Source organism: Sturnus vulgaris, chromosome 11 (genome assembly GCF_052056855.1).
Source record: "Sturnus vulgaris isolate bStuVul1 chromosome 11, bStuVul1.hap1, whole genome shotgun sequence".
Taxonomy (NCBI): Eukaryota; Metazoa; Chordata; class Aves; order Passeriformes; family Sturnidae; genus Sturnus; species Sturnus vulgaris.
This window is the reverse complement of record NC_142253.1, coordinates 7,305,665-7,725,016: the sequence shown is the minus strand read 5'-3', so window position 1 is coordinate 7,725,016 and position 419,352 is coordinate 7,305,665. Positions and strand designations below refer to the sequence as shown.

Below are 419,352 nucleotides of genomic sequence, written 5' to 3'. Positions count from 1 at the left end.
AACAATTTCCCTGGTTTACCAAGAGCACTAGTTCTAATTGTAGTGCTCTAGTATTTCCAGTTCCTTCCAAAATGTTGTTGTTTGTAAATGCTTCAATATTTTATTTATTTATTCCATTTATAACCTGCTTAAAGTTAGGCTGAGAAATACATGGTTTCTTGAGAGTTCCTTTTTCCATTTTCTTGAAAGCAGGTACTATATCTGTCCTCCTCTGGTTTTCTGGGACTTGACCTATCCTCCATAGGTTCTGAGAGATGATAACTAATAATTATGAAATTGCACTGGTTAATTACTTAACCACTTTAAGGGAACAGGTCTTGCTGTCTACAATACATATAACTAAATCTTCTCTAATTCTTTTTCTATTCTAGTTCACACTCCATTGCCCTGTTAAAACAAAATTATTAAGTTACAATTAACCTTTTTTGAAGAAAGACCCAAAGATAGCATTCCATGAGTGAGCAAAATTGCCACTGCACCCTCTTGGCTCCCTTCCCCCTCCAAAGAAAATCCCACAAGCTTTTGAGAGGGAGAATTAGCAAAAAGTAAAGTGGGAAAATAGCAAAAGCTGTTATGGCAATGTGAACTCTTCCCTGTTTATCTCTTTGTGTTGTTTGCTAGACTTCCCTCTTTGTTCTAATTAATTGGCAAACTCCTGCTAGAGTCATTCATTTCTCAAAACTTATTTATTTTGCCTCACAACATTTATTTGCACAGCACTACTGTTGTGTACAAAGATTACTCTTTAATGGAGTTCAGAACACCCTTGCACAGCAGGCAATTCTGTTCAGTCCAAAGAATACAATACACCATATACTGAGTCTGTAACTTAAATTAATCTTATTTGGTTTTACTCTGCTTGATTACTCTTTATGTGCTTTCTTAAAGTCATGTGATTTTTACTTTTTATTTTGACTATTTTAATTACTTGCTTCCACAAGTATATTTACAAGGATATTCCGCAGCTCTTTTCAAAGCAGTTTGCATTAACTAACTGGAATGGATTTGCTTTTGCAATAACAAAATTAAAAGAATACAATCTCTTTAGTATCTCAAGTATGTATTCAAATAAAAATGAGTCAAAACCTGTAACTCCGTATTTTAAAATTTGGGACATCAGATAAAATGTTGGCATTGTTTCAGCATGTCTGGATGTGAACATACCCCATGTGAAGGTCTGTTTTAGAGACTATCTGGGCTGCAGCCACACAAAGCACAGCAGGAAGGTACATCTGTATATTCCTGGAGAACAAATACAGATGACTATTGGCAATGCTGATCCGAACCTCCACCCAGGTTTGATCTTCAGAGCTGGCTTACAGACAATAACAGGAAATAAACCTACAGGACTTTCAGGGGAGTAAGCATCACCTGCAGTAAGACTGAAATGTGTAACCTTGGCAGAGGCAGAGGACATCAGTACTGAGCGTTCAGCCTGTGCAGCCAGCCCAGGGCTCTGCTGGAGCAGCCCCAGCCCAGCCTGTCTGGGGCAGGGGCAAATCATGGAGCTGGCCCCTGGCTGGCTGAAGCAGCTTGCAGAGCCTCCAGCAGCTCCTGCCATTCAGTCCAGCACTCAAGTCAGCTGCTGTCAATGGCCAGAGCAGCCAGGATAAGCTTTGGTAACGTGTGTGCTCCCAGGGCAGGCTCAGCCCAAGGCAAAGCTCCAGAGCACAGCCCAGTGCCAGTGCTGCCCTGGGAGCTGCCCCAGGGCTCCTCCAGCTGACACAGAGCCAGCACCAAGGGCTCTGCAGGGAGTGCAGCTGCTGGCAGTGCCATTCAGACTCTGGCTGGCCAAAGGAATGCACCCCCTGTACTCTGACCGTGCTGGTTATTTCCCTGAGGACAGCGAGTGTCTGCAGAGTCACAAGGGGAAAAGAGATGAAGCTGTGTTTTGGATCTTATCGTTGTTATTTAAGTGACCGGTTAAGCCCGAGTGTGTCAGTGATAGATAGAAATAACACCTGCCTGATCTGGAAACAGGAGCCTCAGTCACTTCACCATGCACTGCAGATAAGCAATATCTTGCCTGGTCACAGATGCCCATGTTAACACTGCCAGTGTCTGAGAGGGCAGCTGCCTCCATCTGCACATCCAGCAGATGCACAGATGCCACTGGTACCTCTGCTTGCTAGATAAAGCCAGCCAGCAATATCAGCAGACCCCAAGCTAGCTTTATTTAACCAGCACTGGTGCCCACATGGGCACTGGTGACACGTGAGAGCTGCTCTCACACATACTGACACTGACACTGTCAAGTGCTCTGTTAAGGGTGGGGATGGCAGCTGCCAAATATTTCACATGCAGAAAGAAAGCCAAGTTATTTATCTCATTTTATTTACAGTAATAGGGGACTGTTGAACGGCATGTAAGTGCACTACAATAAAATCGATAGAGAATATTAAAAACAGAAATAAAGATCAGCCAATATAAGGAAACTACTCATTTGAATGAAAGGATCTAAGAAGAGGGAACACTGGATAGCTCAGGAAAAGCAACCCACCAAAACAAAAGAGGACGATTCCCAGGTTTGATTAGATAAATCCTCAGCCCTTCACTAAAACAACAAAATACCATTGACACGATGGTTTCTCTGAAGTCTCCAAAGAGAATTTTTCTCATCATACTTGAAAAATTTTCAAAATCAAGGACGTGAAAAAGCATAATCGTTACTTGGTCTGATCTCAGGTGACTAATTCCAGAATCTGATTTATCTGCACTGACACTGCAGGACTGTAACCAAAAGAGAGCATTTAACAATTCAGAAGTCAGTCTGTCCCTTCTAAGGCCAACATGAGTTTTGCCATTGGTCTTAAAATAGTGGCAGAAATTCTTAGCCCATGTAGAGGGATGCTGGATTACTTTCCTTTCAGATATAAGCAATAGATGACTTGTACTCTAAGCATGACTAAAAGGTTTCTCTTTGGTAAATATATTCAGATTTTGAGACAAAGTTTAATGGGCAAAGCTCAAGTCTGACAGGAAAAGCTGTTTTCTGGATCACTGACCCAAGTAAGTCCAGTTTCTGAATGATCTGTGTGATAATGTACCAAAAAATTGTTTTAAAAAAACAAAGTTGTGTTCGCTGTCAAGCTGATTTTTGCTGCTTTAAATGGACTTCGAATGAGCTATCAAAGACAAATATCAAAGACAGCCACCCATTAGTGGAGGTTACAGCAAAAGGCACCACTGTCCTTTGCTGAAAGCCCCAGCAGCAATTGCCTGAGCCCTCAGGTTGTTTGTAAGGGCTGCATTAAAGCAGCTCCCTCAGCTCTTCCTGCTGTCACTGCAGCACTGCATCAGAGAAACACCTGGCTTCTTTCTAACCAAAGACTTTATAAAATGGGGAGAGCAATATAAAGAAGAAAATTAGTAAGCAAGTTGAAATCTTTTACCTGAAAGTGTATATAATCCAAACCAATCCTTTTGTTTGAAGATATGACCCCCTTAAAAGTTTCTGAGCTTTTCTCAAAGGTAGAAATTTTGAACTATGATTGTTTGATAGTGGCTGGTTTTTAACTGTTCTTTCCTTCATTCTTTTCTGCCACAGAATGTCTTAAAATGAATAATTTCATGGTACCATTCTTTACTTTTCAATTTTTCTATTTCACGATTATTAATTTGTCTTGTTCTGCTGCTTTTCAATTCCGCCCCCCCCGGGTAAAGGACAGAATGAAACATTAAAAAGAACTATGTCAACCTCTTGGCTGGTAACCAAAGGGTTACAAATATTTTCAGTTGCACATTCCAGCTCCACAGATCCCAAATTATTATCCAGGTAATTTTATTGTAAGCAGTTCACATTCCTATTCATAACTGCTAGGCCCCAAAAAACCCAGAGAGTAATGAAAAATACTGTGGTCATTTCTCATACTGAGAGTGGCCTCTGCAGTAGGGAATGAGAGGTAGGAGGGGGAAAGGTCCAATGAGGAAATAATAAAAATCAGCTTCAAGAAGTTTTTATCAAATCTGTAAATTAATATTTGCATAGAAGAGAGAAGGTTCTAAAATATGAACACACAAACACACTTGTGCATTTGACGGAATGCTTTGATTCCATATTGTTGTTCAGCTAAAAATTCTATGCCACACAAAGCAGTAATTATTTCAGCTTTGCATATTGTAAACGTGGTCACTGTCATTCTTTCTTTGCCTCCACATGCCTCAATGCCACATTTTCTACAATCGTGGGGAGATTGCCTTGGCTCTCGCTCAGCTGGCTCAGCTAATGCAATTCACAGGCCTTCAAATGTAAGCTTGTAAACTATTTAGTTCTTTTTCTCTCTAACAGCTTGTCTATTAACAGCTCATTGAATGGAGGAGGGAGAAGAAGCTAGTGAGACCTCTCTTGGTATTGTTCAGCAGTGACCCCGGCTCCCTCGGATTGGTGGCCAGTGCTCACTAAACTGCGTTTGTCACTCCGTGTTGTTTTGCTGGATAATGGTGTATTGTGCGAGCAGCCGTCTGGATTAGCAGGTAACAATAAGCTGGGAAAGTAAATCTCCTGTGTGATATGGTAAGGTCATAAGAACGATGTATAAAAATCCAAGGGAATGCTCGTTAGGATGGCCTGAGTCCTGCAAGGAAACCTGTGCCATGTTGAGAGACCTTTGTCCAGAACTTCCCTCTGTGCATTGTTCAGGACCCTCATCGCTGCTGTGTCGTCCGGCTTGGATGGGTTTGGGCAATGAGGATGGCTCCCTGCTGCAGGATGTTCAGGCTCCGTGTCCGCTGCTCATGGCCTGTACTTACTGAAGGGGAGTTTTGCCAGGACAGCAGGATCTTCAAACCCTGGGACAGGAGCACCAGAGCCTGCCCACACCGTGTTCCCCCATCATTCCCGCAGTCCATGGTGGAAGGCTGTGCATCCATCGCAATGAGAAATGTGATGATGGGCAGGGCTGGCTCCTGCTCCTGCTCCTGCTCCGCCGTCACTGTGCCCCGCAATGAGCCTGCCACACCCTCTGCTTTCCCAGCGGATTACACAAAATCCCTGGAATTTTATTACTGATGGCTCAGGTTTCTTTAACTTTTCTTAGTGTTCTACATGGCATTACCAGGCAAGCTGGTGGCTGAGCCTTCAATACAGAGAATCATGCTTGGCACAGATTTCCTCCCCTCCAAAAAACCCCGACCCGCAGCACTCACAGGCCGTTCTGTTCCAGAAACACCGCGTTTCCAGCTTTGTTTTTTGCTGCGGTAAGTGTTGCAGATCTCGTGTTATCTCCCAGACAGACTGACAAGGCGGCAGCAGGGAGAAATCAGGTTTCCGAGGAGTGATTTAGGAGAGCCGAGCTTGGCCGTGCGCGCATTGCGACTCCCCCGTGTGGCTCGAAGCCGCCTCCGGCTCAGCCCGGCGGGCCGGGGCTCACAGCGACAACAAACGCGGCCCGGGGAACGCTCCCGAGTGCCCATCGCTTCCCAATTAATATTGACCCACAGGGGAAAATGTCATTCTGTTGTGTTTCTGCTACAGGAAAAAAAAAAAAAAAAAAAAAAAAAAAAAAAAAAAAAAAAAAAAAAAAAAAAAAAAAAGTAATATTTTACTAACTGTGATGCTATGGGAGGAATTATGAGGTCTCATATTCCTTTGCTATGAATTAGTCTTAAGAATTTAATTCTCAGTTTCCTTTTTTACCATCAATGTGTCTTAAGATGCCTTTAATACATGCTAAAATCTACTTGGACGTCATTAGTTATTTTAAAACAGACAATATAAATTTGTGTGGACTAACACAACAGTTCAAGGTTCTAAACACATTAGTTGTATTCCTCTTCAGGTCACTTATGATAAACATTTCCCCTTTTGGGCTTGAGTATGACAGCCTAGTTTCCAGTCCAGAATTGAAGATTTTTACCCAAAACCACAAAAAACCTGCAAGCAAACAAACAAACAAACAAACAAACCCTTACAGTTTATCCTACTATCTTTTCTGTGTCTTATCTATGTTTTCTTGGGCATGCGCCAAAGGAAGCAATTGTCTTCTTCCAAATAAAGGGTTTGACTCTGTCCCATGTTACACTGTCTCAAATCACCTGTTAGCTGCATGAAGAGAAGTTAGACTTACACCAGCATAGAAAAAGGTAGAATTGGGCCCAAGTGTTAATTGTGTTCAGGAACTTGTCATCCTCTTCTCCTATTCATCTGAAATCGACAAAAAGAGACACCGAAATTCTGAAATGTTTTAAACCCTCCAACACTGTAGCTGTGAGAAGGGTGCACAGTAACTACCAGACCTTGATGGCACAAAGATCTGCATCATGAACATGAGATCTGGAAAGAATAGATAAGGGCACAGCCTTGCCACACTCCCACAGTAGCAAAACACTGTAGAAAGTAACAACTACATTTTTGTGGTGTTTGGTCACATCCCTCCTTGCACTGGCTAAACTTTGACTTGGACCCGAGTAGGTGCAGTTCCAGGAAAGTGAATGCCCAGTGGAGCTGTGCCCAGCTGCAGTGGATCTGTATTTGATGACAATTGAAAAGATGAATGAAAATCATTTCGGTTGCATTAGCCATGTAAGCTGTCAGGGATTTGGATTACCGCTTATTCAACTGTTTGGACGGCATCTTTACGCTTCCAAGAAATCCCTTTTAGTCCAGGCATCAAGAGACAGGATGAACTCCAAGCAAGAAACTGGAGTTTGCAGACAAGCAGCTCATGCCCCTGACACTGGAGAATAAGGGAATGGAAAGCAAAAGTAGAGAAAATAAAGGAGACTTTGTGGGTGTGCTGTACTGCCAAACCTCAGTGGCCTGGATGCATTGTTATTGTTTATCCATCTCCATCCGTGCTTATGGGTATGTATTGATCTGAATAACTCGTGTCTGAGGGGTCACTGGGGCATCTGATTTTATCCCTTTCTTTGGGAGGTTTATTAATATTGACACTTCTTCATTTGATTGGGGCACTGACTATGGAATCTCTTTTTAATGGAATCATATTAGCTAATGTACTGCCTGTCCATACTCAAATCCAAAGTGCTTTACACAAGCCTATATTTGAGTAATTGCTAATGTTTTAAGAAAAAATATACTCAAACACCAAAAACACAGATATCTGAAACCAGAGAGGAATAGTGAAGACAGAACTATGCTGTAATCTGCAATCTGCATTTCTCTGTTGCAACACAGTGACCCAAAATAAAGTAAGAGTTACTTTTCCTGTACCTCACAAGTGTTATTTCTTTCCTTGTTCTGTCAAGGCCATTCATCCCTGCACCCTCCCACCAAGGGCTGCACTAGTTTCTGGAATGTAATTATTCATATCTGTACAAGCTCTTGTAAGACATTACCAACTAAAAAAGATAGCCAGAACATACAAGTTTGCACATCACCTTATTCCTGCAGTCGAAGGCAGTGTATCTCTGAGTGAATATGTGTATGGCAAATACTGCTCTTAACTTTCTCTTCTTTCCTTAAACAGATTGGGACTCTGCTTCTACCATTTATAGAACAGATTTTTGTCTCTTAAAAGTGCTCTCCTGGGATTGACTAGGAAAGTGTTTTTTGCAGTCTGCCTGATTGGTCTTCATTGGGGAGCAATTTCAGGGGCCTGGCTTTGGACACCATTTGCAATGGGTTTACAGCAGAAGGTCATGTGTTGTTAGAGAGTCATCATTGCCTCTCCCCTTGGGACCACAGCACACCTGTGTCTTTACCCTTCATCCTGAAGGTTCTGACACATCTTTTTGACATCTGTGCAGGAGCAGGGACATATAGCACTAACTCCTTGGGCAGAAACCAGCAGTGGACTGAAAGAGGGGAAAGGAAGAGTAGAAATTCAACGTTCAATGAATTTATTCATTCTCACCAATTTTGTCAATGTTTTTAATGATGTTTTGGTTGTAATGCATGAGGCCTTTAAAAGAGTAGGTATCTCATTAGGATCCTGGCTGTGTGGAGTCCAGGAAGACAAGGAGGCTGGAAGGTGAGTGTACCAGAGACAGTGAGATTGCTCACGGTAACTGTGTCTGTAACATGTCTAGATCCAGCACACCACACCCCTGCTGCTCCTTACAGCAGCTTATATTCAGCCTGAATTCACACTGCCTGCAAACCCTGCCTGTCCTTGAGTCAACTTCACTGTGTAGAAAAACCTAACAGTTGCAGTTATCTCCCTGGCAAGCTTGACGATAGTGGAAAAACATCGAGCATGGATAGAGCCTTCTCACTCAAAGCATTTCTGCTTTTCTGCAGCTGAGGATCCCAAGAGTTTCATTGAATCCAAATATTATTGAAACCTATAACCAATATTTGCATCAATAATGGAAGACCCTAAGTCTGTTGTCTCAGCTTCCACCTTAAATTCTGCCAAGACAGAAATTCCCACTGAGTCACAGACATGGTCAGACAAGCAGGACAGAAAACTGGGTCTTTCATCTCATCCCTCAGCTCTAGTCATGAACATGCTTGCTCTGCTCACTGCCACACTGATGATAGATTTTTATATTCTTCTTCGAACAGGAGAGGATTTGTGAATTAAACACTCACAGCCCTAGCAAGGTCGTACCACAGGACTCTGAACTACAGCTGCTTTTGAAAGAGAAACTCGCTGATCAGTCCAACCCTACACACACACTTTTACAAACACAGCCATTTTGAGGCCATTTCGGGAGACAAAAGAGCTGTTTGACTTCAAGGTTAATTCGAAGTTTTCAAGTAGACATCTCAGCATGTGACCAAGTGTCTGTTCTGAATGATTTAGCCTAAGGCTACCCTAAGGTGGTGGCTCCTTTTTTAGAACACAAGAAAATAAATGTACTGGTCTTCCAAAAAAGCCTTGTGCAAGCCCTGTGGGACACTTCCCAGCCAGGACATCTCGGAGTATCTCAAGTCAGTGCTCATTCCTGTCATGCTGGATGAGCTGTAGATGTGCAGCCTGTAATACTTGCAGCAATCTCTGACCCACAGCCTACATCTTAGCCAGAGTTCACATCACCCATTAACATCTTTCATACCTTTCACTTTACCTGCATCTCTGAGTTCATTTATTCTTATGTCTTCATAAACCAAACAACACAGCTTATTGCTATGATTATATTGAAATAAAGCCCTCTTTTATCACAGCACTTTGCTTGCCCTCCACCTCTGGTTCTCAGCAGGTTCTCAGATGCCTTGTTAAGACCTTCAAAGCCTCACAGCACACTCTGAGAAGAATGCATCTATCCTGAGGCTGAGAGAAACTAATTCTGCAATAGTATAATTTATGAAACTACAAGTTCAGCATCCTTTTTTCCTTTCCATGCAAAGCTGAACAGGAACTAGGACTGCTGAATTAATCTGGAAGTTTATACGTCACATTAGTTATAATCTGAACTGTAGCTGCTTCTTTGTACTTCATGTTGAATTATCCTTTCAGGGCTAGATCCTCACCTGGTCTTTTCCCCACAGGTTAACCATTCCAGCGAGGCTGGCTATAAATCAAGGAAAATTCATCCCTTTCTTTCTAGACACAAAAAGAAGTGTAACTTTGTGTATCTGACTTTTTTCTTTGATTTTTATTTCTCCAATCCTTTACATAGTCATTATAGATGTTAAGAAGCCTGTTTTGGAAATGATTAATGCTATTAATAATTTTCTAATTCAATAAAACCTCTCATCTTTGAACTCCTTGCAATATTTTTCTGCTTTCTTCAGCTTTTCACTAATTCAAACATATGACAAATACAACTCTTCGTTTCAGTTTTCTATTATTTCTCATGTCTGATCAAATAAATTAACAGACTTTCATTTCTTTCCCAGGAGTCATGCCCGTATGTTGATGAAGGCAGCATAAAAATATTACTTGTTCAAACAGGAAGCGGGGGAAAGAAGGATAGAAGTTATCTTTTATTCACTCTTCCAAGCAAACCAGGGCTGCTGGTCCCATTCCTCTCACCTTGACATCACCTCCTTTGCTAACCATATATATTGCAAGATTTGCAGAGCACCCACTGGTCTGGTTTAGCTTCACTGGGGTATAATGTCCCCTTTCAACCCCTTCAATACAGTAGCAGTTATTTTAATCACGCCACAGTAGTGCAGTCACTGGGAAGAATCAGCTGTCCTATCTAATGGGGATGCTCCACAGTCAGGCGGCCCCAGCCCAGCAGAGCAGCATCCTGCTAATGCAGTTTGCTGTGTTTGGGTAGTTAAAGATCCGTCTGCAGGCCAATTTGTACCTGTGTATTGTTGATAGACAGCGTGCCTCGGGCACAGAGATACTGCATGCAGGAAATGGATTCTCATTTAACCGTGTTTAATTTTGTTCCCTGCATCTCCATCATCCATCTTTCCATTTCTCTGCCCACCCAAATTGCTAATGTGAAACAAAGCTACTTGTGCCACCACAGCTCCTAAACTGATGTGTGACGATGCAATGATTGATTTCCCACTCCAGGAAAAGTGGGTCATTGTACATGTTGTACCACAGCAGGCTGAACCAAGCTGGTCGTGCTGACATTGGGCTTTTACAGATTTGTTTTGAGAAGTTCAGACCTGAGGCGACTACTGTGAATATCCAGCCCGAACACTTCTGGTTTTTGATGGCAGCACTGCCATTCTAAAATCTTCCTTAGCAGCTTAGAGAGATCTGAAGTCATCTGTGCTCCTCAGGACACAGTACTCTGATTATGCATTTTATATCTTACTTTCATGTTTGCACCAAGAATGGGAAATGCAAAATTCCTCCAATTCCAAGAGAGGGATCCAGTTTCAGGTTTGTCGTTTTCCAGGAGAGAAAACCCTAAACTAATTTAAGAATATGGTGCAATTAACAGCTTTTGCAAAGGATTTTGAATTACCGAGAAAAATACTAATTCAAACTGCTCTTTGAAAAAATATCCACTGCTTTTACTCTTCTTTTGTGATATTGCAATAGTGTGTAATAACTTTTCTCATGTAATGAGACCTGTTGAAATCCACTTTTAGATTGAAACACTTTAAGATTGCCTCTTATGATACCAAGGAGACATCGTTTGAAGAGGCAAGCCTCAGTATTGGTGTAGAACCTGCCTCCCCATCTGCTGAAATAGAACAGCAAAGTTGGAGTCAATTGCTGAAAGGGGAATATTTTGCAGGTTTTTCTGAACAGCCCAATAAGCAACTGAGCCCAGATGTCACAGCAGATTCCAAAAGGTCAAGGCAGGTGGGGATTTGGTTTTGATTTTCATAGGAACAAAAAGCATCAGGAAAATTTAGCTGTTAAAATTGCATCTTTGTTTTTATGAGAGTTGAAACCATGTTCTGTGAAATGATTTAGTGAATAGGTTGGATGAGACCTTTCTCCTGGGGCCTATGAATTTTTGCTTTGCTTTAAACAAATCTTTACACAAGTAACTTCCCTAATTTTTGCAGACCCCAATGGGTGGTGTCCTCAAGGGCAGAGAATATCTAATCAAGTCCTTAAATACTTAGACTTGAAAAATCCCTACAGAGATGAACAGTTTTGGCCAATAGGGACTGCACTTTTAACTTCCAACTGTGATTTTTGGCAGTCATGACCTGATATGTGGAGAGAAAGTCAAAGGAAAGCCTACAAATGCCTCCTGATGAGGATGAGGAGCCCTTTGGATGCAGCATAATCCACTGCCTTGGCCTCTTGTGCTGAGTGGGGTAAACCTGGATGGACACAAAACCACTTGCAGACAGTGCTAAGTACCTGAGGGCACTGCTCCAGTGACCCCTCAGCTGAGGAAGGGACAGAGAAAATCACTGCCATTCCACAAATGACTTCTGAATTTTCCTACTCTGTTCCTCCTCCTGCCGACCATCTCCTCTCCTCTGGAAACACCACAAATGTGGAAGGTTTGCAGGTAAGTAAAGAGAGGCATAGCAAATGACACAGCCAGGGCTGAGCACACTGCTCACTGGTAAACCTGGCCAAACCCTTTCATTTCTGAAACAGAATCCCTGGAATGGACGTAATTTACAAAGAAACAGACAAAAACTACCTCTGAATGAAATTTAAGCATCAGCAGACCACAGCACAGCTAGGAAATACCAAGTACAAACAACCATCTCTTCATCCTGAATTCACACCATTTTCTGCTTCTGTTTCCTGTGCAAAATTATCGCTCATTCAGAAACTGCTGCCGGGGAGGGGTGTGTGTGTGTGTGTGTGTATGGATGCAGAGTGGCTTGGGACAGCCTTCATCTGACTTTGCAGAAACACCAATTATCTCATTTTGAGGTGGCTCTCTGGAAATATGTAGAATAATGCACAATATAGGGGGAAAAATAGCAATTTTGTGGGATGCTTCCAGCAATACCCAGAATGATGACTATTACTGGGGGAGGAAAATCTATGTGATTCTAGGGATAGTGGGGGTGGAGGTGTCTCTTGCAGTACCCCAAAAGACACATACCACTGGAGGAGAAAAAAAAAATCTGTATGATTTCCATGAGTATTTCTGGAAATACCCAGCACAGCACTGAGCTGTGCGATTCTCTGGGGGACCAGAGAGTCATACAGGGTAACGAAGGGGATTGAAAATTGCGCGTTTATGGAGCGGGGAAGGGGGATCGGACCCCTCTGACAGTACCCCGAGCGATGCACACAAGTGGGGAGGGGGTACCACGAAGGACAGGGCCACCCATCCCCAATGCGCGGCCCCCCCCGCAGCACGCACCGGGGGGCGGCGTAATGAGACAAGGAACTTCAACCAGACACGGCCGGGGCGAGAGCGCGGAACCCCAAATTGCAAAGGGCGAATTTCCGCGGCTCGGTCCCACACCGTCCCCCACAAATACACGCACACAGGCGGCGGGGCGGGAGCGTGCGCGGGAACGGGAGCGTGCACACGAGCGCGCCCCCGCCCCGCCGCCGCGGCCGCTTTAAGGGCGGCGGGGGCGCGCCGCCGGGGCGCCCGGCGCGCCGCCGCCTCTCCTCTCCTCGCCTCGCCGCCGCGCCGCGCCGCGCTCTCTCTCCCTCTCCCTCCCTCCCTCTCTCTCTCTCTCTCCCTCGCCCCGCTTTAAAGTCTCCGCCAGGATCCGGGCTCGCCCGCCACTTCCTGTACGGCAGGATGGAGCGCGCCGGGGCCCCGGCTGACCGCCGCCCGCCCGGCCGTGCGCGGAGGCGGCTGTGAGCGCCCCGTCCGCGGCATGCGCGCCCCGCCGCTGCTGCCCGCCTGAGCCGCGCCGCCCCGCGCCCGCCGAGCCGCGCGGGGGGGTCCCCGCGCCCCGCCGGCGCTCCTCTCTGTCCTCCCCCTGCCCCGCGCTTGGAGGGATTTTTTGGGTTTTTTTCCCCCGTAGAGGAGGCGAGCAGGAGCCCCCCGCTTTCTCCCGCAGGAACAGGGGTGCGGGGAGAAACTTATTTTCAACAAGTTTTTGTTTTTTTTTTTTTTTTTTTTTCCTCCCCCCTCCCCCTTTTTTTTTTTTTTTCCCTCCCCCTGTGTGTTAATTATTTTAGCCCCTTTCCCCTTTCGATGTGCGGCTTTGGACATGCGGAGGCTACTGCAACCGTGTTGGTGGATCTTTTTCTTGAAAATCACCAGCTCCGTGCTCCATGATGTGGTGTGCTTCCCCGGTGAGTGAGCGCGGCGGCTGTGGGGGGCTCCCGGTGCCTCCTCCACACGTGTCCGCGACCGCCGTGGGGAGCCGGCGGGGCACCCCCGGAGCGCGGAGGATGCGCCAGGGCTGGCGGGGGCCCCTTCGCTTCGCCGGGGCTCCTCCCGCTCCACAGCACTCTCCCGGCTGCGGGCAGCGCTGCCCGCGAGTGGGGCCGGCAGCGGAGCACGGGCTCGGCTCCGCGCTCCCGGCGCGGTGTCCCCAGTCTCCGGTGCATTGCAGCGCGGGGCGGGCGCAGGGGGGTCCTTGCGCGCTGCTTTTCTTTCGTGGGGCTGCCTGGAGCTCTCTTTGTGCTGCGGGACCGCCGCTCGCCGCCCCGAAAGGCAGCGTGACTCCGCGCTCCCAGCCCGCGCCGCAGCCCCCGGCAGAAAGTTGTCGGTGCGCGGGTCCCTGTCCTCCCCACGCCACGCGTGTCCTCCGGGGGGGTCTCGCCGTGCCGCCTGCTGACCTTGGCGGGGCGGGGGGGGGGGGGTCCCGCGGGGCTGCGCGCCCTCTCCGCACCGGGGCTGGAGCCGTGCAGCCGCCACCGCGCACCCGCCGGAGAAGAGAGGGGCTCCGTGGCCGCGGGGCACTCGGCGACCACCGTGCAGTTCCCCCCTCCCCACTTCGAACCCCGCGGCCGGTGCCCGTGTATCGCTTCCCGCCCCGCATCGGGCCGCGGGGCTGGCGTGTACCGGGGCCGGGCGGGCGCTCGCCCTCGCCGCGCCCCGCGCTGGGACCCGCGGCCCCGCCGCTCGCCCCGGCCCGGGGGAACTCGCGGGGCTCGCTCGGGCTCCCGCCGCCTCCGCAGTGCCCGGGCCGCCCGCCAGGGGCGCTGTGGGGCCGCCGGCGCCCCCGCGGGGCGCGCGCCCCTCCGCCGGCGCGCAGCGCGGGCCCCGCCCGGCGCGCTCCCGGGCCGCGCGCGTGCCCGCCGGGCTCCGCGGCCGCTCCGAGCGCCCCGGGCACGGCCGGGAGCCCCCAGGGATCGATGGCCGCCTTTGTTCCGCCCGGGGCTTCCTCGCTCCCTCCCGGGGGGAACGCGAGCCCCTCTTCCCACGGAACGTCCCCTCCCCACCGCGGCTTCTCCCGTCCTTGCCCTGGGCTCCTGGCTGCTCGCCGCGGCCAGGTGTGCAAGAGTCTAATGAAATAATTGAATTCTAGAGGTTTAATAGGAACTTCCACTTATGTTTCGCTTTTTTTTTCCTTTTAAAAATTTTTCTTCCTGGAATACCCTTTTTTCTAACACCAAATGCAGAGCTAAGCAGATAGACCCATCCCATCTCATTCCTTCCAGCAGCTTCTCACATGGTAAAATGATTTGAAGCAAAAAGAAACTAAGTTGGGGAGAAGGTTAATACCTCTGCAGCTTTTGACGAAACATTTATCTTCTTTGTATTGATTTTTTCTTAATTTCAGTCCTCGGAATGATGCCTTTCTCTCTGGTTCTGATATATATTGTATAGTAATTACAGCTAGAAGGCAGGCTCCAGGAATGCTGCAGGAAAACAAGCCCTGATGTTGGTTTAATATGACAGTATTGTATGACTCGCTGATTTAGATCAGCGATGTTTGAACCAGATAATATTTGTATTATGGTTCGAACGTGAAGATGGATGCAAGCAGAGGGTAGTAGGACGCTTGCAGAGTGTTGGTAAACTCTGTAATGCCAGAAACCATAAAACAGCTGTGTAATACTCAAGAATGTTTCAGGGCTGTTCGTTGCTAAAGCTTTGCCTGGAAAGCAAACTATTTTCCAGAAAGGCTTTAATGCCTTTAGTTTTTGTACAGAGCTGCCGTGTTAGAGCTCAGTACCTCGCTTGCTGCCGTGAGCTTTGCTCTGAAGAGCAGCGGTACCTGGTGTGTGTGAGCCGAGGGGTGGGGAGTGAAACCTCCTGATAAACGGGGACCCTCCGACTCTGATCCCGCACTTCAGAGATGCCCGAGGCAGGGAAGCTGCAGGGAGGATCTCTGTGGGCTATAACAGGACGCTGGTGCTGACAGCATCCAATGGCAAATCATCGGAATTTGTGTTGGCAGGGAATCCCGGCCACATATTAACCATTTAGTACCTACCACGAATGCTTCTGTACCTTTTCATAGCATTTTGTAGAGAGGATTAAAGACGTAAGGTATTTGTCAGCTTGGTTTTAATTTGTAAGCATCTTTCTTCCCTCTGCTTCATATCTCGCTCCCTTTAAATGGAAGAGAGGTCACCACTTGTTTTCTCCCCTGCAAATCACTTTACTTTGTGAGGAAACATAAAGGCTATTCTTTTCTTTGTTCAGTAACAATAAATGAACCGTGTAGAAAATAAGTCTTTTCAGTATTTCTGTGTTAGTTGTGTTGTAATAGGGTTTCGCTGTTTAAGTAGGTGTTTTTTGTTGTTGTTCCTTTGCCAGTGACTCCTTTCTCTTACTGCAGCCAAAAAAATATGTGGGTAAGGTTTTCCTCCTTCTGAACTGTTTAGTGCATTTCTCTGTGGGCTTGTCACTGGTAATTGCTTTGGTTAATAGATCAAACCAAGACAAGGTAAGGGAGGTTGTTTCCATGGGGTCTGTTTGCTCATTAATCTAAATTCACAGTACCAAAACTCAGTAAGATATAAATATTAGCATTACAGTGATATCCTTACTATCTGATTTCTTGGTGCTTTGCCAAAAGAGAGTAAATATTTTTTTTGTAAAGGAAAAAGTACACATTTGTGCAGTTCTTAGCTTTTGCTTTGACAATCCTGTCGTCTAAGGAATGACAATTGCTGCCATTTTCTTAGGCTAGATGCATAAATGAAAGTAATTTTCTTAAGTCTAGATTAGCTCTGTGGTAATGAATCAAATTGTTGCTAACCTGGCAACTACCTAAATGGGTTTTGGATTTTGAGTCTTCATAGATCGGAGCTGAGAGTTAATTTTGCATGTAACTGTCTTCTGCTTGGAGGAAAAATTATACTGGGAGCTGTGCCTTATGAACTAAGTAAATAGTACTTCAGATATTTTTAAAGGTGCAGAGGAGGCTGGCTTTGTCTAGTAAAGATTTTACAGAGGAAGGTGCATTGTGCACGTAGAGAAATACGGAATGTACAGGAGAGGGCCCTCCAAGACTATTTAGTCCTGTGGCTTTTATGAAGATGACACTTTGTACATTTTAATTATCCCTTATTTTCAGTGCCGTTTCAAAATACGCTCTATGTTACGGGAAGTTGCTAATGGAGTCCTTGCAGATAAAGAAGCCAAGCGAGCCCTCCCAGGCTGCCAGAGCTGTGATTTGCTTCTTGGGGGGAACTCCAGGGACAGCTTTGCTATCCCTTAGCAGCCTTGTGGTTAACGGGGCCTGGACCGGCTAACAAAAGTCTTCAAGTGGCCACAGGAGCTGTCTGTGCTGGCAGCCAGAGGAATAGGCTCCCTAAGGGTGGGAGGGAGGAAGAGGCATCACAGAAATCAAGGATTTCACTGTATTCGAATAAAGAAAGGAACACAATTTGAGGGTAACTGGGATTCCCTCAGCCCTATTGCAATTTCTACGAAGTCTGGATCCAGGCTGGGGATGTTGCTCTGCTTGGAAGAACAAGGAGGAATTTTTGCCTGTGTGTATAAGTTGGATTTCTTTTATTGCTCTCTTATCCCTGATACCCTCTCTTTTTTGTCTAGGAATGGAGGATGTAAGGGTTTCTGATCCTGTTCAGAAAAGGGATGTATGTCTTAGAGCAGTGAAGAGCTGCTGTGAGCCAAGCAGAGATGTCGTGTCCTTCACCCATCCCATCTGCATCCACACTGGAAATCTCTGTGGAACAAATAGATCCTGCTTGGCACCATAAAAAAAATCACTGGAAATCACCTGTTGATTTCAGTAGGGTGGTGGTTGCACTCCTGGTTTCTGTGTCTTTGTAGGGACAAGTGTTGGCTGTACTCTTATCAAGTTCTGTAAATTTAATAGTTGGAATTTGTTTCCAGTTACAGAAAAGACAGCTAACAGCTCCATCCATCTTATAATCAGTGCTCAAGGACTAACATACTTACAGTTTTCTGAAATAAATGTTATTAAAGTTGACTCTAATTTAAATGTTCAAGTTTCATGGTTAAATTAAGGAATGACTTAAAACTATTAATCTCAACTGTCCTTGGAAAAAAGTGCTAATAATTTGGTTGCTGCTTTTTAGCAGACAAATGAACATGTGGCATGATGTGCTCTGCAGCCTAAGGGTCTAGTAATAACACTGTACTTTAGCTAATATATAACTTTAATCGAAGAAATTATGAAAAAATGAGCCTAATTTCTGTTTGCCCAAGTAATTGTGCTTCCATTTTGAAAGAGTTACTCCTGTGTGTGGATGAAATTGTAACTATTTATGTTTATGTGCCATGTCACTTTAAGTTTAATTCTAAACAACAATTCTTGAGTATTTTAGGAAGTGGAGTTTTGCCGGACAGATGTTTTTAAAAGTATTGAGTCATCTGAGGGTTTAGATATGCACCATATGGGTTAATTTATGGTTTATATATTCCTTCTGGGGACTGCTTGCTGCTTTAGGTGTCTAAATATCTTTATCAAGTTTTCCCTTTTCATGAGGTAAACTCATGTCAGTGTTTCCTCCAAGTGAAAATTGTGGATCTACATCTTCTTGCACAGGCTGATGGGAAGATAACTTCACAGATTTCCAGATCCAGCCCAGTCCCACCAGGGAGTATCAGTTTTGTGAACACCTGCATGGGTTGGAAGCAAAGCAGAGAAGGAAGATGAACATTAATGCATCCTTTCATCCTAAGCAGAAGTACCTGGGCTGTGGCCAATTGGAGGTGCCCAACTAGAGAATAACTTTTGATGAAAGCAACTAGTTTTCACATTTGTGTGTCCATAAACCTTTAGAGAAAAAAAGAAGCATGGAAAAGTTATCCTTGAGTGCTGTTAATTTTCCCATTACTCAGTATCTTGTGCTGATGATCATGTTGTCTGTGTTGCAGGGTACAGATTACTTGCCCCAGGGCAAATCAAATTGGTTTCTTTCTTTCAGTGGTGCTAACAGAGCCTCCAATTCTCCCAAATGATCTCAGCCCACTTCAGCGAGGACAAGAGTCCTCTTGAATCAATCTGGGCTGCACTGGTAATGTCTCCAAATGCTTGCTTTTCAATGTACACTCATCTTCTTGAGGCACAGCTGCCAGGACACAGCAGATTCCAGTTTTATGCCTTGAGCTGTCACATATTTGTGGCCTAAGCAAAATCTCTTCCCACCTTGAAAGTGAGCAGATGAACTGGGGAGCAGATTGCAAGCACAGCAATGATGCTGCAGAGATACTCCATGGACACTGCTGCTCTTGTCTCATTTTTCCTTTCCCCTGACATTACTACTGGGAAGCTGGAAGAAACAGTGGTGGGAATAAACTCCCCACTTTGGAGGAGGAGGAGTGAAGGCACAGGGTAATAATAAGGAAGCTCAGAAATTCATGCAGTCACGGCAAGATCTGTTTTGCTACACTGAATGGCTCACTTTACAGCAAATTGAATTAGTATTCAGGTGAACTATGGTTAAAGTAAAATCAGTTAGTGTATGGCCTTTTTTTTTTTTTTAATGTGGTTTTATTATGCATCTCCAAGTTTGCTTGGGAGTTGACGTACTGGTGCTCTTAATTATCAAGTCATTTGAATAATGATGAACCATTTTCTAGAACTTAAAACATGACTGCATCATGCACCTGCCAGCAGTACTGGCACATAAAATCTCAATTGGCGTGGGTGGTGCAGTTTTCCTATGCATAAATGCTGCATGACGCCTGATAGATATTTATCCTGTCCAGTGTCTGCTTTGAGGAACTTGGTTTTCATAGTGTGGGGGCACTTCTGAAGAAAATCTAGCTGTTTTGAGACTTGGATGTTTAGCTTAGGAAAGCTCCTTTGAAAAATCCTTTTCTCTGCTTGCAGCAATGTAATGAATGAAACTCTGAGCCCTGAAGAGCTGCAGTGGTATTTAGGAGCAAAATGCAGGATGTTATTTGGTCTTGTGGCAGCTGCTTTGTTCTCTTTTTTGGAATAAAGTGTGGCTGTCTCCCTGACAGAGTGCTGTTAAAAGTTCTGTTGGGAGTCAGTTTATTCTGCTGACAGGAAAGGAAAGCTATCTGATAACTTCTCACAGGCAAAGTGAAGAGTTGTTCAGTTTTCCCACACCTCACTCTTTCCATCTTCTGTCCTTGCAGGAGGCTTGTAAGAGACGTAGGAAATGCTATAATACTTGTTTTAACCAAAGCACTTCCTTGCCCTTTTCTCACTCCCATAAAAGTATCTGCTATTGGATTATTGCTTTTTAACAGTCTGAAGTCTTAGACCTGGAGTTCCTTGGAGAGGTTGTCAGGCTGGTTGGTGACCAGTGTTGGTTGTCCCAGAGTGGAAGAGCACTTCAGTGTAAGAAGTGTTGAACACTGAATAAGCAGGATATGATGGTGATGTTGTGCCAATGCACTGCAAAAGTCATTTTTCTACTGCAGAGGTGAAGAGAAACAGTTCTTTCCTGACCCATGTTGATGGTCCTCAGCTGAAAGCAGATTACTTTCTTTTAGTCTCTACATTTCTTTGAAACAAGAATGTCCCTGAAGCAACTTCACTGAGGACCATTCTGTGTCTTTGTGTCAATTTGGTGTGTTCAGAAATGCTTCCCTGAATAATCTTTTTTCCCTTTTCCTCTCTCCCCTTCTGGATTTTATAAGAATTTGGTTTGTATCTTAGGAGGTAGTAAAGTTTGTGATACATATCTCAAAATAAATAGGTTTTGACAAAGAGCTTTTTAGGGCAAGTTTAGTGATTTTTTTTTTTTTTTTTTTTTTTTTTGTAGGCATATGTTTAATATAAACCTCTGTTTAGTGACCTCAGTGTGAGGCTTCTGTCCAGCCATCCCTCCCCATTGCCAACCCCCTGGAAAAAATAAAGATACCTGGTAGCTTTCAAATAAGTACAGATCTACATTGCTGTCAAAATTGAGTTTAAAGATTAAATTTTCTATAGACTTTCATTGGCATTTAGATTACTAAGGTGCTCTTAGACTTCTGGAGATTATGGTATAGATTTAGTGCAGTCGAAGTAGAAATGAGGGATTGTGCAGCACGTCTGCCTCTTAAACATTGCATCCATTCACTGGGTAGGCAGAGAGAACCAGTTCAATGTCTCTTCTTGTTGGCCTCCATTCTACTTGTAGGTGGTTGACTTATTGTGTTACAGTGCACTAGCTTGTGTATTTTGTATTTAAATCCATGCTTAAAATGCAACTAAAATTTGCCTGTTGACAGCAGTTGCATCATATTCTAATTGGTGAGAAGTGCTAATGGAGTGTTCAGGTTCTAAAATTAGTTGTTTATTTTACCTTCTTTGCCCAAGGGTTTTGCATCAGATTATAGAGTTTCTGTATAACTGTTTGTGTTCTGAAGTGACACCTTTGCACAGTTTTAGCTATTTAAGTAAGTGTTAAAAGTTTGTGCTCAGTGACAGCAGTTTCAGAAACTGTGACTTTTAAAATTGTTTCTTACTACATTGTTTATGCACTGCAAAGCGCTTCCCTCCTGTTTACTGTGAATTAATGCATTGTTATATTTGCAAACCGGGGGTGCAAACTGTGCAAGTTCTATAATTTCTTCTCGTGGTGCAGTGGCAGATCCTCAGCTGCTGCACGCTGTCACGGCACGACTCAGCTGCTGTGGCAGCTTCCACCAGGTGAGGGTCTGTCCCATAACCCTCATCGTGACATTATTCTGAAACACAACCATGCTTGTTATTGTCACTGTTCCCCTTGGGTAGCCTTGTGTCAAGCTGGTGCTGTTTTAATACTGTCTTTATACTTTCCTGCAAGTTTTTCTTTACTGTGTGTTGAAATGCAAAACCACCTCCTAGTATGAGTCTGCCTGTAGTGAAGCAGACATGTCCAGTCTGTCCATTAAAATTTTGGCTTTCTGGAGGATGCTTTATCATATGTATCAGTCCTTGGAACTGTTGTCAGTTGTCTCTTTTAAATCAATAATTTGTTTGGTGCCCATTTGAAATTATACTAGACTTCTTTCTATGAACAAACTAGTTATAAAAATAAATAAGCCACCAAAAAAAGTGGTGCTTGAGTTACTGTAGATAAAATTACAAATATACAACTACTTTAACAACCGTCTCTTGTCGGTTTCACTTTTCTCTACTAGTTTAAAGAGCCCTCTGGTATTTTTTTACCATGAGAGTATTTGCACATTAGGATAAAACCATGTTACAATGTCTTGATTAACCCAGTGACCTGAACCACAAGCCCTTTGCCATGAGATTTTATTCAGTCCTTGAATGTTTTGTTTTTTTGTTTTTTTTTTTTCTTTTCTGCAGGCTTTTTTTTTTTTTTTTTTTTTTTTTTAAGAAAGGTGCACACGAGAACTGAGCACTGGTCTTGTTCATATTATGTATGTACAATGCTATTGCCCTTTCTGTTTGTCCAGGGATTTTCAGTGGCCTATTTTTCTGCCACAGCAAGAAAACTCATGCTGATTGTTTGCCTAGTATGACTTCTAGATCATTATTGGAGTCAGTGCTGAACAAAATACTCTGCTGTTCAGTGGATGTGGCCTGGATCACTGATTCTTAGGACTTCTAACTTTATTTTCGTAAACTGTTTGAATTCATCTTTTCCTTTTTTTAATTTTTTTTTTAATGTGGCTTGAATGTAATGGCTGTAATGGCAATTTTAGAAATAGAAAGAAAGGCTTAAGTCCTCTGCATTCTTAGTGTCTCAGGTAACTTCTTCTTGTTTTGCTTCCTTTTTAAGCCCAACAGTTTTTAAGGGCGTAGCAATCCATGCATCCTCTAACAGCCCAGGTGATGTGGAGTTTTCTAAAGGGGGTAACTCAGGCTTTGGCTCCTGTCTGCCATGGTTCACTGGAGGTTTCACACAGCTCCAGAACCACCCTGTGTGATGTGTGATGCCCCGGGTGTGGGTAAGGGATGAGCCCCCTGCGACACTTGGAGTGGGAGTGACAGTGTGGGTACAATCCCAAGCCGGCTGTAGGCTTCCTAGGAATGTGGGCAAGGGTTTGCTGTCCCTACCCTCACCCTGGTACTGTTAATCGTGCTGCTGGTTTTGGTAGAAAGTGTTTCTTTTCCTTCTCTGCTGGAAGTGGGTGGGGGATTGGATACTGAGCTGTTTGCAAGAATTTAGATCTGCTCTGTTACTGTGACCTGTTTCCATTAGGGTGGCCTCCCTTGGATGCTTTTAGCTTTTTACCTTGATTGTATCTGATTAGCAGCATGTATCAAATGAGGGAAAAACAGTCCTTTCTCTCTTAGCTGATACTGCCTGGGAAGAGCCTGGGGTATGCAAAGGAATGTGAGAAAGAGGGAGACCTGCCTTCCATGTGGGAATATGGTTTGTAAGGATAGTGCAGAATTTGCCAATGAATTACAGCTGTACTGATTACTGAGGAGTGGAAACAGCCTTGCCTGCCCAGTGAGGATGGGTGGTATAAAAATGTGGGGCAGCTGGCTATGAGTTAGAGTTTGGGATGGAGGCTGCTGCAGTTTGCGATGGGGGCTGCTGGCTGTGCTGTGAGGAGGAAGGGACGGTGGTCCTGCAAGGGACAGACAAGGTAAGAAGATGCTGTGTGAGTGACAGGTGGGGTTAGGTGGCCGGGTAAGGGACAGGTTGGCGTTTAGTTGGTCATGCAGAAGGAAGAAGGAAACTTGCAGAGAGGGGAGAAAGAGTCAGTGCTGTGTGGAGCTGCCTGTGAGGAAAGGAGTCCACTGGGAGAAGGCATGTAAGGTTTGTAATAAAAGACTGGTGTTGGTGCCTGTTGTGTCCAACTTGACATAATTGCAACATTTCCAAATATACGAGCCTTCACAAAAACCATTGAGAAGACCTGATCTGTACCGAGCAGGTACTCTCAAGTTCTGGTGTGGTGAAAGGATGATAAATCATGCTTGATCGATCCTGATATTCTGGAGTGCTTCAGGCAGGCCCTGGCAGTGTGTGCTGTCTGGGGAGCAGAGCACAGTGACCAGGCAGTTTGCCAGGAAGGTTTTAATTATCCTTTAACGTGGTGGGCTGGATGGCCATCACCAAAAGTCCCTTCCAGTGTTGTTCTGTGCTGCACACGCTGTTCCTGAGCCCCTGCTGTGTCCCTGCAGGCTCTGGAGGCTGCAGCCCAGTGGCTCAGAGCTGCTGTACCTGGGAGCTGGAGGTGCAGGCATGGGCAGCATCCTGGGCTGCTGGTCCAGGGACTTGCTGGAGCCTGCGAGTAATGGTAATGGGAACGTATTTCAATTTGTAACCCATTCTCCTGTATCAAGATTGGACTACTTCTATTCTGTTCCACATGTGCATCACTTGGGGAAACATGCTGATAGTACTAAACATTTAATTGCTTCTCTTGATTTTATTTGTAAATTAGAATCTAGAGGATCTGTAAGGAAAAAAAAAAAGAGCTTAATTGGACAACATTTTAGAGTCGCTAAAGAAAAGAGAATGTAGCTTTCCAGCTTTTGGAGCTGAAACAAATGCAAACTTACTTATTGATCCATCCATATGATATCATATTTTAACTACTGTCTAAACTGGAGGTCATCTCTATACTAGATTGCTTAAGAATCTGTCTATCTTATCACATCTTGTACTCATTTATAGTTGTTTCCATTTCTGGCTTTGTTGGAGAGACAGCTAGTGTTTCAACCTAAATTAAAATCAATAAGAAGCAATTTCGTTTGTTTTTTAACTACTAGAGAAGACTTTTTTTTTTTTAGTGTGTCTCTGTATGTTCAACTAAGTCACTTGGTTCTTTCCATCAAGATAATTGCCAGGCTTCATTAATTCCTAATTTTTGCATATGTAGGAATTGGTTTATTTTCCAGTGTACCTAACAAAACGTCAAATATGATTTAAAAATAAGCACTTACTCTAAGTCATCACTGAGGAAAAAAATGCAGTAAAAAAATACTTGGCAGTTAGAAGTAGTTTAAAAATATCTCGGGGGCTGTAGTGAATACTAAGACCCTGGAGTCCTGCACTGGCAAAGTAGCTCAGGCTTTCCCTGGCACATTTGGGCAGTGATCTACAGGGATGACTTGCAGTGGAAAAAGCAGAGTCTGGGTCTCTGTGCTTTCAGTCTCTGGCCAGGATATTTCTGCATTATGCCAATTCATGTAAGAAGCTGTTGTGTTGTCAGCTGGCTTTTACCCCACAGCCAGCAGGTTGCCAGCAATAACAATTACCCTGAGTCAAATTCAACATGGAATTCACACTGCAGCAGTGCTGGGGCTTCCCAGGTAAGGCAATGGTGAGCCATAATGGAATATTGGAGAGAATATCTGAAGGCAGTGCTCTGATGAAATGTCCAAAAGAGGAAGTGTTACTGCTCTCCTGAGTTGATCACAGGGTGCAGGAAATCATCCTTGGTGGTTTGCTGGAGAAATAAATGCCCTTATTTATGTCAGGTGGTTCTCTGGGTTGCTGTGATCTCACTCAATGCTTCTTGTAATTTAAAATATGTTGAAGAATTCCTGGAAGGCTTAATTCTGAATACAAGAACTTGTTGCTTGGTGTAAATCTCATTTCCTATTTGACCTTCCTTTGATGTGCCTAAGTGTTGTGAGATACCTGCTACTTTAATTTCTTGGGTTCATTTTTCCCTCACCTTTTCTTTTCCTTCTGCTTGCTTTGATTCAGATATGTTTATGAGTTAAGAAAGAGGGCAAACCAAGGGCAAAAAAAGGCAGATCTGGCTACCCTGGTAATCAAAGCAAGAGACTGTTCTCTGAAGTTAACAGCTAAAGTAGTGTTTTGTAGGAACAAAACCTAATTAGTGACTAGATGACATGATGAAGAGCACATTCCCTTCACCCTTGGAAGCAGCATAGGAGCTGTGTGTGAATTTCTTGAATTTGGTAACAAAACAGCAACCCATTTTTTTTTTTAACTGATAACTTAAGACCACGCAGCAGTTCATGTTTATGTGCCAAGAGACCAGCTGTGTTTGAAAATATATAAGCATACCTGGGATACAGTGACCCAGGGATGTCCACACACTAGTGACACCTATCTTAAGTGAATCCCAAGCCCTGGTTCAGTGTAAGGAGTGATACATCACAGCACTAACAGATGCTCTGCCAAAAAGGTAATTAATACTCCATGTCAAGTGTTATCTGCATGTACTGTTTTCTCTATTCCATGCTATTAAGCAGTGTGACCTTTTCTCTTTCACCAATTAGTTTCCAAGGTGAAAACCAACTTAGGAAGAAAATTAACTTTTTTCATTGGCTCTGAGGAGTCTTACAGTTTCACAGTAGTCTTTATTACACTTTCACACTGTACATTTTTGACTTCTGTCTTGACCAATGACCCTTCATTCCTGTAGATTGAGATTGCATTCCCCTGTTCACTCCTGTGTTTGGGAGACGTGATCAGGCATTTTGGGTGCAGAGACAGATGGGGTTTGTAAGAAGCACACTGTCAATGAGTAACAACTTCAACTTGTCTCATTTGCACCCCATTAGTAACAAGTTCTCTTGCTAAAAAGCTGAAGATCAGGACAGAATTATTAATGTGCCTGACAGTTGTGCTTTCAGTTGGACTGAGGCAATGAGCACTTTATTTATGCAATGAAGCTGTGCTCTGTCTTTGCAAAACCAACTGTTTCTAAACCATGTATGCTGAGTATGAGACATAGACTTTACAGTTTGATTTTTACAGTCTCTTTGCTTTGCCTTTTTGCTTCAATTTGTGTAGTAAAGGCCATCCTCGAGTTTGCTGCTTTCAGTTATATTCATTGGAAATGATGCTGAAGCATGTGGACCTTACTGAAATGCTCTTTCTTGGTGAGGTGGATGTGAAATACGTGGCTTTGGTGAAAGCCATTTCCAGTGGCTGGCTGGGGCATGCAATGCTGAGTGAAATAAAGGATCAAAGCCAAGGGTAGTGTCCTGTCTGCTCTGGAAAGCTGATGAACTCTCCAGTGCTCCCCTTGGCGCCTTTCACTGACTTTTGCTGTGATTGATACAAGCAGCATCAGCAAAAGCTGGACCTTTCTGCCTGCCCTTGGTGTCTGCAGACATGTGCTGTGTGAGCCTGCTCACCTGTTTGTGTTTTATGATGTGACTCTGCTGTCCTGTCTTCCAGCATGACACTGCAGTGGTGCCAAGGTGGCTCTGAAGGGGCTGGTGCTGTGGGTTTGGATATATAACAAAAAAGAGCTCCAGAAAGCTTCTGGACTTCTAAGGATAATGCAGTGTTAGTGTCTTTAGCATTTGCAGCATCTCATAGAAATACCTTAGACTGAAGAATTGTGTATTATTCAGAACTATCAATAATTTCAGAGAGCTCCTCTTGCTATTGCTTTGTCCTTTCATTCTTTGTCTTTCACTAATGACTTGTTCTGATGGTCACTGCTCTGTGGTTCTTCTCATTGTCTTTGCCATGGGGGTTCCTGGGTTGTTCTCCTTGGCTGCCAAACCAGAACCCAGCACGAGGTGCAGTGCTGCCTTGCTGAGCACTGTGCTGTCCTTGCTGCAGGCATCTGCAGGAATGCTCCCACTGGGACTGGGGGCTCCTTTCTTTGCCCTGTCCCTCTCTGCTGTAGCTGGACCTTTACACTCAGGCAGTGTTTGCTGTCCAGACCCTAGGTGGGCTGCAGGGAGGGGTTGGGGTTCCTGGATGCAATCCTGTGGGCAGCTGTGTCATCCATCCCCCTGGAGCTGAGCAGTTTTCCAGACACCTGGACCTGATTTCTCAGATATTTATCATCTCTGGTAAGGAGGATGCTCTTGGATCACTGTCTGGTCTGTTGAGCACTCCTAGGGTCCTAAGTTGCAATGTGTTGCTATATATATATTTATTTATGATATCAACTGCTTTTAAATACTGCCATAATAATAACTAAGCTTAGCAATGATATCCTGGAATAGGTTTCTTTCATTAGTAAAGCAGTAGGTGGAATAGAACAAATATTCAGCAGATATTGTAGTAGTAGAATAGAACTGACTTTTCGTAATGTGTCTGAATCCATGATTAGAGACACCATCACAAAATCAGTTTGGCTTTTTTTTTAAAGAATAGTTCTATCCAACCAAGTCATGAGGCTGTTTTATAGGGCAGGAAACCTCTTTGGTGGGTGACAGCTTGTGATTCCTTTGGCTGAAGTGTCTATTGCTATTGCTTTTCTGTTGACTTTGAAGCCAGAATTAAAGTGTCCAAATCAACTCTGGTGCAAAATTAACCAGTATTACACGAGTTTTTAAGTGGTAGAGAAGCTACATTAGACAAACAGGTAGTTGATTGCACAGGACTATTGGTTTTTGGTCCTGAAAAGAGTCCCCCTTCAGGCAGTGGAGATTTCTACCTTGAGTGTGATGGTGCAACATAAGATGAAATCTGACTGGTGAATGATTTATTGCCATGTTGACAAGAAAAAACTTATCTACCACAGGCTATGTTGATAGAGGACAATGATATTTCTTTGCAGTTTCTTCCCTGGAAAGCTGCAGTGGCATTGATGTTTTATAGTTTACATGTTGCTTCATCAGTTTGGGCAGCTCGTGTCATGGAAGGGAAATGTGTGGAGATTGCCTGCTTCCAAACACTAATGCCTATGGACACATTTTTTGCAATGAGGAAAAGCAGTGAAAGAAACAAGCTATTTGGACAATCATGTTCACAGCCAGATTTCTCTCTTTTTCTGTCTAGGCTCTATTTTGCCAAATATATATTTTCTTGAGTGTTTCAAGCAAAAGCAGTAGAAACAGTGGCAACAGAGTCTATGTAAAATACACATTGGTGTTCTAAAAATCATTTTAACATATATTTTAAGCTAAACCAGCTGTATTTTTCTTTGCTGCTCCTTCCCTAGTTCCTCTGGTGCCATCCCAGGAGTGTTTGTGAGGCCCAGAATTCTCACTGTGGAACATGGGAGAATTCTGCAAGAGACAATTATAAGGAAATTGCATGGCATAATATACCAGATCATGGGTGATTTGCTCAAGCATAAACAAGTTGAAAGGACCTGATGATAATTTTGAGGAAAAAAAGACTGAACCCTATCATGATTATGGGAGGCTTTGTATAGGAGGATCTTAAACAGGATAGTTTCTGGTGTCCTGGTTTGAACCTTACTGTGTAGAAAGGCAGACCTTGATGGGTTGTGCTGGCCCTGAAGAGCTCAGTGTCTCCTGATGTTCCCATATCCCTGAGAAGGGCACCAATGGACTGGGCTGTAGCTGTTGTTGAGATGATGATGCTGAACAAACGTGCTAAAAATACCTTCTTCAGTTGGCATGTACGTAACTAGCATTTCTCAGAGGACAGTCTGCATTTCCATCACTTCCAGGATGTTGAACCTGGTTGAATTGCTCTAGCTTTTATTTCTGGGGTTGGATCTGACAGCTACAGAACAGCTGAATGTGACACCCCATCCTTGCAGTGAAGGCCAGAGATGAACACATCCCACCTGTGACTCCTCTGCTCTCCATTGACCAAAGTCACTCCTGTTGAGCAGCATTTAAATGTAATTAGACTTGAACTATTTGAACCATGTTCTTCACAGTATACTCATAAAACACAGTGTGTTCTGGCTCTCTATGTTCCTGTGTCGTGTGTTTGGATGAGAAGCTCTGAGTAGGTGGCTGTGCTTTCTCCCTCCCAGGCTGGCTCAGCAGGGTGCTGGCAAAGTCTTTGGTGGAGCTTTCAAGACTTGCTGCATGAGGATGAGCAGGTGTACGAGTTTATGCCCAGGTAAAAGCAGCCCAGGCTGACTGACCCAGGATTTGTGATCTCCTCACTGCTGTGGCAAGGGAGGAGGTCAACTTGTGTGCTACAGCTTGTTGTGCTTAGCTCAGTTTAGGTATCAAATGGCCAGGCTTTCTCCTGCTTTAATCTGTATAAAGACACAGAGAGAGAGCAGCCAGGCCTTCTTGACCTGGGAGTTGTACAGGGACGTGTCAGCCCACCTGATTTGTCTGCTTGAGAAGCAGGACAAGGAGAAGTTTGTGCTGCACAGCAACAGATGGAACTGAGTGGATGCTTGGGACTTTGGTGTCCCTGTGGGCAATGATTATTGTGCCAGCAGATGTCCTTAGGGGTCCCAATGTCTTGCAGTGCTGAGTATGAGTACATTGATGTGAAGAATAGAAGGTGTGCATTCTCCAGGGAACCTTTTTTCTTTCTTTTAATGGCTTGAATTCCTTTTGGATACACTTGTCTTATCAGACCATGTTACACTTCAGAATAAAGGAGCCTTTCCTCTGTTATCTGAGGTTCTCTGACCTAGGGGATGCTACAGCTACACCTTCACCCTTTCAACTTCTTTAAGGTTGGCTGCAGGATAAATCTGGTTTGCTCTGGAGTTTTATAATCATGAAATCAGCATTGATACTGAGCTGGTTGAATTTTTCAAAGAGGACAAATAGCAGTAGTCTTTCCATTTCTTTAATCAGATAACCTCTTCTGAGACAGGCTGTGAGCTGGTAAACTGATATGCAGTGCTGAGACAGATCAAAAATGATACAGCTGTGAATTAGTGATTAGTTTCTGAAAAAAACCCAGTTATTTGTGGTGTGTAAAATAAATTGTCTCTGTGTGATGGTATTGGGATGCTGTTGATCATGCAATAACCATGTTCACAGGCCTGAGTTTTCATTTTAAAAGGCATCATTGTCTCTTAAATAGTTGGGCATTCATATTCCCCCGGGTTGATCAACAATTTGAAATGCATTATCTCACAGTTCTGCCACAATTAAAGAATGGCATGCTCAGGTGAAAGGGTTTGTCTGTTTCATAGATTGGAGAGATATGCACAGTGAAAATGAACATCCTCCCAAGGTTAAATTAGCTATTTAAAGCTCCTCCAATTACAATCTTGGATAGTTGTTTTTTTTTAACATGGATAAGAGTTAGCAAAGGACAAATGACATAATTGGAGGGGGAGACAGAGACTTCATACGTGCTTTCTTCTAGAAGATTGAGAAGGAGAAGACAATGCCAGGGAACTGCCTTCAGGTCTTAGTCCTTTTTGGTTGCTTTTATCTCAAGCAGTCTTTGCAGGTTGGGAAAGAAAGAAAAAAGAGTAAGTATTTGTGTTTAAATGTCCTGTGACTTCTCCCAGGTGTGCTATGTGGAGCTTGATGCTATCTGGCCTTTTTTGTAAAAAAGTGATTTTCATATTGGGATATATAAATAAGTCTACTTTTGCTTGCATGTAGCTCAGGAGAATGTATTAGATGGTGAGCTGAACTGACATATTCCTTTGTGCACAAGTTATAACAACTTAAATGAAAATTACACTCATAGCAAGAGAATGCACTCTGTTTAAATTAGATAAGGAGATTATGACATAAAAAGATCATTGAGTAAAGGGGGTTTTAAACTAGCCACTGAAATAAATGCATGACTTCAAACTTTGTCTGCCAGAATTTATTAATAAAACACAATGAGGCTTTTGGAATACAATGAAGACCTCTTCCTTTGAAGGTTACAGTGTAATTTGTGTAATTGTGTTTGTATAATTTGACTTCAAGATCTGTCCTTGTAATTTGGTAAACTGCAGATCTTGCTGCAATCTCCTGCATTTTTCTTGTGCCTCACATTGACACATCTAATTGCCTCATAAGTATATACTCTGTTTAAAGCCATTGCACTGCCCTCTGGACCTTGAAAAATTCATCTTCTGGTCTGTAATGATAATCTGTGTGTGGATCTTATCTGTGCAGCATCTGGCCACCTTTGCCTGCTCCCTTACTGAGCACACCCAGCTAATTGCCATTCTGAATGACCTCGCTTTAGACCACACAGCTGAAGAGAGCTCACTGTGTGATGCCTTAATTTCTCCCAGCTGCAGAATGCCTTCTCTTGGCAGGGGAGCCAGAACACAGTCACAGGCATCTTCTTGGGGCTGGCTGAGAAATCCCCCATCCCTGAGTGTGTGGCTCAGTTTTGCTGCTCTTGAGCTCGGTGTGCTTCCTGCTGGAGCTGGGTGTGAGCAGCTTTGGGCAAGGTAGTGATCAGTGCTGGTAATTCTGAATATATGTTAATGATGCTCTTAGTAAATGGGTTTTCAACTCTTGGGTTTTCTCAATACCAAGTGCGTGCTGACTTTGAAAAAAGTTACCATTTTGGTGGTGCTTTGTTGCTGTATTCCTTTGAATTCAACAGACACTGCAGGCAAACAATTCGGGTTCTAAGGCATTAATGCTTTGTGTTGGGTTTGTTCACTTGGAGGGTCTGAGTTTGCTCTTGGCTGATGAAGCAGGGAGAAATTTAAAATCTGGGGTAAAAGTTCAAAACACTGCTGAGGGAGATAAAACCAAATTGGATAAGAGATGCCTATGGGAGAGTTGAGGGCAGAGAGTCGTGTTGAGGAGTGGAGTCACTGAACTGAGTGCAGGCAAAGCTAATTTAGAAATGGGGTTTTGTTGTCTTACAGTCATTTTTCCAATGGCTTTACACAGCAGGGCCTGAAGAAATGGCTGTTGTCAAAACTATTGGAAGCTTAACATGTCTTTGAATCTTAAAATTACAGGGTGTTTTTTTTTTTCCTAATTATTTAGGAAAGACACCTCTTCATATATGTATTGATTCTTAAATGAATAATATGAGACTTGAAAAGAAATTGTGTAATTTACAACTTATTTCTGCGTCCTTGGATTGAAATATGTGTAGAGTTCAGAGCAGAAGACGTTGAGTGAAGTTATACAAGCTTAATAAAAATAAACCTATACATGACTTTGCATAAATGGAGGAAAAATCAAAGGACTAACAAATTTGCATAGATAACATTTGAATTGTTAATTCATATTGCACTTCATTGCAAGGATGTAATTTTTAATTAAGAATAAAATGTGGTAGATATTTTAAATGGGAAATGATTATAATTGCAGATGGAAATTGAGGTAATGAGAACTGGTTTAATTAATTGTTAACATTTTTCTATTTTGTTTTTTTTTTTTAAGGCTTGTGGTCTGTGGACATGGCATTTGTTTTGTAGATGTGTACATTTAAACATACAATGATTAAGGCATGAAGTGCTGGCAACAAACACAGTTTTGCTCTTAAGTTGTGTGTGTTTACTTGAAAGGCTCTGTGGATGGACATTGGGGAATCTTGTTCGGCCGATTTTGATGTTTGTAGGGTTGGTTTGAAACTGTGAGGTATAAAGCATTTCCAAAAGGTCCTTTTTAAGCCATAATTATCTTTCACTGTGGATTTCACAGATGATACAAATACTTCACTGGAGGAATTGAGGTCGTGTTTGTCTGCAGTAACCTTTGCCTTTAAAGTTCCCCATTGATGAAAATGACAGCATCGACCTGAGCTGAACTCCCCAAGGTTTTGCTGCTGTTGTGCTCAGTCTGTGATTACCTGGTGTGCCCTTCAGGGAGCTGTGGGCAGCTCTTGGTGGAGCTGAGCAGATGCCGGGTGCCAGGGAGGGAAGGAGAACCTGAGTGAGCAGCTCCTGACATCCAGAACCCCCCATGTGTGGGGGAGGCTCCTGCAGCTCCCCAGAGCAGCTGCAGGCAGGGAAAGGAGGAGGAAGATGCTGGTGCCTGCAGATGCTGCTGGAGGCACAGAAGCTCCAGGTGTGTGCTGGAGCAGCCCTGCTGCTGTGCTGGGTCCCAAGGGTGTTTCACACCCAGCCTGGTGTGGGCAGCACTGGGTGCTCCTTTGGCCCCTGTGCAGCACCAGACTATGGCACTTCATCATTTCTTCTTGTCGGGGTCTCTGAAGATTTACAGCCTTCTGTTTGGGGAAATGCAGCGTGAAAAACCTACAGAACAACCACTTCCTATTCAGATAGCTGTGACACTCAGGTAAAAAAAGAAACCTGAGTAGATTCCTTAGAAGAGAGGTACTTCTGCCATTTGAAAACTTGGTAAACTTATTTATCAAGCTTAGAGCTCTGCATTCAAAAAGGATTTTGAAGTGAACGAAATTAGTGTTGCCACTTATGTGAAGAAGCACGTATGAAGTCTCTGTCATCTTTGGTTGCAGAGGGACTTGGAGAAAACTACAATTAGCACTAATTGGCGTTGTGTCTGAATCTTCTGTCTGTCGGTGTGAGAATGGACCCTTGAAATGATTGGCAGGCACTACCTGCCTGCTCTAATTCCCTCAAGAGCTGTTCTGTTGCATTGCAGCACATCACAAATGAAATGAGTGTTTACCAGCAGCGGCCAGCTAACACGTGCCTGAATTATCCATGCAGCACAGATGCTGAAATTCAGTGCCAGTTACTTAATGTGCTGGGTACTGGTAGCTGTAATAATGATGGAGCACTTTTTTTTTTTTTTCTGAGAAGTCTAGAGTTTTGACTCCTGCAGACTTCATTGCTCTGTGATGCTTCACAGAATGGGTGGAAGAGATTTGGCACACCAAGCAGTTGTCTAACCTTTTCAGCATGTGAGGGGGATCATTTAAATTTTGGATTTTTTTGCCTTGTCACTTGGAAAGCATCATTGCACCTTAAATCTAGCTTGTTATCTGTGTTGGTCATGGGGAAAAAATTTGCCAAATTAGATAAAAACTACATATGTAGAAAGACACATCCCTGCTTGGTTTTGGGTAAATATTATAGAAACCTAAAGAGTAAACTAATATTAAGTAAAATGATAAAAGAATTTACTTGAATGGCAATGTAGTGGGTTTTTTTTCCCCATCTGAAGTGTGCAACCAGAGATATGAAGTATGTTAGTGTCACTAGGGTAATACACAGCTGATAGCAGTGCAGTCATTTGCATTTCTTCCCCTTACCTTGGGTTTCTTTTTTTCCCCTGAAGCACATGTGTTGGGAATTGAAAATGCAGTTTGCCTATTTTACACTGGCAGTAATCTTTCCATTTTTTTAATGTAAAAAATGAGTCCACAAACATGAACAGCCACTGATGTATGGGGCTATTGATGGAAATTGAATTTGCAAAGGGAAAATGGGATTTGGTTGTAGTCTGAAATGATAATGATGTAGCCCAAATGGATTTGTAATGGTCATTCATTCATTTTTTTCTGCAATTTTGTGGTTTGACAAAACATTTATGCAGGTGACTATGAAAGCAGTCCAGGTTCACTCTGTGTGGGAGTAACTAGCTAATGGCATATAAAAGTATGCAAAGTCTGAGCTTGAGCCTGTGCCCACAGACTTCAATAGGGGAAGGGTGGGATGCTGTGATTTATTTTACTAGGAGGGGAAAAGTGGTTGGGGTAGTGATTCTTTGAGATCTTAAGAAATAATGAAAGCAAAACCTACCTTGACATAATTCTTAAAAATGTATGGATTTGTAGTATCAACCTAGTGAGTGCTTTATGTAGCACAAGAAAAGGATGAGACTTTGCACTGTGTCTGGATAAACACAGAGCTGGCCCTGAAGAATTTCCAGTGCAGCTATGATTTAACTTGTGTGCATTGCCTTGAGCTGCTGGGTGAGCTGCTGTGCTCCTGTGAGCTGTGCCTGTGACAATCCCCACCAGCTATGGTCTCAATCTGGGACTGTCAGTGGACTGCAGGATTTTTTTTTTAATATCCTGGGTGTAGTTTTATGTGCCTTAAGATAACATCTGTATTGTTCTGATTTCAGTGGAGCTCTGTCTTCCCTCCTGTGAAAGCAAAAGAATGACATGTCAGTGTTCATATGGTCAGAATAAACTGGTGGTGACGGGAAAATGATAATTTAATGGTGTGGATGGGTTTTTGGCTTTGTTTTCATCTTGTTTCTATTTTTTCCTTCTTTTTATAGACCAGTGAACGTCACACTTGTAAACTGCCTTCCATTTTAACCAGAGTATAGTCCTTGTTAAATGTTGTATAATTTAAAAGTATGAATAGAAGTAATTATGGAGTTTGGGAAAAAGTGCTTCTGGCTTTATAAATATATCCCTTTTTATAATTTTTTTTTCCATTTAAAACCATTACAGTCAGTGGTTGAGATGCAAAGGTCCATGTGTAGATGGCCATGTAATGGACTCTGATGGTCCATGTGGGTCCCTTCCAGTGCAGAACATTCTGTGGATCTGCTCTCCAGCTGCAGAAGACAAAAAGGGAGCATGTGGGGAAAACAGGGCACTGATTTACCTGGAGCTAACATTTTCATCGTGCCACTGATTAAAGCTAGAGCTTCCTGAACAAGAGCTTGGCTTTAATGCTCTGGAGCCCTTGTGGGGCTGTCCTGGGGGAGAGCAGGGCTGGCTGGAGCCACAGGAAACCACCCATTGTGACCAGGATCCCTCAAGTATTTCCTGCAATGTAACTTCAGATGTTTTGGCTACAGGCCTCCCTGCCTCTGTACTTCTTGATTTTTTTTTTTTTTTTTTTTTTTTTTTTTTTTTTAAGCACTCCATGAATGGCCCCGATGTAGCCAAGGCTGTGAGCATCATAAATCTGTTTATTTTAATTGGCTTTGCTATCCTGAGAAGCTCAGGGCAGAAAGGAGACAGGTGGTTCAGAGGGCTGTGGGTGGGGTTTGGTTTGTTTAAATATCAGTTTTTGGAAGCTGCTGGTTTGTTATAGAGCCAAGTGAGCTGGGTTGGTTGGCCATCCCATTTGGGTGAACACATTGGGGCAGAGACTGCTCCTCTGTCAGCATCTGCAGCCCTTTCCAGAGCCTGGAGTACTGCAGCACTATAAATAGCATTAAGGGACTGCACTTCTCCCTATCTCCTTCCTTTGTGGATGACAGCAGCTTCTTTTTGTGTTGTTGTTTTTAGGATTTTAGGATTGCCTGCTAAACAGGCTCATTTCTTCCCATTATATAATAATTCATGTTTCTGAAGCAGAGGTCTGAAACTACCCAGACTGTGATATCATAGAATGGGTGAGTTTCCAAGATTTGCACCAGTTTGTACCTTTGACAAAATTAATCCCAGAGGAACGTGACCTCCTAAAAAGTCATTTTGCAGCTGTGGAGTGTAGCTGACACAGGGTTTGTGGGGTCCCTTCAGAGCAGAGTTGCAGGCACTGATGGTGCCATGAGAACTCGCAGGTTAAACCAGCCTGTGACATTTTGATTTTGTGCTCAAGACAAATAAATGTGGATAGAACCATTGTGTTGTTGACTTTGGAGCAGGAGCTCTTAGCTGATGTAGGAGAGACTCCTCTTTCACACTGTTAAGTTTCATACTCTGTACCCAGCTGGGTGTGTGAGGTTGCAGCCATCACTACTTTTGGTTTAATGCTGTGTTCTTTTTGTATTGATTCAACAGCCCATTTTTATTTCTTGGCTTTAACTCAGCAACATGCTTAAACATGAACTTAACTCTTGAATTCTTTAAATGTGTCATTGAATTGGAGCCAAAATAGTGAAAGTAAGAAGTTTCTCACTAAACAACTAAATTACTGAGTTTTTATTCTTGTTGTTTTGGGTTTTTTTTAATAAAAACTCTAAGTAAATTTTTAATTAAGCCAAGCAGGTGATTTATTGCTTGGTGTTTCCCTTTTAATTTGCAAAATACTTATCTGTATTTTGCTGCATGTACAGCTCAAATGTCCTTTCAAACACTGCAAAGGCAAGGAGATTGATGCATTAGTGCATCCAAATTTCCTTTTGTCCAAATCCTGTCAAGTCTCTGGTTGGCTCTGAGTGAGGTTGGTTTCTCTCCTGCAATTCTGTAAAGGTCCATGCTGCTGCAGCTCCATTATGAAATGTTTTGCTGATACTGTATCAATAAGATGGAATTGCCAAATATAGCCCAGTAATGTTTTGGTTGATCAATGGGAGTATTTTAAATAGTGTATCTATGTATGTACAGATGTTTGCTTCGAGTACTTTTATTCAGTGACCCAGAGTTTCAGTTGTTTTACTGGAAGTTCCAAGTATTTTTTGTCTTTTCCTTACTTAGCACCCACATAAGACACTATGTTCATGAAACATTTATGGTAGCAGTCCATTAAGAGGAAGACTAAGGTTTTCCTCTGAAGAGAATCTGCAGAATGTCTTGCTGAAATGAGCCCTGTTTGCCAGCTCTTCTGTATGCATTACTGCTGCCTGCGACTGCAGGTTTTGAAAGGTCCCTGTGATGTAATGCAATGATAGCTCTGTGTGCAAAGCTGCTTCTGAGTCAACAGCAAAGCAGCATCTTCTGAAAGCTTGTGACATTATTAGTTTTGTGATCTGGGGTATGAGGGCCATAGAAAGGGCAAGGGTTTACTGTAGATTCTCTTGAAGGCATGTAGAGTTCTTGAAGGAGTAATAAATGGCAGATTGAAATTGATCTCAGTGAGACTTCCAGTGTTAACCAGTGTTACAGAAGTAAATGACTTGAGGATTGTGGCCACTTCATCAAGTGGATCATGTTGTATCATAGTGTCAAGAAACAGCTTTACCTGAAAGTTTCAGCTATTTCTGGGCCTTTCTGGAGTGCCTCTAGAACAGTCAGCTAAACTGTAATGGGTGATTGAATGGCTATTTGTGCATATACACACACACACATCATCCTAATAGAAGAGATAATGTTCTTGAAGACAAGATTAAGGATTCAGAGGAGCATTAAAAGCAGAAATATTTTTTTCTAAGTGAAGAGGAGATGAATATTTATTATTAAAATGTTAAAATAATAATTAATACTGCTGGGAAGTGGTAGAAGAAAAACTGTCTGGTTCAGCTGGTACAGATGAGCAGCTTTAAAACCACAATATGCCGTGAATCACTTCCCTAAAGTGACAGAATTGCCTGGTGTGTTACCAGTGGTGATCCTGCTGGCTTGGGTACTTTTCAGAGAACAAAGGGATAAATGTGTTTCTATATGCTCTTCTGCAGAGGAGGGCAGCTGACTTTGTGGCTGCTAGATGGACATGGTGATAGGCTGAGATAAGCAGGTCTGTGAATACAGAGCCTTGATCAGATTTACCATCAGCCTGAACAGGAACCTTCCTGCTGAAATCAGGGTGGCTGTGCCTGGTGTCACTGCTTCAGTCACTGGCAGGTGTTTGCTCTGGGTGTGCAGGTATTGGCTGTGCTGAGTGGGACATTCTTGGTGTGCTCTGATGCTGGAATACTGAATTGCACCGTGGGTTTCTGTGAACCCTGAAAGTTAAATGGAGAAGAGAAGTTTGTAAGGAATAAACATGGGGGATTTTTATAAACAGTGTTCTCAGTTTGTTTTGTTTTGAATTTCTTATGGATGTGTGGTCCATAGGAGATAATCTAATTGTCATGCCCAGCACTAGTATAACCCCAAAATATCTTTCCTGCACTTCTGTTTTTCACAGAAAGGCTCAGAGGCTTAATCTACTCGTCCTAGCAATTGCTCAGAAATCTCTAATGAAAGTTTTTTTTAAAAAGTAGGATGTACTAAATAGGTTATGTGTTTTGCTAGGCTCTATGGTTTCCAGAGGAAAGAATTTAAATTTTGCGAGTTCCCAAGTGCTTAAAATGTCCAAAATCTGATAGGGATGTGCTCGATTTTCTAGGGAAGCATAGAAACTTTAGTGTATTATCTTCCATGGATGAATAAAGCTATTCTATTTTTGTTCTGCTGCACTGGTGTTAAATTCATGAAATGCAAATCTGAAGTGTATGTACTGTGCATATTTGCCTTAACCCTGGAAAAGAATAGCAGTTTATTACTAAGCACAGGACAATTTTTCAAGGTGTCGGTTTACATTCCTTTTGCTTACTAATGAACTATGGAAATTGGTTACTAATGAGCTATAGAAATGGAGATTCTGCCTTCTCCCGAGAATGAAAGTGTTCTCCACACAGTAGGTAAAATGACTTGTTACAGGTTGTGGAGAATACAAGCTGTTCAATATATTGCTTTTATGTTCTAGAGGGTCAAAATGCCACCAGCTCCCAACTTTGCTGTCACTGCCTGGAGATTTTGTCTAATAACTCTCAAAAGTTTTTGTCATCAGTGCATAAAGCACTTTAGTAAGCAGATTCTTGCAAACAGAAGTAATAAGCCAAGAGATGCTGAATCAAAATGGAACCTGGGCAATTTAGGTTTCCTTGGAAGTGCTGCATTTCTAAACACGGACTGCTGTACATCAGTCCTTGTGTGCTGTGTGACATTTGAGAACACAGGTACTCCAGGGTCTGATTTCTTTTAGTGCTTGAGCACAAAAACTAGGGAGACAAGATCTATGAAGTCTGTAGGAAGGGGCAGAATGCAGATTTTTTCCAGCCACTTGCAAATCTGCTAGAGATGAAACCATCAGCTTTGAAAAGAGATTGGGCAAGAGCTCCTCCACTTGTGTACATGAATTTCAAGTCTTGTGAGCTTGAAGCCAGTAAGTTTATGTACAAATAAAATGTTAAGCCACCATAGAGATGTTGTGTGTGTATACACACATGAATACAGTAACACACAAAGGCTTTGGAAGGATTGTTATTTTTGTACTCAAAGAGCCATGAAGTATTTGGTGGTTGGGAAGAAACAAATGCAACCAGAAATAGATAGGAAACCATTTCAAGTGCCTTGTTGTACACCCTTCAAAACCTAGCATTTCTTCCAGAGGAACATGAATGTATGTTTTTTCAAAAGAAAAATCCTGGTTAGAGGGATTAGAAAGCATACATAAAAAGGGGAAACTTACAGGAAAAAAATACAAACAAGGCAGCAGCAGTAAAACTACTCATAAGGGAAAGTAATTGTCAGTTAGGAAATACTGGACAACTGATTTACACTTAATGAGAAGAAATATTTTGAATTCATTCAGACAGACCAAATATGAGGTGTTAGAAGCGAGAATGGTAAATTTGCCAATATTCATTCATCTATATGGTCCTAAATGAATGTGCTTTGTAGTAAGAGGGGAACCAGCTGCTGTGTTTCCACATTGCTAAAATAATGACATGACTTTTCTCCAGTGCATTTTGAGACACTGAGAAACAGGAGGTGATTAGAGAACAATCCTTGCTTTCAGGTGACTGAAATATGGATGATAGTGATGGCCTGAGATCCATTCCAGGCAAAATAAGGAAAAGTGGATGTGGTAAGCAATAAATAGTGAGAATAGAAGGCAGTAATGGAATTCCTGCAGACCACTGCTGTTCTATGGGACCCAGTCAGGTTTCCTGCTATGGAGCAGCACATTTGACTGAAACACAGTGATGTGATACTCTCTGATTTCTGTAAGCATTTGATTAATTTCCGTGTGCCAATTTGGAAAAGAAGGCAGGGTAGGAGGGGAGCAATAGCTAAAAATGAGGCAACATCCATCAGCTTGAAATAAAGCAAGAACACTTGGTCCATGTATCCCTGCTGGGCTGTAACATTTGGGTGCTGGCTCTTGTGATGCTCCTGGGGCAGCAGGATGAGATTCTTTCCCTAGAAATGGGAATTACCAGGTGCCTTTTGCCCTGTCCATAAGTAGAAGGAGTCAGTACAAGAGGAAGCCCTGGCCCGTGTGAGCACCATGGGTTTGTTTGTTTTGCCAGTGTAATACTGTCAAAGCTTTATTGAATGAGCTGACTTCAGGCTGTTGATATAGTTCAGACCTTGGCAGCTCTCTAATCTCCTTGAAGCTTTGGTGTTTGATTGCATTCGTTTGCCCTGCAAATAGTCAACTGTGTAAGTTATCTCCAAGTGAGAATATATTTTGAGCCTGTATTTATAATGGACAAGGTTCACAGGAGTGCAGAGACCTTGTAAAGCACACGAGCTTGTTTTTGAATATGCAGTGAAATATCGAGTCCTGCTTCCTGAAACCTATGAAACCATGTGGCTACAAGAATCCTTTGGACATTTAGGTTTAATTATTTAATGGTTTGTGAAATGACTGTCTGCCTCTTGTTGTCAGGTCACTGCTTTGTTTGATGTTGGTATTACATGGTGGTACTCAATCTGCTTTACGTAAAACAACATTTTTTGTCGTTGTTGGAGGAGAGATGAGATACAGGAAGTGTGGGAGGTTTATGTTTTGTTCTTTTTTCAATTAACTGATTGAATTTTGTTGCATTCTTTCACAGGCAGGGTAATGAGTTCAAGGAAACAAATGCATGTAGTCTGTTCCTCATTGATAAAATATTTGCTTTCAACTGCATGATAGCTGAGGTACAATGGGACTTCTGCAGTTGAGGCTCTGTAAATAGTTTCATTTTAAATGTCCCCTTCTAGGGCATTTTATCTTCTTTTGGGTACCAAGTTGACAAACCTGTGCTTAGTGTAGAATAGCATTTCTGAAAATATAGGTAAAAATATATTTGCTTCTTTTTGACACTATAAAAAATTGTATATTTTAAGAAATGCAACTTTTTTTTCCAGACGTTTCTGTTCCAGTCTGGTGTGGGGCACTGTTGTTCAAATTGCTGTGCTTAAAAGAGTGGGGGGATTAATAAACAGAAAGGTGTGGGAGGATGTCTACTTCCAAAAGTCTAAATGTAGCATGCAGTTAAATTTCGGTGGTTGTTTCTCACTCTGCTCTAAGAGGTCATAAAAGCTGCTGATCAATAGTACAAGCAGGTGATTAGCAGTTTTACCTCTCTACACTTCCTTTAATTTGGTTGATGCAGTGTGCTGAAAATAGAAGGATGCAGAACCAGGGTGGTGGGGGAATGAATGAGGGAAGGGGAAAGCAAGGTTTGGAGTCTTTTTGTGAACTGAAAGTAACACCAAAGGCATGTAAATTGTCAGATTGGAACTTGTTGCATTTTTATAACCAAAGTGCAATCACTTGATTGCTGAGGATCATTGGGTTTGCCAAGATCAGTTGATGTACCATTAAAAGAAATATTCACTGTTTGAAGAAAACGATTCATTGCACCAGATTGTATAAAGGAATCATTATCCCATTGATGACATTTTCATCAAACACCAAGGATTTAAGTTCCTGTTTCATGCCCCCTGATAGTGCTGTTAGAAATTTCTTCTTTTCAAGCAGTGTGTATGTCAGAATTCAACTGAAAAGGTCATAAAAATTAATTGAAAAGAAGCAGCAATGTAAGGTTTGTCAAGAACAAGCTTTCTAAATTGCACCACAACTTGAGACAGCATTGGATTGCCCTGCTAGAACATTCTTCTACAGGTGTGAAACTCATAGGTAGTTCATGTTGTGGTGGTGCATTCTTCAGTGCTCCTGTTCCACTTTTACACTGATTTTGGCATGAATCTTTTAAATATGTATAGGCTTCATCTGAATACTGTGGTGCCATGCAGATACAGCTGGCTAAAAAGCCCCTTTTGTCCAGATTGCTTTAATGTTGCCTCTTGAACGTTTCAGTTTGCAGCCTTAAAATAGCTTTCAAATATAGCTTTCTGAATGGAGTACATAAATAAATGCACTCTTCCTTTCCCAGAGAGGCAGGAAGGGTGTGTGTGAGTTTAACTATTTCATAATTCTTTCTCAGATGAGTTACTGACACAAAACCGTACTTCCCCCTGCCCTGCACAGGAGTTGAAAGAAACACTCCTTGGTGGAACACAGTGGTTGTATCCTGAAGTGATTAAAGACTTAAGTTCAAAACTCCTGTTTTCCCCCCAAGGAAGTAGAGGTTCAAATTAACACTGAAAGTTTGGCAAGTATAGAAATGCAGAAAGCCCTCAGGAAAGTTCTTATATATTATTAACCTGTTTCAGAATTGCAGTCCTGTCCTCACCTCTGAGACCATTCCTTCGGCAGCCTGGGAGGCAAATGTGCCAACCCTCCTGCTGTGGATGGCTTTTCTCTCATTGCATTTCCAATACTTAAATCCCTGGAAGTTAAATGGTTTTCAGAACATGTGAATTTCTGCTGCTTAAAAATAAACTAAGCAAACATAAAACGTTTATTTCAGTTTTGCAACCCTGATTTATCTGGTAACTTTCTCCTTTTTTCCTTTCTATCTTCTTTCTGAACGTTCCAGGTTTGTTACTACAGACAATTTAAATTCCTTTCCCTCTTAATAATCTCTCGCTTGCACATACAAGATAACAGCCACATATATGGTTTTGCTGGATAGCTAAATTGACAAAGCACCAGAATAAACAGCAGTGTGTTATGAGAAGAATTAGCTGGTGTTTAACCTTTTTAATTTATTCAGGTTCTTTTGCTCTGCCTGGCTCCAGTGACAGCAGCCCAGTTGCTTCAGATCCTTTGGTGCCATGCAAACCGATTACACCAACACAGCAAGATGAATGCTGGGTGCAACCCAGAGAGCCTAGAGCCAGAACATTTGCAGGAATTTTTCGGCAGCCATCCAGGAGGAACCTGTTCAGTAATCTGTAAATGTGTAATCCTTTTAATGCGTCAACTTTGTTAGAACACATTAGTGTCAAATGTTAAGTGTAATATCTTAGTCTGTGAAGCATATTGCTGAAACAAAATTAAACTGGAAATATAATGTGATGATGGTGGGAGGAAAAAAACCTTGTGAAATTGTTTGGAGATGAGTCTGGATGAGCTTTGTTAGCTGTTCTCCATCACCCTCCAAATGGAAGTGGCATTACATTTCCATGGGAGTGTTTGACCTTTAACCTGTGGGTGGCTGCAGGAGACCTTGTCTGGTGTGAACTCACTTTGTGTTGCCATCCAAGTTACTCTATTGGGGTTTTCTTCTTCGTGTGTTAATTCATATTTGTAGTGTATTCTGATATATTGCCAATAGAAATTCGACTACTTTATGGAGGCATTTCGTTGTTAAATGCTTCAGTTCAAGGAATGTCCTTTTCCAGCTGTTACACCTCTTTTGAACTGTGTGCTTTCAGCTTTGTGTGGTTTTTGGAAGTGAAAAAGAAATGTTTCTCTTGGTCTGCAGACCTTTCCTTCCTCTGTAATTTTAAACCCATTTCCTCCCCTGTTCTCCATGAACAATCCAAAGCACAGAACTTTTTTTTTTTTTTTTTTTTTTTTTCCCCTTGGCTGCAGGGTGGGGATGGGAAAGCGGGTGATAAGCGTCAGCACAAGAGGTGCAGCCAGGGGCCAGAGCCAGCTGCGTCACCATGTCCTGTGCTGCTCTTGGACTCGGTTCTTTCTGCCCTGTTCTTGATTTACTGGGTGCTGGGTACCCAACCTGTGTCTGGGCTGAGTCACTGACAGTTTTGTACAGGTTGAGGATGGCTGTCCCCACCATGGCATCCTCCAAGCTGCTTGTGTCTCCCGGGTGAACCAGGCAGGCAGTGAACTGGGGAGGTGTTAGATGGACACAGAATCCTTAAAACCAGAGGGAATTAATATAAATCAAAGCTTGCTTGGATTTAAGTAGCACATTGGATTGAGCCTCTTTAATGCTGCATCCCTCAGCTCTGGGTAGACACTGTAAATCTCTAACTTGCTTCGACTGCTTTATGCAGCTCCTGAAGCATCCCAGGGTTTTCTCTTAAACTTAGCAGTGCTTTGACATTAAGTACTTCAAGTGGGTTTTGTTGAACAGAGTGTGGCTTTTTTTGCGTGTTCTTCTTAAAGGTTACTTCTTGTTGGAATGAAATCGAAGGTTGGGAGTTCTTGGCAGATGTTATGATTAAATCTGACTGGTTGTAGGCTCCTTCCTCCCCCAGCTCCCAAATGTAACATTTGGGATGATGAATAGCAGAATTCATAAGTGATTTTGGTAGCTCTAATTGTTCAGTGTTTGTGTGTGTGTGTGTGCACGAATAAACTAATTTCCTGTGAGCAAAAGCTGCAAAAGTGATGCTTTTCTCTGGCTTCTAACTGCATTTAACATGTCCATAAGTTCCCTTCACGTGGGAGTGTCCTGGTAATTGTGAATGAGGAGTTTAACACATGACTGAAGTAGGCTCAGCTGGAGACAAATCACAGAAAGGACTTGATGTGTGAGAGTTTCACTATTTCATAATTCTTTCTCAGGTGAGTTACTGACACAACAGTACTTCCCCCTGCCCTACACAGGAGTTGAAAGAAACACTCCTTGGTGGAACACAGTGGTTGTGTGTGAGTTTAACTACAAGAATTATGGACATGTTAAGTCTTATCTTTTCTATATATCTGGTGGATGAGTTTTATGCACTTAGACATTTCAGCTAGATTTTGTTCTTTTTAAGTGCAGGGACAAGATATTACTAGATCTCACCTTTGGAACAGTTCCCCTTATTTCAATTAATTCTCACAGTGAAATGGCCTGCTATCAGGCTAATGTTGACCTAGATGTCTAATATGTGCCTGTTTTGCCTCTGGCTCTTCAGCCTTCAATCTGTACAAACATTATTAAAATGAGTTCTATTGAAAGCCTGAGTAGTCCACCAACTGCTAATACATCTGATCATCTTTCTTGTATTTGTATGCATCTAAAGTGTGCAGGATATTGTGGAAAAATATATTTTTCTTCTCTAGTCTTTAATTTAATTTTAGGTTTTAGTAGCAGTGCTGTGTAATGAAAATTAAATCAATGACCTTATGTCTGAGCCCTAGAAATAAACCTTATTAATATACTTAAAAACAAGACTTCATGAAGTTTTGCATATGTGTATAAGGCTTGCACATTCAGATCAGGTGAAAACTGGGTTCTTCTTCCAAGTCTGGGACTTTTAGATTCTCAAAATTGAGTCAGACTTTGCATTAATAATATTTAAGCCTACAATAAACTTAAAGGCCTCAAATACATTGTGTTTTGGTTTTTTTTAGTTCTTGGGCTTTTAAGACATATTTTCAACGATAATTGCACTTCTTTCATGTGAATGTAGTGTTTGAGTGGTGCAAGGTCACCACAGAAAATAGCAATGTTTTTTTTCCTTCATAAAGTCCCTGACCTCCTCCTTGTGCCACACACTGGGAGGTGAGCAGCTGCCTCATCACATTTTTCATTGGTTTGGTTTCATGTAGAACCAGCAAAGCTGTTTGCAGCCACTGCAGGCAATTCCCAATGCCAGCAGAGATTTCTTGGGTGAGCTCTGTGGAGAAGAAACCTTTAGCTATGTTCTATTAACAATACTACACTCTTGCAGTAAAAGGAATTATTTGGGGCAGAAGTCCATTATTTCTGGACCAGTTTCATTTAAAGTTACTTGTTCACCTTTGAACTGCTGTTCATTGCCCAGTGGCTTTACAAAGGAGCAGCTAAGGCTTACTGCAACTTAAAAATCAATTAAAAAAAAATCCTGCATCTCCATTTGTGACCTCGAAGTGGAGAAGGCAGGCAGATGCCAGATTGATTCAATTTTCTTCTTGGATAAATATTGATACTGAAATATGTTTTACAATGATCTGCTGAAATTCCTAGAAATAATGTCTACCTGCAATAAATTGTTAGTGCACTGACCTAGCAGAAGATAAAGTGTTATTAACATATTATTTACATAGAAAAAATTAGCTGGCTGGGTATAGCAGATTCCAGTGTTGTCTCTTTGCCTGGAGCTCTGCAAAGGCTGCTAATGTGACTGAAATACTGCTGCTGCCACAGCTCTGGGTCTGACAGTCCCCTGAACTGAGCAGGATGTTTGCAGTTGTCACAATGACAGTAGACTCAACATTGCTTTGTCTTTTTTTTATACAGCTACAGTCTATATTTAGTGGTCTTGAATCCTAGTTAGCAAGGAATACTGTTGAAATAAAATAAAAAAAAAAAAAAAGACAGAAAAAGCTTTGTTCATCAACTAGGATACAGTTGTGCTTTCCTGAGCTCTAGAGTGAGGCAGGTACAGCCGAGCAGGGTCAGGGCTGGTAATCCTTGTTTCAGTATTTGAAATAACAAACACAAGCCCCTGAGTGATGCACAGGATTCCCAGCTGGGGTTGATCATACTGTCCCTTTCCCTTCTCACTCATGTATTTGTTTAGTTCCTAATTTCAATGGCTCTAGGAAAGTAGTATATTACTTTTAGTCATTAAGTATGAGGTGGAAACTGCAACATAAAGAAGAGACTTTATTATTACCTTTGAACACAGAATTTGCTTTGTTTTTTCATGCTGTGTTAAAATCTGTAAAGAAGAGAATAGTCTCTGCTGATAGACACAAATCTCTCCCATGTTGCTGCATGTGAAGCCTCCAAGGAAGCTGCCATTTTAGTGAGCCAAACCCATCTGATTCTTGTTGGAAATATGGCCAGAACCTTCCTATGTTAATGCTTCAGTGGGTGCTGCTTGCAATGGCTCTGTTCTGCAGGATGCAAGGGATGTGCTTCTGGGAACATCTGGCTGACTGTTTGGAAGATGCCAGTGATCCAAGAGCTTGAATGAGATGTCCTTTTGGGTAAATCTGTGCTCATTATTACTTTAATATTAATAGAATGAGACAATGCATGAAATCCTGGCTCCAGCATCCTGGATGGCAGAATGCCCACTTGCTTTCTGTATGCCTGGGCTTTTTTCCTTCCATGTCTTGGTTGCCATGACTTCTTTTTATTCTGTCGATGCTGCAATGAGCTGTTCAAGGAAAGGAGAAAGCAAGCAAGCAAACTCTACATAATTTAGGCTGTCACCCAGCAGTCATCCTGCATGGCAGCTGGGGGAATGTGACACTCGAGTGTTCACGAACCTTGACGGTGAACTGGGGCCCAGAGACCTCTCCAGGAGTGTGTCAGTCACTGTTCATCCCCAGAGTTCTGTCATCCTCACTTCCCTCCTGCCTCCCCCACTGTACATCCGAAATTACTCTGCTGAAGTTAAAGTAACTAAATCAGTCTTAAGTGAGAAGAGGTTTGAAATTGTGCCTCTTGATTTTAAACTAATAAAAATAACAAAACCTAAATGTGCTTTGGGATTTTTTTAAAACTCAGTTCTTTGGAAAATAACAGTTCTGGCATTTGCAACTGAGAATAGAAATTTTCCTGTTAAACCTAACAACAGGCTTAACGTCACCCCCCTCAGATATCAAATACTGTCAAAACTGAAGGTCAGAGATCAGTGACATTTACAATAGACAGTACATAGAGCCTGTATTAATGACAAAATAGGCTCCATCCTTTTTTGTTGTTGTGGGCACTTGTGAGAAGTATTTGGCCACAGTGAGAATTGCTGCAGTGCAAAGCTAAATAGTCTGAAGTCTTTGCTTTCATCTCTTGTGCCATTGGGTTAAAACACTTGTGGCTAGGCTGGCTGGGCTTTCTGCTATTGTGTGATTTTTGAAAGTACTTATTGCTGCAAGTAAACGTAAGCTGTCTCAAAACAAAAATATATAACTTTTTGTTAACTTCTAACCATTGAAAATAATGCAAGGTGCCAAGGTAATTTGACCTCCGATTTCCCTTAGAGCATAAATTTTGGAACCTGTACCTCTTGCTGCTTTGCTCTCTGTTATTTGCTCTTTGCTTTTTATTCGTGTGGCAAGTTTGCACATCTAAGCTCCTACTCTTTGCTGTAAACTGTATTGAAATACCAGAACCAGCATTTTAAAAGTTCACAGGGATTCAGCAGTCGAAAGTGTGTGGAGCATGGTGGCAGTCACTCGATGGTAACATTTACTCTAATGATGCAGACAAATTGGGCTTGCTCTTCTCTCTGTATATACATTTATATTTCTTCCCTGCTGTGCACAGTTTTAGCGCCTGATTTATCAGCCTCAATTACAGTGGTAGAGCTTGATCCCTTTTCCTGCATCACTTCTGTATGCAGCCAGATGGGTGCATTGGCTGCCATGTTTTTTAAAAACCAAAAACACTCAGCAGCCCATCTGGAATCTCGGTTGGCGTTGGCCAAAGCCAGCACCAAGCAGAGATTCCAGAGAAGTGCCAGCAGCAACACATTTCTCACTTAAAAAAAAAAAAAAAAAGCGTCATTTTCTTTCAGTTCTTGAGCTGCTGCTTAAGCTGGAATCAAAAGCTGTGTTAGGTCCAAAAATACAAAAGCATTGCAGTGTTAATAGAGGTGCTTTCTGAAAAATTCAGGAATTTGCTCTACAAATGTGTTGTGAATGCTGCAGCTTTTTGAAGAGGCTGTGGTTTTGCTGCACTGAAATCTGGATTGCAGAATGTGCAGGGATTTGCACTGAGCTGTGGTATAGAGAGTGCTTGTACCACGGAGAATGAACTTGGGTAGTTCCCAATATTCCACATGGAATGTATTAGCACAGCTGGGAATCTGCTTACAACTTTGGGTGGCTTCCCCAAAGTGAAAATGATTAAAAGTGAGGGGGAGTATGCTTGAAAAGTCTGGCCATTTAGCTAGAGAAGCTGTTGTTCAGTATGGAGCTGGAAATATCTTTCTGCTTCCCAAGTTGCTGACAGCATATGCACAGCTTTTTAAGGTGACATAATAAGCATGGGAAGTAAGAATGCTGCAGAAAACCAAACAAAAAAATCCCGCCCAGTATCTTGCACGTGGAGCAGATATCATGTTTACCTTGGACTCGGCTTGTGTGATAGAACAAAAAGCATGCCTTGACTTTTAAATTACTTGTTTTTAATAAATACTGTTTGATTGTAGTTAATTTCTGCAAAAGACATGTAACAAGAGTGGGAAGCACTCCAGGACCTAGTTTTTAATTTCTTTCCGCATGTTTTGCTCTTATTTTTAATGTGCAGTAAAATGGGAAACTATTTTGCAGATCAGTGGAGAAAAACTGACTCGCCTGAGAAGGAACTCTGCCTGGCAAGAGAGGGAAAGCAAGGAAATCCTGTCCCATCCAGAGTGCAATTATTGTAGTTGTGCTTTTGCATCTCAACAGACTACTTCAACATGATTTTGGAGGGAAAGAGATGATAGAGAAGTTTAGATCAGTAAATAGCTGCATTAAGAATTCAGATTCCTGAGTGCAGTTCTATCTTTAAACAAACAGAAAAGCTAAACCCAAAAGCCAAATAAGAATGAGGATTTTGTTTCCTTCTTAAAACTTGAGCCTTAATTCTAAGTTGTTCCAGCTTTGTATCCAGTTTTTCAACAAGGAGTGTAAATCTGTGAATATGTATTCTTTGGGTACATTGCAAGGCCTTATTATCATGTGCATGGGATTTTTAAATTGTTTCCATTTTCATCCATGATGAAGTATTCAGAGACTGGGTGCTAACACAAGAGCCATAATAAAGTTAGATTTATTTACATGCAAGTGCCAGGGTATAAGATTCAAGTTAATTCATAGTGTTTTGCTGCATTAACTTCTTTCTATCCTGTTTATGAAGTAAGAGTATTTTTGTTTCTTTAGACTGGAAATTTGCTTCAGTCTTTCAGATGTAGAGAATAGATGGAACTAGAGACAGGCACTGCTTCATCTGTGCAGATGGAGCACTGCTGAAACACTGCTGTACACCTCTCTGGTTATGTTAATGATTTTGATTTTTGGAGCAATGGCTTTTGCTATATCCACTCTGAATTTTCCCTTGGCTATCCTCTTACACACTTCTCAGTGGAAATGCTTGTATCTAATTGAAATGCAGTGGTAAATACTTAACAAATGCTGTGTAAGCTGGTGCTGTAGGTGACACTGCTGTATTTGGTGGGGAAGCCCTGCTCTGCCATGGGACTCAGTGGCCTCATTGTGGCCAGCACTGGGTGTCCCTGGCAGGTCAAGGAACAGCCTCCCATGAGTGCTTTCTTGCCTTTCATTTTGCCTCTCGTATCCCCATGCAAGGAGGGCACAACACTGACCAAAGTGATGCTCCCACTTAAGGGAGGCACTGGTTAAAGGTGGAGTGCTCGATTTTGGTGTGGAAAGGAGGCTTTGATGCAGGGCAAGTTTAGGTGCTATGGACAGAGCTGGGTCTGGCTGTTCTCATTCCCTGCTTTAGGAAGTGCTGGTGTGAGATGTGACAACTGAGAGTTCTGGTGTCCTGTGATCTGTGAAATAGGCTGGGCTCATGGGTCAGTTTGTAGCACAAGTGGTTGCTGCCTGGTTATTGCAAACAGAGCTAAGCTTGGAAGATTTGGGCTGAACTTTTGAAACCTGTCTGGCTTGCTACCAAAGGATGCCACTGACATTAGATGGTTCCTTAGCCACAAAATCTTTTATTGTTATTGTCAGTGCTGCAGTTTAAAACAGTACTACAAAATGTTGTTATATTTATGTGTAACAGTCCAATACTTATTTACAGTCGAGGTGCTGTTTTATTTAATGTTCTTTATAGTCTGTCCATTTAGAGTGGTATTTATAGAATACCATACATTTGTAGAATGTATTTATAGAAACTTTTTTTATTGTCTATTATGGCATAGCAGTATCCTGATTAAGTTCTTTGGCCCTTCTAATTTTCTCCCTGCATAACCTCCTGATATCCTTGCATACATCCTGAGTTGCCTGCCCCAACTTCCAAAGGTCAAAAGCTTTCCTTTTTACCCTGGATTCCAGCCAGAGCTCTCTTCAGCCAGGTCGGTGGTCTTCCCTGCTGATTTGTCTTTTGGCATTTGAGAACTGGCTGGGGCTGCAGGAGCACAGATAGGGCCAGAATCTTCCAACTTGTGTTTTGAATTTTCCAGATTGTGTTTCTTTAGAACTTGAATTAATGTGAGCAGTGAGAAAATGCAAAAGCATAATGATGTGTGGGTGTGGTGCCAGGAACTGTTATTTCCCTTGAGAATATTTGTCATTCTTTGAATAGGATCAGAAATAGATTTGAGTGCTTACTACTATGAGGTTTTTTTTCTTGGTACTTATCTTATTCTTTTGTTAGGTGCTGTTCACCTTAACGTTTCCTCCTCCTCCCAATGCCTCTTACCCCTTCTGCATGTTTAGTCTCCAGCTTGTCCTGTCTTCCTTGTGGGTTATGACATGTCTTGGCCAAGAACCAGTGAATTCGTGGAAGGGAAGTGGTGTCTCTTGCTGTTCCTCCTGCACCTTGCAGGGCTTGGGAGTGCACTTGGAGGCATTGCTCTAATGCAGTGGTAAAGATTCCTGACAGCTCTTCTCGAGTGTTTCTCATCTTCTCAAGATTATTCTAACTCAAAACCAAACAAAAAAGCCCTCGGAAGCAGCTCCATACACTAAAAATAGGATATAGCCCCTGCCCCCCACATCCTTGCTGGACACAGACTGAGCTGGTCCAGTTGAGAAATTTCCTGAAGAATGATGCCATAGTTAACTCTGGCTTCAGCATCCCCAGAGCTGTGGAGGGGCAGGCTCAGCTGGGAGTCTTTGTTGTAACCTCTAAAACCTTCTCATCACCTGGGCTTCCTTAGGTGCTGTTACCAGAAGGGGAATTTGACTCCCAATTTATTTTGGTTGGAAGGAAAAAGAAAAGTGGCTGCTCTCAAATTTATTTTAATCTGCTCTAGAAATTTAAACTCAACCCATGTGTACATGGCTTAATCAGTATTCTGGGCAGAATTCTGCTGCATGAGCACAGATATGCACATGGTGCCTCCTGAAACCTTGTAGGGTATTTGAGACAACCCCTGAGGGTGAGCAGACCTGACACAGGACCTGTGGGTTACCCAGGTCCTTCTGCTGCAGCCCCTAAAGCCCTGCTGGATTACCCTGGAGCAGCTCGATGGTGTATGCAGGATAAACAACATAGTACATGTGTTTTTTGCCCACGTTGGACATGCAGTTTCTGGATTGTGTGCTGGTGGATTCAGGAAATGTCTTCATCTGTACATTAGAATGAACCTGGCACAGCTTGGGTACCACATAAGCAAAATTGAATCTCATCATCCATAGCTCACTTTTATTAACTTTGGTACTGATAGTAGCATATCATAAATGAGAACAGCATCTCATATCAAGCCAGCTTTCTTTTCTGCTGCTCAGTTGATGGGATCTGGGTGGCAGCAGGCCACTAACTCAAGGCATAATTTTTCCTAATTCAGGAAGTACTGTCAATATACACGTTTTTACTGCCCTTTTCTGTTTACATGAGCACTTGTTTCTTGCCTGTGGCAGGCTGCTCGAAGAATTTTCTTCAGTATCTGTGCTTTCAGTGTTTCTTTCAACTTTGTTTGCTTGAGTTTTTTTATTATGAGGAAGGAATATTCTGTGTACTTTATTTCTGGCAGGATTGTTAAAATGTGAGCTTAATTTTTTGCTGGTAGGGAGTTTATTGCTCTCTGCCATGGTAGAGTTCCTTGTTCTTGTATATATCTCATTGGTTTATTTCAGTGTCCCAAAGGAATTTAGAATATGCAGCAGTTAATCATGTCCTATTTTTCTATGCAATTATAATTTTGCAGCTTGTCAGTTTTCTTTTTTTGTGCATGTAGATTCCCAATACACTTTTTTTTGGTCGGTATTTTGAGAGAGGGAATGTGTGCATGTCTATTTCCATTTGGCTGTAGGAATTTACAAGACCTGGAAGAGGCTGGTTTGCATGTCTGGAATTGGAATGATTCCTTGCATTAGTACAGTTTGTTATCTGTGGAAAACCTGGAGTGGTGGTGACAACTGCCATCCTGTGTGGACAGGATAATGTGCCTTTGTTCAGCATAGTTCTCTGTCTGTCCCCAGTAATTAGTAGATGGAGGAACACTTCTACACCATGTTTATTTAAATGTAAAAGCTTGCAGGGATCGATAGACAGGCTTCAGCACAGAGGTCAGACCTGCAGTACCCAGCAGATGTAGTAGCATGAGGATACCAGTAAATAAGCACAAATCCCTGAGAAAATGATGCTGTGTTTGAGGGGATGTGTGTTATCTCCTTTTATCAGCCTCTGAGCTGCTGTTGTTGTGCACTCTACATGGGATTAGTAATAGTGGGATTAGTAATAACGTCCTATAACTAGGCAAAGGGAGGGGAGATGGCACACTGTGAAGCTGCAGGGTGCCTCCAGGAGATGCTCTGATGGGGAAGAGCTCAGCTGTTTTGGCTATGTTTGGTGTGGGGATTTTATTGAGGACAGAAAGGGCAGCTGTTGCCATTGACAATTGTAATAAAAATCATAATAGGCTCATTTAAAATGGCCAAGTGTCTGGTCCTTCACCCTTCTCTTCTGTGAGATGCTGTATTTTCAATTTCTGCTTTCCCCAGTGATTTGGGGAGGGAAGAGTTTGTTTCTTAAGGCTTTGTTCTTGTCCCCTTTGCTCATCACCTTGACCTTCAGGCAATTTCTTCAATTCACAGCTAAATCAATGGTAGCTGAGGCTGTCATCTCTGTGCAGATGATTTGTAAAAGTGTCTCTGTTTACTGCTAAACTTCTGCTTTTCGATCTTGCATATTGGCTTGCTCTGCAAAATGCCTTGCAAATGTCTCCTCAGAGCAAGTAGAGTGTTACAGAAACGTTGGCATCTCATTTGGCTCAGGACCACACCAGACAGGTTATTCTGAATTTTCTCCGTTTCTCCAGGGTGTTTTCTTGTTCAGGCATTTTTCTGCTAACCTGTTCTGATTAACATATACCAAGTAAATCTGTCTTCTCAGTCCTAGTCATTACTCCCGTTGGTCCAGCCAAAACACTTGCTCTAACCCACTTGTTCATGAAATTCCTGCCTGGAAATCCCCTGTAAACTTCACATCCAGTTACTGTATCTGATAGATATTTTTTGTCAGTCTTGATAGCTTTACACGGCTGTGACCCTCTCCGTTTAGCATCACTTGCTGGGCTTGCCGAGGTCCCTTGTCACTTGTGCTGTGCTCCTTGCTTGTCAGATGTTTCACGATGCATCTTTGTGCAGCCTTCTCTGCGACTCGGTGTGTGTTAATTCCTGACCTCCTCCCCGCTCTCCTCTGCCGGGGTGTCTGTGCTGTGTGCTCGGTCCCTCCTGGGGACCCACGTGTGCTGCTCAGTGAGCTGAGCTGACAGACACACACATTGCTGGCTGCTGCTCCCCGAATCAAGGTTCAGCTAAGTGTTTGGAAAATGTTTGGCTTCTATATTTGCTGGCAGCACCCACAAAGCAATAATAGTTGAAGTGGAAATCGGTCTGACTTCTTGGTACAACCTCTTCACTTGTAACTCCTGGCATGGATGGCTGAATCATCTTCGTCTAAATAGACAGTACTGTGAACAGATGGTAAATAATTTACGAAAAGTGAAGCTATGAGCAGGCCTAAGATTGAACTTTGTGTCATATCGTTCTTACTGTCATAGATGTAGGCTTGCAGCTCTGAATCACAGCAGACTATACTCCATTTATAAGATGAATTTTAAATCATTCAAGAGTAAATGAGACAAAGCTGAATTTCTTGATTTAGACTAATAACAGGCAATGATCCCCCAGAACAAAGGACTGTGAAGGCACTGAAAAGCATTGCCAGAAATTCATCTTCTGCCTCTACCCACAAGCACTGGTCTAAAGTAATGCCAAAGCCACTTGTCATTTTCACTTCAGCTGCTCCACTGACATGTTCAAACCCAGCACTGGATGCTGTGTCACAAAGTTTCTTCATCTTTGAAAAAACAGCATTGACTGTGAATTCGGGAGGATATTGCAGGAGGAATAAATTCAGAATTTCAGAAGTAAGGGGCTGAGTTGGTAAGTGTGTGTTGACTTTGATAATAGCCCCCAAAGTCCAGGATCACAGCATCTGTGAGATGAGTGCAGGGGTCTGCAGTCTCTGTAAATTACAAACCTCTTCCTGCTTCTAATAAGGGACTGAAAGTACTAAATGATGTTATCCCACAGTTTATTACAGGTAAACTTGTAGTCATGTGCTTTTGGTTGGTGTGTGGTTGTACAACCCCCTCATCTCCCCTAGTTTACATAACACTGATTCTCTCTAAACTGTTTTAGGGGAAACACAGGGTATTAGGACTCTTTTGATATCATATATTTGATATCATACATCAGTATGCAGAGCACAAACTATCTTCCAGTCCTCATGTGATTGTTTTGAAAGCAGAACCAAGATAAAAATGAAGGGCTGTCCTGGCAGTCAGCAGTGCATGTTTGTGGATAACCCATGGAAAGTTGCATTGTCTCAGTGCCACATTCCCAATGTGCAGAACTGGTGCCAGCTCTTGCAGGGAGAAGGTGTTCTGAGCCAGCACAACAGATCTGGGATTAAAATAAAGGAAAGCAAAGTGGTATTCCTGTCTTTTTGATCAGTCAAGCCTGTCCAGATGTTTTGTGTCTCCCACAGCAGGTCAGGTATTGGCTGGGAATAGCTGCCCAGTTGTTCCCTGCAGCAAGTGTCTGTCAGAGGGTGTGTTGGCTCATCTCCTCTATCTAAAAATGAGTGTATCACTGCTGAAGTCAGCCAGCTGAATATTGACTTTTATGGCTTGAAGTAGTCACTGCTGCCTTGAATAATTCGCTGTTCTAGAAGAGACCATGATTGACCTTTGGAAGATTCTGTCACTGCTTTTCTCCTGATGTAGACCCTTTATCCAGCAAAGATCTGATTTTTGGCAATGTCTGTGGATTTGTTGACAAGGCTTAGTGGAACCATTGCTTAATCAGTGGCTTGTAGCACAGCCTGCCAAGCCTGGCCATGCTCTGTACCAATACCTGCAGCTGCCCTGAGTGATTTGCCAATTTTGGGACATATGTAAGATAGGGGGTGTGTAACCCCCTGAACAAGTGCTTTCTTATTTACACAACCACAGCTCTCCAGAGAAAAAATAGCTGGTAATGTTTGCTAGGAGCAAACGTAGTCCAAATGGTATCTGACATACTGCAGTCAGTGTTTAGCTCTGAGATGTCATCACAGAAGGGAGTTTTATGGTGATTGATATGTGAAAACTCTGAGATTCTGTAGTGGTGTATATACTTTTTTTTTTTAGGTTGTTTCATAAATATTCTTTGAACTTGAACTTTTTATTTAAAACAGCAACAGTTCTACACTAGAAACAACAGTTCACTAGTTGTGAAGACAGACCTAGATTTCAGTAAACTGATGAGTAGAAATTTTGTTTAAAAGTGATAATTTTGTTAAAGTAGTGATGATGTACAAGTTTCATCACAAGAATGGGTGATTTTTATTATTTTTTTTCTCTTTGGTACAACTTGGATGCTTGTTCCTGCACAAATAGAAAAAGAGTGTAGTTCTGCCAAATAAGTAGTTACATGACTCATTACAAGGATCCTTAATTCTCCTTATTAATTTTTTAGGAATAATTTGTGAAATCTACTAAGCATGGTAGCCCCAATGAAAACAGTGTGATCTGAAAATTACAAAAATTCTCAGAATTATTTTTGAGATGAGTGCTATCCTGTGCTAAAAATACATTGCTACTGCAATCATTTTGTAGCTGGATTCACTCCATCACACAAGCTCTTTATCTGAAATTGCTATAAGCCATAACATAAAGCTTTTTACTTGCTCTCATCTAATTGAGGGAATATTTATTTGGTGCATATTAAATTCAAACTGGCCTACTTCTGAAGGAATATTTATTACTTTAAATCTCAGTGCTTTGAAGAGAGAAGTTTTGGAACAACTCTTATGACAAAGTTAATTAGAATCTTGTATTTTAGTTCCTGTAATATTTGAAAGGGAGTAGTGTATTGTTTGACAGATAGGTGTAGTAAATCATGATTTGTTGATAAAATTAAACTTTAAATGAAAATTTTAACTTTTATTGTGCATATTTTGAAGCAGTTTTCAGGATGTGCATGGAACTCCACAGACAAATCTGGTGTGTTATAGCTCAGAGCTTATAACACAGCCACGTCTATTCTGGCTTTTACAGCTTTTCATGCATTATGGATACATTGGAAAATGGGGACATGTTCCCTGCTGTTGGCTTGAGGAAGCAGCGTGGCTAGAAATCCCAGTTTCTTTTTATAAACTCTTGGGTTTTGTGCATATGGAACCATGTCAGGAACCAAAGCTGTGTCTCAAATATTTATTAAACACAAGCCAACCTGTTAGCTCTCTCTTTGGCCATAAAGTTATGCTTGTGATCCTCGAGCAGATCCTGTAGCACACGGCCTGGCTTCTTCCATGGGGGATTTCCTGCTCTCTGCCATCACAGCCATGTCTCCTCCTCTGCAGGAGCTGTATTGGGAGTGTGTTTGGAGAGAAAAACATCTTCCAGTCAACTCTGCTCCCTTGCTGATGGTAAGGATCTGACTTCCATGCTAGAAATCAGCAGTAAATAACAGCAATTACTGGGCAGAGTCACTTGGAGTTATGTGCAGCACGTGTTTAAAAATAGGTGAGAGAAAGTAATTTTGTGGATAAGTTCCATAAGGTGGCAGAACTTTGATGTTGCACATCTTTACACAGCCCTGTTGTACTGAGCTACTCGTGCCCTGGTCAGGGCTGTGCTCAGCACTCAGAGCTCTTTGCTCTCTGATTGCAGCTCCCTTCCACCCAAGCAGGAGCTTTTAGCCCAAAGTGTGTAAACCCCAAACACTCTGCTTGGGATGCTCCTCATTCATGGTGGAATGGGCTTGGAGGGAGGTTTGGTGCAGCTTATGTGAGGAGTTGTGTTTGAGATACATCACTTGTTAATATTTCCCCTTATTTATTCATTTATTTGCTTGTGGTGTTTTTAAAAATGGCTGAAGTCTGAAACAGGCTCTTTGCTACTGTTGAAGTTCTGAAAACAGAATTGTTTTTCAGCAATCTGGACAGAGCTCAGGCATCAATGTGAAACTTGCAAGGGTTCTGTTTTATCTAGGCATGTCATATGTGTGCAGCTCTATGTATTTTTTTAATGAAGATTTGTGCTTCTCATTTCTGTGATGTGCACTTAATGTCTGAGGTGTTGTGGGGTCCAAGCAAGGTACAGATACCATCTTGGAATGGGATGCTGTGTCTTTGAACCTGCCCAGGTGCTGCTGAGATAATACCAATATTCTCAGCTCCTTTTGTTCAAAATTAAATGAAAGCTCTTTCAGGGTATTTAAAAGTACAAAAATCAAAGACCACTCTTGACCCACTTAGGAACTAACACAGGCCAAGGTAAAGAAGATGCTGACATATAGTACCTGCTTAGACCATCCAAAGTCTTGACCTTCTGTCAAAGAGCTCTGGAGTATCTGGTAGAGGCTCACCTTATGCTCTGAATGTCCCCTAAATTATTTAGAGGTCATTAATATGTGTTGGACATAGTTGAGACTGATTTTAAATATAAATGTAACAATTTAAAATGCAGTGGGAAATAGGATATGGAACCCAAGTGAAGATTATAATACATGAAGGACATTTAGACCAGGAAAACTGGGCACATGTGAGAGTCTGAAGCAGTTTTTGTGCCAGCCTGTTTAAACACTTTGTTCCTGGGGTTTCCTCTATATTTTTCTTCTTCTGGTTTGGTATTCTTGAATTTCACACTGCAGTGGTTCAGCTTACATGCTACTAAAGCAGTGCCTCGCATCTTGCAATGAACCATCAAGAAGATTTTTCTGAAATGCTGAAAACCATATGCTTACAGAAGTAGCCTATCACAAGTAACTGGAAGGTGAAAGCCGTACAATATGTTCTGCATCTTTAACTATGTAATCATAGCAGAAATGGGTCTGCTGCTAAAACAGATATCCCAGCGACAAATTCAAGGAGCTGTTGTTTTTTTTCTATTTATTTTCAAGTCATAGTTGAATTCAGCCTCAGACTATTATGGAAAAGGGAGCAGTAATATGGCTCAGTGATCTCTGCAGGTGGGGAGAATAACTGGAAGTAGCCAGAGAAATGCTAGTGAATCAGCCTAAGCTGCTGAATAAGGGAAGGAAGAATCACACTCTGAATGTTGCTCATATCAGTATCAGTTTTTTGGTACAGGTTTTTATTTAAGTTCTCAGACTGGGATGGATAGCTCTTCTCTGAGTAAACATTGGCTATAACTAAATGGGAAGCAAACATGGGAAGAGCAGACCTACCATGGAAGTACAGAAAGTAATCTTTGGTTGACAGGCTTAAGTGAAAAAACCCCACTGATAGTCCTGAAAAAGTGACAGACTTCAGATGCTGAATGCATGGAGTTCACTGACCTTGTGCTTTAACTACTGACTATCTTTAGCCCTATCGGTGGTTACAGACAACTGCCCTCAGGGTGGTTATTTTTCAAATAGGAAGTTGTTCTCAGCTCTTGTTACATCCTACTTGTTAAGGAGCCTTGTTTTCACTTTGTTGGAACATGTGATGCTTGTTATATGTCTGAGTCCTTAAAGGTAACTGTGAAATCAAAAGTTTCATAAATAAAAATAATAAAAACTTATCTTGGTTCCAAATAAACTTCAGTCACTGCTAGAGACAGTATGGGACTTAGAAATGTGGGTTTGTTCCTGGAGCAGTGTGAAGCAGAATGTGATTGGGGATTGAAGTCATGCGAGTGGAAACTCGAATATTCTGCCAACAGTAGCTTGGATTTTTTAACATAATGTCACTTGCACAGAAGTTGCTTCTCCAAGTTACAGAAGGTATTTGAGGGGAAGGGAATGAGGGAATGTTAGACTGGATGTCACACCAGTGCTACAGCACACTGATTTTAACTTAAAAAAAAAAACAAAAAACACTGGAAGATCTGCTCAGGGCATGGTTCAGACATTCCTTAGAGAAAACTGTGAGATCAGAAAGACCCTCAGTCCAGTGGCTGTTTCTCATGGAACAGCTCTGTTTTTCCAAGATGGATGGTTTTTTGCAGATGGATGTGAGCTCAGGCTCTGCCTCCAGCCGCCGTGGCTGTGCTCTGACAGGTAGCTGTGGCCGTGAGTTAACACAGTGGATTATTGGCTCAAGTGAGGAAATCCAGTTTGGCTGCACAGGCTCTGGTCCAGGCAAGCTTGGATCTGCCTGCAGAAGGCTGTGAACAGCCCGTGGGGAAGAGCAGACTTCCCTGCTGCTTCCTCATCTCCTTTTCTGACAACTGCTGCCTGTGCCGAGCGCTGCGTGACAAAACTCAGCAACAACACAGCGGCTCCTGCCAGGACAGCACACGGGCTGGTACCGAGAGAAAAAGCTCCAAGAGCCGCATCCCTGGCTCCTCTTAAGATTCAGAGTCCGTCTGCACAAGGAACGGGCAGGTTGTGAGATCTTGACCCTCCTAGGAGTATGTGGAGCTCCAGAAATCTCGCTGTCTTCAGTGGGATTATTTGTGATGTAGGGTAGTGTGTAACACAAGTAAGGGATATCACAATCTGTCGCCTTAAATTAGCAATCTGTTACAAAGTTGAAATTAAAATTAAGGTCAAATTTCCTTTCTCCCATGCGTGTATTTGGCTGATGCACAAGTCACCAAGAGTTCTGTGTGCGACTCAAGATACAATTTGGCCCTAAATTAATTTCATTAGTAAAGCTGAAACTCAAACATGGTGTGAATGAGACATCTGTTAGTCTGCTGATTCATGTCTAAAGAGAAATGTCATAAAGGATTTTTAGAATGCAATGCTTCATATGAGGCAGCTGCACTCACGCTGCAGATCAATCTGTTTCAAATGGAGTCTTAAACAATAAACCCTTCTGCGAACCTTTTTGCTGTGAATGTGTCTTCAAAAATGCAGAGAAATTCATTGTGTAACAGTGAAAATAAGGAATGCAAAGAAAAAAAACAAGGAAGCTTCTCATTAATGTTGAGCCATCAAGTAAATTGTCCCTGTCCCTGTAACCTACCTCTCCTTAAATCCTCTCAGTGATTTCCACTTTCCCCTCTTTGAAGAGGAGGACTTTGGTTAGGTGTGGCAGCACACAGTCGTAAAAAGTCATGTACTTGAGAAAGATTAGCTTAAAATTGCAGTCTCTTGTTTTAGCTGACTAATCACAGAATGATTTGGGGTTGGAGGGGACCTCTGGAGATGATCTAGCCCAAATCCTGTGCTAAAGCAGGTCCACCTAGAGCAGCTTGCAGAGGATCTCATCCAGCATTTTACATATCCAGAGAAGAAGACTACACAATGTCTCTGGGCAGCCTGTTCCAGTGCTCTGATCTGCTTTTTCCATTCAATTTTGTCGTATCTATTTTGTATTGGTACTTTTTTCTTGTTGGAATTGTATTTGCTCCTATTGAATACTCACATAATCACAAACCTTCACTAATGGTGACAAAATGTTATTTATTTATGTTTATTTGTTTTTTATTGGCTTTTATAGCATCTGTTTCCTTTGGCATGCAAGCTTCCCTGCTACTAAAACAGGGATTTCAAGAACGTGAGCTGAAACTTCAGTGAGGTTGCATTTAAAACGCCCTTTTAATTTTTTTAAATTTTTTTTTTATGGGAGCCTGGGTGTGCAGGGATGGCAGGGTAGGTAACACGCCTCTTCCAGTGAGAATAAACAGTAGGAACACAAGAATGTCAGAGCAATAACAATCCTGTTTTCATGCAAATTTCCCAGGAGTAAGAGAGGCATATTGTAGATGACACATTAACAGGCTTGTCTTTAAATAGAATTTTTTTTCAAAGTCTTCCTGGGGGCACCAATGACTGTTCAATGCAACATTAATGGATGCATTTTCCTGATAGAATAACAAGGATTTGGAGACTGAAAGAGACACTAAACTTACCTCCTGCCAGATTTTGTACAACTCTGTTTTTCCTCTAAATACATACCCGGATTATTGCTGTCTCATAGCAAGGGGAAATCCACCCTTGCATCTGCAGTGCCAGTGACCTTCCAGCAGGACTTCTCCTGTGTACATTTGGGGAAATGTGAGTAACTGGGGCAGGAAAAGCAGCTGCTCTCACTGATTGGAATCAGGAGATGTCCTTTGCAGAAGCTGGGGATGGGAAGTGTGTCCTGAACATGGCTCTGGTGATGGAAAGATGCTAAAGATTAATGGTGTACATTAATGCAGTTCTAGAACCCACGGGTACTGTCCCCTGGATCAGTTCTGCTCCATCCTGCAGCAGCCTCAGTTCCCAGGAGTTTATGCAGTCATGGAAGTGAAAAGAAAATACAACTTTGGCCTTATTTTGAAGAGTGATGTATGTTTCCTCTGCTTCTTCCCAAATGAAGTTTCTCTCTTGCCCCATATGATCAGTCAAATAATTTAGCTTTCTCTTCCAAAATATTTCACCATTTATCTAGTCATCTTTTTTTTGTTGTCTTTATCCTTGCTCTCTTTTTATACCTTTCAAAATTGGGAAATTTTAAGGGTGTCTCTTCACTTATTGAAGAGGGCATTGCAAATCAATTTGGGCACTAAAATTCACCCTTTTCACTCATCTCTTATTTCCTCAGTGTTGTCATTGCAAAACCCCATTAAGGAGTGTGCTCTGATCTGACTGTGGGAAGACTGCTTGGAATAGCATTTTAGCATCAGCAGGGTTTCTCTGGTTGTGATGATTTGGCACAATTTCCATCTGTGAAATGCATGATTTCCAGGTCTCTTTATGTCAGAGGGACAAGATGTGTTTTGTATTTTGACAGCTGTCTGTTGTTAGTGTTTTAATTTACTTACTGGGATGAAGTCATCAGCTTGTCTGGATGAAGGTGGCAATAGTCAGCATATCCACAGATTGCTACAGTAGTGTTCCAGGGACAGGAAATATTTCAAGCCTATCAAATGTGTTTTCTGCCTTTCCAGGTTAGGTCTTTTGTTAGTTACTTTCCACTGAAGCTCTTCTATTCTGCTCGGTTTAAATACTCATTTTAGCAGAACCTGGAAATTGACTTCTTTTCGCAGTTTTTTGCCCGTGGCAAATTATCCAAGCACCAGACAATTGAGCCTTTTTCTGATCCAATGAATATTTAAATATTTTATGCAAATATTTGCTACATATTATTTGAGAACAAGTGAGCAAACAAGAATATCTCCATATGCTGATGCCTACTATAGTTTACTGGTAGTGGGGGAACAGGAGCTCCAGCACATGCTTTTGCAAGGTAGTTGTTAAGGCAGAATGAGTAGCTTTGATGTGGGGCTGCCCGTAGAATATCCTGTAGCTCTGTAGTGATGACATTTGGTGAGTAGGAGATCCAGATCTGCCAGAAAGGAGGTTTCAACCTGCTTATCTGCAGGTGAATATTGTAATTACTTACCTAAATTTAAGTTCATGCACAATTTTTTTTTATTTAAAATTATATTTTGGGGGGTTTTTTTTGTTTCTTGGAGGGAGGAGTGATTTTTTTTTTTTTTATACTGAAAAGGACCATTTTGGATCTCAGCTTATGCTGTAACAGTCACCTATAAACAATTCTGAGGTCTGTCCTTACTTCTGCAGAAACCTGGAAGAGCAAGGAAATGCTAACACAAATCCCCATAAGATTTAAATGCTCCAATACACTCCAAGTACTCATTTTTAAGAGCAAGAAAATTACAATGGACCCTATATGATAATTTAAATTATATTGCTTATTTTGGCATCTCTGAAATGCTAGAGAGTCATATGTCATTTCAGCCATTGATTTCTTTGTCATAACCCCCTTCTCTCTGAAGTAAAAGTGGCAAGAGGAAATTAAAGCAACTAAATGAAAAAGGAGCGGCTAATCTTTTTCCTGTTGTTTTATATTCCTAGCTAATGTGAAAGTAATAATAACTGTTAACTTAGAGTGAACAAAAAGGATTCTGAGGAAAAGGTAAGAGAGCAAAGTTCTTGTGTGTGTGTGATTTTTTGTGAGAGAGGCAGAGCACACTGCCAAGGGCTCTGTGTCTTGGGGAATATCTTGGTTATGTCAGGTTGCCAATCACAGTTACTCTTCACTCAATGATAGGGTAGAGCTTTGTGATATTTTTCACTCTGGTCTTGGACTTGCAGGATTGAAACCCATTATTTTATTGTCTACTAATTCTTGCTGTTAAGGGTAAGCCATACAGACTTTTTTCAGCAATTATGCACATATCTCCATGAACACACAAGTCTGGCGATCACCTTGCTAGCAATGCAGCAGGAAATAATAAAACATAGCAGTGGAATATTACTCTTAGTGCAAACCATGGAATTCAACTCAGTGGCTCAGACTCACTGAAGGAAGGTGCTGATATAATTTGGGTAACTCCTGTTGTATAAAAAAGACCTGAAGAAAACTTGTTCTCCTGCAGACTTGGCTGAACCTAACAGCAATTCTGATTTGTTCTGCCAAGATGGGGGTGGGAAAAAAAGGACACAACAAAACCTCTTCCCAAAACAAGTGTTTAATTTAGTAGATTTGTTTAAGCTGAAAGAGACATCAGAGCTGGCAAGTTTTGAAACACTGTCTTTTCTGGCTTAATGAAGCGTTTTCTTTTAAAGCTAATTATTCTCCAATCACAAGTTAAACCTCACCTTCAGTTAAAACCAGAATTCCGGTAACACACTTGTACTGGGCTGGAGCAGCTGCCATGGTCGAGGACTGGGGATTTTTTCCTTTATTTTCTCTTCTGACCATCCTCCAGAAGGGTAACCCAGAACATTCAAACCCATTAAGAAGCAAGACTCTCCAATAAGTTGTCAGTTATATCTGGATAAACCATGTCAGTTCTTCAGAGGATGATCAGGAGGGCTTCTCTGTGGAAGTGGGAAGTATTGGATTTCTGTTTTCAGCTCTTTTTCTGTATCTCTAGTGCAGTTATTTGATATTAATGAATTAATTAAAAGGAGAACTTTTAATAACCTGACAAAAATCAATAACTTCTGAGCATCTCTGAAGGTGGACCAACTTAGAATCAGGTGATAGAGCTGCTTCATTTAAATTTAAATTTTTTTTGGACTAACAAAAGTCTGAACAATTTTTAGGTCACTGCTTTTAGGAAAACTTGTTTTGCACAGTTTTACTAGTAAGTTTTAAGAACAGTTCACTGAGACTGCTTTAGAATGCCTTTAGCACTCTTATACAACAGTATTATAGAAACAGTTTTGAGATCTATTAAAATTCAACAGTATATGATATAATCTCACCAAGTAATTGATCAAATGGCTCTGCAAATAAGAAAGCTTAATTTTCCCATCTCTGCTAAAAGCCTCGAAGCTGTTGTTGCCTGAAATCCCTGTCAGTGTGGGAACTGGGCTATGAAAGATCTGGTGACACAGAAGCAAGAACAGGGTATTTCACACTGCAGCTTTGAGTCACCATTTGATAATCTGGTGCATCAGGAACCCCTTTCTGGAGCAGCAGTGACTTCTGAAGCTCCCAGGTTTGCTGCTTTGCCTTTTTTAATTCGTGCCTTACTATTTTGAGAGACCTCCATCATCCTACGGCAGAAGCGCCTGTGCTTTGGTGTGCTCCAAGGAGGCTGAGCAGCCTGGGGCACCTGTCAGGTGGAGATGGAGCTTGTGCACCAGGCAGGATGGGGTCACTGAGCTGCAGAGAGAGAGAAAGGACAGCAACACACACGGAGCTCTTTTGGTGAAAAAAGGCCAATTTATTGTATGGACAACCTGTATTTAAAGTGTGTTACGTGCAGCTAGGACAGGACACTAGTTCATTGGACAATTGGGAAAAACATCCCTGGGACCACGGGAAAGACACCAGGTGTTAATCTTTATTATGAATTCCATTCTGTTTTTCACCATTTTATCACTCTGGGAGACTGCCTCCCTAACTGAAGCTGCAGTCAGCTTGTCAGCCTGGGAATGGAGCTGAGAGTCAGGAGAAATCCAGGCCTGAAAAGGATTTCCAAGCTGTAATTCCCCAGCTCTGGGAATGTGTGTGTCCACAGCAGGATCCTGATGTCCAGACAGAAAGCTTTGCCCACCCTGCAGCACAGCCAGCTCCGAGGGCAAGGCTGCTTCCACAAATCCCAATTTCCCCCTGAGCCAGCAGCTCGGGAGGTCTGTGCCCCTGATGGCAGCGCTCTGTGCTGCTGGTTAAATTAGCTCAGGAAGGCATGGCACCGGGGGGAGGATTTTGAAGGGAGTTTCAGCATAAATGTAACATGAAACATGAGCCGGCGTTGGGGCAAGGCAAGTGTTTGCTGGAGCGGTCACACAGGGTGTGCTCAGCAGCCGGGGCACAGTCCTGGCTCATCCCCTCCCCGCTGGGGATGGAGCAGTGCTGCCTTTGTGGGACAGCATCGTTTATTGCCCACTAGGTGCAATTTTAAAAGATCTGAGGGAGAGATGGCAGATGTATGGAGAGCTTATGTCCAAGTGAGGTCAGATCTATTGAGATGCCCTGGTATGTTTGTGTTTTGAAATGTCTTTTTGAGAAGTAGCAGTCTTAAAAGGAAGAGCAAAGCTCTGCCAGACAACATGCTGTTTGATTTTACATCAAACCTTTAAGACAGGATAATATTCACTCCAGGGAGAAAGAGCAGCTAAATAAATATGTAGAAACTTAAAAGGTGCTGAGGTTTGGAGTAATCAGTGTGCAGTGTCCAGTGGTGTCTACTGAAATGTACTAAAACAGCTCTGTGAATTTAGTCAGTGGAATTTAACCTACACTGTAATTACAAGGTTTTGCAGAGGTAGTTGCCTCTGACAGGTTTCTATCAAAGTTTGTTGAGCCTGTGTTGTTGGATTTTTTTCAGTGATCCCTGACTGCCCTTTCTAAGTCACCAGTCTTAATCCCCAGCCAATATTGCCAAACATTTTCAGCAAGTCCCTCAAGTCTTTACCTTCTCCACTGCTTTGGTGACCTAAACTGAGCACTTTTATAATTGCATGATGTGGTGTTCTGTGCCTTCTCCCTCTGGCATCCTCACCTATTACCTTTGCTTCTGAAGTACAGCAGCAGCTCCTTGAGAGGGCACCTGAATATCTCTGTGGCTGTGCAAGACTGAGCCTGGTGGATTTCTGCTCATGGTCAGGGCCTGTGAGCTGTGATTGGTTTTTTTTTATTATTATTTTTTTTAAATGTGCTTAATTCACTAACGAAATAACTAACAGTAAAAAAAGAAACAACCCTGATGGAATTAAAACAAGTGGCAAAGAATTAGAAAAATACTATCAGGAGATCAACAGATGATCCTTCTGTGGTTTTCCTTGCCAATTTAATATTTCATGGTAGACAGTTTAGGGGTTTTTCCCCATAATGCAAAATTCTTGGCAGCCGTATCATGAAGTGTTAATTTTTAATGGTGTTTTTTGGCTTTTTTTAAGATGTTAATGTAGGGTTAGGCTGTTTGGCTTGTACCAAGGATGTACCTTGTTAGGTCTCTGGCTGAGTAAAAGCCAGAGTTGGTTTTGCTTCTGTGCTGTTGTCCATCAGCTCAGTGCTCCTGTGTCAGTGTGAAGGAAGGTCTGGAGTGCCAGCAGCAGCTGTGAGCAGTGGGGAACAAAGCTTTCCATCATCCCTGGTGTCAGCCACCAGCAGGGATCCCACACACTTCCCTTCTCCCTGCACCCCCTACACACAGCTAATTTTCTGCTGGTTGTGTGTTCAGTTTTATTTACCACGTGGTGCTGCTGCTTCTTTCTAGTGATGGAGACAAGTTTGGGCCACCCTTGGTGCTGGAGTTGTTGCCCATCCTCCTGGGGTGGTGTTTAAGATTCCTCACCACGGTTTTCCCTGCGGTAGAGCAGAGCCCTGCATAGGAGATGAACAGGACAGAGGGAAGGGTAGGAAGGAGTCTGGTTCAGGGCTTAGCGACCTGCTGGGGTTTGACTCCTTTGGACTGGTTATTCCAATTTCTGTGATATTTAATCAGAAACCTACAGTCCTGCTTCCCTGAAAGCCCTGGTTCCCGGAGACACAGGATTATACGAGAAGCCTGTCTGAGTTTTTTCTGTTCATGTGCAAGTTGTTTGTCTTTTAGTGGAGACAGAATCCTTGGTCCTTAGAGAAAAACTTCAGAAATGTCACCCAATAAGGTTCTAAACCCGAAGGGAAGATTAAAAAACTAATGTAGTATTTCTGTACAAAACACACAACAAGGAAAGAAATCCCTCTGGAACTGTTAAGCTGTTTGTGAACAGTCTGGGCTATGGTGCACGCTGGGAGGTGAGTGTGGAGGAAACCTCACAGATTTGTATCTCGTGTTGCCTTACCCCTTTTCTGAAAAGAAACAGGATGAGGGAAAGATAACAAAGAAGTCTTCGAGGAGGAATTGTTCTTGAGGAGGGTATTGTGGATATCTTAAAAAGAACAATCCTCTGCAAACAGCTGCTGCTCCTCTTTTAATTTTTAAGTAGCTTTAAAATCAGGAGCTTGATAGTGGAGAGGGCAGCATCTTTGCCTACTTCTAGCTCAGAAATGATTATTTAGTCGTGTAGGAAAGGGTTTATGAAAGCAGATTCCCTTTGCAAAGATGATTGTCACAGTAGCTTAAATTGTCTGCCAAGCATCATAATGGAGTTTTACTACTGTAGGAAAACAAAAGCAAAAGATAAGCTTAACTCAGTGAAACAAAAGAGAACAAAGGAGGGAGAACAGCAAAGAGCCTCGCTGATGACAGGAGAACACCGTGATTTCCCTGCAAGTAACAACTCAAAAGGGGCTCCTAAAATTAGGTTAATACACTGAACAGCTGCAGAGGCTGTAAGATAGTGCAGTAACAAGTGTGGGCAAACAGGTTTGTGGGCTCCGGAGCAAAGCCACCCTCCTGTTCTCCAGGGAGGGGCTCTGAAGGAGCATCACCATATGCCCATCCAAAAGTCTTGTTGGGCAGAGAAGGGTAGAAATTCCCAAGTGGGAGGAATCATGAAGTGATGAGGATGTGGCCCAAGACAATTGCTGACAATTTCTTGCCATCTTTGTTCCTCTGGTGGAACACTTGCATAATCTTGCCCTTCTCCTGTTACCAGCTGTAGTAAAGGCATGACTTAGGCCAAAAGATGATTTGGATAAGGCAATGGGGAAATATTTTCCTTTGAGTTAAGTATGAGGCAGTGGCACTGTCAGGAGGCCAGAGCTCACTCAGTCTTAAAATGTCACATATAGTTTCTGCCTTGCCCTTGCAGTCTCTATGGCTTAATATTTTGCTTGCATTCCTAAAATTGTTTATAAATATTCATTATTGAATGTGAAATGAAGGAGTGAATATCAACCAGGGGAATAGTTCCTAGCCTGTAAGACATACTGTCTATTGGGATGAGGCAAGCAATCTCGGTTCCCAGAAATCCAGCTCTAATCCTGCATGTGCTAAGACATCTCAGCTTCCTGTAATGAGTATTTGTGTGTCTAGACTTAAACATAGGACGTGAATCTGTGTATTGCACTGTTATGCTGAAATATGGAGAGACTTGCCAGGACTGTACTGCAGTTCTTCATGAAACACCCTGAGACCTTCACTTTTCTCTATGAAAATGGAAAAAAAGAAAAATATATATATGTATATGCAAGGCCTTAAAAGCCTAATCACAGCTTGACCATGCTACTTCTCCTTTTTAAGTGTTGTGTTTGTGGTGGGGGTTTTTTTGTTGCTTTATTTTTACATTTGCAAGCCATGTATTGAAAGTAATTACTAGCAGAATGGTGAGTGTGTGACATGTTAACCCTGAGCTCTCCCAGCCCATGGAGTCAGTGATGCTGCAGGTAGGGGGATTGGATGATTGGACCTCGTGTTTAGATTTGTATAATTAATTTATCTCTTTCCTTGGAAACAGATCCCTAACCTGCACTCCAGAGCAGTCATGGCTAGCCTGCTGATTCTGCCCTTTGCCCTTGCCTGTGTGAAGAACAGAGATAGAAGGGTTGGTCAGGTGGCTCCTCGATGCAGAAAGGCAGCAGGAAGAGCTGCAGGGCCTGAGTGGCCCAGGCTGCTTTTGGGGGACTTGTGTGAGCAGCTTTACTTTGGCCATTTGCCATTCATGTGCATTTTCAGTGTAGTTTAATTAACCAGCTGATAAGACTACTGCAGGTACCATGCTTTTCTAGTAATTTGACAGGTATAAGTCAAATTTGCTCTACAGTAGGCTAATATCCTTTGGAGATAAAGGAGAGGAAGTTTTTACAGATACTGACATCAGTGTCTTGCTGTGGATCTGTCTTGCTTGGGTGTTGGATGCAAACCTGGCTAGATAATGGTCATGAGAGTGATGAGACTCTCATCACTTATTGGTGATTTACTGGAAACTTACTGATGGTTTATATTTCAGAAATGTATGGGATAATGTACTGAGCATGGCTTGGAAAACGTCAGTCCTAGCACCAGTTCAGTCCAGTACTTCTGTTTTCATAATAACTTGGATGATGCAGGAGGGAGTGTCCTTTTTAAGCTTGCAGATGATGTGAAGCTGGGCTGGGCTGCAAAGACATCACAATCTTTGAAAAAAAATGGATGTGATTCATTGAAGAGAAATGTAGAACAATGGCTTGGATTTGTGCAGAAGGCTTGCAGAAAAAGATCTGGAGCTGTGGTGTGTCACAAGCTGAACATGAGTCAGCAATGCCATTGCTGCAAGAGCACTTTCCACAGAAATCACAGCTCCTTATTGAGAGAAACAGCATTCACATCACTGCAGGTCACCTGGGGTCATCCTGCTGCTTCCTGCTGTTCCTCAGACCATGGAGTTCTGTCTGTCTGCTTTGGGGCACTGAGCTTCAAGGGAAAAGGTGCAGTGACTGAGTGGACTTGACTTGAGGCTGGTTACCCTGAAGAAGGTTGCCAGGAGGTGTGATAATAGGCTTCAGGAGAAAAATCTGTTCTTTCTGTTCCTGGTGCAAGAAACTTAAATTTAATCAAGTGGAAAAGCTGAACAATAAGTCTGAGAGGATTTGGGAAGATGGTTTGAGAGGCCATGGGGTCTGTTTGACAGCCTTTAGCAACAGGCAGGTGGGGTTTATGGAGAGCTTTGGTGCCTTGTTTCCTGAGGATTAGAGTGGCTGTTCCAGCTGTGCTGAGTCCTGGCCTTTCTGTGAAAGAAGGGCACCATCAGCAGCTGTGGCTGTGCTGTGAACCCCAGCCAAGTGTTCACTGAGCCTTGGGAGCTCAGGGAGGATGAGGCAAACTGAGATGAGGGGGAATGTTTATCCATCTTTCTGTACAGCCCCAATCCAAGCACTTGTGTGGAAAGGCTTTACAAAGTCTCCATGTCTGTTTGCTGCCACTGTGCACATATCCAGGGATGTTCCTGTGGGCTGGGGGTTGTATTTCCATCTGTGGTTTCTGTGAGGGTCAGCTTTTGTCTGGAGAACTTGTCATGGCTGGGATTGGTGCTGTGAAGCTGTAGGGGACTTTTCTCTGTGCAGGAAATGCAGACAGGAGTCAATCACACACCTGCTCAGAGCATGGCTCAGCCTTTCTGGTATGGAGCAGTGCCTGATCCTTCTGCTGCTGCCTCCCCTTCCCTTGTGCACGATGTTTGCAGGCCCCCAGTCAGTGAAATGAGCTGAGCTGAACACAGCCATTAATGAAAACTGTTATTTTGCTGAAGGCTTTTTTTGGCTTAAATGTGGTTCCCCACTTGAACCCACAGACAGCTGCACCAGCCCAAGTGGGTTTTTTTGAGCAAGGAGAGGAATGAATGGAATGGGAGAGCTTGGAGAATGCCTGAACTTTTACTTGTGCCAGGAAAGCATGCCTTGCTACAGCCCAAAGACTCCCACACCCAGAGCAAATGGCTCAAATCCAACTGCTTTGGAATCTGTGGACTTGAGGTGTGCCCCAGAGGCTGTGTGTACCATGCAGGTGTAGTGGCTGTCAAGTAGCAAGCATGTAATTTGAATTCTGTCGCCTATGTAAGCATTAAATTACATGCTGTTAGAGTTTTGAAGGAAGGTATTTAAAGCCATCTAAACTTTAATAGAAACAAGATTTCAATTATTCTTGTAATGAGAAGGATGAAAGTTTTCTAGTTTATCTAGAAAAAGCCCTGTTCTTTAATGAACCTCCGTAATTAGAAATGCACTAGTCTATAACTGAATTTCTAATGAATAATCTATAGATTTAGCAGCTTCTTTTTTTTCCCCTTGTCCTTTATAAAAAGTTCCCAGTAAGCTACATATTTCTCACTGTGCAACTCATAGAGCATGCTACTGTCTTGCCATATGGTTGCTTTCCTCTAGCAATTAATAGGACTGCAAAGGCCCCTGAATCTTTGGGGACTGTATATTTGCTTGTGGTCTTGTCAGAACATGCAGCATTTCGAAAGGCAATTTCTCAAATTTATGTCCACTGAATAACAAGTTGCCCAAAAAACAGCGTAGTAGAACTTAAACAGAGCAATTTGGTTTATACAACCAAAAAAAAAAGCCAAAAAGACAAACCAGAGTCACTGTATCATTTCAAGTTTCTCAGGTCACATTCAAGAACTAGTTTTTATGGCTGGATGCATGTTGCATGGATGCATGTAATCAGTTTCTTGGCAAGTGTATTTACAAGGACATCGTTTACAGTCATTTTTTCCCCTGCATTATTTAAAAATTAATATTACCCCAAACAAGTAAACTTGAAGAAATCAACTAACATTTGTAGCGATGTAGTAAGGGATGGAGTAGAAAGATTATAGAAACAATAGTCAAAAATTCCCTATTTAAAAAAGGGAAGAAGAGATTGCATACCATTGTATTGAAGTTGCACCTTTAACCCAGCTACATGAGCACTGAAGCGTTTGAAGAATATTTTAGATCCTTTCCACACAGGATTTTCTTCAGAGATGAAAAATACAGGCACCTTTTAAGAACAATCTTTGTCTGAATTATCTCGTCCTTGTGCTTCTGGAGCCTGCTTACATGACATTTGAAAGTGGCTATGCATGATTTCCCCTTCCTCATGGCTCTCCTTGTGCATCACAGCAGGAGCAGCTCTGCTCTGAGAGCCCCAGGCCTCCAGGGCTTGGGCTGCTCTGTGCTGGAGCATCACCAGTGCTGCAATACCCAGCTCACTGGGATTTTGATCTGTAGGGATATCCAGGGACTGTGTCACAGGTGGATGTGACCAAGGCTCAGTGAGAGAAGTCTTGTGTTCTTGTGCAGTATGTGCTGCTCTTGAGGGAGAAGGTGTCTCAAGGGTGAAAATGTGGCTCAATTGCTTTAATGGAAATCTAAGAACTGGGTTTGTTCTTGGCTTTTGGGAACTCTGAATAAGCCTCTTGCTTTAGAACTATTTAGACTGTAATCTTGTGCAAGGTGGAACATGTCCCCTTCTGCATCTATTACTGTGCCTAGTGAAAATGAACCTTGTTCTGCATGGCTCTAAGATAATATTAAGGATATCTTTTTGGGTGGAGTTTAGTTCTGCCAGGGGAAGTGGGAAAGATGTAATGCATTTTCTGCACAGGAATCTGCCCAGCGCTGGAGACACTGTGGGTTAACAAAGCTGACACTCCACAGGAGTCAGGAGACGTTTTAGTGATATTATGGTGATTTGGGGGCTTGCTCACCTGCCCAGCCTTCAGGAGATTGTTCAAAACTTCATTTTTTTCAGTTTATCAGGAAAGGGAGGCAGAGAGAGGATGATGGCAACTAATCCTCCTGTGGTGCTGGAGATGATGACTTTATTAAACCTGTTAGGTTGCAGTGGGTCTGCCTGGGAACTGGCTTAGGACAAGGGATTACAGAGCTTGAACTGACTATCAGATGTGGAGCTGCAGTGCTCAGCCAGTGGGTCTGGCCTCAACTCCTGCTTAAGGTCAAGGCAGCACATCTGCTTTGTGTGCAAACCTTGATTCCAGGATAGCTCCTAAGCACCTTGGGGAAAAGTTCTCCTCACACCTCCAGCTTATCTCTGAAAGGTCAGCATCTGTGTTTTTTCCTTTCTTCCTCTGCCGCCCCCGTGCCCTGGAATGGAAACAATCGTGTGTCACATTCAGCTGTGCCCTGTGCACATCAGGTAGTTTTGAGCAGATGCAAAGGACGCCAGGTAAATTTCTGTCTGCAAACCTGTTGAATCTCCATCAGAAAATTTGGCTGTAATATATTACAGCAAATATAGCCGTTGCTCTGTTGTTGCTGTTAAAGATGCTTACATGATCTGACAATGTTAATGAGGGGTAACATCAGCTGAGTCTAAAAAGATATTGCACAGGAAGAATCTATTCAATGTCATGGTTATGGACACATTTTGCCTTTTTAGCTACCCTGATGAGGAAAGAAAGTGGAGTAACCCAATGAATTTGGAGCAATTGATCAGTTGATCCTTTCCCATTAAATATCTTCAGGTAATACCTGGGCTGGAAGTAACTGGAATGCTGTGGGTGCTTCTAGAAAAGTTGATGTATTTATAATTATATCTGGTGCAAGAATATCAAGCAGCAAATGAGCGAATAGGAACTGTACTTTTATTTTGGGCTTTTTGGCATGTGAGTGGTGGGGAGGTGTCAGCCCCCTTCTATGGTGGCTAATTACATTTCCCACATGACATTTCTCTCTCCTTGACATATCCCATCATTCGCATCAGTGATGATTGTCACCAGCCCCCCCGGCATCTCCTGTACTTGCTTGAAATATGAAGCCATTTGTTTAGGGGGAAAAAAAAATCCCAGGGTTTTTTTTTCTGCTGTCCTAATTTTCTCACCAACTTAGTTGAGATATTCTGTGAAGGCTGTATTCTCGTAAATAAGCTTATTCTCCAGATGGGCTTTTTACAATGTCCCAGCCCACTTAGGTACTTTGGTTTCCATGTGTTTGTTACCTGGAAGAGGAGTGTGTTTGCCATGGTATTTTTGTAAATAGAAAAACATATTTATATTCCATACTTAATAGAATACAGCTGTTCTGTGTATTGAATTTGAGCTGGGGAAGCTTTGTTTAAGAAGGCATTCTCTGCATGTCTGAGCGTCCAAACAGAAATATTCTGTGTACATAATGTATTAAAAAATGACACCAGCTTCTTGTCTTCTGGAGGACAAGAAGGTTTTTATCATTTTAAAGGCCAGTCAAGGAAATGAAACAATACAGTTGTAGTGATTTATTTATGTTGCTGCTGTTGTACCCATATCCCATTTAAATGGTCTTATTCCAGAACAAGAATCCACACTGGAGTTTGCTATTCCAGGAGCTGTTGTAACAGAAATGAATGCAGTGCAGCTTCTTGGGAAGATGCTGAGATTTTGGTCTGGTACTTCTGCCCAGTCTTCTTCAAGTAAAGTCTCATAGAAATGGGATCAACACTATGACTTGGAAGAGAGTGCTGCCTACTTTCTGTGACTTCAGCATGAACATTGCTAAAAGCTGCTCAGAATCTCTGACTTTGTTTTTATTAATGAAAATAATTTCCCTATGATGTTGCCAAACTATGTTGAAAAGTTGTTTCCCCTTTAGTTAGGCACTGCTGTGCCAGCAGATGTCCAGTTTCTGCCTCTCTAATTGCCTTTTAAACTCTTCTTCATTAACTAACTCCCACCTTCTTAAATATTCCAGGATATGTGGATCTTTATGGGGTTTTTTTACCTCAGAAGTCAGGACTGAAACCTGGCCAAGCAATGGAACATTAGATTTAGATCTGGGAAAGAGTTCCCTGTGCTTACAAAAATGCATTTAATGTTTACATGGGAGCTGAAAAAGGACAGGGAGCATTGCAGATTTATTTAGGCTGAGTTTGAGGAGCAGTGGAAGGGGGGTCAGGGATACCTGGGAGGGAGGGCAGACAGGTGGTGGGTGCAGTACAGGGTACTCAGTACAGGAGGAATTAGACCTGAACCTCGCTGACTCCTGATTTAGCAGGAGTCTGATGGTTAAGGTGAGGCTTCTCAGTCCAATGTGGCAATGAATTCTTGATGACAATTATTGATTCAGGTCTCAGAAACTGGCATATATATTGGATTTTAGAGGTGGTATGATGGGCCATCAGAGAGGAGCAGTTCTGGCTCTCCCCCTGACAAGTGGATTCAGTTATAACACTGAATTGCAATTGCAAGACATTAAGCTTGAATGAATTTAACTGGCTGGGGCAATTAGGGGGTGGTGCTCTTCTGGAAGGTGTGTTTGTCTGAGAAGGCAAAAACTCTTTGGAGGTTAGAAAAGCAAAAAAAAAAAAGGCCGAACTTAAAACTATTCAAGTCTTTGTCCTTTGTCAAAGGCACTGCTGAAAAATACAGTAAAGGAAGATGAAGGAATGTCTCATTTATGTGTGTATGCATGTATATGTGTATAAAATACATATAGATATTTTTATTTAGGGGACAGCAGAGGGAGTTTGAAAGGTTGTTACTCTTGGAAGCACATAACACATCTCATCTCTTGAATTGATAAATTGATACCAGGTGAGCTCCCAGAGATCTGTGAAGATCTTGCTCCTGAAAGTGTCAGCCTTCTTCTCCTGTACTGAAGTGTAAGATATGTGACATGCTGCATATCCATCTTAATCTTTTTTATTCCTAGTTAAACAGAAATGTGCTTTTAGTCTGTCTGACCTTGGGCTCATGTTCCCAAAGGGTCTGTGCAGCTAATCAAAACTATGCTGGACCTACATGGCGGTAAGTGCCTGATGCTGTATCAGGGCAGTGTTCTTTGAGCACATTCTACAAGTGAGTTACAGTTAACCTGCAATGTTGCAAGCAAGTACCAGGATAGCAGAGCTGCCCTGGCTGTGATAAATTGGTGGCCTCAGAGACTCAACATTTAGATAATGAAAAACTCTGTTGTTGCCTTCTGCTGTTTCCTCAACTGGCATTGAATGCAAAATCCTTCAAGACTTTGAAGAGGAGCCTGGGAAGTCTGGTAGGTGGAAAGGGAGAAGGGCTGGAGGTGTGGAGGGAACCCCCAGCTGCACTTCCAGTCTGTGACATTTTACATAATAAGGCATAGCACTGAAATACTATACAACTGTAATGCAGTAAACTTCGAGGTATAACAATGGTTCTGAGAATTCTGCTCCTATTGGTCTAAATCTGTAGATTCAGTTGGGGTTAATCTGTTTCAAAATTGTGCAGTTTAGAAAAAGCTATGGTCTGCTTTTCTATTTCTTTAGAGCTTTGCCAATCAGAGCACTCAGAATAAACCATGTCCTTGCTGAAGTCAGTGGTAAAGCTCATGCTTCTTTTGATGGTGTCAGGTTTTATCCATCACAAATTGCTGAACATTTTAGAATTTAGTCAGATGTAATCAAAACATAAATGCAAATTGGTATAATCTCCTAATGCAGCAAATACAGGGGGAGTATCTTTCTAGTGGTGGTGTGAAAGACACATCTGTGCATATTTTTAATGCACCTATGCTGTGATGAACAGATTTAGATACTATGTCATTATGATCACAGGGGAGAGGTATTTGCATTGTCATTGACTGATTGCTTCTGCTCAGTTCTCATTCTTTCATTGCAAGGAGTCTGTGGATTATGATGGACAAGGCAGAAAAAAAATTATGTAGCTGTTTGCTGTGGTTTCAGATGCTGGTGACCTTCTCTTCACCACTGAGATGTCAGATGCACAGTGAATGGTGAGAGGCAATGGGATTTCATTCCTTGAGAGAAGGGAGAAGTACCTGTGCATTATCTGGGAGTTAACTGTGATGATAAAATTACTGAGTGCTGATTTCAGGCCTGTGTGGATCTCCCTAAATCACTGTTATACTGGATAGAGTTTTGAGATAGTTTCTCAAAATATTTGAGGTAATTTCTTAAAATATAAGAAATATTTTCAGAAGCTTAATCTGATTTTTCACAATGCTTTCCAAAGAAAAACTTCTCAGAACTTGATGTGGTGATGGTGGGGTTTAGGTTCTTTACTTGGTACAATCAGTCAATTCACTAATTAAACTCTTCTTGAACCTTTAGGAAAATCATAAGTTAAACAGAACTGCTATTTTAAAACTCAGCCTTTAAAAACATTGAGGGGGAAGACTACCTCTTCCAAGTTATCTGAGTCAGCGTGGGAACCTTTGTTATCCAACGTGATTTATTTTAGGGAATGCAGCTTGTGAATCAGAAATGGGGCTAGGGTGTTAAAGGAGGGGGGAAGTATCCTATTTTATCTCCCAAGCGAGAATTTTAACTTGAAAGTTAGTTCTTTTCTCAGCTTCCCTGCTAATATAATGGGACATAGCAGTGGAGGAGAAGTATGAAAAAGCTAGTTGGCAGAGTTGTAGGCAAGTTGGACAGTGATGAGATAGTTTTGGAAATGGTTGTGTGAAGTTGCATAAGAAAATGGGATCAGCCTGTTCCCTCAGCATGGACCAGTGTGCCTGGATGGGTTGTGAGGAGGAGTGCAGGTGGGGTGTGCAGGCACTTTTGGATAAAATGAGCTATATATTTGTGGCCTGTTATTTAGGAAGCTTTGATTAACAGCTCTCCATGAGGTTTCACAGTCTGCTCAGCATTTCTGTCACCAAGTATTGTGGGAATGAGGAGAATGTTCCTGCTGTTAAGGCAGTCATAGAAGAATGTGTAAAGTAAGTATTTCTGGTAACATGGTGAGTCTCCTCACCTGGGGTTTTGAATTAAAATTTGTCCATGAACATGTATGGTGGTCAAAGCAGAGACATTTGTAAGGCTTTTGAGAAAGAGCTGACATCATGCTGACACCTGTTACAGTGTGACATGAGATTCCTTTTATGCTGTACCACCATGACTAGAGGTGTTCCCTTCCTTTGTAGTGGCATTTGGAAGCTAACCAGGAGATAGAAGCTTATGTCTCATTTCTGTTATGTAAATTCCCAGTGCTGCTGGGGGGCTTTTAATACTTAACTGCTTCCATGCCAACTTACTAAGCTGCAGGGTGTCCCTTAGGTAAATGCGAATTATCCTAATAATAAATTTAAAAAATATTTCATACAAGCGTACCTACACCAGCGGGATGGAGAATGAGGAGGAGGAGAAAAAGGAAGACAGTGGGGTTTTGGCTGGGCTTCTAATAAAACTTGGATAATTGAATATGTGCTAAATGAGAGCAGCATCTAATGAGAGGAGATGAGCAGAATGACAATTGAGGCTATGTACTTCAACCTTAAAACCAGCAACAAGGGCAGTAAACATACCTGGTATTAGGTATGTTTATATATGGTATTAGGTAGCCAGATAACAGAAAGTTTAAGACTTAATAAAAATGAGCAATGTTCTTTCTTCAGGAACACAAAAAAGATTCCTGTAGCATTGTATCATGTCCTTTCTTTGTCCTTAATCAGCTGCAGCAGAGGCTTGGAGTTCAATACATATTGACTTAAAGCATATGCTGAAGTCTGAACTACTTGGGTTTCAAAACTTCAATTGTCGGGAGCAGCATACTAATCTTGGTTAAGTTATCTGTTCTTTTAAAGTTAATTCTGCAGTGTAGTCACACTTCTAATTCTAACATATTAAACTTTGAGCTGTTTAAAAATCCATGCATCCCTACCACTGAGCAGCTTGTTGGAAGAGCAAGCATGTAACTTATTACAGAACTCTGATTGCCTTGGGAGCAGCATTGCCTGTGTCCATTAATCTCAGTAACATTATATACACATAATATATTGATAAAATGTTAATGACCTAACTTAATGCCAATAAGAGCTGGAAATGAGGGTGTAGGAGTTCAAAGTGTAGCACTCTTTAGCCTTCAGTCATTCTGGTTGGTTTATTTGTTTGCTTACTGATTAGTTTTTTAGAATCTCTCCCTTCCTCTGCGCGTTGCCACCAGACCGTCCACAAAAGCACAGGTTGTGCCCGGATTCTAAAGCAGCTATTCACACATCAGAGGATGAGAAATGTCCTCAGACTGGGCACTGCACAAACGTTTTGATATTCTGCTCTCCTTTGCCAGCGTGTGGAGTTCTTCAGGCACCTTCTGTGCTGGTTGCAGCAGTGGCTCAGCCAAGAGCTGCTGCCTGCCCAGCCCGGGCTGGCACCTGGGACTGAGCTGTCTGCTGGCATGCCAACCACTTAGTCCTGACTTAGAAGGCAGCTGGTAGAGTACCAGGCTGCCTGTGAGGAGGAGCACACCAGGTGGAAGGGCTGCTTTGGAGCCTCTCAGAATATCGGTGCTGATCAGTAAAGGCAGCAGCAAACGCTTCTCAGTGGCTGCTGAGCCAAGCTTTGCTGCTGGTGCTGCCACAGCACTGGGAAACCTGATGGATTTCTGGAGCTGGAACGCTGGGGAAAATGCAGCCTGGGTAAGGCATTAAGGCTTCCAAGTATTTCAATTAAAACTTAAATCTGAACTGTGCCACGCATTGAATGGACAGAGGAGAAACAGAGCAACAGAAATCAATATAAAAAATAGCTCATGCTAATGACATTTAACAGCCCTGCCCTGCAGTGTGTGATTATCTGGGGAGGAGGTTAGTGTGCTGGCTGTTTAAGTCTTATATAAAGTGTGCAGTGGAGAATGTGTGCTGGAGGGCATCAATATAAATCTCATAATATATTTTGAATTTCCCCCCTCTTAATTAAACCAAATGAAGCTTATGGTGATCCTCATAGGAGATTTCTTGAGAAGAGGGAAAAATAAACTGAATCTAGTCTGTATGTTGAAGGTTAATTCTAATAAATCAGAAAGCAAAGATCTTGTAATAGGAAAGTATTTTCTGCACTCACCCAATTAAATGTTAGAAACTGGATAATGGAATAATTGTAGTTAGTCAATTGCTACAAAGTCATAATAGCTTCAGTACAACTAAGACTCTAAGGCAGTAAAATGCCAGTGGTAAAATAATAAAACCATTATTTCAATAATAATCTCAAGTTAATTAGAATAAGGCAGTGCAACGTATTTTTAATATTAGACAAAAACAATTAGCATAGTACTTAGTAACAACAATATCCTTATTATCTGAAAGACAAAATAGGATTAATACAGCAGTAAAGCATTGAAATCGTGTGTCAACAAAAGAACACGGGGAAAAATGACTTTTTAAATAGCCCAAGCCCCAGCACAAGTAATGGAAACTTCCACATCCAAGGAAAGGAAAATTTGATTGTAGCAGATGTATGGATGAGTTTCTTAATACAAATATGGTCTTTTCCCTGTGCCAAATGTTTATCTGTGTGGCTTCTTCACAAAAAGTCTTGAGTATGTTCTGATTATTCCTCCCTCTTCTTATTCCTGACAAGACTGAGACATGATATATTCCCACATGCCTGCCTGAGTACAAAATAACTAACAGCTAAGGCTAGAGGGATTATTTAAATTATGATTTGACCTCCTGCAAAGCACAGAGCAGAGAATTGTGCCCTGTTACTCCCATATTATCAGGCTGACATTTGAAGCAGTTGTGTGTTGTAGGTGTCCCCAATTTCAGGACTATTTTACAGCTTGTGTCAGTCAGTACTGTGACCCCGTCACTTCCTAATAGGGTGAAAAACTGCAGTAGATTTTGTTGCAGTTGCCCTGGTGGAGATCTGGAAGGCTGAGAAAACATTAAGCATTCAAACCAAGCCTCATCCTACGGCTGTAGCCAGCCTTCCATGGGGACGTGTGAACACAGGCTTTCTACTTGCAGGGAACAGTCAAGAACAAAATGCTGGGTTTTGTTCTTAAAAATCTTTCTAGTTGCTTTCAAGATGATCTACTGAATGTTAAGGCAGTTTCACTTTGGTGCTTTTGGGTTGTCATTACATGTTCAGGTTTTGAGGTGGAGCAGCCACTCCTGCTCAGCCTTACCTGCACTGTCACTCCTGAGGAAAATTTGAAACTCCTTCTCCAAGGGGAAAAAGCTAATTCAAGTCCTCTAAGCTTCACTGTCTTGCTGCCTCTGGGCTGGGGTGGATATGGTGACCTAAATGGGAAAAGCCTTGCAGAGTGGTGGTGTAGAGAAGGGATGGGGAAGGGAGGACATGCAGCTCCTGGAGCCTCCTCCTGTGCAATGGATCGGGAGTGGTGAATGCCAGTGAGCTACACACAGTTCTCTGAAAACCTTGAGCATTTTGCTTTCTGTGTGTGTTTTGCTCAGAAATACATATGCTTGTGTTCTGGCAGACTCCTCATTAGTACCTGTAGAAGAAACACTCCTATTTTGGAGAAACTTGGCTGTTCAGAGAAATACCGAGAACTCCTGCACAGCTACCAATATCTGCATTATAATATCTGCCACGTTGCAATAATATTTTGTAATTTAGGCCCAAGGACATAAATTCAGGAACTGCAGTATAGTCAATAAACTAAAAAATTGCTTGGTGTGGATAATTATGGCACTGATCTTGCATTACATTTTAACCCACATGAGACCCTGCTGACTTGACAATGTTAGTTACTTCCTTTTCTTGTAATGTATGTTACACTGCTTTGGTCTAGACAGTGGCCAAAGAGAAGGCCATGGATCTATTCCACTGTGTCATGTCCTATTTTACAGTGCAGCTCCTTGAGCAGCACTGTTTTACAATACAGCTATTTAATAACCACTAACTAGTTTGTATTCCTGGAAAAATCCAGGAGATGCACTCTAGGAGGGAATGCTTTCAAAGCTTAACTCCAGTTTGGTAGAATTGGCTGCTAGCATTTTCTTCCTTTTTGTTATCAGTTAAATTTTTGCTGTGAATTGTGTATTCCCCTTGGGTTTTATAATGCCTGACATTTTATTGGGGAGCACAGGGTGGTGGAGAAGGTTAGGAAACTTCCTTGTTTTCAGTTGTGGCAGTTTCTGGTTTAATCTAGATAAACTAAGAATCCTAATGAGATGTGTCCTATGATTAATTTGTAGCATTTTGCCTCCTGTTAATTATAACCTGCTGTCTGGGGAATAGGTAAGAGAGGGCAAAGTCTTGCATAGAATCAAGCATTTGAAAGAATCAAAATATATAAGCTAATTTCCAGCAACCTATCTCAAAGAAAGAGGCATCTCCCAAAGGCCCTTTACACAATGGGAAAGCTCTTATTTTCTGCAACATCCTAATGTCTGTGTGTTGTTTGAGATGCTGTCAGCTGCTGCAGACATATGGCTCCAATTGATTTGTCCTGACAATAACAGTTACCAGCACTCATTTCTCCACACCAAGAATGAGGCACATCTGTTATAAATTTGTTGACTGTCAAGGACCAGTAAATACCTATCTGAAAAACATCCTTTTTTTGTCTTGTACTTCTCCCACCCTCCCCACCCCTCTGAAGCGTGGTTGTGGCCTGCTGTCCAAGACTGGCTATTTAAAGGTCATTTCCATGGAATGGTGTATATCACCAGCATTGATTTTTATCAAGAATATGTTGCTGTGAATAAATAATTTCTAAGTACACTTTCTCATTTTATTCTGGGAATTCTTAGTTGTTCAGAAAGGGTTTTGGAGTCTGGTTGGTTTTCTACTTGGATGGTGATTTTGCCCCTTAGTCCCATTTCAGGCTATAGGTGATTATTTTAGTGTGTACTTTTGTCTTTGAATGCCTAAAATAATTAGTTTTATTTTGAGTCTGGGCTAGAAGATTCCTGCAAACTATAGTGGGAGCTAATAGAAGTGAAAAAAGGCATAATGTTTTGCAATATGGCAAATAAACATAGAAATGCTTCTCCAGGATAAAGTTACTCCTCTGCCACCCAAATCCCTTTGTTTTGTTCACATCTTCTATGGGTCTGTTTTGTGCTTGAAAGCCTGGGTGCACCTTCTGACTAGTGCAGTCTGTGAAATTCTTTTATCACCTTGGGTTTAACTTTGAAGGACAAATTGATGCAACTGCCTGGATGGAATATTCCACTGGCACTCAGGTCTGATCCTGCATTTTAATTCTGGTTTGACTGATGGCCATCAGATGATACCAGGTAATGATTTGTCTTCTCCTCACCTCTGTTTTTCCAGTGCTGACTCTCTTTGCAAAATGCTGTGGTATCTCACATTGTGCAGGACTGTGTCAGAGCACTTTTAGCCAGCTGTGAGAAATCCATGACGTGGTGGGAGCAAGGGAATGAAACTTTCCATTGTAGGCTCTGATGTGTTGTTCCTGTTGCTCTAATTCCCCAGAATCAGAAAATACAAACATCTATAGGAGGTTTATTTCTGTTGGTGCTGCAAGCAAGAGATTCCTGCCTTCCAGGTGGAAGGGTGAGAAGGATGGACAGGCACTGCAGATGTTTTGCTTCTTCTCTCACTGGCACAACTCATTGGAGGATGATTTCTGCTCCTTTGCTCTGCCCTGGCTCTAATAACACAGAGCAGTAGCATCTACTTGTTACCCTCCTCTTCAGCAGGAGGGGTGTGCACCTTGGCTTAGGACCTTTGCCCTTGCACTATGCAAAGATGCAAGTTTTGGCTTGGCAGGTGTATTTGAGGCTTAATGAAGTTTAGTTTTGACTTTTCCTTGAGTTTGCATAAAAATGATAAAGTTTCCTTTCCTGCTTCTCATTCGGTAGCACAAGCTGGCATTCATAATATTGCAAGGGAAATATTAATTTAAAAGAAAAATCCTTTTCCTCCATTTTAATTAAATTTAAAATGAAGAAAGACATCTCTATTCCTCCTCTGGTAATCTTTCTTTTGTTTTTAATACAACGTGTTGTAACGTCATAAATAGAAATGTAATCTTATTAAAAGGCGTGCAACAAGTGCTACTTTATTAAAAACTTTACCAGGTTGAAATATTAAGGTAACTGGCTAGAAATTGCAGATTCTTTACTAGGGCATAGTCATTCTTTTAAAAAGCAAATTAAAGTAGATATATTTTCAAGAAGTGAAATTTCTGATAGTGACAGCTTTTTATGAGCATATTCTGGCACCGCTATATATTTTAATTTTTTTTTCTTAAAGTGCTAATATTTATTCAAATGTAAAGGTAAAAAAATTAAAAATATTTTTCTACCCCCTCTTCCACCTGTATGCTGCATTGTCTGTAAGTGGAGTACAAACAAAATTATCTTAAATCTCAATTTGAGTCTCACCTGGCTTTTGTATAGTACAAATAAACTTACATCAAGCCAGGGCCCTTGCCTGTGAATGATATAGTGTGTGTAACTCCTTCTCACTTACTTAATTCTACGGGGCAGAAATGCAGAGTCTGCTGAATATCTCAGCTGCCTCAGACTTCAGTGGCAATTAAGAACTTGCAGCTCTTTCAAGGATTTTTTTCTTTCCTGACTTGATATATTCCTTACTGTGACCTGAGAAGCACCTTTTTCCTTTTTCCTTTCCTTACCTATACTGAAAATAATGAATAGTTATTGATTACATGTTGCTTAATGGGCTCTAATAAATTTACACTTAAAATAAAATTCTGTAGTGGAATGTTTCCAGCTAAATCAGGGTCTAATTCCTTTGCATTAACACCACTCTGCTGCAGCAGAGTGGCTAAAAATTGCAAAAGCAGCCTCCTGCTCCTTGGTTTTTTTTTGTTTTTGTAGTGTTTAGACTTAAAGAGTGGGTTCCTGGTAAGAAAATGTGCAGTGCCACTGCAAGTCCTGACTGGTCCCTGGCCCCATGTGCACCTGTCCATGTTTCTGTTGCTGCCTGGCCTGCTCTGTGTTTGGGTGCTCTGTTCCCTGCCCTGTCCCCAGGGTGCCCTGGCAGAGCTGCTCTGCAGTCCTGGCTCCTGTCCCTGCCCTTCTGCTCCACCTGCCTGGAGCCAGGGGAGGCTGCTCTGTTCTTGTCCCAAAACATTTTGTTTTTGTGAGCAGTGCTGTGGTCCTGCTGACCTGCCAGACCTGCCACCTGAATGTGCTCTGCAAGCCAGACCAGACTGTGGCTGAGAGTTTTGTGTTCTTTCTGTGCAGCATCCCTCAGGAATGGTCCTGCTGCTCCACTCCCCTGCCCACAGCTCCCAGGCTTCTGTCCCTTAGCAGGCTCTCTGCTGCTCTTGTATCTCTTTAGAAAGCTGGTGGGATGACTCGTTTCCAGGCCTGTCTCTTTGAGTCTGGGACTGGTTTTCTCTATTCACCAACCTCCTTCGCTTTCCCTGTGGCTCAGTCTTGTCCCTGATTCCCTCTCCCTGAGGCTGGCTCTGCCCCTTGCTGCTGTTCAGTTTGGAAGCCTCAGCTGCTGTGTCTCTCTTCTGTGTATGCTGTATTTTTTGTTTGGTTGGGGGTTTTTTGTTTGTTTTTTTTTTTTTTCGATGGGGGTGGTATTCAGTGATTGTTTTGGGCTTCCAAAATCCTGGCAACTCCTACTATCCATCTTAATAGGATAATGACTTGAGCCATCTCAGTTGGAAGCTAAGCTTCTTGCAGTTTCTTGGTATTTCAGCAGATCTGCTTTAACTTCTTATCTCGTGTTTGTATCTCCTCTTTCCCATCAGAGCAGGGCAGTAAACAGAGATACAGTCCATGTGAGCAAAGATGATCTTTGTATATGCTGTGTTAAGATGGATCAGATCAGTTGCCAATTGTGCTCTGCATCAGTCTTTAGATTCCTGCACCTTTAAATCTAATCATATCCAGTAGATGATATTTTCTAATCATTGTTACCTTTTTTTTGTAGCTGTTTCAAGTCCTGTGTTCAAATTGGATTTGGTTGTCAGTTGGCAAGTAGCTTGGGTATGTGGATGCCTTTGTGATACATCAGTTTGTTCATCAGAGAAAATTACAATGTCAGGAGTCCTCTTCCTCCCCCTCCCTGAAATTCTGATACATGTTTTGCAGAAGTCATGAAAGGATTTAAATCCAAAGCTGAAAAGCCTGACTGGAACTGATTGCTTTGAGCTTCTTGTTTACAAAATATGAATTGGGGGTTAAAAAAAGAAAGACAACAAGAGGTTTTCTTATGAATAGACTTACTTCTGATTTCTCTAGCAAAGACTGTGGTGTGTATGGAGAATGTAAAAGAGAATAGCAATAAAAGCATACTTAATGGTGAGCAGCCTTTTTTGAGGAAAACTCATTTTTGATAGACTATGCAGTATTGATAGAAGTTCTTTGTAGTTGTAAGATGCAGCTTTGCTGATCCCTGTCATGGAGAGAAGGAGGAATGTTGTCACAGAGCAAACACTGTATGTTTTCAATATTAAATGCATTTGTTATTTAAAAAGTAATTTCCTAATTTTAATATATTTTAAAATTGCTTAGAGTAAGAGAAGATATCTGTTTTGATATGAATATCTCTGTTGACAAACTAGAACACAGAATATCACCATGAAGAAATCATTTTAAGTGTTGCATAAAAGGGTGAATCTGTTTTTCAACACTGGCACTGGCTATCTGGGAGATGGAATATTCTTACAGTTCATAGTGAAAGCATAAAAGCAGCATCAAATACAGAAATAACAACTGTGGAACACATGTGCACTCTTTGGAATTAACTCGCCTGGGGGGAGTTATTTTCTAGACTAATTAGACTTTCTGTGGGTATTGAGGACCATTCTGGGGCTTTCTGAGTCAAGTGGGGACTAAGTACAGAGCTGTATTGTAATTAAATAGCCAAGCAATCTGCTTGGGAAGTGAGAAACCTGCAGCAGCCAACAACCTTGTTTCCTGCAGGTGGGCTGAAGCCTTCATGAGGATTCTTATAATCCTTACTAAAACAATTGTATTTGTCAGGCTGCAGGCTGTACACCGGATTTCTCCAGCCTTTCAAGGCACAGCGCTTTTGTTGTGTTTTTCAGTAATTTCAGTGCTTATAATAACTCTAGGATTAGTAGCACTGCAGATGGGAGTGGGCAGGGAGCAGCACTCCTGGGCAGAGGTGCTCTGGGGAAGCCAGGGCTTGGATATGGAGTGTGCAGCTCTTGGCTGCTTTCCACCCATGCCACAACTGAGGTGGCTCCTGAGGCTGCTCAGGAATTCTGGGTGCATCTCCTGCTGGCCTGGCACTGGGGGACCTGCTGAGATGGATCAGGAATTTTCTGTGCCTCTGTCCCCTGGCACTGGGGGACCTGCTGAGATGGATCAGGAATTTTCTGTGCCTCTGTCCCCTGGCACTGGGGGACCTGCTGAGTTTCCTCAGGAATTCTCTGTGTCTCTCCTGCTGATCCCATGTGCTCTGCTCCCAGCCAGAGCTGATGTGCAGTGACACTCCAGTAAAGCTTGTGTTGTTTCCAGCACTTGTGTGCACTGAGCTCCTCTTCTCAAAGCCGCCACTTGCTTAAATCGTGGTGTTCATTTCAGCTCCCCCGGGCCCGGCAAAAGGTGAAAGCATCCCTTTGTTCCTTACAGAGCTCTTCATCTCCTCCTCTTTCACTCTTGTGCTGTAAGAGCCCTTCTTGCCTGAAGATCACCATTTCTGAGTACTCTAAAATGTATCTCTTCATGAGGCTTGTTATGAAAATTGATGTCTGAAACAAGGAGCTAGAGGGTGGAGTGAGGCACTGGAGGCTGGAGATGCTGAGGATGAGCACACCCAGGCAGGGCTGAGCAGCCTGGCTTCAGGCTGCCCCAGCCAGCACAGCATAGGAGGGCACAGGGTTGGTGTTAAAGGTGCTTTGAGTCATCTCATGTGTCGTGTATCATCCCCTGTTGTCTCTCCCTCCCCAGCCCCAGGTCTTAGATTTTTTGCTAAAAATGAATTTTTTTTTTTTTTTTTTGAGTAATAGGCCTCAAACAGCATGTGGCACTGCAGTGGCAGGCTTGCCAAAAACTGTCTAAAACTGAGTTATTGCTTCCAGTATCTCTGTGCATGTGGCCCAGGATAGCAATTGTCTTTTTCTGCAGTGGTATTGCAGCATGAACTTTCATCTAATTCATTATCCACCCTAATACTCAAGTCTTTCTGCATTACTGCTTTCTAAACAGCACTCTCTCACTTCATTCCTGCACTGATTATTATTTCTCCCCCACTGCATAGCCTTACATTTATCTTCAGTGGAATGTCTCACTTACATCAGCCCATTTCACTGAGCTTGCCAGGCAGCTGAATATTTCTGAGACATTCTTGTTTGCTTCTCCTCCCCTTGGTTTAGCATCATTTACATTTATGGAGCGTGGGGTTGGCTTTGTCCTGCAGATGTTCATTGGTTGGACAGGAAAGAACAATGACCCTGTGCCCCCTCAGCCTGTGCTGCATACCACCACTGTGTCATTAAAGTGAGCACCACTGCCGGTAATTTTGGTCTATTTACTTCATCTGAGCTCTGTTACTGCTTTTTGTTTGGTTGGTTTTGTGTTTTGGGGGTTTTTTTGTGTGTTTTTTTATTTGTGGTTTTTGTTTGTTTGTTTTTGTTTGGTTTGGTTTATTTTTTTGTTCATATTCTTGCTGCCAAAGGCCTTAATGCTCTTGCTCTTGGTAGTATGAGGTTCTGTGTCAAGATCTTTATTGAATTCTCTGGAGACAAATGACCGACAAACCAAGTATTAGCTTGGGATTCTAAACAGCACCAGACCTTCCTGCTGGGAAATTTCCAGAAAAAAAAGTCTTGCCTGGGTGAAAAAACCAATGAGAAACTGAAAAGCCAAGATGGAAGTTTGATTCAGTTTACAGATCAGCTCTTTATTATTTAGTGTCTTCTCCCTTTGAACAGTGCCACTTATTTGGAAGGAGAGAGTTCTCAGAGTGGTGGGTCATGTTTTTGGGGCATGTATCCCAGACTAACAACTTGTTCAGTCAGCACCAAAAAAAATCTCTATTTATGTCAGTTTCCACTTTAGATTTATATTTTGGGAAATAAGTGTGGATGAAACCCTTTGCTACAAAATCTGTATGTAATGCAAGCTGTCAGCATAAAAAAAAGATGATAAAAACCTTGTTTTGTAGATCATAAGCCAAATTAAAAACATTTCTACACAAATAAAAATGAGTGTTGGCTTGCTTGGTTCTACTCAGCTTTTAAGTTTGATCCCAAAATAATTGTGGATCTGGCTGGAATTGCTGTCACATGCTGGAGGCACTAAATCTGGCTACCTGGGCACTACTGATCTGTTTCAGCACAGAATGGTGCAAATCTCAAGTTATTTCTGCTCAGTCCAGGGGAGCATGCACATTTATGCTCTTCCATCTTTCCTCCAGGAGATTGTGCAGCTGGAGGTGGCGAGACCTGACTGCAAACTGAGAGGAAGACATCTCACAATGGGACTAGAGCATTTCTCCTTTCTTTTCTTAAATAGTTCTTTATTGAGCTTTCCACCTTCAGCATTAATTTGAGAGCCAGAACCAAATAACCAGCAAGAGATTGATGTGGCCTCACTTTATTTCCCACAGTCGATAAATTGTTAAATGGGCCAAAGGACACAGGTTAAAAAAATCATTTTGTATAAAGAATGAGGGATTTTTATTAGATGATGAGCCCCTGTCTGTGAAAACTTGATAATGGGGCATGTTTGATGTCATGTCATGCAGTGGAGCAGCTCTGTTGGCTTCATAAAGAGCCTCAGTGTTCTCCATGGGACGGAAATCAGCTGGATCCAGCTTTCTGCTGGATGAATGCTGGGTGTGCTGCTCCTTCAGAGTTAGAGGAGGGTGAGTTTGGAGGGATGCCTTGGAGTGAGGACTCTGAGCCCTCGGAGCAGGGAGTGCAGAGGGGAAGCTCTTGCACAACACAATTGTCCTCTGAGGACTCTGCATAAGTTTAGCAAAGACCCTGGTTTGTAGGTAGATGTTTGTCTCTACTGGTGGAATGCAAAGGGAGTTTTAATGGGATGAAAAATGAAATTATAGGCTGCTTACAGGGAGGCAGGAATATGTCTGGAACGATGGCAGTGGGTGGACAGAAGTCATGCACAAAGCAGGTCTGTGTCATATGGTCCTTGCTATGGTACTTTGGATGAGTCTCTTTTTTTTTTTTTACCAAGATACTTCATGTACTTAGGGGAATCCATTTTGAAAATGTAATAAGGCTATACTGCCACAAATGCTGGCAGTGGATACAAGCAAATTATTTCTAGAGCAGAGAGCTGGAACTGCTGATTTCGCATAAGTTTGTGTGTTTTTGTGAGTACTGCTGGATTTAGTGAAATGATAATGGGTATGATTCTGCATTAAGCAAGGCACTGGAAGTACAAAATACTCCATTAAGGTCACATTTATTTGCTGTTCAGAGGGTTCTCCTTTAACACCATGCGTGCTGCAGCACCTGATTATGTGAGAATAAGAGTGAGATGGGTGGTTCCAGCCATGGCATTTTCTGTTGGCAAAATCATTAAAGTTTTGGTACTTGCAATAAGGCAAGAAGTGAAATAAAGCTCCCTTTTGCCATCGTTAATCCATTGTACAAACTCCATTACACATGTGTGGGTTATACATGTCCCAGATAAACCATGCCATGAATGAAGAGAGCAAAGCAGCCCCTTCTCAGAGTGCCTGGGCTGATGGATTCAAGTCTCTCCTGCACAAATATACTGGGCTGCCTCTGGATTCCAGCTTGTTCCAAGCCTGTCCTTGGGGAAACAGTGCAGAGGGGTTGGAGCTGGTGTGTGAGCAGTGACTGTACCCCATATCTGGGTTTTCATTGCCTCTGCTCACTCTGACCAGGTTGCCTGAGATACTGGAGAATTGAGTTTATCTGTTTTCTCCCAAGTACCTGCTGTGTTTCTGTCAGTACTGGCTGAGAGAGCATCAGCTTCCCTGTGGAGGTCAGCCTTGCACATGAACTTCTGCTCTGAAGTTTTATTTCTATGTTTGCATCACTCATTGCTGCAAATAAAATCCAGAGGTGACAGGACCCTTGTGAAGTGCAGTGGGGAGAGAGGATGAACAAGGATGAGGATTCTTCCTTTTAAGAAATGCAGATAATGATGGTTAAGAGGAGTCTGAGGGACTGTGAAGGATGCACTCACCAAGAGTTTTCAAGGTCACAGAGTTTTCAGGTGCTCCCAATTATTTTTCTGTCTGACTACCAAAATCAGAAGTGTCTAAAAGGACTCCAGTTTTCAGAATATAATGTGCTTCTTTAAGGTATCTTAGCTTAGATGCCTAGAATGCTAGTCTGTCTGAAAACTTTGTCTTAAAGGTAAATGTCTATTTCTGCATTCTGTATTCTCTGGGAAGTGTCAGAGAAGAGTTTGGTGAAATAAGGGCTTTACAAACAGCTGGTTTTGATGTGTCTGCAGTTCCCAGAGTTGGGGGATGAGTGTTCATTCATCTCTTCAGCTGTTGCAGTGTGATGGGAACAGCTTCCTGAAGGAGCACTGCAGTTATCTGGGCTATTTTCTCTGCCCTTTCTTCAGGGGGACAAATACCAGACTGGTTTGTTTAGTTCTTTTTTCATTATATGTAGCTCACACATGGGTAGATGGGAGCTCATGTTCCACAGACTGAGAACCCTTAGTCTCAGGGTATTCTGCAAGTTGTCTGGCAGAAGCTTTGCTGCAGGGCATCGCCCTCCTGGAAGGGGCAACATTGCAGTTGGATTATTTTGTGTGGTTTTATCTTGAGGTGGAGGTTGTTGGCACCGTTATCTGGCTGACTGCTTATTCTGAGCACAAGTGCTGCAGGTGATGCTGGTTGACATCAGTGGTCCAAATTTACCAGCTATGTCACATCTTGCACAGCTGATGCCAGCAAAGTGTAAGCCATGAAAATGCAAAATCAAGCCCTTTCTAATCATTGAACAGCATCTGTCTCTTCCTGGCCTCCCAAGCTTCTTTTTCTGAGTCCTCTTAATGGAGCATCATTAATGCAACTTGAAGTTGCCTCACTGTCTTGTTAATGAGCTTTGCTCATCTGGCTTATGAAGGCAGGCAGGCTGAGAGCAGGAGCTGTGGGAACTCGTGGCTGGTTTGCTTCTCCTTGGAAGGGCATCTGCTCTGGGGACAGTGGCTGATGGCACTGGCACCACTGCACAGTGCATGCCCAAGGTCTGCTTTGGCATCAGTCTGGCTCTGATGGAGGAGACTTTCTTGTCACCCTTAAACTCCATCCCTTCTAATACGAGGAAAAGACTGTGCTGCAAATCTCTTCTCCATTGCTTGTCCACACCAGCTCTGCAGCTTTGGGATTTGCATTATGTTTATATATTGGAGTATTACAAAATTGCACTGCATTTAACTTATGGCATTGAACACAACAGGTTAGCAAGGGTCACACCTAGGGACTGCTGTATTCATGTTTGGGATAAGAGCTTTTAATTCTGCTAGTTAATTTAATCCCCACAGTTTGACAGCATGTTCCTTAGAATATTTTTCATCTTCAAATTGCATTCTGCTGGTTAGTTCCTGTAGAGGCCTGCTGTGCTCTGCATTTATGTTCTTGTTCTTAGGATTTGTGCTATTACCACATCATCTATCAGACACGTGAACACCAGAGAATGAATGGTGTGAAAAGTCTCCATGTCAGTTTTAGGAATAGACCTGTGGATTCCACTCACACAGGAATGAAGGGGCTGTTTGGGTGACTGTCATGTGGGAAAGGGACATATGTCTCTTGGCAGATGTAGCATCTGGGTATCTGTTATTTCACTTAAGTTGTGAGAAACTCATCATCTTTCACTCTTATATTTCATTAATGGAAGGCTGTGAAAATTGCCTGTGTGTTCATGGGGGAACAGATTCTGGCTTTTATCTGATAATCGGAAGAAATCTCTGCAGCATTATCAAGGAATGAAGTCTCATTCAGAATATAATTTGTTAATGCTGTCTGACTACTATATGTTGTTGTAATTTCCATTCCTCTTTGGCAAGATATAAAATAATCTGCAAAATATGGAGATCCATGTCTGAAAAGTCTGTTTAAAAGTAATGCACTATCAAAATGGATTAGCTGTGCCTGAAATATTTCTAGATTTATTTGCTGTCAAAGGGTGGTAAAATATTTAAGGCAAATAGCCTAGTTGTGTTTAGGAATTTGACCATGAAAGAGCCTAGGGAGATGAATTTAAATGTTATTTATACTAATTGTGCAAAATATCTTAATTGTCCAATATTATAAATTTATTATCTATCAGTTTCCTTCCCCTTCCTTTTTTCTTTCCTTCTGGCTCATTTGGCAACATTTATTCTAAGAAATTGCCCAGAAGCCTGAACTCGTTTCAGCAGAGCGTGTGTGTGTTACAGTGCATAGCATTGCAATGTCTGCAGCTTACCTGCTTCTCTTTAGCACAATCCAATTAAAATACAGTGAAGGCACCTAGATAAAGGTGCTGCTTTTTTCTGGGTGAGGCTTGCATGAAGCTTTAGGCTTGCAGATGGGTGTCTTGGATCACTCTTCTCTTTATCTCCATTTAAGAGATGGTATAAAAGCCCTTCAAGTAATGTCTCTGTGCTTTCATGCCTTTTTAAAATGCAGTGCTGTGCAGTCTTCAAGAAAAGAATGTTTTTCTTCATTTTGAAAAGTTGCTTTTCTGCAGCCATTGATTTGATACAGAACTAATTGCTAGAATTCCTTATGATTTAGTGGTTTTTTTGTTACACACTAACAAGATCTTTTCTTTAACTCCTCTGTTTTAAGTGTTCTCATAGCGTGACACTACTCCAGACTCCAATAGTCAAGGCTCTGTCTCCAAAGGCTGGCTTGTAGCTCCACGTTGAACTACTCAGTTAAGAAGTTCATGCACATTAAGGACTAGGAATAAAACCGTGATTCAGCTGCTACTATAGTCCACGGTAGCAAGTCAGAGTGATTATGAGGTGGGCAATGTGTGTACCTTTGAATTTGTCCCATTTTAATTGCAACGGCTGAAAGCAGATTTTTGTGCAGCCCTTGCCTTAAAGAAAGCTTAAAAGAATGTGAGTGTGGCACACAATCTAGTAAATCTACCATTATAACTGATGACTTCACCATTCAGACATAACATATCGATCTTAAAGGATTTTTCTTTCATAGCTGATGGCTTGATACCTTTTAAACACTAATGCCGAGGGTATAATCTCTCTGAATAGTGTAATAGCTTTACATTTAAGGTAGATTGGGGATAAAATTTTGTGTTTCCATGTGAGCTATGAATACCAGTAAGGTACTCAGGCAGGAATTACCTTATCGTACCTTTGAGGGCACTTATCAAATAATTTTTATTGGAAAGTTAATATGTTGAGACAGAGTGAATGGAAAGCTGCTCAGGATGCTGAGTGCAGCCAGCATTGCATCGCTTTTGCCGTCTGCAGATCTGTGGCCGGGCTGATTCATTTAGCACATCATCAAAAATCATGTAGCGTTCAGCGCTGCTTAAAATGATATGAAATTGTGTGTAAGGGATTTCTCCATGCTGGCTTTGAAGGATGCTGTCCTCCTTTCAGGGCCCAGCACGGCTCCATGGGCTGTGTTACACCCAGCAGACACCGATGCTGCACCGGCAGCCAGGGGAGCTGCTCAGGATTTAATTCCACACTTGTGTATCTGAGTGTGCAATCACTCCCTTTCTCTTTTCATCGTGTATCTGCAAGCCTCGGACCGTATTTGTGGTGTTCATCTCTCCTCTGCCACCAGCAGTGGCATGATGGATCAAAGGAAACCTTGCAAGGCAAGGGCTTCTGCTGTGCCTTCTCTTCATCCCTCCCTCCTGCTCTCTGTGCCTCTATTCCACCCCTCTAATTCTGCTGCTCCATGTTGAGCCTTCTTGGAGCGTGTTCCTGCCCCTCCTATTGTCCCGATTTCCACTTCCCCAACTTTTGCAGGGTTCCCAGAAGAGAGGAGCCTCTCCTGGCTGTAGGACCAGCCTAATTGCTGGCTTTTCTCCAGCATCCAGCTCTGCAGGAGTGGAGCAGGAAACCACTTGGCTGCTCCCTGTTCTGGAGCTGTTAACTGTCTCCCAGCTGAAAAAAAGACTTGTGGAATCCTACAGTGATTGGTGCTAATATAACCTAAATTTTTTTCTCAGAAACTTAAACTTTTATTGGTGTTGTCAGGTTGTTTTGGTCAGAAGGTGCATCCCCACCTCCACCCCCAAATCTGGAACAAGTAGTGATTCTACCTGAAACATAAAGTTGTTTTTATTCCTTTTTTGAAAGAACTTGATTTGAATGCTTCAGCTCCTCCAGACTTTTATCTGAAAAGCCACTGTATGCTCTGCTCTGTACCTTGCACCTCCTCAGGATGAGAGAGTCCACTGGCCCCAGTTAACACCAAAGAACAGAAGCACCCCAAGATTGAGTCTGGTTTTCTGATGGCTTTGCCAGTGTGAGATATGGTCAGCAACATCTGTTTGTTCACTAACACAACAATCCTTGTGTTTTCTTGGAGTGTTTCTGTGGCCTCATGAAGAAATGCCAGGCTGTACTGTAATGGGCTGAGGGAGGAAGGTGGTGGTGTGGCAATGATTTTGGGGCAAAATGATTTTTGCAAGAGCCAGACCATGCCCTTCCCAGTTGACAGCATGGCCAGAGATCCTGAGCTATCAACTTTTCCTCAGTTTTTGCAGCTTCCCCAATAAGTGTATGGCTTCTCTAAATTGCTGATGACTACTGAATTACTGCATATTTATAAGGGGATTATTGACATTAATGTTGGGCTATCTAGCAGTGAGTGGTGCAGGATTTTATTTAGAACAGGATGTGCCAATTTGTTTCTTTTTCAGTCCTACAGAAGCTATTTAGCAAGTAGCAAGTCTCTTCCCATAGTTTTGTACTTGAGCTCTCTCCTGGTTTGTAACATCTTTTATGGTGGAAATTAATTTATGTACAGCATGTCTCTTTACCTTTTATAAAGTACAGATAAGTACACAAATCTATTAAGTATCTATGCAGAAAACTAAAACTGTGTATTTTCATAAGAGTGTCAGGTTTATAATTGCATGAATAAGGTGCTGACTGAAGCAAATGTTCAATTTCACATTAAAGTTAGGCATTCATAAAGTCTTGGATTTGCATAATTTAATTTTCTGCACAGAAGACACTGAAGATCAGTGGTATGATTAATGTCCATCCCATGGTTACCATGAGGCTTTTTGATGGTTTCAGCTAGAAGGGCAGAGGTATTTACAACCTGAGAGCTTTTGCACTGACTCGGAGCCCCTATACCTTCAACAAATACAGATTATTTAGACTCCTTGCCTTTCTCTGGATGTAAAGGCACACAGGAGGGCTCACTGAGCACTTGCAGGAGCATGAGTTTGTTCTTTGAAGGAGGCAGTGTCCAATCTTCCTCCTGCCTGAAAGGTTCAGACTTTTTCAGCAACAAAAATCCCACAATTACTTGCCTACTCTGTAGAGAGAAAGCTGCTTTTATTGTGCAACAAGGAGAGCTTTAGGTATGTTTGTCAGCACATGTGATTTTTAAGTGAATAAGTGGGCCATTTTTTTCTGATAGCCTCTCCAGCCATCTGCCTAGGCTATTTCAATTTTCTCTTTCTCAGGATTTTCATGGTCTCTTATCTTTGTTCAGTTTTGCGTTTTTGTTTTTTTTTTTGCCAAGAATGTTTGGATCTCCACATCCCACACCCGTTCTTTCCTGTTGAAATGACTGCCTGTTGCCTCCCAACCACGTAGACATATAAAAGTATGAAAAGAAAAAAAAATACTAAAGTAAGATGTTTAATTTAGTATTTTAGAGAGGAAAACAAGGTATGTGAGGTCACGTTGCCTACAAATCCTGGTAGCATGATGTGTTCCAGTGTTTGTAGTTCACAGCCTAGGGTGAATTAACATTTAGAAAGTTGCCAAGGAATCTGGAGAACTCATTCCAATAGCACAATTAGTACCTTTGCTCACACAAGAGATGATTTGGCAGGGGCAAACCTGCACTGCCTTTTCTGAAATTGCACTTTTCCTAGCACTTCAGGATTCCAAAACGTGCAGAAATCCACCTTGCACAGCGAAGGGTGTCCACAGAGCTGTGTAGCACTCAGGGATAACCTTGGGCACAGCAGGCTCTCTGCTGCTGTGGTGCAAGTGTGGAGCCTCCCAGAAGCTTCTCCAAAGGGAAAGAAAGGCAAATTCTGAGTTACTGGTGCATGATGTTCAATAAAGTCCTGTTCCAGGCTTCTCTCCAGCCCAGCTGTAATTGGCCTGGGAATTGAAGGGAATGCAGCACTTGGTGACTGCATACGGGTAGCAGTGCTTTATGGGGTTTTCTGAAGCTTTAATTTGAATTATTCAGCTAGTTCCTTACTGATCAAATAAGTGGTTTGGGAGAAGTTGGGCTGAAATTTCCATAAAGCCATTTGGTGCATACTTGTTTCTCACATTCAATGTCTATGGATCTAAGGTGGTTTTTGTTTGTGTGCATTTATTATGGTGCTCTGAGAAATGTAGTTGAATTTATTACAGACTTTCTACTGACATTTGTGAATTTACACACCTCCACTTTGGTTCAATCAGATGCATAGAAACAATAAGCCAAATATGCACATGAAAAGCCCAAATACCCCACATCCTCATGGAAGCAATTCATTCCTTTACAGAAGAAAAAATAAAAATTATTGGGGGTAGAAAAGAAAAAAAATCCTGGGTTGGAATGTAGGATGTGAGTTTTATTCTTGTTTACTTGAATTTACACCTTCTAGCTTGTGGGGTTTTACAAAGATTTCTCCATTCCTGTCCTCTTCCTTTCATGCTGTAAGTCATTGCTGTGGCACATTGGGTGTTCTGGCAGGCATACCTTGGTAGTCACTGGCAAAGTAAACTTCTGGTTCTAAACAAAGAAAGTTTGGTTGTTTGTCAAGGCTCATATTGTTTGTTTGTGTACATCAGAATTTCCTTATGGAAATTACTGGAATTGCACAGGCATCCAGAACCAGAATAATGGCATCAGTGAGTCCTGGCTTCACCTTTGGATGGGGGAGGTTTTGGGAACACGCCTGTTAAATTCTTTTAAGCAACACCCAATTTTTAGTGTGTGCTCAACAAAGATTTAAGCTTCACTCTGTAACTCCAGGGAGCCAGTACCACTTTCTCAACGATTCCTGCTTCTTTTGTTCCCAGCTCTGACCGAAGGTTACGTGGGCTCTCTGCACGAGAGCAGACATGGGAGTTCTGTGCAGATCCGGAGGAGAAAGGCATCAGGGGATCCTTACTGGGCATACTCGGGTGAGTGGCTTGTCTTCAGAGCACTAAAACATGAAATGTCTCCAGAATCAAATTGTTTACTTGCTTTTTATTACTACTCTGCTCGGTTTAAATTAGTTTTACAGTGTATTTTCTTCTTCTGCCTTCCTTGCAAATTCCCCCTGTGCACATGCCTTCCTTTCTTGCATTTCTGCCATTTACCTGCAGGATTTGCCTTATTGTTCTCCTCCTCCTTTCAGTCTTGTTTTAGTTTCTTGACATACCTTTGGTCAGGCATGCTCCCATACTTTTCTTTGCTCTTCTGGTCCAATCAGTACACTCCCAAGCTCACCATCTGCTTACCATTTTGGACCTTCTAGGAAGACTGTAAGCATCCATATATATCTGTATCTATATCTATCTATCTCCAGACTTTAAAAAAAGAACAACAACAAAAAAACAACACCCCAGAAGTCTTACAATTATTTGTTTCTGTGTGTTATTTTTGTGGTGCTGTATAGTGACAACAATGAGATTTGTCAGTGCATCAAGCCAGGATGTGTGGTGCTGACAAGACAGCACACTGGAAGGGTGTTTTATTGTCTGTCCCACTGCTTTCATAAAGTCTTATGGAAGAGCTCATGTACCTGCACAATTTTGAAATGCCACAAATAAAAATACACTTCAGAATGATGTCTTTGATTTGCTGGTTGCTGTGTTCTAGAGATGGTGTTAATAGCTATGTTGATTCTGTAGAAGAGATTCAGTATCTAAAAAGTTTCTATGAAGATTTCAATCATTCTATTGAACTTATGTGTGCATTTCTGGAAGATCTCAGATATGTTTCAGACATTTCTTGCTTGTCCAAGAGGGCTAGTTTTAGCTGAAGGAAAAATATTATTTTTTAAGAATGCTGATACCAGATAAATATGCAACTGTTACTTTTTGACTGCCAACACCCCTCTTTTATATAGACCATTTATTTCATTTGGAATGAATGATTATAGGTAAGTGTAGAGGTTTTTTCCATCAATGTACACAAGTTATCTCTGTTAGATCTCAAAATACAATCTATCTCATTTGCAAATGGGGTCATACAAGTAAAATAAATGTAAACATTTTAGTAATGAAGGACAAATGCCTACTTTTGATTTTCAGCCAGTTCAGCCTGTCTTATCTGATGCCGTTTTGTCCATATTTGCTCACTGAGGGGACCAGAGGTAATGAAAATGCTGAGCTTCTGTGTTTAGGTTGAAATTGGGAATAAATGGTGGGTGGCAGAGCCCAGATACCAAACAGATGTTTGTTTCTAGCTGAGCATAATGAGGAGGATGATCATGTTATCTGTTTTTCTCCTTGCTTCCCCATTCCCCAGAATATTTCCCAGGAACCCTGAGCAGGGCTTGGCTAAGCACTTTATGTCCTAACGTTTGTCCTGTGGGTAGGGTTTTGGACATGCCTAGGAAGTTTACATCAAATGAGCCTGCAGAGAGGGGAAACTTCACTCTGCAGTAAGCAATTAGCCTGTGTCAGTGGTTTCCAAGCTCTTTTACAGACATTATCTGGTAGGCTGCCTCCCTCCCCTATCCTCACATGGTCGGGCCAGCTCCCCTCCAGTTATTTGTACAACAGCTGCTGGCCCAGCCCCAGCAATTATGGGCAGGGAAGGAGGCTCTGCTGGGCTGGGGGCTGGTGGATCTGGACTTTCTTCTAAGGGATTTTGTCAACAGGAGGAAACAAGACCAGGATAGCTCCTGACAGCCATCAGTGGAGAGCTTCTGCTGAGCCCAGGATAGACCATGTGTGTTAGGCTGAGCTATGGCTTTATATTGATTTCAGTTGAGCAGAACTGATTTACAGCAGCACAGGTTTCTCTCTTTTTATGGCTGTGCCTGCCTGCTCGCAGAGCTTTTGTATTTTTGGGCTTAAGTTTTCTGTAATAAATCCTGTGGTGGGGATGGAGAGGTCCAAAAGCAGGGGGCCAGTTGTGGTTTTCCTGCTTGGGGGTGGAAAAAGGGCACAGCCATGCAGAGAGCCCTCAAATATCCATCTTTCACAGGATGTATCTGTCCTGTATTGTGCTTTTAGATTAATTCCTCTGTAGGCTGTAGGAAACCCTTCTGCTGCTCTCAGCTCTTGTGGAGGGAGAATGATCCAGGAGTTGGTTTAAACTCTGGAGATCAGGAATTTTCCTGGTTTTATGAATGAGCTATAGCATTACCCAGTGCTGCCTGGTCATATTGATCCTCTCAGGCACAAGAGTTCAGAGAAGAGAAACTTCAGTCGTCGATCAGGTGTTGAACAACCCTGGGACCTGTAGCATTTGTATAATGCTACACCCCTAAAGGTGCCTGTGACAGGAACCTGTGAATTCCAGTTGTGCACAAAACTGCACCACACTTCTCTTTTCACGGGCTGGAAAGGAAAGGATTTTAAGCCTTGTAAAATAACCCTGTTGTCTACAGACACAATTCTGACTATAACATTTATTCTAGTTCAGAAATAAAACTTGCAAAAGTAAAGACTAGATAATTAAATGAAGAAGGCCCGTTTTGAATTGGTTCTGTCAAAAAGACAGCAGGAAACACAATCAGCCCTTTAGAAGAAACTTCATTAAGTCTCTGCTAGCAGCTCTTTAAACCAAATTCAGAAGTGAGCAAACGCTGAAAACAGAAGTCTAACTTGTCTTTAAATAGAAACAGCAAGACTGAACAGAGACTGAGATCTCCTAGATGTTCTTTTTAGGATTTTTAAGAAGCTCAAACAACATTTCTAGGGAGAATTCTCTGTGCATGTGTATTCATGTATGCTTTGGCCAAGTATTTATTCCATTATTGTGTCTTATAGTTTGCCAAAAACTTCCTAAACTGAGACTGGCCACATTACTTGTAGTGCATCAGAAATGTGGAATAGGCACAGTCACAAAAAGTAGGTGTGGATCCTGAATGTGCTTCACTTCAGTCTTTGCTCTTCCAAGTAATTTTTCTGTTAGGCTGATCACTGAATGCACAGGTTTGAAATTATTTTTAGCACATCTTTGTTTGCCACAGAACTCAGTATGTTTCTAGTACCCATCACAGTGACAGATAGTAGCAGTTCAGGTGTTTTTTCATCAGTGTGGACATATTTTTGCAAATAGTAAACTGGTTTTTAAACAAAAAAACAAAACAATACTTGAAACAGAAGCCTACAGAAATATGCAACTGAAACATTACTAGATCCAGGGCTTTCTGACTGACCCTGCCTTGTGTAATGTATGCTCCTTCACAGAGCATCACATGCCAGCCATTTAAAGATGCCTCTCAGTGTCAAGTGTTGCGTCTGTCAGTGCTCAGAACACCTTGCAGGGAATCTGAGCAGACCCTAGTTTGCCTTGCAGTGGCCCAAAAAATGAGCAGCTTCAGGGTCAGGGCCTTAGATGGAGATTACAGTGTGAGATGCTGATGCAGATGCTTTTACCTCTGGAGGACCTGTATCTACTCATCCCTGTTCTTTTGAAAAGCTGTTGTGTAAAATTAATGTGACGATCATTGCATGAGATTGTGGAAAACCAGAAGTAGCAAGGGGGCTTACCCAAATCAGGAAATTACCTTTTGGGTCTTCAGGTAAAAGATGTGATGTCTAATTATTCCCAGTGTTAATTTTTGTAGTTAGTGGCATGGAATGGGTCTGCACTGTTCTGGGGCAGGATGTTGTAGGTGTTGGTGCTTTAATCACTGGAGTTTCCCAGCTGAGCTGGGCTGCTGGCACTGGCAGGGCTGGTGTGCCCTCCTCCCCTGGTGAATGTTCTGCTGATCAGCTTCAGTGTTGTGAGCTGACTCATTCAAGAAATACTCTTTTGAGTAATCAAAACCATTTGGGCTTCTCAGAGAACAAAAAATCCTTGGCTGAGGATGTAGATGTGTTCTTTTTAGATGTTTATCTAACTGTGGCTTTGCAAAGAGAATCCTGTGTAAAAAAACTCATACAGTTGTTTTTTTTCCCTTTAATCTTATGGTGTATTCAAGGCATCTCTTTCCTCTTTGTACCTTTAGTCTCTCATATTCTATGTGAAATTATTGGCACTGCTTATAATGCTTCTGTTATTTGTGCATGTCCTTACTGATGTTTTTTTCTGTCTAAAATGTTGAATCCTTTCTCTTCAAGATTCTGTGCAACTGCCGTGAGCATTAGAAGTTAATAGAAGAAAAATAGGCTTTACAAGAGTAGAGATGACCCTGTGAGTGGGGAAAGGTGTCCATTAAGAACAGGAACTTTGGCCATGCTGTCAAGCTAGTGGACACTGTCAGTGTGTGAATGCTTTGTCCTACAACACTTAGGCAGTTATTGCTGTCCTTTAAGATGCTATTATTTAAAATATAACCGGTGGTGAATGTAAGAATCGAGTGTTATTCTCAAAAGCAATTGCTGGCATTAAAACAGGAATGATGGGTAATGGTTATTTCCTGAAAGAACAGCAAATGGTGTTAACTGTGATGGAATGTAACTTGGAATATCCTTTGTAAATGTGTGAATTTCTCTCTTTGCTTAGATTGTTCTCATTTAATAAGCTGCTAATGTGAATTGGACAGGAAATAATCAGCACATAGTAAGGAAAGCATCAAGACTTATTGAACTGAGAAGTAACTAATGGGCTATTTGCCGTGGTCAGTATTTCACTCCTTCAGTCCCTCAGAATAATAAATCTCGATATTGACCAAAACTCTGGCACACCATGTGTTCAGTTATCATTCCTCTGTAAAAGTACTCATAAAAAAATGCAGGATAGTCAAAATGAGGCGGTTCTGGCTCTCTAGCTTTCTCACTCTTTTGAGCTGACTTTCTAAAGAGGAGCTAAGCTGAGAGAAGTAGGAAAAACATTGCCATTAATATCTGATCTGATCAGTAAACTGAGCTTTGAATATTTTTATCTGCATTCATCAGAGATGAATAGTAGTCTTCAGTGAACCCTGCTGGAACCAGCTGCAAGGCATTCGTTTCCATATGCATCTTATTAGTGGAACAGTTGTTCCAGAAATCAATGCTACACTCTTTCATAAGGGGAACACAGGAAACCATGGCTTGAGAGTTTGCTGCTACTGTCTGAGCATGAACCCTGACTTTGAGTGTGCACAGCTAAAGCAACTGCTGTGTGTTTTCTCAAACAAACAGGAATTACCATCTGTATATTTTGATTGTTTGTATTCTGACGTTTCTGGTTCATGAGTCTTCATGTCCACGACACTGTACAGATGTGCAGGAGACACATCTGTGCCTGCAGAATCTGCATCTCAACTGAGCACTACTGGGAGGATGTCAAGGAGAATGCCTTTCATCTTTCCTTAGCTATTCTGCCCCTGTGCAGGAACCTGTACAAAATACTATCTTTTGTTAATGTTCTGAGAATGAAGCAATGAGCTGTCACATTCCTATCCCAGAGAACAGGATACATCTTCCTAACCATAGCATGAATAAGGAATTCACAATCACGCTTGTGTTGAGTATTTACCATTAGCAGTTCCCTGAGGAGAGCCAGCCTTGCCAGGAGCAGCCTAAGTAGTCTGTATCATTTTTACTAAGCCATATTGCTGGGGAACACAGCTCTGATTGAGAGTCTTGTCACTTACTTTGTTTGTCTATTGGCAAGTTTCTAAATAATCTGCTAAGGAAACCTCAGATAGTAATTTAGTTTCTACTTAGACACAGACACGATTTCATTATTGAATGCCATTAATACTGTTTACTCTCTCTCTTGCCACCTTTTCTTGTGTGCAAGAAAACTGTTTTTCCAGTTTTTATTCCAAGTACTGTCATAGTCAATCCTGGTATATCCAGTCTATATTGAAATGCTTGACTGGATTTTTAAAAGTAAGATGCAGATATGGTGAAATTCCCTTTTTTCTTTTCTTTTGGCAAGGTTCTCACTAGAATTTGATTGGTTTTCATGCTTAAGTGCATTAAAGCAAATCTCTGATTTTTGAGTATTCTGAATTTTTACTTTACTGTTTCTTACCCGATAGGCCATTGGCAGATGAACAGCTTTGAGAGGCTGAAATATAAGATGTGCAAGGAACCAATCCCCTCAACTTTCACTCTTTCATGAATTTTTTTCCCCAGCACAGAAGTATAAAATAACAGCAACAGATGTGAGATGAAATCTTCAGAGTTTCAGAGACAGTTGTTCCAATAGCGCATCACAAGTATTTTACTTTGCACTGCTGCAATGCTAGCTGTGGCAATCTCCCCTCACACGAGGGAGCACAAAGAGCTGCTTTAGCTGGGGAGGGGAGACCTCTCACTTCTTTAAATGTACTGTGCTTTTTGTTGCATTTTCTTTCAATGTGAACACTGGGACATTTGTGGAAAACCTCTGGAATTACAACAACCAGTGCACTGTTTCAAAGGACTGAGATTGTGCTGAAGTGCAGCAAAAAGTTGTCCGTTTAGTTGATCTCTAGGCACTGAAATAAGCAACAGGATAAAATATTTGAAGTTCTTTAGACATAAGAACACGTGAAATGCATATATTTTAAGCATGCAAAAGGAAGATGGAGTATTTGGGTAGCAGCTGTGATACAAGCTCAGCAAATGGACTGGAGAATACTCAGAAAGTTGGAACCTGCTGTTTTTGAGGTTCTAGAATGATTGCAGTGATACATTGGAGTTCCAATCTTGATTTCATATGTAACTGAACACATGTAGGAGAAAAAAGTATGTGAACAGCAAGGATACTTCAGTGAGAAACAAAGCAAGCACGGAAGCTCTGAATAGTCTGGTAGTGTGTGGATTAAAAAGAAAAAACAAGTAGCTTGGCACAAACATTATTGCAATAGTCCAAGCATGAAATAATCAAGGAATGAATCAGAATTCTAGTTGCAGGATATAAGCAGAGTCTTTGTATGAAATGGCTGAGCCAGGCCAGTACTGCAGTTGATGCAGTAGATGTAGAATTATCTCCATTATTTTTGCTATGTCAGATGGCTTCTCTGTAGCTTTCTAGTCACTGCTCAGAAGATATGTTTTTTTTTCAGTATCTGTGCCCCAGGAATTGCTCTATCTCTCCACTTTCCCAAAAGCCTCCATCTTGCAGAATGTGGTATTGCAGATTTACGGTTTTTCATCATTATGATCCCTGAAAAGCAGCCCCTGCCTGCACAAGGAGCAGGTCTGGCACACTGGGCTGCCTTGCAGGGCTGGGCATTCCACCAGCCTGGGCAGCTGCTGGCAGGTCTGCCATGGCATACAGGTGTTTATTGTGGCTTTATTCTGTGTCAAATGTCACATGTCTGCTGGAGAAAGGAAGAATCAAAGAGAGTCTCATCTAGATCCTTTGGTCTGCAGAACGAGTGCTTAGCAGCTGAAGGAATTGAATTCTCACAGTGTCTCTGAGGTGGATGTGGGGCCTGAGGGGCAGGGCAGTGTAACTTTGGGATGCACAACAGAGTGAGAAATTCCCTGCAGGTCCCAGTGCTGTGCTGTGTCTCTGAGGCCACACATCCCACCTTGTCAGATGCTAATTGAGGAGAGCTTGTTGCCTTGGAGACTGCCTCCTTTGGGGGACACCGAGTTGGTAGCACAGCTGCTGTGAGCTCCTGAGCTAGCAGAAGGTCTTCTGGAGGTGATCAGGCTATGGAGCTTAATTCTTCCTTCACCAGCAAACTCCATTTCTCCTGTGCTGGTTCTTTGTTGAAGCTCTTAGTCTGTTTGATGATTTCAGTGTTTTCCAGTGAGTTTGAGGAAGATCACATTCTTTTCCTATTCAATATACAGAACATTTGGCTTTAAGTTACAAAGTTTTTTTAAAGACTGCATGTGCCTGAAAAGTTGGATGGGCACACTTTTAACTTGTCAAATTAAATAAATATGAACTCCTGCAATGGAGTGCAGAGCTGTGCATATAAATTACATCCTTAAACAGCACTTGAGTGATTTTCTGGAAATGTTTTCAACTCTCCTGAAATTTTAAGGGTCATCTCTGTAGCCTTTCTATCTGAGGGAGGCTATTGGCACTGGAATGATTTATTGAAGAGGTATGTTGCTCTGCAGTGTAAAAATAATGTCAAGCCTTACTGAGAACCTGAGTATCAAGCTTCTGTTTTTGTAAAGCTGGGAAAGCAAGTGGATTTAATTCAACTGAACCCTGAATGAATGTTTCCTAAGTGTGTGTTCCCATCCATTTCCATCTCTTTACATTGTCCAGTTGTGAGATGAATGGGACTGTGGGTTGATAATGTTTTCAGGATAATTAGGGAGATGAGTGGTTTCATTTGTGAAGAATTAGGAACCCTTTGTTCCTGTTGCAGAGATGTAAAGGTTGGCACTTGACCTGCCATAGTAAGGGCTGGTGGGTATTGCTTACTCATGGAGCCCTTGTGGCTGAACCCTCAGTAGAATGAAATACTTTTGAAACACGTAACTCCTTTAAAAATATCTAAGACTCGACCAGCGAGTAACTCTTCCACTGATGGAGTCTTTGCTGCCTTGAGCATTGAGCAGCATCTTCCTCCATCTCCATCCTGCCTGCTTCCTTCCCAACAGAACTTGCTGGGTTTAACCTGAGCCAGTCTGTTCTGGCCATGGCTGAAGTAAAGCTCTCCCTGACACTCCTGTTTGAATGCAGTCTCACTCCATGCACGTTTTCTCCAGGCTGCTGTGGGATTGCAGCCTTGCAGGCAGGTTCACAGACACATCTCTCCTTAGCACAGCTGCTGTGGCTGAGCTCATGCTGTGAGCACAGCTGTAAAGGGCACAGGGAGGCTGGGTGCCATGTCTCACATCACCACCCCAGTGTGGCTGAACTGAGGTCTCTGATGCTGGCCCAAGCTGCCTTTTTTAGCTTGATATAAATTAAAGCATTCAGGCCAACATCTAAGTTGTGCAGCTGACAGAAAATTCAGGAGAAGCTGTTCCACATGGGTTTCTTGATTTCTGACTCTCTTGTGAGGTTTTCTGAACTGTCTTGGTGTATAAATTTCCTCAGAAATGAACAAAAGAGAAGTCCCTGCAGCTGAATGCCTGAAAGTGATGAGTATTGGCATGTGACTGCAGTTTCTGTTGCTTTCCTTCTGTGGAATAGTGAAACAAATGCTTCCTGTGTGTCCCAACTCCCCATAATGCACTCACAGCTAGAGCTGGGGTGACAAAAGTCCTTTAAATGTTGATCATTTGCTTTTGCACTGTGGTGGGTTGGGACCTCCCAGGGCCCCTCTGCTGCATTTTACATCATCTGGTCCTGGAGCACTGGGGCCCATCCCGTGTGTCAAGCTCCTGGATGAACAAATCACTAAGTGGACACGCTCAGAATGAAGAAGTGGAAGTTATGGGATTTGCTTTGTGTTTGTGTGAACGTATTTCCCAAGTACAGAAATAAGATTTATCCAGAGGTAGCATGCAGTGAAATCATGGAGAGTTTAGATCACTTCATGTTCAGTTTTTCATGCTGTCTTTTGCTCCTGAGATGTGTCTCAGGCTGCTGCTGGAGCTTCTGGCCCCTTGGGCTATGAAAAGCCATTTTACATGCCAGATGCTAGTCTGCTCCTACCCAGAGGTGACGTGAACTTTTCAGAGAGATTCCAACTTGGAAGCTTCTGTGGTACTTCAGATCGTGTTTTAAATTTATATTTCTTTTGCTGGAGACATGAAATTGAGACACTTATCTTCATGATACACTATTAGCATATGCTGATCTCTGAGGAAGGGGATTTGCTCTGTGAAAGTGTGTGCAGAGAATTGGATGTGACTTTTGTAAAGGGCTCAGTGCATGTAGTTCAGTTACTGCTTATTTTGGACAAGGGCTCCCCAGATGCCTGCAGGACATAATTGCTCTCAGTGCAAACAGAAAAGTTAGCTCTAGCTTAAATTTGTGCAAGTCATCTGAGAGGTGGCTTGGTGTTAAATGCATCAGAGTGTAATGAGGTGAAGACTATGAGCTAGAGAAGGTACTAAGAGCCTCCTTTTCTCTGCTGTTAAAACACCAGAGCTGTGCAGCTCTAGGAATTGTTAAGTGCTTCATATTCCTGTGAAAAGTCTCCAGTGCCTAAGAAGCTCTGAGCTGATTTCATGGCCTCCAGTTGTGCTCTGTGCCACTGTTCCCTGTGCTTGTGCATCACTAAAGCAGTGGCTGTGCTGTACCTGTAAGGTCACTCCTTTCTCTCAGAGGGGGTCAGAGTTACCCAGCAAGTTTGGAAGTTGTGGTGGGAGGGCAGGGGAGTTGGTAGCCCAGATGCAGTAGAAGGCTCAAATAACTAAGCCTGTTTCTTTAGGAAATTAGGCTAATCCATGATGGGCCCCCATTCAAAATGGCAAGTGCTCACAAGTAGCTTTTCAGAACATGTGCCAGTGAAGTTCTGCTTCTGCAAGGAAACCCCTGCAAGTTCTGCAAATGGGTTCTGAAGGCTGAAAAATGTCTGGGTGGTTAAAGTGATCAAAATATTAGTCATAATTGTATCCTGTTGTGCTAAGTGAAGTATAACTGTTCAGAGGAAATAGTCCAAGTCCAGCCTTTCCATTTGATGCCCTGATCATGCGTGCCAATGGAGGAGGTCTGCACAGGAGCCCTTGGAAGGGGGATTTGTAGGCAACCATCTGTTTGGAATTAGCAGAAGACCTTAAATGAGGGAAGGTGGTGTGGTGTGGCACCTGAACACATCATTCAACATTGCATCTTTTGATTTCAGTATGAACAGGAGTGCAGACTATGGTAAACATTTTCAGCTTTTTTCCCCCTAAAGTACTATTGGAAACTGTAATAAAAAGTAACAGCTGGGAAAGTAGTTTTGCTGAGTTATGCTATTTCTGAAAATGCATAATGCTCCATAGGCTTTTAAGTGATACTGGGCATATTTAACATTCTTTGATGTTAATTTCCTGGCATATGGACATCTCTACTTATTAAAATAAATAAGTACTTTCAAATTTAATGAAATGATGGAGGAAATGGCCTTTTTTCACATTCACGTCCGCTTCACTGGATAATTTAATGTTTTAAAATGTAAGTTCATATTAAAGTTTAAAATTCAAGTATTGGTTTTTGAAATTCTGTAATAAAAAGGTTTTGCTGTGGGAGAGCTGTATGAATTACTGAGCATGATAACACGATTAGCAAAGCCTAGCTGGTGATTTCTTTGGTACAAAATGCCAGCTGTAAATCTTCCCACTAGGACTGGACAAGAGCACTGGTGAGAAATTCTGGTACTGATGACTGTTCCATTCCTGGGGCATTACTCTGCAGCCTGGCAGACCTGCCCATTGCCTGTATTCCAGAATGAAGGTACAGCTGTGGAAAAGGGCTCCTACATCACTGACCTTTACCCCCCCACACACATTTTAGTCTCTCTTGGAGTTAAGCATTAAGCTTCTTGGGGCAGAGATGAGCATTTATTAATATTGGCTCCAAAAAGCTATTTCTATTTTCTTTTATACTAAACATGTATATTTGCTTCCAAGGTCTTTGCATCTAATGGAGATTATTTTCTTCATAGGTGTTACTGTGTTATTATTAAGTACAGGAAATGCACTTTGGTCCTCTCTTCTGTGCTGAGGGAGAGCAAGAATTCCCTGGAGAATAAGTAATGTTCAATGTAATTGACTGGATATAAATATTTGAGTCCTAAATATTTAATGGAAATCATTGTTTGAATGTAGCTATGTGCAGATGATGGAAGTTTGCTCTGTGTCTTGCATGTCTTGAGAGACTACTCACGTGCTGTGTTGAAGCCACGGGTGGCTTTATTTCATTTCAAGGCAGACTAGAAACTGAAGAACTTATTTTCAGGGAGAAAAATGGCAAGAGACCCGAATGAAAAACCTACTCAGCTGAAGCAGAGGTGACAAAGTTCACTGTGATTATATTGATTTTAAATTACTGTGTAGAGCTGGGACTAGCCTGTGTCTAGTCCTGCTCATGATGAGAAGAAGAAAAGAAAAAGGCATGAATACTCTCCCCTCTGCTTCCAAATATTTTGTTACCAGTATGAAAATCCGAGAGCAGCCTTGTCCTCCTGACGTTCCCAACAGGCAAAACAAAGGTGTTCCAGCATCCTCAGTGGAGCTGCAAGGGGATGAGAGGCACAGTGAGATGGAAACCTGTTTTTTCTCCCTGAGCAGCCTACCCCTGTGCCCTGCTCCGTGTGTAACAGATGCCTCCAGTCTGTGTGTGCCCCCAGCTCTGCCAGAGATGACGTTAATGGGAAACAGAGCATGTCTCCAGTTTGATGCACTTTTGGTGAAAAGTACTGCAACTGCCTATACCACAAATTAAAACTGAGCTGGAATTAATAGCAATTACCAGCATCTATATTAATCTACTAGAACTTTTGCAGAACAGTCATTACTGTTTAACTTTATGTAGTTTGCATCTGTTTCACTGTCAAAGAGAAAATTATCCAGTCATTTAGATTTAACCATTTTGTTTAGACCTGTCATGTGTTTGAGGATCTAATGTGTCTTTGGGGAACAAGAATTTAGAGCAAATAAAGCTAATTGTGGTAAAAATTTGATGTATTATTTTCAATGGTATATATGTTATTGTATATATCAATGGTATATATGTTATAATGAAACTCGTAGTTGCCACATGACTGAAAGAGCACAGGTCTTGTACCTGCAGTAAATCCAGAGAAATTCTGATGGGAGATGCTGAACCTCCTTGTTTGGTGTGATGGAGAGAATGCCTGAGGCACTTGGGTAGGGAAGATGACTATTTCTGTTCCTTCCCCATGGTTTTTCAGCAGTCTGACATAGTGTGCATTCCTGGGCCCATGCCAAGCAGAGATGTGGCCTCCAAGTGAGACTTTATTACTTCAGTTGTAGATGATTAATTTTGTACCAAACCGTATGGGCCTGATTAACCCAGAACACTGCAATAATGCTGTTTTAAAGATCTTTAGTGCATCCATTACTTCTATTTCCAGTCTGCTATTTCATTAGAAAAAACGCCTTGTTTCTTACCAGTGAATTTTGAAGTAGGGTCTGGGCCATAAAAGTCACACTGAGCTGACAGTGGCTTGTTATGTTTAATGTTGTCTTCATCGAGGGAATGTCCAAGATGTCCTATTTGCAGCAGCTTTGTAAGGCCAGAGGTTATTGTTCCCTCCACCACTGTAAGGGGGAAAAGAATGCCATTGTCTGTCCTGAGCCATCCAGGAGATTTAGGAAGCAGAGACTGGGGTCCAAACCAGGGTTTGTAGATGTGCTTCATCCCTTTCAAGGCACAGGCACTCTGTGTGGTGGCACAGCTGTCTGAGCCATGCAGGGGTGTTATTCTCTGGCTGGGGAGGCTCCAGCTCTCTGGAGCAGGTTATTCTTGCAGAGCAGGAGGATGCTACCTGCCTGTGAGTGTTGGGTCTGTGCAAGTGGAAGACTTGGGGTGATTCTGCAGGCAAGGCAGGATGCTTTTGCATTCACAACTCTCTCAGCTTTTTTAATAAGATGTTTCAATATCTTTGGGGTATGTTTGTTGGTTTTATATGTTTTCAGTTTTAAGCTCAAAAAATACTTTGTAGCTCTACTGTAGAAGTTCAGTTTAAATAATCTATCTGTATTTTGCAAATCACTGAACTTTAATACCTTTATCTAAAAGCATTTTTGGGCCACTGCTTGGCTCTTAGAAACCTGCTGTTTGTTAAGTCGCTCTTTAGGTTTTGTATAGTTCAGACCTTTAAAAAATAAAAACTACAATCTTCTATTGTCCCTGAAAAAGCCTTGTCCCCTTATCAACATCCTCTGGCTTGGCTGGGGAAAGCAAATACACCCCCTCATGCCAATGGCCATGTACAGACAAACCCTGTGTTATTTCTGTGGGATTGTGACTTCTGTGACCTCCTGCTCGTGGAATATTTGCCTGAATAAATCCTATGGTAATGTGCTGCTGGCAGAACGTGCCCATACTGGGGGAGCAGCAATGGTGGAGCAGGGAGCATCCATTCAGACTCTTGCACTTGGTAAAAGAAGCCTTTTTTTTGACAAATCTGGAAGAAGAAGAAGAACAGTGTTTGTGGGAATCACTTGTGTTTCCCAGTATTGTGGCAGTTCTGCTTTCTGCTTCTCTTCAGCCCAGGTTGGTCCAGCTGAAGCTGGAGCTGATAGACTTTGGTCTCATTATCTCATCAATCCTCAATTTTCTTACCTTCACACATATTTCTTCCTTGAACATCCCTAGCAAGACAAGACCTCCAGCTACTTATGCTGTCCAGTCTCTCCCACAAACTTTTTGAATAATTGTGCCATCTCCACAGGACTTGCTTTCACAAAAGGATCTGTTGCTGACTTTTTTAGACTCTAGATCACATTATCTTGATGTATACACATTGTTCCCGGAAATGAAAGGGAAATTATTCTTAATCAATGAAAATATAAATGACATTCCTGTATGGTTTTAAACCCAAAGTGCTGGAAACAATCCTGCCAGCCAGTGCCTCTGAGAGATGTTCCTCAAGCAAGCTGCATGCCCAGGGGCTGACAGGAAAAGCTTGCTTCTTAAAATAAACCAGTTCCAAAAAGTCGGGTTTTGGCTCCCTGGAAGCCTCTATTTTTGCAGCCACCTGTCCTGGCTGCTTCCTGGTGTGATTTAAACCTGTGCAATCTGCCACTGTATGCTGACAGAGATTGCTTTACAGCAGGCTGGGCTGCAGGACCGTGTCGAGATGTGCTCTAGGAGTATTTCACTGCCTCCTCTACATGGAGGTGGGCAAAACCACAACCCCCTGAGCTGAAAAACTCCACGTGGTTTGTATGAAGCTGTTAAGGCTGTAGACTTCAATGGCAGAGATTGAACTGCCAGAAACTGGGTCCATCTTTTCTTACAAAAAGGAGAGATAAAGGAAAAAGCACCTCCCACAGGCAACTTCCATAAGTGGGATTTTATTGCATGCAGACCTCCAGGACAATCAGACAAAGACTTTGATTCATGAGATAATGGTTACCTTTAGAAGAGTGAAGGTTGGATTCAGGAGAAGGTTGCTGTTGGATTAATTAGTGTTGATGGAATTGACACAGGTAAAATGTGGATGGAAGTCACCAGGGTGAGAGCCAGTGGAAGCACATTGGGTTGGTTGTGTGCTCACATTATCTCCTGGGGTACAGGTGACAGGTACCTGTGAGATGAGCTTTTCTGTGTTTAATGCTCTGATTAAGAACTAAATACCTATTTTTTAATATATCTAGGAGATGCATTATCAGCTAATTTAAATGAAGTTCTTCCTTTGATAGTCAGTTTCTCTCCTCGCATTCAGTCATTCCTGCTGGTTTTTGTTTTGTTTTGTTTTTTTACTGAATATATATCTTAATATATCTTAAAGCAAAGCCAACTGATGGAAAGGAGGAATATATATTCCACAGTAGTAAAATAGATTGAGAGTTTTGTCCTCAATGGCTTAAGAAGGCACTTTCAAGACCTTGCAGTATAAATAAATTCTGCAGACTTAAAACTTTTTTTTTTTTTTTGCTTGTTCAATTTAAAATGATACCAGTATCTCCTACAGAAATTGATAATACAGAGAAAATGGACTTCATTTTCAGAGAGATGAATTAGGATGAAAAAATGCTACTGGAAGGGGGAGTTTGGGAGAAATCTTAATAGAAATCTCCAATTAGTTGAATGGCTGGTTATCTGTGACAAGACATAATATTTACTAGACACTGTGAGCTGCACATATACTTACAAAGAAAAATGTAAAATAATATTCAAGTTTGTGTACTGTGTGCTGCAAAATGTGGGTGATCTTTGCAAGGCTTTATGGCTTAAATAAGTTTTTGAGAAAATATTGGGAGAAATGCATTAGTGGAGTATAAGATTATGAAAATGACTGTGATAGGGTACCTTGTTAAAATCTTTGTCAAACAGCCATTTTATTATACTTGGCTCTAATCTGATAAGCAAGGCCAGCAGAATGGGGATCTTATATTTTTGTCAGTAAAGGCAGTTCTATAAAATAAGGAGGAAGAAAACCTGTCCCTTTCAGCACATAAATAAAAAGTGGAACTAACTTCAAGTTAGATGGTAAATGGTATGAAGTGTGAACCCCTAAACTCCTTTCATCAAATACTTCAAGTTTAAAAAAAACAATGTTGAAATCCCACTGGAAGTAATTTTATGAAAATTAGAAATCCTATTCTTAGTCCTGGAGATGGATTCAATCTTGCATTGATTAGTCATAGGTGTGAGGATCAGGTGAAGTGTTATTAGCTGGTTTTTAATTGCAGAGGAAATTTTATAACACAGAATGTCTATATGAGACTGAAACGTAGAAGAGAAAAACAAGATACTCTTGAGACTGAGTGCTACATGTGAAGTTTGCTGCTTTGTCCATCTCTGACAGTTTTCTAGGTAATCTGCAAAGCATGTGTTGGTTTTCAGCAACATTTCCTCCTGTCCATATTGCAGTGCAATATTAATTTGGGGTTTTCACGTGTCTACATGTCAGGTTTTGTTTTCAGTAGAGGTGGAGCCTGTCTTCCATCCTACTATCTTGATGATAATGTTTTCACCTGGTGAAAATGAAGGGCATCCAGGCCTTTGAACTGATGTGGAGTAAAACTGGGGGTTGGAAATAAACCCAAGCTGCATCTTTTACCATCTGAGGTTTATTTCTCTGCTGAGTTTTGAATGTGCCTACTTCCCGCAGCAGGTGGGAGGTGAATGTCCTGGGAGGAGCTCCTGCAAAAACCTCAGGTCACTGCCTAAATCATTGCATCATGTGTACAAACCCAGAAATGGAGGGGAAAGGGGTGAGAATTATTTTTATGGCTTTTTTTTTTTCCAGTCAGAGAAGACAATATAAGAGTCCATTGGCACGATGGCCAATGACTAATTATCACCTGTGGCTCTCACAGGAGCTGAGCAGGGGATTAGCATTCCCTGTGCTCCCCCTGCTACTCCTGCCCTCAACTGGAATTTTTTTCAAGCCGTGTTTCAGATGAAAATGCAACAGTCTGGCATGAATGAACACCGATATAGATCTGTCTAAGCTCCTTTCTCACTTCAAACTCAGTGATAGTTAAGACAGGATTATAAAGAAGCAAGAAAATTCAGCTCAGAAGTCTTGAAATCAAAGCAGTTCAGTAAAACGAAGGTATTCTCAAACCTTTGTGCCAATTAACATTGGGCTGTGACAGCAGAGTCTCTTTTACCTCATAAAAATTCTAACTTGTGCTTATTTGGGTGGGTGGATTTAAGCAGGGGGAACCTATGAAGCTTATTTTGATTAGCTTTCCCCAGGCACTGGGTCAGATCAAGCAATGCTTGACAGCTGGATTTTTATCACTTCAAAGAAGAAAATATTTAGCATGATATAGAGATTAGATGCCCATGCTGATGCTGTTAAGTGTGCTGAGGACACTTTTTTTCAGCCAAATACCTGCCCCAGAGGAAATGTTTCTTGCTACCCATCAGAAGCATTTAAATTTGGAAAAATTTCTACAGATTTTGGTTCAAATCCTACTTACAGGGAATAAATTCCAGAGCTCATTTTTTGCAGTCACTGAAACAATCATGAAATTTGATTCATATCAGTAATTCTGTAAAACTATACCTGGTGATTGTGAATTACACTGCATATATGCTCTTAATAATGTCAGGGCACTGATGTCCAACTGTGCATGAAATAAATAAGTATAAATACTGTTGTAATCTTCTTCAAGCTTGTTTAAATATTATTGATTCTGCCCAAGTAACATCATTACTGATACAATAGGTGTTTTTGTAGTGGACCTTTTCCATTTTAAAATTCAATTAATCATGGTATGGTGTAATTATTTTTTTTATTGTATTCATTCCAGGGAGAGAAATAATTGGCTGCTTTTGCAAGATGTAGCTGCTTTAAAAAAAAAAAAATCCAAAATCAAATTAGAACATTTTCCAACTACCTAGGATCCCCTGAGAGTAATTACGTTACAATATACAGAGTTCACTCCATGCACAGCTGAAATGTGGTCAGCCAATTCCACAGTGAAATGAAAGAACCATTTAACAATGCTTAAGAACAGCACAGAACAGATCACTACATGGAGTGAAGAATATTAAACTTCACTGAAAGTTTCAGGTGTTTAGAACGTCATTACTAAAATTGAAATAGTCGAGCTCCTGGGATTAATACCTCTGTACTTACAAAAATTGCTGTAATGTCAATGACCACAAGTAGTCATGACCTTGATTCTATTTGGAGGGCTTTTAAAGGTCTCCTATTGACCTTAAAAACCTAATTTCCAGCATTTTAGGTAAGCCCATTATTGCAAAGATAGGAACACAGAAGGATCCATGCTGGAGCAACAATTAGGTGCCTGAGTTCAGTGTTACTGTCCAGCTGTGGCCAGTGGTTTGTGCTTGTGAATTTTTTATGAAATTGGAGCAGTTGCTACCTGGCTGCAAATCCCCTCTGTGTGCTGCTGCTTTGTGCAGTGCTGGGGCTGCCAGTGGAGTTTGCAGAGAGAAGGAGCTGTTGCCATGGGAATTTTGAAAGCTGTCATTGTTTCCCCCTTTGCCAGCAATTGTGGAGGAACAGGACTCGCTGGAGCAAATTCTTCCTGGGGTGGAAGTGCTGAGCCGTGCCGAGATGCCTGGCAGATGTGGAGGCTGGGACAGCTGCAGAGGTGGACAGGAAAGGGGGAGCTTCCTTCTCCCTGCCCAAACCACGAGCACAGCTCACAAGTAACAGGGCAGATTTGGAAATTAATGACTGCTGGGGTTATTGGGCAATCTTGTTCTTTTCCCAGGGCTTGTGCTTCTCCAGCAGTCTCCAGGAGGAGGTTTTCAAAGGAGTTCTCTATTGCTATAGAAGTAGGAAAATGTGAAAATGAAAAACTCTTTTGTAAAGGTCAGCCTGAGCAGGGTGCTGGGTTGACATTTATGTCTTTCAGAAGTTCCTCTGAGTTGTTGCTTTGTTATACACGATGAAGAAACTTACTTAGAGGGCACTAGGCAATTTTGGTTTATTGTTTTGTTTACTTGTCATTTTTTTTGGTTCTAGCACCTGTTCAATACCTCTCTGGGCTATACTATTATAGCCAGCTGCTCTTGTGGTGCAAACCCAGACTTTCCTGGCAAAATTCTCTTTCATTCTAACACTTCACAAGCTTTTCCCAAGCCAGAGATGAATGAATACTCTTGGAAAGTCTGCTAAGTTTCTTTAGCCTGCTATTTTCTGTGCTGTCTAAGAATTTAATCCAATAACCATTTCTAGTGGCTGTGTCAGGCTTTTGGATCAGACCCAAAGCATGCCAAAAAAAAAAGGTTGAGATGTGTATGAGAAACATTCTTCTGTGGCAACAGGGTATTGGAGCATATCCTCCTAATTTCTTGTGTTTCTTATGTGTGCTCAGGTAAGTTTGGTAATTTCAGGTAATTTCTTGTGTGCCCCTTAGCTCAAAAGAGATGGAAAGAGAACACTACCTTTTCTCCCTTGCCTCTCACCTTTGGTCTCCTAAGAAAGTGATGGTTTGACTTCTTCCTTCGTGCTCCCACTTTTCACTTTTTTTCCTTTCACTTTTTTTCCAGTTAGCTCACTGGCACTAGATAGATAGTGTAAAGGGACATGGAGGTGATTCCCCAATATTTTTATTTAAAGCCTGAAAAATTCTTGCAGGTCTTTATGGAACCTATTTATCAGGCTGCAAATGGATGTTATCACCAAGCTGTTTGCTAGATGGTTGATACCTGGCTCTTGTCCCATTTTCTGTGACTTTGTGGCTGGTTGGAAATTTTGGGCTTGCTATCAACACATCCTACATGTGAACTCAGAAATCAAAAAGAAATCTGAACCTGATGCTGCTGCCTTCTTTCTTATCTACCAAGGATCTGTGGCAATGAAATTAAGCAGATGAAGAGCCTTATCTTCCATTAATCCATGAGGAAAGGCAGAGCTCTGCTTATGAAAACTTTTGCTCCAGTCCACATGTGCCTTGGTGAGGAAGTCAGTGTGTGAGCTTCTAATTTTATTCATGTACTTATTTGCCCATTTACTTTCCCCCAAGCGACTCAATGACTTCTTCATTGAGGGTTGTTTTTCCTCAGTTATCAGAGCACAAAATAAAGCAGCTGTTTACATTGATTTCTTTTACACTGTAAGGATCATTTAGTATGCAGGAGACCAAAAAACTTCACATGCACCACGAGAAATCATGTGAGTCTAATGATGCCATTTAACAGACAGTGTTTTTCTTGGCATAAATTAAGACCTCTCAGAAAAAGTTTATAAAAATTGAAAGTATCTGTGTTGTCTGAGGATGATGAAACAAAGGAGTGGACAGTTTTTTGGCTTTAAGAGCTGATAAATCTTCAGATGAGTAAGATACTTATGTTGCCATACACTGAAGTTCAAGAATTTTTGTTTTCTCAGTTGAGATTAAGTTCCTCTGTTTTTGGAGAAGCATTAAGGAGAAGAGGATTTTTTAGTCTAGATTCCTGTAGTTCTAGGGCATTGACTTTTGACTCTTGAGAGAAGACATTGCAGAGGAGGTAGAGTCTCAATTCAAAGAGCTTTTCAGAAAGCAGGTAGGAAGAATTTATATTTCTAATACAGACACGCAAAATTTATGCTAAAAAGGTTGATTAAAGTGGCTGCCCACATAAACGTGACAGCTAGAGCTCTGTAGTGCCTACAGCCTGAATTTTTAAAGGGAAATCCCTTTCTTGAGTTCAAGTTCTCTATTATTGTAGGTATAATTGACTGATGTTTCCATTGGTTTTGGTTCCCCACTTCTCTGGGCTGTCTAGGATTTCAGGAGGTTTCCCACTGCTGTCATATGCAGCACCTTCTTTACAAGACAATCCTCAAAATCTCTTTTCTTATGCTGTCATTCTGAGCAAAGTTAGACTGATTGAGTGATTTATTTTTAATAATAACATCCCAGAATCCCATCCCCTACCCTTCTGGCATCACTCAGCTCTCTGTTAACTAGGGGGTGCTGTTAGTTTCAGCATGTCCTCAGAACTGGTAAAAAGATAATTGTTAACCTAAATGCCAATAGGACTTTAGCAAAGCCTTGTTTAGAGCTCAAAGGTTTCAGCAGTAATCGATTTGATAAAATAATGGCTTTTGTTCCCATGTGGAGATATTTCAGTCTTTTCAGGCACTGTTTGCTGAATGGAGGGAAATGGTCATCAGATCTATGGTCAGTAGAAGATGCTGAAAGCAATTGAGGCTTGTTCCCTGTAGTTTGCATCTTTGAATCCTTTTCATTCTGGAAGTGAAACAGAAGCGAAAATTTTGTGTAAATCTCTCAGTACTGTTCAGGTACTCATCAGAGCATTCTGTGTCACATGTTTCAATTCAGTCCAAGAGCATACAATTTTATTTTTTTTTTTTTTACTGAGGTTAACCTCTTTAAACTCTTGACAGATGTAGGTGCTGGCTGTATTCAGCATGTCTTAAAACCTGGCAAGAAGTGTCTCTAATTGACATCTAAATGTTCGTGCACACCTCCTGCATAGCCTGTTAGGGATGTCTCCACCCTGCCGTGACAGCCTGCTGTTATTATACAATTATCTGCAGTGGCCTGCACAGGTAGGAGGGCTTGGGAAGCCAAGGGGGTGTGTATCTGTATTTAAGTGCTCTATTGTCACATCCACTGTATTAAGTGGTGATGCTGCTGCTCCTTTCCCCTTTAACCCTCTTGTTACAGGCAGTGGAGCTGAACACTTCCCTGCTGCTCTTTGCAAGTGGTTGGTATTGCTCCAGGGGGGCTCTGACGTTGGCTTGGCTTTTTCATTTTAAATTCATGTATTGTAGTTGGAAAGATAAAATATCCAGTTCTAGCTAACTGCCAAAAGAGTGTATCACTTTCTGTAAGAAATCACTTGTCTAGCTTTTAATTTGCCCTAGGTGAGAAGTGAGAATGTTGAGATTTGTTACCAGGCTGGGACTTGCTGGAAGATTTGAGGGAAGCAAAGTGAAGGAGAAGGCTTTTCTCAGCTCCCTGCTCTTCCCTCACCTTGCCAGTAACGTGTTGGGGAAAAGTTTCATTTAACCTTTCCCTTTTGTGCTCTTAATCGAGTTTGTTCTTTGTTTGGGTCTGGAATCCACACATTGGAGGTTTTTCAGTGAGGAGCAGTGAAATGGTAATGGAGCCCATATTTCTGTGTTTGGCAGCACAGCTGAGCTTTCTGACCCACGGTCAGGGATCAAAAGGAGGAAGGAGGTACAGGAACCCATCACTCACCTGACACCTCTCTGCTTGACTACCCAGGGTCAAGCTGTGACCATAGCCTACACAGTCCTTCCAGATTTTTAACAGCACAAACACGTTTTTGTGAATTCTACTAATACATCATGGTTGGTTTTGACTAAAACATCGTCAGGAAAATTTACCATCATAGTGTCTATTTCTGTGATGTGACAGAGAAGAGTTTAATAGTTTGAAAATGAATGAATTTAAAATTGGATAGTTGAAGGTCAGAACTTACAGTGATAACTCAGCTAATGTAATATTCATACCTTGGTCTAAAATAGTGCTGTATATCAATATGTTGTCCCTGTCTGCCATGATTATCTAGGGTAGAAAGATATTTGTGTACTGACAAATATCTAAGGGAGAAAGAGACAGGGTGTTATGCTAACAGTGTGCAGGGAAATTCAGGAGTGAGCAAGGCACCTGGAAGAATTCCTAGGCCACAAACCATTTGTCTCTTCGGACTAAAGCAAACTGTATTTTGTAAGCATTAACCACTGTCAATGCTTGCCACAGTAGAATTACCTGGACCATCCTTCAGCTGTTTCTATTCTCCAGATTAATGACTTTGTTTTTTTAAAAGCACTAAACTGGGAAGGGGGAAAATACCTGAAGTGTTTCTACCCGGCTTAGTTGTCAAATCAACAATGTGGCCTAAGAACTGAAAATTATTCCTGCCTCTCCAGTATGAATGGGCAAAATCAAACAGGATGCATGAGATATGGATACACCAAACACCAGCATTCAATCTGTCCCAGGTCTGAGAAACAAAAGTTCATGCAGGGATGTCTTTTTTAATTTTTGACATTATCAAGTTTTACAAGGTTTGTGCTGGCAAGGATTTCCTGGACACTGCTTCCTTGGCTGCTCTTTCGTGCTGTTATCTCAGAGCTGTATTACCTGGCTAGGGAATTTTTCAATGTGTTAAAAATCTTGGTTATCCTTTGTCATCCTAAAGGAAAAGATGTGATATACTTCATGAATTGTTACCCACTGCTTAAATGAGAGAGATCTGCCCCCTTGGTTTTAAGAAAAGGAGCATGCCTTGCCCTAAAGAGAGATGAGACTGCAGGACAGGGTCAGTTTGGATCCCATGATTTCCAGACAAAGAATGAGGAGGGACTGCATTTACTCAGAAAAGAATATCGAAAAATCAGCATTTATCTACAAACTCCAGTGAATTGCTGACCGAGTAGACTTAGCCCCTGAATTAATTATAAACACTCAGCCTGGCCAAATGAACCTTCTGTGTGCATTTTTAATGTCCTGCTCCAAAAAGAGTATATGGTCCTTCACTTGGTATCACAAGCAAAGGTGTGATCTGCAGTTCTTTTGGGAGAGCAGTGCAGTGTTTTGCTGAGCTGGATATGGTGGGATCAGGATTTGATATCCCTGTCTTGGTGTGCTTCTGAATATTCAGGGAAAAAGTTGAACTTGTGCTAAAGGTTTTCTTTGTTGGGTGTTGGATGTTTGGGTTTCTGCTTGTTTTTAGTGAACTTGAGATGACTTGAGGTTCCTTTAAAATCTCATGTCTCTATGTACCATTCCTACAGGTATATTGCCAACCACATTAGTGAGGCCATTCCCAAGGTAGAAACCTGACACCTCTCTGCTCTCTTGACAAAAAGAGGTAGTCTGTAAGAGCTAACCCACTGCCTGAATAGGAGATGATTTCTTTTTCCTGGCTTTCAAAAGAACACTCTTTACATCAATATGTGACAGAGGGTCTTCTGCAAAGGAAGAGAAGCAGTTATATGCAAAATGAGAACTGAAAAATATATAAAAATTTTCAAACATGTTAGACAAACCAATTTATAAATACAAGTGTTCTTCCTTTGTTCCTGTTACCAGATTTCTCAAGAGTCAAGAAAATTAATCAAAAGTAAGTGTGCTTAAGAGGGTATTTAAATAGATATAGATTTTTTTTTTAATGCACTTTGTATTTTGCAGAGTTTTCCAGTTTATAAGCCCCTTTAACTCATGAAATGGGAGAAAACTCCTTGTGATACTTGACAGGTGGTTGCAATGATGTTCAAATGCCTGTCACTTGTGATTGTGCAGCAGTACAGGGAGGGTGGGTGTGCTTTCGTGCCATTACTGAGACTACTGTGGATTACTTGTATGAATAATTCCGAAAAAATTATTTTAATGTCCTGTATTTTAGGTACAACTAGAGTAAGATGGTCCTTTCTTTTTGAAAAGGTTGTAGTCAGCTGCTTTAAAAACAACATTTGAATTTATAATAATCTCCGCGGGTTTATCTTCTGGATTTGTAAACAGACCTCTCTGTCTTAAAAGCTTGCTTCTTATACAACAAGGATGGAATTAAAATAAAAACAACAAATTTATTAAAGTGTACTTTGCAAATTCTGGTGGCCAACAGAGAAGGAAGAAATCAGACACTTTCCCCCAGGTTCTCTGGTTTGCTAGGGTATCCTGTCCACCTTTTTACTCCAAGCCAGAGGAAAGCTGTGTTTGTGATTTTGGGTGGCTTGATGTTCTGCTTGCCGTGGTTGGAAGCTCAGACTGAAGCTGTTGTCATCTCCCTGTTTGCTCACTTGGTCTTGAATGGTTCACAGATGTCCATCCAGGGTTGGGAAGTTGTACAAATAATGAAAATGTGAGGTTTATGGTACTCAAGGCAAGGAAAGATGGGTCCCACAGAGAGCAGCTGTCTGCCCTGTGTCAGCAGGAGATGCTGATTCCTGCCCAACAGGGAAAAGTTCACTGGAAGAAAGAAACCCTTAGAATAAGGACATTTATTTTCCCACTTGCTGTGAGGAGTGAGAGTTCAAGGTCCATCTTCCAGTGGGATCTGTGTGATGTGGCCGTGTTGGAAGGAGTTCAGCAGTGTCCTGTCTGTGTCCCCAGCCTGGGGATGCTCTCCCAGAGCCTTTCTGGTGGTCCAGAGGGGATCCCCACAGCGCTGGACACTCATTGTCCCACTGGCAGAGACCACATCCCACCCAGCACGGCATTCTTGCCATCCCAAATGCCATCCCCTTCCTGCAGTGCAGGCTGAGTGTCCTGGCCTGGAACTGGGCTGCAGTGCCTGGGGGGCAGCTGTGAACTCGCCCAGGCTGACACTGTGTGTGACATACCCAAAACATCCCGTGTGGCTGATGCTTTTCTTCTCTACCACCAACACAGGAAAGTATAAATAAATAACTAAATAAGCAACTCGAAAACAATCCTGTGAATTTATTGTTGGCAGTTGCATTAGAGAGAGTGTAACAAAGTGGTAGATAGTACTTTTAAGTTCCTAATGGATTTTTAGAAAAGTTCTTTCTGGTTTTTTAACTGCAGGCTGGAAAGTCACTGCTGCAAAATGTATTTGAGAGCCATGAGATAGAACAGATAATTTTCTTTCACATAAAGCTTTAATGTTTTCTTTTTCCTAAAGTAAATAACACCTTGCTGAGCCATCTTTAAGTATGCCAATTTCTCTCTGGAAAGGAGATTGCAAAGGTGTTAATTACAGTGAGCAAACTAGTTATTAATGGTATTTTTACATTCTTGTCATCTATTGGTGGCTGAAGGAGGATGGGGAGAAGAGGTGCTACATTTTAATACAGGTTCCTTTCTCCCAGCAGGAAAAGGGTAGTGAGAACAGAGAGGGGTTTAAATGATTCTGTAAGGGTTAAAGGAGCTGACATTTGGGCACGGATGGCTGACTAACAGAAGTTCTGAAGAGTTTGCCATTACTGCCTTTCACTTTAGTGATCCGTGAACTAAAGTGTCCCCAAGTAGGATATGACACAACAACCTGTGACTTGCTCATTAAGGGCTCCTATTAAAGCCTGTCTGGGAACTCTCTAATGCCAGATCACAGACCATGGACTGGAACAGCACCTCTGGAGCTCCTGCCATCAGTAATGGAAATGCCTCCATGCCTGGCTCAGGGGCACAGACTGCAGCACTGCTGTCCTGTGGGGCTGCTAAACACTGCTCAGAGCCCCTTTAAGATGAACATGATTGATAGAATGGCCTGAAGTTGGTTAATGATCTTTTTACCAGAAATAATCATCAGATGGCAATAGAGTCGTGAGCTGATAGGTGTTATTGTAGCAGAGTAATGCTGTATATGTAATTATAATCTCCTGACAGTGAACGATGGCCAAACCAGGAGTTCTCTGAAGGGCTTACCTGTATGTTCACTTTATATTGCTGCTACACAGAACCTTGGTTTTCCTGAATCTTGAATGGTCTGTGTGGTTCTAGTATTGGCACCTCAAGAAAAACTTGGCACTTACTAAAAGAACCCACCTGTGAACAAGTGTTAAAGGGAGGGCACCTTATTTATAACATTCCTCACTCACTTTTGTGCACTTCCTAAACAGCTCCTCCAGCTGCTGCTGCAGCAGAGAACAGTAGGCTGGCTGGGCATCTCCCTGACCCACCAGGACACCCCTCTGTCCCTACAGCCCATTAAACAGTGTTATGCTGGAACCTGGTCACAGTAAAATTTGACCAAAGCCAAATGAGACCAAACAGCAGGGAGCAACTTATTAGGCTGCTTTGATTATCTATGTCATCTCAGTATTTTTGAAGATGTAGTTGTATGGTCAGCAAACATGACTAGCTGTGCATAGAATACAGGCTGATTCTACTGAGAGGCCTTTTTTTGTGAAGAGGTGTGACAGAACATGGGTACAATCAGTTATTCAGCTCACAACAACTATATATGGCACTGTCTCTAACAGAAAATGATTCTTGGGGAGATATGCTGTAAGGAATTCTATTATATTACAGAGAGATTGAATGCAAATACAGATATGTTTTGAGGGGTGTTGTTTGGGGTTATTTTGGGGTTTTTTTATGTGTGTGAGGCTATTTTCCTGGATAGCAGCATGGATTGTAGCATTTATGTGTTAGCAGGAACAAGGAGAATCACTTACATGCAAATGTAAAGCTTCAATTGCTTTATATCTATGCTGTAGGTGTATGTAAACTGGCCTGTGCATGTATAAGGAAGTCTCTCCAAATTCCTGCATATTCAACAACTCCCCGGGCCACAGTTAGTGGCTGGCAGTGAAGCAACAGCAAAGCTCAAAGCTGTTGTTGCAGGATGAGTACTGGAGGTGTTGAGCCTGCCTGGGACAAGTCCTGAGTGTTGGCAGGACTGGGTGAGCCCCTGGAGCCATGGGCTGTGTGGGGCACACAGCTACTGATACACAGGGCTGCTACTCTTACTGGCAGAAGGTTTGATGGTCATTTGGGGACTTAAAATATGTATAGAAGGGGATTTTGAAGACTGTGGTCCTTAGTGTTGATTTCCTGGTTTGAACGAGAAATATAATGAAGATGAATGTTGTGCTTCAGTATTTGATGAAATTGTGTTGGTTCAGGATCAGGGTTAGCCATTTACTTATTCTTACTGTTTTTTTCTTGCCTCCCCTAATCCCTCAGAGTTTTGATGTTTTCTCAGTATCTTGTATTTTCTTCCCAGCTGGAGATATTCTGGTTTGGCCCTTGTAGCATGTGTGCCTTATAGCATGTGTATTGTTTATTCCCATGCTGCTGTTATTGAATGGTCATTGGTTTTGATCCCTCTTATTTTCTTAAAGATAGTTATTGCTTTGATAGGTATTGTTTGGTGTTAGTTAGTTAGAGGTTGTTTAGCTTTAGGTCTTCCTCAGAGACTGTGGGTCAAACCCTGAGCTGGGTAAAATCAATGTAATCAATAGAGAACTGCTGATGCACATCAGCACAGATGAGCCCTCGTGTAACATCAGCTCAGCAGAATCCTACTCAGACCTTTCCTTTATTCCCTAGTTCAGCTTTTGGAAGGCATTTATGGTCACAAAACACTTGTTTTCTTTCTGCAAATCCTGGTTTTCAAAGCACACAGCAAACAGAACACAATTAAGAATGATAGCTTTCCATTAGGCACGTCAGAAATGTACCCTTTTTTCTGTACAAATAACTTGAAGCTTGGAATATTTAAGAGGAAGAATTGTAATATTTTCCTCAATGACTGAATGTTTTAGTTCACAATTTCCATATTTCAGGCATTAGCCATTTGCCATATCATGACACTTTCAAGCAGCAGTGCATCTCTTTATACAGAGGATAATTAAGAAAATACCTGATGCCTTTTTGCCTTTGCCTTGGCAGTAAATCCCACATACATGTGTGGGAACGAGGAGAGCCAGCAGTACTTGGCCAGCCAATTTCTCAGGACATCAACCAGCAAATGTTCCTTCTACAATTGGTGTTCCACCACCCTGAATTTAAAACCACAGGTTTAAATGCGTGACCCAGCCACCACTAAAGAGGCAGCAGAAAGCTGCCAGTGGAGCCCAGCAGTGGTGACTTTGTCTCCTTCTCTAACCTTTATATATGCTGCCTCTGTGTGTCAAGAGACAGTAATACATCTTCCTAAAATAGATGGCAGCAGGATGTGCTGGTAAATTGGTTGACTGGCAACGTGAGCAAAGTCATCAAGAGGTAGATGGTTGTAACCATTGTCCCTCACCCTGTCCCAGAGCATCTTCATGGACAGTTAAGACTCCAGCAAACTTCAGTGAATTTCAGAGATGTAGCTTCTTTTTTAAAATATCCATTGTCTGCAAAGGAAGCTGTTAGGGTGGAAAGGGAGGATCTTTCAAAATATGACAGTAATTATGATCGGTTCTTGATGAAAAGCCTCTCCACTGCTGGGTGGGTACCCTGCATGGTTCCTATGCATAGCACACCCACTACCTGTCCCTGTTTCAAAATAGGAAAGGCTTAAAACAAAGAAGGGAAGAGCACTGATTGCCAGGAAATTGCAGCACAAAATGAAGGAACAGCAGAAGAAAATTCTGTTACAAACAGGCCTCCCTTCCTGACCTGAGCTGCAGAGAGTTACAGGTCACAGCCCAGAACCCAGTCCTTGCTCTGGATGCTGCTGGGGCAGGCTGCAGGGAGTTTAGCAGGTTTCTTCTGCTGAAGGTCAAATGCCAGCTGAGGTGAGCTTGGCACGAAAGAAGCGAAAAAGCGAAGTTTGAGATGTGAAAGATAGAGACAACATCATATTAAATATTTGTTTTGCCTCAGTAAACTCCGAGTTTCCACCTTTGCAATATCCTCCAAAGTCTTTGTGAGAAGCAGGGCCATTATTTTCCCAAAGCACTTTTGTGCTTTTGAGCACGTTTTCATACACCTTTCACATGCAGATGGAAATCTGGGCAGAAAAGTTGCTTCTCCTTTACACGACCTCGCCTTCTGCCTCAACCTGGCCTGCTGTCAAGTTTCCACAACACTTTTTAGAAATCCTGCATTTTCTCGTTTTTTTTTTTTCATGGCCAAGGCTGTGTTGTCACCAGTGAAAGAACACCATGACACCATTTACTGGATAGCTTGAGAAATGAGAGTAGGCTCATCATTTATAGAAAGAGGCCCAATAGTTGTACAGAACTCAAGGCAACATTTTCTTGAATGTTTAAGAAAATATTGTATTCGTTGGAGGCAGCTGGTAGCTCCTTCCCAGGCTCTGAAATCTAAGTCCATTTTGTATATGAACAACTAATACGTAAATAAGAATTAAATGTTTAAATACCTTCATGAACATAACTGTTTTTTTTCCTGTTTTGGAACCTTTGCCTTTTCCTTGGTTCAACTCTGAGCTTTGGTTTTAAGTGGTGGCACATTAAAGAAGTTTTTCAGCTTTAGAGAAATGACATCTTCCAATCTGAAAAACAGTATCCTAGCTTATATTTCAGATCTATCTTTGAAGATACCCTTGATGTAATTCATCAATACCTTTAAGGAAATAGAAAGGAGACTGCTCTCAGTTAATTACAGAAAAAAAATATCATTACCTAATCATATACACATAGGAAAATTTCAGAGCTTTCACTGTGATTAATCATATGATGTGTAATACTTGGCAATTAGTCTAGACTGACTTTAAGGAGTTCTATGTCACAAATTTTAGGCACAAAATCCCACCACTTTGTTGTATTTTAGATGTCTAATATTTTAAAAAATAGATTTGTTTACTTCTTTTAAAATACTCTTTAGAGCTCTTTTGAGTGCCTGAGTGTGTGTTACAGACCTGCCAAGGTTCTTCCTGCCGTTACACATGCACTTGTTAATGACTTTGTCTTAATCAATACTTTCTCAAATGGAGATGCTCAGATATTTCAAGAGTCACCTTAAAAGACCTCTGGCAGATAAATAATTAAACGACCTGCTGGCTGCCTTCCTGCATGCAGAGAACTTCTGGTAGAAACCTAATTGTTTGATTTCGAAAATCAAAACCAGCCAACCCCTTGAAAAAAGGCATTTTTAGCTGTTTGAAGGATCTCACTGCTTTTAACAGGTCATTGTAGTGATGAGCTGCAGAGTGAAAGAAGAGATACTTTTGTTCGTTATATTTTGTAGCTTGCAGAAGAGAAGTAGAACGAAGGGGGAAGTGTTGAAAACTAGTACAAAAAATCTCTTCTTGTCAGGTTGCTAACTAAGAGCTTGATCGTGGAGTTGCTCGAGTGTCTGTACAACTTGCTGGTGTCAGTTGTGCTGAGAGCATTACCCACGTGCACACGTGTTTGGAAAATGAGACAAAGGAAATCTGAATCCCTTTCCTTCATTGCCCTGGCATTACCTTCATTAAGTTCAGTGGTAAGAGGGGAGTCTGAGTGCTGGGGCTGGTTGTCTCTCTCCTTTATGTCCTTCTGACCAGTGGAGCCTCTGCTCTGACTATTTTTGAGCTTGACAGAAATAGCTTTGACATGGTGACAGGACGTGTGCTAAGCTGCACAAATGTGCATATTAATTTGGTAATAAAACAAGTTAGTATTTGTCATTGCTGCTTATTAGATTGATGTATTATCTATCTGGACAGTACCCTGCATCTTTTGGAGGCAGTGCTCAAGGATGGCAGCTGCCAGCACAGAGAAGGGGTGGAAACTGGGGTCTCAACCTCCTTATCTTCAGGAAGAAACACTTGCCAGAACGACTCTGTTAGTAGCCTTTCTGCATTCAGTATGTCCTGTTTGTAAATCATTGCAGGCTTCAGTAGATGAGCTTAGACACCCCAGAGGGTAGATTGGGAATTTAATTATGTTATGCATGTTGGACTGAATATTAAAGTGGACTGTTGGATTGTTTGGAAAATGTGGTGGCTGGTTCCTTGAGGAAGGAAGATGTGCAAATCCAGATTATTCGTTTTTAGGCAACATCTGATGTACTTTTGACTTGAGGGTTATGTGAATAAGGTTTCCTGCTGTTTTGAGACTGTTCTGAATGCCAAAGGGCTGTGCTGACACAGTCAGGGACATGGTAAACTGGGGGCATCTCTGGCCTCTGTGTCCCTCATGCAGGTGACAGATCTTTAGTGGCAGAACCCTTCCATGGGTGGGGCTTGTAGGAAGTCAGGGAATTGGCCTTGCTGGGGTGCAAATAAGCCATGTTTGGGTTTCATTGGTGAGCTGTGGCAAAGGCGTGCTGTGAAATAAGGAGTTTGGCAATCTCTTAAAGGGAAAAAAAGTAATATAGAGGATTATATCATGCTGAGTTTTCAGGGTCATTGTAGGTCATGTATAAAGTTTTTTTAAGATCATCAAGATCTTAAAATTAGGAAGAATTCAACTTTTTTGTATTTTTGGATCATGATTCATGTATCATAATATATACAGTGTGTGGTCCTCCTCCCTCTGATCTATCCCCTTTCCTGTCTACCTCAAAAATGGTGTGAAGGTGCTTTTTCTGTTCAGCTCCCAACTACTAAGTTCTCAGATAAACTGTATTTTTATTTAACTAGTCTAGAGCTTGATGTGTTTAGCTCCCTGCAGTTACCGAGAGAGCCTCTTGGTTATAGCACCTCAATATGTATCTTGTTATTTAGAAACTTGAGAAGGTTGGAAAACCTGAAGTCCAGCCATGCTCAGCATCTTTACAGCTCTTTTTTCATATATTTTTGCCATTAGCAAGAAAGCAGCTGACATCAGGCCTTTCCTTCTTCCCTGGTCAAGATAATTCTACTTCAAACAGAGCTGAAACTTGAACGGGAAAAGCTTTTGAAGTCTCCTGTCCACTTTTCTGCTGCATTCTGTGGAAAAGCTCCCATATCCTTCAGTGATGAGATGCAATAGCAAAGCTCATGACAGAGATAGGTTAATAAATGTTACTTTATTCTGCCTCTTTTGACAGAGAGGAATGGCTCTTAATGTTTAAATCACAAAGGTTCACTTTGTATGAGCTTGATTTTGAATCCTGCCTTCTGTGTTATGCAGAAATGTAGCTGCTGTTCGGTGAGAACAGTTTTGTATGTACAAGTTGCATTCTATGCACCCTCTAAAGCTTCCCCAAAGCATTTTGTTTGTTCAAAATTCAGCAAATAATGCTTACAAGATCACCCCCCGAACATGCCTTAGGGAGCTTCATACTTAAAGCTGATGTCAGGGTTGTTTCACACCCTTTCAATCTGACATTTGATGCTCATGACATATTTGTCACTTGACAACTGCTTGTCATTGCTTGTAGGAGGAAATGTTTTCTGTCAGGACGTGGCTGAAGTACCGAGGTTTGTCCCATTCCCCCTGTGATGGTCCTGCAGATGAGTATTTTTCCCTAAACCTTGGAATTGAGAGATGCTCATTAGAGGCTGTGGTGTCATCTTCTGGAGGAGCAGCCAAAGCAGAGGCACAATGAGCCCTCACTGTGCTTCCTGAGTGACCTTCACTGCTGCTTGGCATGGAGTCTCCTGTGTTTCCTCTTCTGAGACAATTTAGGTAGCCCTGGGGTCTCCTGCTGTGCCCTTAGCTTTTCTGTTCCCTTAGGTGCTCATGGAAATAGAGATCTTTGCAGACCTGATAGTCCCATAATGAAGGTGAAAGATGCCTGAAAACTTTCCCTCCTCCTTCTGGTATCTCACTTATCTCTCAATGAGGCTGGAAGTCTTCAGATTCAGGCAGTTCCCTCAGCCCTAATCTTTGAAAAGCCCAGTCAGGAGATTGGTATTAAAACCCCTACTATTGAGAGGAAGAAAAATAATCCTCTGCTTTTTTTTCTTTTGAGTTGTTCTCTAATTCTTTTTGGGTGGCATTTATTTAGCTTTTCTGTGAAACCTGGAAGGACTGACTTTTATTTCCACTGCCTGGAAGTTGATAAGATCCTTCTGTAACCATCCCAGATGCAGGCACATACATGGCAACTGAATTTCCAAAATGTGGGAGGCATTAGCTTTTGAAGTTTCATTTGAGTGTCACAAGCTTGAAGAGGAGTTACCAGGAGTGCACATCTCTTCTCGAGCTGTCAGTGCATGGCCATGGCTGCTGTCTTGCATTTGGGCACAGAGTGCCCTCAGACCAAATCTGGTGGGAAACTCCACTGTGCAATACTCTTGGTGAGCTCCTCCATGGATTCAGCCCCAGGAGGAAGAGGGTCAGTGTTGTGTGAATTGAGGGCTGGGGTGAGCTGTCAATCTGCTCCATTTCTGCCTCCCTGCTGCAGGAGTCTGGCTGGACCTCCCATCACTCTGCAGGTGAACATGGCCAGTGATGCCCCAGTGAAAATAGTCAGATCTAGCAGGCTCTGCCTGTTTGGTTTTCTGCTAGATGCCCCACTCAGGGGTAGACATTCAGACTATTTTGCCTCTTTCTAAGCAGATTTTTGTCTTTCTTTGGAAGCCTTCCAGGAGAAAATGCAAATAGAGTAGTGATGGAGTGCATGTAACACTGATTAGTTTTATTCTGGAAATGCCATACACATGATCTCAGCTAATCATGCTATATATATATTTATAAAAAAATTATACTGTTTGTCAGTAAGGAGAAGGGGCTCTTCCTTTAGAAAAATCAATTTTTCATTCCTTATTCTTACTGAAAAGGTGGCATACAGTCACAGATTTAATTAAAAGTATAGCAGGCTTTGTCAATCAAGGGAAGCAGAATTATACTTTGGGTATTTTCCAAAATGGCAGAGGCTTAAAAGCAAAACTAAAAAGCCTTCCCCACAAGGTGTTAACACATTTTGACCATTATTACAGCTCACATTTGTTGTTGTTTTGCTTGTGCTGATAAGAGAATATCATTATACAGAAAATCAGATCGAACAGTTTCTAGTCATTGCTGGCTTGGAGCTTTAGATCTTTCTCTGCTTCTCTGTGTAACTTTAATTAAGCATTAGGTCAATCTTGGAGAGGGCAAAGCCTTTCAGAAAGTAATATGAAGGGAATGGCATAATAGTATTTCTTGTATTTCAGCAGAGGTTTCATTTGTTGTCAGGGCAAGAGATGCATAAAACTAATCGTGAGACTGCCAGGAAGAACATCTCTTCTTGTTATGATAATGGAACTTTGTTTACCTGACCTTCCAATTAGTCAAATGTGCATTCTTGTTTGTATCCTGACTGCCTTCTCTCTCTGGGTTCAGCTGGTTCAGGTACAGATGCACTTAAAAAAAAACCAGAAGAGCAACCCCCTCAAAGTTGATTTCCTTCATCTCCCACCCCAGCTTGTAGAAACAAATAAGATTTCAGCGTGATATTAATGAATAGTAACAGAGTCAGAATAATTGGTACCCTTCTGGTTGTGATTAGAATTCAGGGGAGTTACTTAACAACCACTGTTTCTTAAATATGAATTCTGATTAATAACAGAGGTCTTTTTCTCTCATCTACTGTGCCTGTAACTAACACACTTTGCAGCTGCAGTACTTCAAAATTATGTATTTCTTTTTATGCACTATTATGTCTTGAATTGTAATAATCTCAGTAGGAAGCTTTGAGCAGCATATGTCTATGTGACCCATGATTTTTATTTTTTATAAAATTTTTCATTTATTTATTTACTTTTGCCTTTAAGATTGAGGATCACGCTGGTACTGTTTAAATCTTGCCTCTTGTAAGAGATACTGAAATAAAGGTTCTTGGTTACCTCTGGCAATAAACATTCTTTGAGAGTGGCTGTTATGTAAACACATGGATGCTGTAAGTGATTTCATTGTACTCACTGAGTAATTAGACATGAACTGTTAATGTCACAAAAGTATCTTAGGAAATAAACTTTATTGTGGGAGGGGGTTCGTGTTTGTTTGTTTTAGTTTTATGGAGGCCTTACAGCTCAGGAAGAGCTTTGGAGCTTTGGCAGCAGCCCTGGCCATGTGTGCTGCATTAATCCCAAGCTGGCTGCCACATCCACTGCTCCCCTTGCTGTCACAGTTTGGTGCACGTCAGTCTTCATTAACTGGCTATTTTAGGAATCTCCAGCCATTCCCAGGCTGCAGCTCATTAAGAGTATTCGAGTGCAAGGAGTGCAGGAGGTCAGATGCTGTTTTATGAAGTGCAGTTACGTGTCCAGCAACCCTCCAGCTGCTGCTCCAATGTGCTGTGCTGCTCTGGAAACTGTGTGAAGCGAGGGGAATGAAAGATGCTGTCAGTGCTTTTCATCTGCCCCTTTATTCCTGGGACATCACAGGGTGCTGGACAGAGCAAGGAGCCACGACACATTTGGTGCTCATCAGACTCATCACTGGTCTGCAGGGCCAGAGCTCTTCCTGTGCCTTGGCTTTTTAGAATTATGTTTGAAAGTGTTTGAGAGAAAGTGCAGCATGGAAAATGGATGTTTCAGGAGTTTGCACCAGTATAGGAAAATTTGCTGTAAAAGGAGCAAAGTGGTGGATTTTCCATGCCTTTTGAACTTGCTAACAGGTTTTCATATAAATTTAAAAATTTCCTCACTGATGTCAGCAGCAGATATTTCAGAACTTACTAGGTCAGTTACAAGCAAGAAGCACTTAATAATAAAGTATTAATATTTATGGGGATTGCATATTTATTCAGGGATCTCAAATTGTATTACAGATTAAATGAATTACTGCATACACCACAGGTTGAGGTACAGAGAAGTTAAATCAAATACAGATCATCCAGGCTTGGAGCTGGTGAGGTTCTTCAGGGAGTGCAATAATTTTTTATCCACAGGGCTGAGCATTTGCAAGTGCTTTGTAGAATGAGGTTTAGTGAGTCCTTGGCAAGGCTGGGAATTGAGTGTTGCAGTCCTGTCTCCCAGCCCGTGCTCTAACCAGTAGACCATACTCCTGTACCTTACTTCATCAAACAGCAAATTCCACTCCAGATTCAACCATGTTCTGTTAGGTAGTTTTCATTTCTAAAAAGGACTGGAAATGAAAGGCTCACTCACCCAAATCATGTAGAGATGACTCAGATAGCAAACTTTTTAAATCCTCAGGCCTCTTTTTTTTAAAAAAAAGGAAAGAAATCTGAACAAACTCCAAAGGAGTATCAAGAGACTTGGGCTGAAAGGAAAGTGTGTGAGCCATTCAGACTACCATTAAAAGCTGGTGTTATGCCAACTTGTGGTCCAGCACTGTTCTTCAGTGTAATTTATTTTACTCCTAAAACAAACCAGCCCCACTAATGGCAAACAAAAAAGCTTCTTTCTTCCAGGATTTGATTGTTGAATGAAAGGACTTCGGAAAAAGCAAACCTAACCCACTTAAATTTCATGGCATGCACCTTCACCCAGGATTTTTTTGTGTGTCTCTGTTAACTTCTCCACTCTGTGCTTGTGTTGCTGTGACTGTGTCATTGAGATCAGAGTAATAGCCCAGAACCTAATCCCAGTGTATTATCTGTGCCTCACCTGGGCATTCTGGCCATGGCTTGTCAAGTACATGAATTGGCTCACCCTCAATGGTGTGAATAAAAGGGTATTTATGGTGATTGTAAATCCCATTGAACTAAGGGGGTTGCTAAGTCAAAGCCCATATTTGGAAGGATTTCTCTGCATTGGGGCACGAAGGAATCAGTCCTCTCAGCTTTGCCTATGTTGAGAACTAAAATCTGACTTAAATGAATAAATGTAATTCAATTAGGATTCGTGTTTAACAGTTTATTTTAAAGCAGAATGTGACCAAGATGTTCAAGCTCTTGAAAACACGGATTTGTAAAAAAAGTGTGAAAACTCAGAAACTTTGCAAGACTCTCAGTGTGTAGAAATTGGGTATTAAAATTAGTAATTTGGAGTCTATAAACATCCTCTGGCTGTGCTGCCCAGCAATATCCTGAAAGATGATTGAACTGAAGTTTTCTAGAACACTGTTCTTTTGATCCATGATTTTGAAAAATCATCAAAATTGGCATGGGTGTTTCAACTTCCCTCTTTTAGCAAAGATCTGAAAACCAAGTAAATACACTCATTAAAAAGGGCTTTTGCAGGAGTATGTCTGCAGTTACTTTAGGGGGAGAAAAAGAGGCCTGTTCAGAGGAATTTTAAGCAAGGTACAGGTTAAAGTAATTTCAAATTCTGTATAAGTGTGCTGCTTTCTATGCATGCTGTTGGCATTGTTTGGTCTTTTGTACCCATGTAATTTACTCCCACACAGAAGCCATTTACGCTGCTCTTTGCCCTTTGGGAATGATTTAAAATTATCTTAATGTAAATGAGAGCCCTACCCTGAGGTCCAGGCTGCACCCTGCATCTCACTGCCTGAGGTTACTGCAGTTACTGCAATCAATGTGATTGCAGAGTGTGGATCAGGGCTGCAGCTCTGACCCAAAACTGCACCTCTGAGAGCTTTCCAAAAAGAAACTCTCAGAACAGTCTCTCATTACTTCTGCAAATAATTTTTTAAGCGAGTGAAAGGCAGATCCTCTGTAGCCTCCAAGGAATCTTTCCAGGGTCCAATCAGACAGGGAATATAAATCAGGCATTTACAAGAAAGGACACAGTTCAGGTGAGAGACCCTGAAAGCTGCTCTGCATTGTCTGAGTGCCATTAGGGGGAAGATTTGTTTCTCTTAAATGAGAGGAGTTTTTCACACTTAAGAAGTTTTTTGGTTTTGTTTAACTTGTCTGTAGCTTTCAGATGTCAAGAAGATTTGATGATCTTTTTTTTTTTTTTTTTTTTTTTTTTTTGAGTCTTCAAATCTCCTGACAGGTAAAACCTTTTCTGGCTGACCAGTCACATCAAAAATAATTTAGCCCCTGTGCTTGGTGCTTTTTCCCCTGATGTTTGTACAGCTTGATTTAAGAAAGGCAGGAGGGGAGAAGGATTTCTAGAACAAGAAGTAATTTGTGCTCTTACTTGCAGTAATATGTATGTCCTAGAAATTGCCATATTTTGACTTTTCATACCAGTGGATGCAGAACGAGGTTTCTCAGGACCTGAACTGGAGTGAGCAACATCTTGCTGATAGTACCTGGACTGGGCAGGCAGATCCTGTGGGAAAACAGAGGTTCCTGAAATTTAGTTCTCGTTGAAGGAATCAGAGTTTCAATTGGAGAATTTTCAATGTACCTCCCTATAACCTACTCAGGGTCTACTGGTTTGGGGGTTTGATTTGGGGTAGAAAGTAATGAGTTTGTCACTGTGATAAATTCATTCTCACAAAGAAATAGATATATTCAAAGAAATGTGCTGGGGGAAAGGTGTCAGGTGAGAGGTCCCAGCCCAGTGTGGAACTGGATGGGTTTTGTGGTTTGATTCTGCTGTCAGCATCGCAGGCAGGAGCTGGGGGAGTGTTGACAGCATCTGTGCTGTTGCCTGGCCTGGGAAGCTGCCACAGAAGCTGTTCTCAATGCAGCCATCCCTTTGTGCAGGACTGGATCACACTGGATATAGACTCTCAGACTCCTGAAAGTCTGGTGCTTTAAAGTTGGATCTTGCAATCACTTCATTCTTGGCAGTAAGGTCCAGCTTTCAGGGCTGAAAATGGAGCTGGAAGCCTCCATATCTTGGGCAAATGTTCCTGTTCCTTTGAACCTCATGTTACAGCACCATTTTCAGAGAAGTGCAGAAGGGAACCTGGGAGAAAAAATATAATTTAAAGTCTTTCTACAGTTACACATCAAAAAAGATGGGCTTTGCTTAAAAGAAACCCCAAAACATATTTATGAGACTCAACCAGTTTTGTACACTCGTGTACATACACACACACATGCAGAGTTGCTGTAGCAGTATATCTAATATGTATGTTCTGTATATAAACAGAAAATTATATAGCTACCAGAAGGTTTTGGAGTTGTATGTTGTTTTTCAAATTTCTGTATCATTTCCACATAGAAATAGAAAAATATAAACCTATCAGAAAGTAAGCAGCTCCAGTTTTCTTTGTGTTAGGAATTATTTTACAGATCTTGCTTTGCCTTTAGCTGCAAAGCCTGAAATTTAAATTGCTGCAGGCTTCCTTGATTTCCATGGTTGAAATAAATGCTCTGTATCATTTTGCTATTCATGTCATTACTCCCCGTAATCACCACACTCATCCCAGCACACTGTGTAGTGTGCTCAGTTGAATATCTCTGACTTTCAGGAGGCTTCCTGGCTGGCTGTTGTTTGTTTCTGAGGCTGCACAATGACATACTCTATTGGGCTAATTTGATAGTTTGCATTCCAGTTGCTGTGAGTTACGACTTGTGTTTTCTGTTTGCCATGTAAATGAAGAATTGAAATTTACAGGCAATCATTTGCTGCTGTGGTCTCTTCACCTGAATTTACAGATTGTGATTAATGGTCCAAATTTGGTGAAAGTTCAGAACTTTCATCCTTTTCCCCTCCCTCCCCACCTCTATAAAAGTTAATTGCTGCTGCTGCTGCATATTCAGCAGGGAGCTGGGATGGAAATGCAAGAGAGTTAATTTCCTGCTGAATATGGGAGCACATCACTGCTTGGACTCTCTTCCTGAGATCAGATTCATGCACTCAAGCGTTCATGTCCTTGCATTCATGGGGTGCCCGGTTAATTTCCCGTGTGTGTGGCTGGAGCTGCTCCTCCTGAGCAGGGGGGGCAAACAGCAGAGCAGGGCTGGGAGCCAGCACAGGCTGAGCAGCGGGCTCAGTGCTGCCTAAAGTACACTCAGGATTGTGAAACTGGACACCAGGTGTACTGGTGAGAGAAAACAATCTGACCCCAAACACTTCTGAACATCCGCCAGGTTTGTACTGTGGTTTGAAAAAAGTTCCAGCCCACCAACCCCTTGACTCCTGCATTGCCACGACAGCCTCAGACTGTGGCACAGGTAGCAGAAGCTCAGCAAGGTGAGGTGTTCAGAGGTCCGTAGATCTGCAAATTAAATTGATATAAGGACAGGGGAGTGTCCCTCTGTGCTCCTGCAAGAGACAGAAGGCAGAAGGCACTGCAGATGCTTCCCTGTGCTCCATGCTGGACAAAGGTTGATAAGGAGAGAATGTATTTTTTAGTATATTAACTTTCTGTGGCTGTGACTTACTTCACAAACAAGGTCTCAAAAGTCCCTTTATTTCGATAGGAACCCTTGGGAAGTAGAATGTTTCTCAGTGTGATGAGAAGTCTTGTGTGGCTTTTGCAGTTGTTCATATTGTGAGAGTTTGGACAATCAGTCTGTTCCCCATGTCAGAAGAATTCAGCACCTGCAAACTAGGTTTGAACTAATAGTAAAGCCTTTCATACCCAACAGAAATTATATTTTATTTCAAAACTGTACTGGTATGACCTGCCCTTCTGGAAGGGATGGGAGGGAAAGAAAACCTTATGTGGATGTTGTTTGCTTGTTTGAAATGATTTTTACAGTAATCACTGAGAACTGACATCTTAGGAATGTCCTGACCAGAGGCTGGCTGACTAATTACTGTTTCTATTGCAATCCTGAGATCCACATTGTGAGCGATGAGAGAAGTAAAAACAAAAGCAAATATGACACTTGGATCCTGTTTGTTTTCTAGTAGATGAGACAAATGACTTTGTGCTCTGCTTGCCATAATCAAACAAATGGATTTAAAAAGACATATGTGGGTAGATACACACACACACACACACACACACATACATATCCATACTTGGGTTTATAGGTTTAACCCAGAGAGGTAGGGGGGTCTTTATCACAGAAGCCAATTTTAAATAATTATATTTAAAGAGTAACACAGGGGAAGTCATGCACAGCCACGGAGCAGAAAGGCTCAGTGTGTATTGTAGCTCTGTAATAGCTATTATTTATCACAAATGTGCCGTCTGTTTGTTCACACAGAGTAATGAATGACCTTTCTGTTTCCACAGCTAGACCTGTGTAGACTTCAGCTGGTGGGGGTGTAGTGCAGGAGCTATTTATCATGCTTCACTTATACTGATCACTGGTTTAAGCTGTAACACCAGGGAAACGTGTTGGACTAAAGTTATGGTTCAAAAAAGTAGCTTTTATGGGGTTAACAGCTAAGAAAAGCAGCTACTTTGTGTCTCTGACTGCTATAATTCAAAATTGACTTTGCTGGAATTTGAATCAAATTACTGCCAATATTGTCATAAGCAAATTTATCAGCCAAGGACTTGTTTACTGTGTCTTAGCAATGCAGGGCCTGATTTTATATTTTTTTGTGTGTGATTCCTTTGTAAAGCTTTAGTTTCTTACATTGATAAATGGGATAGAATACATGAATGAGAAGAAGGTAACTCAGGAGAGGTAATGCCTATACATTTTAGCACAGAAAAGGTATATGAGGAAGTTACATTTTTAGCTCCTCATACTGTTCAGAAATTAATAATGTAAAGAACAGAAAAGACTGTGTTTGGGAGGGCAGGAGAGGGGCTAAGATGGGCTGGGTGAGTGAAGTGACTGAACCTTCTTAGGAACAATCAAGGTCTCCTGTTTTCTTCTTGCAGATTGTCCCAATTAGTTATATTTTACTGGTGCAATCCTTGGATGTCAGAAGTTAGTCTTTTCCCATGTGGCATGTTAAAAAGCAAAATGCATTATTAATGCTTGAGGTGGGATCTCTGCAGCTGTGGTATAAAGCGTTAAATGACATTAATTTAGACAATAATACTATCATCACACTGCTTTACAAGCCAATAACCCAGCTCTTGTTCCCCCTTGTAGTTTGTCTCAAGGAGGGAAGTGGATTATTGCCTTATAAAACAGGTACAATGGTGTTCTGCTGCTATTACTGCAAATGTTTCAGGAATGCTGAACAAAAGTGGAGAGAGATGGAACATGCAGCACTCACCCTGTGATGTGAGCTGAAGAATGCAGAATACATTCACATGTGTAAAGCCATGGTTGGGAATATCTTCCCCAGGGTGGGACCACGGCCCAGGAGTCACTCACACTCTTTGAACACAGACCTTTGGATGGCAGAGAGACACAGAGAATTTTGGCCTCGAGGCCAGGCTTGAAGGAGCAGTATCATGCTTGGTCTGGGCAGAATCTCTGCATGGTTGGAGCAGATACTAACTTTATACTACTTGCCTATTAGCAAAGCTCTATCACCCAGCTTGTTCCTGATCAGCTTTTGTTATTCTAAATAACATTTACAGCCATGATCCAGCAAATTCCAGACTCTGCAGGGTGTTTCTGAAGGACATTATGAGGCTGAAACCAGCAAATTCAGCTCTGGAGGTGACGCAGGGAGCCTTGGTTTTGGAGATGCCAAGGAAAGCTGGGTGGGCTCTTACCCCTGGACCTTGCTCTGGGGTTTGGAGAGCTGGGTAGGGGCTGCTGTAGCTCCTGCTGCTGGAGGGAGGACGTGCATGGTAAATTCTCCAGAGGAAGGAATTCACTTTTCAAGGTACAAACCACTTCTCTGTTGTCTGGCAGATGAGCACTATGTGGTTTGGCACAAAATGCCTTGCAGCAGTGCTTTTCACATGTGAAATTAATGGTCTCTCTTCCCATTTGATCTTGAACTCCTTTTCAGTAAAAAGGTTTTCAATAAAAACCTTTACAGTATTCAGTAAGATAAGTGGTAAGGCAGCAGCATTCGATTATTTAACCTTCCCTGTTATTTGGAACATGGTCATGTCCCCTGACATTGGTTAATTACTCTGAAAATTACCTCGGTTATCCAAAACCTCAACTCTCCACACATCCTGTGTCTCTGTGACATTCACATACCCAAGGTTGTTCTGTATTAGCATAAATATCTGACCAGATCCCAAAAACTAAACAGAGAGATTTTGGCTCTCATCACATTTATGTGTATTTCTGCCAATCTCAACATGTCTGCTGCTTTATATTCATCCATTTAAAATGGTGATTTTTGTACTATGCTTAGAGCTACCCTGTGCTACATATTGCAGAAAATCATACTATTACAATGTCGCCAGCTGAATTTTGGTCCCGTCTACCAGTTGAACCCTCTTTAATTCATTTGTCAAAAAAAAACCCTGATTATTTTCCATTTCCAATATTTAGCATTAAATTGTATTACTTCTAATACTGCAGAAATGTCCAGGAAAGCTAGATAAGAAAGAGAAACTTTAAAGTATTTGTTTTTTGGGGTGTATTTTAAATGTTCATCTTATTTTTCCTTTGAGTAACTGTTACTTGAAAGTAATTTTTGTCTTGTTTTTCGGTAAAAGCATTGGGCAATGTTACTAGTCTCTATTTTCAACATTGCATTGCTGTGTTTGTGTTTTCAAAACCACTGCAAAGCAGTTCAATGACATTTTGAACTGATGTCTAGGAAGTGTTTCTCATATTACACCACTCCATTTAATTGTGAGTCAAAAGAAACAGGGAATTAAGAAGAAACAGGAATATATTGGTATTACTAGGTTTTGTCTCGGAAATGTTCTGCATATTGCAGTTTTTCCAAAACATTACTCAGGGTATGTGATGTGGTTTGCATGAAGCAAAATATTCTACATGTTTTTAGATCCCATCAGAAATTACTCAGGAGAATGTAACATGCAAGATTTGTGGGAGAACATAAAGCATTATATTGATGGATTTGAGGGTGTGGGAGGATGGAGAGGTAATTTGGAGGGATAAAGATGAAAAATTTATTTTCAAACCTCAGTATGATTGGAATAAGTGCTTTATTTCTTTCCCCATAAGTAATTGTAACAGGAAAAATACTTATTTTCCAGGAGGGAGCCATGCTGCTGGTGGTTTGGCTTATTGGAATGTTTGGGGTTTAGTGATTCTGCTGCCTGTTCACACCCAAACCACTTAGTGCTAAAGGTGCCTCTTATTGTGAAGGTCACACCCTACGTGTGCAATTATACTTTGAATAATGTATCTTGATTGTTAAATACATCTTGATTGTTATTTTTCTCCTACTGGCATAAATAATGAACTGGTAATATATAAATTTGTTGACTTAACAGCAGTTAATAAGTGTTTTATGTGGATGAATTGGGTTGTCCTACAAGTAATGTTTAAATATGTAAGTGGGTTTGTTTCAAAGGAATTAAAGAACATGGGGCTGCCACATTACTGCTTGGTTTTGTTGGGTTTTTTTCCTCTTTGTAATATCTTAGTAAATACACTGAATTCTTTGGAAAGACATGTACATTACAAGCAGGGCAAGCACCTCAGTAGATTTAGAACTGTATTTTCACATTCTTGATCATAGTTATTTTTAAAATAGTTTGAAATCAAGGGAACTTTTAAATAAGGAAATGAAGTTATATTCATGTTGTATAATTTAGGAGGCAGGGTGGTGTTACCACCCTTGTCAGAATACAGAGAATACATGTACCACTGGCTCTTGTCCTCAGAATGTTGTCCCCTGCTCCCTGCCACATCCTTCTCTCACAGCCGGGTGGTGGAGTGGAAGTTTTGGAGGGATTGCAGAGGGTGGAAAGCACAGCTCCCTCTGCTCTGGCTTGTGGACTATTGCCCAGATATTCCCTAGAAGTGGAGATGGCAGCTGAAGGCATGGCAGCCCCTCCTGCTCTCTTGGAGGCTGCAGAGCTGTCCCAGGGCTGGTCCTTCCTTGGCTGCTCCGTGCTGTGCAGGCTCCGGCTGGCAGCAGCAGCTCATGTTTGTGCTCACAAGCCAAGGCACGAACAGAGCACTGGGCTTCTGGCCCAGCTGGCCATTTCCTCCTGCATCAAGCTGAGGGACAGTGCAGTAACATCCCAAGCCTTGCAGAAGGACAGCCCAGCTCTGAACGTGGTACTCTGGTGGTTGGGAGTGAGGATGTTCATCCTCTGCCTGCAGATCAAAGAGCTTCCTCTTCCTCCTCCTCCTCGCTCCTCCCTGAGCTGAGCTCCAGTTCAGTTATTCCTTACTGAACAATAGGCAGTGAACATTAAACATGCCGTGTTTTTGCTGCTCCCACTTGGTCTATACAGTGAAATGAGAGAAGGTGGTGGGGATGGTTAGTTATTTCACAGAGCCAGGAGAACAGATGAGGAACAAAGTCAATTCCTGCTGTGGTTCTCTGTGGGAAATATCAGTTATAAGCAGCTTAGTCTTGTCCTAAGCACCATTGAATGGGATCTGTTACCACAGCAGAACCAGAAAGGATTCCATTACTGAAAGCAAAGGGAAAAAAAAAAGTACCTTTGTTGTATCTGACAGCAATGCAATGAAGTCTCTGTGTAAGAAATCAAATAACAAAAAATCATAGTTTCTACCACCTAGTAAAAACACCATGGAAAAAGGTAGTCTCCTAAGATAAGTCATATATTATGTTTTGGTTTTCTACTTTTCTCTAAATCAATTACAATTTAAAAAATTCTTTCTCTTTCTGAGTAGGTGGTATCTATTAATATTTTAATTGGGGTGAGGTTTTAACTCTAATCAACAATATTGTTACTAGCTAAAAATGCCTGAGTGAATACATAAGGTCCAGGAAGACGAGGTTTATTCCCTCAGCCTCTGTGCTTTTCTTTACATGGACTTCAGGACGCCCACACACAGCTTTCAGATGAGAAGACATTAGATGGGCTAATGGGGCATTGAACTAACCTGAGGCAATGTATGTAGGGAACTGCTTTTCTCTTAACATCTTATTAGAACTCCCTCAAGTATAACAGGAGGGTAGAGGTAATTAAGCTAAAAATGCAAATAAACATGATGTGACCATTTTTATGCCAAGTGACCAGCTAAAAATAAATATCTGCTTGGCATAAGTTGTTTCCATGGAGCAGGGTAAATACCAGTTCACTGCTTGTGGCAGGGTCATGATCTCCTGCTGTGGCCCAGATTGAAAGGTGAAGATTCACAATATTTATCCTTTCAGAAAGTGTCTGGGGTCCTGTTAGAGGAAAGAGAAAAAGATGGACAATTTGGTAGGTTGTTCAAGTCATCTTCCCACATTGGGCCAACTGCAGCAGAAGGGGGACAGCCATTATCAGTGCTGGCCCTGTGAGGACAGTAAAAATGAATTGATGGCTCTACTCCAGTTCTTAATAGAGCAACTTGTTCTAATTGTGCCTCTTTGTAGACTCTACAGAGGAGAAATGTTTGGCAGAACATAGAGGATTAGCTACTATTATGCCACTAGAAATCCCTGACTGAGGAGAGCATGAGGAGCACGTTTGAGGCAAGGCTGTCATGCAATGCTTGTCTTCCAAGCTCAGCATCAGTTGAGAGAGAAACCAGTCCATCAGTGTCCACAGCATTCTCCTCAAACCTGGTCCTCCTTACTCCAGTGGAAGTTTTGCCACTGGCATCCATGGTTCTGGAGTTAAGAGTTTTCATTTTAATCATCACACAGCTGCTGATATTGGTGAATGAAATCAATCTGTGAGCCCTCATGAAAATGACTTTACATATTTCCCTTGTTTGTGAGATCCTGTCTTCTCCTTGGGTCTCTAAGGATGACAGTGCTGATGGTGAGCTGGTTTCTTACTGGTTTTGAAGAGGAACAGTCTTCCTCATAGCTCAGCCCTTTCCTGAGCAATTGAAAGATCTGTGCATTTTCTCCTGCACTCACGCTTTCTCTCAAGCATGCCAACTTGTGATTTGGGCAAGTTGTGTTTACATTAAATTTCATTCTCTCAGGAGGTTTTTCCTTCAGCAACTGTCTAGCACAAGTTCACAGTAGAAATTTGCTTGATGCCGAGTGCCCTTTCCTCCTGTTGGCTTTAAAATGACTTATGGGTACTAAGCTTCTTGCAGGATCATGTGCCATCATTTATTTTACACAACAGTCTGTTTTACATAATAAGATTTACAACATCAAAGACAGCAAGAATGTTCTTTTTAAGAAAGAGTGTGAACCCCTTACATGCTTAGGAAAAACATTCATATCCTGTATGTAGTTTTCACATACTGGAATGCCTGCCATTTAACAGTGTCGAGGGATATAAATGAAAGTTGGCACCAGAAATATCCCAGATATACCTCTTTTTTAAATACCTTTAACTTCTTTTAGCTGCCTGTCTTCTGGATTTGCTTTGTCACAACAAAAGCCAAAATCTTCGAACTAGTTTGTTTACAGGATTTCCAGGGTACTCCAAATAATTTCTGTGCCCGGTGCAAACTCAATAAAGATGTACAAGAGCTCTGTCAAATATGTACCAAGGAGAAGAGATCTGGCATTGTGGATTTTTTCTCTCAGAGAAGCAGTTGCACTGCCATTGACTTGAGATCAGGCAGAACCTGGCCCTTTCCTTTACAGCTTTTGCCCAAGGAAGGAGCCATGGAGTACAGGCTGTGTTTCACTGACCTTATGGGAAGTGCTCAAAGGATGTTTTTGAGCAGGATTGTCTCAGAGGTCTTGCCCAGGGATGTTTTTGGAGGGCAAGGTGGGGAGACCTGCCCTGCATCACCCTTGTGAGCAGAGACCTTGTTCAGTCCATTTGTTCAGATCAGGCTTTCTTGCACAGCAGTGCAGAGGAGGTTGAAACAAATCAAGGAGCATGAGTAAGATGCTTGCTGGTGAAGTGATTAAATACACCAGGTGTTAGACCCTTCTCTCATTCCCAAAAAGAAGACAGTGACATACAAAGGGTGGAAGAGGTGGACTTGTAACCTGTAACTTGTAACCTGTGTCTGTGGGCCAGGGGGTCAGGAAGAACCACTACACAATGCAGGGATTTTTATAGGTTTTTTTAAGAGCTCTTTTGGTGAGTAGTAGGAGTAAGAGGTTAAAGTTAAGTGCAGAAGTCAGACCAGTTGATTAAACCAAATCATTATCAATATATTGCTCTCTAAAAATTTTAGACTTCCCATTCACTGGAGTCCTTTAAAGTCCTTTGCTGTTTCAGTGTCCTCTGTCATGCTTCTCATAACCTTGTGAAATGGGCTGGCTCTGCAACCTGAACAGACTTTCTGGCAGCTGCAGTACCCCAGAACTGTGCATTTTGGGATTTTATAGCAAAAAGAGATCCATGGCAAGAAAGATCTTAATTTTTTTCTTTCGTCCTTAATTTTTAGACCATTTCAGTGCAAGAAACCACTTATTCTTGCTCCATCGCACATAGTTGTAGGGTTAACCAATTTTGTTGGAATGTGCTTTTAAATATACTCTGGAGAAAAATTTTGCCATGGCAGGCAATGAAGATGATGAACTAATCAGTTGTCTTTGTCACCGGTTTTATGATTCATTTTTTATGATGCTCTGTCTTTATGAAATCATATGAAATGTATGAAATCGTCCTTGTTTGCAGGACTCTCTTAAAATGTTTTGGAATTCTTATTTGCAAGCCGTGTTTCAGCTCTAAATACATTGGCAGATTAGAATTTCATTGCTGCACAATCTCCATGCAAATGGAATAATCCCTTTGCTTTGCAGTCCCCAGGTCAGAACTGGAAGGATGCTTGCAGGGACCTGACTGCCTCCTTTAGCTGGCTCCTGGAGAAGAGCAGACAGACAATCACTGGAACAGCTCGTGACATGTGTTTGGCAGCAAAAGCACCCCTGATTCCACATTCCAGATTATACTTCTCAGCTATGGCTGGCCCTCTTCCTGGGCACTCATTAGCTTTTGTTTTAGTCATTTTACACCCAGCAGAGGTAGTCTCCTTCTGCTAAGATTTTCCTGTTATATATATTTTTTTCCCTGGTGCAGAAGGTATGATCTCTCCTGTGTAGTGGTGGGAATGTGTTGGGGTTCCCTTTGGCTGAAAGGGTGGCTGGCAGGAAACAAGTACATTTATTCTTAGCAAAGAGGGATGTGTGAGCTGAGGGGAAGAGCTCAGGAGAAATCTGATGTGTGTCAGGAGTCTTTGCACTCCGTGCTGCCTCAGCTCTGCCTGCTGCTCTGGAAGTCGGGACCGTGTCACCCACCCTCTGTCTCAGACACCCATGCAGACACACCCAGCCTTTTGTTGAGCACATTTCTCTAGGACCCATCTGGGTGCTGGCCCCTTTCCCAGCTTGGGGTCATCTTCCATTCCTGGCTGCAGCATCCTCTGTTTCTGAAGAGTAGAACCAGGATGATGAAAACCACCCAGGGCATTTAAAACCAGAGAACAAATAGCAACAAGAGAAACCTCAGAATGCAGAGAGGTGACTGGCTGAGGTAATTTAAAATAAAAAATGGCTCTTGTCTAGCAGCTCCTTTATAACACATAGTTACTGTCTAGAATATCTCAGGAAACCATTTTGTATTCTGCTAGTGTAAACCTAGATAGCAGATTTATCTATAAAGATTAGGAGTTATTTGGGAAAGTTTCATTTCATTGTTGTATTAAAACCAGAACATTCCTGTCTCTTTGTCATCTAACTGTTTTATATATTAAACTAATTACTTTAGTGAGGCTAAGTTAAACAATTATTAGTCAGACTGCGTATTTGAGTCTCCTTATGGCATCAAGATAAAAATCCAGTCATCCCACATTATAAGCTTTTCCCTTCTCGTCCCTCAACTCCCCCAGAAAAGGTTTAGGTTGTTTGGTTGTTTGTATTCTTTGAAGAATACGAAGGTTTTGCACTTCAGACAAGCCCATTTCCTTTTTTAATGGGAAAAGCTCCAAGTACTGCTTTTCAAATAGAAGGAGAAAGATTATTTTTGCAGACTTCTGTTGAGCAGTTTTGGACAACACCCCTTTTAACAGGAAAGCATGGATTGTCCTAAATTTCTTCAAGGTGGAGACAGATAACCTTCCTGTTTTAAATTACTTACCACAATTAATGGTTCGAGGTGATGATAGTAATGTATAAGTTATTTTATCCTTTTCCCTTTTTTATATGAATGAGTTCAGTGCGTTGTGCCACTTGAAGTTTGCTATTGAATTTATGGTATTTGAACTAGAAAGTTTCTGTGTAACAAAGAAGAGCAAAGGCACCAACTCCTCATGTAAAAATATTTAAAGGAGTGGGCCTGAGAGTAGACCCAGTGTTAAGTCAGTGTTGAGAAAAATGGATTTAAGCATAGGTTAAAAGAAGGCCAGATCTTCAGTTAGAGATGATTGTCTGGGCCCTTAAGGAAAGAAGTGATGGAATTGAAGGGACAAATATTTAGTTGTGCTGCACAAAAATGTTTTGAACTTTCTCACGAATCTTTTCATTTTGTATCTGCTGATGAGTGTAGGTCATAAAACTATTTCAGGAATGCAAACTGAACATAACCACAACTTTACAAACCAAATATGACCACAGATTTACAAAATATCAAGGCGTTTTTGCATGTGGAATCATGCAGTGTGGTCTGGGAAAGGATATAAATGCCTACCTAATTTGTAAACCCTTTAGTTTGAGGAGCAGTAAGTACTAAGTACATGTAGGGCACACTGACACATGGGGACATCCACACAGTACTGCAAGGCTAGAGGATCTTGTATTTATTCTTGCTGTTCTGGGTCTTCAGAACTGTGGATGACTAGACAGGAATAGAGGCTAAAACTTCCATCTTTGCCCCAATAGCATGATAAATAATTTTGTGACACCTTTTTCATAGTCCTATAGTAGAATAATGTGATTCAGCACTTGACCAAATTCTCAGTATCTGCCAGTTTGGCAATTTTAATCACAGTGATGAAGCATGAGGTCAAGATTGCAAGGCATGCTGAGGATTATTTGAAGATAAAAGTGCTGTTATTGAAAATTTTCAGGATTTTGGATTTAGAAGAAATTGTTTTGTTTTATTAAACTGTGACTGTTAGCTGTATGGGCCTAAGGCATCCAGAAAGTTCTTACTAAGAACCAGTTCTGGGGGAAGTGAGCTTTGCCTCCAGCATGTTCTTGGTTCATTGTATTCCATGGGTGATTCATCGAGGACAGTTCCTGCTTTCTGTTAGTTTAAAAAAGAAAATTAAATATGCCAGCACCACCACCATTAAAACGTGTTATATGATGCTCAGATATGCATGTTTTTAAAAAGAGCATATCAATTTTTTTCAGATTTCTGGATTTTCAGAACCTAATGCTAACCTCCTTTTCCTTTCCATTCCTTCTCTTGTTTATTTGAACGATGAGTGCAAAGCAGAAAATAGCTTTCTGGCAGTAAATGCTCTCTGGCATTGGAAAGTATTTGATGGTTAAGTTAAGAACGAAAAATATGGAGTTGGAATATGTGTTGGTTGAGCTGCTCTGCTGGCTGGGCACCTTCCTGGATGGCCAGACGTGTCTTACTGCCATAGATTTATAATGTGGCATTTCTGCAGAAGGGGGAAGAAAACACTCTCTGTAAATGGGGAAGGGAGAGCCTTTGAAAAAGAGAAGCTGTTTTTGCTTTGGGTTTTAGATGCTTTCTGAAGTCATGATTCATTTCTTGCCTTCTAAAAGGCAGCAGCACTGAGTACAGGAGTGATGCCTTGCATCCCTTCTGCAGAGCTCACTGCTGGGCCAGAGCTTTCCCCTCGTGTGCCTGGGGAGAGCCTGGCCCAAGGAAGCCCAGTGCTAATGGAGCCATATAGGCCACAGTACATTAATAATATTAATGCCAAGCTACCACATCTGCGTTATGTTTCCTGTGCTGTGGAATTAGCCTCTTAGCCAGATAAGTGCCTGCTTTCCACTTTCCATTCCCTGCAAGAGTGAGATTCGTTTCACTGCTCACTAGCTCAGAGAGAGGCTTTGAACATGAATTTCTCCTGCAATTGCCACAGTGGGACAGCCCTCGCATACCAGTGTAATTTGCATTGCTGTCTGAGGACACTTCCACGCTTTAAGCACTTCAGGAGCCACCAAAGCAATTTATGCACTGGGCAGCCAAGTGTGCTCTTTCCTGTACCCTGCTGTGCAGATCTCCCTGCAAAGCAGAAACCCTGTGTGCTGCCCCACCTTTCTCCTCCAGCCTCCTCCCCAGCCACACTTGCTGTCTCTGGAAACAGCTGCAAACCCTGCTCTGTCTGCAGAGTGCCCTTTGTTCCTGGAACAGGCTCCCTGTCCTTGGGGCAGCAGCTGGAGCGTGGGGATGTGGGGAGCAGGGACAGTGTTTGGTCCATCCCTGTCATGATTACTTTAGTGCACACTGGGAGCTGTGAAATGCTGCTGGTGATGACCTTGCACTCCCACACAGGCAGCCTGACCCAGAACGTTTCCCATGGAAGAAACTTGCACTTAATTTCAAGTGTCAATGTAGAAACCGCCATCTCTTTGTTACTAAATACACAGCTAATGCCACTGTAAACTTGTTCTGTGTTTTGGGACTGAACTGCAGCTTATTTTTAAACTGACTTTGGTGAAGAACATTCTTCCTACATCAGCCTGTTTGCAGAGCTATGGCTGAGCAACCAGAGAAAAAAGAATGTGATGTTCCCTATGGGTAACTGCAGTGCCAACAGGAGCACTGCTAGGGACCAAGATACAATGGGGCAAATGATAGTGTGTGATTTGTCTGATAGGAGAAAAGTAGATTTAGCAGAAGGAAAAGAAATGTAACATTGGTTTACATGGAAATAGTGTCTTCTTATTGCATGATACTTGCTATGTTATAGCAATAGATGCCAAGCTAGTACTTAAAACTTGGACAACATGATTTATATTCAGGGGCTTAGCAACTGGTGCTGTTTTAGGAAGGAAAGGCATATGCTTTTAATATGTTAAAATGTGTCTTCGGCAGCAAAATGGTTTTAAAATACTATTGCTCTTCACTTTCTGTGTGCTTCTACCATATCTTGTTTCCCAAATTCCACAAGATCCAGCCATCTGGCCTTCTCATTATCTGGCCCATTGTATAGTGTTAGTCTTCTTTTATCTAAAGAAGGGGAGACAAATTCTTTATTAAATTTAGTGTAGTTATTCATTCCCTATTTGGAGTTAGATTTTAGTTTAGTTTATATTTCTTTACGTGTTTCTCGTGTGCCTGGTTGTACTGTGTTAGTGCCTGGGAATGGTTGCTGGCTAAATGTAGAGGAAAGTCTGCTGTGTTGGTTTTTGCTTGCTGGCTAAACTGAGGCATTTTTAACCCTTTGTGCAGTAGGGACACATGCCTTGTGCTCAGGTTCAGCAGCTGCAGACAGGCCAGCCTTGGGGCAGGTCTCTGTGTGCAGCCACTGGTTCATTTTCAGGAGCTGTGAAGGGAGTGCCCAAAACTTTCCTTGTGACTCCCCTCTGCAGGGACAAACAGTGACAGCCAGTGCCTGAGCTGTAGGCTGTGTGACCCCCTTTGGTGAGGGGAGGGGGAGCAATGGCTGTGATTTAAACCCTCAGAGCAGGTGGGATGGGGCCTGGACTGAGCCCTCTGCACTGATCCAGGTGATGAGGGATTATCAAGAAATCCAGCAGTCTACTCTGCTTTATTATACCTGAATGCCTTGGAAATTCAGGTGCTATTTAGAAGCTGCTTGTGGGCTGGGTTGGATGAGAGCATCAGAGCATGGAGTGAGGCAGAAGCATTCCTATCTCTGAACATCCCAGCTCTGTTCCACATCAATTGGAAAGGCTCCTGTGTCCTCAAGGAAGCACAGGAGTCAAGGACTGGGAGAAGTTGGCAAAATCCATTGATATTAATCCAAATTAACCTTTGAACACCTCACATTTTCTGAATGCAGTTTTTTAAATGGCAGCAGACAGCAGTAAATGATCTTGTTTAATATCTCTAGCTTCAGTGAATGTGAAACATTAGTATGAAATCTCTTATTGTTATAATAAATATCTGGTTTAGCCTGATAAGAGGTGAGATGGTTCATAAAATGCTGGATGAGTAAGCCTAAAGAATCTGTTTAATTGAATCTTCTTTCTTACAATGTCAGAGTAGTTGAAAATAGAGGTCTGGGGAATTGTGGTAAAACGCTGCTTTGGCATTTCCTCATTGGTGAGCTGGGCTGATGATGACCCTGTTTCATGTCCCCATGAAACCAACTGAAGACAAGTCACTCCTAACAGCAAATGAGGCATTTTTATATAAACCTTTACTGTATGAAAACGTGTGTGTATGAGTTGGGAGGCACATAGCTTAATTTCATAGGTCAAATAAGGAAGTGAGGTTGAATTTAACCATACTGTCTGAAGTAGCAGGAAATGTATTTCTTAATGTCACCATTTTTCCTTTTCTTTTAGCATTGCAGAGGGAACATTTAGCAGTTGTGTCTCTGAATCCCTGTTGTTTACTGATGTGACCTTTTACAGCATTCAAATGTGGTGGGGTTTTTTTCCCCCCACGTAAAATGAAGCTTAAATTTAAATTTCCTTTACCATTCACATTGGCATGGCTTTGTCTTACACAAGCTGAACAAGTATCCCTGCCTCGAATGAGTAATCTGCTGGAGCTAGTAATATGAGAAAATGCTCTGGAAAAGGTTAGTACATGCTAGGTTCAAATATCCATATTGCATATACAAGGTTTAGGTGACAAAGCAAGAAGATAGAAGTACAAAAAGAGTGATTAGCTATCAGGAGTTTATAAACCCTAAGCCTTCAAAGCAGGTTAACAGATAGTTAAGGGGATCATAAATCTGATGCCTAGGTAGTCAATACCCACATTATACTCACCAAAGACAAAGAAATATTTGTTTCTTCATGTGTAGGTCTGAGCTCTGACCTATAGACTTCTGAGAGTTCTTGGAAATTACTCTTATTTTATGTCATGATGTTACTATTTCCTGCCATGCTGCAGCTTTCTCATCATCTGGGAAGAATCATGTCAAGTTGTCAAACAGACTAATTGGTTTAATATTTTGCAATTCTTTCACTTGAAAACTGATTCTTAGCTGGTGATAAAATCACTTTTGTTTTAAATGTTAGTGCCTTTGACAGATAGAAGTATTAGATACTTTGATAGGATTTTCAGAATTGCCTGTGGGTTTTGGACATTTAATTCCCATTAATTTCAGAGAGGTTCTTTGCTTCCCTCGGGACACTTTCAAAATCTCAGCCTTTGTAAACCTTCTGGAAATGGCTGGTTTTAAAATCTTTTCAGTTTCAACTTAGTGGCAAATCTGTTTCTCACCCAGTTTCTACAGCTATAAATGGAAGGTGGGGCTTTTTCTTGGAGCACTGGGCAAGGGAGGCAGCCAAAACAAGCAGAAATAGGATCACAGTGACAAACCTCAGTGAGATCCTGACGCCTCTTTGGGAGGGAGCTCTGTTTGCTTTTGCAGCCCTTTGGGCAGAGTGCACATCCTCTCTCTCCTCAACATGAGCAGCTTCCCACCAGGACTCAGGGGAGGAGGGAGAGGTTTTGGAGGCACAGGAGTCACCCAGCAAGGACTGCTGTGCTGCACATCCCCATCTCCCCATGCAGGGTGGCAGGCAGAAATTCTGGCTAAAGCGTGGTGGTGGAAGAACAGGGGTAGATCTCAGTTCCCTTGACTTGTTTTGTATGTTGGAGCACAAGCCCCTAATAGAAGGACACTCAGCTGGCAGGCTGCAGCTCTCAGGAAAAAAAATGGTATTTGCTGCAAAACCTTCCCTACAGTTCTGTCTGGAATGTAAAGCTCGAGGAGCTTAGTAAATCCTGGGTTAAAACTGGTGAGTGGATTCAGAGGCAGACAGAATGGCCTGTGAAATCCGGGCTGGTAAGTGTGAGGAAGCAGAGCTGTAAAACAATGGGGCTGGGAGCAGGGAGCCAGCTGCGCAGCCTTGGGCGAGCCTGCGAGTGGAGATACTCGTGATGAAAGCAGCCTGGTCCAGCAGGGACATTCTGCCTGAAAACTTCACTCCTGCCCCGAAATCATCAGCCTTCATCTCTGGATTGCTGACATTTCTTGGCTTAACTGTTTGACTCGTCAGTAGCAAAAGACAATGTGAGAAAAAAACATCTTGCAATCCATGTTGTTCCTTTGCGCTCGTTGGAAATGGCTGCTGGGCAAGGCAGGGAAAGTCTTTTCCCAGGTTTAAGATGGGGAGGAACAGCAGAGTGGCCCTGGGTCATGCTGTGTAGTCTGGCTGAGCTCAGCCTTAGCAGTGATCCTCCAGGAGTTGCTCTGGAATGCCTAAAGCTCCTGAATGTTTTCCTAAATGGGCCTTTTCCTCATCCCAAGGAAGGGTGTGGAGACAAAAGTGACCTTAGAAGTGGTATAGGGGTTGCAAAAAATACATTGCTGTTGATAGAGACACCACTGTAAAAATACAGAGCTTCCAGGGTGCTGTCTTCATTTTTCTGACTTGCATTTGTCTGCTGGTAATAAAGTCCTGTCCTTTGTCTTCAAAAGCACCAGAGAGATGTACAGTATGAAAGGAATGATCCTGAGGCCACCAAAGAGTCCCATTTTTTGTTGTTGTTTATACCAAAGTATTATGTTATACTATTGGCAAAGTAATTTTCAGCTCCAAGTGAGACAAGATCAGTCACAGTGGTTTTCACAAGATTGATGTGAAGAGCTAGAGTGGTGCTAATTAATCAGAGATGGGGAGAGCGTGTGCCTGCATACTCAATTAGTGTAACATTTCCTAAATTGGAACGGAGCTCTGCCATACAGTAATTCTACAGCAAGGCCTGAAGGGTGCAGGGATGCAATTCATAATGAACCACCTTGACTCATGATTTGAACACCACGGAGTGCTGAGCCCAGGGTGATTTTCTGTGGCGGGTGCTGCAGTGCTGGGAATCGCCAAAAATGCTGGGAAGGCAGCATTTCCTTTTATTTACATGATGTTATATAACTAGGCTCCTTAATTATATTTTTGCTTAAACACAAAGAGGACTTGGTGTTTGTTACAGTAAATCATCTTTGACATAAACAATACTTAGTTACGGCTGCTTTTCACTGTTCTCTGAAATCCAGTCTCTTTTAAGAAAAACTGCAGGATGTGTGAGCTGCTACAATGCTATAAATAACAATAAAGTGGTAGTTCCAGATTTGTTTCAATACTGCACATGGAAGCTTAAAAATGAAAACTGATCTCTAATGTAAAAAAAGTATAGATCATAAGACAGAATACTTTCTATGCTTAATGTCTAAATTAATTTCACTCTTAACCTCTAGTATTTGTATTTGTTTGCTCTTATGTTTACAGCAAAGCTACTTTTTTTCCCTATAGGTAGAAAAACCTGTAAGCCATTGTGACCTGAAGCAGAAGACTTTTGTTAAGTCTTTAAAAATAAACTGATTTAGTGGCATAGCAGCTTTAATTTTATCCAGATTTGTAGTTTACATCAGGCCCAGCTGTTAAGTAAACCTGCAGAATGAATTAGAAATGGATTAATGAAGCTTTAAGACAAATACATCAGAATATTTTTAACAGCTCTCAAGGAAACAGTTTTATTTAATTTTAGTCATGTAATAGCTTTATACTCTGAGCAAAATAAAGTAAAACAATAGACCCAAATTCTAAATTGACAGCCAACGTATAATTTTTCCACAGGCTTTTGAAGTATGCAAAACCATATAATTATTTTCTGACTGGTGAAATTGGTTCGCAGGGTTTATGAAGAAAAGGAGCCGTCCCTAACAAGTATGGTCTGTGGCAGCTGGCCTGGTACCTGCCACACCATTCCTCTGTCTGTGGAACCAGAGGCAGCAGCCCCATTCCATTTGTAGTTATGCTGCTGCAAATCTGGAGAAAGCTCATGAGTTTGCTGCAGCAGTGGAAGCCTAAGTTACTTTTCCTCTCCCAGACTCTCATTTCAGGCCATGTTCAATGCAATGTAGTGTGGATGAATTGTCTGATATCTTTGATCTCTACACCCATGAGCAGGTCACTGCTGTTTGATTCTTGAAGGGAAAGTAGTTCAGCAGCCCGAGAGGGGGAGAGGAGGGGTGATGTCTGCTGATAGACTTATTCCTCTCAAGAAATCCTTGAGCTGATCGTGTGCCTTCTTGAAATTTCTGCCTTGTTTCTGCTGAAACGCTCCTTGGAAACAGGGATTTCTCCCAGGTTTGCTGGTGGAACCTGGGAACTAGTTTCTCTCTTAGTCTTTGGGTTGCTGTGATCATGTGTCACTCCTGTAGCACGGCTGACACAACAGGAGCTGCCAAGCAAATTGAAGAAAATGCCAGCAGGTTTATTGGTCTTAATCATCCTGCTGTAGTTAAACTGCTGCAAATCTCTTATAATTCAGAATATCCTCCTTTTTTGCAGCTTGGCTGAAGTGTTACTACTCAAGAATTTAATTTGGCAGGAGGAAGATTGTACCTGTGTGGAAGGAGTGTTGGCATCCCACTGACAGACAATTTTGCAGTTGCTCTGGAGGATGACTGTTGAAGCTAGAGATGGATTTATTCTTTGTTCTGCTTATTTGTGGCTTGGTTTTGTGTGCTTGCTCTACAGTTGAACCTGTTCGTGTAAGAAGTTGAGAAGGGATCAGGAATGATTAACAAAAGAGCAGGTACTTGGGAATATGGTTAGAACAGTGTTTGTAAGAAATAATTATCCTTGCCTTTCATCGAGGCAAACAAGGTACATTCTTCACCTTACCAAACATGGGTCAAACTGAGCTTAGCTCACTCTTGAGAGATGAGAAAGGCCTGTGCATGTATTTTAAATCTAATGCTGTGGAACAAATCCTCTGGTTGATGTTCCAGAGTAGTTTGTTATTCTAAAAATATTACTGAAATTAGAGAGTAGATATAGGAGTCTGTCTTGGCCCACCCTCTCTTCAAAATTGCTTAAATTCTGAATTGCTCAGAATTTCATTACCTTTGGCTATTGAGCATGGCTTGTCTGGCTCAGAGTGGCCAGCTCCATGCCCTGCAGAATCACCTAGAGCAGCATATCCTTTTATTTTCTCATTGCAGTGATTTGGCTGTGCTTAAAGTCAGTGTGAGTAAAGAGAAATAAAATTCAAGTCAATAAAATGTAATAAATAGCATCCCTGATAGAGGTACAAAATGATACTGCTGCACCTCAGTCATGCAGTTGTACAACAGAAAATGCTTCTTAAACAAAATCCTGATTTTTGACAATTTGGAATATGTTTTTCCCATTTCTGTGTGACTTGACGGTTTAGTGTAAAAAAGCTCCCATTCTGTCTCTTAGACTATAATTTGCCAGTCTTTGTTCCTACTGCTTTGAGTCCTGTAATCAATCCCAATTATCTCCATGTCTCTGCAACTGATTTCAAAGGATGCTCTCATGCCATACCTAAAGCCACCAGGGTTACCAATTAGATAAAATATTGCTGAGTGGGTAAATGGATTAGCAACCTTTGTTCAGAATATTTTTGTGAAGATAATATGAGTTATTAAATTGCTGAACAGGGACACAACTTCTGTTATTTAATGCAGCTGACTGAAAATTGAGATAGGTCTTCTAATTGTATGGACAAACATCCCTGGAAGCTGTTTCTGTTGAAGCCATTGTTATTTGATCAAAAGGAATTTGTGGCAGAGATTGTTGTTCTTTATGAGATGGGAAATGTGAGTTGTATAAAATGTGTTACCTTAATGTAATTTTTTATGTATTGATGTTTTCAAACTTTCAGAATGAAACATGATCCCACAGTAGGCTATAATGATAGGGTTGCTTGGGTTTGTTTTTTTTCTATGTCTGGGAGTCACATATTTCTTGTCTTTTTTTCACTGGTTTAATTTTAGCTTTGGCATTAGCTCTGCTGTTCAGATGTTTTCACTGACTTGTGTGAAACAGGGTGGTGTTTTAGCCCCCTTTCCAAAGGAGCAGGCAATAACTTCTCATGAGCACAACTCTTGAGGCAGGAAACACCTCAGGCCTCCTGATTCATGAGAGGAGGAAGGAAAACCAACATGCTAAAGTCTCCCAAACAAAAAATATGCAAAATTTGGACGATTGGCCTGAGCATTTCTCATGTTGCCAAGTTCTGATGTCTCTCCAGGAGCAGCAGTGTCAGGGCTCTGGATTCTCCTTTTGCTGCTGGATGCACTAGAGGATGGCTGTTTGCAAAGTGACCTTGCATGTACAATGTGAGCTATTTCATGAGCAGCAGAGCTGAGAGTCCCTTCCCAGCACCTTTCAGGCTTAGGGAGTGAGTTGCTGTTCAGGATCATTTGTGCATCCCCTGAGATAATGAGCCTCCTTATGAACCAACCTGGACACCTGAGCTGTCTGCCTGATGGGAATGAATGTTAGGTCCTGACACAATAGTAGCATCTGGAATTTTCATTCTCTGCTTACCAGCTGGTCAGAAGCTTGACTGAAAGGAACAAATTAAAATCTAAAGAGAGCCTTAAAGGAAGGCCAAGCAGATGGAGATCAGTGTGGAGACTGGTGAAGGGGATAGAAAGACATAAGACACAACTTGTACTGTTACCCTCAGGCTGCATCTGTTATTGGAAATAAAACGGGGTTATCATTATTGTCACTTGTCAAAATGTATGAGCTGACAAAAAGCAGTGCTCATGTCTCTAAACATTTTCATGATAATGTATCTGCTCTTTCTGCATTAGGACACATCTCTGTGGCTGCAACTTCAGCTGTACCACAGGCACTGAACACGTGAGGAGTGGTGTGTAGTCACACCCCTGCTCAACATCATGCACTTGCTGTTACTCATAGGTGAATTGTATGCCAGGACAGCTGTACAGGTTAATTTCTGCCCTCTGTCCGTTTGCAAATAGCATGACTGTGCATATTGAGTCATATTATGGATATTTTATTGACAGTAGCTTTCTTATAACCTTATACCCAGGGCTATGTTTGAGTGGCTTATCACTGGCCATATATCTACAAAACAAATTAAACACAGATATTTATAGCAAAATTACTTTTTAAGCAAAGCAGTGAAGTGATTATGGTACTTCTAATAAGCAAAAAGCTACTATGGTTTCCTTTTATTTTGCAAGTGAATTAGTATAATTATATGTTTTAATTAGTAAAGTAAAAAGACAAATTGCAAAGAATGTTTTTTTCCTATTAACAAACTGCTAAAATGCTGAGTCTTTGAATGCATTCTACTAAGCAGGAAAGGATGAGGTTAAAATTAAGAGAGTAGGCAAGACATGGGATGTGGTTAAAAAGAGGTTGAATTGGAAGCTAAGACACAACAGTCCTTGGATAGGAGTTCTGTACAGCAGAGTGTGTGTGCATGTATACTGACAATCTAATTAGGAATGTGTTAAAAAAATGGCTTTTTATGTGAACTGCTGTTTACAAAATGTTTATTACATAAATTCTCTTCTGCTTTTGATTAGCGTGTGGATGTAAAGACCTTATTTTATATGTCCTTTTATAATTTTGTATAGAAACAACCAAAACCTAAAAGAGTTCTGCAGTGTTTGTATAATAAAATAGTCCTGATGGTCTTAATTTGATCGGTAATTAAAAACAAAGTAAACTTGGTACTTGACTGAGATGTAAAGACGTTAGTAATTCAATGTTTCCCTTTGCAGAACAGTAAAGTTTTGGAGGTTTGGTTTATGTTGGCATTTCACAGTCATTCCAAGAGGTTGACTTATGTTTGTGGGGGCTTTTTCTTTTCTATTTTTGCAGATAGGTGACACGATCCACATAGATCTGAGTGTGTTTATTGTGAAATATGCAGCAAGCTGTGTCACTTTTTAAAGCTTCTGGGGGGGAGTCTTGGCATTCTGGACTAGATGGTTGTGAGTGGTTGTGTAGTAAATTCTACAGAACTGGGTTGTTGTGTAAGGGACCGGATGCCAAAATCTTCCAATTCATATAAATTCCAGAGATACTGCAAGTGTTGCATAGTCTGAGTCCCTGTGCAGGACAGGCATAGTCATCTCTCCAGTATTTGAATGCCAAGAAGTCCTTGCTAATGTTTGTCCTTGGCAGGAGCTCAGGCTGACCTGACAGGAGGTTGGGAGCTCCCCTGGCTGCCAGGTGAAGATTTCTGCCCAGCCACTCTGGGCTGGCACATCCTGGATGTGTTCCAGGAGCTCTCAGCCTCCTGGGCAGCTACTGAGCAAGGAGCCTGTGTGGCTGACAAATTGACTTCTGCCCTATTGAAATTAGAAACAAATAAATAATTGCCTCAGGGTGAGTGTGTATTGTAATATTAGTAATAAATCCATGGTAAATTATATTTATACGGAAGCAGGGAGGCGCCATGTATCTTTGGTAATTTATATACACAAACTGCCAAGTTACTGAGCTAATGGTAATTTGTGGGAGGTTATCAACCTTGGTCTGCAAGATAATTTAGATTAGACCTTGTATGATTCCAGTGCATTCACATGGAGCTGGGGAAACAATAAAAATATTAATAAAGGAATTAAAAATGGAAATGCTTAAGGGAAAGAAAAGGCTCCATACATCCCTGAATAAATCTTGTCCCTTACAGGCTGATTTATTTCTCAGTTCTCATTCTATTCTAGGATAATTTCTATAGTTTTCTAGCCTGTGCTCATCACTATGGTTTTTGAACACTTTCAGGTAGTCCATTAAGTAGAATGTTCATCAGATCATTATATCCTGTCACTGAGGAGAGGATTAAATAGTGATACTGGATCTATTAATCTGAGAAACTGTGCTTCAGTTGCAGCAGACTGGAGAATAAATGGAGATGAGTTTTATTGGCGTATGGCCTTGATAGAACATTGGTTCTTCCCCTAAATTTGGGGGCTTTTTTTCCCTAATGTATTTGACTTTTTAAAAAATAAAATTTGACAGTCCACGTACTTATAAGGAGAATTACCTGTCTCTTGCTAGGAATTATCAAATTACATGTAATAGTTAAATAAAAAATGTTAGAACCTGTCTCTCCTGTCAAGGAGAAAAAAATAAAACATCATTATCTAAAAAACACTGTGCAAGTAAGCAGTCAATCTCCAAGGAAGAGGTAAGGAATAGAAAAATTACTGAAATATATTGAGATATGAATACATCTGCTGTAGGGGAAAACAAACCAGAAAATTCCATCTCCTGCTATTTAAAAAGGAAAAAACTCCATCTGCCAGCACCTGAGATTGGAGGGAACACAAATGAACATCGACTAAAGTTATGATAAAATATTAAAGAAATATTTTAAGCAATTCCCATGTAGCATTCACACTTCACTGCCAGTATGTGCACAGGGACACAGAAGACTCTGTTGCTAGATTATGTCAGCTTGCTGGAGCAAGATGGAAAAATTCAGAAGTTGCATAAGGGTTTTCAAACACAGATGCTGCATCCTGGTAGGAAAAACAACTGTTGGGACTGGTGACATGTAAAGAGTGAGATACATTTTTAATTCACTAAATTCATTACTTTTTTGAAGGCTTTTTACTACATAATTGAAAGTTTTCCAGAGTGGTGGTGTTATGCAATCTTTGCCTTTTCTAAAATATAACAAAAATTTTGGGAAACCGACCTGTTGAGATACTTCTTGTCTTCATCAAGTTCCGCATTTTTCATTTATTTTAAAAGCAATTGTTTAAAACCTTAGTGGGGAGAAATTAGCAAAACCTGTATATTCAGCTGAGAGAGATTTGTGGCCAGAGTTTTCCTGGTGATATTGATAAGATCAGGTTTGTAAGAGGAGCCAAGGGGTCTGAAATGCACAGGGCTGCTGGAGCAGGAGGGGCACCTGCAAAGGCTTTGCACCTGCTTGGATGTGGCTGTTCCAGAATGTAAAAGGTACAAGTTTAAAACAGGAGATTGTCCCATATTTTAATAGGCTGAATGCTGGTTCTGGAATTAGTGATGCTCTTGTAGCAGAGCCAGCCTGGAAGGGGAGGCAGGACCACACTTGGGGTTGTGCTGCCTGGGGCTGGCTGTCCCTGCTCTGTTCCCAGCACCTGGCGTGATCAGAAATGCAGGAGGTGGTTGATGGAAAGCAGAAGTTAATGTGAAATGTTAGAATAGCACCATGGGGGAATGCAGAGACTGCTTCGGGAATGCTGCTGAGCGTGGCTGTATCTCACAAATGGGATGACATTCAGTGGCAGCGTTGTGTGTGCCTGCTTTGCAGCAGAAACAAAAATACAGAAAGAACAGAGCAAAGTGCAAGTTTAGGAAGGGATTCCTTCTGTGCATTGCTCTGCTACCCCTTTCTTCTGTTTGTTTAAAGAAACTTATAATTCGTTTATCTTCTGGTTTTACTGCTACTATTAGCTCAGCCCCTCTATTCTCTCCAAAGATGCTTGTGATGAGCAGTTAATTAGGAAATCACTTTATCACAGATTCTTAAATGCAGTTTGTTGATTGACCAATGGCAACATACAGATGATTACCTGTAATTCTTTCTGATTTATCTTGTTTTACGGTGAGCTACATTTAATAATACCGAGCATGCTTTGCCTCCTTTCCTCTAGAGACTTGTTTCAGTAATCATTACTTGCAGATACAGCTCATTCCTGCCCTGATTCACACCCATCAGCCCCAGAGAGGTCAGACCTTCCACATTTTCCATTTCAAGCAAAACAATATGTTGACAGAGAATATGAAAATTAAATAATGCAGAATTTGTGTGTGAAGGCTGCCCATGGGAACAAGGGCTTTGCCTCACAGCTTCTGGAGAGTTTTCCTCAAGGTGATAAAGATTACTTTCCTTCTGCTAGGTGATCCAGTTTGGCTGAAAACTTCAAAAGCTGCTTTTGGCCAATTTACAACCTGAAGCAGGATCAGGTTGCTTAATTGCTCAGGCTGATGATTCTCTCCACCTGTCTATCCTCACAAAATTCTGCACCTGCTGGAATGGCTCCTGAACGTCTTGGGATGGGAAAAGCAGGGTTAGGAGTGTTCAGTACATTGCAGTTTGACAAATTTCATGAGAAGCAAAGGCAGGGTAGAGAAGCTCAGCTCTGTTGATGCCTCTGCCTCAGAAGGGTGGTGCTGCAGGGGCTGTGCTTTCATTAGACACCAGCAAATCCCTGGGGAAGGAACTGCTGTGAGTGCCTGGACTGTGGAATGGAGGAACCTTAAATCACATTACACACACTGATAGATGCTGGTAGGGATAACCACAAGATGCAAAATCCATTGCAAATCCAAGTTTCATTACTTTGCTACCCAGCTTCCTATCATGTGTGCAAGAGGGTGCTCCTGTGAGATGTTGAACACATTTTGCTGCAGAAGAGTCTGATCACTTGTCTTTGCTCTCCCCGGGCCCTTCTGGGGATTTAGAGGGTTTTTATGTTGCATGATCAAACCTCTTCCAAATAGACATTAGTGGAGAAGCAGTGCTCCTGCCTGCATCTGCCAAGTAAGGAAAACTCCCTCTATTTACAAGGATTGTCTTTGGGTAGCAGTGACAGACATAACTGACCATTGGGTTTTCTGGGGAAGAAAAGGGCACTATCAGGGAAGATGCTGGAAAAATTAATTAGAATACTAAATGAGCAAATATTTTACTGTCATTTCTTCAGGGTTCCTAGGGAAAGAGATAACATTAATTGCCTATCAGAGAAATGGTGGAGGATTATGACAAATGGATATATGGGAGACAGGATGAACATTCAGATATGGGAAAAATAAGGCAAAACAAATAATAATAATTTGTGAATGTGTGTCAGAAATAGTTGAAAAATGTTTTAAAAATTTAATTAATCTTGTATGTGTGAGCATGCACATGCATTTTTTTATTGGATTAGCAGGGACATCTTTCAGAATTATGAAATACAAGCTGTATTCTCCAATACTGAGAGCTCTTATAATTGCCAGAAGTACAGTAAATGTCCCTATCATTCTCTGGGTTTAATCTCAGCATAATTAGCTCCTTGCACAATAGAGTGTTTAATTTGAATGGCTGCCAAGGCTCATTAAGTGAGAGAAGTAGTTCCTGAGATCTCTGTTGTTAAAATTGGGATTCTCATATGAGAGAATTTTCACTGGAGGTGTCACAGGGTTCTTTTTGATATTCCAGTAATAATTTTAGAAAGGAAACTAAATATTTAAAGAGATAGTGCTGTATCTTTCTACCCGATGCCACAAGTTGGACTTCATACCTTGCTCAGAAATGGATCTATATTCTAGCTTATTTTTCAGAACAAACTGGGACAAAACCAACGTGCAATCAGCACTGTCTTCAACAGGGAGAGTATTTTTCTAAGGAGGAGTATATATATCCAGTTTTGCTTGTGTTAACTGCAAAATAAAGATTCTTTTTAATTTGGAGAATAGGAACCCTTACAGTGAATATGACTGCGATTTATTTCTAAGAATGAAATCCTTTCATTAAGTACTTTCAATTGTATTTTCCTTGATGCTGATTATTCTCCTTCCCTGAGTTGTTTTCCTACTGCAAAAAAACTATTTCCAATGCCTGCAGTGGGACTCTGGTGCTGACTGAAGGCAGTTGTGTTCCTCCTGTTACCTGACAATTACCTGTGACTCATTCATACTGTCACCCAAATTATGGCACTGCTAGACTGCATTATTGTGCTGGCTCTCATAGATTAGAATACTAACAGTGCTACTTCGTGTCACCTCTAGACTCTAGACTGTTTGGAACTGGATGTCAAAGGCTGTACTGAAACTTGGTGGAAAATATCAGAAGCCAGCTGTTGTGTTTGTGGAGTTAGAGGCAATTCTGTGCACTCACCTGCTGGTTTACACCTTTGGGGCCTTGGCTGTGTTGCCTGTTGCTTAAGGAGTAAGATAGCTATGTAAATACAAGCTGATGTGAAGAAAAAAAGCCTTTCAAAAACCAACTGACATGTCTGTGGACCCTGTTATTTTTCTGTGAGTTTGGATATTTTGTTCTTTCAGAAGTCTGATTTTTTTTTTTTTTTCAGTAACAGAGCAGGCAGTGTTTCTTTATCATGTGCTTTGTGATAGACTTGGGACAGAAATGGGGTAGAAATTCTATGATAAAAAAAAAACAGTGAAGAATCAGAGCCCTCAAGAAAAGGTTTCTTTAACTGTGTTCATTACTGACAGTGCCAAAGTCTGGAATTTGAGAAAGATGTACCAGATGTCTTTATGTACCTCTCTTGTATTTCTTGGTAGTGACTTGTGCTTCCTATCCCTTGAGATTTCACAGCACTAGCCCAAGACTACTGGACATGGTTTCCATTTAAATTACCTAAAGATACAGAAAGGTTACCCTTGGGGTCTCTCAAGGTTTATGTGTATGTGAAATAATTAAAAATGTTTAGTGGATCGTGTTTCTTCACCCGTGGCACAATATCTGCATGAGATTCTCAAATGCTTTTTCACAGTACTTGGTTTGCCCATATGGAAAGATCCACTCTTGTCTCTTTTTGAGACAGTCAGGGAGAAGTGCACAGACATTAACTTAAAAAAATTGAATTCTGTTCTTGAGGCTCTGGTTTGGAGCTGCCTCACCTCTGTTTCTAGTTTTCTGTGATCCCTGTGTTATGTTTTTTTAATATTGCTTGCTCTGTGAGACAAGAACCTTCTCTTCCTCTGTTTGCAGAGGACAGGATGGGACTCTGTGCTCAGCTGGGCTCTAAATTCTAGCAGGGTAGCACCATAATCAGTACAAGCTTCAGACTGCAGAGGATGTGGAGGATGAATTATTTGTTTATTTAAGAAAAGCCTAAAGAGCTTACATGGCAAAATTTGCATGAATTATACATTGCCTCAGAGTGGCTCTTTAAATTTTCTGCTTATTCGTGTGCAGGTGATAGTGCTTTGGATATCATTATTTTTAGTGTGTGATCCCACTGCACCACAATTAAATGTGTCTCAGCTTCATGGCTTTTCATAGGAAAATACTGAAATGGCCGTAGAGGTCTGTTTAGCCCAATATTTTGTGAGTTTTGGTAGCTCAGTGAGCTGGGCTGCTGATGAGGGCAAGAGGGGAAGGCAAAATGTTTGGGACCTGCCCTGCCAGGCAGTGATGCTCTGGGCTGAGAGGCCTCTTCAGCTGAGCTTGTATCTGTGTAATTGCTTTTAATAGCCCTTGACTGGATTTTCTCCAATGCCCTTTCCTAATTGATTTCTCACACTATTTAAATATTTTTGGCCTCTAGCAATGTCCTGTGGCAGCACATGCATTAGCCAAAGGAATTAGCATCCACCTGATGCTCTGGTGCTCTTGTGTTGGCACCAAGTGTGGATGCTGGTTCTGTGCTCATCTCCTTCATGACACTTCTGATTTTTAAATACTGCTGGTAGACTCCTCTCTGTATACCCTGAGTCATCTTTATTTCAGGCTTGGATTTTCTGTTTTCCCTTTTTGAAACAAAAGCCATTGCACACCCATGCTCATCCTTCATGCCTTTCCTGATCACTTTTCCATCATTTTGGAGAGGAGCAAGCAGAAATGCTCTCAGTGTTCAGAAGGAGAGTTCATAAGAGGGCAGTGAGGGTGTTTCACTCTTCTCTAATTCTTTAATAGTAATTCCTTGGGTTCTGTTTGCCTTCAGACCCTCATGGCATGGAGGTGACACAGAGAGAACTGCCAGCCTAAGTGATTACTCTGAAGTCTTCCCTGAATATTAACAGCTAATTTCAAGTCCATCGTTGTATATATAATTAGCTTTGATTCTGCATTGATTGTCATTGAATTTCATCTGCTATTTATTGAGCAGTGCTGTGAGATCCTTATACACCTCTTTGAAGTCATTTTTGGTGCATGACAGGAGTCAAGAGCTGCTGATTAACAGAATTTTTTATTTTTAACTTAATCACAGATATATTTTAAATGTTTTTCCTAGATAAATTAAGATTTGAGTATCTGTCTGGAGTGGGAATCCCTTCAGTGTCAATTTCCTTCTACAGAAAACCTGTCCAATTATTGTCACTCTTTCTTTCCTTTTTTAAAACAGGGTTTAATCAACTTAACATGCTATGTGAACATGGTTTTATTTTGATATGTTAGCGCTGTCCCACCTCTTTCATGTAAAAGTACGTTGTAGTCTTGCAAAATTAAGTAAAGTGGGAACAGGTTTAAGTTCACTCTTGTTTATAACCTATCCTGTAGGTTATAAACCTATATATAACCTGTAGGTTATATAACCTAAACTGTATGTACCAGTTCAATGTGAATGGATTACAATTTAAGTTGATACTGTAGTACGTGAGAAATCTTGGCAGAAATGAGCTTATGTGGAGTTGACAGTAACATTTAAATTCAAAATGTTCAAAAAAAGTCGTTAAAATGTGTTTTAAAATAATTTGGGGCCTTAAGGCTGCTGTTTAATCTATGAAATTACCACTCTGAATTTTTCTGAGACACTGAATTCAGTTAAATATTTCAACATTTAATAAAGCTCCACCATATATCAAAAGCTGTCATTTAGGGATCTCTTTCTCTTCAACAAATAATTAAAATCAATGAACTAAAGCAGCCAATTTTAATGGTCAGGAGAATGATCGTCATTCTATATTGTTATTTTAAAAACAAAATTAAATTAAAATAGCCAATGATACAGAGATGCTTAAAATCTTCAGCTCCTCCTGCTTACAGGCTCTGACTAAGAGCTGACTGTAAATTGAAACCTGACTGGATCTAAAAATGTTGGGGAGGGAAATGAAAGGTCCTCAGAGAAATTGCAGAAGAAAATTGCAAAGTCTGAAGTCTTTGTAAGTTGGGTGTGAAGAAAATACAGCTTTCATCCTTCCAACTATCATCCTGCAGTCTGCAGAAGTGTAAAAGTGAGTTTCCTAAATTGAGTCCTGTTCAGTGCGTGTGGCAGTCTCTAGAAGTGATGCCCAGGGGTGGGGACAGAGAGCGATGCCAGAACTGACTGTCCCCTGTCCCCACCTCCAGTGGGATCCTGAAAAGGGAGACTCATTTAAACAGGGAAGGAAATGCTTTCCTAGCAGCTTGGATTTAGACATACTTTTAATTGCCACCACAGAGTGGTTGGAAAACACGAGGAGGCAAATGCAGCTCCAGGAGGAAATCAGAGAGGTTGGATTTGCAGACCTTTTGCTCCACAGCTCCTCGTGGGAAACACTTCTGGCTGCCTACAGGCAAATAAAAAACGGCAGGATCATGTGATAAATTGTACTTGTGCCATAAAGGTTGGTGTGTTATATTGCAGTAGGGCTTATTTTGGGTTATAAGTATTTTATATTTGAGGTTTTTCATGTTTAGTTAGGGGAAGCTGCCTGCAGCATTGCAGAGGTATGAAAACCCCAAGGTGTAGGCAGAGCTGCTCTTGCCAGCACAGTTTTTTAAAATCATATTGTATGTTCCTTTTGCATCTTTGTAGAAAGTAAACAGAGCTTCATGGGACCAGGGTATTCTAGCAGAAAAACAGAAGTGGGACTACTGATAGTCTGTGAGGAGAATTTTGTCTTTTGCTAGAAGTGTTCTTCAAACCAGTGCTGTGACCATTCCTCCATTAGCCCAGCGAGACAACACGAAATATAATATTGATTGGACATAAAAGAGAAAGCACAGCCATAGTCCTGCAGTTCTGGGCAGACAAATTCTGCTGTTCCTGGTGCTAATGGCTAAATTATGACCTCAGCCCTGTCAGCCCGAATGTGGCCCTGCAGGAATTAATAATGCAGTTGGAACAGAGCTATATTTTGCCTTTCATCTCCATTAGGTCTGGGGGTTGACAGTGGAGTAGGAATTGGCAGTTTGCCTCAGACTACAGAGATGGCCAAAAGTATGAAAATAAGATCTTGTTGTTCACTCAAACAAATGTCAGCCACAGGCTACTGAATCTTATCATACTTGTTTTGCTTGTGAAATATTGTTGAAACTGCAGTGATTACTCATCCACTCCTTTATTTCCATTCATATTTTATCTATATCCTTCCCAAAGGAGGAGGGGAGTTAGTTTATGCTTAATTAAGTGTAAATAAGTGATTGCCTGTTTCTTTTTTTTTTTTTTTCCCTGAGATATATGGGCTTTTATTTCTTTATTTATTTACATGTCTGCCTTTGGTCTGTGCTAGAAGACTGATCTACAGAAGGTCTGGCCCCTTTTAAATAAGTAAAAGCTTGATCAAAGAACTGATCCATCCACACATGCAGTTCCTGGGTGCTAAGTAAACTAATGAGGTGCTGTGTGTGCCCTGCCAATAAAAGGTGAAATATGGTTTGCATTTTCCTAATATTACTCTTGGAGCTTTGCAGCTGGAACTAAACTGCCACTTTTCTTGTAAATTGAGTTGTAAAGTGCTTGTGCCAAAATGACAAGGAGTTGCTTGAGAAGTTGGATGAATGGAAGGCTGCCTTTGGCCAAATCACTGGGCGCCCAAGTTGAAGTGCATTGTGAGGGTGAAGAATGGATCTGTTGTGTTCTCTGGGTAATGTGGGCTGTGCTGGCCAAGAGCCACTGAACTCCACAAGGGATTGTGTAGGGTTGAGATTTATAGAGGAATTGGAGTCTGAAAAGAGGTTGACAGAGAAGGTACAGCAGAAATTGGAGACCTCTTCACTGCTCTTTTCTGACACGTTTTAATCATTTTGTTTCCGGCAAAGAAATTGTGAATTCTTAAGGTTGCAGTCTTGGAGAAATATGGGAAACAACCACAGGCTGCTTGGCTATAGATGTGCCCTGTAAGAATTAATGTGGTATTAAATACAAATACTTTTTATCTTCTTACTGATTATCCCAAATAGGGATATTAAAATAAGGAAAAAAATACCATTTAAAAATTCCTTTAACTTTCTATTCTCTGCCTAATTATGTCCTAATTCTTCACAGTAATTTTTTGTGAGGTTTTGGATTTTCTTTTGCTTCGTTTGTTTGTTTTGTTCTGTATCTGGAAGTCCAGCACCTGACTCCTGCCCCTTGTCTAGATTTACTGGATAAGAATTTTCATCTCTTTCACTAGAAGCTGTGCCCTTATGCGAAGATCTTGATCCCTGTGTTTTGCAACCTCTCACTTCTGAATAGCCAAGTGACTGTACAGGAATGTAGCTTTCCTTTTTAATACAAAAGTAGTTTCCTGGACTTTGGCTTGGAAGTATAAATGCAGTGTAATTTTAAATTATGTCTTTTGATAGTCTCACAATAATATTCTTTTTTGTTTTAGCTTTGATGGAAAGTCTGTATAGTTCTACAGGCATTACACTGTTGCTGCATATAGCTGGAGAAATTTAAAATTTAACACTGATGCTCCAGCATTTAAAAATGGTAATTTCTTTTGTTGAGGGTTTTTGGAAGTAAAGGCTAACACAAATGGCTAATGGTTTTTTGTTGGTTTTTTTTCCTGCAAACAAGTACCCATATATTTATATATGTTCAAGATATTTCCTGCTTGTCATGCTGCAGGTTTTCTTGCTGCACAGGTTGTGGCAGATCCTTTGGGTTGTTGTGGTCTCTGAGCTCCCTGCAGTGTCACCATCCTTCCAGAGCAGCTTTTGCACAGGACAAATCCTTTGTGCATTCCCTGGATGGCACATGGTAATGGTGACATGGGGCAGCTTTTCTCTTGTGGAACCACTGGAGATTTGGGTGCTTGGAGTAAGTTTGGAAATTGCCATGTACTGTGTTTTGTGTCGAGCAGCAAAGAGCTGCCAGTGGATAGAACTGAGCTGATTAATGCCATTGTCAATGACATAAATTTTTATTTCTATTCTTCTTACGTGTCTATGGCTTAGGGCAGATCAAGGTTAAATTCCTTCCATGCAATGTCTTGGACATATCAGAGTTTGAAATTATTACTACAGAGCCAACTACAGTAACTGCAGCTGACTGCATTTTGGTTGAGTGTTAGCATAAAAAAAGAAAATTCTACAAGCATCTCTTTTTCTAACGTATAGATTTAGATGCTCTCTGTAGGTTCTTGTTTCAATCCCTTGGTTTTGGAAGAAGCCTTGATGACTGACAGAGCTGTGTTTTGGGTACCTTGGGTGAGGCTGGAGCAATTTCCTGCATGGGAAATGAGGCTGAGGCAGTGTGACCACAGCTGGCTGTGAGCATCCTCCCTGCCTGGGCAAGACAGGTGGAGGTTGGGTCCCAGTGAGCACTTTGAGCAGTTTTCCACTCAACAGCAAGGAGTGACTGCTGCCTAATTACTGCAGCACTAACAAGACTGGAAATAGCTGGCACTTCAACATGGAAAATACTGTATTTGTGTGATGTATTTGTTGTTGAAAGTTTTTTTGGTTTTTTTTTTTTGTTTGTTTGTTTGTTTGTTTTCGGGTTTGGTTTGGGTTTCTTTTATTTGTTTGGTTTTTTTAACATTTTTATTCCTTAATTCTAAACATTATTGTGCCTCTGTGGTGCAAACAGGTAGTTTTGTGTCCACTTATGTGTTTGTTCCAAAAAGACTGTTGCATATGGTGATGAGGTGGAAAAGTGTTATGCTGTGACAGTCGTGAGTCTTTGGAAAAGTCATATTGTTTGGGACATGAGTGGTTCTGTCCTGGCAGGCATGTGAAATAAATGGCAAAGGAAATAATTTTTCCTGTACTGAGACCTCATGTTGTTGTAATATGCATTTTTGGTTTTGAATTTATTTTTTAAGGCGTTGCACTTTCCTGACCTTTCTGTAAAACATTACTCTGTGCAAGCAGGTGCTGGAAAAAGAAGTGTTTTGTGTGGTTATCTGTCTGTTATCACTGTAATTATGAGCAGAGAACTCAGCCCAATTAAAGAGAAAGGGAATAACCTGGGCCATGATTATAGCACACAACACTTCCTAATTTGTGTACGTAGTGGTTTAGTTTCCTGCTTGCTGAATATGATTCTAAATGGTTTCATTATTGTAAAAGAAAACTATGACAAATTATCCTGTGCTGTTTAAGTTACTGGGCTGTGCTGCTGCTTAACCTATGTCAATTAAAGTTTATTACAATGTCTGTGTCCAATGTTCTTAGCTGTTTTGTCTAAGGTAGTGCAATTTACTTTTCTCCAACCTAAAGACAGAATTCATAACTTGATTCAAAAACTAGAAAAATAGATGACATTCATTCTATGTTAAAATTTCTCTGATTTGTTCATACAGAAACATTATAGGACTTAGTTTTATAGTTCATAATGTGTTAAATGGATTTATGGGTTAATGCTGGTTAATAGCTGAACAGAAGGTGTAAGAGGGTAATTAAAAGTCAAATTTTATGTGTTCAAAAACTATGTTGCCAGTTTCCCAACAAAGGAGTGTGACAGATGTTTTCCCATTCAGACTTTAATCTTGATAGGTGACAAATCATTATCAACAACTGTTGATTAAGAGCATTTAATACTATAGGGACGTGATGATGTAGAGGTGAAGAAGTCTTCACTGGAACACACTTCTGTGTCTGCTGAAAATTTAAAAGCTATCATCTGAGTTATTAGGACAGTTTTCTTCCTTTTTCCCCCCCCATCCTTCTTTTCTTCCTCCCTCTCCCCCCTCTCCCCCCTTTTTTATTTTTCTTCCCAGAAAAAGCATGAGTGTTCATTTGGATGAATTACCAGCACTGGAAAATGTTACATAGTCAGCTGATCTTGGCACGTTTGGTAAAATGAAATGTTCCATTCAACTTCCCACATCATCCCCAAGTCTTTTATATTTGCAAGTTATTGTGTGGACTTGGAAAAGAATGAAAATTCTGTTGCATGTTTTGTTTCTTTTTGTAGATGTTAACTTTAAAGTATTTTAAATGGCTTTTTCTTGATTTCCGATGCAGGGATGTGACTCATCACCTATTTTCTTAATTTTGACGCAGTGCAAATAAATAATGATCAGTGACTAATTTGTAAATTGAACCACAGTGCACAACCTTGCATTTTCTCAATGAAAGCCTTTGGCCTACAAAACCTAGACTGTATTTCAGGAGCTGACTTGGCTTTGGTAGAGTGTTAACATGTTGCTTTGTTGATAGAAAATCACACACAGCACTTTGCTACAATTTCAGTTTTGGACTCTGACATTTACAGTTCTTGCTAATGTCAGATCTGTAATGCATGTTGGGATATAAAATAAAGGGAGTAGCCGAGGAGTGCTCCATGAGAAATGCTATAGCTCAGGGAATTCATCAGGTTAGTTTTGATCATCCTCAGTTATTGAAGAAAAAAGCGTATTTTATTTCTAAAACTTCTTTTTAAAAGGAGCTTTATAAAAATATTGCAATTTAGAAGCATTGGTTTGCTATTATGCTGAACTCCTCATGTCTTAGTTATGTGGTTTTGCTTGGATAAGGCATTTAAGAGAGCAATATATGACTGGGTTGATGCCTATAAATTCAAATAAATCCTCAACCGAACTATTTAGGGGCAATAGACACAGCCTGTTGGGGGAAGTGGGACTTCATTACATTTCTGAATGCATTTAGATACATTCAAACAATGTTTAAAGTTTTGTTTAAACTGATAGATGCTGGAATATCTCTGAGTCAAAGCAGCAATTAGGGCAAATAGACTGTGTGGAAAGAGATGTGAATCCCTGCAGATTCAGATAAAATCCAATTTTATGACCCCATATACTGGTGTACAACTTTCTGACCTCGTGCAGATGAAAAATGACGCCAGGAGATGAATTCTGCTGCTCTGGCTTGGGTTCCACACCCACTGGATAACTGTGCAAAGGCAGGCAGGTGCTGGGCTGAGCCTGGCTGGGCTGAGCCCTGTGAGCCTGGCTGGGCTGAGCCTGGCTGGGCTGAGCCCTGTGACCCTGGCTAGGCTGAGCCTGGCTGGGCTGAGCCCTGTGAGCCTGGCTGAGCCTCTTGGCTCTGGCTGCAGGGGGGCTCCCCCAGGCAGGGAACTCGGAGGGGTGGGAATGCTTTTATGCCATGGATCCAAGTTCTTCAGCTGGGTGTCTTTGTTGGGATAAGTAATGGAAGGTGACAGTGAGGAGAATGGTGATTTGGGCAGTTCCTTCCATTTCCCTAAGGCTTTTGTCTCCTTTTCTTTTGATTCTGAAGTCCAGGGTGCCTTCCATGTTTTTGTGCCTAAGAAATCAGAGGAGGGGGGTGTAATCTCACTAATAACAGTACTGAATTTTTGTGGGTGTGATTTGAGAACCTGGCAGGAAATACTTTCTTGAAGGACAAGAGCAGATGAGCAATGAAGACAGGAGGAGTCATACTTTTTTTTTCACTTTTCTAACACCTACAATTTCTAACCCTTTGTAACCTTTGAGGTTGCCTTTCAAAACCCACAGAGGCATTATTCTGATGAAACACTGCTCTTCTCAGGCTGCAAATTTTCGAGTGGAACAGTAAAATCCCAGTTTCAGTTGTTAAGGGCGAAGTGTACGTGCAGATGTGTAGCACATTCCTGCAGAGTTCATGCAGCTGTCTGAGGCTGCAGGACGTGAACGTGTGTGTGTGTTCTTGGCCTCTCTCACATGTGAGAGTAATTCAGTGTCCAGACTGAAGTGAGCCCTCAGCCCTGCAGCCCCAGTGCCCTGTAGCAGCTAGGAGTGCCTCAACAGAAGGGCACTGTGGATGGCTGCTTCTCATTCATAAAGAGCCAGTGTGCTATTAAAGCAAATATTGAATTAATATTTGTCTTCTTCTGCTGTCTAGTCATTAACCTGATGTTGACATCCTGCTAGAGTAATACTAGCTTCCCAATTTAGGAGAGTGAACCCTGCCCAGGTCTTCCAAAGAGCAAGGTTTGTGGCTAATTCCCTGCCCATAACCACTGTGAAATGTAGTGAGGGTTTGCTGGGGAAGCATGCAGATGTTGTGGTTGCAGTGAATTGGCTGGAGACTCTGCCCAGGCTGCTCCTTGAAGAGCTGTTGGCCAGCTGTGCTCACTTATTTGTGCCTTAGTTGCTAAATGTTATTCCACTGAGGTTGACTGGGTGATTGGCATGTCAGATTCACACAGGAAAAAAACAGATCTTTCATCATGACCTAAGGGGCTGTCAGAGTCCTTAATGAAAGGAAATTGCTTCTGCCTTAGTGGAGAGGAAAGTAAAAGCTTTTGGGTCTAGCATCATCTCACAGCAAGAATTCAGAAATCCTGCTTCAGCATCTCTTAATTGAGCCTTTAGAGTTTCCTCCTGAAGTGCTTACCTGGAAGAGTTAAATTAATCACCAAGTCCTTGTGCTGTAGCTGCTCTCCTGTTGTTTTTCTTGTGCTGGGAGATGATTAGTTGCCTGGACAAGCTTGGCATCTTGAAATCTGAAACTGTCTCTTGGCATTTTTTAATGCTTCAAAATCTTGGTTAACATTTAGTGTGTAGTATTAAATATTACTATACCCTGGTGTTCTAAAAATTGATAAACTCGTTAAGAGAAATGCAGGGCCAGTGAGCTTTTGAATAATGGTTTCTCAGGAACATGAAATATAATTTTATATATAGTGGAGACTGTTTTTCACATAGCAAAACTGACTGTGGATGATTTGGTTGACATACCTGTTTAACTGTAACTCTCTGCTAGTAATTCATCTTCATGGGAGCTGGGGTTAAAAATTGTTTAAGATTTTAATTAAGTGGCTTTTAACTGGCCCAAAGGGCAAAGCTACACTCTGAATGTTTGCTTAAAGAATATACATCCTCCTCGCTTTCATAATTAAGAAGTTCTGGAAAGCAACAGTTAGAAATACACTGGTGAATTTTTCCTTTTATATATCTGTTATTTGTTCCTATGCATCATACTAAAACTCAATGCAACAAGTAGTAAATTAGCTGTTTCTGACCAAGGTTATTTCTTCCTCCAAATATTGAATAAGCTTCTTCTATAGTTAAATTTGAATGTTAAGAAGTTGGCTATGAAATATTTGCCCACTATTACCAGCACTGCACCAATATCTTTGGGGTTTGCGGTTTTTAAAGTTAGTTTTTGTCTCAAACTTGCTTTCCTTTTTTAGAGAGGTGAGCTGAATATCCAGTTAGGTCCAGTGATGTTAAGCTAATATTTAATTTCTTAGAGTTGAAATTTTCGGAAAGTTCTATTTTCATCAGATCACATTAATATATATTACAATTATCCTATTTGCTAGTAGTTACAGAAGTGATGAATTCTATGCATGGTTCTGAGTAATTGAGGTATCAAGGCATGTGCTATTGTTATTTTCCTTCAGTAAAAGCACATAAATTTTATACATTTCCATATATCTTGTTATGACAGATCAAAGTGAGACTGTGATCCCAGAAATGCAAATAATGTCTTTCAGCCTTGCCTGAATCAGAGCAGTTTCAGATCTAACAGCTCCTACATTGCTCATGTTGTGGCACTGAGTTGATTTCCCAGAATGTAACTATCTGTCAGAAATACCCGAGCATGGAAGGAAGGATTTCATTAATCAGCCTGTGTGGGTCTCATCCCACAGTTTGTCCACTCATGGGATCCTCCAGGTGTGGGTCTGTGCTCTGAAAAACAGCAGTGCTCACTATTCTTTGATTCATAAATTAAATTTGGAGCTTTCCAGTTGCTGAGAACACAGCAGGCTGTAGCAAGGGGCACGGCACAGACACAGCTCCCTTCCTTTCCCTTTCCCTCCTTGCATTTTGTGACATTCTAGAGTCCACAAGGTCACAACTACTTTTAGACCAATCTTCCAAAGCACCGGGGAAAGTGGGAGCTAAAAATGGGAGCTTTTAAAGCTGCATGTTGTACCAATATTCCTTTTATTTATGTAACCTAGGAGGTCTAGTTCTTCTAGTGCATATGCCTGGAAAGACAAACTAGTAAATACTACAGATTTCTAAATTATGGTTTCTCAGATGTGATTTTTTAGTTAGTCAAGCATCAGTATTAATTTCTGTGTTCTCCATAAGTGCATAGACATATATTTATGCAGACAAAGCTATATGGGATATCAACATTGCTATTTATCCTACAGAGAGATGGCCCTTCCCTGAGTTCTCCTTTACTAACACAGCTCAGCACTGAGTGCTAAGCATCGATCACATAGAGCAAATAGGAATCAATTATGTTTTATGAGGTTAAATGGACCGTAATGAAAAGTCTGTTGATATAGCATATATTTATTATAATTAATCTACCTAAAAATGAATGATACTGATATAAAAATAATTGTAGCAATGTCAGTGTGACTGGAATACTAAACTCCTTTTGAGGTCATCTCGGGCAGGGATGAAATAGTTGTGTGGGTATTCACGAGGTCTGATAAGGATTTTTGTATTTGTGGGGTCATTCATTAGGGATCTCAGCAGGAACTGCCTAAAATTTTTGTAGTGAGATTTCTGTGATTTCTGCAACATTTCAATCCCCAAGTGATGTGTAGAGAAAGCTCACAAGGAAATGTGCCTGATAATTTAATTGCTCTGGTAAGTAACAGTCACTCGTTCTGTAAGGTTCAGATGCTTTGAATACATTTTATTTTTCATCCAGCATCTCCAAGTAACTTCATGGTTCCAAGTTTCTTAGGTAGCAGTATCTTAATTTTAAAATATGCTCTGCTATTCTCCCTTGCACTCTTTTCAGTAGGATTTATAGGTGATAGGATCCTCTGGAAGGAAGAGACGTGTTTGCCAAATTCCAGATTCCTCCTGACCTGAGAGTCACACTAATGGCCACCAGGAGCCGTGCACTTAGCAGAAGAGCAAACTAATTTGATTTTGTGTGCTGTAAAAATGCAAACCAAGCATAATGATAATAATGCAAAATGTAACAGAAATATTGTATTACACTAACCCTTTGACCCAGGGGCATTTAACTCTCCAATATTTATGTATTAGTGTTCTTCGAGAGGTTTCCTTCAGTGTCAGAAAGCAATGTGTTCAGGGGATGAATTTATGGATGTTTTCATCTTTAGTGAGAATAAACCTTTACTGCAGAATTTCGTGCTGCTTCTGACTACCTACCAGCTAGTGATTATATTTGTTGGTGCTATTGTGCAACTAGCAAAATAAATGTTTAAATTTGGTTTTTTGTTTGTTTGGGTTTTTTGAAATTATTTGTCTGTAAAGCAAATTGATACTTTACAGATGTCTTTTTCTTGCTTCCATTTTTTAATTAAAATGTAATTACCAATTCACATTTAGGAGTCTCTCATCTTTTAGCATTGTTTTTTCTTTATTAGACTGTAACCACAAATGTCACATAAGAACAAAACAATTGCCCTGTAATTTCAGATTATGGATTTTTGTCATTATCATTGACTTGAAGATGCAATATTTGAATATATATGAGATATGAAGACACTAGAATGTTTGTATTTTCTTTTAAAACAGTGCATGAAACAGTAAAGATAATTTTAATTGTTTTGTTCATACCCTTAACATTAAACCAAGACTGGAAGCTTTAAAGACAAATAAACATTCTTTTTTTTCTGCTTAACAAATCATCTTGGATCTGTGAAGTTCTGAATCATTACAGAAGCTGGTAGAGCATAACAGAGATTCTTAAACAAAATGCATAAAGATGTGGGATTCACACGTTGATCTGATTTTTCTTGGAGTTCTGTTTAGCTAAGCTCTCAGTCACTTTATCATTTATTCAATAAACATTGTTTATTAGCATTGGTTTTTCAGTTACTCTATCTCTGTATACTGTCACAGTTTCTCTGGATGTTAAACTGTTCTTAGTTTGTGCATAGTCATCTTCATAAAAGATACCCTTAGCACATTTGATCCCCACCAATGTATTACAGAAGGGGTTCTTCAGAACCCAGGGTGTGAGTGCACAAGGACATGCCCAGGTAAAGTCATCTCTGGCTTTATTTCCTGTCCTTAGAGGAACCATGGGGTGTGCTTGGGAAGCAGCTAAGGAGAGACTCTTTGCTTCTCACTTGGCCTCTGAAGAGACTGCAAGACTGGCAGCTGATGTTTTCATCACTGACTCACTTTGTGTTTTCATAGAATCAAACCATCAAATGGCCTGGATTGGAAGGGACCTTAAAGTTCATCTCCTTCCAGCCTCCTGCCATGGGCAGGGACACCTTTTACTTAGACCAGAGTGCTCCATGTCCTGTCCAGCCTGGTTGGGACACTTCTAGGGATGGGGCAGCCACACCTTCTTCATTTTGTGTGTCCCTGCCCAAGATGTACTCTGGGTGAGCTGCTGTCTGACCTGTTGCTGCCTCCTGCAAGCCCTTGGTTCTGCCATGGCTAATTCAGGCACATATTGTGGAGTAATTGCCCACTTGAAGCACTGCTCCCCCTTTGCTGAATGTTTTTTGCTGTTACCTGGGGAATACACTTTCTTTTGGAGACCTAATAATTGAGTAAACAAATAAAGCCCCTTTGTAGCATACAGGGAAGAGTAGCACATTGAAAGGCACAGGGCAGGTTCTACCCAACAGCTTTGTGTTATTACCTGCTGAATGTACTTTTGGAATGGAATATGTTGCATGCAAAAAACTGACTGTCCTCTAATGGTCTGATAATAAGCAGAGTCCTAGCAGTAGCTTATTCATATAGTTAATCTTGTTAGTGTGAGTTTTATCTAGCTTCATAATCACTGAATTTGATCATTTCCTCTTGGATGCTCTTCTTCTTCCTGTTCTGTGCATGGTCTGCAATACCCTGCCCTGTGCTTAAGCTGAACTAGAGGGTTCTGAACAGCAGTCGCCCCTTTCTGCACAATTCAGGGCTGCAAAATTCTACAGGAGGAATTCAGGATTCCTGAAATGGGCTCTGCCATGTCACCTTCTAATGACATGCAGGATAAGAAATTAGTTTTTTCACAGCATAGAGGAGTCTAGTCCTTATGGCCAGATTCAAGGTGGTGCCTTGTGCCTGTCCCAGGATCCTGTGTGCAGAGAGCAGCTCCAGAGCCTGACACAGGGCAGGGAACTTGGTGCCTTCCCTTCTGCTCAGGCTGTAGCCACCTTCAAACCCCACTGTCAGACCTTTTTTTTAAGTAAAGAGAAGCAATGAAAAGTTATTGAAAATGTTTGGGTTTTTTGCATTACCGCAGTGGAAAATAGCTACCATGAAGATCAGACCAGGCAGCCAGGCCATGAATCTTAATTGCAATGCTTGGCTTTTCATCTTCATTTTAAAAAGGTAGATTGATCCATTAAAATGTACATTTTAATTTTACCAAGAGTGCTAGTTGCAATTAAAGAGCCACTGAAGGTCAGTGGTAAAAGGCTTGGGAGGTTGGGAGCCGGCACCTGAGAAAGTTGGGATTACAGCTTCCTGCAGTAGAGCTGTGGACATCCAAAACGAGCGTAAATAAAAATGTATTCTTGGCAGATCTCTTTCAAGCTGGGATGTTGGATTCCTCCCTGGGGAACTCATTATCTCTTGAGTGTGCTCATCTTTCCATGGGCTGCTTTTTGACACTGGGGATGGAGCTGGGGCTGCTGCTTCGTGGTGCTCAGCCAGCGTGTGAAGGGCTGCATGGACTGCACACACTTCTGGCAGCATCTTTTCTTACTTCTGCTAATCTTACAGGAACCTGTGCCTGTGACAGTCTGCAGATAGCACTGAGGAGTGAGCTCCCAGCTGGGAGCTGTAATAACTGTTGTCAGGAGCATCCCATCAGAGGGGAGATGGATTCTGGTTGTTTGTATCTTTATTTCTGTGGGGAGGGGCAAGCAGTGAAAGCCTTTTTTTTTTTTAATATCATCATTTCCTCCTTTAATTTTCCCCCAGCATTTAAAACGAGCAAACAGAAATAAGTAAAAGATGGCTGGCTGCCCCCAGGGGTGTTGTGTTAATGTTCCTCATTGGACTGCTACAGCTACAGAGGAGCTCTGTTTGGGAAGATAATTAGTATTTTCAGTTGTGGTTACATCTACAGCAGTGAGGACCTATAATCCCTGTGCTGTCCCATGCAGCTTGCTCCTTGGAGGAGAGGCTTTTGTGTGATAAACAGCAATAATATCAATCTGTAGATAATCTAGCCCCCTTTGCTCTGTTCCCCCTGAGGAAAAAAAAATCAGCAGTAGCTGCATGTCATCTGCATTTCTTTTAAAAGAGGAAACAATGATCTTGAACAAACACAGCAGAAAAGAAAAGGCTGCCTCTCCTTATTTTTCTGTTGCCCTCAGCGTTTCCAAAGAGCAAGAGAATTTCTTGATGATTGGTTTGAGAACCTGGAGAATTGTGCTGAAATCCTGATTAATGCACAAGTTTTTCAAGCCTCTCTAGTGCTTTCAGTGTGAAAGGAAATGGCATTTGCAAGAGAAAGAATCATTGTTTAAATAGCAATGTCAAATTTCGTACTTATCTTATTTTCACTGCCTTCATGATTCAGGTGAATGCTTGAAGCTTGCAGTCCTCAATTTGCAGTGTACTCTGAGCTTTATGAGAAAAATGAGCAGCTGAGGCATACTTTCCTTTTTATATTTTGGTGAAGGAAGAAGTGGTCTTAATTCTGTAATTCTATGATTGTTTTCAGGTAAGGGGAAATTAATTTTCAGCAAGAAAACTGAACCCACCAGGAACCCATTAGAAAGTGCATGGAATGACACTGTCACTATTTTAATTTAGCATTCTATACCCTAACATCTGCATCTAAGGGAACAATAGAGGAAATCTTATGCAATGACATTGAACTGCAGCCAATTCTGTTTGCATTTACTGCCCCTAGCTGAATAGCAAAAAATAATTGCAGCCAATTCCTGAATTAATGTTCCTGTGCCTCTCTGGATTAGAAAATATGTGGGAAAATAAAATACAGTAAACTGCTCATCTACTGGAGTTAATTCTAATAAATCCAGAAGCCAAATAGCAAAGTCAAGTTAAGGCAGAAGTTTTTAATAAATACTTCTGTTCAGTAAATCAGATGATGTATTCATATGAGATGTTGGTGATTTAACTATGTACCGTCACACTGACAAGTAGGCATGATATTGGACAGAAGGCATTAAAATCCATCATTTTTATATCAGCCAGGGCAGATAACTTGGATACAAGCGTTCTTGCAGAGCTGAGGAGTTGATCTTCACTAAGGATGAATGCTGCTAAACTGTTTTGAAGGAAATGCAGACCCAGCTGAGAGCCAAGACATAAGACGCTTGTCTGCTATGCTGAGGCTTTTCTCTCTCCAGCTCTGTGGGACTGGAGGTCCAATGTTTCAGAAACAGTTTGGTGACCAGAACTAAGGTGTAAAATTTCTTACCTTGTAAGTGTGTCGTGGTTTGACACCAGGAACCCATGACAGTCACTCACTCACCTTCCTGTCACAGCTGGGCAGAGGAGAGAAAAATTTAATGAAGGCTTCATGAATGGAGATAAGGACCAGGAGAAAACACTCCAAGGGCAAAACAGGCTCATCTTAGAGGTACAAAGTGAATTTATTACTAACAGAATCAGAGGAGGATAATGAAAAGTAAAATAAGCCCTTAAAACACCTTTTCTTCCCCCAGCCCCTCCCTCCTTCCCACTGACAGCACAGGGAGACAGAGCTTGGGGGTTTTGGTCAGTTCATCACTGAGATTTTCTTCCACTGCTCAGGGAGAGGAGCCCTGTGAGCCCATGGGGTCCCTCCCACGGGAGACAATTCTCCATGAACTTCTCCAGCGTGGGTCCAGTCTCAGGGGCAGACAGTCCGACCACACCTGCTGCAATGTGAGCCCCTCCCACGGGCACACAGTCCTCCCAAAACTGCTGTGCTGGGGGTCAGTGTTCCACGGGGTGCAGCCCTCCAAGGACAGGCTGCTCCAGCCTGGGAGCAGAGCCCCTCTCTCCACTGGGTCCTCACTGGATCACAGCCTGGATCTCTGCACCCCTGTGGATCCCCAGGGGCTGGGGGTGGATCTCTGCACCCCTGTGGATCCCCAGGGGCTGCAGGGTCACAGCTGCCTCACCAGGGTCTCACCACAGCCTGCAGGGGAATCTCAGCTCTGGCCCCTGGATCATCTCCTGCCCCTCCTTCTCCACTGACCCTGGTGTCTCCGGGTTGTTTCCCTCACATGTTCTCACCTCCTCCTCTTCTCTGGCTAGGAGAAAACTGTGTCCCACTTTGTTGTGATTTTCTTCTTAAATCTGCTATCACAGAGGCATTACCAACCTCTGTAATTGGCCCAGTTTTGGCCAGCAGCATCTCCATCTTCAAAGCCATCAGGGACTGGCTCTTCTGGACATGATGGACTTTTCCAGCAGCTTCTCATAGAAGCCACCTCTGTGTCATCCCCACTACCAAAATCTAAGCTGTGCAAAACCGATACAAAGTGCCACAACAGGCACTGCTGTTTGATTCTAGACTTTAATTGCAAATAACCTCGAGTCCTCTAAAACTCTCTAGTCTTATGAGAATTCTGGATAGCCTCTTCTGGTGACAGCAGGAGAATAATAATGTTATATTAAAAGTTATGAACATGAGTTGTGGATTACTCTTTCTTTCTTTCTTTCTTTCTTTCTTTCTTTCTTTCTTTCTTTCTTTCTTTCTTTCTTTCTTTCTTTCTTTCTTTCTTTCTTTCTTTCTTTCTTTCTTTCTTTCTTTCTTTCTTTCTTTCTTTCTTTCTTTCTTTCTTTCTTTCTTTCTTTCCATTTTGCAAATTTTTGGTGTAATATGAGACTTAAATTCAGAAGAGAACCCTATGCTTTACTTTCTTTACTTGCTAATACAATAATATAATTTTAATACATTTTATGGTGAAATGTATGTAGAAAACCACTTTATTCATAATTACTAAAAATAATTGTCTTTTGAACTGTGCGCTCTCTACAGGACTAAGTGTTAACACAGGAGTCCTTCATTTGCATTTGTAATTCATGCTACTGTAGTTGCACCAGAATAAAGTCTAAAGCTTTAAATGTCTGTCTCTTCCTGTCCCTTAAATCTTTGTGAATAGATGTGACATTCTTACCCTGATGACAAAAGTACAGACTCAAGTTGGTTAAATATTTTAAAGCTTGTGGTTAGATCAATATTTCACAGCACTGCAGTGTACGTAGGATGTCATCTGTACTTAGTCTCTTTGAAAGGCAGCAATTAGAGTGATACGGACTTTAAAGGCGTGTTCAGAAAAATCATCATCTAATCAGGTGTGCTGGCTGGCAGTGGTTGCTTCTGGGTCAGAGCATTAGTTAATGCTCAGTGGGCACACTGCAGCTGTTGAAACAATGTGAATTTGGTTGGTGGAGACATGCCAAGCAAGACTTGTGTCTCCTTATTATGCTTCAGGAACTGTAGCTTTCAAGAAGCCTTCTGCCCTGCAGTGGCTCAGATCATTGCATTGCTATGTCATGCTGAATAATTTGCAGCATTTAGCACTTAAATTGGCTCATTGCAGACAATCCAATTAGAATAAAGTCTATTATCATTTTGGAACCTTGGGATGAAATAGTGTTTAAGCGATGAGCCGCCTGCGCTTCCTGTAGTTCTCAGCCTCGCAGGCGTGTGTGCTGTGCTGAGCTGGTGCCTGGCACTGATGGAGGGATGCTGCTGCTCAGCCTTTGCTTGCAAGCTGAGCTTTCATCTCAAGATGTATGGGAAACCTGCAGTCTCAAAAAGGATTTGAGATGCTTCATCTTTTTGTCTGCTAGTATGTAAAACTTTCTAAGCATTTTTCTTCTTGTCAAGGCAGACAAGTTAAAATGCTGATGCTGTGATACGAGCCTGTGTGGCTGGTGAAATTTGGCGTGGCTGCTGGCCTGGGCTAAGTTTCCCATCCCATTCACATATTCTGCTGTGAATTTTGCTGTTGATCTTTTGCTCAGACTCTGGACGTCAGCAGAGGCCAAGTTTGAAAGAGATGCAGTAAGGTGTGCATGGAAATTCAAAAAAGCACCCAAAACGATTTAAATCCCATGGACTAGTTGGAAACAGCACCTGAGCTGCAGAGGTGCTCTTTATGTCCCAACTAGAGATGTTTATACTTTCTGATTGTGTACTGGGCCTTTAGTGTCTCTCTGCTTTAGGACATAAGGCTTTAGTTGTATTTATTGGTGACAAATTGGGTGCTAATGTTTTTTTCCCTTCCTCCTCCCCAGCTTGTACCCAGCCACATACATTTCTCTTGTGCCAGATTTTGAGCTAGGCAATGAGCTGATCTGGGAGCTGTCCCAGATTAAAAATAACTCTTTTCTTCATTAAACTTCAGCAGAAGCTGATGCAGCTAATGCATTCAGATGTTTTTGCTTGTATTCAGTATAAAAACTGTAATAAGGTAGATGGAAAGCCGAATATGAGCAAGTGTCTATGCTGAAGTGTTGTATATAAGCTAAAAGACTGACAAGAGAATAATACATGGATATTGCATTTTAATACTAATATTGGTTCCTAATGCTTAGATAAGTCTCTCAGCACTCAGGATGCTTTAGCAAGGGGAGATAAGGGCCAAATCCATTAGCTGTGGTGAGATTTGGATCTGCTTACCTTTGGATTTCATGAAATCGGGTGCTTACATCCCGAGCAGCCGTTGTGCTGGCTGAGTACAGCTGTGCAGGGCCCCGAGCACACGGAGAAGCAGAGCAGGGAAATCAGCACGGAGAACATTTTTCAAGCTGGGAGATCAGATGTGTGTTCTGTGTATCGTTCATCTTGTTGAAAGGTTTTTATTTATGTACCTTAGATCTGACTGCGTATGTAAACATACATGCATATAACATTTTCTCAGCCCTGAAAGATGTAGACTAGGATAGATTTTTGTGGTGCTTTGTATTTAGGTCTTTGCCTTATTCCTCAGTGACATTAATTTGTCCACAGAATAACAGTAAGCACATTAATCTTCTATCCAAGAAGGTATTTCATGCATCGTGTTTGGCATGCAGTAGTTGCATATTACCAAAACCACTTCGATAATAAAATGCTTCTATTGAAAAGAAAAAAAAAGAAAAGCGTAGTGTATTTATGCAAGATACTTATATACTGTGACATATTGAAAAGGAGTGTTTTAATATACTAATTAAAAAGACGCCAACTGAACATGTTAGAGTACCCCTGAATCTTGTAATTTAAGCAGCTCAAGATTTGTGGCCAGAGTTGGCTGGTTGATATGGACAAACTAATTATGCTGCAGAAGTTGGACTTGTTTCCTTGCTCAGTTTCATGGTATATGTGGTACCTGAGATGAAATGTGTAAGCTTTCAAACCTTAAATGCTTAAGTGTAGCTGCAACGTGCCTCCTATTCTCTGTTGGTCCATCAGTTGCAGAGGAGTGATCCATTACATGCAAAAGCTTTTTTGTTCAGTGGGAAGATTTTAAAATATAATTACTTAAGAGTCAGAGTTTTGTGGTGCAGCTGAGCCAGCTCAAGATTGCATTACCCCTGGAAAGCACAGTTCTGTCCTTGGTCACTGCCACGTGCTGCTGCCTCTCCTGGGGCTCTGCTCATCTCACCCATTTGTAGTCTCTAGGAATTCACCCCAGGAAGAAAAGGAGCAGCTTCAAGCCCCTGTGGGATCAGCCCAGCAGCCTGAGCACATGAGGAGGGGTAGGTGCACAAGGGAGAAAGGTCCTGTCCTTGGAGCTGCAGTCCCTGCTTAGGATGGCTCCAGCACAGGGCAGGGCTGTGTCACCCTCAGCACTGCTCCCCCATCTCTGGGTACTTTGTCATGGCTGATGTTTCACCGCTGGGAACTCCATGGAGTTGGAAGTTTGTGCTCACAGTGTGGATATTTGTTTTGTGTTTCAGTCAGAGCAATGCTTTGGGAGGAGCAGGCAGGAGCAAGGAGCAGCGTTTCTGTAGCACAGAAATAAATTCCCCTTTCTGCTCTCCTGACTAGCACAGCTCCAGCAGAGGCAGGGAAAGCTTTGCTGGATGAACAGTAGTTTCAAAATAAATTTCGCCTGCTTCTCTCTTCCCTGCTCACCAAGCAGAGTGTGTTTGGTCAGTATTGGTTCCATCCTGTCTGTACTGGGGTGCAGGAGGCTTCTGCTGAGGTGGTGCTTTGTGGTTGCTTTTAATACACCTGGTGGTGAGAAAACACTACATGTCTTCTGGGTACTCATTGCTGTAAAACACAGGAAAGAAGTGAAGTTTGGGTTGATTAAAGAGGCTCTTTGTTTATTCAACGTTGATTAGCTTCAGAGCAGTGGTTGGGTTTTGTTTTTAATTTGTACGTGCAGAGTTTCTCATAGAATAGTCAATTAAAGAAAACATACAAAATTGTATTGTAATTGAACACTTATTTTTAACTGTCCTAAAAATAGAGGTTTAGATTGGAAGTGTTATCTCTACTTTAACTAAATAGTAGTGTAAGCCATAATAATGTGGTAGTAGTTGAAGTTGACGCAGCAGGTAGTGAATCTTCAATTGGATATGAACTTTATTATCCAATGTATGACTTCAGCTTGAGTCTGTCTCTTGTTGTCACAAGAGTAGCATTTGCATAATTAAATAAATGATCTTAAAACCGTCTGCCCCTGTGTGGCTGTGAAATACAACGCTTCTTTCTGTCAGTGCTCTAGCTCATACTCATGGATTATTGGAAAATGCATCACAGAAAATTAACATCAAACGTTTGGTCTTTTATGAAAGGACGTCCTGAACCAACAGCCTCAGTTTTGTTTCTCATCTCAGTTAATTGATCTTCGAGCAACTCTTCATTAAAGAGAAGAATTGAAAGGGATATTTTGAGGGCCTTTTTGCACTGGCTAAAAATTTTAAAAATAACATGTCACGGTAAGGAAGACTGAAGGCATTAGGTAGTTTTGTAAGGTGGAGAGGTTGATAGGCTTGTGTTCATTTTTTAAATTTACTTTCAGTTTTTTATGAAGCAGATTACACTAAGACACATTGCATTAACATCAAAAGGCATTTCAAGGGTGTAGCTTCCTCTGTCTTCCTGTGTGGGCTTTCTTTTATTATTTATTTTTATCCTGTTGTTGCTAGGGACTACATTTTCCTTTTTTAATTAAAAAATTCAGTGCAACCCATGCACTGGCATGTTCCCATTGCCATGCCCCTGGAGATTGTGGGCCATAGCCATGCTCCAGAAGTGTTGTGGCTTTGGGTCAGGATACAAATCTGTCATTTTAGCCCTGCAAGTCACCAGTTTGGTCCCTTGTTTTGTCCAAAGCAGTGTGAGAAGCAGAATAGGATCATCCTGCCATTTTTAAAATCTGGTTTCTTTTTGTTGTAGTGGTGACTGTGATCAGCTGTAATAAGGTGTAAGCTCAGGGCTGTCACTGTCAGAGTGTCCTCCTCACCTGGGAGGTGCTTGGGTCTGCCTCCTACAGCTGGTGGAGAGAGCTCTGGAGGTTTAATTGCTAATGAGGCTGGCAAAACACAGGCATGGTGACTCAGAGCAGGTGTGTGACCCAGCACACCTTTGCAATATAGTGGAAGATGTTCCCACTTTAGAATGCTTCTAAGATTGGGAAGGAGATGAGGATTAAATCTGATGCCTCTCTTTGGGGTACATAGTGTATAAACAAATTCATGCTGTGATTTTTCTTAATGGCTGGAGACAGCCACTCGGGCCACTCAGCAAAGGAACTGACTGGGGAAGGAATGTCAGTGGCATTGATACTCTCCTTCTGTCTCATCCAGCACACACTAAATCTCATGGAAGACGTTCAGAAGGACATGCAGCTTGTGACACTTGTGAATTGTTACACAGGCATTGGCACTTCTCAGGAAGGAAAAAAAAAAAAGAGAAAGAAACATTGCTTAAATGCTATATATATATATATATATATATATATATATATATATATATATGTTTCCAGGCTTTGTGTTTCTGTAAAGGTGTCAACTGCACCATGGTATTTTCCAGACATAATAGAATGTCATAGTTATATCAAAAACCTGTGATTGATTGCCACTATAATGAAAGCCAGTGTACATCCATGTACACATTTTAAATTATTTTTGCCTTTATGCTTTTCTTGTTTAACCTGACATTTCCGATTACTTTATCTAGGTGCCTATATATGTCAGATGTTTATAGGGCATAAAGAGATTCCCCCCACCCTTTCTTTTAATAGCACTAATTCTGTGTGAACCTGCAGTTTCTTGAAGGTTTTTCTCCATTGTAAGAGAATGCTCTGTTAAAAAAGAAAAAAAAAATGAAATACTGTTATGTGGCTTGTGAAAGGAGGACAACTGATTTATAACAACAGTCCATTCCTTTTTTTTAATCCATTCATTGAATTCAGCTTGTTCATCCTGAATTTATTTCCCAAGACATAGAGCAAACATTTAGTTGAAAAGTGAGTAGCTTATTCCATTTCCATATGTTTTTAATTGTCCAGTTCCTCTGAGAAAAGGCCATTAACTGAACTAAATTACAGTTTGGATGTGAATTTTTCAGCATGGATCTCTGCCCAAAAGGTGATAAATTAGATGCTAAGCTGTCTTTGATAGTGACCTGAGAGATTAACACAAAACTGTTTTGAAAACAGAAGGAAAGATTTGTTAGCCAGTCAGTGACTGTCAGGTTCAGGCATCATAAATTCCTGCAGTACTTGCTTTTTTTTGAAGTGAATGACGATAAATAGGAAAATTTCAAGCAAACTTAACCCTTTGGCATCCCCATAAATTTTGGAATTAATCTTGAGCAGCGGTAATGTTGGAGCTGCAGGCAAACAAAAGCCCTGCAGTGAACTACTGCTTGCTGTTTAGAATTTTGGTACCTTTGGCTGGTGCTGGAGCACGTAAAGGGCTGGTGGGAACCTATAAAGAACACAAGAGCTCTAGTCCTGGGGGGAGCTTCAAGTTACAAATAAAGCAATAGCAGCAGACAACTGAACAATTAAATCTCAGGGCCTCTGTGGCTTTACTTCTTGTGTTTTGATTTTATGCAACAACACGAGTAATAGAGAGGTGTGTTTTTCCTCCACCACTTTTAACAGCCCTCGAGATAAACGAAAAGTGCTTAAAGTGTTTTGTGCAGCTGTGTTTGGTACATTAAATGCACAGACATGCTGGCTGTATTGACCTGAAAAAGGAGAAGATATGCATTCCTGTAATTTTAGCTGCTTTGTGGTCATTAGGAAAATGTCATCGTTTTTATGCCTACAGCTGCTATTTGGAGATGACCTTTGGTGAATGCTCCCAGTCCCCCTCATCCCATTAATTTGTGTTGCTGGGTAAGGCAGGGCTTTACTGCAACCTGGCCCAGACACAGTTTATCTTCCAGGTGTTGGGAGAGAGTCTGCATGTGGCCACTTTAGGACCCTAATTCCTGCTTTTCTTAACTAACTCTGCTTTAAGGGATGCTTGCTTAAAGGGTATCTGTAGGTGGATCTTTCTTGCAGGATATAACTGAGAAGAAACTCAGTTCTGAAAGACGCTTGTTCTCCTCTGTTAAACATTTTCCCTCTTAAAATGTCTCCTCCTTCAAGGGATTTAAAGAGAGCCTGGGCATGACACAGGAGTGGATAATCTCTGCAGCTGCCTTTTTCAGCAAACCTCTGGGGAGAAGGGGGTGAAGCAAACGTCTGGGAAGCCAGAAGACAGGATATTTCTTCAGACAAGTTGAGAAATAATCAGGGGCTATGGGAGGTTCTCGGGATGAGAATGAGAAGGAACAGATGGATTCTGGAGATTACCCAGTGGGATTTAGTGGCCATGTCAACATGTCGGGTAGGGGGAGGATATTTAGTTTTAAGAAGTTTTCTGATTGCTTTTATTTTAAGGCAGCCCTAAAACTAGTGATGAGGCTGATGCTGTGTGATACTTCATGCTGCCAGTCACTGACAAGGTTTTGACTTGGTCTCAAAAAAATATGGAAGTAATAAAAAGAGTTCTTACTTTTAAAAAGACATTGGACTTGCTGGGACAACTGGGAACTCACGTTTGTATCTTTTGTTTCCATTGGGAAATGGTTGGCATTCAAGGCTTGCACCTTTCTTCCAAGTTTTTTTTTTTTTTTTCTGGGCCTACATTGTTAAAATCTCTGGATTTGTTCTTCAGTGTCTTGGTCAGATGTGAGAGCAGCAGGTCTGGAGCAGTGTCCCTCTCAACAGTCAGATTAATTCAACTCAAATGCCACCTTATCTGCTGAAATGAAGGAAAGAGCTCACACTTTTCTGATACTTGATCAGGACAGTTAAAATACTTTGTGAGGCACTTTTTGTGATGACATGTTCTTTTATTCTTAAAAGAAATAGCGAAATTTGCTTCTGCAACAGAAAGATGATAAAAAGCACCAACTAGCTAGATTATTTCTGGTCTCCTCAGAAGAACTGAAAATGCTGTATTTTAAGACAGATTTTTTTAAAATAAGTTTAAGCTATAATATGGAGACCTAACTATCAAACATTAAGCAGCACTATTTTTGGGCTGTCAGTAAAGACGTGAAGGACATGAGGGCATACTTTTATCCTTTCCTCTTCCTGATGACCCTATTTGATACAGTTGTGGGATTCCTACATTTTTTTCCTACTTATTTTTAGACGTGGTTATTCTTTTGTTTCTTGTTGCTTGGCAAAGCCACTTGAATGAAGCAAATCTCTGCAGAAAAATGATTGTAATTATATAGAGGCAAGTGCCTACGGGGTGATGCTAAGAAATGACTTGAAATGCTTGCAAAATAGTTTGAATTGATTGGCTGGATTGGTAAGTTACTCTAAAAGCATAATGAAGAGCAAATGTAAATAAAATAGGAAACTATTCTCCAAGGGCAGGTAGCACTGATGTCCATTCTGCTCAAAATGGACTGTAAAAGGCTTGTAGCTTTTTGTATAAATCATGCTCCCTTCAGCTCTGTGAAAGCTTTCAGTGGAGCTTTTGAATCTTAAACAGGCAAAGCAGTCAGAGCAGATGTAGCCTTTTTTCTTCCCTCCTCCTTCCATGGGGCTCATAACAGTAACCAGATGTAGTAGCAGAGGCTGGGCAGGGAGCTGTAATCCCCACTGCCTCTGTCACCACTGCTGAGCCATTTTGTTATGTAGCTCATTCTTGTACTTTTCACAGTTCTAATGACCCATCTTCCGTGTTGCTGAATGTAATTTTTAATCTGCAAGGGCTGCCTTTTGGGTTTTCTGTATTTATTTGCATTGAGAACATTCACATAATAGATGCAACTCATTGTGAATTACAGCTCCCCACAAGACAACAGCTGGATTTAGTGCTGAATGTGTTTATCAGGTTAGCTTTTGTAGCAGCATTTGCCAAAATTTTGCTTAGGAACAATGAAATATTTAGATTTGAGACTTAAATCTCACCTTGGTACTCTACACTTTCACCTTGCAAGTCTGCATCTGTAGCTTGATTTTTATTTTTGTTTTAAATTTTGAACGGATAGCATTTTATGTTTAATAACTGATTTGAAACAAATTTGCTCATATGGCTGACAACTGTGTGTGGAATTGACTTTTGTGGCACTAGTGGCTTTGAATGAGTGAGTGCTCCCCCTTCGAGCCTCCTTGTATATTTATTAGCAGTTCCTAAACCCATTGCAATTACTGATTAAACACATTTTTCATCTTTACAAACTGCTGGTGCTCCTAAGAAGCTTTCAGGCAGTGTAATGAAAGAAAAAAAAGAATCCTTTATTGCAGTTTGAGGAAGAGCAGATTCTTTGCAGTAAGTACTTAATGATAACCCGGAGGACACCAGCATTTTGTCCTGCTCACTATCCCATGTTGGTTTCCTTTTTAAATCAAGATTAATTTTGATGCAATGTCTATTACAGTGTTCTGTTTCCTTCTCTGGACAGTTAAGTTTATATGAACTACTTATCCATGTCCTTACAGGTACTGTTAGGCTCTTATATTTTAGATTTGGCTTGATTTTTATGGTGGATTTGGAAACAACTATAAATTCCACTGGGAGTGTCATCATCATTCTTATTTAACAAATATTAAGGAGAAGAATGAGCACCACTCTAGTGCACAGATTGTGAAATCTTTGATTTGGAGCTGCAATGTTTGGAACAAACTTCTGACCTCGGTTTTGCATCGTGGTTTTCTTTTGCTTTTGTAATGAATACATAATTTTGATCTGAAGGGTTGCAATGCTTTGATTCAAAATGTTAAAATCAATTGATTCTACTGCAGAGAGAGAGAGAAGTTTTATTCCTCTCCAGCCTCCCTTTGAATGCTTCCAGTGAAGACATCTGCCAAATTCATCTCAGCTGGTGAACACTTAGCCCCCAGACGTGATGTCTGGGCAGATGTGCAGAGCCAGATGTTTGCAGCTGTGCAGAGCCTGTCCTGGCAGTGGGGTGGAGATCAGCCCTGCTTTCCCTTCATCTCCAGGGACAAGGCATGGTACTGATATTGATATGTGATGGTCTTTGTAGTTTGAGACCTGGCTAATGGGACTGTTTTGGGGTCCAAGAGCTGCCAGGATGGAGGAGATGGGTGAGGCCTGGTTGTTGTATGTTAGGAGAGGGATCTCTTCCCTCAGGCAGCCTTAGCTTGGATTTACCTTCCCCTGCTGCCTTGTTACCTTGTGTCTGCTGGCATCTGGGAGACCATGGTAGGCTAATCTATCACCTGTGCTGTGGCTCACTGGGCTGATTGCAGAGATTGTGATCAACTTAATCTAGGGTGGGAAGTCTATTTTCCCTGACATTGCTCAATAAACTGTATATAATCTTGTACACAGGCCTGCAGACCACATGGGAAAATGCATTTACAAACCCCTAAATAGATGGCCTTAAACTTCACGAGCACTTTTTATACACATGGGGAATGTAGTCAGTTTCTGCTGCTCTTTCTGTAAAACCCACATGATTCACTTCTCACGTCTGCTCTTGGATGGTACAGTCAGAAGTAAGGTAGCCCAAAAATACATTGACTCATAAGTGTGCCTCAGTTCTGCTTTATTGCCTCCCCCTTGGATTCCCAGAGTTGTGTGGGCTGACTGGCAGATCCCTGTATGGGTGGATGGTGGCTCCATCACAGGGATCTCTGCCAGCAGCCCAGGAGCCACCGTGTCACCAGCTGAGGTGTGAGAGGAGCCTCCCCTGTGGTCACATCTGCTGGCATTGCCCCTCTTGGGATGCAGTCAGGCAGCAGGGCTGGAGGGAGGGTGCACAGGTTTCCTACATCTTATCTTGTTGGGGACAATTTAGGGTGTTGAATTCCTGTCTCTGTAGAAACTACAGTGGCAGTGGAGGTGATGGTTTTGGGGGAAGAGACAGAACAGGCTCACGACAGCCCATGGGGACAGAGAATGCCAGGGAGAAAGGATGAGTTACCATGATATATTTGTATACTGAGGAAGTGTCTTACTATATCATCTCTGCCATGTTGTGTGACTTTGTTTCAGAAGCTTCTCCTTTTTCTAGTTGCTTTCTAAATGCATAAAACAGGAATGTTTGCAAACCAAGTGCTTGCAGTTTGCGCAGATCCATCTCACACATTAAGCATTCGCCAGGACCGCTGACACATGGCTCTCCAAGCAGCCAGCTGGCCACTGCCATATATAAAAGTTTTGGCAAAATTGTACAAACAGATTTTGCTTGGGAGAGAAAGATGTGCTGGCTTGAATATGTCTGATGAACAAGGTGGAGTCACCGTCACAAACCCCAGCACTCCTGTCCCCATCTAGACCCCATTCCTTGCATCTTGAGCCTTTTTGGGAGGTGCTATAGTTGTTTTAGTAACTCCTCCAAGCATACAAATGTTTACATGTACAAGCTTGGGGTGTGTTTGATTTCCAGCACTAAGGCTATGAGGTTTCCTGAAGATCTAAGGTTGAATACTACATGACAGTGCACCCTTTGGCCTTGCAGGACAACGAAAGTCAGAAATTATCTTCAACAAGAAAAAAAAACCCAAAACCTAGCTATCAAAGGGACTGCTATTGTGAATTTATGGGCCTATTTTATGTGAGCCCCTGAACCTACAAAAAGCCATTCTGAAACATTGGACTGTGTACTTTTCTTCTGCTATGAACCTGCTGGTGGTGGAGGCAGCAGTTGTTCATACCAGGATGTTCTGGGGGTGTGGGTATGAGCAGTTATTGTTTGGGAAAGTGTAGACTAAAAATAGATATCACTTGTGTCCAGGTGAGGATTTCTTTTTTCCTACCAACATGTGCAAGCATGAGCTGGATTGTTTTCAGGTAACCTTTTTTTTTTCCCCCTTTGGAACACAGCACATTCATCTCAGAAGCTTCTTGGGGGAGAATTCCTCATGACATATATATTGTGAAAAAGGGCCTTACTGCCCATCTTCAAAGTCAGTATTGTGCTACCTCTGTGAGACTGAAAAATATAAACTCTAGTACGATGATTCAGTCATCACTGAAGAATAAGCAGGAAGATTGGAACACTGAGATGAACATGCAGCTCCCAAAGGAATGACAAAACTTCCTTGGCTCCTTGTCTGGGGCAGATGTGTTTTGGGGGTACAGCAGGGAGGTAAAAGCAGGACTTGGGGATGTGGTGCTTTACCATGTGTAGCTCAAAAGAACAGAGAAGAATCCCCACAGGGTCACAGACTCATTCCTCCTGAACTTCAGCATCTCCCCCATTCTTGATGGTGCCTCTTTCCCCACCAAAGCAGACTCCATCCCCTCAGACCTGTATTCTGGAATTACCATCCTCTTCTGCATTCCTGTGTCACATTTCCAGGTGTTCCTTCCCAGCTTTGAAAGACTCCCTTTCTGCCACAGTGTTCTGGCTCTGTTCCTAGCTGTCTACCAGCTGTGCCCTCTGTCCTGCACCCCAGACATTTTCCTTCTTTTTCCTTTAAAGAGAAGGACATCATTGCTGCCCTAAGAGCAGTACTGCTCCTGCAGCTTCTCCCTGGGTGGGGAAGTCTTGAGCCCAGCTGGAGACCTTGGCTGACCGCTGGCAGGGAGCTCTAGTGGGGCTCTCCTGGCTCTGCTCTGATGGCAGACTGCCACTTGAATTACCTGGGCTCAAAATATTCAGGAAATTTATTCAGTTTCAATTAATCTGCAAAAATACCTTAGGAGCTTATGTGAGAATCAGAATCTGATGTTGTAAAAGGATTTCACATGCAATAAGATGTCAGAAATCCTCCCTTTTACTGAGGAATGTTGATGCCTGTATGAAATTGGAAGGGCAGGAGATGCTGACAGTGTCATTGATATCCAGGACTGCAGGGAGGGAGAAATGGGGCCACCTTCTTTGACTGTACCCAGCCATCAAATCAACTCCTCTGGGTTTCTTTACTACCCTCTGAGTATATTTCTGAGAATTCAGAACCCAGACTTGTGTGTAATAGAGTTTAGGATTGTTTAAGGACAGGAAGTTTGAGTGGGTGTGGGATCAGTTTCATCCCCAACAATGTGTTAGTATTTTCTTCTAGTTAATATTTAAGTAGCCTGGTGATTATTTCTAAGGAAATGAGATCAAACAATTGGTAATGTTAGTGAGGAACAGAAAGACACTGTGCCAGAATAATTTGTTTCAGGTTGGTTTTTATTGGAAATCATGATTATATATGTTTCACTGTAAAGCATGCAGGGAACTTTGCAGCTAGTGATAATTTTGCACTTGTTACTTACTTTAGATCTTGTCATTTGTGTGTTTCTTGGATGCCCTTATTGATACTGAGTTATCACAGTAGAAACCTGTGCATTTTTGGTGCTGGGACTCATGTTTTGGGATGAGGGGAAGGGCTCTGGCTGTTTTGTAGCTGGTTGGAGAAGTCTGTGGTCAGGTCAATGGGAACATGCAGTGTCCTCAGAGTGCAGCACTTGTGGTCTCCTACTCAGCTTTCCTTCCATAAGCCCTGACTTTATTGGATATTTTCCGTGGGATTTTTGTTTCCTTCTTTTTTTCAACATTAAGGCTGTTTTAAATGAATCCTTTGTAATCCATGTAGCAAAGCTGTGCAAGTTCCTCCTAATGCCTGTTGGGTTGTGTTTTTTGAATGAAAATCCCTAATCTGTTATCTGTCTCTGTCTTTAGAATAAATTTTTGTAGCTGGGATTATCTCCTCCCTGGGTAGTTCTGTCATAGTTCATTTTTGAGACAGTGGCCAAGTACCAAAATAAGGAAGAGGAGGTTGGAGATGGGAAAAGCATTGGATCAGCCCCAGAAGAATAATAACATTTATTCATGCTAAAATGTAAACAGGCCAAAAATTTTTCAGCTAAACAAAACATTTTTTTGAAGCATGTTCTTAATTATTTTTCAAAATATAACTCTACTGCAAAATTAAGATTTTCTTGAGAACAGAAAAATAAAATACTTGTTTCAAGGCTGATCAAACTGAACATGTGAACTTCTCAAATTTTTTTTTTAGCTGAAAATACTCTCCATATTAGACTAGATTGAATCAGATTCAGACTGGCCTTTTTAAACAAACCCCACTTACTCACTTGTGTGTATCTATGGCAAATCCTGCTACCTTTATCTCCTCGTGAAAATAAAGTAACATTTAAAAGGGAAGAAAGAAGTTCAAAGTGAATGGTACAGTGTGGGATAGAGGGATTCAGCAATCCCATGTTTCTAATTGCAGATCAGGAGGAGGTGGTTGTGGTAGCAGGGTGGAAATATTACAGTCAAAGGGAGCCATCTGTTCCTCTTTTAGCAGGAGGGTTGCAAGAAATGCCTGAAATAAGGCATCAGTCACTGTCTGCCAGTGGGTGATGGAGGCTGTGGTGGGTGATGAGAACCAGCCCTGGCAGAGCAGCTCTGCAGAATTTGTTGGCATTTCTTCCACCTCTGAACCTGCCTCTTGGCACTGAGGTCAGGGAGTAACAGCACCGTGTTTAGGAAAGGCTCGTGTACAGAGGAAACTGTTCTATTAATTGCCATTGAGCTTTTAAACACGTGTACCACCTGGATCCAGGTGGTATTCAGGAATCAGACTGCCCTGGAGAGGTGTCTCCAAGAACAGAAGCCAGGAATAATTAGATTTATAGATAACTATTTTCCTCTTTCTTTTTAGTTATGCTATAAGCACAGTAAAAGTTTTATAGCCTTCATAAACCTGACTGGCACATACCTTTCCCCCAGCCTGAAGGATCACTGTATATTACAGGGCTGGGCAGTGATCAATAGTACAGTAACAGCACTCACAAAAGGCTGAAGACCCTAAAGATGAAGTAATGAGAGAGCACATTTTGCATCTTGAATATGAATTATTCTCCTGCAGCCTGAGTGCTGGAGAAGGGGAACTTTTCTGTTCAATTATTCTTGCATCATGTCAGACACAAGAACTGAGGACTGAGGTAAGACTTTCACTGAAAAACTTCCTTTGAGGATGTTAGTGGGTGAACTGGGGTCAGGCTTTGTTCAGTCCCCAGTCTGAATCTTTTGGAAGCTGTCTTTCCAAAAAATCCCTTCCCTGTGGATGCTTGAAGGTAGGAGCCATCATCTGTGATCTTTGAGCAGTGCTAGATGGGGCTAGATCCCAACTCTCTGAGTACCAACAGCAAAAACCTTTTGACAGGACAGGCCCCTCTTCTGAAGAACAACAGGTATGTGGGATGGCACTGGTGGAATTTTGGGAAATTTCTTCCAAGATGTCAAGTTGTGTGCCAGGGATAATCCAACCACTTCTGTGGCACAGTAACTGTTGGAGTAGTCAGGTTTTGAATGCTGTCTTGTGCTGAAATATTTATTTGCAACTTTAATAGAAGATTCTTACCAGAAGAGAGTTATTTTAAAATGCTATGGAAATGTTTAAGTAGTTGTCAAGATAAGAATTTGCTTTTTACAAGCAAATGATTTTGTGAAACATTTTTGAAAAGGATATTGAGCACCTTAGCTAGCAGTTTGTTTCAACTTTATCATATCCCATACTAGGAGGGCCAGTTTCACAGACATCTTGTGGGTGTTATTTTGTTTTGATTTGTTTGTTTTAATTGAAGTGCTACATACTGCCTCTTTTTTTTGTTGTTTTTCTTGCCGAAAAATATTAAACTGAATGTTAAGAATAACACACAAGCTGCTCGTTTCACAAAACTCTGTGGCTGAAAAAGATTCTCAAAAGTGAGCTTATTTCTATTTGTGGAAAATACCAATTTTCCTTTGGTATTTGAATATCAAATATGAAGGGAGCTTAAGGCTTGCTTTCAGCATGATGCTGTCTTCTGGGCAGCAAGCTGTTATCAGCATAGGTATTTCCTCTTCAGATCCTGTGGCCTTGCATGTACTGTGCAGTCCTTGGAGAGCAAAATGAGGAGTTAGCAGAGTTATTTGATGCCTCTGCCATCTGCTCTAACTTTCACTTTTCTGGTTTTCTCTTTTCTTTTCTTTTCTTTTCTTTTCTTTTCTTTTCTTTTCTTTTCTTTTCTTTTCTTTTCTTTTCTTTTCTTTTCTTTTCTTTTCTTTTCTTTTCTTTTCTTTTCTTTTCTTTTCTCTTCTCTTCTCTTCTCTTCTCTTCATGTCAACCATGAGAAAAAGATATTTTAATGAGTAGTTACAAATATCCCAAGGGTTCTCTTTGCTGTTGTTCACTCTGGAGTGTGTTTGGGACTGACCTCCATGTATCAGCTCTTTCTGGTTTTGTCCCTCATGGATTTCCCCATTTAACTGTACATTTTTTTCACTTTGCTGGTGAACTATTTCTCCTAAAGACTTCCAGCCCATGGTGGTGGTCGCAGGAGATATTTTGCAGGTTTTATGGTGTTGAATATAGTTTGTCTGCTAAAGGGTAGATGCAGAGTAAATGGCTTTCTGTATATTTTTTTACTTTTCGTTTATTTCCAGCAGCTTTGCTAATATGGACAGCCTGCAAAAATATGTATGTGGCTATGAACAGGCTTGGTGGATATCTAAAATTTAAACAATTTTCTAAACATGTGCCAGGAATGAATGTGAAAACACTAAATTTGCCTGGATCCTTCAGAGAGCTGTTAAGAAAACACTTTGTCTCCAAAACTAGGAATTAATTTGTTTTGCAGTCTTCTTTACCCCCATTTGGCTTATGTGATAAATGGATGTATATAGATGTAAAAGAGGCCTATATAATGCATGCATACATGCACAATAGCAATACATGCACATAAACATTTACAGTGTGCATAAAACTTCTGATTGATTTTTGGCTTCAGAGAGAAGCCCAGGCTATGGATTTTTCAATGCTTCTCACAGTAGTATTTCTCCTTCTGTGTGGGAAGAAATAGCCACTGTAAAAGCAGGAGTCCACTGGAATAATTAAAAGCAATTAGGTCAGTATGTTTATAAGTAGTCTAACAAAGTGCCTACTGAGAAAGAATCAGTGAAATTCTGGTAGTTGTGCAGGGGAACCTGTGAGGAGAATGAATACACAGGAGAGCCCCAGTCAGCGAGATGTGCAGTCCTCTAGCACTTAGCAAATCAGCTGACAAAGGGAGCTTTGAAAAGAAAATCAATTTAGGTAAAAGAATGCATTTATCAGAGCTTGATTAATGATGCAGATCTATCACTGGGAAAACAAAGGTTTCCACCCAGCTGTTTCAGAGGGCTGCTGTGAGTGCTGGCTCTGTCCTGCAGCACAGGACATGCACAGAGCACACCTCAGTCACCTGCCCAGGATTGGGGCTGGGCACCCCTGGGGATCCAGGGCTTTGCATGAGGAGTCCGTGAATGGGATCTGGGAAAAGAAAACCAATTTTCTATCGGTTTAAATCTGCAATTACTGGGCTGTGCACCCACCCTGGGAGGTGTTTGCAGTGTACAGCTCAAAAAGACTGCAATGGCCCAGCCTTACAGCCTTTGCAGCAGAGGGAAAATCAGAAGCTGCAGGATTAGGCACACAGCCCATATAGGAGATCCTGTGTTTGTTAAGAACCTTGCTTCAGTTTCTCATTAGTGTTCAAACTGTGGTGGATTTTGTTTGTTTTGGGTTTTTTTTAAACCTGGTTCTCAAGAGTTTTGTGACCCCCAAGAGTTTGCTATTGTTGCAAGAAAATGATGCTCTTTTTTTTTTTTTTTATGAGCAGTAAATGTTAAATAAATTGAATTTTAATGTTTACTATGGTCCCAAAGGTAGGTAAAGCCATTACCTAATGACCATAATGATGAACAGATTTTATTTAAATTTGGAATAATATTTGATCTGCTATGCTATTAATGTTAATCCTCTTTAAAAAAACCCTCTATAAATATAAAGGAATAAGTGTGATTAATGCAAGCAATATGAAGTTGAAAGTGATATAATCTGTCTGGACTTCAGTTTACTTCTGTGCAAGTTTAGATGCTGAATCTAGCTAGAAAAGCTTCCTAGTTTGTAAAAGCAGAATAGCACATTACCCTACATTTATCTCTTCCTTTGGAATATTCTTCCCTTAAGTTTATCTGGATGATAGAAAAGGATTAGTAATTATCACAGAATGATCTTCCAGGATTTAAAATTCATGGTTTTATACATCAGAGGTTTGGGGTTTTTTTCATTGAAAGGATTTCAAAATCTACATCAAAAATATTTTAATGAAGTTTAAGGTTTTCATATATCATCACAGACGAAATCTCCAACATTTTATTTCTCTTGAAAATTGTTTTTAATTTATAAAAATAAATGTGAGGTTTATAAAGCAGAAAAGCCAACTACTTGCGTGGTGTCAGTTCCCAAAAACTGCTCAGAGGGATCTTGTTCACACGAGTTTCAGAGTTCCAAAAAACACATTTATGTACTTGCATGTCGGACAGAGCCTGTGAGGTTACTCTGCTTACAGATGCTGCAGAAAAATAAGAGTGCTGCAGATCTGAGCTTGGTGCTCTGGCACTTAACAACCCTCCCAGATCCCTTGGGCTCCGAATGCCAAACGGTGCCAATCTCACCTGCTCACCCAGAGCGAGGATTTGCAAAAGGCCCCCTGTGCTGAAATCTCATTTGATTTTTTTGTGTGGTGCTTGGGGCTGGATGCAGCTCTCTCTGCTGTTGGAGGCTTCCCTGGTGCTGCTGAGGGAGCAAGAACAAGAAACCTGGGTCGTAGGGGCCTTCCAGGGTCCCTGTTAACATCTGGAATTGCACATGGAAGGAAATTGCAAGCCCATAGAGGCTCTGGAGAACAGCTGGAGCATGTTTCCCATAGTTAAAGGGATATCATTATCTTGAAATACAATCAAAGTCAATAAAAAACTGGCCTAAAAGTCTTTTATTGTTTCTAACCTTGGCTGTTCTGCCATTATTTGTTTTACACACATTATTTATGAGAGAACGAGGTGATACCACCAAATTCATGTGGATACTGCAGATCCCAGCCAGATGCTGATGATAAATCCAAAGAAATTTTCCTTTTATCTTTTCTAGCATTAGTGAACCTGGGTGCTGTTTGGGACAGGAGTGGTTGGGTGCTCTGTTAAAGCTTTGTGTCCTCATGATGTTGGTGAAGGAAGCTCTTGGCTCTGAGGTGAGGCTGCAGTGATTCCCCACATCCTTGCAAGTCTGGGACTGACTTGTGCCTTGCAGACTCCAAAGCATGAGGATATTTGCCACTTGGAGATGTGTTGTGCCATGTGAATCTGGCAAAAAAGCCCTGTTAGCATGGGAACATGGACCCCTTCATCCTGAACTTTGGCAGAGCTTCTCATGAGAGCATTTCGGGGTGAAGCCTTTCTTAGCTCAGGGCTTTCATTCAGATTTTATTTGTGTATCAATTAAAAAGCTACCTTTTCATAGACTTTAAATACCCCTGTGAAAAAGTACCGATTGCTTATGAGGGTTGAAAATGTTGCAGTCTCTGGTAATTCTCTCCAATGTCACCAAAATGTCCTGGAACTGCTACAGGCACTGGAATCCCTGTGGGGTCTGTGTCAGACAGCCATAGGAGCAGAGATCCTGCTTCCCTGTAAATGTTTGCATGTGTTAACCTGGCAAAGACAGCTCAGGACACTCAGCTGTAAGGACTCCTGTGTTAAAAACTGAATTAATATATTGTCATGTAGATTAGAATGGAAAAACACACAGCCAGATCTCTAGTGTCTTTTCTTTACTGTGCACATTCAATAGCAATTATTTTATGAAGATAGTACATGGTAAATATTTATAAACAAAACAAGCAAACAATGAGACCAGAGTGAATAAATAACTATAGCATCGAAGTCCTGTTTCAGAATAACATACAATTGCATTCCTCACTATAATAAATAGTTCCTCTTTCCTTTCACAGAGGGTTATACAGTTGTCAGTGTTCAGTTCCAGTGGGATGACACTGGATATGGTCTGGCTACATTTTTGTTTAATATCGAGGTAGTATTCTTGTTCCATGCATAAAAGCAAGTAATCTCGAAATATAGATCTTTTTTGGGTATAGTAATTACTGCTTCTTCACCAACTGTAAGAGCAATTAAGGCCCAACTAATGAGCAGTTTTCTACACTATAGTTATTATGCTCTATCTTAATAATACTTATCTCATCAAATAGCTTTTTTCCTTTGGAAAGGAAGTGTCTAAATTCATTACACGTTTTACAGCTACTGGTCAAAAGCTTAATCCTTTTATCTTTTAAGGCAATTTTAGTTTCTTTCTTTTCTCAGGTGTATCTGGTTCTGTTTACAGTTTTTACTCTCTTTAATTTATCTTCTCTGACCACCTTAGAACATAAACTTGCTTTATCTGCAAGGCTGGAGCTGGGACTTTCATCTGAAATAATGACTTAATGCCAGGCAAGGGAGATGTCCTGCTCTGAGGGCAGATGCCTGTAAAGTGTGAATTTCATTCTTTCCTTTTAATCTAACAAATTTTGAGAACTGGCTTTTGGTAGGTTGGTGGGTTTTGGCATTCCTTTTTCCAATAATTTTAACTACCATATTTTGAAATATCCAAGCAGTAGCTACCAAAGTAGAAAGGAGCCCTGCACTCTGTGGTTCAGTGGGGAGCAGCTTGGAATAGAAATGGCACAGAGACATGAGGCAGCACTGCCAGGTCTGGGAGTTTCATTGTTGGTCTCACAGTATTTGAGGTTTTTCTTTAAGCCACAGCTGCTGGAGTCTTCTAATGAGAGGAAAATTCATCAGCTTCCATGTAAAAAGGCAGCAATGGTTATGGGAGAGGAGCTTGAATGTCTGTTCCAGGTATTGCTGTCTGGGAGGAAAAAAAAGTCACGTAAAAAGACCCCCCCAGGACACTTTGGTCATATTTTTGTAATTAAATATCATCTTTTGGTGGTGAAATGCACAGTAGGAATGGGAATGCTGTAAACAGAGAGACAAGTTCTCCATCCAAGGTGATCCCTTCCCAATGTGTTGCTGCAGCCCCTGTGCAGGACCATGGCTGTGAGTGACATATGAGAGGACAAGCCCCTGCAGGCATAGTTTTAACACACCTTTTTTTAAAAAAGGTTTCTTTGTTTGTTTGTTTTAGAAGCAAACACATCTTCTCATATGGGTTAATAAAAATTAATTCTAATACTTCGTTGAACCAAGTTGTAAGGGCTAAATCAAGGTAGAGATATGAGAGAAATTGAAGTAAATCCTATGGTTACTTAGTTTTCATTTTAAAAATTCTTAACAGTTTAGAACTGAATTTGTAGAAGCATTATGAAATAAACTGTGGCTGTGGCATGTTTGCTCTAGGACCTTGTTTAGCAAAGCACTTTAGTAAATACATAATGTGAAGGCCATGAATGATATTATATCTGTGCAATGGATAGAGCACACAAGTGAGTGCTCAGTGTCCACGATATGGGGAGGCCTTGAACTGGAACTATTCACACAATTAAAGTTAAATATTTGCTGAAAAGACATTGGGTTATTCAGCTATTTAAAGTAAAGCATGTGCTTAAGTACTTTGCTGAATCAGAGCCTATAAAAAGAGATGTTCACAAAAACATGTGAATGCTGAAAATGGAAACTGATGTCTAGTTAGCTGATATTGTGTGGCTACAGAGTGAGCTAAAGCTGGGTGTGAGACCACTTGGCTGGGTTAGCTCTGTGCATCCCACATCCAAGCTCCAGGCTGTGAGCTTCACTCAGGAGTGTTTGTGCAGGCTGCCTGGGGTGAGTAAAACTGGAGTCTATTCCAGGACAATAAATCCACTGCTTAGTTTGCAAGTCATCATAGCAGGAACATTATGCTACATGATATGCGTGCTATAAAATGCAAGGCTTCTCTGAACCTCTTAATCAAGGCATAAACTGGAGCTGTGAGGTAAACTCTGGAGGCTGAGTATGAGTAAAGATCAATAAGATGTGTCTCAATAACTCTTAAATTAATAAACTTCTACTACTGATTTACTAGCTTCTCTGTTTAGTGGAGTTATAAGTGGTTACATCCAGAATTTAGTTCAGAATAAGCCGTGTTTGCTTTTTTGCTACTGTGAAAACGTGAAAATACCTGAGAGACCAGAAGTAAAACTCACCTAGTATCAGTCACTGATGGTTAAAGAGACATAAAAGCATCGGTGCAATCACTCTCACACAGTTTAACTATTTGCATGAGCTTCTGTCCCTTACAAAATAATCTCCTCCCGAGGTGTGCACCAGGCTGTGTTTCTGAGAGCAGGGGTATGTACAGGACATCACAACTGAGGAAGAAACAAAGTGCTGTATGTGTTTTTAAACCCTATTTTACCAGAAAAAAACACCTCCTACCACCTTCTTATTGTTGGATAGTATGAAGTTTATAGGCGTCATCTAGAGTGTAGGTGTAACCCCCCCTTCTGAGATAAATAGCAATCCATGGATTTTAATTTTCTTATAAAGACAATGGCAAAACATATCAGGAGAGATTGAAAAGAGATAGTCATTTTAAGGTTCTCATTTACCTTCTGGGTCCTGGACCTTTTGTGTTTTCCTCTGAAAACAAAGAGCCTGGAAAATTTCTAGTTAAATATGCTGGACATAATTCTTTCTCATGAGACCAAGACTTCAGTCTCTTGAGTCCACCAACTATGGCCTTAATAAAGACATGCTCTGTAATCAGAAAGGTTGTGTTTAATTACGTATTTTGGTCCTTGTTCCCAAATACTGCTTCTGCCATTGCCTTAAAAAACTTGGAATACTCCTAACTTATTCCTATATGTTTGTACTGGAAAGAAATTCCAGTCATGGATTGAAATCTCTTTTGTATTTTACTTTGAGCAAAAAAAACCCAGAAAGTCAGTCTGCTCCTCAAAAGGCTCCTCCTGGATTCAGATACCACAGGAATACAAAGAGGTGAAACAATGCATTGCTCAGCATAGTAGGAATTGATCTTGTCCCCACAGTGATCCAATCAGCATCTGGATTTTTGTAGATGAAACTAATAAGGGTTGACCTGAAGGAAAAGAACTTTTTTGAATATTTGTGTGTGGCAGTTAGGCTGGATCTGTCCATCTGTTTCCCCCCCTCCATTGCTTTTTGGATGCTGCAAGTCCATTGACAAATTCCATCAGAGCTGAAAGAAGGAGTCTAGGTTTTGGAGGATATCTGTGATTTAGGAGAGACAGGATTCCTTTATACATCTCTGATCCAAGAAATACCCTCTAATTAAGGCACTGGAGGGCTCTTTTTGGTCTATTCAGTGTTCTCATTGGATCTCCAGCCTGGCTGACTCCTCTCAATGGTAGTTCTGGGCAGTGGGTGACCTTCCCTCTGGAGAAAAGTTCTCCAGCACGACTGCCTTTACTGATGGCAACCCTCTGCAGGTGTCTGGACTGAGAAGCCTGCATCTCCATCAGGGGAAGATGCTGTGTCCTGGAGGTCACCTGCAGTCTGCCACTGGAAGGCAGATAAGGACCAGGCTGGACATTTGGTGAGCTGGTGTGAGAAGTAAGCTGCAGATTGAAACTCGGAGAGCAATTAAACATGGGAACAGCCTTTAAAAAACAAAACCAAAAAGCCAGACACAATGAGTACTCAAGATTTGAGTTCTTCAGTACTCAATACCTTTGTGAACAAGGTGAAAACTGTTTTTAAGGCTCTGAGAGGTGGCTTTATGGAGTGTGGTGACTCATGCTTGTCATGTCAGTATATGTTATCCAGCTGTTTCTTCTGGCATGAAAACATGTTTGTAAGAGTGGAAAACCAAACAAAACCTGAGATTCCTTTCCTCTGGAATAGAGCAAGCTTCAGCATTCTTTTGGAAATATAACAAGGGTTTCCTTGATTAAGTGAACTGTTTACAGACCTGAGTAACTATCAAGGATGCCAGGGGTTAAGTGAGATAATTTATTTTTGATGAAAATCAGAAAAAGCATAATCTAGTTTCTATTCCGTGCATTAATATGCCAGTTAAGCAAGTGGAAATACTGTTCAAGGAACTACTAGTTTGTAAATGAATAAGGATTTCAGGCCCAGAAAATCTGTACAAACTGCAGCAAAGGCTGCTCTGTTGGAGTGTGTGGTTTTGCATAACAGGTGAACTGAAAATGATGGGTATGACAGGAGCTATATTTAAATGAGCCGAGTTGAAAGCAGTGCAAGAATAGAGGAAAATGATATACACAAATCACAGTGAATTCTGTCCTCCGCAGATCTATTTCTTTTGTCCCAAGCAAAAATTGCTGTGATGGAACATGAGGAACTAACTTTTGTGAACTCAGTCGAAACAAGTCTGAGTTTGGAAAAGGTACATGCCTTGTGGCATGTGAAGGAGAAAGAAACAAATGTCTTCTGGAAAAAAAAAACAACTGAGGAAAAGAACAGTTTCATTTTCCAGGACTTCAGAAGGATTTTTAAGGATTTTTTTCTTATGTAGAAGGAAACTTCAGGCTCACGATTTCCAGTGTTTTAGGTCAATACAGTCATTGAATTTCACAAAGGTCAAAGTTGGAATGAAAAATACTGTGAATGGGCCTTTATAAAAGCAAGTTTCTGGGTTCTTGTCAAGCATTTCTGCATATATTTTGGAGTTTCAGCTACTGTTGGCTTAAAGGAAGGACCAGGAGAGTATAGAGCAAGTGATGTTTTTGTACAGCAGTGGCTGGACTGCAGCAGTGTGGTGTGAGGATCTCATGCTTCCCAGCCTCTGGTACTAGAAAAGTATTGTGGTGATTAAAATCATAGTTCAGGGTATGTTCCAATCAGAGGACAATCCCACAAGGCTGCAGTATCTCTGTATTCTCAAGGGAAAGTCCTGGTGTTATCAAACTCAGTGCCAATGTTGTCACATCAGTGACACCAGTCTGCACTGGGGTCAGCCCAGCATCCCCACTCTGCTTCCATCCTAAGTCACCATCTCTTTGTGCCTTAACCTTAAATACAGCAGTAACTTTACTCCAGTTTTACTTCTTGACATTACTGAGATGACTTAAATATTTCAAGTCATGTTTCTCGGTGGACTCATTAGGTGAGGCATACAATAAATTTCATTTTTTTATTTAGGGAGTTTTCACTGCCATTTCTCTAGGCTTAAAAGCACTCGTGCTTTAAATAGCAATTTATCTTTTTTAAAATTTGCTGTAAAAGTCAAAATGCACTGTTTTTCCATGCTTCCAAAAACCTATAATCTCAGCTATGCTGCATTGAATTGAATCTCCTATTTGCATTGTTTAGTTTTTTCCCCCATTTTCTTTTATACCATGTGAATCCTGTGTCTGTCCTTGTTACATCAGGCTTTCACAAGGGATAGTCAGGCTGATCTCCAAGCTTGTCCTTTCACTGAGCATCTACAGTTTACCAGGTTTTCCCCCTGAAGAAATTTCCTACATGTTGAGCAAAAATGGTAAAAATTATACACTTTTTGTTACCTTCCAAGAAGCTCCTGCTGGGATGGGCAGTGTGCTGTCTGTTAGCATTGCATCAGAAAGAGCTGCATTTTTCCTAAGTAGAGCTTTGTTATGAAGTTCATTTGACTGAAAATATTTTGCATGCTTAACTACCTGCTGGTGAATTTTTCTATGCCAAGTAATGTGTCAGGAGCTAGCAGAGCATAGTAAGTTAATTACTTGTGTGCATACTGTGAAGGAAAAGCAAACAGCAAGGCACCGGTGATACGAAGAATGAGACTTCATTTCAGTCACCAGAGATTGTGTTGTTAATGAATCCACTCAATCAGCAGGGAATTGGTAATGTAGATAAGCCCAGGTATGGTTGTGTACTGATAGGAAGATTAGTCCCTCAACCAAAACATTGTTTTTAGGGAGAGTTTGCTAATATTGAATAGTTTTTCAAAAGCACCGGTGAGATGAAGTAACAACCTGAATAATTATGGCTGTCTCGAAAAGACATGATGATGCTGATGATCTTCTGATGTGCTCTGCAGCCACCATATAAACCTGATATCTTACAGGTTTCACCGTGATTTCACATTTTTTCACTGCAGATTCCATTCTATGGTATGTGTCACCACGGGCTGCCCAAACGCTGCTGTGACCACAGAGCTCAGGGAGGTGTGCTCAGAGCTGGCTGCTGCCTTCCCCACCCCGGGCAGGCAGGGCTGTGGGAACACCTGCCTTGCTTCCAAGCATCCTTGGTGGCAGCAGGTGAAGATGCTCCCGTGGGAGGCAGCAGGAGCTGTGGGAGCTGCAGGCAGTGAGGTAGAGAACAGGTGATGCCCTTACATTGCCCTGGGAACAGCTGCATCCCAAAGCCTGCAATGGGGTGACCATCCCTAAATGAATGGTTCATGTGGCTCAATGGTTCATGAGGAAAGAACTTTTATCCCAGCTAGGGTATCTTTTGGGGTTTTTTATTTAACTTGGTGTTTGAATGTGCACCACAGATATTGTGGGAGTGAATCTCCTGCATCTCTCACCCTGACTCCATCCATCACAGCAGTTCTTCACTGCCAGCTCTCTGCAGCAGCTGGTTGTTCCCCAGAGCAGCTGCTCAGGTGTTTGTGTGCATTTCCCTGCCAAAGGGTAGTGCTGGCAGAAGGGAAGGGGTCTGGGGCAGGAGAGGGGCTGCTGCCAATGCCCTCCTCCAGCACTGACGGGTTACTACCTAAAGCTTATCTGGAGAGAAGGGGTACAAGCAAATAAGATCCACGTTAGGAACATTAGGTCCCTTTCATGAGTTGATTTGTTGAGTTTTTTGGCTTTGTTTGGTTTTTCGTGGTTTTTTTTGGTGGGTTTATTCATTTTTTCCTAACTCTGGACTTTCCTATTGGAAAACAAAAGCTGGTTTGGAACAGTTTAAGCCATGTAGTGTAACATACTGGAAATGACAGATATAGAACAAAAATGAGAAAACCGATTGTAAATGTTCTCTTGTCAGCCACAGCAGCAGTGCCTGATGGAATACCTCAGGCTGGACACTATGGCTGCTTATTGTCTTCCTATTCATTCCTCTTAAATTAATGGTAGAAACATAGACTGAATGTTAATAGAAGTTGAGGGCAGGGTTCACAATGTGTCATTAAGTAAAAGCTAGCAATCTCCCAGCAACTCTCCTGGGAGCTATTTTACTGGTGCATATTAGTGAAAGGGACAGCTGGATTGAGAAGGCTGCTGGAACAGAGATGCCATTAAGAACTTAGCAGGGCAAAAGTTGATTTTCACCTAAAAAGGCAATATCGTGGCAAAGCCAGTATTTGTTGAGATTTGATGAGTGATTTTGGGGACTGTAGTGTTTTCTGTGATGTGATTAAACTATGAGGTCCTAATCTGGTGGCTATCTCTGGGCAGGTTAGGATCAACAAGGGGTTTTGAAAAGCTGAGGGTGACGTGTTTCAACAACAGATAATTTTATCTCCCTGGCTTTATTTTTTTAAATCCACCCTCTGCTTAGGACACTTCTGTTTTTTGTAAACCTGAGCCAAAGCAACAAGTGAAAATCAGTTTTGTAGTAGGTTTCTTTTGAAATGATGAGTACTTTCAGCAGTGCCTCTGGATAGGTTTTATTGATATCAGCCCTCCCTCCCTTTATTCCCTTTCTATATTGCTCTGTGCTCTCTGTGGGTGTTTTATTAACTTGCATCCTGCAAAAATTCAATAAAAATATACAGTTTTTTCCTGTCTTTCCTCCTCTTTTTCTTTTTTTTTCATGCTGGCTTTCAGAGACAGAGCTCTGGGGAGGGCTTCTTTGGTTAGTTACAAGGAACAGATGGGAATCAAGAAGAGGTACTTTCTGTTCCTGTACCCACCCAAATTGGAGGTAATTAAGTTACAGTGATGCATCATTTACGTTAGCAGTTTCTTTGGTGAGATCAAGCCTATTAAGGGTACATGAGAGAAGTAATAGGAGTCAAGTCTGTGGTGCTTTGAGAAATAACTGGAACTGGTTTTTTTTCTAAATGTGTTTGCAGGTACCCTGGCACCAAGATCTGTAGTGGGACAGTTGAGTCTTGCACAGCTTTTTATCTCCATAGCTCTCTTCAAGTTCTGATCAATCCTTGTAGCTGCTCTCATGAGACAGGTGAACTTCGCCCTATATAAAGGAAAGGAGTGAAATGGAGCATGTAGCTCCTGGTGGTAGGAAGGAGGCAGAGAAGCAAGATGGGAATTTTAGATTTCCTGACGTAAATGTCATGGCTTGTTACTGTCACTGTCGTTCAGTGTTCATGTCTGAGCCCCTGGGCAGGTTCAGCAGCATGGGAGCATTGATGCTTCAGCAGGGTCTCAGTCAAGCCCTCAAACAACCCATGAGCTCTGGTTCAAAAACCCAAAAGGGTTCCTGAGCCTATCATGTCTGTTCTTGCACATTTTCTTCTTGCCTCACTACTCCTGCAGCCTGAGGTCTGTCTCCCACAGTTTCAGCTCAGCAAATGTTCCCAGGCCTCTCCCCAGTTCCATCTCCAGATCTTGCAGGGATTTTCACCTGCAGTGCCATTGTAAGATCACAGGCACAGAGTGGCAAGCTGGCTGCTTGTCTTCCTGGCTTTTGCCTGTTCTGGGTGTTGGCAATGGTGGCTGTAATTAACACTGAGCCAATTTCAGGTCCTCTTGCTTCCTTTACTTCCAGCAAAGTCTTGCTGAAGCCCCCGAAGCCTCCATCTGCATCCAGCAGCTCTTGGGTGGGAAAGTTTCTCGCCCAGTTTCTTCCTCTTGTTTGCTCAGATTTATTTTCTCAGAGCTGTGTTCACACTGTGCTTTCTCCTTGGAGTAGCACAGATGGAACCATGGTTTACATCAACATTATATGAGCTTGTGCTTTTTCATATGTTTAATTCTATGAAACACCAGACTAATTTCTTCTTTTATTTTTACTCTCTGGAAGAAATGGCGTTTCTTTTCTTTCTCATGGGAAGGTTGATCACCTTTCTGGTGTGTTAGTGCCAGCTCTGGAAGATGGCCTTGGAGAAGAAAGCATGAAGCAAGGTGTTACAGAGAAGGGGAGGTTAGCCCAGGGGAATGCATCTGTTCAAGTTTGAGATGTTTTATACTGCGTTTGTCTTACATTGTTCAGTTTAAGCTTTTTGAGGCAGCAGCTGTTTGCTAGTGAGGTTTGGAAGAATGGAGCCCCTCTTCCTTCTGCTGTACTGGGGCACTACAGCAATGTAAATATCCCTCCTGTCAAGGTCCATCATTACACAGCTATTGCCTGTAAATGAAGAAAAGGACAGTTGGAAAGGGAGACCCTTCTCCAGAGGAACTTGGCCTGGATGTGACCTGTCCAATGCACCCATTACTGAAATCTGTGTCTTCCTCCCAACAGTGCTCTTGCTGAGCTACTGCATTGATTCATAATACATCTTCATTCTGTAATTTCCATTAGGATTTATACTTTTTAAAATTATATTTAGGAAAAAATCTATTTTTATGTCTGTCCTTAGTCTTCATAGGGCTTTACTGAACTAGTATAGGAATAGAAGAAAAGTAATTTACGATGCCTTCATATAAATTAATCTCCTGTTTTTTCCTTATATTGTAAGTTATCACCTCGTTTATTATATGCAGCTCAGGGTGAGCAGTTTTTAAAAGGCCTCTGACAGTTATGAAATGAATGGTGTGACATGTCAGATACATTTATTAAAAATGTAGAAAATTATAAAAAACAGAGGATGTGGATATACATTGTCTCAGTCACTTGCCACCAGCAGGCACTTTTAATACCACAATTTATCCTCCTACTCAGTGAGTTCTGCATAATAATTTCATTGATATTGTTGTGCTCTGTGCTCAATATAAATAAGTTTGAAATATTAGTTGTAAAATTCAACAGGTCATTAGGCAAGTCTATCTAGAGTTTATTGTGTGAGACACCCCTGAAAAAGCCCCAAAGTATTTTGCCAGCACAGCTAAACTTAGTACCATTTTCACTTTTGTGTGGTGGTAAATTATTCAGCTCACAAATGCTAAAACTTGAAATGTTTATGGAAAAATCTTGTTTTAGTAATTACACTGACTCCACTTTTTTGTGAGCTTCCTGCAATGTTCGTCCTAAGGTCCTGGTGTTTCCTAATGTTGGATATTTATCATACATTTGTGCCACTGGCAGGTTGATAGGTACAGTGGGAGCTTCATACAAGATTCATGGCAGCTTCATACTTTCTTGAGGAACAAAATTGGGATGCAGGAAGTCTGTATATGAGTGGGGGGATGTAGAATAAAAATCACTGCATTTGTGACTGCGTAATAGAGAAGAGTTCACTAAGGAATACAAAGGTTGAAAACATACATTAGCAACTTCACCAAAGGAAATTGAAGGTTAGGAAGTTTAATTAAAAATCCAGCAATAACTGTAGCATCTGTGTATATGAAAATTTAAGGAGAACATGCACATCACTCTCTCTTTCAGTTTAAAAGCTGCAGACATTATAGATAGTTTCTATTTAGGAGCGTGATTTGAAGCCTTTCTTTGCAATTGGCACATTCTGGCAGTGTGACAGTATCACTGACAGGATCAGTTTTGAAGATCAGCTTTCCTGGCACAGCCCCATGGCTGGGCAGTGCTGTAGTGTAGCTGTGGGGGCATTGGTGCTTTTGTGCTGCTGCTGGCTCAAAGGTTACCTCGATCCAGCCCCTTTTTGTTCCATCTTCTGTATTCTGTGTTCTCTCCCAAAAGTGCTGGTTAAAATATGCCTTAATGGAGATTGTTCTTGGGGAAAGTTTCTTTCAGATTTTTTGACTTCTCAGAAAGCTGTCCCTGGTTGTTTACACCTCTCCCATGCTTTGCACACCTTCCCTGTACTGAGCCTGCAGATTCCTTAGACCTGTTTGTGTCTCAGCAAGCTCTTCAGGATCTTGCTCTTGGTATTCGGTCTCATTTTTCAAGCAGTAATTGGAATTTTCTGCAAGCACAAGTGTCTCATGTTAAACAGAGTGATGACAGAGAATAATAAAATGAAAAGCCCTTTTCCCCCAGGGCAGGAAATCTTTGTTCAAAGCAGCACTGTGAACTCTTAACTACAGGCTCTCCTTCTCCATCCCTTTGATTTTGGTATGCCATCACTTTAGAGCAAGACAGAATAATTTCAGCAACTTTTCCCCCTAATATAATGATTTAACAACCTGGTTGCTTTCTCTGCAATGGGAAGACCTCTAAAAGATGCTACTGATTTTTATCAAGGCTTTCAGGGATTTTTATACCTTTACCTCTGCAGCCTCATGCTAAATCAATCAGCAAGAGATATGTCATTCAAATCATTCTTTTAGGCCTTGTATCTAAATGCAGTCTTTAGGCTTCATCCTACAGATTTCACTTTTTTTCTGCTTCCCAGGAGGAGACTGGAGGTGAGAGGAGAGGGTAAAGGGAAGCTGATTTTTCAGCCAGCATGGATCTGCAGTACGTGCCTTGCCTCCTGTCATTATTTATGTGGCTTAAGCTCCTTCTCTGGTGCCTTCCTGGACTTACTGATACAGCTCCTTTTAAATGGCAAACAGTGATGATGAGATCTCCTGGCACCAAGTAACAGCTTCAGGTTTTTTTGGTCCCAGAGAGGAGCCCTGGGACTGAGATTTCTGAAGGATCTTACCATGCTTCACTTCTGTAGTGAATTTCACTGATACTTGTTTGTTTAAAACAATTTTTTCCTGTTTGAAAATCCAGCCTGCTATTGAAGTTCATTACTTTGTAGCTGAGGAAGGGCACCTCTTCCTTGTTCTTTCTCTGTGTTGAAGAAAAGAACTGATTTTGTTTACTGATGGTGACATTTCAGTGTTTCTTGAGATTTGGCTCGTGATGGAGCAGTTCAAATAGGACAGAGACTTGGAGGCAGAGATTCAGATCTGTAGAGTTTCTCAGCTAAAAGCTGGAATGGTTGGGCAGGTCACAGCTGCCAGTCCATGAAAAGGGAAGCATCTCCATTTATCCAGAGCCTGTCAAACTTACAGAGGTTTTCTTACCTGCTGTGGTCCTTGAAGTCTGTAGGCTGCCCCTCCAGAGCTGTGCAAGCAAAGGCTGGGACCTCTGTTTTTATTTGAAGAGGAAATACCAGTTCATTCCTTCAGTCCCTAATAACTGTTTGGATTTTGCCCTGAGAGAAACATGGAATTTTCTCCCATATTAAAATGATAGGATAGGATGTCTCCATGAAGTGACCAAGCTAACTGCAGAAATGAGGGGATTTGATTGCTTTGCAATCATTATTACCATTTTCATTCAAAAATAAAAAGCATTGAGTAAAAAATAAAAGGCATTGAGTACAGACAAAGATTTGTCTGAGGTAATTCTGTTAAAAAAAGAACAAAGAAGAACAAATAATACAAAACCTCTAAAATGAAAACCCCTAAACTAATTCTTTCCATGTCAGGCCTGAGATTTAAAATCACATTTTTGTAAAAAATGTTTAGAAAACAAATGAAATTTTAAAAAAAAGTTGATATTTCTAACACTTTACAAATGAATGATGCAAATCATGTTACTCAAAAATTGCTAATTTCTGTTAAACTCCGTCTGTGTAAAGGTATATGTGTTGCACACCAGTAACCAGATCAGAGTAGCTGATCCATTAATTCAAAAATTCTTCAAAATCAAGGAAATGCCAATGTTTTTAATAACAGATGTTTTAAACAAAACCTGTGGGAGAAAAACAAATATATTTGGGGTTTTTTTAAGTGAAAGTTTTTATACAAGCTTTAATTAGATTTTGGCAGAATACATTACTTTAATGGTTTTTCATTAATGAAGACTGCTCATTGCTTTGTACAGTAAAAAGAAGAAAAAAGTAATCTTGGATTATATTTAAGGAGCAGAATGTATTAAAAAGCTATTAAAGTTACTGCAGTCATTGACAAATGTTTTGCATGAGAAGAGAATCTAGGGAGTGTCAGGTAGTTTCAGACAGGGATGGGTGATGACACCTCTGGCCTGAAGTGTGGGTTGAAATGAGAGACCCCAGGATTGCTGAGCTCCCTGACCCCAGCTCTCCTTCCATCCTCAGGAGCCAGTGGCCCCTTTGTCCCTGATTTCAGCAGAGCAGAGTTCAATTGCACAGGGACCCCAGCACCCCCTGTTCTCCCTGCCCTGCATTTGGCTGACCTGGGCTGGGTCCAGCCCTCCTGCCCCAGTGGTACCTTCAGCTGCTGGACCCAAGCCCATGGTTGGTTTCCTGCAGGCAAGATTGACTTCAGTTCCTGAAGATGCCAAACATCATCAGTTATCATTCTTTCTGTGATCAAATATTCCAGCTTTAGGATGGGGCTGACTGATGTTCACTTTTGCCTGCAGGTTGTCCCAGCATCTCAGTGGAAATGTGTATTATTTATTAATACAGGTGTGGGCTCTTAACTTGGTTTCTGAAAACCGAATTATTTATCAGCCTTAAAAGGCCAACTCAAATTCATTTGAAATTTTATTTGATTTAAGTCATCGTGTTTACTGTTGGAAAAATGAAATACAAATAGCCATAAGTTCCTGTGTTTCAGATGGGTAAATGTCACACACACAGAATTACAGGATTTCTTTTTTTAACTAGGTTTAAGTGAAACAGAGTCTTTATTTAGTGTCATGTTTTTATTTAAAAGCATTTATTTAAAGTTCTAAAAAACAAAGAATTCAATAAAGCAAGACAGGTGTAACTGCAAATGATTAATGATATAATTCTCAGTACTTTATAAAGTGTCTAACGCTGAAGAGATTTATACAGTGCAGAATGGCAATTGTGCTTTGATGGAAGGAATAGGTAATCAATATCTGCAAGCTTGGAAAAAGTGTTCTATTTCCTCCTCTAATGATATAGGGCTTTTTTGCAAAGCAAGGATGTCTGGAGCATGAGACACTTGGAAGAAGAATTAATTTGAAATCTGTAGTGGAAGATCAGTTTTAATTGAAACTGCACTTGAATGTCCATGGAAAAAAACAGGCAGTTGAGCCTGAGCCCTTCTGATGGCCACCTGGGAATTCATGAATCCCACTGCACTATTCTTGATTACATTTTATATGTTGTTGAGCACTTTTTTCTTTTCCTGGGTAGGAGCTATAATTTATTTAGTTTGGTTTCAAACTCAAAAGTTTTCCTCTCCCCTCCCTTGCCTGCCTTCCCCTTTCTGTGGCCATTGTTAAAGCTGGGGCAGCCCCAGTTCTGCAGTGTTGGGGTCGTGGCCTCTATATCTGTCTCAATCTGCAGCCATAATGGTGCAGGTCACATTGCATGTAGTCATTTACATATCAAAAACTTTGCAAGAAATGAATGGCAAGCATGGCCATTTATAAAATCCTGGGCTGATTTTAACTACCAGGTCTTGAACCTCTAAATTGGAGCTTACATGACTGTAATTTGTGATATCAGGACTTGGAATCACAGCACCAGCACTAAGTTGAGGTTTTGAATTGCTGAGAGTTTCATTGCATTTGATTTTTTTTTTTTCTTTAATAATTCAGCACGAGTATGGAAACATTTTATGCATGGTAACTTATACTGTCACATGAAGAAAGCAGATACTGCTAGACTTTATTTTGTTAGATTGTAGATTTACAAGCAAGTGAAGCTACTGTGTTTATTGAAAGAGATTTATTGCTATTAAATTAATTCAAGCAAGTCAAATTAATTAAAGGAAAAAAAGGCAAACTTGTTTTTTAAAATGAAACAAAGCCTTCAAAGGTCTATGAAATGCTCCATTTCAGCAAGAGTCAGTTCAGATACCTAAGTCATTTGAGGTTGTAATTCAACATGGTGGTTTGTTTGTTTACCCTTATGGCTTATTTTATTCATTTTGACAAGGCAGTTTTCACTGCAAATAGGTTGAGAGTTGGCTATACTTTAAATAAATAAATAAATAACTGTGACAAGATGTCTGGAAGAAACCCTACAGTCCCTGTTAAAATAAATCTGCCTACTTAAAAAAAAAAGGGGGAAAAATTCCTCATTGACACTAAAATACTTAAAAAAGAAAAATTGGAGTGCACAGCTCCTTTTGAATGCACAGCTGAAACCACTGCGATAGCCTCTGTGGGCAGAGTGCTTTTGAAAAGCTCACCCCTTGTTTATGATAAAGCCAAAAAATGAGAGCTGGCGGGTTTGATTGTGTGTAGTGCTAAATATGTAAAGCAAATTCCCAAATTTCATGGGGTAGATGCAAGGTTATATATAAAGTAAATTTGAATTTCCAATTAACTCACTACAAACCAATTACTAAGAGCATCCTGATTGGGGAAAAAATAGCTGTGTTTGAGTGGAAGACATTTGTTTTCCCCCATGTAGGTTTTAATAATTCTCTTCTGCTTGGTTGTGGTACACTGGGAAATAACTGAAAACAGCTCTTGCTGACAATATAAGTTGAACCCCAAGATAAACAAAACTGATTTTTAACCTGGGCAGATGATGTAAATGATTTTTAAACTACATTGCAATTGTGCCTAATTGTACTTGAAATAAAATTTTCTTACTGTAGTTTGGGTACCAGACAGCATTTGTGTGTGGTGAGTGTAGCAAAATCTTGCTATTGATTAAGTGTCCTGCATCAGCTCACGAGAAGAGAGCACAAATGCACTTTGCAACTAGACAGATTAAAACCCAGGGGCCAAAGAAACTGGCCTTCCCTGCTGCTGGGTTTGGGTGGTGCTAATTGAATACACATATGCTTCTCAATGCAAGGGCAATAAATGCATGTTGGTGCATCATTTCCTGCTGGCTGCCTCCCGAACAGACCTGCTGACTGTGTGCTTCAGAGGTGTGACACAAGTGTGACATCAGGACTCTCAGCAGAGCAGAGTTCAGCTCTGGGTTGTAACTTGGTTTTGGTAGTTGAGCTTGGGCAAATTGCTTCCCTTCTCAGCCATCAATTTCCTTGTCCTTACATGAGAATAATGTAGCTGATTCCTGCTGTAAAGCGCTTCAAGAGCTGTGAGCAGCAAGTGCTTTACCGGAAATCTGTGCTGTTATTTCAGGAGCTTAAACCACTGTTTGCACTCATAGGAAGATAAGCTCTCTGTTAATACAACTTAAGGGTTGAAGAGGGAGGTCATAAGAAAAATTTGAAATTCATTTCAGATCCTCCTAAGTGTGGTGCTGAGAGTCCCTGGTGTTCTAGTACTTGGGCTGGTATGTGGTGTGGATGACAAGGTCTTTGCCTCTTACTTTTTCGTATTATTTTAATTGTTCATCAAAAACAGAAACCCATGTAAGAATAGCAATTAAAGAAATTTACTGTGTATTCCTGACAGGTCATTGTCTTGTTTATTTCTTCCAGAGTAATTTTTTTCCATTGTTGTTTTCTCAGATTTACTAACATACATTTAGTTTCATTCTTTCTTTTAATCTTTTCTGGCTTCAAAACTTCCAAAAGAAATAAGATCATTAATAAAGATCATATCTAAGCATAGTATTGCAAGAACACAAGTTAATGTGTGTCTGTTACATTATTTGTCCATAATGAAAGGATAAACTCTACAGTAATATATTAATGCTGGAGCTTTAGGGAAGTTCCTGGAGCAACATGGTAATTGATAACATATGCACGAGGGGAGCTTGGGAACTGCAGAAAGTTTAATAGAACAGTTGTTTTTTAAAAGGCCATTGTTCATTACTGCCAGAGGCAAAGTTGGAACACAGCTCAAAGCCAAAGGGTTTCAGTCTCCTCCTAAGTTTACAAGTCTTAACCTCTTTCAAACATGGGAGTTGTAACTGTGGTGGAGTTACCTGGGGAGCTTAAGTGCTTCATCCTCACACTTAAGAGTTCTCCAGCACTGTAGAGCCACTGGGATGTTGATGTTGGTGTTTTTTAACAGGTACCTATGGTCCCGAGCACTGGGTGACTTCCAGTGAGAAGTGTGGGGGGTCTCACCAGTCGCCCATAGACATCCTGGACCACCTGGCCCACGTCGGAGATGAGTATCAAGAGCTGCAGCTGGATGGTTTTGACAATGAATCTTCAAACAAGACTTGGATGAAAAATACAGGAAAAACAGGTATGCTTTCTTTTGCTTGTCTCCATAGCCTGACTGCAGTCAATTGAAAATTCAAGCCATGTTCTACCCTCCTCCTTTTTCATTGTTCTGTTGTTTGGGGTTTTTGTCATTTTTTTTTTAAACGTAATTTTTCAGTAGAAGACACCTGCCTCTGCATTCTATGCAGAGCTAGTTCTGCAGATTGATTTTAAGGGGATTTTTTTTAAGGGCTGCTTTTTTTGGTGTGTTTTTTTTTTTTGGTTTTTTTTTTGTTCTCAGTCTAAACTAATTCTCTTGGTAGTCAGTTACTCCTCAGAATAAAAGGCAGTGTAAGAGTTTCAAGGTGTAACCTTGAATTATCAGCTTTGGGAGGCTGTAACATCTAATCCAAAAGAATGTGGAGATGCAGGGCTCAGGGGGAAGGAGAGGGGAAGTCTTAGAAATTGGAAGATTTTATAGAAGAAAGAGCAATAACTGCTTAGAGTAGTGGGGGCTTATTAATGTGTTTCTGATATGATTATAGCACAGTGTTCTTCACTGAACTGAATCCTTTTCTGCTCTGTCTGTTCTGGCTTTTAGAGAAAAAAGAGCAAGCACACATAAGAGTACTGCTTATTTTTACCAAAACAGTTCAACGAAAGGTCAAGGTTGATTTATATGCAAAGCCGCACGCATTTGATTGCTGTTTAATTCTAAAAAAGTAAAAAGCAGAAATTATAAGGCCACCCTCTTCGTTTGACAAGGTCAAGTATTTTTAGGGAATTGGATTAAACCACTAATTAATTCAATTTTATTTATTGGAAGTATATTTTTATCTTTATTAACATCTGACATGCATCTCTATAGTGCTCCCTGTACCATGTCTCCTGTCACACAGGTTAGCTAGGCAGACTCAGGGCATGTACCTGCTCTGGGGTTGGTGGCTCAGCTGTGCACACAGGTGACCTCAGATACACCCATCAACTCCAGGGCACTTTGCATCTGAGCCATGAGTTTCAGAGTTACACACTAAGCAGCAGAGATTCTGAAAAATATAAAGCTAAAACCCAAGGCCTGGAGTCCAGCAAGCACCTCAGATCCAACTCCAGCAGTTCAGGATCTTAGCAGGAGTTATTGCCCCTCAGATGAAATGGAGTGGCAGACTGTGAGCCTGTTTTCCTTCACTGCAAAGCAAATCCAGTTTACATAAGCCACCACCAAGCATACCTGGGGGTTTTTGCTGCATTACTCTGGTTTTTTCCCAGCTTCACTGACAAGTGCTCCTGTTTGCTTTGAAATCCTGACTTTGTTGCCCTTGGTAGCAGCATGAGGTTCAGGCAAAGTTGAATGCTATGGAAATTTGGTGCTTAATTAATCTACTCATGTTATGCACCCTGCCCTTTATGGTCAGAGAGGCTGTTTGTGGTAATCAGCAATAAATGTAATCAAAAAGATCATGAAAAAGTGATGGTGCTATTCTTCTAAGAAGGATGTTAATGCTATCCCGTACCTGTAACAGTAACTTTGCTGCACATATAATAGGAAACCATGTTAGAATCATAGAATCATTTAAGTTAGAAAAGACCTTTAAGAACATTGATTCCAACCATTAACTCAGCTCTGCCAAGGATACCACTGAACCATGTCCCCAAGTGCCAAATCTATACATCTCTTAAATACCTACAGGAATGACTCTTCCAGCCTCTTCCACTGTTTGGCAACCCTTTTGAAATTGTTTCTAATATTCAGTCTAAACCTCCCCTGGCAAGACTGGAGGCCATTTCTTCTTGTCCTATCACTTGTTACCTGGGAGAAGAGACTAACCCCCCCCAGCTCCACCCTCCTTTCAGGGAGTTGTAGAGTGAGAAGGTCCCCCGAGTCTCCTTTTGTCCAGGCTGAGTCCCTTTCCCAGCTCCCTCAGCAGTTCCTCATCAAACTTGTGCTCCAGACCCATCCCTGGCTCTGTTGCCTTCTCTGGGCACACTCCAGCCCCACAAAGTCCTTGCAGTGAGAGGCCCAAACCTGAGCCCAGTGCTCAGTACAAGGTGACGGTCACTGCCCAGGTCCTGCTGGCCACACTGTTGCTGGCACAAGCTAGAACCTTGTTCTGTCGAACTGAAAAGTGTCAGCAGATTTTCTGGTCTTGGCACAGTTGGCAATGAAAGCTGAAGCTTCATTCTGCTGGGTGATTTTAGCAGTGCTGCTATATTTGATTTCCTCACCCATTGGGGTATGGATTTTTGCTGACAAGTTATTGCTTCTCAGAGCAACAGTAACTGTCACTTTTCCTGGTAACTTACGGCCTTTTACTGGTAACGTGAAGACTCTTTTTGCCTTGCTGTCAGCTCTGATTTCTTCTGCTGAGCTCCTAACTCCTCCCTTGTTTTATCAAGTCCCATTCCTTTTCTTGGTTTTCTGACCTTTTGAAGAAACTTGCCTGGCATTAATTTTTAAGGTGGTAAGTGGTAGAGCAGCAAACCAAGTAGGATGTTTTGGCTTGTGGGTAGAAGATAGAGGCCGACTGTGCCATAAATCGCGATGTATTTTGGCAGCAGAGTCGTGGAGCAGATGGCCACACAAGACCTTCATATTGCAGACTGACAGAGACAGTAAACTAAATAACTGTTTAAGAAATGGTGATGGATGTAGAGGGCATTTCTCAGCAATTAATGACTGGTTTAAAGAGACAGGGGTCCCTGGGAAAGCTAAAGGCCCTTAACCTTAATGCTCATTAACTAGCAGGAAATATGTTGCTTGGGTTATTGTTATTGCTGTAGGACCTAGTAATTTTTTTTTTTATGATAGAACAATGAGTTATTTTTAGGCTCTGAAAGGTAATTCTGTTTAGATTTGTTCTGCTCTGTCTTGTTTGTGTCCCCCTCTCTATCAGGAAAAGGGCAGACAATGTACAGAAAACAGTGTTTCATTCAGAAAATGTCAATGGATTTTTTAGGTCTGACTTGACTAGAAGTGCTTTTGTGCCCAATTACATTGGCAAAGGCACTAATGTGGGTTCAATTTCATCACTAGAGTAGCTGGCCATAGTATTAAGTGCTAGAGATTACTTGGAGGGTATACACATTTCATAGCTATATTTACATTGTGTTCATACCAAAACCTTCTCAAATCAGGAGAATTCTGCTTAGAGAAACTTACCAAAATTTCTATCAGAAATGTGATTTTGTTCAATATCTTTCCTATGTGATGTGCATCACTCTGGCTAGAGCAGGACAAAAGCTGCTTTGAGTCCAGGTTTATTCCTGGTCTCACGGGGATGATGGCATCCAATGCCAGCCCTGAACATGAAAATGACATCACACAATTGTGGTCTGGGTGGCTGCACACCACTTTCTTTGGGTTTGTAATCTCAATTATATAGTATTTTAAATCAGTGGGCTTTGGGGGTTGATTACTTGCACTCTACAGAAATCCTGGGATAAAAGCAGTGGCTCCCAAAGCCCAGTAAAGTGATGTTTGATTATTTCAGTACTGAATACCTGGGGTCACAGAAGAAGGAGGAAAGCTCCTGGCAGTAAAGGGATGCTGCTTAGCTGGGAAGGTGATGGGAACATGTGTCATACAGCTCAGCAGTGTAAGAAATACTGTAAAATGAACAATTAGATGAACATTCCAGATTGTACATCCTCCTAATTATCCTTTTAATTATTCATCTAAAACAAGTAAAATGACCCCTGACAGAGACATAAATTATTTGGGAACTATCAAATATTTATTAGATGCAACTGAATCTCCATAGAGGTTTTTAACAGATGCACGTGAATCTTCTTTGCTGTATTCCTCATCTCCTACAATTTCATCTATGGAATTCGTAACTAATTGAATGAGATTTTTCACCATTTAAAATACTGCTGAGCTCATTGAGAGTTTTTTAAGGGAGGTAGAGAGCAGTGGTGCTTTCAGTCACTTAGGTTTCATAGATTTGCTGTAAGCAGACAGTGACTACCAGCAGTACCCTGGCTGACACAGGCTTATCCTATAGCCAGTTCTGCACCACCCATCCTCCTACACAAAGCACTTGGATGCAAAGGGAGGGAGTGCCAAAAGAAGCAGAAATCATGGAAGAAAATAGCCCCGTGATTTTGCTGGCACAGTTTAGAAACATCTGAACATCTCATTCAATTTAGCATGTAGATGGTTTTGACACAAACCATTTAAAGTTGAGCTGTGTGGAGAAAATGCACCTGAGCTGATGCTGCTGTAGCTCACTGTCAGGGGAGGACACAAAGCCTGGCCTGCAGCAGAGCCTGCACCGAGTCACCCACAGAGAAGTAACTTTTATTTCACAAGTAGCTTTTTTTGTTGTTTTTTTCAGCTGTGAATAAAATCCTCCTTCTTACATAATAAAATTGGATTTATATTAATGTTCCTGTTGTGATGACACAGTTGGCTTAAGAACACAGAGAAATCCTTGTGGGTTTTGCTATTTCCATTTAAAAAGAAAAAAATCTCCAAAACCAACCCCACAACTTAAATCACAGGATTCTAGGCACAGCAAGCACTGGTCTGCAATGACTTTTACAGGAACAAAATTCAAATTTTAGTTCTGTTTTTAAGCAATGGTTTTGTGAGGGATGAGAAGGAATAATTTTGTGGGGAGTAATTTTTAGGAATGGTGTGTATTAAAACCAGGAGATGCTGGAAAGGAAGGAGATCTTGTAGTGAGAGTAGCAGAATGGAATTTTTTGAAAGCTGGAATCAGTTCTTGCTTGGACCATAGGCCTCCCCTGTAATATGTACCAGCTTCCACCATACAATTCTGCCCTGTGTTTGGAGCTACGGCTTTTATTGTTACATAAAATACAAAGACTTTTGGAAGTGAAAAGGAAATACAAACAGCATCTTTCTGACCCTCATTGAATCACATAATAATTATATCAAAGTTACTGTAATAAAACCCAGTTCTTATGGAGGATGTCTCATGAGTTGGTCTCAAAAATGTTACTGTGACTCTCCCCACTTTACAGAGAGGAAGAACAGAGAGGTTAAGGAAAGCACCCAGCATGTCGAGCAGTAGAGGTGGGACAGGGCACGGGGGTCCTCACCAGCAAAAAAGAGGAAATCCATAAAACAGGAGACACATTATTTTCTTAACTTGTGATCTACAGACCTTGAGGGGTTTATAAGGGCAGGGACCATGATCAGCCATTACTCTCTGGAACCACATTAAACAGGTTTTGATGTAGTTTCCATTTAAATTTTAATCAAAGTCCAATGAGGAGGGCAAAATGTCCTTGAGAAATTTGGACTTTGGGATTTTCTGTAATCTGTGTAACTTCATAATCACTTCCAGAATTAGCCAACATTACTTGCAGATCTGTTTTTTAACCAACCCTTGTAAAGAGGAAAATGATGACCCAACATTTTACTTGCATTAGGAGAAGTATTCTGATATAATGAGCAAAAACTGTAACTGTTTCAGAAGAACTATGCTAAGTTTCTTTCTCATTGTTCTGTGTGCAGTTGCTATCCTGTTGAAGGACGATTATTTTGTCAGTGGTGCCGGGTTGCCGGGCAGATTCAAGGCAGAGAAAGTGGAGTTTCACTGGGGTCAAAGCAACGGATCCGCTGGCTCTGAGCACAGCATCAACGGCAAGAGATTCCCCGTTGAGGTGAGTGGAAAAACACGTGCTTGTATTCTCAGAGAAAACAAATTCAGAATGTATTGCTGTAGTCTGAGGCAACTGTGAAATAGGGTGATGTTTCTTTCAGTGAACATATCACTTTGCAGGCCCTTCCGGCCCTCGCAGCACTCTATCCATCATCTCTCATGTGCTTCTGCAATGTCAGCTCCAAGCTCTGCTTTGCTGGCCTTGCCAGCTCTCATGTCCCATGGGTTAAGTTGCAAACAGCCACTTTTCTCGTTTCTCCCATAAGCTTCCCATGTGTGGGAGGATCTGCTTACAAATATCCGCCGAGTGACCTCGTTGTCCTCCAAGCCTTTCCTTTCCCATGACGCTTACAAACAAATCGCAGCAGTTTGGGAGCCATCGTGCTGGGCCCGCTGTCTGTCAGCGGAATTGCTTCTGCACACACACATTGCCTGGCCTCTACCTGGATTCAGCCATTATCCCTTGCCTGCACTACCAGGATTTCTCCATAGATCCATGCAAACAGCTCTAGGTTTGCTCTGCCTGTGCTGGGGCCAGCTGGGCCCATGCCAGCCCCGGCCAAGAGCGGTCCAGCAATCCCAGGAGCGGGGTACGGCCTCGGGCACAGTGCCCTGGGAACACAGCTGTGTTCAGAGACAGGGCCAGACCTGTGTGCAGGGACATCCTTCAGATGGGCCAGGTGACAGCACAGGGCCAGACCTGTGTGCAGCTCACTGCAGGGATGTGCCTTTGGAGGGCCCTGAGTGCAGCTCTCTCAGGGAGCTGGGTGCAGTTGAGCCTTGGCTTGTGACTAATAGTCCCAGGTCATTCTGTCCTGACTGCAGTGTTTTCTGTGTCAACAGAGTTTGTTGATAGTTTTCACTCTATAGTCAAGGTTTTGCATGGTGAGATAAATAAGGGGTTATCTGGGATTAACTCTGCCTGTGGGTAAGCAGCTATGCAGCTCCCAAGTGTGGCATGTGGTTCCTGAGCAGGTAGCAGGGAGCTCTGCTTGCTTTCCCAGAAAGTTCGTGGGTGAGCAGAAGTGGAGGTCTTGGGACTTGATTCACTCCCCAACTTGCCGTAATTCCTCACATGTGGCTTTAGCCAAGTCATATTTATCAGGAGGTGGGAAGAGGCTTGCAAAGCTCAAAGGGAGGTTGTAATACATTCTGGTGCATTTTCAAACCTCCAATTTTCATCTGCCTGTTCAAACTGCCCCATCACACAAAAATTAGAAGCTGGGTTTTGTCTCCCAATTGTTGTGTACCTGTATATTGGATTTTCTGAGAGGCAGAGCTTTTATTTTCGTCTTCTTTTTAATGAGCTTTTCCATTATCATCTCCTTGATGTAGCTGTGATTTCTCACAAGGGGCCACCCCTGAGCAGATGGAGTAAAGGCTCAAACATTGTCATGCTGCCCTCTCTGTCTCAGTTGGCAAGACTGGTATTTGTAAACCTCGGGAAGATGCAATCAGGGAATCTACAGAGCCAGCCAACTCCTCCACTGAAATTTGGGGCAGTGAAGGGGCTGAAAAAGCCCAGGCCTTCTTGTTTGTGTCAAAAATAATATTTCTACTTCAGAAACCCTTCTTATGATTTCAAGGCTCTTTGATGGTGGCTTGATGAATGGAAGCTCTTGTACTTTGGAAATAAGCAACTTCCTAAGAAATAATTTTTGTATGGTTAAAATATTCTTCATTTCAGTTGTTTAGAATATTAACTTGAAAATTGAGGGGAGACTGCCTTGACTGCCTTTAGGAATTTATGTTGCTTGTTTATGAATGCTGAGCAAAATAAATTGCTGGATCACATAGGTTTAGTGTTAATCCTTATAGTTTCCAAGTGATTTGTGTTTGTTGCAATGGCATGGACCTCTGGCCTCTGGCCTTCCTTGGTATGATGACATTAGCAGAATTCCCACAGTAAAATTCCTTTTTTTTTTTTTTTTTTTTTTTTGTAAAGGAAGAACTATTTCCAAATCAAGCCTTTCCCTATTGGGATGCTATCTACCTCCTACACAAAACTCTGACTTTCAATTGTGTGCTGCAATGGATTTCCATGGGTGGATTTTGGAGGGTCCAATAGGTTTAAGGTGATAAAATTGAGTCTTTATTGCTGATAGATGCAAAACCAGTCTAAATAGTTGGGATTAGACTTCTCAAACAGTAACTGTACATGTATTCTCAGTGGGGCTTTTAATTTGTAATGCTAATTGTAGTGCAGCTTGCAACTGTCTGATGCAACCCCAACTGCCTGATGCTGGGAGGTCTGTGCCAAAAACACTCTACTTCATTCGAGAAGTAGCATTTCTAGGGAGGCTGTAGAAAGGATAATCCAAAATTCTATCCAACAGAAAGCCTAAATCACTCTGATTATTCTGAGCCCATGGACACAGGCAAAGCTTACAGGAGTGTGTAGGTATTGGCATTCCAGGTCTGGAGCAGTTACAGTGGCAATGCAGCTAAAAGGAAATGTTTTCTAAGTCTTTATTTTGCAACCAGATGTGGACTATGCAAAACCCATTAGTTCCAAAGCACATCCCAAGGGAACACAGATAGATCAGCTTCATCCATAGAATGAGGTCTGTGCACATTAAGTTTAGAAGTTTTTTCCTCTGGGAAACAAAGTGTTTGTTGGTAGTCTTTTTTTTCTTGAAGAGGATACAGAAACTAATTAGAAATGTCAGATATAATACAAAGCATTATTGTTTGACCATGTTGTTTGGTTTTTATTATTACAACTAATGTGTCAGATGGTAAGGCTGTCTACGTTAATTGGTTTCCTTCATTGAAGCCCATCTGGATCATATTTTTTTATGATTTATACTTTAAATTAGTTAGTAAGATATATGAGAACATCCTTTTGTTTCCTGCTTTAAAGGCATGTTGGATCAAAGGCGCATTATCTCGCAGTACTTTAATGTAGCATATTGTGACTTCTTTTTAAACGATGGCGCATGTAATGGTATTCTTTCATTATGTGGTCTTGATTGCTTATTTATTGATTAGATTTTCCTTAGTGATACTTGATCTTTATGAAGCCATTATGAGTTTGGCTGTCTCTGAAGCAGTATTCATGAAGAGCAATGTCCATGTGCTTCAAACTTCCACTAGATCCAGATTGATACAAGGCCTTGTCAGCATTCACTAGAAACTTCTTTTTTTCCCTCTTTCTTGCCACTTTACAAGCAATATCTGGGTGAGGCCAGGAAGCAGTGCTGTGATGCTGAAGATTAAAGTGATACCATTAGTGTATTGCTGTGTAAGTGGAGTGTGAATCCTAATGAGGACATGGGCTCTGTGCCAGTTTAGAAAAAGGCTCTCTTTTTTTCTTTTTAGAGTTAAGAAAAGTTTTTAATGTTGCATTTTCTAAATTTTAATGAATTGCTGACTCCTTTGTATTTTTCTATTGTTCTTCTCCACTATAATTCCTCAGGTTATTTTTTTCTTCCTGAAGCCGCAGCAATATAAGTGGACATGCAAACGCTAAAAACCACTTAAGTGGAAAAGTGACAAAATTAAAATAAAGAAGATGAGCTTCCCTCAGGCCAGGAGAGAACCTTGGTTCCCCTCATTAGAGCCAAGAGGAGTAATTGCAACACTTTAATCTCCCGTGCCACCAAACTGGTTCCCAGCAGCAGGCAGAGCTGTGCTGACTGGCTGCTCCGAGGGAAACCCAGTGCTTAATATTTCATAGCAAGTGAGGAGCTGACGTGGCAGTGCTCTGGATGCTGCTGAAGTGAGGTACCACCATCCCACCATAACCATGGGGTTATTTTTTAAATTTTTTCTTAGCTGCCTCCTAGTAATTTTTATGCAAAATGCTGCTTATTTCTGTGAAGAGCAGAAATCAGAAGAGTGATTTTAATCATGGCTGTGTTAATTTGATGTGAGCTTTGGCTGTTTATGAGCGTTCTCTTTAATGGTGCTAATTGTCAGTTATAATGTGAACACCATTATACAGTACTATACAGTAATTTATTTAGTAAATGAGAATCTTATTCCAAGGACCATACTGCAATATGCCATAGAGACCTCATCCTTTTACTCTTACGTGAAGAAACTTGCACTGTTTAGGCTAAATTGTTTCTGAAAAAGCAATGTGATTTCATACCCACAAGTACCAACATGCACGTTTTTGGAAATCTCAAGTTCTTCGCCATTAAAACAACAGCAACAACAACAACCCATCCTCACAAACCATCCCAACAGAAAATGAAGAGCTGACACCCTCTTATGTCAATTAACAAGCTTTTACATTATGTTTATGTATTCACTTTATTAAATTATTATTACAAAACAATCATTTGCATTAACAATTCTTGCTGCTCTTTAAGTGTGTTTCTTAGAAGACTTTCCAGGTTCTAATGGTGTCTTTGTTCTTGCTATTTCTTTGATTTTCTTCCTTTTCTCTTTGAATCTGCATACTGACATCTGTGTGGTCTAGATCTACAATCAGTTGCTCTAATTTGAATGCTCAGATAACCTTGCCAAAGTTTATCATTGTGTGCTGTTTTACCTCTCATTATATTACTTAAATTCTGATGGTTTGTATTATCACACACAGATGACAATCAGCGTCATAAATGTAGAAGAAATGAGTGGTATTCAGTGCACAGGAACCTTTACTACAGGGAATAAACTGAGACTAGTTACTCAGTTTACTAGGGTTTGTTTGTTTGTTTTATTCTGAATATTAAAACTTTCTATCATACCTGGAATCGCCTATAGTATACATCCAGCCTTCTGTCCACCTGTGGATGGCAGGGAATATTTACTTCATAATGTTAGAAATGGGACCATTTCTGTTTTGTAATTTTGCTCTTGGTGCAGCTGTGAGTCTGTTTAGATTTGCACACACTTTATGACATCAAATGATGAACAGACCACAGCATGTTCTCTTGGTATACAGGAGAGAGCTAACACCCTGTATTGCAGCTGGGTTTATTATTTCTGGCATCCAGCATATCTGATAATTGTAATTTTGCAAAGATCTCTGGTGCTGATTTCAAGCACAAGTAAAGATTAATTGTGAAACAGGGAGCCGGTGTTTGGTTTATTTCCTTATATTTTGTTTACTTGTTGCTCTTCAAATTTCCTTACCTCCATCTGGCAGGATGTAGCAAAGTAGAAATCAAAAAATTATAGAGGGACCTAAAGAGGACCACTGGGAATATATCACAGTGAGAGACTATGACTGTCTGAAGTAATTTTAGTGTAATATTCTCTCCAAGGACCAAATCCATACTGATAAAGGGATACTTAGAGCTCCCAGTGACTTTGATAGGAGATGTGCTGGTGAAACTCTGAGTGAGGATTTGGCTCCATACCCATACTGTCTGTGCTGTAGAGTGTCCAGGGAATTTAGCATGCTCTGCTTATTCCATCTGCACTTCTTACAGCACCTCTGACTTAATTATTCAGACAAGGAAATGGCTTGGGGATTTTCACATTTAATTTCTTTTTCTTCAAAATGACACTTGGTATGGGGTTTTTTTGTTGTTTTCTTACAGTCTTCTGTCTCCCCTTTCCCCACTGTCTTCAAGGGACCAAATAGTTATAAAATACTCTAAACATACAATGTGCTAAAAAGCTGCATCTGTGTCTCTGTCTTATCTAAAAAGCCCAATCTACATCTCCATCTTATCTCCAGTAAAGTAAGATTTTATTCCTGGAGTCTCTAGCTTTACTTCTTTTTGCTCCTCACTGCTTGTTAATCTTGTTCAAGTTTCTCCTTGTCAGGAAAGCAGTGTGTCATCATTTTAAAAACATAAAATGGATGGATATATTGAACACATGGCTGAGTTTCCGTCTTGTTTCACTGTGAGTAGTGCAAATTAAACATCATCTTATCACTGTCTGGTTTACTGTTTTATTTTCCTTAGTGTAGCTGGTGCACTGCCTCCTCTCAGTTGTCTTTAGTGTCTCCCATATACTGACAGGAGAGTCAGTTGAGACTTTAATTAATGACTTTATTCTAATCAAGGTTCCATTTTAGTGCAGAATGTTCCATCTTGTAGTAGTGAAATATTTAGTCTCCATCTGGCTGATCTTTTCTGTGAATGTCCCATGATAATTAAGAAGAAACAGGAGATGATGGTCTGAAATTAAATATGTTTGGTGGAGGGGTTAGTGTATCCTGGGACTCTTCGTGTAGAGACTCAGACAAAATTTAGGAATGGAGCAGCAGTTTGGTTTTATGGCTGCATCTTCCTGATGTCTGCCAGGCCCCAGTAATTTCTAGACTGAATTACAAATGTTACAATCCATCCAGAGTTTTATTTTGAAATAACTATCCAGTAGCATGGATCAGATATAACCCTCTTCATTGTGGCTGGGAATGTCCTGCTTTCCCCAAAGGATTCCGACTGACTTGTTGAAAAGGTCAGAGGCAGTGGCACTACACTGCAATTACAGTATGTTAATGATGAGCTAAGAGTTGTACATTCTTCTTAACATAAGTCCCTGATTTTCTACATGATTAATTGGAATCTGGAAAGACTGACAAGGAGAAGGAGGATCATATGGGGTGAAAATAAGAGATAAGAGGCTGACAGGCAGCTCCTGTTGTAAAGGAGAGTTATTTTGAATAGGAGAAAAAATCAATACAAAGGTTGGAGAATTTTACAGAGTTGTAAGAGCTACTTTAATGAAAGGTAGCAGATTCAATAGGATTGTTACTTGAAATGTAGGATTGTCCGAGTTAGAAAAATGGGACTGTCTCTCCCCAGCTGGAAAGGTGAGCTCTGCATGCTGAGCTTCCTGTGTACTTAGTCTGCTGGATTTACTGGCATTTGCTCTGGGCACTCAGAGTGACCAAAAAAAGGGGGGTAAATTTGTAGGGGAGCTTACTAAATCCTGTTCTCTGGAAAAGTTACTTGATTATGGGAGGAGAAGTAAGAGAACAGGAGGTGATAGCTATTTCTGCTGCTTCAGCATGTTGGGTAGATGCCGTGGGAGAGTGTCTAGCAGCCTTCTGCAGAAAAAAGTGGTTCATTATGAGGAGGTGGCTTCATTTAGCCCTGACTAATGAACAGGCCAGGACTTTGGTGAACTTGAAAGGATGTTTAGCCTGGGCTGTTCTCTTGACATGCATGTCAGCTTCCTTTTCCCAGCAGGGATGGTGAGAGGTGAGTGCAGGCTGTGCACTGAGACTTTCTAACCTGGGTTAGAGTTGGGGTGAGGTGAGGAGCCACCTGAACCTCAGCATCAAACACATCTTGGACAGAAGCACTTAGTGTAGATAGAAAAGGGGCCTTCAGCAATGCTGCAAAAGAAACTTCCTCCTGCACCTATTAAAGGAACTGTCAGTAGAAATGGACACTTCAGTCTAAAACAGGGAGTCAAGTTTTTCAAGAATTGCTCATAGCTTTTAAAGTTTGGGAACTTCAATGCCAGAAGGCAATTTTTTTCTGGTTCCAGTGCACAGCCATGAAGCATGTGAGGCTTACAGGGAGGGGAGCTGCAGGTGTGTGTCTGGACTGTGGGCTCTGAGCACCAGGACAGGAGCACACTCCACGCTGTGCCAGGCTGGCTGCTCATCAGGATCCTGGCATGGTGGTCAGAAACATGTGAGGCTTGATAAGTGCTCAGCACAGCCCCTTTCTAATGGGCAAGTCCAACAGGCTTTGGGATATCTTCCCCTGGAGATGTGGGACCCTTCATGATTATCCCAGGTTCCAGGCTCTCTGGAAATAACAAAGAAGAATAATATTTAGGGTGTGAGGGATAAAAGAAACGTTGCACAAATATGTTAAGAAGCGATAATGTTTCCTTGGCACACAAAAAGATCAAAACAAAACCTTAACGTGGTTAATGGGCTGGTTGGTAGCTGTCAGCCTGTGGAAGCCATTTCACTGGGACTCAAACAATCAGAATAGATTTCACTAATGTTAATCAAGATTTAAGGGAGCAAGCAGGAAATTATTTAAATTATCTATTGTACTGGTGCTTTACTGATTGCATTTTACTTCTTTTGGGTTTTGTTTGGGGTTTTTTCCTGAGGAATTCTAAAGAGTTGCTGTAATTTTGTGCCAAGAGAATAAATTACGTCAGACATGTTTTTTGCTGTGAGAAAATTCAGTACATTTATTCAGACACTTTTTTTGTCATTTTATCACGTGCTAAAAACTGCATTGTAAGGGATGACTACTGAAAGCTTGTGTAAACCAGAAAGGAAGATGCATCTTCTTGTCTGGTTATTTGTGCATCCAAAAAAAGCTTTTCATTAGAACTGATTTTCCAATGCAGGTGGCCAAAAGGCTTTTTAATTCTAAGGGGGAACAGGCTGTGAAATATATTCATTGTGGACTGTGCTGATCAGTAGTATTATATTTACCTTCTTGCCCTTCCACCTGAATCCCTTTGCAGTTTCTTATATTGAATCTAAAAGCTCTTTGGGATAAAGAATATCTCTTTGCTGGTTTTGTGCAGCACCTGCCCCAGAGGAATTCCTGCTCTGGGATGCAGCAATATGAGCATAATCCTTGTTATTTTCCCAGTTCAAAGGCATTGTATTTCCAGACAGGATGGGAAGGTTAACTAAAGTTGAAAAAGGATCTAAAACACAGCTAAAGTTTACTGTCTGGTGGAAATGAAATAAAAATCAAGTAGCTGGAAACAAGAAAAAAATGTGTTTGTTCATGCTTTGAGACTCTTGTCTTTCCATAAAGAAAAAACAGTTTGGTGAAAATAGTTGTATCCCTGAATATGTGTTCTCTTGCTTCCTGTTTCTCTACATGACTTAGTAAGAAAAATAGTTTTTTCCTGAAATAGTTGTGGTTTTTAGCACATTCCATGAAAGGCCAATAATGCCCTTTACTATCACTGTCCCATCTAGGCTGGCTATCTGCAGAAGGGGCTTTCCTTTATCCCCTGGCTTCAGAGAGGAGGAAAAGTGGGCTGGTATTTTCAGGAAATTCCTCCAGTGTTCAGCACCTTTCTTAGCATATCCCACAAAGACACTAGGCTATTGTTGGCCATTGACCATTCAGAAGGTTTTTTTATTAAAACATTGCTCTGACCTACACATGTGTAAGAAATGCAAAGGTAGGCTTCCCACCAGAGTTAGAAATGCCATTACCAGGTGGGAAAGAGCTTTTTTCCCTACAGTAGGCTAACAGTTTGTTAATGGTTTCTTCAAGCACAGAAAATGGCACCTGGTCTGCCAAAAGAGCATTAGTTTCTCCAGAGGGGATTGTTAATTGTCCAGGAAAAGAAGATTGAGAGTGTTTCCCTAATAAATTAGGGATGAATCATTCTTCTCTGGGACTGGGAGCAGATTTGACTTTTTTTACAGACTCCTAGGGACCAAATGCAGGGTGGAGAAGCAAACTTGCTCACCCCAAGTGGGGAATGTAATTTGAGAAATAAAAACATGCATTAGTAGAACATCTATCACACTTTTGTTATGAAAGGGAGAGAGAGATCTTAGGGATTCAATCAAGTCATAAATGGATGAAATTTCTTTAATTATATCATTTTTGGCCTTATATATGCTTTTACTACATTCTGTGTTTTGAAATTCAGAGCTGCAGTAGTGGTTGTGTTTGCTCTTTACCTTAACCAGATCACTGTAAGGGTGATTTTAGTTGATTTTTATACCTACATAAAGCCCTTCCATTCCTTCAGGGGAGTAGTGCCCACAGTAAGATAAATTCAATACTCAATGCCTGCATGCAGTGCTCAAGGGGTGTTCAAAGAGTAGAAGGTTTAGCCTTTTAAAATGCAAAACTACCCTCAGATGAGTAGTCAAAGTTACAAAATTCATTTGAAAAGAAAAGGAAAGCCTCTTTTGCTTCATTTCTCATCAACTTTGGTTGAGTGGTGAATTCTCTGCTCTTTTCTCTGAGGTCTGTGTCCACCTAGGGCAGGGTAGTGCTCTTGAGGGAGAGGCTGGCATGCAGGGAGTTGAGTGACACATTTCATTGTGAGGTGGCATGTTCCAGACAGGATGATAATATCTCTTGAGAAAAAGAATTGTCATTACATCCAGTTCAAAATAGGAGATAGGCAATAACAGGACAATTTTGAAAAAGATTCATTTCAAATTCTTTGCTTGAGAGCTCTCATTCTGTTTGGGAGGCAGGAATGTGAGCACTCACTTAATGAGCTACATTCAAAAGATGAAATTTCAAGAGAGTAAAAGTAAAACCCAGTATTTCCTGAACATAAATTGAGTCACCCATCCTCAAATCCATAGTTATGTCCTTTTATTCAACCTCATCTAATATTCCCCTTGCTCCCTGTTTAACTAGGAAAAATGCAAATACCTGAAGTAGAGACCTTCGTACATACCAGTCACTGATGTTAAAGCATGAGTGATGCTGGATCCAGTGATTCAGCTACAGGCTGGTGTTGCTGGAATACCATTTCTGAAAGCCTAGGAGCTCTCCCACTGAACCATATGGTGATTTATCAGACAGTTTAGCAGTAGCAAGACCAAGACCCAAGTTGGTCAAGTCTGAAAATTCATATTCCTTATGTTGCTTCTGATACTATGTTCCTGTTCTGTTCCTTTTGTAGCATTGTGAATGTGTGCATTGATCTGTGTGTCCCCTGGAAGGGAATTGCTGTATTTCCAGGGTATGGGATTACGGTGCTACAAGTTAGTCTTTCAAGAAACTGAAAGCATCAGTTTCTGGATTCTTACAGCTCAAATGGCTGTTGTGTTGGTCCATTTTAAAGAAAAGAAATATGAAATATATGCAAGCTCAGATGCAGCTTTCAACACTGAGGAACTTGAATGTGAGACTGTGTCAAAGGAAATTAATGTTTTCTGTAGAAAAAGAGAAAGCTTGTATTTCAAAGAAAGCTTCCTAGCAAACCATTTAGGTTTGCTTAACACTTCCCACACATGATTTCTGACATAATATCTGCATTATTAGCAGAGCTAGTTCAGATGTTTTCTCATCATACTTAAGTGAGATAGCACTGGAAAGCATTCTGGTAACACTACAAGGAGTAATTTGGCAACAGTCAGAAGCTGGAACTGAAAAAGGGCAGTAGGAGAGAAATAATTAGTAAGGATAATTGTCAGGCCTTGACAACCTGGTATGTCTTTCTAACAGTGAATGAATTCACCTGAAACCCAGAGATAGCCATCTGATAATGCACTCATAAGATCAATACATCAATACTTTATCCTTGAAATAGTATTTAAAGTCTGTTTTTAGATTAATTTCTTTACTTCTGTAAAGTTATAGCAAGCTGGGATTTGAGATAATGCATTCATTACAGCCTTATTGGACCTTCTTCATTTGCTGTATTTTAATGCATCTGTGGTGATTGCTGAAGAAAGATGCCTAGTGAGCTTAATCTGCTTATGCTTTGAAAAGAAGGGATGCTGAGAAGATTAAAATGAGGCCTCATACTGAACAGGTTCAAGAGTTTGCAGTGGTCACAATGGCAGGGAGTTTTCTGCAAGAGTTATCTTGCATTTAGAGCTTCCCTGATGCTGGTTCTGCTGACCACATGGAGAGGGGAGGAGCAGGAGCTGGGCACAGCTGAGATTTTGCTTTTGTAGATTGAGATTGTGCCCAGGGTCTAATAATGCTAAATTATTGCTGGGTTAAACCTGATGCTTCTTCTTTCTGTTAATGTTTCCTGCTAGTCCACATCTCTTCTCATTGAGAACTGTTTGTGGGATTGTGATGCACATCTCAGGACCCAGAAATAGTGTGTGCATGGTCGAAATCATGTCCATGCAAATAAGCAACCTGTAGATAAGCATGGCAAGAGATTTAGGTCTGCTCCTCTGAGTGTACTCACCAGATTTCCCCAACTACATGTGTGTTGGATGAATTGAAATGGACTGGAAATTTTATTTTTTATCACATCTGCTGTGAAGGACAGGAGACATTCAGCAGGACAATATTGCTTCCCTGACTGCATTACATATATGTGCCATCTCTAGAAAGGGAGATGCTGATGTTGAAAGCAACGTATTTATCTAACAACGTTAGGAAAAATCATTTTTATGATAAAGACAGTAAAGATCAGTGGCTGTCCTCTGAGTGCCTGAGAGGAATTATTTGTACCTCTGCCTCTTATTATTGGCAGGCTATGTCCTGGTTTAGGACACAGGCGCTTCATTGCAGGGCTGTTGCTGTCCCTGCTGTGCCACCATCAGCTTCACTAGCAGGTGGAAAATTCAGCACTTTCATAACCATTGGGTTTTGTTCATTTTAAGAAGATTATGGCATGAAAGATGGAAGAAGAGATCAGAACTGGCAGGAAGCTGTGATTTGAATAGGACCTTCAATTTGACACGTGTTATGTCCTTAAGAGAGGAGTCGGTGCCTGGTTTTGTTGACAGGTGTGGCGACAGCTTTGAGGGATGACAGGCACTTCACTGAATCACTAAATTGATTTGATAATCAGTAAGTGAATTTGCTAAGAGCAGGTACTACGTGCCTTCTTTGGGGCTTGGTTAACTTAGTGACAGCTTGTTTTAAATGTACTAGGACGCCCTAGTTTATTTTTCCTTTCTTTTCTGGGAAGAACTCCACATAGAGCCAAATAAAAGAAGCCATTTCTCCTGTTTGGCATAAAACCAACCTGAAGATGACCAGACCTCACTTACAAAGAAACTGCTGTCCTAGGTTAAGCTATCTCCATTTTCTCCAGGTAGCATTAAGCACCATCAGCCACAAGTGTTTGTCCTCTCAATGTTGCTGCAACATTTCACCTCCATTGCCTTCCCCAGACACTGGGCATCAGCTTTGCAGCAGCCTTTGACTCACTCACAGCCTTGGTAACACCCTTGTTCCCATCTCCAGCTGCTCATTCCCAGCTAGCCTGGTAACCCATGGATTTCTCTCCTTTGGAGCACAAAGAGGAGGTTATTCCTTTGCTTGGTGACATGGTGGCCCTGTCCCATGCCAGAGGTGCCATACCCTGGGATGCAGACAGCCATGGCTGGAGGGGATCTCCCTCAGGTGTAACCTTTGGGCTCTTTGTGAGCTCATGGCTGGATTTGCAGTTGCCTCCCCATTAGTTCTGCTATTTACTGTGGAAACTTGACACAGGACAGATTTGTCAAATTAAAATGTTCTGCCTCCAGCATCAGTCATATGGATTAGAGTTTATGTTACTTTGTACTGGAGCTATTCAGAAGGGGAGTTTTGCTTCAGGCATTTTCAAAAGGCGATAGAATTTGTGAAAGTTCAATAGGGATTTATTTTATGATTCCCCAGCAATGTCTGTATAGTTTGCTTGGGTTCAGATAAAAAACACTTGTGGTCTAGGTAACTATGACAAATCAGAGATTTTTTTTCTTATGTGCATTCACAGTTGTCCTCTCTTCTTAAGACATAAATTGAATTTGTGTTCTTCATACCATGATGCTCAAAGGATTTCCTCTTCAACAGAGTATGTAACAAAGGTTAAAAATTATTTTTGCAATCCAAGCATTTAAGTATACATTACTATCTGTTTTAAGGATAGATAATCAATGTAAAAAATGATACTTCCGTGTATTCCTAATAGGTCACTGTGTAAATATCCATAATGGAATCGATCCCCTAGGTTATGGCAACCATTAGTACAGAAGGGGTTTCACAATTAATGCATCAGACATTTGTCTTTCCTACTTATATGCAAAATGATTATTTATTGATTATTTTCAATCCAGGTTAATGATGTTGAAGAGGTTTCAGTATCTCAATTTAAAGTACTTAAAGTGTGCTTCAACAGAAATATCATATCCCTTTCAAGAAGTTGTGACTAATATCTGATAAGTGATTTTCCTCTGCATTCTCTCTCATTTATGTATACATATATATATATATATATATAATTCATAAAATAAGGATGTTTGCACACCTAGAAAGTGTCAATGCCATGTGAATGAATGGTCATGTAAAATAATTGTATTTTCCAAGGTACCTGAAAAGCATGTCTAAAACCAAACTATATGCTGAAAGACTTGCTTGCAGAAAACACTTTGGCAGTAATAATGAGCAGCAGGAAATATATTAAAAATGTGTATTAAGTGACTGAGGATCCTGGGTCCCATTTGGAAGGGGACCTGGCAAATGGCTCTGGATAGTTTCAGGTCAATACATGGTGGCTTCCTCAGTTCCCAAAAGTCAAGCCCACAAGCATCAAGGTAATTGTTAGTCCAGAAAGAGCTTGATTTCTGCTCCTGGCCCCATTGGTATCGTGTTTGTGTAATACTCTGCTGTCTTGTAGAAGGAGGTCTCTAAAAAGAGAAAGATGACTGCCAGGCTGCCTGTCCCACCACAGTCAGGAGGGACAAAGGACTGGCCAGTTGAGGCAAGGACAGTCTGTTTTTTTCTATTAAAAATGGTGGACATTTTCTTCCTCTGATACACGATTCCAAAGAAGCCAAGATTCAGAAAGTCCATTTCAATTCAAGAGGGTGCTGAGCTGACGTGTTTGCCTCCACTTGTCCATGCACACAGGCAGGAGGTGGAGGCTCCATGGCAGCTCGGGGAGGTGGTGGCCTCACTGCAGAGCCTGGATGTGGTGGGAATTCCCTGCTCCATCCTCAGGCATGGCTGGTGATTGCTGCTTTAAGTGCTGTGTGTGAGCTCTGAGCCTCTAGGGCTGACATCTGCTTTGCAGTGAAATTCTGCACTGGAAGCTGACATCAACGCTCTGTGCTGCTTTAAATTCATATTCTCCTTGGGAAAAAAAATCTAGTATTTCAGTGAAGGTTTGATTTTTTAATTATTGTTATTATTTTTTATTTGTGAGTCTCCTAGTCATTTTCCTGATGAAGTGTCAACCCTTTTTCAATGAGTTTAGGCCTACTGACAGTAGACTGACTTTTCTTAATTATCTTTTCCAGACCCCTTTGAATTAGTCCCCCAGGGGTCTGTGAACCTCATATTGAAAATGACAGCTTTAATATTTCCTTACTAAATACATACAAAGAGTTGTCCAGGGATGCTGACTCACATAAGATTTTTAATTCCTCCTGGAAAACAAAAGAATCTGATTTTAAGTGGCAATACATCTGAGGGACTGGGGCACAGTATGGAAGAAGAGGAGAGTGGCCGTCAGATGTGACCATGGCTTTGTCCATGCTGGAAAGAGGAGAGTGTAGGAGGGGAAAGACTATATGAAGCCATTGAACTCGTGCATAAATGTGTAGCTTTCAAATAGCTAATTTTTTATGTCATAAAAGAAAACTGGCTAGGACTGGTTCCTTTTTTATAGCCCTGTCATAAACTCTGAAAAATTAGGTTTATAATTTATGGTCTGAAACCACCTTAACTATTGCAATACAAACAGCATCACTGTACTGCAGTTTATTTCTAAAATGCCTACGGTGAAAATATTGCAGTGCCATAATTAACTAATACCAAGATCCTGTTTGTGTCGCTTTCTCTGCTTTCCCCAGAATTATGCAGTTAGTATAAATCCTCAAGGCTTAGAAGATGGCTTCAGAATAATCTTACATCACCATGTCAGTTAAGACAATCACTAATAGTATTTCTGTGGCTCATAGAGTCTGTCCCAGCACTGGTTGGATTTATAGGAGCAAGTTATATAGTTTTTATCTATGTCTATACATGCATGTGTCTGTGTATACAAAAAAAAAGAAGTACAGAGGAGAACAGCGTGCCTGCTGTCTCCTAATTACTTTGTTTTTTGATATCTCAGCAACATTGATCTTTCAAAATGATCTCTTGCTGGTGGCATCAGTTTTATGTTGGAAAATATTCCTGCAATTCTGGCAATGATAAACTAATTACAGCCTATACATTTTTAATGATTTAATCTCCTGTCATATTCCTAGAGAGAAGTGATCCCGATTCCAAACAAATCTCCCATGCATGACCAAACACTCATCATGAAATGTATGGTTTTCATTAAACCCTGTAGTTAATAAAGGCTTAGGATTGTTTTGTTAAAATGGGGAGAGGTTGGGGAGTAAAAGCATGCTGAAAGATTACCATAATAATGCTTCAGGAAGCGTTTTGAATCACACAGAGTTCCCAGCAACATTCCACTGACATGTGCCTCCCATTACAGATGGCTCCTGACGAGCCATGTGTAATGCCAGAGCCACACGTGTCAGAGGGGTTTCCATGGGTGCTGTTTAGAAAGATGCATTCGTGTTCCTTGGTCTGTGCCAGGAATCCAGGTTTGTGTCACTCGCCCCATCTATGTTAGTGTCTAGGTTTAGGAATGATGATTAGTCGAGCAGCAGGTAAAAAAAACAGCTTCAAGAGATGCCCTTTTTTAAGATGCTGAGGTCTCTGCTCCGTGACCTGCTGTTACATAAGTGCACTTTATACCCCTGTGTCTCTTTGGCTCAGTGCTGTGTGCCTTAGTGGGGATCTGCTTTTTACCTTTGCATAAACACTAAAGCAATGCGCCTTGGCCTCTGGCTGGGGTCAAGGGTGGTGCTGCAGTGGGGGAACATAAAGCAGTCATCTCCTTTGCATCTGCTGGAAGGACTGGATCTGTAATGCCCTTCAGCAGCACCTCCTGTAATTGGGCATCAGATCCAGAAGTGAAAGAGGGTCGTGGTTCTCTTGAGAGCACAGATGTAAGAGGTGTTGGAAAGATGACAGAGAAAAACAATTGTTAGAAATTTCTTTTACCTATGGGAGAAATGTCAAGTAATTTCAGTGAGCTGTAAACATCCCTGCCATTTTTGCTTGCTTTCAGGTGCTTTTGCCCCTTTCCCAGAGAGCTGTTTTGTTGATTTTAATGACTCCAATCTTCAGGAAGTCTGAAGATAAGAACAGCGTTTAGAGAAGGCATTTAAAGCAAATTTTGGTGTACCTGCACTGACTGTGTGCGCGCTGGTGCACTGCTAACAATCTGAGTCAGATGCACACACGTTCACACAGCTAATAAAAAATAGGGCCTGGAATTACTCAACCTAGAGAAGTGAGCGTGGGCAGGGTGAATTAAGGTTCGTGTGAACTTTTTGTGGTTTTCCTGGCATAGTGACGATGAAACTATTATTATGAACTAGAACTCCCATTTTATTAATGTTCTGAAGTATGGAAGGAAGCAACAAATCTGATTTAAGAGAAGACATTTGTCTTGGCAGTGTGATTTACTCCAGGGTTGTAAATTTGACATGATGGAGACTAAAATGTACTGAAACTTAAATTTCTCCCATATCTCACTCAAAGTCAAATGATTTAAATAGCAGAATATGAGAAATGACATGTATCCTTGGATGCAAATATATTTTTGGTGCTGAAGATTTTAATTTCACGTCAAAGGAAATTTATCAATTTGAGGATGAAACTTTTAGGAAAACAAAGGTCAGAATTTCCAGACATGGTGTGGGGATGCCATGAAAAGTGCATCACTGTCTCCTGCAGTGAAGGTTTCCTGCCTGGTAACCTCCTGTAATGGGTCCAGTAATGATAAAACAGGTATTAAGGAAGGTGAAATCTGCTTTGCTGACACAGATCCTGCTAATGCTCCTGTCCTGCCATGCTCACCACACTCCTCTCTGGCACTGTGCCTGCCCTGTCTCCTGTGCTGTACAAATGTGTCCAGGACAAAATAACATTTTAAAGTACAAAGTGTTAACAAACCCAAACATAGCTGGGGTGGGGGACTGAGTGTTGCAGGCAAAAGGCCCCCAGCACAATCCAGCATTGAGTATCCTGCCTGCTCTCGATCTGGGGGAAATTCATTGGTGGGATTTTGTCCTCTTAGGACCAGCTTGGGTAGATGGACCGAACCTTAGTCCCTGCTTTGGACTCTTCACCGTGGTTTTACACTTTGTTCAGTAATGGTTTGTGCTGTCCCAAGGGTCACCAAACCCTTGGGATCATTTGCCCTCTGAAGGCACCCTGTGCTTCCACTCAGGATGAAGGGAATTAATGGTGTTACTCGACTCCCTGCTTTCATACATGTCAGAGGTGCCTGAAGTTTATTTTCAGGCTTTGACCTTTTGGTAATCAGCAGAGAGATGCTTATTCCCTGATGAACATAAACCAATGGCTATATGATCAATCTGGTAGAGCTCTAATTCTCCTATTCATTTCCTGAGTAATGCCTTTTAAAAATCCCCATATTCTGGAAGTAAAACCAGAGCTTAATTTTTTTTTTTTACTATTTTTTAAGATAAACCAGTAGCTTTTATGGCCTTGCTCTGTGATTCCATGAAATGGGATTAATTTCTTAGCAGCAGTGGACCTGCTCTGTCAGTTCAATAAAAGTAATGTGGACAATTTCAGTCTATTACTTTTAAATTAACTCAGCCCATATGACTCTTCCTAATACACTGCCACCTTGTGAAAAACAGGGTTGCGTTTTATTGATTCATGTGATAGATGAGAATATTAAGTGTTCCCTGGCAAACAGCACCCCAAACAACACGAGGCTCTTAGGCATGCCAGGACTGGGGAACTAATTATGCTGAGACAGAAGAGATTATTTTACTCATATGCTGTAAAATGGAAAAAATATTAAAGTAACTTTATACCTTAAAAAAAACCCCAAACCCAGCACTTTTCCTTCATTCCCCCCACAGCCTGGTTGTTACGTGTTTTCTTGCCATATTTTCAGTTTCTGAAAATGCAGAATTGAAGAAGGTCATTGGGGAGGGAACAAGAAAGAAACAAAAGCAGGGAAAAGCTCAAATCAGTAAAGGTGCAAGGAAATGAAAAGAGGCCCTTGTAACATAGCACACTTGATATGGCAGTGTGTGGAGTAGCCTTGTTTCCACAAAGTAAGAGAGATGAACAGGTATTGCCCCTTCAGAAAGCCAAACTTCAAAAAGATTGCTTGTTAAATTTTTACTTGGTGAAAAATGAAGTCTGAAAAAGCTGGTGTGGTGATCCTTTGAGGACATTCTAGAATAATTGTAATAATGCATTAAAATGTCACTAGGGGAAATGATTAATTGGAATTGCCTTCATTTTTCTCCTCCATTTGCTGACATCCCTGTCCTTAGATCCTCATATAAAAAAACAAAAATAGTAACATCCCGTGCCAGCATTATATGTGAAGTCTTTTATTACTACACAGTGACATACATGAAGCCTTGCTGCTGACACTTGTGGAGTTACATGCCTACTACTCCAATTGCTTTATTAATGTTTTGGCTTTCGGCATAAAAGCTAAAACACCAAAACCCACTGTAAAATTCTGATCATGGCAATGACATTTATCATTCTGTGACAAAAAAACGTGGTGGGTTGTTTGCTGGCTATGTTGGTTTGTTCTTCCAAAGCAGAGAACCCAATTTTCAGTATTTTTTCCCTCTTGTCCTCATTTCACAAGGACTAACCCAAGCCAGCACACTGTGCAAAGCAAAGATCAGTGGTAGAGGTGACTTTTGTTCTTGAGGCTCTAAAACACAAGCAAAGTGGGAGTAAATGACAGACATGTAACAGAACCAAGAGAAACTGTGAGCAGGAAGTTTATTTTCATGAACTCTTGCCTGTGCCTGATGGTTCACTCCTGCAAATGATGAGCTTTAAAATAGGCTGCTGGGCCAGCATCCGAAACTTGACCTTGTGTGGGTGCATCTTCCCTCTGTATGTTTTCCTGCATAAAAACTATGTGGTATTCAGGACAGGAAACTCATCCAGTATTTTTTTTTAAGTGATTTTTTTTTTTTTATGTCATCAAAAGAACTCAAGGAGAAGAAGAAAACAGCATTACAAATAAGTAAAATAAGTAATCTGATTGTTGCTTCAGGTATGTTTCTGCTCATTTTAGTTTGTTGTCATTCAGTTTGATTCACTGAACTGATTCAATTTTAATGGTTCACTTATGCATGCAACTACCTGGAAAAAAAGATTAAAAAATGCCCCTAAAGCAAGTCTTACTGAGGTTCTGGTCAAAAAAGGATCATAAATAAGCAGAAGTAAGAGCAAAATCTAAAACAATATGGAACGCATCAAGTAAAAGGAAAGTACAATATGTGAAGTGCAGAAAATAAACATGAGCTACAAAATAGAAGTTAAAAAATAGTACCTAAGGTAAAAAAATCAAATTCAATATGTTTTACAATTACACAGGAGAATGAGTTTCTTCAACCTTTAGATTCTTTCTTTATTCAGTTAATTTAAAGACAACAAGACTGGAAGGGTATCTCTTCCAAAGCACCAGCAGTTTCTTAGAGCCCTTGCTGAATGCTGGAAAATTTAGCAAGGAGGAAAATTGCATATACTAAGAATATAACATGATGAATATGTTGTGTCACATACATACCATCTGTGAGTTATTCTGATAGACAGAACAGCTTGTCTGCCAAACCCTAAAGCATGGCTTTGATTATTGCATACGTTGTAAAATAATAATCTTGGGGACTTTGGGTGAATGAAAGTATGACCTTGAGCTTGTACTTTAAAGGTCATGCCATCGAGGTCTATAAGGATAGCTCTCTACTGCTGTAATTAGGTCTTTTGGTAATGGGTGCTGTAGAACAGAATTTTCACAAATGAGGCTGCCAGCAGTTACCAAGGAGAGGAGAAAAACATCAGGACATAACTCCTAGAGAACAGGGACGGTGGGGTGTTTTTTCCTGCAGTGCTTGTAAAAGATGTGTTGTATCCAGCTCTTGATGCTGAGGGAGAGTAATGCAAAGGGGAGTTTTGAACTTTCAGGGGTTGCAGCCACTCAAGGAGAGGTGGCCTGTGCACGGTACTTTGTTATTTACCTGCACAGCTCTGTAAATCATCTCCCTTTGACGTGGCCACAGTGTTCCCCACTTCTTGGCCCCATTGCAGGCGCTTACACGGTGGGAGAATGATCAATAACTCACAGATTTGGTCCTTGCTATTCGTTTTTTTACTACTGTTGAAAGTTAATTTCATATGCTATCATTTACTTAAAGTTGTTAAATGCTAGCCTGAGTTTTAAAAAAGCCCTCATTTTTGTGCAATAACATGATTCAGCTGCGATGGCTGCTGCAGTAAATGTCTTATAAAAGAGGTCCCTTCCTGAGCTATAGTGCCCATAAATATTAGCTTTATTTTTATAAGTAGTTGCTTTTTCAGCAGCAAAGTAGCTGTAACCATAAAAATGCTTAATAAGAAATGCTTTCTCAGTCACTGTTTATATGTTTAAACATTTAAAAGAACCATTTTCTATTTCCTGAATAGCCCTCAATATTAAATGTAAGTTCTAAGCAATTGTTTTTCTGTGGTTTGGGGACTTTCTGCAAAATTACTCTGAGCATAAGGCTTCCTATTTTTCCCCCTTTTCTTCTTTCTTATATTTCGAAACTGTTGAGCTGCTCTGAGTGTTAAAGATCAAGCTTTTGAGAATGAAGAAACCTAAAGGAGGCTTTGTGCACATCCTCTGTGAGCAAGCTGCTCTAACGCAGATGTCACCAAGTGGAATCAAGGCGGTTTCAAAACATTTACTCCCTGTTCCTAATTGCTACCTGTTCTGAGTCACCCTGACTCGCTGTTGTGGCTTGAAAATCACATTTTTTCCCTGTGTTTCTCCCTTTCCCATGCTGCATGAAAATAACAGAGAAAACCAGTTAATTCAAGTTGCTAATTACATGGAGTGACATATGAAAGGTTCAACCCTTTTAGGTGCTTTTCTCTAGCAAGAGGGAACAACAAAAATCCTGGCATGTAAAATCCTTGTTTCCTTTCTTAGTTGCTCCATGAGTGGAAAATCTCGGCACCTTTCTGATGCTCTTTGATAGGTATAAAAAGCTGCATGCATTGCTCGTGCCTCTCTGGAAGCAGAGCAGAATCCTGTTAAATGATTTGTGACTCATCCAGTAGCACTTCTCCATATTTAAGAGCTACCCAAGCCAGGAGAAACCTTTTAAGCGTAGCAGACTTCAGAGTGAGTCGAGGCAGCCTTAGTAAGCTCTGTCATTTGAGTCCAGTCCCAGGGTGTCCTGTACTTTGCTGGAAAAAAAAGGAAATGCTCTGACTGAATCCTCTGAAAAATTATATCCAACCCTGTTCTGTGAGAACCTCTGTAAGCTTTTGCAGAGAGAGAAGGAAATTACTCCTAAAAGTTTCATTCTGTGTGTTGGAATTGTTTATTTTGGAGTCTGCATTGAAAGGGAATAAAAATGGTCAACAGCTAGGAACTTATCACTTGATAACCAGAAGGCATAGTGAAACTGCAAAACTCATTTCCATTGTCTGTTTGATTTGATCCTATAAAAATCGTGACAATGAACATAAGCAAGCATAATATATTCTTTCATTATGCTTCTATATTTATTTTGTGTAATAGGCAGAAAAATAAGTATGTCACTAGCAGTTGCCCTTTTTAAGAATATTATTGTTGATTGAAACATTTTGAACAACATTTTGAATCAACATTATTGTTGATTGAAACCTTTTAAAAGCTAGGTATAGATAGTACATTTTCACTTCAGAGGCTTTTGTTTTACGTATTCATGTTTTAAACCAACATTATTTTCATCAAAGCTTCTGATATTTTCTGAATAATACAATTGAAAAAAAACTTTACTTTTCTGAATTTCTTTCAGGTACCCAGGGAAAGTGGAAGCTGTGCTGAACAAGAGATATGATTAGAAAAAAATAATTTGTGATGTGCTATTAGGTTTCATTTGCACAACATCCAAAAGACCAGCGTATAAAAGCTATGGTTGCTTACGTTTTCCATGGTGAATTTTATAGGATCACATCAAATAGCGTAAATGTAGGTTCTGTGGTTTCACGGATTCCATATTCTCCCCCTGATTTTTGTGCAGGGTGCAGTAATTGCCATAAATTCTGCAGAGAATTTGTAATCAGCTCTATTTTCTGTTATAACAAGGGGACCCACCTTGAGTGCGTTTGCCAGCAGTAAGTGTTGGTAGGAAGTCCTTAGGGGAAAAGTTGTTCCTGAACAGGAAACCTACTCTTAAAATAAATAAGCAGAATAAATAAGTATAGAAAAGGAACATTAGGGTCATATAGCATAAACCACTATGAAATATGCTACAGCTGTTTCTCCAAATATCTTTTAGATGCTGCCTTGGCCACAGTATGGTGGAAATGAAAATAGTGGAGAAGGTTTTGTATATTCCTGTGAATTTCCACAGATCCACTTAAAGTTAGATCCGGTTACAGCGGACACCAGTTCTGTGGAAGACCATGTGTTGGGAGAAAATGTTCTAGTCCAGAATCAAAAATCTTTCTGAAACCATGTCTTAAAATATGCACACAGCTCCGGAATAGCAGATGCTCCACGCTCCAGATGCAGTGTATGGAAAGAAGTCTGCATTTTTTTGGTTGCTGCTAAAATAATGTGTATTGCATTTCAGATTGGAGACACTTCGCAGTTCAGGAAGAAGTTCCCCAGATGGAAGGATGTGAATTATTTATGCAATGTTTATCTCAGGGTTTACTTCCCATCACAACCAATTAAGGCTATTTCATTGCATTAAAACTAACGTTTTCACATTGGGGAAATCATTTATCTAAGGAAAGCTTATATATAGTATCCACTACTTAAAAGCTTGAAAGCTTCCATCAATCATGTAGTCTCAAATTAATTTAAAAATGTACAAGATGGGAAAGTAAAGATATTTCCCTATGTTAGGCCTTGCCAAATTGAATTATAATTAATTGAAATTTAAGAAATTAAGATATTATATTCATGTTTTTCTTCCTACTCAGTAGGAAACAATGGCATATAGTAGTCCCCTGTCACCTCAGTGTTGCAGTCTCTGGACAAGCCTCAGCCCATTTTAATCTGTAAATCTAGAGCAAAGATTTGCTCCCACACAATTGTCTTAAGACTTTTCTTGAATAAGCAAAGATTGAGATCAAGTCTTACAGAAACAGAATATATTATGAAATAAAATTGTCTGCTTGGTCTGTAACTCTGCATTTAAAATGGCTGTATTTGGGTGGCAGTGAAGAATTTGCTGTAATTCTTCTCTTTGTTCCTATCCTGCTGCCAGAGTCTGTGTGAGACTTGGGCAAAGTGCACCAATAGATAGCTGTGATAGCCAAGGCATTAAACTGGAAGGTCAGCTTATTATTAATTTTAGAACTCTTTTCCAGTTGAGATACAGCCAGGTCTCACCAAGGTTTCTACAGATCAGATTAGAAGGGCTTGTGTATAGACCTGCTCCAAATGAATAGCATCAGTCTTGGGGAAGGGAGAAAGAGAACCCATTACTGTCACTTGACAACTTCATTTCAGTCCTTGCCCCCAATAATTATAACTGCTAGAAAAGCCAGATTGTGGAATCTTGGGGGTTAAGGTCTGGTCAAACAAATCACTGCTTTTTTTAAAAGCCTAGACAGACAAGGAGGCAAATCTGTGAAATATGCTAGGAAAATACAGACAAAAATAACCAAAATATCAGGTATAGAGCTTTATCTGGGCGTGTGATGAGTTTAAAACTACAGAAAATGCTGTGGCTAACTTTCTTGGTAGCTCTTTGTGAGGTCTGGATCAATAGTATCACAGTAAGAATGTTAAAATACTGATTCTTTTCTTGTGGTGGGTGGGATTCCTGCGTAATCTCCATTCTCTCTGGGGACAGGCATTAACAAAGGTCTTTGGAAGTCATTCAAGACTAGTTTGTGAATAGCTAGAATTTCTTAGAGTTTTGTAAGTAGAGTGTGTATTGCTCTGACAATCAGTGCAATTTTATGCATTTTAGGGGAAATAAACTTTGGTTTCAGCATCCTGCTGAAAATTAATCTCTTGCTTCCCTAAGTTTGTGAGTGTATGTGTGTGTTTATTTATGTGGAAGCCCTGAATCTTTTAAAAACATGTGCATATAACTATTTCTTGGTGAAATGTGATATGCATGTGATAAAGGGCATCTAACAATGAGGGAAATTTCTTTATATCATGGATTTAGTAAAATGCCTGACATTATTGCCATGGAGGCAAGTTCATCCTTATTTATGCCTTGCTGCTGCTAACATGGAAAAGAGCAAGATAATAGTGATTACAAACTCAGATTTGTATGTGACTGTAATCAGGTTGTGATATGGAAGGAGGAGGAAATCTCCCCTAAGTTGGCTCCAGTAGTTTATGTTATGCTATATGTTAGATCTTTAAACCATCTTCTCCCAGAAATGTTTGCATGCCTAGATAGGCCAGAGACAATCTAAGGAACCCTTGCCTCTTTGTTAAGGTTCTTTGAGCTCAAAATACTGTGCAGAAGTCCTGTGGTTTGCTGGCTTCTGTGATTGCAGCATCTTTTGAACCAGGCTTCACGTTTGTCGGGTTGGATCCTGTACAAACACCAAGCAAGGAGGCTGCTCCAGGTCTGAGCAGTGTACACACGGGTGGCTTCAAAGAGAGCCCCCTGCAGTGAGCACTTCCTCTCACTGACCTTTGATTTTACTCTCAGCATCCCACTTCTGAGATTTTTCCCTGCCTAGCACAGGACTGTTTTAACTTGTTTTGTCTCTGTGTGTGGGTAAAAAAATGAGTGACTAGCTGATACAATTAAGAACGTGTACCTAAACCTATTGATTGGGCTGTGTTGCTCTGCTTGTAACTCATCTGACATGTGTCAGGTTGCACTGGTCAAATGCTTTATTTTCTGAAAAGGTAATTTAATAGGGACAGAATTCAGTATATGTGTCCATGAATACTCCTAAATTTTTCTAGAAGATTAAATTTGGTATCACATACTTAGAGATAGCCTGATTTTTTTGGTCTGGAAATCTTTAGTGTTATCTAGTTTTCAACATCTACAGATGGGAGCGTGGCCTCCTGAGGAATGATGTGTAGATACAGAAATCCTGGATCTGAAATTTCACAGGAGATCCTGAATTCATAATAATAACATCACTATATTTATTAAGGGCATGGACTTCCCTCATATCCTCTCTCACTGAATCATCACTAACTGAATCCAAAGATAGCATCAAAGGAGGGCTTCCTCTGTATAAACTCACAGCAGAATACACCAGAGCTCTGTCCCAGCAGGTCTAGATCCCTCTTGCATGTAAGATTCTGAAAATTATTTTATGCATTTATTAAATCTCAGTTCGTTTTGAGATGAGACGACAGAAGAAGTTGCTGCTTCTGTTTCTCTTTACGACTTATTGACCCACAGAAACTGAAGCAAGGTGTAATACAGCTGTTCAGAGGTAGACCTGTCACAGGTCGAGGTGATGGCCACTATCAGGTCCAGGACACGATTCCATCATGTGGTGACTGTGTGCTCTGGAGTGACCACATCCCTCTTGATTCTCTCCCTGTAGTGGCCACAGAAGTGTTTGTGATGGGACCTCACACATGTTTTTTTCCTTCAGGTTTTCAGACCTTCCTTCTTTTCCACGAAAGGGTTTAGCAGAACAGCCACGTGGCTTTATTTAGTATTCAGCTGTGCTTCAATTGTCAGTGAGATACTAATGGAAATTTATCAGATACTGAGCCCAAAGTGACATATATATGTATGTTTGTATATATACGTGTATATATATATATATGTATATATATGTATACGTGTTAAAATACTGTGGGTTATTGCACACCTAAAGATATTTTGCTGTCCTTATTTTAGGAGCTTTTTTTTATGTAAAACCCCCAGTCATGGCTTAAAACTTGCGACTTCCATGTTAGTCTTTCTCTTTTTATAATGGTAACTTTTTCTAATGAGGAGGAAAGTACAATGCAAATTTTTGGCCAGCAAGTTATCAAATCCATGTTGTTTTCAGTCATCATTCAAAGTGGAATTAAGAAAAGGAGCATTTAATGATGCACTGATAAATGGTGATTAAACTACTTGATAGTTGGTGGCTACAAATTTGCTTTATTGTGGTAATTTGAACTTTTACTTTCTGTGTTTAAGGAGATGGCCTCTATTGTTGATGGCTGCTTTTGAAATTAAATCAAGATGTTGTGCACTAGCACGAAGGTAAACACAATCTGAGATGGTTTGCTTTGGAGAGCTCATAATCTCTAAAGGCTTTGGAACCCCCCTGAGACATGAAAGGATGTCAGAATGAGGAGACAAGTATTTTTATGCATTTTTCTTCCATGTTTTTACTCTTGACCATGAAAAGACAACCTTTTCTATGGAGAAGCATGCTGAATCACTCTATTCATAGACCTCTGGTGACCAGAGAATGCAAATTTCTTTCCTCAGGCTCTTTTATTAGTGCTAAGTAATATGCAAGTGGGAGGAGTTTTAGGACAAGCATCTTAAGGGAGCATGAATGAAGGCCAATGTTTTATATGAACAAGAGGTCTGCATTTTCCTGATATTCTAGAGCTTTGTGTGTTATATAAAAGCAGGTTCATCTGAAAACTGTCTCTGTAGTCATGCCTTGATTCACTGAAGTTTGGACTGAATACTCTTTCTGTTAGCTCTATTTTTTTACTCAGCAATTTTTCCCTGGAATGACAGAGGGATGTTCTGGGGGGACAGAACAATTGTTCCTTGCCAGCTAATCTGTAAGGATTTTGGCATTCTCAGGAGTTTCCACTCAGCTATCCCATCCAGTTATTCTTCCTCTGTTATGTTTTGCTAAGACAGCTTTCCTTGTGAGTCTGGGTGCTAATTGTGCTCATAAGGAGTCTTTGCTGATGTCTAGAACAAATTTGCATACCCTGCTTTATTAGAGCAAGCAGGAGGGGCTACCTCCCAGTTTTCTAAGGAATTCTCTTTGAAGTCCATCAAACAGGTGAGGAAAAATGTCCTATTCCTCATGAAGACTGTGGAGTGTCAGATATTTATCACCAACTTTGTTACGTTTCTGAGAGGTTTAATGGTGCCCAGAATAATAGCTACGTGCTATTTAAACTGAGGCATTATTTAGCAATTGGTGCTGTCTCAAGAGGATAATTACTCAGAAGTATCTATTTGAAAATTCATCTACTGCTAGTTGTATGAATGTCTACAGTGCCTGAAGTATTTAAATACTGAGAGGCTTTATGATTAAAGTTACCATATTACAATATTTAACAGAGTAGTAGATTTCTATTAATATTATGTGTGCTTAGATTCAAATGCTGGTATTCTCTCTGTGACTCAGGGGAATCTGCACCTACTGATAGCATTCCCACTGAGCAAAAGAAAGTGGGTACATTGTGTGACCTAAAACATCCCCAGGTGCAGAAATGAGTGCTCTCAAGCTGAAAAAGCCCCAGGTTATCTGTGTGCAGCATTGCTGAGTTTGGAGGGGACATGACAGCCACTGAAGTGTCTGCTGCCCATGCTGGGCATGATGATGAAGTGCTTTGTGAAGGAGGACAGGGAGTGTCTTCAATATTTGATCCATACTTGTGAAGCTAATTGGATCTCTCTTTAACTTTGCTACTTAACTGCAAAGGCACTTGAATGTGTGTCTTTGAGTCTTCGAGAACCCAAGTGAGCAGTTGGGTTTTGATCAAATTGGTCAATGCACTCTCAAATTATTATAAAGGTCTGACATCATATGCAGACACACACACAAAGCAGGATCATATAAATCTCATTTTCTGGTTTAACTAGGTTAGAAGACTCTGACTTTGCACATAGAGTAATGAACATTAAATTATTGCCACTCAAGGAAGTGTTCCTGGAGTCCTTACAAAGAGCTCCCTGAACATGTGAGCTCAGTGCTCAGCAGTAGCAAAAAGGCAAAGAGGAAGATTTGAAATTATTAGGAAATTAATGGAAAAATCTTTACTCCATGGTGCATATGAATTGAGTGATTCTGACTGCCCATCCTAAAAAATGCTGGGTATGTCCAAAAAAATAGAGGGCCTTCAGTGACACGAAGAAAAGATAAATAGTTGTTTTGACATCTTGGCTTGGGAAAGGTGACTCTGGGTGCATGATTACACAGGGCTGTGAAATTTCAACAAAGTTAAATAAATGTTACTTGTTATGCTTCCCTGTTCAGGTAAGATTCTGAGTCCAGAGAGACAGAAGGTGCACATTCCACGGAAAGGAACACTTTTCCAGCAGTGTATCAAAGTGCATGAATTTTGGAACCCCTTGGGAAATTGATTTCTAGCAGTCAGCAGTAAATGCAGGTTGGAAGGAGGATTCAACAGAGCTCTGGACACACCAGTCAAGGATGGTCCTTGTGCAGCTTCCAGGTCACAAAGGCCTCTGAGGCTTGCTGGAAGCTGCAGGGGCATAGTGAAGGGAACAGTTGCTCTTTATACATGTCTTGATTTACTTTCCATTAGTCCCTGGTGCCTGAGACAGGATATAGAGCCTGATGCACCTGTAGCTGTAAGCAAGTGTTTTATGAGGGCTCTCCAGAGTTATATTGCTGCAGCCTGGAATATTGGACAATATCCATGGCCACACTGCTCTACACAAAGTCTGTGTGGAGCATTGTTAAGAAACTGAACAGAAAGAGGGCAGCTTGAAATAATCTAAAACCAATCAAAATACTTTTTGACCTTTGTGCTTAAATGAGAAGGGAATGGAGCTGGAAATTAGAAGATCAGGCTGGTGTTCTGTAAAAGATTGGTGAATGTAATTGCTGGATACACTGGTGCCACCCCTAACCCTTGGCTGTGTGATGAGAGATCTTGGGAATGAAAAGGCCAGATGATAATTAGTGAAGGAAGGAGATAAACTGAAATAGTTGGATTTTACAATCTCTTGAGATGTCAGAACCCTGTAATGCCAATCCAGCAACCACTGGGTGTTCAAGGAAGCCACTCATGATCCTGAATGTGTTTTGAACTGCTCAGAGTAGCAGGGCTACCAGAATCTACCAGAGCTGCCACCGATTTCAACAAATTTGGTGTGAGGGATGGGGATGCTGTTTTTTCTTTCTTTGTCCTTTTCTTTCCCCCACTTCTGTTGTTCTCCTTCCTATCTCTTTCCTCCGTCTGTGCAGTACAAGCCTGGCACAGTGAGCCCAGACACTCCCTTTCACAGCGCTGCTGTGACCCCATGCCTGGCAAGGCAGGGAGAAGCTGTGTCTTGTGCCACCTGGCAGGAGTTACCAGGTGTTGAAGTGGCTGATAACAGCCATTTTCATTGCCTGCTTTCCACAGTAATGAAGTTGCAAGTATCAGTTGCAGAAGCTGTTATCTGGCTGTGTACTTCTCTTCTTTTTGCTGTTACATGGGGGTTTTTCTGCAGAAATTAAGGCTGGACTCCAGAACTAGATGTAGCCTATCTCACCTCTTTTTCTAAAGGAGAATGTTTTCACCACATTTAATACCATCCATAGATTGTTTTTGTAAGAAAAACCCATTTGCTAACTGAGATAGGGATAAGGCACAGGTGACACTAGAAGACTGTTTATATTTGAAATTCTCTTTTTTTTGTACTGTTCTCAACTTTTCTCCTATATCTTCCATTAGAAGTTATAAAGATGTTTAAATCATTAGTGTTGCCATGGAGCTGAGCAGCCTGGGTCTATGCTCTCAACTCAAACCAAGTTTGACTGTTCAGCCTTACAGACAGGGTCACGTTAACACCTTAACCTACAGCTCTTCATACTCTGTTTTATTGACATGAGTGAACCAAAATGTTGGATCCTTTTTCCCCAGGAGTCACAGGCCTGCTGCTGGAGGGCAGGCTGAGGCTCTGGGTCACTGGTGAATACTGGTTTATGAACAAGGTAGTTCAGCTCTCTCAAGATCAAGTGAGTGACATTACATCTGTTGGATTCAGGTCACATTCACCACCTTTTCTCTACAGCTAGAGAGGAGATGCATGCATCTGTTAAGTGAATGTGGAGATTATTGAGCAAACACAGGCTTTCTTATCTAGGGCTCTAATTACAAACCTGCAATATTTCTGTCATAAATTGACCCAGCAGACTTCTCTTAGTGAAGTGTTAGCATTAGCTGCTGACAGCCTTTGGAGAGTGTGTGTGTTTGATAGGGAATGCTGTGGAAGGAAACTAGAATGTTGGATTAAAAATTGAAGCTAGCCAAGGTGGAGGAGGAAAGCTGAGCAAAAGCTAAAGTGGGACATGAACCCTCTTTCAGGGACATCAGACCCTCACCTGTGCAACAATCACTGCTGCTCCTGAGATGTTGACATGGGAGTCAGGAGGTGTGCCTGGACCCGGTTTAAGAGAAGAAATACTGCAATGGGAGTATGACCCTTGAAACCTGTTGGGGCAGGATGTTTTGTGCATCTGGTGAAAAGGACCATGTGGTTCTTTTCCTGAAGTGCCCCCAGTAACAAACACACATATTAGTGATGTTTGCTTGTTGAGTGAGGAAATTGTTATTTTTCTTAAAACTGAACATTTTGGAATAATTCTCTGGCTGTGCACTCTTAGGTGACTGATTATGATCAAGGCTATATGGTTAGAGCACATTTGCACCATTTCTTGTTACTATGTATTGTTAACTTCAAAATTCTCTTTGAGATACCTTTCTGGGCTTAATCTCCTTTCAATATTTGAGTGCAGCATGTGCTCGCCTTTTTCTTCACTGAATAATAGGAAAGTTTAAAATTTAAATTAGGATTTTAACTTTAATTCTGTTTCTTGAGCCATGATGCATGTTTAATAGATGGTGGTATATTTGAAAGATCTGTTTGGCAAAATCTTGCTCACCAATACTAAGATTTATGCAAATAGTTTTATCTCAGATTTGTGACTCATAATACATCTTGTTATAAAAAAGTTAAATTAAATAAATATTACAGAACATAGGCTATAAACAGACTCTTGAATGAAACAGTGATTTCTAGGTTAATATTTGAATTTTTAACTTCAGTGCCACACTTTTAATATATTTCAGGTTCTTTGATCCAAAGCTTACTTTATATTCTGAAGGCGTGAGATTGCTGTAATCTCAAGAGAAGATAAGCATGACATCTGGTTCATACCTGTGGTTTTAAGGATAAGAGCATAGCTGCTTTATGTATTATTCAGGGCACTCTGTTGAAACTGCAAGGAATTTGACTCTTTGAGGCCTTTTGTCCAAAGGTTTTTGTACTTGTCTAAAGTAAACATGAAATATAGAAGTTTTCTCTCAGTAGGTGTTGAATAGACTATTTATTCTGACCTGCCTGCTGCCAGGAGGGAAATCAGTTATGGAGGTTAATTATCAGATTTATGATAAAGACTTTATTTGTGCAACTCCCATATTTCAAAAGTTCCACTGAGGCATTTTGTGCTGTGACAGAACAACACCAGGAGAGGTGAATTCACCAGTAGCACATACTGGTGTGGATTTTTGTGGCAGGTTGTATCTGCCCAGCCCTGGCCTTGGGCAACTTGGGGCAGCTCTCCCTGCTGTGTGATGGGAGAGGCTGCACCAGTTTGGAGTGTTCCCAGTTCCTATTTGTGTTTTGCCAGCACAATCCAAATATCTGGGGCTGGTGGTGAGAGGAGTGGCATGAGCAAGAATTAAATTGGTTGGGCACCTCTAGAGCCAGAGGCACCGAGAGTCTGGAGAGAAGCCAGCAGCTGTCACACCAAAAACCAGAACTTCTCTGGTGTCCATTACACAGGTGAATTGTTTGAGTGTGAGGTGCTGAGGCAGAAGAGATGCTTTCAGAAATACACAGGTGTGAGCCAGACTGGAAATGTGACTCTTGGGCATGCACATCATTTCTATGATTAAAATACAGTCAAGGGAAGGGATGAAACTGGCGCCTGCTGAGCAGGGACACAATTGGGCATGCCTCCATCCAAGAGTGTGCTCTGAAAGCTGTACTGAACCAAAGCCTGTGAAATTTGGACTCAAATGCCAGTCTGGTGATGCTGTTGTGTTCTTCAGGACTCCAAAGAAGTTAAACGTTCTTTTCTTTCAACATCAGTGGGCCTGTAAGAAATTGGAAGTGTTAAAGCTGAGAGGTTGTTTTAGTCACATTTTGTAAGGTGATGCCACAAGTGAGCAGCAGACTCAGATGTACCAGGGGAGTCTCAATATGTCATCTGCAGACAGGTATGAGCAAGGGAGAGGTGAGAATCAGAGTTGTGTTTCTGTTTCATAGGCATGGAAAAATAACTTTGACATTTAGCAAAGGACCATTACAGAATGTGTTGGCAAATGGGTTTGCAGCTGTGACAGTGGACAAGGGTTTAACTTTAAAGCAGTACACAATTTCAAGCACTTTACTTTTCCATCAGTTTTGCTGCTTGCCTGAGTATTTTGCTTCTTGCTGTGCTGAAGTCTAGTTCTTTTTGATTTGTTTGTGTAAATCCAGAATCATGTCCTTAACACGCTGACGCCGTTAAGATGGTGTACTCAGCTACTCTGTGTGTGTGTCTGTACACTTAAGACAAGAAGTTTACAAATTTCTAAACACTGCACTCCAGATGTGTGCAGACTTCACTTTCTGCTTGGTAAAGCAATCAGAGGGTACAGGTAGAGAAATCTAGAAAATTGGAGACAGAGTATAGAGATATCACATGTAAGATTTTCCAACGCTGGGGAATTTGGTGAGGCAGCCTATGGTGGGGAAGGATTTCAATTTAAGGTATTTTCAGGAATCCCGAGTTTTAGAAAGGATATAGTGTACTTGCTCCTTGCATATTAAACCCTTTTGAGAATCTTGAAATAAAACACCCACATTAAGCAGCTGCATTGGAAAAATCCCTCATGTTTCAATGGGACAGCTGTGACAGAACTAGTGCTGTCCCTGCAGCACAGACTGTCACACTCCCCTCCAGTAATCTGCAAGTAGCTACTGAGAATGGTTTGAGCACTCTGTTTGCTGTGACTTTGGCATTGTGATGAGGGTCTAGATAGAGGTGTATTCTGCAAAATATGCAAAAACCCATTATTATTTTTACCCTCCAAGTAAGCTCTTGTCCTGGCCTGGTTCTGCTATAACTGTCCATCTACTTCACAGTTCATAAATAAAAATAATTCTGCAAGTGTACAGCCTGGAGGATTTCACATCCCCTCAGAGATAGGAATGGCCTTTCGCCCAGCAAAATGCTGCTGAAAACGTGTCCCATCTGCTGCATAGCTTTGAATCCAGAGTGAAACTATAAATACCTCAAAATTTGTTCTGAGGCATTTGGAAGTTCATTAAACCTCTTGGAAGACCTTGCTTTCTCCCACTGAAAAAAGAAAAAAAAAACAAAAAAAGAAGAAAAAACCATCATCAACAAGAAAAAAGACCACACGCAGGACATTTTGAATTCTGCGGTGCAAAAAGGAAATTTTGCTAAGGTATGAGCTCTCAGAGGAATGAATACTTCTGCTGGTGCATCTTTAAAGTGAATGGGATATGAAATTGTATTAATCACACATGCTAGGAAAAGTTTCCAACCAACCAACATGATTTTCAACTGTGTCATTCTTCCCATTAATTTCAAAATTTTCAAATATTTTTTCATAAAACTTCTGCTTAAAGAAGAGCTAGGCAATGACCACATGAGGAACTGAGGCCCAGAAATGGGCTGTGATCAATGCAAGATAGCAGAAACTCTCTAGTAGCCTTTGCAGTCCAAGGCCTAATACCTAATAGGTTGCCACTTCTCAAGTTACCAAAAGACTTGATATTTAAGAAATATTCCTACTTTTACACAAAAGAACCCAGAATACTGAACTCTCCTTTATTTTCATGGTCTTCTTAATCTCTTCAGGAAGGAAAGAGCTTTGCATTTTCAAGGTTTTTCTTCCAGGCATGAAGGCAACAGCCACAGTGATTTTAAAATTGCAGTGAAGATTCTCCTGGAATCACATCATTCCAGTTCCTTGTACTTGAAGTGAAATACTGTTTGTAAGGAATCCTCTGATGGAAGGGTACAAATGAGCAATACTGTGTGGGGCAATCTTTTAGCCTTTTTTTATTTTTACCTCCTCTCCTTGGATCTCTTCCATCCTTTGGACATGTGGTTCACATCCCTTTCACAAGCTGACTGAGCATCCTATTGCAGCAGTTACCACCCACGTTTCCACAAAAAGAGCCTCCTAATTTGTGTGTCTAACAAGATGCTGTGATGTATCTGGATACACAGGTAAAATTACCACAGAATGAAGATATTTTAAACATTTTTAGGAGATAAGAAGGAAAGGTTCAAAAAAGCCCCCTGCTCGTTAGGCTTCAGTTCTTGCTTATGTTTTAGTATTAAAGTGTTAGTATTATAATGCCCTGTGTTTGGAAGGAGGTCAAATATGAAACAACACTTGTAACAAGGGAAGGAGGATCAGAAACAAGAGGTGTTGCATTGGGAGTTATAACCACAGCTCTATAATTCAAGGGTCTTGTGCATTGTGAAAGAGAAGACTTACTGCTGATTTTTTGTTGGTTTTGAATGATTTATAACATTTCACTTGTGGTGGAGTGTTGCAATCTATGTTGTCATGGAAATTCTATTGAATTTATAGTTCCATTTATCCAAAACGATTTTCCAGACTTCATTTCATGGTGAATCATATGGCTGTTACTCAGAGTACAAAGCAATTGCAAAAAAGTTTCACGTTACAGAAAGCATAAACACTGACACCGTTATTTTCATATTAGGGTAATACAAATGAATGCAACATGCAGCTTTTAGCATCAAATGGGCCTTCCTCGTGTAATGGCTCACTGTGCACACACGAGATGGATTTTCGTGTTAGGGATGGGAGCAGCCTAAGGGGCATTTATTTCTGGCAGTAGAAATCAGGGAAGTTTCTGGCTTGGCAAGGTCCTTCTCTCTTAACATTCAGGAGTTAATGCTCAAGATAAGATACTGAGTGATGTGATTGATGCAACAATGCATGGGAGCCCAGGGTGACCCCGTGAGCTCTGGGTTTCCTCCCTGTTCTACTGAACTGTCCCTGGACCACTCACAGGTTTGAATGCTGTGCAGACTTAGGGGCAGAAGTGTAACAACTACCACCCTTCAGCTTGAAAAAGACTCTGAAATTGCTTAGTCTTAATTTATAGCATAGGTACACCTACTGCGTTGTTTGGAGACAACAAAGCAAGAATTCATGCTTACTGTTAAAGAAGATGAAAGGGAAATTTACCATACTTCTGAGGGATATGAACGTCTAAATTGAGTGAAATTCTGATATTTCACTTGCATGATCTTGCTCTTCCTGTTGTTTCAGCTCCTTTCGTTTTTTTCAACCTAGCATTGAATTCATTATCAAGTTGCAATTACATTAGGACAAAGTCCCTGTCTGACTCTTTGTTTTGCAGTTTTACCCAGCACACTTTTAGGCACTGTAGAATACCAAGTTATGACATTCAAAATACATCTCTCTACCTGCCTAACTATAGTTAAAAATTCACTGATGAATAATAGACTAGGCAGGAAAAACATGCCATTATCTGCTCCTGTTCAACTTTATCTTTTCAAAAGAATGCAATATACTCTGTGTTATTACATCAAGCTCTGGTAGGAGAACTGGAAAACATCACGATTCGCTCTTCCCCCTGCCTTTCCTAAGCAGATTTTGAATATGTTATAAATGATAAGTTTCATGGATTTTTTAAAGAGAATATAATGAGAAGTCAAACATTAGACTTTATTGCCCCAGTGTACATCTCACACTCCAGCAAACACACAGACTGCAGGACAGTTATTCTGAATTTTTAGTGCTGCAGTGAAGATTACATTATGTCTGTAGAAAATTTTTATTCCAGCCAAATGGATCATATCATCCAGTTCACTGGAAATCTATGCACATATTTAAAGCAAAAGTAAGTTACATGTGAGCTTTCAATTAAGAAAAATCATGTATGATTCATAATCTTAGCAGAGAATTTATTTTTGTGCAAAAGGTTTTAAATCCAGTTGTAAAATGGCTGAGAAAAATTTATTCTTACAATATAAGCAGCAAAGACACTAATTAAGAATTAGTATATTCAGTGCTTAACTCCATCATTTAAAGCAAACATTTCAAAATTTTTGTTTCACCACTGCAAAGAGTTGCAATCTACCTGTGCTGCCTGGGTGTTGTGCTCTTCTGAAAATACTCTCAGTCTCTAAAGCAGTACATAATAATCCACACCGCTGCTTCCTCTGCATCCTGCTGCCTAATTCATCAAAAACTTGGCTGGTCTATTAAACTTTTTATTTTTTTATGCTTTTTTTACTGTGCTTTAAATTGCATGGTAGTCCTTGGATTGCTGGAAGGAAATGAGCAGAAAGATAATTCCGATGATCCTTTCCCTTGCACCAGAATTCCTGATTCTATTGAATATTCTGTACTCCACATCTGTGACAGCACAATGAGCCTTTGTTCATTTTTTAATCTAAAGAGAAATCTGCTGTAGGAGGTTGCACAGGGTGATAGCAACCCAATTTAAAAGTCTCAATTATTTATTTTTAAAATACTTGGCATCTGTCTATGGAAAATGTACTTGCTTGGTTTCCAGTCTCTTAGAATTGCTTTGAACTCACTCACATCTTCTGGGATCTATCAAACGCTCATTGTGGCTTTTCTCTCATAAGTGCTGAATGAGTTTGGCCATGACAGTCTGTATTGGATGTAAACTTTCTGTCTTTGTAGTGGGGTAATGACAGCGAGGAGATGTTGTGCATGGGAATGGTGATTTCTGTCTGGATGCCTGTCATGCCAAGCACAGAGACAGAGCCTTTTATTTGTGGATGGGTGGCGAGGAGAAGCCATTCATTGGAAGCAGGCTCAGTCCTTGCAAGCCAGTGACATTTCATAATGAGGGTTTAGTCATTCAGAGGCAATTGCACTTAATAAAATCAGAACTGGTCTCTGGTGGGCAGTATTTCTCAGTAACACACATATTTTGGACAGCCTGTCCTTACAACATCAGCATGGTGGCAGCCCAGTTTGGCATCAAAATCTAAGCTCAGAGCAGGGCCTGACATTTTGCCAGGTCTGGGTAACACCAGATTTCTGTAGAGTTGGAAGAACACAGTTGAAGAAAGATGTTTCTGCAGGGAGTGGGTTGTCCTGAGGAAGAGGCAATTTCCTGCCCCCAGGGCATGGTGGAGGAGTAGGAGCTTGGAGGCAAAGGCTCTCCAGGCTGGAGCATCACCCACATGTTGGATGTACGTGGTGCTTTCACTTGTGTAAGTGTTGTAGGCTGGGAATAGACGGATCTGGAGTGCTTAGAAGCTGTAATAGTTGGCCACTGGATCTTCCTGGACAGCAGAGACTAGAAAACATGACGTGTTTTTTCAGGATGACTGGTGATTATCTCCTGGGTTATGGCAGAGTGAAGGCTTTCTCCCTAATCCTCTGTTTTAAGGCACTTGTAACAGTCTGAAGATTTTGCCCTCCGTGATATTTTTTCAGGCTTAAATCTGTGCTGTACAGCAAATCTCTCTCAAGTTTGAAAACAATTCTTTTATAGCGTGCAGAGTGTCAAAGCATGAAGTTTTCCCATTAAAGGCAAACTCTTGCCCTCACCCTGTCTTGGTAAAGCTCTGTAGCTGCAGTAGTATTAGTGGTAGCATTTTAGGATGGAGAGTGTTTTCCTGCAGGAGAAGTACTTTTGTTTCACTAGGGATGGTTTGTCTCAGCTTGGCTTTACCAAAACACTGAAAATTTCAAGTTGCTTGGACACACTTGGTTTTTATGATATCTCTTTACAAGGTAAATGAAAGTACACTGCTGTGTTGCACATCTGAGATTAAGGAAAGCCATGTAAGCCTTTCCCAGCCTGGTTAGTTGTAATGGGGCTAGATGTGAAAGCCTTGTAAATCTCAGATATTGTGCCATAGAGAACAGGACACTCGTGCCCTCCTGGACCTGTGGCATGGGGAAGGCTCTTTGGAGCACAGTGAGCAGGGATGTGTGGAGCAGAGCATTCTGACTGCACACAGGTAGTGCCACACTACAAAGGGCATTTCAGGCTTTACTGCCTTAAATTTTTTAATTTTGGAAAATAGAAGCTGTTGTGGAATCACATGCAAAAATGTACAAAAATGCTGTTCTATGGGGCTGCAATCAGTCAGTGCCACAATTAAGGTTGGATGTGCAAGCTTGGGTGATTCTCCATTCTGCATTTCATAAATAGCATATTATAATACCATCCAAATTTTCTTTAGCTTAAAAGCCTCTTTGTTGCATTCTGTGCTGCTTCTTTTTACATCCCAGGCAGAGACAGTAGAAGTCATTTATATGCAAAGCATCCCATATATTGTATATACTAATTATATAATAAGGAGTAATAATGAAAATTTTCTAGCATGTTTAGGCCACTTAAGTATGCGGTGAAATTAATTTTACAGTTAACTGTCTTATTCCCACTTTGTACATAAAGAACCTTATCCCACCCATAGAAAATATTAAATTAACTATCTACTGATAAATGCATTCAATATTATGTATATTATGGATAAAAGAACAAAAATACATTGGATACATTTGCATTTTATTGTAAATTGGGGAAAACTGATGAGGCTGTATTATGGAAGAGAACAATATGTGATCACATAATTAGAAAATTGCCATAATACTAATGCTCAGCGGTGTCCAGGTGTGGTTTTATGAGCAGCTTGAACCATGAGGCTTTGAGGGTGTAACTTCACTGTCTTTTTAACATTGTTTTTGCAGGGTATGTGTGTGTAAAGTATATAATAACAATTCTTCAGCTATTGTATTCCTAAAATGTTCCTTCTAGCTGTATGAGCACATAAAGAAGCTACTGTATGACAGATGACAATAATTTTTCATACAGAACAGTTCCCCTTGACGTGATGGATGCAGAGAGCAACCACACTCTCTGGAAAAACACCAGGGAGCAGTGGTAAAATGCTCCAATGTGTATGGTAATCAAGGCAGAGTGTGATTCTCGATTAGGCTATGAGATTGCACTGCTAAGATGAGAGATCTGAATGAAAAACTCTTTTACCAAAGTCCTTTGCACTGGTATGCAAGAGTGCATTGTAAAAATTAATTTCCTTAAAATGCCGTGAGCAAAATTGATCCAAAATGATTCTGGCATATGCTGAACTCACTCAGTGATGCTTTTCTTCATAAACTCCTGTGAGGAATATATTGTGAGATGTTTTATGTAAGGTATAGATAATTTTTGACTTTATTTTAAAGAGGAGCAAAATGTAATTTAATTGTTTTGCCAGGTTTGTCTGTGCTGGATAAACTGAAGTTTAAGCAATTCTACCTGAAACAAACTGTTTCTAATTTCTACATCAATGAATGTTGGTACCTTGCTCTGCATTTGTTCAATGCACGAGTTGTCAGAATCTGAAGGCACTGCTACCTTTGTGAGATATTGTCAGCATCTGTGTGTGTGCTGTGAGTATGCTGGGAATAGGAAGGCCAAAGAAGGGGAAGAAAACTGCTTTCAAATTTTATAAAGCTAGTGTGAGTGCCAAATTTTTTCATTTCTTTGTGGGCTATTTGGTCGTTTTCCTGCTGAAAATAGTACCTCTGCCTCTGAATGCTCTTATCTTCCTGTTGGCCTTTTCCCCATATGGTGAAATTTTTTTAACTGTATAATACTGGCAAAGCACCTATCCACTACAGCCAGGATATACAGTCAGAAGCCTGGGAATCAGTGAATGTGAGTAGGAATGTATCTGTGCAAGATAAAAGGGTCTAATCTCTCTTGGCATATACAAAATATGGGGAAAATAGTGCATTTGTGCATAGTAGGATGTGTCATGCAGCACTGTTTTGGAAAAGCCCAAGCAGGTGTTTGGGTCCTGCAGACAGACTTGCTGGAGGGAGCCATGGTCAGACCAGCAGCGTGCTGGGAGGCAAGGGCAGTCTCAGCTAGACCTTACTTCTCCCTCAAACTATGAGCTGTGTGCCAATCTCTTACATCATTGTAATGCTGTGAAAAGGACAGGAACTGGTGATGGGCAGCAGAGTGAGTGCACAGGTTCAGCAAGAGGCTACTGGCAGAGATGCCAAGGGGTCCATTCCCATTTCAGAGCCAGGAAGAGATTTTTTTTTTTCCCTGGCATTAATTAGCACAAGTGAGCATAGATGTCATCCAGGCAGTGCTGGTTTGTGTTGTGAAACCCATCTGGAATGTTCCCTGAATGACCACAGGAGCAATCAGTGTGAAGTCCAGTCCTTGTGCTCGGCTGTCACTATTGGGCATGTGGTTTTAATTTGTATTGTGTAGGGTACACATGCAACAAATGTTACCAACACTGAATTTATTCTGTGACCATGTACACACCTACATGGTGTAATGTTGAGAAGGGAGCACACTTTAAACAAGATGCTTTGGAGCAAATCATGGCTGATAGAGATGGACTAACACAAGGGGCTTCTTTTGGAATGGAGGAGTTGAACAACTACTGGAGAAGCAGCAGTGTGTTCAGACAGCTGGCAGGAGTAGGAGCTCAACTACTGTGGGAAGTGGAACAAGAACCATACAGGAAATTAAGAGCACAAGCACCCACAGGTTTTTGTAGGCTGCCCCTGTTCATGGCATGTGTGTAGTGAAGCAAAGTTGTTTGCCAGCAGAGTGTATAGGGAAAGCTGTTCTTGGTCCTCTTCTATTTGTGTAACTCCAACACTTGGTAGTTTGGGGTGATCATTGTTCTCACCTGCTCTTACTTGGGGTTTGTGCAATTACTAATATTTAGTATTAATTTAAAAATTACACTAATATATCTGGTTTTGTTTTACACTTTTTGCAGAGTACTAACGCTTTGGAAATAAAAGTCATGAAATTTAACTGACGACAGGGAGAAGTGTGACCTTAACTGATAGACCTGAATATCAGTGGCTCATAAAAATGCATTGCTATGGAGACAGACTTTTATCTTACAAATTACTTTAGGAGTAAAGGAATAACTCTAAACATTGAAATCCTTTTCAAAATTCTCTATGGATTTTGAGATAAATATGTTTAGCACATTTAACAGAGCAGGAGATGAGCCTTCAATGTGCAAAGAAATGAAGAGATGCTGGCAGAAAGCACAAAGTTTAACATCTGAACAGACTGGCCATACTGTTTACCCTTGGATTTGGTATTAAAATGCATTGCATCAACTCTGTTCCCTGCTTACTGTCCCAGCAGGGCAGTCATGCTATTAATCAAGATGCTGGTTAAACAATATTGTTCAGCAGAATTCCTTTATCTCAGGTTCATAACAATGGGTTTACATACAATGTGTATGCATTACATCATGTGAAAGCTGTATGAATCAACACTAATGTGATTCTGTTGTTGGTTTTAATTTTTGCAGATGCAGATTTACTTCTACAATCCTGATGACTTTGACAGTTTTGGAACAGCAGTTCTAGAAAACAGGGTGGTAGGAGCCATGGCCGTGTTTTTTCAAGTAAGTTAAAACAAAGGCTATATCCATAAACCAAAGTGTTCACCAAGTACTACTGAATTCATTGAATTGTTTCAAGCGTAATGGATGCATCTGTTTTCTTGTTCCCACCTGTCTAAGTGAAAGATATTTCATATTGTCTATGTGTGATTTAAAATGTAAATAAGTATATTTAAAAACATAATGAAAAATTTTGCCTGGATTGTTCTGACTTTATAACTACTCTACAGATGTGGATTGGAGAACACATTTATCATGGAACTTCCTTTGCTGCTGAAGCACTTTGCTGCAGTCCCTGGAATACTAACAAACCAACACCAACTGGTTTTGTTTGGGGAAAACTTAAAATTCAAATGCAGCTTGAGAGAAAATTAATCAATCCGTTTCATCAATCTTATCTGTAGCAGCTTCTTCTAAATCGTCATAGTAGCAAGTTCTTGAACAGAACAGGTTCCCAAATGAATGAATTTATGCATCCTGAGAGATGCAGACCTGGGGCTGCTGGGCGAGCTCCTTTGTGGTTCCACGTGCTCCAAATCTGCAGTGTGGGGCCAGGACCAGCGCTGGTGATGAGTGTCACCTGTGGCAGTGACATTCAGCAGTGTGAGCTCCTTGTCACCTCGGGTCTCACCTTTCTGACTCGAGGGTGAATTGAAGGGAGGCAGCTGGAGCTGCTCCACACCACCAGGCTGTCACAGGCAGAGAAGTAGCTAATGAAGATTTGAAATGTCTTGAGGTCTTGCTTTTCAGAAGGGAGGAATTGAGGGAGGGAAGAGCAAGGGAACATGCTGATCCTTTGTGAGGTTTCACACTAGTTTTTACTGAGGAAGAAAGTGATCTTGCTGTTATCTTTGTGAAGCCAGATAAAAAGGAATATGCAAGTACCCATATGTAAATATCTCCGTTTTTCTTATGATGTTAGAGTGACAAGCCTGACTCTGCTGCTCAAATTAAGTAAGGTTGTCTTTTTGCATGTCACTGATTTTGATCAAATGCTTTGATAAGGAGAAAAGGACAGATCCTTGTATTGCATAAATTGCTGTAACTCTGCTGACATCAGTACAGTGGAAGAAGGCATGTTAAATTCATCACTGTTGGATTCTGAGCATTTCTGTGGCAATTCATATTAGGGCAAAGTTGGTGGAGCTGTGATAATTTACAGCGGCATGGCATGATCCCCAGACTTCTTAATCTCAATGTACTATGGGAAGCTTTGAGCAAGTTGAATTTGGCCATACGAGACAGAAGTTTAGAAGCAGAACAACCAAAGGCTGGTTTGTACCACAGTGAAGCATTGTGGGTTTGGTGTGTGTGCTGTGTCAGAAGGAGCGTGGGTTTGTGCTGTGGTGTGCCTGTTGTGGCATCATCTGTCTGGAATTTAACTGCTAAATTGCCCTGATGGGCTTCACATCAGCTGTGTGAAGCACTGCCCCATGTCACATCACTTCCTAGTCCATATGTGACATGTATTCTCTAAATCCCTTTTTTTAACAGGATCTTAAAACTGTGGTGGGACTGTGTTTGGTATTCCCCACCTGCAAAGCCAAGTGCTGCACTTACTGTAAGTCTCTCTTTGCACGATTCCGAGGGAGCCATTAAAATAACTTAAAATGGTATGATGTTAAAAACCCCATCTTTGATTGTCAGAGACCTCAGGCTTTTCAAGTCCTCAGCTGAGTGTTGTAGTCCCCTCAGGGAAGCAGAAATCTACACTTTTCATCATTTCCAGCCCTGCCAGCCACAGGACATGAGGCTGTCAAGTCTGGATGATGGTGCAGCTGGGCTCCTCTGCTCTGGGAGCTGAGCCCACTACTGATGAACACTCTGATCTTTTCCAGAGAGTGGGGTCGAGGTAATTCTTTGGCACAGTGACCCAGGGATGACCTGTTTTGCAGCTGCAAGGAAGTGGTTTCGGGGGGCTTTGGCATATTTTCCTTTTCCTTTGGGTTGAAATGAAAAATCAGTGCTGTGTTGTTAAACTTGTGAGTGTATCAGGTTTTCCTTCTGGGCAGCTTTGCTCCAAGACAGAGAACAATTGAGGAAGATTCTGGACTGGAAGACTCTGGAAGCCCAGAGTCCCCAGTCTAGGAGGGCATGTTCTGAATTTTGGCACCTGTAAATAAACTTTAGGGACACCAGTGTGACAGCTGCTATTTTGGCCATCATGAGGATTCTCCAGAACTAGTCCCATAGGGCTTGAATTATTGTACATAGGGTTAACAAAGGGTTATTAATAGATGATGATAATCCTTTGCAGATCCCTGCTGTGTTTGACCAAGGTGCTGTTTTAGCCCCCTCAGCTGTGTGTTGTGTGCTGGGCTTGTTGATCTATGACTTGGGAAAACCTTTTTCTTGAGAAATACTTGGTGTTCCCTGAGCCTTGCTCTCCAGGACTCCATGCAGATAAATTTGCCATGGCTAGAATTTCATGCAGCTAATTTAAAGCTGTCTTTTAAAATTGATTCCTAGTGACTTTTGAGTGAAATGTCCCTAAGATGTCCATGGTCACATTTTGACTGGCTGCTTAAGTTGTTCAAGTACTACAGCTTTATATTTTCCAGAGCTTTGGTCCCACCTTGAGCTCATTTACCTAGAGCACAGCTTTTAAAAATTGTAGCAAAAGAGGTCATACTGTTTTTTACAAATGCATTAGAAAATGTATCATGCATGCTTTTCTGTGTAAATATTTTAACATAAATTATTGGATACATTTGCCATTAAGACTTGGACTTTTGCTAATGTGGTAATGTTGTGTTGGAACGAATATGCACAACACTGGCTGAGTTTATGGTCTGCCAGGTAGTTTTTGTTTGACTGATGTTCATAAATGTTCCTTTGAAAATCAAGTTCTCCAGTAAGTGAGCATTATACTGAACTATATAATTATTGGTGGAACATTAAATAATTAAGTACCCTCTTTCTTCCTTTTTAAATAATTTAACTTGGACTATACAAGAATTTTCCTTATTGAATTCATTATTTCAGGGGCAATTTCCAGGTAAAGTACATTGGTTCTGAACTTGGATAATTGAAGCACTTGGAATTTTGTTGTAATTAAAGCTGTGCTTTTCTCATTACTTTCATTTTAAGCTCTGTTGATAAATGCTATTTCTGTTTGTGTGCTGCAGGTTAGTTGATCTGACAAAAAAAATTACTAAACTAAGAAACAGTTCTTGCAAATACGAACTGCTATAACTGCTCATCTCAGTATCTCACTGGGGATAGACTCTGAGAGGGTCTCACACAAAACAGCACTGTGGGGACTCGATAGCAGGTATTGTCAATTTGCAAATGAGATGAGCTGGCCTGAAATCTCTAGCTGGATTTTCTTTGTTCTTAAAGAGAACTCACTAGTTGTTTTAGCAAAAAGCAAAATCCCCTGGAGACAAAGGAGAGAATGCCATGACAAATGAGACCTTGCCTTGTGACAGATTTTTCAGGAGCACATTAAGGCCATTGCTCTCAGTGTTGCAGTGATTTGATGTTTCTCAGAGTGAAGCTGGTACTGGTGGATGATGTTCAGCTTGACAAGCCCATCTTGGCTGGCAGGAAAGGCTTCTGGATTTGCAGGAAGGGTAGTGCTGACCCAGCCCTGTTTTGTGGGAATCCTGCATGACCCCCTGGCTGCACATTGGACCCACCAGCTGCTGGACACAGGTAGCAGATCCCAGTCCAGCCAGGCACCTCAGGCTTGATTTAAACGATCCTGACTTGAATAGTTGGTGCACGTGTTTAATTCCAGCCCACATAAGACTCGAGTTGTAGTTAATGATGTTCTGGCTCTGGGCCTTGGTTAATTGTCAGGCTGAGCTAGCTTTGAGGCAAACCAGGAGTGGAAGGCAAGGCCCAGGTCTCTCATGGCTCCTGAGTCATCCGTTCATCATACATGTAATACATATTTATAAGTCACATTTAAAATGAGTAGTTACTTGGATTAAATGCATTCAGACATATTGCACAGCTCTGTTTTAACCATCTAACAATATAATTCATTGCATGCTTCACTACTTGCTTTATTAAAGCCAAACTTGAAAGTGTTCAAAACAAACATATTGCTTTTGCATTTGAAATATTCATCTTTTAGTCCTGCAGTAGATTCATTATGGCAGAGAATCCTTCATTCCTTGATTACTGCTGTGAAAAGGCACAATACTGATTCCCTAAGCACTCATCAAATATTCGATAGCTCAGAAATTCAGGAGGAGGTGATGGAATTCTTGTTCCTACCGGGAGGGCATATAAATCTATTTTATATTTGCAGAGAAAACCGTCAGTGATTAGTTACTGTGTCTCAGGTACTCAAACAAATCATCTCTAAAGAAATTAAGTAAAAATGAATTTTAAAATAACTTTTAGCAATGCTTTCATCATTAAAATTAGCTCCATAATGATGAGTGATGTTGATACCTCGATCACTCAAGAGCTTCAGCAGTGCAGAGCTAGATTTTTAAAGGTAATTAGATACTAGGCAGCAAATGTGCAACCAGCAGTATTTTTTAAAGTACATGGGATAAAAATCAAGGGCTTTACATGTCTTTAGCTGAGTTGCTTTCCAGTGCTGACATTCTTCATAAGTCTATTGAAAAAACTACTCTGTAGCACTTTTAACTTCTCAATCTATGTGTGTATTATTTGCATATAAATGTCTTTACATTTACTAGTTACTCATGTGTCCAGAGATTTGTTCTTCAGTAAAATACATGTTTGTGGCCTTGCTTTTTGTGAGATTTTTTTGGTAGTAGTTCTTGGTCTACTTCATCAGTATGATCAATCACTCACTTTTCACAGGGGTCTAAATGAGCTGAACACAGAATAAATTGGTGGAACACCATCAAAGCTATTGAATATTTGCCAAAAATATGCTTTTTAAATGTATATTTCTCACACAACAGAATTCAGCTTTTAACTTCCCTTGGAAGCCTTTTTGTTCCTTCTTGTTCCCTTTCATTAACTGTTTTATGTGTTTGCTGCCATAACAAAATAGATTCAGTGAATAAGTGATTTAAATATGATGAATGTTGAGAAAACCACATGCAGTAGGAGACAGGGCCCCATGTCCCCATCTCAATTCCTGGAAATTCCCTGATTCTGCCTCTCCCTTATTCTAATGATTTTTGAAAGTCTGAGCAAAGCTAGTTTGAGTTTGATAATGAGAATGGAGAGAGAGGTGTGCACTTCTCTTGGAACATTATATCCACCTACATGAAGCATAATCAGCACTCCAGTGTTTAGGAAATATCTTAAAGGTGATTTGCAATAGTGAAAATAACACATGGCATCATTAACATGCACAGCATCATCCAGAGTCATTGAGAGACTTTTCATTTATTTTAATAGACTTCAGATAGATGTAAAGAACTTAAAATTGAATTACAGTTTTAATTCTTTTGATGGTTGCATTAGAACCTATGGGGTTTTATTAATAGTAGCTCATGAATAATAAAACTGCTATTATTGATTAGCAGTGTTATTTAGTATCCATAGGTATACTTTTATTATTTTCATACCATGAAGATATGTACAGCTCCTTATTCAGTAGCTGTATACCAATAATCGTCCATGTAATTGAAGACAAGCAAAACAATTTGAAATGTATTCTTTTTTACTAAGTCCAGTTTCACAGCATTTTGAAATTTACAGTTGCTTGAAAAAATTTTTTGTTACTAATAAAAGCAGTATTAGGGCCTTTAAATGGTTGAAAAATAGTATAGAGGTACAAAGCATCTGCCCTGACACATAAAGACACAGCCAGAGTAGGTAGACATGGCCACTACAGCATTTTTCTGATAAACTCCTTGTATAATACATGCCACAGGGTTTTAGTGACATATGAAGCATCTCTGCAGCAGGAAAAGATTCTCCTTATTTTCCAGAAAATATAAGTGGAGATAAAATTGTCAAAAGTGTTTTTGCAACATGGAGAATTTACATACAAAACTTTGAGAGTTTCTTAAGATCTGTTAGATTTGAGTAGAGTTTAGTGTGTCAATGGCGTGGACAAGCCTCCAGAGGTGGGGTTTTTTAGGCAAAACATGCAAATTTGGGTCCCTAATAACAAGTGCTCATGCTAATCAAACAACTTCCTCTGAAATCATTTTGATTGGAGGAGGGTTTGGGGAGAAGATAAAAATTCATGGAAACTGTTTCTAAAAAAATCTATTCTACCCTTTCCATTAAAGAAAATAAAAATATTTTTTTAAATTAAGCCCAAAATTCTGATTTTTATTTCAACTTATGTTGAAAGTTTCTTAGGGAAATATGAATATTTTTTGAATATTTTATGTAAAATAAGAAAGGAAAGGGAGAACAGATGGGGAATAACTCTGAGAGTAAAATATATATATATATATCTCCAATTTTGGTGCTTATTAAATTTCCAATGCTTAACAATGAGAGTTTAAGTTTATTCTGATTCATACCTCTGCCCAGATTAGTCATGTTTCAAATGATGTTTAATAGTAAAATGCTGTTTACAACAGATTTTTTTTTTTAAATTAAGGTTTCTTGTAGTAATGTTTTTCATCCTTTATTTTGGTACATAATTGAGCAGGCCGACTCTTGAGAGCGCTGGGCAAACAATCCCTGATGAAGTCTCGAGTTCAGCAGAGAATCTTCAGAAGGTTTTTAGTTGTGGAGGGTGATGCAGTTGTGAGAAGGGCAGAGCTGCATCCCTTTCTCACAAAGGAGGGCAGGCAGGAGGGTAAGGAAGGGGCAGACTGCAGGGGAGAGCCTGGGACCTGACTCTGAGCAATTTGGGGAGCACAGGGAGCTGGAAGGGGTCTGTGAGCCCAGCAGTGTTCATCACTCAGTGCTGCTGGACTCAGGAAACTCACTGTGTAAATGAGCTGAATTGCCCTGAAGAAACAGCGGCCCTTTCACCTGTTGGGGGGTTTTTGTACCAGATACGCTGCAGTTCTCCAAATTTCAGTGCATTGACAGCAGCACTGAGCACACCTTTGCTGCTGGGTTGCTGTGCAGAGCCTGGGCTCCTGGGCTTCCCTCGTGTCACAGCCCGTGCAAACACATCCCAAGCAGAGTTTCGGGGCGCTGTGGGTTCGGGCTCTCTCGCACGGCTGCACACTTGTCATGGCTTGTCATGAGAAGGAGCCCGTGTGGCTAAATCCGTGAGTGTGAAGAGCAGAGGTGTTCACACAGCAGCCTGAACATCCTGAGCAAGCCTGCTTGGAGGAATGAGGTACAAATGTGTGAGCGAAAGGGGGGCTGGATTTGGAGGCACAGACTGACAGGGCGGCTGAAACAGATCGTTCTTGGAAGCAAACACATCGTTCCACTTCTGCTTGCCTGTGTTCTGCCAAGAGGCATTTGCAGTCTCTAGATCATGATGGCTGCAACCTGCTGTGTTGAAACTTTTCTATCCACAGGCTGACTGTGCAGTGTAGAAGGGTAATTTACCTTATGTGCACTTATCTTCTTCAGTGCCCAAGCAATCGTCTTCCTTTCCCTTCTTCCCTTCACTCTATGAACTTTTTCATGGTATTTTCCACTAAGGCAAAAAGTCTGATGTCCTCCAAAATGCAATACTTTCAATGAAAGCATTTTTGTTAGATTGCATTTTAAAGGATATGGGCTGTATTGAAAGCGATGCCATGCAGTTCTTTTTACAGTACAGAGCAAGATACCAGAATGCACAAAAAGTCTTGGGCTTTTATTTTGTTTTTAATCTCAGACATATCTAGGGAAATGAATTTCCAAAGCATCTAAAAAATCTAATTGAAGGTAAAAATTGGAATTAGATTCTTTTTATTACCCAAATGCACTGTCAATGCTTTCTTAACCATGAAGTCTGAGACCAAAATTCACAACTTGTGCTGTCTGTGGTTTGGATGCAGCAGCAAGGAGGGGGGATAACAGTGGGGATGGGTTACCAAGTGACTTCTGCTTTTTGTGATAAATCACAGTCCTTTGGTCCGATTTATTTAATGGAAAAATCACAATTATTGATGTTAGGAAAGAGCTGCAAACTTTCTTGTTGTTGAGAGGACTTGGACTCCAAAGTTCTGCAATGCTGCAAATGCAAAAAGTGATCTGTACATTTTATGGGGTCTGTCCTCAATGTCTTGAGCTATCAGTCATAACCATTAACGAGAGCTGGTTGTATGCATTGCATGGGAATAGATCTCTGTGCTCTTCTGGTTTAATGTTCATTTGAATGTTAGGATCACTGTCTCTCAGTTTACAGCACTGTAAATGTTTTTGACCTGCAGATTTTTGCTTTCTAAATTATTCTTAATTGATTAATATATTGAGATTAATCCCAAGTGCGATGCCATTATTAATTTGCTTCATTAAATTACATACCAACCTGTTAGCATTAATTCTCAGAACTGTCCCCTTACATTTTAGTGTTTTTATTTGAATTACTTGCCTCAAGAATTTGATCAGCATGCATTTGTCTACTCTTTTCTTCCCTTTCCCTTCTCTCACCCTTGATGTTCAGAAGTAGAATCAGTTTAGGAATATTTATAGTGTCTAATGTCAGCTTCTTGAACACAGTAATTTACATCTCTGTGATTTAAAAATATCCTGTTAAAAAAAAAAACCAAAAAAACCCAAAAACCAGCATTTTGTAGCCATGCCATAAACATTTTTAAATGTATAGAAAATGTCTTGTGGAGTTTTCATTACTAGACTCCTGAAAATGACACTTAGATATGTAATATGTAAAAATTACAGTTATCGGCCTATAATCTCACCCCTTCTGTTTTCAGGAAGATTGAGACTCAGGAATTCTACTGATTATAATCATCAGACTAAAAAACAAATTAGTTCCCTAACAGTAGCAGTTTTTGAATTTTTGGTCTCTGTTGATGCATCACTTGGTCACTTTGTCAAACATCACAAAGCAAACCTGGAGCTCAGACAGAGTGGAGGGACCCTCAGCCTTCCTGCAGACTCCATCCCTGCTTTAGGGAAGGGACAACAGCCCCCCTTGGTGTCCCTGAGCATTGAGCAGCCATCAAATGTGCCTTGTTTGTCACTTTGTGATAGCAATGATTGCTTCATCCCTGTCCTTCTTACATGTTCCAAATCTGGTGCATTTTGACTTGACCTTTTCTATAGGAAAGAGAGAGAGATAAGCTGTAAATAAAGAATCTAGTTTTTGCTATCTAAGTTTTTGGAGAGTTTTGCTAAAATCAATCTTAGTTACAGAATCACAGGAGATATAAAGATATACATTCATCTTCTTTCCCTTCCTCCCCTCTCTCCCAAACAGAACAGCTGCCTCTGGGCAAGTCCCTGTTTTCTCCCAGTTTTTAGACATCCAGCCTGGATTCCAGCAAGATAGTTTTTTTAATGCCTGTTTGCCCACTTCATTTTAAATTTTAAATTGATTATTTATTTCTTTTTTTTAAACAGTAAATGTTTTCATCTAGCTAGCTGACCCATTTGTCTCTCAGAGGATTAGTCAAATGTATTATGTCTGGTTTACATTCATGGGATGTAAACAGAGAAATCTAACATTTCATCCGGGAAACTCCAGTTCTCCAGTCCACAGTTTCCTAATCCTGCAGGATTTTGAACAGGATTTGTGTAACCCTTAGAAAAGTTACACTTGTTTTTGCCCTCTATATCTTCCATGAAACTGCAAATTCTTTCTATGTCTCTGGTTACCAGTTAGTATTATGGCAGATTTTAAGCAAAGGTGAGCACAGGATCTATTCATAAATGATTGCCTAGTTTCACTTTGTGCAGTAAAAGAGAGATTGGTTGTAAAGTCTGAATATATAAAATAGATGGGTAAAATTGGGGCTTCCTTTCCCATCAGATCTTCTGGCTCAGATGAAAAAGTTATTAAATACAAGCTGTTCTGCCTGAAGAATTATTACTGTAGTTCTCAGCTATAACAGTGGCACGTTTCTCCTTGTATTGGCAAGAATAAACAATACAAGCTTCAGACAGAATTTCCTGGGTAGCATACCAAATGTTGTGGAAAACCTTCTCGGACAGCAGCTGATACATTTTTAATACAAATAAAACATAATTCTTTAGTCTCGTTCCAGTTTGATCCCTAAGGTGGAAAAAGTATACAGACTATGCATAATTGATGTATTTGTTTGAAGTGTTTACCCGGATATCCATTCACAGAGTCTCTTTTTGTTAATAGGTTGCCGTGAGATGTAAGAATCACTTAGGGCTCTCTTTGTACAAATAAATGGAATGTGTCATTTTTTTGTACAGTCAGTGAGGTGGTTACACAGTCATCCTGACTGTGTCTTTGTGCTGCCCACACCATCCAGCCTTACTCGAGTGACAGAGCAGTGTGGCTGAAATGTCAGGGGGAAAGCAGGAAAGTGTGCAAGGGAGAGAGGAGGATGGTTGGGAGCTTTCAGGGTCACATGGATTGGTATCAGGTTGCCATGTCCATGTAAGCACCACCCTGGCTGTTACCAATATATGTGGTTCCTTATGCAATTCCTAAATGTTACACATGATGCAGAGCAAGCATGCAGGAAAATATGCCTCAGTAATTTAATTATCGTCTGTCTTAAATTACTATAAATCCAGTGTTACAGGTTACTGCCAGAGGGTTGAGTTGTTACTGGGTTTTGTCGTCTATAATTTCTGTGCTGCAGAATGACTGTGGGAGAGATGATTATTGAGGGTGTTCTGAGCCCATGGTTTTCATTCCAGAGGTCAGAAAAAAGGCAATGAAAGTAAATCATAATCTAGTCTTGTCCCTTCTTGATGTCTTTGTACAGATGTAGACATTTGTATGTATAACTGATGGTTTAGCTGATAATGCTGATGGCAGATCACCCCCAAAATAATTCTGCAGCTGAGATGGCAGCTTGCCCAGAGCAATCTTGATACCTGATGTTTTACCTCCTATGAATCTAAATCAGAAATCTTCAAGTTTATGGGGTGGAGTTCAGGGTGTGTAAACCTGGGAACCCTTTTTACAACATAACTTTATAGTAGCTTTCAGATGTATCTCCTACATCTGGGATTCACTGAAAAGCACACTAATTTGATGAAGGTGATGAGTTCCAAATGAGATCAGTGGTCCTGGTTTGAGTAATTTAAACCTCTCTTTGTTTAAAGTTCAGGTGTGCTGGTATCAGAGTTTCCAGAACAAAACCAGCACAGAAGCTGGGATTTGCTCTTGTGCTCTGCTGGAAATAGATGAGAGTCAAGAATGCCAATCACCATCTTATTCTATGCAAAAAAGTGAAACATGTTAAATAAAGATTGCTTAAATCTGTTCAGCACCTCTGAATAGTGAGTTTTGATGGAGCAGGATTTTTCCTATGAGCTTATGGTGTTTGCTACTGCTTCACAGCTCTGAGGAGCCAGGGAAAAGCTGTCTGGCTGACACCATCAGAACAGTATTTAGCTGCTGATTGTAACTGTACCATTTCTGTGCATCAAAAATGCATTGAAATGTGGTCATTATCAAGTCTAAAGAGACTCTCTGAAAGAGGGTATTGGTTTTGCAACATCTCTGCTATATCAAATGAAGCCTAACTGGAGATTTGGCAAACTGTTCTTTATGAGTAAAATAAAATGATGTACCACATTAGAAAGGAGCTTGGATATTAGAAAGCTCAGTCTTGCTCCTGATAAAATGGATTTTTTTCACCGTAAAATTCATCTTTACTTGCTGCAAGAATATTGCTAAAAGAGATTAACTTTGGATCTCAGTGTATTTCATAGTGTGTCTCATGTTATTTTAAGGCTGTAAATATATTAGCTGATCTGTAAGCTTCACTTAAGTTACTGCTTTCTGGGTTTTTGAAGAAATAGGATCATGGTTATGCAGGAACCAGGAAGATTGAATTAAATCACCCCTTTTGATATTTATTTTCCCTTGAGATCATGATATCAGATCAATATTTAAAAACAGCTTTACGGTGAAGTGTTGATTAGAAAGCAAAGCTCCATAACCTTAACAGCTAAGCTAGCAATTTTTTGGTGCATTTTATCGGTGGTTTGTATGGCATTATCCATATGCCTGTGTAAAAAGTAAGAAAATAATTTTATTATTTTCTTACTACTTCCTCCCTCCTGCCTACCTTGCTACCTGGCAGACCTACTTTATCATATCTAGATCCTATAAAAATATCTAACATAATTTGAAATGCTCTTGTGTGAAACATGATTAGATTGCATCAATCACTTTTCAAAGATTTTTTTTTCCTCATCATTTTGTATTCTAAACTGCTAAAATCACATACTTTTATATCCTCCTGCATTTCATGGGAGACATGAAGAGACAAATAGTTCCCCATCTTGGGTGAACCAGTCTTATTAAGTACTCTCCCAAAGTGCATACCAGTCAAATTAGGCTTTAGGTTAACGTTTTGGAATGCTCTCCTCTTGCCAAGTCATTACTAGTGATATGGCAAAGCAAACTGTTGCCTTCTGCTATTCCAGATATCTGCAGAGATTTATTACATTTCAGCTAATAAGCTTACCTTCCTAATAGCATGCAGCCCACCCCACCTTATGGCTTGACTTGTCTCTGCTCATAACTTCGGCAGAGAATTAAAGGCCAGCAGTAATGCTGGCTTTTAAACCTGTCTGGGTAGAGCTGTTTGGGGGTCCCTGTGTTGTGGATGGGAACATCCATCATTTTGGAGTCTGAACTCACTCATTATCTAGACCAGCTCTGCACTACCCCTCGGGCTGACACTGATCCCCCTCTATGGACAGATGGTGCTGGGACAGGAGGGGATGCCTGGGCGGGTGGCACCACCTCAGTGTGCTGCAGGGCCATATGGGCACTCAGGTTTTAGAGAAACTTGGTCTGTGCATGCAGTACAGCTGGCTGCTACCACACCTGTCTAATAGAGTTGTTGAAAGACTGTATAAATTCATGCTGAGCTGTGGAGATTATCTCTGTCAGCTGTTTTTGTGTCAGAAGCAATTTTTTTAAATGGTGCATTTGTGTCCTAAGTGTCCAGCCTACGTCTGCCTTTTAGAAAGTGCCCTCTTCCTTCCTTCCTTACTTCTTGTATTGCATCTGAGACATATAACTGAGACATATAGTGTCTTACTCCTAAAAATAGGAGATTATTTTATGCCTTCTTTATCATGCCATATATATTTGCTGCCCTCCCTAAAATCTGAGTGTAAAGAGAGCTGCAAGTGCAGGTGCATCCTACCAGTGTGCTGGGGGTACAGAGCAGACTCTGGGGAGCGTGGGATGCTCCAGCATGAAGCTTTTGGGCTGTGGTGCTTCTCTGGAAAGCCTCTCATCCTCACAGCAGCCAGCAGTGCAGTGCTCCTCGTGTGCTTGCTGCAGCTGGGCTGGAATTCTGACTGTTGGGTCTCAGGCACTTTGGGCAGCATTGGCTGTGCAGCCTGGCAGGGAAGATGTCCCTCAGTGCCAGCTCTCTGTGGATTGCCTTCACACAGCCTTGGCTCTTTAGCTCCCTCCATAACAATCAGGCTTTTGGCAGGGAGAAACCTAATGCAGGTTGTGGTGTCAGTTGCAGGTGGTTGTATGAGGGGGGTGGCATCTAGACACCATGCAGCCTGGCAGGTTTTAAGAAGAGAGAAAAGAGACTTTTCTAGAGGTTGACACCGAAACTGGGGCTGTGGCAAAGCATGTGCCAGGAGCCTGGATGGTCCAGCTGAGCTGCCACAGCATTGGTGATCGGATCATAACCACTGCTCATGAGCTGTGGACACCCAGGAGTTACAGTGCTGGGTGCAAGAAGAAAGGAAAAATAATGAGGAAGCATAAGGAAACACCTCAAATTAATAGCCAGGTTTTCTGGTGAGCAGATTCAGAGAGGAGGAGAGGAGATGGAAGAACCTTCCTGAGAGCATTCCTGTGTACATTCACCTGCAGGAAGCATCTTTACTCTTCTGGGTCAGGCTAGACTTGTTCAAAGAGCACCTTTTGTTCTAACCCTGTTTTAAGTTTTGTTTTAAATCTTGTTCAGTTATATTTTACTTCTCTCATAACTTTCCCTGAGATTTTTAAATTTTGGCAATTTTGAAGTTATACCCTGCATAGAAGGAGGGCTTTGTGACCAGAGACAGAGCTTGAAAATGCCCTCCATGGATGGGTCACGCTCCACAGGAGCACAGGAAAGCTGTAAGAAGCCCATGGAGCAGAGGCATGAAGGCTGGAGAATCCTGAGGAGATCTGTGGCTTTAAGACTATCACCTACTCACAGCATTTGATTGAATAGCATTCACTTTGCCACTGCTGAAATGTAGAACATCTTGAAACAAGCACACATGTCATGTTAGTTTTTGTATTTCTTTGTATTTCAAGAGGAAGAAACTGCTGCCACAAACTGAATGTTTGCCAGGCTTTTAATGCACTTGTATTTTAAGTGCTGTTTTTCTGCACAAAATTTCCCCATTTGTTCTAAACATGATCCATGATACTTGTTGAAATGTTTTTTTAAGGAACCAAGTGAGTTGCTGGGTCATTCTAACCAAGAGAAAAATAAACATCTTGACATATGATCCTCACTGCTTTTGTCTAGTGTTACACCAGGTGAAACGGGGGTTGAGCTGCTCTGTTGCTGCAGGAGCCTGAGCAGTTTAGAAGCAGCTGAGAAAAATAAAAATGCAGGCCACATCCTGCCACTCTTAATTCAGTGGCTTGAAGAAGATTGAGATGGACTGCCTCATTTCTCTCCCCTGCTTCTTGGAGTTCTGCTGTGACAGCCCTGGGACTGGCTCTTGGTGCACCCACACTTCTTCCCACTGGCTCTTGGGCCCCTGGCAGTGCTGCAGCTGGTACCCTTGGCACCTTGGCTGCTGGCATCCAGGTTTCCCCTGGAAAAACCCACTCCCATCCCCAGCAGCCAAAGCTGCTTCTTTCTCCTGTCTCCATGAAGAACATCTCAGGGGGTCGAAGAGCAGAGGAATTTCCTTGGAGAGGCAGGAGGTGGAGAGGAAAAGGTGGGAGAGTTGTGGAGGGATGCTCGGGGGGGTATGTGGGACAGTTTGGGAAGGGAGGATGCTGTAACATTTGAGGAGACAGAAACAGCTCACTGGCTGGAAAGAGACTACGAGGAGGATGTGGCAGGTGTGTGATGGAAGAGGGAGGCAACTCCGACATTAAAGTGGAGTCAGAAGTGAGGAAATTGAGGATTAGTAGGTGTTTTCTGCCTTAGGTACTATGAGTACCAAATTGTGCAAGGTCATAGCATTTTGTAAAGCTGCACACGCCTGCAAGAACTATATGACACTGAAAATTTACAAAAAGATAAGTAAAGATGGAAGAACTTGCTTGAAAGAAAATTACAATTACAAGACTGTATTGTAGTTGTCCTTTTGTGCTGGAAAGTATTAATGAAAAACACTGGTTTAATATTGGGTCTTGTACCACAAAGATGCCTGGAAGCCCAAGAGCCCTCCCAGCCCATGGCTGCTGCATTAGAGATGGGGAATTTGGTGTAGCAAAAATTCCTGCTGCAGTTTTGGGAGGCCAGTTTACAGCAACCTCCTTCCAAATGAGATAAAAGGAGCGGCAAATAAACTGTGTTGGAATTTTTTGTTTCAAAGCATAGGATTTAAAAAAAAAAAAAAAGGAATCTGCCCTACAATAATTTGTTTTCACTGGATTTCTAATTTAATTGTGAACTGAGGTGTGGTTGTCATTAGGGAAGTGACTGTGTAACTTAATTGACATTTCTGCATCCTCTGTGTTTGTGACTCATAGATGCTGGCTTGAGTCATCTGTGCTGCCTGGCTGGAGGGAGCCCAGGGCTGTGCTGGGAGAGAAAAAGACAGGACTTTTCTTGTAGAATGAATGAAAGATGTTGGGAAGCTGAGACGATTCCTTTCCTTTATTTTAAGGGAGAGATTTATGTGACCTCTCTCACTAAAATCCTTTGTGTTGGCTAGAAAAGGGGGAAATGCTGGAAATCTCTCCTGCATCCTAGGCAAGCTTAGCTGGAGCAATTAAATTAACCCCCTGCAAAATACTGGAATTCCAGATGTCCATCTGAGCTGCTCCTCTTCAGCCTTTGCATTTTGCCTAGGAAATTTTCCTGTTTAGCCAATCAGACTTCATTGCTTTATTTTCCTTAAAAAGAGGGAAAAAAAGGCAAAAAAAAAAAAAAGCTGAAGTTATTTTTTTCTCACTTGCACAATTTTGTACCAAATTCAAGCCAGGAGCAGAAGAAAATGAGAGCTAACTTCCATTTGTGGTTTCACAGTTTTGAGTTTAGCCTCTCCAAATGTGTGAAGCTGTACATCAAGGAGTGGGAGTTGTAAGATGATCTGGCTGTAGTGCTTGTTATATTTTTTCATTACACTGTTTCATCCTCCTCCCTACTTAGGTCAAAATGGTTATTTTTACCTAAAAACTGTAAATTGAGCAAATTGCAAAAACTCTAAAAGAAACCCAACTCTTTTCCTTTTTTTTTTCCCTTTTTTTTTTTTTTTTTAACTCAGAGGATGAGAACAGTTTATACCTGATGGCAGTTTTTATAAAATCGCCTCCATCCTGATAAAATGTTACCCCCTGGTGTGTCATTTTTCCAGCTGAACTGCTGGTAGGATTGAGAGATCTTGCACACTGCTGCTTAAATAAATAGACTACATGCTCTATGAAGAAATCATATTATTTTCTCAAAGGAGAACAAGTAGGCTCAGTGCACTGAAATTGCTTTAAATAAACTTGCAGCTACTGTAGCCCTTTTTTGCGCAGCTGCAGATGGCAAAGTCTATCAATCAAGCTTTCCCAGCTTTGAGAAGCTGCCACTGAAGCTGCCTCTCCTGTGCTGCAATTACATTTTTGTCCTTTACAGAACTTTGTATCTGAGATATTCGATTGGTCTAATCAGATTGTGCTTTTGGGCTGAACATACCTTTTGTTTTTCCTTAGATATATGTATAATAAGATCTTTCAGTAATTTGTTAATTGAATGAGCTATTCACTTGCAGTAAATTAGCTGCATTTGTGCAAGAATGATTTGGGGGAATTAATTGCTTCAGCAATGGAGTAAGTCAAAGTTTGGGCAAAAGAGTGCCTTACAAAAAGAAAGGAAAATACATTGTCTGTTGTTTCGTGCCATGCTGCTGGTTGCAAATCTTGTGATAGTGAATGGAGGAAATGCTGTGGAGGGGGAGCTGCAGAGTCTTGCTCAGCCTGGTGCTCCAATCAGCCCTGCCAGCAGGTTACAATGCACGATCGATGCTCCTCTCTGCTAACAAAGGAACTCAGTGGGCACAAACACTGAGCACTCTGAGCTGAGTTATTAAGCAGACTTCACTCTACCTCGGAGTTTCATGGTCTTGCTGGGTTTTTTTTTGAGACAGTCTCTTGTAGCAGGACGTTTCACCAACACACAGATTGTGTTCAATGTTCTTCTGTGGTAGCCAGTGCTTTGCTCTTTTTATGACACTGGTATTTCAGCCAACCTGTGGTGTAAAAGTGACTATTTATGCTCCTTGTGTTTTCAAGCATCCCCTACTGGACATAATGAAAGGGGAAGTTGCTGATCTATAACCTACTTTGTCCCATCCGAGTCCCAGGGTGTCTGCAACTAACTCAGGTGCAGAGGCAGCAGGTACAAAGGGATGCAGGGGCTGAAATAAAGGCTGTGAGGAGCAGTGGTTGCAAACAGCTTCACTGCACCCAACCAAAGATGAGAGACAGCCAGAACACCTGACCCCAAAGTCAGTTCAATAGCTTTTAAAACTATTGTGGTCCTCAAAAAAAATAAAGGAAAAAGTGCAGCTTCCTCTTTGGCACTGCTAGTTAATATACCCTGCTAGTAGATATCCTCCAAAGCTGTAGTGAAATATGAAGTTAATACATCACTAGCAAGCTTTCAGTCAGAATGATGTATTATTCAAAGTGGAATTAGCTAGAAGGATCAATGCACACCCATTACTCTATTTAAAATAATCATTGGAAGACTCACTAACTTTTTTTTTTCTCTTCTCTTCAGACAACATAGTGAATGAGACCTTTAGGAGCACCCCCTCCTCCAGCACATGCACTTCTATGACTTAAATATATTTTCATTCATAGCAGGATTATTAATACCTGAAGGCCAAAACTCAAATTTTACTCAGAGTTTGCCTTCAAATCCCTAAACCTGAAACCAGTTGCTGTAGGCAAAGTCAAAAATCAGCTCTAATGCACATTTTTTTAAAAAATCAAAGGTCATGGTAGTATCTGTGTGAAATAGTGCATGTGCCACCATAAGGTTCAGTGTCACATCTTGCCTGGGTACCTGTTATTCTCTCTGATTTTACACATGAATAGAAAATTGAAGTATTAAGGGGGCTGTTTCCATTTCTTGTTTTCCCTTACAAATACATTCTGCCGGATACTTACTTTGGGCAGTCTATTCATTACACAGCAAATGCCTTCTGCCTCCCTGCTCACCTCTGTCAGGCTGCAGGCTTCTGGCCAGATTTGTCCTTTTGCATCAGCTCATATGGGAGATGTGCAATTATAGCTTATATGGGGGAGATGGAAGAAAATATCATCTGTGGAGGAGCAGGAATATATCATTCTTGGATCATTTAGTGCTTGTGAAGGTGAAAAACTTAGAGCACCAAATCTAGCTTATCATTATGTCGGGAGCTCTGTAGGCATTTTCTTGGCTTCACAGATTGCTCAGTGTGCTATTGTGTCAACCAGTATCCCTTCTCACCCATCAATTCTCCTGGAAAGCTCCAGATAAACATTTCCTACTTTATTTCAAAGCAAAGCACATGTAAACTTTTCATATCAGTTCATCCACATTCCAGCTCCGGCTGAAATCTTTCACTTCCTTTTATTCAGTAATGTTTAAGAAACTAGATATTTATCCACAATCAGATTTTACAATGTGGACTTCAAAAGGGAGAGAGGCAAGAGGGGGGACAATGGAGTTAGTGCAGAGCAGAAGGGTGTGGACCACAAAGCCAGGATCCTTTCCAAGTGCTGCAGACTGATGCAGGTTAAAGCATCGTTCTTCACAAGGATTAGGAGTAGGGCCTGCCCGAGCTGATAGCTAGCCCTGAAATTTTTTGGCCCCGAAGACATGGATTTGAAGAGTTTCAAAAGCAATATCCCTAGTGCTTTCCCTTTAGTGAGAAAATAATGTTTCTTTTGATGGTGATTGTATTGGATTCTTTAAATCCTGTTGCTGTGATGATAAAATACGTATTATGTGGCACAGTGTTCACGTTAATGGGATTCTTCTAATTTCTGTTCTAAACCACTGAAAATCAGGTCCTTTCCCATAGAGATTGGGGACTGGCATCTGTCCAACACCACTGAGCTGATAGAAGAGTAAATTGTTTAACCATGTTGATTGTCCTGAAACCCTACAGGACAATTTAATCTGCAACCTAGTTAATTCATAATAGTTCTCTTTTTCTTTTTAGTTGTTTGTACAGAGTGCTTGGAGCTTAGGCTTTTGGCTGGTGAGTTGTATATCTTAACTGCAGGCTGTATGGGAGCTGAAGGCACACAGTTGGGGGAATATTACCCCTGACTTTCACTGTTGTAATTGAAAGTAGAGTTTGACACATTGGCATCTTTCTGTGTCAGCCATTGTCACTGGCTTCAGCTGCCACGGTTAAGTATGTAGTCATTCATCCTTGGCAGACACCGTCCTTTGCAGCATGAGAGGATGGTCTCTGGGTGTTAATGCTCAGCACTCTGGGAGCAGCTGGCTATATCGAATTCAAGGCATGCAGATTTTCTTGGCCATTTTACTTAGCAGATGGGTAAGGCTTGATAGATTGAAGATTTAGTTTCCAAGTCAAGGGCCAAATGTTGCAGTGGGAGAGAAAAGTAAATTATATCACTATTCAGAGGGGAAAGGCTCAGGTACTGTATCACAAAATTGTTGCCATTCATTTTCCTCTGCCTCGCACAAAATGCATGTCATTTCACCTTTCAATATAGCCGACTGTGGCATTCTCCTTCACTTTGAGATGCTTTGCAATAGTGTCTGTGAGCCCATTTAATGAGCTTGAAAGCAGTTGCTGCAAATTTATGACAGTTTAATGTCTAAATGCCAGATATTTTTTAAGGTGGAAATGAAAGAGAAATTTGTATTTTGTATCAACCCAAATAGGTGGGTTTTCTTCAGTTCTTTTTTCCCCCCACACCCTTTTCTTCCATACAACATCTATTTAAACATATTTTTAAAAGGAAAGTGTATTCCTTACTCCGGATCTGTTCAAATGATTAATATTTACCTACTTTTCACAAGGTAGCTGGTAGCAGTGATCATTAGAGGGCTTGTGGTGCTCCCTCCAGACCCCCTTGATTGGTGGGAGGATAATCTGGATTTCAGAGGGGCTGCCTGGAGCTTTGGGCAATGGGGATGTCAGGTCCTTCGGACAGGGGTCTGAGAGTTAAGGTCTGATGTTGCTGTGTGGCCTAACAGCTTCAGTGTGTATTTGGAGGTTTCTCTGTTTTTATTTGTTACTGTTTCTAAAATAAGCATGGTAAGATCAGTATTTTTGCCTGAGATCTTTTTTTCAGCTTTATAGAACTGTTTCCAGCAGAAAGGCAGGTCATGGATTACTTACATGACTTTAGCATATGGCTTTAATTATACAGCATGTGGTATAAATTTTAACACTTTACGTAGTCTGATGAATTTTGATAAATCGAGGTCTTCAGGAGGTTCTGAGTTTGTCCTATAAAATAATCAGATGAACAGAGAGCTTTGGCTGCTCTACAATGAGTGATAGAGAATGAGAATGGGTTTTTAGCATGCTGAGCTCAGTACAGCTGCAGCACAGGGGTAGTACCTCACCCAGTAAAGTCTGTTTTCACATGCTGTGGCTTGGTGGCTGGACTAGCATGGTCAGCCTGGTCTGTCCTCTGGTCACACTCCTGCTCTGCTCAGCCACTGAACTGCCCACTTTGGGGTATTAATGTTATCCTGAGAAGGGGCTGAGCTCCCAGGCCTGCCTCCAAGGGTACAGCTGTAGAAACAGCACTTTCGAGCACAGGGGTAACAACACATTGTGCTGCTGAGAGGCATTAACACTGCTGTCAATAGAGTTCATGGCTGATCAGCCTTGTTCACTGAAAAAGGAGTAATTTCTCAGTCCCTGCATCAGATGCAGGAGCTGTAAGTAAATCTAACCTCTCTAGAGTATGATTTCCACCGTGACTTCATGCAAAGAACATATCTGGTTTATGGCTGCAGAATGGGGTCATTGTGCCTTGCCTTTTCCAATATTGCAAATATTTGTCTTATTCATTGCATTAGCATCAAGCCATTCTTTCTATTCAGAATGGCATGTGCACCAGGTATTGAAGTCACCCAAAGGGTACAATAAACAAGAGATTTTACTTCTTCATGTCATGTTCACCCCGTATTTACCCTATGGTGAGAGCTCTGTTAGCACAGGAAACTGCTTAATGATATCTGTGTGTTTGTTTTTCCATTGTGCTTAGCATGATAGTTACCTATTCATTTCTGCTGAAGAGGATTACAGGCATTTTTCAATTATAAATGATGCACGCAAGCATTATTTAATCTGTTTACTGCAGACCTATAGAGTGTTAGTCAGTTTTGAGCAAAAACATCTTGTACAGGAAACAACATTTGTAGTAGTGGTACTGTGGGTATTTTAGGGCAATTTCAGGATGCTTTTCCATCTGTCTGTTAATACTCACTCTGCAGCACTGTAGGCTTGTGTTTGTGACTGGAATTCCTGTGGCTTAAGAAATTTGTCATTCTTAGTGTTTCTTCTGGTAAAATCTTGAAGGAGTAGGGGGGGAAAGAAAAGCTTTGCCCAGCTTAGGCAGGCTTGTGTTGGGTAAAGCCAGAGTGCCCAGACCCAGTTACAGATGTGTGATCTTCCTCCAAGGTATCAACAGAAATGTGCAATGTAAGGTCAATCTGAATAATTCATTGCTGTTTTCCTTCAGGATATGTTCATAAGATAATGAAAAAATACATGGCTGGAGCACATATATAACAAAGAAAGTGAAAAACAGTTTGTAGGAGGATATAAGCTCAGGCTTCATGACATGGAATCATAAAGCAGGTCAGAAGGACACTTCTTTTTCTGGAGATTTTTTCCTTTTTTTTCCTTCTGCTATTTTTTTCCCCTACTTTTTTTCCCTTCCTTTCTTTTAAGTATCAGCTGTTATCAGAGGCAGGGTTCTTGTATGGGTGAATCTCTGATCTCAACCAGCATGGTAGCTGCAGGCCAGTTAAACCAGAGATGTGCAGCAATGGCAATAGAACTTGACATTTTGGATTTCAGAAACCCAATTTCCTCTGTGAACACAAGCAGGAAAAGGATACAAAGAACTGAATAAAGAGAGAGAGAGATTAAATTCAAGGTGGATTTTTTGGGTTGTTTAAGAATTTGAAGAAGAAAAAGATGTAAGAAAACTTTTGTTCTGAAATCTGAACCCTTCCACAACATGAGAAAACTTTTGGTCACTTTTCTGATGATTTTGTCATGATTCTGAAACAGCTGTATTGAAGTGTGAGAGAACTGTGTGTGAATGTAAAGTAAGAAGAAGGAAAGCATCTGGAAGGAAAATAAAGCTATATCCCATGCAGGTCTGAATGACATCTCTGCAAGTGGTACTTGTTTGAATATGATTTTTAAAGAAACAGGAGATCCTGCTCCCCATACCACTGGAGAAAACAAAATTGCAGATGCATGGAGCATTTGCCTTCCAGTCTCCATAGAAATCCTGTGCCTGTTGGTTTTGTGCTGTTGAAGAACACAGCACATTTGCAGAATGTGCTATCAAAGAGGATGCATGGCTGGATCTATACAGACACACCACCTCAGATTAAAGGGGCGCTGCCAGGGCTGAGGTTAAGGATTGATCTACTTTGATACAAAATCCCAAAAGGAAGCGTTCTAACCTTTATGATCCTTTCTGTCTATTTGCTTTCTTCAAACTGATTGCAGCTGTCACCAGAAATAAAACCAAAGTAAACAAAATAAAACTCTACCACTTATGGTTAGGCAGCAATAAATAAAACATTATTTAAGTCCATAGCAAGATTTTCTTATGTTCTTGTTCTTAAATGGTGATAGCATTTTAATGATTTTTTTTTTCAATGGTGCCCATGGTTGGAGAAACCTGGATAAATTGAAAAGATGCAGGAATGTGTCTCACAACAGGCTCTGTATTTTTGGTGTTTCTTTTTTATTTGTCAGATGTCAGATAGAACCTACAAAGTGGGTAATTGGGTCCACTGTCCTGTGATTATTATTTATACAGGATCCAAAGTGTACAGAGCACCCTTTGGGCCTATAAAAGTTCATGCTTCAAAGAGCTTGCAGCCTTCAGGGTAATGGTGTTATGTCCAGTAACATCTGAGCTGTATATATTTCAAAGCTGCTTTTGCTGCTTTGATAATTTTATTGCATTTCTTGCCCTAGATGATCATTGCAAGTTCTGGAGTACTGTGATGAGGAGAGGATTTTCAATTTCCATTTACAACACCAAACCATTTTGTCTCTAGAGAAATGCATGAGAATGTGTCATGAACACAGCAGAGTAGTTCATAGGGCAAATAAATAGAAAACAGGAAAGTGGGTTGTTGTGGTTTATCTCAATGCAGTTGGCTGAGAAGATAATGAGGTTTCTAAGATTCCTAATTAGTTATGGGAAGGAAGGACAAGATGAGAGGCGCTTGTGCTTATGAAACTTGGGCAGTGGATTCCAATTTTCTTGTCGGGATGTTAAATTTGTGTTATTTTTACAGCACATTTTTTGGATGTGCTGTGGTCGATGAGGTCCTCCTCCTAGGAACAGCTCCAACTGGTTCTGCCCTTCATAGATTGGTGTGTTCCCTGCTGGGCACAGGGTCCTTTCTCAGGGTTTTCTTATCCTTTCCAAAGATATTAATACACAGCCATAATGTGATTAAACTCTGTTTTTCCTCATGACATTGAGGTCATCAGCAGGTAGTAAAATACAGTGCAGCTCTTTTGCATCTGATGTGCTGCCCATTAGGAGCTGTCCATCCAGAAATTATCAACACTGCTCAGGTTCTGAAGCTGTCTGGTGGGGGAAAAAAAAGGAAGAATGTACCCCATGATACATGGCAGTACTTATCTCTCAAAAGCAAATTGGCAAGTATCTTAAATAATGGAACATGTTCACAGAAATTGTGAGTTATTCCTGCAATACCTCTGAAGAGGTGAAAGGTTAAAAAAAAAAAAAAGCATTATTGGTGTTAAATTCCTTGGCTATGTGCAAGTAAGTGACTGAAATGATGGGTTTAATTTGGAAGTCGTGGAGCCCAATGGGGTTAATCCTTCCTGCTGCCTTTCCCTCCTCTCTCTGGTGCTGGATCTCACTGTTGTGGAGGACGTGGGCAATTTCTGAGTGATAGAAGGAATGTGACAGGGCAGGCAATTACACTGTCAAAAATTGATTATTTTTTTCCTAAATCCTCTCACAGAGCTTTTTTTGCCTTTCCTTTGTCCCAGTGGCACTAAATTAAATAAATTTTAAAATATGAATAGCGATGAGATGGCAAGGCCCAGCTCCATTAGGGCTGAAAGGGGTCCAACTTCACTGAGTGCACTGGCAGCATCAGATTTATGGCTGTGTTGGTAAGGAATGAACTGGTCTGAGATGACTTCTGTTTATCACAGCAGTTCTCCTCTATGAAAGCAGGAGTAGATGGAGAAAAATCAACCCTGCGTTTTTAGGCTTTGCAGGGCTGATAATGTGGTTAACATTTTAAAGAATGCAGAGGACACTTTTTTATTTAACCTTCCTCACTTTATTTTGTGACACCACGTACCTTTGGCATTTGTTGAAGATCCATTGTAAATATGAGAACTAAGCAGCTTGTTAGGTAACATCTTTTTATTTTTTTTTTCTCGTTAGAAGATTAAACTGAAACTGTTCTGCCTAATGCCAGAGTAGATGTAACCAATCCTGTATCCTTTGCATGTAGGTCAGTCAGAGGGACAATTCAGCACTGGATCCCATTATCCATGGGTTGAAGGGCGTTGTACATCATGGTAAGTACCTGCTTAAACTTTCTACTTGTTGGGAAAGGGAGAGGGGCAGAAGGGATCAGGTCACCCCTGGAAGGACACTGAGCCCACACATTCCTCATTCACTGATGTTTAAGGGCATCACAGCCATTATTTGATTGGTAAAGATCAGAGTCATTTGTTACCTGAGAATGGTTTGGGGTGAACAGTAAACAATTTGTTTCTTTTCAGTCAGTGCTCCAGAATGCATAAGTTATCAATCACAACCTGCTGCAATCTATCATTCATATTAGAACTTCGAAGGCAGCCTGGATACTTCACTCTGTTATTTATCTTCTGTTTGCTCTAAAAATACACGTCTCTGAAGTTTCTATTTGTTAATAAATTGTCTTTCAAATTTAGGGAACTGATAATGAAACAAAAAATTAACTATCTATGAAATTAATTAAACTTTGCAGCAGATGAACATCTTTCTGATTCTGACATAAATACGATCATTCAGCTGTTCTGATGTATATATCTATTATCCTTGAACTTATAGCAGGTACTAAAATAAATATTAATATATTTTATACTTTTATAACCGATATTTTACTTGGGAATTTTCCTGAAGCCTTACCACAGGTAATGCATCATCAGCAATGACATCAAGATGCTCCGGTTCCCAAAGTACTCTTGTCAGGTTTTAAAATAATGATTTGTAAAGTTTTAATAATCTCATTGTAATTCAAAAGGCATCTGCTGGAATGGTGCTCAGTACAATAATAAATCTCTGTTCCATCTATAGTGCTGTGATAAAACATCTTTGCACCTTTTCTGAGGATTGTCTTTAGACATTACCTAGTGCTGTAGAGCTTAACAGACACTTTTTTTCTCATGACTGCAAACCTAAAACTAGTTGACAGTGTTAGATTAAAACAAATAGGATTTTAGATTAATTGTTCTCCTTTCAGAATCATTTAACTTTGCAACTGGGAAGGCCAATAAATCCAAACACAGTGAAAAATGGGTTAAATGATAACATGCCATAAAGTCCTTCATTTAGAGAATTTTCCTTAGGTTTTGCTGCTTATAAATTGCAGTGTTCTGCTGTGAAATAAAAACAACACACTGAGCTGAAAAACTGGTGTGGCTTTCCACAAAAATAGAAGTTATTACCTTGCTGCCTCTGGATAACAAAACAGGCCAGCAAAAGCAGAGCTGGGATGAGTTAGGCTGCGAGGTTTTTTTCAATGTCTGTGTAATTTGACACTGCAGCCAAGCTGCCATTTAACTGGACTGGGATCTCTTTTTAGTTTTGTTCTTTACCTGCTTTCTATTCCAAGACTGCCAACCCCTGCAAGCACACAGTGTTTTAGCCACCTCATCAGGTTTTCCTGCTCCCTGTCTTTGCTCCTTGCAGACAAAACAGCCGCTCATGGACAATCACACCAGTGTCTCCTAAGAGGATTATTCCATTCCCAAAATTAATTGTTTGGGTAGGATGTGACTTGGTCCCGAGGCTGTGATTCCCTGACCACATAATGATCAGTTCATCTCCGTGCTGTCTTACCCACAGCAAAATCTGGGTGGATAAAAGCCGTTTATTTTTGTTTTGCACACAATGCACAGAAGTCTGCTAGTGTTTCAAGTAAAGGAAATCACTTGATATATTTCAATAGCTTGTTTCCTTTTCAAAACATTAAGGAAGAAAAAGAGGAAAATCATGCTTTCCTTCCTGTTTCAAAGGCCCTGATTAAAGGCCTTTTCTAAGGCTCTTTTGGTGGTTAGAGTAAAGGAATTTCCTCCTGCAAGGCAGTTGTTGAAAGAGATCGTTCTCTTTAACTTAAATATTGATAGAACACTTCAGTGAAGAATTCTCATATCATATCTCTCTTTTAATGCTATTATACAGAATAACAGTAAAGATGTGAGGGTTTTATTCCAGTTTCTCGCATTTCTTTTCTTGATGTGATTTACTTACATCTTAAACGAGCACAGTTTTGTGAATTTATCTGAAAAGCTTCTTCCTGCCTTCCATTTCTCTGCATTCAACTGGGACCCTAAGGCAAGATGGACTTTTTGGCTGAAATACAGTGGAAAACTCTTGTGGCTTTTGCATAGAGTGGTTGGATGAAGTAGGAATCCAACAAAAGAAGGCAAAATTGAAACCTTAAGTTTCTTTGCATTTTATAACATTTCCATTACCATATTGGTTTTAGGTGATTGTCACAATACATATAATGTAAAAATTAAGAATACATACAAACATTGAGGTTTTCTTGTCCCTCTCCCTCCATCTGGCAGAACATGTTTCCTGGGTTGTGCTGAACAGTCACTCCTTCCTCACACTCGTTCAGTTTTCATCACAAATCCTCATCATTCTCTTTTTTCATTTACTGGAAAGCCTGGTCCTGTATGGGAATCCCACTCTGCACCACACTGTACAGGGCTCCCACACTGTTCCCACAGTGGGGACAGATCTGGTAACACTCAGGTGGATAGAGAGATGGTACTCATGAATGATGAGCTGGTAGTTTTTAAAAAAATTTTTTGTATCCTTTTTCTTTTTTTCTGTGAAGTTCTTGTATTCTTACATTGCCCTTCCAGGGGTATGCAAACATTTCCAAAGTCAGAAGTACTTTCTATAGAAGCGAGAGCAATTTTTGCTTGATATTTCATCAGGGATGTGAATTACTTACTAATTTGATGGAACATAAATAATTGTGCCCTTCACAGTGTCACCAGCTTAGTAACAATGATAGAGAAACATACACGTAAAAATCAATACAGGCTTAGTTGCTACTTAGTTGATTTTGTTTCCTCATCTCCAGGCATAATTTTGTAGAATCCTAATGGCCACATTAAACTTAATTTTACATGAGCAGCCATATAAAGTTTCTTAGCTGGAAGGGAAACCATGGTGTACCAAACTGCCAAATGATGTCTGGATCTATGATAATGCTTTGGGGTTTGCCCCATGTTCTTCCTGCTGAACAGGATGTTCCCACACCTCTCCCCAGCTCCTGCATCTGCCCTCGAAGAGCAGCACAGGAGCACTGAGGAGACTCTTACAGGGGCTGTCAAATGCTTGTTGCTGCTTTTAAAATTGCTTTTGGTTTTGTGCTCTGCCAAGGATTTGTCACACCTCCTGCCAGCCAGGTGTCTGCTCTTCTCACTCCTGCTTTCCCTGCCCCAGGGCACGTGGAGAGCCTGTCTGCCACAGAGCCCAGCCAGGACTGACAGCTGGGAGTGGGCAGCCCTCCCTGGAGAAGGGCTGGGGTACAAGCAGGTGGGATTTGGATTTTCTGATGCTGACTTGTGTCTTTCAGCTCTAATTGCTGGGGGTCTTTTTTAGCTCCTCTACAAATGCTCTTCTCATCATGAAAGCTGGTGGGAAGAGCCTTCAGCAGTGCTGGTAGGATGGATGATGCATGTTGTTCACTGAAGTTGGATCATAGGTTAAAAAGTCACTGCTGCCTGCCTATGATTGCACCACACATGGAGCAGTCTTGGTGCTGCACAATTGACTCTGCACATCTGACCAGGGCTGGGTGCCCTGCCCTGAGCCCCTCTCTCTGAGCTCCTCATCCTTCTTCGGGATGCTGAGGATCACAGGGCAGGAAGGAGCTGCTCTTGTGCAAAGGCTGAGGAGGCTGGTGAGGCCTCAGAGGGAATGATTGTGCCCTTGTGGGAATAGGGGACTGTGAAATACCAGGTTATGTGTTATACAGTTGATTTGCATTAAAATGGTTATGAAAGCTTTTGTCTGCCACACGTTCCAGCAAGGGCTCAGAGGAGCACCTGGCAGGATGGAACTATTGCACAGAAACATTGCTTTTCCCACCTTTCCTGTCTTTGGTTTGCCCTTTTAGGTACTGTTTTGTATGTAAGCCTCTTAGAGAAGCCTTTTCTTTGTTTTTACCAGCTGCCTGGAAGGCATTAAAATGAGCCTTCTTCCCTGATGTCAGTCCTGGGGCAGCACCCAGTGCTGGAGGCTGTGTGACATTCTCCTTTTTCCAGCCTGGCACAGATGCTCTGCACAGGACCACAGTCCTATTTTATTGTGCAGGCAAAGTGTTATCAGAGGGGACAGCAGCCCACACTACCCCAGGCCCCTGGAAAATATTTCAGGGTGATGGAAACCATGTTTTTGTCACTCTGTCCTGTTCTTTGTAGCTGACATAAAGAATCTACACTGCTCAGCAGAAAATTATTATTAGAGCACAAATAAATTACCACAGCAGAAAAGGTTCAATGTCACAAAAACGGGGCTCTTATTCCCTTCCTTGTCAAAAGTGAGCTCTGAAAATCAAAGTGCTACCAGATCAAAAGCTTAGGTACAAAGTGAATCAATGTCATCTGTTGCTTGTTTGTGAACGTGAGGTGGGGTGTGAGGAGGAGAGGAACCTTTGTTTATTTAAAAGGGAGTTGGAAAAAAGTCTTAAAAAGCTTTAACTGGAGCCCAGCATGGAGCAGAGGATTTCCCTTGAGATGGGCCAGAAGTGGTCAGGCAATGATTACTAAAATTTCTGGTCTTGCTGGGGGGAACTTACCAAAATACAGTGGAAACAACTGCTTTAATAATGAAAAAGGATAGAAAATAAATATCTTGCACATCTCTCCAGTTGTCCTAGGTGAAAAATCAGTGAATAACCTGTTAAAATAAATCAGCACTAAAAAAGAAGCAATCTAGACAGTGTTAGTTACCCTGTGGATCTATCACACCAGAAGGCATAATAACAAGAAAACACCATTAGCACCATGACACGTTTTTTCTTTTGTTTTGAACTTCAACCAGAACACCGCCTGACAAGCTGTTTGCCTTCCACACCAAATATCATGGGGTTGTAGAGAAGGGTGGGGGAGAGGGGTGAAGGTGAGATGTGATACCGTGGGACCTCATCTTTGAAAGTAAAACTTTGAAGAAAGCAGCAGCTCAATTTGGAACAAGGAAGGGCCATCAAAGGGAGAGCGGCACCATAAGTTAGGCTGAGAAGGAAACGTGGAGGAGCATTTCTTTTTCCTCAGGGATGAGCTGGATATATTCTTTTGTTTTCTGATCTGTTCTTGTGTTCACAGTCAGAGTAGCCCTGTGAAAGGGGCCAGGACACGATTGCTGTGGAGCAAAGGGGAGGAGGAGGGAAGTGGGAAATGGAGATGAGAGCAGAGGTGATAAGTTCACACCTTTATATAGGGCAGCTCTGTGCATAGCTGCAGGGGTCTGTATCATTGAAAGGAATAAATGGTGGAAGTGTTGGAAATCTCTGGTCCTTCACCTGTCTGCTCTGCAGAAAGCAGTGCTGGTCACATCTGAGTAAAGACCAGCAAGCTGACCGAGAATTAATAGATTGCACAGAAAAACTAATTCAAACTAACAAAAAAGATTGCACTTGTAACAGTTAAGAAATAAAGCTGATGCTGAATGTGAGCAAATCATCTGCAGGGAGTAGGAGTTGGGTGCTATGCTGGTGGGTTTTGGGGATTTTTGCTGAGAAATGAGGGATAGAAAAGTCTGAGAACATGTGGGTTTGCTCTGGCTCTGCTGGAGCAGATGTGAACAATCCACACTCCTCTGGGCACTTCTGCTTCACTTCAGCCTCTGCCAGAGTCCAGCTTTTTCCAGAGATCCTCCTCTCCTCTAAACTTTGTCATAGTTTCTTTTTCCTCCTATTGCTGATGCTTATTCTGTACCTCTTGCCTGTACCTCTGCTTCAGGTTAGGTTTTATGAAACCTGGAGAAGTCTCATCCCAGTCTAGAATGCCAGCAGCTGCTTTGCATCAGCACTCCTTAAGCATGAAAGGTTCAGAATAACATTTTCCTTCTTTAAAGAGTTAAGACCTCTTCTCTGCAGCTAAACCTTTTCCTCCTAAGCTGTTTTAAGAAAGGCAGTGAGAAAAATTAAGCCTGAGACCAACACGTGGCATGGAAATGTTTTTTTGTGAATAAGAGACTTGCCTTTTTTATTCCTTCCTCCTGATTTTTTTGTACCTCTCAGATTAAATTAGTCTGCAGGACTGTGTTATTATCTCACTCCCTTCCTCTCTTCCATGCTGTGCTTTCTGTGTCCTTACAGCTCCTTACATTGCTCAGCAGAGGATCTTTTAAAAAAAAATTAAATAAAAGTGAGAAAAATAATTGCACAATAAATGACAAGAATTACCCTGAGTACAGAGAACTGTCAGATGCTGCCCTTCCTGCAGGATTTACACAGCAAGCACTCATCTGATGATCCTTTCAGTTAAAGTAATATATAACATTTGTAGTCTCATCTTTAAAATCACCCCCATGAGTCTGGTCCTTGGCTCTGCTTTGCTGCCTGCTTTATCTGGGAAGTTCTGGCTCAGTGGGTGTGCAACATGGTGTCCTTTTGATTATTTTTGCGTGTTTGCTTTTTGAAAATTTGAATGCAGAAGCTTTAGAATGTCTTGGCTCATTGTGAAAATGAAATTGGCAATAACATTGTTTAACAAATTTGGGAGACTTTCAAAGCTCTTCATATTGGTGTTGCAGATTTCAGTTATTCAAAGTGTAGCTGGGTACCTATCAGGCACTGCACATACGTTAATTTTGGAAATAAGCTCATTTTAAGATATTGTTTTCAATGCAGCCAAGTTCCTGTTTTCTTACAGAAAATCGTGATGAAAGTCCCTAAGCATTCCATGAGATATAAATGGACTTGGCATATAGTTATTTTCTTGTGATGTCCAATCCAAGTTCCTGTTAGATTTAAAAGAGTTTTGATCACAGATAGTTGTGTGCTGTTTACCTGCATATCTCAAGAAGCCTCTTACTCCAGTGATTTGGTTAAAATTTAGATCTATCTTTATCCAGTGATTTACAGACTGTATTTTTAGCAAGTCAGTCCTTGAAGGCAAAATGTTCAACTGATGGCTCTTTCAATACAATATTTGTTGGCGCCAGCTTGTGAAAAGTGCAGTAGTTGGTGGAGATCCACTGCAGGTATTAAGATCTGGTTTTTTCCTCTGCTCAGTAAACTATTGTGCACAACTTAGTATTAGTTCAGATCTAGTGGTGATGACTTGACAAGGAGTGTAGATTGGTCAGGCTTTTGAAGCACGTCTGCAGTTGCTCTGCCTTTGGGTCAGGTTCTCCAGAAAATGGCCCTTTGTCTCCTGCAAAATGCTGGGGAGATTTCTCAGCCCAAACAAAGAATATGCTGGGTGTGACTTTTCACATTGCTGTTGTGAGATTCAGACCAAGAGGCAGATGTGAATGTTGTATCAGAAGGTCAAATATGTTACCAGCTGGCTCAGTTAATTGTTTTTTGTGAATGTAAGAGCTGAAATACAATATTGTCCTTTCATACTGCAGAACACTTAGTATTTTAAATGCCACATTCATTGTCTTAATGGTCAACAATGAATCTGTGGTGCTTGCTATTTTTACCTTTGAGGTATTAGGGTGAACATGTTTTTCCGAGCATTGGTGCTGTAAACAAAGCAGTGCTGCTTGTTACCTGTGGATAAAACTGCATTAGTGGGGCCATGCTTTGGACACTGCTCTTTGCTGCATCACCTGGGAGCACTGGTGGCAGCAGCAGCAGGTGTTGTTCTTTCCCAGGAGAATGCTCTGTATTTTGAGGGGCTGTCTTCAGGGGCAGGATCTCTGGGGCTCTGCTTTCCTGGTTGTTTTTATTTCTGTTTGGGTGCTCAGGTGCTGAGATGGGAGGAGGATAAGGAGCAGCAGAAGAGAGCATTGCAGGGCTCAGCTTTATGGGCGAGTAGGTGGCTCATGGGTCGGTTTTGCAGCATTGATTGCAGTAATTCACAGGTGTTTGCAGGTGAACACTTTTGCTTTGCTGTGTTTTATTGCTTTTGTCTGCCAGTTATTTCCTAATACCTGTCAGCAAATGCTGTCTCATCAATCATGTAGTTTCCAGCCTTTTCCACTTTCTTCCTCCTATAAACTCCTCACTCCACTCAGTCCCAGCCTCCTGGACACAGTTCATGCCCATCCCAGGCACTGTAAATGGGAAACAGGAGCTGGTAATAAAAGACAGTGAAGAACGGTTTGTTATTATTTCCAACTTTGTTTTCATTTAGTAGGAAATGTGTATACATACACACACATGCATGTATATATATATATATATAAAGTATTTCTATGATAATCAGTGAATGCTCTTGCTTAGCCTGGAAATTATTCTCCTTACAATTTCACCACCAACAACAATAACTGACTTAACCCTGAAATCTTTAAAATTATATGACTTCAAAATGCCATTTTCAAAACTGTCTCAAGCTCTTAGGAACTTTAATTTCATGGCATTTACTGTTTCAATATGCTCTTGAAGGATATGGCAGGCAGGCACTGGAGTTTCGAAGTCCCTTTTTCTTTAAGCTTCACATGAAGATATTTGTGACTCCAATTTCTAAAAGTCTGCACCATGCATCTAGATGGCAAGCAATACAAAAGAATGATACGTTTTCAAAAGTGTCACATTATTAAAGCATAATCAATTGATTATCATCTATTTTAGTAGTCATTTTAATCCAATTATATGTGTTTTTTTAATTTTAATCTTTGGCATTCATTAATGGAAACTTAGAGCATTGCTTGTAGCCATGAAAAATTAGATCGAGTACACCCTGCCCTACTTAAACTGTGTATTAGCAAAGCTACTTTTTCCTTGAGAAATACTCTTTTTCACAGCTGACTATGACTTCCCAAGTGCTTAAGAAAAAGCACTATCCCTAATTGATAACCAAAAATTAATCATAGTCAGATACTTCCAGTTTGCATTCAAATAAGGTATTTCTCTGTCTAAATAAGCTTCCTTTACTTGATTATTCATATTGTAGTTCAAAATGTTTAAAAATGAAAGACAGAGTTGGATGAAATGTAGACTACTTAATACAGTGTGTATTTAATATAAAAGTTATGCATTATTCATTTTTGCAATTTGAATAACTTTGAATTTAGCATCCCTGTTCTTCATCTTTTCCTTTGATGAACAATTAATTATTAAAATATAATATTGTCAGCATATGGCACAAAAATTCTTGAAAGTGTAAAATGAGCTTCCTTCTCCTGCCATCCTTTGATAAAGGGATACCATATTTGTGGTTTTGCACAGAGCCTTTATCCAGCATCTGAAGTGATTCTATCATTGTAATAAAAAGGTTACAAAAGTTAGAAATAGTTAAATTGTCAATTTTAACTGCAACATTTTTTCTTAAATTCAAGAGGAAAGCACTTTTCAAAATGTTCCTCTGCTTGCCATCTCTTTCATGTGTAGTCACTGGCTGTTAATACAGGGGATGTTGGTGTATTCAAACACTCTTTGGGATTCATTGTGGCCCACTGTTTGCTGATGTAGACAGACAGCTCTGAAATAGAAATCCAATGTCAAGGTTTGTATACTATGTTTGGAAATCAAGTCCTGTGACTGAGTTTCTCATTTTTCTAACCAAGTTTTTCTGCATAAAAATGAGCCAATCAAATTAAATGCGACCTTTTGCTGTGATTATGACTTCTTGATTAGAATCTCTTTGAACTTTGGCCAATCACGTATGTTTTAGTATTTATTATTTAAGCACACTTTTTCTCTCAGAGGTATGCTATGATGAGGAAAAAATGTGGATTATTATTTGTTTATTTCGTCTTTGGAGATGCAGATGTGATCAAAATCTCCTCAGATAAGAAGGAAAGGAATTGATCACCAAGAGGTTGCAGTATTGCCTTGACTTTAATAGAATTACTCATATTTTGGGATGCTAAAAGCTATGAAAACATCACAGACCTGTTGATATTGTGCAGAAAATAGAAGATACATGAAGTGTATGTGTCATTGGCATCGTGCAGCAGCAGTGGAGTTAAAAAAAATCTCCTGAATTATCAGACTGCTGCTAAGAGGTTTAGGCAACTCCTGATTTGATTAAGACTTCTAGACTGTGGGATTCTGTGGAAGTGAATTCTGCAGACTTCATCCTATTTGGAAGATGTGTGTGTCAATCACCAGCCCACCTGCTTCTCCCTTCTGTTGGGGCAGGGAGGGGGTGGCAATGGGTTTGCTCAGCAGCTCTGGTGACACAGAAAAAAGAGTTCCCTCTGCCTAAGAGTGGACTCCTGTTAGAGGCACACGGGATATTGAAAGTAAGGAATAGAGATGTTCAGGAGAGCCCCACATATCAGCCTGCCCGAGGCAGTGAGCACCTTTGCATGGGCTGAGAGGCCGCTTCAACCTCCAAGTCAACATGAATTGCAGAGGATAAATGCTCAGGGATAGCAGGGAAATTGCCTTGCCTGCAGCTGTTCCCTCCTTTTGTTTATTTATTTTTCTTCACGTGTTAAATGTTACCAGCTTGTCACTGTTACTTGCAGGTGAATGATTCCAGTGCTTAGGTTTGCATTTCAGGCTGTCCAAGGGGATTCTCAGAGAAAAAAAGGCTTGTCCCCATGTTGTTGGACCCTGGAAGGACTTTCTTGGATTTGGGAGAAGGTTTTACCTGTGAAACCTATTTGGTGCAGTGCTGGCTGTGTCTGGCAGCACCCTGGCAGTGCCAGCACTGGTGGGTGCAGGCTTGAGCGAGCACTGCTTGGATGTTGCTTTGAGCACCACACTGAGCTGTAGCAGTGTCCTGTGTCCCTGCTCCTCAGCCTGGCTCTGCCTCCTCCACCTCAGCAATCCACTGAGGGTTTGACTGTGCTCCTGATGGGACAGATACACTGCCCGATGTGCTTTGATCAGGCAGCAGCAAACAGGAGCACTGGGCCTGGCTGTGTCCCACTGGGTTTGTCCTGCTGCCATCCAGCTGGGGAGCCATGTACTGAGTGCTGGAACCATTGACTACAGCATTATTTCTGTGCTGACATAAACCAGTGGGGTAGCAAGTGCATTTCACACCTGCACACATTCAGATTAGGAGGGTGTGTGTTTGGGATGGGGCTGACTAACATTTTGGCTGCTCTTTTAATAAACCACACGTCAGCTCTTACAGAGAGTTTCCATTTTTCATTACATATATGATAAAATATGTTGTTGCCATTACACCTTGTTAGGCTGCCTAGCAGTGTGATGTCTGTTTTAAAGACACATTTAAAAAAAGTGTAATCCTGCTTGTCAATCTTCCCTGCAGAGAAGGAGACCTTTCTGGATCCCTTTGTGCTGAGGGAACTTCTGCCAACGTCTCTGGGGAGCTACTACCGCTACACAGGTTCCCTGACTACCCCTCCCTGCAGCGAGATCGTCGAGTGGATCGTCTTTCGGAAGCCTGTGCCCATTTCTTACCATCAGGTGTGTTTGTTTTCTCACTGAAGCCCATCTCGCAATTTGCCCTCCTTAAGACTGTTTTCAAAACCCGCCGGTTTAATTTGGAGAGTGCAAATGTTTCTGTTGACAAAAAAGGAAGTGTCGGTGATTTTTTTTTTTATTCTCTTATTAATATTGTTTCTGAACAGGAGCCATCCGTCTTGAGAAGACAGTACAACATGAAACCCAGTTTCCTTTCAGTGATTTATTTCATATTGTTTTTGTTAAGATTAAATTAAGCTATGGTGTAAATAGTTACATAGAGTTCCCTTTTATTCTTTTTAATTGAAACTTTCTTTTCAAAGTAAAGTGAGTGATTTCAGTTCTGCTCAGATTTAGTAATTTGAACTAATTACATTAGAAAAGACATCTTTCCATTAATTCTCCATGCTTAACTGTTTTTATAACACAGTAAAGCTGCCATTATGTGCTCAGCGAGCTGGTGCACAAATCTTTAAAATTAGCACATAGCAGCTTTTAATGCAAATAGACATAATGTCTGGAGTTTGAAGAATTATCCTGATAAAGCAATGTCTGGATGAAGTCAAATGTTTGTCAGTTCAGTGTATTCTGACATTGTAAGACTGTGGTCTTTAGAAAGCCAGCCTGCCAGACTTAGTCTTGCCTCTTATTCATCTGTCATAAACCACTGAAAACAAACTTTTTACATTACTTATTCTGTAAAGTGCACATGAAGTAATCACTGGGTCATCCTGACTGACAGATGTTGTACTCTGAGGTTTCAGAAGTATGGAAGGCACTTGCCATACCCCTGCTCCAGGCGTTTTTTCCTGTTTTCTAGATCTCATTGCTTTTCCCATAGATTCTTTCATCTTTTTTTGGCAGTCTGTGTTCAAAATCAGTTGCAGTGCTTCAGCTGAGGCCCTCCAGAGGCCGAGGGACACGTCAGGATTTATGTCTCCAGCCACTCATCCTGCTGTTATCTTGCCTGTTTCACAATGTGTGATGGTACTGCCCGTGCTCAGCTCCTGGTCAGCAGGAACCCTTTTTCTGGAGGCTTTCCCTGGATCTCTCTGGCAATGCTGAGCACATTGTGCCCCCAGGCAGCCCCCAGTTCTGGCTGGAGCCTGGGACTCTGCACATGGTCCTGTTTGAATCAGACCCCTTGTTTTTTTCAGGCTATTTCTCTGATTGTCGAGATCATTTTGAATTCTGTCCTTGCCTGCAGGATACTTGCAATCCCTTGTAGCTTTTCACTACATCAATAAGTTTACTGTTTATTATTTGGTGGCTGCAAGGCCTGGCCCATGCTCAGTTTTATACCCTGTGTGCACATCAGGTGGGTCACGACTCCTTTTTTCTTTTTTAACAAATGCAAATGAAACAGTAAATATCAATTTTGGCTGTCGGTATAAAGGTACTTTATCCTGGCATAGCTCCTTCCCTATGCTGCATAGAAGTAACTGTTCCAAATCAAGCCTTTAAATTTGGCATTGTGCTGCTCTGTGCATGTGTGTGTGGTGGAAGGGCTGGGAATTCTGTGTGTAGACAGACTTTCATTGATACTACAACACATGTGGAATAAATAATAGTGTTCCCCCCTCCCCGGTAGCTCTAGATGTGTGTGTTTCAAGAGCCTGCCACCCTGCCACTGCTATGATTATTATTTGTTCCTCTAGCAGAAACAGTAACATAATCCATTGCCATAGTTTAACCTTCTTTATCACAATCCCCATGAAGCAGCCTGTAATCCCAGGGGACAACGGTGATATTGTTTAAGCTTTGTTGCTGTTCCAATTAAATTCGTGCTTTTGTGCAAAATACCTTGCTGGAAAAGGACAGTAGTGAAGTGGTCCATTTGTGGAGGCTTCTCTATTTTATTCACAGTCCTCCATCATCATCATCTTCCCTGATAATTAGACAACAAACCAGGACAAGCTGTGTCACCCTGCGGATGCATTGTAAAGCTAAGTGCATTCAATGACCCAAAGCATGGCATTATCTCTCGTAATGCATACCTCAGAGTAGCTCATTGTGCTTATAACAGTTTCAGTATTTTTAATTGCCATTTGTATATCCAACCCTTAGAAAACTACACATCAGGCTTTAATGGTTTGTAATTGCATGACTCAGAGCTTTAGATCAGGTTTCCCTGTATCTACAATAGTCTTACAAGAGCTTTTAATTTCTTCTTCTGAACAGGAGCTCTTGTACTCCTTGAAGAGTGTGAATGTAGCTCCTTGACTACAGATCTTAGAATATTATTTTTTTCTGTCAGTTATAGATAAATTAATTTCTCATTTGTCGTAGATAATATTTTTATAGTGAAAGTGAGGTTGAAATGGCTTATATATACTTCAACACATAAAAAGCAGAAGGTTAAAAATCATGTTTGAATTGGCAGTTGTTAAAATGCAATTATACCTCCCCAAGGTAGCATGGCAGAAGAAAATATTTTAAAAGTTCTCTCTGAAAGTTTAAAAATTCAATTAATGTCACAGATGTCTAAGCCTAGAGACTTGACTTCTAGAAAAAGGAGTTACTACCCAAGTTCTTGCGCTTTTATAAAGTCACCTTAAGCCCTGTTATCTGGCTTTATCAAAACTGCTTCCAGTGCATGAAGTGCAAAAGGTATGTAAATAAGCACAAGAGTTTTGTTCTGCTTTTATAGAAAGGTGTAGCAGGATCAACAAATTGTGGGGGTTTTTTTAAGACTGAAGTGTAAGTCAGTCCTTTTACCCCTTTTTAATCTATCCTCCTATGCTTTTGAGGTGGTCCTGCTAATAATTAGGAAATTTTTAAAGGTGTTTCTTTGAAAGCCTCAAAACCAAAATTGTGTTGAGAACCCGGAAATAAGGCATTCCTATAACATGCAGAAAAAAAGTACAATTCAAATCCCAGCATCCACACCTGCAAGTCTGGAAGCAGCACCTGAGCTCTGGAAGTGGCACCTGAGCTCCCTGCCTGTGACAGGAACTGGTCACCCCTCCCTGCTCTTCCCCTGCTGAAGGGGGCTCAGATTATTGGTTTGAAGGGAAATTAAATAAGGTGGTGGGTACCTCATGAGTCAGTGGAGGATGCTTAACTGCTCTGTTATACACTTCTTTGATTATTTTTATCAGCTTTAGCAACTGAGGCTGCCATGATAGTTCTTCCAGTTTTAAGGTTTGGGGCTCATATGCTTCTCCAGAGCTTTTAGAGCAGACACACTTAAATGAAAAGTGTGTAAGTTTCAGTGGCCTGTCATTAAGCTATGAATATTACTCAAGTCTTTTTTGAAGTCCTGGGCTAGATTCTGTGCTCCCAAAATCGATACTACCAATATGTGTAACTGATGTGATGCAAACAATATCAGGACCGATTCCTTCTCTGTTCTGTCTTGCTCAGTCTTTCCAGCAGCAACAGAACTAATTCTGAATGATAACAAGGTAACAATAAATGCTGTAACTACCTTTATAGCTGGGAGAAAAACATTAGCTGAAAATATTTTCTCCTTAGTTTGCTAGATTTTTTTTTTCTGAGAAACACTAAGATACAAAGTAACAGAAAAGTTTTCCAATTACAGTTCTTTCTTACAGGTTAATACGTTTTCTTATAAATAGCTCAGATCTGAATGCAACAGAAGAAACTTATTCCCAGAGGAGTGTATGCTAGCTGTGCCTAAAAGTGCTGCACGAGCTGTCTGTGAAGCTTAGCCTGGCAGCTAAACTTTGTAAGGTATTCAGAGATAAGGAAGTATTGCCTTATCCAGGAGAAAGCTCTTGGTGGGGAATGACCTGGAAGCACTTTTTGACGCAATACTGGGAAACAAAACGGTGCCAGCAGTGAGGAGGGTTTGGCAAGGCTGTGTCACACACAAAAGGGATCTTAAGGGCAAATGTTTCTCTGCCAATGACAGATGTCCACAGGTTCTAGAAGGCCTTCTCCCATGGTGGGCAGGACAAGCCTTGTGCTGAGATAAGGTGGTTGGCAATAATTTCAGTGAGCAGTCTGATTTCCCATGTAGTTTTATCAGTCTTGGCATCAACATTTTACTTCCTTCCATTTTGCTGTCTTCTCAGCCACCCGGATTTCACCACATTGTTTTTCTAATTAATGTCCCTTCTCTCCCCTGCCATGATGGCTGCGATCAGCTGGAGGCATTTTACTCCATCTTCACCACTGAGCAGCAAGACCATGTCAAGTCTGTGGAGTACTTGAGGAATAACTTCCGACCACAGCAAAAACTGAACAACAGGAAGGTATCCAAGTCTGCTGTGAAGGATGCTTGGAACCAAGATATGACAGACATCTTGGAAAATCCACTCGGCACAGAAGCTTCCAAAGGTAGATTATACCTTACAATTTTATACTTGACTAGTAGGAGAATTTTTTCCTTTTACTTGGTCATCAAGTGGTGTCAAGAACACCTGTGAGCTACCAAAGAAATAATGCAGATTGTGAGGACATTCCTTGTTGGTAAGTGTCAATAAATTTACTAATTCTGCTTATGCTGCAAACACCTGTAGAACTTGCTGTCACAAGGTGCCATGACAGTACAGCCTTAGAATATGTGGGTCTCAAAGCCACACAATATGAATCTCAAACTGGCAATGTCCCTGTTTCTGCCAACTGGCTGTAGGGCTGTGGAGGTGCCAGACAAAAAGGGGAAACCAAAGGGCCAAGGTCAGAGATAAAAATTCAGCCCCATTAGCACTGAGGCATTGGGTGTTTGAATGGAAATAGAGTATCCAGATGTGGTTATGGGTTTCATTTCTCCAGTAACAAGACTTCTAAAGAACTGACGACCTTTAAATTCAACGTTTGTATCAGTCTGTTGGTAATGGTGACAGGAGGAAAATAATCTCTTCCTTTTAGGCAGGTGATTTTCTAATGTCTTGCTGAAGCGTTTCATGTGCCTTTTTGTAGAGCAGCTGGCTCTTGCTTCTGTCAGACACCGGATAATGAGCTGGAGGGAGGGGAGTGGAGGGAGGTTCCTGTCGCACTGGCACAGGCAGCCTTGGCTAGAGGAGTGCATCAGAAATTCTGAGAAATGTGTTCTGGATAAAATAAGACTAGAAATAAATATCATTTACTACTTTTATTTGCCTTTATTTTATTGACTGGTGTTATTTATAGGTAGAAGAAATCACATGTACTTTCCAGTCTTCAGTCTTGCAAAGTGCTTGGGGCTTAACCAGTAGAGGTAAAGAAGGGAGGGGCAGTTTGCCAGAGGGAAACAGCTAAGCAGATTTACAAGGTTCCCTTTTTTACCTGGCATTTTCACCTGGCCAGGCACAGAAAGTGCAGGTTTTAGAGGATGTGAATCATGAAAACAGCTGTGTTCAGCAACCTCACCTTCCCAAGAGGGTGCTGGGAGAGTATATTTCTCAGGGCTCATTATTCTCTGAGCGTGCTTATTTATATATATAATATACACGTACACAAACCTCATGTACAAGGCAGCCTTGGGACAGAGAATTTACATCAGAAGTGAGAAGGAGATCTTGGGAATGAAGAAACCCTGCTACGCTCGGATGCTCTGGACTGTAGTTTTCAATCAGTGTTGTAACAGCAACATGTGTCAGTAATTTCTTCAGTTATATCCTCTGTACATATTATTTACCCAGAACAGTGATGAAAGTTAATGAGTTACATTATGTTAAAAGTGACAAAACTGACTAGTTTTTATTTTGAGTGCAGCCAAGGTACCTCTAACATAGCATTCAAGGAGATTTAACTGCTTTGGCCACACACCTGCATATTCCTCACCTCGCTGGATTGTTTTTAAGATTATAAATCTTGAGGTGATTTTCACCACCACAGTAAATAACTGAAACCCACAATTTTCTCAGAGCATTACAAACACTAAGGTCTATAGTTAATGGGGTGATCTTGAATTTAGAACTGTCAAGACCAAAGGAGCACCTTGAATAACCAGGAAGGTTCACCATGACTTTGATCTTTAAACACCAAGCACACGTGCTTAGCTGTCATGAGGTGAGCCAGTCTACAGGAGCAAGGGACCAGCACAACCATTAGTCCATGCTTATGTGGTTTGGTTCTTGGGGCCTGGTTTGCTGAGCAGGTTCTCTATGGGTCGTCTGCCATCATGTTCAGTATGGTAATGCTCTGTGTTTGTGCTTGCCAGGGAATTTGAAATTTTGACAAGAGAGACCCTCGGGGAGGGACATGCCTTTCCCATGGTCTGGCAACATTCAGTGTGGTGTCTAATGGCAGGGATGAGGCTGGAGTTGGTGATTTCTTCCTCCCCTCAGTTTTTGCTCTAGGAGGCTAATGTCTGGGCAGGCAGTTGTTTTGCACCAGCTCTGTTAGCTTGTCACTTTCTGGGTTGTTGTGTGCACCAGGGGTCTCTGAAAATAGGTGCATTTTTTTTCATGAGCTTACGATAAATAGGTTGGTGCAGTGTTGCTAACACAAAATGGATTGTAATATATCCTCCAAAGGTTACAAAGATGAGATAGAGCTGTTCCAGAAATACAGCCATGGATGTTTCTGGCCCCCTTTTTGACAAAGGTGAACAGTGATGATGTGCCTGGTCCACTGCACATTCTGAACTAGTGACATATAAATAAAATGAGCTGAAGTCGTAATACATGAGTGAAAGCAAAACCTGTTGTTTATTCAGCTAGTAAATATAGTACCACTTTATACAGTGTCATTCATGCAAAAGTACTGAGGATCTGAGTGCATCGAGTGCTTTCCAGCCAGACAGTCTTGCATACAGGTATGGAAGAGTGTAAGGTTAGCATCACAAATTTATTTTATGCAGATTCTTCTGTATACCTCCTGGTTTCACCTCAATGCTTTCCACGTTGCATTAGGCAATGTGACCAATGGCTGTCACATGTTGACTCTTGTCTGCCCTCCCTGTTCCTGATTTGTGTGGTGTAGAAAAAGGCACGGGCACAAAAATGTGTCTTTTACTTGCTGCAAGGTGATATGGTTTGTGATGGTCTTCAGCTCTGCAGGGTAAGTTTGGGTATGTTTGTCGGTGTGAATTTTTGCGATTTGTTTCCTCTGTCACACTCCATTAAGTCTGTGGGCAGTATTGCTAATCTGGAAAAGAGTGCAGCATTCATTATGTAAGCCTTTCTTATTTTGGAGGAAAATGTGCCCAGAACAATTTGCATAATGTTCAAAATAATTTTCAGAATTCCCTGATGAATAGGGACTTTCAGATCAACACAAAGCAGTGGTCCGTTGGCAAATGTGCCATCCTGCACAGTTTGGGACCAAAGACAAATGTCTTTTCTCTCAGCTATCAAAGCTATCTCAGGTCACAGAACTGTGACCAGTAGCGTAACCTGCAGATACACTGGAGCAAAACTTTCTCACTCTATACCAGTCCTCTGAGTATTTCCTTAGCAAAGCCTCAAAGTGGTGGCATTTGATAAACAAAACATCTTCTGGGAAAGGCTGTTTTAGGTCAGTGCATTTGGATCCAGTTTGTTAGCCAGTATGAATGTTACCAGCCTTTTGCTTTGCAGTTACTCTCCTCTCCCTTCTCTTGTTTTAATTTGAAAAAGGCAATGAGGAGAGGGGCATTGTTTTCGATCATTAGAATACAAGATGGTGAAATACTTCAGCTAATTTGAAATAGGACTGATTTTTCACTTACAACTGAAAACTCCAGATTTTCTTTTGTGTCAGAATTTAATAAGAAGAGTTTTCCTTTATTCCATTATCTCATTGCTTCCTCCTATTGGCAAAAGCTGATTTAAAACAGTTCTCTTGAGGACTGCTTGTATGCTTGGAATAAAAGCATATGCATAAGACCTTTGCTGAATCAGAGCCCATGAGCTGAGCTTAATTTTTAAGTTGACCCTGGAGCTATTTTAAAAAACCATACAGATGATGTTTAAAGATCTTATTTCTGAAATACACCATCCAGGTTAAATACTGTTCAGCTATGTAATTGTAGCAACTGGTGAGTTGATAATAAGCCCTTGAACAGTAATACTTTTTAAGAAGATGAAACTTTCAGACATCCAAGCTATAAGGTGGATCATACTGTTAAATCAGGCAGATCATCTTTTAACAAGAGGGCTCACCCATATTGCAATACTAATTTATGTAAAGTTTTGAAAAGTTAGAGGTTCTCTGTACAGACATTCTAAGCCAAGAATGGATTTGTAAAGCATTAATCAGATACTGTAATTATCAGTGACTGTGGCAGTGTCTGACGTTTTGGACAAGACAATCTCTGTTAAAATTGCCTCCTTTCTTCTCTGGCCTGTCCTCTGTGGCTCAGGACTGTGTTGCTCTGTCACATCGTATATTGTGCTCCTGCAGCTCCTGAGCTGCTTTCAAGCAGCTCTGGTAGAGGGACTGCTAATTATTTATTGCTTTAATAGTGTACATTGCTCTTCAGGGACAAACAGAATTCTTACATAGAAGTCCATCCAGTTTAAGGATCTGGGTCTGTAGGGGATCCTTACTACTTTCACATGTTGACCCATCAAGCAGAGCTGTATTTACAAAACATTACCTGCTTTAGTAAAGGTGTGGGCATGGAAACTCAGGAGGAAAAGGTGTTTCATTTCCTTGTTTCGGGAAGTACCCCGTGTGTAACAATACTTGCCCATTTTATTTTGCTGCTGATTATATCAAATGTTGTTTCTTTATGTTTTTTTTTAACACTCAAAAGAACCCTTTAACCTTTCTATCTCATTAAATGTGCTGCATGCCTTACAACACTTAAACAAGCATCCCATGTGAGGGGCTCTTGACATCAGAGTTTTCTTTCACAGATGCCTGATTACTTTCCCAAAGGTGTCTGATTACTCTTTGCTGGAGTCTCAAATGATGCTGTTTCCCATCAGTGGGATTTCGCCTCGGAGTACCATCTGTAATTATGATCCTAGACTAAGTTAAATAATGAGCAGTCATAAATTCACTCCAGTAAAACTTAGCTCTGGACTCTAAATTAACAGCTGGGACATTTCTCTAGTACTGTACAGGTGATCATTTTCCTTACTGTTCCTCAATTCCATTACTGTTTTTTGTTATGTGGTACTAATTCACAGCTTGGAAGTCCTTTTGACTTCATGCCACTAAAGCATGGATAGAAGATACTTGGATTTTCCTCCTTGCATGCCTTGTGCTGGAGGCATGGCTCAGACCAGTGGCCTGCAGCCAAAGGTACTGCACTGCTCAAGCAAAGCAGTTCAGCTCTTACTCACCATTTCATGGCTCCTGATGTCAGAAAAGAGACTACAGCCTTCTGTAAAGGTGTTGTCTTTCTGCACAGCATTGGAGTGCACCTCCCATATCAGCAGCATCCAAAGGTCCAGAGATTCAGTGCACTGACATCAACACTTCGAGGCAGATAGTCTAGAGCATTGGCAGCAGTGCTTCTGAATGAGAACAAGTTATTTGTCTCATTTATAGCCTTTGTTATTACTCCCAGTAATTTGGTTTTGCTTTCTAAATGCCCATGTTTTATGAAAACTGTCTCAAAACAACTTTGCAGTCTTTTCATGCCCTCAGGTTCTCTCTGGGAGTCCAGAAGAAGTCTTAGGCAGAGAAGTTCTACTCTTGCAGAATGTCATTTCTACATTTTAGTCAAACCTAAATTACTAAAAATACTCCATAATTATATGTAACATATCCGAAAAAACAACAAAGTGAAGGTAAATTTTAAATGATTCATTATTGAAAATTTAACTGAGGATGGCTAAAGCAAAATTTAGCTGTGTATTTTCTTTAAATATCTCAGGAGGAATGGAAATAAATAAGAACCTTTTTAAGTTAATTTACAGTATGTTTACCATTAACATTGATTCTTTTTGCCCTTTGCAAAAATCTTGGAAGATTTCTTCATGGATTAACAACTCGTCCTGATTTCCTTGGGCAGCTGGGCTTTTCCTATTTGCTTTTTGCTTTCATTTTGCTATGGAAGTTATAACTTCCCAATTTTATTTCCCTTTAATCAGGTCAGCACCCTACTAGGTGTGGTGCAAATGAATTCATATCTCATCATTAGGACTTCTGTTGGTGTAGCAGCCTGGTTTGGAGCAAAAGGTCACCCTTGAGGGTGGTGACACTGTCCTGCTCATTGCTTGCCCTGCATCTTTGCACTACAAACCTGTCCATCTACCACTGCCTTAGTGCTCCAAGTAAACGTACTCACCTGCAGCTGCAAGAATCCCTTTTTGAGCCTCAAGTGGATGCTGAATGCACATTTTAGGCAGAAATCAGTGTGTTCCTTCTGCATATTTCATCCCTTCCACCTCAGCCCAGTCTTGCTCTGCAGTGTTGGCTGGGTCCTCCTGTATGCAGTTGTCTTGGAGAGTGTCCTGCAAAAGCAGGAAATGACAGGCTTCTGCTTTCCAGGGAGTTTCAGGTCAGGTGAGAACACAAAGCTTTTCCTTTAAAAAACTGACCCATTTTGAGGGGGAATCAGATGCAAAAAGATGTTGTACTTATACCTGACATAGACCTCATGCTTCCTTTGCAGTGGCTCTGTTCTACACGGCTCTGTTTTACACCTGTAGTGACTTCTGTGTGGTTGTAATGTGAGGGGTGCATGTGTCTGGACATGAATGTAGTAAACAACTTATCAATACATTTATTAATAAGCACTAAGTCACTGCTTACACTTCTTCAGAGATTATAAAGGGTCCGAACCAACAGAGCAAGAGGAATTCAGTGTAGAAGTGTAGGTGTGGTCTGGGTTCACAGCTGTCACTAAAGCTGGAAGAGCTGAGCTTGATGATTTATTCCATTTACACCTGGAGGGAATTCCTTTCTGCATTGCCTACCTGCTGGCCCAGCTGTTCAGCCCACAGAGGTACTAATTTTAGTTCGAGCCATGAGTGCCTGCAGCTCATCCTTTATATTAGAAAAAGCCTCCAGAAACTATGAAAGGAAAGCTGCTTTCCTAATCTGATTTTGGGCATCCCACAGGCATGTGTTGGGAGGCTCTAGCAGCCCTATTGGCATATTCTTCCTGTGCTCCCCAGGCAAAACAGCCCTCACCAGAACATTGGAAAGGTCAGTTTGGCTAACATGACAAACATGTGCCCTTCTGGCAGGAAATCCTTTCTACTCATTGATATCATTTGTGCCACTGACTGTGATCACACATGTGGCACAAACACACAGTGTAAATAAGGGCACAGGTGTACATTTGAAACACAAGTCACCCTCTGTGTGCACACATGGATGTGTGCAATACAAACACAAAACTTGCAGGGCAGGTCCTTGTTGGACATCAGTTTAGTCCAGCATGGCATCTGATGGGGCAAGGCTGATCTGCACTGCTGAGGACTCACTGTAGAAACAGTATTTGTGAAATATGTGAAATACTTTAGGTGCAAACACACAGTCCATGCCTTTCAGTAAAACAGAATCTGTTGCTGTGATGCCATAGAAATTTAGGTGCTACAAAGCCATACAGATATTAATCCAAATGCTGGTTGTGTGTACACTTTGGGAAATGGGCCAGCAACAGAGGGGCAAACCTCAGCTTGTCCAGGCACCCTCTGTCAGAGGGACCCATGTGCCCATTTGCTCCTGAGGTTATTTCACAAGGCTCATAAAACAAGTGTGGGGTCTGTCCCTCACACCTCAAGAAACAACCCTGTCTGTTTGAAGCATAGTGGAAGGTAAGAGCAGGGAAGATAAATAGTCTGTCTCCTAGCTACATTCTGCCTGTGGATTGAAGTAGATCAACACAAATATTTGTGTGTACAGCATGCTTTGGAGCCTGCCAATGCCTGCTGGCAAAATGCAGACAAAGGTAAAGGAAAAATGTGTGCTACTCTTTAAAGCAATTATCCTTATGTATTAATAATGTCATTTATAAGCACTCTGAGAAGTCAACAATGTGCACTAAAGCAAAGCCAAAAAACTGCAAACATTTACTAAAAGAAGGGGAAAAATGTTATAAGTATGCCTCTTAGCACTTTCTGATATATTAAAGCTTGTGTTGTCTCTGCATATGATCTTCGTGGTTTATTTGTTATCCTTTGGGAGCACAGCCCTGTGGGATTGAATCTGACAGCCCAAAGCATGCTCTTGTTTATTATGGATTGGAGTCTCTTCCCAAGCACCTCCACTGAGTCACACCAGTTCAATGTAGCTGAATCTGCCCCTGTATCACTTCCCTCACCACAGCACTGAACGCAAGTGTGAGTTTTCTCATTGCAGCATAACTCATATTTTTGCATTTCAGAGTTTGACTATTTTTGAGGATCTAATAATGAGAAGGAATATATATGTGTGTTTATATAAGTATGGATGTAGTTGAAAGTATTTTTCTTCCCTTTTCTGTTGGTGGCATTGCTTTTCTCTTGTGTGCGGTTGGGTTCCTGAGGGTGACAGGGCTGAATGAACTTGGTGCAGTGTTTTGGTAATAGCACAGGCACCGATCACAGCTTTCAGGCACTCTGAAATCATCTGGGATGCCTGTGGCTGAGCTGGGTGTCATTACAGCAGCAAGTGGTGCATCTGTCCTGCAGGAATGGCCCTTCCAGCTCCTTCCCAGGGCTGGGGCAGAGGAGAAGGAAGACCTTCTCAACCACAAGAACTTGGCCACCAACTTGTTTGCCCCTGTGTTGAGGAAAGACATGAAACCCCCATACTGACCTCTCCATTTCTCTTCCTCTGAGCATGGGGAAGAAATGCTCCAGCTGCCTTCCTCTGTGCTCCTGCTTAGTTAGGGAGAGACAGTGTTCCTGTTCCCTGCCACTCATGCTGTTGAGTGAATCATCCTGCATATTCGGGCTAGTAAGAAAAAGAAGTGAGGCCTCTCTCACCTTACAGCCAGGAGCTGCCTCCCAGAGCAAGACAAAACCCTTGTCCCTGTCTTTCACTTACCACTGAGCAGCTCTGAGCCAGTAACATGCTTTGGGCACATCCTGATGCTGATGTTTCCCCTTCCATGTATGAATTGCCTTAGAAGATCTCTGCCCATGTCACCACAAGGGATTCGGGATCTCACTGTCACGTTGCTTTTCTGTGCTGAAAATTGTCAGGGCTTCAGCACACAACGTGTATCCCACGGCACCAAGGAGAGGAACAGCAGTTTTGCATTGCTGAGACATTCAGCAGGAGGTAGAGAGTGGGATTTTTCAAAGGAGGGCATAGCACAGCTAGAAATAACTGCCTTTAAAGTGGTGACATTTTTATGCATGGACAAGCTAACTTAGAACATTTTTAGAGGATTTTATAAATCCTACTGAGCCTAGTGCAACTAGATTCATCAGATGAAGAAGACCTGTTTTATTGAGAGTACACAAGCCATAACTGAATATACAGCTCTTGCACTCTCACAAAGTTTCCCTAAATATGTATTTTCATAACCGCAAGTAGCATATGTAAAAAGTGTGATGAAACCCAGAAAGTTTGGCTGGTGTTGCATTTCTGTCTTTGAAAGAGAAATACAGGCTGCTTTTAAGGAACAATATTTATTAAAAAAAGCTGCAATATTCTCTTACATGCCATTTCTGCATTCATGGGTGTGTCTCAGTATCAGCAATTAATTTTTGCAAGGCAATAAGCCCCTTTTTTGTCTTTCAACTCACTAAAATGGAGCTGCCAGGAGCTTTTGGATTTAAGCTTGATCAGGCTTTCAGTTAGGAAAGCCTCGTGGAGGTTACGTAGCCAAATACAACATACAAATCAAATTATGGGAGAGATGAATGCAGAGTTGTTAAATTAATTTTGTTTGTTCCAGCCCACTGGAATGTTTTTAACATGAAGAAAATAATTCTCTGCTGTATGGCTGGCCTGCCCAGTGCTTATGACTGTATCAGCATGCTGCATTCATCTGCCAGTGGCAAACAGGTTTTGTCCAGGCTTGAGTGAGCCCTGGAAGATGAGGCTGGCCAAGATGCTGGATTCCCCCTGCCTTCCCCAGCGGGCTGATCTGCAGAGAAAAGTCTGGGTCAAGCTGCTGGGCAGCCCCACACATGGCTAGCGGCTGGGAGAGCCACTGAAGCTCCCTGAGCTGGCTCAGAGGGGCTTCCTCCAGATGCACCAGTGCAATGCTTCTGCCTCTGCACACTTGTCCAGAAAGCAGCAGCCAGCTCGTTTGCCACGTTCTCCCAGTTCAGGTCATCCCTGACAGGAAGGTGAGGGTGTTTTTCCCAGTTTTGTCTGTGCCTGCAGTGGGGCATGACCATGGTACTGCAAAGGCTCTTGCCTGTTCAGTGCCTCTGAGATGTGACCTGGTTGCCCCAGCTGGGGTTTCTGTCTGCACAAGTCTTGGCAAGGGGCTGCTAGCCCAGGACACAGTGGCTTTGGTGTCCCACCAGACCTGTGCAGGTATCTGCTCAGGGTTGCACACACCACTGAAAGACATCCTGAAAGCCCCCACAATATTTTAATATCCCTCAGGATCTGAATTTTAAACAGAGCATTAGTAATACTATTTTCTAAAATTAGCCAAGATGCTATTTCAGTGTGGAATAATGCTGGTTGTTGGTTTGGGGTCTTTTTTTTTCCTAAGAAATCATGAATTCATAGGCTTTTTTTTTTTTCTTTTTCTTATTAAGCCTGGTTTTGTTAAAAAAAAAAAAAAGAAAAAAAGAAAAAGAAAAGCTTATTTCTCTTTAGTGTGTCCTGATTAAACTTCCACTTCCCTATCCCAACCTCTTCCTGCATTTCTATCTCTTTTTCAGCTGCACATTTTGCAAAATCAGTAGAGGTCCTTTAGCCTGTGATTCTTTTAATCTTCTTTGAAAAATCCAAGGCACAGAGAGTATTGAAAGAAAAATTAGATCTCTGGGAAATGCCAGTTGTTTTATAGATGGTCAAATCATTCCAGTTTTTTTCCTTGCCTTTCAGACATTCACTATGTTATTATATATCACTTTAATTAAATCATCAAATTGAATTATTGGATCAAATGCTTCTTTATTCCATTGTGTCCTAAGCAGGTTTAGTTAAATTAATAAAACCATATGTTTCATTTTATTTAAAAATATTTCTTTTTTTGCCCATTCATAAGCCTTTTTTAAAAAATGTGGTTAAATAGAAAAGGTTGGTTAATACTCAATTACTTCAGGTTTTTCAGATACTGCTCTGTGCCTTGGAGTAAATTGTATCAAGTCATGAAAATTTTGTAATATTTACTGAGAAATTGCAGTATTGTAAATTCAGCCTCATTTTAGCTGTCTGTGAATGAGGCTTGTCCTCAGTGAAGTCATTGGAGTCACTCAGGTGATCAGAAGTGCTCATGACATTCTTGGATCAGGGTGCAGGATCAGGGAGGGTCTCCTGACTCTGAGCCTGTGAGTCTCCTGTTTATGCTTGGGAAATACCCAATTCTCTGGCTGCCATGAGCTGTTCCAAATGGCATCCAGGCTGGCTAGAGAGTGGCACAGAATGGGGACATGGCAGCCCCCTCTCCCTGGGGTGGCCTGGGGTCCTTGTGTGAACAGCAGCTGGCCAGACATCTTTCAGAGGGCTGGTGCAATTAAGGTAGATCTCTCTGTCTCTCAGGAAGGTTACCTGCTTGAATTATTTCTAAAACAATTTGATGCATGATTACTTTAAATGTATAAATCTCTGCATGTCCTCCTGGAGGACAAGGACTGGGTAAGAGTTTTAGGTCTGGGTAGTGCTTCACCCTGGTCTCCTGCCTCTGATGGGATTTGATTAGGTGGAGCGATAAAGGCTGGCCTGGCATTTTGAAGTGTAATTCTGTGATAACAAAGGGCGTCAAAGAGGGCAGTTATGATTTATTGGAGCAGTTATCAATAAACAGTGATGTCAGGGAGAATTGATCTGACCATCTCAGCGGAAAGAGGTGAGCATGGAGAGGCATACCAAGGATCAGGAAGCTCTGTGAATAGTGAAAACAGAGATGGCTTTCAGCTGTCCCATCTCATCCAGGTCCTGGCCACCTTCATGCTGTGCTTTGGGGGACCAGGAGGGAGCCAGAGGGAGGCCATGGTGTGGCTTCTGACTGTGGCACTGACAGCAGAATGCTGTTTTCATCCCTTCAGCTCTGTGTAAATAGCCACACATATATTTATCCAATGCTTTCAGGTACTGTAGGGTTTGTTTGTTTTGCTGGATCATCCTTCTGGGTTGAGCAGAAGGATCTGCTGCAGAACTGCAGGATGGTCACCCCTCATGGCAAGACCAAACATCAAAGATCTTTCCTGCCCAAGCATATTTCTGCAATTCATGTTGTCTTGTTCAGCTAGCTACAAAATGTGAGTTATAACTGCACAAATGCATTTGACAGGTATTTTTCTACTGAACTGGTAATACTGGTGTTTAAAGCATTTAATCATTTTTATTTAAGAACTGTAGCTATTTCAGTATTGTAACAGCAGTGCTGCATGGCCAGCCTGCAAGTCCAGGCATAGGAATAGAGATATTTCCCCTTCAGTGCTGCCAGGACTCTTTAGAAGTGAAATAATGGCCCAATATTCATGCGGTCACATACCTGCAGAGTGCAAACAAGCTCAATGTGTTGGCTTTAAAAGGAAAAGTCATACTGGGAAAAATAATTCTGCAAACAGTGTCAGCCTGATGGGCTGGGTGACACTTTGCCATTCCCTGGCAGAAGAGACCAGCTCCTTTGCCACGGCACATGTGCTTAGATATCATTGCAAGTGATTTTCCTTGGTTCAGGGTTTATACTGAGAAAGAGAATGTGAAAATCTGCCCTGCATTGGGTATTTTAAACGTGATTTTTAAAGCTTGGAAAAAAATCTAAACTCTTTATAGCTGTGAAGGGGATGATGCAGTTTTCCCACAGCATGTGAGTGCCATCTAGTGTTGTGCATCCCCACCCAGACATTTCCATGTCTGCTCCTTGAAAAGTGTTTCTTCAGCACTGCAAGGGGACTGTGGCACACCCCACTCCTCGAGGGGCTGGGCTGCATTTGTGCCTGGGCTTGGTCTGCTTGTAGAATTTTGGGTTTGGTACTGCTGGAAGCAGAAGCCATGTGTTTCCCAGAAGTTAAGCTGTCCCTATGCTGATGTCTCCACTGACTTAAGCATGGCAGAGAAGTGACTTGTGCCTCCATGCTGCAGGCAGGGTTAGGAAAGCAGGGCTGCCTGGGGGTTCCTCTGCCTGCTCAGAGGGGCTGGCCAAGGCCATCAAAGAGCCACTCTTCCCTGCCACTCTTCCCTGTGCTGGTGATACATTACTGACAAACTGTTGAGCATCTTTGGAGAAAGATATATAGAAAAAGGAGTATAAAATAACCCTAAAAATGTACTAGATTAACAGGAGAACATTCACTGTCGCAATAGGGCCACATTTTCAGAGATTTCAACTCTTTCCAGGGCCCACAGAGCACACTGGAGTATTTACCCCTTAATAGCAGGAGGGTGGGGATGAGGGAAGCTGTGGATCAGGTCCACTGTATTTCTTAATGTTCCAGTGCAGAGCTCTTAAGTCACCAAGTTAAAGTGTAGGTGCAAATGTCAGGACTGAGAATTTAGTCAAGAACGAAGCAACCTGCCTGCAGAGAATGGATTCTCTCATTCACTTTACTCAGGAGAGCAGAAAGCAGCTGCAGGTGGTATTAAATCCCATTGGTCTCAGTGGATTGCAGTCTAAGCTGTTACTGTAGGCCAGGGCATTAAAGAAAAAGCCTAGTTCTTACAGAGAGGCACTGGTTTTCCTGTTTGTTTTCTCTCAGTTATTTAGAAGAGCTTCATTTTTTCCTTCTTTTGTTTTTCAGCTTGTAGCACTCCTCCAGTGAACATGAAAGTGCAGCCTGTGAACAGGACAGCGCTACTGGTAACCTGGAACCAGCCAGAAACCATTTACCACCCTCCGATCATGAACTACATGATCTCATATAGCTGGACTAAAAATGAAGATGAAAAGGAGAAGACTTTCACCAAGGATAGTGACAAGGACCTGGTAAAAGCACAGCATCAACCCCAGACATATGTCTCAAGCTATCCTTACATTGTTATTTTCTTGGTAGAAGGAGGTAGAGGAGGAAAGCAGTTGTTATTACCTTACAGGCAGGCTAATGTTGGGCCCACAATGAATTGCTATTTAAATGTTCAGCGTTAGTTGAACGTTGCCTAACAGGCTACCCAAACACTGGAGTGTGAATTTATCGTTTATGTGAGTGCATAAAGGACTGAATCTGCAGACATTTTTTCATGTAGTGTTGCTGAGAAGCAGCTGGCTTGGGAAATGGTGAGGCTCTGAATACCTTTTGGCTTGTGTTCAACTTATGGATTTTCACATTAAAAGTCCGAACCCCCAAAATCCGTTCCTGGGCTCAGGCTTTTCACTGTGCATAGCCCCTTCCAGACTTTGGAGCAGTTTCTGCCAGTAAGTGCTGCCAGAGGCAGGAGTTGCATAGTCAGGGCTTGAAGATTATTTTGGAGTGGCCCTGTACAAGTACTGCCTACATCTGGCAGTGTGAGAAAAAGAGAGAAGAGCAAGACAGCTCCAGCACAGATGGAAACACTGCTCTATCTCCTCCATTTAGAATTTCATCTGCTTGTCATTCTTGTCTAAGTGGAAGCAAGTATTGTACTGGTCCTTAACATTCTCTGCATATAAAACCAGAGTGACATATTCAGGTTTGAAAGGCCTCCATTTATTGTTAATCAAAGAAAGCCTCTAGAATAATGAAATCAGTAATTGTATATGCACATGAAAAATGCAGCAGCACAGTGTTATTCCTAATGACTGTTACCATATTTTTTTTCAAATACACAGTCCTCTGGGCCCATTCAATCAGTTATACAATAATACTTCTCTTATTCCCTTAGATGAAGCTTCTTTTACTTCATTTCCATTTATATTTCCAATTTCCCCACTAGACATTGTTATCTGGGTCACATTAGGGAACGATCTGCCTCATGAAATCAGAAAGGAATCCATTGAAAGGCACCCAAGGTTATGATGTATTGTAACCTCTCTTGTCATAATTTCACACTCTTAAGGGAGATTTTTTAATCAGGTATGAGGAGGAGAGCCTTAATCAGCAAAAATGAGGTGGGCACTGTGAAAGCATCCTGTTTTATGTAAAAGAAATAATTACAAGTGCAAGGGATGTGATGGAGTGATAGCTTCAAAATAAATTGCAGTGAGACCTTGTGCTGCTCAGCAGAGCTTTGGGTTAAGAAAGTAATGACATCTTAGTCTATTTTAGGGGCAAGAGAAGAAGGAAACCGATTTTCAGAGGAAAGTGCAGATTGTTTTCAGTGCTCTGGCAGATACAGGTGGGCTGTCCCATCTTGAATCAGAGCTAGACAGTGTTTTGCTGCAGAGATCACAAGTATTTCAAGTGGCTCATATAGCTACTCTTGTGAACTGATGTGACTGTGGGCTGAGGCAACTCTCAGTTCTAGGAGTAAGCAGGGATATCCCAGCCCAGGATGCTCAGCCATCATGTTGCATAGTACACCAGCATCAAATTGTTTTAGCCAGTATGTTGCAAAATAGTCAGTCTGAATATTCAGTGACTTTTCTGGGCTTATTCTGTGTTTGGGACATGGATCTCCACCTAAAAAAAGTCTTATTATAATTGCTGTAAAAGTGAATTACTTGAGTTTTAAGTTTTTCTGAGGAGAGCAGAGACATTGAAGCATGAAGACTGTCATGGGAACAGAAGTGGGACGTGTTCATTTCTCTCTCATAGGCAGAGTCAGCAGTGTCTGGGTGTATCCCTTCAGCCTCGCCCTCTCCAGGGAATCACTGAATATTTCTCTGTAGAAATATAGCTTTTCTTACATGACATAAATGTTCTGTGTTAGCACAATGCTTTATATATTTCAAACTGATCTTGGACAGTACTGTGGGGGTAAAAAACTGAATAATATCTATTTTTTTTAAACAGAAGGCCATCATTAGCCATGTCTCACCTGACATCCTTTATCTGTTCAGAGTTCAAGCAGTTTGCCGAAATGAAATGCGTAGTGACTTTAGCCAGACTATGCTCTTTCAAGGTAAAAAAAACATATACATATTTTTGCATTGAACTTTTCTTTGTTTGTTTAATATTTTCTTTGCAGGGTGCAATATGGTGTGCAGTTATTTCAGAAGATATTTGAATGCATGTAGACAATGCCAATTTCATATTGTGGCCAGTGACTGAATCTCATTTCCAGTGAGGAGGGTTTGCTTACACCTCTCACTGTCAGGGTTTGTCAGGTTTTAGGAGAATTTAGAGCTTTTCTTGGTACTAGTTTTCTGAAACAAATTCATCAGAGACTGCTTATGCATCAGAGGCACAGCTATAACAGAATGTTAGTCTGATCTGTGTCTGTGTTATGTAAAGAGGAAAGGAGATCAGTCCTACCTTGACAACCACATGTGGAGACATTCAGGTTTTACCATGCACGCAACCTCAGTGATTTCCAAAACATACATATTTAACGAAAACCAAAAGAACTAGATGATAAGCTGTCCTTTGTCATGTATTTCCTTTTAAGTTTATTGGAGAAATCTGGTAAAGCTGAGATTTGGTAGAAGAACTTGACGATTTTAAAGGTTTTTTAAATGCTAAAGTTTTGCTCCTTCCTGGGAATTTATTATGACATTTTTTATTAAGTAGGGCAAATTTTGCCTCTGATGCGAGCATTCCCTCCTACTCGAGATTACAGATGCAATAACCTCAAAATGGGTAGTGGAAGAATAAAACAAGCAGAGAGTTAAAAGTTTCAATCCTTAGGATGAAGCAAAGAGTTGTCACTTGGATCTGATGCAGGAACATATGGAACAAAATAATAGGGGCATTTTTCAGTGTCATTTTCAGAAAGTATAGGGGTTTTGATCCTGCTTTGCTAGCACTTAATGTCTGAGGGATGTCAAGCTATGGACATGGTTTCATTCTGTAGTGGTGGCATGCCACAGTGTTGGCAGCATTGCAGAGAGAGCAGGGATCAGACAAATGTCCTGTGCAAGTCACAGCTCATGTGTCGCTCTGTTCTTAGTAGCCCAGCAAGGTGTTTTAGACTTCACTTTTAAGTGCCAGGCAGAAGTTTAAAACTGGTGTGTTGCTTATTATGACCTCGTTTACTAGATGACGGAATGGAAAATTCTTTGAAGTTTGACTACAATAAGTGTTTAATCACAGTTAGGAGTAAATCATTACTGACAGCTCTGTAGGAGATCCTTTGGGTACTCTAGCCCAGTTCCAGCCCAGTATTCAATGCAGTGGAAGTTGCACACACATCTGCAGTAGGAGGAGATGATGTGATTCCTTCCACATGTCCCCAAAAAGGAGCTGCTGTTCTAATCTCTAGCGGTACCCAACATCTAACCTAGAAAATTAATCCACTTGAGCTTTCAAAACATTATTTGGAGGTTGATTGTAGTTATAGTTGAGATATATAGCAATAAATAATGATAGTATTATATGGACAGAAAAAAATAATTATCATCAAGCTACTCTTGCTTCCTGTATAAGTCAGCATGTCTCATCCAGCTTGGGGTTGAAGAAGACAATTTGTTTTCTGTCAGTAAGCTGGCATTGCCAGGCCTGAGTAATTAAAGGCAAGCAAGTCAGTGTTTAGACACAAGTACAGTGAGGTGAGTAATGCCCAAGGAGCTGAGTTGCCTTTGCTCCAGACTGAGACCTGTACCTGTATTCTCTCTGGCCACATATTGAGCAGTAGTTTAGCAGTTGTTCCTCTGCCTCCTCCCCTGCCCTGACGTGCTGCTCTTCTTCCCTCCCCAGCTAACACCACTCGAATTTTCGAGGGGACCCGAATTGTGAAGACAGGAGTGGTAAGTCATGGATTTAGGGAGCAGGGATTTGGGGACGTTTCCCACCAGGTGGCAGCATGATGTTGGAAATCTGCAGCAGGACCCAGCTTTCCTGGGGAAAGGGTGCCCAGACCTGTCACAGAAGGGTTTATAGCATAAAATACAGTTCCAATATGAAATTATTTTCTAGCTTCATGCTCTGAGAGGCTTTGAGAGAACTGGAGAATCGAATGAAAAAGGTTTTCCTCAATCTGTAGTCAACCCATTTAGAGGGGATTTGTAAAATCTTAATGATAACTATGGAAATAAATTTAATTTATTTTATTAACTGTATGAGCAGAAGTATATGCAACAGAAATAAGGCCTCACACACAAAGAGCATCTTTGCTCTTCCAGTGCTTTAAGGATACCTGTTACTGTGTGAATAAAGCCTGAACAATGTCTTTGTTTTATTTTAATTCAGGTGAGACTGTAACAAGTCACTGAAGTCTTTTGTGTTCCAGAATTAGAAATGTTGGTACACTTACAGTAAAAGCGGAATACACTGTTTCAGTTTTGAAACCGTCTTATTAGTTTATTGAATATAAACTAACCATAACCTAAATTTCTTGGCATTCAGTCTACTGAGTTGTTCAGTCAAATTTATGGGCTGCATTCATACTATTGAATTTACTCTAAGTACATTCCTTCTGGTTTTATTCTGATCCAGTTTGATATACTCCCTAGTAAGCAAATAACATATACAAACCTTGCATTTGAATGATTAATGCTTGTTTAATGATGTATAGAGGTATTCTAGATATATAAAATCTGCTGTCAAATTTTAATACTCATTCCAGCTTTGAGACTGTTCATACCCGCAAAAAGCAAATCTCGCAATGCCTTAGGGATTCAGATTGATAAGTATCTGAAAGTTTAGATGCTTATTTAAAGATTTGGCTTGAAGTCTCTAAAGCACACGTTTTCATCTAAGAGATCTCAGGTTCTCTGTGATTGCAGCTGGTCAAAAATAACATGAGAAAGCAGCCTTTCTTGGTTTACTGCAGCATTTAAACTACATGGCTTGACTGAACCTGGAAATTGCAGCGAAATGCAGATATATTGTTAAGTTATAAATTTCAGTTTCCAAAATAAACATTTCACATTTTTTCAATGTTCAGCAGCACCTACTTAACCTTTTTGTCCTCATCTGGTGTGTACCTTTCCAGCTAATGGTCCTGCTGATGAATTCAGTAATGTGAGACATTTTTCAGTAATTCAGACAAGAATGGTCAGGTTGTCCAGAGGAACCGCTGACTCAGCTCTTCCACAGAATTATTCCTTGTCTTTAGACAATTCACTTCAGTCTCTTTTTCCACATGTAATTTAGGACTAGTTCTTTATGAATAGACTGATGTTTAGTTCTTTATGTGTGTACTAAGGGGTTTTATTTACAGCAGAGCACACACGTGTTCTGTGACCCGCATGCGTGCAGTGGGTTCACATTAGAATAATATTGGCAGGGTCAGAGGATGCAAAGTCCATAGTTCATTACCTGATTTCTCTCAGTGAAGCAGGTAGTGCCAGTCCTGCCTTTCATTCTCTGGTGGTGGCCAGGGAAGGTCCCTGTGGATGTGGAAAACCAAGTCTGTACATGGATGTCACAGCCTGGAGGTCCTGGCAGACGTGGTGGTGGCTTGCTGAAGGGCTCCTGATGCTCTCCAAGTCCCTCAGGAGTGCCCAGCCGGCCATGCTGCATTTCTTTTGTAACAAGAGTAATGCCTCATAGCAACACCAGTCCTTAGGATAGTAATCCTGATGGGTAAATTAAGGAAATAAAAATAGTATCCTTTGAGGCCCTCACAATGTACGTGGGAAGAGCCAGAGTTCCCTGTCAGAGCAGGCCCACCAGCCGTGGATGGTCATGTTGGCAGCCATTATTTTGGGACAGCCCTTATGTAACACTGTATTTTTAAACTCCTGTCTTCTGAGGATTAAAGCACTGTGAGTAATGCAGCTGAACTCATTAAACTCCTTTACATTCTTCTCACCCCAAGAGGAAACGTTACTCACAAGTCGGTAGTGATGTGGGTGGATGTAAAATGAAGATGAAGATAAGGATAAAGAGGGTTTTAATGATGATGTGGTGAAGGCAGGGAGGGTTCCTCTCTTGGTAGTGTGCTGGTAGCTCATGTGGTGTGTTCTGTCCTGGCTCAGCCTTTCATCCAGCTGGTGTTGAGTGTCTGGTTTTAGGAGAATAGCATGTGTGTGAAAAGGGAGGGAAAGGCAAGAGAATGACCCCAAGCGCCATGTTGGGCCCCTGCTGATGCTCTCTGCTGTGTTTTTTTCCCCTCTGCTGCCCATGATCTCCTCAAGCCCACAGCATCTCCTGCCTCCTCAGCAGACATGGCTCCCATCAGCTCCGGCTCCTCCACCTGGACCTCCTCGGGGCTCCCCTTCTCCTTCGTGTCCATGGCCACAGGCATGGGCCCTTCCTCCAGTGGCAGCCAGGCCACCGTGGCCTCCGTGGTGACCAGCACATTGCTGGCAGGGCTGGGTTTCAGCGGCGGGGGCATCTCCTCGTTCCCCAGCAGCGTGTGGCCCACCCGGCTGCCCGCGGCCGCCGCCCCCAGCAAACAGGCCGGCCGGGCCCTGGTGGCCACCACCGAGGCCGCTGCCGCCTCCCCAGGGCCCGAGCGGGACTCGGCACTGACCAAGGACGGCGAGGGAGCCGAGGAGGGGGACAAGGATGAAAAGAGTGAAAGCGAGGACGGGGAGCGGGAGCACGAGGAAGAGGAAGAAAAGGATGCAGAAAAGAAGGAGAAAAGCAAGGCGACGGCAGCCTCAGAGGCACGCAACAGCACAGAGCCCAGCGTGGCCGTGGCTTCCCCCAATAGGACTGCCGAGGGAGAAGGAAATAAAACCCTATCAGGAGAAGTGCCAAACCAAAACGTGTCCCCCACGGCTGGAGCTGCCGAGAAGGAGAGCTTGGCCGAATCCGACACTCAGCCCCAGCTGCTCCCTTCCACCCAAGTGCCACCAGCGTCCACCGACGAACTGTACCTGGGCAAGATCCCAAGAAGACCGGAGACAACAAGAAAACCTCCTCCCAAGATGGACAGGTTTCCAGAGGAATATCCCTCAGATAACAAATTCATCACCATTAACCCAGGTGAGTGATCTGCGGGAAACCATTCGTACCAGCTTAAGTGTTGGAAAACAGCACAATCCAAACTCCTTAGCGATTTCCAGTAGGTACAGCATTTTTCTGGTGTCTGGCTGCATCTGATTGACAGGTTGTCACAGGACCCAACCCCACAAATTGTTACTGGGTGGAGAGTGGAATGATTCATAGGACAGATTCATGGTCCTTGTAGCTTATTGGAAGAGAAAATCTGGAAGAATTGTAACCCCCAACATGCTACATCAAGAACTTTGTTGAAAAGAAAAAGGGAGGGGAATGCAATGAACTATAGCTGTGAAATTAATTTGGAGGAGCAGCTGCTGTGCTGAACTGGCATTTCATAGGAAGTTTGGTATATGTGCTTCTAGCTAATTTAGTTTATCTGCAGGATTCTCCCTGACTGGGCTTTGAGATATTCTCCCAAACGAAGGATCATTGCTGGTTTATTTCTCAACCCAAAACCTACATGCTCTGATCTTCCAAAACAAGGCACCTTATGCACTAGGATTACCTTCTGCTCTTTCTGTGGAAAAAAAAAATCTTAACCAGGCATAGTTCACATATTTTCTATTTGTCCTGGTAAGAATTGCCAGTGCTCCTGTACACTCCAACTCTGGATATATGTACCAGCTCCACAGTGTGTGCACAGCAAATACAAGCTCTTGGAAGCCTGCCCGGGTGTTCTGCATGTGCACCAAGCCTGGTGTGGTCAGGGTTTGCTGCAAGCTGGTCCCTCATGGTGCTCCCAATGCACTGTGCAGGATGTCCACACGTGTTCCTGCTTGGGGAGCTCCCGGCACTGGTGAGGAAAACCACAGGAAGCAAATGGAGTACATGCATGTGGATTTATTTTAGGTTTATTTGTTTAGATTTAGATTGATTTATTTATTAGACAAGTTTATTTGAGTGATTATGTGTATTACCACAGCATTTATGAGATAGTGCACTTTTTTGGTTTTGGGGGGGGTTTTACTACTACTGTTTGTTTTGCTAATCTGTAGACTGTTTTATAATTCTCTTGTTCCATCAAAGCTGTTCTAGAGTAGTGTGAAAAAGCCTTACATATTTACTTTTCCCTACATAGTTAAACACAAAAATGCAGATATTGTGCATTCAGTTATAGCTCAGAACCAGTTTAAAAAACAAAGCTAAATCCAATCTTTAATAACATTTTTTACAGAAATGCTGACCAGTCTGTAATGCTGTGAATCATAACTGTTAGAGATCAGATTAACAATGCAGAAGCTGAGAAACCCTGCAACAGGTTGTGCAGATTTTTTTTTTTTAAACATACTGCTGTTTTTCTTACTCCCCAGCTGGAAATCCTCAAAGGCCAGTGCTCCCACTGAATATGGTCTGAGATGCCTGTCAGGCAGTTTTCAACATGCCACTTGCCCTAATCATCCTCATGTTAGGAAGGAGGCCTGTTGGGGGCACTACCCCTGTGAGAACACACTTGGGAATGCAGGAGAAGGAGCTTTCCTCCAGATTGGATCTAGGTTACCAAAGACACAGGCTGGTGAATTAGACTAGCACAAAGCCTAAGACTAGTTGCTTCAGCTTAATTGTTTTCCCCAGTCACATGGAAATTTGTAATTCATACAGACAGACCTGACATAATTTATGCCAGGAGTTGAGTTCAGTGAAACTCCAGCCATAGCAAGACCTCTTCCTGTGAGAAAGGGCCTTAAAGGTTTTCCATAACAAAGTAAGCCTGAAATCAAGACAAGGGAAGCCAAGAGGGCATTGTCAGAAGTATCTGAAAGGATTCCTGAGCATCAGGACAGCTAAGACCAGTTAAGGCTCACTTCCAAAGTGAGCAGAAAGCATACCTGCAGTTTACTCTGTCCGAATGTGAGAGCAGAAACATTTTTGGATCTTTTCTCCCTGCATCTTTTAAAAGCAAGTTTTAAAAACCTGTCAAGGTTTCAAAAATGTTTTTATGAGTAGAAAGTTTAATCATTTTAAAGAGTAGAAAATTGTTTCATAACAATGTACATTTCTAAAATTAATTATATGGCATCAAATCAGCAGTTGTAAGGAGATAACTAAAGGGGAAAGTACTCGTGAGTGTGCATGATTAGAGGAGAACAGGGAACTCATGAGAAATTACAGGGAAAGTGCGAGGCCAATTAGTACAGCAAGGCTCATTTTCTTTTAGTGCTTACTTCACACATACACACACACACACACACCTCTCCTGAGGCCATGTCATTACTTTCCAAATGGCACTGGCCTCTTTTTGCCCGTGGTATTGGCCAATGCTAATGATTGTCTTCTGTCACCTAATGCTTGCTTGCATTCTCCTCTTTCATTTTCCTGACATCCTTTTCTCTGTTTTGGTGCCCACATTAGCCTAATTGTACTTTTGATCTGCAACTGTTACACACACAGCTGCTCAGCATTGTCCATGACTCTGAAACCTGAAAATCAGAAAAACAGCAATTAAAACTGTACTCTCACAAAAGAGGGAGGGGAAAAAAAAGAAAATAAGGGAGGGAAAGAGATTAAACCCAGGATGATTCAGTTTAATCAGGCTAAAGCTGATACTATCCCACAGAATTTTGGTTGATTGTGCCAGACAATTAAACAGATCCTTTGTTTTTTACTGGAGTTAACAACTGGGCTGTTGTAAGCAAGTAATAGCTGTGGGACTGGGGCAAAAGCCTGAGTGGTGAGATGGGTCTGAGGACAGAGACACGGGTTTGACTCCTCATCCAAATTTCAGCCAGGTCCTCCCATCCCTCACTGCTCACCCTCCTCTGCTGAGTTCCTCCCATGAGAGGGCTTTGTAGAGACAGAGACATCATGATGTGCAGGGTTTAATTTCAAGCCTGATGTATGCATTTAACAAAGACTGAATATTGGGTTTTAGAGCAGTCTTTGCCAGGTCTGAGGTTACAAAAGCCTTTTAGGGATAACCTCATTAGCATAATTAAACATCTGTGTAATTCTTCTCCATCTGCAGCAAGGATTATTAAGCTGTATTTTCATGTAGCACTTCAGCCATTCTCACACAGAATCACAGAGTGTATAAAGCTGGGAAGGACCACTGGAGTCAGCTAGTCCAGTCTCCTTGCTCTAGAAGGGTTCCCTATAGCACTAATCATGATTGTGTCCAGACAGCTTTTAAATATCTTCAGAGAGGTACATGGCAACTTACAGGAGCAAACAGCAGAATGGCTTGAAAATAAAGAACTGAATTATTTAATGCCTGCAAACTATGAATTTCAGATATAGGATTAAATATGATTGGCATCTGTTACAAAGCAGTGAAAAGCCATGCTTAGTGGTGCACAGCCTGTAAACGTGACTACTGCAGGAGTGCCTTGAAGAAATAGGGGGTAACAGCTGCACCATGACACAAGCTTGTTTCAAAGGTAGTGCTTCTTTAAGAAACATGGGTTTGCCTTTTCATCATTTAATAATATGGCAAATATTATTTTCCAGAATTAATTAATGCCTTTTTATAAGTTCTTAACTTCATTTACTCAAGGGAAGGATAAGCAAGCTGACTTTCTCTTAGGAGACCATGTGGTCTGAGGCAGTTCAGCAGCAGGGTTTTCTTTGGTTAATGGCACCTGAAATGGTACAACAAACAGAACTTTGTCCTGGCAGTTTGTGCAATGGCAAGGAATGATAAAAGTAGATAGGTTATATAGTACAGCTATGGTTGCTTATTATAGCAAGCAGTGTTACTTAAGGGAAATAAACATGTTTCTTTTCTCAGGAACCAATTTCCAAGAATACATCAGAAAAAAAGCACATTTCACAAACTGTAGAATGCCTCTTTCTTACCTTGACCTTTGTGCAAGAATTGCACTGCCAGAGCTTCCCTGGCTGCCTGATGCCATCCAATATTCCCTGTGCCAGGGCTCATCCATCCAGTGCCTGGGTGGAACTGCTGAATGGGTGGTTCACAGAAGTTACAGGCTTTTCCAGACACAGGAGTAGATTTAGTAGTGCCAGGGCTTGTATCATGTGGGACCTCCTGAAACAGATATGCTGTAATAATTTTTATTCCTTCCTACTGGGATGAATTCCAAGCCAGTAAAAGGCAAACTGAATTAATTCAACGAAGGCATATGCCACTGGAAACTGTTTACATTTCTTAGCAAAAATGGAGTTTCCTAGTCCGTTTTTTAAGCTTCCCCCATCCCCTGCCAAGTACAGCTTATGGTGGGCACTGTTACAAGGATATGCTGTTGACACTACCAGGACTTGACATTCTTGCTTTGGAAAAGAATGAAATGGTGACTATTTTTTAAAATTTCATACTGTTTTGTTATATGGGAGAACAGGAAACTGTGGAGGCCCAGACCTGTCTTTTTGTGTGTGTTTTCAATTCATCTTTTTCCAAGCTATCCAGCATGCTGGCTTTTCTTAGGCTGTTCTGCCATGACACTCAAGACAGACACCAGCTCTCCAGCTGCACTGCTCTGCCTCTGGCTCCAGCTACCATTCTTGTACAATTTTTATTGGCACTGGTTTGTTTAAGCTCCCACAACACATTACTTAAACAGTGGAGAACACCTCGGACTTTTTCTTCAAAGCCAGCACAGGAACTGTGTCTTTTCTTCTGAAACATATCACTGCTTGGGCATTCCCAGCTGGAATTTCAGGGCCAGCCATCAGCATTGGGGAATAGCATTTGCTATTGTGGCACTTAGCATACTGAGCACTTTCTTCTCCTCACATCTGTGGTACAGGGAGTTGGCAGGGACAGATAAGTGTCTTCTCCACACTAGACTGAGTAAGAGGAGCATTGTGAGCACTGCAGAATTTAATAGTGTTCATTGGGACTCCAGCCCATGCTGTGCTTACAATTGAATTGAATTTTCTTCCCATGCAAACAGAAACATATGGTTTTGTGTTGAAAGATGTGGAGGTGAAACTAAACAGAATACTGTCACTGGAGAGTACTGAAGCAACACCCTAATGGATATAAGGTGGTGGGACTATTTGGCTCTCCTACAAAGTTTTATTACATTACATGGTGTTTTGCTTTGCTCCTTTTACTATTCTGATTAATAACACCTCACAGGCTTACTTTTTTCATGCTCTTAAATTATTTGAAATGCACTGGTAATAACTGATGCCTCAAGACTTAGCATTTCATAAGTTTGGCAAATACAGAGAATAATCCTTTGCTCTAATTTGGGGTTGCTCTTTTCCTTATTCTTTGCTAGTCAAGGAATTCAAAGATGTTCAATCAAAGTGTGTGTTCGCTTCCCCCAAACATCCTTCTGATTAGCACGTCATTTAGACTGCTTGCTAAAGGGCATTACCTCTATCAGCCTAGTTCTCAAAGCTAGGAAGATTTCTTGCTGGGCTTGCAGCAGCCTGCAGCCTTGCTCTGTTTTCAGCAGTCAGGCAAAAGCATTTACAATTAACCTTTACTTCCACGTTAGTTGAATTTTACTCCTGCCTATGGAGGAATATAATCTAAATGCTATTAAAATAGAGTATGACTTCATATTATGTGACATCTGGTGACTTCCAATTATCTGTGTTTTGCCTGCCTATGGTGAAAAGGCAATTATGTTCTTCTGGTAGGATTTGCAGCAGTTTTGGAAGATATAATAATACAATAGTGAACGAGGGCAAGGAAGCATGTTGGTAAGGAAAGACTCACACAGGCTTAAAAGTAGAAGTCAAGTGTGCATGTTTCAATCCTCCTTGAAATCTGAAGCTGTTTGTACTAATCCTTTCCCATTATGTCCTGTTGACAGGTATTGATCAACCACTGCCTGTTTGTTAGGAAACATGAATAAGATATGGAATCCGCTTCTGTATTTTTCTTTTATCATTCTGTCTAAACCAATTTATTCATCAAGTCCACATGAATTTGCACAAATTAGATATCTTTTGAAATACATTGGTGCAGTGTCTATGCTCATTGGCTCCAGTACTTGCAGAACTTCTAGATATTCATCTTATAGATGATATAATAATTTTAGTGAGATGTCATGCAAAAAGTGAAGCAGAGTTAACTCAGCCAGATCTCAGGGTATTGACGAACTTTAATTTTGTTCAAAAGCTGTGGCATAATGATTTCTTCTGTCAGTTACAACACATCCTATCCATTCATTCATCCACCCATCTTGACAATCCATATGCTAAAAAGTGCTTTCATATGCAGTAACCCACCAGATTGTGACAATTCTGCAAATGATGTGACATGACACCCAACATGTTGAGGATTTTTTATTTTAAGATAGTTAACCAAGAAATTTATTTCTAAAGCAAAGTATTACATGGAGCTTTGCAAACAGGGCTGTCCTGCACTGTTGAGAAACAGAGTACATTTATCTGCAAACACTGATGACAGAGCACAGCATTGGCTCAGTGGGGTACTCCACATCTGATAATAGGTGCTTGCACGAAAGAGTCCTAAAAGTGTCTATGAGACCGTAATTACAGGCAGTAGTAAAATCCAAGCCATATGTGGCAATAAACACCATACTTCTGTGCTCTCATGTCTCAGACTGAAGACAAATGGAGTCCCACCCTGCAGTCAGAGGATCTCTGCTCTGTTTACTCATAGCGTGTAAAAGGGATAAGCTATTTGATTTGTTTACACATTTTTCCATACAGTAATTCTTTCTTCCACACAGTGATTGATTTTGTTATGTGTTTAACACACAGCTGGCAAGAACAGCTCCAGCATGGCCACGAGACCTTCTCCTGGTAAAATGGAATGGATCATCCCACTCATTGTGGTCTCAGCACTGACCTTCGTGTGCCTCATTCTGCTCATCGCTGTGCTTGTCTACTGGAGGTGAGCCTGATTCCTTATCAGTGGAAACTGATTAGGATTTGAAACACATTTCAGGTGGTGTTTTTAATGTGGTCCTATGTTTTTTATTTTATTAGAAGTTACAGTGATAGATGCATTAGACAGTTCTCTGGGTACTAGAACAGCTTTGTTGATTAACTATTCAGCTGTATTAAATACTGATTTTTGTGTCATGAAAATGAGCTTGGTAGAGCTCATTAGTCCCTCTGAAGTAGCTATTAAAAATTACCTTTCTCTTGGCCTTCAGGAAAGGTTGTTGTGGGAGAAAATCCCAGTTAGATTTGCCTTGGTTTCATGGGTGTCTTTGCCACAAACCTCCCATGTAATCATATACAGTTCTTTCCTTCCTTTGACTGTACTTCAAGAAAGTGCAGTAAGCTTGCTTCACATTCCACAGAAAGCTCTTTAGCATTGGTGAGGAGTTCAGAAGTGCAGCCTGCAAGGTCTTGAAACTAAAGATTGCCTGTTACAAAGAGACACTGTCATTCACACCAGTGGACGTTGGTTCTGTGGTGGAGACCAAGATTAGCATCACCAAATCCCTCTCCATTTGATTTAGAGTAAACTAAAACCTTCAGAACCTGCTTGTGTCAAAATCAGAACCCAGAGGCATCTCTTTTGTCTGGAAGTTAACATTAACTAGGGATAAGCCATCTACAAGGTATTTAGGAATTATTTCAAAATCTGATTAGATGTGATAGAGGAAAGTAGGTTTGATGAAAAATTCCAGCCCATTGATTATTATATTTGCAGAATCCATTAAAAAAGGACCAAGCTATTTTTCAGTACACCCATTTTGCTGACAATTAGTTGGTCCAATTGTTGAGGCTGAGAACATTTGAAAGAATTAATAAGTAGATAGCAATAGTCTTGTGAAAAGAATTTCTATTAACATTTGTAAGTAATTAACATCATTTGCAGTAAGACGGTGAATAATTGCAGTGGTATATGCACAAAAGCTGAAATAGGAAATGTTCTCAAGATCCCATTGTATTGTCCTGTTTTTCAATATATATTGTCTTTATTTGAAGTACTAAACTTAGTCACACTCACACACTGGAAGGATATGGTATATCTCAAAACACTGAAGGATTAGTATTATTTATCTAGTGTTGATACAAAATGCTCTTCTGAGGCAGAAAGGTTTTGAAATACCATGCTAACAGCTATTATCTAGAGGAATGTTGGTACCTATCATTGTTTGCAAAACATTTCCATTTCTTTGCAATTTTGCTAGTGGAGCAAGATAAATAATTGTAAAATTTGTGTTTAATTTGCTCAAAGAGTAACAATACCATCCCTGAAAAGATACTAAAGTTGGTGAAGATTAAAAATTAATATAGACGTGGAAATTACATTATGTAGCAATCAAAGTTTTTTGATAAATATGAAGCAAGAAATAAAGGAACAAACTTGAGAGGATATATGTACTACCTTCAAATAATCTGTGTCTAGTTCTGAGGATTTTTAACAGAAGTGTATTAAAAATACACATTCGTTTTAGGATAAATCAACAAGCAACTAGAACACAAATCATCCCCAGTAACATTTCACATTGGGCAGACCATGTCACTGAAGCAGCAGCACAGTCTTTCATTTGCAGTGTGATTGCCTTTCCTCAGGAAAAAATAAAATGTTTATCTCTGTGAGTGTTTTAAAGCAATGAAAAAAGAGATTCTGAAGCACTGCAGACTCTAATTCAGAAGTTTGAAAGGAGCAGTAATTTGGATTTTCAGGAAAAAATACTTAGTTTAAGATGTAATGGCCAACATGTGGAATAATTTGCTGAATAACACCATCAAAGCAAATGGCATGAAAACGAGTTTGAGACAGATATTTCAGGAAAGGAAACATGGTATTGAAGTGCACAGCAGAGAAAAACTCCTGATGAAAGGATAATCCTCAAGGGATAGGCGTGCTGGACTAAGAGGTCTTTTCTTGCACAGCAGCATTTTTTTTGGTGGAAGAAAAAAATATTAGAAGTCAAAACCTAGAGAACTAGAGGAAGCAGAAGAGACATAGCTGCCCTTGACAATGCATTGTGAGGGTAAAACAAATTTTATTTTTGCTTTTGCATTTTTGAGCATTTGTGGAATTAGATGATTTGAGACCGGAGGTGACATAAGCACAACAATGAAGCAGAGGGAAGTCTTCTGCTTGTTTCCATCTCATCAGAGCCCTATTATCCAGGGACCAAAATAAGGAGTTACAGAAGTTGCTTTGGAAGGTTTGGCAAAGCATTAACTTGTTTGGTCTCTTTGTGGCTCATTCCATGATACAGCAAAGAAATAAGTTTGGTGAAGAAGACTTGTAAGGAAGCTTCATTTTCTGTTACCTTTATTTGAAAAGGAGACTGTCATTGTTTGATGAAGATTTCTTTTTTCCATCTGTTGAGCTTCCATGCTGTGTTTTAGAGTCTCCTTGTAACTGAATATATTTGGAAATGATCTATGCCATTTCTGAACAAGACTCACTTATTTGTGGAGGTAATTTTCTGTTCTCAGTTCCTTTTTCATGTGGATCCTGGACAAATGGTAAAGGAATATGACTAATGTTGAACAGAAGGGGTCACTTCCATCTTTTTTGTGTGGTGGCCATCTCAGTAATGAAAAGGGATGGGAACTTGCAGGCAAGCAGAGCTCTGAATTACCTTTCTACTAAAGTTTCCTGGATTCAGTACTTTAAATGGCACTGCTGCACAAAGAGGCCTGTGTGATTTTAAGTTGATAGAGTGGAAGATAAACTAGGTCAGCATAATGAAGCTGTAAAAATTGTGCTGCCTTTTATCCCAGAAAAATGAGGAGAGCACAATCACAGGGTGACCACGAGCCACGACATCCACTGGGGCCTGTTGGTAGCTGGGCTCCCTGGGCAGCAGGGACAATGATATTGGAGTTTCAGTTTGCTTCTGTGCATCTTTGATTCCTCTTGAGGAGCAGCTGGCCTGGCTGATCCTTGAGCTGTCCATGGGCATGATGAAATGGACTGTTGTTCCCAGGACCTCTAGTGCTTAAATTGATTTCTTTTAGCATCAAGTTGAGAATTTGAGTTTTAGCAGACAGAAAAGATGAGGAGACCAGATCCTTGTTTTGCTCATCATATGGATTCACCGTTCACTTCTGCAGTGGCACAGTGGCTCTTCTTTTTCAGCTTTCTTTCCTTTCATACTGGTTCCTGAAAGTGTGTGCTGTAGGGACAACTGAATATTTCTGTAAACTGTACGCTGGGATTTTAGAACCTTCACTGGAGCACTGCTAGCTCGTCTAGAGCCCATTAAAACGTGGGCGTTGTGAGGTGCTGTTTCCCAAACACATTATTTTTGCATTTCTGGGCATTTGTTTTGCATCTGTGATTTTTATACCCAGACTCAGTATCGTGAGATCCATCTGCAGATCTTCAAGGTCAGTTTAAAATCTGACTTGGATTGTCTGCAGTCTTTGCCACTGTTACTCTCACAGCCTTTGCTACGAGCTCCGAGAGCTGCAGAGTGTGTTTGGTAGTGGCCTCCAAACTATTTAGGGATTGAGTGTGATTTCAGTTTTTTTTGCAACAAGATGAGTTCCTATAGTATGCTGAGCTGTAATATGGCTTGAAACATGTCTTTTCTAGAACTTCCACTATATTCTGTAGCAAATTGAACTAGTCCTGAGTATTGACACTTAGGGGTAAACCCAGGGTCACTGTCACTTTCATCTTCACACAGGTGCAGGAGGGTGACTAGGGTCAGGAAATCAACTGAAATATTTTGATACACAGTAAGTTCTGTCATTTGGGGGGAAAATAACATATTTTAGGAGAGTAACCTTCCACTGTTTGCTTTTCATGCTGATTTTTAATCTAAACACTACAGTCCTATAGACTGTGGTTTCAAAGGGAAAAAATAAGCAGAGAATATTAAGAAGCAATTAAGATTTTAGAGTTTAGCCAACAGCAACTTTTAAATGGGAACTAAATTATAGCCATTTCTCATTTTCAGCTAAGACGATGAAATTCATTCACGACTATAGCTGGAGAGTTTTCTTTTTCTTTTTTTTTGAAGTGATACCATAATTCACCTTGAATTATTGCCACCATCAACATCGTGATCCCAAAGACAAAGTGGGAATATTGTACTGCATTTCTTATTAAATCAAGCTGTTTATACAGTGCTAATATGTTTACTTTCGGGGGGATTTTTGGAACAACGCAGCTGCTGCCTTTCAAAGAGAAAGCAAGCTTGCATTGCTTGTTTTATAGTTGTGTGTGTATATGAGACAGCTTGGGAAAAAGATGTCTTTAATTTTCCTTAGGCAAAACCCTATAGAATTTAGTAGACAGAGAGAGTTTTCTTAGGTTTTTGTTAAGCATCCTGTCAAATTGAACAGAATCATTGGGACAAGTCCTGTGACAGAGCCTTGTACTTCTCTGAGAGGGCCTTTCTGTGCAGGAGAAATTACACTGAACCACCAGGAGATGGGTTGTTTTTTTTGACTTGGTCATTGATTTCTGTGGGGACCTCAGGCCAAGTCACTTACGGGTTGAGAGTATTGTTGTTGAACTCAGTGGCAAAGGTGTCACTGGGAGCAAGCTCAGGTGTTCAATATTTCAGCATCTGAATTCTGACACTGGTGAAATAGCACTGAAGAAGGTTAGTCAGCTGTATTTGTAAATCAACCTGTAATATAGCAACAAAAGCTGCAGCATAAAGAACCCTCATATTTACCATGTCTAATAACCATGCCTTGGACAACTACCTTTTGATGTTAAATTCTAGGGAGCTTGCACAGCTGCTTAGCTAAGAGAGTGTTAAAACTTAACTGGGGGGAAAAGAAAAAAAAAAAACTTCTGCCTGTACCAGGTTGTAAAAAGTGCTGAAATTGTTATTTGAACCTACCTCTGGGTTTTATTTTATGAGTACACAATGTGTTGTTCATCGACTGTACTGATTGGAAAAGGAATATTGCAAATTTACAGACCATTGTAAAATTGTTTTCTTACAATGATAAAAGCTTCTTTCAGCTTACTCTAAAATGTTTGTGATTCTTCTCATTTTCTCACCCATGGAGGATGTTGAGTGGTAACACTTTCTGAGACCCTGGGTGTTAATTTTAAGAATGCCTCAGATGCAGTTGTATGAGTATTTATTTCAGCAGCAGCAGTTCAGGCAGGGTCCTCTGTTCCTGCCCTTGTTCTGCCCTCTGTGATCCCATTGCAAATGTTTGTACAACCATGTGAGGAGCTGGATTGTGAAATAATCCACGGTTAAAAAAAAAAAAAGAAAAAAACAACTTTTTAAAAAAATGAGAGGAGTTTTCATGTCCTGATTTAAACCAGATTAGCTCCTAGTCTGGTTCATGTAGTAACAGGACAGAGCTGTACCAGCATAACTGAGGGAGCAGCACAGGACAGGAATGAGAAGGATGGAGGGGGATGCTCGCTCCAACATTGTCCTCAGCAATGCCTGAGGATCACGTCCAGGCACTTGTGCTCATCTTGGGATGGCAGTGCCCCAGAGCCTGGGTCACCACGGGCACTGAGGAGAATTGACAAGGGCAAGAGACTTCCCTTCTCCCTGAGACAGGCAGCTCCCCAGGCAGACAAGGGAAAACGTGGAGGTGAGTGTCATACCTGAAACTTCTTGCAGCTTCCATCTCCTTGTTTAATGCCCAGCTGTGCCTTGCTCGTACTGCACAAGGCATGCCCTTGTTTTCCTCTGGGAATGGCCACATCTCGTCTCATATGATGAGGGATGGAGAGGGGGCAGATCACTGCCTGGTAAATGGGATGCAGCCTAGCCTGATTTGGAGTCCTCTGATCTCCTGCTCTCACTCTAGGCAAGGCAGGAAAAGCACTTCAACTCTTATTGCAGAGGATCCAGGCTGTGTGTGATTTTGCCAGTGCCAGAGGGAAAGGTATTGAATTTTAGGCCCTTCTGTGTTTAGTATCTCAAAATGCTGCTTGTTTTAATTAAAAGCAAGCAGGCTTGTGATCAGCTCCCTCTTATCCCACTCTGGGACCCAACCTCATCCTCTCTGCTGACATCAGATCCTCACTTTCCAGCCAGATGCTCAGGGCAGCCACTGGTTGCTTGTTCTGGCTGTTGGTACCATACTTTCAGAGTTCATCATTCTTCCTTTATGAGAAAAATGAATATGAAAACTTCTCTGGCAGCATCTGTGCTCTTTCACCCAGCAGGACACTGCCTGGGGCAAGGGCCAGAGCCCACAGGTAGAGCCCAAGACCAAACTGGAGTGTGCCACTGCTGCACTTAGTGGTGTTGGCTCAGGGCTTTTATCGTCTCCTCCTGCAGGGGACCTGAGCCCAGCTGATCCCAAGGCTGCTGGACACGGGGCTGGCTCCATGTGGGAAGGGCTGAGGCAGAGGAGCCCAGGACCTGCACCTGCAACCATCCCTCCCCAGCTTCTTGTTCTATAACCATTTCCCCAGTGGATCCTTTAGGGTCTTTCAGAAATCAAGGGACTTGTCAGCTGTTATAGTAACAGAGCCCCTGCTGCTGAATTGGCCCCAAGATGCCCATTTGGGCTTTGGAACAGACTAGCTCAGGCTCATTAGACAAAAAAGAGAGACAGATTTGCAGATGGAAAGTTGCTTTTTAAGCATGCTGGATGATCTGTTAAGAGGTTGACTGTGGAAGGGGACATGTTCTCTCATTATATGCCTGTTACTTTTACTCTTTTTAAATTAATACTAGGTTTAATTTTTCATCACAAAACAGAATTCTACAAGATTCTATTTCCTTTCTGGTGAGGCCTGTAGTGACCTACCACTTGACAAAGTAATATACTTTGTCTTCAGAAAGGAAACAAGTATTTGCCAAGCTTAAATGCAAATCTGTGGTGATTTCCAGAACTATCAGGATATTGAGAAAGCTCAGAAAATAGCAGTTTTAATTCTAATTATAGAGCATCAGGACCAAAATCATTAAGCACATTCCAATAGCACCAGCTATTTCACATTCCAAGAATGTCCCATTTCGAGGAAATAGGACTGTCTAGATTTTGCTTCAGGTACAGACCCGAGCCATCCCATTGGTGTTAACAGAGTGATTCCTGAATAACTTGTACCAGCTACAACAGACTTTGCCATTGTAAATTTGAATCCACATGACTGAGGGACTTGTATCATCTTAAATGGATTCTCAGGAGTATGTAATTGCACTATCAAATCTCTTCTTGCCAGATATTTGAAGCCAGCTTCTTCCTGTGCCCCACATGGCCACCCTTCATCTGAATTTCATGAATCAATGTTCTGCTCTCAGCTGCCCTGTAAATAAAAAGCAAATATAGTTTTATAGCAGGCTGATGTATCTCCAGGTGTAAATAAGAGAGGACTCGGGTTTTTTTTATGTGATTCACCTTTTCTGCAAGGAAGATTGTTGCATCAGGTGGGGCAGGCAGGGCTGTTAGCAGACAGGGGAAGGAAGTGCTGGATACACGAAAGGGGTCTGCAAGCAATCTGTGATCTTCTGCCCCCATTGTGAGGGGGACAATTTCAGTTGGACATTAGAAACAGCTTCATGGTAGGAAAGACAATAAAGTGGTGGTCTATAGAATTACCATCATTTCTGGGTTTCAGGCAAGGTTAAGCAGCTGCAGTGAGGAGCACCACAGGAGCCTGATCCCTCACAGGAGCTTCCAGGCCTGTTCTCCACAGTCCTGCAGTGCCAGCTGTAAAGCACACGTGGAAGCATGAGAAAAGAGGAGGGATGATGCAGTGTGATAAATTGCTCTGTAAATGGCAGGCTAGAAGCCTGCCTGTCACTCTTAAACTGTAGCATGTGAGTCAGTTGTGTGAATATCTTTCTGCAGGCACTTTTATGGATGTGGCCACTGAACTCAGTGGGAGCCTAGATGTGCATCACCTTTATTTTGAAAGATAATGTCAAGCATGCAATCATGAGTCACCCAACAGGACAATATGTGCTTCGGGTGTGGAAGATTAGAATTCAAAATATCATGTTGGTGACCTTGAAAACTCTCAAACACAAAAAGAACAATTTTTTATTTTTAATTTGCTGTATGATGTGTCCCATAAGAGCTGAGACATTCATGCTGTATTTTGCCCACAGGCCATCCTAAGGGGGTGAAGCTTATGCAAAAGTCTTGGCATCAAGATCGAAAACTGCTGTTGACACCCCTCCTCAGTGTTTTGTTTAGAGGTGTAGCAGAATTTCCCCAACATTTCCAGAAATACCTTCTTCTGTAGAGAGAGCAAAGGAGAACAGGCAAGGGCAGCTGAGGTCAGGCAAGGAGGGATCTGCACAGCTGCAATCGATCTTGCTGTCTTGTCTCTGTGGAACTAATTAAATGGATTAATTGCAGACATTTTTTTCTCTGGAAATGCTTTCCCCAGTGCTGTTGTAATGGTGAGGTCTGGAAAAAAAAGAACAAGATTTTATCTGTGCAGTTACTGGCTTAATAATTTGCAATGCATAAGTTTAAACAAATATGTTTTAAATATCAAAATATTCTTATTAATCTCCATTAAGAACAGGTTTTTGAGTGCTCAGAAATAATATTCCATGAGGAGTGTGGGTTTTCTCATAAGTACAGTGATAGAGGATGCCAGGTACCACTGGCATCTCCTACTCATCTGCTGGGTCTGTCGCAAGTTACTGTAGAGGAAACTTACACAGCTTTAAAATTTTTGAACTCTGACTTTTAAAGCTGTGAGGTATTTTAAAAGAGAAACAAATTTCACCGATGCTTTTTGTAAAATTTTATCACTTTAAGAAAAGAAGGCTCTATTAAGAAATTGATGCAGTCTTTTTTTATTCCCCTTCCCACCTCAAAGAAACAATTTGCATGCTCATTGTCAATTGATCTGTTGATAGTTTATTTCTTTTCTGTAATATTCTTAGTATGTAACAGTATGTGTTAAAGTGTATACAGGTATCTCTAGAGTGGATTCACTCTCATAAACTGGTAGGTTCAGAGCTAGAGCAATGTCTCAGACAAACTGTGAATGAAATATCCTATAATACAGCTAGATGTACCCTGAGGGAACAGTATACCTCTGCTGTGAAACTGTGAATTAACCACAGCAACCAGATAAATTATATTTTTTCTCTCTCCTTGTAGCCATAAAATACAGCTATTGAAAGGCCCTATCCTGTCCTAAGTCCCATGGCAGCATTTGGACTAACATTAGCACCAGCTATTTCACAGCAGGATGTAGTCTGAGTGTAAAATTATAGGGTAAGAATATTAAATCAATTCAGCAACCTTAGCTGCTGCTTGGATAAATACTGGGAATCAGCAAACTAGTAAAACAATAACGAGCAGGGGTGAACTTCATTTTACTGTTCTTAAAACCTGTGCAATTTGGGGAAAACAAGGCCTTGGAATGCACAACACATTGTGTTGCTATTACAAATGTTGCAAGTACATTAATTCATTCCGTTTATTGTAGAATGCTGAGTTGGTTGGTTTAAAAGAAAACAGTTCCTCTATTGCTATGAACAGCATGTGTTTCACTCTATTGACTTGCAGGTTAAAATCCATTTGTGTTCCAAGTTTTAAGCTGAAACAGGCGTAGGCAGCATGCCTGGGTCTTGATTGGTGGCTTGTTTCATGTTTTGGAAACTCTGTCTTTTCCAAGAAAGAACAAAACCTTTTTGAAATGTCCTACAAATTGACATTTATAAATTAGTATAAATAAGCCAAATTTTAATTGTAAAAATATTGTTAATGTTAAAAAAAAATCAAAACTATTCTTATTAATAAAAATGTTCTATTTCCTGAAGGTTCAAAATTGTTTTATATTTCTGATCAAATTATCAGTTAAATGGATGGATTTCTGCACAGTGATTCACTATCCACAGCCATTTTTTAACCAGCATCAGAAAGTTTCCAGTGAGTGCTGGTAAAATTCCTCACATTTTGCAGCAACCACATCATCATTCAAAATGATGACTTTCCAGAGTCTTAAAAGTTTCCTAAATTTCAGTGTTTATCAGTGACAGCGACTGGTATAACAGATATGAAGTGAAAGCTGGAAAGAGGCAGTCCTCATACCTGCCTTATTATTTCAATTTGTTTTGTTTTGCTTTTAATAAAAGCTTGGGACATAAATGTACCAAAATGTAAAGTCTCTGTCCATTCATACAGCTCCTTATTTTTGAAGCATTCAGTGTGCTCTTTCAATCAGGGAGGAAATGGGTTTGCTTTGCAGGCTCAGAATAGCAAACTGCAAATGCTGGTTTAGTCAGTTAAGGCTGAATCTGGACTTTATCCAACATTTAGACAGCAACAAAAAAAGATTCCCCTGGCCTAGATATCACTGCAGGCTCCATTCTTATATGAATGAACTGATTTTTACCACTTTCTTCACTTCTAGGTAGAAACAAGCCTTTAAATTTAAAAGGGCTTTTCCTGCAACCTGTTTATTTTTCAGCAAGCTTTTCTGTAGGTCTTGCATGACAGAAGTTTGAAGTCGTGTCTTCTGCTAATTCCTTGTGTCCCTACAACTGTACAATTGTCCTGTGTCCTTGTTCTATTTTTGAGGACCTGGAGGGGAAGGGAGAGATTGATGAACAGGTTATCAAGCACCAAGGACATTTACTTGGTTTAGATCTGCCACAGCTATTCTGAACATGTTTATGTTTATGGAGGGGTATATAAGTTTATATTTATTAGCAGTAATTTCTTATTAGAAAAAAAAATAATAATTAAAGCATACCATTTGCATGCACAAATCACCTTAGTTTGACTTGGGTGCTATTTAATACTGAATCTATCAAGGCAAAGCAATTGTATCTCTGTGGAGATCAATCTTAAATAATAAAAGAGATGAAAGGATTTTTTTAAATAATTTGAGCAAAGAAAAGATTGTCTTCTTTTTCCTGAGACTATGGAAATAAAGTTTCTGCTTTCTAAAGGAAAATATAGTAATTAGGAAATTTTCAAATGGAAATTAGCCTGTGTTGGTCTTTGTCTTTATTTATAGCATTAAATGCAGTCTTTAATTAGCATATATATTATTCATGTTTCAATATAATCCATTTTATAAGTCCAAGTTCAAATATAAAAATCAAAATGGGCTTGATGCACCTTATTGTTCACATGCAAAGCAGTTAACATAGATGTAAAGATATGAGGTGAATTGAAACATCCATATTTCATAAGGATGCAGTCTACGTTGTCTGAAATTATGGCTTGAACTCTTATTTTTAACTTTTTCTCATTTGCATACATATTACTCCCTGTTTAAATGATGTGTTAATTCTATTCATTAGACTTCAGTGGATGCTTCTGACTCTCCTGATAATCAAGCACAGGTCCCTGGAAAGCAAATTATGGACTTTCATGTTGCAAAACCCATTGTAAACGTGACATTTATCACTGCAAAGCCAAGTCCTGTGGAGCACTTGGCTGCAATCAGGAGGGCAGAAGCTTTTTCTTCTGCTCATGGTAATGATTGTCATCTGTGGATAAGGAGCTGGCACCACATCCCCAATGGCTCTTCAGAAATGGTTGGGCACTTCACAACTGCTCCTCAGTCTTGATGGCAAAAATGCCAGTTCAGTTCTTTGAGGGAATAATTTGACTCAGGTCCTCACACAAACAGCTTCAAGAAAATGGATGGTGAGGAATTTTCTGTTCCATATAATGTGGTGGTGGAGACCAGGATGGGGGGCCTGACCTAGATGGGCTCTGTACTGTCTGAAGTGTATCTGGCTGTCAGAGCCAGAGCCTGTGGCTTTGCTGTGCTTCCAAAATATGCTTGTGCTTCAAAATCTGGAAGAAGAGAGCCCTGAAAGCAAAGCACAAAGGTGACAGCAGTACAACAGTTCATTCTCCTTTCTCTGGTTTACTCAGCCATACCCTGTTGTGAATGTGGGAAGAAAAGGGGCAGTGAAATCGTATTGGAGTTAGGTGTGTGCTGCTGCATATTGATTTGCCAAGGCTGTGTCAATTCATCTTTTAATTTTAGGTATAAAAGCATTGTTATCCCAGTGGCAAACGCAAGGTGATAATTTTGGAAGGTTTTATGCTGATGAGGTGAGCCCTTAGTGGTGCCACACAGGGAGTTGCTATGTGTGCTCCCATTAATGAAAAAGTTGATGGGAAGAAGAAAAATTTATATTGGGATCTCTGTGAGGAAATCCTTGACATCTTTAAAAGCCCATAAGTATAGTTTCCATCTGTTTTTTTGCAGAGTCTGGACCTTTTCAAAAGCAGTGCTGATGAGCTGCAGGGAATTAGTTGAGGTCTTTGTGATAGCAGAAGGTGAGAGTTCAACATGTGGTTTTGTTAGCCACAGAGCTACAGAGAACAAGCTCCCTGTCATATAGCTTAAAGGTACAGGTAGAGACTACTAGAAAGAGACCTGTTGTCCCTGCAGCCTAGTTTTATTCAAAGTGCAGAGAATAAGAGAGCAGAAGAGATCACTGCATTTGATTCACATTCTCAATAGCTGCTGCATCTCCACATCAGGCTGTGTAATCTCACTCTCAGGATCCTTCTGCGTGAGAAACAGCTGGGCACAGGAGAAATGATCCCATTTCACCAACCTTTGGGATAACCTAAGCTGCAGCTGGGCCCACGGGGCAATGAAAAATCTGTGTTACTGAGTGTGTTAGTGAGTTGCAGTGCTGTCTCTAGGGTCTGAGCTTGCACTTGGATCCTCTCTTTCCTTACCAATGCTTCCTTATGCTGCAAGGGAGTCCCTGAGCTTTCCAGCAGTTTTGAAACACTTAAACCCATCTGCAGCCCTCTCCTCCTTCACTCCCTGGACAGTGAGTGTTGAGTCCAGCAGGGCTTCTGCACTGCAAAGCTGGGACAAGCTGTGCTAATTTCCTGTGTGATTAGCACAGAAGAGGATTCTGAGGAAAAGGGCCTTCAATCTTAACCCAGGGTTTAAAGTTATCCACAGTTCTCAATTTCCTGATTTGGGTTTTGTTTGTCTTTTATAAACCTGGAAAGTAGGCAGCTCACCTCTTGGGGAAATGAGGCAGGGAGTAAGCATTCCCCTTCCATCCTCTTTCCAGAATTTTTTCCCTCAGTGTGCCAAATACAGCAACTTTCCATCCCGGAGAGAGATATATTGGCAACCTCCCTGCTTATTTTGTTCTGGTGACTGAATTAACATTTACATTGTCATTGCTCTCCACCAACTTTATTGTATTCACTGAGCTTTCTGCAAAGAATGAGTTAAATACATATGGGTTGAATGCTTTTTGTCACAACTCATGTTCTGTCTTGACCTTCTTGGCTTCACATATTTTCCCCTTTTGAAGTTACTACTTGTATGTGAAATCTTAACATCAGTGGGTCATTTTGGGGAATAAATATTAATGAGATGGCTACTGATAGCATTGTGTGGCTAGAAACAAATGCTTTTATAATAGATGGAATTTAATATTAATTGAGTGGTTTGGAGTTAAAGCAGGATATAAAGTGACAAGCTCATGGCACAGCAAAATGCCCTTTGCAGGAATCCAATTAGAAGAGGGAGCAGCAAATTGTATGCAAACTTGCTATAATCACACAGGGGCAATACAAGAGTGGAGCATAATTTGGAGCCTGGGACCTGTCCCTTTGAATGTCTCATGATTTCCATTAATCAACATTTAGCTACTATGTGATGGTGCCAAGTTTGCATTATTCAGCTTTTTCCTGACAATGCTCTATCCCATTGCTGCAGTCCTCCCTCTCCAGAGGGAGACAGTATGTTTTGCAGTAAAGGACACATCAATTAATGCACTGTCCTGTTACACGTCTGTTGGAGAAAAGTGACTCATTTGTTAGCCTGCTGAAATTACTTTGCACTGAAAATCTTCTGCTGATATTACAGGCTTCTGCTTGATCACTTGAAGCTATTACCTTTGCCATTTCCTACAATGAGGATCATCAAGAGTTGTCCCCTTTCCAAATTGTTTGTGATTTGGAAAAATAAAAGGTTTGCTGAGATGTGTTGTAGATAAATGGCTAAGTCCTATCTCAAGAAACCAAGTGCAGTTGCCAGATATATCTTGTGTTGTAAAGAGTGATGTAAAGTATTCATTGAGTTTGAATTGTTCAAAAATAATTTCTCTAAATATTATGTATTGTTTTCATCTGGCAGATGGAGTTGCAGAAGCTGCTATAGCAAGAGTTTGTTTGTGGCATTTCAGACAACCTGGGTATTGTGTGAAATTGGCTTAGCAAGCCTCTAAAAGGAGGGTACAGAATGTAAAGTGAGGGTGTAGGAGTGATAGCCAGGGCAGTGCTTCCAGGCTGATAGAGAAGCATGTGGGAAAAAAAAAAAAAACAAACCAGCAAGGAGCAAGTCAATTTATCCATTCTGTCAAAATGGCTACGATCAGCCAGGAGGCAAATGAATAAACGGATCAACAAGTATTTCACACTTGTGTGTTCTCGACAGGAAATCACAGATCTGAAACCAAATGTCTGGGACAAAACTACCAGAAATAGTGGCAAAATACTCTGCTGTTTAGTCTGCATTTTTAACATTTTTAGCTCACAAAAGCCCTTGAATTAAAGCACTAGAATAAAGCAGGAACTTGTTACTACATTTCTCAGATACGAGCAGAGATGAAAATATTTGGGATGGGTTTAACAGCAGGACATCAGTCCCCACTGGAATCTCCCTTTTCTGCACACCTGGATGTGTCTGGCTGGCCATGGTGATGGCTCCTGTCTTTTCTTCTCCCAAGCTCAGAGTATGATGGCAGCCAGAGCACCACCAAAGATCACATCAGGACATGGAAATGAAATGCATGAATACAGCAGGAGGAAAATGAATGTGGATTGCTAGAGCTGCCAGGGCTGAACAGCTCACCTGGGACAGACATCTACTACATTCCTCCAGGACACTGTGTCTGCCACAGCAACCACAGCCCTTCATGAGCTTCAAGAAAAGGAAAATCAGAGCCAAGAGCTTGTGTTTAATTACATGTCTGCTTCTGAGCAAGTGTCTCGTGCATCCAGGCACATCTCTTCATACGTTAAGAAACACATTTTTCCTGAGATGTGAACTGCAGTTCTTGTGGGCTTTTTTTCTCCTTTTCCCCAGTCCCACATTTATCAACACTGAAAGGTTATCAAGAATTTAGTAAAAGATAGGTTTAAGCTTTAGAAGTACTGCAAATAAAGAGAACAGTCCATAAGTAGAAAATATATTAAACTGCATCTGGTGTTAAGGGCTCTAATAATTAATACAGGTTGAGTGAATTTCTCCTGTTTTGCTTATCTGCAATGTGCTTTTGTCTCAAACCAAAATGTTCTGCTCCTATGATTCGTAGCTGTTTCTACACAGTGATCAAGACAACATGAGAGCAATGTTTTATTTGCCAGAGTATGTGCTTAGTGCAAAGGAATTTGTGATGAGGATGAAATCAGTTTCTAGTTTTCTGTGTCTAATTTTCAAAATAATTTCAACTGATTTTTTAAATGGAAAAATCTCTTCTACGTCTGTTACTTTATAATTTTTCAATTCTTGGCTCTTCTATGTAATTAGAAGTCTGCTATTAGACATTGTGGTAACTTTTCTGATATGCCTCATACTTAGAATCCTTTTTGTGTAATAAATGTGTATTTCCTTGGTACTAAAATTCAATAAGCTCTGAATGGTTTATAAGCCTGAAACTTCCAAGATGTCCTTTTCTTAATAAATGTTTAGAAAAGGGAACTCTTACTCTCTTTATTTCATGCACTGTCAGAATCATGCTTCCAGTCTCCTCTGCCACATGATATAGTGGATTCTGCCTCTGTTACTTGCTTATAATATTTCTAGATTTTTTCTTATGGCTCATTTGGTCTGTGGAAATGGTAGTTTAAAGCATACATTGTTTTTGTTTCCTGTGTTTCTTTATTATGCCTGTGTATCCTTGTACTTGTTTGAAAACAAACCAATGAGAGCTTCCAAGTCAGAACTATAATTTCATGGGAAAATTAAAATAAAAGCAGAAAGCACTGTCTTAAACTGACAGTCAGGATAGAACCTGACACCCTGTTGGTCAGGGTGGTGGTAGCAGTCCCAGTAAATGGTGGCTGCAGTCCTGTTGGAGAGATAGATGTGGTTCTGTTGAAGTGGTGATCCTGTAGAAGGGTCAGGTCTTCCTCTGAAGGTCCAGTGGTAGTTATGTAGCTCTTGTCCTCTGGGAATCCAGGAGGTAGTCCTGCTCATACTGTTCCAAATCTCAGATTATATCCAGGTAGGAATGTTTGGTTCCCCCCACCGGGCGGAGCATCTCACAATGGATGACATAATTTTTTGAGTCATTCAGTAAGGTCTTGATGGCTCATTAACAGAAGATATCCCCCAAAGGGAGTTATCAGGGGTGTGACATGGAAGAGATAAAGAACACTGCCCCACCTGGTTTTCAGGCTTATGGAGATGGTCATAGAATACATACTTTTGATTACATCTTACCCTGTAACCTAAGACAATGCTTAATGCTACTGTCTGATTTTTTGGTATTAATAAGATTTTGCTGGTAGTTTAATTATCTCAGGATTTATGTTGTTGTTGTTGTAGATGCTATTTATTTTGTAGAAACATTCTCACAGAAAATACGGTAGTTTAAGGCAGATGCTACTGGAAGGGTCCTGCTGATGTGGGGGCTTTTCATTGTGATATGTTAATTGATGTGGGTCTGCAGTGGCTGGCCAAGGGAGCCCAGTGGGGATGTTCACACCACGCTGGCTGCCTGATTTAACCAGAAACCACTTCAGCAAATGCTGCTGTGCAGCACAGCAGGGTAGGAAGCCCAGCAGACAAGGAGTGCTGGCATAGTCCAAGCTCTCAGTACCTGTGTGTCTCCATGGCATCAGAGAGAGGTCCCTGGGTCTCACTTGAGGTAGGGGTGTATTCCTCACACTGCAGCACAGCACACAGCATGGTAACTCTCAGTGGTCTGGTTCAGTGGTTGGCCATGTATTGCCCCAATGTTTGTGTTTCCTTGTCACATTTGTTAACCTTTGAATGCAAGAAACTCATTAAAGCAATTCCTCAGACTAACACTCCAGGCTTCCCCAGAGCTCTCGACTCAGGCTCTGATTAGCATCAGCGACTGCAAGAAGCAAATCTCCAAATGGGTTGATTGATAGCGAGATTAATGATCCTCAAGATTTCTGTCCAGGTTTATTATTGGGAGGCTTACAAATCTTTGCTTTCAGCGAGGTGGGTGGGGAGGAAGGACCAGCTGGCTGCCACCCAGTCTGTCTATATTAGCATGATGAGGTGATGGACGTAGCCCTGTTAGAGCACCAGCACTAAGTAGTGTATTTTCAGTGTTCCTATTATCTACAAGGTACTAAATTATTTGCTCCTCTGCTTTGGTGCCAGCTGCTCTTTTCTTTTCCTTTGTGCTGTGCTTCCAAAGGTGTAATGCTATTTCTAATTGTGTTTTAAACAGAGTTAACAGCGAGACCATAAAATTTTTAAAGTAGTTATTTCTTGTTTAAGTGGCCAGTGAAAAAGCCCACCTTCCAAATACTCAATGATTAAGAGAGAAAGGAAATAATTACTCTTTTAATATTTATCTTGGCCCCAGATAAGCTAAACATGAATTATGTCCAGCAGTGTTGGGAATTCTTCCTAGTTCTCCCATGCCGCTTTAGTCCAGCTGCACATGGACACATGTGTTGAGAAAGATGAAGCTTCCCACTGAGTATTTCATTATATTTAACAAACTGGCATTTCTGCCCCAAGATGGGCAGGGACATCAAAACTGTGGAACAAGCTGTGCTTTAATTTTTACGAGACTCTTGTGTTAGATTGCAGACTGAGCCTTGGGATACCTAAAATATCTGTCAATTGAATGTCCTGATGTCCCATTTGGAGGAAGAAAATGATATTTTTTGTGAAGGCGATAGGAGAGCTCTTCTGTTTTGAGAGTAATTAGGTGGGATTAATTAGGGACATTTATGTGAATATTCTGTTTCTGTTGTCCTCTCCTAGGTTGGATCATCTCCATTTTGGTTTTCTTATAACACTGTGTCCATTCCATAGGAATTACATTTTGCATTTAAAATCATCTGCGTTTTAACATCCCAATGTGTGACCCTGTTTTTATTAATTCGTTTCCTAAGATTCACCATCCCAAAAGGAATTCATGTCCTGAAATGATAATACCAAGTATACCAAATTTTGAGATCTTGGAGGTGCTACTAAAAGCTCCTCTCTAGTAAGAGGCAATCTTCATTGATTGCTGTGGCTCTTGTGATTATAGAACAGTTCTTCACTTGCTTAAATACAGCTTTCTTTTGTGAGAAAGTTTTAAGGTTCCTTTTTAATATTACATGATGTTTTGGGCATTGGAAACACACATTTTATAGGAAGTGCCTGAGGAATTATTTGATTGGAAAAGGCATGACTTTGTTTTCCTCTGTAATTTTCTAGCCTTTGTTATGAATGTTGCATTACATAAATGCTTGGCTCAGGGAGAAGAAAATTAATAGGGTCAGGTTTTCCTTTGGTTTTGAACACTGTGCCTAATTTTAAACCACTTTAAGATACCACTTAGAGGTATGTCTACCCTATTTTTGCCTGAAGATATAAAGTTCTGAGTGGTAACATATAACCAAGGAGCTTGTTCTCTTGCAGCAGAAAATACTGATGAGTAAACCCATTCAGTCATCTGTAAAATTGCTGAGTGTATCCAAGGCAGCTGTTGTGAGTATTGATTAAAGCAGGAGCGGAAGGTTTGGTGCCTCTGGCCCTGTCAGAGGTCACCAGGAGAGTAATTAGCTACCAAGTGTCACGGGACCAAGTGTCATCACAAATAAGGTTTCCCCATTGCCTTCACTGTTCTCCAGGGACACCAGGATGATGGGACAAGGAAGCGTGGAAAAGGTTTGGGCTGAGTTAAACTAAGACTTATCCACATGATTTGCAATTAAAGAGATTTCTAAGTGCATTTCTGCACTGGCCACCTGGGTGCTCTCTGGTCACGCAGCTGATGAAGGGGGAGGACATGAAGGCAGCCCATCTGGGGATGTTGTCAATTCTTAACTGTTTAATTATTTGAATACCCTTCTAAAAATCATTATGTCTCACATAATGCCTGAGTTCAATAGTGTATGTGATATAAATGGGTGTCTGGGTCTTGGTGCAGGATAGGATCTCAGAGGATTGGGAGAAGAGGATTTTTAATTTTGTGGAGAGCTGTGTAGTCAGCTGGCAAATTTAGGCCATAAATATTAAATTAGCTGTCATTTTGTGTCAGAAATCCCTAGTCTTGTTTGCAGATTAGTTTTTCAACTGGACAATTTTACTAGTGGTACATTCTTCAGTACAAATACTGTCTTGAAGTTTGGTCCACCTTCTTTTTTTCTTCTTTCCATCTGCCATCTCCCAGTCTTTTTCCTGGTCTTCAAATGGTCTTCAGGAGGGATCTGCTGGAAAATCAGCTTTACTGTAGGGAAATTTTCCTCCTTTATCAGCTTTCCTTTATTCTCCTGGTTTTTATGCATTCCTGCTTTGTACATCCTCCAGCAGCTCAAGTTCAGTCAGCATTCAGTGCCTTACTGCTCCAGCATGGCACAGGTTCTTTTATAACTTGGCTTTTGAATTCTGGTCATTAAGTATTAAGACCTATGAAGGAAAATAACTGTAGAAAATTAGGGCAATATAAGCCATTTTCTGGCCAAAAATAGTAAATGCAGATGCCTCTCTGATAGAATGAATGTAATATCACTGCTCCATGCTGGTCACTTATTCATATTCATAAGATCAGCTCTTTTTTCGTGTGGTTTTCTCTCCTCTTTTTCTTCTTAACGCTTGAGTCAGTTTTATTGCTCATAAAAATCGGTGACTGATGACCCCAGCTAGAGCAGTGCAGACTGCAGACAGCTGTTGTCCAGGCTCCCATCCACTGCTCTGCTGGTGACATGGTCATGATTTGCAGCACTTCTGTTGTTCTGAAGTCTGTGCTCTTTTCTGAGGAGTCATTGCCAATTCTGACAGTGACAAATGCTTGCCAAGGAATAGTGAAGCTAGTTTAAAGTGCAGAGCCATGTGTTACTAGTACACTCGACTGCATACATACTCTGGTTTTGGTGCCAGCAGAAACCAATCTTAATTGTGTCTCCTGAAAAACATGCAAAACAGTTCAATGGGAATCTGAAGCAGCTTTTCTTCTATTGAAAGTGAGAATGAATGTACAGAGGTAGTGAAAGGGATCGTTTCCTCTCTTTACATCCTTGTTTAGGAGTTAGTTGCAGACACCCCCGTGATGGAGGAGCATGGGGAATGAATGCCTGTATCCAGGTTGCATTTGGTAAAGACTAAGCCATGTCCTGTGCAGTCTGGTTTAGAGGTCCCTTACAGATCCTAGTCTGACTCTTATTCCATCTTTACTGTTCTTCCCACCAGCTAAAAATTGTGTGTAAAAGTAGGATGGCTGCAGAGACTATTGGCCTCGTTGTTAACAAATATATATTCTGCAGAGGTTCTGACTGTGGGAGGCTGTTTCTGGAGAAAGGGTGCCTGAAGGACAAGATTTGCCCTGCTCTGGCAGTAGTGAAAAGGCCTACAGGACCCTTTCAAGCCATCTGCCCCTGAATCAGTCATGCTTTAGCAGGTAATGACCCAGGAAAAAACCTAGATGCTGGTACAGAAATAAAGTAATATAAATCTGGCTGGCCTTGGAGAGGGAATACACACTGCTCCAGCCATCAACACCTGGAAGAAGGACAAGAGAACAAGGAGCAATGAGTGTGCTCGTTGCTTCAGCGTGAGGCAGGGCATGGCTCTTGGGTGTCCCCAGAATGTGAAACACTCCCCTTTGGTTTTTCCTGTGTTCAGTCACTGCCCTGGTGGTTCCAGCCAGCCAGTGCAGAGGCAATTGCTTGTTCCTCACCATAATCCTGGCTCCTCCTCTCCCTGCCCTGGCTGCTCCAGAGCTCACAGATCCTGCCTGTCATCACAGATCAGGGGATGCTGCCTGTCCTAGAGCCAGTATTGAGTAGTAAAAGCCAGGCAGTGCCCTCGGAGCAATTCCCAGCACTCCCATTGTCTGCAGCCGAGCTGTGTTTGCATTGGAGGCAGTATTAACACTGAGGCACTCCCTTCTACACAAAAATAAAATGCATCCATGCTTTCAGGCCATTATGTGAGCTAGTTCTCCCTCTTGCTTTTAGAGGAGTATAAAGGAGAAGCTGCTTGAGCTTTAGTAACTAATAACCAAGGAAACCTGTTTGGAATGTCAAAATCTCACAAGGCATCTCTTATACAGAAGTTAATCTGGTATTTTGCTCAGAAGAGATGGAACAAGCATTTAACCCAGCTAATCAGGACCATCTTTTGGCATATTTTTATGCTTTCTTCTTAGTAATAAGGTGCTGCTGCTCTGGACTTTGAATCCTGTTAGTTTGCTTTAGTAACTCACAGCCAGTACCTCTGCAAAAATTTTCTGGGCAGGGGGATGTTCTCCCTCACATTGTCTTTGCATTCCAGACCCTGCCTCTGCTGCTTCTCTGGGGAGATGCTAATCTTGCCGTGTTTTACTTCTGCATTTGGGTCCATATGTGACAACTGTGTGTCTGATCACCACAATCTCACACAGTTATTGTACCCCAGGGAAAGAGAGCCACAAAAACATATGGGGCTAGAGAAAATGGTGTGCTTCACTGCTCACGGGCATATTTCAGAGACAACAGACTATTTGGTATTTCACAGAAAAGCTGTGGCTCCCCAAAATCTTTTAGAAGTGAATCAAAATTGTGATTTTTTTTTCCTCAACCAGTGCTGCAGAAATACAATAATTATTCTAAAATAAGTGTTTCAGTTGTTAAGTTTTAATAATCATTAATAACCATGACAAATCCCAGTTGTGCATTCACTATGGACTATTTCTATTAGGGAAAAAAGGCCTGTTATATTTTTCCGTTGATAGTGTTGGTTTTCTGAGCAAATGGGCACAGATATGTGAACACCTGCCCATGTATACACAGTGGAGTTAAAAGTTACAGACTGAAGTGCTTATGTGAAAATAGGTGTAGATTTGCACCTTGTCTAGCCCTGCATCCACTCCCCTCTGTCCCCTCTCTTCACTCTCTGGTGGCTCAAAGCAGGCAATTTCCTGCTCTCATCCTTTTCCTTTATCCAGCCCTCCCCATATATACACTCAGATTTACTGCAGCCTCTTGTAGCCTTAGCAACTGCTGCCTCTTAAGGTTTGTGTCTGGAGGAAAAGGTAATGGGAAGAGGAAATGCCAAGGGATAGAAAGAAGCATCCTAAACTGGAGGAAGAGACAGATACTGAATTGCCTGAAATGCCTCTCAGTAGCGTTGATGGCAGCTATCAGTATTTATTACTACAGACCAGACATGACTTTCCAGAAGGCTCTACTAGGGACCAGGTGTTTCCTTACTCAGGAAGAATGAACATTATCCAAACTGGAGTCATCTGCCTGGCACCCCGAGATGTGTTCCCTCCTGGAGCTGCACAGAGGAAAGATGCCAGAGTGGGAAATAGACCCAGTAAGCAGAACTTGCTGCAAAATTCATTCAGTGAATTTGTAAAACCCATAAAAGATCTTTTAAAGATCTGAAACACAGGAGGGGTCTCCAGAACAGGGATGCAATGGCCTGTGCAGTAAGCTCAGCAGTAGAGGCTAAACTTAGAATATTTTCAGCTATTATGAACAAGTGTAGGAAAAAAAAAGTTTGAGAGATGTCTTTACCTAATGTGCCAGTATCCAGTATTGTAAAGTAATGAAAGTGCTGGATTACATATGTACATTAGACAAGAGTGTGATGTTTGTGACTTGAGAAAACCTTTAGTCAAAGTCTAAGGTGTCTGCCTCTGCAGGAAGTCTTCCAGGGCTGAAATGCAGAATTTTAAATGACGTTAATGATTGTAGCAAACTTTACTATGTGAAATATTAATTTAATACATTTTTAATCCAACATTGTGCTCAGCAGAGTTGTGCTGGGCTGGGTATTCAGCTATTGCCATCATGGGCCTTAAAATATTGCACAGTGTGATTATCTGACACATTTACATGTTTTGAGGCTATTAAGAAAAAGCCATCTTATGGCTGTGTATAAAAACCATAATGCCAGCCTTTCAGAGCCTCTGAGAGTATAAAATAACAAATTAACAAAAAAAAATTGCTTTTCTTCAATATCATCAGCTTATAAAAATCCTTTAAATCCCTGCATAAATGTCTGTCTTTTTATCAAACACCTTTTTAAGGCTTTCATTACCAGGAGAAGCCATTCAAGGATTTCCGTAGTATTGACTCAAGGGAAAGAGCCCCAAATACATCAAAATCAGGAACATTTTGCCTGTTTCATATTCATAGTTTCTTCTTTATGTGTGACTGATTTATTCTGCTGCGTGCCCCCAGGGTGTGCATTGTCCAAAATAAAGCCTGCCAAAAAAAAAATGAGAACAGGGAGCAAGTGGTGAGGCGGGGGGAGTTCAACCCATGTTTTTAAATGCTGTGAGACTATTGCACATCTTGCATCCTCTTGTGTGAATTCACCTTATGGTGTTTCTTAACAAAAGTATGCTCACTAAATATATAACTTCAGCAAAATGCAAGCCATCATGCCTGAAAATAGAAAGCTGCTCCCAGACAGTGACTCCATGCTGTGAAATCCACTCTCTCCTGCTTCTGTATTGTCTTAAGTTGTACTTGTGCTGCCATAGCTTGTGCTTGAGTTACAAAGCACTGTGCCTGTGCACTAGAAAGTACAAATGCATGGAAAGCAAGCACCTGTGATTATTTTAGATCCTGGTTTCACCTAAGAGAGTGGTTTGGTTTTCAGTGACTTTTTTTCTCCCTGTCATGTCTGGACGTTGGGAACAAAGGGAGCACAAATGACTTTTCTCTGACGATGGGCACTGCATGGAGAGCACAAAGCCTGAGTTGCAGAGCAGCAAACTGCAGAGCAGTAAACTGCAGCAGCTTGGAAGCTACACGTGCAGATATGTTGGAGCAAGGGAACCTGCAACTTGGCAAAGGCACAGTTCTCCAGGCCCCCACAAACTTTGCCCAGGTGTTGAGGAGCAGTTGAAGGGCGACAGCGAGGGGGATTTTCTGCACTGGGGAGCTATTGTTTAGTGCCTCGACAGATGAGAGCAGACCCTTCTCCTGCCACAATAGCTGCTCACACCAAGCAAGACTCATTAAATATTCAGTTCCAGCCTCAAGCAGCTCATTAAGTCAGCAATGAGCAGTGACGCTGGCGTTGGAAAACCCTGCCTCAGTTAACATCACCATGCAGAGTCTCCCCGGATCTCTTGATGTTATTCTGCTCAGTACCTTTTCTGTGATGACCAGCTTGTGCTCTCTGCTTTGCATTAAATACAGGTAAAAAAGAGTCAGGTGGATTTAAGTTCTGCTCTTCATTGTAGGCCTTTTTAGAGAGGAGTCCTGGGGCCCAAGGGAAGTGTCTATTGGATTTTTGTGTACCAGTATATGTAATACAAGTTTACAGGAGAAGGATGGGATGAAGGTTATATGGCATTGGTGTTAAAAAGCAAGCAAACAAAAAACCTTAATGTTTGAAGGAAAACTTTCATAGCAGAACATCAAGATATGCAGCAGTTACAGATGCTGTATTACTGGTGGTTGTTACACAGCAGAAACTTTTACAGTAAGTGTATTTTCCCTGGAAATTGAGTGTCTTAGGTGGATTTGGGCTTGAATTGGATGCTGAATGTGTTTCTTGTGTGCAGAGTTCCTTTCTGAATGATGTATTTGAAACCTGTTTTGCAGCCACTAACTTTTCTGATTATAATTTCGTATTCAATAGTACCTAACAATAATGTATAGAGTCATTTATGATGGGTGGATGTCAGATGTCAGTGAATTAGAGCACACCAGAATCTTGAATAAGGATTGTAATTGTAGAAAACAAGCATGTTTTCGTGTATCAATGTTTTAAAATTATAAGATCTGAAAGTATGGAACAGAAATGGAGAAACAGAACATGTGCAAAAGTTTTTTCAGAGAGCAGTGTTTCACACCATGAATCTATTTTTTTTTCTTTTGTCTTTAACAGAAAGTGTTTTCAGACTGCTCATTTCTATGTGGAGGACAGCAGTTCCCCCCGTGTGGTCCCCAATGAAAGTATTCCCATTATACCTATTCCAGGTAAGACTGGCTTAATCTCCTGTGTTTGTACTACTTGGAGTCTGGATTAATTACATAAAGAAGAGAAGGTTGTGCTTGTGATAAATCATGGGGTTTTCGTAGAAATTTGTTGTATTGGTGCTGCTTCATTTAATTTAATGTGCTTTGTAATGGGACTCTGAGTGCCAATGCTGTATTTTTCCATAGACACCTCTCCCACTTTGTTTTAATAGAAATTTCAGAATAACCTTTGCAAAATGTCAAAAACATGAGTAACAAGTCTTGAAAACACTGAGACGTTGCATCCAGGGTGAAACCAGCTGCTCCATCAGGGCAGGTTGCAGAGGAGGGGTATTCAGCTCCACTGCTCTCTCGAGACTGGGGGCCTTGCCCCCACTTTCACTGTGTGTAGAGGTGGAATCTGGGGCTCTCAGAAAGGACAGTGAGACACAGGGATAAGTAAACAATCTCAAAGTCCAAAGCCATCTGTTAATTTGGTATTAATAAAGTTACCAAAGGTCAAATTCTTCTCTCAGCTATACTGAGAGTGATGCTGGAAGCAGAGTGTAGTGCTATTCTCTCTTCATGAGGCATTTCCCCTGGGAATTACTAAGTGCAGAATGCAGCTGCCTTGAAGCTGTGATGACAGAGAGCAGCTTGGTGTTACCGTGGCCTTTGCAGCCGCTGCCTTGTTTGATGATGGTCAGTCTCACAGGCAGAATTAAGATACCAAAACTGTTATATTGACCTCAGTCTGTCAAAGGCTTGTACTTGTTTCTTGAAGGTGTTTTAAGTTTCCTCGTCAGATTCTGGATCTGCATCATTGATCTGGGATTCAATCTGTAGCTAATTAGGCTCATTTTACAAAAAGAAATCCGAGTTTTTTCTGAGATACTGAAGAAACTTGCTTCCTAGCAAAGTGAGAGTGTCCAGTTATATTTTCCTTGATTTTATTCAGTAGACATGTGTGACTTATTTCTAGAAAGAGTCTTTCAAAGTACCCATGGGAACTAGTAGAAAAGGTCAGCTATTACATTCCTGCAGAAAGCGTTAGGCAGTTTGCCTTGCAGTCTGATGCTGTACCACTGAAAATAAAGAAAATGTGCTATTGTCCCCTCTCCTTTCTGTTGGAGACTAAAATGCATGTCCTGGCCACCTCACTTCCTCAGCAAGAAGTCATCCTTCTCCTTTAGGGTAAAGGTAACGGGTTTTAATCTTAGACCACCAGTGATTAGTTTTCACAGAAGTACTTAAATAGCTGGAGAACTCCATTCTTCCTACTCTGAATCCAAGAGGAACAAATGCCTGTTGGGACTGCTTGTGGCAGTCGGTTTCAATGGTCCCACCATGTCTGCTCTCATGTGGTACCTTCCTGGAGCTTGTGGGGAAGGGGAGGCTGGGATAAACTGGACTCTGGCACAGCATAAAGCCAGGGGATTATGTCTACAAGTCACTGGGAGGAGAAAAATTCTCCCTTCAGATAGAAACCTCTTTGGCCAATGTGTAGTATTTTTACTGTAATTGAGCCAATTCTTTTCTTAGATAAAAGGAACCAGCAGAAAGCTCCATCTTCTCATGCTGCAGTGTGTGTTGTTGAGATAGTGGTTCTTCCCTGTTGCACAGAGATGTTTTGATGGTCAGTCCATTAAGACTGGAGTGTAATCTTATGAATTTTAGTGTAGACTGAAGAAGTTCCATTGAAACTGTGCAGGCAGCCAGTACTGTCAGGGCAGCATGTGCTTCTCCAGCAGAAAGTTCTGCACATATTCTGGCACATAGCAGAAAGTGCCTGGGAACAGAACATTGTCTTTTGGGGACATTTCCCATGACTAGAGTAAGCCAGTTTGTGAGACCACAGCAGCTTTGTGAGGAACATGATCCCACTGTCACTGCAGTGCTCCCTGTGGTGTGCTCAGACTCAGTGATGCTGAGAAAGAGCTGCTCACCCCTGATAAGGGGCACTGCAGACTAAGGCATCCCCTGAGCAAATGCTGCAGGACACCTTGAGCAGCTTTGTAGTTAAAAATTTGCAAGGATTGCTGATGAGTCTTAAAGCACATCAAGAATTGAGCCTTAGAAAGAAGTTTAGTCTAGCTGGTTGCAAAAGAGAATTCAACTCTTGAATTCCCAATCTAATGACCACATTTTTGTGGATATAGTGGACATAGAGAGACACCTGCATACATACATCGAAATGGAGGGGCCTTAATCTAAAGCTGAATCATGCCCAGAAAATCTTAAAAGAGAATGAACTGGTGAATTTGAAGATCTTGACACTGACATTAAAGCTATTTAGGCCACCAAAAGCCAAATCACCCTCTGTAAGTGCCTCACTTTGTGTGTATTACTTATTACCCATGCAGGGATCATAGTTAATACATGGATACTTTCAGCCATGAGGCTCAAGTCAGTAGAGAAAAATTCCATCTATGTTGGCTTTTTCCAAATATAGGAGATAATGCCTTGAAAGATCTTGAAGCTCTCTGAGGCATTTTCCTTGTTTGGAGATGTAGAAGTGAGCTGCTCTCCCCCATATACCTGTTGCTAGATGACAGTCTTCCCTGACGTCAGCTGCTGCTCCCACATAGACAGCCCACTGAAATGCCTTAAGAACATGAAATGACAAAATTCTCCTTTAAACTGATGGCAACTGATGAAATGATAAGCCTCTGAACTTTTCCTCTGGAAGCTGCCGCAGGGTGTGAGAAAGTCTTACTTGCCATGTTGATACTAGAAGCAAAATGTAAGTGGCATTTTCACAGAAACAAGTTTTTTAAAGTAACCTTGTTGGACTGTGAAACCCCATCTTTACAAGAGGAATTTGACTGGATCCCTGTGGGACTGTGCCTCTACCTCCTACAGTTCAGTGGTCCAACTTCCACTCTTATTTAAGAGCAAGCAGCCACGCTGAGGACAATTTAGAGCAGCGTGGCTGGAGATGTTCAGCAGGTTTGCCAAGACCCATCTCAGCATACAGTGAGCTTCTGGGCAGAGGGAACTGAGTGGGTCTGGGTTGGCTCTGCCACGTGCCTGGGAGCCAGGCACAGCAAGGTCCTGACACAGCTCGAGGTTTCAGAAGAGCCCTGGTGTTTCTGTGTGCCACTGCTCTGCTCTGTGATGTGTTTGCATAATCAGAGGTAGCGCTTGTGTTTATTTCTGCTCAATGTCCTGCTCTTGTTTATGCAAACCCTCTGTTTTCTCACGTCTGTGAGGTCTAAATCAGACTGCCAGCTACATGCTATAGGCACACAGTGCAACTTTTCAGGTGTGACATCTAAAAAATCTTCCTGCAGAAGAATCATTTTATCCCTTTTCTATTTCACCTCCCTTGGCTACATCCTTAATTATTGTGCAGGAAGCCACATCACCCATAGGTGTGTGCCTGTCTGGGCAAATTATCTCTGAGATCCAAATCATTATCATTATTCATAATTATCTGCACTGCTTGATCTAGAGAAACACAGGACAAAGGAGTTATCATTATCTGAGTCACCCACTGGATATTACATCTGAGCTATGAATCTCAACTCACATAAGCCTTGCACCTAACAGTTATTCATCTGTAATCAACGGCAGATTTCTGAAAACTCCCCTGCCATTCTGCCCAACAGAATTATTTCTCTGTATCTTCTCTCTTTGTCTCCATGCTTCAGTAATTTTGGCCACATACACATCATCTTTGCCTGGATTTCTTCTCTAAAACATTTGTCTCTGGCAGGATTTCACTCAGCAAATCTACTCCTGCATCTGTTTGTTTGGTCTTTATTGCTGGGTCAGTATCTGACTGACTTTCTGGATCTTTCTGGACTTGATCCTTTTCAGCAGAGTTGGGAAAGTAACAACAACAGCAGCAGCAGCACAGCTGCAGACCTCTGTGTTTTGCAACCATGAAGCCAAAATGCATCCCTTAGCAGTTCTCCTTTCTTCTCCTAGCAAGATCTGCTCCTCAACAGCAGTGCAGAAGTGCAGCTCTGTGCAACTTAGATGATATCAAACAGTGAAATGAATAAAATTGAAAAAAAAAACAAAAACTTCTATCCTCCTCCTCTCCTTTGTGTCAGAGTTTTCATGCTCTTGGGTGGAGCGTTGTTCTGGATCTTGCTGTGACTTTACCCGTTCCTTTCCCTAGCCCATGTGGCACTTCAGTCAGTAGGACTTGAGATGAGATCAGTACAGAGGTACTTGAGACTTGACCTGATGGGAAAGCTCAAAATTGTGTCGTTTTGACCACAGTCCAGAGAAGCATAGATCATAAAGAACAAAACAGCTGGCCAATGCAGCTCATTCATTTACTATCTTTTCCAGAAATATTTCACATCTTATATTTTCAGTATAAGTAAAATTTCTGAGAGGTAATGCCTATCATTTCAGCTGTGTCTAGACTACAAGATTTAAGAAACATTTCCCAGTCAGATCACAGTATGTTCAGTTTTAGGTTTAAATGACAGTAAATTAATTTTTTAACTAGTCATGGAATTTATTAATAATGTATTTTAAAAAAACTAATGGCAGAATCTGATGGAGAAGCACTCATGGTTCTGCAAGAATGTCTCAGTATGGGTGTACAAGTCCAGCACGCAGAGGAATAGCAATGAAAAGGTGCTTTGGCCGCCTCACACCCACCAGGGTGTGAAGGCCAGGGCATCCATGACCCTCTTTCATTTCCCTCTGTCTCTTCATGGTAACAAGGAGTTCCATCATGACTCCATCTTATTAATTCTTAGCTCTTCAATAACTTGAATAATTCCTTGAACCTTTCCTGACAAACGTCAGTGGTCAGACTTGGTGTGTTATTTACAGGCTCAGCTGCTGTGTTCTGGTAGCATGCACCCTTTGACAAAGTGTTTCTGTGAAGAGACAGTAATGAGTATCTCATTTGACAAGGAAACTGCAGCTTCCCAGCACAGGCTTGGTATTTTACTGTTTTCTGCTAAGGTGTGGCTGTCTCAAGTTGTATCCCCAGAGCTAAAGAGCAGAGCCCAGGATACGTCTGTGACAGTGACAATGACAGTGACAGTGACAGTGACAGTGCACGAGCACAGTGAGCCTTGTGGGGTACAGGAACTGCACTAACTGCAGCCCAGGGCTTCTTTCTCAAGGGCATGAAGCTCTTCACTGAGCACAGAAGTGGTGCTTTTCAGCTGTTTAAGACTTTATTTCTGCTCTCTGCTCCCTGTGGATTTATGTTCCAGCACCATATTGTGAATTGTACCTCTCTTCAGCTTCAATTAAATTCATGAATGCCATATGGCAAACACAGCCATCCTCTGAAGCCCAGAGCATATCAAGGTATTTTAGGGAACATCCACCTTCCTTTTACTCTGGTACCAACCCTGCTCCTGCAGTAGTACACTGTAAAATTTATGGTATGATATCTAGTTGTGGTTCTTCTAGTGGAAACTTCGGGGGTTGGCTACAACACAAAAGAATGTGTTTTTATGGTGGCCATGTGAAATGCAGAGAGATAATTTTCTGAGAGCTGTTACACTGGGAGGCAGAACTCTGGAGTTGGATCTTCAGGTGCTCAAATGTAAAGCTTGTGTGTAATTGAGGGCAGGAGTGGGACCTGAGGATGGAAATGTCTAAGATTAAAATTGTGTTCCTTAGCTGGCAATACCAAATAAGATCATGTTTAATGTCTGGGCTAAGGGAAAATTCACATTATTTCATTCTCTTGGACTGAAATTGGTTTTTTGCTTAAAGGGGAGAAGTGTATTGCTATTACATTTATAATTAATGATAACCTAATCTTTGTACAAGCAGATTTAAAGTGAGCTCTTATTTTGACATGTATAAAATTTTATCATTAACATCTTTATATTCCTGACTGACACATGGCTAATAGCATTGTAGTAGATTAAGTCTTGAAGCAAGAGAGATGAATGTAGCTGAAGAATTACACAGGTGGTTTTTCATATTCTGCTTTTTCATCTGTCTTCCCTTTATCAGAAGCCTGCCCTTGTGTTCATTTGACTTGATTATAATAAATAGATAGAAATTATCTTGCTGAAAGGAGTCCTGTTTTTCTTTCAGTGTGCCCATCTTTCCAGGACTTTTGAATGTGTTCAAAGTGTTTTCCACGCCTTTTCACTTTGAAAGGTGGTTTTTATTAAAAACAGTGCTTCATAAACACGAACACAGGATTGGCTGTTTCTGTCTGCTCAGATATTTCCAATTCAATCTGTGCCAAAATTTGAGCAGCATAAGAAGTTTCAAGCCCTTTTGAGTATGTGCACTTTGGAGTGGATGCTCAATCTGTAGATTTATATAGTTTTGTCTAAGCTTTTCTCTAGAGGTGGACAATTGAGTTGATGGGAATTTTTAATAATCTCTTCTGGGGCAGAATTTTGCCTAAGGGTGTGCTATTCATCCTTGCAGTATTCTATATGCTCAGCCACCCTTGGAGAGACAGAATATCACATTCCACATGCTTACTCCTGCTGCCATAGCTCTGGCAGCCTTCACTCTGCTATGTATTGTAGCTTATGCAATGGCTGTTAGATTCCTTTTTAAGTGAAATGCATCCTAAATATTGATGCTAGGTATTCCAGCTGCTTGCAGAATTTTTCCATCCCTCCTTGTAAAAAGTAAAACACCCATGAAACTTCACTGGTTAAGGTGTTATTGTTAACAAGGTGGTTGACAATGCATAAGTATCTTTTTAAAAATCCTGTGATTGCATTCAATGTTCTTCCTAGGAATGGAGAGTGAGAGAGGGAAAGATGAAATCTCAGGGTTGAGTGTTGCTGGGAACAGAAAGGTGCTTGTTTACTATGGATATGGGAAAGCATTTTTAATATTTGTTATTTTTCAGTTAATTAAGAGGTGAAATCCAGTCCTGTTACAATCCTACTGGTAAATATTTTGGAAAGACTTTTTTGCAGAAAAAGAGAACTGCAAGGATACACTGTTGAGAGTGGATTCTCAAGGATCAATGTCCCTAACCATATCACTGTTTTAATGATCATCATAAGCCAAGTTAGGTTTATGCTGTCTTCAGAAAGAGAAGTTTCCCTGTCCCTTCACTATTCGTCATCCTAACGAATAGGATCAATCCATCTACCCAACCAACAACTAATCCTTCCCCACAAATCAATCAATCCTGTCTTACAGTCATCAGCCAGATGAGGAGGTGCATTCAGGTCACTGCTCAGGTCCCTAGGCAGGCAGAGGGCAGTGGGAGAATCCCTTCATTCTTTGGCTGAAGCCAGCTGTGTAGAGCATGCTGAGAACTGATGGAGGTGCTCCAGGGATGCAGGGATGGCACAGAGCAGTGAGTGGCTGCTGTGGGAGCAGGTGGACCAAGGCATGTGATAGCCATGGCACATGAATCCAGGTGGCTTAGTAAATGAGAGACTGAAGTGCAGGGGCTCACAAACCAACCAAATAAACTTTCATATTAAGAATAAGGCATAAGATGCAGGACGTATATTGGATTTAGGAGGCTGGGTGACATAATAGATGAAAAACAGAAAGCCTTTAAAGACATGGAGAATTTTCTTACCAAGACTATTTCATGTGTCAAACATCTGGTCTTCAGAAACACCAAAACTCCATCTAAATAAAGGTAATATGAGGAAGCACTTTGGTTTTGACCTTCTTCATTAATTCCTGACCCAAACCCATCTATTCCAATACAATGCCACTAAACTATCTGGTGAGCTCTCAGACTATAAATGAATCAAAATGAATCTGAGACCCTATTATGTGGAAATGTCATTTCTGATAGGATATCCTATTTTTCTTTGGAAATTGGCCCCTATTGCTTTAACATTACAAAGGCAGCTTATTAAGTGGGAGCTATGGGAAAATCCTTCCTGGTAGGATTACTAATTATCTGAACTTTAAATGTAACCCTGTTCAAACTTCATTGCTTCTATACGCTTTGGGCTTCTTTTGAAGGTGTCTGTCTTATGAAGAATGTGTTAAGAATTCTGCATTTGAAATTGCCATTTCTTTAAAAAGGAGGTGTTATTGAAGGTTTTCCTCTACAGTCATTTTTTCAAACAAACATGATTTTCTTCTTGGCATTGTGTCTTTGTGGCAGGAAATGAGCTGCCTTGTACTCCCCTTTTGAGTTTATTTGATACTCCTCTTAGGTGCTTGGCTTGGGCCAGCAAGTCAAGATGGAAACTCTTCCAATATGTTAAATATTTAGCACAGAAATTAAACATATCCCACCACGTGTCAGCTTTGGTAGTATCTGATTATTAAAAATATTACTAAAATATTGTCCTTCTGAGTATACTTCTTTCTCTGTGTAACACAAAGAGTTAGTACATTATTATGGTGCCAGATTCAGCTCATATTTCACAGTGAAGTAAATCCAGAATCACTTTATTGACGCTGATAAAACAGATGGCTAAACCCAAGCTAGACAGAAATGTAATTATATCTGCAGTGTTAGAGGTGAAGGTATGTTATTAAAACACCTCCCTCTTTGAATAATGTGTAGGTCTTGCAAAATGTAAGGATAGCACTGACAATATCAAATGTCACTCCAGCTTCTTGATGGGAAGAAGTATATAGTGCAAAAGTGAATATGCAGAGAACGATGGAGAGCTGCTGATTAGCCATTATAGGATTCTATTAATCTCTTCAATCGACTAAAAGAATTACAGTCATTTAAGTCTTTTTGCTTTAAGATGGAAAGAAGGCTTAACCAAAGCCTTTGGGCTGACGATAGCTAAAGGAAAATCAGATTCTGTGCATCTAGCTACATCTATTGGTTTTCCTGGAGAAGGTCACAGGCATCTCCAGATAATGTCAGCTCAGACCATTCCAGAGTGTTAGCACACATTCTACCAGAGGCCTGGCAAGCTGCCCATGGCTAAGTGTGCCTGTATCCAGCTAAAGTAATTTATGTTCCTGGGCGGGAGTTGGAGGTTATGAATAGAAAAATTCTGGCCCAAATTACTTCAGCATTTTCCTGTTTCACTGGTTAATGTGATAGGCTCTATCTCCTGTGCAGCTGCTTTCCTGTGGCCATCAGCTGGGGCAAGGTGGGTGTGCAGGGAGCACCAGCCACATCCTACCACACTGTAGGTTGTCCATCCTCTCAGGACTGTGCCTGTCCCAGTCACAGACCATGTTGGACCATGTTATCCCACCATGTTATGGAAATCTTACACTGTTTTTTAGTTTCTAATGTTCATAGTTCTGATTTTAATCTTTCTGATGTGTAATAATGATATTTTCTCCAGCGTGATTTTCCTGAGTTGACGGGAAACTTCATTTCCCTCTGACCCAGTGAGCTCAAATGTCAACAATACTTCCTATTTAATTATTTAATGTGTAATTGTTACCCATGTCATCAGATATGGTAAGAAACTGCATTGGGTTAAGGCTTCTGGAGGGAATCAGAATGAAAATGCAGAAGAGGAAAAAGGGAGGACAATGAACAAGAGAGAACTGAAGTAGCAGTGGCTGTAAAGGTGGAGACATACTGCCACCATGCAGTGATGATGATAAAAAGAAGCCTAACCACACTTTGCCATGGATTTCTGGTGCAGACCCATCCTTGAAATTGCTGGGAATTCAATGTACTGGAGAGCATGTTATCTCTAATGTATTTTTTGGCTCACAGATCACAATTAAAGTTAAATTCGGCCTTCTGCAAAATTAGCTTGGACACACTGGTCTGCTGCAGCCAATCCTTTATCTTGGTTGGTTTCAATTGAGCTAAAACTGTGCAAGGAAAAAACCCAAATTATAACTACGGAACTTCTCTTATGAAATTACATGTAATTGCTGTCATAGCAGAAGTTATTTTCAAGGAAATCTAGGATGTATGGGTTACTTTTCAGAAGAGGAAATACTGTTTTACAGGTCCTTGCTGTTCCTATAGATCATTCTATTCCAATGTCTTGGTTGTGAAAATATTGATATAAATGTTGTTATGAGATTATGATATTCCAAATATTATATAGAATAAATGTTATCACTTAAATATTTTTAAATGCCAGCATTTCTGCAGGCTGCAGCTTTTTGCTAAGTGCATACACTTGTCAAATGTTTTGAATTCTGTATTATTCAGTAAATGAGCATGTGGTTAATTAAAGTAGCATTACTATACTGTGAGGTGACCAGATTGCAAACATATCTTTAACAATTGGCCCTTGTAAATAAAATAGAAGAGAGGTGATTGAGATCTGAAAATGTCAATAGATGCAAAAAGCCACCTTAGAGCATTAGCTTATAAAATAAAAGGAGAGAAGTAATGACATGGTCAATATTAACTGCCATCAGCTGGAAAGAAATCAGATTGTCAGGGATCTATAAAATTCTTGCCAAAGTAGAACCTCATTTACACATACAGATCTTCATACCCTTTGCTAAGAAAAGCGTATGTGACAGCTTAGAGGTTTTAGCTGCCAAAGATCTTTCACTCTGAATACAGTAAATGTCACATCTATTTATTTATCGTTAAATTTTGCTAAGTATCTGTAGAAATATTTGGATTTTTTCTATCATAATGTAGATGTTTAAAAGGAAAAGAATCCAGATTATAATGCAGCTGTAGCACCAAACCATATGTCTGCTAAATGAGAGCAAAAATACACCACTGAGTTACTGGGAGTAAACATAACCTAGATGCTATCTTCAGAAGAATATTAAATGGATTATATAAATACAGGGTATTGCCATAAAATCATGCAATCAGACAATAGTAGCCATCAGGCAATAGATTATTTCACATGCTGAAAGTAATCACAGTTGTATAGCAATTTGCATTTTCTAAATGCCAGACTGAAAATATTAACTGGTGAATCTTGGCAAGCACAAATTTTCTGCCAACTGCAGTGGTGGTCATAACAATATCCAGGCCTTTTTTGAGAGCTAAATAGAGGAGGAAGGCAGCCATTCTACACCCCAGCTTTATTAGAATCTGCCTGGAGTCCCAGGTGCTCTAAAGTTTTGTTTGTCTTCAGTTTGAGTCTTCAACTTCTTTCTTTTAAGACATATAAGAGTGATTTACTGGTATATTGGGTGGCATTGCACTGTGCTATGCAAGACCAAATGGTCCAGCGGAATACTCAATAATATTCAATGTTATGAATAATGTCTGGCATGAGAGAAAACTCAAATTAGTGTGGCTGTTGTGTTTGCCTGTTCTTTTGCTCAGAAGCAGTTTCATAAGGCCACTTGGATTCTACATTATTGTGTGAAAGGGAAAAAGTTAATAACTTTAATAACTTTCTTATTAAAAAAGAAATTTCTGTGTGTCTGCTCAGTCTGGTAAAACTTACTGGTAGTAAGTTTTGTCAACTTTATTTTCACATTTGGAATCTCTTCTATTCTTTTTATATAACGTGAGATGAGGCTTCTTCATCCCATCCACAGCCATCTGGAAACTGAGCAAGAGCTGATTATCCTTGAGCTTAAACTGGACTTCATAAATCAGCATCCCAGGGAACAGGCTCTCAGTATTTAAAATTGTAGTGCTTAGAATTGGAAATACAATGAAATGTTTACCTTAAAGCTGGCCAGATTTATCAAGATTTCTTATTACTGCATATTGAACTAGCTCTGCCCCTGGGAACTCATATCTAAATGGTATCGAGTGAAGACTTCCTCAAGTTTTATGTATGAAACAAAGAGCAACTCTGAGTATCTTTTTTCTTTTTTTCCTACAGATGATATGGAAGCAATTCCAGTCAAGCAGTTTGTTAAACACATCAGTGAGCTGTATTCTAATAACCAGCATGGGTTCTCAGAAGACTTTGAGGTACGATTTAATGACCCACCAATAAAATGTTGTTTTCCGAAAGTTAATTGTGTATTAATAATTGGGGACCATGTGACATCTGTGTGAGGCTGTCATGTCAGGTAAATGCAGTGCTCAAATGTATCAGAAGAAACAGGATGATACCAATTTGCTACCAGCTATGAGCAATGTGGGATTGGATATTTACAGATGCTTTCTAACCACCATAGATTTGGTGCCTTTAAGGGGGAATCCTCCTAGGGTTTTATTAAATGGGAAAAGCTGCCTGCAAGTCCCCAGGAACAACATGAAGATACAGACAGTCATTTTTAACTCCAGGGTTTTCTTACAATTATTTTACTCTTCTTGCTGCAGCATTTGTTCCTCTTAGTCATCTGAAAAGCCACGTATCCCCTGAGTATTCCAAAACTAGTGAAATAGTGCTTGCAATGAGTAAAAGTAGTAGAATTTGGTCTTTGATTAAAACCCAAACTAGGAGTTAGTTCCTTGAGTCCTTCATGCTCTGTTCAGACAGGAGAGATTGCTATTGAAGTCATTGATTATTTTGTTCCAGTAAAACAAAGGAGAAAGGATTTGAGGTTTAGCTGGTGGTATTTACCTAATGTGACTATTTTAAAATTTGCATCTTGTTACCTGTGTAGAACAGATTCTGACCTATAAATGTGCTGTCATTTGGAGATAATTCCAATGGAGTGAAAGTATTTTTCTACCTCTGGGTTACCAAACCCATATTATGTAAGCATGGTAAACATCATGCAGCATAAGACAGCAGAGTCAGGCTTTTCCATCACTCAGTCTAATTACAGTCACTGCTGAACTTTTGGAAGTACTGAGAAACAGGAGAAGCCCCAGGAAATCACATGGAGTTGCACTTTTGGCTTCCCTGTGAGCAAAAGAAAGTGTGTTTGCCTGCTGCCTGTGAACCAGAGCAGCAGCTCTGCTTACAAACAAGCGCTGAACCAAAATAGGTGGCCTTATATCTACAGCTTTTTTGCTTACTGCACTGTAAAGACAAGATTGTGCAGGAATTGTTTTTAATGGGATCATTTAAAACGTTTATTGTTGCTGTTTGGTTACTGTCTATAAAGAGTGTCTGCTTTGTCTGATGCCCAAAAAGCATTGTGTAAGTTAGAAACATTTTGTATTCATGAGGAAGGCAAATGTGTAAGGTGTTAAAGTGATTTAGTTCAATTGACTGCTGGCTGGATGGCTGAGCAGGAATATTGAGGCATTTAACAATGTTGATGGTATTCAGGACAAACATTTATTCTCCAGAGAGTAGAATTTGATCAGGATGATCAAATGCGACTCACTCTTCTCAATTATTTATGAATTGCGACCTCAGTGCTATTCATCACAGCTGGGTTTTACACCATTTAATTATTCAAAATAATCAACAACACATCTGTAAACTTGGTCTGGCTTTAAGCAGGCTTTGCTTCAGCTGTCACAAAATCACTGCTATTAACAAATGTTGGACACCTTCCGCCTGTGTTTTAGCAAAGAAAAACACTGCTCTAATAGCCTTATTTTTTCCCTTCCTCCTGGAGTTCCCTGCTGTGAGTGCTGTGCTGTGGCAGCTAGTTGGAGAGAGCTTTGGCCAATTAGTGCCATTCTGGGGAGCACAGGGTCCCTTCCAAAGGGAAGTTAAACTCCAACTGCACTGTGTGCACCAAATTCTGTTCTCCGTGCTGGCTTAAAACTTGGAGTGTCTGCTTTGAAGTCAGGATAGCTACTCCAGGTGTATTTCCCCATAGCTGAAGTCTCAGCTTCCTAAATGTAAAAGAAATATCCTGCTAGAGTAAGGAGTAAGAATGGGAACAAGGTGATATCTGGGATAAACCACCCAACTCCCCTTCATTGCTGGTCTTCTCATGGGCCTGATTTGAAACCCAGGATTTTTCACAGAGCCCGTAGGTAAAATATTTCACAAGTGCCCAAACTGGCTCAGAGGTCAGAGCCCCAGTTTGAAGAGTGGCTATGGGACAGTGGAACCCGAGGTTACATTTGTACAGTAGCTGTTGGAGTGGCTGCAGTGCAGTTTCTCATGGTCCATGTGCTGGAGTTCCATCTGCCAGCTGTGGAGAAGACTTAGCTCATGTTTTATGGAGAAATAATAAGATTCCAGCTAAAACAGAGAATCCAGGGCTGCTTACCTTGGGTGGGAAGTACCACATCCATATCATGCCTTCATGCCTGTGGAACTTTTGAAAAAAGGATTGAAAATGGATTCTGCAGTCATACAAAAAATATAGCTTTTTACATCTAAAAGGGGAAGAAAAGAGGATGGCAAGGAGATGCTGAAATAATGTGATCAATACTGCAATAATAAATAAATCCTCCCAAAGATAGCCAGTGCATGAGATTTTAAGGATCAAAAATCTCTTTGGAAATTTCTGTGACAGGAGGTTTAAGGTAGAAGCTGTAAAAGGAAAGACTAAGCTAGGCACACACATATACCACCCAGTGTGAAAAGTGAACATCCTCCATTTGTTTGTTGCTAGATTTTGGTGTCACTTCCTGTGTTTTTGGCAGCATATTTAGGGCTGTGTTGAGTTGGCTTTTACAGGAAGAAGATTCCTTTAAAAGTAAATTGTGTGAATACTCTCTCCTCCTCTTAAATTGACCTGTAATTACAGCTAAATATTTTGTGAATGTGCTTAGGAAGCATTTTATGTGCAGAGAAAAAAAGGACTTTGAACTCACAAATCTTTCCTTGGAAAGTACATCTAAAATGAATCCTTATTCCCTCTGGGTAATCATAGTGCAAGTAGCCAGCTTTATTGTCTGATGATAGCTGGGTTTTCTTGTATATACAGAATTTTAAAGATTTCCTTTGAGTCCTGTGAATTTTCAATTTTTGATATAAATTGGAAATACAGGACCCAATTTAATACTGAACAACAAATAGCTTTTTAAAATAAAGATCCTACATCAGTAGTGTTGGTCTCTGACATAACTCTTTGTGTTCAACCTTGGAGTTTGTTCAGTAGTAGACTAAAAAAAGTTCAGGGAAGGGTTTTGGCTTGCTCTCAGGTAGCTCCAGCACTGTCTTGCTATGGTGTACAGGATGAGATACCACACTTTTACAGGGGCACTGGGGCAGAGTTTAAGGGCAAGACTAAACAAAGATTGAAAGGCTTCCTGAGCCAGAGATTATATCTATTCCTGGTCTAGCCAGAGATTTTTTCTTAGCATCATTACATTTAGCAGTCTTTGATAGACCTTTCTTCCATAAATTTCTGATTATCTCTTGAACCCTTTCAGGCTCCTGATGTCCAAAGCATCCCATGGCAATGAATTCTACAATTTGTTCCACACGAATAGACTTCCTTTTGCTTTTAATTCATGTTGAATAACTTATCTTGGTGCCTCCTACTTCTAGCATTACAAAGTGCATCCCTGTCTACTCACATGATTCTGTCTGCCTTTATATTCCCCCTTAATAACCCATTTTCAAATCTGAAGAAATCTAAATTATTCACTTCATTTTTTGGAGGAAGCCACTCCAGACTTGCGATGAGTTTTCCCCTCTGTACCTTTTTTCTTCCTTTTACCATAACCTTGTCAAGATGGGAAGACCATAGCTGTGCACAGTATATGGCAGGTGGTTTTACTGCAGAGTTCAGTGATGTTTTCAGTTTTCTATTACTTTCCTCCTTCCTAACATCGTATTTGGTTTTTAACAACTACTGAGCACTCAGCTGACACCTCCAGAAAACTATTGAGTGTGACCCCAAGGTCTCATCACTGAATGGCAATAGCAAATTGGGAACCTGTCAGTATATGTGTATAGTTAGGGTTGTTTTTCTCCAAGTACATCACTTTGCATTTATCAACATTGAATTTCATTTGCCATTTTGTCACTGGGGCACTCAGTGCTGCGAGATTGTTCAGCTTCCCTTCGCAAATAGCTTTCGTTCTAACTATCCTGAATAATTTTGTATTGTAAACACACTTTGTCTTCTCTGCAGTCCATTTATGAATAGGTTAGGTCCCTGTAAGGTCCTACCAGAAAATGTTGAACACTGGCAATTCCTGGGCAGGTGAGTCCCACCTCTAACCTGGTAGCTCACAAGGTGAGTTTTCTTTTTGCACCGAAACCAGAACAGGTTTTTTGGTAATATTTTCTGAGAGGCCTTTTCACACATTTTGGAAATGTATATGCTGCTCTCTTCTAGGCAGCCTGTAGACTTCTTCAGGGACCTCTCCTCAGTGCATTCAAGGCATTCACTAGCTCTGCTCCTCTATTGCAGAGTCTTGCAATTTGCCCCACAGAGAAGTCAGGTATAGTGGGCTGCAGTGCCTAAAACCCCTTCTGGATCTCAATTTAAAAACTGATGTCACATTTGTCATCCTCTATTCCCCTGATAGCCTGACTATATAGGACATGTGCCCTCCAAATTCCTGTATCAAAAAGAGTGTGAAGTGCCACCTCCCACAGCAGAGCTTTTCACTCCCTCCCCCTGGCCGGTTACTGGAATAACACAGTAAGTTTTTTTGAGTAATCATGTCCTTTTGCTCTAAGAAAGGAACACTAAGCCAAGAAATCACCTTCCATCCCCAAAGCTAACTGTGAATTTTTACAGCTTAATGCAGCATTTGGATTTTTGAGATCAGGGAGTTTTATTTCCCTCCTCCATAATTCTGGAGTGGGCTGGTCAGTGCTGCTGCAGGAGCAGTTAGATGGGGGGAATGCAATCTCTGCAGACCTCTCCTGCCTGTGGCCATGTGAGCCTAGTGATTCATTGCCAATTTGGAGTCTGAACAGGCTGGCTGAACTCGGAGGCAGGCTGTCTAGCTCCCTCATCACATAAATTGAAAATATCTTTATACTCCAGTGGCACCTTCTTCTAAATGTCTTGAAATGTAAGAAAATAACATAAATCTGTATTTCCAGCGATGTGGCAGGGATTTGCTAACATTATTCTAATGGCTGCTGCTGCTCAGGGCAGGGGTCACTGGCTCTTTTTAACTGGGGACCTCAGAACGTTATTCTCTGGCAAAGGGTTGCATTGAAAACAGATAATGCTGCACTTTGCACACTTTTTGAGATACTAAAAACCCAGTCTAGTTATACTGACATCCCTTACAGATTAGACACAGCTCACACCAGACACATGCATCTACACAAGGAATTTGGCAGCAGAAAGATGCCATTTCAAAAGCATGCTGCTAGCAGGCAATACTGTATTGGGAATGCTTTATAACCTTGGCCCAAAATTGCCTTAACTAGAGGTATTCTCAGCCTGTGCATTGCTGTACTGAAACCAGAAGGAAGCAGCACTGTGAAGCTGGAGGAGGAAGGACTGCTGCGGAACAGGGGTTTCCTGGAGTTCTCAATTCTTATCTCACTTCTTCACCTAACCTGAGAAATTGGTGTTGTGAATTAAGAGATGAAGTGGAAGAGAAGCAGTAAAAGAAGTTCAGTTATCTGGGGTTTCTGTTAGTAACCAAAGTACCACAGCCATTCCCAAGGTTTGTGCCTGGAAGCCCCACTTGAATGAACCATGGGCTGGGCAATGCAAGGTTTTGGTCAGACTCTGACACCTCTGCCCCACCATCCTTTCCTCTCTCATGCATTTTGCAGGAGTTTTTAGCTATCTATTGATGTTATTCCTGTGTTGAGTCCTTTTGGTTTGTTTATTTTCACCTCTTTCTAGGCTGTCCCCAACTCATCTTTCTCTCGAGTGCCATTAAAGAGTTTATACCAGTGCTAAATTATTGCAGAAATCTACACTGTTCCTGGGGGATATCTTCAAATACTATCTGCAGTCTCTGTTGGTATGCTGTCTTCATGTTTGCTGTGATAAAACAAACAGCAAGAGCACTACCACAGAATTCTTGTAATTCGGGATTAAAATAATATATCAAAACTGATATTGGGGGTGGATGAACTACCTGCTTCTATACTGAAAAATATCAACGTTAATATCAAAACACAGCTATGGATCTTCTCGGGTTTAGTTGCTCAGATGAGGATCCTTTCTTTGTTTTGACTCCTCATTGCTATTCATAGGCTTTCAGAGTTCAGCCCCTGCCAGGACATCAGCCTGAAGTAATGGGAAACAACAGCAGCAGTGCTTTGTAAGGCCAAATCAAGAGACCGAGTTCCTGCTCAGCCACTGTAGCAAAATTCCTGCTCAGAACCTTGTACTGCCAGCAAGACACTGGAGCAGTTTGATTTTACACTTAAATGGAAATTCTTTGAAGTTTAGAAGAAACTAATCTGTAACTTGTTTTAGGAAGGCAATTAAAATGGGTCGTTAAACCTGGGTGTATCAAATTCCAATTAGCATTAGCATGGACAATATAATTAAAAGGTAAATTAGCCATAATAGCATAGACTAGAACACTTCTTACAGTAACTAACAGTCAATTGAAAGCATGTACTTTGGTTTCTAGGGTTGTCAATGATTAAGTTGAAAGGACAGAATAAAGCCTGTATCCATTCATCCTGGGACAGTAATGTGTTCTGGGAAGTTAAACATGAGGAGCACCAGTGTGCAAGCCAGCCATCATTAAAATCAGTGGAGGAGAATAAGCAGGATTAAGGAAAGCCAAAGGAAATATTCTAGAGATGAAAAGTTTATGGATGAATTATGAACGTGGTGATACAAACACTACGTGTCCTAGTCCAAGGTGCCAGTAACAGTTTTGTGCCTGCTGGGAGAGGACTTTGTTTAGGCTGAGCTGCAGTGAGCAGCCTGGGGTCAGCCCTGACCTGGTGACCTGCCTGCAAACGTAGGTTGTAATAGTAATGCAATCATGGTGATGTTTTAAGTGCAACTGAAGGACTTGGTAGCCAGTAGGGTTTAGAAATCCCAGGGTGTTCATTGCATAAGCAACAGGAAATGCTGGGAAAGTCAATACGTGATATACATAAATGTAGTAGAATGACATAATTAAGATGAGGATTTGGGGGGACTTTCTCCAGGGTGTTATTTATTAACTCCGGGGTGTCCTCTCCTGCCAAGGGGTAAATAATACCCTGAACAGAGGCACAGATAACAGATTGCAGCTAGTCTTGCTGTTAGAATTTAGAGAGATTAGCCTTGGAGGGTAAAAGAGTGTGGATACCCATCCTCTGCTCTCAACCCCATCTGGGTTTTGGCACAGTTAGACCCAGGCCAGGGTGGAGCTGGAGGATGCCCTCAGTCCCCTTCTCATTGACAGCTTCAGTGTCCCAAAGCCTTGGCTGTGTCCTGGACTGGAGGGGAGGGCTGAAGACTTTAAAAAGACAAGAATAGCTGAGGCATATTGGCAAAGGGGAAGCTTTTCTGTAACTATCTCCTTTTGCTGTGCTTTTGCATTGTGCAGATACAGGAATCCACCATCAGAACAGCTTTCCAGAGTATTAAAAACCATTTAGAATGTTATGTGTTAAGAAAAGCCATTTTCAGATCATCAGCTCTCACAGCGTCAGACCTCCTTTTCCATTGCTGTGTTTTTCACCATCTTAGCTTAATCTTCCTCTTCTATTAACTTTATATTGGCCAGCTGGGAACATGTACAGTCGAGGAAACAGTCACCATCAACATAAAAAGGTTAATTAAAATGATTAACCTCACCAACAATTCCCTTATGGAAAAATCCTATAGAATTTAATAGAAAATGATACATTTACTATGTAGTATTTAAACTGTCAGAGAAAATTCCTTAGCAGGGAGGTAATTCCCTATTAAATTCTATGACTTCTCAGAGTATTCTCCACAGAACCTTATTGGATTAATCTGTATTAAATTCTACAGCATTTGGCATAAATTTTTCAATGCCAATAACTTCTAAAAAAAAATTTATAGTGATGCAGGGATGTAGGGTTTGATGTGAGGCTTTTCAGAAAAGGGCAGGGTATTTTTTAGGAGTGACCTGTAACAGTACAGCAGTGATGTTGTATGATTTCTAAATGCAAAAATAGGTAAAACAAAATCACATTAAATCAACCTAACATGTAAATATCCTGCTTTTCCAACCATGATTTAGGCTGAATTGATCCTGCCTATTGTGTAATCTCAAATCCCTTGCTTACTGGAGCTGACAGGCAGAATTAGGGGAACAGCACACTTTAATATGAGTTTTTTTATTTGATAGAAGTGGAACTATGAAAATTCCATTAGGGCCAGCTGAGAGTTTTGCTTGATTCGTCTTTGTCTTTGCTCAGCTCATCTCCTTGAGCACAGTATGTTTCTCCCTATGGAGGGTTGGGAAGAGAAAGAGAAGCAATTGTTATTTGAGAGTGTCACATGGATATAAAAGCTATAAAATGTACAAGGTTTTAGTATACTTTCCACTTTTAAAATGTAAATGTTGGGGAAGATATCAAAATTGCTATGCAAGTCCTTGGTGAAATGTCTGCATAATGCTGAACTCCTACATCTGCTGTTTGTATAGCATTTCTTGTGATAATTTTTCTCTGTCACTTAGCTCATGATCTTTGTAGCAGCTGTGAGCTCCTAATGACTTTGCCTCTTAGGTTCTATACTGTTATTTTTAAAGTCTGAAGTACAAAGTAATTTGGCACTTCCTCACATATCCTGGGGGGAAATTGGTTCTGTTTGGTGCAATTTCTGGGAGTCAGAAAAGATTTGAATAAATATAATTTGTTCCACAACTTCGTAAACTCCAAATTTTAATTTTTTTTCAAAAATATGTCTTTAAATGAAGAATATTTATGCTAGTGATAAAAAGAGGATTGTCTTTTTCAGAAAGATTATGGTTAAACAGATACTAAAAAGGTGTATCTTGGGGATGAAAAGACGCCTGAGTGATTCAATTTGTAGGGCAGTCTCTGAGGGGTGTAATTCTCTAGGGGAATGGCTGCTTCTCTTTAGAGTCACAAAAAAAGACCCTCCATTGCCCCATTTTTATAGCTCTGTATTCTGATGTTGAACAGAGTAAGGGGTGGGTTAAGCTAGACAAACATCTGCATCTCTGGCTTCATGAGCACCCTGCTAAGCTTGGTCACTGTCTGCTTTGTAAATATACTTGGATGCAGCCCCCTCCTCACCGGATCAGGAGCTGTTAATCAGCGTCCAAGCAGTGGTATTTCAAGCCCTTGCTGTTATCTTCAGAGACCTATTTTATTTTTATTTTACAAAAGGCATCTCTCTGCAGAGAACTAGCAAAAAGGTCAGTGCCAAACTTAAATGTCAGAAACCCCATTTTGAGAGGTTATAAGCAGGTAAGTTGTCCAGCGATCAAAAGTCTTCTGTTGAAATGTTTTTTGTTCTTAGTTTGTTACACTGCACTGGCCACTCTTGCATCTGAGGGACCCTATCTTAGTTCCCCAAGGAGGGACAGAGTGGAGATGGCAGCAGATGCAGTGCAGAAGGTGATGGACTGGTGGTCAGAGGGGACGGCTGGGCTCAAAGTGCTCATCTGTCCCCAAGCCTGACCATGCTCCAGGGACAGCTGACGTGACTGGTGTGAGACACAACACGCAGGACAATACTGAAAGACTTTGTGTTTGACACAGCAATTAAAATACTGGTACTTTGAACGTGGTTTCCATGAGCTGTTGCAAAAAGAGAGAAAGCTCAGGTTTTTTTTTAGACTGACAAATTTTCCATTTGAATAATCTTTCTGCCTAGGAAGTGCAGCGCTGCACGGCTGACATGAACATCACTGCAGAGCATTCCAACCATCCTGACAACAAGCACAAGAACAGATACATCAACATCCTGGCCTGTAAGTAAGCACTGGCCTAAGCACAATGAATCAACCCAAAAAGGCACTCTCCTCTTGCAGAGAGTTTGGCTGGGACAGGCAGATGGCTCCAGGTTACATTATTACACAGGATGTAATAAAAGTGACATTGTGGGTGGGAGATCCTATCCCTATCAAAGGCAGTGAATGTTTTGACTTCTCCACGGCCAGAATTTTACTCCAGCTCTTGTTTTGAAATGTTTCACAGTTTGACAGTCCAAGCATAGTTTTAGAAGTATAAGTCTGGTATGAAATTTTGCAGAGGAATAACCAGGATAAATTGATGATCAGAACTCTCCTGCCTGCTAATGCCTGAAAACTGGCCTATAGGAAGTGCATGGAGGAGCAAAGAGTTTTACTGATGATTCCTGGGATTACCCTACAATCCCAAAGGTGCTAAATCTTACAGTGTATCTGCTATATTTCAAACTGCTTTAGCTCTGTGTAGGATTTGGACAAATTGTGATCTTTGTAGCACAGAGTAGGCTTTGCCTGTATCCCTCTGAGAACTGCAAATCTGGACTCTGCTCTAGAATGCAAATTATCTAGGATGGAACTGCAGTAACATTTTCCCTGTTGCTCTCTTACGTGGAATGGATGATAGATGCAACAGTCACTGTTGTTTAGGGTCAGACATGGAGAGCCCACTCGTAAAAAGTTCACAATGTTCATAAACATCGCAATAAATCTTAAATGCTTTTGATGGCGTAGGAAGGTAATGCATGTTTGTAACAGATTTTCAGAAGTAATCAAGGTACTGGCTGAGGACCAATTCCCAGACCTGTGAAAGACTTGCCATTATAAGGCCCTGGGCAAAGGCATTCATTGAGCTTGTCCCAGCTGCGATTTTAGACAGAGATGTCTGGTCTCTCTAGGTACAGAGATGTGACATTGAAGGAGGATTGAAGCAGGCACTTCAATCCTCCAGATTATCACTGGAGGAACCTCTCCCTCCACTGGTCCTCAAGGAAGGCAAATGAAACCAGTCTTTATGCTTGAAGTTGGCTCACATGTCTCATCTCTGCAGGATTTGGAAGCATCATCCAGCCCAGTGCTTCTGCCTCGGAGCAGGACTACGATTTTTTCCTGCTTTAAGGTGGAGTCAGGCATTTGGGTGAGACAAAAAGAGGAGCTAAAGATCACAGCCTCAAGTCTGTCCTCATGGTGTGATGATGGTGGTGAAGGAGTGAGGACATTCAGTCAGCTCTCAGAGCCAGCAGAGCTGTGTGAGCCCAGCACTGAGGGGAGGATAATGAGCTGAGCCAAGCAGAGGCAGCATTTCACAGCCCTGTGGGGTGCCCTGGCTCTTTGAATCTCACTGAGTGATGTAGATGATTCTAGAAATTGTGCTCCTGAGGCTTCAGTGCCCTTTAGAGAGAAGCTGTCCCAGCATGAACCACATACTTTAAGGGATGTGAAGGCTGACAAGCTGCACATGAGCAGATGACCAAGAACAGATACTGCCATGGCCCTCTTGACTCCAGTCCAAGGCCAGTGTCTTCTGTGTAGCCCTGATACCCAGGAAATGGGATGTTTGCCTGCATTTCTGCACTGTTTCCCTAATGTGTCTTTACTCTGTTTTTTATCCTGCAGATGATCACAGCAGGGTGAAGCTAAGGCCTTTACCAGGGAAAGATTCTAAGCACAGTGACTACATTAATGCTAATTATGTCGATGTAAGTTATTTTAATGGTTTTTATCTGCTCTACCTTTGAATCCTTCCACAAGGAGGAAGTATTGTCACTTGTGATGTGATTGTATTTTCTAACTTCTAACCTGATAATTTTGCTACAAATGCCTCACTATTCTGAATGAGAAAAGCACCTTTCTTGTTACCTCTAAAATATTAATTTTTCTGCCATGATACTGCTTTAATCTCACTTGGCATTATGGTTTTCTTTGAAGGGTTACAACAAAGCAAAAGCCTACATTGCTACCCAGGGACCTTTAAAGTCTACCTTTGAAGATTTCTGGAGGATGATTTGGGAACAAAATACAGGAATCATTGTCATGATTACGAACCTGGTTGAAAAAGGAAGAGTAAGAGATTTTCTCATTTGTTAGCAGTTGCTCCTTAACACTTCCCCAGATCACCTGGGCAGAATTTGTTTTAAATGGCTTGGGGTAATATGTGCTGATGCGTAACACATAACAAACAGAGCAGAGGGATACAAACTGAGCCATGACTGTTTTCAAAAAGCTCTAGACACAAACACAAAGCAGTAGCTCGGGCCCTTTCCCAACTCACCCAACTGTGTCTGTGTTCAGAGGAAATGTGATCAGTACTGGCCGACGGAGAACAGCGAGGAGTACGGCAACATCATCGTCACGCTGAAGAGCACAAACGTCCACGCCTGCTACACCGTGCGCCGCTTCACCGTCAGGAACACCAAGATGAAAAAGGTGAGCCAAGCCTTCACTGCTCCCATCCTTCTGGCTTGTATAGGATGCAAGGCACACCAGAGCAAAACACAGAGTTTGCACAGGCAACCTGGAGAGGCAGGTGGGCGGGAAATAAGTAAGTAAAGACAGGATTACAAGGAACCTGTTGCTAAGGTTTAGCCTGTATTTCTTTTTCTCAAGTGTACTGCTGCTTTGGTGTCCTTGTAATTGCTGTTATTACCTGTTCCCACGTGTATTTTTCCTCGAACTCTGTCTCCACCCATCAGGAGGCAGAGCTGCAGGTTTCTTCTGTTAGAGCCCAGCACTTTCTCAGATAAGCAAGAAGGACTGATGACATTTTTATGCCTCTCTTCCCTCCCCTCTCTCTTGTCTCTGCACACCCTTCGTGCCTAGGGTCAGAAAGGGAACCCCAAAGGGCGGCAGAATGAGAGGACTGTCATCCAGTACCACTACACCCAGTGGCCTGACATGGGGGTGCCCGAGTATGCTCTGCCTGTGCTCACCTTCGTCAGGAGATCCTCGGCAGCCAGAACCCCAGACATGGGACCAGTGGTGGTGCACTGCAGGTATGATGGCTGTGACAAACCACCCATGGCAAGCACAGCTGGAGCACAGTGTGTGCTTTTCTGTACCACCTAAGAGAAGCACTGTAGGTTACTAACACAGGAGGGGTATGTCAGCCCCATGGAATGCAGGTAGACACAAGCTCTACTTTGCCTACATCTTAAAACAGCTCCAATGCAAAAGCTTCCCATTTGATAACAGGGTTTTGCTATGATACTGATGCTGATGATACTGATGATGATACTGAGCTGCTGAACATTGCACTGATGTAGTTGGGAAACTCTTGTTTGTAGCCTGCCAGTTTAGTGCATGGACAGGACAGTATCACCTCTGCTGGGAACCAACAGTGTGGATACATGGACACCTGGGAATGCAATTGCCACTGAACCACACTCACACTCACCAGCACTTGCAGTCACAGCAATAGATCAGTCAATATACTAGTTCAGGGATGTGGTCTTCATCCCTGTGTGTGAGAGGGCTGCACAGCACTGTATCAAAGAGGAGAGGATGATGAGGGCTACAGCTCCTTCCTCGGCAGAAATTGAGACTCTCTGAAGAGCTCCCATCTCTCTTGGGCCCAGGATTGCCCTTGTTCTCTGTTAGGAGTTTTGGTTCCACAGGATTAGCTCTCTTTTATACCTTCCCATAGTACTGGTACCACTTTCATTTCCAGCTCCACTGTGCACCTTAAATTTAGCTTAAGTTTACCTTAAGGCTGAAGCCAGCCAGAGCCATCTCATAGCCTGCAGTGACCTTGTCAATCCAGCATAGCAGAGCTTGGCAAAGGGTGGACCTCCTCTGTAGGGCTTCATCCAGCCAACACCAGTAACTGCATCAGTGGAAACAGGAGCCAAGTGTGAACAGCTAGAGTGTGAAGTCCAGGACCACGGCAGCCTCATCCTCATGCTGCTGGCACAGTTGTGATGGCTCGTATTGTGTTCAGCCTCATCTTGAAGCACAGAAATACCCACAGAAGGGAGGAATTATATACCTGGTAATATTTCCAGAAAACCAAAACGTTTTTCTGGGAAACCTTAGTGGTTGAAGCTAGGAGGAAAACGGAAGCCCATGAACAGGAATAGGTGAATATTTGCTTAGTTCTGTTCTACTTCTGCATTTGCTTTCATCTGACTGTATTTCATGGGTTTCTCTTATGTTCTCTGTAGTGCTGGTGTTGGCAGAACTGGTACCTACATTGTGATAGACAGTATGCTGCAGCAGATAAAAGACAAAAGCACAGTTAATGTCCTGGGTTTCCTGAAACATATCAGGACGCAGCGCAACTACCTCGTCCAGACAGAGGTAAAAATTGCAGTGGGTTGAATTTAAAGCCTTATTCATTTTTGCATTGTAATCAAAAGGAGAATAGATTTTTCCAATTACATCCCTGTAAAAATTGAATATATTACTGATGTATTTCTGCACCAGAATACCTCTCTTTTTCTAGACCAGAATAATTCAGATTTTGTTTTTGACTTGTTCAGAGTTGTATGTGCTACATTTATATTTATTCTGAATTTGTCAGTATTTGCATGAGTGGCTTGTTTTGCACACCCTTTCCTTTAGTGTGCACTTCTCCTCAGACAAAGCCAGCTGTTTAGGTTATTTCAAATGTCTACCTGACATACTGATGCTTTTCTAGGAGCAGTACATTTTTATTCATGATGCCTTGTTGGAAGCCATCCTTGGGAAGGAGACTGAAGTGTCTGCAAACCAGCTGCATAGCTATGTTAACAGCATCCTCATTCCTGGCATAGGAGGGAAGACACGGCTAGAAAAACAGTTCAAGGTAAGTCTTAATCACTGCCATCCAGAAGGACCTAATTTTCCTACCCTCTTTTATATGGCCTGTCTTCACTGTCTATTGTCATGGCTAAGGAACCAAACCAGAAAACTTGATCAGCACAGCACAGCAGCTTGAGAAGTTCAGTCCTAGACAGTCACTTCCTTCACTGCTGGAAATCAGTGCTCATGCTCTTCAGTCAGAGGTGAGAAGAGGGACATGGGCTCTGGTTTGGACTGTGCTGCTGGTCTCCCTATTCCCAAGGGGGCTTGCATGTTCCCAAGCCTGTTGTGTCCTTGGCTGGAATTCTTCCTCCAAACTCTCATGCATATAGATATGGGCAAAGACAAGAGATGAGGTTCTTTGCACCACCTACTATTTCATCAGTGTAGATAAGGGATTACAAACGTTTTAAAGACCAGGAAACACAATATGCCTTTCTCATTGCTAATCATGACGATTGCTGTGTTTCCTGCTATGTCATAGCTGCTTCCTTCCTGGCCAGGTCTCTTATCTGAAACCTAAGATTTTCTGATTGCACTTTATTTGATTACATTGTAAAATATTTTGTGAGAGTTTGTATCATAAGGAGACACATGACATCTGTTTTCACAGCTAAACTCACACAGTTAATAACTACCCAATAACTACCCAAGGAACTGAGTCTGTTAAATTACACCAGGTGCCAAGCTATTCAAAAAATGAATCTGAATTCACTTCTAGGAATCTCAGTATTTCTCCATCACTCAAGACATTCCAGATGCTTAATTACTAAATTAAAGAAATGAGTGCAAGTGCACGTACGCCCACACAAAATGCAGTAGGAGGCAAAGATTTGTTGTTTTTAAAAGTGTTGCACTTTTACAAACAATTCTAAATTATATGTATAAATTATATCTATAAATTATATCTATAAATTATATCTATAAATTATATGTTTTCTGATGACTCGTGCCAAAGTTTAAAAACCCTAAGTGCCATTTTCAGAAATTACTTTCTCTGACAACATTGCACAGTTATTTAGAAACCCCATAACTTCTAATGGGGCTTATGCCAATGCAGAGATGAGTTGAGTGCTATCTTGTTTAGAGTGCATTTCAAACTGGGATGTGACCAGCAACAATTATTAGGTCTTTCTCTTGTTTCTGCTGCTGCCACAGAGCTGGCAGAAAATAACTTGTCCTCATGCCCCAGTACAGCGATTTACATTCAACAATCTGAGGGTGAAATGAAGCTGAGAAACAAGGTGTGAGTGCAGGAGATGTGAAAGCCATCTTTACTCTCTTTGCTCTGGCAGTTTCCCCATGTACTGAGGGAGTATTCAAATACAAATCTGCCTTTCTTTGTGCCTCTAGGCAGCCCAGGATGAATATGGCAGACCAGAGAATGTAGCCTATGGCCTGAGATTTCAGATGCCAGTGTGGTAGATTCCCCAAAGGCTTATCAGAAAAAGACATTCTGCAGGAATGATCTGGCTATTATTTTGGGAAAAAAGACCAAAAAAACCAAAACAATATTAAAGTTTTGTTGTTCTATTTTGCTAGCTTTTATTTCTCAAGACCTGCTTCTGACTAAACATGTCTGAAATTTTGTGAAATGTATTCTCAAAGATAACAAAATGTAGTGTTCCATGAAAATATGTTTTGATGGAACTTTATATGCAGGATGTTTCAAAGCTGAGAGCTACAGAGATCTTTTTATCTATTAAACATGTTGTATGAAAAGGTTGATTTCCATTGGAAACTTGAGTACTTTAAACAAGTTTAACAATGCAGTTTATTCTTCTACTAATTCATCTTCACAGGAGTTGGCAAAGAAACCTCCTCTCTTCATTTAGAGCGCTCTGAGGGCTGACTTACTACTTTATTCTCTTTCAGCTGGTTACACAGTGTAATGCAAAATACGTGGAATGCTTCAGTGCTCAGAAAGACTGCAACAAAGAGAAGAACAGGAACTCATCAGTTGTGCCATGTAAGATCACATCTTCGGTTTGATTACTGCCTAGCATAACTTTTTGTACCGAATTCTCCCGGTGTTGTGCATGAAAAGACATAGCCACTAGGAAGGGGAAATGTAATCTTTTGTTCAGCCCAAGCTGTCTTGTCTTTCGGTATTACCCTGATGAAACGGAACAAAAGGAAATAGTTGCAGTGTCAGCCAGATGCACTGTCCAAGTGAAATGTTAATTTGAAGTGCTTAAGAATTTGAATAATTAGGTAGGGGATAAATCTATGGAATACTGAGAGATTACTTTGATACCAGCTCCCAGCTCTGGTGAGATCTCCCAGAGTGACTGGCACCAGTTGTTTGTAATTCAGCTACTGCACTCCATTTCTGTGTGTGAGCTGCCCCAGATTTAAGGGTATTTAGAGCCCAAGGACACAGTTTCACAGTCATTAAAATGGAATCTGTGCATGGCTGTCAAGCAATATGAACTTGCACCAGACCAAGCGTGGGCACAGCATCATCCCCATCACATAACCCAGAGTACAGGACACAGAGGACACATGATACCCAAGCTAGCACAGAGTAATAGTGGCACAGATACAGTCCACCAAGAAGTTTGTTAATAAAAAGGGAAGGCATCAGAATACATCTTAAAAACAGATGGGAACAGGCTAGAAATAGGCTGTTTGATTTGCCCCTTTGTGTCATGCAGCTGCACTGATTTCAGTTTGGCTTTTGGGGACTGTCAGAGGGCTTGAGGATGATGTTGAACCCAGCCCTCAAATACAGAGAAGCGTGGATCTGCAGAAGAGCACACACTTCTGGGAGGTTCCCCATTAGGGAAGATGTTTGTCTCTAGAGGTTCTCTCACCCTATGACAGATGGCAGTGCTACAGAGTGGTAGGGAAAACAAAATAAATCAGCTGGGTTTGTGTGCTGCTGGAGACAAATGGAACACTACACACAAGAATTACCCGAAATCCCCTGTTATCACTGCATATACTGTTATTTGGTAATTCAGCCTGCTGTGAAAATCTTTGCTATAGTAAAATTTGATTCCTGAAATTACTTTGTCCTTGTGGGAATATTGTGCAACATTCTCTTTTATATCCTGTGTTAGCAGGCAGTGCTTTAACGCAGTTAAAGTGCTGGCCTGCTCCTGTGGGAGATGGGAGCTGCACACTGTTTGCTTTGTTAACGGCTGAGAAATTCTTACTTTCTGCACTGTGCCATGATCAGACTTTGATCTTTTTTTTTCTCTGTGTTTTTTTTTTCTTAATGTTATAGCTGAGCGTGCTAGAGTGGGCTTGGCACCACTGCCTGGAATGAAGGGAACAGATTACATTAATGCCTCTTATATCATGGTGAGGAAGCCAACACCTAATTACAAAGTAAAATCAATTCTAAGGTGCTAAATACCAGATGCCTATAATTGTCTTAATTCTGTATGTAATGGCTGTGTATTAACAGATGAGATTTTAACACCTTCCCCATAATGTAAAGCTATTAACCATGTTTTATTAAAGATTCTTGCCTAAAAAAATTAATTACAAGATGCATTTAGATGGAATGTGTATTTCTGTGAGATACAGTCAAATAAATACTGGGATTTAAAGTAAATTAAAGCAGTAGGGACTCTGTAAAATTGAAATGAAGTTAAGAAAATGTAGTCTGTGTGAAAATATTGGGGAGTAAAATGAAATAGGGTCATTATGTCTCCCCAGAAATTAAATTAATGCTTTAAAAGTATGGGAGGCAGTAAGTAACTGTGTGTTTGTTTTGCTGCAAAAGGGTTACTACAGGAGTAATGAGTTCATCATAACCCAACATCCACTGCCACATACAACTAAAGATTTCTGGAGAATGATCTGGGACCACAATGCACAGATCATTGTCATGCTGCCAGACAACCAGAGCCTGGTGAGTTTTCTGTGTCCCTCCCTGCATGGTGCCACTGTCACAGCCCATCTGGGCACAGCACAGGGTCACTTGGTTGCCTGCTGGAGCTGTTTTCTGGCTGAAAGCAAAGCCAATTTTTGAGCCACCTGCTCAGAGTTTTCCATAAGCTGGTTACAAAAAGATAAGTTCCATGATGTGGGGGCTGTTCTTGTGGTGTGACCTTCTGACTCAGCCCTGGACATCCAGGGCTGCAGGGACCACAGGGCTCACAGATAGCACAGCATGCCAGTGCTGTCAGCATCTGCAGGGCTCCTGAGGGCTGCCTGGCAGGATGGAAGCACTGAGGGTATGGAGAGGCTGGGGTTATGGGTAAGGACTTTGAGAGGAGCAGAAATGCAAGGTAGGGACAGTAGGATAATTGCTGGTTTGCCCATGAGCTTAAGCCTCAGCCTTTAGCCGTGCAAGACTGTGACTGTGCAAGGCTGCACATGCCATTTTTAATGAAAGTAAAAAGCAAACAAGTATGTTAATTTAAGTGGAAATAATGAGTCAGACAGAGAGAGAGAATAAGGAGACACAGGTGAAGTGCTAATCACTACTTCCAGATTTACTAGCACGTCTCAAGAGGGCGTGTTGAAAAGGATTAAGAACTAATCGGTTCGTTTTTTCATGCACGCATCACTGAGGTGAATAGACAATTGTAGCTGAAAGTGGAAGAGAAACCACCATGATTACAGCAGGAAAATAGCAGTCATGAGGGGCTACTAAAGAGGCAGCAGTCAATATGCTGCTTGTGTGTGGGGATGAAAGGGAGTGCAGCACTGCAAAGAGTGCTCAGAGACATTCGATCGGATGGGAAGGAGCTTATGAAATGAAAGTATGTCAGGTGGAAATGAAGAGGCTGATCTTGTCTCATGTACATGAAATAGCTCTGCAGAACCACAGTGATTAAAGGGTAAAGGGGGAATGCTGGGCTCAGCCACACTGGTTTCACCTTGACCATTCCCAGGGTGGAGGGTGGCCAGGAAGGCAGTGGCATCCAGCCTCATCAGCTCAGTGGTCAGTGTGGGATGTGTTGGCTGGCAGGAAGGGCTGGCACAGGATTCAGGCAGCACCAAGGTCTGGATGTGCAATGCCAAAGGACAAGACAATAATGGAAGGTACCTGCTGCATGAGGACCTGTCAGCTGGCAGGACAGGTCCCTTGCCTGGAACTCAGCAATATTACTCTGATTCCCAGTGCTTCTGCTTATTTAGGACAGAATTATAGAGACTTAGGACCTTAAGTCACATTTTCAGAATGAACATTGACATCCCAAATCTCAAAAGTATCTTGCATGTCTTGTGCATCAGAGCTTCAGACCCACAGAAGTTCACCTGGTTTTAGAGGGATGTGCATGGCCATGGCAGGATGACATCAGTTCATAGTTCATGTTTGCTCATGACTGAAAGATGGGATGTCCAGAGATGCGGGTTTGCTCTGTGCATGTGGCCAGGGTAACTTCTGTGTTCATACTGCAAGGACATAGACCTTTGAAGCCAAGAGAAAAAACAGACTTTGCATGTATGTGGTGACAGACTATAATTTCGTTTCTGTGCAGCAAATTAGGAATTCACTGTTATTTTTTAAAGAACAGCTTTGACCTACATCCTGTCAGTCAGTCTGCTTCAGAATTGAGCTTCTTCCAGTCTCACTGAGGTTACAGTGTCCCTTCAGTAGAGGTGTTTTGCTGGGGAATTTGCATTAAGTTTAGCCAGTGTTTTTTTTCAAGGCTAAGAATATTTGGATTTTTCTCTTCCTCTTCACTCCTCCGCTCACTCCTAAAAATTCAAGCCCTACGTAAGTATCCATCAATCTTCTACCTAGGCCTGATCTACAGACCTTGAGTTTTGGATTAGACCACAATAAACACAAATTAAAAATAACGAGTCATTAATTTTTAAAGGTCAATGAGTTTTTTCTAAACAAATATCTGACTTTCAAACAAAACTGTGTAGGCAGAGGTCATAAAGCCTGGGATACAATACAAAGGTTAAGTATGAGTGAGCTAAGATAACCATTTCCCTGTGAAACCAATTAAAAAGCAGATGTTACTTGTTTGAACACACAAAGAGAGGATCTGGCAGGTTTACTGCCTACTGTAATAGTAAATTTGTTTTAGACAGAAGTGTTTTCTAAAGGTCACTTCCTGATCATCTCTATTTATCAAAGCAATTTTTTGATCCACTGGATTTTTCAGTTGCACACAAGGTACCTGAAAGGCTGCAGTAGCGTGTTCTTTCATTTCTCCAGGCAGAAGATGAGTTTGTGTACTGGCCAAGTCGTGAGGAATCCATGAACTGTGAGGCCTTTACTGTGACCCTTATCAGCAAAGACAGACTGTGCCTCTCTAATGAAGAGCAAATTATCATCCATGACTTTATCCTTGAAGCTACCCAGGTAAAGCAAACCTTCAAATGTGGGTCTTTGCTTTTCACCAAAATTATACTGATGCCATTTAACTACAGAAAAAGAAGAGTTCAGAAAATTTTTGAAAAGGATTTACTTGTAAATGTGTGTGGATGCATGTAGCTCTCAGGAGAAAGGTATTCTCATTGGCTCCTTCTCCCTCTCACATCTTCTACTTCCAGGTAGATTCCTCTAGCTAGTAAGACTAGTATTGACTGTCTTGCTTGAAAGTGAAGATGTGATTTTACCAAGCTGTATTGTCTTATTTCTGCTTACAAAAGTCAGCATTTATTGTTTAATTGTTTGGGGGTCTTAACTAAAATAAAAATGTAAAAGTAAAAAATGTAAGCATGATTCTTTTGAACTATAAACTTGTTTCTAGTTTGTTATCTGGATTGCAGCTGGACTTTGCAGCAAGACATTACTTTGCAAGCCCTTTTAAATTTGACTTGATTGCTCTTACTTGACTTTTGAGTCGCAAGGACTGTGAGAGAGGTTTCATATAAGCCCTGAATTCAAATACAAAATCTTTTATTGATTAAACATTTTGTCAAAACTTGCATTATTTTAGGGTGTTCGCTGTTACAGACATGCTGGAGCTGTGTGTCCTCTTTCTATGTAAACTGTTTGGAAGAAGAAAGTTTCCCTTCAGTGTGCAGTGGCTCTTTGCTCCTGTCCCTGGAGGGATGTCTGTGAAGGGAGGAAGCTAATGCCAGCTGGTTTGTCATTGCAGGATGACTACGTTCTGGAAGTCCGCCACTTTCAGTGTCCCAAATGGCCAAACCCTGACGCTCCCATAAGCAGTACCTTTGAGCTTATCAATGTAATCAAGGAAGAGGCCTTAACGAGGGATGGCCCCACCATAGTTCATGATGAGTATGTCACCACTTTTCTCCCATTTATGTGCAGATTGTACACTCAGCTGAAAGACACTTGTTAGGACTGATGTCCATTCCTGCATGGAGTAGGTGGGGTTTAATAGTCCAGGAGTAGGTGTGGGTTAGTAGGCCAGGGAACAGATTAAGAATATATAAACCTCCAAGGATGAGTTTTCAGTTGGCATCTGAGGCCAAATAAATTTTATTTAGTGTAGTTTTTGTGTTAGTTATAATCTTAGGTGGACTCAGGAGGTGAGGCTGTTTGCTTTGGAAGCATTTTGGGTTCTTCTGCTCCTGGAAGTATCCCAAGCAAGTCCTACAACCTGTTTCAGAACCCAGCAGAGCTTCGGTTTAGATAAGGCTCTAAGCAGCCTAATATGGGCTGATGGAAACAAGTTTCAAAACAGCCCAAGCCCCTGTCTAAGAGCTCAGGTTTCATGTGCCATGTGAGACAGAACAAGCTCAGCTCAGCTGTATCTCACAATGACCAGCAAGTAGTTTTTGTCCCACCACCTCCTCCTGCCTTGCTTATGCAGAGTTTAAGCTCTGTTGCCTTTCACCAGCACTGATTAATTCCAGGCTGGTTTTAATATTCATGCTTTGGGTAGTCTGAAGTGAAGTTTTGCTGCTCTTGCAGTATTTAAGATTATGTTTTACAAAATTAGAAACATTATTGATTTGGGCATTTCATTGCTAGATGAAAAAAAAAGAAAATCAAAATTGCATTCCAAGCAATGCTGAGTCATTTTTTCTGTACATTGCTTTTTTGGTTTATTTGTCATACTCAATGATTTTATCCTTATGCCTAATACATAATGTAGATTCTGCTTTTAATTGGAGTCTAAGGAAATGTAGCTGAAAATGAAAATTTCCCTTTGCTACATGCAACAACTATATCACATAATCCACTAATAATTACAACTGCAAATTAATTCCAAATATATGAACTTGCAGATAACTAAATTTATGTGGTATTTAGGAAGTACATGGTGGGATGAACTTGATAACATTTTTAAAAGTTCAGAAATTCCAACTTGAGACAGTTGTCAAGATATTTAAATGTAACTGCCCAAGTGTAGGCAACTACATAAAGATCTGCTGCATAATTTTCTGCAAGGAAAGTCTTCAGATTGTTAGAAACTGGAAATTACCAGCCCAAGTGAAAATGATGTATTACACCCTCAGAGGGATTTAGTTGACCTGACAAGTACATGCTCTGGCCACTTTGTTCACTGTCCCTGTAGATGAGTTACAGCCATCTGTATGGTGCTGCTGCTTCTCCTCTAAACCTTACATCCAATAGAGCACATCTATTGTGATCTGAGTTCTGTGTCCCATTTCTAGATAAACTGAGTTTGAGTTTGCAAAAAATCATAGAAAATTAAGTCAGCATATGTCTTAATTTCCATGGGAAAATGGCAATCTTGTAATACAAGATGGTATTGCAGCACTTGCTGATTATTTCAGATTTCATATAAAGCTCTCCAAGTGGCTTAGAGAGCAGGTCAGCACTGATGCCCCCATTTACCAGTGAGAGCATTTAAACATAGACTTTCTAAAGTCACAGAACAGACCTATAGCACAGCCAGGACAGAATTTCAGTCTCCTGAGTACTTCTGAGGAGCCATTGTGCAGGATCCTTCATGGTGTGCCTGCACCTACAGCCTGAGCACATCCCCAGGCTTGCAGCACTGAGGTTTCTACCTGACCAGTGTCTCAAGGATATCTCAAGGACTGAGTTGTGCTCCTAATGAATAACTGCTGCTTGGGGTTTTATTACATGACAACACAGCTCAACTCTTCAAAATCTGTAATGTCTCCTGGGTGCCTGGCTCAGGGATGTTGCCTTTACCAGTAAATCAGACACAGGCAAGACTTTGAGATGTGCCCCATTTATTTGTGAGAACCACAGAGCCGTGTTAGTTTTCTGCAATTGTCAGATGGGGAGGAAGCGGCAAAGTCTCATTTCTTTCTAATCACTCACGTTTTGCTTGAGCTCCCACTAATGAATTTAAAATACAGTCCCCTGTAATGCAGATGCTCTCAGCCCATGTGGTGTGGGAGAGCTGATTTCAGTGTTACAGTCTCCAGGCTGGGTATTTTGGAATGGCTCATGTTCTGCTGCTGATACAGTTCTTTGTGTTGAATAGTGCAGATAACCTGAGATGACTGGTGTACCATCAAATTTCTTCTATAAATTAAAAAGCCAAAAAAATTATCCACCATAAAACAAGCATTTAGTAGATATGAAGAGGAACTACAGTAATCAAATAGGACTATAACAACATTTTCATGACTCTGTTCCAGTGCCCAGGTGTGTTTCTGAGTAACTCTTCATTTTGATGTGGTTTTCCAGGTATGGAGCTGTGTCAGCGGGAACTCTCTGTGCCCTTACCACTCTGTCTCAGCAGCTGGAGAATGAAAATGCTGTCGATGTTTTCCAGGTGGCAAAGATGATAAATCTTATGCGGCCTGGAGTATTTACAGACATTGTAAGTCTTTAAATGGACTGTAAATAGACAGTTTACAAGGTTTTTATCTGAGACCAAAAGCATGAACTAAAACATGCATTGTGTATGTTATCAAGCCCTACAGCATCTGCTAGAAAGCAGAATTTGCATTTGAACTTTTTTTGTGTAGTTGTCATTTTTTGTTAACCTCACAACCACACTGTAAGTCTCTGATTTGCACTTAAACTTATTTCTCATACTTTGGAGGGGAGCATCATAAGGGAAGGACTTTTCAGCTTGTCACCATCTGCCTGCCAGCCCTGTGAGCTAAGCTGTGCTTTTTAGATCTGGCACGTTGTGGTCTGAAGGGATGCTCAGGGCAGGTGAAGCTGCAGGGAGATGAGGCTCTTCCCTGCATGTCCAGCAAGAGCAGCCCCATTGCCCCTCAGTGTGTGTGGTACAAGGTTCTGCCACACAGGGAGTGACCTGGGTCTGAGCTGTGGCCTCGGGTTTTGTCCTGCCTCCCTAAAGTGTTGAATAGTATATCAGAAATAATATAATCTACCCAAAACTGGAGTTCGAGTTGAGAAAGTTAAACTGCATGAACAGAGGTAATTGCTCTATTTCTTTGCTATGTGTATGTGTCTGATAATGAATACCCATGACCTTCCCTGGAAATGCCAAATTAAAGTGCCACTCATTTAGGTACACCTAAAGGATTGAAATAAGTTGTTCTTTCTTTTCCAGGAACAGTACCAGTTTCTTTATAAGGCAATGCTAAGCTTGGTCAGCACTAAGGAAAATGGAAATGGTCCCATGACACTGGACAAAAACGGTGCTGTGATGGCCAGTGACGAATCTGATCCCGCAGAAAGCATGGAGTCTCTTGTCTAATTGGAAACCTGAAAAGGCACTTAATTTGTAGAACTTCTGAAGACTGAGTGAACTTTTTTGAGGCCTTTTTTGCCAGACTCTAGGTTATACAATAACCCAATTACTTTTTTACACTGATAAAAGTTTTGATATTTATTTTTTGCCATTTTATGTCTTAATGGTATCCTACTGAGCATTTGCACCTCTGTTTATTTCACACAGTGAAACGCAATTTTATCTAGTTTGCACTATATGATCAGTGTTACTGCCTATAATATCCTAATACAAGACAAGCCCTGATGTGACATTCCATGACAACAAACATACGCTTTTTCTGTTTTGTTTAAATGCAGTGAAGTTTTGCTAACTACAGTGACCCTCGAATCTTAAATCTTGAATGCTAGGCCAGATGGATTCTTTCTACAACAGATACTGTACCCCTTCGTACCATATTTATTATTTAGTGATCATGTCGAAGTTTCGGTAATGTTGTTCTGCATTCCAGTGGAGTGGATGAGCAGTGTTCATCCTTTCTTGACAAAATGTGGCAGGTGATTATTAGCTGCAGTGAAGGTCTAACAGCCTTGTGGAGCTGAAACAATTATTTCTGTATTGTTTCAAATTGCTGTGTTGTACACTTACAGGCCTGAGACTTGCTTCACATGGAATATATAAATTACATACAATATAATTATAAATTAGATGCAATTCATATGTGGGATGCGGTGATAAGTTTTGAATTTACAATTTCAAAGTTTCCCCGTGTATTCAGGAAAATGTTGATTTTGGTTTTTAACCAGCCCTGTGACGGGAAAGTATTTTGGTTTTATTTTCATTGGAGCCAATACAGTGAGAAATCAACAATGACCCAAAACCAGACCAGTTTTCAGATATATTAAAGGTAGCAATATTTTACATTACTAAGCTATTCAATATTTTAAACACATCTAATTTCCTTACTATTTCTTGAATATGACCTCACACCTAATGGTATGTTACATGATGACAGGCGTTTCTTAATTTCATAACTGTTAGATGCCATTTTTACAGGTGTGTAATTTTCATACTTTAGTGCTAAAACATAAAGTACTGATCCATATTTACTGGTGAAGCAAACTAATAAAAAAACTACCTATAAAGTTACATTCTCCCTCTTTTTTTTTTGCCAGACTAATTCTTTAGCAAAAACCTAGCTTACTGTGTTATCCCTCCCACGCCAATAGAATGGTTTCCCCCAGATTATGTAAATAATTATTGTTTGGAGCATTTAAGTTTACATCCTCACTGGCTCCCTCTTCCTTTGTATTCGTTTGCAATTCAACAAGGTCAATCCCTGTTTAACAAAAGAAGTAAGCACTTGCTTAATTCTCCTGAAAATAAAAATTACTTGTGCCCTTCATAGCTTGGCTGAGTAGGGAGGGGTTATTGACTCTGCCTGGAGAAGGAAATATGTGATTTCAGTCATCCTGACCCTTGGTGTACAGTTAAAGGCACCATCCCTTATATGTGGCATTAATTTCTTCACTTCTAAACTACAGAAAACGTGCATTGTAATTTTCCAGGACTTGTCAAAATATTACAGCTTTTTTTTTTTTTTTCAATGTAAACCTATTAATTTCTGCCAGTCCAATCTTGCTGAAATACAGACATTTGGCAAGGTTCTGTGTATTTTCACTCACAAGGAAACTGAATGCAAACTGCTTGAAAGGATTCTGAGAGTAGATATGTTGGTTCAGAACCTCTTAAGGTGCAAACTGATACAGCCTCCCTGAGAGCAGAGGAGCTGTGCAAACTGATATGTGCTAACATTTGGCCTTTTATCTTAACAAGAGAAAGATTCAAAGTATTCAAGGATTCATCAGCAACCTTTTACAGTCACCTTTTACTTCTCAGTTTGTTGAATCCCTCCATCCAAGCGATCCCGGTTGCTAATACTAAACAATTTAATAAGCCCATGGTTTAAGTAGAGAAATCCCATGTCCAGCAACAGCTAGTCCAAATAAAATACGTGAAGAATGTTTCAAAAGATTGTAGTTTGCATCCCCTTTGCACTGCATGGAGGTGGGAGTCAGTAGGAGTTAGGACTGGCCCTCCAGTCACTACACCCCAGTAACAGAATGGTTTAAGTAAGTTCTCAAGTGCAGAGCCCCCCTGTGCCCCCAGTCCTGAACCTGGACCCAGCTTTGGATCAGCTCAATCTAGAAGTATTTCAAGTTCCTGAGGAGATGTAGGGAGAAGTTAGAAATTCAAACCTTGACAACTAAGTGACAAAAAGATTACTGCAGGCATCAAGAGGTTGGATTTGTTCAGTACTTTCAGGTGATTATTTTCATTACACTAGCATGATGGAAGATAACTGTGGTTTGTGACACACTGCCTGAATACCCTTGGTTTAATCCCTTACCTTCTCACAAGTTTTAAACATCAGTGAATGAAGGTTGCAGGGGTTGAACTTTGGTAGATGCTTTGGAAATCCATACATTTGCATTGGCATTTTCCAACACCTGAAATACTTGCTTGGGGTTTAATCCATGGGGAAATAATGTACACTGATGTTCTATGAGTTCTCCATGGATTATTTTGTAAGGGAGCTGTATGTTAAATGCTGTGCTGACAGCCAGGTAGCCAATAGATGGTAGTGATGCACGAGGCTTGAAGGGGTGAAGCTAGAAATGGCTTGTGAACGTCAGGATTAAGCACACAGAAGAGCCAAATCTATCCTCCTGTAAGCAGCTGCACTTCTGCTCTCCTACACAGGTTTGCACCCTTTCCTTGGGACTGAGTGAGTGGCAGAAGGAGCAATGTCTGCTCAGAGATGGGCACTGATAAACCCTCCTGATGCTCCCACGAGTGCCCAGCCAAACCTGCTCTGCAAATCACCACCCTGCTTTTGGGACCCCAACCCCTCTGCTGTACCCAGCTCCTGCCATTCAGTCAGGATGTCTTTCAAGCATCCAAGGTTCCCAAGCAATGTGCAGGTCTGCAAGTTAGGAGAACCTGAGAACATTCCTATATCACTGCAGAGTGTGGTCCTCAGCACCAGCCCTGAGAAATAAGGAACAGAAGGAATGAAGCACACATGTCTACATTTAGAAATGCCATTTCTCCATGTCTTGCACGTATCCTGTGCCTGTAGACCGCGTGAAAGACCTGAACTGTGTCTTGAGACCATAAGAGCAGCCAGGCTTTCCAAGTGGGAATGCTTGGAAAGCATCTGTGTCATCTGAACATCTGAAATAGGTGGCAGGCTCAGAATAATCCACCCTCCAAACACTCCTGTGTGTGAGCTTGGCTTTGGTAGGAAGGTCTGGGGGAGCTGTGGGACCACTCAGGTGTGCAGGGTAAGCACCGAGTCTTCTGCAGGATCAATGTCTAAAGAACATTCATTTTGAACATTTGTCCTTAGTATTTCAGTGTCTGTTTCCAAGTGCTAATTTAGAAACATGAAAAAAGAAAAATCCAAACCCCTTAAACTTTTCCTTGTAAGTGACTGTTCCTGTGCTGTGGGTCTACTCTAGGTTAGTGGAGTCATTTACAGGATCTGCAAAATTTCAGTTGTTTTTCCAGTTCCTGACTGCTCGAATTGCTTGAACACAGAGTGATACATTGGAACATTAGGAGAAGAATCTTTATGATACAGCACAACTGCCTTCTCATTAATCTTTTTTTAAGCTGATGTATTTTATTTAAAAGCTAAAAAGTATAGATATGGATTCTACCAAAGATACATGCTACTAATTCTCAGCAAAACAAAACCAACTTAATTTAAAAAAAAATGTAGTTGTCTTGAAGATTTAGCAGTCTTTCTCAAATTCATGTCTTGACATCAGATCTTTTGTTCTGAAGTTTATGTTCAAATGGTGCCAGTGAATTTTTATATGAAGGGAAAATGCCTATTTGTTAATCTACTGCATTGCTTTTCTTCTTTTTCTTTTTTCTCTTTTTTTTTTTCCAGATGCAATTCACTGTTACCCCTTTGCTCTTCTTCTCCTTGTTGCCATTCTTACAATGTGAACTACGTTGGCTTCACTTGTCAAAGGAGAAGGAATGCAAAAATAAGGAAAGAGAGGAACTGTAATAAAGAGATTTGGCCTCTACTTTGTCTTAGCTGTTAAACTGTTTTTAGTGTTTTTGTTAACTATTTGCAAAGGGAAGCATTTTCTACAGAGGATAATTAATTTCAAGAAAAATGTCTTGAGTTTTAAGAATAAACGTCTCCAAAAGAGGAGATAGTCAATTTTATACAATGTCACAACTCTCCAACATTTGGGGTAGTGACTTTTTTGTTTTGTTAGAACACTTGAGACTAGCAAGCAGCCATTGTTTCTAAAGACCGAAGCATTCATGTGTACTCCTATTTTCTTTTCCTTCATTTTTAAAATAGCAAAGTCATTAAAACTGTAAATATTTTGTTGCTTAGATAAGCATCTTCTGGAAACTTTGTATCTATGGTATATAATCATAGAATTTTATATTTTCATATAAAGCTAATTTTTTTCTAGTTTCACCTCCTTCCTAGTTCTGTGGTGGTTATGTGAATACAAACCTTCTGTGTTTCAAGGTAGTGAGATGCCATCATCACACTCCAAAAAAGATTTCCACACATGTCATTTCTTTGGGGCAGTGGTTGTGAAAGTTGGATTTTATTTTTGGATTCCATTGTCAGTGTGTGCAACAGGATTTAGACTTAGCCAGTCACTAGATACGTTTGTCTCATTGATCCATTCAGAAGAAAAATAAAAATGTGGTGTTTGGTTTGGGGAAAGGGTGGGAGGGAGTATTTTGAGGGAGACTTTTTGTTCATTTTTGGTTTTTGTTTGGGGGTTTTTTGTAACTTGAAGAATCTTCTTTTTGTTATGTTAAACTATATCAAATCATTCTATTATAGTGTTATTTAATATGTAAATTGTATTGCTATACATAAAATAAAGTATGGTTTTTGATGTATTTACGGACTCCTTACTTATTTGCATGAGGTACACACAAGGAACAGATGCAGGAGTGAGTATTTCATTGTCCCAGGCGTGCAGGAAGAATGATGAGATCCTAGGCCTGCTTTAATTAGATCTCAGATTTCCAAGCAAGACTCAGCTGGGAACTGCCAGTGATAGTGGAGTTCACTGTTCCCTTCTTAATTGTCTCCAACTATTAGAAAGTGCCAGTAAATAACCCCATTCCTTTCCACCAATGCTCCTCCCCAGACAATTGTGACCCATCAAAATCCCTTTGGAAGGGGGATTGTCTCCATTCTGAACAGGACCTCAGATCCTGAGCTTCTTGCCAGCTTCCTTCAATCTATTTCTGGCTTAGGACCCTGGAGGAACAAGGGCTTCCACCAAGCCATCATCATCCAATCTACTGTGATGAATGGCATTGTTCAACCCCAGCACTGTGGCAGGAAAAGCAAAAATACTCATTCCCATCTCAGACGGGCTGGGGTGTGCAGATGTTCCAAATTCTGGAGACAATGCAGCAGATATCCCCCAGGGAGTGTGTTAGTAGTCACACCTTGCTGCTCTAGCCAGGAGCTGTCACTGAGGTGTGCAAATGTGATGCCAGCTCCACACTCCACCTCCCATTCTGGTTCTGTGCTCAGGGCTGTGTTACCCATTTTGTTGTCCTTGGGGAGAAGCAGCTCGGGTTTGTGGGCAGATTTTTGTTGCAATCTGCTGCTGGCAGCACCTTCAGAAACACAGCAGCACCTTCAGAAACACAGCAGCACTCAGCCTCCAGAACAGCATCTGCACAGGGACAAAAACATCAATAACTCAGACCGCTTGTTGATGTAAAATTGCTGATTAAAATCAATACACTACATCTGTTGCCTTTGTGCTGCTGCATTCTCACCTGTGAGCTCTGTGCTCTGGTTGACTGGGAGGAGGAGGGATCCTGAACAGGGGATGGGGCCTGTGGCCAGTGAGACACTGCACGAGACTGATGACCCTTGCCAAGCTCTCCTCCTCGCAGGGTGCTCCCTCCAGCCCCTGCTCCAGCTGCTGCCTCATGGATGAGCAGCAGGGAGCTGCTTCCCAGCCTGCCACACCTGCTCTTGGGGATGCTCCAGCACCTCCAGTGCCCTTTTCCAGGCCAGAAGCAGGCACCCAGGGGAAGGTTCCTCTGCCCAGCTTCACCTCCATGCTGCTTCACCTCCATGGAGAAGATGGCAGCCCCTGCATGCCAGGTAGGTGGGTACACAACACTTCACAGGAGCACTACAGGAAAAGAGCTGTGAAAATCCTGCTTGTCTGGGAAGTCCTTGCCTGAAGTCCCCATCCTTGCCTGGAGGATGGAGAGGATGGCAAGCTGAACACGAGCCAACCCCACCAGCTGCAAGGTAGGCACACGCAGGTCTGGCAGGTCTACACCAGGACCAGGTAAGGGCACCTCCCAGTCTGCTCACAGAAGGGTTAAAACTGTCTCATTTTGGGGAGAACCACTCAAACAAAAAAAATTGTAGCCTCACTGAAGACAGACTAAAGGAGAGCAATAGGGATGGTCAGTGAGCAGGAAATCTGAGCAAAGACAGGATGAACTGGGGCATTGCCTAGTGAAATGATGGAGAGAGAGAGGGCCTGGAAGAGGCAGGAGCAGAGAGGCTGTGGGGTTTGTCTCCTGGTACTTACTTAAATCACCACACCTGAAGGAAGGGTATAACTGTTCCTACATCTTTCATAGATTAGACAAAAACCAGACTTTGACAAGCCACAAGGAAGGTAGGGGTCAGGCAGTGGGAACATGACCCGGGGCAGCTATGGAACAAGAAAAATAGCTCTGTAACAGCTACAGAAATCGGAACACCCCAAGGCAGCTCCTTAAATGAAAAACCAGCATTTTCACGAGACAGCAGCACCTCAGAGGTGAGCCCCCAGCTGCTGCTACCCAGGTCATCATCACACAGACAACAAATGGGGCAGAGATCCCTGCAGTGCTAAGGTCATGCAGCATTTGCTCCAGGAGGCCCTTGCATCTCCTGAGACATCCTGGTGAGCAACAGAGGCAGGAGTGGAGGACAAGAGAAAAGGCAAAGCCTTGGAGAAAGTACTTGGATTCCATGCTTGGGAATGCTCAGGGAAGAGGCCTGACTGAGACCTGTATCAAGTGGAAAGATGTAGTAAGTAGCTCATTACTACTTTGGCAACAGAGATACGATTTACCAGCACTTCCCACTACTAACAATATGCCTGAATTAATTGGTGGTATCAGGAGATCCCAATATCTTCTGTAATAAAGAGCTAACAGGTTTAGCCTTTAAGGCTTCCAGAGGCTGCTAGCAGTCATCTTAAACAGGCACAAATAACAGCAGCAGTTTTATTAAATGGATTCAAATACCAGCAGGTTTATTTTCAAGACCTTTTATAACATAAAAATAATTTTGATCAATGGCTTGGTCCCAGTCCTATTACTTAGCCACTTGAAGCCCCACAAAGTGCTTCCTGCACTGACATGTCATCCCCACCTGCTGGCAGCCACCTTATTGATCACTGGTGAATTCTGTTCCCCTTTGCTGCCAATCAATGTTTTTGATGTCTTTCTGACTTTGTAATGCTTTAAGAAGCAACACTCACAAAGCAATCTTTCCTGACACTGTGTTCAATCAATTTGACAGTCACTGGGCTTGCTTTTCTTTTCTAAAGTTGTTATCTTCCTTATGTCTTGAAATCCTTGTTTAGGAGTCAACGCCTGCTTCATTCGTGTTTTACGCTATGGTTTTGAATTTTGAAAAGATTCTGCATTTCAGTTCCACGTCTCTTATGGGAGCCGTTTCAAACATTTCACATTTCCCTGTGTCTGTGAGCCATGCTTTCTGCACAGCTCATCATTTCTGTCACTTCCCAATTCAAACCCTGTTGCTCCTGTGTTCCATATCACAGGTTATCCTTGCACTACATCTAATCATAAATGCTTTATTCCTTTGTCTAAGGAGCTGCTGAAAGAGACTTTTTGGGTCAACACCAGAAGAAAGGCAGAAGGTATGTGTCTTTTGTCTTGGAGAAGGCATTATTGGCTGGTAGCCCACGGCTCAATATAGGGGACATGGCACAGCCCCCATCATGTGTTCCACTGGGGTTTTGTTCTAAAATGATGCCCCGTCTGCAAGATGAGAGCAGCAGACTCTGACTGCTCAGGCAGGGAATGAGACACTGAGGCAGCAGGGGGAACCTCTAAATAAAGCCCAAATAATAAATCTAAATAGACTCTTTAAAAATATTTTCGCATCATAATAGAGAACTAGTGCCTTCTCAGCCATGCATCACAAGACCCCCAGAGTCTCCTAACATGAGGTTCAGTCTAGAGTTCTGAGATGCTGCAGGTCCCTTCCATGAGAGGGAAGGCATTGATCCTTTCCAGCTCCTTGCTGAGAAGGAAAAGCAAAGGGAGAGCTGATGAACTTGATTGCAGGATAAAATAAGATCTTTATGCTTCTCTCAGCCAATGCATGGGAGGGAAATTGTGATCTCTTAAGAAAAGCCTGGCTGTTTTTTCTATGGGGTTCCTATGGGGTGCACAAGAGGGATGGAATGGAGGTGTCCTGCATGTACTACATAAATGAGCACTTTTCTGTAACAAGGTGCTTATCCTATTTCATCAGCACACAATCAAGAAGAACAGAAAACCACAGAAAAACAATGAATTGAGGTCTTCATTACATGCAGCCTGATGGGACCATCAGCACCACACTGCTTCATTCTCCTAACAGGTTCAAATCATTACATTCAATGGTATTGGCTCAGTGTCAGAACTGTTGGACAAACTCTGAGTCTAATCATCAGATGAACATTTTAATTTAAAATATCATTTAATGTCATTTAAAGTTAGATTTCATCATGAGTCTGAATACAGTGTGACTGTGACCAAAAGAGGCTGTTGCCTTGTAGCTGTAATATATGTAGCTGCATAAAAATGGTGACACGGAATAAAAGGTGACACTTTACCTAGGTATAGAAAGGTTATCACACTTTGCAACTAGCAAGGGAAGTCCTTGCTGCTGCCTAATACTAGACTTCAAACTGAAAAACACCATTATTGGACCGGGGTAGAATTGTAAAATCTCTTAAAGGTTCACTACCTTAGGTTATGAAAGGGTCTGCCTTCTGAATTTTAGTGCTTTAAATAAGCTTCCTTATAACTTAGATCCAATTTTCTAGATAGCCTCTTACTTTGAGCCTCTTAGATATATGTTATACCTTTGCCTGAAAGTCTCCCAGTGACCTGTAAATTGAATGCAGCCTGTGAAACTGGCCATAAGTAAATCTTTGCACCTTTTTTTTCCTCCTCTGTTTTCTGAAATAGAAAGGATGCAGATGGCTTGTTTACTTTCAGGCTATAGATCCTATATGGACTTCAGAAGTACTATTGACCTCCTAGCAGCATGTATTAGGAGGAATAATTAGAATTCAAGCTAATCTGGTCAGATGAGCAGAGCCCTGTCACAGCACAGTTTTCTTTTGTCAAAATTCTCCTCCAGTTTCTCCATGGGTGCCTGATCAGCCAGGGCTCAGCACCTTCCAGGCCCCAGTGAAGATCAATGACTGGTCTTTGATTCATCATCAGCTTCAATAGATTCTGAAACACCTTGTTGTACTGTTTTCCACCACAAAGATAAGGCATGTAACTGCCAAAAACAGATACTGGAATTTTGTCACATTAAAGATAATAGAGCAAGATCCAAAATGACAAGCAAAAAGAACATGGTAATTTAATATAAATTACATAAAGTTGCTCAAATTACACCAAAGTTCTTAAATAAGGCGTACTAGTACACCCACACTTTTTATGCCTTTTTTTCTTTCTGGTTTTATGCCCCTGTCACTGCATGTAGCTGGGTAAAAAAACAATGCACAAGATTATAAAACAAATTTTGCAAATAGCCACAAGTCACAGACACATGGCACAAAATGCTGACCCAGTCCAATGCCTTCCTGGTGGTTTCCAGTTTGTTCACAGAATTGTTGGGGGCAGCTGCATCCCCATAGACCTTGAGCCAGATCAGGAAAGTCCATTCTGTCACAAATGGCTTAGAACTCACCACTTTGGGTGCTTTGAGCAGATATTTACTATTGCCAGATGTTTAATGACAGCCTCAGTAATGAACAGCCCTGAGCAAGGCTGGTGTTTTCTGAGCACACAGCAACCCCTGCACAAATTTTCTGCTTCAATCATGTCTCACCCTCTTTTCTTCCTCAGACTATACAGTGGTCCCTACCCAAAATAGAGAGTAAAGTCCCATTATGTAATTTCTTTCTAAGTAAGTCCAAAAAGCGTGTCCCAAAAAGGTAATACTAGTTTTGGATTCTTTGCCTTTTGGAGCTCTTATTCCACATTTTGCCTGCACTTCAATTTTTATCGGTTTTCCTGTGCCACCTCTCAGTATCCTTCCCAGGCAGCATGATGCATTAACTTTCCATATAATGAATTTTCCCATTTGATTCTGTACTCTGAAATACACCCACCTATAAATGAGATTTCAACACTCTGCATTGCTGATTTCCAGCTGTGTGCCATAGCCCTCATTTTTCATAGGCTGGGAACACCAAAAGAGCCTCAAGACCCAGAGGTCTTGTTTTTAACACAATCACTGCTGTACTGGGGGGGAGGAGAGTTTTTATATTTTTATACTAGTTCCAACAATGAAGTTATTAAAGCTATTTTCCACCCTGCAAGTAAGCTACCTGACGAGGATATTGTCCCTGCTTTTAAACTAATTTTATTTTAGTATGGTGCATTTGCAAACATCATAATCCTATTGGTGCATGTTATTACCACTTAATGACTGAAAAGGCTATTGTTTGGGGAACAAGTTTGTTCTGGGTTTTCTGGGTTTGGAGATCTCTCTGTTTAATCTCTCTTTTTATAATATCAGAAGATAAACCAATTCATTCACTAAAATCCTTCTGATCCATTGCTTTGTTGACTCCAGTTTCCTGAGAAGGATACAAGGTACTTTTGTAAAGCAATATGGAGAAAGACCTACAATTATTCCAGGTAAGATACATCCACACAACTAAGGGTCTGTCCCAGCCACAGTACAAAGCAGGAAATATGTTTGTAGTTCAGCTTCTCATAGGAGAGGAATATATATATATATATTTCTATAGTCAGGACTTCCACGCTGGATTTGAAAAATTGTGTCACTAAATCCACATCCCCTCTAGGGTGGCACCTCTGCAGCACTGAGACTTCACAGTCTTCTTGACCTGAATAGCAGCAGACCTTCAAACAAAGGATCCCCAGATCTTTTAATTGCACTCTTAACTACTTACTGGATTTTAAAAAATTCTTTTCGCCTTGTGCAAAGCAGGATGGGGATCGGTTTCACAACATGTCATTACAACTATTACAGCTCACACCATAGCCCAAAAGCAGTATTTTGAGTCCCAGACGAGGAATTTTAGAAAGTAACGAGATTCAGGAGAGTGGAATTTTAGCCTTCCTGCAATTATGGTATTGTGTTAAGAACACAAACTTTCAAGTCTTTTCCAGACACCCACATGAGCATGAGATCCAAGGTGGGTACGAGGTAGTTAGTGACCAGAACAGCATAGGAGCATTGTCCCCCTTAGGTGTCCAGCTCTGTACCTACAGTTGGGGGATGCCACTGGATTGATGTGGCATAGGGGTGGCTTCAGAGGACATCACATCACTCAGCTGGCTTTCACAGCTGTTCCATGCTCTGTGCTACCAAACCATTTCTCCCTGAAACCATCATTGCCTCTGCCCAGCTCAAAACCTGAGCTTCCCAACAATGCAGCCACAGAGGAGAAATACATCTCCCTCTCCTCACAGGTGAGTTCTAGCATACACATTTCCTACTTACAGAAGGATCTTGGTGGCCATAAGCAAGTGCTTAAAAACAAAAAAGTATTGGAAAAGGGATCTCATATTGTACGTATACCCATTATGGCCATGTTTTGTGTTAAACTTCCCTTTATATTTAACAGGAATTAATAGATATTTTTACAAATAGGTCTCAAATGTTATAGGAGATTGCAGAGTTCAGTAGGCTATTACTGCAATAGAGCATTATCTGCTGAGCTTGTAACCCATGTTATCCTTATCTGCTAGATGTTCATATTATCTATTAATAATTTATAAACTAACCTCATTATAAGGCTGTAGTATCAACTGCAACAGATTACAGCAAAAACAGGCACAACTCAGGCACTAAAAAGTTTCTCTGTGCAGCTAATCCTGGCTTAATTATGCATTCCTCATTGAATTTTATCGTACACTCCTGATATTCTGGAGAGCTCCCCTTCTTCCTAGGGCATGGTTATCAATAATCTATGGGCTGCATTTTCCCACATGGCAACTGATGCCTGTAGCAGAAGCTGAGCTCTTGCCATTGTGTTGGTACAGACAGGTTTGGGAACAGGACCAAGAGTTCACTAACAATCCTCAGAGTGAGCAGAGCTCTACACAGGCTGGTGGATCTGAGTGCAACAGTGAGGCAATGCCCATCCCTGGGTTGTTGCCTTCAATCTTCCTTCCACAGGAGACCTGCCTAGTGTCTGAGGACACAGCTTCAGCAGTGCATTAAACTGTGCCTCCCTTCTGAGCCCTGCTCTTTATAGATTTGTTTCACTAAGGTGGTCACAACACAAAGTACTAAACCTAAAAGCAGAAGCACTTGCTGTAAAATGTATGAAGAATTTCCCAAAGGACAGGGAGTGGTTCTTTTCCTGATTCCTGTGTACAGAAGAGGGAAAAGCTTAGAGAAAAAATGTAGTATATGCTCAAGTCTTCAATTTTTTCACAACAGTCACTTTCCAGTGCTATCTAAATAGCAAGTCAACCTCTTTTTTTATAAAATCCTCTGCACTTGAATGTTTTCTGCCAGTCCTCCCTCACAAAGTGGCATGAGAACACTGACAGCCACAAGTGCTCGGCTGCAGGATATGGCTTTGTGAAAATGAATAGCTGAGCTGGAAAGAGTAGGTTCTTCACAAAAAGAGTAGTACAGTCACCCACAGTGCACACATGCTTGTTAAAATCCATTGTTCTGAATACATGACATCACACCTTTCCTTGGAGCCCCTTTGGGCAAGAGACACTCTCAGGACATCCAGGAAGAGCAGCTGGTCTGGGCAGACTCTCAAAGCAAAAATCTGGGCTTTACTGAAGCCATGGGCAAAGTTCATTTTGACTTCAGCAGAGCCAAGGCTTTTCTGTCACCTTATCACTACATTTCTTGGCTCTCAACATTACTGCATATTTTCTGAGCAATTTTAGGCAAACCTATTTCAGTCTTCTGACAAAGATATTCATGATGAATAGTAAATATTCTGTTGCAGTAGTATCCTGGGACCTTAGCTGTGGAGCAACATGCATCCACAGCAGCAGTGTGTGGATGCATAATAAAGAGACAGGTTGGGTCTTTATTTATGTATGGTGCTCTTTACCTTATCCTCAGACATTGACATGAAGGAGTTTAAACTGAGAAGGAAACACAGAAATGTGGATAGAATCTCTGGTTCAGGATGTGCCTGGTTGACAGACTGCCAAAGCCAGGTAAGAATTGATGTCTGCTTCTCTTTGTCACCTTCCCTGGGTATCCTCTATTGTCCCTTCTTAAAAATAGGACACAGTCTGAATTTTCCTATACTCTCAGTAATAGTGATTTTTCAGCCTGTGATATGTTGGGAAAATCTGTCTGGAACATCACTGGTGTAGTGGTAGATCACAGTCCTGCACCCTAACAGCAAATGGATGGTTCTTTCTAAATAACTCCTATGATGTTGCCTTGTTTTTCTATAAATGGGGCTTTGCAGAACATTTTTACAGTTCAAAATGAATGATGACATTTCTAACTTAGTGTTTCCACCAAGATTAATCTGATTTTCTACATACATTTTGGCCCATAAAGTAGCCAGCAATCTAACTGCCTTTCAAAAATCTTACTCAAAGTAAACAATTTTCCCAAGCTACATTTACAATAAATCTCAGTCTTGTAGGCTGTGAGATCTTTCACTGTCTCTCTTCCTCCTCACTCCCATATCATGCTGAGTCATTTTCTAAAACTAAAGCAGTTGCTCTTCTATGAGCAATGAATGAAATCTAAAGTGAATGAAATCTAAATATAGACTACATCAGGTAGATGATGAGAAGGAAAACATATGTAGTCATAACTTTCCAACCTTGCCAGAGTTTTATTTCCTTATATTCCTTCCTGCAAGCCTATGCAATGAGACCACTCAAGGAAAGAAAAATTCTCAATAAACTAAAAGGGAAAAGAAAAATTCCCTTTTTTCCTTAGATGTGTATTTCCTTTCCACTCTATTCTAAACACAAGCAATTAATTGGAAATGATCCTTTACTGGCAGAGATTATCTTGTGGTGATGTATCTTGCTACCTTCAGCATACTTTGTGGGAATTAGCCATGGATCCCAGTCGTGCTTTCATTATCTCTCCTACAAGTAACACTCACATTTTCTCACACACGAACAGACATTAATAACCATTTCTACACTTGCTTACGTGTCTTTTAGTGCAGAGATAATAGTCCCTCCTCAGAATCTGCAACAGTCTAAGACAATTCAAAGTATATAAAACTTACACACCATGTTTTTCAAATATAACTGGGAAAGCATAATTTTAATCAGCCCTTTTTGATTATTCCAGCTGGCACAATGTGTAAAAAGGTATCACAAATTATTTTGAGAGATTACCCAATTACAGAGAGACATTTCCAGAGAGGAAATTTAGAGCATCTCAGTAATGGCTTGATTAATACACCAGTCATATTTTAGCAACAGATCATTTGATTGCTTATATGAACTGGTTTCGTTCCACTTGCTTTAAATACAGAAAAATACCAAGTAGATACGCAGCTCTATGAACAACAGAACCAAGAAGCCTGTTTTTCTATAGTTTTGAGTTGGTAGGGAAAAAACTGTACATGGACCCTCTGACATCTTACAAATTTTAATCCCTCCTTACAACTTTTCCTTTTCTCTGAATAGCTACCTATCTTCAAAGAAACTTTAAGAAATTTGATGTGTTTGGGACTAGTACACTATCTAACTTGGTGTTAAATTTGGCTGCAATTGGTCAGCTTCAAAAATTACTGGAAATAGAGACATGTGCATGCACATGTGACAGCTACATACACTCACACACACAGGGTATAAACACATAGGCAGCATTTAAATAGAAAATCATTCCGTGTAAGAAACTGATATAAACTGCTGTAACTCTACAGCTTTTGCCCACCATGCCCATTTTCAGAAACTAAACTGCCAACCATCAACTGATAATCACTCTTTGATAAGGTTTAATGAAGAAAATAAATGGTATTCCCTAAGGAAAGTAATTTTCTCATTCCTTGGAATGTGGTTTTTTTTCTCATATCTCTTACAGCTTCATCTTTCTAAAGAAAGCCTCCTTTACTACATTATTGCTAAGCTGAAACATCAATGACAGAAAAGCAAGCATTGACCCTTTTCACATCAATAGCAGCACTGACATTTTTACCCAGCTATTCAAAGCCTGGACTCCACAGTGCTGTCCATAACTCTTATCATAAATAGAGTCTGGTTCAGTACGGCCAAAGACAGTCAACTGTGCAAGAAAATCTGAGAACACTGTTAGAACTTGCTGTTATTTAAATATTTTAAACTGACAGCATTTGAAAACCAACTTGAAAGCTAAAATTCAAATTCACCTGCCTTTGTGTGCCTCAGGCTATGAAATAAGTTCAGACAAACAGCCAACCACAAATAATGTCATGTAGGACTTTGTAATGTAAAGCTCATAGTGAGATCACAGCAAAGAGAAGGTTACATTAGGAACCCTATACATACAGGAAGATCTTCACAACACAGAGATGCTGTGTTCAAAACATTCTCCTCCCAGTGCCTGAATGGAGTGGCAATGCCCTGCACACTTACATAGCACAGGTGCCAACAAAAGCAGCCTGGCTTAGCAGGCAGAGCCAGGCTGACTGTGTGAGTTGTGCATTGTGTGGTTTTTTACAGGTTTTCCCTCTGCCATACTATCCATAGCCAGAGGCACAGAGCAGCAGGTGACTCAGAGCTTTAATTTCCAGGTTTTCTCTCCATGAAGACCAGCAGCTGATAACAAGATTGATGCTGGTGGTAGGATTCTGGTATTTCACCAGCACGGCTCAACTGAACAGGTCTGCTATGAAAAAAGCTGCCATTGGAAAGGCCCTGCAAGTCAGGATTCCTTCTGAAGGTCACCAGAAATCCATAGCTCAGACTCCCAGTCATAGATGGGTGAAGGTCCCTGTTAAAATGACCCCATTCTCTCTCCCTCTCTCTTCTGTCTAGAAGTTCACCTGTCTGATGCTTAAGCACTTCCCTAAAACTTCTCTGTGTCTGGGCAGGGACACAAATGGATTACACCCATTTGTTCTTCTGGTAGCACTGTAATTTTGTTTAAACAGCTCTTTTTCACCAATATTATTATTATTATTCTATTGCTAGTAGAAAACAATCAGATATTCTTCCTGCTTCTGTTTTGATGAATAAGCCAAATATTTTAATCTTTTCTCACAAAACTAATTTGCTTCTCTCACTTTATCATCCTGAAAGCTTCTTCTACATCTCTTCATTTCTCTTGAACTCAGGTGACCAGAAACACACCATAAACACACAGCTGATCAAATAAGTAGAATGACCCATAACAGGTTTGCAAGAAGCTCAGCTGAACAATACTCTCAAAAGTAAAGAAGGGTGAGATAATTCATCTTTTCCTCAATTTCCTGATTATGGGTAAGCCTGAGGGGAAGAGGTTAAATTGAAGGATAGAACATGACTTGTAATTTGGGATTAGTGCAGATTATTTGTGTCCCTTGGAAGTATTCATTAATTATGCTTTTATATTACTTGGATAACTCCGGCCTCTCCTTCTAATTCATTCATACAAAGGGAATATGATACATTGACATTTATAATTCACACTGTTATAAAGCAAAGTTGATTCTTTTTATAACACAAGGCTTTAGCTACATAGATTCTGTTTGCTTTTCTTAGATTTATGTAATCGTGCTCCTTGCTTCTCTGTTTTTAGGATGGTTGTTAATATTCTAAAGGTTTTGTTACATTCTCTCACACTTTTAAGACATTTCCTGGAGACAACTGTTTATAAAACCAGTGTTTTGTAAGAAATGTAACTTCTCTTCTAAAAAAGAAAAAGGAAAACCACAATCAACAACCAAATTTCATAGAAACAAAATAGAGGAAAGAGATTAGGCAAAAAAAAATTAAAAATATTTGCACATCTTGTAAAAATGTGCTATAAAAGCTTCTTCTCAAACTTTCCATCTCTGGTTACCAAACAAGATACTAATAGATTTTTTTAAACATTTTAGCAGTGCTAAGGATACTGCTCAAAATTACTGAAATTGCAGGTCTGAGCATTCAGCTGCTATAAAAAATCAGGGCCTGTGTGGGTCAAGTTGGTCATTTCCTCTGAATGAACACTTAAGAAAATGTTGGCTTTCAGTGAGTTGGTTCAGACTGTGAATCCACTCTGGCAGAGATGGGAACAGAACTCGGGATTTCTGACTGACTGATCAAATGGCTTGACTGTGCTATCACCAAGAAAGAGACTTTAAAGAATGACTCTGAAAGGTTATTTTCATTGAATTGCTGAGTACATAAAACGTGTTGAAAGAAAGGGTAAAACTTCTTGAAAGGGTTTAGAAATGGTTATATTTCTAATCTGTTGTGGTAGGATTTTCAACTCCAGTGTTCAGCGAAGCTAGACTGACAAATTTATTATAGTTATAAGGCTGAGAAACCTATTAGAAGAAATATAATAGAAGGTACTTTTTTGTGAGGCTTTAATAGGAACAGAAACAATTCAACAAAAGACTAAATTCTGTAAGGTGGGAAAAGTCATTTATTAAATCTTTCTAAAAAGATTGACTGACCTTTCTTTAAAAAGTGGGGCATTTTTGTAAAAAATGAAAAGCTCAAGCTTCATAACAACAACCCAGTAAAAGGTTTTATTAGAAACTGGCTTCTTGTGCAAGTTCAGCTATTTTTATTGTCGGTAAATGTTGGTGTTACGCAGTAAGAGAAGCACTGTTGCCTCTCTAATTTCTCTCTGGAACTAAAGAAATTCAAAATAAAAGCACTCAAAAGCTAAACTGAAATTAAAAAATAGAATACTGCTGCTCAGATTTGTATGGCAAAATCCAGAAACAATGGGCTGAGAATTCAGCTCATAAGGAAACTGTGCCAGAACTGTGAAGGTGGTGTTATTTCTTCTACCTCTGCTTACAGCAAAAGTCAAGCTATTAATATCAGGCATCTTGACAGTCGTATAAATGCATGTATTAAAATTCAAAGTACTTTTTGCTGCTGTAGATATATCATCATTACAGAGTAAGACAATTTTAATGTACAACCAGATGGCAATAGCATTACTTAGAGTGGCTGAAAGTTACAGGGTGACTTGTACACCCAATGCAAATGGCCTGAAACTGAAGATGGTGTCCATCACCATTGCAGAGCACCAAGCTGAATAGTCCAGTTTGTTCAAAGCATTGTGTGAATGCAGTTTGAAAGAGTATTTTAATAACTTGCAGTACCTGCATGTGATTGAATTCACATGAAATTGGCAGGCAGTGACCTACTCCTCAGTAAACTTGCTATGGTTTCAAACAGGAATCTCAAAGCAGGCCAAAACTGTCAGACTTTCTGCCTGTGCAGCAGGCAAAGTCAGTCTTGAGGAACTCCAATGAACCTCTGCTAGGGTGTGAAAGACATAAGCTGTGAATGGTTTTGAAGCAGATGGTCAGACCCTGATCAGGTACATAATTACAGGCACCAATCTGAGGAAAGCAGTTTCTCAAAGCTCCCTACAGAGCCTGTAAAGAATGATTCCTCTGGTCCTTCAGAGCAGCTCCAAATGCTCAGCCTCAGGCCTACATCGTGGTCTAGGAGAGCTGAGCTCTCTGCACTCATTTGGGAGGGAGCCAGGTAAAACCAGCCTTCCCTTGTATAAACCATCTGACATGACTCTCTCACGTAGGAGCCAACAAGTGTATTTCTGTCCCTCTTGTTCACATGTACCTCTTTTGCTCTCGGGAGGAACTTGCTCTCCAGGCTGGGGAAGAAATATCCAGTCTACACAAGTAAGTGAAGTGCTGGTTGTAAGATCAAAGCTAAGCACCTCCATTCAAAGTATTCCAAACAGGAACAGAGAATGGTGGTTCTCCAGGAGGTTCTTTTATTGTGTTTCCTTTGTGCAGTTTAGGGAAAACAGACTATAGGAGTTGTTTGAAAGAAAGTTTTAATTTACTATCCTAACATGCTGAGAAGCAATTAGATTCAAGTTAATTACTGTAAATAGTTATTATAATTACTTGTAAAACATTCAACTACCTGTACATCTGTTAAAGTCAGTCGAGACCTGTACTTTTTTTTTTTTTTTTTTTTTAAAGAGAAGATTTAATGTTATTACTTAAGGGCCAAATTATTTTTGTGAACTCTTCAAAAAGAAGTAGCTGTACCATAGGCTATTGATGGAGGGCACCTCTTGGGGCACATATCTCCTTGACAAGACTGAGTGGGTGTATCAGCAAACTGTCTGAAGAATTATCTACTTCTAGCTTATATTTACAGAACCTTAAAGGACTTTCCTCAAAAGATATTAAAAAAAAGGGAAAAAGATTGTAGCTGAATACTGATTTTCTTAGATTTGTTCTATTTATCAGGTTTCTATCCCTACTTGAAGCATGAAGAAAATACTGTCTTGTTAACATCTTTTTATCAAGAACAGTATTTTTTTCTTTGACACTGGACAGAGTGTGGCATGGCCTGATGCACAGTTTTATACCACATTTTGACAGGCACACAAAGCAGCTGGAGTTCCACCACTTCTGTGCCCACACACACACAGCTCTTGGTTCTTCCTCTTCACACAGGTCTTCCAACTCTTTTTCAGAACCTGGCCCAGTCATTTGTAGTTTGGAATGTTTTTGCACCAGCTGATGGTTGCTGTTTGGGTTCTGGTTCACGTGAAGCAGGTCCCCTGATGTCTGGGGGCAATCCCAACAAGCACACACAGATTACACCCGTTTGTCTAAGCACAGAGTAATGTGTTGGAATTTTTTTCAACAACACGTGACTTCCATATGTGCACCAGTGTTTCCCATACCAAATACACACCTTTAGCTACCAAAAAACCCAAAACACAAATACAGGAATGTGCTGTTGAGTTGTCCTACCATTTATAAGCTTCATCTCAGCTCTAATATCACTACTACAGAGAAGACAATAATTTGTAACACAGGACAGGGAAGCGTAGGGGACCTGCCAACAGAAAGGTTGAGAGCTAGTCTCTGAATGTTGGAATGTGAAAGAGGAATTAGAAGCCCATTTTTTACCCTCCTAAGTTTGATACTTTATTAGCTCACTCCTGCTCTGGGAAGGCATTTCCTTGCATGCCTTTGCCTTTTAACTTGTAGTAACTTAAAGCAGCTTTGCACAGGGCTTGTGCAGTTGATTGAAACGCTGCCAACAGCCTCTGCAGCTGATAGGAAAACTGCCATAAGCCAAGGTGATGGCCACAAGCTGCTCTCTCTGATGGGATTTCACGGCTCTCACACTGTCCTGAAGGCCTGCTGCATTTCACCAATGATATCACTCAACAAACGTTTATGAATAGATAGACCTCAAAGTGGATATTCAGGTATTGTACCAAGAGAGGTATACCTCCAAAAGGTAAGGAAGAAGTGGAAAACAAAGGGGGGGAAAAAACTGCATTTCTTTTAAAAAGTTTTGAAGTGGTTTCATATAAGAAAACTTCTTTTTTACAGTTTTCCCTTTGAAATACTGGTGTCTTGGAATCCCAATATATAAAACATTTCCTTTTTTAAAAACTGACATATGGCAAAAATTGGTAGCAGTAAATAAACGCACATAAAGCTAAATCGTGCCATCCTAAATGTTAGTAAAATGACAAAATAAAATACTATCTATATAAACTATGCACAGGTGTGTAGCATATTACAAGCAAAAAACATATCTTGCAATTATAAGCCCACAGTATTTATTTCAGTTGTCTGTAATTACATTTTTTATATGTTTGTTTAGTAATATCAATCCAAGACATCATTTTGAGGATGTAATTAACTGTATGTTAGAACAGGATGTGTTAGTCTGTTTTTGTGTGTTGAAAGAGACAAAAATCTTTGTTAGCTGTATTTAAGTGCCACCTAGTGTCTCAGTCCACCAATTTCACTCAGAAAACCCTCAAAGTTTCCAGAGCAAAATCAAGTTGTAGGGTTAAAAAAGAGCGAGGCTCACAATGTTCCCATTTCAGTGCTAACATTAAATCCTTAATCCATATGGACAGTACATACACATATCAGGGTCCCACTGGCAGGTATCTAGTTTTTCCAATTTTTATAGCAGTGATCCAACAATAAACTCACATATAGATAGAAGTGTTTAATGAAGACAGAATCTGGGTGAAAAAAATGAGTTTTTATAAAAATTATTAAAGGTGGTTTTTTTTCTGAAAAGTCCATAACAGCTGGAAGTTCAGGCAGGGGCTCATCATGACATGACACACATGTAACAATAGGACACACTACAGAGAGGTGCCAGTGCATTCA

General features: G+C 41.1%; 1 protein-coding gene across 1 annotated transcript; it reads left to right on the top strand.

Annotated features, from left to right (window-relative positions):
• Positions 1–13,189: 13,189 nt before the first annotated feature.
• Positions 13,190–402,706, top strand: PTPRG (protein tyrosine phosphatase receptor type G). Its single transcript, XM_014872991.2, has 29 exons — positions 13,190–13,508; positions 99,257–99,361; positions 220,582–220,761; positions 226,201–226,349; positions 268,219–268,314; positions 293,166–293,232; positions 304,291–304,448; positions 308,558–308,750; positions 322,082–322,266; positions 324,209–324,317; positions 326,051–326,100; positions 328,435–329,230; positions 335,891–336,023; positions 361,008–361,099; positions 372,715–372,806; positions 382,397–382,493; positions 384,105–384,187; positions 384,417–384,551; positions 384,780–384,914; positions 385,308–385,480; positions 386,648–386,783; positions 387,124–387,270; positions 389,142–389,235; positions 390,499–390,575; positions 391,003–391,131; positions 393,403–393,549; positions 394,292–394,434; positions 396,793–396,928; positions 397,634–402,706. The coding sequence occupies exons 1-29, from the start codon at positions 13,424–13,426 to the stop codon at positions 397,778–397,780; spliced, it is 4,269 nt and encodes a 1,422-aa protein (XP_014728477.2). The 5' UTR covers positions 13,190–13,423; the 3' UTR covers positions 397,781–402,706.
• The last annotated feature ends 16,646 nt before the right edge of the window (positions 402,707–419,352 follow it).

Excerpts from the sequence above, each read along its gene's own strand:
- PTPRG (XM_014872991.2), top strand. The coding sequence starts at position 13,424 with ATGCGGAGGCTACTGCAACCGTGTTGGTGGATCTTTTTCTTGAAAATC. Across the intron at positions 220,762-226,200 it reads GAAAAATACAGGAAAAACAG|TTGCTATCCTGTTGAAGGAC; the intron begins GTATGCTTTCTT and ends TTCTGTGTGCAG. Across the intron at positions 393,550-394,291 it reads TTATCCTTGAAGCTACCCAG|GATGACTACGTTCTGGAAGT; the intron begins GTAAAGCAAACC and ends TTGTCATTGCAG.